General features: G+C 41.4%; 2 protein-coding genes and 1 long non-coding RNA gene across 17 annotated transcripts; 1 reads left to right on the forward strand and 2 right to left on the reverse strand.

Annotated features, from left to right (window-relative positions):
- The first annotated feature begins 77,397 nt into the window (after positions 1 to 77,397).
- On the forward strand, positions 77,398 to 400,716 carry RALGAPA2 (Ral GTPase activating protein catalytic subunit alpha 2). 14 transcript variants are annotated; one of them, XM_070588731.1, is made up of 42 exons: positions 88,569 to 88,818; positions 111,911 to 112,021; positions 116,805 to 117,082; positions 117,961 to 118,013; positions 137,961 to 138,018; positions 147,281 to 147,324; positions 148,932 to 149,109; positions 149,907 to 150,022; positions 153,165 to 153,303; positions 155,218 to 155,417; positions 162,566 to 162,793; positions 174,569 to 174,736; positions 175,832 to 175,969; positions 179,063 to 179,211; positions 182,647 to 182,758; positions 189,456 to 189,693; positions 192,779 to 192,943; positions 196,422 to 196,562; positions 203,140 to 203,274; positions 204,780 to 204,877; positions 209,634 to 209,724; positions 211,431 to 211,607; positions 223,044 to 223,237; positions 224,292 to 224,390; positions 224,623 to 224,778; positions 254,926 to 255,054; positions 260,157 to 260,285; positions 261,141 to 261,199; positions 267,113 to 267,221; positions 272,631 to 272,741; positions 274,097 to 274,165; positions 274,446 to 274,583; positions 277,768 to 277,951; positions 283,485 to 284,256; positions 285,093 to 285,164; positions 289,551 to 289,674; positions 290,923 to 291,078; positions 296,773 to 296,931; positions 318,840 to 318,967; positions 377,474 to 377,595; positions 394,180 to 394,219; positions 397,296 to 400,716. In XM_070588731.1, exons 3-41 carry the CDS (start codon positions 116,968 to 116,970, stop codon positions 394,182 to 394,184), a joined length of 5,658 nt encoding a protein of 1,885 aa, XP_070444832.1. In that variant the 5' UTR covers positions 88,569 to 88,818; positions 111,911 to 112,021; positions 116,805 to 116,967; the 3' UTR covers positions 394,185 to 394,219; positions 397,296 to 400,716. The 14 variants fall into 14 exon arrangements, with proteins under 14 accessions (XP_070444835.1, XP_070444830.1, XP_070444829.1 ...); XM_070588729.1 differs by lacking the exon at positions 116,805 to 117,082 and having other exon boundaries at positions 88,261 to 88,818; XM_070588735.1 differs by lacking the exons at positions 116,805 to 117,082; positions 394,180 to 394,219 and adding an exon at positions 126,455 to 126,507 and having other exon boundaries at positions 88,539 to 88,818.
- LOC139078126 (uncharacterized) lies at positions 335,805 to 342,797 on the reverse strand. 2 transcript variants are annotated; one of them, XR_011530919.1, is made up of 6 exons: positions 342,344 to 342,638; positions 341,903 to 341,984; positions 340,849 to 341,691; positions 338,110 to 338,386; positions 337,324 to 337,615; positions 335,805 to 336,860 (listed from the first exon to the last, which is right to left on the reverse strand). It is a non-coding gene; the product is annotated as an uncharacterized lncRNA (long non-coding RNA). The 2 variants fall into 2 exon arrangements; XR_011530920.1 differs by lacking the exon at positions 338,110 to 338,386 and having other exon boundaries at positions 335,806 to 336,860; positions 342,595 to 342,797.
- A 16,103-nt stretch (positions 400,717 to 416,819) lies between the features above and the next one.
- Positions 416,820 to 419,705, reverse strand: INSM1 (INSM transcriptional repressor 1). The gene has a single exon (XM_070588747.1). It carries the CDS (start codon positions 419,522 to 419,524, stop codon positions 417,962 to 417,964), a length of 1,563 nt encoding a protein of 520 aa, XP_070444848.1. The 5' UTR covers positions 419,525 to 419,705; the 3' UTR covers positions 416,820 to 417,961.
- Between the last annotated feature and the right edge of the window lie 2,983 nt (positions 419,706 to 422,688).

The following is a 422,688-nucleotide window of genomic DNA, read 5'->3' on the forward strand; positions in this document are numbered from 1 at the left end:
GGACTTGGAAAGTTTATACATCTGAAACCCTTAAGATGTCCCATCTTTTTCCCACTGAGCATGGGATGGCTACCTTTCAAGTAGTGCCTGTGAGGTCATCTGACACTTCCCTCCCCCAGGTCCAGGCCTCAGAAAACACATCCCCTCACTTCCTGGAGACACAAAGCACAGAGACACAGTCTCTTATGCAAAATCCTTGGGGCCAAATGTGCTTCAGAATTTGAATAGTTCAAACATTGGAAGAGTAAAACCCTACGTATACCATATATGACACATCACTCCTGGCAGAGTCTGGGACCAAATTCCCCAATGAAACAGTTTAAAATGCCTGAATCTTCTTGTTGAACATGAGTTTGTCCCAACCCTACAAAAGCTTTTGGTTCTCAGAACATTTTGGATTTCAAATTGCAGGTAAGAGGTTACGGAGTTATTCGACATCCTGCTACCCGAGCAAATCCTGTCACCTCAAGGCCCTCCGCGTGCCCCTCCTCTTTTGTGACCCTTCTCTGACTTCCAAAGGACTAATAGAACTCATAGTCTATAACATAAAATACAACACTTGATACCACTCTAGTTTAAATTGTTCTCTAATTGTTTTCCATGCATCAATCCTAACTTCCATTTCAATTGTAAAAATCCTTGAAGGCAGAAATCATGTATTATGCAGCATGCTGCATTTGGCAGGACTCTCTTGGTGGCAGGAAAAGTTAATTCATATTTGACTTTTAAAAAGTGAATTTTTGCTCTCATAACTGAAAATTTCAGGAATAGTCTCTGATTCAGGTCCAGCTGGATCCAGGGGCTCCTTCCGTCCATCAGGCTTCTATCTTATTGTTCTCTCTGTGTTTCTGGGTGCTGCTCCTTCTTAGTTGGTGTCATTCTTGACCAGGCTTTCTCTATCTGGTAGACCCTAGAGGCTCAAGGTTTACAACAGCTAGCTGAGCAATCCTCAGGGAGAGACAGCTTCTCTGTCCCGATATTTTCTCAAAAACTCCCACTGGTCACTCCTATTAGCCAGCTTGGTCCTGAACCAATTTCCATAGCTAAGGGCAGTGGTGTTCTCCTTGACTAACCTTGGGCACCTATTTCCCCATGGAACAAGTGCTTTCAGATGGTGTTGGTGGAATGCAAAATCGTACAGCCCCTAGAGAATGCAATTGCCCTTTGACTCAGAAATCCCACCTCTTGAAACTTGTCCCACCAATGCAGTGGCAAGCAAATGTAACACGTGTGTGTGAGGCTTTCATTGCAGAGCTATTCACAATAGCAAAAGATCGGAAATAATCAAATAACTAACAAGAGACTGATTTAATAAACTAAGGCAGATCCATACAATGGAGCTGCCACAAGGAGTGAAGAATATTGTGATGGTTGATTTTATGTGTCAAGTTGATTGGGTCACAGGGTGCCCAGATATTTGGTTAAACATTTTTCTGGGTGTGTACATGAGGGTGTTTCTGGATGAGATTAACATCTAAATTGATAGAGGGAATGAAGCAGAGTGCCCTCCCCAATGTGGGTGGGCCACATCCAATCAGTTGAAGGCCTGAATAGAATAAAAAGGCTGACTCTCCCCTAAGTAAGAAAGGATCCCTCCTGCCTGATGGTCTTTGAGCTGGGGTATTAGTTTTTTCCTGCCTTCAGACTGGGATGTTTGACATTGGGACAGTGCGAGTAAATATTGGGCTTTGTGGTTGCTGAGCCTCTGAATATTGGTCACACGGATACCCATCAATAGTGCTTCTTGAATAAATAAATGTTTCATCCAATTAACCTACATACGGAGGTTGATACTGCTGAGGTTATTTATAAATAAATGGTATAAATCCATACGGCAGATCGAAATAACTGCTGCTTACAAGCAGGAGAGGGGGCAAGCTGAGCAAAACAGTGCTGCTCAGCCTTGTGCGATGGTGGAAATCTGAAGGGCAGAAACAGGCGCAGGTCCAGGAACATTCAGTCAGGGTTGGAGAAAGAATCTCAGGATCTGGAGCAGGGACTGGTCACAACCCACTCTTCACTTTCAGAGCGGAGCAAGCTCAGAAGCCACGTGATGCAAGCTTTGACACAATATTTTTTGAGGAATTGGACCATTTTAAACTCTTCCTACTGTTAAGCCAGTTTGCATCTAACTGCTTAAATTCCTCTGTGGCCCTTGAAATCATGAGGCTGCAAGGGATTACTCTAATGTTCTGGAGTAATCCATCATTCCACGTAACAAAACATTTCACGATAAGTCACTGGAAATATCTGTTGCTTCATTAAGAGCAGCTCTCCACTGGTGCGTGCACAGACGAAGGAGGGGTAGCTTATGATGGGCATCCCATCCCGCAGATCCTCGTCAGTCACAGGTGCAGACAACGCCCTGACCGGCACCCCAGAGCCCTTAAATGCAAGAATCCAGCCCCCTTGACCCCTCAAAAGTGGCTTTCGATGATTATGCCCCAAGAGAAAACAGATCGGACTTGCTTCTGGTACTGTTTGAGTCCACTTGTATTCTGCGATTAGCCACCAAGTCCCTGGACACTGCAAACATCACCTGCTTGTAGTGGACGGAAAACAGGTAAATGGGAACCGAGCAGACTAGACTAAACCCAGCCTCAGGGGCCAGCGATTCCCTTGCAGTGAAGCCTTGAGGGGGAAACCTCAGAGGCAAAGCCTTGATGAAGGAGGAAAGTGGCTGACATAGCACTCACCCGGAAAGTCCTCAGTCCCAGCAAAGGCTCCATTCTTTGTCCCATGGATGGGACAACCCTGAGGGATGTCCCCAGTGGGACTGTGCCTCAATTTCTCACAGTGGTAGCCCCTTCATTAACACACAGCATATTGACTGCCTCCCCTTCCTTCTCTCCCTTCCCCACTTCTCGAATTCCTGGGATGAGCTGCTCACACTCAAATGCTTTTCTTAGGATCTACTGCTCAGGAAACACAAATCAAGACAGTCCCAGGTCTGCCAACCCCTCTGAGGCCAGCAGCATGTGATAGGGGCTCCAGGCTCTCCTCCAGAGAGGCGAGCTACAAGTGGTGTTAGTGATGCAACAAGTGGACCCAGAACCGTAGAGACAGAAACAGCAAGGCCAGGAGTAACACGGGGGCTGAATTCTCTTGAGCCGATTGCAGACAGAGAGACTGGGATTCCACATGACTGCAGGTGTGTGAGCGAGCCAAGCAGAGATCATATCAGGCTGAGTTCTGCTGGCTCATATCAGCAGGACTGGAGACTCCTGAGAAATAATGAAGGGTGGTTGTACAGACCTGTAAGGTTTGGGGCCATTTGTTATGCAGAAATAGTAACCGCTACATGATGCTTGATTTTTTTATTGAGGTATAATTGACAAATAAAATGGTGTATATTTAAAGCATACAGTGTGACGACTTGATATACAAGGAAAAGATTGCTCTTAGGTGTTACCAAATAAGGAAGAAAATTGTGGAAGGAGAGCACCGTTGCCTCAAATGAGGTAGAGAGTGAGTGTTGGAGACCACAGTGACCCCCAATTTTTCACTAGAGGACTCCATACACTTCCTTCTGTTATAATGTGGCGTTGGAATGTACTGGAAGAGGCTCAAGTGCAGGACCTCCTCTGTCCTCACTCCAAATATTTGTTCTGGGGCCCTGGGCTGTTCAGATAATTAAGTCACCCACTTTCAGGCCGAGGATGAGAAAGTGTGGGTAGTGCGTGTGGTATTCAGGTAATGCTTGCCACTGCGCCACGTGGCATCTAAAGGCCCTGAAACCCTTGCGGTGGAATTCAAGGGGCTCCGTGTTTCCATCTCACCGTCATGAAAGAGCCGCAAAGGAAGCTCTGGCAAGAGAAGCAGCTCCTAGAACACCGGGGCCTCCAGGATGAAGCACGCCAGCCTAGTAGCACCATCTGCCCCCTCAGCTGTGACTTCTCCATTCTCGAAATGCCTCCTCAAGGCATAAAATGGGGGGAAATATTTGCAAAACATATATCTGAAGAGGATTTGTGTCTAGAATATAGAAACAGTTCTTGCAACTCACTATCAAGGCAAACAACTCAATTTTTTTTAAATGGGCAAAAGATTTCAACAGGTACTTCACCAAAGATTTAGAAGTGGCAAATATATGCGTGGGAAGATGTTCAACATCACCGGGCATTAGGGAAATGCAAATTGAAGTAGCACTGAGATACCACTACAAATCTGCCAAAATAGCTAAAATTAAAAGACTAACCACACCAAATGTTGGCAAGAATGTGAAGCAAGGGGAATTCTCCCTCTCCTGAGAGAGGCGGGAACAGAACAGCCACTGCAGAAAAGAGTTTGGCCATTTCTTACAAAGTTACAGACTTCCCGTATGATCTAGGTGTTCCCTTCCTAGAGAAAGAAAAGCGTGTATCCGTACAAAGACTTGAACACAAGTGTTCACAGCAACTTTATTTGAAAAAGCCGCAGACTGGATAAAACCCAGATGCTCACCCACAGGTGAATGGATGAACAAATCATAGTACATCCATACAATAAACACTACTCACCAATAACAAGGAACAAGGTATGGACCCACACAACAACAGGCCGAATCGTAACATCATTGTGGTGAGTGAAAGAAGGTACATTGTGTGTGCTGCGCACTCTGCTTCCATGTATGTAACACTCTAGGGGACGCAAAACTAGTGTAAAGTGATAGAAATCAGATCAGTGGTTACCTGGCGATGGGAGGGTTGGAGGAGGGAAAGATTATGAGGGCCTGAGGGAACTTTTGAGAATGACGTCTATGTTCATGATCATAATTGTGATGTTTCCATAGGTATATGCGTGTGTCAGAACTCATCACATTGTATATGTTAAAAAAACAAAAAACAAAAAAACTTCTCCTAAGGTGGGTAAAGGGATGCAGCACCTGGCACATTTGGTGCTCCTGTTCCAGAAAATTCTAGTCGTTACTCGGCATTCTCAGGTATTCCACCAGGCCTCTAAACTGTCTCTTGTAGACAAAAAGAAATGAAGCAAGTATGGCTTTTGGGTTGCTGGGGGCCTGGCAACTTTGGAGCCTACAGTCAACCTCTGTCCCCAGCAGATGAGGAAAATGAAAGGCTACGTGACTGGTCCAAACTCACTTATCAAATCACCACCAACCCAGTGACTTGTTCCCCTAGATCCCACCTGTGGACCTGTGCTTGGTTCGCTGGGTCACCGGGCTTCTCAAGCCCTTCAACAGCTGCCCATTGTTTTTCTGGCGTTGTGTTTTCCCTCTGCTTGCCGGGTTGAGACCATTTCCTCTGAAGTTCAGAGTTCTTAAGGATGCTCTTGGAAACCAGTCCCAGTTTTCAATGAAATGGTATTTCTCATTCCATTGTATCCCCAGATCACAGATAAACAGCTCTTTAGTCCTCCTGAGTCGCTTTGATCATTGGTCCCTTTATCCCAGATCTATACCCGGCTGGCCTCACCCCTCTGGAGCCCACAAGAGCCCAGATTCTATAAGGGTAATCTGTAGATCAGTCCAACACACATATGCTGAACTGGAGTCATAAATGCCTTCATTATCCCGGACCACCCAGCTAAGATTTTATCTTCAATATGAATGCCTGGCCCCACAATGACCCCGTTGTTCTGCACCTTTAGGCTGTGGCGAAGCCCCACCATAATCTCCCTGTTCATAAAGGACCCCCGGGCTCAGGTTATCCTTTCTACTATTGTGAGCACTTGCAAAATCCTTTGGGAAACCAGAGTAGTTTACAGCAGTGTCTTATGCCACTTGTCTCCCAAGCCCCTCCTGGTCATTCATGGGGGATTTCCAAACGGCCGGCACACCACACACAGAGTGGCCTCCAGGGCCAGCCCATGCCCACGTGCCAGGACTGGCGCGGGGGCTCACCCCGATGCTGTGGGAGGCCTCCCCATCTCCCCTTTCCCCCGGCCTCCCTCCCCGCTTCCTGCCTCTGCTATCTCTCTTGAAAGGAGTTTGTGCTCTGCACACATAACAGAAATACAGGAGGGCACAAGAAGGAAAAGCTGTTGGCCAAATGAAACTCATGCAGTATGGACCCTGCACCATCCTGCCTCTATATACCTGGAGGAAAACAAGAAGAGATGCCTGTCTGTGTAGACCAAAGCCCACCCTGGCTATTTATTCTTCCAATGAATAAACAGTGCTCTTTGCTGCTTCCAAACTGTCAGTGAAAATCCTCAGTTTTAGGAGCTAACAGAGAAGATATTTTGTAGAATTGTCCGCTGGCGCCTTGATTCTCAGCGTGGCCTGTGGACCAGCAGCACCGCCACCACCCAGCTTGCTGGAAATGCAGAATCTCAGATCCCCTCCCAGTTTTACTGAATCAGAATCCGTATTTTAACAAGATCCCCAGCTGATCAGAGCTGAGAAGATCTTCTCAAAAAATGACTGCTGAATATTCCAAAGAAAGTTCTTTGCCACCTTGATACAGACTGTCTTGAAACGGGGAGGGTCACTGTTTCCCAGGCCTTTTGGGCAGTTTCTAACCTTCCAGAATTCTCTAAAAGAGTCTATTCCCCAGTCACCCTGGTGAGAATTGTTCTGGAAGAAAGTGTACTGGAAGAAAGTGTTCTGGAAGAAAGCGTTTCTGAAAGAAAGGGAGGAAGACTTTTCCTCTACCTAATGTGGGTTCGTCTGGCCGGAGAACGAATTAAATTCACATGAGACAGAATAGCAAGAGAAAATTAAACAAAGCTTTATAACATGTATACATGGGAGAGGTCAGGCAAGCTGAGCAACTCGCCAAAATGGCCGAAACCACCGCTTAAATATCTAAAGACAAAGGAGGATGTTGGGGGTGGAGGGGGAGTCGATCATGAGAGATTACCACACAAGTACAGTAAACAAAATGCGGATTTAAGTCCTTGCCTTTGGCATTGATTAAGAGTTTCTAGAGAGAAGGTCATCTCCCCTTCCTGGTACAGAGAGGGAGATACCTTTACAGATGGAGAGTTCCTTTACAATGTAAATGTCTCTTACAAAGGGTAGGTAAATTCTACTTTTCAGTTGCTTTCCTGTCTGCAAAGTAACTAGCCTCAAATAATCATCATGCCAAAGAGACATATCTTGGGGTGGCCAATTCCAGTCCCCACAAAAGTAAAGAACGCAATCCAAGGTGGGACATAAACATGTGTTTGGGGTCGGGGCAGGGGGCATATGGGAAGCCACAGGTGACGTCAGCCCTGCACAACTTTGCTAAAAACCACTCGGGGTCAGCTGCTCATACAGCTCCTGGTGATGACAGCTATTTTTACCATTCTTAACAAACCTCAGCCACATGCCATGAAAACATTTCTATCTAAGATTTTTCCCTTTTGTAGAGGTATTATTTGTTCCGTCTCGTTTTAGACCAGTTTTTCCATAACACATATAGACATGTTCAGAAAAATAGAAGAGAAAGGTTTGATTCCCATGGCACCGTCTCTGCCGAGCTAAATCGCTCTCTAGGACAAGAAAAGTTAATGTCGCTACTCCGGGATTTTCTCAGCTGAGGGAGGTTTTGTCCCCAGGGGACATTTGGCAATGTGTGGGGACATGTTAGGTTATCACAGCTGGAGACAGGGAAGTGTGGCTGGCATCTAACGGGTAGAGGCCAGGGATGCTGCTAAACATCCTACAGCCCAGAACAACAACGGCCACATGACAAAGAAGCGTCTGGCTCCAGACGTCAGAGTGCTGTGGTCGAGATCCCTGCTCTAGACAACACCTGGTCTAGCCACATCCCGCGGCCGTCTTAATGTTTATTCTACGAGTGCCCTCAACCTGCCCTGCTCAAATACAGCCATCTCTCTCTTCTTCAGAGAGACAAAAGAGATTTCATAATAATCATAAATGATGCTTGTTAAATGCTTAATCTAGCCCAGGCATGGCTCTTGGTGCTTTCCATGTGCTTTCCAGCAACTCATTTAGCCTTTAAAACAAGCTTGAGGGCTGCTAGTATTATTATGTTATTATTATCATACCCTATTCAACAGATGAGGAGCTGACGCCCAGAGAGGACTACCTTGCCTGAGGTCTCCTAGCTAGTCAGGGATGGAAGCAGGATTTGCACACAAGAGGATTGTCTCCAGAATCCACCTGCTTAACTGCAACACGATGCTTGCCAAGGAACCGAAGGTGATGGAACAGCCACAGGCCGAGTTCAGGAGCCCCAGTGCTGTGGACGAGCCCCCTTCTCAGGAGAACATGGTCCTTTACACACACTGCCTCACCCCAGGGGCCAGGCTGATCATAGGATGTGGGAGGAAAGGAGCCAGTGGGCACTATGGGAAACTCTGAGGTGAGGAAGTTTCGGTGTCTCTGCACAGAGGTGTGCCGGTTCCCTGAAGCTGCTTCTGCAGTAGCGGCGCACGTTTGGTGAGAATGACAGTCGGGGCCCCATGGTTTGTAATTGCTGATGGACAAGATAGAGAAATATCCTATCAGTTAGTTGTGGCAGTGCCCACTATTCGGCCTGAGGAGCTCCATTCTTTCTAGGAGAAAAGCTCATTTGCACTTGAGGAAAGGTTCAAGAAAAACAAAGGTTTTATTTTGGAGTAGTGATTTACAAAAATCCCGGCCCCATTGAGTGCTTTACCTGCCACATGGCTAAATGGGCCCTTCCTGACGGGCCCACTTGGACCCACATCCTCTCCCCACCGACACTGCCACCAGGACGGTGCCGGGTGCTGTACAGAAGACAATCAAAAACAGTGTATAGTAAGTACAGCCATCCACCAGCTTTGATGGAGGAAAACCGAAATTCAAATATTTAAGTGATTTAACACAATTATTTTGTTGGCATGGGCAGAATTTTTCAGATGAGGCATTCCTGAAAAGAATGTAAACCAGTACCAATGATAATATCAACCAGGCGTGGACCAATTTCTGCATGCCAGGCACTATCCTCACCGTTTTATACACACATCTCATCTAACTTCACAAGAACCTCCTCACTTTATGGATGAAGAAAATAAGGTTCAGAAAGGCAAAGTAACTTGCCCGAAGTCACACAGCCATCCAGTGGCAGAGCCAGAACTCCAGCCCCGATCCTAATCACCAGGCTTTCCTGTGGCCTCACTCAGTCAACTAAGCTGTCGTTAAGATGCCTCACCCATAGGTACCCATGATGCACTGCATCCAAGTTGTAGCTTCATTCTTCTCAAGGTCTCCCAGAGTTGTTCAGCAGCATCTCCACATTACTTTATCACAAGTTCTGGCCTGTGGAGAATGAAGTCACCTTCCCAAGAAGGTAGGTCCTGCTTCCCCTCCAGCTCCTCCTGGGGAACAGCTGGTGACTAAAGTGACCCAAGAGTCAGCCAGTGTGTTGGGTACACCACTGGAGTCAGTGCTCTCAGGGGACAAGGAATACTTTTGTTTCCTGGGAAAAAAGTGACAGCACAGACAAGACTGCCTTGCCTTCAGGCAAAAGGAGTTTAAAACAAGAGTACCAAGAAGAAACCTAGAGAGGAAAGGAAAGACGGCACCGTCGCTATTTTGCCATTTCTTTCTTGGGTGCTTCACCTCTCTCTTAGTCCGTTTGGGCACCTATAACAAAATACTGTCGACTGGGTGTCTAACAAACAACAGAAATTTATTTCTTACAGCTCTGGAGGCCGGAAGTCTGAGGTCAGAGAGCCGGCACAGCCAGGTAAGGGCTGTCTTCGTGTCGCAGGCTTCTTGTTGTGTCCTCACATGGTGGAACAGACGAGGGGGCTCTGTGGAGTCTCTTATAAGGCACTAATTCCACCCTGAGCGCTCTGCCTTCATGATCTAATCACTGCCCAAAGGCCCAGACTCCTAACTGAGAGTAGGTTTCAGCATATGAACTGGGCGGACGGGGGACACAGTCAGACCACAGCAACCTCTGTGTCATGTCAGTGGCTCTCAACCAGGAGATTGATAAGGATTTTTAGGCTGGTTAATTTTAAAACGGTTTATGATGAGTATTTTTAGGCTGGTTAATTTTAAAACTACAGATGAGAAGCAGGCTCCGAGGAGTGGAATTTGCTTGCCCCTTTGTTGGGAAACATTTACATTTCTAAGGGAAACCTCTCTCTGTAAAGATGCCTCCCTCTCTGTGCCAGGAAGAAGGGGGATGGCCTTATCTCTAGAAACTCTTAATCAATGCCAGAGGCAAGGACTTAAGTTGTTTACTGTCTGGCAACCTCATGTAACTGACCCCCCTCCCCCAATCCTCCTTTGTCTTTAGCTGAGGATAATATTCAAGTGGTGACTTCTGCCATTTACTCAATCCGGTTTGATTCTTATCTAAAAGTTGTGGGACCACCAAATGGCTGGACCCTACTAAATGGCTGGACCCTACCAAATGGCTGGACCCTATGGGCACTGATACCGTTTTAACTTTTTTACATATTCTTTCTTTTGTCTTTTAAAGAGATAACTCACATACCTATGCCTTAAATTTAGCCTTACTCTCCACCCAACTTTGCAGCAGAAGCAGCAGCAGCAACATGCCGGCAGCAGCTCTGCCTCCCCGTGGGTCCCGTCCCTATGACAGCGGCAGCAGCAGCAGCAGCAGCTCCCCATGCCAGCAGCATCTCTGACTGCTCGTGGGTCCTGTCCCCATGCAGCAGAAGCTCTGACTGCCCGTGGATCCTGTCCCCATGCTATTCTATTCTCTAAATAAAAGAGCACTACTGCCAGATCTTAAGAGTCTAAGAAATCTTTCTTTCGACTCCTCGGCTCACCGACCCTGCATCAAGATGACTTACCAACTAGGGAATAACTTATTAAGGGCTATTTGGCAAAGTCAGAGAACATTGGTCACTACTGGGGGTTGAGGGGTGGGGCTACTGGCATCTAGCCAGTAGAGGCCAGAGATGCTGCTAAACATCCTACAGCACACAGGACAGCCCCACTACTGTCCAAAATGTCGATCGTGCTGAGGTTGAGGAACCCTGCTCTGTGTAACAAATGTAGGACTTCACAGCACAGGCCACGCCAAGGTGTTTGGACCCAGACTGCAATCTATCATCAGCTTTGAAGAAAGAACTCTTCACTTTTATCTGGCCCCAAATTTATCTGTCAACAAATGAACAAGGATTCAGAAATGCACAGACCCTCTTTGTTCCTGACCTCTGAACCTGGACATAAAAGAAGAGCGATTCCCAATCCAAGACTGACATGCTCACGGCCCTGACGCGCCTTGATGATTATCCATGAGGCCATGACTCATTTACTCTTCTTCTTTATAGAACAGGGGATCAAAGGAAAAAGTTAGCCTGGCAAACTGTGGGGAAAAAGGGAAATGGGAAGATTCCAGAAAGATTTTTCAGGGGAAACATCACTCTGAGGTAGCTAACTTAAATTGTACAATTTTTAAAAAGTAAAATAAAGCAAACACCTAATGAACAACGAAAGTCACAGGTGTTGTCTTCGCAACCTGGAACTTTACAAGCTGCCTTTCAGCGTTGGGAAAGAGCGCCACCGTGCCAGCCCAACCAGGAGCTCCAGAGCAAGGACTGGCCCTTAGAGGAGCCCCACTCTGGAAGGAAGGGCCCGCCCCGTACCCGCACCTTGCTCAGTCTTTGGCCAGGGGCCCCAGAAAAGCTGTCATCAGCCAACCACACCCCCGGGCAGCACTTATTTTCCTAAAGGAGGGGCCGAGTTTTGTCTCAGGCTGGATCCCCAGAAGCAGACGCCTCGGTATAGTAAGTACAGGGGTTTGTGCGGCAAGAGTTGATGAGGAAGTGCTCCCAGGAAGAACCTGGGGGTGGGACAGTGGGGAGAGAGGTAGGCTAAGCTGGGGGAGATCACAGGCAGAATCCCACCGAGGGCCACTTTGGCTCAGCCCTGGGGAAGGGCGCACTTGGAGGTGACCAATCAGGGCTGCGGGCTCCAGTCAATGCCCCTGCACCACCTGCCCCCACTCAGCAAGTCACAGGTCCTGGCTGCCCCTGAAGGGCAGTAAATTCCCAGGCACTTCTCTCCTCTGTGCTACAAAGAGAGTTCCAATCCTTTAGGGGCAGCCTGGACGAAGGGATTCAGGGGCTGGCTAATGGCAATGAAAACACCTCAGGAGGGTTTCCTGAAACGCAAAGGGCCCCAGGGCCCCTGGGTGGAGCTCTGCCAGCACCCAAGTTTATAAGTGATTGAGGCAGAGAAGGAAAATTGAAAATAGAACCAAAAAAAGTTTGTAAATCTGTCCATGTAAAAGTCAACTCTGACGTTCTTTTCCTTAAAAAACCATTTCAGGGTGTGGATAGTGGTGGGAGAAACAGGAAGAGGTTGGTCAAAGAGTATAAACTTTCAGCTGTAAGATGAATAAGTCTGAAGATCTAACGTAAAGTGTGGTGACTATAGTTGATATCACTATGTTAAATATTGGAAATTTCCTAAGAGAGTAGAACTTAAGTGTTCTAACCAAAAAGAAAAAAAAGATAAAGATAAATCTGTGAGGTGATGGATATGTTCATTAACTAAATGGTGGGAATCTTTTCACAATGTATATGTGTATCAAACCACCATGATATACACTTTAAATTTCTTACAATTTTATTTGTCAGTTACAGCCCAATAAAGCTGAAAAAAAAAAAAATCAGGGAACTATTATGAGTCGTGGAACTTGGGAAGCACCTCATCTTGCTTCCCCTTCTCCAGAGCTGGCCTGTCCGTCACGCCACGAGGCTTCCAGCAGCTCTGCCTGAGCAGTTGGAGGCGCCGGGCGGACACAGTGACTGGGTCAGACTCCTTAGCAGAGTAACATCCATGGAGAGCCGTTCAAAGGAGGTGGGAAGCCATTTGCTTTACAGAACAGGTTAAATGTATTTCCTGGAGGCACAGTAAGGAACTTTGCCTCAGTAATGCCTCCAGATCAAGAAAAACAAAGTCCGTTGAGGACTTCAACATGCACTGAAGGATTTGGTTAAGGCAAATCAGAACTTAATCTCAAAATGCTTTATCCCAAAGTCATATTGCAGCAGCTTACTTACAGACTTATTTTTCTTCCTCTCAGTATTTTTTCTTTGGGTCTCCAGAGAGAAGTTTCCAGGAAGAACTCTTATTTCTCAGGTTCTTGTAGGGGTGGGAAGTGGGTCAAAGATGTCTCCTCACCACAACTTGAAGCTCAGATTCGGATTTCCTGCCGTTGATTTGATCACTGGCAAAAGTGGAACCAGATAACTGACCCAAGTACCGCCTTCCTCGAAATCCAAGGTAGCCATCCGAACGTTTTATGTTACTTTAGCCAGAAATTGTCAGACCTGCACAGAGTTCTATGTAAGAACACATGGTGTAACTCCATTTGCTTATTATTGTATTTACTTATTTGTTTTTTGATTGTTCAGAACAGTTTTAGATCTACAGAAAAATTCAGAAGATAGTACAGAGACTACCCATATAGTCCCCTGCCCACAGATTCTGATTATTGACATCTTACACTAGTATTGTACATTAACTGCAATTAATGAACCAATATTGACACCTTATTTTTTTTTTTTGAGGAAGATTAGCCCCGAGCTAATATCTGCTACCAATCCTCCTCTTTTTTGCTGAGGAAGCCTCGCCTTGAGCTAACATCCGTGCCCATCTTCCTCTACTTTATATGTGGGATGCCTACCACAGCATGGTGTGCCAAGCGATGCCATGTCCACACCAGGGATCCGAACCGGTGAACTCCAGGCCACTGAGAAGCGGAACGTGCGAACTTAACCGCTGCACCACTGGGCCGGCACCATGACACCTTATTATTAAACACAGTTCAGGTTTATTCACACTTCCTTAGTTTTTAGCCTAACATTCCTTTCGGTCCCAGGATCCCATCCAGGACACCACATTACATTTGATTATCATGTCTCCTTAGGCTCCTCTTGATTGTGACAGCTTTTCAGACTCTTTTTGTTTTTGATGAATTTGACAGTCTTGAAAGTGATGTGGATTAAGGCTGCCCCATGTAGAGAAGCCCAAGGCGACCTGGCCTACATGCCAAACTATATGACCCAGTGGATTTTTATGGTATGAATTAGGGCTGCCCCAGGGAGAGAAGCCCAGGGCATCCTCACCTACATGCCGATCTATATGGCCAGATTCGTATCTAAAATTATATGACGGCACAATAACCAGACCCCATCTGCACTGAAATCATTTAATGACTTTTTACATCATCTTTTCTTTTTCCAGTAAAAATAAGTCATGTACCCATGCCTTATAAAATTAGCCCTAACCCTCAACTCAGAGCAGCAGCAGGAGCTCTGACTGCCCATGGGTCCTGTCCCCATGCAGCAGCAGCAACAGCTCTTCACTGCCCATGGGTCCTGTCCCCATGCTGTTCTGTACTATTCTCTAAATAAAAGAGACCACTGCCAGACCTTGAGAGTCCAAGAAATCTTTCTTTCGACTCCTCGGCTCACCGACCCCGCATCAAAAGTACTGGCCAGGTATATTACAGAATGTTCCTCCATTGAGATTTGTCTGGTGTTTTTCTCGTGATTAGATTGAGATTATGGGTTTTTAGGAAGAAGATCACAGAGATAAAGTGCCATTTTCATCTCTTCATATCATGAGTACACACTGTCAACGTGATTACAGCTGTTGATGCTGCCTTTGATCACCTGGCTGAGGGAGTATTTGCCAGTTTCCTCCACTGTAAAGGTCCTTTTACTTCCCTTTTCCATCCTGTGCTTATGGAAGGAAGACACTATGTACAGCCTGCCCTTGCGGAGTGGGGCATTATGCTCCACCACCTTGAGGCTGGACTATCTACATAATTTTCTTGGAATTCTGCCTGGCAGATGTGTCTGTTCTCCTCCACTTATTAATTTATTCATCTTTTACTTATGTCAGTATGGGCTCATAGATATTTATTTTCGAGCTTACTATTACTTTATTTAATACTATCTTTATTTCTTTTCTTGCTCACATTGCTCTAGCTTTGGCCATTGGGAGCACATTCAGTTGGCTCCCGTGGTCCTTTGACGAGCCGCTGTCAATGTGTGTGCTATGTATTTTAGTGCTTCCTGATTTTATAGCACTACAAAACGCCCCAGGCTCAGCTTGTATATTTCCTGACCCAGCTGGGAAATGAGCTATTTCTCCAAAGAGCCCTGGTCTTTTTTATTGACAAATGGTGTTAGAATCCAAGATCTGCACACTAGGTATGCTTGTTGCTCCTGGGGTGTCATTGCTTCCAGGCCATCTCAGCTGACAAAGCAAAGAAATACATGTGTATATACACACATATCTTAAATATTTCTCTATGTAACTATCTGTATTTACATTGAGTTAAATATGAGTTCTCATTGATATCTCCAACTCTAATCCATTACCACATGCACCATTCTAGCCGCCTCCGCTTACTTACACGTAAATTCCCACCATCACCATCCATTAGCTTAATTGTTCAGTTCCATATACATGTATGGCAGTATCAGATTTGTTAACCCATAACCCTATGTGAAGCAAGTTTATCAACTAGAGGATAGTGGTTACGTGCAGTTCCTTTTGCCTTTAGATTTACAGACTTCACTCATTCTCAAGTTACTTAGATCAATACCTTGTCCCCCACTCCCTTCAGTGAAGTTATTTCACAGATTTGCAATACAGTTGGAGTCTCTTGTCATAGTCTGCATTTTCTTCCCTGGGATTCTGCTTAATTTGCTTCAGATTTATAAAGTAATTTTTGTCTCTCCCTTAGATTGTATCAAATAGAAAACTTGAGTAGCAAAATCATTTTTATTAGTAATGCAGATACATTAAAAAAAGTTCTGCCTGGCAGATGTGTCTGTTCTCCTCCACTTATTAATTTATTCATCTTTTACTTATGTCAGTATGGGCTCATAGATATTTATTTTCGAGCTTACTATTACTTTATTTAATACTATCTTTATTTCTTTTCTTGCTCACATTGCTCTAGCTTTGGCCATTGGGAGCACATTCAGTTGGCTCCCGTGAGTGTCTGAAGTTACCAAGCCAGGTTCCAAGAAGAATAGTGAATTGTTTAATTCCTACATGTCTCAATTTCCCTTCTGTATCACAGGATACCAATAGTGGTTCCTACCTCCCAGGGTTTAGTATATCAACATCTTCAGAACAGATCATAACATATAAAAAATGCTTCACAAATGACCCTGATATTATTACCACCAACAAGTTTTCAGTGGAAGAGCACGGTGGCATGATTAACATCTTAAAAGATCATTCTGGAAGCTGAGGCAGGAAATCTAGTAAGAGGCTATTGTAGAAGTCTGAATGAGGGATGGGGCAGCATGGGGGCAGGCAAGGAGAGAGGGAGAAGCTGATGGATATGATGGGATATGAGAGGTAAAGAGAAGAGTCAAGGATAACACCTAGTTTTTGTTTTTAACAACCAGTTGTCAGGATAGTAGTGCCGTTTACTGGGGAGAGAAGACTGGGAGCTTTGGTTTGAGTAATCATGAAAGCAGAGCCTGCAACAAGGACTTTGGTATCTGAAGTTTATTTGGGAGGTGATCCCAGGAAGCTGGAGTGAAGGATGGTGAGCTGAAAGGAGAAAAGCCAATAAAGGATGTGTCATTGGGTTGGTCACTACTATGGGCCACTGGGCTCAGTCCCACTTGGGACGCTCTGTGTAGAACACGCCTCAGAGTTGTTCCTCTGAAGGACAAGAGGTTGGGATGTTTACCCACCAGCCCCTACTCCCTTTGGTGGAGGGGTGCCCCTGGAGGAATGAGCTTCCGCATACTCCCTGCCCTTCCAGCACTTGTTGTAGGCTATGGGGGCTTCTCTGGCTTTGGAGAAAGCCCTGGGGAAGAAAAGTAAAGAGATGTGTGGTGGCAGAGGAAGGATGCTTTCAGTGTGCACTGCAGCTATAAGAACATCAGAGGTGGGTGGAGGCACCCCAAAAAGTCAGCTCTATGGAGAAAGAGCAGGTTTTCCAAAGATGAGAGGGAGTATGAATGAAAGTCTTTTCATTTTCAATTCAGTAATTATTTATTGAGTGTGTATAATACGTTAGGGTATTCTGCCTAGATGCATGGGAGATGGACATGAAATAGACACCAAAGAGAGTAAAGACATGGTCCCTTCTCTCAGGAAATTACATCTAGTAATATAATATAACATGATATAATATAATATAAAATAATATAATATTATTATAATATAATATAAACATAAAGAGCGCTGGATTTGGAGCACTGGCTTTGGCGTCACACACGTAAGGTTTAAGTCTGCCATTTTCTACCTAAGCAAACTTAGGACATGGTGCTTAACCTTTCTGAGATGATGTAGTCTATTTCCCCATTTGTAAAATGGGGAAACATCTGCTCCCTCAGAAGTCTGTGTTGAGTGTTGCACGAAGCAATGCGCTTGAGGTGCCAAGCGCAGAGCCTGCTGTAAGGACTCAGTGACTACTAGCTACTATTGTGGTGGTTGTTGCTGTTGTTAAAAAGAGAGAGAAGACATTTGCTGCAATCATTATAGGGCAAAAAGATTTTCATAAGAAGGCAAAAATTTTGTCTTTCACTCCTCTCCTAGTACTTCTAGTTACTTCTAGAATTTTGGGGAAGACAAACTAAAGTAGGTCCAATACATCATTATCTCATAAATTCTTTATGGCCAAAGAATGAATAGTCACCCAAAAGGAATCGTTTAGGAATATTTCACACACATTCAGTCCTATCCCTTTCCAACTTCAGAATTTAGTCATGGTAACTTTAGAGTCTCCCATTTGTATCAAGAAGTGGCACATAGGACAATTTTTTTCACAGGAGCTGTAACCCATACTACCATTATTTAATTGCCCTGATGTCCTCATAGCTTATCTCTGTCATTTTTAGTTCTTCCTCCATAGATTGAAGTCAGTGACTCTCAATTTGGAGAACGTACGTCTCTGTGTATCTATGTTTGTGTGTATGTTTAAATGAATGTGTTTAAGTGTGTGTATGTATGAGAGAGACAACAGGGGGGAGAGATAGAAAGAGGGGAGCTGTGTCAGTTGTCTACTACTGTGACAATGCTGCATAACAAACTATCACAAAACTTAGTGCCTGAAAGCAAGAAGCTCTTATTTAGCTCACAGGTCTGTGGGTCAGTGATTCGGGCTGGCTAGGATGGGCAGTGCTGATTTAGTGGGACCCGCTCACATGTCTGGGGGACAGTTGGCATTGGCTGATCAGAATGGACATGGACTTGGCTGGAATAACTGGGGCAGCTAGACTCGGCTGCACACTCCTCATCCTCCAGCAGGCTAGCCCCGGCGTCTTTTCATGGTGAAGACAGAGGAGCAGGACAGGAAGAGCAAATGGGAAAGTGCTAGCTCACACCTCTGTGTGCATCATATCTGCTGATGTCCCCTGGCCAAAGCCAAATCAAAGCATGGGAACACAGACTCGCCTCTTTAGTGAAAGAGCTAAAAAGTCACATGGCAGAGGGCTTGGGCTCAGAGAGACGTGGAGAACTGAGGCTGTTCATGCAATCTGTCGAAGAGTCGGCTTCAGAGCTACCTTGGGAATGTTCTCGAATTCCCCATGCATCCTCCTCCTGCCACAGGGACTCTGGTTCCCCCTCACCCCATCCTGCTGGGTGAGAATCACTTTCTCACATGCCCTTCGCAAACTCGGCTTCCACGTGGGTCATGGACTTCCATTAACATGAGAATGTTTGACTATATTTAATAAGGAAAACACATATTGGACAATGCGTTAGTTCTGGGGATCCAGAAATAGGTCAGGGCGCCTGACTGGTGGGAGGAATAGTGTGACAAATGATTCCAATGCAACAAAGCAGGGGACACAACAGAGGAAAAAGCAAAGCACCACAGTGGCTGGGGGACTTGGAGGTGAGGCTCATCCATTCGTCTATGTGTTCTGCTTGTACTTCAAAATGCAATTAAAAAAATAAATTCTGGTTTCTTCAACAGATATAGTGAAGGAAAAAAAAAAAAAGAGAGAGGGAGGGAAAACCTGTAGATTAAAATAGCCATAGATTTAAGAGACACAGACTAGCAACCTAACCATAGTGTGAATCTTTTTTGGATCTTGATTCAAACAAACTGAAAAAATTGTGTTGTTTATGAGATAATTGAAAATTTAAATGCTGACATTAAAAAATTACTCTTAATTTTTTCAGTCTGAAAATGGTATTATTGTGGTTATGTTAAAAAAAAAAGTGCTTATTTTTAGAGCCACATAGCTGTTTATGAACAAAATCATATAATGTTTAAAATTTGCAACAAAATAATATGGGAGGGGACGTGAATGGGGCGGAACTGACCATAGGGTTGGGAGTTGGGCCTGGTGATCAGCATATGTGTCCTTTATATGGTTCTGTTGACTTTGTGTATGTTTCAAATTCTCCACAAAAGAAAGTTAAGTAGAGGAGAGAGCCAAGATGGCGCCGTGAGTAGTCCTCTTTGTCTCTCGCCCTTCGAGTCTACAATTATTTGGACACTTATCGCTTGACAAAGGATATCCAGACAGCATCTCAGGACGTCTGAGACACCCACGCGACTATACATCGGAAGGCGGACGGACTTTCCTCCGGGAGGATGTGGAAATAGGTGAAAACTCTCCGACCCCGACGGGCAGCCTAGTACCCGCAAGCGGCTTTCTTCCAACGGGCGACCCCAGAGGATCCACGCACATCTAGGGCAGGAGCGAGAACACAACAGAGGAGCAACGGTGGAAACAGGTGACCAGAACCCTACCTAAACCCCCCGCAATTACTCCTAAACGCAGAGGGAAACTTTGGAGTTGCACATCTGAGCCCGCGGGGAGAGTCTCTCCCCGCCATTGGCGGGGAGACCCAGCCTGGTGCTCGGGGCGCACGGAGGGTCCCAGAGAGAAACACGGAGGGCACGGAGGTCTCCCAGCTGCCGTTGCCCGCCCCGTGGGACTAGGGATTGCCGGAGATCTCGGAGAGGACCGGGGCGGGGGAACTTTCAAAGGCCGGTTCGGCGACCCGGAGGGGAAGCGCCGGAGCTCCGCCAGGCAGCAGACAAAACTCTGTCTGCCATTAGCAGAGGGGCCACGCCCAGCATTCAGGGCTCCCGGCAGAGGCCCGGACAGAAGCCCAGAGGGCGGGGCGACCCCCAGCTGCCGTTGCCCGCCCCGTGGGACTAGGGATTGCCGGAGATCTCAGAGAGGACCGGGGCTGGGGGAACTTTCAAAGGCCGGTTCGGCGACCCGGAGGGGAAGCGCCGGAGCTCCGCCCGGGCAGCAGACAAAACTCTCTGTGTGCCGTTAGCAGAGGGGCCACGCTGAGCAGTCACGGCTCCGGGAGAGGCCTGGAGAGAATCCCAGAGGGCGGGGCGACCCCCAGCTGCCGTTGCCCGCCCCGTGGGGCTAGGGATTGCCGGAGATCTCGGAGAGGACCGGGGTGGGGGAGCTTTCAAAGACCGGTTCGGTGACCCGGAGGGGAAGCGCCGGAGCTCCACCAGGCAGCAGACAAAACTCTCTGTCTGCCATTAGCAGAGGGGCCACGCCCAGCATTCAGGGCTCCTGGCAGAGGCCCGGACAGAAGCCCAGAGGGCGGGGCGACCCCCAGCTGCCGTTGCCCGCCCTGTGGGACTAGGGATTGCCGGAGATCTCGGAGAGGACCGGGGCTGGGGGAACTTTCAAAGGCCGGTTCGGCGACCCGGAGGGGAAGCGCTGGAGCTCCGCCTGGGCAGCAGACAAAACTCTCTGTGTGCTGTTAGCAGAGGGGCCACGCTGAGCAGTCACGGCTCCGGGAGAGGCCCGGAGAGAATCCCAGAGGGCGGGGCGACCCCCAGCTGCCATTGCCCACCCCGTGAGGCTAGGGATTGCCAGAGATCTCGGAGAGGGCTGGGGCTGGAGAGAGTTCCAGAGACCCAGCTTAGTAGCCTAGGGGGAAACCCTACAGGCTCACAGCAGCCTTAGAGAAAGCCTCTGCACAGCACCAGTAGAAGGCACCCAGCCGCCAGCCACAAGGCTGGAAGACCCCAGGGCAAAAGCAGCATAGCTAGGTGTACTAACCACAGACTGTAGAAGATGCCAATAGCTCTCCTGCGACCCATAGAGGACAAGTGAGATTTGGTGGGTGCCGACAGCAACGGAGCGACAAATATAAGTGATCCCACCCCTGGCCGCTGGAAAAGCCCATAACACCGTTGCAGACCCCAAGGAGAGAGCGCATCTAGGTGGGCAACAACAGTAGGCACCTGCAGCCTGAAGCCCCCCTGTGACGGCCCCCACGGCAGAGGAGGGAATCCAAAGGGCCACTGTGGCTACGAAGAGGGGCCCAGGCCCAGTTAGCAACTACGGACAGGGTTCCTGGTTGGTGAAGTATAAACAGCTGCTCCCCCCACCGCAGCAGCTGAAACAAGTGAAAGGAGCAACTAAACTCTATCTCCATGCGGAGGCACAAATCAACATCATCAAGCAATATGAAAAAATACATTAAATCTCCAGAACAGAAAGAAAGTAACAAATACACAGAAAACAATCCCAAAGAAAATGAGATATATAACCTAAATGATGATGACTTCAAAACAGCCATCATTAGGATTCTCAATGAGTTAAGAGAGAATTCTGACCGACAACTCAACGAGTTCAGGAGCTATGTCACAAAAGAGTTTGATACGATAAAGAAGAACCAAACAGAAATATTGGAAATGAAGAACACAATAGAGGAGATTAAGAAAAATCTAGATGCTCTGAACAGTAGGGCCGATAATATGGAGGAAAGAATTAGCAATTTGGAAGATGGCAATATAGAATTGTTGCAGGCAGAGGAGGAGAGAGAAGCAAGACTTAAAAGAAATGAAGAAACTCTCCGAGAATTATCAGACACAATTAGGAGATGCAACGTAAGGATTATAGGTATACCAGAGGGAGAAGAGAAGGAGAAAGGGGCAGAAAACCTATTCAAAGAAATAATGGCTGAGAACTTCCCAAATCTGGTGAGGGAGCTGGATCTTCAGGTGACAGAAGCCAATAGATCTCCAAACTTTATCAATGCAAGAAGACCAACTCCACGGCATATAGTAGTGAAGCTAGCAAAAGTCAACGACAAGGAGAAAATATTAAGGACAGCCAGGCTAAAGAAACTAACCTACAAAGGAACCCCCATCAGGCTATCAGCAGATTTCTCAGCAGAAACTTTACAGGCTAGAAGAGAGTGGAATGATATATTCAAAAATCTGAAGGACAAAAATCTACAGCCGAGAATTCTCTACCCAGCGAAAATATCCTTCAAATACGATGGAGAAATAAAAACTTTCCCAGATAAACAAAAATTAAGGGAGTTCATTGCCACAAAACCTCCTCTTCAGGAAATCCTCAGGAAAACCCTCATTCCTGAAAAATCCAAAAAAGGAAAGGGGCTACAAAACCAAGAGCAGAGGAGATAAGTAGAAGGACAACAACAGAGAGTAGCAGCTCTACATCAGAACAGATTAAACCATGGGACGAGAAACAAAGGAAACTGAAGAAAACCGGAAAACAAGACACAAAATGGTAGTGGTAGGCCCCCACGTCTCAATAATCACTCTAAATGTAAATGGATTGAACTCCCCAATCAAAAGACACAGAGTGGCAGGATGGATCAAAGAACAAGATCCAACAATATGCTGCCTCCAGGAAACACACCTCAGCCCCAAAGACAAACACAGACTCAGAGTGAAGGGATGGAGAACAATACTCCAAGCTAATAATGAACAAAAGAAAGCAGGTGTCGCTATACTAATATCAGACAAGGTAGATTTCAAAGCAAAACAGATAAAGAAAGATAAAGAGGGACAGTATATAATGATAAAAGGGACTCTCCACCAAGAAGACATAACACTTATAAATATATACGCACCCAACACAGGAGCACCAAAATTTGTAAAGCAACTCTTAATAGAACTAAAAGAAGACATCAACAACAATACAATAATAGTAGGGGACCTCAACACACCATTAACACCAATGGACAGAACATCCAGACAGAAAATCAACAAGGAAATAATAGAATTAAATGAAAAATTAGACCAGATGGACTTAATAGATATATATAGAACACTTCATCCAAAAACAGCAGGTTACACATTCTTCTCAAGTGCACATGGAACATTCTCAAGGATTGACCATATTTTGGGAACCAAAGCAAACATCAATAAATACAAGAGAGTTGAAATAATATCAAGCATCTTTTCTGATCATAACGCTATTAAACTAGAAATCAACTACAAGAAAAAAGCAGAGAAAGGTGCAAAAATGTGGAGACTAAACAACACGCTTCTCAACAAACAATGGATCATTGAGGAAATTAAAGAAGAAATCAAATATTATCTGGAGACAAATGAAAATGAGAACACGACATACCAAATCATTTGGGATGCAGCAAAAGCAGTCTTAAGAGGGAAATTCATCGCAATACAGGCTCACCTCACTAAACAAGAAAAAGCTCACGTAAGCAACCTCAAACGACACCTAACAGAACTAGAAAAAGAAGAACAAACAAAGCACAGAGTCAGTAGAAGGAGGGAAATAATAAAAATAAGAGCAGAAATAAACGATATTGAAACAAAAAAGACAATAGAAAGGATCAATGAAACAAAGAGTTGGTTCTTCGAAAGAATTAACAAAATTGACAAACCCCTAGCCAGACTCACCAAGAAAAGAAGAGAGAAATCGCAAATTAATAAAATCAGGAATGACAGAGGAGAAATCACAACAGATACCAATGAAATACAAGAGATCATAAGAGAATACTATGAAAAACTATATGCCAACAAATTGAACAACCTGGAAGAAATGGACAAATTCCTAGACTCCTACAATCTCCCCAAACTGAATCAGGAAGAAATGGAGAATCTGAATAGACCAATCACAAGTAAGGAAATAGAAACGGTAATCAAAAACCTCCCCAAAAACAAGAGTCCAGGACCAGACGGCTTCTCTGGAGAATTCTACCAAACATTCAAAGAAGACTTAATACCTATTCTCCTCAAACTGTTCCAGAAAATTGAGAAAGATGGAGAACTCCCTAACACATTCTATGAAGCCAACATCACTCTGATCCCCAAACCTGACAAGGACAACACAAAGAAGGAGAACTACAGGCCGATATCACTGATGAACATAGATGCAAAAATCCTCAACAAAATTCTGGCAAACTGATTACAGCAATACATCAAAAAGATTATACACCATGATCAAGTGGGATTTATACCAGGGACACAGGGATGGTTCAACATCCGCAAGTCAATCAACGTGATACACTACATCAACAAAATGAAAAACAAAAACCACATGATCATCTCAATAGATGCAGAGAAAGCATTCGACAAGATCCAACACCCATTTATGATAAAAACCCTCAGTAAAATGGGCATAGAAGGAAAGTACCTCAACATAATAAAGGCCATATATGATAGACCCACAGCCAACATCATACTCAATGGACAAAAGCTGAAAGCCATCCCTCTGAGGACAGGAACAAGACAAGGGTGCCCACTTTCACCACTCCTATTCAACATAGTACTGGAGGTGCTGGCCAGAGCAATTCGGCAGGAAAAAGAAATAAAAGGAATCCAAATAGGTAACGAAGAAGTAAAACTCTCGTTGTTTGCAGACGACATGATCTTATACATAGAAAACCCCAAAGAATCCACAGAAAAACTATTAGAAATAATCAACAACTACAGCAAAGTAGCAGGGTATAAAATTAACGTGCATAAATCAGTAGCATTTCTATACACTAACAATAAACTAACAGAAAAAGAACTCAAGAACTCTATCCCATTCACAATCGCAACGAAAAGAATAAAATACCTTGGGATAAACTTAACCAAGGAAGTGAAGGATCTATACAATGAAAACTACAAGACTTTCTTGAAAGAAATAGGCGATGACATAAAGAGATGGAAAAACATTCCTTGTACATGGATTGGAAGAATAAACATAGTTAAAATGTCCATACTACCTAAAGCAATATACAGATTCAATGCTATCCCAATCAGAATCCCAAGAACATTCTTCACAGAAATTGAACAAACAATCCTAAAATTCATATGGGGGAACAAAAGACCGCGAATTGCTAAAGCAATCCTGAGCAAGAAAAACAAAGCCGGCGGAATCACAATCCCCGATTTCAAAACATACTACAAAGCTACAGTGATCAAAACAGCATGGTACTGGTACAAAAACAGGTCCACAGATCAATGGAACAGAATTGAAAGCCCAGAGATAAAACCACACATCTATGGACAGCTAATCTTCGACAAAGGAGCAGAGGGCCTATAATGGAGAAAAGAAAGTTTCTTCAACAAATGGTGCTGGGAAAACTGGACAGCCACATGCAAAAGACTGAAAATTGACCATTCTTTTTCACCACACACCAAAATAAACTCAAAATGGATCAAAGACCTAAAGATTAGGCCTGAGACAATAAGTCTTTTGGAAGAGAATATAGGCAGTACACTCTTTGACATCAGTTTCAAAAGAATCTTTTCGGACACTGTAACTCCTCAGTTGAGGGAAACAATAGAAAGAATAAACAAATGGGACTTCATCAGACTAAAGAGCTTCTTCAAGGCAAGGGAAAACAGAATTGAAACAAAAAAACAGCTCACTAATTGGGAAAAAATATTTACAAGCCACATATCCGACAAAGGGTTAATCTCCATAATATACAAAGAACTCACACTGCTTAACAACAAAAAAACAAACAACCCGATCAAAAAATGGGCAGAGGACATGAACAGACATTTCTCAAAAGAAGATATGAATATGGCCAATAGACACATGAAAAGATGTTCATCATCGCTAATCATCAGGGAAATGCAAATCAAAACTACACTAAGATATCACCTTACCCCCGTTAGATTGGCAAAAACATCCAAAACCAAGAACGACAAATGTTGGAGAGGTTGTGGAGAAAGAGGAACCCTCATACACTGTTGGTGGGAATGCAAACTGGTACAGCCACTATGGAAAACAGTATGGAGATTTCTCAAAAAGTTAAAAATAGAAATACCCTATGACCCAGCCATCCCATTACTGGGTATCTATCCTAAGAACCTGATAACAGATATCTCAAGAGTCCGTTGCACCCCTATGTTCATCGCAGCATTATTTACAATAGCCAAGACGTGGAACCAGCCTACATGCCCAGAAACTGATGACTGGATAAAGAAGATGTGGTATATATACACAATGGAATACTACTCAGCCATAAAAAAAGACGAAATTGGCCCATTCACAACAACGTGGATGGACCTCGAGGGCATTATGTTAAGCGAAATAAGTCAGTCAGAGAAAGACGATCTCTATATGACTCCACTCATAGGTGGAAATTAGTATATTGAGAAGGAGATCTGATCGGTGGTTACCAGGGAAAAGGGGGGGTGGGGGGAGGGTACGAAGGGGGAAGTGGTGTACCCACAACATGACTAACAAAAATGTACAACTGAAGTCTCACAAGCTTGTAATCTATCATAACATTAATAAAAAAAAAAAGAAAAAAAAAAAAAAGAAAGTTAAGTAAATAAACTCATCTTCCCTAGGAAGATTGACGGGATGAACCCACTTGATTCTGATGGTTTCCAGGACCCCCCACATTCACAGTTCAGTCCACACACAACCACTGCTGAGCAATGACTTAGTGTTTGTCATTAACGTGTTTCTCTCTCATCGGTCTGGTACCCAGTGATTCCATCTGTACAAAAGCAGTATGTGCCTGCGGTCCCTTCCGGGCCCTAGAGGAACTATGAACCTGGTTCATATCCTTCCTTTCTGGGGTCCCCTTGGGTGGTCCCTACCCTTACCAACTCCTGCCAATCAAGATCTTGTCAAGAATCCTGACCAGGGGCTGGCCCAGTGGTGTAGTGGTTAAGTTCGCATACTCCACTTCTGTGGCCCTGGATTCACAGGTTCGGATCCCGGGTGTAGACTTACCACCGCTCCTCAAGCCACGCTGCAGTGGCATCCCACATAAAGCAGAGGAGGACTGGCACAAATGTTAGCTCAGCGACAATCTTCCTCGAGCAAAAGGAGGAAGATTGGCAACAGATGTTAGCTCAGGGCCACTCTTCCTCACAAAAAACAAACAAACAGAACGAATCCTTATGACTGTGCTATGTTCTCTCTTCATGGTGGAGGGCCACAGGCTCTTGGACACATTCATGCAAACATGAAAAAACATAACCAAAAAATCAGCCCACCTGATAACTCCCCAAACAGCTTCCTGGGATAAAAAGCATTCCTTTGCAAATTATTATCTTAAGATTAAATGCCTGGACCATTTCACGTTCAAAAAATGCTAACAGTTTTCTGTCTTTTATCAAGAAAGTCTTGGACAATACAACCAAATCCTTTTAGCCCCTCAGGTGGTCATCAGGTTCTTAGCCTGAAACAATAAATATTAGTTGGAATTAAAGTTTTAATAAGAATAAGCAGGCAATTGCAGCACAGCTCCAGGATGCATGAAGCCAGAAGCTGGTGCCTCCTTGTAACTAACGTTGACACTTTTAATGCTCCGTTCCTTTCAGTGTCTTTGATATGTTGTCCCAGACCATCGGTCCTGAATAAACTGCCAACTCCATGGATGCAGCAACGCAGGGAACAATGAACCATCCTTTCCTGCAAGACGATCCCCTTACCCACTATTAGTTTCCTCTACGATGCTTCTTCCTGACAAACACGTGAGTTCAGCTTTTGCTGCTGAAAAATCAGAGGCAGAAAGCTGAGGATGGCTTCATGTGGAATCCAATCTAGTAGCAAGGATCATCTCAAGAGAAGGCTGACAGGTATGGGGAGGTACCATAGTACCTTGTAAACCTATAATCTCATTACTATTATCCAAATGGCTTAGCTATGTAGGCCTTCAACAATGGCTTGACATGGTTAGTATAGTACCTGGATGTAAGATTCTGGGGTGCAAACACAGGCATCTTCAGGAAACAGGCAGGTAATGTCTAGGAGTAAAGTGGCCAGAGCAACACATTTCATATTAAGTGGGCACGGCCTTTGCTTTTAAAAGAATCACGCATTCCCTCATTTTTCTTGAAATACATGGCTTTCTGTATCTATCATTTTCCTTCTTTAGGGCATAAAAATTATTTTATTTCCGTCTTCCCTGTAAGCGAAATAACAGAGCAAGTATGTTGATAACTGACAATTTATTTTCTGCGTAGACCCAGGGAAGGGGGTGGGGACTGGGGTAAACAGGGGACAGTGTATTGCACCTTGTAAATGATCAACAAAGCTGAACATTGGTTAAAGTGGTAAGGATGGATTTTAATCAGTAATAACTATTGCAATTGGGAAAAGAGTCCAGGGAAAGAATTCAACTTTGACTTGTACAGAGACAACTAGGAGTTTTAAAGGGAGAATGAGGGGATATGGAGGGGGGCGAGTGGGGTCTCAATAGAGTCAGGGAAGTGAAAAATTACAAAAGCAGGAAGAGGAGTGTTGGTCCATGTGAAACCCATCTGAGTTTGCTAACTGGTGCTTAGACGTGAGGCTCCTGCCCTCCCATAGAGGCTGGGAGACAGGGGCCCTATCCTTAGGTGTTGGCTGGAACAAATAGGACATTTTCTGTTAGCTTCAAGCTTCCTCAGGAAGGCACTTTAAGGGGGATCTAGGATTGTCCTAGAGATGTGGACTTGAGCTATTAGAAACTGTTAGAATTTGTTCAAGTCTTTATAGGCCAAGCTGAGGCCTAGTTGAGAAGTGGGTTCAGAGGAGCCTGGCTAAACCGTGGTCAAGGAGAGAGTCTCTGTCAGTCTCAAAGCTGTGTCCACTGCTCAGCTCAAACAGGTCATTAACGTCTGGGACTGAACATTGCCAAGTCTTCCAGCTGCTGAAGGAAAGCCAGAAATGCAGACATTTGCACAAAATCTCCCAATTTGTACAATTTGGTAACTTATTCCAATATATGTATTTTTAACATAGTTCAGGACAAGCTAACAAAAGCTGCCCCTGGGTGAACTCTGGCCCTCAGACCACCAGTTTGCTGCCTCTGCGTAAACTAATGGGGAAAAAATTAACCCTTGACCTTCATTCTTTTCTCATAAAAATGTCACTCTTTGGCAATACCACTTTCCCAAATCTTTATTTTGTGTTCTGTTTGATTTACGAGGCATAAATAAAAATGTTTCCTGACACGTGGACTCTTGCCTCCCAGGCAAGACAGATAGGAGCACTTTGCTATTTCAGTGCTGAATTCTATGGTTTATGAATCCTTTTCCTTTAAGAACTTTCCTTTATCTCATTCCTTTGGGCAACAGGCTACTTTGCTGAGAAAGCTTGGCAAAAGATTATGTTTAGAAAAGTGTGGAGCCAAGCAGGTTCCTCCATGAGCTGTCCTGAAACCTGTGACCCCGCCGGCCTGGCGCGGAAGCCTGCGTCCTGCCGTTTCCGTCTGCCCTCCGGAGCCTTTCATTATATGTATGGTTGGGCACTTCTCATTTGTATGCCCGAGAGAGGTTTATGAGCACAGATTTAAAAGGGTGTAATAAACGCTTTTGGAATCATTGAAATTGCCTGATTTTATTGTTACCTTGCATGCCAGAACACTAAACAGAAAGGTTTCCATGAGTAGTAGAAGGAAGAGTTCAGCTCCTTCTCTCCTCCCCCATCTAGGCCAGAAGCTCATTTCTTAGCCCTTCTCCCTGCAGCCACCTATTTGGAAGCAGACATCACATGCTATCGTTCAAAGTGCTTCAAACTTTTAGCTCTGAGGAAAAGCTACTGGGTTGCTTTATCCTCGAATAATGGGGTTTACTCTGAGGAGAGATGAGAGACAAGGGCAGCAGGAATCTCTCAGGAACCCACAGACACTTGTGCGGAGTGAGGTCTCACAGGGCCTGAGATTCAGGATTCATGTCTACAACCAAGAGGGGCTCCTGATCTCAGGAGCTCAGCTCCATCAATGAGCCAATGACCCTCAGCCCATAGGAAGAGTTCACCCATCTCTTGCCTTGATGGGGTGTTATGGACTGAATTGTGTCCTCCCTAAAATTCATATGGTGAAGTCCTAATGCCTGGTACCTCAGAATGGGACCCTCTTTGGATGTAGGGCTTTTAAAAAGGTGATTTAGTTAGAATGAGGTCATTAGGAGGGGCCCTAGTCCAATGTGACCGTGTCCTTATTAGAAGAGGAGATTAAGACACAGACACACACACACACACAGAGAAGATCATGTGAAGACACAGGGAGAGGAAGGCCATCTGTAAGCAAAGGAGAGAGGCCTCAGAAGAAACCAACCCTGCTGACACCTTGATCTTGGACTTCCAGCCTCCAGAACCGTGGGGAAATACGTCTCTGTTGTTCAAGCGGCAAGTCTGTGGTACTCTGTTATGGCAGCCCTAGCAGACTCATGGATGGGGCTCAGCTGCTTTTGCTCCTGCTGCTGCTGCTGCCACCACCCACCATTTTATCCCCTGAATATCTCCAGGCCATGGCTTGTGCTGACCCAAAACTTCTGCTTAAGTAGAGTTGCTGTGTCTTCATGGCTCGTCCTGTTGGGCAGAGCACTCAAACCGACTCCCTCTTCAGGCTGCTGGGTCAGGTTTCCTGCTCTCTCCAACTCTGTCACCAGGAGGTCACACAACATGCCCTGAAGCTGCCTAAGGCTGTTCGCCTTGGCGTGAGGCTGTAGGAAGAGACCCCCCCCCCCCTTAGAAAGGAGTGTGTGTGTGCATGCATGTGTATGTGTGTGTGTGAAATGCTTAGATTTAACCCACTTCCACACTCATTTATTCAAAAGCCAGTTTACTCTAGAAAATGAAAATTAGTCTACAGTGACAATGAGGTGGGGGTGGACGGAGGAGTGGACTGCAATGGGATTTGAGAAAACCTGTGGATAAAGAAAATGGTTTGTGTTTTGATTATGGCCTTAATATCATGGACATATTTATCTTTCAAAAACTCATGAAATCCTATCCTTTACAACATGGATGCTGCTTATTGTATTAAATTAAACCTAAAAAAACCTTCAGAACAAAGTTTGCTTTCTAAGAGGTTAGTTTCCGGATATTTGGCACCTTGGGGTATGACGAAGGAGCCTGAAGGCGTAGGCTGTGCCTTAGAGACAGCTCAGAAACTCCGACGTGAAAGTGTGATTTCTTCACCTTCCTTGTCGTGGCAAACAAAGAAGTCAGTAGGCAAGGGCTGGCTGTGCTGGGAAATGAATGAATGGGCAAGGTTGGATGGAGGCCCTGGGTGACCGTGAATGAAGAAGGCTCAGCTGATTACAGTGATTATTGTTTTCATAATGTTCTGGAACCCTCTGATTCAGGGAGCATAAGACAATACCCTCTGGTCTGAGTCCTACTTTTGTTCATCCCCACTTTGCTCTAGAACTAAGTTTTCTCAGAATTCTAATGCAAACACAGCCCAGTTTCTGCTTTAGAGTGCAGGCTTTGATACTCCCCATCAGCACAAGTATTTAAGGATGCAACGATTGCAACATACCCTGGAGTCAATCCTGCTGGCATCGAGAAAAGACCTGCAGAGAGCACACCCAAGGCTTTGCTTCGCTCTTGTTGGTTTTAGCATATGCTGACGTGGGCAAGGGTAGATGGAGCCATTATTATTGCTGCTAATTCAAAAACAAGGGCTCAAATATACAGCCCAATTTTTTTTTTTTTTAGGATTTTATTTTTCCTTTTTCTGCCCAAAGCCCCCTGGTACATAGTTGTATATTTTTAGTTGTGGGTGCTTCCAGCATGGCCTGACAAGTGGTGCCATGTCCGCGCCCAGGATCTGAACCGGTGAAACCCCGGGCCACCGAAGCAGAGCGCGCAAACCCAACCACTCAGCCACGGGGCCGGCCCCATGCCGAATTCTTTTTAAGTGCTTTAAAGACAGAAAGAGATTTCACCAGATACCCCTTTTTAGCAAATCTTGTGTTGAAATTTAGCATACATAGAGAAAAATGCATCTATTATATGGAAACAGCTTGATGAATCATCACAAATGGCATAGCTTTGGTGGGTATCCAGATCAAGAAAGGGAAGATTACTGGCATCCCAGAGGCCTCTTCATGCCACCTGCCAGCCACCACCTCCCCCACCCAAAGATAACCACTATCCAGACCCATAACAGCATTATATAATTCTACCTCTTCTTGACTTTCACTTAAATAGATTCATACAAGATGAATTCCTTTGTGTCTGGCTTATTTTGTTCAAAATTATGTTTCTAAGATTTATCTGTATTTTTACTTCTAGTTGTAGGTGTTTACTCCTGTTGCTGTGTAATACTCTATGACTATAACACCATTTATTTATCCATCTACCCTTGCTGGGCATTTGAATTGTTCCAGGTTTGGGGCTAATAATAATAGTACTGCTATGAATATTTTAGTACTTTTCTTTAGATGAATATTATGTCCAGAATTCTCCCAGAGTATGCATCTGGAAGCTGAAATGTTGGCTCAGATGTTTAGCTTTAGAACACTCTCCCAAATAATTTTCTAAAATGGCTGTAGCAGCATTCACTTCTACCATTTGTGTATGAGAGTTCCTGTTGCTCCTCGTCCTTGCCAGCATTGGATTTTTTTCATCTTTTTCATTATTCCCATTCCAGTGGGTCAGAAATTCTTTTGAGGAAAAAAAATGATAGTCCAGGAAGGAATCATCACTATAAATATTTTCTCAACATTGGGCAAATTTTGTTTCTTCCAAATTAAGAATTAACTATGTAGTAAAGTTTTCTGGCCTCAGACAATCAATTGTACACTTAATATTAGAAGACCTCCAAATGTAACCACGCTTCAGGCTCAAGTGTGCTCTGTGAACGATATTGTGATGTGGTGGTGCGGCCACGTGGAGGGTGATTTGGAAGCATCTCCCAAAGTTTTAAACATGCATTGACGTAACAACATCGCCCCGGGAAGGATAATTCAGAAACACGTAAGTATACTAACATTTTTATGCAGATATGCGTTGGACCATTGTTTGTGTTAGTAAAAACTGGAAACCACCTAAATGTTTGATTTTAAGTGGTCTAATCTGAATACGTTCGTACTGTGGAATACTGTGCAGCCATTAAAAAAAAATGACATTTGTACTTCCATGGAAAAAATGTCCATGATGTATTGTTAAGCGAAAAAAGGCAATTTAAGAACAATATGTGTGGTATGAACTCATGTTTGTTTGGAAACAACACACATTGAAAATAGTCTGGAAGAAGACACTAAAAACTGTTAACAAGAATTTACTTCTTGGGCCGGCCCCATGGCCAAGTGGTTAGGCACTCTGCCGCAGCAGCCCAGGGTTTCGCCAGTTCAGATCCTGGGTGCGGACATGGCACGGCTCGTCAGGCCACGTTGAGGCAGCTCCCACTTGCCCCAACTAGAAGGACCTGCAACTAGGATATACAACTATGTCCGGGGGGGATTGGGGGAGATAAAGCAGAAAAAAAAAGAAAAAAGAAGATTGGCAACAGTTATTAGCTCAGGTGCCAATCTTTAAAAAAAAAAGAATTTACTTCTTGGAAGTTGGATTAAAAAATTGGAATAAAGAGAGATGCACAATTTTAATCTTTTGTATTTTTGCTCTTTTTGAAGTTTTTGCTATGAGCAAATATTACTTCACGATTTTTAAAAAGTGTGGCCTTTCCAGTATAAGGCAACAACACTAATGAGGGTGTGGTCTCGACAGGCATTCCTCACTACGGAGGCAGCTTAGATTATTGCTCAGCAAATAACCGCTCCTCTACCTCCAACCTCCGCGAGAGGAGCATGCTTCCCCACCCACTGATGTGGTCGTGGCCACAGAACTTGCTTGGGCCAATGGAAAGCGGGCAGAAATGACAGTGTGCCAGTTCCAGGGGCTAGGCCTTAAAAGACACCATGTGTTTTCACACATCCCTCTGGGAACTTCCAATTTTGCCATGAGAAAAATGTCCCCCAGGTGGACCTGCCTCTCTAGCCTGGGAGACTCACAGTGAGAAATGTGGAGTGGGACTGCCCCAGCTGACCAGGGAGAGCGTGGGAAGGCTTGCCTATTGTTGTATGCCACCGAATTGGTTTTGTTTTGCAGTATTGATGTGTGGAAAGCCTACTGAGACATTCACTAACAACTCTCTTGGTTTTTGCCCCATTGACATTGTTGATTTTTCTTTTCTTTTTCTTTTTCTTTCTTTTCTTTTCTTTTTTTTTTTTTTTTGAGGAAGATTAGCCCTGAGCTAACATCTGCCGCCAGTCCTCCTCTTTTTGCTGAGAAAGACTGGTCTTGAGCTAACATCTGTGCCCATCTTCCTCTACTTTATATGTGGGACACTCACCACAGCATGGCTTGATGAGAGCTGCGTATGTCTGCACCCAGGATCTGAACCATCAAACCCTGGGCCGCCAAAGTGGAGTGTGTGAACTTTGCTACGCCACCGGGCTGGCCCTGACATTATTTGTTTTTAAATGGGCTTACTTTTAAAAACTTAATTTCCTATTTAGCTCTACCATAAGCTATAATGATCATGTAGTCATAGGGTTTACGTGGTAGTTATATATTAAATACACATTAGCATAAATATATAACTATTAAAAATTTTAAAGTTGATCTTAGATTTATCTGACCCACCATCAGTAGTATAAATACCACTTTTAGAAATACTAATGTAGTCTACAGATATATTCACTCTCTTCTCTTATTTAGTAGTCCTAGGCATTTGTGCCGTGCCAGGCAGCGTCTATGGCTCTAGAACTAAGCACATCTGAGTGTCGGATGTGGGGCTAAACCACTGTCCTTGGTGTTTTTAACACTGTGCAGTCAGTTACTGGGTTTACCAGCTCAAGCTATGGGCAGAGCAATATGCTGTAATGGGAGCCATTAGTTAATTGTCAGTACGCGGTATTTGCTCCCCGCTTCTTTACACAATTAAGTTAGTCCCATAGATTGTATTAAGCTCAAGGTTTTGTTATGCTCCTGGAAGCAGTATGGAGACCCCCTGAAGAGAAATGAAACAACAACAAAAGCTCAGCCAATTCAAAAGCAAAACTATCTGACACCTACCAATGGCAGGTGTCACTTTGTGGTAAATGATAACTGGGAAACCATCCACCATCCCAAAGAAATTTCTGACTAATTGCTCAGCTGAGCAAGTCAGCATTGACCTTCTGGTTTTGGTCAGTTTTACTCTTGCAGTTTGACATCTAGAATTATCTTACCCACCAACAGTAGTATGAATACAACACTCACAAATACTGTCCATAAATAATGTCTTCTTGATATCGTCAATTCTTTTATATCGTTACTCAAGGATGACCTGTTACAGCTGGCATTCTCTGTGATGGCAGAACGAATGAACTGAAACTCTCAACGCATGCTTGCTCTTAGCTGGGACTTCCTGAAGTCTAAGACCTGGATAGCATGCTTTTCATTTAATTCTAAAGTCTTATGTGAATGCATCCAAATAGTAGGCAAAATTTGTATTCATTTTGGCTCCTAAAAAATATTATTCAATACGTAGAACATAGGCTGCCACAATAAACTCATAAATGAAGCCCATTCATAACCGGGTTCCGCCAGGAAAAAACCACCACTGACGCTCTTCAGAGCTTACTATTGGAACATGGGCTTGTCTACTGAATTTTAAAGCTGGAGGAACCCTCGGTAGGTCACAGCCTCCAATCTCCTTTCCTCAAGATCCACCAGGTAACCTTGGAGAACACAACACCTCGTCCAGTTGGTGGTGTTGACCATAGGCTCATTGTAATCCTGGAATTCCCAAAAGGATTCAAGAACAGCAGATTACAGTGCGTGGGCTCCTCAGTGCATGTCTGGTTTCCATATAGAGGAAGCTTCTAGATGTCAAATATGTGAATCGCCTATAAAGTATATTTTGCAAACAAATTAAAAATACATCTTGGGACCTTCCTCAACTTGATAAAGGGCGTTTACGAAAAATCAACAGCTAACATCATACTTAATGGTGAAAGACTGAAAGCTGTTCCCAGAAAAAGACAAGGATCTCTGCTCTTGCCACTTCTATTCAACATTGTACTGAAAATTCTAACCAGAGCAATTAGGCAAGAAAAAGGGAGTAAATTATGTTTCACTTTGGGAAGGAAGAAGTAAAATTCTCTCTCTGCATAGGTGACGTGATTTTGCGTATAGAAAATCCTAAGGAGTACACACACATGCACACACACACGCACACACATCTACTAGAGCTAATAGATAAGTTCATTGTATACCAAAAACTATAAAACATTGTTGAAGGAAATTAAAGAAGACCTAAGTAAATGGAAAGAAATTCCATGTTTGTGAGTTGAAAGGGTTAATACTGTTAAGATGGCAGTAGTTTTCAAACTGATTTACAGATTCAATGCTTTTCCTATCAAAATCCCAGTTGGCTTTTTTGCAGCAACGGACAAGCTGATCTTAAACTTCCTATGGAAATGCAAGAGATCCAGAATGGCTAAAACAATCTTGAAAAAGAAGAATAAAGTTAGAGGACACACTTCCTAATTTCAAAACTACAGTAATCAAGACTGTGTGCTGTGGGCATAAGAGCACACATATAATCTATGTAGTAGAATTGAGAGTCTAGAAACAAACTCATACACTATAGCCAGCTGATTTTTTTTTTGACAAAGGTGCCAGGATAATAGTCTTTTTAACAAATAGTGCTGGGACAACTGGATATCCACATGCAAAAGAATGAAGTTGGATCCTTACTCTACACCATATATATAAATTAACCAAAATGGATTAAAGATCTAAATATAAGAGATGAACTGTAAGAATCTTAGAAGAAAGCATAGATTTAAATCTTCATAACCCTGGATTGGACAACAATTTCTTAGATCTGACACCAAAAGCACAACAAAAGAAAAAATAGATATATTGGACTTCATCAAAAGAAAACGGTTTTGTATTTCAAAGGAACTCCCAAGAAAGTGAAAACACATCCCACAGAATGGGAGAAAATATTTGTAAGTCCTATATTCGATAAGGGACTTGCATTCAGAATATTTAAAGAGCTACTGCAACTTAGTAAAAAACAAATAACCCAATTTATAAAAATAAGCAAAGAATTTGAATCGCTATTTCTCCAAAGAAAACATACAAATGGCCAACAAACACATGAAAAGACACTCTACATCTTTAGTTATAAAGAAATACAAATCAAAAGCACAAAGAGATACCATTTCACAACCACTAGGATAGCTATATTAAAAGACCTACAACAACAAGGATTGATGAGGATTTGAAGAAACTGGAACCCTCGTACATTGCTGATGGGAAAGTAAAATGGTGCAGCCACTCTGGAAAGCAGTTTGCCAGTTCCTTAGAAAGTTAAATATAGAGTTATCATAAGATTCAGCAATTCTACTCCTGGGTATATCCCCAAGATAACTGAAAACATATGACCACACAAAAACTTGTACATGAATGTTCAAAGAAGCATTATTTATAACAGCCAAAAAAAGTAAACAATCCAAATGTCCAGCTACTGATGAATGGATAAGCAAAATGTAGTATATCCATACAGTGGAATATTGTTCAGCCAAGTACTGATGTGTGCCACAACTTGGATGAGCCTTCAAAACATTATGCTAAGTAAAAGAAGCCAGACATCAAAGGTCACATATGGTATGATTCCATTTATATGAAATGACCGACTAGGCAAATTCGTTGGGAAAAAAGTAGATTAGTATTTTCCAGGGTTTGGGGGTAGGAGTGCAGTGGAGGAGTGACTGCTAGGATATAGGGTTTCTTTACAGGGTGATGGAAATGTTCTGGAATTAGATAGTGATGATAGTTGCACAACATTGTGAATATGCTAAAAAACATTAAATTGTATTCTTTTAAAAAGTGAAGTTTGTGGTATTTGAATTATATCAACTTTTAAAAATCCACCTCTTCTTTACATTGTGTTTTGTACGTATGCATTGTGTTTATTGACCATTTCAGTGACAGACTCTTTTCCATTCTTTACATAAATTCTAGAAACTTCACATTCTTTCACCCTCCAGCTCTATTTAATCACAGTGCTTTAACTTTGGCACAAAGATATTATTCTGTTAAAAGTTCTTTTGTAGTTTAAAAACTAAATAAACTACAGTCATTGTGACTCAATTTGAATTCATGTAAACGGAATTTTTTTTTTTTCTGTTAAGTAAAATCACGCGAGATGTTGCTCTTCATCTGTTACTAATCAAACTTCTTAGCTATCAAAAGTACAATCTTGGCCAGTTGTTCATGTCAACCCTCACTTCAGAAAATACAAATTTACACATTTATTCAGTGTCGTTTCTGTTATCCTCTATCATGCCACACTTACATACTCTCAACTAACTAAACACACCTTCCGTTAACAGACAGGATCCTTTTAATAAATCATATATCTCATGCATGATAAACATTTTTTTTGAGGAAGATTAGCCCTGAGCTAACATCCACCACCAATCCTCCTCTTTTTGCTGAGGAAGATTGGCCCTGAGCTAACATCTTTGCCCATCTTCCTCTATTTTATCTGCGGGACGCCTGCCACAGCATGGCTTGAAAAGCAGTGCATAAGTCCATGCCTGGGGTCCAAACCAGCAAACCCCAGGTCACCAAAGCGGAGTGCAAACTTAACTGCTATGCCACCAGGCCAGCCCTGAAAAACATTTTTAGATTAAATTGAAATCTGTTGAAAGATAATGCAATTGTGTTTTATAGCTTAATTGGAAATTTTTGAAAAAGGAAATTAAAGGGAAGCCTGGCCCTGGCACACCTTGATTTTGGACTTCCAGCCTCCAGAATTGTACACAACAAATTGCTATTGTTCTAGCCACCCAGTTTGTGGTCCTTTGTTAGGGTAGCCCTAGGAGACTAATACAAACTAATTTCTTTAAGGATATTAAGTGTGTGTGTGTGTGTGTTTAAACAAATCTGGACTATTTCACACTCAAATTCCCCTCTGCTGTTTTCAGTCCTATTACAAATACAAAGAACAACATGGCTAAGTTTGTTTGTCTCATGAGCAGAGTCAACAGCATCCTGTAGTAATGTAAATGATAAGAGACTACGTCTATCCATTAGTGTCACTAGAATTTTACACCATGGTTAAAATGACTCTTTGGGGGTAATGGCACTGTCTTTGTTTGAAATTGCCTCTGTACAAGGCATAAGGACCCTGGAGGGTGCCACATAATTCTTGTATCCTGAGAAAAAGACAGCAGGACGTCCTAACCTGGGCTCTCTAGGAAGCTGAACCGAGGCAAAACTTGCTGTGCCAAGGCTTTATTGGGAGGTGCAATCACAGGGCAGCAAGAACAAGGGGAACAAGAGGTGCAAGGCAGGGAGGGTGCCGCGCATCACTGAGCTGGCCACAGCTTCATGAGGAAACACAGCTGATGGCTCACATTGCCGGTGATCTCCCAGAGAGGCCAGTGAAGTACACTGAACCTTGGTACAGGCTGTCAAGGGAAGGAAAGCAGGAGCTTTCACTGCGAACCCTTTCCATTTCTTGTTTCTCACTAATCTGTTTCCCTCACAAGATTTTAATTTCCCTGCTCTTTTGGGTGGTATTACCTTGACCCTTTAGGTAGCCATTGAGAAATAAAAATTCCATGTCCAGTGGTATTTGAATCATCTATTGCTTCATAACAAACTACTCCAAAACTTGTACCTTAAAACAGCAGCAACTTGACATTTTTTACAGTTATAGGCTGATGAGCAGTCCTTCCGCCTGGCCTCACCTGGGCTTACTCATGCGGCCGCATTCAGCCAGCAGGTTGGTGGGGCAGGGCTCAGCTGGGACAGCTGGTTTGACTAGGGTTCCCTCAATGGTGTCTTTTTTCCCAAGCTTCTTCCCAGCCGGGTGGTCTCGGGGTGGAGGTCCAAGAGGGTGAGAACAGAAGCAGGCAAGGCTCTTGAGACTTGGGTTGGGAACTTGCACACATGGCTTCTGCCACATTCTGCAGTCAAAGCAAGCCACAAGCCAGACTCAGAATCAAGGAGAGGGGAAATAGACCCTAGGTCTTGATAGATAAATAGATAGATATTTAACCTACTATATATGGTGTATACTTCTACGGAGTCCAGTAGTGGCGGGAGGAGCCAGGTCAGACTGGCCCTGGGTGCCAGCGCTGCTGTGGCTCCCGTCCTGGTGGGTGCACTGCAGCTCTGATGAAGACTGTCTCACCAGGGGGCACTGACAACCTGTAGGGAAACCAGGGAATGGCTGCTGTGGCCGAACCGCCCACGTCTCAAGGGTGGCAGGAGGGGATGAGTCTCTGAGAGATTCACACATTATATCCTGTCCACAGGATTCACAGATAAAGGATGGTAAATGTTGATCGAGTCAGAGGGAGTGTTGAGAAGACCCAGAGTATGATCTAAGCACTAGAGAGAGGAGCCCAGGAAGGGAGGACAGCACCTGGAAGGGGGCTCAGGACAACCTGAGTGTTGCCAAATAGCAAGATGAGAACACTGGCTGCCTGGCATGCGAAAAGGAGGGCATGGACACCTGTAAAACAAATTTTTCCCCCTTCCTTGCATTTTTACCTGCTGCTGTCTCTGAACAGAACATATCTGAGCTCAGACCAAAGCACCAACTAGAGCATTCTGCAATTCATTCCACCAATAGCCTTTTAGTTCTTAGCATAATTTCAGTGTTAAACACACTTTTGGGTTTTGTGTCAGCCATAGCCTCAGTTCTCCAAGAAGAAACTCTAAGACAAGAATGAGGGTGGAAGTGTTTATTTTTGAGGTGACTTTAGGAAACCCTGGTGGGGGGAGAGGAAGAGAGACAAGGAGCAGGAGAGAACAAGGGAAAAGGAGAGAAGGAAAGAAGGAGATTGAAAGCAATAAGCAAACACGTTTTACATGAAAGTGTACCTTGGCACCAGTAGCTTGGCACATGCAGATGCCCTTTTGAAATAGGTATTGTCTCAGTCTGGAGTCCCTCAGAAGGTGAACCTAGGATAAGCATTAGAGTGAAAAGAGCTTCTGTGAGAAGTGAAGGTAAGGGAGCAGACAATAATGCAGAACACGAGGGCTGCCAATCACAGCTGTGTTCTCAAGCCAGCTCCCCCAGTGGGCAGCTAGAGCTTAGCCCTAGTATGGAAGACCCACCTCCAAGTTATCCCACCCAAGGTGAAGGAGTTGGCCTACTTATATGCTAACTTAGAGTGATCGTTGTTTGAAAGCTGCTCCTGAGGGTCTTAATTCCTCAGTACTTCTGGCCTGTTGCAAGGAAGTGCTCAGTGGAAATGCAGTGAGTGCCAACTGGAATGAGGTCATTGGGCATGAAGTAGGGAGGCAAAGAGAATGGCGGGCAGGGCAGGCAGTGTAGGCCACAGGTATCTGCCCAGATTTTTTTCAACCTTCCGCTCTTATAAACTCCTATTATTGGCATTTCAAGGGAAAAAGATATCTCCACCTGACTTGAATTTGATTCCAGCACTTTGTTATAACGTCCCAGACAAAGGCGACCTTGTGAATCCTCCGGGAGAGCAGAGCTGGGGCGAACACCTCTGGGGACACAGCCATGGAGTTGCCTCCTAACTACTGGTAAATTGGCTTCAGTTTCAATTCTCCTAAAGAAAAGAAAAGCAGCGCCATGTGTTTCATATAAATGCCTTGCAGAAAAAATTCTCATTGCTTGAGATGACTCATGGCAGGCAGATACAGTTGTCCTAAGCAAAAAAGAGCAGAGAACGGGAGTTTTAAAAAATTCAATTTGTTATAGAATAGGTTGTGGCTTATTGTGGTTGTGTTTCGGGTCATAGCCAATGGAGTTCTAGTACTGCAATAATCAGAGAATCTCGTGTGGTAGCCTCACTTAAAAGGTGTGAAATCCAACGGCGTGGATTTCGAAGGCAAGTTTAACGTGTCTCTAAGTAACGTATGATCCAATGGCAGTCTCGAAATGATGACTAAATCACTGTTTAAAACACTCATTCATTTAAAAAATACTTGTTGAGGGCTGGCCCCGTGGCCGAGGGGTTAAGTTCGCGCGCTCCGCTGCAGGCGGCCCAGTGTTTCATTGGTTCGAATCCTGGGCGTGGACATGGCACTGCTCATCAAACCACGCTGAGGCAGCGTCCCACATACCACAACTAGAAGAACCCACAACGAAGAATATACAACTATGTACCGGGGGATTTGGGGAGAAAAAGGAGAAAATAAAATCTTTAAAAAAAAAATACTTGTTGAGACTCTTGTAATAGCTGGGCTCTGTTCTCGATGCTGGGAGAACAGCAGTGAGCCACACCTACAAAGCCCCCATCCTGTGAAGCTTGTTGTCTAGGTGTGCAAAACAGACGAAAAATAAATAAGCAAAATACAGAGGACGTGAGATGGTGATAAGTGCAACGGAAAAGGACAAGGCAAGTCAAAGAGCGAGATGGAGTAAGGGTGGGAGCTGCAACTTTAAATAGAGTAGACAGCAGGTAACCCTTGAGCTGAGTCCAGGAGGAGGGGAGAAGGGAGAAAAGACAGGAATAACTTCATCTCCATCCTTGGTGTGAATAACTGAGTGTGCGCATTTTAGGGGTAGTAGTAATGGAAGGAACTTCTGGCAGCTGGTCAGGGGAGCAATTTGGAAAGAGTCAGGGGCTCCTCCACACCCCAAACACTCCCTTGTATTTGGTGATTCTGGTTCACATATAGGGCCAAAGAGCCTGAGACATTAACTGTAAAATGCAGGCTGAAACTAATTTAAAAATGAGCCAAAGACCTTAACAGACACCTCACCAAAGAAGATACACAGATGGCAAATAAGCATACGAAATGATGCTCCACATTGAAACAACAATGAAATACCACTACACACCTTTTGGAATGGCAAAATCCAGAATACTGACAACAACAAAAGCTGGCAAGGACGTGGAGCAACAGGAACTCTCATTCATTGCTGGTGGGAATGCGAAATGGTGCAGCCACTTTGGAAGACAGTTTGGGGGTTTCTTACAAAACTGAAATACTCTCACCATATGATCCAGCAATCATGCTCCTTGATATTTACCCAAAAGAACTGAAAATTCACATCTACACAAAAACTTGCACACAGATGTTTACAGAGGTTTTATTCATAGTTGCTAAAACTCAGAAGTATCCGAGATGTCCTTCAAGTAGGTGAATGGATAAACAAATGGTAGTACATCTAAATAACGGAATATTATTTAGTACTAAAACGAAATGAGCTATCAAGCCATGAAAAGATATAGAGGAAGCTTAAATGCATATTACTAGGTGAAAGAAGCCAAACTGAAATGGCTAGATATGGCGTGATTGTAACAATATGACAACCTGGAAAAAGCAAAATTATGGAGGCAGCAAAAAGATCAGTGATTGCCAGGGGTTAGGGGGAGGAAGGGCTGAATAGGCAGAGCACAGAGGATTCTTCGGGCAGTGAAACTACTCTGTATGATACTATAGGGCGGATACACATCATTATACATTTGTCCAAACCCATAGAAGGTACACCGCCAAGAGTGAACCCTGATGTGAACTGTAGCCTCTGGGTGATGATGTGTCAGTGCAGGTTCATCGATTGTTAGAAATGCACCGCTCCACTGGGGAATGTTGATAATGGGGGAGGCTGTGCACGTGTGGGGATATATGGGAAATCCCTGTACCTTCTGCTCAATTTTGGTGTGAACTTAAAACTTTTCTAAAAAATTAATTCTGTAAAATAAATAAAGAAATAAAAGTAGGCTGACTTGCATATAAAACGTTCTCATTAATTAGCATGAAGGGAGAAATTGGCATTTGATGCGCTGCTCCGGGCTGGGCTCTCACTGGTTGTTTCATTGTCACCAAAGCCCTTCAGGGGTGGGATATAATGCTTCCGGATCCTCTGTGATTTATTTTCCACCTGCCCCAACCAGCGCTCACCAGCCCTCAGGGGAGGGGTAAATCCAGCTGGTTCCAGTGAGAATTTTTCTTTGGACTTCATTTCCATAAGCTTGGCTGCTTCTGGCTGGCTGTAGTCAAGTTCTCTGGCGGAGACAGAAAAAGATGCCCTGAATGAAGCACCTGTGCAACAAATTCTGGTAATTCACTTGATGGAGTTTTACACAGCCATTTAGAATAACGGCTATGATGACTGTGCAGCAATATAAGAAATGCTTTGGGGAAAAATCAAACAAAATACAAAATTGAATACATGCCACAATCACCAATATATGTTTTAAGAAAATAGACAAGAAAAAAAGTAACAGGGAAAGCATGAGAGGCTGAAAGTGTTAGGGATCATTTTACAAAAATGTGATAGAGCTATTATCACTACGATTATACTTTTTTTCTAAATTGTTTTGAACTCCCAGCTGCGTGATTTCTTCTTTGCTACCAAAGAAAGACCGGTTTCTGAGAACTGACAGCTTTGGAGAGTTTGAATGTCAAACTCTGGACGGCTGAGTGGGTCCACTCCCTCCTCTCCTGTGACTGGAAGCTGAGACTCAAGTCTTGTTTCAAAAGCTCCTGTGTCCCACGTGGGAGGCCAACATTTGAGTCAGCCTATTCCTTTCAAGGTTCCTGGGAACAATATAACAATTTCCCGGCAGTAATCACTAGTGGTCAGCAAATGAAACTGACAAAGATACCTAATATTGTCTTTCCTCCTTCCTTCCTTCTCTTCAGAAAGTTAGTCAAACAGGAATTTCATCAAGGAAAGGTCATCTTTCTTGCCATGTGATTTTAATACCCTTCTAACAACCTCAGAACTTCTCTGCAAAGTTAGAAAATGAACAATTCCTGCTAACAAATGTCAAGGGAGGGAATTAAAGTTTTGAGTTTTAGCTAGAAAGGACGGTAACAAATATGATTTGTAAAGAAGTCTGAGATGAAATTCAGAATAAAAGGTTTAAGATACTTAAGTCCACACGTTTATGCCTATGCAAAGGATGCCATTTACTTTCAAATAATTCAACGTATATTTTTTGGTGAAGCAATTTATATAATGACCCAGGATCTTACTTTTCCCTTCTAGAAGAAATTTAAAAACTTGCTGTCCAAAAAGGCTGCTAGCAGATAATACGAGAGTTGTTGAGTATTCATACTACCAAAGGATTTTTGATATACTAAACAAGTTGTCACAGTGTCCCAAATGCATTTAAAGAACGATTGGATTTGTGAAATCTTTATTTTCTAGATAAACATCTAGTAAGACGCTCCCATATAATGATTATGGGTTTTTATAGCTATTTCTCTTTCCTCCCTCTCTCCCTTCTATCCTCTCTCCCTTTCTGCCTGACTAAAAATTAAAATAATCGTTAGTCACGTGTTCGTATTACTATATTTCTTATAACACTTAAATTATCGAGAGTATTTGACAAGCCAGCTTTTTTCTTAATTTTTGGTAGGTAAAAATGCAATTAGTTACCCTCTCCGATCTATTTCCTCTTGTCCTCCTCTCCTGCTCTGTTTTTCATACTTTTCTTTGTCCTCTTGCAACAGGAATGTGGGAAAGCTACACCAAGATCTGGGGGGAAATCTAATGAGGCTCCATCACTAATTAATGTTCTAATTAAAGTGGTTGTTGGAAGTGTTCTCCTAATGAACTGTTGTATCCCAGTTCCGTGGGTGTGACTTCACTCTTTGATGTAGCCATTGTGTGGCTCTGCTTCCATCCTTACAAAAAGTAGCCCCCAATGTAGGTTGGCATATGAGTGCGGTTGCAGTAGTCTTCTGGCCTTCCTACAGAAGCTGCGTGCTGTCGTTCCTGCTCTGTTCTGAGCCAGGTTGGCTTGTCCTTTCTTTCTTCCTTCTCTGGTTCTGAGATTGGACATGGCTGGCATGTAGATGACTGTGATTTGGATGAAACATTTCTAAGAGTTGTCTTTGATGTCTCCGTGGCTACCCCTGTGCCCCGGCACTTAACCACTGCACTGTCGTAACCTCAGTCTGACCGCCCACCCTTCATCTGAGCCCAGCACAACCTCTCCCAGACTTCCTCCTGTCCAAATGATGACCCAGCTCTGTGGCAGAAATATTCTAGATATTTAAACCAAAAACTCAACACTTCTTCAAAAAATATATGCATAGGCTCACATCTTCATCAATTTGTGTATAATAAACACAGCAGAAATTCTACAAGCACATCCAATGTGTGAATGATTCCATTTATTCTGGCAGTGGACATCCAGAATTTTTAAACAGTGCAAACATTTTGTAACTAGATCGGTTCTCATTAAAGTACTGGTTCCAGGATAGCCATTTACTGGGAACAACACTTACTGTAAGGTTTGAAATATCCAGATGTTTGTGAGAAAAACAATTTGATGCCTCTGTTTTTGAGTAATTTACCAGTGTAGAGAAGGAAAACGTCTTCCTAGACTATCTTAGGGTCCCTTGCTGTGTCTGAAAATTAACCTGACAAAGACAGATTAACAAGAGAAAAGCATACAAATATAAGTTTTGCATGACACAAGAACCTTCCTAAGGAAACGAAGACCCGAAGAAATAGTCAGACCTGTGTACTTTCATGCTGCATTTGGTGAAGCATGGACAGTCGTGGAGGAATGTGACAGGTCAAGGAATGGGAGGGAAGGGTAGTAAACTGGGCAGACTCAGCAAGGCCTGTTTGTCCAGATTTTTCTCGGGTCCCTTTTTCCTCAGAGATAAGGACGCTCCTTTCCGCCTGGTGTGGGAGGGCTCCTCTCAAGACTGTTTGATGGCCTGTTTCAGGGGCGAAGGGTGGGGAGAAGGTCAGAGTGACTTTCCTGCTTCTGTTGTTTTCTCAATCTCTTTCAGCTTAAAATATTCAAGATGCCAAGGTGCCATATATTGAGGTATCACGACCTGAACCAATCACCAGTCAGAACTAATGTCTTAGTTTCAGGTGTCTGCTGGAGTTTAGATTTGAAAGGGAAGAGAAAATTTTATTGAAGTATAAAAAACAAGTAACATCAAGAGTATACAGTTTGCTGAATTTCTCAAGCTGAACATACTCTTGTAACCAGTGCCCAGACCAAGAATTAGAACACTCCCTGTTCCCAAAAGCCCCTCAAGCTGCCTCTCAGACACCACCCTTCAGCAAGGGTAACTGTATCTTGATTTCTAAGAGCACAGATTAATTTTTCTATTTTTGTACTTTTTGAGTATGGTTTCTTTCACTCAACATCATCTTTGTGATATTCACCTGGTTGCACGTATTTGTAGATAATTCATTTTTACTGCTGTAGATATTTGCATTTCCATAATGTGAACAGACCACAATTTATTATTCTATTGCTGGGAATTTGGTTGTTTTGCTTTGGCTGTGACAAATAGTTCTGCTGTGAATGAACATTTTGGCATATGTCTTTTGGTGTACATATGTGCTCATTTCTAATGAGGATACCTAGAGTGTGGTTGCTGGGTTATAGGAAATGTATATGTTCAGCTTTATTCGATATTGTCAAACCATTTTCTAAAGGGGGTTGTGTCAATTTACACTCCCACCAGCAGTGTGTGAAGAGTTCCAATTGTTCCACCTCTTCGCCAATACTTGGCATAATCTATGTTTTTAATTTTAGCCATTCTGATAGTAGCTGTAATTTGTATTTCCTTAATGACTAATTAAATTGTGTATATCTCATATGCTCATTGACCATTTGGATATACCCGGGGAGACAGATTTTTAAAATTTTCAAGGAGTATTTACTTGTGTGATGTAAAATGATGTAGAAGAAACATTTTCCATTAAAAAATAAAAATACAAAACTAACCTTATCCTCACTTTTGATCCAGGTGTACAAACACAAGTGTGCATCAGTTTCCTGGTGAAAAACAATCTCACTTGGATGGATTGATGAAGGAACTTCTACAGCAGTGCAGGCAGAATTAACAGGGGACCAGGAAGCACCCAGGGCCAACAGCAATGGGGACCCAGTATCACCCTAGACCTGAGGAGGCAAAGAGAAGGAGCAGGGTGCCAGGAGCCCGGTGAGAAGGTTTCCAGGGAGGAGGACCTCCTGGCAGAAGCTGTAGTTGTGGAGGAATACAGCTACTGCCAGAAAACATAGTCCAGAGCAGAGAGAAGATGGGGAAGAGAGACCTCAACTGCTCTCATCCCCTGCCCTCCACTCTCCTGCTGGTGCCTGCCATTGGCCAAATCCAACCAGAGCCCAGAGAGCAAGGGGATCCCAATGAGGCAACCCAGGGCACAGAGCAGGAGAGCAAGGAGAGTGGAATGGACCTGCAGGGGATAGAGGTGGGACAAACAGATTAATCAGCAAGTTCAGGTACCGCAGTGTGGCACAAAGAACACGGTACCAGCAGCCCTGGGCTCTGTCACTCACTAGCTCTGTGTCTTTGAGAAGAGAAATAACCATTCTGAACCTCACTGTGCTCATCTGTAAAGGGGAGTTTTGCCCAAATGGTCTGTAAGTTTCCTTTCAGTCTCAGAATTGTTTTTTTTCGAAAATTGTTGAGTTATTTATTGAGTCGCTCATGCCGTTTTCATCACGATGGTCTATCCAGGTCCCCATAGGTCCCCAACCACTTCCTATTGTGCTGTACAGCCCCCATAGGCATTTGGGTTTGCAGACAATGGCCTTAAGTTTTCTGGGTAGAATAAGATCTCAATTAAAAACCTCTCCTGAGTAAACCTTATATTGCCACCTGTAAATATTTTCCTCCTTCATTAAAGAAGTGCCCCAATGCGGCTACTCTGGATTTCAGAAGCCCCATCTTTTTCCAGCAGATAGCAGTCTAGATGCAGGGCAGGCCCATTGGGGAAGATTGATGTGGCATAAAGCATGGGGTGGCTCTGAAGTCACCAAGGACACGATAAGGCAGAGGTCCAGCTCTACATGCTCAACAAATATGAAGGAAGGAGGAGCAGAAGTACGAAAAACACCACTGCAAAATGTAACAAGAGCTATTAAAACCTCAAACATGCACACCCTACGACCCAGCAATTGCACTTCTAGATCTCTCCCATAAAGAAACCCTCATGTCTGTAAGTATGTTTTGCTTAAGCTAATTTGAATTAGGGTTCTACCTTCTTACCTACTCATTACTTCCCTGCTTATTACCTATTCAGTGTGATCCAGGTGGATTAGCTGATTAGTGATTTATTTTGGTGTTATATTCAAGTGACAGGCTTGATTTCTGCAGCCTATTGGAGTGTTTTTATTAAGAGTCATGCCATCCAAAGAAATTCAATGGCAGGAAGTGTGGACTAATAGATAGAAGGCTGAAGGGAAACCCAGAGGGCCAACTGTACCAGCCAATTCCTCTACAGACTGATGACTGACCTTGGGTAGCCTTGCTCACTGCTCTGCTTTCTCCTATCTGTGCATGCAGCTCTTCACCCCAGACCTTGAGGTCACTTTCATCTGTAAAGACCCTCATGAGGACCTGAGTCTTTCTCTGCTTCACAAGAGATGAATACTTTGCAATCATCTAAAGTGGGTGCCTTATCCTTTTATCAACTGCATTGGAGTTGTTGGTGTAAGAGAAACAGATGTTCAGACATCAGCTCTTAGAAACTGTTTGTTAAATGAGGCTGAAGTTAAATTGGCATTTGTAGCCTCAGGCAAGTCAATGAATTTATGCGACGAAAATTTTACTTAGCCAAGCAGCTTTTCATCTGTCTTCTAGTTTGGAAGTGAAAATGCAATCTGATTTAATAATGGATGAATAGGGAACACTACTTGAAATTATAAGTAGAGTTATTCGAAATTATTATGGTATTGTAAAACATGTTTCCTTTGACAACTTGAGATGGTGGGATTTTTAGAGGAAGTCAATCAAGGCATGGAATTTCAGTTTAGTTTCAACTCTCCAATTTTATTTAACACAAAAGATGAGCCTTAATTATAAAAGTTTTTTGAATTCTTTAACAGGAAATTACATAGTTAAAGCAGTGAGAAACACAACAACGTGGATGGATTTCACTGACGTGATTTTGGGCATAATCACACACACAAGGCTATACGTTATAGGATTCCATGGGTATGAAGTCCAGTAACAGACAACACTCACGCACGCTGATAGGAGTCAGAATAGTGGCTACTTCTCGGGGTTAGAGGAGAGGACATGAGAGAGTCTTCTGGGTGCTAGATATATTCTATATTTTGGTGGTTTCATGTGAGTAGACATATGTAAAAATATATCAAGCTGTATACTTGCTATTTTTGCCCTTTGCTGTATATGTTGTAACTAAAAAATAAAGTAAAAAAAATTTTGAGCAATTGAGCAAAAAACCACCTGGCACACAGTGGTAGTTTAAAACTACTATTTCACAAATAATCCAGCTATAATCCGGAATTATTCTGTCGTATTTTAAGGGATTATAAAAACAGCGTCATAGTGAAAAATACTTCAGCCCTTTCGGAGAACCGCAGTCAAACGTTCACTCGTAAGGAGGGATCCTGCGTTCACAATATGCCTTAACGTAGATGATTGATTGGCTACAAATTTGAGCTTTATTAAGCCCAGGCGACCTTATTTGACAATCTTGTTTGTCATTTCTAACATCAACAAGAATTCTTACCTTTGTAGTTACTTTTAAAATCTCCCTGGAATAACAGGGAGGAATAGTTGGATGTGTTAGTGTAAATAATTCAACTTCTCTTTTTGTCAGTATGTTTTTACGTAATTGACCAATCAGGTAATTGTTAAGTCCCCGAGATTAGAACGGATGTATCACGCCTAAAGATAGGACACAAAACAGGGCCATTCTCCTCAACATAATACCTTTTTCTCACAGTTCAAGGATTAAAACAGAGCTAGTTAATTGGGTTATTAATCACTGTTACAAACTAGCTTTCTGAAGAATAAATTTTTGATAATTCATGGGCAGTTCTTATCCCCTATTCTCCAACCCTGGCCCTAAAAATAAGGCAACAGTGATGTCAAAGCACAGAAATGACTGACCCAGTAAGTGGCCCCTGGTTCTAGGTCTTTATGGAACCAGGTATCTACCCTAGGGCTTTGGACATAGGGATTCAGCAATGGGTGGCAGAGTTCCACCATGGATCTCCTCAAGTTCTTTTCCTCTGTTGTACATGCCTTTTTTCAAGAGGGTGTCTGTGGCTTCTAGCAGATTCTCAAATGGATTCATACTCAGAATTTGGTTAAAAATCTCTGCAATAGAATGTCCCAGTTTGGCTCACACAGGATACAACCTTTGGTCCCTACCCTTGTCTAGCCTCTTGCTATGCCAGCCTCAAGACACAAGGTGAAGGATGCTGTTGTTCACGTTGCTACAAGTCATCACAAGCAGCTTAGGGACTGGAAAGGAGATGCAAATCAAGGCTATTGGAATAGTTCTGAAATATATATACCATGCAGTCATGTTTTCCAAGTTATTCTCAACTTAACTGTTGAAATTATGGCAGAATTCACAGCAACAGCAAAGAGAGAGTCCTAGGATCAAATCAAAGACAGTTAGTAATTGTAAGAGGCAATATAGGTGGCTTGGACCAGTACAGTAGAAGTAAGATGTGAAAAGTAGTCAGATCCCGGATGTCAGGTCCTGGCTTTGAAGGTAAAGCCAAGTTTATTAATGAATTGGTGGAGAGTGTGACAGAAGGGAAGTCAAAGATGGGGTTTGAGCATTATCAACTGGCAAGATAGAGTTGCCATCAACTGTGTGGGAAAAGCTGTGGGTGGAGCTCACTTGGGTGGGAAGATCTGGAGTTCTGTTTTTGACGTGCTAAGTTTGAGATGTCTATTAGACATTCAAGAACAGACATTGAGTAGGCAGTTCATGGGAGAGGTCTGGATATGTAAATTTGTATCATTAGAATCTAGGTGATGTGTAAAGCTATGAGACTCTTTGAGATCACCAAGAAAGAGAAGCAAACAAAAGAGAGAAGTCCAAGGACAGAGCTCCGGGGACTCCAAGTTTTAGGAGTGGAGAAGATGAAGAGGAATTGGTGAAGCAGGGTGAGAAGGAGTTGTCACCAAGACAGAAGAAATGCCCAGGAGAATGTAGTACCCTAAAAGCCAGGTGTGGTGGATTATATTTTCTAAAGATGGCCTCAGCACTGTCTCCCTTACAATGTCGTGTTAGTACTGCTCCATTGAGAGATGGGGTCTTTGACTACAGCAAAAGTGAAACTGTATGATTTCCAAGGTTGGATGGCAAAAGGCAAGGTGGTACAGCTTTTGTCTGGCTCCTTCTCTCTTGGGACACATACCTTACAAGGCCTGAGAATGTAAGAAATCTGGGTACTCTGATGCTAATGCTGCCATGCTGGGGAGACAACAGACAGACAGAGACAGAGACAGAGACAGAGAGAGATGTCCAAGGTGCTCAAGTGTTCCAGCCCCCAGGTGTTTGAGTCTTCCCAGCCCAAGCACCAGGCATGTGAGTGAAGGCACCTCAGACGATTCCAGCCGCTGGCCCTCGAGCCTCCCTAGCTGACACAGAGTCAAGTAGAAATGAGTCGTCCCCACCAAGCCCAGGCCAGTTTGCAGATTCTTGAACAAAGTAAATGCATTTATTGTCTTAAGTTGTTAAGTTTTGAGGTAATTTGTTATGCTGTCCTAGTAACGGAACACCAAGTGAAGACAGACTTTCTAAGAAAAGCAAGATCTCACTTACGTCAAAGGCTGCTGTAGATAGAACAAGACGATGATTGAGAACTGACTGCTGGATTAATAATGTAAAAGGCACTGGAAACACTGAAAAGTGGTGAAGGAAGAGCTAAAATGGAGAGGGTTTAAGAAAGAATGGAATTGAATTGTAAACAGCCAATAATGACAACGCTTTGAAGGAGTTTTGCTAAAAAGTAGATTTGAGAAGTGGGGCAATAGTGAGACAGGAAAGTGGGGTCAGGAGAGAGGCTTTGGTTGATATGGGCGACGTAATAGCATGTGTGTCAATGGGAGCGATCCAGTGAAGAGGGGGAGATGGATGATGAAAAGAGAAAGGGAGAATTGTTGGAGCCACTTTCATGAGAGATAAGAGGGTCTGGGGTCTATGACTCTGTGACATAGGTGGAGGGAGTGGCTTTAGTGGAACATGGACAGTTTATTCATAGTTACAGAAGGGAAGGCAGAGTCTGCGGGCACAGATGCAGGTAAGTGTGTAAACGCAGTGGTGGGAAGATGAATAAGTTCTCGTCTGCTTGCTTCCATTTTCTTAGTGGGAGAGTAAATGGGCTGGGGCAATATGTGGCTTACCAAGTAGCATTAGGGGCCCACTTGAGGTTCCTAACCATGAATTTAAAGGGAGACCAGTTGGTGTGGTTATGCTGTTGTCCAGCCACATTCAGTGGCCTGGGTACAAGCACAAATTAGGTGGGGCATTGTGCTTAACCAGGGTTATGGTGTTGCCAAGAGAAAATGAATAAGAGAGGGGGGCAAGGGAGCTGAGGGTCTATGCAAGGGAGTGATCATACAGACTGACTGTGGAATTTAAGCTGGGCTAAGAGGAAAGGAAAGATGTGTGGGGTTGAGGGACAGGAAAGAAGCAGTGGGATCTATGGGATTGTAGGTCCCACTAGAGTTTAAGAATTGCTTGAGCTCATACACTTTAATTATCCCCATTCCAAGGATGAGAAAATTCCACTTAGATAAGTTAAAGTACCTTGTAAATAAAGAAGTCAGGGAGTGGCAAAGCAGGAATTCAAACCTAGGGGGTCCAGCTCCTGTAATAGCAAGAACACCTGCTTTCACAACACCGTGTCTGCTCAGAAGGAACGGAGAGTAAAAAGGGCAATCAGTGTTGATTGTCACCAAGTGCTCCAAACACCAGATCTGGAGAAATCTCAAGGGGGATTCCTTCATGTCCTGAAGGCTTGGTTTTAAGTTCTGAGTGAAATTATGTGCCTTTTGAAAGAGTTGTGGTTATTTTTCTTGGAAACCTGTTTTTAAGTGAGATCTCTTTAGAACAGGGATGCAGCAAGAGTTGTCATACTGGCGCAGAAACTAAAACCGGTAGTTTCAGTCCACCTTGTGTGACTGGTGCCTGTATCCTTCCCCACTGAGGTATTTCCTGCATGCCATGGACGATTTCATCAAAGGAAGCCTGTACTGGAATTACATCATGAACCCGATTGTTCAAAGTCTCTATTACAGCCAATTAATTATAATGAGAACCAGGGGGCTCTCCAGCTTGGCCCTGCTGAGAAGCTTTGGCTGATGGCATCACACCACAGTTATGAGAGGATGTTTGTAAGAGGAAGTTTTGTAAGAGGAATTGACAAGCCTCTCCTGTGTATTCTGCCCTCAATTGTATTTGCAATATCATTTCCTACTGTTGATTGTCCTGTAATTCTGGTTGTGCAGCAACTCTGACATTGGTAATGTGTTTATTTCCAGAGGAGGTGGTTTGGGTGGGGACGAAGGGAACGGCTAAGAGGTTGTTCCTTATGTGTTTGAAAAGGGCAGGTTAGCCTGAGAGTAATTAGCTTCTCTTTCTTTTTGCTGCAGAGAGAGAGAGAAAATGGACAAATTCTATAATTTAGGAGATGAGCATATTAAAATGATTTGAAGAAAATTAGGTCATTCAAAGCCAAAATAAGGTTGTAAGGAAGGAAGAATTTTCTCTATCTATTGCTCAGATCATATTTCTCCCACGTCACCCAACCATTCCACCCCTACCCCCACCCACACTGGGACTATTGGGACCTCCCATGACTGTATAGATTCTGACCCAAGGTATAGGAGAAAGAAATTAAGTTTTAATCTCAGAAAGACCTGAGTTTTTGTCTGAGTTCCATCTCCTAATGAGTAGCATTGAGCCAGATAAGGCTCTGGGAGCCTCAGTTTAGTCCTCCATAAAATGGGGATGATAATGCCTACCTCACAGTGTGGTTTCTGAAGCTTAAATGACAAAGTGTGAAGAGCATCTGGCTGCTCACAATTGACACATTCTGTCTCTCTCAGCCTGTCCTTTGACTCTTCCCACCATCTTATCCTTATCTTTATACATAGTGCTTGGAATGTCTCCTACCTTCCAGCTAATTTGATGTGCCCTCCCTCCCTTCCTTTCATCTGTTCATCCTCCCTTCTTCCCTTCCTTCCTGCTTTCGTTCCTTTAGGTCCCCATATTCCAGTTCTCCAATAAAGCCTTTCCAACTATTCAGAAGACATAGTTTACATATCAAGTTCCCCTTGAAATCATACATAAGTTTCCATCACTCACACACTATACGCTTACCATGATATCAATCACATAGGTATTTATTCATCCAGTCCTCTGATTTGCATGCTGGTTCAACGTTTCCCTTCTTGTTTATGCCTCTCCATGCTGGTATCATACCTGAAATCTTATATTTTTACAGTGTTTCATACTTTGTGTTCCACGTGTTTTATCATATATTATCTCAGTTGAGCTTTACAACATCCTGTGAGTTAAGCAGCACAGACACTATCATCATTTTCTATTTTATAAATGTGAAAACAGACTCAGCAGAGTGGCTCACCTACCCACCCAAGATTGCAACACTGGTTTCGGGAAGCCTATTGTAGGCTATCTTGACCCAAAGCCTGCTTGTGATCTTCAGGAGCCACTTCCTACCTTGTCCAATCTCTCTTATGCTGTGTGTGCCCCTATTTGCATCAGTGGAACTCTCTGGTTGCAGAACCCCAGGAATGTGGGTCTCCATGTACTCCAGTCACTTTTTCCAGGTTACTCTAGGGCCTGTTTGAGGTGCCCTCAAAATCACATGAATCCCCATTTTCTTTAATCTGAGATCTCCTTAAGTGCTGAGGAACCATAGATATTGGTTTTGATTTTCCAATAGTTTAAGGCCATCAGGAGCAATACCTTAAATCTTATGCTGAAGAGAGAAGATCTCAAGCAAAGCATTAGGTTTTGGCTCAAAGAGTTGGCGAGTATTTGAGCTAGTTCTTTGCTCAAACAGGTTCAGACATCCCTAATTATAATTCATAAGTTCAAAAGCATGCTGATTCCTATTGTAGCAGAACCTGCTTATCCCTTATCTCATAAATAGTTGCAGGATGTTTAGATTAAGTTGATCATTGCTCTTTAAGTCTCAATCCTTATCCTGCCCAATCACCACATCACATCTCCGTGAACCAAAAAGTTCTTACACTTCCATATTGGCAATATAATAACCTTCTAGTGATATTTTGATTCCAGAAAAGGCTGTGTCCCTGGGGATTTAAATGGCCTCAGACAAATCTGTTTAATCTTGATGACCTCATTTGTGTTGCACATGGCCCTATTTCAAATTTGAAACCCACCGTGAGTCACATGAACAAAAGAATACAATGCTGAAAACTACATTCAACCTTTGAAGCTCTTATTAATAAGTATGTTGGCATTATTAATAAGTGAAGATTCCTTTCTGTTTTTATTCTTTTTTTTGAGGAAGACTAGCCCTGAGCTAACATCTGCCAATCTTCCTCTTTTTTCTGAGGAAGACTGGCCCTGAGCTAACATCCATGCCCATCTTCCTCTGCTTTCTATGTGGGACGCCTACCACAGCATGGCTTTTGCCAAGCGGTGCCACGTCCGCACCCAGGATCCCAACCGGCGAACCCTGGGCTGCCGAAGCGGAACGTGTGCACTTAACCGCTGCACCACCGGGCTGGCCCCTCAAGATTCCTTTCTGAACTAGGATTTGACTCATATGTCACTGGCCATTAAACATTTTCATTCCTGTGAACCTCTGAATAAAAATTATCTTGTTTTCTTTCAAATTTATCTTGACAAATTTTTAATATTTCGAGTATGTATTTGTGGTTTTGTGTTTTATCTTCCAAGGAAGCTTTAAATGGCTAACCTATTAAACATAAGGCTGAATTAAGGTGGATGTTGTTTCTTGGTCACTTGAGCTGGATTTAAAAGACAATCCCAGGGGCTGGCCCAGTGGCACAGGGGTTAAGTTCGCACCTTTCGCTTCGGCAGCCCAGGGTTCACTGGTTCGGATCCTGGGTGCGGACATGGCACCACTTGGCAAGCCATGCTGTGGTAGGTGTCTCAAATATAAAGTGGAGGAAGATGGGCACAGATGTTAGCTCATGTCCAGTTTTCCTCCGCAAGAAGGGGAGGATTGGCAGCAGATGTTAGCTCAGGGCTAATCTTCCTCAGGAAAAAAAAAAAAGGACAATCCCACATGCATGAAGAAACATTTGGAAATGAACTTTCAATTCAGCAATATGTGTTGCATATTTGCTTTGCAATAAGCAATGGAAGAGAAAAATATGTGTATAAATATGGGCTTGTTTTTGGTATACATGAGATTTGTTGATAAAAATAATTAAAGAAATATTAAATATAATTCAAAATAAAATGCTAAATGGAATATTACCAACTTGTAGAAAAGATCATCTGTGTTACATCTAAAAGAAAAGAGAACTATCAATATGAACCCAAGTCGTTGAGGAATTGGTGCCCTACAAGGGCATGCCAGGCACATTGCCTTCGGGATTCTCAGCATATTAGGTGTCATGAAAGATGGCTAAGGAAAATTCTCATTAGAAGCCAAGAAATTTATTGAGTCTGTCTTAGCTATAGATTGTAGGAAAACCACTCCAAAACTTAGTTCTTTAGAAACAACAATCATCTTATTATCTTTCCACTTCTATGGATTGACTTGGTTCAGCTGGGGGTTCTTCTGCTCCATGTGATGTAAGCTGGAACTCTAGTCAACTATGTGGAAGCTTGACTGAACTGAATGTTCACAATGGAGAATTCATATGGTTGGTGTTTGATGCTGGCTGTTGGCTGGGAGCTAAGCTGGGCCATAGACTTCTCGGTTCTCTTCCATGTGGCTTGGGCTTCTCACAGCATGGTCACTGTATTCCAAGAATAAGGAAGTGGAAGCTGCCAGGCTTCTTAAGGCTCACGCTCAGAAGTCCCAGAATATCACTTTCCATCATATTGACCAAAGCAGTGTTGACCAAAGCAATCACAAGGCCAGGCCAGATGCAAGAGGTGGAAAAATAAAAGCCACCTTCCAATGGCAGAGTGGCATGTGCGTAAAGGTGAGGGAAGAATTTATGGTGGCCATCATTGGAGACTATCTACCACAGAGCTTAAGCAAATGCACACGACTTGCATGGCTAATGCAAGGCCTTTCTGTTGGTCAGCCTACCAGAGCCATTGCTACCAGTTCTGCTAGAGTCTTCTGTCTTCATCTTCTTCCTACCTGTTTTTCCCTTGTGGGAAATGAGCCTATGACTTCTGAATACATTCCAAACTCAGGATGCCTGCATCTTTCTGGAGATTGAAAGTCTTCTGTCGGGCTTGCTTCCCAGACTTGACTCTATGTCTTCTATCCCCGCCCCACAGAACCATCCTTAGTGTAATGCATCCTCTCAGGCCTATGTTTAGAGCCCTGATGCCCAGTTGCCTCTGTAGGCTTCAGACTCTTAGTCTCAGCTTGCCTGTGTAGAATCTGATCTCTTGCTCCCAATACTAGTCCTAACATTGATAGAGCATGGGATGGGAGTAGATGGATAGCCATGAAAGATCCCATAGATCTTAACAAGTTAAACAGGTTTTGATTGAACAGAAGGTGAAGAGTCTGAGCAGAAATGTATGATTAGAACTAAGCTTATAGAACAAAGAGGGTGGAGGAAACTTGTTTTGGAAGAGAAAAAAGGTGGGGGTGGGTGGAAAAATTAGTGTATAGGGCCAGGTGATGACAGTCAGGAAAGGAAGTTTAGATTTGATGTGATAAGAAGTAGTAAGCCACTGTGCATTCTTAAGGTGTGGCCTGTTGAAAAGATGTTTAAGCAAGATTACTGAAGTGGTGGAATATAGGGTAGAGTAGAGAAACTGAAATCAAGGAGGCCAGTGGTTGCTGCGTTCATGAATGATGAGTGCTAGGATTAAGGGGGCTGCAATGGAAATGATGAAAAAAGGATGAATACGAGATAATTCAAAGGAAAAAAACCTATAAGGCAGTGACTTCTTGGATATGGGAAATTAAACTAAAGAAGACCAAGAAGTAAATTAATGAGATGGACAGTGGGAGGCTGCTGTGGGCTCTGGGGAGGTGCTGGGGAAGAGTTGGAATGATTGACAGCAGGATGCAGAAAGCAACGAACAGATCAAGACCACAGTGAAGGAAAGGTCAGTTAAACAGTAATGACTTCCTCATCAAGGGTAGCGGATGCTGAAATGAAGAAGGGATGACTCAGAGGAAATTTCAATGTAGGAAGAAATGGTCTTTAACGAAAGTTTCAATCGAGAAGAAAAGTAGAAAGGGTGAAGTAGAAGTGACTCATCTGCATTTTGAAAATTTGGAGCCATTGACAGAGAGGGGGACATGGTGAAGGAAGGTTGGCTTGGGAAGGAAGCCGAATACAATGCAGACTGAGTGTAAGGAAACACTTGACACTCTGGTAGGAATGTCTAAAAGGGCAAAGAGGTAGGGTGAGAAGTTAGGTAAGGCAACCTTAAAGAGTAACTTGTTCAGAGTTGAAATCCTGTGCCAGTGCAGATGTGGTACCCGCCTGTATTCCTGGACCACCTTGGGTTTGCTCTTCACCATCACAACTCGAGGGTAAAACAGCAGGGTAAGCAGGCAGAAGGTACAGGGATGGTGCAAGAAGCCCCAAGATTTCAGCTCTTACCCTTAGTCTTCTGAGTTCTCCAATGAGTTCCTTTATTGCACACCTGACCTCCATCATCCAGCATGAACTGTTCTGGTCACTAGGACTGAGGGAACAGAAAGAAGTGTTCAAAGACATAAGAAAAAAAAAAGAGCCAAAGAAGCCATGGAAAGAACCCGCAAGCAGGAGATTGGGGAAGCAGGTATGCTTACATCTACGGATCCCTTGTTGTGTGCTGGGTTCTGTGCTAATAGCCTTGTATGCATATTCCACGTCATCTTCACAATTAACTTTATGAATTATTAACATGTCCATAACTCTGAAGCATGTTCTACACTGCTTCTCAGTATTCCCGGGGAAAGGAGAGATGTTAAGCTCCATTTGGCCACAGTGACAAATTGCTTGATAAATGCAAGCTTTAATGACTTCTCCTTTCCCTGTTTACTTCCTCACTCCCTACCACTGTTTCCCAGTGTCACCTCCTAAATGAACTACTTGCACACACATACTCGTGTCAGGGTCTCAGCTGAGTCACCATGGTTAGCAGGGCTCTGAGGTGCAGCTTTCCCGGGCCCCTCAGGGGCCCTATGCATTGAGAGCTCTGAGTTAAGAACTACCTGGGGGCAGTAATGCCTTGGCAGAGGCCAGGGTGCATGCTCAGGCAGCAGGCTGCTGGAGGACTTGGAGTGCTTTGAGGGTCTGCCATCAGCGGGGAGCTAAGGCTGTGCTGACCAGCCAGAGGAAGATGGCGGACGTTCCCTGTGGGCATGAGACAGACCCTGAGTCCCCCCGCCACAGAGTGCCATCCCAAAGACCAGCAAGGTATTCAAGAACCAGGGGTGCCAAAGGCCATCACCCCAGGAAGGAGCCAGAGGATACCATCCCTAAGGACCCGAAATCTTCTTCCCAAACATCCAAAAAGCCATCTTACAAAGGATTCTGAGAAAGAAGCAGGAGAGAGCAATCTGAAAGACTGAGCATCACTTCATAAGACAGTGAAATGATCAGATTGGCAGAATTAAAAGTTAATTGTTTTCTCTTGCTCCTGGGTGCTCAGGATCAAAGTCAGACAATAAGATGAGCCTTCTTTTCTGGGCACTGCTGAGCTGTGTTGTGAATTAAAATGTGCGATTCCAGTGGAGCAGCCCGTGGGGCTGAGCTGCAGTTGTCCACACTGGGAGCCAGTTCCTTTAGGAATCAAGTATCTTAGAGAATTATCATACGCTGCACAGCATGGCTGATGGGGAGAGACAGCAAACGCTTCACAATATCTTCCGAACATGCTTGGATTTGAACTGGTCTCTTTTCAGTCCTAGCACACTTTCAGGAATGCTCTTTGTTTGTTCTAAAGTACCTCTCCACCCATGAATTCTGGCCCTCTAGGAACAGGATGTCACACAATTAGGCCAAGTTTTCCACGGGCCTCTCCTTCCATGAGGGTATCAATGTTCAGAAAGCCACTTGTTGCCGCTCTGTTTTGTATGCCCTTGGAGTGGCTCTTTCTGCAGCCTGCTAAGACAGGAGCTGGCCTCACTCAGTTCCGTGGGACCTGTGCCAGCCCAGGTCTATGGGGGCCACTGGCTTCCCTGCAAGGCTGGCACACAATTGCTGTTGAGAAACTGCCCATGAGGGGAAAGGCAGCATTTAAACCTTAAAACTCGAGCTTCACATGGCAACACAGATATGATTATTTTGGGAGTTGGGAGATGCACTGTACAGAGAAAATAGGAGGCTGCTCTAAGGAATTTACACGGCACTTTGTCTTGGCAAGAGTTTAATTATTCATTCCCAGCCAGCCAGATCACAAATACTCAGCTGACAAAGCTTCAGCCCTTCTCTGCGACCATTAGAGGAAGCAGTTTGAACCCTCTCGCTTGAGTAAACACACAGTGAGTACTGGTTCCTATGTCCTGAACAATATCTGAGGACAGGGCTCCAGGCCATTTCCTTTACTGGCAGAATAGTGACTTTTCACAAGGATAAACTCAAAATGTAAGGGTCAGAGGCCCGTCTGCGGCTAACGATGGGGAGGGAAGGCACGTAACCATAGCAGCAACATGAACACCACTAATCGTAGGGATTATGCATTGAGCCCCTTCTCATGCCCGGCAGTGTTAGGCATCCTCGCTGCACCCAGAGCAGCCCCTATTATCACTGTCCCCATGTTATATTTGAGGGAACTTAGGCAAAGAGAAGGAATTTGCCTCAAATTCTGATCCTACAATTGCTGAGTGACTAAACCAAGAAGCCAAAATTACAATCCCGGTCTACTCACCATCTTCATTCTCTCTCTTGTCGTTCTGTCTCTCTGGAACTATGTTCAAAACCTTTGGTTTTACAAATCAAAAGTTGAGATATGTTGTTGACAATTTTTTCCCCAAAGGTCTAAAATCAAGTCACTTCATTCATGACTTTAATAAAATAAAAGAATATTCCAAAATTCTGTAACGTCTCCGAAAACTGGGTGTTTGTTATCTGCCATGGGTTTGTTTTCCACCTTGTCACAAGGTAAGTAGAGTAGGCGGGTTGAAATTTTTCACCTTTATTTAAATGATTTTTTCAGCGCCTTTGTGCACAGCCTCACTTTCCCCTCACGTTGGCAAACAAGCACGGTGACCTTTGTTTGAAGTTACGGACATGCTGAATCTTCCTTTGCAGAACTTCTCCTCTTACCTCTTGACACTGACTCTTGCTCCAGTTTCAGAAATGCGACGGAAGAACAAGGACAAGGCAGAAAAGAGAGCTGCCACCATCTCTCTTCCTCCCAACTAAATAAAGCATGTCTTCAGAGGCGTTTCACTGAGTGCATTTTCCTCCCTCCACATCCCAGACAAGGTTAATGAATGCCAAACTGTCTGCATCCATATAGCATTTTTAAATTCGTGAATTCAAATTGTACTTCAGACTCCACAGTGGTACATGTGGTTTGGTTTCAGTCATACCAACTTTATCTTACATGTCAATCATCCTACAAATGTATGCATATTCCATACCAATTCCAAGGATTGAAAACAAGAGGCAGCAAGGTGACTGAATGTGACCTTGTTTTCTGTAGCCCACTATTCATTAAAGTATGCCATAGGATGGTCACTTTACATTTCTTATTTCTATGTGCCCACTGTCACCAAGCCACAGGACCCCCTCTCAAAACTGGTTCTGGGAGACTAGGTTGATCCAGTAAGGTGTTACTAAAGCGTTTGTGTATTTTAGGGAACAGAAGCCACCACCTGATGGGTTTCTGCTGGAATTTCCTCTGCTCCACAGTAACAATACATACAAAATGACTCTCAAATGTTTGTTAAGAGGTGAATTTTTTAATCATCTCAGTTGGGCTTTTCTTCATAAATCAGGTTATATAATAGCACCATTGAGCCTCCCTAATCCGTGTCAATCTGTATTTGTGCTAATTGCTTTCGACCGAGTGCCTGGAGTACCAGGATAGAATTCCCTCCAGTGTCAACTTTACCCTGCAGTGCTTGGTTTTCTAGTTCTTATGTTTTGCCCCCATTTATATCAGGATGCTCCAGACGTCACCCTCCCTTGCTCCCTTCAAAAGGAACTCTGCATTTGTCACCAGCCAGTGCGGCTTCCAAGGGTAATGTGAAAAGCTACGATACAGCACCACGACTAACGTTTCTGAAGTGCTTCTGACATCCTGGGTAGCAGGCCAAGTGCTTTGGGGGGATATTCATTTGTTCCTCCCAGCAGCTCTGTGTGTCCGGCAAGTACCAGGTGGCATTCAAAAAGTTGAACAGAAGGCAGTTCAGTCAAGGGATATTTACAGAGGTACGGGCAGGGCTAGGGAACCAACAGGAGATGGTGAGGCACCCACGAAACAGCAATAATGGAAAGCCTTTAGCACCCAAGGCTTGAAGGATCAAGGGAGGAAATAGTCTGGTGAGAGCTGGAGTCGCAGAAGGGGGGCCATTTGCCAAGAACGCGGCCACATGCACAGCCTGGGCCTGAAGGGAGTGTGGGTGGATGTGATGCAGGCTCACAGAGCCAAGGAGTCGAAAGAAAGATTCCTTGCACTCTCAAGTTCTGGCAGTAGTGCCCTTTTATTCAGAGAATAGCATGGAGTAGCATGGGGACAGGACTCATAGGCAGCTCTTCACTGCCCATGGATCCTGTCCCCATGTTGCAGCTCCTTACTGCCCATGGGTCCTATCCCCATGCTACTCCTTGCTATTCTCTGAATAAAAGAGCACTACTGCCAGACCTTTTCTTTGGACTCCTCTGCTCACCGAGCCCACATGGGGGGTGGGGAGAAGGGAGGGGAGGTGGGAGAAAGGCATAAATGAAACCAGCAAAGAATCAGCCATTGATGATTAAGTAGCTGGGAACTGAAGGTTTTTTCCTTTTCGTAATTACTGGTTATAGCTTTTAGCTGTTTAATCCACCCATTGTTAACTGTGCTGCTTAGGCAATATGCTATCTGACTCCCACTAGGTTCCCATAGATAACATCTCCCTGGAGCCTGGGTCACCAGGGTAATGGATGTTTGAGCTGTTTTTCAGGAATTAGAACCCCTTTGGCCACCCCAGGCTGGTTGAGACCACCAACTCATCAATGGGACCCACGCAGATATCCCATAGATGACCTTTTGACGTCAAGAGGCTAGAAACTCTCCCCTCAGATCACGCTAACGCCACCATTTTTTGAACATGCGTCCTATGAAGATCCATGAAGTCTAACCATGCTTGCATGGATCATCAATTACCTCACCTCTCCTCACCTCCAATCACCTCTCTCTACATTTCAAACCATCTTGCCCCCATCCCATAAATATCCCTGAGTCTCTATTTCCAGGAAATCAGATTTGAGGCTCACGCTCTTGCTTCCTCACATGGCTGCCTTGTGATTAAACTCTTTCTCTGCTGCAATCTTGTCGTCTGGGTGTTTGGCTTTCTGGGAGACAGGCAAAAACGAACCTGGCGCAGTAACGTAAATATCCCTGACCCTTCTCTCCTGCCACCTTCTAATCTCCTACAAGTGGCTCCCATTGGTCACACCCAACTGGCAGGCCAGGCTCCTGGGGGATACTGCCTGGAGAGGCCAGCCTCCTGGGCACAGAGCAGGGCAGAGAAGGGTGGAGAGTGGATTGAGGGGAGGCAAATGGAGAAAAGCCAGCATAACATAGTTATTAATGAATTCCAGTTAATAAATGTAGAAGGGGGGCTGGCCCTGTGGCCAAGTGGTTAAGTTCACATGCTTCACTTCAGTGGCATGGGGTTCTGCCAGTTCAGATCCTGGGCTGGATCTAGCACCGCTCATCAAGCCATGTTGAGGTGATGTCCCACATAGAAGAACTAGAAGGACATACAACCAGAATATACAATTATGTACTGGAGGGCTTTGGGGAGAAGAAGAGGAAAAAAAAAAGATTGGCAACAGATGTTAGCTTAGGACCAATCTTTAAAAAATAAATAAATAAATGCAGAAGGAATGGTGGAATTAGAAAAATCGCTATTTGGCAAACATCACAGCAATAATTACTCCAGATAAGAAACATCAAGGAAAAAAAATTGGCGACTAAAGTATGACAAATTATTTATATAGTCTCAAAGTATCTTCCCACAAGATAATCATTAATTCCAAAAGACAAAGGTAATAACTTTACACTGCAGAAACCCCGCAGACACCACCTTAATGAAATGATCAAAGCCGCCATCACCATAATGAGATATATTGGCATCTTGTACTTTCTGATAAGATGCCCTGAGAAGGGCACATTATTTCTGTATATTCTTGCAAAAAGTGTGTGACCTGAATTTAATCATTCAGAAATATTAGACAATCCCAGATTGATGGACAGTCTCCAAGATAACTGCCTAGAACTCCTTAGAAGTGTCAAAGTCATGAAAGGTAAAGACTGGAATCTGCCCCAGATTGGAGGACACTAAGAAGACAGGGCAACTTGATGTGATGGGGAGTCTCTGATTGCGTCTTAGACCAGAAGAAAAGGATGTTAGCGGGACAACTGGCAAAATTTGAATAGGTTTATAGATTAGTTAACAGTATTGTATCAATGTTAATTTTCTGGTTTTAATAATTGAACCATGGTTATGTGAGATATTGATATTAGAGGAAGCTGAGTGAAAGGTATAGGAGAAATTCCAGTACTTACTGATTTTGTAACTTTTTGGTGATTATTTGAAAATGAAAAGTTAAGAAATTATTAACTAAAAAATTAACTATTCTACTAAATACTGTTTCCCTCTACATTTAAAACATGATAAGACTTAAAAAGTGGATTTACATACCTTAAAAACACTTCCACTGCATTTATTATGCATTTCTTTTTGTCCATTCTGTACGTGATTGGTCTCTGCATTCCAATCTGCTATATGGAGGCAGATTTCCAGACTACTCATATGATAATGTCTTGAAGACTCTTCCTCTCTGCTTCTCTATCCCCTTCAGAGATATGGCCTGCATTACTTTTTCCTTTCCATATCTCTCCCAACCTTCCCAACAAAATAGATGGATGGGTGAGTAGACGGATGGATGGATAAAGCCAAAGAACCATACTCAGCTGGCCCTCAGGGGCTGAGCTGAGGCCCAGACAGGGGAAACTAGGACAGGGGAAAGAAGCTGTTTGAGAGGAAGTCTCCAGAAGTCAAAGAGGAAGGCTGACAAGGATTCATCGCCATTTGGAAGCAAAGCAGGGCGATCTCAAGGAGTTCAGAATACACGATGTAGCTCTTGAGGGAAAAAACTAGAGGGATGGAGCCCACTGGAAGCGCTGTGAGGAGGCTGAGGTGTGGCCTGATGTAGCAGAGGCTGCATGTCTCCTCCAGGTGACCAGCAGACAGTTCCACCCAGAGCTTCCTGCATCTTTGTGCCCCAGGGCCTTTTCAGGCCAGCAGGGGGATTAGCCAGCACAGGGCAGTTTGCAAGTGCCAGGGAGTTGGAGTTAATGCCCAAGGCACACACTTTATCCATTGACAAATGGGAATTGGTGGACAAATAGCTCAGCTTCCCTGCCCTTCAGCAGGACAACAGCGAGTTGTGTTTCATGCTACCTCAGGAGGCTCCAGTGGGATGGAGCTCCTGTTGCCCACACTGACAACCTGCTCAGTGACACACCTTATATCGGGCGTCCTACCTTCCTTGATTACTTTCCCGTTTCGTGACTGAGCTTCCAGGAATCACCTTCCAAATCAACTGCTTGCATCCAAATCCTTGTCTCAGAGTCTGCCTTTAAAGAGAACCCCAGCTAAAGACACTGGGAAAAGGGGATTCTCTACCAACGCACGTAAACCGATGCCTTAGGTTCTCTCTGTCTCTGATGGAAAGGGCCACTTCTAATTCCTTCAAAGACCTTTGGGGATGGCCTGTGGCCCTTGATCTTGCTTACCTCCCCAACACTCTAAATCTGAGAAACAGGAGTTTGGATTCTCCCTATGATTCTGGTCCTGCCTAGCTAAGCTGTCACAGGTATACACAGCTCAGATGCTAAATAGGTACTCAGGTCATAAAACCCAGTTGAGGGAGACCTAAAGAGCCAGCCAGGAGAGCTTTCATCATGGTGAATTCTTTAACTTCCCAAAACAAAGAGTGAACCCAGGACCCCGAGCATTAGCAGACCAGCCTAAACTGCAGGGGCAGTTAACAACATGGAGGAGACTCCAACTGCCCTGTTGGAAGTTAGGCACGACACCTCCTGTCAGCAGCGATTAATACAAACCTTACTGTCCACTTAATTTCTCTATTAAGTTGTTGGAAATGTTTTGTTTTCTTTATGGACCTGTATAGGCTTGAAAAGGAAAACATTTTAACAAAGAAGTTGAATGATCCAGGTAGAAAGTTGCCAAGCTTTACTCTTATAATTATTTTGTTTCTTTAAGAGAATGCCATTCAAGTTCTCACCTGTTTTACTTTAAATGATTTTTTTTCTGTCAAAAGTAATACATGCTCATGTAATGAATCTGAAAAGGCACAGCTTTAAAAATAAAAATCTTTGTCTGCATAAAATCCAGGTTAACATTTTGCTGTCTTGTGTTTCCTTTTTTTAATGCATTATGCAGAATTGTAGATGCATGTGTGCATTTACATAGAGTTATAAAATCTGTGAAATCTCCAGCCCTGGTAGTCTAGTGGTTAAGATTTGGTGCTTTCACTGTGGCGGCCAGTTTGTCTCCCGGTCAGGGAACCACGTCACCCATCTGTCAGATGTCATACTGTGGCGGCTGCGTGTTGCTATGATGCTGAAAGCTATACCAACAGTATTTCAAATACCAGCAGGCTCACCCTGGGGGGACAGGTTTCAGCGGAGCTTCCAGACTAAGACAAACTAGGAAGAAGGACCTGGCCACCCACTTCTGAAAAAATTGGCCATGAAAACCCTAAGAATAGCAGCAGAGCATTGTCTGCTGTAGCACTGGAAAGTGAGAGGATGGTGCAAAAAGGTCAGGCAGGGCTCTGCTCTGCTATATGCAGGGTCCCTAGGAGTCAGAATCCACTCCACAGCACTAACAAAAATAAAATCTGTATCATACAATTTCCTATTTTTCTATTTTTATCTAGCATTACAATATTACCATTTTATCTTGTTATAATACATTTGTAAATTAATTTTAGTGGTTGCATACATGATATTCCACTGAATCATACACTATAATCTCTTTATTTTCCCATTGCACTTTTAAGTAAACTATAATTTTGGGGTTTTTTAAACAGTGCTGTAATACCTGTACATAAATGGTGCTGTGATGGGTATCCAGGTACATATTTCGATTTTCCTGTTATTTCCTTAGGTTGGTTCCTATATGGGGAATTACAGGCCCAAAGAGTACAGACTTATTTAAGGCCAAATTTCTCATTAGAAAGGCCATCCCAATTTATACTCAGACCAGTGGTGTATCAGTATATTCATTTCACTGTTCATTCCAAAACCACTTTGCCAACTTGATAGGAGAACAATGGCATCCCAATTTTGTTTAATTTGCATTTCTTTTCTTGGTAGTGAGGTTGATCTTTTCTACACTGAACTTTTTGTTTATGTCCTTTGCCCATTTTTCTACCGGAATTTTAGTGATTTTCTTATAAAGTTTACACACGACAGAAAAAGAGGGATTTGGTCAATCACACCTATTGCAAATATTTTTCTAGTTTGTCATGAGACTTTAAACTTACTGTGTTTAAAATAAAATTTCCCACATGTATTTCTAGTTTTGAAAAATGATTTCAATTTTTACGTTTAATTCCTTGCCATCTCCAGAACTTATTTTGAGACAATGGTCTACTATTATTTTATAAGCAAATTATTTTAAGTTTAGCTACCATTTAGTTAAGTATTTTAGGTGAAGAGCACTAGAACTTTTCTTTTTCATACTTGTAGCTAAAGTTGTACCTTGTCCAAAACTGAAAAAGAGAGAATCTGCAAATGCTCTTTGCTTCCTTGAAACTGTTGATTCAGATTTCAGAAAATGAAAGACCAAAAAGTGTTTCAGAAGGCCTAAATGTTTCTAAAAAAAACTATCACGGGAGAGTGGAGAGTCTTGTTCACCTCTTGGGGTGAGTAGAGACAACCCATGCTTTCACCTGGGGATTTTCTGTGAGTGCTTGAAAACTCGCAGGCCGGCATTCAGATGCCGCTTCCTCAGCATCCTTCCACAGGGCCTCGCTCAGTTATGTTTCTACTGGGTCTTAGGGACTGGAGGAAGCCCTTTTATTCAGGCAATTGTCTAATACAGAAGTGTTTTCGCTTCCTGGAATGAAGTGATGATATATTTATGTGAAAGAGGAAGCATCAGGAACAATGATCTAATGTTTGTTACCCATCTCTAGCAGGTTTTAGATGTTTCAGCAAGAAAATAAAATTGAAAACATTCCTCACACAAAAAATTCCCCAGCCCACCGAACTGGAGTGAGTTAGCTGATGTCAGTACACTTATTTTCTTGGTAGGCGGTAGAGTGAGTGGTGGCGTTTAAGAAGTTCATGAGGAGCCAGACTTCCATCTGTCATTTTGTTCTAATTCTGTAGTGGCCTCTGTGGGGTTTTTTGCTTCCTTCCACAGTCATTCACTGGACTTTGCATGACTGCCTCCAATCTTCTTTTGGGGAGCTCTCGTCCCTCATCCTCTTGCGTGAGGTTTGGTTTTCCTCCACCCACCAGCCACAGTGATTGGGGGTACCCAATCGGGTTCAGTCCAAGGCTTTTGCTTGAGCCCCGGCTCTGCTGTGGCCATTCTGCTACAGGAAGGGCCTGCAAATGAGCCAGCAGAGAGAGAAAACAGAACGGAGCTGAAAGCCAGGGAGGCCTGGTCATCTGTTAACCTCGAACTCTGAAGCCAAGGCCATGCCTGGACTTCTCCGTTGCATGAAATAATAAAGTCCCTTCTCTTCCTTCCACCAGCTTGAGCTGGGCTTCTTCAGAGCTCCACCAGAAAAAGTCTTATTGATGCCCTTACGCTGTTTTACCCCAAACACACTCTGCTGTTTTAATTCCTCCTTGTGATTAAAGACATGGCTTTGTCTGATTGTTTCACCTGGGGATTGTAGAGCATGGGCTTTTTAAAATAACTTTTTTCACTTACAACAAGATAGACAGTTCTTCAATATTCAGTTCGACGATTTTTGACAAAAGTATGGGCCTGTGGAACAATACCCAAAACCAGATGTAGAATTTTTCCGTCTCACGTGGAGAGCTCTCTCATTATCTTTCTAACCAGCCTCCATGCCCTATATGAAGAACTGTGTTCTGATTTCTATGACTAGAGATTAGCTTTGCCTGTTCTAAAACTTTTTATAAATGGAATCATACAATATGTGCTCTTTTGTGCCTGGCTTCTTTCACTCAGCATAATGTTTTTGAGATTCACCCACGTCACTGCGTGAATAGCGATCCTTTCCTCTTTATTTCTGAGTAGTGTTCTGTGGGGTTGATGGACAGTTTGTCCATCCTTTTTCCTGTTGGACATTTGCGTTATTTCGGAGATGAGATATTTTTTCATATTCATGTCGCACAAAATTCTGGAGCCCAGTGTGACCCCCATAATGTCACAGACAAGAAAACTCACATTCCAAGATCTCTTTTTTCAAATAGATGGTCATCAGAGAGGGTGGACCCAATAAATATATCACAAGGGAGCATGAACAAACTGTAGAGACGACAGCCTTCTCTGTCTGGAATGGGCAGATGGAGTTTATTAACTCCACACACATCCATTAAATGCCTATTGTGCGCCAAGCAATCTTCACAGTAGTAAATAAAATGAAACCCTGGCCACAGCGGAGCTCACATTACAGAGGGGCTTTCGTTAGAGAGGATTGTCCACACATACTTAAACAAGATCATTTCAGATTGTGAAAAGTGCCCCAAGGAAAATAAAGCCAGCTGATATAGAGGGCATGCTCCTTAGTCTGGGGGAGCTGGAAAGGCCCCCAGAGGTAGTGATGTTGGAGTGGAGGTGGGATGACCAGGTGTCAGCCATGTGCAGAGCTGGGATGGGTTTCCAGTCAAGGTGACAGCAAGTGTAAAACCATGAGGTGGGAACATTCAAGGGGAAGAAAGTCAGAGTGGACTGAATGGGACAGATGAGAGGAGATTGTAGGAAAAGAGGTCTGAGAGGTTAGGGCACACCAGAGGCACAGGACTTTCAAGCCATAGTATGGTGTTTACTGCTTAGAAGTTCCTCCCGAGTAGAAGGAAGACGTCTCTGGATACGCAGTCCATCTGGTGGGCCTCTCCTCATTTTGAATGAACAGGAGATACTGGCAGTGCCTCGTCTGAATGCCCACACAGCACTCTCCAGAGCTGGCTCAGCTTTCTCTCTGGATCTGATCTGTTTATTCTGGTGACCTCAGGATGAGGACTTCAGGGAAACTGCTCTTTACCTGCACTCAGGAGTCAGACTTGGGAAAATTTATGCAGCCTCACTTCTGTGCCCGTCAGCATTTGCCACCTAAATCTTGGGTCCTATGTGCCTCACCCAGGCCAATTTCCTATTTGTTGCCCCATATCACCCTTGGCCATGTTAAGAGAGCTGGTTATTTTCCTAGAGAAAAAGTATCATTTGGACTTAAGTTCTTAAACATCTTATTTATAGTGTTCACTCCAGTGGCCCCTCACTTAACTTTTTTTGTCTTTATGCTCTAAAGCAGAAGAAAAGTCTGAATCACTTCTAACTCCACGCCACCCAAGAACAGCTGATAATTTTGTCTTTTTTCTTTTCTGGAATCATAAAGACATATTTTACTTCCTTCTTCTAACTTTTGATCTTTAAAGACTTTGTATATGTAAAATCCGTGCTCTATAATATTTGCATTTGAAACTGCTAGCTAGTATTTCAGAGGTGGCCTGGTAATTGGGAGAAATGCTATTCTTATACGAATTACCAACAATCTAAAGAAACACCTTGAATAAGGACTTAAGACTTACGGGTTTTTTCCTAGAAAAGTAGTAATTAACATCTTGGGCTTTGAAAGATGACCTGAGTTAAAACCTTGGCTCCACCATTCAATGGCTGTGTGACCATTTGCAAGTTGCCTAGCCCTTGTGAGCCTCAGTATGGCTGCAGAATCAAGAACATGAAGCGAGGAGCGAGGCTGCCTGAGTTCAAATCCCAGCTCTAGCATATACTAGCTGTGCAACTTTAGGTGTTTCTTAACCTCTCTGTACTTCAGCCCCCTCTTCTGGAGGGATAATAGCAATCTCTACCTCATAAAGATATTGTGTGGATTAAATGAGATAATGTAAAAAAAAAGCCTCATACATATTATGTGCTTTATGAATTTTAGCTTTTATATTTAAAGTATTATGTCTATTGAGTAGTTAAGATTAACTACTGATGGCTTGATTATCTGCTACCACAGAAGTGCTTTGAGGTCTAATTAATATTTTAAAACACTTTGAGATCTTTAAACTAAAGGGAACCCTCAAAGGGAGAATGATTTCCTTATTCAGGGTATCACCTCTAAATGGCAGAGCCTTGCTCCCTTGGTTAGGTAACCAGTGCCCGCAAACAGCTGAGTCATTGGCCCGGTTCCGCCTGATGGAAACTCACATGGCCATTTTGCTCACTTTCTATTTTTGAAATATACCTTCATGGCGGGAATTTTTGGTGAGGAAGTGAAGGAAAACTGGGCTATCAATTCAGAAATCTCGTGTGCCATCACATCAATTTGGTGAAAATAATTTTTTGCTCAGAGTTAACTGATTGGAAGTGGGACAGGAATAATAGCCATTCCATCTAATTTCTAGCAAGAATAAAGAGGTGAAAAGGAATGAAATAAGCCAAATAAACCTATTATTTTAATCAGGTAAGACGGAGCAAGCCAAATCCTGAGTCACTTTCCTGGCCAACTATTTTTATTGACTTGAAATAACAAAGGATGCAAGCCTGAAATGACCCAGATCACTTTTCTTACAGAGCTACTTGTTTTCTGTGCCCAATGGATAAAGCAGATCCTGGAATTCCCCGAGAGGTGAGGACTGTTTACACAAGTCAATATTCTGAAAATAGATTCTTTTTAAAATTGGAGGAAAAAGAAAAAACTTAAAGTCAGAGAAAAGCTTTCCGTTAGTCACAGATTAAATAATTCCTATTTTCTATTGACAGTTTTGCTAACTTTCCACAGAACCGATTCTATATTTCTTTAGTATATGCTTCTTGGAGTCATCAGTAATTACAGTGTGCTTGAGAGAAACTTTTAAAAAGTAAAGGCAACAAAGTAAAGTCAGAAAAGGGTTGTATCTGGGCCAGTTCAAAGCCAGAGCAGATTTATGTAGAGTCAGGCACCGCGTAACGACATTTCAGTCAACAATGGACTGCATACATGACGGTGGACCCATAATGTTAGTACCATACAGCCCAGGTGTGTAGTAGGTTATACTATCTAGGTTTGTGTAAGTACACTCTATGATATTTGCACACTGACGAAATCGCCTAACAATGCATTTCTCAGAACATATTTCCATTGTTAAGCGGTGCATGACTGTATTTTAAAATTATGAACAATGTATTTCAGACATACAAAGAAGTCCAGAAATGAGGTCAACACTCATTGGATGATTACACTCCTTCCAAGTACCCCACTATCACTATGCCCACCACCAGAGGTAATCTCTGTTGTGGATTTGGTGTTTTCCACCCAGCAAGCCCACTCCCACATAAATACCCTAGCAACCCCGTGCGCATGTATGCACGCACACATGCAGATGTACACATGCACTGGGGACAGGCACAGACAGGATTGATCGTCACAGCATGGGCTGCAATCATAAAACGTTAGGACAGTCTGAATATCCACCTACAGGAGAATGAATCAATAAATTTTGCCATATTCACACACGTGGACTACTTTGAAGCAATTAAAATGAGTGCATATATCAATATTGAAAAAAAATCTCAGACACGTAATATTGAGTAAGAAAAGCAAGTTGCAGGAGGAGCCATGGAGAATGATGTCATCTTTTGTATACAGCGTTATGAGGTTTCAAGGAGTTAGGTAGTAAAGACTGGAGACTGTCTTTCCCCAAATTTCCAGTTTGTCTTCCTCTGACCCCCTGGCTAAGGCCCAGACTGATAGGTCACATAGATGGCTGAGTCATCCTTTCCTCTATCTGTCTGTCTGTCTGTCACCCACTTAGAAGCCCTGGGATTTGTCTTGCTTGAATCTCGTCAACTCGATTCACTTTCATTTAGCTTATCATATCAGTTCCTACTTGGCTGAATTCATCATTGACAAAGAAAAATTGAAAATCCTAGGTATTATTCTAGCAACCTCAGCTTACTATTTTGATTGTCTTCTCTTGTGAGACTGAATGCTCTCTTGGGTTGAAACACAGATTTGAGAACAAGCAGTTGATTTGGAAGGGGATCCCAGGAAACATTCGCAGGGGAGTGGGGAAGTGAGACAGGGCAGGTGAGGTGGCCCATGTGGGTTCATTATCAAGCGGGCAACCCCTGCAAGACTGTAGAGAACATATTCCTCAGAGTTATTGCAACCCAAAGGTGGAGGAGCTGGGATCTTTATCCATCAGCTTCCTGTGCATCATTGGTTGAGGACTGCTTTTGAGAGCATTAACTCTGGCATATGCAGATTGCCCTATGCATGGACCCAGTATGCTTCCACAGTGAGAAAAAACTTATTGTGCGGTCTACCAGAGCCAGTAAAATACAAGTAACTGTTTCCTAGGATTTCACTTTCCAAAGCAAGAAATATACAAACCATATAAATATTGTATTGAATGCCACGCTTTTTATTGGAAAAATTCCTTTGTGTCAGGACACTGAACATACTTCCAGGGGTCAGAGCTTCTAGAAGATGGGGGCTCTATCTTTAGGGACTCATCTAATGTAGTGTTCTGTGGCTAAAGAAATGTCACCTGGTGAGGGGTGCTGCTTTTCTAGAGTGCCTTACAAGGTCTGAATTTGTTGGTAGGGTCGCCATGAATTTGGTGTCTGGAGTTTGGTTATGCAGGTCCAGAAACTCAGTGTTATAATGTCTGCTTGTGTCTTTCAAGCTGTGGGTAACTAGCCCATGCCAAACAACCCAATTCATAAAGACTTTGTAAACTCAGGCGAAGTCAGAGCAATGGGCACTCGCGGTTCTTGAATGCTACTTCCCACTCTGCAGCAGTTTTCCCCTCTCAGTAACCATTAGCGTTATGGCTGATAGGTGCACTGTTTCTCTCCCTTCAAAGTCCTGGATAAATATTGGCAATGTCTTACTATTTAATTTGCCTTTCAATCAATCATCCAGGTCACCTTTATTTTGTAATAGGAAAAGTGTAATATAATTGTCTGTTGTATCATTCTCATTTCAGCAATTCCTTCCTAAGCACATACCTGGGTCTCTTAACAGGGACTTAGAAAACCCACTAGTATCACAATTAACGCATTTATTCCCCATCTCTCAGGACAGCCACATTCCTCAGACTCCAAAGTCCAGTGGTCTATATGTGACTTCAAAAAGGCAGGGGATACTGAAGGGTGGTCACAAAAGGATAGGCGTGTGAATGACCAGGCAGAAATATGAGTTCCTTTAATGTGGATAATGGACTGAGGACCATGCAAAGCAGCAGGTACTTCTTGTTGAAGGTGCAAGTTTCCTTTGCTTCAAGTCCCCAGGGGCTAATAACGCTACCTAATCAGACAGAAGATCCTGATAGATCCTTCAAAAATCTCCTTTTGTCCATTTTCAAGGTTGATTTTTACAAAATAACTTCTGTGGTAGATTGATTAATGGTCACAATTCTTAACCCCTCTCTATGTCCATTCCCTTTGCCTTCCTCTTCTGACTCCCAGCTGAGCCACATGAGTTACTTTGGCCAGTAGAATAATAGCAAATCTGTCACAATTAGATGCTTAAAACTGCTTGTGCACTTGGACTTGCTCACTCCTGCCCTTTGTCATTCTCAGGAGAACGACATGCTCAGACTAGTCCACTGGGCCAAGGAGGAAGATGAGAAAAATCTGGACCAAAGCCAAGTTACCCCCAGTCACCCCAGCCAAGACCACCCTAGACCAACCAATAGCTAGTGAACACCTAGACATGGAAGTGATCTCAGCCGAGATCAGCCAAGCCCAACCCAGATCGGACGAACCCCATAGACACAGGAACTGAAAAAATGTTTATTGGTGTATGCCACTGAAGTTTTGTGGTTGGTTGCTATGCAGCATTTTAGTGGCATAGATATTTGATACACCTTCTTCCCAACTCTTCTGGAGACTCCATCTATGTTCCTGCCTGCTTACCAGCTGCAAGTAACTAGTTACAAGCCAAGTACATTTTCAAGTGCTTCCTATAATACTGGATGAATCAAAGTCAATTTCTCAAGTCAATTTCTCTTGACCTGCCTGTTTCTGGCTTGCCTGGTGCTTTTCCTATGAATATTCTGTTAATTACTCTATAAATACCTCCAATGTACTCTACAAAGACAAGCTTTGGATTTTCTTTCTTTGCTGCCCCACCCAAACTCTTGGAGCTTCTTCTATTTGCATCTACCTCTGGAAGATTGTTTTCCCTCCCTTCTTGTCACTTACATTCCTACTCTTAGGTGGGAAAAGCAACCCCTGTCAGGCTGGTCACCTTCTGCGAACAAAAATCTCTTTATCTTGTAGATACCTTGTCTGAGGTCATAGGGATAAACCAAGGAGAGAGTCACAGGCTCAAAGAATTTTAGAATCACAAGATGTTAGAAATAAGCCATTGGACACAGTGTCTGGCTTTGTCTAGCTGAGGAGATGAGTCTTCGAGATTTGTTAGTTTCAGATCCTGGGGACCACAAGCAGATACCCTCTCTGTTTCAGCTGCTTATTGCTATGTAACAAACTATCTCTAAATGTAGTGGCTGACTACGGCATTTTATTCATTTGTTCACAATCCTGCAGTTTGGGTAAGGCTTAGCTGGAACAGTTTGGCTCTACATGGCTGACATGTTTGACTGGGGCTGGAGGATGCACTTGCAAGATGGCCTCACTCCTGTGGCTGGCAAGTTGGTGTGGGCTGTCATCATGAAGCTCGGCTTAGGCTGTTAGCCAGGGGCCTCAGTTCCTTTCTGCATGGCCTCTCCACATGGCTAGATTAGACTTCTCATGGGGTGGCAGTCTCTGGATAGTCAAACTTCCTACTACCAGAGTGCAAACATGAAAGCTGCCAGCCCTTTCTAAAGCTTAGGATTGGAACTGGCACCCTGTCACTTCCTCCATGTTCTATTTGTTAAAGGAGGGCACAGAATCAGTCCAGATTCAAGGGGAAAGGAAAATTACAGGGGTATGAATACTAGGATGCATGGCTCATTGAGAGCTACCATTATAAAAGATTAGCCCACTGTCCTTCCAGTTTTTACTGAAAATTGAGCTTCCACTGACATTTCTTGCCAGCAAATATGTGGTTAGATGAACGCTGTCCAGGAGTCAGGAGACCTGAGTTTCTCACCTAGCTTGGCTATTAATTAGCTTTAGAGACTTGGAGAAGTCACCTAACTCTGCAAGTTTCCTTGTCTGGATGAATTTTAAAGCAGCCTCTGGCTCTAATGCTGAATCCTAGGTCTTTGCAGGTTTCGTAGGTTTTCAGTTCCAAGATGAGACTTTTTATTCTCCTTCAAGAGCCTTTCCTACTCTCGCTGAACTGGTCTATCTTGATCTCCAGTTACCAGGAGACTAACCAAATCATTTATTTACTTTCTATGCTCTGTTTTTCTAAGTCCTTTCGATTTGTCATTTTGACCTGCTTCTTGTGAGCTGAACGACCTTGAGCCAGCCATACAACTTCTCTGAATATAGATGAAATGGCGATAAGAACCCTAATTCATGGGCTGTTATGAGGATTAAATGGGAGAAAGTGCATGAAACTGCTTTGCAAAATGGCATTCTGATATGATGGTATTTTCCGGCCACCTTAATGACTCTGGAAGCATCGTGTGGGGGTCAGGTAAGTGTTTCCATCCCCAGTTCGGCTAACAAGCAATTACTAACCAACTTTGGTTCTTATTTTTCCTCTTTATAAAGAAAGAATACATCCGTCAGTCAGTCACATTTTACTCTCAAAACTTTCTATGATTCTAGGATTTTCTTGGTAATAATTCTTGATGTTTATGTAAAATTATTCAACCTAGATTTACAGAAGGCAATATCACAACCAAGGCTGGGACGGAGTGAGGCTGAATTATACAAAAGCAAAACAAATGAGGGGCTTTCATTAATACTTTCTGGAAGTTAAAAATAAAAACAACTTCATATTTATTTTGCAAACTGTCATCTTCGGATAGTTTGGATAGTGAGCTCCTTGGGAACAAGGATTTTGTCTTTTTATCTTTTATTGAGTGACTAGAATAAGTGCCTGGCCCAAAGAAACTCAATAAGTGCTTGTTGAATGAATGAATGAATGAATGAGAAAAAGCTAGAATTGTGAAGAGGCTCCAGAAAAGATTATTATTTTGAATTTTAAAGTGACAGTGAAAAATGTCAATTAGAGTCTTCTGATAGATTATTCAAGCCAAACTTTTTAGTCTCTGAAGCATTACTTTGTTGTTTTTATGACTGTTATAGCTTAAATTATTATTTGATTTATTATAATCTGATTTATATTAATCTGAATTATTACTTTACCTTTTGAAAGTACTCATAAACTATTCATGGGTTTGGTCTTACAGCAACCAAAGGAAGTAAAATATGCCTTGGAACAAACTGCTGAGTCACACATTTAGGTCCAAGAGCCCTTGCCCAGCATTCTTAATCCAGTATCACTTAAAGTCCAGAAAGAAGCAGATATTTTACCTGGCATGATGGGGGCATCAGTGAAAATACCCTTCCTTGCCAAGGAGTGCACATAACAAAAATGGGGAACAAGGGATTCTGGGACATTGCTTCCCCCTATTCTGATGGTGTCCAGTGTGGACTATGTAAAATCATGGGAAACCACAGCTGTGTAAGCCCTTCTTTTCAACACATTTAGAAATTAAGTGTGCGCACAAATGGACAATCAGCAAACAGGAATTGCCTTGTTTGTATTTTGTGGGGGTAGAGGAGAAGAGAAAAACAAAAGATATTTATTGGACATTTTTGTACCAGGCATTGTCCTCAATTCTTTTTATGATCATTTACTTCTTAGAATAAAAAGCTCAGTGCAATTTTATCTTCATTTTACAGATAAGGAAAACTGAGGGTTGGAGAATTAAGTCACCCATTTAAGATCACACAGCTGGTAAGGGGGAAAGACCCGGCATCACAGCCTTAGCCTTTGCTTTTGCCGTCTTCGCATCCTGCCTTCCACAGATTCAACAGAAGTGCACTGTTCTCTTCCCACTTTGGCATCATCACCTTTTACTATCATTTGGCCCTGCTGTTTTTACAAAGCTACGCAAACATATACACATTTCTGCAACCCCTACACTATGCTGAATATAACCACAAGCACAAACCTAGGTAGCAACCACACAAAACCAAATTGTTTCTGGAGGTCTTCACACAGCCCATTGCATCTTACCTCCTTGCCTTGCCTGGGGTGTGTTTAGCTCCTTTCCCCAGTTCAGGTGCCATCTCCTCCTGGAAATCTTCTCTGAGCCCTCCCCTCATCCCTACTGCCCAGTGCCTCCTGGTATTTCCTATAAAGCCTCACTTGTATCACCATTGTTAATTACTATTGTCTAGGTACTTGTCTGTCTCCTCCATCAGACTACGACTTCTCTGGGGGTTGAGGTTGTATCCTCATTATACCTGTCACTTCATTGCTGTGCATAAAACTACAGAGTAGGTACTCAGTTAGTCTACTGACTGGATCAAAAAGATTACTAAGAAGGACAATAAAACGTGATAAATATTAGAGTGGCTCACAGAGGGGTGCTTCAATTCAGAAAGAAGAAAAAAATAACATAAGAGAAGGAAAATATAAAGGGAGGTACTTAGCAATGTTCTCTGTGGCATGTGAATTCTTCAATTTTGGTTAGATGAAAATTTGATTCAATTCTTTGCAATTATTCACTATGATGATTTTAATAATTGCATAATTCACATATACCCTATGTCTAAGTGAAATCATGGGTTTCCCCATTAAAATTTGGGGAAAAACCTATCAAATGTAGCTCTTCCTTAAAGATTTACTGAAAGCAGTAAACTGTCTTTCAGTCATCTTACTTAAGTACAAGATCTTAATTATAAATCAGACCTATAGGTGGATACTTTCCACATTCCAGGGCACATATTAATTTATGTGAATTGTAAATAGTGATGATTCCGTTCTCTTTATTGCTCTGTGGAAGATGTATTTATTTGTCCTTGTTGTTGTTTTATCTATTTGGCATCCAACATCCCTTCCTCCAGCAAAGTACTCCATTGTTTTTGGGGGAGATGTCCTATCTTACGTAGTCTTGGTGAGAGGTAGTGCCCACCTCCTACTTACCAAGAGGGTTAGCACCTCAGATTTTCTGACCCGGGGAAGCCAGGGGGGTGGACACATGAACTGGGCATCCGACTAAGACTTAGCCAATTGAATATTCTTGAGGCTTTGAACTTGAAGATGTGAGGGATGGTGGGAGGTCATTCATTGTTATGGAAGCCATAGTGTGCTGACCCATGTGCTCTGCTCTATGACCTGTCCAGGCCTCCGAGAGGTGCCTCAGTGTCTAATTTTCTAGTATTTTCCAATCCTGGTACTCCAACCTCCCATTGATTTTGTAAGCCTGACAGTCTTTGAATGGATCCTTTTTCACTTAAATAGATAGCCAATTCCTGTTGCTTGCAACTTAGATCCTGTCTGAAATACCAGGTAGAAATAATATCAATTTAAGACATACATTTATATGTGGATTAGTAAAGAATTTGTATTCTTGTATTGTGTTTCCCAAGAATTGCTATGCTCCCGAAGAATTATTATTACTATTTTTTTGAGGAAGATTAGCCCTGAGCTAACTACTGCCAATCCTCCTCTTTTTGCTGAGGAAGACTGGCCCTGAGCTAACATCCGTGCCCATCTTCCTCTGCTTTATATGTGGGATGCCTACCACAGCATGGGCTTTTGCCAAGCAGTGCCATGTCCGCACGCGGATCTGAACCGGTGAACCCCAGGCCACTGAGAAGCAGAACATGCGAACATAACCGCTGCCCCACCGGGCTGGCCCCCCCAAAGAATTATTGTGAGATTCATTTTTCTAGACAATTACAGGAATTTATTAGTAAAACAAACTATGTGATGATTTTCTCCATTTTGAATGAATAGTTTTGTTGACATTCTACAATCTGCATTCCTTTTTAGAAAATCTAGCACTCAGTTCTAAATTAGGAAGTAAATCTGACCTAATATTAAACCTAATGGTAGCACTTTGAGTATTGGTGGCAAATGTGAGATAACAAACAAATTTTCCCAGGCTCCTCACCTTATGTAACTTCATCTATCTTGCCTTTGTGCATTATCTTCTATTAAAGTTTTATTTACTATTTAGGTAGTTTCCATTATTCCTCATTTTTCCAACATTATCATTCAAAGGTATGTTTTTTCACTCATAAAAGTTCTTATGGTACTTATGGGCTTACATTTTTCTAATGTTGATGTGTATCCATGATTCAATACTGAAATGTTACTACTGTTTTGATGATTAAAAAATGAAAATATACCCAAAGCAGATGACATGGTGGTTGAAATGCACAGCTGCAAAAACATCTGCTTGAATAAATTTAGAAAAATGATTAGGTTTCTTTCCCTTACGGCATTGCTTTGTCACCAGGCATTCATCAGACATATCAAAATGGCCAGTATATTTTCAAAAACTTTTTCAAGTCTGTCCTGAAGTAAAATTCTCATATAAAATGATTTATAGTCAAGTTTAATATTAAGTATTAAATCTCCTTGCTTGACAGATAGTTGGAAAGAAAAGAAACTAATGGTTTCCTACTAGAGAAGAAACTAATAGGAAATATTTTTGGAGGACAAAAATATATATTGTCAGTGTTTACAGTAATATATCATCTGGAAAACAGAGACATTGGTCTCCTGTTTCTTAAGCATTGAGGTCGGTGTTTCATTCCTATGAAGGGGCATCATTCCTTCTTTCCTGGAGTCCTAGGTAGGTGTAGATTCTCAGGGACACAACAGGCTTCTTGAATGGATGTTAGGTGGACATTGCAGGGTGAAAGCTGATACATGAAAAACACTTGACTTTATTAGATTGTAGCTTTTTTTTTTTAGAAAATAAGAATGCAAAGGGTCCTGTGATCAATAAAAACAGACTCTGTGTCACAAGGGTCCACCAGGGGTTTGCTCTTTGTGGCAAAAGCATCCAGATGATGACCCAAGTATGCTGACATTCTAAAAGATCTTACTCCTGAGGACAGTCACAATAAGCTTTTCTGATAGGAAAATATGTACCTAAGTTGAATTTTTCCATATACTAAAATTGACATAATATGCACGACAATTAGGATTAATGTACAGGCACAAGATATTTTAGCCAATTTGAAAAAAACAAATTCTTCCAAACTGAAAAACTCTGATGAGTGAAAAATTGGGAAATAAAATATATCAGCATTTAGGTTATCTGGAAACTACAGAACCGGCAGGTCTAAGCATCTAGAACGATTCCAACTATGAAAGTTAAAAAGGCAAACAAATTGTCTCTGATAGCAATGATTGAACTTCTGGGTAAGAAGTCGTAGAAGTTATATGGGACAGCCCTATCAGGCATTTCTGCTTTGTTTGTAGGGGCAACACCAATTTAGGAGGAAAGGAAGGGCCCAGAGTTGGGGGGGATAAAGTATGGTTCCATAAACAATGAATAATCTATTTAAGAAGATGGGGAAGCCTGAGGTATATTTTAGAAAGATTTCTGAGAAAACAAGCGTAGAATTTTAAAATTTGGGTGCATAATACATTACTTAAAGCAAAATCATTATACTGAACAACATTCCCTAATTATGCTGAGATGTTAATGAAAGAATGAGTTCATTCATTCAACAAATATTGATTGAATGCTGACCCTGGCCCTGTCCTGGGCACAAGCGTGGCAACGATGAATTGTAGAATTGCTTGATAAATACTTAACATCAATGATGACGGGAGTTGCAGTTTTCACATAAACCCATCAATGACCGATTTTCACTACAACAGAAAAGAGTGGGAAAGTACAAAACTATGGTCATCACAATTTAGCTACAGGAGTTGTTCAATAAATATTTGCTTGAATTTATGTAAATAGTATACAAAAACAAAAAATCTAAAATTCTGCTCCAGACAACATCTGGAATTGATGAGTGTTCCTGTTTATTCTTTGGTCCTTCTTGGTCTCTAATCTCACCTTCCTTACTTTTTCCTGGTCTCTTGGTGACTGTCTTCCTGAATAACCAAATCCCATTTGGTGTCATCAGGAAAACATGATGCTCTTCTGGCAAGTGATGAAGGGAGGGAATTATAAAGCCCTAAAGCCTTGCGCTCTTCCCTAGGTAGGATCTTGAAACACACCCAGTTCAGAGTGGGTTCCCCATTTGCTCCTGAGGAAGGGTCTGAGCCACCTGAGGGCTCTTAAATTCTTTTTTCTTTTTTAAGTCTTCCCCAAATCATCAAAGGTGCAAGAAAGGTTTTCTACTTGAAATACTCATCTGGTACGTCGAAAAAAATTTCTTTTGTACATCATATGGATACCTGAATTTTGATTTATTCATAGTGTTATAATCAATAACAGTCACTATTCTTTTTGATGAGCGCATTATCCTATATTTAGCCATAAGGAACCCCTTCCAGCTGGCGTCTGTGTTTTAGAGACTTTCCCGTTGATCTTATATTCACTCTCTATTTTCCCTGCTCCAGACCTGGAACCAGCCATTTCTTGAAAGAACTCTAATTACTTTGGGGTGGGGAATGATATTTGGAAACGAAGATATGGGTGCTGGGTGTGCTCATTGCCACTGGGTGCCATTTCTTCTGGGCCTTTTCAGAGATTAGAAGAACTAGAAAAAACAGCAGATTTTTTTTTAATAGATAGATAAATTGATTCTAAAATTTATATGGAACTGTAAAGGATCTAAATTGGCAAAGTAAGCTTAAACAAGGAGATATATACTACCTGAAATCAAGACTTACAATAAAGCTTCAGTAGTTAAGACAGAGGGCTAATGATTTATGGTTAAACAACCAGATTAATGGAAGAGAACAGGGAGTCCAGAAATAGAGATACACTTGTATGTTTGATTGATAATTGACAAAGGTACCAAGTTAATTCCATGGGGAAAAGGAAAGTCTTTTTATAAATATTGCTGGAACAACTAAATATCTCTACTGAAAAAAAATGAACCTTGACCCATGCATGTATTTTTAAATCAAGAGTTCAAATTGATATTTCCAGGTAAAATTTAATATTACAGAATTTTTATTTAATTTCTTTGATTTTGATATTTGTGTGTCTCCTTTCTCTTACATTGAAAATCTTAATTCCTAACAACAGTTAATATTTCTTTTCAGATCTTTTTGCCCTTAGAATATACCCATCTTCATTAAAGAAGATGTGGTAAATATATACAATGGAATACTACTTAGCCATAAAAAAGACAAAATTGTGCCATTTATGACAACATGGATTGACCTTGAGGGTACTATGCTAAGCAAAATAAGCCAGACAGAGAAAGAGAAATACCATATGATTTCATTCATATGTGGAAAATAAACAAACAAATGTGTGGATAAGGAGAATAGATTAGTGGTTACCAGAGTGGAAGCGGGTGGGGGAAGGGTGAAAGAGTTAAAGGGGCACATATATATGGTGATGGATAAAAACTAGACTATTGATGGTGAACAAGATGCAGTGGATACACAAACTGACATATAATAACATACACTTGAAATTTATACAATGTTATAAACCAATGTGACTTCAATAAAAAGAAAGAATATATCCCTCTACAGAGGTACAATCAGGATACTGTTTTCAAAAGTCACTTGAAATAATTATTTTCTCTGTTTAGTTATGTTACCAATTAGATATATGGTTGAGTTCATTTGTTTGTTCTGTTTATTTTCAATTTTTAGATTTGTTTCCTCTTTTTCTTTTAATTTTTGAATATGTAAAGCATTTAAATGATTCAAAAGTCAAAACTATATGAAATGATGTTGTTGGAGAGGACCTTGTGCCATCTCTTCTCCTTTCCGCCCTATCCTCCATTCCACTGAGGTAGGCATTAATGTTAGTTTTTGATTTATCCTTCCACTGCTTCTTTTTGAAAAAATAAGCAAATAAAGACGTATTTTATGTTCTGTCCATTGCTTTTATACTTAACAATGTATCTGGGAGATTAGGTCAAATGAGGACATAGGTAATTTTCTCATTCTTTCTTATGGTTGCGTAGTACTGCATAGCACTACATTATGTGGACGCACTGGATTCAAGCAGCCACTTTTACATGTGTACACATGCACTAGATCCAATCAGATCCTGTTAGACAGTCACACTGAGTTCTCGCCAGTATCTGCTGGTATTCATTTTCCAGGGCGGCTTCAACCAATTACCACATATTATGTTGCTTAAAACAAGAGAAATTTGCTCACGGTTCTGGAGTTCAGAAGTCTGAAATCAAAGTTTTGGCAGGGCTGGGCTCCCTCTGGAAGAGCCCCAGGGAGAATCTGTCCTTGCTTCTTCCAGCTTCTGGTGGCTGCAAGCGTCACTCGGCTTGTGGCTACACGAGTTCCACCTGCGCCTCCATTTTCACATGGCCTTCTTCTCTAATTATGTGTCTTCTCCTCTTCTATCCTCTAGAAGGACACTCCTTAGGGCCCACCCAGATAATCCGGGGTGATCTTACCTTGAAATCCTTAACTTCATCACACCTGCAAAGACCCCTTTTCTAAAAAAAGTCACAATCACATGTCCCAGGGATTAGGACATGGACACATCTGTTCAGCTCACTCCACTGGCTGTTATAAACAATGCTGGAAGGAGTAAACTTCCACGTGTGGGTTCGTATTTGTGGAGGTATATCTTCAGAGTAGATTCTGAGAAGTAGGATTTCTGTGTCAAAGGGCAAATAATATGTAATTTGGCCAAATTCCACTCCATAGGGGTTGTACTATTTTACATTCCTATCAGCTATGTTTTTCTATAGTTTTGCTACCAGCATGTTGTTAAATCTTGTTTTTGTTTTTGTTTTTTTTTTTTTGCTAATTCAAATGGTGTTTCAGGGTAGTTTTAATTTGCATTGCAAGTTTTTGACTCTTGACTTCATTATCTTGATTTATTAATGAAAGTGACATTATTTGATAGCACTTTTATCTGCAAAATTCTTGGCACTCTGAACCTCTAGGGATAAAAAATTAATTACAAAGCAGGTGAATGTCTTTAAGGAGCTCGCAGTCCAGTAGGAAAGATTTTGGAGAGCAACAGAAAATGAGAAGTACTCTTATCCCACATTTATATACATGTGGGTGAAAAAGCATCAAAATAAGAATTTATGTTCCTTGCCTTTTTTAGAGAAGGCATTTTCATCAGTAAGTAAAGTCTAGATATGATGGATGAGATGAACCTATATGCACAAATGCCTGTTTCTGGTACTATCAAGTTCTGATAGTGTCATGTGTTCACTGTACACTGTCGTTTACCTCTTCACTTACAGTCATGCATCGCTTAATCACAGGGACACGTTCTGAGAAATGTGTCCTTAGGCAATTTCGTTGTTGGGCAAACATAACAGAGTGTACTTACACAAATCCAGATGGTGTAGTCTACTATGCACCTAGGCTCTACGGTACTAATCTTATGGGACCACTATTATCTGCACAGTTCATCTTTGACCAAAACATTGTTATGGGGTGTGTGACTGTATCTAGTTGCTCTGGCCGTCAACTAGATTGGAAGCTTTGGAGGTCAGGAGGCTGCATTTTATACATCTTTTTATCCCCAAGGTTTAGACTCATGCCTTGCACACAGTAGGTGCTTAATAAATGACTTTGATGACAGGTTGCTTTGATAGAAAAATTGAATTCCCTAAGACAAGTGCATCCTATTTTTTTCAATCAAGGTAATGAAAGGTATCTTCTTCTAAAGGAATGGGGCAGTGAATATTATGACTTACTAAGTGTAATCAGTATAGGCTAAGTTGCTGTAACAAGGACACCCAAAATGCCTTGACTTAAGAGATAAGGTTATTTCTCTCTTCTAACAGTTTTGGAGGGTTTGTGGTCCTGATTGGGATGTCATCTAGGAACCTAGGCTGGTATGGCAGTTCTGCCTTTATCCTGAGGGTAGGGCTTCCATCTCAGGGTCTGAGATTCATCCGTGTTATTGGGTTTACTAGGAGTCCATTCTTTTTTATTGCTGAGTAATATTTCTTTGTATGAATATATCCGGGTTCTATCAAAGCTATTTTGACAATACTAAAAATAGAGAGAGGCTCCAACAACTAGGGGATATACATACACATATTTTTTAAGATTTTATTTTTCCTTTTTCTCCCAAAGCCCCCTGGTACATAGTTGTGTACTTTTAGTCGTGGATCCTTCTAGTTGTGGCATGTGGGATGCGGCCTCAACGTAGCTTGAGGAGCAGTGCCATGTCGGCACCCAGGATTCCAACTGGCGAAACCCTGGGCCTGCGAAGCAGAGCACGGGACCTTAACCACTCGGCCACAGGGCCAACCCCTAGGAGATAGTTTTTGCATGCTTGGATAAATACATAGGACTGTTTCAGTTTTTTATTCCATTTTATTTAACAAATTTTTATTGAGTGCGTCTAGAGGCCAAATAGTGTGCTCAGTGACGAGGATACAAAGCTGTCTAAATGCCCAGCTGCACCGCCCGCCATAGTTCAGCTGAATGAGATAAGATCCAATTGCGTAGTCCCAATTTGATGGAAAGCACATGACTTTAAAGATCCAGCTTAAGTACTTGCTAAAATGTTGTCAAAATTTGGAGCATGAAAGGATCCAGATGCCAGTAAATAACTCTCCAGATCTCTTGTAAGAAATCTCAAGATCATCTTCCATCTCAAAGTCTTGCCCCGGGTTACAGGGGCCTGGCCTTAAAAAGCATACCGGCCTGAGAGTCAGGTCCCTCAGGTTCTATTTCTGGTTCTGCTACTATATCTTGCACAACAGAACATGCACTTCCTACAAAGCAAGACGCAAGATCCTGAGGAGCCCTCCAGTGAGGGACTCCGTGAGGTTGGGTCCCAGGAACCAAGGGTACTGGCTGGACTCCTCACCTAGGCATGCCCTGCTGCTAAAGCTATTCATTTTAGCGTGAAATTGGAGCTCCGATTGTGGTATGGTCAAAGGCATTCCCACTCGCTCCCTGGCTTCCTAGTGTGAAAGAAGCCAAAACTTAAAGCGGCTTGCATTTGAAAAGCCTTGAAACTTTTTTTACTGAGATGTTCCTGTGGTTCACGTTGCACTAGAGGGAACTGGGGTGGGCGCACAGATCCGAGAATGAAGGTACGGGAGCCCCGGGCCTCCGGGGTACGGGGTGGGCGACGGTACCCAGCTGCTTAGGACCCTGGGAAGGGGGTCGCAGCGGCTCGCCTCCTCGAGAACTACATTTCCCAGCAGCACTTGCGGCCTACGGTGGGGTGGGGACAGGGGAAATACTCAGAGCCGGCCCACTGACTCCCGTCGTACGGAAGTCACGCCAGCCTAATTGGAGGGCCCTGTCGCGATGCATCCCGGGACAGGTAGTACAGCGAGCACAGCGTGCTGCAAGCTTCTTTGTGATTCGCGGCGCCGGCTCGGCGCTCCCGGCCCGCCCCCATGAGGCGGGTCTGGACCGCGCGCGCGTGCGCTGCATTCTAGGGGCTAGCCGGCGCCTCCCGCAGGGCGGGGCGGTCGGTTCCGCGTCGACACCGCCTTCCTGCCCCGCCCCTCGCCGTGCCCGGCCCGCCCCTCCTTCCTGGAGCCACAGCTGAGGCGGCGGCAGCGGCGGCCCAGCGGGGGGGCGGCGAGTGGCCCGCGCGACACGCGCCGGCCCCGACTCTATGTGGTGACTCGCGCGGCGCAGGCGTCTCCTGCCCCGCCGGCGGGGCCCGGGATTCCCGCGGCGGGATGTTCTCCCGAAGGAGCCACGGGGATGTGAAGAAGTCCACCCAGAAGGTGCTAGACCCCAAGAAGGACGTGCTGACCCGCCTGAAGCACCTGCGGGCGCTGCTGGGTGAGGCGCGCACAGGGGCGCGGGCGCCGGGGACACCTGCACGGGCGCGGGCCGGGTGAGGGGTCGGGGCCGGGATCCCGAGGGAGTGAGTGGGGCCCTCAGACCCTCTTCTCCAGGTCCGGGCATTGTTCCCGGGAAAGCGGGCACTGCTCTGTCGTTCTCGAGTGTAAACTTAGCCAGATTCTCACCGGGTGACCGCGAGGCCGGACACAGCCGTGACTCTCCCTTCCCCAGCAAATACTGGACCCCAAGTGGTCCTCTCGCACACACACTGAACTGTCTTCTCCCCTCCCATTTTTTAGTTTTAATTTTTGAGTCCGAGACCCTAAGTAGACTGAGACCCGAAGTGGTCCTAGCATAGAATTAATTGAACTGTCATCTCTTTCGCGCCCTACCCCCCTTTTAAATTTTATTTTTACTTTTGAGTCTGAGTCCCCAAATAGCCTGAGACTCCACGTGGTCCTAGGATAAATTTAATTTAACTGTCATCCCTCTTCCCATGCCCCTCTTTTAAATTTTATTTTTGTTTTGGGTCTGGCTGCTTCACTTTCTTTGTGTCCTTGGTGTCAAGGGGGCTCCTGGTGTCTCTTGGAGGGAGGAGTGACTTTCTTGGGTTCAAGGAGGCTGCTTCTCCTTTATTGCCAGGATGACCGTGATGATTATATACCTTCTTCCGTTTTTATGAGACTGCTGGGTGGAGGTTCTGCAGAGTCCAGGTGGGCCTGCAGTTGACCTGAGATGAAGCTCAGCCCTGTGGGTGTGAAGTGTCCACAAGGCTTCCTGTCACCTGCTGTGTGTGATCTGTAGCTAGTTTGCTAAGCTATGTTTTGTTTTCTATTTTCTTACCTCTTTGGTCTTAACTTTTGTTTAGGATGAAAACACCTTTGCTGTCTATAGACAGACTTGTCTTTGTGTATTTGGGCACTGAGAAAAGGACACCTTAGGTTTCTTTTAGATGTCTTTTTTATTCTTAAGATGAGCAGCATCACCTAGTTTAGGGCATAGAGTCTTAATATGTCTGTCATTTGAGGAAATACGGCATAAAAGAATTCATTATCTTTGTGAGAGTTTTAAATAAAGATCTTATTCATGAGATTAAAAGTTGCAAATTATTTCTATTTATATGCTATGACGCACCTTTAAGGAAAAAAACCCCACATACCTGGTTTTGCAAAGTGAAGTTATACCCAGTCTTGGATTTCTTGAAATTACACTGTTTTGTTCGGTTGGAATGAAATGTAAATTAGTTACTGTTAGAGGGATTAGTTCTCGAGACCCTTGAAAGTGAAATGTGGTGTTCTTGGTAAACTGAACTTTCTACTTCCTGTAGTAAAATACCATGTACACACAGGTTGCATTGTGCAGAGTCCTAGTAGTGACTGATTAACACCTACTGCAGGGACATTTTTGATAAAGGAGAGTTGAGCAGTATTTTAAACCATTTGATACGTTGGGACTTTTTCTGAGGTGGAGAACTTGAACTTCTGTCCAAGTCTACAGGATTAAGTTGGCCTCATTTTATAAAGGCAGCCTCAATTAAACCTAGATCGGTTTGGTTTCTTAGAGACACAGAGTACATTGTTACCATTCTGAGAAAGTAGTTAGTTTTCAAGGCTGTGTAATTTGGTTTCACTTTAAGGTATGTGTCTTATTTTGAGGAACTTTCTTTTATCATTTCATTGAGCTCATGATGACCTCAGTTTTGTAACATGGAAAAGTTCCGTGATATTTCCTTAGGTCTGTGTTGTTTTTTATTGATGTGTGCGTTTGTGGAATGGCCCAGTTTACTTTATTACTGTAATCTTTATCTGTAAGGACTAGATTTTTGGACATTTGTCTGAGGAGTTCTAGTCATAATGTTTAATGTAAACTTCTGCTTACAACTGTGGTTTAAAGACTTTAAAGGAAAATAGTACATCAATGCACTAGTGCCTACCACATTGCATACCTTGTTTGCTACTTTAAGAAAAGTCTACTTAGAACAAAAGGCCTCTTGATGTGAAAAATAGGAATTAGTCAAAATCAAGAAAACTATTTGAAGGAAATGAATAGAAATTATTATTGTATTTTTACTTGTATATTTATATAATACTCTTGCTTTCCACATCTTTTATCTTCAGGTGATAATAAATGTTATTTTTTATGTACAAAGATGATGCTGCCGTCCTGGATTTGCAGCCCGCAGCTGTGTGGCTTTGGGCTAGTTACTTAGCCTGTCTTTGAACTTCAGCTTTTTTGCTCTGTGAAATGGGTATGGTAATGTCTGCCTTGTAAAGGTTGTTGTGAGTAGGATGTATAAACTACTTCAGCTTGGAGTAGGCATTGAACAGTTTCCTCTCCTGTTGTTACTTGTCTCCCATCTTTAATGAGATAGAATAAGCATTTTGACAGGTAGTCCCCCCCTTTCTTATTTTGATAATTGTTGTGTGTTTGTTCTCTTTTCATAAAAATTAGTCCGTATTTAAGACAGTTGGCTGAGAAACACAATTAGCTGTGAAGAGTAGAATATTTCTTATTATCATGGTAGTGACTCCAATTAGAACTTGCTTAGCTACTTTGACTTGGCTATATATTTTAGATTGGCCTGATAGTATTAACTTTATTTTACAGAGGGGGAAATTGAGGCACAGACAGGCCTTACAAGGGACCAAGCCATGTACTAAATGGTTTATATGTATTATGTTAATTAGAGGAAGAACAGAGAGCTGTTCATTCCCTTGACTTGCACTTCTTCCTCCACTGTAGAAATCATCATTGGGAAAGTAAATGAGTAAACAAAAAACATCCTGCATATTGCTCCAGCAAAGAGTCCATGTCTTATTAAAAGTTGAGTGCCTACTATGTGTCCCCAAATAGGGTATGGAAATGACATTGGTATAGCAGGAAGAACAGGTATAAAATAGTAGTAAATGTAAAGTGTGTTATGTAATTAGATAGTGGCTCGTATGGTAGACTCCATTATAGGATTTCAAGAGGCAAGAAAGATCATTAAGAATGGCACAAAGCTAGGGGCATGTTGAAGGAGGTTTTCCTCATGCTGGGCCCTGAAGAATGGTTAGACTAGCTCTGTCCAAAAGAAGTATAACGTGAGCCACCATTATACACCACAAGCCTGCCTCTTCTTTGTGTCCAGTGGGGGTCTGGTGAGGGTAACATTGGGCACTGAGGGTAGGGTGCTCGAACCCTGGCCCTGAGGGCGTCCACAGTGTCAGATAAGTGACTAGAGTACTGTGTACGCCAGCAGTAGGGGCAGGACAGTGAGTCAGACTGGTGGGTATTAGCGGAGGAAAGGGGTGGTGGCCTGACTGGCTGAAGCTGAGGAAGGTTGGGGCTAGATTCAAGGGCCTTGTTTGCCTTAGTTAGAAGCTCAGATCTTATTCTGCAGGTGAGAGGGCCAGTTTGGAGAAATCTTAGCAGGTCGAGTGATAGGATCTGAGACCTGCCTCTCTACCAGCAGGGGGGAAACCTGGATTGGGGTTGATGGGAGGGGTGGTGCTGAAGACAGGAAGACTGCTGAGAAGATTGGCAATGATGAAACAGACAAATGACAAGGACCTGAAATAAGACGCTCCATGACTGGAGAAGGGGTGGGATTATAAAGGACCAGTGCAGCAGGAACTAGTGATTCTCTACATGAAGTCCTGAAAGCGACGTTTGCAGAAGCTAGGCGAGGAGGGATTAATGTGAAGGAGAAGAGGTTTGGGGTCAGAGGCCACAGTCAAGTCAACTCAAGTGACACCAGAGTTTGGACCAAATATTTGGAACCAGAGAGGAGAGAACAGTCTCTCACAAATGTCCTATATACTGATAAAGCAAAATAGACCATTTTGGTATGTTTCCATTTTGTGCCTCTGATGCTTTAAGTAGGGACAAGTTCACTCACAGTTTTAAATGTTGCCTTTTATTATTAGCATTTCCCCATATTTTGTTTCTCTCATTTTTATTAACCGCAAACGTTTGTTGAGACTATGTACCATAATTGAGCTTACCGTTTCTTAGATAAATTGTTTCCTTCCTTTCTTTCTCTTTTTCTCTTTTTTTCTGATATAAATAATACTGCTGTAAACATCTTTTTCTTTTTTTCTATGAAGCACTTTCTTCTATAATTTGCATTATTTCCTTATAATAGATTCCACTGAAGTTGAATTGCTGGGTTTGAGCAAGTTTATGACTTGATTCACAGTGCTTTCCTGAGTGTTGCTCCCATTGGCCCTGGAAGCAGCAAGGGTTGAGACTACCATCTCCACTGTAGTCTGACTAGCAATAAACACGTTGTTATAATTTGATAATTGGTGGTTAGGTATTTGGGAGAATGGGAGTGTCGTGGATAGAGCTAGAAGAGTTGGGAGGAGATGCTGGCTAATGACAGGGGCAGATGAGTTTGAGAAAAAGGTAAGATCCAAATGGAAATGTCTAGGAGGTTGTTGGACATGGGGTCTGGAGCTTAATGAGAGGGTAGAAAGCTATGATATGGTTGTTTATTATCCTCATGATCTCATTTGAATCTTCTTGCAACGTATGATTCAGGAGATGTCCCTGCACCCAGCCTACAGAGGAGGAAACTGAGGCTCAGTGAGGTGAGCTGCTTGTCTGCCAGCTCCCAGCTGATAAATGGCAGAGCTGGGATTCATGTGACTACAAAGCCCATGTTGTGCTTCTGCTAGTTATCTGACTCAAAGCATATTTACACACCAGAAAAACATATTTACCCACCAGAATGAATGTTACCATATAAACAGAAGCTCAGCAGCTTTTGCGTGTCTCTCAAAAATATTGCTTTGAGTGTTGCTGCTCTCTTCCTGGTCTGTTTTACCATATTCTTTTAGGGAGACTTGAGGTTCTATTTGATTTGAACGTGGCAGAAGCTCCTTCTGTGTATTCATGTTCATTGGCCTCTCAGTGCCCTTGGCAGGCCTAGCAGGTGGTAAAATATTTGCATGGCCATTGGTGCCACATGGACATTCTACAACTGGAACAAAGCTGGGAGGTGTAATTTCATGCTCTTCAGATGGTCTTGGTATGGTCTTTCTCAGTTGTTTGAAGCAAAGTAATTTTGTCGTATGCTTGTTCCCTTTGCTAATTTTTAATCAATTACTGACATTTTATGTCTGTAACCTCTGGAATATAAAATGAACTTTGGACACACATGTGTAGCACAAATACCTGCTTCCTGGGCTTGAGATTGTCTAGACTTCTGACGTGAGAAAGGTGAACCTGGGATAAAAGTCTCGTTGAGCTCAGATGTTTTGTTTGAGATTACTGACAAGGGCTGGCTTCTACCTTTTATCCTGGGAAGAGGGAGAATTGGTACGTGCAGAAGATTTTGATGTAAACTTCTGTAATTTTTATTTTGTTTTGTAAGTGCTTTATTTGCAGATGGGCGTAAATACTTTTACTAGCTGTGTAGAGTACTGATCTTTGGTCTTCAAACGAGTACCATGGATAAAACTGTAGAGAATTGTTTATTTTTTAAAAAAAGTTGACTTTCAACATAGCAAATTGATTCAATTTAAATTTTAAATTATTTTTAAAAGAAGGGATATAAGTTACTGTACTGTAAAATTAAAAATAGTTAATATATAAATGTGGTAAACAACTATCTTGTCTTTGGATTTTAAAAAAAATTTAGCTTCACAAACATTTTTTCGTGTGTGTGTGTTTGCTCAGTAGGGCTGTGTCTTCGGAGATTAATGAGAAACAACCTCAGGAGTTATAGTTTGGTAGGAGAGACAGACACATAAACAACTACATTTGCCATAAGGCTCTAGGTTCCTTGGTGGAGTGGGATGAAATTGTAGAGGTGGCTACAAGGTGCAGAGGAGGCACAGCAGAAAGGCCTCTTGGAGTGGTCCCTCCTGAAGGCGGTTGGGTCTGAGGTGGGTTTGGAATAATGAATACGGGAGTTTCCCAGGTGGACAAGTTGAGGATGAGGGGACTACAGAAAGAGGAGCTTGTGCAAAGGTAATGGTGTGGCCATCATGGAGTTAAGTGTACGGTGACTTTTATCCTGTGGTGTAGGTAGATGCAGGAAACCCGGGCAAGAGTTCTAAGCAGAGGAGGAGCCAAATTCACTTTCTTCCTTTGGTGAATGGTCCGGGAGTCCCAGTCTCCCTGAGATTTGAAACATGGATGCTGGGAGAGTGAGAGCTCCCCTTCTTTCGGATTGCAGACCATGAGGATGTAGCCTGGACTGCCAGTGTTTGTCTTTCCTCTCGTGTGGAGAGCACCTGCCTCAAATTGAGTTCACACTCAGAGGGAAGCAGAGCAGAAAGATGGAGAGTGAGAATAGCCCAGTGGAGGAATTCAGCCATGTCTATTCCATCTTCACCTTGAGCTTCTCAGTTGCAGGAGGAAATAAGACCCTGTTTTTGCTATAGCTAGCTTGAGTTGTATTTCCGAGTCTTGCAATGGAAAGAGTGCAGATTAATATACCAGAAAGAGAAGGGGAAATTCCAGATCAAGGCTGGATGAGTGTGTGCATGTATTTGTGTGTGTGTGTATAAATATGATTTTTATATTTTTTAAGACCTAGGTGAATTTCAGTTTATATTTAGGAGAAGGAACTAATAAAAGAGTGAAATTGAAGAAACGGTAGAGAGAAAGGGGATATAAATGGAGAAAGGTGTTGTCTGCAGTGGGATCAAGAGTGTCGGGCAGGAGATCAGGCTTGACAATAGGGACGCGTTTTCCTCTAAAGCCAATTGGAGGAAGCAGGAATGGGGATGCTGGATGACTGGGATGTTTAGGGAGCTCACACGATGGCTTCTGTTTTTTTATATGTGAGAAGAGGCCAAGTCAACTGCTGAGCCAGTTTTCATGCTGGTGTGGTGATCAGGAACTGAGTATGTCTTGCTCCTCTTCTGTGTCAAGTGTCCCTTTAAAATAAAGGAAATGTAATCTGTGAGACTTTGTTGTTGTTCTTTTGGGGAGTGATCTCATAAATGCATTTAACTTACATATTAAAAGCTTGGCTGGAAGGGGGACGTATATATATATAATCAGGACATTTTAAGTAGTGCAGATGTTGCCTGCCCTTCTGCTTAGTGACCACGCTCCTCATAATGGCGTGAGGTGCGACAAGGGTGCTGTGTCCTCAGTGGTCTTCTTTTCTTTGTGCCTCTCATTGTGGTAGCATCTTCCCTGCTGGGCGTGACTCTAGTGTTTAAGAGTGATTTTGACTTTCTCCATTTTGCCTTTAATGTGCCTTAACCCACATGAGATGTAGCTCTCTTGTATTGTTATCTCATATTCATGTAGCACGTTACACTTTGCAAAATGTTTTCTCATGTATCTTTTGACCAAATTGCTGCTTTAAGCAATCAGTTCATAAGGGATCTACCGTCTAGATTCTTAGTAGAGCTTTGTTACTGCATGAGTTCTGTATCCTCAATTCAGGATTTTAGCTTTGAGTTTTAGAGAGGAGATGTCTCATAACTCTTTTTATGTCTCTTGTGTTGTTTTAGAAACTGAAACCACATCTGGAAGATATTGAATACTATTTTCAAAGTAGTTGTAATCTTTAAAAGTGAATATGTACTTTCATTTTGCTATTACAATTGTGGTTTAGTTAAAAAATATCCCTTTTGAAAAAGATAAGGATCCCACTGATATTGTCTTGTGTTTGATTTTAAGTGACGGCACATATTTGTTGAACCTTGAACCTCAGCCATGCTTTCAAGGACACATAAAGTACGAGCGACATCGCTTGTGCCCAACTGTGGGAGCCATGAGAATGCGCCACTTAGATCTCCCACTTCAGGGAGCATGATTGACTGAAGGCTCCGACTGCTGCCCTCTGAATTTACCACCAGTGCCAAAGCCTAGTTTCTCTTGGGCTATTCCCCGCCAGTTACTGAGCCAACAGGAGTATTAATGTGGCCCATTCTTTTGAGACCCAGATGCCTCTGAAGGGTGTCTTTGGCTTGAGGACTCCCTATTGGCCTGGCCAGCACCTTCTCAGAACTGAGTTGAAGTCTGAGACTCTTCCTTGCCAGCCCTCGTTCCTTTCTTTTCTCCTTCGCAGGGTCAGACCTGTATTGTGGTCTGAAGCCACTCCCTGCCTGCTCAGCTGTTTCCCCTTTATCCTTCACAAGTAGTATCCCCAAGAAATCTCTTGCATGTCTAATCGTGACTGGGCATCTACTTCTCAGAGAACCCGCTAATACATCATCTCTTTTCCTAGAAGGTGTTGCCCATCCTGCCATCTAAAATTCTTCCAGGAGACAGCATAAGCATGTTACATCTTCCATATAAGCTTTCTTCATCCCTCTGCCCTGAAGTGATCTTTCCTCAGAATTCCTACAGCATCTGTACCTCTCATTTGTCTTTTAAAGCCTTTGGCTTTGTCTTCTACTTACTTATGTTCCCTGATTTCCCCACTAGATGATAAGTACATTGAGAACGTGAATAGCTTCTTGTTCATCTTGATTCCTCTTAGTAACAGACTTCCTCATTTGTAATAATAATAATAATAATTAGCATTTAATCATCATTTTCCGTGTGCCAAGCACTGCCAGAGATACTTCTATGTGTATTAACTCATTTAATCCTCTCAAGTGAGTTAGGTAATCTCATTATCCCCATTTTATAGATGAGACACGGAGAGGTTAAGAACCTTGTCCAAGGTTACACAGCTAGGAAGTGGCAGAGTTGGGATTTGGACGTAGGCAGCTGGGTCCAGAGTCCTGTTATTCATTTAAAAGTTACTTTTTCTCCAGTACCAATCATGTGTTGGGCATTGTGCACAGCATTGGGATGCCAGAGCTTGTAGTCTAAGTCTGGAATAAATAACTCTTTAAAAGCCCCCAAAATGTGATTTCCAAATAGATGGAGCTAAGTCTGTGGGGGAGGGGCAGCCACCTGTGTGGATGTTTTGAAAAATTCCTGAAAGCCTTCCTGCCACAGAGATTGTTTTCACCAGCCGGAAGCTCCTATCATTAAAGTAGCGATTCAAGAACATGATTTAAGGTCTCCTGAAAGATCCCTCTAACCTTCTCCCTTGTCTCCGTGCACTCATCATCAGACCCACCCCTTGGATCCCAAGGGGAGTAACTGTAAGAAAGGACTGTTTCTGTGGACAAAAGGGAGAAGAGATTGGAAAACCTTGACTGGGATATGGGAAGAAGGGGCAGCAGGGCTGGAGGGCTGTTGCTGAGGACAGGCTTGGTGAGGCTTGGGCAAGTGCCCCAGATATTCTTTCATGGTGCTGACCTCTTGGAGTGGAAGTAAAATATCACCTAATCTTCCTTTGTGTGTGTGTGTATCATATTGCAGGTATTTATTTTTGAGAGAATGGAACCATTCTTCTCTTCCTGCTCCTAAAATAGATACATACACAAACAGACACCTCACTTTTTTTTTTTTTGAGGAAGATTAGCCCTGAGATAACTACTGCTAATCCTCCTGTTTTTGCTGAGGAAGACTGGCCCTGAACTAACATCCATGCCCATCTTCCTCTACTTTATACTTGGGACGCCTGCCACAGCATAGCTTTTGCCAAGTGGTGCATTCTCCACACCTGGGATCCGAACTGGTGAACCCTGGGCCACCAAGAAGTGGAACGTGCAAACTTAACTGCTGCACCACTGGGCCGGTCCCAGACACATCACTTTTAACTCAAGTAAAAAGTAAATAATGAACTGGAAAAATATTTGAAACTTACAGGAGAGGAAATAGTTATAGCTTCAATATATAAAGAGCTCCTAAATATTAACAAAAAATTATGATAAATGTTTAAAATATATGTATACATGTCACAAATGAAGAAATACCAAGACCCAGTGTTTTAAATGTCACTCCTCACTAATCTAAGATATATAAATTTACAGATTAAAATGTGTTTACCTATTATGTTAACAAAGTTGCTGTGTTTTTCTGATGACAATATACTGTGTTAGCTCTGTAACACACCTTTGATAGGACTATAATTTGGCATGATCTTCCTGGAAACTAATTTGTTAATATGTATCAATGGTCTTAAAAATGTACATATCATTTGACCCAATTTGCTCTTCTAGGAAATTATGATAGATATACTGAAAGACTGTTATATTAAGAAGTACATTGCAGCATTGTTTGTATGTTAAAAGTCTTTTTTATTGAAATGAAATTCATAAAATTAACCATTTTAAAGTGATCAATTCAGTGGCATTTAGTACATTCACAATGTTTTGCAACCACCATCTCTATGTAGTTCCCAAACTGAAATTTTCGTCACCCCAAAAGAAAACTCTGTAACCATTAAGCAGTCACTCCTTATTCCCTCCTTTGTCCAGGCCCTGGCAACCTTTGTGTGTGTGTGTGTGTGTGTGTGTGTGTGTGTGTGTGTGTGTGTGTGTGTGTGTGTGTTTTAACCGGCCTGGGCCTTCTTTTTGTTTCTCTTAATTCTTCTGTTCCACCAGAATCAGAATGGTACCTGTTGAGTGTATTGGTATTTGTAAGGACTGTTAGTTGCAAGTGGTAGAAACCCTGCTCAAATTAACTTAAGCAAAAGGGGGAATTTAATGACATATGCAACTAGCCTAAAGGAACGTGGCTTTAGGTATGGCTATCAACAAGGATGTAAGTGGTATCTCCCACTCTCACGTCCACTCACCCACTCTCATGTCCACTCACCCACTCTCACATCTACTCTCTTTTTCCATCTCCTCCCTTGGTGGAAAATACACCTCTCCACTCTTGTTCTGTGTTTGTTTGTTTGTTTTCTGTGCCTCTGCTTCATTCTCAGGCTGACTTAGCCAGGTGCAGGAGAGATGGTCCTGGCCATGACAGCTAGTGACCCTTGAGAAGAGTGAGGCCTCTCTCCTAGGGCTTACACCAGTACCTGAGAACCACTCTGATTGGCCTTACTGGGGTCATGTCACCTTTCCTGTGCGGATCACTGGGTAAGGGAGATGGGGACTCTGATTGGCTAGCCTGGATTACTTGCCCTGTTCCTATGAACTGAATCTCATTCTGGCTCATGTATGTCTGAGCACGTACTTCTAGAAAGGCATTCTGGCTCATTCCCACACAAAATGACACTGCTTATATCTCTGTCCGTGGCCGTATATACCACAAAGTGAAGTTGACTAACTTTTGTGTTAATAATCCTAGATCATTGAGAAAACCTTAAGTGACATTCATTAAGTTCTATTTAAGACTGCAGAGTTACATTTGAGGATTTATCTAATTTGAGGGAAGTTAGGGTTACTCTTTTAAGATATGGACTGGCCACTCTTTGAGTCTGCCTGGATTAGACTATCCTTATTGTTTTTAAGCCATTCTATAAATAGTTATCGAGTGCCTGCTGTGTGCCAAATGAAGCCCCAGCTTCCATTCTTTTGGGGGTAGATGGACAATAAACAAAAGACAAGCAAATGTATAATACCATTTAAGATAATATTATAGGAAGATGAAGCTTGATTGTGTGTGCTGGTCTAGAGAGCAGGGTCAGGGAAGGCCTCTCTGAAGAGGGTTTATAGCCAAGTCTTGGGTTAAGTGGGGAGCAGCTTTGTGATTATTTTTGGGAAGAGTGTTCCAAGCAAAGGGAACAGTAAGTGCAAAGGCTCTGAGTCATAAATAGGCTTGGGAATCTCGTAGAAGTCAATAGAGTTGGAGGAGAGAGGGAGCGGAGAAAGGACGGGGTGGGAGAGGGGAGGTAAGGGTTAGACCAGGTGGGGCTTACAGGTCTTGGTGAGGACTTGGGTTTTTTCTCTAAGGTAAGATGGGGAGCCCAGGGGGGCTAAGAGCAGGGGAGTGACCCGAGTTGACCTTTAGGTTTAAAGGAATCACTATGATTTCTGCACGGAGAATAGACTTGCTTGGTTAGGCTACCAGAGTCTGGTTTTCGGACTGCAAGCTTTCTTTGTAAAGAAAGCTTCCTTTGGCTTACGTTTTAAAAGGTCAGATCCTTTGCACAAAGACTGAACAGTGGCTTGAGACGGAAGAGAGAAGAGGGAAGAGAAAGAAGTGCTGGAGAAGAGGAGTGAGTGGCTATGGAAGCCATGGCAGGCACAGGTTTTGAGGAAGACAGGGGACATACATGGCCTGTGTCTTTCCTTACAGCAGCAGCAAGTAGTGATGAGAAGACAGGCTAGGAACACTGTGGGCAATGGGACAGGAAAGCTGGAGTGCAGTGGGCCATGTAATGGGGCCCACACAGCGGCCCCAGCATGTAACAGTGTGGAGATGGGCTTGCTGTGGTTCTCTGAATTCTAGTAAGATGCAAACTGCAGACATATTAGAAAGTGCTCCTGATGATGACAAAAAAATGGAGATCTGCTAGTGGCTGAAAAAGAATGAGCACAGAAAAATGTTGATGGGTCAGTACAGTATTAATTTATCAATATAAATGATTTCAAAAGGCAGCAAACGCTGCAGATTGGCTCCATTTCATGTACCCAGCTAAATTACATCCCCGTTTGTGCTTTATATTGTGTTTCTTAGTGGAAAGGCCCTAATCTTTGGCTCAGTGTTAATGGAAAAGATGTGATTTTTATGAACCAGTGTTGCTCACTGAGCATGCACTGAAGGGAATTCTGTTGTGGCAGCTTAAACCTGTCGTGTTTGAGCAGAATGAGGAACGGCTGACTTATGTGGGCTAAGGCTATCAGGTCATATGAATGAATCCTAACATGATTGGAAATTTCATCACCTTTTTGCATTCAAAGGTATCACACGTTTGTTCGTTCTCATTCAGTACAAGCTACTGAATGACTGGACAGAGACAATTTCTTCTTGCCCAGTTCTATTATTTTTCTATATTTTTCAGTAAACAACAACTAGAGAAACATAGCTTTCCCTAAAGACAGCAAAACTCCTTTATAACTAGATCATTACAAGGCATTCTGTACATTTATGTGTTATTACAGAAGTTTAATTACAGTGTTGGACAGAGGAAATTTAAATTACTTTCTGTTTTTAGGGCATTTTAGTCTTGGTAAAGATGCTATTTTATATTGTTTTGGTCTTGAGTGTTCTTCAAAGTTGAAAAGTAAGACAAGTTTGGAGAAAATTATGGCCTAGTGTCATGTCTGATGAGTTGTTCTTTTCTTTTTTATGGTAAGTATTCAGGCTTTGGAAAAAAATCTCTTTCTAAAATGCCCTGGCAGCTTTTTTTTCCAAAATGAAGAATAGCTTTATATTTTTTTCTGGTTATAAAATTTTACGTACTTGTTATAAATATTTGAATAATATGAATAAGCGAAAAATAATTTAAATATGAAAAAGCTCTTTAAATTCTACAATCCCCTGATAGCCATTGTTCAAAGTTTGGTAGACGTGCTTTCTATGCTTGTTCTTGCTTGTGTGTGTTCTCTCCCTCTCTCTATCTTGTGTGTGCACACATACAAACGCAGTTTACATGAGTAGTCATTATACATGGTCTAACACTGTGTTTTTGACTTAACATGTCTTGGACATTTTTCCACATCAGTAAGTGAAGACTTACATAATACTTAAATGGCTGTATCCTGTTCCATTAGACTCATGTAACAAATTATCCACCACCCAGTCTTCAGGTTGTAAATTTCAGGCCTTCCCCTGCTGTCAGCAGATTGTGGCCTGGGAGTGAGAGGAGTGGCTGCCCAGCAACCAGAAGGGCCTTTGGTTTCTTATGTAAGGGATAAAGCAGCCGTGACAGTGTTTGTGGCAGCCGACAGGACAGGGAACAGTGTGGTGATTTTCTGGAGATAAAGACAGCCCGTTGGGGTAGGCCATTTAGTCTGTGCTGAGTTAATATCACAGAAAAGCCTTGCTTTTAACCTGTCCAAGGGGAAGATCATTCTGCTTGCAGGCTGACTCTAGTGTCCTGAGTAAACCAACTTCCAGGTCCTCTTTTGGATTTAATAACTATTTAGTTCTGTGACTTCTACCAGATCTCTATTATGTACTTAAAAAAAAATTATTTTCAAAGTATGCTTTCCTGCACCTCCTCCATCACTTTCTGTTAATGTTAGGCTTAATTAGGTGAGCACTGTGGGAGCCTAACTGCCTGGGTTCCAGTCCTGGCAGTGACTTAACTTCTCTGACTTGCCACTGGTGATAAGGACGGTACCTGCTTCCTAGGGCTGTTGGAGTTTTAACTGAGTTAATATATGCACAGCTCTTTTGTAGGCCATTATTAGAATTATTAATAATTATTTGACATAAGGAAGACAGCTCTCTCTGCCCTCATCACCACTTTTCTGCTTCCTTCGTTGTTGGAAATGGAGGGGTGGAGGTTACCATTTAGCTCCTGCTTCATTCATTTTATTTCTGTCTCTGACTCTTTCCCTAGTGAGTGGTTTTGACTGTGATGTAGGCTAGCCCCAATTCAGATCAAGAAAAGTAGAAGCAATTGTGCATTGACTCAAAAAGTCTGATGAAATGTGATTCCTATAAAAGGAATAAATATATTAAAATGTATATAAAACATATTTGATTTGAATATTATATTTCATTGGTATATATATTGTGTTTTATAATATTGATACTTAATATCTGTTAACAATAAAGTTTTGGAATCCTGCGTTTAAGAAATGTGTATCAAAAATGTTTAAAATAAAAATAGCTCTACTTTTTAAAAGTTTCGCACTAGATATCTGGAGTATATCTTCATACAGAATTACTTTATACATGGACTATCAGTCCTGGATAACAAAGTTTTACCTTTCTGACTTCTAAGAATTTTACTTTCTACGTCTAGTTTCCATTGTAGGTATAAATAAATGAAAATAATACATCTTAGGAAATGAAATGGAGGAATATAACTTTTTTGACCTTTTCAATTATACTAGTATTTGTTTCCTGTTCTGCTGTCAGATTTTATTTTAGTATCTACAGGATGTTTTTGGTTGCAAGTAACAGAAAACCCAAATATAAATGTGAATAATAAGGACTGTCTTTTTCTTCTATGAAAAGCAGTCTCAAGGCTGGGCAGCCCCAGAGTTGGCTAATTCAGCAGTTCAGTGACATCAACAGTCCGGACTCTCTGCCTCCCTGCTCTGCTGTCCTTAGTGTCCTCAGTGTGCCAGGTTTGTCCTCAGGGTGGCAAAATGCCTGCAGACATTGCAAGCATTGTGCCCAGGTAGAGCAATGTCCAGAGACAGGAAAAAAGAAGACGTTTTTTCTTTGTGTGTCTTTAAGAACAATGAATCTTTTCCAGACATCTCCATCAGACTTCCTCCCATTTCATATTGAGCAACGTTGGGTCACAGGCTTGAGCCTAAACAAATCATTGGTAAGTGGCATGTTGCCACCATAGTTGGCTTGACAGCACCAGGTCCCACCCTCTGGGGCTAGGGACAAGCCAGCCTCTCTGAAGGGCACAGCTTGTGGAGGAGGATGATCCCTGAACAAATGGAGGCTCTGTTTGGGAGAGGAAGGGTCAGTTTGTGGGAGTGAGTGGGGTGAAGGGGCCAGAGGGAAAGCAACAGTGTCTGCTCCAGGCTACTCTCACTTTTTAGTTTAAATGCTATGAAGAACACCTATGGAAATAAATAGTCAACTATGATGAAGTTTGAATATATGTATATTTTTAGGGAAAAATTAAAAAAAACTTTAGAACAGTATAACTGGTAGGTACAACAAAGCTATAATGTATGTAAGAAAGAAAACTATCAGTGAAGCTAAAAGATGAGTTCATTTCATTTCCTGCAAATAGGAGTATGTAGTTTAGGCCCAACATGCTTCCAAAGTACTATCTGAGGGTTCTAGTCTCCTTTTCCTTCTATTGGGCCAGGTTAGTGGTCTTGGGCACCAAGTACAGGTGTATCATCAGCTTTTGGCCCTGGAGAGGGCTGAAAATTGGATTCACAGTGTGGAACTTCTTAGAGTGATGGGGCAAAAGCCTGATTGTATTAGATGCTTAGTTAGGTGGGTGGGTCTAAAGTGTTTATTATTATGCATCATAAATTACATGCATGCAAGGCCTGAGGAGACATCCCTGTTGTGTGCCTAGGGAGTGGCCTATGATCACTTCTAATTATAGTCTCCTTATTGAGTCTGGTTGCTTAGGCAGCTTGTGGTGGGGAGGTAAGGAGGAAAGGCTGGGTGTCTTGTAAGGAGCAAGGGGAGGACCTCCCATCAGTCTGATGGGGTGGGGTAGTATAAGGGTTATCTTCAGTACATTATTCTTTAACTTCTGGATGACTCCAGGAGTAATTCCATGTCAAATATGTTCAATGATGTTTATACCTAAAAGTGGATATAGATTGAAAACATGGCATTTGAGAGAGGTTTTCTGAAATATGAAATCTCCATGGCATTAGAAAAAGTGTACTTGTAGAATGGACTTTGATCTTTTAGTTCTTAAAGCTTTGCAGAAATTCTAGAAATAACTTTGCCTGTTGTGGTGGGGGGTTGTTGTGTTAGGCAAGGTGTCCTTACTTGTGAGCTGACTTTAGTGGGTGAGTAGGCCCACCTCCCAATTCATCCTCTACTCCCAGACTTCTCATACCACGTCTTCAACCAGACCTCATGTTTCAGAGCCCTGATGCACTGGGGTTGGAGCCTTTCGTTTGCTGTGTAAGTTAGTATTTCCATCCACACAAAGATTTTATATTTGCATGTAATCGTTACAGGGGGCATTTTTAGGTCTGTATTTGATGCATTTTTCAGATGTGAATTTCTCTTTAACAATAATGATAAAAGTATTGATTACCGTGGAAGCACAGTGAACATACCTGTTGTGTTATCACCTGATTACCAGCTGAGTCTTGAAAGGGCTTCATTGTGTAGATTTTACCTCCTCACCAGGAAGGCTCCAGGGTTTTTACCTTCCCTTGGCACAGTACTGCACACACAGGAGGTTCTAAACCTACTGCCTGCTGTCAGGAAAAGGAGTCCCTGCCTGCACTCTTGTTAGCATGTGTCACTGTTGACAGAAAGTTTCTATCAACAGGCAGCCTCTGTTATTTGGATCCATTTTTTCTGCTTTTCCTTCTTTAGTGGAGGCGATGATGTGTTATACTTGCGGGCACCTCTTCATGGGCTTGTCGGCCATCATGGCCCGTGAAGCTGCTTGGTGATGAGTTTCTTCTTTTTCTCCACCAACGTTTCTGTAATAGTGTTGCCTAACAGCCCATCCCAAACCTCATGGCAACAAGCATCTATTTTTTTCCCTCACCAGTCTGCATTGGTTGGGGTGGTTCTACCTCTGGCTGCAGGTTGCCTGGGTTTGACTCCACTGTGGGCTGAGTCCAGCTCTGCTCCATGAGTTCCCTCATATCCCGTGCACGAGAGACTACCAGAGGCTCTCCAGCTGCTGCTGGGTCATATTTCTGATGACTGACCAAAGCAAGTCAGGAGATCAGCCCCAAATCACTGTGGGTGGGTGTTATCCAAAGGTGTGGATGGAGGGAAGGAATAATTTGTGGCGTTTTTACAAACTGTCACAAGAGGGAAAGAGGGCAGGGATATAGGCAGTTGTTAAAAGTGAAATCACCAGACTCATATTAGCCTTTAAGTAATGGTACATTACTAGTGACCTTCGTCCTTGTCAGCATTTTCTGTCTTCTGTCTAAATAGTTTATTTTCCTTCTTCTCATTCTTTCTAAACTATGTTTTATTAAGTTGTTATGGTCACCTTGAATTCTTCACCTACCCCTTTTCCCTATCACCAGGCTGTGATCTTGAGCATCATGCCTCAGTGCCATTCTCTAGGGAATATGAGTAAAAGAGTAAATGACACGGTCTTCATCTGTACAGATGTGTAGGCAGGCAGGATGGCCCCTGGCTCTGGCCTGGGGCTGGGGCTGGGGGATGGAGGGACAGGGAGGGTTGGGGGTTCAGTCCCCACTAGGGAGGAGCTGAACTGAGCTCCTTCTTCCTCTTGACAGTTTCTGCTCGGGCTCCCGAGTGGGAGAAAGCCTTTTTCTCTTCCTTTGGTTCTTTCCGGGGGTCTGCGGAAGCAGGTTTTTGTGGGATTCTGTTCTGATCCTTCCAAGTAAAAAGGAATAGAATTGTTATTGAAAAGGATTATATGTGGAAGGAAATGGAGGGATCATCTCTCTGGTTTTGTGGGTAGTCCTTACTGCTGTATTGGGATTGAGTGCCATTTAATAAGGGACGGTCTCATTCAGTGTAAGCGTTTCATGAGCCAGAGTTTTATGGCTTCACAGGTAGATGTTCACAGGTAGGTGGGTTAATCCCACCTAGTGAGAGGGCCTTTGCCAGGAGCTAAATAGTTGTAAAACAACCAACATTTATATAATCCTGGCTGACAGTCTTATAAGCACCTTGCGTATGCTCATTTCTTTGTCATAGCAGTCCTGTGATGAAAGAACCATTGTCAGCCCCATTTCTCAGATGAGGAAATTGAGGCACAGGGTGTTCAAATAACTTGTCCAAGGTCCTGTAGTTTCTGAACTTGAACCCAGGCAGTCGGCTCTGAAGGTTTTGCCCTCAGCCTTTGCTGTTGCCTTTCAGCTGGATGTGGAGAAATAGTCGTCAACAAAAGGTTCAGCTGGACAAAGGGCCGGGAGAGAGTAGGTTTTAGTGTGGAATCTAAAAGATTATTTTTGAAATGTAATGGGAAAATAATAGAAACAGTTTATTGGGTTTTGGTTGATGGTGAAGGAGAATGAGAAATTAAAGGAGATTTCTTTGAAAATTCAGGAATGTCCCCTAGCTCTGCTAAGCTGTCTGCTGCTTGCTTCCCTGTGGTTAACTTGAACTCACTTCCTTGAGTTTTGTGATTATAGTGAGGCGGTGGGCCCGTGATGTGCCACCCACACTGAAGACCATCACCTCAAAGGCGGCTCACCATCTGGGCTCTGGAGTTCAGGGCTTTCCCTTCTCCTCTCTTCCTTACTGGCTCCACGAGGCTGTGGGGAGGTCACTGTGAGCTCCTTCTTGGGAACTCAGCAGTTCCCATCTTCAGTGCCGCTCACTCCCCTCGTTTCTTACGTGTCTTCTTTTCCTCCTGCTCTTTTTCATCTGGCTTTCCTGCACATCCCCAAGGTGATGACTTATTTTTTTATATTCCTGACCTGATTTCTTGTTTTCATTTATTCCCACTTGTCTCTGAGGCCTTTGTATAGCTTAGGTTTGAGTCAGAAGACCCAGACAGTTCTGCCCACATTCCTGGCTGGCTGTGTTGCCTCAGCTTCTGAACCTCAGGTTTCTTTATCTTGATCACAACTGCCCCATCTACGTCACGGGGCTGTGGTGAAGGTCAAATAAAATAAGTTCATGAAAGTGCTTTTAAAACATAAATGTATAGCATTATTAATATTCCCAACCTCCCCATGTGGCCTTGTCCACTTCCTGCTTTGATGCCTCAGCTTCAGTCATGGTGCCTTTCCTGTTACTTATTTGTTTACCTGTGTATTCTTGAGGGCCCTGTGTTTTAATCTCTTTGAATTTCCTTGCACTCTGCACAGGGCTAGTTGGCATGGGGAGGGCCTCAGAAATATTTGAATGAATAGGTGAAGAATGTCTAAAGGAAGTTTGTGGTCATAGTCTTCTTTTTTTTTCGTGAACAAAGCATTCCTACTATATCCCTGAACAAAGTGAAGTTAACCTTGTTAAAAAGCAGCCCTTTGATGCTTTCTTGTGTTCCCTTTTCCAGGATGCTAAATTCCGGTGCCTATGGTTGCCTTCCCCAGGATCTATGCTTACTTTATAAATAATCATCTGATGAGACTTGTGCTTCAAAAGTAAGACAAATCAAGGAATCATTCTAGATTTTGAATTAGAGAAGTAAAATATTTGATATTTACTTTTTGTTTATTCATTAAACAAATATGTGTTAAGTACCAAGCTCTGTTCCTGGGGCTGAGACTACAGCAGTGAACAAAACAGATGAGATTCCTGCCCTTATGCAGCTTCCATTCTAGTAGAGTGCCAGTCAATGAAGAAATAAATGAATAAATAAGATAATTTCAATTGATCTTAAGTGCTGTAGGGGAGAATCATGTGAAGAGGACTCCCAGACCAATGAGAAGTTCTCATACTTGTAAATAAACTGAGTACATTACAGATGTTGTGCTCTTAGTTTCACTGTATATTGGCTTACCTTGAAGGTGTCTAATTGTCTTGTTAGTATTTTAAGCTCAGCACCATCCATGCCTCATCCACAAGAAAGATAGTGAATAGCTGAGGAAGAAGGCGGCTGTTACCTGGACTTTTGGCTTCATGAGAGCATCTCAGTCTATAGGAGGGCTGCTCAACCTTGACAGGGACCTTCTTTGTTCAGGTTGCTGATATTTAAGTGTCTCTGAGGGACCAAGGGAGGCGTGGGGAAGATGGGGGAGTTGTTGATTGCCCAGTGACCTTTCTGTACCATCTTGCTCCATCAGTGCACCCACATCCTTGATGCCAGGGAAATTCTGTGTCTGAGGCCCACTTACTGGTGAGCAGTTGGGTGTCTATCTGTCGCAGAGTCTATAAAGGAAGAAGGCAGGGTGATATGATGAAATGTGAAGAAGGACATAAGGGACATCTTTAGATTTCTGTGAGGAGGTGATGTGTGATCCCAGTTCTGAAGGATGAGAAGGAATGAATTGTATGAAGATCTAGGGGTGGCAGCAGCATACTGGAGGTGCCCCAAGTTGGGAACACATTTGGGAAGTTTGGGGAATGGAAAGACGCTGCAGTGGTTGGAGTACAGGGCGTAAAGGAGACAGTAGTGTGAAATGAAGCTGGCATTGAATGGAGGGAATCATGCAGAGCCTTGCAGGCCTTGGTGAAGAGTTTGCATCTTATTTTAAGTACTCTGGGAGGCTGTTGGGAGGTTTTGAGTAAAGGAATGATCTGATTTGATTGATACTATTAAATTTTCGTTTGACTGCAGTGTAGAGAATGGACTGCAGAGGGGAGGAGTGGAAGCAGGGAGCCCAGGCAGTGGGTGTGGTTGCAGCCTGGGTGAGAATTCATGGCTACGTTTGCCAGGCAGGGCTTTGGAGGGTGAGAAGCGGCCCAAGACTGGAACCTGCTGGAGCTGACACACTGCAGATGGGTTGTGAAGGAGCAAGAAGAACCCGAGATGATGTCTAGGTTTTGGCTTGAGCAGCTGGATGGATGGTGGTTCCTGAGGGAAGAACTGAATTTGAGGGGGAGAACAATGTTTCCCTTTAGACATGTTTAATTTGAGAAGCCTTTGGACCCTTACGTGGAGAGATCCAGCTGGTAGCAGGCTGTGAGAGTAGAGATCGCCAGGGGCGAGGGGAGTGTCAGGGCAACAGATAGAAATCGGGAGTCTGGGGCAGAGGTATGAAATTTCTCTCTTGATAGCCTCAAGGATTTGAAGGAGGATTAGGCCGTTTCTTTCCTGTAGGCATATGATCTAATGGTTTACAAGTTATGGTTATTATCCTCTCATTGTATGTTATAGGCTGTTTCTTTTATTCAATTCATTCAAGAAAATATTGAACTAAATACTGTACTACATGTAGGGGACATAATTATGCATGAGATAGACTGGGAATTCTGTGAGGGTAGGGAGTATCTTTGGCAGAGAAGACAGATCATTCCAGTAGGAGTAAGTCGGAATTCCATCAGGAGTTAAGTAAATATAACACCTTCTATGACAGGGCAGAACAGTGGGGTGGGGCACATAGCAGAGGCAACTCACCTAGTCTTGGGGTAGGCTGGGATGTTTGAGCTGACCAGCAAGTGGTGAGTAGAGGCCAGCTGGGTGAAGCGTGCTTCAGAGGGAACAGTTAGTGGTGGATGGGCTAGCAGTGTGTATCGGAGCGAAAATGAACAAAACCCTTTCTTGGAACCGGCACATTCTGCGGAAGGCACTCAAGGATTGCTTGGCAAGATTGTGTGGCTCCTTAGAATGGTAATATTCATGTGGGTTAATGATACTAGTTTCATTGTTACTTGCTTTCACACAGATCAGTTTGTTAGTTACTAGGAACTTCCACTGCTCTGTGCTCGGTTCTGTTTTAGGGCAGGAAATCGAATGTTAAATTGGCAGCTCATATGACTTTATAAAACACCTTGTGTGCATTATTTCAAAGAACGAGGGCAGATTTTTGCATGAAAGACCCCATCTGCATATCTAGAGGCCTTTACTTCTCTAAAGGCCCTATCTAGCTAGTTGTTTTCAAAAACGACTTTTTAGATTCACCAGCATGAGTGTTAACTTTATAGAATTTAAAAAATAGTAATGGGTGTGTTCACATATATTCACAGTATTAGACCCCAAAAGCAACTGATACCGTTCTGTTACAGATTGAATAGCAACACATTTTTTCCTTGAGTAATCCATGTAGAATTTTAAGGGAAGCTGTTTTTAATTTTCCTACGGTTACTAGTGTATTCTTCCAAAGAGCCGACACCTTGGTCAGGACCCCATTGTAAATGGCACGAACAACTTGTTTGCTAAGGAAAATGTACAAAGGTGCGTTGACAGTGGATAACTGCTCTGACCCGAGTTGCGAGGAATGATTGGGGCCCCAGGAAGAAGTGGCTGTATTGCTGCCTGGCCCCAGCAGGAGTTGTCATTGGGCTAAGTTCCCTGCACAGCCTATCTACCCGAAGAACCTGGTTTAGCAAATCTGGTGCAAGAAGGAGAAACACTGCTCAAGGCGACTCTAGGAACATGTGCTGGGCCCTGCGTGTCCAAACAGAGCAGAACAGGTCACCTAGAAGCTGGAGGGAAGGTGGTGACCAGTGGCCCAGATGAAAGTGGGTGGGTATGGTGGGGAGTACCTGCTGGTTCTCTTCAGCTGGTTTTATGTCAGCAGGGAGAGAGAAGAGACTGGGCCATGTGGAACTCCACCCGCAAAGTTGTTTTTCAGACAAACAAACCCATACCCCTTGTTGGCCTACGTCAGAAGCCGCGTCCTCCATGAACTTCTACTTTCCCGTTCCCTAACAGGAAGTCATCTTGTCCCTCCCCAGACCCTCACTTGCTGCTGCCCCTCTAGCTGGTCTGTCAGTGCTATGCCCCTGTGGCTCTGATCTTGAGTCAGTCTCCTGCAGGGGTCTGCACATGGAGGAACGGCGCCTGGCCAATTCAGAGCTCCCTTAAATGAATGGAAATACTGTTTTCTTGTTTTGTTTTGTCTCATAAGAGAATAAAGCTAGTTTTTATTTTCCTTAATTTCTGAAAAGGTTGTTTGTGAATTCTGATAATTGTATAAGGTTGTTGTCATAAATGAAAACTTTTTCTTTTCAGATAATGTGGATACAAGTGATCTTAAGCAGTTTTTTGAGACCAACTATTCTCAGATATATTTCATCTTCTATGAAAATTTTATAACACTGGAAAATAGTTTGAAATTAAAAGGTAAGCATTTCTACAAGGTTTTATATATACAAGGTTTTTTTTATATACAAGGTTTTTTTAAAAAAATATTCAGGACGTTTTTGGAGGTTGTATGTGTCCAGAGCCACAAGTGATATGCTTTGAGCCCTCTTTCTTGCCAAGCCCTTAGCAGAGCTGCGAGATCACAGTGGCTGGCATCTGTTTCCCTTGAGCTTTCTCTTCTACAGGTGTTAATTGCACGGCAAATGGCTAAAGGGAAAACAGAAAAAGAAGAAACCTACAGAAGGCATGAATTCCAAAGGAATAATTTACTCAAAAAGAAAGAAAGAAAATTAATATATGCACACTATATAAAGAACTCAGACTCTATTAAAGGATTTGAAATGAAAACTGACGTGTCTGTTTTGCCCAGACCTCCAGTCCTACTCTTCAGAAGCAACCACTATTAAGTTTCTGTATTTCTTTCTATATATGTTATTAATGTATTATGTTTATATATGTTTATGGTTATGCCCATGTATACTTACATAAAATATTCTTAGAAAATCAAGCCAATAAGGTCACACTGTGCTTTCTGCTTTGTATTTAGGTGGCAGGATAGTGTAGCCTGGGGAGCCAGACTGGGTTTGATCCTGGCCCTACCCTTCCAGCTGTTTTTCCCTGGGCAAGTTACTTAACGTCTTTCTGAAGCTCCCTCCTGTCTGCATTAAACGGGTCCTGGGGTTTTAGGACAGAGTATGGCACATCATATGTGCTCAGTAAGTGTTAGCTGCTGTGATCATCATCTTTCGTTTTCATGTAGTCTGTTTTGGAAATTCTTACATGTTAGCACATTTATTTCTACCTCAGTTTTAAATAGTTACATAGTACTGCATTGAATAGAAATGCCATAATTCTGGATAAGTGACTTCTGAGTGACTGGGTCAGAATCAGAGTTTTAAGGTTGGAAGGGGCTCAAGAGATTGGGTTGTCCACACTCCTCATTTTAGATTTGAGAGAACCATGTCCAGACAGGTTATATTACTGGCCTAAGGCCACACAGATTATTTAATTGCATAGCCAGAAATGCAGCCAGCTTTCTTGATGCTAAGTTCAGAGCTCCTTCTGTACCAGTGGTTCTCAAAGCCTGGTTGTTGCACTAGCAGCATGGGTATCACCTGGGTACTTGTTAATAAGCCTACTGAATCAGGAACTCTGCGGATGCAACTCAGCACTTTGTGTTAACAAGCTCTCCAGATGATACTGATGTGCTCTCAAGTTTGAACACCACTGTTCTGTTTTGTGTTTCTCCTATTAAAAAAAAAACACTGATGCTAGGTCAACCAGACACATGCTGAAATGTCATCTTTGTTGTCAGTAGTCTGTGTTGCTCACCTACAGATAAGAGTGTCTTATACCTGTGGCATAGACCATACGTGCTTTAGCATCTCAAAGCATGCCTCTGCTGCTGGTGCCTCTCAGGGCTCAGCCTTTGGACCCTGCCTCTGGCAGCTCTGTGTCTCTCTTCTGTTTAATCCTTCGTTTATTCACCCATCCCAGTATTGAATGCTGACAATGTTCAATGCACTATGTTAAAGTCCTTGAGGAATCCAGAGATGTATCAGATGCTGAACATGTTTCATGGGGGAGTGGTGGTGGTAGTGATTGTGGACTGGTCTCAGAATAAGCCATATGCGTAGTTAACTATGAAACAAGTTAGAAAGTGAGATGTTCTATAAGAGAGATATACACAAAGTGCTATGGTTGTTGGGGAGAGGGAGAGATGACTTCTTGTTGAGCATATGAGTGAGGCTTTGGGGACAAGGTGACCTTGGAGATGGACCTTGAAGGCGATGTAGGATTTCAAGTGGAGGAGAAGGGCACTGCAGATGGAGGGTAGAAAATGAGCGAGAGCCAGGAGGCTGTGTTTAGGGCATGTGGGGAGATAGCATTTTTTTTTTCTTGCAATGTAAGATGTGTGAAAGAGACTTGCAGGAAATCAGATTATGCTAGACTTGCAAGGAGCTTTGAACTCCAGGCTAAGAAGTTTGGACTTTGTTCTTTAGGTAGTTAGAGCTTTTGAAAATGTTTGCTACTAAGACAGTGTCTTATAATGTGGTAAGTGGACCAGAGGCAGGAAGACCAATTAGGAGGCTGATGCTGTCATCCCTGTGAGAGCTGGTGATGCCTAATCCAGGGAGGTGGCAGTTAAGAGCAGAGAAAGTGTTGTGTCTCAATGGGTTCACCATTCATGAGACTTGAATATAAGGAGAAGGAATACAGGAGGGAGAAGTCAAAGATGCTTCAGGATGTTGAGTCTGGTTCATAAGCTGCCATTACAACAGTGGGAACCCTGGCGGGGAGCTAGGTTTGGGAGATAAGAGGATGAGTGCAGCTTTGAGCAATCTGAGTTTGAGGTGCTCTGAGTTTGAGGTGCCTGTGGGACACCCAGGTGTTGGTTGTGGCTGGGCAGTAAAAATATAGGCTCTGAAGTTTGGGAGAAGAGAGATGCAGTCATGCTATTGCCAAGGGAGAAAGGATATGTAGAGAAAGAGAGTGATAGTCAGGGATTTGGGGTAACTCCTTCTTTTACTGGGTAGATTAAGGAGAGATAAAGGAGTTGTGGGTGTGGTTGTGGGTGTGGGCGTGGGCATGCGTGTGCCCCAGGAAAGTGTTTTGTCGCAGAAGCCCAGAGAAGAATTTCAGTGAATGAAAGATCAGCAATGCTTGATGATGCAAAAAGTTGAGGGGCAGTGGGACTAGGAAATGATAGTGCGTTGAGGAGGTTGCCACTGACTACTGAAAGAAAAATTCTAGGGGAGTAGTAGGATCAGAAGCCAGACAGAGAGAGATGGAGTAACTGGATGGTGAGACAGTGAAGGCTATAGGTGGGAATACCCTCCCAGAAGTTTGGTAATGGAGACAAAGGATTGTATCTCAACGAGTAGCTTGATCATGGGAAGATTTTAAAGGATGTGTTTGCCTGTTTGCGGGCTGAGGAAAGGGAGATAACTGATGGTGCAATGGGTTGGCAGAAGTGGGTTGAGACAGGATCAAGTGTAAAGAAGAGAACATGGAGAGGAGTGTGTAGATGCTCTGATTGCTTCTGTAGAACCTGAGGCGAATGGCAAGCTGGAGGGGAAGGAATTTGGGGTGAGGCACTGTGGTGGTCTCTGACGTATAGCAGGTGGCTCAGAGTCTTACAGAATGCACCAGGCTCTAGTAGGTCATCAAGTCATATATGGGTGTGTGTCCAGGATGCCAAATGTTTTTTTAATGAGTTCTTTAGCTTTTTCTCCTGTGATTTATAAATTTAAATTTTTTCCCCCAAATTTGCAGATATTTCATGTATGAAATGATCTGGTTTTTATTTTGCTTCCTAATTTTGCTCCACTTCACTTTTGTTTGAAAGTGTGTGGAGTAAGAAAGTGTGATATTATGTGTAGTCAAAATAGCAAAGAAAAAAGTTTAAACCCCATATCTGAAAAAAAAACCCAAACCTCTACAGCCTAAAAACCTTGTTTTTAAAGAGTCCTCCCTCCCTCTTCCCCTTTTTGTTCCCTCTATCCTTTTCAAAAGTGTAGCTGTTCAAGACTGTATCGGTTAGTTTGTGATGCATAACAAATTACATAACAAACCATTCTAAAACTGGGTGCCTTAAAACAACCACCAGTCATTTAGCATATGATTTTCTGGGTCTATTGGGCAGTTCTTCTGGTTTAGGCTGGTTCATGCCTTTGATGGCAGTTGGTGGCAGATGGTCTTGTTTACGTGTCTTGTGGTTGGCAAGCTATTGACTAGGGCACCTTGGTTCTCCAGGTGACCCCTTTTCTCCAGCAGGCAGGCTATCTTGGGATCCTTCACATGGTGGCCTTAGGGCTCCAAGCTCAGTAAATGCATAAGGCTTTTAAAGCTTGTGCTTGTCTCACATTTGTTAATGTCACTTTGGCCAGAACAAGTCACATGGCATGTCAGATTTAAGGCATGAAGAAATTGACATCTCTTGATGGGAGGGGAAAAACTCTGCACTTTTGCAGTCTACCGCAAAGAATCATAATGAAGAACCAATAAAAACAGAGTGAGATTTTGAAGTTTCTTGCTTTTAATAAAATCTGTGTTTTGATTAGAGTGTATGGCAGAAAGTGTACTAAAACAAAAGAATAAAGGAAAATGTTTACTAGGAATAGTGAAATAATCATGTGATAACTTCAGCCTTCCAGTTATTCAGGCCAAAACCTGAGTTACTGTCTCTCCCTTCATAATACATCAATCATCACTGGCCTCTTCTCATTGCCTATACTGGAAATGCTGAAGTTCTCATTATCCTCCTCTGGATTACTGCAGTAGCCTCAGAAATAGTCTTCCCTCCTCCGCATTGCACCCCCCTACCCAAAATCTCTTTAAAAGAGCAGCAAGAGTGATGCTTTTAAAATGTGAGTCAAATCACAACTCTCAGTGCTCCACACCCTTAAATGGCTTCTCATTCTTGAAGTCGTTACAGTGATTTCAGACCTTACCTACCTGCCTTCCTTTACCTCACCCATTCTCTAATCTCACCTGCCACAACTCTCCCCCTTTGTTCCAGACACAAGGGCCTTCTCGCTGTTTCCTGACTGTGCCAAACCTGCTCAGCTGTAGGGAATTTGCACTGTCCAGTCCCTCTGCCTGGGGCACATTTCCTCTAAATTTCCATATGGCTTCTTTCCTTACGTCTTTTAGATCTTTGCTCAAATGTCATCTTTTTTTTTTAAGATTTTATTTTTTTCCTTTTTCTCCCCAAAGTCCCAGTACATAGTTGTATATTGTTCGTTGTGGGTCCTTCTAGTTGTAGGCTTGTGGGACCCTGCCTCAGCGTGTTTTGATGAGCAGTGCCATGTCCGCGCCTAGGATTTGAACCAACGAAACACTGGGCCACCTGCAGCGGAGCACGCGAACTTAACCACTCGGCCACGGGGCCAGCCCCGCTCAGATGTCATCTTATCAGCAAGATGTTCCTGGACTTCCCTAGTCAAAACTGCAAACTACCCTTTTTGGCATTCCCCATCTGCCTTCCTTCGTGGTTTTCTCACTTACTCATTGTTGACTGCCTCCTCCTGCCAGAATGTAAGCTCCCTTGGTGTAGGGGTTGTTCTGTTTTGTTCTCTCTTGTATCCTCAGGTTCTGGAATAATTCCTGACATAGAGACATTCTTTAGTACTTGTTCAGTGAATGAATGACATCCACTTTATAGAGCTGTGGGGATTCAGTTAGATTAGGGGTCCACAGGTTATAGGTCGCTGCCTGTTTTTATAAATAAAGGTTGGACACAGTCAGCCCCATTCATTTGTGTATTATCTATGGCTGCTTTTGTACTATAACAGCAGAATTGAGTGGTTGCAAGAGAGGCCTGCAAAGCCTAAAATATTTACTATCTGGCACTTTACAGAAAACGTTTACTGATTCCTAAGTTAGGTGATATGTGCCAGGCACTTAGCACAGTGCTTGGTACATAGAGACTGGACAGTAAGTCATAACTGCTGCTATCAGTGTTGTAGTTTTATTATTGTTATTATCAAAAGGACAGTGTGCAATTGCCTGAAGAGGTATATGACTTTTTATAGTTATTACTGGTCTATGCCTCTTTGTGTCACAAAGCTAGAACTTTTTATTTTTGTTGGGTGTTCTATCATAATTTGAGCTCATAAGTAACTAATTGAGAAATGAATAAATTACCTGCCACAGGTTGTTAACAACTTGGGAAACATGGAATCTGTGTTAAAACACTTAGCAAGGAGCAGTTCTGCTGGATTCTGGACCCAGACAGTCTGGCTCAGTTGTCCATCTGCATTCCTAACACGGGCTCCACATTACCTCCTAGTATTTTTTGAATAAATGAATGTATGTTGAGGCTTAAATGTTTTAAGATACCTTTTAACATAATTTTTAATATCCTAAAATTTACACATTGTCATAATAACTAATTTTTTTTTCCTGTATTCCAGGGAATAATAAGTCACAAAGGGAGGAGCTGGACTCCATCCTCTTTCTTTTTGAAGTAAGTTTTTGTTAATTCATTTAGCTTTTAAGATTCTTGTCAAAAATATGGTATTTTAAATCTTTAACTTGCAGACAAAACAAAAATGATGGACGTGTGTTTCCTTCCTCCTTCCTTCCTTTTGCTTTTACAAGCAATGCTGCAAAGAAGGTTCTTGTGATTTTTTTTTTTCTGCAAATGTGGGAGAATTTTTCCTGTAAGGATACCTAGACTTGAAATTATTAGATGGAAACGTATGCACATTTTAAATAACTGATATTGACAAATTGCTCTTCAAAAAGGTCATATAAGCTTACATGTAAACTATATGTAAGTCTTATATCAGTTTCTGTAACCAACAGTGGAGATGATTTGTGTTTGTAATATATGCAAACTGACATATAAAAACTTACTGTTTTTAATAAATGTTTTTCTGACTACTAGTGAGGTTGCAATCTTTTTATGTGTTTATGTGTCCTTGTGTGTAGATCGTATGTTCTCTTCAATTTGGAATAGTGTTTGGGTGTGGTTTTTGATCTATTAAGCTTAAAGTCTCTCTTGTCCAAATGTATTAGATCAGTGGCCGGAATACCCATACCTTGAAAACTACACTAGAAGCAAATTATAGGTTCTGAAAGTTAATTGTTGGTTATCTAGAAATTATTCATTGTTTGAAGAGACATGTACTTAGGTTGATGCGGGATCAACTTTATGGCTGTGAAGGAAAAGCCTAATATGTATTTGCTGCAGAGCTGGCTGGAGAGGGAGGCCATGGCTCTCCATGGGCTTTCTGGGTTTGTGGTATAAAACACATATGGAAACCTCCAGCCCAGGGCTCGGCTCATAGCTGGCGCTTGATAACTATGGTTCCCTTTTCTCTCCTTTGAGGACTGTCCTCCTTCACCAGAATAACAGACATTGATTCACTGCGTATTTTGCGGTGGTTGTTGTGTTTCCTGTGGTAACCCTCCTGTGAATGAAACCTGTGCAGAGGAGTTGTTTTTAACAGAAGCTTTAAGTCTATCACTTAAATGTGTATCTACTGACCACCATTTGTTTCGACTATTCTATTAATTTACTTTATTTGTGTAATAGTTGATGCGTTTACTAAAGGATCTATAACACATGCAAGTTTTGAAGCATGATGATAAAGCCCATACTCTTTTTTTTTAAGATTGGCATCTGAGCTAACATCTCTTGCCACTCTTTGTTTTGTTTTGTTTTTCCTCCTTCTTCTCCCCAAAGCCCCCCAGGACATAGTTGTATAATCTAGTTGCAGGTCCTTCTAGTTGTGGCATGTGGGACGCCGCCTCAGCATGGCCTGATGAGCGGTGCCATGTCCACCCCCAGGATCTGAACCGGCGAAACCCTGGGCCGCCGCAGCAGAGCACATGAACTTAACTGCTTGGCCACGGGGCCGGCCCCTCTTCTTTTTCTGTTGTATAAAATAGTTTGTATGAGATTGGAATGTTCTGTGCCTAGAATGTTTTTCAGTCATTGCTGTAAAAACCATCTGAGACTGGTGCTTTTTTGTTTTTGTTTTTTTAATGGGAGGATTTTAACCACTCATTCAATTTCTTCAATAGTTTTAGAATTATTTTAGGATTATTTGAGTTTTCCATTTTTTCTTGATTTAGGCTTGGTAAATTATATGTTTTTCTAAGAATTTGAAGAATTCTAAGAATTTATACTTATCACCAAAGTTTTAAAACTTATTGTGACTCTTCATAAATCTCTTCAGTTTTATCTGCTCTGTATTAATTTTTGCTGTCTTCAAACAATTATTTGTATTAGACACATTATGAGTAGTAATAGTAATAGTAGTGATAGTATTTGTGTCACACTTTGCAGGTATTATTTTACTATCTTCCAGTTGCCATTGCAACAGTTTTAAACCCTGTTCTCAGTCTAATTGTTGTCCCTTTAAATGCCCTTTCTCTCTGGCTTCTCTTAAAATCTTTGTCTTAGTCTTTGGTATTCTGCAGTTTCACCACAAAATGTCTAGTTGAAGATTTCTTATCGTGCTTGGTGTGTATGTGCTTCCTGTTTTCTGGATTCAAATCTTTTATCATTTCTATGAAATTCTCAGCTGCTGTCTTCTCAAATGCTGACTCATTTCTATTCTTTCTGGCCATACTTTCTAGGATTCCTACTTAAGTTTCTTGATCTATCCTCGTGTCCCTTAAGCTTGCTTTTATACTCTCTTCCCCTGTCTCCTTGTGTTACATTCTGGGACATTTCTTCAGTTCCTTCTTCCAGTGCACTCACTTTCTTCATTTGGGTCTAATCTGCTTCTTAACTATTCTATTGAGTGTTAAATTTCAATTACTTTTTTTTTTCATGTTTTAACTTCTTTTGGTTTGGTAGTCACGTGTGGCTGGTTGCTTGTGATAGTCCCTGATCCTTGTTCATTTTTAGACATCTTTTATTTTCTTAAACATTTAACATAATATTTCATATTCTGTGTCTGATTATTCTAATATCTGAAGTGTTTTGTGGTCTAAATCTGTTGGTTATTTCTGCTGTCTCTCACAATGGCTTCTTCTCTTGCATGTTATGTGATAGGATTTTGAGATCAAATTTAATTGAACAGAGATTCAATCTCTTTAATCTTGGAAGGCTTGTCTTTGCTTTTGGTGGGAGTCTGAGAGTGCTCTTGATTGGGATCACTTTGGCTCCATTTGAGGGTCCTGGTTTATCAATGGAATCTCAGGTTCAGTTCCTCAAACATATGATGTGGTAGGGAGTGGGGTCTGGAGGGCACAGACATTTATAGATCCTAATGTGGAATGGGCAGTAGCTCTCTGGCACCCTGCGTTGATTTTCTTGAGCTTTTTGCTTACAGATAGGATTTTGGGTTACTTCTCCCACCTTCCTCCTTCCCTCCTACTTTCTCTCCAACTGATTTTTAAATCTCTTGTTAGTTTCCCTCTGTCCTCCCAAGCCCAGAAATGTTTTGAGAATTACATTTGCTGTCACTGATCTCAGGTCTAGTTGTCCTGCAATAGGAAAGTCCGTCAGAGGCCGTGGTCCTCTACCTCCCACAGAGGAAGTTTCAATACCTTCTCCTCGTGTCCGGAAATTCTAGATTAGGGAGGATGCTGTTACTGATACATTACTAACTACAGAGGATTAGTTGCCTATATAATAGAACAAATATATATTATTCAAAGCTTCGTAAAACTTTCATTTTGCATAGTAAATATGAATGAGTAATGAACTTACATTACTTTTATTTATGCTTATGTTCTCTCTCTGTCTCTAGCTTTAGAAGGTAGGTTGTAATTTCTATGGTTCATTCTGAGAATTCAGTAACTTCATTACTACTTTCTGCAACTTAGTGCCATATAAAGAGATGGTTTATGAGGATTTGAAGGTAAATACTTATCAAGGTGTAAATAATTGGGAGAGGTTTCCTTTAGAAGAGGTAGAATTATTAAGACATGCTAAATCACAGAAGGGATACTGTGTGAAGATAGTCTGTAAGTACGAAATGGCTTGGAAGAAAGCATAGAGGTGAGAGAGTTCAGAAGGCGTGAAAGAAGAGTATGTGAGGAGACCTGCTGCCCGCCTTTGTAAGTCAGGGGCAGTCTAGAAGGGAACCTTTTAAAAGGCAACAGTAGTTTTCAGATGTAGTGAGCTACTGGAGACATGACAGTGCTCTGATAAAGTGAGTGATGTGCACTCGAGGCTGCACGCCTGGTCCGAGTCGCGGTTTCAGGCAGGGAACAGACCTTTCTGTCTGCCTTTTTATCTCCAGTGGGAGCACCTGTACCCCTTGGAGGTTGACCTCCAGCCTCCTTTGCCTATAGCTTCAAATCTGTGTACCACTTAGAGTTTCTGTTGTTGCTGGTTCATGGAGATGTTTATCACGATTTTTATTGAGGTTATCACTCTTTAATTTTACTCTTCTTTTAAAAACATGTTTCCTCTATCATTGCTATGTGTTTCAAATGGGAGTGTGGGGATGATGGTGTGGGACCCTGTAAAATGAGTTTACATTGCCGTCTTGACCAGAATGTAAATGTTTTACGTGGCCATCCTGTTTACTCCTTTCCTTCTGAGGTAGATTCTGTCTTCCCAGTTTTTATTGATGAAGGAATGGGGCCTTTGTGATGTTAGGTGATTTATCCAAGACAGCACATCATCAAATGATAGAGATTTAACCTCTGGTTTCACTCTAGAACCCATTTCCTTAACTTGATGCCATGCTGCTTACCACTTAGGAGTCCTGATATTCTCCTGCTTCTCAAGCTATAATCCACAGGCCATCTATACCAATGTGTACCTATTCTTGTACAATTTATTCATTTATTAGACACATTTATTGAGTACCTAGTATATGTCAGGCACACTTTTAGGTGCTAGAGATATGGCAGTGGGTAAGATAGGCAGAGCTCTCTGCCCTCATGGAGCATATGTTACATTTCATGGTAAACTGAAGAGTCCACTGGTAAGAATGGACTATGTCAGAGCTCTAGTAATGACCTTTGGAGTCACAGAAAATTCTGCATAGCCCTTTTCAGAAGTGACACTTTGGTAGTGGCCCTTGAGGTGGCTACCTGCATAGGGGAAAAAGAGGGTTGATGTAGAAATGTAAGGCACCTCGTGAGTGGGCTTCAAGGTCAAATAATTCACTTGACTTTGAGAACCTTCTGGATTCAGCAGTTGAGGAATTAATTGTTTTAATGGTCCATGGGATTTGTTTTAATCAGGTATGGTAAGACACACAGACATGAAAATGATTAGCATGAAGGAAGAAGTTTTTATTGTACTCACGGTGCCAGATAAACAGGGGGTGTGGCATGCCACGCAGGGCTGTTCAGAGAAGCACAAAGGTAAAATGAGCAGGCAGAGAGATTGAGGGTGGGAAGCTTTATCGTGATTTTTACACACATGGGCAATAATGTGGGAAGTAATGGGCAAGGCAGGGTAAGCAATCTAAACAGGGTTAGGATTGGATAGTTTGAGTAATATCAGTGGGCTCCAGGCTGTAGGGGTGGTCCCTAGTTCTTCTGTACCTGGTCCCCCTGTGATTCAGGCAGGGGGATAGTGTCCCAGAGTGTGAGAGTCCATAAAAGAAGGTGGTTGGGGGTATGGGTTTGGGCTGGGATTGGTTGGTTTGCATATCAAAGGCATGCTGGTAGGTACTATCTCTAGGAATTAGCTATTCCTGGGAGGGGGCACTCCCTCCCAGCTCAGCAAGGCCCCAGGTGTCAGAGCATCAAGAATACAGAAAATAAGAAAATATAGTTAATACAGAGGTATTGTTTCAAGCTGTCTGTCATGTTATACGTCATCCTTCTTTAGTAGAGAAATGGAATAGTTTGGAGTTATTTTATGGTTAAGAAAGCATCTAGATTTTGATAGCAAGGTATTTCGTTAGCCTCCCACACCCCAATTAAAATATACATGGACAAAAAAGGTTTAATTTCAAAACTTACACATGTTCTGGCCTTGGAATGCTACTCGTTCAGCTGTTTTTCAAATATCACAGAGTTAGAAATCACAGATACACAGGACATTTGATTTCTAGACTCCTTATTTTTAAATTTATCCAAATTGCTCCACCAGATTATATAAACTCTGTTTTTTTGTTTTTTCCTTCCTGGAATCTTGAACAGGTTCTTTGTGGCCTGCCAAGTGTGGCCCAAGCTGGTCTAAAACTCAGAACCATCCCAGGGTCCCTGTGTGCTTTCTTGCGCATTTGGTTGTTGATGTTGCTCTGTCACACGCATACTGCTTTGTTTGTTGCCTCTTTACCTCTTTTCGAATGGTTTCACTTCTGCCTCTTGGTTTATGCAATTCTCTTTTCAGGGTCTGCCCTTTGCTCTCCTCCTCATCTGCTCGTTCTTTCAGGCTCTGTTCACACTCACTGATTTCTTTTGGCAGCTCAGCTAGAGATGCCCATTCTTTTCTGTGAACTCATACAGTACAGCTCCCGCTTGTTACCATTTGGTTGTAGCTGAGTGTTCTTAGTTTTCCCTTAAGGTGGCTCTGTCTTAGCTGCCTAATGAGGCTATAAAGTTCCTGAGGCCAGCAACCGTTACTTATAATTCTTTGTGTCCCCCTCAGTCATTTGCACCTATTAATGTTTATTGTTGTTTTTAAAATTCTACGTGTAAGTGAAATCATGCAGTATTTTTCTTTCGTCTGACTTATTTCACTTAAGAATACCCTCTAGGCCCATCAGTGTTGTTGCAAATAGCAAGATTTCATTCTTTTTAATGGTTGAGTAGTATTCCATTATATATGTTGGATTAAACCCTCTTAAATTCTCAGCTTATCTCTCATGGGGTTGTTTGGTATTTTTATATTAAAACCATTTTCTTTTCTCACCTAGATAAAAGAGATGGGAAAAAGGTAGCAGAGGAACTGGCTAAGTTTAGATAGGGCTTTGACACTGACAGGCTGTGTGGTCTTAGGGTCTTAACCTTTCCTTACCTTGCCTTACATGACTATAAAGTGAGGTAATGGGACTGGATGAGTTCTGGGGTCTTTTCCAGCTCTACCAACCTAGGATACTACAAATATGGCTTTGTTTGAAGTCTCTGAACAAGAGTCTTCACAACAAGAAGTTCATGGAGAAGTCTTTTTTAGCATGAAATTTAATTTTATGCTTTCATTTAGTCTTAAATATTAAACTGATTTGACTCTGATTAGCTTTTGCATATCTAAACATCTCAGTTGCTTTTTGTCTCTAGAGTAGCTCTGTTCAATAGAACTTTCTGTGATGATGGGAATATTCTGTATCTGCTATCCAGTTAGGTAAGCACTAGCCATATGGGCTATTTAGTGCTTAAAATGTGAGTAGTGTGACTGAGTGACTTAAATTTTAATTTAAAGTAATTTTATTGGATTTAAATTTTAAATTTAAATAGCCATATGTGGCTGGTGGCTGCTGATTAGACAGGGAAGCTCTGTATTCTTCCAGCAGAGCCTTGTTACCTCATTTGAAAGACTTCTTCTTTGTCAACACTTGGTTAAATCCTCAGTATGTTGCATATCTGTTTCCTCATGGGGCAGGGGACTTAAGGTTTAGGGTTTTACTGAAATGGTTTCCCTAGGCTTCTCAGGCGTTGTTACCAAAGTGCCCTTGGCTGAGGGGAATGCGCATTTACCTCCATGGGTTAGGGAAGCATGGCTCCGAAGTGGCCTTCTGAAAATTGAAAATCCATACACAATTTCATTCTACTCTTCATGCTTGTCCTAAGATAGAAATAATATTTTAAATAATGGTCAGTCAAATTACATAGTACTCATCTCCCCACCACACCTTCCACCTTCCCTCCACCCCCCGCTCCCTCCAAGATAAAGAAAACACCTTCAGTGTCATTTCCGGAAAATGCATCTGTTTCTCCTTCACCCCTCCTTTGGTGGGGAGATGTGGGTTGGAGAAGCATGGACATAAGAGGCAAGCTGTAGCAGCTGAGCCACCCAGAGATGCAGATAATATGTGGGCTTCTTCAGAGGCAGACAGAGGAAGAGGAGTAATACTATGGCCAATAGTTTTTGTTTCTCTTTTACTGTTGAAGATGACAGTTTGGTTGTTTGAAATTTACTGTAGGCTCCTGCCTACTGTCTCCCTTCCCTCCCTGCAGTGTGGACGTAGTGCTGGATTGGGGGCAGAATTGTATGTGTGTGGAGTCTTGCTGGGTGTAGTTATGTTTGGGAGTCATAATTGATTGGCAGTGAATCCAGGGCTGTAGTGGAATCTCTGTCTTACTTTAATAGAATTCAACACTGGGTCTCTTGTTCTTCATTGTTCCAAGTGAGCTTATATAGATGGTGGATTTAGCCTCTAATTCTTTTTCTCAAAATAGAGGGAGAGGACTTTTAATAGTTTTCTTGATAATAATAACACAACTGGATCCAGTGCAGTGCCCGGAATTGTGGAAAAGAAGGTGAAACAAACGACTGGTTTTCACTCTCGTTACAACTACTTTGTATATGCCACCTGATAATTTGAGTATTGACTTTATTTCCCATACAAATGCATTTATTTATGACTTTTCACATTTAATAGTACCATTCTACTTCAGATATTAATAATGAAGAAGAATTGCCTGAAGAAAAACTAGAATTATGAATATAATAGGATTATAAACAGTTCTGAGATGTTTATTTGCGTTTTCCCCCACACCTCTTTTCCCCTCCGCCATCTTCCTCCTCCTTTTGTTGGGACTGTATATCTTTTATAAGATATACAGTGAATGAAACAAATTAGAAGTTCTGCAGAGGTTCAATGGAAATGCTTGCGCTGAATCATAGGTAAGTCAACACGTTCAGGGCAGGTGCTCTACAGGATTAAGTCACAAGCTTTTTTCTTTCTTCATACGATGACTAATGCCTTTTCTTATGAGCAAATAACACATGGCAAGACAGCAGAATTGTACTTTTACAGTTAACTAGTTTCCACAGCCCCTGCCTTCTTTTGCTTCATTTGTCATTATTTCTTCCAGATTATCCATTGTGCAGAAATACTTCCATGCTCCTCCCTCCTCCTCACACTGAGGTAAAGGACTTTATTCCATAAACCTCTCACGCTGTTATTGCTTTTTTATTTCTTGTACCCATAAGATATAACTTTACTGTTATTGAGTGGAGGAGGGACAAGAACAAATAAAATGAACAAGAAATACAGATTCTTTCTAAGTCTTTGGAATTTAAGTTCTTGTTCAGGGTTTCAAATATTTGGATGCTTCAGTGAATATTTTTCTTTTAAAATAAAGATTCCAATTTTGAATGCAGCTCCTGGGTCACTCACATAATTCTAAATGACTGATTGCAACTGAAAAAAAGCCTGAGTCAGTTCAAATTTCCTGGAGAACATTTTAAAAAGAACTGAGCTTACAGAGACACCCATCTCTCATCCCTAAACATGTCCTGAGTTCCACTTGGCAAGCAAAATCAGTGCCACTGGTTGTTATGACCAGCATATTGGGTCACCTTTATGACATCAGGAGTATATTTTAATGTGTTATATGTTTTTAAATGATGATAGAGATGTATAATTATCATGGCTTTCTTCATAATGTTAACCATACTTGTTTTTCTTAATGTTGAGCCCTTGGTTGGGAACAACTCCAGATGATAGCATTATTGTTATGGCTTAGTGGGATGATTTCTGATATTCCTTGAGACCCCCTCTGCAGGGATCACAGTAGAGGGCTGGGTAGCCAGTCCTACCCTTTCTCACTGGTCTCATGTGTTGCCTCTGATGGTGAATTAGCTCATTACCTGCGCCTTGGTGCCATGCCCTATACTGGATACCAGGGAAATGATTAAACACTGGGCCCAGGTCTTTTATTTCTATAGCATGAGGTTATTCTGGTATCTGCTTTTGGTCATGAAAAGTTTATAATTCTCTGCAAACAGGAAGATGGAAACAAAACATAACATCTAGTTCTTTCTGGAGATTCTTTGAATGCATTGTTTGTGGTTAAAATTTGATTATCTTATTATAGCATATTAATAATTTGAATTAGACTACAGGTGTCTGAGTTAAAAGGAGCCATTTTCAATGGGCATTTTAACTTATAAGTTTAATATTCAAGTCTACAGTTTTCCTTATTCCTTGAGACTTATAGGTGAGAAACTTGGGATTGACCCAACAGGGTGTACTGAATTACTCAGTTCACCTTGAGGGAGAGAAAACTGAAGACAAGATTTTTGTGAAAGTCTGAAATTACATTCTTGTGATTATCTCTGCAGCCCAGGTGCCCTGAGTTTCCTGGCATGCTGGCCCTTATCACGTAGTGTGCCACTCGACTTGTCGGTAACTGACACTCTTAGGAGCAGGTCTCTTGGAAGGCAGCACTAGCAAATGCCTCCAAGAACCCTTTAAAGGCAGATGTAGAAACCGCATTAGGGCTAAATATATGGAAAATTCACAGTAAGACTTGAGCATGTTGTATTTATTGTTAGAACAGCAGAAGATTTGTAAAGAGCTTTCTCTCTCCCTTTAAATTAAATGGAATTAATGGGTTAACACAGTTTAGATGAGTTTGTCTTTTTATAAATTTAGGAAAGAGTTGTACAAATATTTGCTGTGTTGTAAATTTTCTGTGGCTTGTTTTATTTGGATGTGTAGTGTGGCTGTTCCAGAGTGACACCTAGTGTTTGATGCGCTGTGACACTGGGCGGGTTGGAAGGGACAAGTCTGGCTTGAAGCCTGCAGTGCACCAGCTGCTCCTGCAGACCTTGGACACTTGCTGAGTGAACTTGGCGGATTGGCCAGTCCTGAGCCTGTTACAGGTCTGCGACACTAATTGTGCTGAGTCGAGCATTTCAATCCTCTAAGTTTCTGGGATGGTGGGAACAACCTGGTGGCATCTCACTGGGGCTTTGTTATTTCTCTACTCATCACTTACCTGGAAACTCTCTGGAAGTGAATTTTTGTTTTGTGGAAAATGGCACAGAAAAGACAGCCAACTGGTTGTGCTGGTACCAAAATTGAAGAGATATGAAAAAATGCCATTTTTAGCCAGAAAATAGAAGCTTCCATTAAATGAAGAAGAGCACGGCAGATTTGATTGTGACAGATCTCCCATGTAAGATGCTTGTGTGAAAAGAAGAAGACTGTTGAATCTGTTTCAGTGAGTGCTTTATTAGGGGCAAAACCATGTATTATGGTCAGGATTATATGCTACTAATTAGGGGATTTATGAAGGTTGCTGGATGTTCTCTCATTAAAAATGAAGAGTCTAGTGCAATTTGATTTTCTTTGAAAAGACATTAGACCTTTGCATGATCTTAAGTAAAGTGAAAAAATAAACTCTTAGAATCTGTCAACTGCCTATGCTTCCAAGTTTTTGAATATTGTATGTTTAGTACCTAATAAAAATGGTTTCCTATCTGTATCTGTCTGTTTATTTTGATCAATACTGATAGGGTTTCCACTCCGTGGTTCTGCCCATTGTGTGCTGCTGTTCTTTGATACCCTCTTCTGTGTACTACCTCAGCCTTCGTTCAGAGCCTCAGTTTCTCCTCTACTGGAGCATCTTGATAACTAGACTTTTGGTCTGTGATTCTGCCCCTGCTGTCTCCCTCACCCACCTGGAATGCTCTCTGTGTAATGTAATTCTGATTCCCATGGCCTTTAGGTCAAAGGTCGATCGAACTCCCCAGCAGGGCACTCAAGGCCCTTCCTTCTCTGACCTCTGCCTCCCTCTCCATCCCTTATCACTCGTCTTGCTTCTGTCCCCACTGGCAACCTTTTGAAGGTCCACAGACAGAGCAGGGCTTTTTTTTTTTTTTTTTGATGCTCCTGCTGCTTAAAATGCCCTTCTTCTGCCTAAAAGGCCCTTCTTTTCCTGGCTCGCTCAAGTGTGCCCTTCAGGATTCAGTTCAAGGATGGTCTCCCTTTGGAAGTGTGCCTTGTCTGTACTTCCTTCCTTCCTTTGCAGGTACTGACGTCCCTGATGGTCTTGCCTTTTTTCCCTTAGGGCTGTAGCTTTTAGAGCAGCAACAGTGTCCTTCTTTCTCTCTCTCTCTAATCCCTTGCATGGTATCTGGCACAAAAGGGGCCTTAGTAGGAATATTTATTAACCAATCAAATAAACGGTTGATTCAGGGGATATTTGTTTTAATTATCTACACTACTGCCAATTCAAATCCCTATCTATAGCTTAGCGATTTGCAGTACTTGAAGAGGATTTCATTATTATGAAAGTTGCTTTTCTTTTTATTGATTTCTTCCTTAAAACACCTTTCTCAACGTTTTGATTTTAAAACCTGCTTTTGTTTTTTGCCTCTTGTTTCAGCTTTGACTAATTTTTGTTATACAGCATTTACATTGTTGATGACTTTTAGTCTATAATTATAGTTGTGTATGTGTGTGTGTTTTTAACTTGAATGTTGCTCAGAAGAGTGTTTTACAATCTCCAAAGTAATTGAGAATTTTTTAGTTTAAGCTCTCAGTGGTGGACTTTCAGTGCATTGAGTTTACTTGTGGCCTGTGCAACTCCTACACTGAGGGTTTTAGTCACAAGGATTAGAAAAGGAAATTTTAGTAGATGTTTCATGAACGTTAGGATCTGTGAAGTGAAATTTTCTCTCTCTATATACGTATATCTATTAACTGGCCTTACTATATTCAGATCAGCTGTATTCTACTCTATTGCCTGTTTTATCTGTCAAAGATAGAGTACGTTAAAATCTCCCATTATAAATGTTTCCCCCCTCAGTTTCTGTATATGTTTCATTTTCATGTATTTTTGTATTTGTTTTATTTTTATGCTATGTTATTTCTTGCATAAAGGTTCATGAGTATTAAAGCTAAATTGTGAATTACATTTTCAATGTGTTTGAAATAGTTCCTTTTGTCCCACTTAGAGTCTTTTCACTTGATGTTGATCCTGCTTTGCTGTGTGTCTGTGCCAATGTGCACCTGATATGTCATTTTCTGTATTTTATTGTTAATCTTTCTGTTTGAAAGCTGATTCTGATTGACTTGGTCTGTGGTAGGGGAATTGAACCTATTTATATTTATTTTTTGTATGATAATCAACAATTTTTGTTTTTGTTCTACTTTTGTTTTTGGAGAGGTCACTGACTTTCACTTTATGGAATATGCTTTGTGATTTGGAAGATGTACTTCCTATTTTCTGTCATTCCAATAATTATCTCTAACTTAACAAAATACTGTTTGAACCTTTTCTTCTAATTATCCATTTCAAGAATAAAGCAGTATTTGATGCATTTACTTTAATCTCATATGTCTTCTGTACTTCTCACTTCTCAGCTACTTTAAGCATTTTAGATCCAGATTATTTTATTATAATAATTTTAGAATTTTAATCATTCTCTTATTTTAATCATTTTGACGACTTACTTGATGTTTTATAATCACACTAACTCCAATTATGTAAATATAGCTCACTGTCACAGTGTTTGTACCCGTGCACCCTTGTTTTTGCATTGTTTGTGTTACTCTCTGTATTTGCTGGAATATGAATCACTTAGTATGTTGAGGAAGTGAGGTATGTGGCTGTATACTTCCAACTCTAAAATATCTTTCTTTTGACTTCAGACATCCATAGCTGGCTATATAATTTTTGAATCATAATCTTTTAAACTCAAAACTCTGAGTTTTGTTTTTTTTTCCAAAATAGCTATAGTTTACTCTAGCAGTCTGTCATACATTGGACTCTTACATAGGCACCTTGTCTGCTTTGAGGCTTCTATTCTCCATGTGTGTATATGTTGTGGCCATTCTACTCACTTTGGCCTGCAGTGGGTAGTTGACTACATTATCTCCTGGAGCTTAATGTTGCCGAAGGAGAGTCTGAGGTCTCCTGATCTTTGTTCCTTTGTGGATAATCGACTTCTTCTGTTTAGATTTGTGTAGGATTTTTAGTTATATATTGAATTTACATCTTCAAATTTGCTATGTCTAAATATTTATCTCTCCAGCTTATTTAGTTCTAGGGAGGCCTTGTGATGTGCAGTGTCTCATTGCAGGGTTATGGTGGCGGACTCTGCAGCAGATTCACTAGATTCATGCTTTCCATCTTTTTCATCTCCATGTAATGTTTTCTGTTATCAGAATGTTACTCACTTGTGCATCTGCTTTCTTTGTTTTCCCAGATCTTAAAAAAGATTCACTGTCTTCTTGGATCTTTTAAGAATGTGAATAAAAAATACTAAAAAATTACCCTATTCTTTCAGCACATCTATTTCAGAAGGAAGAGTTTTCGTTTCTCTTTAGGATGGTCTCCTCCTTTGCTGCATATTCTAGATATGTTCTGCCTTCATGGGAAGGGGACCACCCCCACCTTCTCATGTCTTTGCAGTTGCGTCTGTGCTTTAAGGAGCCAGTCCTCTAAGTGTTTTGCTTGTACATGGGATCCTTTACCCTTTCCAAGTTTTCATTGCTTAATGAGGTTTTCCAACACTTAATATTGGTTGATTTCTGAAATACAGGAGGGAGAAATTAGATAGCCCTCCCTTTTCATTACATTCCATATTTCTTTTAGATGTCTTTGCCTTGTATTTTTTTTTAAAGGCTTATCTAGTCTTCAAAGGGATGCATTTTTTTTCTTTTAAGGTATGCTTTTTGGTGAGGAAGATTGGCCCTGAGCTAAAAGCTGTTGTCAATCTTCCTCTTTTTTTTTCTCCCCAAAGCCCCAGTACACAGTTGTATATCCTAGTTGTAGGTCATTCTAATTCTTCTACGTGGGATGCCACCACAGCATGGCTTGATGAGTAGTGTGTAGGTCTGCACCTAGGATCCGAACCTGCAAACCCTGGGCCGCCAAAGTGGAGCATACAAACTTAGCCCCTATGCTACTGGGTCAGCTCCCTGCCTTGTGTTTTAAAGTCTCTCTTTTGCAATATTTTTATTAATTTTTTTGTAAGAAGAAATGGTAAGCCATTTTTGTAAGCCAAGAAAAGTATTGCCTTTTGAGTGATCATCTAATCAAGAATGAAGATTAACAGTAATGTTTGGAAGCACAGTTCCATTCTCAGTTATCTTTATCAAGTGCCTACTTGCCAGGTTCTGTGTTTCTACTATGTTACGGTACAAGCACCTTCCTTAAACTTGGGCATTTCTGAGTGTCTGCTGTACATGTGAACTAAAATTAGAATTCCTTTGTCTTCCTTTTTTTCATTTTTCATTCATTCCTCTATCTGTGCATGCAGTGCTTGTTAGCAAATGTTATGTACCAGGCACTGTTCTTGGTGTTGGGGATACTAGATGGCTAATAGAGGGTCCCTTCTCAAGAAATCCAGTTATCTAGTGATGGAATGGGCCCTGTGGCCGTTTAGCTGAGAAGCATGCAGTGAAGGATGTGGTGAGAGGTGTGATCGTGGTGGGCTTTTCTCAAGAGGTGATGTTTGAGTTTGGTCTTAAAGACTGAAAGGGATATAAGAAGACAGAGCTGTGCTTCTCTTACTCAGGAACAACATGGCTAGTGATTAGATAGACAGTGTATTGTACTGGAAGAGATTGATGGTACAAGAAGAAAAGCATTACTTTTTTAGCTAAAAATGTAGTGATCTTATTTTTTAAGATTATGTAGTTCCTTATTTTTGCTCTCCTTCTCTTAAATTTTAAGGTTCCAAGCAAGCGTTGACACTCAGAGTTCAATGAAAACATTTTGTCCACGTCAGAAAGTCTAGTCATTTTTAAAGAGATGAATGGACAAGACAGTTGAATAACGAGTTGCCCTCTCCATGGGTCTCCCTGGAAGTGTCCATGCTCCTGGGCTTCTTCTCACATTGGTCCTTCTGAAACCAGTCTGTCCTTGTGGCACAGCCATTCACAGAACATTTCCTTTAAACCTAACTGCCCAGTTCTCATCATGAGTTTTTGAACATTTATTACTCAAGAGGTCAAGTAACTAAGACTTCTATTCTTTTAAACCAAACTTTGTATGTTCTTTGTGGTCAACGTTTTCTTTACCTAGTGCTCTTTGTCATGCAGCTAGTGTCAGGGAGAGTTGCTCCTCACGTTCTCTGTTTTGGATGTAACAGGTTTAGTTGGCCATTGTTTTAGTAGATTACATTACATGAGTTGGTATATATTTTTCTCATTCTTCACTGTACTACCTTTCTCAGTGGAATTGAAATCAGTTGTGAATCTACTGGGATATGTTGCAATCATCTGCTAATAATTTGAAAAGAAAATGTTTCCCATACAAATTAAACGAAGATCAGCAGTTTTAAAGTACAGTGTAGCATCTTGTATAAACTCCAGCTTACTTTTCACATTATTCCTGGTCATGTAGTCGGTTCTGAAGAAAAAAGAACTATGGATAATCAGTTACAAGAATGACAGATTCCCTGATGTGCTGATCAGTAGTAATACCTAATTTCGATTTCATGTGCTATAATGGATTACCATATAGATGCAGCCGAGTACTGAGCATTAAACAGAGCCATGTGTTTTTCAGAAAAGTAATATTTATTCACACTGTGTGGCTTTCCTGAAAAATTTTTTTGGTTTTACTCTCCAGTGAAACTACAAACAAGATGTCAATAGCTTATGTGGCATTCACAGTAGTGTAGCTTAGACTATTGGCTGTATTGTATTTGCCTCAGAAAAGATAGGCTTCATCTGGGACTTTCTGATGGACAGGCTTAGCATTTAGACACAGATGGTTGTGTGGGGCTTTATTTTTATTGACTACATAGACTTTAATGCATAAAAAATGGCCCTTGAAATATTTAGGTGTGAAAAGAAGCATCAATGTGGGTGATGTTTTAGTCTTTGAATTGTTGTGTAAGATTCTGTCTGTTTGGGAATAGTTTTAGTAGCTCAGACATTGGGCATGGCGTTTCATATCCAAACATTATTGAATTTTTCTTTTGAGTGTCTTTAAAGTCCATCCATTTTGTAAATCTGAAGACTTTTATCCAGAAGTGGTGATAATGATAGGCGTGCCCTCAGAACAAGGTGGAAACTACTTGTGGCCAACCAACAGTATCCAAGCATCTAGATACACACCATTGTGCTATATTCTTTATTTTTCATTATATTAAAAAGACATTTTTCTTTGTTGCCTACTAAGAAAAGAAACCTAAATCCGATAAGTAAACCTACTAAACCTAAGACTGATAAGTATTTTTGAAAGCTGAAAAGTGTGATTCAGTGTCAAATTGGTTTCCTGACTAAAGTAAAGATCTGAAGAACAGTGGGCATGCCAGGCATTCATCTAGTGCAAGATAAGATGTATCCTGATCTTTAGAGTAATTTTCTCAGCACCTTCTATATGACGTTTTAAAATTAAGTGGCAAGATGGGATCAGAATATGATCCTGGAACATACCTGGGTTGCCAAGTCCCCTTGGAGGAAAATGCATGAGAAAGTAGGATACCAAGTTACAGTTATTCACTCAGAAATAGTGAACTGCGTGGAAGGAGGCAGAAAACATATGGGAAGGACTCAGTGGGCCCAGGCTTCTATCATCGTGAGGCTGCAGCCAACTGATGAGAAACAATGCCAGCAGAGGCTATGTCCCTAAAGTAGGGTACACTTCCCCCAGTACATCAGCCTCTTAATATGATGAGAGTATTCTAATTAGTGATTGAAGATTATTGTGGGAGACATAGAGATGTACTGCTTACATCCTCTTTCAAGAAAGAATTTGCTGCCTAGTTGCAAGGAATGGGGTTAGCTGGCACCCTCCAGCTGTTAAGGCCTTCAGCTTTCTAGCCTTGGTCACGCTCTTCCATTGTATTCAGCCAATGCCTGAGCAAGGCACTAGTATGAGGGCCTGACCATCTTCAGCCTCTTGGGGCTCCTCTAATGGGCTGTGTTTACTCCAGAACTTCTGCTAGGCTGGCAGAGATTTGTCAGCTCTGTGTGATGGTCTGATTCTCCCTGCCCAGTCCTGCTTCCTCATTTCACTTTCACAGATGTTACTGTCCAGTAAAACATTGGCACTCCTAACTCCACCACAGTGTCTGTTTCCCAGAGAACTCACCCTTCAACTATCATTGTTCATTTGTTATCAAACATACTGAACTTGGAACTAAAGAATCGGAAAACTAGGTGCAAATGGAGGCTGTCTTTCTCTCTTTAGCTTGGAGACCTCCCAGCCCACCCCCTGACTATGCTTGTTCTGGGCTCTAGGGTTGCTTATTTGGCTTGGCAGCAGCCTGACTACTGAGACCCTCATCCTTATTATCAGTTCAGTCATTGGTTTTCTTGTGCTAATCTCCTGGCTTGTGATGTTTTCCCATAATCTCTGGACAGCTCTCTGGGATCTTACCCCTGTCTTTGTCATCTTCTACAGCTCATGGGGATGTTCAGGTTTACATTCTGTTGGTAGGACAGTGCTTGTGTGGGTTCTTATTAAAATATTCTATAAAGAACTTTCTTTTTAACTGCTGATTCCCTTTTAATGTACTGGAGCTTAAATATAACCCAGTTTTTACACTTAGTTCCTTTTGTGTGTTGTCCATCTAAACTTCATGTTAGTGTATATTGCAAGGTGAAGACCTGTTTTGATTTTTTCCCCGCAAAGAGCCACTTGCCTCTGCACAATTTATAGGTGAATCCATCCTGCCTGGCGTTTGGTGTCTGACTGACAAAGGTTGTGGGTTACATCCACAAATATCTGGGTAACTGAAGTCACTTTGTTACGTGGCATCAGTTTTCCCACATTTTCCACCATCTTTAACTTTTTGTAACTAGTTGTACATGTAAATAGTCGTAAGTATTTCTAATCTTTAAAAGAAATAAACATCTAAACAGCAAAAGTATTGCATCACAAGTTTCTCCTTTGACCTGTGCACGCTTTTCTCTGGCTTCTGCTCTACCTTCTTAGGGGAACCTCAGTGCACTGATATCTCTAGGGTTTCATCTCATTTTCTCATTTTAAGCTCTTCCCCAGAGGGATCTCATATACACACATCTTCAGCTGCTACCTGTATTCTGTTACCATCCAAATCCTGGTCCTGCACTCTACACCAATAAATCCACTTGCCTAGAAGAACATCTCTACTTAGTCCATTGACACCTCAAATTCCTGGATGTCCAGAACGAAACTTGATACGCTTCAATTCTGAGATTCTTTCTGGACTTCATGCCTTAGATAAAGGTATCACCATCTACTAAGCCATTGGGGAGTCATTCTTGAGTCATCCGTTTACCACAACTGCTCCACCCACCCATCTCGACAGTTTTACCTCCTGAATATCATTGTCATATGCTTTTCCTCTTTCCCTTGCTGATCTTGGTCCAGGCCATTTTATTCCTTATCTGGAGTACTATCATCGCCTCTTCTCGATAGCTCTGCCTCTCTTCTCAGCCATCTTACATTTACCTCCAGCTGGAACCTGTTCAGAGACTGCAACTGCTCCGTGAGAACATCAACCTGCGGCCTCCCCTGCCTCTCCAGTCCCATCTCCTCCCCTCCTCATCCACCTCCCAGCCAAGTGGACCCTCTTGATGCTGCTGTTCCTTTAAGGCACCAGGCTGTCTTTGCCTCTTGGCCTTCACACATGCTCTTCCTTCTGCTTCTGTTCTGTGCTAGGCTAATTTAATTAATCCTATAAGTCTCAGGTCAAGCTTCCTCTTTTTCAGGAAGCATTCCATGAAGACCCTACTGAGATAAGGTGCTTTCCCCCTCACCTCTGTAGCACCTCAGACAAACTTCTGTCAGGCTTTTTTTTTTCCTGGATGATATTTTCTTTTCTTTTTTGGAGGAAGATTAGCCCTGAGCTAACTGCTGCTAGGCCTCCTTTTTTTGCTGAGGAAGACTGGCCCTGAGCTAACATCCATGCCCATCTTCCTCTGCTTTATATGTGGGATGCCTACCACAGCATGGCATGCCAAGCGGTGCCATATACGCACCTGGGATCCGAACCGGCGAACCTCAGGCCGCCGCAGTGGAACGTGTGCACTTAACTGCTGCGCCACTGGGAGATAGTTCCTTTACCGTCTCTCTTGCCCATTAATCATTCAACCCTTGGAAGTAAGAACTAACTGTTTTATTCATATTTATTTTATTTCTACATTTCACATGCCAGGCTTGATATCTAGTATGTTTTCACTAAATGGGATTTGTCTCACCTGTGCACATTGTGTGTGTGTGTAAGTGTGTTTGGGAAGTAGGAATGGAAGTGGAAAGTGAAATGGGAAATGGAAAGTGAAAAAGAAGAAACCTGAGGAATCTGGCATTTGAGAAGTTATTCTTTTAATGTTTAAGTAATGGCTAGATTTAATTAAGATAAAATTATCATTGTAGTTTTTTTTTCTTGTTTTCTTTTATGATGAGTTAAACTTGGAACAGTAGTCTCTATAAAACATTCAGAGAAGGAAGCTTATCTGGGGCAAGTAAAAACTGTCCTATGGGGTACAGGATAAAGTACAGTATTTATATTATTACAAAGAGTTTTTCTTTTTACTTCTAAAATATGTATATAGCAAGTTGTATGGGGCTATCATGAAAATGTGTAATTTCATTTGTACTTTATGTTCTCTTTATGTATTATTGATTTTCTTTTGTTTTATAGAAGATACTGCAGTTTCTACCTGAACGAATTTTCTTTCGATGGCATTACCAGAGTATAGGTAAGAACAATTAAAAAAATTTTTAAGTAATATGGATTTCTTCCAGTTGAATCTTCAGTAATGTTTTATGTGATTAAACCCATGAAGATAGGTTATAGCAAGGGTATGCTAATTAAAACTGAGACAAGTCCAACCTGGACTGTGGAGGAAAAGATGGTGTCTCTCTCTCGCTCTGAAAGTGCTACTTAAGGTGTAGTTTATAGACCAGCAGCATCAGCCTCAGCTGAGAGCTTGTTGGAAAATGCAGAGTCTGAGGCCCCGGCCGGGCCTGCCACATCATGGTCTGCATTTTTAACATTTTCACAATAAGTTTGAGAAACATTGATGTAGGACCAATGCTTTAGAATGCGGCAGCAAAAGGAAACTTGAAATAAAGCAAGTTACCATGGCTGCCTTTTCTGTCTGCATTTTGACGTCGAATAGCATTTCATCTCAATTTAATATTCACAGCACAACTGGCATAATTTGTGGTGTTGATTATGTATTCTCTTGTCTGTTTGAAGAATGCTTGGCTTAATCTTTCTACCTTAGAAGACTCTGATATTTCCTACAATTTTTCTTTTTTACCAGTTTATCTTTTTTATGATCATATTTTCTTCCTTGCCGGATGGTCATATTTGAGGAGAGCATAACCTTATACTGGAATCTTAACTATTTGATCATTCATTCATTCAAATATTTATTGAGGGAGAGACATTCGTGTGCAAAGTTCTGGGGCAAAAGCAAAGAATCTCTCAGTAGCTTGTATTGTATACGTTGATTGCCTAGTGAGAGGTGAGAAAAAGTAATTACAGTATAATTGGCGCTGTGAAAGAAGTGTAATGGTTGCAAAGAAGAAAAGTTCAATAATTCTATTCAGAGGAATTGAGGAAGGGTTCAAGAGAGGTAATTTCGATCTGAACCTTGAAAGATAAGTATGGAAAGTGTGGAAAGTTCTTTCTAGGTGGGAGATCAATGTGTAAAAGACATGGAGGGGCCGGCCCCATGGCATAGCAGTTAAGTTCACCCATTCTGCTTTGGTGGCCCGGGGTTCGCCAGTTCGGATCCCGGGCGCAGACCTACGCACCGCTTGGCACGCCATGCTGTGGCAGGCATCCCACATATAAAGTAGGGAAAGATGGGCATGGATGTGTGCTCAGGGCTGGTCTTCCTCAGCAAAAAGAGGAGGATTGGCAGCAGATGTTACCTCAGGGCTAATCTTCCTCAAAAATAAATAAATAAATAAATAAATTAATTAATTAATTAAAAAAAAAAGACATGGAACCTGAAAGAACATGGCAGATTCAGTGGATATTCCAAAATTCAGAAACTTAAATTTAATTTAGGATTATTTATGTGGAGAATGTAACTGACACTTATATAAACTGAATTATTTTGTTATATGTTATAAATGTAAAGAAAATAAAGTATATATAGGAAATACATCTATTGAAATGAATGAATAAATCTTACTTTAAGATGGTGCCTTGGTCGTTAGATCTTTCAAACACATAAAGAAAATTTTCCTTTAAATTTTAGAGAGTTGTCAATAGCATTTCTGCTTAATTGATGCTTTGGCCTTGTGTATTTAAATTAAAGTAAAAACATAAGGAGCTTTTTACCCAGTTTAATAGTGTCTTCCTGAGCACAGTGACTCTTGGATTGGGATTACAGAGTGCTAGGTCTCCTGAGCCATCGTAAGAGCTGGTGTTGTTTATCTGTGCGTAGAATAAACTGGCTTTAAGCATGGTCGGAATGAGTCATATTTCATAATGCTGAAGTATGGCGTTTGCTATAAAATCATCCTTATTATTGATGCTTATATACTTAATGCTTGAATCAAATAAGCAAGTAAAGCTGTTTTAGGATAAGCGTATTTTTGCATGATTTGTCAAACTGGATAGAAGTTGGTGTTTGTACAGATCCACATCTCTTTTATGGTCATCTTCAGGCTTGATGTGCTTTCGAATCAGAATTTCTCATATTTTAGAAAGGCAGTGTGGTGTGTTGATATACAACGACCATTAGCGTGATGATATCACGTCCGTAGGTAACAGCCTAGGGGTCTGGGCGGTACCCTGTAACCCAGAGAGTTCTTATTTCTGTAGCCTAAGATGTGAGTATTCATCATCAGTGTGATAACTAAACCCCAAATAGCCTCAGTCAGGTTAGTCAGGTGTTGCTGCCACGTGAGTTCAGATCAGGTGAGGTCCTGTCCACTAAGGAATTACACAAAAGAAGCTTCAGTTTTCATGGGTTTTTGGGTTTTGAAATTGCTGATAAGGGATTATGGATTTGTAATTCTACACATTTTTTTTACGTGCTTCACTGCATGTATTCTTGCATTCTTCCCAGTTTATTTGGATTTGTGAAAACTGTTACCGTTTGTCACTCAAGGTCTTGTCCAAGTTAGTTGTAGAAGCTAAGAAACTATAAGGAAACACTAGATTTCAAAGGAAAGGAATGTGCCTTAAATATCTCTCTAACATTGGCATCTTCTGAAAAGCCTCTGAGACTAAGGCAGGAAGCTTTTTACTAGTCAGTACCTGACATTCCAGGTATCTAATATTCCTCACTTTAGGCTTTTTACAGTCTAGACATCTAGTATTCCTTACCCAATAGGAACAACACTGCTGGATAAACTTAGTAATTGAATGTTATTGCAGCTGCTAGTGGCCAAGGTACTCTGAAATATCGGGTTAGAATCTTGAAGCTTGGTTTGCCGCCACTGATTCAGTGTGCTTCCTGTCCTGCACTACAGATGACAGTGTTAGTAGGCGTAGAAACCTAACATCAGAGCAACTCCTGTATTCTGCTAGTCTTAACAGCTCTCAGACCTACCTGATAGCCACGTTTATCCTGAGAAGGAAGAAAATAACTTGAAACAGCAACTGCCAGTGTTTGAAGTCTGTTTCTTATCATGTCAACTTGTTTTGTTTGTAGCAAAGAGAGATACTCTATTTCTCTTAAAACTGTTTTTAGAGGGAAAAAAATAGTCTGTACGTTTCTCTTTGTTTAAGGTTTTTAATCCTGGCTCCTTGATACAAATCATTGAATGAGGAAGCGTATTTGAACTCTAAGTTTTGCCATGTGAAGTGAATACTGGTTCATTATTCCAAGCATCTAGAGATACTGCTTCAAGTGATGTTTGGAGAGTAAGAAGATCAGGGAAGTGGCTGACACAACACTCATGACTCTGTAATGTATACTAACCAGCTACTCAACTATTTGTAAATTTCCATTGTTGATTAAAATGGAAAAAATTGGTTTGTCAAACTATTCTTAAAGTGATTTTTAGGCCAGTCAGTCATGGTGGATGAAGGTGGCCGCTTGAAGTCTTATCTCTTTGCGATAATGAGAACTGACAGGGAGTGAGGAGATGACGAATGGCACATGAGCAAACCGGGAAATTTGGTGCAAGGGCAGTCAGTGGCACCCTTTCTTGTGCCCATGTGTTATCAGTACAGGACTCAAGTTACATGTGTGTTTGCTTTAAGAAGGTTTCCTGCTCACAAGCCTCTAGAAAGCAGATTTCCTGTCCCATTCAGTGTACAGTGCTGAATACAGAATACAGTATTGTTCATATGTGTTTTTATATATGTCATTATTAAATCTAGTTTGCTCAACTAGCTTTTTCTTATACATAGTATAAAAACTAAGTGCATAACTACACTGTAGATTTGTTTATGACTTTTTAAGAGTGTCCCTGGCTTTATGCCTTCGGCTCTTCAGTGGCCTCACATTGCCTGGGATGTAATGCATCCTCTGAGCAAACTCGGAGCAGCCTCGTTTCTCATTATACTGCTCCCTGGGCTCTAAGCTTTCCTCAGGAGCTTGTCTGACAGCCCTCCCTGGGGCCCTCACAGTCAGGCCGCCCCACAGTCCACTCTTCCTGAGGAAGCAGGTCTCCCCATCCACTTCACACTAAGACCCCTTCAGAGGGACATCACAGCCAGGCTGAGCTAAATCCAGTGACCCTGCATGTGTCTGTGTCCACCAGGGGTGGCTTGGCCTAGTGCCCCTTCAGCTCACTTGGTGTCTTCCCAGAGTCCTCTCTGGGGTGCTTTCACCATCATTGCTCTGTGTTTTTTCCCCTCCTTCCTCCTTCTTTGTGCTCTGCCCTCTGAAAGACCTCTTCTTGAGTTAAGCAACAGCCCTACAATTTCTGCCTCTTGCCTTCGTCTCCTTGGCTACTAAAACCTGGGTTTTCTTTGAGGCTCCTCTTCTCTCTCAGGGGTATGGGGATAAGATCGTCGTCCTTTTTTTTTCCTCCAAGGTCAATTCTAGACATCATTGACCACCCCCTCAGTGGAAATCTCTCTTCCTAGACTATGCCACCTTATCCCTCCTTGTTGCTGCCGTGTCTCTGATCTCCTGCTTACTTGCTTTTTTTCTTTTTTTTTAAATGGCTGAACCCTCTCCCAGTCCTTTTCTTTCATACCAAGTTACCCATCAGCCCCTTGACCCCCTCACCCTCTGTGATTTCCTGACTTCTCTTCTGGATCCTCATCATCATGCAGACCTCAGACCATAACCTCCATCCCTCTGATGTTGAACTCAGTCACTGCCAGGCCACCTGCTCTATTATTCTTTTGTTAAAAAAACAATTTTTTTAGAGTATAATTGACATACAATAAACTGTACATGTTTAAAATGTACATTTTGCTAAATTTCAACATAGGTATACACCTGTACAATCAAGATAATGAACATAGCCGTCACTCCCACAAGTTTTCTCTTGTTCCTTTCCCACTCTTCCCCAACTCACCCCCCAGTCCCCAGGCAACCACTGATCTGCTTTTTGTCACTATAGATTTGTTTGATTTTCTAGAGTTTTACAGAAATAGAATCGTGCAGTGTATACTCTTTTTTGTTTGTTTTTTTCACTCAATATAATTAGTTTGAGATTCATCTGTATTGGTGGATATGTTAATAGTTCATTCTTTTTTATTTCTGAGTTGTACAGTATTCTATTGTATGGATATACCATAGTTTATCTCTTCACTTGATAGGCATTTGAGTGGTTTCTAGTATTTCGCTACATATAAAGCTACTGTAAACATTTGTGTACAAGTCTGTATGAACATGCACTTTCGTATCTCTTGAGAATGGAGTGGCTGAATCATACACAGGCATATGTTTAAATGCCAGACTCTTTTCCAAAGTGGTTGCACCATTTTACATTCCTACCAGCAGTGTGAAGGTTCCAGGTACTCCACATTCTTGTCAATGGTTAGTATGATCAGCCCTTTTATTTTAGTGGTAGTGGTATCTCATTGTGGTTTTAATTTGCATTTCTCTAATGACTAATGATCTTGAGCATCTTTTCATGTGCTATTTGCCATCTGTATATCTTTGGTGAAGTGTATGTGATAATCTATTGCCTGTTTTTTTAAATTGAGTTGTTTTCTAAATATTGAATTTTGAGAGTTCTTTTCATGTTCCAGATATAAGTGCTTTATGAGATATATGAATTGGAAATATTTTCTTCCCATCTCTGGCTTGTCTTTTCATTTCCTTAATAGTGTTCTTCAGAGAGTCAAAATTTTTAATTTTAATAAAGCCCAATTTAACAGTTTTTCGTTTATGGATTATGCATTTGGTGTCCTGTCTAAGGAAATTTTGCCACTCAGGATCACAGTGATCTTCACCTGTCTTTTTTTCTAGAAGTTCTGTTTAGGTGCTTGATCCATTTTGAGAAATTTTTTGTTTATTTCACATGCTTAGTGTAGATGTGGCAGTGCGGAAAGTTCTGTGCTCCTGTTCCCCGGCAGCTTTGAGCAGACCTTGCACCCCACCAGCCCAGAGGGTCTCTGTGTTCCTGCCCCTTCCCTGGTGGTGTTCTGCCATTGCTTGTTAATTGATTCGAGGCATGATACACAAAGGGAGCTTTCAAAGAATTAAATACAGTTTTATAATGTGAAAGTTAGATTTGAAATATCTTTGTGAACTTATGGCCTTCAAAATATCTTTAAAAGATTGCTACTTCATCAGGAGAAATTGTCAAGCATGGCACTTCTCACAATTGAAAAAGGAGATAAACAAAGAAGTAGATTTTTAAAATATTGATGAATTTGCTTCCATTAAATCCAGGAAAATAAAATTATAATATACTCTGTGTTACAAATAAAATGTTTAGACTAATGTGAGTTTTAATACCTTTTGACTTTTCAGTATTGAGCCTTTAAATTTTTTAATATTTTTTCAACTACTTTAATGTTCTGGAAAGATAAAAAGACATGAAACCATATAGATAGGGATACACATTTTTCCTTTTACCTCAGGCTCCAGTGTGGCTCAGCTCAACACTGGTACTTACTTAAAATTTTAATATTGTTCATCATGGGTTTTTTGCACTGATTTTTTTTTGTTTGTTTTTTAAAAGCTATTGCGTTAAAATATTATTTGATTACTGAGTTTTTTGGTGCCCTCTTAAATTTTGTGCAGAGCCCTCCCTCTTCTCATCCTAGTTCCTGTCCTGGTAGTCTTACTGCCGCCTCAAAAGTAGTAAGATTTATGGGGCTGGCCCCGTGGCCGAGTGGTTAAGTTCTCGCGCTCCGCTGCAGGTGGCCCAGTGTTTCGTTGGTTTGAATCCTGGGCGCGGACATGGCACTGCTCATCAAACCACGCTGAGGCAGCGTCCCACATGCTACAAGTAGAAGGACCCACAACGAAGAATATACAACTACGTACCGGGGGGCTTTGGGGAGAAAAAGGAAAAAATAAAATCTTTAAAAAAAAAACAAAGTAGTAAGATTTATGTTCAAAGGATATTTATTGTTAAAATACAATAAAAGTTAGCCAATAGAAGTTAGAGGTTCATAGAATCAGTCCAACGAATTAGATTTTATTTACTAGTTTATTTATTTTTTTCACTTGAGTAAATGTAATGACAACCAGTAGGGTTGAAGAGGCACATAAAAGAGATGGGGTGGGTATGATCATAGTTTGGATGAAGAGTTTAAAAATCCAAACAGGAATGATATATATAGAGAAATTTCTGAGATTAAAATGAAAAGGATTTCATAATGGTAAAGTTAGAGTAGAAATATCTTTGTGAACTTAAGGTCTTAGGGAATACCCGAAGTGGCCAGGCAAGGCTCTCAGGTACTTATCACCAGTTCTCATGTTGAAACCCTCTGCTATGTACCCCCACTGCACAAATTTTTCTTTCCAGTATTGTTCTTGTTTAAAAAGAGTTCCTTAGAGAATAGTTGATGTCCTATCTTCTGAGGAAAATGTGCTTTCCATGTACCAGACACTGTTCTAAGCATTTATATATATTAACTCATTTAAACCTCATTACAATTCTCTATGGTAGACACTGGTATTATCCCATTTTACAGAGGAGAAAACTCGGATGTGGTGAAATTAAGTAACTGACCCAGATTACTCAGTAAACACAGAACCTAGATTTGAACCCTAGCAGTCTGCCTCCCAAATCTGGCTTATAACTGCTAAACTGTACTGCTTCACATGTACAAGAGTTTCTGAGTACAAGAGAATGGAATAGATCAAATATATATGTATTAGTTTTCTATTGCTGCTGTAGCAAATTACCAGATTAATTTCAAAAAGTTGGGGATTCTTGACAGATACGGGACATAGGTTCTGTATGTCTTTTTCTAAAGTCTATTCTTTTTCTGTGTATTTTTCTCCTCCCTGTGTAGGGAAGAGTTGGTATAGACAACTATGGGTAGGTTAAAAGTTAAAAATGTTGGACCCATTCCAAGAAGGGGAAAGACTGACAAGCCTCAGCAGTCGCACCCAGTGATCAGGAGAAAGTGTTCCCCAGAATATGTTGCAAGATGATGGATTTGCCAGATGTTTGGGAGGAGAACTGTCTGTGTAGACTTTATCCCGAGTCTCCTGGGAGGTGAAGTGTCTGTTGGCCCTGCCAAGCGTCATGAGGTCCACATAGGCCTAAGGAAGCAAATACTGAGCTGAGGCAGAATGGACTTTTTCCAAGAATGGATGAATGTGGAGACAAGGGGCAAGACCCTAAGTTGAAGAAAGGTGTGGGATAAAACAGTCCTTGAGCACAGGCACTTGAACCTTAGCTATGAGAGAGCCCAGCCTGCTAAATACTGACTCTAGACCAAAAAATACTGGGCGTGGTTTGGTGACTGGAGAAGAAGAGGGAAGAGGGCACTTTAACTTCCTTACTCAGCAAACCAGTAATGTGTTAATGCTGTAACCTAGTCATGACAATGGTGAATTTCCACTGAGCCCCCGTGTTAGGTATTATAAACAGTACAGCAGTTAGAAAAGGTTCCTTCAGGTAACCAGTGATTTTGTTCTGGCTAATGAATTCCTAAAATGTATGCATTTAACTGACATGCATGTATCTGTCGACATAGATGTGACCTGTAGCAATCGTTGAGACACTGCCTCTATTTCTTGGTGCAACATGTCTTTGAAATAGGTTGGTGGAGTAAATGTGATGTGATATTCAGTTTTTAAAAATTGCACAAACCTTTGCATCAGGAGATCTAATAACTTTTTTCCTCAAAATTTGATTGGGAGAAAAGATTTTCTTGCTTAAGACTTTCAATATATTTTTATTTCAAAGATTACTTCCCTTTCTTGAAGTTAAGATCCCGTTTAGAGTCTGCATATGATATTTAGGTGGGGTTGCCAAGCCATCTCCATATTAAGGGCATGAACACACTTATAGAGTAATAGGTACTATGTTTCCATCCTCAGAAGAGAGACTTTCCTCAGTGCAGTGGGACACACCACCAGTTTTTGCAGTTGGCTGGTGTAGTTTTGAGTAAACCTCGATTCCCTCTCCTTGACAAGTGACCAGAGTGCTCTGCTAGGTGATTTATTGATGGACCGAACCCATAAATGTGGTCGTCATTGCAAGGAGAGAAACGTGATGTCCGGAATATTTGTAAAATGTTCTTGTAAAAGTGTTTTATGAGTGGTGGTTTTATATTATTTTTACTTTTAGAGATTTTAAAAATCATTCATTTTATGCTTGACAAGAGATATGTGCACATAATCCACTGTGGGCATTTGGCTTACCTTAATATCAATCATTTTGACTCTTTTAAAAGAATTTTGAAGAGGTTCATACTTAAAGTACTTTTATCTTAAATATGTCTCTCCCTCTATGACATTGCTTTGCTTCTGAAGGTCAGCTTTCTTCCTTTTATTTTTTAAAAATTATATGTTTTTTCACAAGTACACTTTTTCTTTGTAAAACTGATCTTTTAAAAATAGATCTTAAATATGCTTTCATATACTCCATTTCTAATTCATTGTTTTAAATTTTCAGGCTCAACTTTAAAGAAGCTTCTACACACTGGAAATTCTATTAAGGTATTTATTTTAAAAGAAAATGTAATGGCATTTTTTCATTACCCTTTAATTTATTAATGCCATAAAGTGACAAAATTAGACCATTTTGGAAAAAAACTGTAAAAATCACTTAGTTTTTTATTTTTAATAGAGATATTGTATGACAAATATTGTTAGAGTTTTTATTCTTGTATTGTAACTTATTGTGATAGACATTTTAAATATTGTTAGGAGAAAGCGGCTTGGGTTTAGAGTTTGGAGTTTGGAGTTCTGAGTTGTCATTTTGATTCTGCTGTGTACAGCTCAGGAACCACGGGCAAGGTGCTAACTGCTCCTGTTCCATTATCGGAAAAGGGAAGAGGTTGAACCGGTTCCTCTCTCAGCTTGAAAGCTAACGTGCCTAATTCTGTCCACCCCAGTAGTTATTTTCCCTGCTTGGGGAGAGGAGGACAGTGTCAGTGGGTGTGGAGGTTTATGCAGAGCAATGGTGAGTCCACAGCATGTCTGAAAGTGCACTGTATAATCCACATGAGGAAGCACTGTCACCAGACAGGGTGTCTATCTTGGTGTAATTGACTTCTGTGGGGAGTCAGCCAAACTTTTTTTTCTTTTCTTTCTTTCTTTTTTTTTTTTGCCTCTCTTGGCTTTCCTGCAGAGCCTTGCAGAGCCTTTCCTTGCAGAGTGTTTGGCTTGAACACTTGCTCTGGAGGAATCCGCACCACCTGGGTGTAATTGAAAAGCTATCAGGCAGTCCGTCAATTGCCTACATTTGGAGCTTTCTACATCTTTCAGCCGCATCTGACGGTTTTTCATCTCTTTTGCTTATTTAACTTCCTTTATTGACATTATCTTTTCAGCCATTTAGGAATATAGAAATGGAAGTACCTGTGTTTATGAATTCTAGGAATGGGATGAAGTTGAAAGTAAATGTAGAAGAGGAAAAATAACACATCTGCCTATCGGAATGTTTTCTACCAGGGGATGCCGACCATTCGGAGCACAGTGACGATGTTGGAGAGAGTAGAGACATAAGGCAGGGAAGCTGAGAGCTGCCCTATCCCAGTGAGCCAGGTCTTCATGGTCTTATTTAGCTCCAGGTGTTCTGATTTTCAAGAACGTGATACAAAGCATAGTGTAAATTCGGAGGCGGATTATCCTTGCATTGTTTTCATGGATAATTGAGCATTGATGATATGGGCACTGTTGCCCGATGGAATAAAATACTATTAATAGGAAATATGTAGCGCTTAGCATGAGTCAGGCACTGTTTTAACTCACTTAATCCTACACCAGAACTTTGTCGTAAATTCTGTTATTATCCCTATTTTACAGATAGGGAGACTAAGGCACAGAGAAGTTAAGTGGTTCTCCATGGGTCACAGCTAAGCTAGAAAGTGGCAGAACCTGCATTTGAACCCAGGCTCTCTGGCTCCAGAACCCAAGCTCTTAACTCTTGTGCTGCATTGCAGCATCCTTGCTTACTTGTCACTAAGTGAAAAACTTGGTGCGATACTTTAACAATGCCTTTAACTTCTAGTTTTTCTTTCTCAGAACTGATGCTAAGTTGCAATGCATTTCTACAAATACACGTAAGTATTTAATTTCATTACCTTTAATTTTATTTTTAGATAAGATGTGAAGGAATCAGACTGTTTCTTTTGTGGCTTCAAGCACTTCAGACAAACTGTGCCGAAGAGCAGGTGCTGATTTTTGCTTGCCTCGTGCCTGGTTTCCCAGCGATCATGTCATCTAGAGGGCCCTGCACGCTGGAGACACTCATCAATCCTAGCCCTAGTGCGGCTGATGGTGAGTAATGTTAACCATCTTACAGGCTGAAATAACTCTTCGAGTTACATTGAAGAATTCCTTGGTTTGTCATTTTCCTGAATAGAATTCTTGATTTCATAGATAGGTTCTGAAGAGGAATTATTCCCTATTTCTATTCACAGTAGATTCTTAGAAACATTAGAATTGAAAAGACTTGGAGCCTATTTTATATGAAATGATGACAGGAGAAATTTACTGAAGTGATAGGAACAGGAATGGAAAGGAGGAGATAAATGTTGGCAATAGCAGAAAGTAGAAACACATGGTATGTCTGGAATGCTTTTGTGGTGATTTAAATTTGCTATCCAAAACTTCTGTCTGTTGTCCTCATCACTGTTGTTTCATAAGTGGATGTAAGTGTTCTCACAGGCTCTTTGTTGCCAGCTGTGTATTTTCATGCAGCATTCATGGAAGGACAGTAGTGGCCTCATGGGACTATTAATGGCAGCCATTTGTGTCCTGTGAGTTTTCAAGGAACTTGCCTGTTAGGGCCATTGATTGATTGCTGCTCATCACTTTATTGCCCACTGACAGATATTTGATCTTAGGCTGACTGAGGTGGAATTTGAAAGCAGTGAAAATGGTCCAGTGGGAGAGGTGGCTTTGTGGGCATCTGTACCATTTTTCCAAGCCCTTCGTGTACACTGGCTTGGAGTTCATTCTGAGGAGTTCCAATGGATGGGTAGATGCATTTTAATAGAGGCCTCTTTTTTTTTTAAAACCCCATTTAAAATTTAACTTTGCCGAGAGAGCTCTCATTGTTTTCCACTCTGCAGCAAAGATATATCCAGAAGAAATTACTCCACTCCTGCCAGCCGTATCAGGGGAAAAGATTGCTGAGGACCAAACGTGCTTTTTTCTTCAAATACTGTTGAAATATATGGTTATTCAGGTAAGAGCAAAATTGTAGATAATTCAATGATAGTCTTATTCTCGGTAGGAAAAAGAAAACCTGCCTCTTTTCTTCCCATTTGTTCATATTTTGTTTTTTTGCTTTTTTTTGAGGTTGTTTTGTGTGATGTTTCACTAATCATAGAGTATGTGCCAGGTCACTTCAGCAAAGGCCGGGCATACATACTGTTTTGTGTGAGTGTGTATATAAAGGAAAAAATTCAGTTCTCCATCTGGGTGTATCCTTTACTTTCATATTATTACCACATTCACAAGAACACTTCACTTCTGACGCTTCTAGTCAGGAAATGCATGGGTTTTTTTTCCCAACACCAAGCAAATCTCTGTGATACCAGCTGGGTGTTATACCGTTTAACTCAATTCTGACACTGTCTATCTGGAGATAGCATCAGATCCCACAAGTTAAGGGCTCAGTCCCATAAGACTGTTCCCACCCCATTCAGATGCCAATTGCAAGTAGCAGGTCCTAGGTTACTCACAACTTCTGTTATTAGACTTGGTTACAAATCAGAGTTTCCCATGACTCCCTCCTCAGATTGGATTAATTTGCTAGAGCAGCTCACAGAACTCAGGGAAACATTACATTTACCAGTTTATTAGAGGATATGATAGTATATGATAAAGGATACTAATGAGCAGCCAGATGAAGAGATACATAGGGCGAGGTCTGGGAGGGTCCCGAGTGCAGGAGCTTCTGTCCTCATGGAATTGGGGTGCATCACCCACCTGAGAGCTCCCTGAAACCTCTGCTATTGAGATTTGATGGAGGCTTCCTCACGTAGGCATTACCAATTAACTCCATTTCCAGCCCCTCACCCCTATCTGGAGAAACTGGAGGGGTGCTGAAAATTCCAACTTCTTATCATGGCTTGGTCTTTCTGGTGACCAGCCCCATCCAGGAACCCATTCAGAGTCACCTCATTAGAACAAAAGATGCTCCTAATGCTCTTGTCACTTAGGGATTTACAAGGGTTTTAGGGCTCTATGCCAGGAACCGGGGGGAGAGACCAATATGTATATTTTCTATTATCTCATAGTGTATGAAACTATTTTTGCCTCCTTATTGCTTCCCTAACCCTGATCTCTATGCCTGCGAGACAGGACGGAGAAGGAGGCAGGCCCAGAGGTTGAAAGGGTGGCTCAGGAATAGGCAGGGCAGGCAGGGAGGTTTGAACAAAAGTATGTGTAATTATTTCATCGTGCCATCAGCAGAGGCCTGCTTTGTGTTACGTATTCCTTTCTATTGTATTTACCAACTGGAATAATACAATCTCTGAACTTATTTTAGAATGAAAGCTCCTGTTTCCACCCCCAGCCCTGGCCCACTTCAATTCAGAAGTCTGCAGGGGGATGCAGAAGAGGGGCGCACGGGAATACAGAACTAAAATCATTGGTTTATGATTTCCTTAGGTGATTTATGTCTCTTGGTCTATATTTCTGAGCATAATATGGTTCAAAAAAATGCTACTGAATTCATCTCTCTTAGCAAACACTTCTCTCATCCCTTAGTTCCTCCTGGGAAGAGTCCAGTCTCTGTCCTCCCCTTCACAGCCAAGTTTGTTGACATAATAATCTCTGCCAAGTGCACTTCCTCACCTGGTGTTCCTTTGACACTCACTGTTACCTGCCTGTCACTGCTAAGAAGGAGGCCCAAGACCGTGAAGGGGATCTGGTGGTCACGTCCAGGGGAAGGACATGCTTCACTTTCTGCTGTATTGAATCTGTCAGCTGGTTTGACAGTGACTGCCCCTCCTTCATGAGATTCTCTCCTCCCGTGATATTTTTTTCTGGCTTTTCTCCTCCCTTTCTTTTATTCTTTTCAGTTTTCTTTAGGGGACAGTGTTTCTCTCTGCTGTCCCTTAGGATTCAGTCCTTGGCTTCCCTTTTTCACTGCTCTGTCCGGGTGATCTCTTCTGCTCTTCTCTCCCCTGGTTCCGTTAGCCAGCACCAGAAACACAAGGACTCTAAAATCCTGAGAGCTGACTGGGGTATTCTGTTGTCTTCTGGAAGCCCCCATTTTAGCTCTATCGGCCCGTTCTATGTGCATCTCAAATTTTATTTGTCCAGAAGTGGTAGAGCATTCCATCTGTCCCAGGAGATCAGCATAGAGTATCTAGAACTTGGATGTGTTGGGGGACTTGGGTGTTTATTCTAGATGTGTCACTAATAAGCTGTGTGACCTTGGATAAGACACGTAATCTCCAGGATTCCAGTAGAAGAAGGATGCCATTGATAGAGGGTAGAGGTTTTAATGCAGACTGTGAATCACCTAAATTGTGTACAGAATTGTACGTGCGTGTCCATCCTTCTGTCCTTCCCTCACCTGTCTGCTGAGGTGAGTCCTCAGAGCAGAGTTTCTCTCTTGGCTCACCCTGGAGAACTTCTGACAGGTTGCAGACACTGAGCCCCTCTGCCGCAGGGGCGGCCAAAGCCCCTCGTCCCTTTACCTCAGGTGCTGCACAAATGTCATCATTTTCTAAGTGGGCTGTATCATGAAGGAATTGGGAAGTTTGCTTTAGAGTGCTCTGGGGTCTAGCAAGTATTAAGAACCACTAACAGGTGTAGCTGGACTGGCAGGCTTGGTTTATCTTAGCCTGTGGATTGCTTTTAATGAGGAAAATGCGCTTTACAAGGTTCCATAGCTTTGCCTTTTGATATTGATTTTGCATGTAGGTAACATTGGATGAAATCCTTGCTAGGGGTTGTTTCCGTAATTCCTGTTTGTTATAAATGGCCTTTTTTGAGTTTAAAAAAATAAAAGCATCTGATTACATCTAACTAAACATTTTAAGGCACAAGGAATGTGACATCATTACACAGAACGTGTGGGAAGAAATGTGGGCGTGATGCAGTAGAGCAAGTTCAAAAGATATGCCGTCACTGGGTCATTTTTTTTTAATACTCAGTAAAAATGCTGTTTTTAACATAGTTACCATTTTGTTTTAAAGTATTCATTCTCATCATCTTTTGAGTTTTAAGCTATGATTTCGTTACATGATTGTCAATGTTATAAAGTTTTTTATTTAGGATAGGAATTTTAATAGTATAAGAGCATTTCAGTTTAGTATACATTAATTTGAAATGTAAATATACATGTGTTCTTCTCCACTTATTATCCAAAGGCTGCAAGCTTGGAGTGGAAGAATAAGGAGAATCAAGATACTGGTTTTAAATTTCTTTTTACATTGTTTCGAAAGTATTATCTTCCTCATTTATTTCCATCATTTACTAAGTTAACAAACATCTACAAACCTGTGCTTGGTAAGTACTGATTGAGCCATGTATAAAGGATGTCCATAGGGAGGCTGTACAGTCTCTTTCAGAGAGACCTTTGTATTCTGAAAGTAAAATAGTCATTTTATTCCTATATTTAAAGATAACTTTATTGTAAGAGGTTTAAGGTTTTCTAATAAATGATTTTAACTATTTGTACAAACTAAGATGTACCTCAGCTCACAGCAATAAGGAGAAACTGTGGCTCCTATACTTAGAAATAATTTGAAATGTATTATGATTCTTTGGTGTAATTATATTTAAAATCGTTTTTTTTTTAAAGATTTTATTTTTCCTTTTTTCTCCCAAAGTCCCCCGGTACATAGTTGTGTATTATTTTAGTTGTGGGTCCTTCTAGTTGTGGCATGTGGGATGCCGCCTCAGCATGGCTTGATTAGCGGTGCCATGTCCGAGCCCAGGATTCGAACTGGTGAAACCCTGGGCCGCCGAAGCAGAGCACGTGAACTTAACCACTCGGCCATGGGGCCGGCCCCTAAAATCTTTTAATGTCAAAAATAAGCTTGCATTTCCTTAAGTCCTCTCTTAGAGTGGTGGGATATGGTGACCCCAGACCTTGCTCATTGGCCAGGCAGGCCAGCCCAGGCCGCATAGCTGCACACAGTAAGCCCTTACTTTTATATTGGATCTTTTATCCAGCAGGTTCTACTTACAGCTGCTTATGAAAGGACAGATGTTTGGGCAATTGGGTAACCCAGGGACAGTAAGCCCCAGAGGGGAAAGAAACATCAGAGAATTTCCAATTTAGCTCCTAAAGTTTTCCTTCTATAAGCAATGAAGACTCATAAGACAGAAGCATTCCTTAGATTTGTGGAGGTGGGGGGGCAAATCTTCCTGTCCTTGTTATTTTGAAGCAGGTTAAATTAGTTAAAATGAATAATCAAGAACTATTTTGGAGGGGAAAAGGTCACAACAGATGTTAATCCATCTGGGGAATGTAGACAACTAATTCAGTCGTCTCTGGGTGTGTGTTTGTACCCACACGCTTGGGCAAGGGGAAAACCATGGAAGCCCAGTGCACTCTGAAAGATGTGGAAGTGCTGACTTGTGGGGGTACTGGATATGTATTTTGTTAGCTATATCTCTGTGGGTATTTTTTTAAAAAATTCTGATTGCATAAGTAGTCTATATTCATTGTAGGAAACATAGTATATTGTTAATATTCTGAAATTAAAAGTTATTTGCTGAGAATTTTTCTGCAGGTACATGCAGCTACCTACAGGTGTAGAAAAATTAGTAAGAGAGTTGGACTTACAGCAAGTAGTATCTCAAATCCAATGCCATAGAATTGTCATATTGATTATGGAATTTAAAGAATGAGAAATGGACCTCCTATTAATTCTTTGAAAATTGTGGTGTCCGACACCTCAAAGATGAAATATGACTTTCTGAATTCTTTCAGACATGAAGTAGATTATACTGATTCTGTTTCTTTGGATTCATTTAAAGGGAAAAGGATTTGATTAGTGTAGTGTTGGATGTTAAAATGCCTAAAATGATGAAAATGTCTATGCATGCTTTTACATTTGTTCCAGTCATAAAGTAAGATTAAATTAGTTTTAACATGTAAAAAGATTTTCACTATTACAGTCACATGTAATTTCTCAAATTTGTTAAAAAGATCAGCTTAGTTTTTCCACAGCTATATATCATAGTTGTAAGTGAACAGTCACTATTACCACTACCTCGTCTTGGTCAGATCGCAAGGTGGAACCAGAAATGAGTCGACCACAAGATGCCACTTTTAATCCTTTCTGGTTCTTTAATCTTAGTTGCTATTTAAACAACCAAATATATGTCTATTTAATTGGAAACTGAAACATTTATAGGGGCTATATAATGTTAAGATCCACTAACCTAATCATGTGTTCTTTTTTCTTCCAGACATCCCCCATTTGAGACCAAAGCCAGTGTACGTTACTACAACTCGAGACAATGAAAACATTTACAGTACAAAAATTCCATACATGGCAGCTCGGGTTGTTTTTATTAAGTGGATTGTAACTTTCTTTTTGGAAAAAAAGTATCTAACTACAACACAAAACACTAAAAATGGAGTTGATGTGTTGCCTAAAATCATACAGGTATGTCACTCATCATCTTTTTATCTCCTAATACTTTTGTAATAACACACTAACACATACCAGAGAAATTGATTATTAGGGTTATTGGGTTTTTACAGGTTGTTGGTTATAGGGACTTGATTTTATTGGTGTGCTGTGTAATGCTGAGGTTTCAGAGGAAGCTGTGAGTTACAGGCACTTGCTGTGCTCTCTTGGCATTGCCACGATGAGGCAATCTTGTGGCGAGGGAGGCGTTCTGAGAAGATGGCTGTTGTGTGCACACTCCTGGCCTCCTCTCATTTTCTCTCCTTCACTCAAGTACCAGTCACTTTTGAGCATAAGACCAGGGACCTATTTTACCTTCGCCAGTTCCCAGCACCTGGAATGCCCTCAGGAATCATGCAAGTGGGCCATAGAGAGCACCTGTGAGACTGTCAGGTGCCCTCTGGATCTCAAGGGAAGGAGTGGATTAGCAGCTCAGGGTTTCAGGGTGGTTGTTGAGCCATGATGGGGGTCCCTGGAAGAGAAGGCTGCCTCTCCTCAAGGCCTTTGGTGAAGACCTCTTCTTTATGGGGCCTGTGGTGCCTTCTCTCTATGGCTGGCCTTGGTTAGACACAAATTGGGCTTTCCCAGCAGGCTGAGTTGCTGCGGGACTTTGCGCTGGGTAGAGCGGGACCACTTGTGGAAGCCAGAGAGCAGACACTGCACAGAGGGGTTGTGGTTTTGTGTGCTTTTTATGTTGTTCCCAAGAGCAGGCATAGGAAGTATGGGCCACTTAGTGCAGGTTTGCTGATTCCTGGAGTTTCCAGAAGTGTGACCTTGGCCCTAGCTGAGAGTACACACACCTGAGGGGTAGTTAGTACCTTGAAGGAGGAGCACGTGGCTCCATTGACAAGAATTGACTGAAGAACCGGAGGAACTTATTTTCAAAGAAGTCTGAGGGAGATAGAATTGCAGTAAGAACAAAACACTTGCTGAAAGAAAGTTTAAAATTTAAAACCTTAAGTGTCTTAATTTAAAAATTTAGTAGGTGACCTGGAAAAGGTAATGATCACTGCTGAGAACAAAATTGGTTTTCTGAAGAAATATCCCACAACACTGAGCAAAAATTCAAAGAGGTGGAAATCAGGAATTAATAAATAAGACTGGAGGATAGGTCCAGACTTACAAATATTGTGAGGGCAGAAGAAGAAAAGAATGAGAAGTAGTAATTGAACTAATAAAAAGAATAGTTAACCTGAGCTGAAAAAAGGTGATGCCTTAGACTGAAGAGGTTTTTGAGTCCCAGGAAGAATTAGCTAAACAGACACAAACTTAAACAGACATTTGACTTTCAGGGATTAAGGAAAAATTATACAGACTTCCAGACAGAAACCAGAGGTTCCTTCAAGGGAGTGAGACTGAGATTAGCATTGAATATCTAATCTAATTTATAGCCCTGAAAGCTGAAAGAACCTGTCTGTCTGTCTCTCTCTTTCTCAGAACCTTGCTTCATTTTACATACATAAACCAATGCCAGATAGATTTAAGGTCTAAATTTATTTAATGTCTAAATATAAAAACAAAAATATGAAGAACTTAGGAGAAAATCTAGGGGAATGTATAAATTTGGGAAGTGGGAGACCAACTTAGGTAGAGATAAGACCCAGAAGCCATAGAAGAAATGAGATTCAGCTTTATTTAAAAAAATAGAAGAATACTTACGTGTCAAAAAGATAGCATAAAGCCACACCCACGCAATAGACTGCGAAAAGCATTTGTAACATCATGGCTGTTAAAAGAGTTCATATTCGTGCTGTAAAGAGTGCCTAAAAATTGATAAGAAGACAACCCAGTTGAAAAATGGACAAAGGAGATGAAAGGGAAGTTCACAGAAGAGGAAATAAAAATGCCCCCGATTTCACCAGCAGTCAGGGAAACACAGTTCTGAAGCATGATGAGAGACCTTTATTCATGCACCAGGTAGACAAAAACTAAAAATCATCACGCAAACACTTGCATGAAATTATATATAAGACATTCAGTCACACTCTTTGATAAACTTTACATTACATTTCGTGTGATTGTTCAGTCAATTCAAAACAGTCTATTTAAAGGATGTAACTTTTTCCTACCTGGTTTCAAAATTTCAGAAAACCGTCACCTGGATTTATTGAAAATAAGTTGCTCATTCTTGAAAAATATGTTTAGATGATGATAAGTAGCAAGAATAGCAAATTAACCACTGCTTTAAGGTTCTAATTTTTTCCTGTAGTTGACTCTTCACACTTGTGAGTCATCTACTTTCATTATCTAGCTTTTTCAGTGTCATAAGGGCCTGACCTCCTGAATCAATTAGGATGGTTCTATTATCTTAACAGAAAAAAAAGATCCCAGAACTCCAGCTTTCTTAAATATAAAAGAAATATTTTAATCTCATGAAAGAAGCTCATGATGAGGGTGGCTGAGAATATGGTTCACTCATGCTCTATGATTCTTCGCAATCTTCTCTTCTCTGCCCTTTTCCCTCTGGCTGGTTTATCTTCGATTCCCCCATGATTACAAGATGGCTGCCAGCAGCTGGGGCACTGTTATTTTTGTTCAATTACAGAGACAATCTGAAATATGAAGGCCTTCCCTTTTGTCTGAGTGGAAGAATTTAGGTTACTTGGCCTCTCCTAGAACAGTAACAAGGCACTGATTGGCTTACAGCTGGCTATTTGAATGGCAGAGGAGGGCTGTGATTGGCTTCCATGAAACAGAATGCTCCCCTGGTACTTGGATGGCGTCAGCTTCCTGTGAGTCAGGTACGAGGAGCACTGACGTTTTGTTAGGGAGGGGGCATGGATGCTAGGCAGACAACCATCTGTGCCCACTGCTACCATGCCCTGCAGGTGGCTGCACCTAGAAATGGCCACTGCCATTGTAGAGACTGTTGTTGTATTAGTTCCCTATTGCCACTGTAGCAAGTTGTCACAAACTTAGTGGCTTGAAACAACACAAATTTATTATCTTGCAGTTCTGGAACTCAGAAGTCCAAAATCAGTCTCAGTTGGATAAAATCAAAGTGTGGGCAGGTTTGTGTTCCTTCTGGAGGCTCTAGAGGAGAATTTGTTTTCTTGCCTTGTCCAGCTTCTAGAGGCTGCATTCCTTTGTTCATGGCCCATCATCATATCACCTTTTTTCCCTGTTGCCATCTTCACATCACCTTCTCTGGGTCTGATCCTCCTGCCTCCTTACAGATCCTTGTGATTACACGGGGGCCACCCAGATAAACCAGGATAATTTTCCCATCTCAACACCTTTAACTTAACCACACCTCCTAAGATCCTTTTGCCAGGTAAGGTAACATAGTCAAAGGTTCTGGGACTGGGGCAGGGACATCTTTGGGGGCAGTCATTATTCAGTGAACCAGTTGTTTCCTGTATTCCTTTCTCTGCCTTGCTGCTGTGTTTCCCACCTCATCTCATGTCTCTCCTATGTTCTACTCTTCATTTACATTGTATGTGAGAAAAAGCAGCAATTTAAACAATTGAATATTAAATTTTGGAAATGGAGTTACAGGAATAAAAAGCACATATAATTGCATTTGTCTTCTGAAAGTTTTTGTTTGAAGTTTCAAATTTAGTGTAATTTTACTCATGTAAAGTGAATATTACTGTCCAAGTCAGGCAATCTAAAATCTCTTTTCAAAGAATATGCTGCTCTTATAAAAGCCCTTTAAAACAGTCTTTTAAGTACTGCTTCCAAATAGAGTTCACACGTTTGCCACTATTACTACATTAAATGTCATGTATGAGGTATTTTTTCCAAAGTGAATTTACTTCTTTTTGATCTAGAACTAATAACTTTGACAATGTTTTTCACCAGGGAGAAAAGGAATTAGTGCATCTTCTAGACTTAGCTTACTTACCACTTGGACAATCTGGTTTAACAGATTTTCTTGTTCAGTGGTGTCATTCATGAGAGAATGAAAATACAGCTGCTCATACATCCCATACTGTGTTGGCAACAACAGTCCTCCTCTTAAATCTGCACTGATGCAGAAATTCTTCGTGCCTCAGATGAAAATGTTTTCAGTGAAGTATTATTCCTTAGTAATTCATTTTGTATGAGATAGTACATTAGAGAAAGCAGAGTGGTGATTTAAAAATTTTAGCAGTAACTGTTTTTACCAGTTCTGTATGCACATGAATTAAACATTAAAACTCAAGTCCGTTAGGGAATGGAAAAGAAAGTTTGAGATGCTAAGACAGTTGATCACATTTACCTGCATAATAACTCTTTAGTTATATTATTAAAGTACCACTTTTACTAATTCTGAACCAGCCCTTCAGTGATTCATGGGCTGTGGGTTTCCTGAAATTGTATTTTGTGGGATGAACAGTTAGAAAAAGGGAATCACACAAATTGACAACCCTACAGGAGTTTGTATATTGTACAAACTCATTTGTTTGTTGATTACCACTGTAGTGCTCTCTGTGTTCTTAAGCTCTACCAAGGCAAATGTGTGCTGCCCCCAACAATGTAGGTGAGTCACCACTGGGGGATTGAGTGACATTAGGCATCACCAACAGAGTTACAGTTACATCCTCTTGTTTCACACCTGCTTTGTGGATCTCCTCATTTAACCTGACCCTGAGGGTGAACAAGTCTCAGTGTGAGCTGTGGGTTGAGAAGAAACCAGGGTGGTAGGGAGGGTAGAGGGGAAGGATTAAGTGACAGTTTGTATCATGCAATTTCCTGAGCCACGGCAGCGCAGGCCTGGTCCAAGCAGATATGTCTGTTTCACTGACTAAGGTTGCTTCATACACCAAAGAAGTGAAAGTCATCTTTGCGTTTACCACTGAAATCAACTAATACTAATAGTCATTGAGAATTCCAGCTTGAATGTAGTGGGCGCAAAATGGACCTCTTTCTGTGGTTAATTCTTATTCATGCTCGTACTATAAATCTTCGTAAAAGAGACAAGAAATGAGTAGACTTGGATTATCAGTTTGTTTTTACTCTTATTACTTGCTATAATTATCAGTATCTGTCAAAACATATAGATGTTTTTGGAAGGCAGCCTTTTGTAGATGAGTGGACTAGGAGAGGCTAAGAAAAGCATCCTTTTATCAAGAGAAGTAGTTTTCAATTTATGGCATGATGAGAAATCCATCTATGCTACTGCTATGTTCTGTTTGGATAACAGCTCATTGTTTGAATGACTTGGTGCCTTTAAACTTCATTCTTTATGTACATTATTTTAGTTTTATCTAATTGTTATGTTATCTAAGTAGTTATCTAATGACCTCAAAACTCAGTAGCTTAAAACAACAATCCTTTCTTGCCTCTTGTGGCACTAACTGAAGTCAATGGATGGTAGTCTTCAGCTGGCAACTGGTTGGTCTGGAGGGTCCAAGATGACTTCATTCATATGCCTTTTACTTTGGTGGGTGCAGTTGGAAGGCTGGGCTCAACTGTGCCTCCCTTTCCATGTCGTCTCTCTAGCAGGCTAGGTAGACTTCTTTCCTGGCTGCTCAGGGCTCCAAGAGCAAATCTTCCAAGAGATAGGAAGTGGTAACTGTCTACCTCTTGGTCCTGGGCCTGAAACTGATACAGGTCTCTTCCATTCTATTCTACTGGTTAACACAGTTGCACAGTACATGTGGGTCAAAGGGAGGGGATGTAGATTTTGGTTCTCTAGGGAAGGAGTGTCAAAGAATTTGTGGCCATTTTTAATTTGCTACATATGTGTGTATGTACATGAGTTTTTTTTTTCTTTTCTGACCTGTGGGGAAAATGGATAGGACTTATTGATCAAAAAGTCACAGGTTATTGAGCTGCAAAAGATGTTAGGCTTAATCCAACCTCCATGCTTTACAGATGAAAAAAACATGTATCAGTAAAAATGAGTAAAATTTTATTTTTCTATGGAAGATAGTTGATCCATCAAAAAGATGAACTAATTTTAGGGGCTGGCCCCGTGGCCGAGTGGTTAAGTTCGCGCGCTCCGCTGCAGGCGGCCCAGTGTTTCGTTAGTTTGAATCCTGGGCGCGGACATGGCACTGCTCATCAGACCACGCTGAGGCAGCGTCCCACATGCCACAACTAGAAGAACCCACAATGAAGAATACACAACTATGTACCGGGGGGCTTTGGGGAGAAAAAGGAAAAAATAAAGTCTTTAAAAAAAAAAAAGATGAACTAATTATTATAGGATAGCTCATCTCACAGTGTGACATGATAAGCCACACAGGCTTAATAGATAAGGCAGAAAGAGAAAAATTACTATAAATTTAATCTTCCATTAATTTTCCCAGAGATTACTATTTGGATATCTACTTTGCTTTCAAACGGTCTTTGGTAGTCACTGAAATTACTATTTTATATTACTCATATCTTATCACTTCTTGTACAAAATATTCACCGTGGGTAGAGTTTTAGTGGTATTTGGAGTATATATTTTTGACACTTAAAAGAATAATAGTAGAATTTACAAAGATGAAGCATAATTATACATGTATTATGTTTGGTGGAAACCTTTAATTCTATGGAGGAATGAGAGCAGAACAGTGTTAAACTTTGTGAGTCATTGCATGAATTATTTTATTTCTTTGTGTTGTTAAACTCTTCTAAATATTTAAGGTTTTATAAATATATTAAGTTTGATCTGAGATTATGAATATAAAACTCAGATCAAGGTTCTTCTCATAAAATACCCTTTAAAGATATTGGCATTCCTCCATCAAGGTGTCACTTTGTCTTAAGAATCAAATGATGCTTCCCACATTGTGGCTGCAAAAAATCCACCAAGTTTTCAAATCTTTGTGACCATAGAGTAAGTGCTGAAGTGTAGAGACCAAAGGTGATGATAATATAAATTCATTTACACATTAATCTATTCTGTGATTCTACAAATGTAAATTAAACTTTCCAGGTTGATAAATCTTCACAGCCTTCCTCCCTGCAATAATTTAGTAGTTTTCCTGTTAAAACAACTGAGTCAGGGAGGGGTTAGTTGGTGAACTGTAAAATTGGTAAATATAGATCCTGGAGCCCCTTGTGCTTTGAGTAGCGCTGGTTTCCAGCTTGTTGTCAAGTTGATGGAAACAAGAGTTCTTTAAAATAAAGCAAGTCTTCAGTTTTGGTAGGTGTTCTTGAGTGTCAAAGAGGGTTACTCAGAAGTGGTAATGACTTTCTTCCAGACTGTTAGTGGTGGTGCGGGGCAAGAGAAGGCGCCGGAGATGGATGGTGGCGGGCCCACAGAGCAGGACAAAAGCCATTCTAACAGCAGCACCTTGTCTGACCGAAGACTCAGCAACTCTAGCCTTTGTAGCATTGAGGAAGAGCACCGAACCGTGTATGAAATGGTGCAGCGGATTCTCTTGTCAACACGAGGTTATGTCAATTTTGTCAATGAAGTATTTCGCCAGGTTAGTGTGTGTATGTGTGTGTTATAAATTCATGAAATTGAAGAGATATTTGCTCTTGTTCTTTTAATCATAATACTCCAAGAAATACCATTGATGAATTGGGCTAAATTACAGGACAGAATAATGATCCCTCTAATCCTGCTTTTAATTTGTCATGTAGAGTGTTGTGGTTTTCATTCTTTTGTGATTTTTTAAATTATGTTTTTGGGATAAAAAACCAAGACTGGTATATATGCTGAAAAAAAGAGACACACTTCAGAACTCAGGACACTTATAAACTCAAAGTGAAAGGATGGAAATAGATACTCCATGCAAATGGCAAAGAAATGAAAGCAGGGCAAGCAATACTTATATCAGACAAAATAGTCTTTAAAACAAAAACTGTAACAAGAGACAAAGAAGGGCACTACATAATGATAAAGGAAACAATCCAACAAGAAGATATAATGCTTGTAAATATCTATGCACCCAACATAGGAACACCTAAATATATAAAGCAACTATTAACAGACTTAAAAGGAGAAATAGACAGTAACATAATAACAGTAGGAGACTTTAACACTCCACTTTACATCAATGGATAGATCATCCAAACAGAAGATTCATGAGGAAACACTGGCTTTAAATGACACTTTAGACCAGATGGACTTAGTAGATATATACAGAACATTCCATCTAAAAACTGCAGAATACACATTCTTTTCAAATGCACATGGAACATTCTCCAAGATTGATCACATATTAGGCCACAAAAAAGTCTCAATAAATTTAAGAAGATCGAAATAATACCAAGCATCTTTTCTGACCATCAAGGTACGAAACTAGAAATCAACTACAGGAAGAAAATCAGAAAAGCTGCAAAAATGTGGAGATGGAAAAAAAATGCTACTGAACAATGATTGGGTCAATGAAGAAATCAAAGGAGAAACCAAAAAAAGACCTAGGGAGAAATGAAAATGAAAATACAACATGCCAAAATTTATGGGATACAGCAAAAGCGATTCTGAGAGGAAAGTTTATAGCAATTCAGGCCTATCTCAACAAAGAAGAAAAATCCCAAATAAACAGTCTAACAGTGCACCTAAAGGAACTGGAAAAAGAAGAACAAAGAGAGCCCAAAATCAGCAGAAAGAAAGGAATAAAAAAATCAGAGCAGAAATAAATGAAATAGAGACTAAAAAAACAACAGAAAAAATTAATTAAAAAACTAACCAAAAGATTAACAAAATTGACAAACTTTTAGCTAGACTCACCAAGAAAAAAAGAGAAAAGTCTCAAATAAAATCAGAAGTGACAGAAGAGAAATTACAATAGACACCTCAGAAATACAAAAGATTCTAAGAGAATACTATGACAAGCTGTATGCCAACAAATTAGATAATCTAGAAGAAATGGATAAATTCTTAGAGTCATACAACCTTCCAAAACTGGATCAAGAAGAAGTAGAGAATTTGAATAGACCCATCAGCAGGAAGGAGATTGAAACAGTAATCAAAAACCTCCCCCAAAATAAAAGTCCAGGACCAGATGACTTCCCTGGTAAATTCTACCAAACATTCAAAGAAGACTTAATACTTATCCTTCTCAAACTGTTCCAAAAAATTGAAAAGGAGGGAGACTTCCTAAGTCATTCTATGAAGCCAACGTTATCCTGATACCAAAACCAAAGAAGGGCAACACAAAAAAGAAAATTACAGGCCAATATCACCATGAACATCAATGCAAAAATCCTCAACAAAATACTAGCAAATTGAATACAACAATACATTAAAAAGATAATATATCATGATCAAGTGGGTTTTATTCCAGGAATGCACAGATGGTTCAACATCTGCAGATCAATCAGTGTGATACACTACATTAACAAAATGAGAAATAAAAATCACGTGATCATCTCAGTAGATGCAGAGAAAGCATTTGACAAGACACAGCATCCATTTATGATAAAAACTCTAAATAAAGTGGGTATAGAAGGAAAATACCTCAACATAATAAAGGCCATATATGACAAATGCAGAGCAAATATCATTCTCAATGGAGAAAAACTGAAAGCTGTCCCTCTAAGAACAGGAACCAGACAAGGATGCCCACTGTCACCACTCTTATTTAATAACATAGTGTTGGAAGTCCTAGCCAGAGTAATCAGGAAAGAAAAATAAATAGAAGGGATCCAAATTGGAAAATAAGAAGTGAAACGGCCATATTTGCAGGCAACATGATTTTATACATAGAAAACCCTAAAGAATCCACTAAAAACTTTCAGAAATAATAAATGAATACAGTCAAGTCGCAGGGTAAAAAATCAACGTAAGAAAAATCGGTTGGGTTTCTATACACTAACCACGAAGTAGCAAAAAGAGAAATTAAGAATACAATCCCATTTACAATTGCAACAAAAGGAATAAAATACCTAGGAGTAAACTTAACCAAAGAAGTGAAAGATCTGTACACGGAAAACTCTAAAACTTTGTTGAAAGAAAATGAAGAAACAAAGAAATGGAAAGATTCCGTGTGCCGTTGGATTGGATGAATTAACATAGTTAAAATGTCCATACTTCCTAAAGCAATCTATAGATTCAATGCCATCCCTATCAAAGTTCCAAAAACATTTTTGACAGAAATACAACAAAGGATCCTAAAATTTATGTGGAACAACAAAAGACCCCGAATACCCAAAGGAATCCTGAGGAAAAAGAACAAAGCTGGAGGTATCACACCCCCTGATTTCAAAATATACTACAAAGCTAGAGTAACCTAAACAGCATAGCACTGGCACAAAAACAGACACACAGATCAAGGGAACAGAATCAAGAGCCCAGAAATAAACCCACACATTTATGGACAGCTAATATTCGACAAGGGAGCCAAGAACATACGATGGAGAAAGGAGAGTCTCTTCAATAAATGGTGTTGGAAAAACTGGACAGCCACATGCAAAAGAATGAAAGTAGATCATCATCTTACACTGTGCACAAACATCAGTCAACTCAAAATGGATTAAAGACTTGAATGTAAGACCTGAAACCATGAAATTTCTAGAAGAAAACATAGGCAGCATGCTCTTTGACATTGGTCTTAGCATATTTTCATGTATCATGTCTGACTGAGCAAGGGAAACAAAAGATAAAGTAAACAAATGGGACCACATCAAATTAAAAAGCTTCTGCACAGCAAAGGAAACCATCAATGAAAGGAAAGGACAACCTAACAATTGGGAGAAGATATTTGCAAACTGTATGTCAGATAAAGGATTAATATCCAAAATATACAAAGAACTCATACATCTCAGCAAGAAAAAACCCAACAAGCCAATTAAAAAATGAGTAAAAGATCTGAATAGAGATTTCTCCAAAGAAGATATACGGATGGCTAACAGGCACATGAAAAGATGTTCAACATATTAATTATCAGGGAAATGCAAATCAAAACTGCAATGATATATCACCTCACTCTGGTCAGAATGGCTATAATTAACAAGACAGGAAACAACACGTGTTGGAGAGGATGTGGGGGCAAGGGAATCCTCGCACACTGCTGGTGGGAGTGCCAACTGGTGCAGCCACTATGGAAAGCAGAATGGAGTTTCCTTAGAAAATTAAGAAGAGATCTGCCATATGATCCAGCTATTCCACTGCTGGGTGTTTATCCAAAGAACTTGAAAACATAAATGCATAAAGATACATACACCCCTATGTTTATTGCAGCATTATTCACAGTAGCCAAGACATGGAACAACCTAGGTGCCCATCAGGGGACGGATGGATAAAGAAGATGTGGTATAGATACACAATGGAATACTACTCAGCCATAAGAAAGGATGAAATCCAGCCATTTGTGACAACATGGATGGACCTTGAGGGTATTATGCTAAGTGAAATAAGTCAGAGGGAGAAAGTCAAATACTGTATGATCTCACTCATAAGTAGAAGATAAAAACAACGACAAACACACACATAGCAACAGAGATTGGATTGATGGTTACCAGAGGGGAAGGAGAGAGGGAGGAGGAGGAAAGGGGTGTTTAGGCACATGTGTGTGGTGATGGATTATAATTAGTCTTTGATTGGTAAACATGATATAATCTACAGAGAATTCGAAAGGTATTATGATGTACATCTGAAAGAAGTTATATAAGTTATAATCCAATGTTACTGCTATAAAAACAAAATTAAAAAAATAAAGTTTTTCTAAAATTCCTACATATGGAGGGAAAATTCCATAGTTGAGCAAAATCATCCCACAAATACCCTCATGTTTCCATAATAAACTTTCAACTGAGAGTTACATGGGAAGAAAGCCATTCTTGAATGCTCATCAATAAATGAACGTAGCAAAGACGAGCCTGAGGCTGCAGTGTTTCCCGGGCCTTGGGGAGCTCTCTAATGAGCTGCAAGTTTCTGCAAACAGTTCTACTTTCGCTGCAAAGGAATATGGCAACACACATGATAGAAGTATTTATGTCTTAAGAGGAAAAAGGTGAGTGAGAAAAGGAATAAAAGGGAAGAAAGGATTTGAGGCCGAGACATTGAAATAACAGACCTATAGTGGAAACTGGTGGGTAAAAAGGTGTTGGGAAGAACAAGTGCAAACAGCAAAACGGTTCAAGCAAGGGAAGAACACAGAAGAGATCAGAGGCTGGGGCAATGATTAGCAGCCATGGGTGACAGCTCGGCCTGATCTTTCCCCCGAGGGGACATTGGGCAACGTCTGGAGACATTGTGGTTATCACAGTGTCGGGGTGGGCAGTGCTACTGGCATCTGTGGATAGCAGCCCAGTATGTTGTTAAATATCCAGAAGCACAGTACAGCTTCCCCCCAACCCATGACAAAGAACAATCTGGCCCAAACTGTCAGTAGTGGCTGCTGTGGAGAAACTCTGAGCTATAGCCATCTGACAGCAGAAGCAGAACCCTTGATGTAGTTGAGAAGACAGTAGCTCTGTAGCCTGGGCTGGAGCCACTAACCACCTGCATCGTGGTACTGGTGTCCCGGAAAACAGAGAACATGGCTCTTTTGGTGGGGGCTTGTGTATGATAGGGGAATGGTTGTTTAGTCTATGCGCTAGAACAGAAGGTGACACCCTCAAATGGCAGAGACGTGTTATTGGTGAGAGCAGGAAGACTGCTGCACACATACGAGCGGTGCACCTGCACCATGAAGACCTTTTTACAGAGAGGCAAGATTTCCAAATAGTGAGTAATGAACCCTTTGCTTCTGAGACTTTCATTAAAAAGAAGTCAACCAGGAATGAAACTCCCAGTAGAATCCACAGCAATCTAGAGGTTTTACCATATTTTGTATTTTAATGAACACGAAAGTTTCACTTGAGAAAATGTGTTGAATCTGCAATTAAAATTCCCCTTATGTAATGTTTCCCTGATGTTTGTGGCACAGCACTGCTTTGGTTCTTCTCATTCCCTGACAGTGTCTTCTTCTGTTTCATTTTTTGGTCCTTTTTGTTCACTCCAAATTACCAGAGTTAGCCAAGATTCTGGCCTTGAACCTCTGCTTCTGTAACTCCATACTTGCCTCCTTGGGGCCTTCAACTGCTTGCCCGGTGCCATCAACCACTGTGGCATATGATTCCCAATCAAGCCTTTTGTCCAGATCTCACTTCTTAATTTCACACTTGCCCTTTAAAATGCCCACTTGCAGTCTCATCTGTCATTGTTGTGGTATCTTAATGATAACAAGGCCAAACCTTATCTTGTTTCCTTCCCTAACATCAGCATCTCCTCTTGATTTGACTGCTTCTTTAAAGGGACCTGTGTTCTTACGTACATATTTATTTTCACCCTTCTGAGCTCCTTGTCAGCTTCTCTGTGAGCCGTCACTGGGCAAGTCATGCAGGGGGCTCTCTCACTCACTTTCTCTCCTTTTCCTTTGACCATGGTTAGCAGCACACTCCTTGGAGCCGCACAGCTTCTGTGTCATCCCTTTTAAATCTATACTGTACACACTGTGCTGCCAAAATATTCTTTTGTTATAATAGTCCATGATTTAAAAATCTATCCTATTCCCTCCATTAATGTTGCTATAATCGTGTTCCTGTTGTACACATGGAAGGTAAAGATTTAATTTGAATTGAAATAGTCGAGATCCTAGAGGACATATGATAGAGATCACAGGTCAGTACACTTTATTACAGTAAAGGGCCAAATAGTAAATATTTTAGGCTTTCTTGATCATATGGACTCTGGGTTGCTCTCTGAGTTGCAACTACTCAACTATGCCTTTGTAGTGAGAAAGCAGCCGTAGATAGTATGTAACAAATAAGCATGGCTGTTTCATATAAAACTTTATTTACAAAAATCAAGTGGCAGGCTGGATTTGGATTTTAGATCATAGTTTGCTGACTCTGTTCTATAGTAATGTTTTAAATTCTTGGATGAAAATGCTTAAAATATAAGACTAGATATCTTTGACAAAGCTTTTCAGTTTTTTGCAGTGTGCTAAGTTGATATGGTTTACCTTTATTGTATAATTGTCAACTTATCATACACATAGTTCTATCTGCATCCATTATTGACATTCTACTCATGACATTAGTGTGCTCTAAATTCCAAATTCAGTCTAAACCCTAAATCCAATCTAAATTTAATTTGGAAGTAGCTGAGTCATTGAGGTGACTGCAGACTACTTATGACTGAAGTTATGAGACATCTATGTGCCATGAAGCTCAAAAACATTTTATTTACATTTTATATTTATTCTTAATCAAATCTAGTTTGAAAGTGTATATTTGAACTTTAAAATATGAGTATTATACATTGTTAAAATACCGAAATAGAGACATTTAGGAAAGGGGGCATGGGTTTTAACATTGCATTCTATTGCCCTCCCTTGATCAATGAAGAATTTTTCTTTTATGGAGCACGAAATGTGACTTCTTTTCTAATAGTCTTTTTCAATTTTAAGTTAAAGTATTCAGAGACTATTTAAGCCTCAAGGCTATTAAAGTTTAAAATGCATATTCAAGAAGTGCATGTTCTCAGTGGGGATGTAAGTGTGTTCTCACACTAGAGAACCGTGTGAGACAGCAGAAGATCAGATGTCCACGTGTGTGACATGGGAATAAATGCAGATGAGTGGCCCCTGGAAGCAGGGAGGCTCACAGCAGGGACAATGGTGCAAGTCATCTTGGACTGGATGGTTCAGTGAGATGAAGGTGGTGGAAATAGTAACTGAGGGGAGATGAGGTTCTGCAAGGTTCAGGGCAGCCTCAGTTTCCTGCCACCCCCAGCAGGAGGCCAGCAGTGGTGGAGTGCTTCAGGTAGGGCAGTTCTAGTCTCTGGGTTGCTCCATTGGAAATTTGTCTTCTATCTGGTGTTTTTCAGACTGCCTGTTGTGACCATTTGTAGGTCATAAAATCTACTTAGTGGGTCAAAAACTAGTATTTTAAAAAAAATAATGGAATAGAATAAAATAGACCAAAACATTTCATAGTGCAGTGCATATTGTAAGGATTAGAATTTCTTCGTGAAACTTCTGATTTATTTATGTATATACTGTATATACAAAGGCAGCTATCCTTCTGTAAAATATCTTAGTTTATGGTCTGAAAAGTTCAAGGCAGTGCTCTAAAGGATCTTTATTCATTAGGTTGTTTTGTTTTAAAGAACAACTTTATTTTTGTTAAAGAAAGATGAATGTTCATTAGATAAACAATCTCTCTCTATATGTAATTGTAGAGGAGAAGAAAGCAAAAGCAAATCACTCAAAACACTACCATTTAAGTAATTTAAGTAACCACTATTAATGTTAGAAGAGCTCATTCTAGGTATTTCTATGTGTATATATGGCTGCTGGCCTGGCTAGATAGATAGGCAAGAAACGGGCAAAGGGGAAAGGGTAAGACAGGATGTAAACAGAAGGCAGCCTGACAGACAGACAGGAAGGGCTTACAGATGAGCTGATAGATATAAACTGGCAGGCAGGCGTAGAAGAACAGACAGATCGGTAGAGAAAGGCCAGCTGGCAGAGGTGGAAATAAACAGGGAGGTGAAGATGTACAGGTGGGTGGGTGCAGGCAGACAGGCAGACAGAGAATTTGGCAGGCAGATCTAGATGGACAGGCAGGCAGGCAGCCATGGACAGAGACAGGTAAAAGTGAAACCAGACTAAGCAGATTTGAATAGGAAAAAATAGAACTTCTAGAAGTGAAAAAAATGTAATAATTGAAATAGTAAAGGAAAACTTCAAAGGATAAGTTTAATAGCAGATTAGATGCAGCTCAAGAGAGAATAAAGTGGATGATAGATCTGAAGAAATTATCCTGAATGCACCTCAGAGAGACAAAGAGATGAAAAATCTGAGAGGTTGAGTCATGGAGGATAGATGGGAAGGTATGAAGTATGGGTTCAGCTCTCTGCTCTTCATATTTTTTGACTGCTGTTCTACCAGTTACTGAGATTATTCTACTATGGCTGTAGATTTATCCACATTTTTCTTCAAAGTCTATCAGTATTTCCTATATATATATTTGAGGCAAAATTATTAGTTGCAGTACAGATTTAAAATTACTATATGTTCCTTTGAAAAGTTTTCTCTCTTTATCTCTAGTAATGCCTTTTTGCCTCAAAGTCGATCTTACCTGATCTTAATTTAGCTCCACCAATTTTCTTTTGATTTGTGTTTGCATCATGTATCTTTTTCTGACTTTTTACTTTCAACCTCTCCATATTCTTATGTTTTGGATGTCCTCTTATAAATGGCGTATAGTTTTTAAAATTGAATTGTTTTAAAAATTTATTTAAACCATATAATTTCTGTCTGTTGATTGGAGCATTATTCTATTTACATTTAACATGACAACTGCTGTAATTGTATTTAAGTTTACTATCTTACTTTCTACTTTCTAGTTGTCTTGAATTCTTTCAGACTGATGGTTTTTAGCATCCCATTTTTCTCTTCTAGATTAATATTTTTATACTCATTTGTAATACTTTAATGCCTAACAACGCACATCTCTAACTTGAAATCTTGCGTCAATTTCAAGTTTTACCCTCTTAATATGCACTTTAGCTCCATTTGCGCCTTGTCAGTTTATATGCCATTATTATGTATTTGAAATCCATATTATGAAAATATAATATATATGTATAATCTATTTCAGAACTATATTTTACTCAGGTTTTTTCTTTTTATTCATATATATTTTATTCATTTAGATTTATTCAAATAATTACCCTTTTTTGTTGCATTTTTTCCCTTCCCAAATCTCTGACCTGGCATTATTTTCCTTCTGCCTAAAGAATAACTTTTAGTATTTCTCTTAGATCAAGTCCCTTGGTAACAGATTTTCTTATTTCCTTATCTGAAAATGTCTATATTTTGCTTTCGTTTTTGAAGTATATTCTGTGTGGTGCTAAATTCTGCATAGGTACCTGTGTTCTTTCTTTACATTGACTATTTCATTCTTTTGTTTCTGGCTTCCATTGTTTCTTTGAGAAGTTATGCTAAGTTACATGATTGCTCCTTTGGAGGAAATGTGTCTGTTTTCCTCTGGCTGCTTTTAAGATTTTCTGATTGTCTTTGGTTTTCAGCAGTTTTCCCATAATATACTTTGTGTTTATCTTGCTTGTATTTCTTTGTGATTGTTGAATCTGTGGATTGATATCTTTTATCAATTTTGGCAAGATTCTCAGCCATTCTTTCTTCAAATATTGTTTCTGCCCCTTCTTACTAATCTTCTTTCCTTCTGCATCTCCAACCATAGGATAACCTTTTCATTGTATTCTCTCTCTTACCTTAGCTTTTGATTTAGCCATCCTTTTGTCTCTCTGTGCTTCCTTCTGGATATTTTCTTCTGTTTTCTCTTCAGCTATGTCCATTCTGTTGTCAACTCATATATGCTGTTTTTAGTTTTGTTTATTTCATGTTTCAATTTCATTTATATCTTTTTCTGGTTCTTTATCTAGATTTCATATATGTTTAAACTATTGTCTAATTTTTATTGTGATTGTGTTAATATTGACTTCTTTTCTCATATTTCTGATTTTTTAAGATGCTGTATATCATACTAGCCAGACTGTGCAAGTAATTTTGGTTTTACTGTGATTTTATTTTCCTCCAGAGATGATTTATATTTGCTTTCTGGGAGGAGTATAACATGATATACCTTGATACTGGATTTGGGTTACATAGTTGTCTACATTTGTCAAAGCTCATCATCCATTTAAGATTTGTACATTTCATTGTTTATAAATTTTACCTAAAGTACAATAAATAAATTTTGAACTCTAGTCAGTGATATGCATGCTGAAATGTTTAGGAGTGAAATGTACTGATATCTGCAGCTTTCTTTGACATGCATCAAAAATAAAATGGATTGAAAGAAGGTTAGAGAGGGGTAGGATTGACAGATAGCTATGTGGTAAAGCAGATATACAAATGCTAATGGTAGAATCTAGAGGGTGGGTATATGGATGTTAACTGTAAAAGATTTTCAACTTTTTATATATGTGAAAATATTTGTAATAAAATTTTGGAACAAAACTAAAATGAGCACCATTGTACTTTGTCATATTCTTGTCTTTATTGATCTTTATTAAGATGTGAGTCCAAATATTTGATATATGGATACATTGCAGCCTTGTTATAACACAAACTCCTCTATTCTGAAGTTTGATGTGACATGACCACTATCTATGGAAAATGTGTATATTGCACAAAGCCTTGTTACAGTGAAATCTGCCTGTAACTGGATCCTGTAGCGTGAACCTTGAGGATGATATTAAAGCAAATCTCTGAACCTTGAGATCAAGACTTGGATTCATCACTAACTAAGTTTGTAAGCTTGGGAAATATCTCAGGTATTCTGAGCCTGAACTTAATTCTTCATCTATGGAATTAAAGCAATTATAGGAGTGTTGAGTACCTCTCCTTTGTGTTCACCCCTCGTATAGAAATATTCCTTAAAGCTGGCACTCAAAAAGCAAATGCATTTCCCCTTTACATTTTTGTTTACATTTTTGGAATCTTATCACATTAAATCAAAATTCTTATTCTATACATTAATTCAGATGTGTAAGGGGATTCTTGAATGATAAAAAGTTTGCATAAGTATGCACAGTGCTACAGCTGGCCAGTGGCTTTCATTACATCGGTATCTGTCCTCATTGGTGTGCTGGTAAATGTTGAACAACTGGATCTCAAAAAAGGATGGAAAGGTTGGAAAGAAGAAGGAGAGAAAGAAAGAAAGAAGGAAGGGAAAGGAAGAAAGAGAAAGATAAGGAAAGGAAAAAGGCAAAAAAAGACAAGAAAAGAAGAGCCCTGATTGGTAGCACTTGCCTACTTCTATGGTATAAATACTCCTGCCGTGGCGAATTCAGGCTACCAACGTCAAGTCACTGAACCTGGAGTTGGGAAGAGATGTGGCAATTGGCTGCAACTGGCTGTACTAGTGTGTCTGTTTTCTTATAATCTATTTCTGATTCATTGGGAAAAGTTCCCAGTTGTACAATTATTATTCTTTAGCCAATTAAAATATCTGCATAGGTGTGCATTTTGATTATTCTTGTGGAAAAATTATTCAGAAGATGGAAGTTATTTTTAAATTGCATTATGTTTTCTGGCCCAATTATGAAAATACCTTTTTTTGTCAGATAAGTTTGGTGTGCACAACAATATGTGGCTCTGTGTAGTATATTCACAAGCCTTATGTTTCAAAGGAAAGTCTGAAATTGGTGATGGCCAATGGAAATGTCTATTTTGTGGCTCTTTATTGATCTGAGCTTGTGTGGAGTTAAAGGAAATTTTCTCTTTTCATTTTAGGCGTTTTTATTGCCTTCCTGTGACATAGCTGTAACAAGAAAAGTAGTTCAAGTGTACAGAAAGTGGATCCTCCAGGACAAACCTGTGTTCATGGAGGAACCAGATAAAAAAGAAGTTGCCCAAGAAGATTCTGAAAAATTAGAATTTTCAGAGACTGACAACAAGGAGGTAATATTTTATCACTTATTGTTTCAGTTGGGAGTCTATATTTTTAAGCAAAGCATACCTGCTCAGTCAAGGGTCCCAGTCGGTGGGACATAGGCAGTTGGATCTTTTTTTTTGTTGTGTCTAATGTTCTCTAGTTGCTGAGTTCCGTGAGGACCTGCCTCAGTGAGGCTGCTTCTGTGCTCTATTCAGGATTGTCTGTCATCTCCTAACCTGCAGGCTAGGCTCACATGTGCACTGAAGCTTTGTTATTCACCATCATGTGAGAGTTGTTTAATAAACCATCATATTTTACATGTTTCTATATGAGACTAAAAATGTCACTGCCTTATCGTTGACATGTTAATTAGCATTTGAGAAACTAAATTTAGAATGTTTGGGCAGCCTTTTCTTGTGCAGTGGCCTGTACCAGAAACAGTCATTATGATACCCACTTGAAAGGACTAACCCAGTGACGAGTGTTACCTTCCCCATTGGTAAGCCTCGCTGTGTGGCTGGGTGCTCCTCAGAGAACCAGTGCTGCTGGAATGGGCCTTTCGGTTCATGTTGGATAAGTCTAGAGGCTGGGTAAATCTAAAACAACAGAGTGGGACCTGTTCCTGAAACACAAAAGAAGCTTAAGTCATATTTATATATGTATATTTACACATTCTGTTTTGGAATCTAGTCTGAGAAATTATTTCTAAAAGTCAGGGTTTGTCACAGCAATTAACAACAAACATTTAAACATATTTGTAACCAAAGACATATCACTTTTAAATATCTGTATTAATTCCATAATTTTGATTTTTTAATATTGGTGAAGTCATTCTAATAACTAGTCATGAAGTTAAAATGTAAAATAAGCAAATGGAATTTATCATACATATTAAAGGTCAGTACTACATGCTCATTCAGTCATTGGACGTTTGTTTATTTCTTCAGCACATACTGAATGCTAGGAACTATTTTAGGTGCTAAAGGTAGAGTAGTGAACACAATGGAAAAAGACTTGTCCTCCTAGAACCCATATTCTCATAAATTCTGGTGAGTGTGAGGAATTAAATATGCGAATGTGTGCTTCTTCCCCCTCTGTTAACTGGTTGTTATTTTCTAAAGACCTCGTCTGAAAGTTCCGGTCATAAGCGATCTTCCAGTTGGGGACGAACCTACTCCTTCACAAATGCGGTGAACAGAGGGTGTGTGGCAGAGGAGGAAAATAAGAATGTGAGAGCCGGGGCCCAGGCCATGCTGCAGGTACGTGTGCAGCCAGAGACGACATGCCCCCAGTTGGAGTTGGTTTGAACATTTTGTTTATTAGGGTAACATTGTATAATGTATGGTGGTATTTTTAACCATCTGTCAGTAAATAGCTCTTAAATTCTCGTTCTGAGTTTTCTTCCTGATTTCTCACTTTCAATTTGAAAAAATTTTTTTTCTAGTCAAAGGAGACGTAAGAACTGGTTGCAGTTTTTTAAAGAGGAATTATTATATAGTGAATGTAAAAGGACTAAGATTTAAATCTTAAATGTATCTTCTGAACACATATGGGTAGTTAGTTACCCAGACTCTAATTTGCAAGACCAGCATGGTGATTATTTAATCTTACAAGTAATAGTCCTCTTAAAAATTACCTGTGTTTATGAAGAATGATGATTAATCCATTAATTTTTAGATATTTATCTGAATGAATATATGAAATAGAACCGATACCATTTAAGGACATTGGAAATAATAACTTTGGCTCATCACTTAGTCTCCCTCGACTTCAGGATTTTATTTCAAAGATGGAGATTGGGAGATTACTTCTTGGGTCCCATTCAGCTTGAAGGTTGTTAAGAACATAAGTGAAAACACAGGCTGCCTCTCTTTCCCCTGCTGCCAGGCATGCCCTCCATCCCGTAAACATGTTTGTAGCAATGTCCAGTTAGGCCTCCCACACAGAGGCCAGGCATGGAGTCTTGGGATGGCCTGGGCATGGCATGCATGGTACCCAGTTTTAAATGACACTATATTTCTAAAATCTGTCTCTTGATAGGATTCCTTATCATGGTATCCTTTTTAAGTTACTTAGCAGTGTAATACGCTAACTAATGAATTTTCTCATTTTTCAAAAATCAAATCAGCAAATAATTTTAAATTAACTTAAAAAAATCAAGATGATTTTACTTAAGTAGCTTCAAAGAACTTCGGTGCAGCTCATAATTATAACCTGTGTCCTCACCAGAGAAATACTTGCAGGGTTCCCTGCCCTGTGTCCCTCAGTAGCCCCCTTCCTCCAAGTTGATTGCCAGATTGCCACCCTCAGCCATCCCACTGTCAGCCAGTGGGATTGTGGATGCCAGTTATCTCCCTGGGTTCAGAAGAATGTTATTTGTTTTCTGAAAGGATAAGTTACATCTGCTTGGATGAACCAAGAAAAAAATTTTCTACTTGCTTATAGCTCTAGTTTTAAAAAATATTTAGTTTGGATTTAAATAGCTGTTTTTGTTCTCATTGTATCCAGTACCTTGGTCCTTTATGTGGTTCATTAGGAGAAAGTGGCCAAATGGAGCTTTGATAAGATAGTACTCTTCTGTAGTTGCTTTTGACAAGTCTAATTTGGACATATTAATTTTATTTATTTTTACCTTAACTGATACTAATGTGGTAATAAGAAATTACGGAATTACCATGTTGATGTTTTTAACAAAGCAAAGTGAACGAAGTGTGATATATGGAGACTCTTCACTTTTACTTGGGAATATGCAGTAATTTCAAATTCAAATCAAGAAGCTAAAGACGTTGAATTAAACTGATCTGCATGGCAATATGTCATCTATGGCATACATCTTTAAAAAATAAAGTCAGTAAAACTGCTGTAGTTTGTTAGTCAAAAAATTCTTTTTCTTGCTTGAAGGCTAGTAAGTTCTTCATGATTGCTGTTATCTATTATCCACTATTATAGCACTTATTTAGTAATTCTTCCTAGAAAATTGAGACATGATACTTTTTTAAGGTAATCTTAGAGGCTGTCAACATTTTAGTTCACCCACTTGACTTTTAAGCGTGTTCATTTTTTTTTTAAAGATTTTATTTTTCATTTTTCTCCCCAAAGCCGCCCGGGACATAGTTGTATATTTTTTTAGTTGTGGCTCCTTCTAGTTGTGGCATATGGGATGCCGCCTCAGCATGGCCTGATGAGCGGTGCCATGTCCGCACCCAGGATCCAAACCGGCGAAACCCTGGGCTGCCGAAGCGGAGCGCATGAACTTAACCACTTGGCCCCGGGGCTGGCCTCAAGTGTGTTCATTTTAATTTCTCTGGTCAGTTTGTGCATCTATTTTGAGATGTTGTGTTAATGGATTTCCATCCACAGGTGAGCCAAAGAGGCTCTGTTTGTTCCCAGATTTTTGAGTTTGGACTGTTGAACACAAAGGAGACCTAAGAGAGAATATAGCTGTAGATAGATGGAGCAGATTTACCCTCATCTAGGTTGGCAACTCAAAATCTCCTAAATTGAGGGGTCACTAGTGTCATCTGTGTAAATGGTAAAATATTGTTATTTTACATGCCCCTAAACAGTAACTTACTATATCATAACCTGAATCAGCGCTTCTCACAATCTTCTACAAAAATACCCCTGATGGTAGAGAACAGTGAACTTTATCCTAAAGGTCTGAGGCACAACGTAGAGCAGTTGGTTGTTACCTAAGATTTTTTGAAATGTTTTTATATTAAGAATTCACTTATATTTTATATTCTACTGCATAATATAGTTCTCATATTAAAAATACATGTTCCTGGAAGATGCGCAGTGTTGATCATGTGGCTTTGGCTGTTTCCTGGCGCGCCAGTGCTCCTAGAGGCCCACACCCTTGTTGGGTGGTGCTGGCCTGGCTGTGCTTCCTGTCAGCAAGTTGTTTATGTGCTGGGAGATTCAACAGTAATCAGATAGTTCTTTCTAGCCACTGTCTGACCACAACTCCTCTTCCTCTCCCCTTCTCCCACCCCAAAATTTCTCACCCAGAAGTGGTGATCTTATCTTACCTTTTTTCTCTCTCCCTCCACCCCTTTTTTTTAAGCAATGTCAAAAAGAAGTCCCCAAAAGCTTTTTTGATTCATGGAATTTCTGAAGTTGCAATATAAATAAGTAATAGTAATTTTTTTCTAGGAAAGGTCTTTCAGGTGTCTCAGTATTTTAAGAGGTGAACTAAAAAAAATCTTAAGTATATGTTGGTACCACTTGCCTTAATTGAAATAATGCAAAGGTGACATTGGTAGAGTGAAATTAATATTATCTTTAAGCAAAATTTGTTCAGATTTATATGTTTAATTATGTTTTCTAATGTAAAATTTGTTGATTTTAAGGTGTTTTTGACAAATGCTGCAAATGTTTTTTTGTTGGAACCATGTGCTGAAGTTCCCATGCTCTTGAAAGAACAAGTTGATGCTTGTAAAGCTGTTTTGATTATTTTTAGGCGCATGATAATGGAGCTTACAATGAATAAAAAGACATGGTAAGTTTATTCCAAATTAATTAATATTGTAAAACGGACGTTTCTGTTTTTCAACATAATAATTAAAATGTTAAAGCTTCCATTTATTAAGTGGCTTTATGAAGTTAACAATAAAGTGATGATTAGTCTTTTGTAACAGTTTCTGTGAATTATGAAGAAGGTAAGTGTCCAGTACTTTGATAGTTCATTTATTTTCATTATTGGTTTCAAAACTATTCTTGAATTAAGAGTAAGTAGTCATATTACATAATAGTAGATTTTTCCATTTTAACTATCATCAAACAGTTTTGTGAAAAAGTATAACTGGTGTTTTACAGTATCATTCTTCTGAAGCCCAGGAGAGTTTGTTAATTGCTCCAAAATGCTGTTAACTGATTTTTGTTGCTTCAAAACTTGAAGTTTTAAATTCATTTTGGAAAAATAATTACTTTAAATGATAAATTGTCAAAAGTGGCTAAATAAATAGTGCAGTCAAAAATATAGTGGTGTTAGGGCTGGCCCTGTGGCCAAGTGGTTAAGTTCGCGCGCTCCGCTGCAGGCGGCCCAGTGTTTTGTTGGTTCGAATCCTGGGCCACGGACATGGCACTGCTCATCAAACCACGCTGAGGCAGCGTCCCACATGCCACAACTAGAAGGACCCACAACGAAGAATATACAACTGTGTACTGGGGGGCTTTGGGAGAAAAAGGAAAAAAATAAAATCTTTAAAAAAAATATATAGTAGTGTCATTAAAATATACTTACACAAAGTGTTTTCATTTTCATCCTTCATTTTTGTTTGGTGTTTTTGTGTTTATTATATCCCTAAAGGTAAACAATGCATTAAGTTTTTTCCATGCCCTTCTCCCATAATGAATGTCTTCATATCACTCTGGTTTTGAGGTGTTTTCAGAGGTTCTCGGCAACAGACCAGAGTTCCTCATAGCCACTTTCAAATCCTCTCTTCCTTCATGCATTGGAAAGGCAGCCTCTCTGTTCTGCCTCTAAAATGCCTCTCAAGTCCATCCTTTGCATGCTCCCCCACCCAACCACTCAAGCAGACAAGACGCCCTCACTGCTTGCCCGGCTGTGGTCAACACTCCTCCCAGTGATCTTTGGGCTCGGCTCTCAGTCTGCTGAGGCCACTGCAGACCTGCGCTGGTGGCACACTTCTCTCCTGGAAGTCTTCTGGTCCCCATTACCCAGCTGTGTTCTGGATGCCCTTTCTGGACGTCTCTGCGTCAGCAGTAAAGGTGCTCTGGAAGGATCTCTCTGCAGTTGGTGGTAACCACAGAAATGAGGCAGGACTGAGCTGGCAGGACCTCCGGGGCCATCGAGTGGTTTTCTTTCTCAGTTGAGGGAGGGGAGAGCCTAGAGAATCCTGTCATGCAGAAAGTTCACTAATACGGAAACTACAGTATCAAAATGATTATTTTAAGATGTAAATTTCAATGTCATTCTTTCCCAGATTTTTAAACTTAGCACCATTTGCCAAGAAGCAGTTGTTAAAGCTGGAAATATTACTGTGATGAACAATATGATTTAAGTCAAGTTAAATGTTGCATCAGTAATAGTGAAAGTAATGAAAACTGCTAGTATACTTTCAACTGAAATATGTGCTCCTCAATACCACAGTTATATCAATAGTGTTTTTGATGGCTTTTTTTTTTCTTTGGAACTCTATGAATTCAGCATGCCATTGTATCAGCACTGTTTTGATATTTTTGATAATCTTTTTTTGGGTGAAAATTCTAGGAAATAAAATTAAGCAATTCTTCTCTGTTCTTTAATCAGAAATTTTCAGATAAAAGTATAAAAAAACAAATTATAGAAATAGATGAAAATACTCACCAAAAAATAGTCAGTAGAGCATAGAAAGGGATGTGATCTGTTTCCGTAGCAGATTTTCTTATGTATTTTAGTACCAGACAATCCCTCTATGCCCTCCTCTCTGTCCCTCCCTTCTTCCCTCTAGTAAATAACTACTTAACTTCTGTGAAGATATAGGGTGAACTAGATAGACAAGGTTCCTGCCCTCATGAGATTTCCATCCTCACAGACTGAGAAGTGTAATGAACACAGAAGCAATTTTAGTAGGATTAAGTGCTAAGAACAACGAAGCTGGGGAAGGGGACAGTGTGGAGGGTGGGGGAGTTTTTTTCATCAGGTGTCAGGAAAGGCCTTTCTGAGCAGAGGTCCGAGGGAAGAGGAGGGGAGCCATGGGAGATCTGTGGGAAGAGCATCTTGATAGAAGGAGCAGCAAGTAACCAGCATGGTGTGTTCCAGGCAGGACAAGATGACAGCCCATGTGGCAGAGCAGAAAGAGGGAGGGGGAGAGTGGGAGGGGATGACACGGGGGCAAGCCAGAGCCAGGTTTCTCGGGGCCTTTCAGGTCTCAGGAAGCACACTACTACCTCTCTGTGTGTGCGCCAGAGTGACGCAATCTAATTTATGTTTCCAAAAGACCCCTCTGACTGCCATGTGGATAAGAGACAGTGGGGAAGAGCACGAAGTCTGTGGCCATTGATGATGGTGGCTTTGACCAGGGCTTGTAGCCAGAGAGGTACTGAGAAGTGGTCCTGAAATAGTGATAACTGGTGTGTGAGTGAGTAACAACACCATCTGTGTGAGAAGATGAGGACAAAGTAAAGAATGAAGAGTGCAGGAAAGTCCTGTGCCTCTGCCAACACCAGAACAGCACGTGCGCATCGTTTCATGTGCTCTGATAGGAGTTGTTACACTCTTCGGGCAGTTCTCCTTTGAGGAGGAGTCACAAAAGTCAGCGTTTCACAAAATAGGAAGGAACAAGTTAGAGTCAAAATTGTTAGGAAAGATTTTTCCAAACTAGAGATAATTTTTTACCTTCATTTTCTTCCAGAAGACTCTGGGAATTTCATGACTTTCCAAGCTTCCATAGGTTCAGAAATTAAATTAACCCTGTGTCTTTGTCAGTTATTGCTTTGATCAGGTTTGCATTTTTTGATAGTCAACTTTATTTTCTATCACAAAGATAGATAGGGAGACCTTACAGGTTAATAAAATAATGGATGTGAAAATTAAAGGTTGCTGCGTAAGTTCAAACAGGCACAGCTACTCACTAAGTGTCTTTACGGGACTGGCACCGTTGGAGAAACAATCTTGCCTCCCTTTGTGCAAGGGGAGAAAATCAGGCCAGGATGATACCTGTTTTATCCTGCCTATTGATATGGGCATCAATAGTTGACATATTTTTAGAACTGTTGTAACATAAGGTAGCTTAGAACTGTTGTAACATAAGGTAGCTTGTTTTGATAAATTATAGTATTCATTATGTAATTGGCGTTTGGATTTTTAATACTTTTGAGTAATACACGATTATCAATGTTACTGAATTCTTAAGAGAATTTCTTGTACACATAAATTAAGGTGCTTTGGAGATGTGATTAATAATATGAGCTTTTATTTTGTGTGACCCAGGGAACAGATGTTGCAAATACTACTCAGGATAACAGAAGCTGTCATGCAGAAGCCAAAGGATAAACAAATAAAGGACTTGTTTGCCCAGAGCTTGGCAGGGATACTGTTTAGGGTAAGTCTTTTTTATTAAAACACTGCAAATGCAAGAAATGAATTAGATTTCACAGCAAATTAGTTTGAATCATTGAGAATTTTGAGTAAAATTTAACTAACTTTAAATTTCTAGAAATTTTTCTTCTTTGCTTTGTCCTGAAGGTTCTAATCTATTCCTTACTATTAGCACTGGGCTTCTTTTAGGCTTTCTCACCTCTCTGCCATCTACTTCCTCTTTTGATGTGCTTGAGGTTGGTAGAAATTTGGAAGATGAGAACAGCTGATGGCCTTAGTGGAGGACCAGGTAGATTTGAAGAGGTAAAGGATGAATGGAAGCCTGGGAATGGGAATAAGGTCAGGGAGTGGTTCAGGCTAGAAATAAAAATGCAAGAGCCATTGCTGTGTTGGTCAATTGTGTTTAAAGACTAGGTGCGATCACCTAGGGAAAGAATAGTGCCATAGAGACAAGAAGACCATCTCTATAATTGGTAGAGGAGAGGAGGCAGCCAGAGATGCTGAGAAAGAGTGGCCAGGGAGCTAGGAGGGAAACTACAGGGGCATGTGTCCTGGATGTCTGGAGAAGAGTGTTGGGTAAGAGGAGAACTGCCAGTTGACCATTGGCTTTGACTAGATGTAGATAGTTAATGTTCTAGGGGAATGAGGCTGACTTGGAGTGGATGGAGGAGAAAATGAGAGCTGGGCAGTGGAGGTAGCAAGTATACTCAAGGCTTTGCAAGGGTATTGATGTAGAAGGGAAAAGGGAGCTACCTGGAGTCAGCAGTATGCATGGAGGGCAGAGTTTAAGGTGGGTGGTATTATAGTATGTTTGCTTGCCAGTGGAGATGGTCCAGTGTGAGAGAGAATAGGATAGTGTAGGGGAGAGATAGGAGAACTGCAGAAGTGAAGTCCTGGGTGAGGTGGGGACTGGGCTGGCCTTAGGTAGGAGCAGAGAGCCAAGGAGATGGCTGTGTTTCTTGCATCTCACATGATGAGAAAGGTCAAGAACACAAGTAGTCTGACATTGCCCTAAGGGAGAGAGAAGAGAAGGCAGATGATGAACTAACTGCCTGGGAAGTAAAAGTTTTAAAGGGTCTTGAGGGCAGTAGCCTATTGCAACATTATTCTAGAAAGCACTAATACTTATGGGATGTGTAGAATTTATAAAGCATTTCTGAAAAACAACAGTGTGAAGGGCTCTGGAAAAATGTGACATCCTCACAAACAAAGGCATCAATACCATGGATAGACCTGATTTTGAATAATTTGATTAGGAGAAAGCGTGGTAGATCCTGAGCTGGAAGTGATGCTTGCAGGGAGAAGAAGTTAACTTCCTTCCTCGGTTGACTCAAAGGTGGTTTTGGAGGATATATATTAACAGCATATCTAGAATACAGGTAGGATGTGTAGGTGAAGATGACAAAAAAGGAAATTAGTTCTTTAAAGCTAAATATGCCCATTGTAATATAAGAGAACCCGATTCATATCAATTTTTAATAATTTAATATGATTGAATGATCTTGACTTGATGAAAAATGTATGAGAGGCTGAAGAAATAATTGGCATGCACTCACTTACCTCCTAAATGATATAATCACTTTTACTTTGATTGCCTTGCCTAGTTATTGGGTACATGAAGTGGTCCACCACATCCTTTCATGTTGGTCCAACTTTGCTGTGCTCTTGCCTCGAGGATGGTACTGACCACTTGCTTTGCTCCTCATGTGGACACACAGACACTCTCCTCACTTTGCTCTGACTCTCATGGAGCATCTCACTTTTGGCACCTTCCTGATCTCCCAGTTCTGATGGGACTGGGACTGCCAAGTGACATGGACTGAAGCCAGGCTCAGGATCATTCCTGGGCCTCATTCCGCACCAGTTGCCTGGCCCTGCATCTGTTGTGTGTGTGGGAATTAGAGCGAGAATTTGTTACTGAATTAAGCAAGAATCTATTGTGGAGTTGTGTTTTTTGTTTGTTCGTTTGGTTTTGGGTTTTGGGGGGGACATCCCCCTCATTAATGGAGAAATTTTGTCAGATCTCCCTTGAAGATCAGTTTTGAATCCATGATCAGTGATTTTGATGTCATTGTTATTATTATTATTTTGGCAGTAGTTAGATGGAGCAAGAAGAATGCTTACATTAAGAACTAACCACAAAATAGTGGAGAAAGAATGATCTTTTTTTGGAGGTAGGCAGTTTCTTGGTTCTGATCCCAGATCTGACATTTCCTGACTGTGTGGCCTTGAGCAAATCATGTCACTTTTCTGAGTCTCTGCTCTAATCTGTCACAATCAGGAAAGGGTTCCTTCCTACCTTGCAGGGTTGCCGTAAGAATCAGAGAGGAGTCTTTTGGGATTTATGATCATCTGTTGACCTTCCCAGTCCTTTTGTGAGATCCGAGGAGGGAGAAAAATATGAAAAGTCTAGACAGATCTGCCAGACAATCAAGTGGGCATCATCCTAGTCCTATACTAAAATTAAAATGCGCCGTCTCATCGTTATTCATCTGGTCATGTGGACCATCTACAATTGCCTCTTGATACTTGATTTTTAAAAATTTGAATAAGGAGACTATTAAAGGGGACAGGAAATTTTAAGTTGCCATTAGCCTTTTATTTTTTTCTAATTTTTCCTTTAGTGTTTAGTTTTTTCTCTGTCAGTAGATAACTTGGTTTGGCAAATTTTCTCCAAATGACAGTTGAGTTTTAATTAGTTTTAAGTATTACCAAATAATGATGATTGCCTTAAATGATGTGTTAATCTGTTGTCAGTGCTAAATATGACCTTGTGCTTGAAGCTCTGAAGGTACATCAGAAAACTTGGACTATGGTCCTTCTATTTACAGTCTGAGCCGTTACTTTGAAGTTGTGTAGTCCCCTAACATGTCGAGTAGAGAAAGGCAGAAGGTGGCTGGTTAGGAAAGGTATATAAGAAAAGGAGCAATTTACAAGTGAAGCTGTTCTTTTAATACAGCTTGTGTGCCAAGATGTATTTGATAAAACAGGAATTTCAGTGCTGAAGGAACCTTGGGGATACTTTTGCTCAGCTTTTTATTTTTAACGAGAAATATGACTCCAGAAAAGTCAAGTAAATTGCCAAGGTCACAAACCAAGTTAGTGACAGAACCGAGTCTTGGTGCTCTCTCTTTCCCTGTTCCTCTTAGAAAAGGGTAACTTATTAAAGGGATGTCCAAAGGTGCTGCCCGTCACCCGCTGACTGTATTTCATGGTTTTGCTCTGTATGGAAGTATTGTTAGTTGTGAATAATGATGATCATTCCACAGGTCAGTGTACATGTTTTTAAGGTTAGCTAAGATGAATTTTATAAGCTGAAGGAAGTCATCGTTCTGTCCTTGTTTTATGATTAGTCAATAAAGTGAAGCCAATGCAAGATTCCCAATACAGGTATCTTCCCCCACCAAAGCATGTGCCTTTAAACCTGTAGCCAGTTCTATAACCAGATGTGAGGCTGAGTCCCGGTAACGTTGCCAGTCTCTACTTTCTCCTCTTACTCTGCTAAGATAATATTTTTATCTACTATTTATTAATTTTATTGTATGTATGTACTTTATGGTAATGGCCTCAAACTCATTTTGAAAATAGGAGTGTAAAAAGGAATACACAGAAGCTGGCATTTTAGTCATAATAAAAGTATATAGTAAAATATTAATAAATGATAAAATTATTTTAATGTTTTATTTTGTATTGTCTTTAATTTTTTAAAAAATTCATTCACCTTAGAATCAGATTTTAAGTCTGAGTGTTTAAAACCTTGTTTTCAATGTACTCAAGTATTTTAGCTCAACTTTAACATTTTTATCCCTTTAAAAAGTGTAGTAAACATGATTTTGAAGAATCTTTTCGGACACTATAACTCCTCAGCTGAGGGAAACAACAGAAAGAATAAACAAATGGGACTTTATCAGAATAAAGAGCTTCTTCAAGGCAAGGGAAAACAGGATTGAAACAAAAAAACAGCCCACTAATTGGGAAAAAATATTTACAAGCTACTTATCCGACAAAGGGTTAATCTCCATAATATACAAAGAACTCACACAGCTTAACAACAAAAAAACAAACAACCCGATCAAAAAATGGGCAGAGGACATAAACAGACATTTCTCCAAAGAATATATAAGTATGGCCAATAGACACATGAAAAGATGCTCATCATCACTAATCATCAAAATGCAAATCAAAACTACACTAAGATATCACCTTTACAATGACAATAATAACTGAAACAAGTAGTAACAAATGTTGGAGAGGTTGTGGAGAAAAAGGAACCCTCATACACTGTTGGTGGGAATGCAAACTAGTGCAGCCACTATGGAAAACAGTATGGAGATTTCTCAAAAAGTTAAAAATAGAAATACCCTATGACCCAGCCATCCCACTACTGGGTATCTATCCTAAGAACCTGAAATCAGCAATCCCAAGAGTCCCATGCACCCCTCTGTTCATTGCAGCATTATTTACAATAGCCAAGACATGGAACCAACCTAAATGCCCAGAAACTGATGATTGGATAAAGAAGATATGGTATATGTACACAATGGAATACTACTCAGCCATAAAAAGGACCAAATTGTTCCATTCGCATCCACATAGATGGACCTTGAGGGTATTATGTTAAGCGAAATAAGCCAGACAGAGAAAGACGAACTCTATATGACTCCACCTATAGGTGGAAGTTAACATATAGACAAGGAGAACTGATTGGTGGTTACCAGGGAAAAGGGGGGTTGGGGGGAGGGCACAAAGGGTGAAGTGGTGTACCCACAACATGACTAACAAAAATGTACAACTGAAATCTCACAAGGTTGTAATCTATCATAACCTTAATAAAAAAAAAAAGTGTAGTAAACATGATTTTGAAACATAGAGGACAGGTACATTACAAAAGGGTCACTTTAAATATGATTTTTCAAGTGGTTAGAACAGGCCTGCCTAATTATAGACTGCTTTCTGTTTCTCATAGTTTTCCTGTGTCTATGTTAAAGAACAATTTCTCTCTTAATTAAAAAGCAAATTCATCCGTAACCCGTGCACAGTACAACCCCCGAAGACAGTGGGACCCAGTTTGCATCTGGGTTGACCAGAAATATTTGCAAGTTGGCACTTTAAGAAGTACATTTAGCTCTGACAACAGATCAGAAAAGTTACACAGACTTTGGATATAAAGATTCCCTCTACTGAGATTGGGAAGGGATCTGAGGCTCATCTGAGATGGACTTGGCATTTCTTTCAAGGGAGACACATTTTGATTTGAATTTTGAAGTATTTGGAATATTTTGGGAGAGGTAAGGAACTGGGCAATTTCAAGGTAAGGAAATATCTGGAATATATGCGTAATGGACCACACATGTGACCAGTTGTAGTGCTGTGGACCATAAGGCTAGAGGAGGGACACAGAGAAGTGAACAGACTCCTAAGGAAAGGAGTGATAAGTGCTCTGAGGGGAACATGCAGAGAGCTGTGGGAACTGAAGGCTACTTACTGGAGGCTGGGATTGAGGTGGCAGTCAGGGACACCTTGGAGGAAGTAATGTCCAAGTTATGACCTGAAGAATGAGTGGGAATTAAAGAGGCAAAAAGGAGGGAAGAGAGGGAAGGAAGAGTATTTGCAAAAACCAGGAGCAAGACACCAGGTCGAGGAATTGGATGCATCTCAATGGAAGAAATCAGATTCTTTTTACTATTATGCTGTATTACAGCTGCTTGCAGAACATCCAAGTAGAGCTATTGAGTAAGCAGATAGGTAGGTCAGGAAACCAGCAAAGAGGCGTGGGCTGAACATGGAGATTCAGAAGTCAGCGCTATACAGATGGTAACTGGAGTCATTAGAATGGAGACCAAAATTCAGGCAGAAGGTGGGGTGGGTAGGAAGGGAGAAAGCCAGAGCAGTCAGTTGACTGGGAGGTGAGGAAGTGCAGATGGAGGGAGTGCAGAAAAGTCTTTCAAGAAATTTGGCTTTGAAATGCGAAGCAGAAGGACTCTGCTAGAGGGGGGAATCTGGGTTCAAGGGAACCTTTTTTTTTAAGATGAGGAAGAACTGGAGCATGTTTAAATGCGGATGGCGAGGAACTGGGCGAGTAGGATAGATTGGAGATAAAGGAGAAGTGTGGTTAATAGAAACACAGAGACTGTGAAGGAGAGGGCCAAAGCAGAGGTGGGGACAAGGATAGAAGAGCAGGAGACTGTCTTTGCTTACACCCTCCACATGGAGAAGAAGCTGGGCGAAAAAATGAGTCTTGTGGGCAGAGGTTCAGGACATTCTTGTTTAATGGGTTCTATTTTCTCTGAAGTCTGCAGCGACTTCATCTGCTAAATGTCAGAGAGGAGTTGGTGGGGTTGGAGGTTTACATGTAGGAGAGAAGGTTTGAAGTAGCCAATGTGGAGAGTGAGGGAAAGAGCTGTCTCAGGAGACAATAGTTGTACAGAGAGCATCATCTTCTCCCCACTTATGGCCAGGACCAGCCATAGACACTAGAATAATTTTGAATCGGTAGCTTGTTCATAAAGATAACTAATTTCACAGTAGCTCAAATCCTGATTACAGTTGATCAAATGAATTTTGAGAAATTAAAAAAAAATCCAAAAGCACTTTTTGTTTTAAAATTCATTTTATTATTAGTAATTTAAAGTATCTTGTTGAAGATTATACTTCTTCCAATTGAAGATGATTGAATTCTCTTCTTGGTTGGTTGGTTTTAGACGCTCCTTGTGGCTTGGATCCGGGCAAACCTCTGTGTGTACATTTCTCGAGAGCTCTGGGATGACTTTCTTGGTGTGCTGTCCTCCCTCACGGAATGGGAGGAACTCATAAACGAGTGGGCCAACATCATGGACTCCTTGACAGCAGTGCTTGCGAGAACCGTTTATGGAGTTGAGATGACAAACCTACCTCTGGACAAATTAAGTGAACAAAAGGAAAAGAAGCAACGAGGCAAAGGTATTTCCATTCTTACAGGGAAACACTAGATGTCTGAGACTGTGGAGGAGTGTGTATTTACACGTCAGCAATTATTACATGAATTTTCACAATAAACTGAACTAGCCATAGACAGTGTCTTTTTAATGGTGGCATTAGATTGTGTCTCATAGCACTCTGTCCCCTTAATGAGGATGATGAATTTATAGAGAGGCTGTGGAAGGAGGAGGAGGATGAAGGGGAGCAGTAGCAGTGGTAGTAGTAGTAGTAATAACAGTAATAATAGTGGCTACTGCCGTGTATATGTTGTCACTCTTCACCCTCCTGGTAACCTCTGAAGTAGACACTACTATTCCCACATCACAGACAAAGAAACTGAAGTACAGAGAGTCCACAGTGATTGACTCATTCAAGGTCACATAACGAAGAAGTGGTGAAGCCAGAAGGGCAAGTCCAACTCAAGACGCCACACCATTAAAGATGTATTCTCTGCTTCCCTAGGAAAGGTGGAAAAATTCTGAATGCTTCAGATGGAAGTTGTTTTAGTTTTGTTGTGTTTCTGGGTAAAAGTTGTTTTGAGACCTGGAGTCAGATCAAGGTGAGGAACATCAGTGGTGTCTGTTGGGGATGACAGTTTGGCAGCCTCTGTCTTCATTACTGTTTTTAAGGCTATGACGCAGTTCTTGGATTAATTCCGTTGTACTCAAACTTACTGTGTAAAGGTTTTGAGACAACTCATAGAAAAACATATAATACAGTAGATGAAATACATAAGGACATTGGGGCAAAATGAAAGGGGCTGGAACAACAGGCATGATTAAAATGCCAAAATGCGTGCCGAAGAGCCTCATGTGGTTGCTGGAGAGGTGGGAAGAGGACAGCCTTGGATTTGACTCTGATCTTCACAGGATTACTTCAGAGAATCATCGAGTACAAAAGGTAAAACCAATCCACTTGCTTAGGTGATACATAGCTTTTCCTGGTCCTAAGACGTAGGGGGAATCTCCTCCAAAGACTCAAAAAGAGTACATTGCTTGCTAGGGCAGACTACAGCCTCAATAATAGCCTTATTATAGATTGTCAGTTAGCTGTTACCATGTGACAGATTACTTCAAAACATAATGGCTTAAAATAACCCTGTATGTAGGTCATGATTTTTTGAGTTGACAGTTTGGGTTGGGCTTAGTTGGGCAGTTCTTCTGCTGGATTCACTCCTGTTTTTGCAGTCAACGAGGCTGTGAGATAGTCAGCTAGGCAGCTCTCCTTCTAGGGGTTGGCTAGCTGTCAGCTGGGACAGTGGGGGTGACTGGGCCTTATATCTTTCATCACCCAGCAGGCTAGCTCAGACTGTTCACATGATGGTTTAGGGTTCCAGGAGCAGCAAGAGGGCAAGCCCAAATTTTCAAGTGCATTTCAAAACTCTACTTGCTCAGTTTTGCTTCCAAAGTAAGTCATGCTCTGAAGCCCAGATTCAGTGTGGGAGAGGACAACAGAGGATGTTGATATGGGGAGGTGTGAACCAATTACAGTGATTAATTAACCATAGAGAAATGTAATTAACATGACTGATTCTTAAAATACCCTCATTGCAGTCTGTGAGTGCCTTGCCAAAGAACCAGTTGATAAAAACAAGTTAGGAAGAAGCTAAAACAAAGTAGTTTAAGTCCATGGCATTCCAGTGGAACATTTTAATCCCAGTTTAGATTTAGACTGTTTAATGCAGTGACTTTCTAACATATTTTAGCAGCAGATCCTTTTTTCTCCCCAGTTGAAGCTGTACAGAGCCCCTTCCTAAAAAAATATATTAGTCTGGAGATTTGGGATTGAAGTAGGGACAGGGAGCCAAGAACCTGGGCCCTTGGCCTCTCTGTTGTGTCCTCTACAGCAGCTCTGAGGGCCTCTGTGTAAACCCAGAGCCTAAGAGAATCAAGATGGTTCCAGCCAGGAACTTGGCTCTAAGACTGTGGTTCTCAGCCCGAAGGAGAGTCTACCTGACTAGGGGCACCCTTCAGGATGGAGGGTAGTTGCTAAGACAACCATCCCCAGAGTTAAGGACCTTCTCAAATTAAATGCATATCTTGCCTCCTGAAATTCTTGTAATCTACCCTGCCCCTCAGCCCCCGCAATGTTCTCTTCCCTCTCACTGTGTGAACACAGATTCATGGGAAGAGATAGGCTCGTCTTAGGAGGTAAACAACTTTAAAAACACTATTTTCAGAATGATACAGGACAAATTTAATTATTTAATTAATGGCTATGGTAAATATTTTTGATTGATTTATTATATTGCTGTATTATAAAAATGGATTTAAATAGCCATTGTAGAAATACTTGCCTTCTAAGCACTGGACACGTGGAAACAAAATATACTCTTGAGGAGCCTGGGTGTAAAAACAAGCCACAGGTGGCAGCCACCAGCCGCATCACACCTGTGCAGAGGTCTCTACATGACTCATTCTCTTTTCTCCTATATTTCTTTTGGATCCTTGACCACTCATTTGAACTAAGTGACCAGAGCAATATGACAGGAAAGAGGAGAATTTGAATTGCAGAGCTGCAATATTTTATTGTTTTGGAGCTTCACTAAAATAAAATTTTTTATTGTTTGAAGATTTTCATTGTCCTTGCTCAATCGACTGACTCTAGTTAGAGTTTATAAGCATAAACTCCTTTTGGGGATTTATGAAAAGGTTGACGTCTACAGGATGGAACACTATTCAAAATCAGGCTCTCTAATTTTCTGGTCTATAAAAGTAGTTTTTGGAGTGTCCTGGGAGCAGTGGTGTGACTTCATTTGACATTGTTTTTCTGTTGAGAAAGGTTTATTAATATGTTTTTTTTTGTATATTGGAGTACTATGAAGAGATGATAATTTTCATGAGACTATTGAAGATGCTTGAAAAATACTTTGGCAACAGGAATTTTTAGATTAGCAATATATGAATAACTTCCTAAATTGCAGTATAAGGAAGCGGTACCTAATTTGCAACAAGAGAACCTGCTGGTTATATATAATTGTATGTGTGAAATTTGCTGAGCAACATAGGCTATGAAATGAATAATAATTCAGCCTTTAGATTATTTTTCTTGCCTTATTTTTTATCAGGCTGTGTTCTGGATTCTCAGAAAGGAACCACTGTGGGGAGATCCTTTTCTCTCAGCTGGCGGAGCCACCCAGATGTGACGGAGCCAATGCGGTTTAGGAGTGCCACCACATCAGGGGCGCCAGGAGTCGAGAAAGCAAGAAATATTGTTCGCCAAAAAGCAACTGGTAAACATTTATTTAAATATTTCTCAAAGGTCTAGTTGCTATCTAAATGGATTTGTAGGAATAAAATATTTTAAAAGTTTTAAAATTCCACTCAGAACTTAAATACTAGACTTTTTATTAAATGAGATATCTTTATATCTTTTTAACTTTCTATCCTGGTTACTTTTCAAATTGTTTTTTTGATGCTTATTTCTAAATTCTTCATTGTGAAAAAGAACTTGAGATGTTAATATTGAGTGAAATATTTGTGCAAAAGAGACAAAATAGATTTTTTGCTTGAACCTTGAAGAAAATAGATTCATAGTAATCACACAAGTAGTTGTGTTATTATTGTTGTTAAACAATATTAATCTTAAGAGAGAGAAGCAACTTGTTCCAGCAAAGAAAAGGAGAATAATGTACTTAGTTTTCAGGACTGGACAGAGACATTTAACTTTTTTGCTTCTTTGGAAAATTGAGCTTTACATGCCTGTAGATGACGTTACAGTCTGTTAGAATTAACAGGGACTCGACCAAGAACCCCCAGTTAATCAAACTGCTTTGCTGTACTTTACCCTTAAGACAAAAAGAAATCTGTCAAAAGTAGGCCTATATCCAATATTTAATAAGAACAAATAAAGGCCCTTCCCCACCCCCGCACCGTGACTTTGAGGCTGTAACTCAAGTTTAAAACAAATGTGTCTCAGTTTCCTGTCGTTATTCACATCAGTAGTACCATGCAATTGTCATTGATACTCAGCTTGTTGACTGCAGAGAGTCACCATATCCTCTGGTCCTAAATCAAAGAGTTATTTATACTCAACATATTCTACAGTGCTTAGTAAAGGCTTAATACAGATGTCTTAGAATCTTCTTGGAGTTTTTATGAAAGTGTATTGTACCGTAGTCCAAACTGTCTCAGGCTTTTTTGCCTGTAGCTGTAGCTTTTATTGGTAATTATCACCTTATTTACACACGCCTCCTATTCTACTTCTGCTTTCCTTTGTCCTCTCCCTTGAGGAGAGATCCAATTCCCAATAACAGACAGTTTTAGGGGAGGCTTATTCACTGATTTCCTTTCTCATCCCAACTCCTAAGAACTCCTTTTTTCCATCACTGGATACTTGAAAGGGATCAGAACAGAAGTTTGTGACAAAGATGGCATCATGCCTGAGCTGCCCAGACTTCTCCTGCCCCTCATAACCCTTGAATTACAATGATAATAAAAGTGATGGTTCAAAACACTCCTTAAAACTTTATTCTCACATTTTAATGAGCAGCAAATTATTGTATATTGCATGTTCCATACGCCACTACTTGGCCAAAACACAGCCATAGAAGAGACCACATCTTAGTTTTTCAACAAGTATTTTAGACCAATGGTATGGTAGAGGCACTGATATGTTTTAGAAAATCCTCAAGACATTTGTGTCAGTGAGGTTCTGTTTATCAGTGTTCTAAGTTGTCTGAAAAGCTATGGTATTGCAAAAATAAGAACTTTTATAAAATCATGTAAAGGCATTTGTAGGGTATGTCACTTAAAAACCATAAACCTAGCCTTTGTAGGATTAATTAAAATAAAAACACTTGGAACCAAAGCCTTTAAAAGATAATGAAGATGAGAACTGTTGAGTTGGACAGATGTATTACCTTCATGGATTTTACACATACATCTATATGGTTACGTATGTATGTATTTTTTATTTTATTTTAGATTCTTTAAAATTATAAAATATTATGAATCTTTGTTGCCTGTGAAAACAGTAGTCTTTGAAGATTTTATTATATCATGCTGTTTTATAAATTAATCTATATAGACTAAATATTGGTGATTTTACTCAGTTCTGTTATTTTTACGTTGTATAATAATTCACCTTTTCATCTTTTAAAAAGGCCCAGAACATTTTCATGGTAGATTTTGATTTGTGTAGAGGCCACCTTTTAATGAGAGAAGAGCAGCTCATGAAGAAGTTAGTTTTTGCTACTTTTAACATTAAAATATTTATGACGGAAGACCCATTTGAAAGTGACTTTTTTTTCCTAACCCAGGAAGAGAATAATTTAAGATTATTATACTATGATATGCCCCACGGTCTACGTTTAAGTTGAGAAAATGTCAGTGATGGTGGCAAGAGGGAAATGTAAACTAAGGAATTGCAGAGTCGGGAAATGACTGTTCATTTAACAGAGGATGCAGTAGTTTGCAATTTAAACGGACTGGCAAGGAGAGTCTTACAGAATTATAAAGTAAAAGTTTGTTCCTGAATGTGAATGATGCTCCAATTTTAGATGTCTAAAATGAGTGGTTAAAGCAAATCAATTTCCACACAAAATAATTATATTTTATTATTCCTAAAATACCCAGTGATCAATTTTGGAAAAATGCACAGTTGTTTGATTTGTAAGAAGAAAATTTTTTAAAACAACACTCAAGTGAAATATCTCTGACATTGAGAGATGAACAAATCTTCTAGGAAGTTTGAAATAAGTCATTTTGACATTTACAGGGAAGTTGTTTTCACTTAAATATTATTAGATCTGTGAATTATATTGTAACACCTTGCAGATAGTCCTTTAGAGCTGGAAATTCTGATAGCTAAAGTTTGGGGGAAAAGACAGGAAAGTAAAAACTTTATTTCACTTTTTATAAATGTGTCACTACCATTTGTAGTTCTATTTCATTAATGTTCAATAAAACCAGGTAAAAATAATAAAACAGCAGGTAATAATAAAACAGTATATTTTTGTTTTAAAGACAAAACTGATTTTACTGATGGTGGTTTCATATATATGAGGCATATTCTCTTCCTGTGTCCCTCCGTTTTCCCAAATGATCATTTGACTAATGATATATAATAAACTTAAGAACATCATAAAGTTCATGCTAAGAAATTATGGATTTATTAAGCATGAAATGTAATATAGAAGGATGGATTTCATGAAGATTTTTACTTTTTTTCTAGATACAAAATCATTTAATGTTCAACTTGACTTTTATGTGTTCTCGAGCTTTTAGGATATTTAGTTTACTAAATGATTTGCTTTTGAATACAGTCAGCTCTCAGCAAACCAATTTTTGAATCATTTATGATTTATAGAACAATTTTAATCTTAGGCTAGATTTCCCTCTCTCACTGTGGTCATTTTGTTTGTGTCCTTTAGGAAGAGAGAACTAATTATAAGTTCTGTCCAAACAAACTAGCAACTCAAATGTGAATCTGATACACAGTAGAAAAAAAAGAAAAGACTAAACCAATAAAGCATTCTAAAATAAGATTATCAGTGAATTATCCGTTCTCCCATGTCATCAGAATGACTGAAAGTTGGCTGTATTTAGAGACAATGATTAAATACAGTGCTCTGTACTGACGGCCCTTAAAGTTTAAAGTGACCTTCTTTAAATATGTAAGGAGAACCCAGAAAAATAATTATAATAAAACAAGAAGTGAAAGATCCTGATGTTCTTCTGACGTAATTATTACTTTATCTTTCCTGGAAGCTAAGCGAAGCCAGTCTATCAGCAACTGTGTTCACCTTTCTGAGGCTTTGCCTGCCACTAAAAGCGTCCCGCTCCTCCTTCACACCGTGAGCGCTCTCTTCCCTGGTCTCTCTTACTCCTCTTGTTCTCACAGGCTGTCAGGTACTGTAATGCTGTCTCATTTGTCCCTCAATGTCCCTGGGCTTCTCATGCTTGCCTCTGGGCCTTGCTTCCTTTGTTAATGTGCCCACATCACGCATGCGTGCCTGGCCATTGCACTTTGCATTTATTTTCAGTGAATATTAATAATTGTTTTTTATGTAGTTAGATGTTTAACAGCAATTGAAGTGTCAAGAAAAATTTCTGTAACACGGCTGGTCTTTGCGTTCCCAGTTAAGAGAGCTAGAGGAGTTTTTGGCCCTTCGTTTATTTATTTATTTATTTATTTATTTATTTATTTTATTAAGATTATGATAGATTACAACCTTGTGAGCTTTCAGTTGTACATTATTGTTAGTAATGTTGTGGGTACACCACTTCACCCTTTGTGCCCTCCCCCCAACCCCCCTTTTCCCTGGTAACCACCGATCGGTTCTCCATGTCTATATGTTAACTTCCACCTATAAGTGGGGTCATATAGAGTTCGTCTTTCTCTGTCTGTCTTATTTCGCTTAACATAATACCCTCAAGGTCCATCCATGTTGATGCGAATGGAACAATTTGGTCCTTTTTTATGGCTGAGTAGTATTCCATTGTGTATATATACCATATCTTCTTTATCCAGTCGTCATGGCCCTTCATTTTTAATAGGGGAAAACAGTGATGCCTGCCTCAGTGTGCCTTCTATGCAGTGTCTAGAATGGAAGGGAATTTTCATGAAGTTTTACACAAGTTTTGAGCATGTCAATGTTAGAATGCTTGCTGTGCCCCTCAAATGAATAAACTGGAAAAATTATGCAGGCAAGGCTGCCTTGGAGTTAATAAATCATAATGGTGTAAAAGTAATGATCAGTTTATGTAGATTCATACTGATTATTGAGATTTGAGTTAAAAATGCAAAAAAGTGCTAATTTTCAACACAAAGAAACATTGTTTCTGGGCTTCAGCCACTTAAAATTGAGTTTAGCTACATGTGGTTTACACAGTACATTTCCTGGTTTATTAAGATATGATAGCACCAAAAGTGATTTTTGGCATAGAGACCTCAATAAAAGAATTTATTTTGCTCTACAGTGAATAATTAGGTCTATGTCTACTTATTTTTCAGTGATTCCAAGATGAGCTGAATCTTCTTACTAAAGAGGGAAATATTTTCATGTCTTTTTTATTTTCAGAAAGATGACATTATAGATTAGTATTTGTTTATTGTGGCTTTCTGTAGCACCATCATCATATTGTGGTTTAGCAAAGCCAAATTAAAGCTTAATTTTCCAGATAAGTATGTAAAATATCATATTATTGAACTTACAGAATATGGGGGAAGAAGTTAGTTTTATTGAGACTGAGGACTGTGTTTCTTAGAAAATTCATTTTCTCTACTCACTACCAAAGGTGGAAAATAATAGGAATGGTACATGGGAAGATGATCACCAGTCGGTTAAATTACTGGTGACCCTCAACTACTTGATAATTTGGTTTGCAAAAAAAAAAAAAAAAACTACTGTCTAGAGATGATTAATAAATTATTTAAAATAGTTTTACTTTCTATTTGGCTGATATATACCCAAAAGGAATTTTTTTTTCATGGTGAAAAGTTTTCTTTTTTCACAATCCATTTTTTTCCCCATATTGTTTCATTTAAGTGTTTTACTAGTTTATCCAGAATGTGTTCTCACAAGAAATCTCCTCCTGTTAGTAATCTCATTTTGGAAACTTTTTTCTCATTCAATATTGTATTTTAGTTTACTCAGAGTCTTGATTCCCATATATATGTACACAGTTCCAAAGAAGTTGAATATGATTTAAAGCAGTGGTTCTCAACTGGGAATGAGTTTGCCCCCAAAGGAACATTTGGCAATGTCTAGAGACATTTTTGCTTTTCACAACTGGAGCAGGGCCACTGACACCAGTGGCTGGAAGCCAGGGATGCTGCTAAATATCCTACAATGCACAGGACAGCCCCCACCACAAAGAATTGTCTAACCCAACATATCAATAGTGCTGAGGTTGAGAGACCCTGATTTAGAGTGAAATGTAGCAGGCCATGCTGGGTCTGTGTTTTCCTGTCTTTGCCATCCCTATTCCTGGTTTTATAGTGCAAAGGATAAAGGGACTTGGTGGTATATGACTTTGAGAACAATCTGCTGTTCTATCTGTTTCCTCTGACAGCTACAGTAGCGAGCTCCTCCTTAGTCTGATGCCATTTGTTCTTTACTATTAAAAGGATGCCATTGTCATTTGTGCCTGTCCTATCAAGAGATTTGGCCAAGAGCAAAGCATATCAGTCCTCAGTTTTAGATGATAAATTCTTCACTGGTTGAGGCACTAGAGTATTAAATTTGTGCTCCAATTTAAATCCTAGAGTGTTGGCATACCTGGCTAACCTGTTGCTAAGTATGGGTATAGATGGGTGTACATCCACCTGTACGTAATAAGCAGACACTTTTAATGTTGACTTTCTGGTTACAAGTTCTTTACTATAAAGATGATTGTAATTTTCTTTTCATTTGTTAACATTTCTTGTTTTTGTTTGTAATCTATATGACTAATCAACCAACCAAAATTGTTTTAATAATGTAAACAATAGAGAATTACTTACCTTCACCTGCTATCGTATGTTGTTCTGATCCCTTTGGGACTCTTCATTTGGTGGCAGCAGAATTTTGGGAAAGTCACACCACCTGTATTCCATTAATGGGAAGAGCTACATAAACATGCACATGGGAGGCAGAACTGGCACTTTCAGTGATTTCTCTTTTTCTCCTTTGTGAGAACAGTTCTTTACAGCTGTTTTGCAGTTTTAACTGCTTTTACCTTGGGACATTTATCAGTCTGTAGTGTTTACAGGCTATGCAGATGGTAGATTTTATTTTTCTTTTAGGAATATTGTAAAAGTAGTAATTAGAGGACCAGTGATCTTCTCTCTTCCTGCAAGAGACTTAATGGGACCTAACGGAAAGCCTCACTTAGCTTTCTCTGCCTCTCATTCTCCACCTTCCAGGCAGTTGCTGATTGTCAGGACCTGGCTGTTGTCAGGGTCTGGGCTGATTCACCTTTGGACCTGTGGGAAACCTTAAGATGTTGAGTTGATTTTCATCTCTGGCACTTTGTATAGGGTCAAGTTGGTGCCATGCACAATGCTTTAAAAGTTAGGAAATTATACTATTAACTTCGCTTGTGCAACCTTGTGTGAGGCGTAAATGAACCCAGAACTTTGGTAATTGAAGAGTGAGTCTCCCTCCATTTAGATTAAGGAAACCTTAGATTAAAGAGTGAAATTGCTTTGAAAAATAGTGAGACATATGGAATAAACAGAATTTTCTGAAGAGTTTACACACTTAATTTAATTTAATCATATGGATTCTTCTCTCAGTGGGGAAAAAATGAAATTGAGTAATCCTTATTTGATCATTTTTCTGGGGTTTTGAATGGAGCTTTAGAAAGCAATGATTTAGTAATGGTGTTGTGTAATTTATACTATCAAGAAGCTAGAAAGGTAGTGCTTTTAAAATTTGAATTATTGGGTTTGCTATGCTTGAGAGAAAGTGAATGATTTGATGAATCTGAGATAGAATTTAGCCCTCTGAAGTGATTCAAACAGAAATTGTATGATATTCAAAACAGAGAGTGCCTTAGACCTTCCAGAATTTATAATGTAATTTTTATATAACTTAGATTGTTGTTTTTCTGTTTTGAATATCAGATAATCCTGTATCTTAATATTTGCATAATATTGTTAAAATGGTTTTAATTTGTTATGAAAGAGTAATGGCTACAGCTGACACTGTAGGCTGGGAGCAGCTTTAACATTAATTGCTTTCTTAAGAAATAAAAAGCCAGCAGAGGGAGCTCAAGAACTGTTTAAAAAATAGGGAGACCGAAAAGAAAATGTTTTTGGTATTTGTTCATTTACACAAATCATATATTGAGTATATACTTAGTACAAAGTGTGAGAGAAGGCCAAGAAATGTACACTTACCAATCAGGAAATTGTGTTTAAATTGTGGGGTAAGGAGAATTTAAAATTCTTTTTTCACACTGTGTCACATAACAGTCAACTGCAGAAGAGGCTCAGGGCATTGGTAGCACAACAGCCCTAGCAGCACACTTGACACACTGACTCTCCCCTTCCTTTCTCCCTCTCATCATGGATCCTCCCGCTCTCACCACTTCCAGTGAGTTCTACAAGCTTGGACTTTCTCCATGTAAGTCCCTACCAACAGTTTTACAAAAACAAAGGCTTAGAGCTACGTCAGGCCAGCCTGTTGGGAAGGCAGACCAGCTGGTGGTGGCAGGCTCTTCGTCCGTCTGTTGTGTTGAGGGCCAGTGGGGACACTCGAATTTAGAAGCCATGATGCTGTGGCTGTATTGCATCCCGCCAGATGGCAATGTTCTTTATCTTTAAAAAGATGCTGCCAGTGTTGGCTCAGCTCTTATTTGTTTCTGCTCATAGCCCAGAAACCAATATCTAACGGTTTTTGGCATGAAGTTGAAGTGAATAAAGCCCACTCTTCCCACTGTCCATAAAAACTGACACTTGCCAATTATTTTCAGGGAATTAGGAAGCTCTTGGGCTCCCTCTACTGATCTTGGGTTAACAAGTAGGTTCATTAACAAATATAAAGTCTTCCCGGAAGGTTTCAGTGTTTTGCATAATTAGAATAACCAATGAAAGAAGACAGCCAAATGGGGCTGGCCCCATGATATTATCTGGCTTTTGTTGCCTCATGCTGAAGAGCCTAGAAGCAGACCTGTGAAAAGGGCCTAGTCTAAGCTCTGGAATGAGTGGATAGATCACAAATATGTACGTATGTCTTGTATTTCTCTGTGAGGAAATGAATGGTTCTTGGCTATTCATGAGACGAGAAGAACAAAGACTACCTGGGAAGGAGGGAGCTTTAGTGGCTCTGTCTGCTTTTGCTACCTGGGCCTGCCTTTGCTTTTATCCTAAGTTCAGCTTCCCGTCAGTATCTAAATTTAGATTATGGCCCCGTATTCTGAATTATAAGGGAAGGAACACACAGATTTCATAGTTCTGAGGTCTTGTAACTTGTATCAGTGTACTTGAAAATGGGGTTTTAATTTGGATGGTAAAAATAAAGCAGCAACCCTTTGTTGAAATCCTGTGTATTATACTTAGAATCTTCCTACGTACAACTTCTTGGTTAGGGTGAGCTAGCACTTTCACATGTAGCTTGGATTAAAGGGTTATACAGAGTGTGGCACATTGACAGCGAGTCTCATTGCAGGAATTGGGTGACACTGCGAGGTAAGATAATATAGGCTGAATTTTGATCACTCTCTTCTTAGAAGGAGTGAAACTTTAGCTAATTAAAATTTTTGGAAAATATGATGTTATAGTTATATGGATGTAAAGTTTCATGACTACATGAGTGAGTGTGGAGTCTGGTGAGGGATGCGGTGGTGGGGTTCACACATGGCAAGTCCTGTAGGAGGGGTGCCCAGGCAGCATGGGAGAGAGGGGAGAGGGAACAGATCTGAGGTTGGGATAGAGGAGTGAGCAGCAGGAGGGAGAGAGCAGCAGATGCCAAGTAGGCTAGGATTGCTGGAGACTGACGTGAGTGAGAGCTCCTTGTTGGGGGTCAGATCTGTGGGGTGAGGTCAAGGAGAGCGCTGCGTGCACTGTGAGGAGCACAGGCGACTGTACAGTGAAGGAGAGCCCCAGCAGGAGAGCAATGGCACAATAAGATCTTTATTTTAGAAGGACCTCTCTGGGACCACAGAGCATAGGGGGTGGCAAGAAAAGGGGGACAGTGACCAGTTAGGAGGCTATTATAATGACCTAGGCAAAAGACGATGCAACCCCAAAGCTGTGATTCTAGAGAGAGAGGGTGGGGTGATTCTTCCAGTGCCTTGGGTTGTCTTTGGAGATTAAAATGAACCGGGAAGTTTAGAAATGAGCTAGAAGGGGACTCATTCTCTAGGAGAATATGGTTGGTAATAATGCTGGCTGAGATTATCCAGTGGTCAGTACTCAGCTATGGTTTTCTATTTTATGACACATATGTATTGATTCTCTAAAAATACCAGTGAATCATTTTTGTACTTTAGTGACTAATTCAACATTGCATTTGGTGATATAAACCATTAAATAATTATAATATTGTATTTTGGACAGCTGTGTGTTTATCTGTTAAAAGGGATAATAGAGTTGAAATTCCCACTTCTTTTTCCTTAAGCATGTGTGTGCTACTTTTTCTCTCCTCAAATGTCAATTGCCTATTCATGTATCTCCTGATCTCTCTTTCCTTGGCCTGCCTGTCCTCAAAATTCCAAATGACTTGTACAGTTCTCGGGGCTTTTCTCTTCTTTTTTTCTTCACTTTGATTGAAAAATAAATGCTTTCTAGAACTTAAAAGGAAAATGTATTCTTGGAGTGGAATATTACTGTTAAAAAGTGTGGAAAACTTTATGATGTAAATGCAGAATATCTACCTGCATAATTTTTGTGGAAAAAAGTATCTAAAACTACATTTTTAGAATCAGTGGTTTTAAGTGGTGAAATTATTTTTAAAAATCTTGAGATTCATCCATGCTTGTTTTGTGTCCATACCCACAGAAGTGGAAGAGTGTCAGCAGTTGGAAAACGCACCCGCAGTTGAGTCTGGCCGCCTGGCGGCTGAGCAGCAGCAGCTTTTCCGGAGCAGCAGCTCGCCTGATGTCGCTGAGCCCCTTTGCTCAGACTCTTCTCAGGGTACGGAGGGGCTCCAGTCACCAACACAGTACTGTAGATTCTGACTGGGAAGAAGCTGCGTGCCATATTGCTTTCTACATTTCTTCCAACTCTATTTCAAGAAAATTTATTTTAGAAGTTGATTGCAAGCATAGATTTCTGACAATGAGATATTTTTACTATTTTACTATAACTATCTAAATTAGCTATACACATGTGCACGTTTTTCAAATGTGGCATGTTTGAGGACTAGAAAGAAGTTCACAGTGGCTAGAGTAGGTGGGAGGCAGAGAATGTTACACCACAAGGTCAGGGAGAGCAGCAAGTTAGCCAGAAGGCAGGGCGGCGGGATAAGGAGGATGTGGAGAAGGGTTGTGAGTAGGCATAAAAGTTATCAGTGAGAACAGAAAGCTGACCAGACTGAAAAAATTTATTCGCGGCTTGTAGACTCTGCTGAGGTTGAAAATTCCAAGTTGTAACAGCATTAATCTGCGTGGTTTCTCCAACAACTTTCAGCAACAACCGGGCATGGAAATCAAAGAGGCAGATGGTGAGACTTGTAAACAGTGAATAATGTATTTTACGATGAAAGCACATGTTTAAACTGTGTCTGGTGTCAATGAAGTTACTTAGTTTTAGTTTCATGAGTTAAGTAAGAAATAAACCAACCTTGTTTATCAACAGGTTATCTCATAGTTTTTAATGTCGAGATCATGCTACCTCATCAAATGAAAAGGGAAGGAGTCCCTCTTAGAAATCCTCTTGAAAGAAGAAAACACAGTAAAAAATAGTTTGAGAAATGTATTATCTGAAATATTTTCTCTTCCACAAAGCGTTTTGTAAGGTTGTTGTGATTTTTCCCCCCTGAAATCTTTGATAGAATCCACCAGTTACCTGGAGTTTTCTTGTAGGACGATTTTAAAATATCATTCAAATTTAAAAATCATTTTAAGACTATTCAGATTTTCCTTTTCTTATTTTGATTTGGATAAGTTGTATTTTTCTAGGAATTTGTTCAGTTCATATATTTTTAAAAAATTTGTTGGCCCCAGATTATTCACAAAATCGTCTTACGATCTTTTTATGTTTGCAGGCTTTGTAGTAATAACTCCCTTTTTTATGACTGATGTTGGTTCCCTGTGCTCCCTCTCATCAGTCTTTATTCTCAGGCAATACTGAGCTGCCTTCCTGCTCTCTTCCTGTCAGCTCCCCTGGCAAAATCAGGCAGCTGTTCTCTGAGATCCCTTCCCCACAGCCCCCAGGACAGGTCTTGTTGCCCTCGCCTGTGCTGAGTGGACCCATTGGCTACAGTGAGTGGCATTCAGTCTGCCCTCTGAGGAGTTCTTTGAGGGTCAGAGGCTGGGGCTATAAAGTAGACTTAACCCACAGGCTACCAGTTTGTCGATCCCTGATTCCTGTGTTTACATGTCTTAGGATAGCTAAATTTAATAATTACCTATCTATAAAAACCTGTTTCCAATTTTGCCATCTGAAATATTCATTCTCTTGATTTTTTTTCCCCAAAGCTCTAGGTCAAAAAGTAGAAGATGCAGAGAATTTGAGTTCTTCAGAGCCTAAGCCTGTTCAAGAGGATAAAGGACATGTGAAGAAAGAACATGAAGGGGTAACAGTAAAATGTTTTCAAACTGCATCAGTTTGTCATTAAACATATAAATTAGTGGCACAATAAATAAATTCATTAGTGGCATTGATGCATTCTTTAAAAAACTTTTTCCGTTTAGGTGGGTTATAAGCCTAAATGGCCTTGAGATCTTTTAAAGTCATGCTTGCTTTCTGTGTAAACTTACAGTCCCATTGCAAAAATAGAAAAAATTAGCATGAAAATGGAATTTACCACCTGGTCTGTATATGACACCCTGTTTTTAAACAGGTATCCTTGCCTGTCAAGTGTATGTTCAGATTCCCTGTTCTCGACGTCGCTTTGGGTGGTAGCTACTGCCTCACAAGAGTTGCTAGATAAGTGAGTTTTTGCAAAGATCTGTCATGGGGTTCTTTTTTAAAAAAGTGTAAAATAGCATTTTTTGTTTTTTTAAAAAACAAATGTAAAGTATTAAGAAAATAATTTAAAAGTAGCTCATAACTCATTCATGCAGATAACTCCTATTTATTCAATTTTTAAAAGTGTAGTGTAAATAGAAAACTCAAGCATCACAGAAAGGTACAAAATAAACAGAGAAAGCCTCTCCCTATTCCTCCCTACCTGGAAGATAACCAGTGTTAAGTTTCTTCTGTCTTTATTTTTTAAAAGGACATTTACTAGCTTACATGTATGTATATTCTGTATGTATGTGTTTATTATTTGTATTTTTTTAGCAATCAAATAAACTCCCACAAACCCATCACCCAGCTTAAGAACTAGAATGTTTCCAGTGTTGTTGCTTTGGCCTGTAAGTGCCTTCCTTGTCCCCTCCGAGATCTGCATTATGTTGGCTTTGAGTTTCTCATATCCTTGCTTTGCTCTAGAGTTTTGTTCTATATGTGTATATTGCCTAACAATATATCCTTTTGTTTTCCTTATTTTTAAACTTTATAAAAGTGGTATTATTGCTTTGTTCATTCAGTTATGTGTTTCTAAGATTCATCCATGTTATGGCTTGTAGCCGTAGTTCATTAAGTTTTCTCTGCTGTATGATATTCCACTGTGAATATTCCACAATTTATTTTTCCATTCTCTTGTTGAGGGACATTTAGATTGTTTCAGGTTTTCTTTTTTTAATGGAAAATGCAGCTTCTATGTACATTCTTGTATATGTTTTGTTTTAGGTTTTCTCTATGGTGGCTGTCTAAGAGTGGAATTAATGAGTCATAGAGTAGAAGATTGTTCTTCTTTACAGGACAATGTGTGTTTTCCAAGGTGGTTGCACCACTTGTATTTCTGCTAGCAGCGTACAAAGAGTTCCCATTCATCCACGTTCTTGCCAACACTTTCTATTGTCAGATTTAAAAATTCTTATGAGTCAAGTGGATGAAAATGGGATTCCATTTTATTTTGCATTTCTCAGGTCTCTAGTATAGTTTAAAATCTTTCCATGCTGATTGACCATGTGTGTTTCATGTGTGTCTGATGTCTTTGCAATTTTCCTATTGATTTGTTTGTCTTTTCTCTTTTGTTTGTGTCAATTCTTTATATAGTCTGAATACAGACCTATTTTGGTTATGTTTCTGGCAATTATTTTCTTCTAAGGTGTGCCTTATATTTTCACTTTCTCTGCGGTGTCTTTTGATGACAGAGGTTCTTAATTTTGATATTCTTGATTATCAGTCATTTTTTATGGTTAGGTTTTATGAAAATTTTAAAATGCCAATTCTACAGGGATAAAAATATTACCTTATAAGTGTTTCAGTTTTGTTCTGCACATTTAAGTCTTTCATCTGTCTGGAATTGATTCTTACTTACAGAGTGAGTTAGGGATCCAGTTTTATTTTTTTCCCCACGTGGATAACCACTTGTCCTAGGTCACATTGTATCTATTTTTCCTTCATTGATCTGAAATGCTACCTTTCTGTCATATATACTGTTTTGCCAATGCGTAAGGCTTTATTTTGTGCTTCTTATCTTGATTCATTGGTTACTTTGTCTCTCTGGACAGTATACCATCTTAATTACAGTAGTTTCCCCGCTTCTTTCCCCCTTAACTTCTCCCTTCTAAGGGAAGCTATTTTTCTGCTATCTTTTGTCTTTCATGGTTGCTATTGAGAAATGGTTTTTCCATCCTATTTGTTGTTCCTTGCTGTTGTCTTTGTCTTTCAGTTTCACTACAGTATATTTAGGTGCATTTTCCTTTGGTTTATACGTTTGTCCTTTTTTGTATATGCTGTGTGACATGTATTTGTGAATGCTTGTTCTTCTCTTGTTTCTGGAAAATTTTTTGTAATAATTTCTTAAAATATTTCCTCTTTTTTGTTCTCTCTGCTCTTTCCTTCTGTGATTCTGGTTAGAAATATATTTAGACTTTCTCATTCTGTCTTCCATGTCTCTTAAGCCCTCTTTCATATTTCCCATTCTCCTTGTCCCTCTGGGTACATAGATAATTCGTCAGATGGGTCTTTCATTCAGTTCAATATTTTTCTCTTTAGTCATAGATGATCTACTGTTTAATACTTCTACTGAGTTTTTTAGTTCAACAATTAAACGTTTTGCTTCTGAAAGTTCAGGTTAATTCTCTTCAAGTATATCTTGTAATTTCTAATAATCTCTTGTTGCTTGCCCATTTTTGTAATTCCTTTCTTTTATTCTTTTAAAATAGTCACAATTTGCAATTCTCAAATCTTTATCTGATTATCTGAAATTCTTGGGGGGGGGGTGGTTCTAAATGTGGTATTTGTTGTTTCTGCAACTCTTATGTATGCTGATTTATTTCCTTTGGTGTTTGGTGATCTTTGATTGTGAGTTCCTAGCTGGCTGATCTCAATCTACAGTACCCTGGATATCTGAAGTGATGGAGTTTCACCAGGACAGGATTTGCATTTGTTTCTTCTGGGAACCGTGGAGTGCTACTTTAATCCTGGGGTCCTTTTGCCTCTGGCAGTGATAATATTAGATTTACCCTTACAATAGCCCTGGTTTCTGTTCACTTTTGGGGACAGAGGAGAGTGTGGATCACTTGGAGGTTTATTTTACTTCCTGTGAGCCTCAAATTTTTGTGTAAGATCTAATTGTATAGCTGGAGGATATTTTGTCTCTCATATAGTCAGAAGCAGAACCCTGCTTTTCTATTAAGGAAATATCCTGGGTATATTAGCATTATCATGTTAGATATATCATCCTTCTTTAAGGCTGAGTAATATTTTTTCATATACTGTTAGTCTTCTAAATATTTTATTCATCACCTACTTCTGTGTTTTAGCTTAATAATTATTCTATCTTTTATTATACAGTTTGGTCCCCCCTGTTCATTTGCTTGTTTAATGTTCATCCCTTTAGTTGGTTCATTGAATCCCAGGGTTTTTATGCACTCTGCACTGGAGGACCTTAAATTTACACCTTCATTCCTGCCTTTATCCTGTTGTCGCCAGTTCTGGATTTTTGTCCTCCGCTTATAGGACATTCTCTTTGGATATTCAGCCCAAAGACGAAAAGTAAAATTTCAGAAACTTTCTTAAGTTCCTTTGTCCGTTGACCTTCCTTCCATCCTTCCTTCCTTCATCACCCTCATTCTCATGGTCCCCTAGATTCATATCATTTTGTGATTTAATTTTCTTCCACTCTCATTTACAGCTCTTATATAAGCTCTCATATAAGCTCTTGTCTGTCCTTCTGCAGCATTTTCTTATCTCTTATTCTCCTTTTCCACCATCAAAAGCGTTGTCCACTCATCCCTGAATCACCATGACAGTTCCATAGCAATTTTCTTCTTAACTCTAATCTGTCCCACAGATAACTGACTAGACTTATCTTTCTAGTTATATTTTTTAATCACAGTAAGCTATTATCTGGAACATACGGTTGCTCATTTTGTCAATATTGGGTGGAAATTCCTAAGCCTGATGCTGAAGGCCCACTGGCAGCTGCCTCTTTTGGAAGGTGGTTGACATTTTCTTCTTATCATTTTCCCTCTTTACCTGACTATCCTGCATGGCCTGCTATAATCAGCTTCTTTTCCTGCACATAGAACTTGCTGATTACCACTCAGTGCTTCCTGCCTTGAATCCCTCCTGCCTTCTCTCTACCACTTCATGTCTTGCCTTCTTGAACAGCTCTCCTGTAACTGTGAGCCAATTAAGGTAACGCTTTATTCTGCATACCTATAGAGAGAGTTTACGTGCATATTTTGCTTATGTACGTTGTAATCATTTTGTGTAATTTGTGTATGTTTTGTCTCTCCAAGCAAGTTATACATTGTAGAGGATGCAGATTGCCTCCAAGTTTTTCATTCACTGTGTTTAACACAAGGTCCAGTGTTGAGCACTGTTCAGGAAAGTCTGTTGCACATTTAACAAGGAAGGCCCTGAGTGACCTTTAGAAGTCTAGGTGGAGTTTATACCTTCCCTGCCAGCACACTCACCATTTATGAGTAATTTAGGCCTTCTCGAGACCTGTATTCACTATATACCTGTGCTTAAGCAGAATAAGGAATAGAACTTTAAAATAAAGTATTTCCGTATAATTTGGCATCCTTTCTCAGTAGACCAATTCAATTGGATGTCATTTAAGAATGCAGAAGCCATAAATTTCAGATCTTGAGTAATTTATGATTCAATTATAGTAATTTGTGAACACGTATCCTTCAAATGGAAAACATCATTCGATTTTTTGTTACTGTTTTTCTATTTATTTAGAAATGTGAACTAGAAACTGAACAATATTTTAAAAATTAAAACTTTCCTGTAGCAAATGCAATATTTGTTTTTGTCTGAAGATCTTAGTTCGAAGAAGCAGCAGCCCTGCTGAATTGGATTTAAAAGATGATTTGCAACAGACGCAAGGAAAATGTAGAGAAAGACAGAAGAGTAAGTTCCAGGAAATGTGGTCTGTGTTCATCCAGCTTCAGAGCTCCTGTATTTTGTTTTCTTTTTACTTTCTAACTTGAATGATATCTTAGTATCTGAAGAGACATGGTTGTGAAATGCGACATTTTTATTCCTGAAATCCCAGGATTGATGGACGGTTAGCCTACACATAGAATAGAACAGTTCCAGTCACTCACCTGTACATTAAAGGCCTGTCTTTCCACCCCTGGGCCTTTCTCTAGGTGAGAGGCACAACCAAAGTTGATGGCTGGGTGAGGAGACCGACCCAGAAGGAAAATGATCTTCCCTAGAAAGTTCCCATAGACTAGCAGCAAAAAGCCTCAGAAGTACGTTGAAGTCAGTAGTATAAGTATTTAAAAAATAAAATTTGATTGGAATCCTGTGACGTGTTATCATATATACTGTAAAATGTAGCCCTAATACTCTACTTCCCTGAAGTAGGTGCCCGGCCACCTCCTTCTCGGAGTAGCATAGTAAACACCCCTGCAGATCTAGGATGGTTCTGCATGGAGTGCAGAGGAGCTCCTCTTAGGCTCCACCTTCAGCCCCTGTTGGCTTAGAGTTCTGTGCCAGATGAAGTTAGAGACCTTACAGGTTGGTTACTAGAACAACTTTCAGTTTATCTGCTAACTGGGACAACTTTTAGTCCTTTGCAAGGGAAGAGAGGACAGGAGACTAGAAGCAGCAAGGCTGGCGACTGTCACCAGCAGATAGAAAGAGCAGCTGGGGGGCTAGCCCCATGGCCAAGTGGTTAACTTCGTACTCTTCACTTCGGTGGCTCAGGGTTTGACCAGTTCAAATCCTGGGTGTGGACATGGCACCACTCATCAGGCCATGCTGAGGTGGCGTCCCACATGCCACAACTGGAAGAACCCACAACTAAAATTTGCAACTATGTACTGGGAATTTGGGGAGAAGAAGCAGAAAAAAAAAAAAGAAGAAGATTGGCAACAGTTGTTAGCTCAGGTGACAATCTTAAAAAAAAAAAAAAAGCAGCTGGAACAGTGAGCACACAGAAAGGGGAGACACGTGGAATTGTTATGAAGTAGATAGAAGACTTTGAGGAGTAGACTGGCTCGGTCTGTTTTGTTGTCAGACTAAATAGCCCTAAAAGACTGAATCGTCTTTGAAAGCATCATTGTATTATGACAAATTAGAACTTTTTAGTGTTTAAAGGGGAGAATTTCTGTTGGAGAAAATCTTCTGCGTGGGCCACTTCATCTGCCAGTGATCCTGAATGATTGACCCTGGGTTTAGGTCTAGACATTGAGGTCAAGGAATAAAACATCTTGAGGCTCTTCTGGCCAGCAGAATAAACTTGCATTTGTGGTGGAATAAATTCCCACCCTCTTCCTTCACCCATCCTCATTTTGTGGTTGAATAAGTGGCAGGAGAAAACTTAACGACTTGATGTGATCTTTTGGGTACATGGGATAACTGAGCTGAAGACCCCTTGAAAAGAATGCCTCCTGAGTGATATGTAGTGGAGCTCATGACTACTATTAATGCCCTGCACTTGAAAGCTTTGTTTCATTGACCAGGAACCCCAGACAGGCACCTTTTGAGCCCCTATTCCTGAATGACTCCTGCTGTGTCAGCTGTTTGGTTACTGTGTATTGGTAATTGTGAACATTCTGATTCCCAGCTATTAGTTATCTCAGACTTTGGTTCTTCCATTGTGCCAGGTGAAAGTGTCAGCAGTGACACAGCTCTGGGCTATAACGGTGAGGCCGAGCTGTCCATGAGCCCATGGCAGACCTATGAGGAAGACCCAGAACTGAACACTCCTACAGATGTTGTGGCAGACTCCGATGCCCGCCATTGGTTACAACTGAGTCCCACCGATGTTTCAAACTTAACAGGTAACTGTGTCTTTGAAAAGTAGGCACCAGTATTAACCACTAGGAGATCCCAGAGTTTCCTAGTTGCAAGAACTTCAGGGTTCCTTTAGCACAATGGTGATGGAGGTGCCGCCTCCAACCAAACTGGCATGGCAGCCCCAGCCACTTGTTCATAATTAGTTCTTAATTCCCAGAGTCCTTTTTGGAAAGGGTTCTAAAACAGTGGCTGGATGTGGGCAGAAGTGTGCCATGCCGACAACCACTGTCCATCATGGGAGGAAGTGCTGATATTCGCGCCAAGCTTTTGCTGTCCCTGACCAAATTTGCTTTACTCTGGAAACACAGAAGAGTGGTTTATCCAACCTACGTGTGCCATAAATCCAGGATAAGTTAAAGAGTTTGAATAGCTTATTGATTAATATTTTCTTTAATTTTTACTGTAAAATATTTGATACATACAAGATAAGTTGCGACATATACATAAGTTATGGGCCATTATAATAAAATGAGCATCAGTGAGCCTACTACCCACCTTAAGAAATAAAACACCTCCCAAACCAGTAAGGTTCTTGAAAGCCCCTTCTCAAGTTCCTTTCCTTTTCCTATCATTCTGTGACCTTATGCCCAATTTTTTAATATAATAATTCTCTTGATTTCTCTATAGTTTTACCATATATATCTGATCCTCAATAATATATCTTTTAATTTTGGTCTTAAACTTTTGAAAAATGGTGTCATATTTTGTAATTTTTGCAACTTTCCCCCCCTGAGTATTGTATTTCTGAGATGCATGAATGGACTACAGAACCAAAGTTTCTGGGTCTCTATCTGGGCTCTGCCAAGGAATTGCTGGGTGACCTTGAGCAAGTTAATCTCTCTCTCTTTCTATTTCTTTTTTGGAAAATGGGAATACTAATAGTCTCTGTTATAGGGTTGCTGGGGGAATAATGAGTGAACACATGAGTCAAGTGCACTGAACAGTGTGTGTGTAGGAAGTGCTCTGCAGTTTTAGCTGTTCACATGCGCACACATGCACGTGCACATTGACTGTGGGTAAGTGAACCTCTCAAAGCTCAGCTCCTTCACCTGTATGACAGGGCTGATGAGAAGGGCGACACCAAAGACAGGTGGTTTTTTATTTTGATAGTTGTCGAGAGAGACTAGTGTTCTGAAGAACTCAGTGTGGGAAATGCTGACCATAGCCAAGTCCTTCCTGGTCCACCATATCCATGCTTACATACAATATCTTTTATGAAAACAACAAATTAGCCCATGTTGAGTAAAAAGTGTTATTAAAATGCTAAAAGTTAAAATTATAAATAAAGGCTAAAAATTTTACCTTAGTTCATTGTAACTAAGCAAACTTTGGTTTCTATTAATTATGATATAAAATTTAACCAGTCTTTGATGTTTTTGGAAATCCCTGATGGAGTAACATTAAAACTTCATAAAATTTACATAGAAAAATGGTATTAGATAAAATCTTTTATGTATGAGATAGTTAAGACCAAGAAGCATGATCTTAATGTGTGTTTAATGTGTGCATTTTAATTAATTAAGAGTAGAATAATAAACAAAGAAAAACAAACCAGTCAGCTGTATGTGAGTAATGTATTATTGCCTTTGTAGTGCTGTCTTTAAAAGACAATGGACATTTTTTGGTCTATGTATTCAAATCTGCCCATGGTAGAAACCTTGCAAAGTCAATGAGGAAATGATTAACAAAATCGTGTGCTTAGTTTGATAAATTATTGGGTAGCAATTTATGCTTCTCAAATTTTTGGTTCTTTTAAAAATGATTTAAAATTCTTTATATATATAATGATGTGTAGATACATATAATGATTTTGAATAATAATACTATAATTTATAAGAGATTTAATAGTTTACAAAGAACTCTAAGGCATCCTCTTTGATTCTGTATGGTAAACAGGCCAAGTCTTACAAATTCTGTTTTAAAGATAGAGAAACTAAGACCCAGAGAAATCATATGGTCTAACTAGAAAGTAAGTGCCAGAGTTGGAACTGGCTTCCACAGTGTGTTGACTCCAATTTCAGTGTTATGTCTACTCCTTTCTACTACGTTGCTGTTAAAATTACAACTGCAGACCCCTTTAAACTATTTGAGAATCATTAATACATTTATGGAATTAACGGCTTCTTTGGGTCCAATATACAGATTATCCAAGGGGAATCCTCATCATGGTACTATCAAAGGCAATACTGAATTTTTAGTAAGCTGAATTTACTTAAACAAGAACTAGTTTTAATTATTTTTATTGAAAAGAAAAAAAAATTGGGTGATTACTTCTTTTGTCTGTCCTTTGGGAAGATTAGTTTTGATCCCATTTCAGAGTATGCATGGGACAGCTCAATTTAATAAACTTGTGTGAGGTAATTTTATATGATGCACTCTATAGTGTGATTAATTCCTCCAAATACTTAGTTCTTCTTTGAAATACTAGTATAGAGAATCAGTACGCTCAGTTCAATAGTTCATCTTGTCATCTGTGAAAAGGACAAACCGTAATATGATAAGGTTTAAGGATTATCACAGTTCTGAATTTAACTTTCTGTTCTTAAGAGAACAATTTCTTCGTAAACGTACAAAATAAAACTTGTGTGAGCCTAATCTTTAGGACATGCAAAGAGACTGATCAAACAATTTGAGTGTATCTCTTGTTTCTCATTGAATAATCCTGCCAGTTATCAAATGCTTAGAATAATAAACTGCTTGTAAAATCTTAAATTCCTTCATCACTAGCAAACTAACAGTTTAGTTTTATATTTGCTTTCTCATTTAAATCACTTCACATTTGCTGAAAATAGCAGCTAAATTTATTGCACATTATTTCAAAATGTACCTGGGATTTGTCTTAATCAGGTATGGCAAGACATGCAGACATGAAAATGATTGTCATGAAGGAAGAAGTTTATACTCACAGGTCCCTAGAAACAGAGGCATAGCATGCCGTGCAGGGAGACCACATGGGGAAACACCAAGGCTGGTCAGGAGGCAGAAGGAGAGAGGGGAAAACATGGGGAACAACGTTTATTGTCATTTCCCTGGGAAAGACAAGGCAGAGCAGGCTAAGCAGATTTAGGATTGGCTAGTTTGAATAATTTCAGCAGACTCTGGAGCCTATATAGATGCTATCCCTGGTTGCCTGGTACCAGACCCTGGGGTTATTAGGGCTGGGGGGTTGGGGAGGATGTTGGTTTGCTGAGTAGGCACTAGATAAAGGAGGTAGTTGGGAGGTAAGATTGTGGATTGCTGGGTTTACATATGAAAGGCACACTTCCCGGTGAGTTGTTTGCTATCTTTAGAAATTAGCTAACCCTGGGAAGGGCAGTCCTTTTATTGTCAAGGAGGCCCCAGATGCAAGAGCATCAATATAGAAAATAAGAAAATATAGTTAATACATACATAAATTTTGTTCTGTTGAGGTAATGATTTTGGAGAAGGGAATATTTATGACTCTATACCTAAGAATCAGGATTGCTGTTGACCTTATCTCTTATTTAGCAAATAAGCTTACAATCTAGAATACTGATTTTGTTGCTGTAAGAAATAAAAAGATGAATAAACCATAGCCACGATTGACTTAAGAGCTTAGTAAGAGGGCAGAAGATAAGACATTTATGCTGATAGCCACAAATAATGTGATAAATGCTATGTGGTTTATTTAAAGAAAGTTTTAACCACAGGGACAGACAAATAGACTAAAGGAACGGAGTAGAAAATAGATACTGAATCCACACAGGCTTGGAGTTGTGATAGATGAAAGGTGGCACTCCAGATCTGACAAGGAGAGAAAGTGCTGTTCAACAGATGCCAATGGGACAAGTATTTAGCCATATGGAAAAAAATGAAATAGAATCCCTACCTCACTCCATGCCCACAGTCAATTCCAGATGGATAAAATCCTTCAATAAGAAAAGGAAAATTTAAAAACTTTTGGAAGAAAATATCTTCTAAAAATATGTTTAAGACCTTGGATTAGTGAAAGTTTTCTTAAATGAGACTCACACACACACAAAGCTACCCATAAGAAAGGTATCAATCATTAATTCAACTTCAGTATAATTAAAGCTTTCTTTTCATTATCAAAGAAATCTTTAATAATTCCATGGGTTAAGGGCCAGCCCGGTGGCATAGTGGTTGGGTTCGCGTGCTCTGCTTCGGCGGCCCGGGGTTCACAGGTTTGGATCCCGGGCATGGACCTGGCATTGCTTGTCAAGCCATGCTGTGGGAGCATCCCCCATAAAATAGAGGAAGATTGGCTCAGATATTAGCTCAGTGACAATCCTCCTCAAACAAAAAGAGGAAGATTGGCAACAGATGTTAGCTCAGGGCCAAACTTCCTCAGGAAAAAAAAAAAAGAATTCCACGGGTTAGCAGAACCCTGAAGGGTAAAAGCCAGTTTTGGTGTTCTTTCCTTTCCAGATTCCTTTCAGATCAGTGATACATTTTAAGATAAGATTCAGTAAGAAATAGTATCCACCATTTTGGTTTAGTTAGGAGAGGGTCAGTGGTTTCCCACCACTGGAATATAAGCTTGTGGGGTGGGAGGTTGTCGTCAGTCGTGTTCCTAGCTGATTCTTGGCTCCTAGAATGGTGTGTGCATGGCCAGAGAAGAACATTCAGTAAATACCCAAAGCAATGAATGAGTAAGCTTTAAGCTGTAGGCTATTGCTTTATTTAGCTAAAAACAGCAATTAAATTTTAACCTTTTTTTAGTAAAAAATACATAAGATTCAGTTTTAAAATCTCTTTAGTATGTTTGTCACAGCCCTGCCTCCAAAGATTGTTACAGAAATCCTTTTACCACTTCTGCTTTTAATTGTAGCTGTGCGCATGAGTTGCATTCACTGTTACCTGCCACCAAAATGGTTTTTGCAGGAGTGGTTTGTCAGTGTTCTCTGCCACTGTACACATTTTTGGCGTTTTCACCAGGCTTTGAAGGCTTTTGTCTGCTTTGAAGACATGAATATTATAAAGAAAAATAACAGTAATAACTACCATGGGATTGGTTGCTCACCTTTAGAATCTTTGAAATGAACCACGTATGTCCCTGGAAAGCAGATGAGGAAAGAGAGGAGAGTCAGGCCATAGTGGTGGTCAACAGAACACCAGCCTGGTGCTTCTCTACTTTCACCATCAAAGTGTGTGCTTGATTTTTCTGGTCCCGCAATTAAGGTGTTTCAACTGAGCCTTTGGGTTTGTGCCTTTTGTTTAGTTTTCAAATCAAAAGAGAAATTCATTTCCAAAGTGCCGGCTATGTTTCTTCAACATTCTACCAAACCTACATAAAATTGCAGTCATGTGAAATCATGATTTGGTCACAAGTGCCTGTTTTACCACTTACCAAGACTTATTTCATGGCTAAAATCCTTTGCATATTTGCAATGTTCTAAACTTTAGATTGCTCTGTTAAAATCATGTATGTGATTTGAGAAAGATGATATAGTTGTATTTGTTTGCAAGACTTTCCACTTTAATAAAAATTTTTATATGCCCCTGTAGCATTTAGTAATAATGAAATGAAAAGATACTAGGCTAGCATACTAGCCTGCTCATGAAAAAGAAAATAAACTAAATATTTGGCATTTTTAGGGTGAACATGAAATTTTCTGGAATCTCTCAAATCCCCATTTTTAATTAAGTGCTGCTTCACTGAGGAGTCATCTACATGTAAAATGTCAGCATCTGTTCTGTTACTTATGCCATCAGTGGAATAATTTTGGACAAAAATATTCAACTCAAAAATTTTTTTTCACAGTAATATTGAGTGTGCAGTCATTTCAAATACTTCTAAAGACTCAACATGTTTTGATAATGTGATGAAGGATGTTACCTAGGATTTTATCATTGATGTATAAATTTTCCTGAGAACAAAGTAGTATTGAAATAGATTTTCTACATGGGATCTTTGCATAACTGAGAATGTATTAGTTGGCAGGCAACAAGGAGGTGCAGGTGATGAGATACCTAGCCGATGTTTACTTGGAGTTGCTACTCAAGCAAGTTCCAGCATGATTGGAACATTGGGGGCTAGTCTCTGTTTTGGATGGCTGCATTTGGGGGATGGGGGTAGGGGATGAAACAAAGCTGTAAATCATCTAATCCTCTTACATTTTTTTACCCCTCAGGGGATTAAAGACATCATGGCATTCTTTATGAGAAGACTAAATGCCATATTATATTTGAGGGCTTATGTTGATTTATAAGCATTATTTAAAGCTTCAGCATACCCTCTCAGACTGACAGATGCTTGATACTGCACTTATTTTACAGATCAAACATTAGGAGGACAAGTCACTCTTCTGAGGCTTGATAAAACTCAGAGAACCCAGAAGGCTCATAATTAAGCTTTTGTTCTCTATACCTCTTGTCTTTCAGGCACAGTGTGTAGGAATTCCAGCTCAGATTATAGCTGCACATTTTAATTTGTCTTCCCAATTCATTATATGATACTTATGTGTGAAATACAGATAGGCTTTCCTCTAAGAAGGAACATGCTCCTGTGTTTGGGAAGGCCTTTCCGTGACACTGTGTGCCATCCTTACTGAATCCTTTGTTTCAGGGTCTTAGGATCTTTCTATAACTAATATAGTAAGCTGTTAGCATCTGTTGTAGGTGCAGTGTTGGAAGGATACAGAACCATTCTTGGATCTGCCTTGGCTGCTTGTCACATTCACTCCTTCTTGCTCCTTGTTGGCTCTTGTCATTCCTCTTCTTGAGTTCCTCACTTCCATAGATTGTACTTCAGTTTCTTTGATTGGCCTTAAAAACACCAACAACATATATACTCAAAATGACACTCAGTGAAGGTTGGTAGTTGCCTAGAAATCAGTCTCTCTTTATTTGTGTGGGGTGAGGAATAGAACTTTGAGAAAGATTACATTAATAACAAAGGGTATAAGGTAAAGGAGATTAGTGGTGGAGGTGGAATACAACCCTTTAAACTCCCTCCAAAGATTCAAAAGAGAAGCAAAGCAAAGGTGACTTAAACAGAAAGCCTAAAGTAAGGTGTTGGAAATGAAATCAAGTAAATCAGCAACTACAATAAATATAAACAATTTAAACTTGCAGTTAGATTGAAGAAATAAAATCCAGCCATATGATGTTTATAAGAGGTACCACTAATACATAATGTATAGGGAGATCCTAAGTGAGTAAATAAGAACATTGATAGATATGAAGAAAGGAAGATAGATCACTGGTCTACCTATATGTATGTCAGTCACATAAACTTTAAAGCAAAATCACTTATTAGTGAAGCAGTAATTCTGAATTTATAATGAACTTCAAAGCCTCCAGATATATAAAGTGAAATTTAGCAGAATTACAAGGAACTACTGGTAAAACAATAATCATAGTAGGACATTTTAATATTAACTCTCATTAATTGATGAGTTAAGCAGAAAAAAATGTTAGAATAGGGAAGACTTACACAATACAATTAATCTTGATTGAATAGAGATATGAGAGAGTATATATATAAAACTTTGAACTTAATTTAAAAATATGTGTGATTTTTAAATGCAATGGAACACTTATAGAAACTGACCAATTAGATTGTTAAGCAAGTCTCAACAAATGTCCATGATTTGAAACTATACCACATTCTGTGAATGTGATGAAATAAATTAAGAAGATAAGAAAAATACATTAAGAAACTAAAAACCACTTCAAATAAGGTTCAAAAAGAAATCAAATTGTGAATTAAAAAGTATTTCAACCTGAACTGTAGTGAAAACTACATAGCAAAAGCTCTAGAATGTAGCTGAACTTTATGTGAAGAAAAATATATGGCTTTGGGTGTTTATATTAGAAGAGAAAAATATTAATCTGTGTGTCCTAGTCAAAAAATTAGGAAAAATGGCAGAATAATATATAAAAGTTAATAAAAAAGGACTTATAAAGCTAAAAGCATATATCTATAGAGTAGGTTACTTCAATAGATTTATAAAATAAAGTACAATTCTTAGTTTTACTGAAGCTTCAAATAAAAGAGAAACTATCTTTTCCAACCTATTCCAGGCACTAGAAAGAAGGAAAGCTCCCTAACTTCTGTTATTTACCTTGTGATATCTTGATAATAAAACCAGACAAGGTGAGTATTAAAAAAGGAAAATTAGGGTCCAGTCCAGTGGCACAGCGGTTAAGGTCAAATGTTCCGCTTCAGCAGCCAAGGGTTTTGTGGGTTTGGATGCTGGGTACAGACCTATGCACTGCTTATCAAGCCATGCTATGGTAGGCGTCCCACATATAAAGTAGAGGAAGATGGGCATGGATGTTAGCTCAGGGCCAATCTTCCTCAGCAAAAAGAGGAGGATTGGCAGCTGATGTTAGCTCAGGGAGAATCTTCCTCAAAAAAAACAACAACAAAAAAGGAAAATTAGAATCCATCTCACTTAAAAGCATATAATAGTAAAAATCCTAAATAAAGCGTTAGCAAACAAAATCCAAGAATACTGGAAGAAGTTCATACATTAGAGGTAAGAAAAGTTCGTTTCAGAAATGCAAAAGCAAAAAAATATATATAATAATCCATCATGAGAAAAACATCAGACAAATGCAATTGAAGAACATTCTACAAAATATACAATCAGTACTCCTCAAAATTGTCAGGGTCATCTAAAACAAGGAAAGTCTGAGAAACTGTCACAGCCAAGAGGAGGCTAAGAAAACATTACACTGAAATGTAATGTGATATCTTGGATGGAATCTTGGAACAGAAAAAAGTCATTAGGTTAAAAGCTCAAGAGATCCAAATAAAGTATAGACTTTACAATAATGTTTCAATATTGGTTCATTAATTGTAACAAGTGTACCATACTTATGTAAGATATTAGTAATGGGGAAACTGGATGTGGAGTATATGGGAACTCTCTGTACTATCTTTGCAATTTTTTATAAATCCAAAACTGTTCTAAAAAATAAAGTTTTATTTTTAAAAACGTAATTCAGGAAAAAGTTGTCAAATTTAAAATAAATGCCTTAAAACTAAAAATGATCAAATAAGAAAATGAAATAATTGACTTTTAAAAATAAGCTAAAGAAATGACTGACAGAGGCGTTTAAAAAATCCAGTCAAAGATAGTAGAATGGACAAACACAGATAGCCCCACTTGTTCCCCAAACCTCACCAACACCACATTAATGGCCTTATGTTAAATTAGACATAATCTACAAGGACAAAGATGGCAGGAAAAACGATAGTAGCAACCAACTGTTAAAAGTTCCAAACAGATGACGTGGTAAAGGAATCAGCAGACCCAAGAACACTGAATCCTATGTCAGTCGTGGGAAAGCTAAGAAGCAACCTGACTACAGTTATTGTAGGTTTCCTAAAAGGGTTAGAAAATTGCCCATATGAGATGGTAGAAGGTAATGGGCTAAAAACAGGAAGACTGTTTGTTAAGTCTATTTAAGTAATTAAAACTTTACCCTAGAAGATGGAGAGAGTAAATTAGGAGGTTTCTAGCCTCCAGTCACCAATGCACAGCCCAGTCTAGAGGTGTAGTCTTGAAAACAAAGGGACTAAATTAGAGTTTGCATACTCTGAGCAGGATCAAGTCTTTTTCCTGGAATTTGAGTTCTAGGAAAAAACCCTAAAGATACATATGTCTGAGATTCTCCAAGAATATGGTGAAACTCACCAAAGACCATGCTTGTGGACTAAGCTTCCATTCATCTCTTTTGTGGACTGTTCTTAAATATGAGCAGATAGCCAAAGATCCCCAGCCATTTGAAGAAGACACCTAATATGAAAATATGAGACAAATATGAGAATATAGGGGTGAGGTAGGGTGGACAACATCTTAAGAGACTGCAGGAAGAAATAAAATTTTAAAAGCTGTTAATATCTTTAGAGAGAGAAGATTAATTGCATCCATAAAATGAGGACCAAGAGTATCAAAATGGACTGAGAACAAGAAAGAGATTTGGGGTATTAAAATATGATGGCAGAAATAAAATCAAGTTAATGGATGGATTGGAAGACAAAGTTGGAGACATCCACTTTGCATTTACAGAGTAGAACAAAGACCAAAAACATGAGAAATAAGAGTGAAAAGATCAGAAAATAAGGACCTGTGTGAGACATTGAACCTCAAATAGAAGGTCAAGAAAGAGAAAAAATAGAACTAAAGAACATGAAATCCTCATGTAGTTGACAAGACCTAATGAGTGCCAAACACAGTGGTGGAAAATGGATAATACCCAGGCCCATCATGAGGTTTCAGAATACTAGGTGTAAAAAGAGGATACAAAAATTTTCCAGAGTTAATAACTTTTTATTAAAATATTTCAAGTGTCAGAATGCTGCTGACTTTAAAATTACGAGGGAAACTATAGGAAAGTGGAGCAAAGCATTTCCTACACAGAATTCTATACCCAACCAGACTAGGAATCACAAGTCAGGGAACAAACGTTTTCAGATACGTAAGGACATGCCTGTCTCTCAGGCAGCCACTAATTGGATGTGGTCCGAGAAAAAGGAAAGAATAAGCAAAGAAATGATGTATGCCATTTTGTGATTCTAGTCTTAAAAAAGAGAAATGTAAACATATCACATAAAAACCTGCAAATGAATGTTTATGGTAGCTTTATTTATAATCACCCAAAGCGGGAAGCTATCCAAAGGTCCTTCAGTGGGTGAATAGATAAACTATGATACATCTGCAAAACGGAATATTGATCTGCAGTGAGAAGGAACAGACTGATACGTCTAACCACATGGATGAATCTCAAATGCATTATGCTAAGTGAAAGAAACCAGACAGAGAGGCTACATACTGTAGGATTTCATTTATATGACATTCTGGAGAAGGCAAAACTTATAGGCACAGAAAACAGCAGTGGTTGCCAGGAGCAGAGAGTAGGGGTAGGGGACTCACTATAAAGGGGCACAATTGTAGTGATGAGACTGTTCCATGTCTCAATTATGGTGGCAGTTTATAGTGACAGTTACATGATTGTATACACTTCTTAAAACTCCTTGAATCTAAAAAGGATAAAATATATTGTAAACAAATTATACCCAAATAAACCTGAGTTAACAATAACAACCACCACAAATGTCCCTTTGGCAATGAGACTTTCCCTGGTTGCCTGTTTTTCACGGCCTGGCTCCCTACCCATGCTGCTCACCGTTCTCCTCCTTCCCCACCCCTGTTCTGTAAAACCCTTCACAGGGTCTCCAGAAACTGTTTTTGTCATCTCTAGGTGGTTGCCCTTTTTGTTTGAAGAGTCAAAATCATTTGACCTTTCTTCATTGATCCTGCTTTTCTGTCCTTTCAAATTATCAGCCATTTCACACTTTTCATCTTAATTGGTTTACTCTGAATACTTAAATTTTCAAACATAGGTAATTTGCATTAAAGAAGACAGGTTGTGATGATGGAATCAAGGTTGTGTTTATGGGGTTGACACGTTTCCCTCCGCAGATAGCAGCGAATGCCTTGCAGATGACTGTAGCATCGTCGCTGGAGGGACCCTCGCTGGTTGGCATCCAGACTCGGCTGCTGTGTTGTGGAGAAGAGTCCTGGGAATTCTTGGAGATGTGAATAATATCCAGTCACCTAAGATTCATGCCAAGGTTTTTGGCTATCTCTATGAACTCTGGTACAAACTAGCAAAGGTACGTCCTGCTGCCACGTCACCTTCTATTCTAATAGGGAAAATTAATTTATCATTTCACATAAAATCCATGTTGCAGTTAGCTGCTGAACATATCCTGGAACAAAAATTAGGTGACTAGACAAAGTACATTTCATTATCAAAGAATAAATGATAGTACTACAGTTTAGTCGTTTTATAAATGCAGAAGTTATTTCATTTAATGCATATGTAGAATATTACTACAGGATATTAAAGAATAAGGTGTTAAGTAGTTTTAGTTACTCTCTTTATAAAAATGATACTGGTTTTATTATACAAAATATGAAAAATGTAGAAAAATAGAAGAGAATTAACATCACCATCCCATGGGGATAACCAATATTAATATATAGTCTTATTTCTGTGGATAAATACATTTTACAAAAGTATATACAATTTTCGTTCTGGTTTTTGTTTTTGTTTATAACAAAAACGTTATTACAGGAGCTGGCCCGGTGATATAGTGGCTAACTTCGTGTGCTCTGCTTCAGCAGCCTGGGGTTCGCGGGTTCAGATCCCAGGCATAGACCTACACACTGCTCATCAAGCCAAGTTGTGGCAGTGTCCCACATACAAAATAGAGGAGGATTGGCACAGATGTTAGCTCAGCAACAGTATTCCTCAAGCAAAAAGGAAGATTGGCAACAGATGTTAGCTCAGGGCCACTCTCTTCCTTGCCAAAAAAAAAAAAAATTTACATTTTTCTTCAAAAACATGATTCATGTTTATACAGTATAACTTGTTAAACCATTCCTTATCATTTTGAGTTCAGGACCTCTCCAGGCATTAACATTCAAGAAAAACAATACTCTAGTTTTGTGTTAAATCTAATATCAGGTACAGTAAGTCAGGCACACAATTCAAAGGAACAGGAAATCTCATGATAAAAGAAAAACTTGTAAATATTATAGGTTCTCACTCAACTTATAAAAATTTAATTGGAGGCAGCTCTTTGCCCATGGGACACAATATTGAAGTATCATTGGGATAAACTGTATAATTCCTTCCCTAAAATTCTCCTCTCTGTGAATTAGATACGGGATAATCTAGCAATAAGCCTGGATAACCAGTCTTCTCCATCTCCCCCGGTCTTGATCCCACCGCTCAGAATGTTTGCATCATGGCTTTTTAAGGCAAGTGAATATGTGTTTATTCCTTTATTGTAATTTCCTCTTCCTTTCTGAGATTGAGTTTAAAATATGCAATTGCCCAAGACTGCATCTTTCAAAGACAGGCTGTCTAACTAAAGCCAAGGTATCCCACAGCTCCATAAACAACTCTTATGGAATACTGAGAAGTAAATGAAATGCTGAAATGCCCTGCACCTGGAGTTGGTTAACTCTTTAAACATCATCTCCTTGGCAGGCGACAACATTGCCAAATGAATATAAGGAAGGCAAACTACAAGCCTACAAACTGATCTGTGCCATGATGACCCGACGCCAGGACGTGCTGCCAAACTCGGACTTCCTGGTGCATTTTTACCTTGTGATGCACCTTGGATTAACCAGTGAGGATCAGGTATTCTGTGACTCCTTTATCATGGTGGTCCCTTATTTGGAAAGTGCATTTCACACTTTATAGGTTAAATTGAGGTTTATGAAAATATATTAGAAAGGTTGAAATTCTCAGTAGTTTCAACTCTTGCACACAGCAACAACAGTGGTCTTTCAAAAATGTAAATCAGATTTTATCACATCCCTGCTTCTTCTCCCCACTGACTTTGCATTGCACCAACCAGATTTGAATTTTATTCCATGGCCTATACAATTCTATATGATCTAACCTCTGCCTGTGTTGTCAGCCTCAAAAATGCTATTTCAACCACTTTTTCTTGGGATTCTACACTAGTTAATATTTGAAGAAAATTATTCTGGTCATTTAATAATGTTTGAAAACTATTTTTTTAGGAGGTAAGATGTTTTTGTGAATGACCTCACCCATGAATCAGGGGTCCCGACATTACTTGATGAGGACCTATTTTAATTTATCCGCCAAAAATATGATTTGTGGTTAAGCTGAAGCAGAAAGGCCAAAGGAGCCACTAATGACAGCCCCTCATTGTAGCCCCTGGGTGGGATATGGCCAGCCCCTGGGCTCCTCCCTTGAGAAGACGCCAGCCAGTGAGCAGAGGGTGGGAAAGTGGGACAGGGACACTCTGACTCTTGACTTGCTGTCTGAATATCAAGCAGGCAAATGATGTGATTAGTTTATACTTCACAGGGATTATTCTGGACACTGTCTGGAGGATGGATTTGAAAATCTGACAGTGGTAGGATAGAGTAGGAGGGGGTGGGCCTGGAGACAGATTAGTTAGGAAGTGATTAAATGAATATGGATTTAAAAAATGATGAGAAGTAAGATGGTAGCATTGGAGATGGGAAGAGGAAGGAATAGGAAAAATTCAAGAAATTTTAAGGCATTTACTTTTATCACGAGGTCTTCTTTAGAAATTAGAGATATAGAGAATGTTTTACAATTTACCCTTTAACTTGTAGATACTTAACAGTGAACTTGAATCATTCATGAACTACCAAGTAGCCATCCTTTCTGTGTTTCTCTTATCCTTTGTATGATGCAGACGCACAGACCTTTTGATACCCCTGGGGTACATGTAGGAAGTCATTCTCCTGATTGGCCAGCTTTCCTTGGCTGCTTCAGAATACACTTGAACCTTGCCAACCTTTGGGCCCTATTTAAAACTCTTGCGATATGTTCCCTGATAAACACTTTGAGCTTTCATCATTGAGCTTTTATCTGAAGTAATAACCATACTGTCCTACTGAGTTGACATTGTTAGATTTTGCTCCAATTTCAGCAGTGTGTAGAGGACATCTATACAGCAGGCTGGACTTACACCCATAGTCTCATTTATTTCCTAAATAAATGTAGAAATAGAGATGTGAGAATAGAACTGTTTGTACTTCGTGCTCAGATGGAGCCATCTTCATACAGCCATCATTGATGGTGGAAGCATCTTTAACAGAATGTTACAACTCAGGGCGTGTGGAAGATTAAGGGGTATAAAAAGGGAAGAGAATTAACTCTGACAGATAATAATGAAATCCCTCAATGAGAGAACCAGAGGAAGAATGGTTAGTTAACACCGTTGTACTTTAAAGCAATATTTTGCTAAGGTTTTGCAGGAAAAAAATTTACTTGGAAATAGTAATCAACTGTAGAATCTTCTGATTTAATGAAAACAAGTTTGAAGTCAGCAGTAAACCCTTAGTATTCCTAGAATGAATTTTCTAGAAAGTCACATAAATAGGTGTGAGTTTAGACTCATCTTTCTGTTTTAAAGTGTGTTGGAATGAAAATGAAACAATAATATGGGATGAAATGAGTATATTATAACCTTTGAGAACCCAAAAAATTATTTCAAAAAATAGGATTTTACGGTGTAAAATAAGGAGTTTTCAAATTTTATGCTTAAAATCATTTTCACATTTTAGTGTATGCCATGTTTTTGCTTAAGTTTGATCTTTTGTTGTTCACTGTAAATTACATAAATCTTAAATGATGGCCCATTGCTAGTAGTAATCCCAATGTACAGACTTCTAAGACAAAATGAGGATATCATAAATCTCTACTTTATAGTCAGCCTATTGTTTCAGCTATTAGAAGCTTGAATTTTTGTGTGTTTAATAGAGTTGACTGTTTTGCTTTAACCTTAACAATTATTGGTGTATGTCTTAGAAGCCCTGACCATTTGCCAAACAGAATTACTCTAAATAAAATTTATTCCTTTGACAGAAGAAAATTACGCAGAAGACCTTCTAAGGAAGAAAACTTTTCTCGTTTAAGTAAGAAAAGTCTCTGATAGTTAGTTTAACTTTTGGTGAACATGGCTAAATAGATTCGTGGTGGTTGTTGCAGAACTTATATGTAAACACGTTATATTAATTATAAAAAGAAAACATCTACCGTAGAGAATACAGTTAAATTTGATTTTTTAATTGGTGAACTAGTACCGTCTCAGGGCTTGTTTCCATCTTGTGGGAGTTCTCAGAGAGCCACACTTTTATGTAGCCTGGCACTAAAAGTCTTCGTTCCTGCAGGGAGAACCCTAAAAAGAATTTCCTGTGTTTTTTAAATAAGTAATAACAAATAATTTAAAAATTTTTGACATTTATTAGTTTTGTCTTACAAATAGAATCCAAGGTGAATTTCCTCCTTTTGCCTCTGGGTGGCAAACTTGTCTGCACAACTCTGCCTTGTGTGGCTCATGGGCCACCAGAGCTTTAAAACTGTGGCAAGACCCAGGGCCCCGTGAGCATTATGCTGTGGCCTGGTCACTTTACGGATGCTTTCTGAAATCTGACCGTATCAAAATTATGTCAGTAATGACTAATAAAGTGTGGAATTTGAAGTAAGCAATCGCTTCTCGGTCTTTTGGCTAAGATCAAGTGAAATAAGCTCCGAGATGTTCCAGACAGAAGAGTGTTTATAGTAATTGAAGACTTTTTTTAATCAAAAAAAAGAAACTATTTGTAAACTAGATGTCTCACAGATTATCCTTGGTTCTGTTCATGTTCTTACAATCACATAAAATCATGGTTTCATCTAATAGGATAGCAAATTCATCATGTAAACAAATATAATCATTTCTATACTTAAAAAATAGTAATTATAATACATATACCAAGTAGCCAGAATTTAAAATGTGGTACCTTCCTAACCAACTGTTTTTAATATTGTTTGGACCAGTTTTAGCTATCCTAATAACTTAAAAAAATTTTTTTTAATTATTTTATTGAGGTCATGTTGGCTTATAACACTGTGTAAATTTCAGGTATACGTTATTGTATATCAGTTTCTGTGTATAGACTGCTTCGTGCTCACCACCAATAGTCTAGTTTTTATCTGTCACTGTATATATGTGCCCCTTTAACCCTTTCACCATCCCCCCACCCCCTCCTCCTCTGGTAACCACTGATCTCTTCTCCTTATCTATGTGTTTATCTTCCACATATGTGGAATTTTTCTTCTGTTATGGCTGAGTAGTAGTCTTAATAATTTAATAGCTAAAATAATGACCATATCAAGTAGTATTTCCCACGGTACATGTACAGTGTGAGTTTATGGTTTATTAGGATGATTGCAAAAATGCTTTGAAATAGTTTATTTTTCCTCAACAGTGAATTTTTAAAAATTGATCCTGTTACTGGCTTAGAAAATAATTAGGATCATAAAGACCTTCAAAATAACTGTAAATTATGTGGAAAATTTGAGGTGATTCATAGGACTGCCCAGCCTGCTTGTGAAGGGGTCTTCCTGCGCTTCCCTCTGCCCACCTGCTTTGTGTCTGTTGGGGATAGAAGATCCTCGTTTCCTTAGCACCCGCAGTGCCACTCTGTGTCGAGAACTGCAGTATGCTGTCCCATGGATTCTTCTTCGCAGTTCAGTTAGATAAATAACATGACCCATTGTATAAATATCTAAGGTTCAAAAAGTATTGGGAACACTGGCCTAATGCCACATGTTGAAAAATGCTGTTAGAGTTCACAGATAGGCTTGGCTTATTCTACAGGCAATGTCTTTCCCATTGATTCACCGCTAACACATGGGTCAAACAGTCTTTGGTCATACTCCTCCCTTTTGTCTTATTTCACCTGGGCTCTTGCCTTGGTCCTGCTCTGCTTCAGAATACTCCTTATCTGAGTACCCTCCCATCCCCAACCTGCAGACACTTTTCCGTGATTGCCTTCCCATTTCACCATCTTTCAACCGCTCTTCTAAAGCTGTTCCTGGTTGTTCTTAGTTTTTCCTAATGCTTAAGCAGCTTTTTCACCTTCAGTCTTCCGCAAAATATTTGGACATGAAAGGAGCTATGATTTGGATTTCTTAAAAACAGTTCCTGTTAATTTCATCATTAGTTAAAACATGGAAAGATCAATATGTGTGAAATGGAAAAGGACAGTTGAGGAAAGGAATTTTATTTTCATGTCTCTAAGAACATATATCAAAAACTGGAAAGTTTTCTTTACTTCAAATAAGTAAACTGTTTTTAACAATGACTTACAGATTTAAGGTCTTGATACAATTTGTCTGTTATACATCAAAGTTAAATTCTCTTTAAATGCAAAGCTTACATTAATGCAAAATTATTGTTGCAAATTTGCATATAGAAATTTTGGTAACTATGTCTTTGTCATTGTCATCTATAACGCGGTAGTATCATTTGTAATGCACCAAAAAAGCATGGGGCTCCCAGGTGGAGAAATGTGTATTCTTCTGCCCTGAGGCAACCATCCAGCTACAAATTTGAATCATAACAGTATAAAGTTATGATTTAGTGTGATATAGTGTGATATAGTGTAGCAGTTCAGAGCATGAGCTTCCAGACAGCCTGGCTGAGCTCCAAACTTGGCTATACCTCTTATTAGCCAGGTCGTTTGACCTCACCGTGCCTTGGTTCCCTTATCTGTAAGATGCAGATAATTACACTGCCTACCTCAGAGGGTTCTTTGAAGACTTGGAGGAGGTAAAACATGTAATGCAGTCAGTTCAGAGCTGGGGCACGACAGTCCCCAGTGAGCATGAGCCCCTGTAATGATGCTGAAGAGGATGAGGAGGACAAAACCAGCTCCTTGAGTAACTGAGTGTATTTTATTGTTCTCATATCCTAAAATGTTGGTTTTTTTCTGTTCCCCTACATTTTCTTACTTTTGAAGTAACGATTTGACTGAAAAATATAACTAGCCATTGTGGAATTTCAGAGCATGTAGAGAAATAGCCACTCCCATGCTGTGGGTCAGACATAAGTAGTAAATCTTTATTTAGCCCTTTTGTAATTCAAAAATGTTTCTTCTGTGTCCCTGGCTGTTGGCTCACTTTCTACCTGCTCCTCACCCCACCCAGTGTGCCTTCTGTATGTGAAAGCTAGAAAACTAAACTCTGTGTGTCCCCAACTCCTTGCAGCTTGGTGGACCTTGCCTAGGTCCCGTCCAGCAGAAGCATCTACGTGGCACTAGAAGGCAGACGTAGGGAGCAGTGGGCAGCAGCTGTCAGGGGGGTTCTGCTCAGGCACCTGCTACGCAGGCGACAGGAGCAGGCAAGGGAGCCTTCACAGGAACTGCTCTGTGGCGTGGCTGGGCGTTTCTGCTGCTGCCTTGTTCCTGGCTGCGGAGGGTTCATGCTTGGTTCCCTGGCACTTCTAGAAATTTTATAAGCCATCTAATGCCCTGATATAAATCCCTTTCCTCTTAATCTCAGCGGACTGGATTCTCTTGTCTGCGCAGAAGAAACTGGCTTCGACAGTGACTACACTGCAAAGTGCTGTGCTGGGCACTAGAGGTGCGGGATCAACATTGGTTCATGTTTCAGCTGCTGAATGCACTTGTAGCATTTCTTTTTTTCCCCTTAATTTTAGCCACTTGTTTTGTAGCGAAGAATATTTACTTTTTTAGGAACATTTTTGCTTCCATTTAACTTTATATTTTAATTAAGCTTTTGCCACACCAGTGTTAAAGAAAACATAATTTTAAACATATGTAGAGTAATATTCTATCATAGAAGTCAAAATAGTTCATGATTTTCTTAACGGATGTTACAACCTCCTCCCATGAGATATATGATGGAATAATATAATAATAAACAGTCATTTGTAAAAAGATCCCAGGGGGCCTCTCAGTGAGCATAAAACTCAGCAGTGAGCTGTGAAAGCAAGCTGCAGGGGTGATGCTTGTAAATTGGTCATACCTGACTCTTTTAATAACCCCAGACAGCCTGTATCATGCAGTGATATGTAATAATTGCATCACCTTTTCTCAGACAAAGAATTTCTCTTTGCTGAAAATTTACGCTTATAACTAGAACCATATTTTTTAGATACACATAAGTTTATAAATATATTTAAGACTAAGCATAAGTGAGTATTCAGTTTCAGAAAAAGTGAAGAATTAAGATGGCAATTTAGGGACCTTGTTTATCTCATATCCAAGGAAATAATTCCAGTGCATCGCTAAAGTGCTTATTCTGTACAGCAAGTGATTTTTACCAAGGTTTGAAGTCATGGGATTTTAACTAAATGCTCCCAGGATAAAGAGCATTTTTATAAATTTAAAGGTCCAACTGATGTTTAAAGAATTAAATAATAACCTTGATGTGTATCAGTGGAGTCACTTTAGAAGGCCAACTTAAAAGCTTCATTTAAAAACAATTTTAAAAAACTATAGAGTTGTACAGTGAGTAAAAATAGGACTAATTCCAGGGCTTATTCTTAAGGTTTTTAAGAATAGGGAAATGTGTCTTTCAAGGCTTCAGGATATAACCAGCTTCAGGATATAGTCAACATTCGACGTGTATGGACGACAAGCCTCATATTGGGAGGTGAAAGACCTTGGAGCTGGATTCAGCTTTGTCTCCCACGGGCTCTGGGGCCCTTGCCTGACTGCAGGTGGTCAAGTACATGAGTTGGACTGGAGGTCTCTAAGGCCCCCTCCTACTGAGCATTCTTGGATCTTCTGATTTATTTTCAGGCATTTTATTATTGGAGTCACATCATTCTTTTCTAAGACAGCCAAAGGTTCAATAAGTTTTTCAAGTTGAATATTTTTCCTCAACATAGTAAAGACGTGGTCAGGTTCTGAGAGTATGTACAGTAGCATGATGCACATAAATGAGTATCTGTAATTTCCATCAGCTTGGCAAAGGGCCAGATGAGTGATATACACATTATAGGAATTGAACTTGGTTGAATACCCTGCTGGCTGAGTTGGTTTGAAAGTAGCTCACAGAGGTGCAATTTGAGCAGAACTTTCAGAGACGGATAGGATTTAGATAGCTGGACAAGAAGCAGGATGAAATTTCACATGTCAAATATACAGACCTTCTCAGGCTATGTTCAAGGAACAGAGTGGTTTTGATTTAGTGCCAGATAGAGGCATGGAAATAATGTGTGGATAGGAATCCAGGCAGCACTATAGAGAGCCTTGATTCAGAGCCTTTTTCATCTCTTGGGTAATGGGGAGCCGTTGAATGTTTTAGAACACAACACTCAAAATTACCAAAAAGCATTTTAAGAAGCATAAACCACAGTGGTTATGTGGGATAAATTATAGTCAGGAGAGAATGATGACAACAAGCACAGAAAGGGAATCGTAGTATAGCCCAGGGGCAAGGTAATGAGGGCCTAACAAGAACTGAGACACAGATGGGGTTTGGGCGTGTAAATTTATCTATTTATATGTGTGTATATATGCACATGTGTATATTTATGTCCATGTGCACATGTATGTTTTGTATATATATATTTGTGTGTGTGTATGAAGTATTTTGAACAGGTGGGATATAGTGCTGAGTGATAAGTGCCCTGAGAAGGCAGAACCTCCTGGCACAATTCCCATTATCTCTCAGAGCAAAAGTCGATTTAGAAAGCAAAAAGATGAATTGAGAAAAGGCAGGGCGTAAGGTAGGATGGGACCCCTCTCTTCACTGTGGACATTGTAACACAGTGGCAGGCTAATCAAGTGTATGGAAGGTGTCCTCAAAGAATCCTTGCCTGTGAGGAAGTAGAAACGTGTGGGAAAGATTTCCAGGCACATTGTCTCTCCACTTAAGAGAATGTATTTTCTAACCCTGTTGGAATTCAAACAGGGCGCAAACCGTAAATTTATTTACACTTATTAAGCTAGAACTTCCAAAGTTCTCTGTTATTTTATGGTTTTGTTAGCCAATGTTGTTACTATTTTTTTGAAAGTAATTTGACAAAATAATTCTTTTATTTTCCTAGAAATATAATTTTTATTAGCTTGAATTTACTTCATTCAAATTATTGGGATTTTACTGAATATAAAGATTTACTACAGCAATAAACAAAACTTTCAAGTTTGACTTAGGTTTGATGGAGGAATAATATTTGCAAGGTTAGGTGGTGTATGTCGCCTCTCCTGACTTGTATTGTTAAGTTAATGGTAGTTCTTAGTTTGTGCTTATTTTGCAAATTCAGAGTAATAACATGTAGAATCTATCATATAGTGTTATACCATCAAGTAACATTGGTTTCTGAATGTTTCCCCTAAGGTTTCATGAGAATGTACAAGCCGTAGATTACTCATTTTATCGAAGAAAATTTTATTATATTTTTGTTCAGCCATGGACTCTTAAGATAGATGATTGCACCAAAATAATAAACAGGAGTGTTTTTTCTTTTCTTTTATAGCTGTAAAACCAATAATTATTTTCCATTAAGCTATAGACTGAACCCACTTACACCTAAATAAGAAAAGTAGAAATATATAGAAGGTAACAGATGGTGGAGGTTCCAGTTATGAGGTTTTACACGTGCAGTGAACTCGCTTCACAGCTTTAACAAGTGTAAGTGATCGCATGGGAGGCTGATCTGAGAGGAAAAAGTTTACCTGGGAGCCCAGAAACTAGAGTTTTGTTTGATGTCCATTTTTGAAATTAAAGTATAAAGACTTTCTTTCAAGTAAATGCTATCAGTGAAGAATATGAATTATATGTATTTTGCCGTAAGTGTTTAATAATCACCTGCTTTATGAAATAAATTAAAGCATAAAAAATGCAATATAATAGCAACTCAATATTTATGGAAAATTGAAAGATTTTGTTCTCAGTAAACTGTTACCATATGATACAATGTATAAGCTGGCCTACATTTTTCAGTAGAGAAAATATTCTTTTGCCCCTCAGGTCTCTCTGAAAGGAGACTCTATTGTGGCTTCTCACAAGCTCCAAGTTATCAACATCTTCCTCAGTAGACTCTCTGGAGTACATCTTGTCTTTTCCAAGACAGTAGGGAGTCAGTAAATGTGTTGATTGATAGAAAATCGAAGACAAAAAGAAAGACCTCCTTAAATCCATGGGGAAGAATGGGTGACCAAAGTAGCTGAGCTGAACTCTTCTGGTTGAGACTTTGGTTCCAATTGTCAATTTCAAAGCAGGCATTAACTTTCTATAGTGATGAGCTAGCCAGTGTTCATTACCCTAGAGCAGTGATTCCTGGGATGCAGGGGGATTTTGACACACATCCTCCACCCCTCTGGGGACCTTGGAAATGTCTGGAGACATTTTGGTTGTCACAAGTGGGGAGGGGAGTGCACTGGCAGCTAGTGGGTAGAGGTCATGGATGTCATTAAACATCCTACAACCACGACAAAGAATTTACGATCCAAAGTGTCAATAGTGCTGAGATTGAGAGACCCTGTCCTAGAAGAGAACCTGTGTAGACGACACTAGACTAGGAGAAGAGCCAGGCAATATAAATTAAATGACAAAACTCAGTAATCAAAAAAAGTGTGAAAGACTAGCTCTCTCAACTTAACAAAGGAAATTAAACCATGCAAAAATGTAACCAGGGACATTTAAAGAATTGCAAATGTTTTACATTGAACTATATGAAAATTGCCAATATTGGACTATTTTTCAAAAAGGGGGGTGTGATTTCATATGATTCAAGGTATTTTTAAAAATCAATTTAAGAAGTAAAACATTGTGTGATCTGATTAATTCAGAGTTAACATGAAAAATATCTGAGTTGTATTTTGTCCAAAAGCCCAATCTGAATGACTGGTGTGGTCTGCAGTCACAAAGCCCAAGGCACTACAAGCATGAATGGAGGCCAGGAGGAAGCTCAGGGTAGCTCTGCTACCTTCACCCCACTGCCCAAGTAGCTAAGAGGAAGAAGGATGGTGAGAGAACAGCTCGCCTGGTAAAGAGTTGGCACATGGGTACCAATCATTGCTGTCTTCAAATGTCTAGAGCCATGCTTGTGGGGAGAGAGAGATCGGGCTGTCTTACCTCCAGAGTGGGGAACTGATGGTAGACACCAGCTCACCACCAGAGACACTTTCTAACCCGATCCTATCGAGGCATAGCAGATGATTGATTAGGGGTTTGTAAGCCTCTCAAGCTCTGAAGTATCCATCCAGGCTATCTGGCCTGGCCCCCTCACTGGCAGCCTGGGGAAAAAGGATGTCCACTTTAGAGCTTGAGCCCTGGCCTTGCAGTTAAGTCTCTGCATCCTTGCATCAGTGACCACATAGCTTTCTCTGGCTTGAGCTTCTTGTTCTGTGAAGCGGGGTCCTAATGGCTCTCTTTGGGGCCTTGGAAAGGCGAGGACAGTTGGGTCTTTAGTAGGCACTGGTGCTGCCACTACAGTAGGGATTCCCTGTTGTCTGGAATATCTCTTGTTGACCTACAAGATCGTCTTTCTCCATTTAGAATTCCATGAAGATTTAAGGAACATTCACTTTTTTCTTTAGGCAGAGAAGAACTGAGAGACAGAGCGATGGCTTCTAGAGGCATGTAAAGTACTAAATTGTACTAGGGACAGGGGGATGCTGCTAAGTCCCGTTGAAAAGGAGTGATTTTTGAATAGAAGAGATTTTAAATCATGACTGTGGTTTATAATCCATAAAGGATAGGTTTAGATACAAGGAAATAACATCAAGAAGAGCACTTTAAATTGCAAGTCTTGTTTCTGTGAGAAAGTACTCTCCTTGTGGGGAATAATCTCTTTTTGTCTGTTGATTTCTTTTTAGCACATAACAGTAAGTGGTAGTTGGTAATGCAGCTTGTTAAGCTATTAATGCTATTTAGTGGAACACACTTTGGAGAGAACATTGTTTTCTAAAGAAACAATAAACAACAGTTTTTCTTTTGTTCTTCCATGGAAAAATATTCTTTGATAGGTATTTGTGGGCTGGAGAAAATCTTAGAAAAAAGAGAACCTTTCAGTAATAAGACATTAACATAAAATACCTACCATTTTTTTCTGTACGGGAGTCTTGCATTGAATGTGTGCAGCATGGTCCTTTTGTCAAGACCCATTGCCCTGTGTCACCTGTTTGCTTCTCACCCTTGAGTCCCCATGAGTACTTGCTGCCCCCTGCAAAAACCTTATGCTGTTGGCCTGGCTTCACCCTCAGCTATGCATAGCTGTCTCCTTACCCCTCAGAGGTCATTGCTGGAAGGCAGGAGCTGTGCTTTATTCTGCCTCAGTCCCCTTACAGTGCTTGACGTGGTACCTTCAACCCAGGTAGCACCTGAGAAATTTGTCAACTTATCGTTAAATGTTTGTGTATTAAATTAGTGGAAGGACTTGATTTTCATTTCACACGCTTTTTTAATTAGTAGATTTTTAATCAAATCTGTTTCATCTTATTTTTTAATCGATGCTAGAAAAAACTTATTTTAATAAGATCGTAATTAATAATACTGCTATAATTTAATGAAAGCTCTGATGAATGAGGCTTTAGAACTTGCAAAATGCTCTCAGATCAGTCTCCTTTGCCCCTTGTAAGAGCACTGTGGGATAGCTTTCTTGTATTTTCACTCCCATTTTACACATCATGAAATTGCTGCTCAGGAGACAAAAGTATCTGCCCAAGATCAGAGAACAAATTAATGGTATCTTTTAGGAGTCTTATCTCCACATCCCTCCTCTTCCTGCTTCATCATTCTCCCCAATATCTGCCTGAAAGCAACTCTGTTTAAAGAAAAAAAGAAGGTACTTTTTAAGCCCCCAAAATGAATTTCACTATGTGTAAATTAAAAATGAAAATGTTAAAGAGGTATTCCTAGAATTTGAAGCAGTGAGCCATTTGTCGACTCTAGAGGTCGATTAGTTCTTCTAGACGTCTGATTCCTTACCTTTGCCTCTTTCCTTCCTGCTATGGTGGGCTTCGAGTGTAATGGGCTCTCCATCATAGGATTAGCAGGCCAGGTGATGGCTCAGGTTTGTCAAAACTGCTGCTTTGTTAGTGGTTCTGGCCTGAGGTTTCACTGGAAGTAGGCTGACAGAGCTGGTTCCCTTTGGGATTTTTCTCTTAAATTTCAGCCATTCTTGGGAGCTCTTTGTCCAAACACAAATTAAATTACAAAAAAGAAGAAGTTGTAATTCTGTTGCCCAAACAGAGACTAAAAACATTATCTGTCGGGACTCCTCTGTGTATCTTATCCAGACCTCCATTCCACATTGGTGGGATGGTCTCTAGACTCCTAGAATTAGATGACCACTGGATTGCCCTCCTTTTTTTAATTTTTTTACAGAACACAAAAATGTTGGAAGCTTCAGTTTTGCTTGTACGTGCTGAGAGAATAATTTTACATATAAGGAAACAAACTAGGGAGCATGCATTTTGTGTTATCCTAGAATGAAAAGAATGAGTATAATCATATTCCAAAATTCCTTTCTTTTCTGGTGTGAGAATGCACCAGAAGACATGGGAAGCTCCAACAGAAGTAGTTTTTCCTCTTTAACCTGCCCCTGGTCATAGGCTAGGAAACAGCCCAGCAGAACTCAGAGCCACCAAGTGAGAAGGAAACAGTTTTGGTTTTTTATTTTTTTTTTTTAACTTTCAGGTGTACATCGTAATATATTTCGAATTCTGTGTAGATTACATCATGTTCACCACCCAAAAATTAATTATAATCCATCACCACACATGTGAGCCTAATCACCCCTTTACCCTCCCCCATCCACCCTTCCCCTATGGTAACCACCAATCCAATCTCTGTTGCTATGTGTTTGTTTGTTTTTGTTTTTATCTTCTACTTATGAGTGAGATCGTATGGTATTTGACTCTCTCCCTCTGACTTATTTCACTTAGCATATACCCTCAAGGTCCATCCATGTTGTCACAAATTTCTGGATTTCATCATTTCTTATGGCTGAGTGGTATTCCATTGTGTATATATACCACATCTTCTTTATCCATCCCTCCCTTGATGGGCACCTAGGTTGCTTCCAGTTCTCGGCTATTGTGAATAATGCTGCAATGAACATAGGGGTGTATGTATCTTTATGCATTTATGTTTTCAAGTTCTTTGGATAAATACCCAGCAGTGGAATAACTGTATCATATAGTAGATCTATTTTTAATTTTCTGAGGATACTGCTTTCCGTATTGGCTGCACCAGTTTGCACTCCCACCAGCAATGTACGAGGGTTCCCTTCTCTCCACATCCTCTCCAACACTTGTTGTTTCCTGTCTTGTTAATTATAGCCATTCTGACTGGCGTGAGGTGATATCTCATTGTAATTTTGATTTGCATTTCCCTGATACCTAATGATGTTGAACATCTTTTCATGTGCCTGTTGGCCGTCGATCTATCTTCTTTGGAGAAATGTCTGTTCAAATCTTTTACCCATTTTTTAATTGGGTAGTTGGGTTTTTTGTTGTTGAGATGTATAAGTTATTTGTATATTTTGGATATTAAGACCTTGTCTGATATATGGTTTGCAAATGTCTGCTCCCAATTGTTAGGTTGTCTTTTTGTTTTGTTGATGGTTTCCTTTGCTGTGCAGAAGCTTTTTAGTTTGATGTAGTCCCATTTGTTCATTTTTTCTTTTGTTTCCCTTGCCCGGTCAGACATAGTACTTGAAAATATGCTGCTAAGACCAATGTCAAAGAGTACACTGCCTATGTTTTTTTCTATAAGTTTCATGGTTTTGGGTCTTACATTCAAGTCTTTAATCCATTTTGAGTTGATTTTTTTGCATGGTGTAAGGGAATTATCTACTTTCATTCTTTTGCATCTGGCTGTCCAGTTTTCCCAACACCATTTATTGAAGAGACTCTCCTTTCTCCATTGTATGCTCTTGGCTCCCTTATCGAATATTAGCTGTCCATAAATGTGTGGGTTTATTTCTGGGCTCTCGATTCTGTTCCCTTGATCTGTGTGTCTGTTTTTGTGCCAGTACCGTGCTGTTTTGGTTACTCTAGCTTTGTAGTATATTTTGAAATCAGGGAGTGTGATACCTCCAGCTTTGTTCTTTTTCCTCAGGAATCCTTTGGCTATTCCGGGTCTTTTGTTGTTCCATATAAATTTTAGGATTCCTTGTTCTATTTCTGTGAAAAATGTTTTTGGAACTTTGATAGGGATGGCATTGAATCTATAGATTGCTTTAGGAAGTATGAACATTTTAGCGATGTTAATTCTTCCAATCCAAGAGCATGGGATATCTTTCTATTTCTTTGTGTCTTCTTTACTCTCTTTCAACAATGTTTTATAGTTTTCAGTGTACAGATCTTTCACTTCTTTGGTTAAGTTTATTCCTATGTATTTTATTCCTTTTGTTGCAATTGTAAATGGGATTGTATTCTTAATTTCTCTTTCTGCTACTTCATGGTTAGTGTATAGAAACACAACCGATTTTTTCTATGTTGATTTTGTATCCTGCAGCTTGCCTGTATTCATTTATTATTTCTAAAAGATTTTTACTGGATTCTTTAGGGTTTTCTATATATAAAATCATGTTGCCTGCCAATAGTGACAGTTTCACTTCTTCTTTTCCAATGTGGATCCCTTTTACTTCTTTGTCTTGCCTGATTGCTCTGGCTAGGACTTCCAATACTCTGTTAAATAAGAGTGGTGACAGAGGGCATCCTTGTCTGGTTCCTGTTCTTACAGGAATAGCTTTCAGCTTTTCTCCATTGAGAATGATATTTGCTGTGGGTTTGTCATATATGGTCGTTATTATGTTGAGGTATTTTCCTTCTATACCCATTTTATTTAGAGTTTTTATCATAAATAGATGCTATATCTTGTCAAATGCTTTCTCTGCATCTATTGAGATGATCATGTGATTTTTATTCTTCATTTTGTTAGTGTGGTGTATCACGTTGATAGATTTTTCGATGTTGAGCCATCTGTGCATTCCTGGAATAAAACCCACTTGATCATGATGTATGATCTTTTTAATGTATTCTTGTATTTGATTTGCTAGTATTTTGTTGAGGATTTTTGTATCAATGTTCATGCTGATATTGGCCTGTACTTTTCTTTTTTTGTGTTGTCCTTGTCTGGTTTTGGTATCAGGATAATGTTGGCTTCGTAGAATGTGTTAGGAAGCCTCCCCTCCTCTTCGATTTTTTGGAAGAGTTTGAGAAGTATAGGTATTACATCTTCTTTGAATGTTTTGTAGAATTCACCAAGGAAGTCATCTGGTCCTGGACTTTTATTTTTGGGGAGATTTTTGACTGCTGTTTTGATCTCCTTACTGTTATTAGTCTATTGAAATTTTCTGTTTCTTCTTGGTCCAGTTTTGGAAGGTTGTGTGATTCTAAGAATTCATCCATTTGGTTGGTGTACAGCTTTTCATAGTATTCTCTTATAATCTTTTGTACTTCTAAAGTGTCTGTTGTAATTTCTCCTCTTTCATTTCTGGCTATTTATTTGAGGCTTTTCTCTTTTTTTCTTGGTGAGTCTAGCTAAGGGTTTGTCAATTTTGTTTATCTTTTCAAAGGATCAGCTCTTGGTTTCATTAATTGTTTCTATTGTATTTTTAGTCTCTATTTCATTTATTTCTGCTGATTTTTATTATTTCCTTCCCTCTGCTGATTTTGGGCTTCGTTTGTTCTTCTTTTTCCAGTTACTTTAGATACACTGTTAGATTATTTATTTGGGATTTTTCTTCTTTGTTGAGGTAGGCCTGAATTACTATCAACTTCCCTCTTAGAACCACCTTTGCTGTATCCCATAGATTTTGGCATGTCACATTTTCATTTTCATTTGTCTCCAAGTCTTCTTTGGTTTCTCCTTTGATTTCTTCATTGACCCAATCATTGTTCAGTAGCATTTTGTTTAATCTTCACATTTTTGTGGCTTTTCTGATTTTCTTCCTGTAGTTGATTTCTAGTTTCATACTTTTGTGGTTGGAAAACATGCATGGTATTATTTCGATCTTCTTAAATTTATTGAGACTTGTTTTGTGGCCTAATATGTGATCACTCCTGGAGACTGTTCCATGTGCATTTGAAAAGAAGGTGTATTCTGCAGTTTTTGGATGGAATGTTCCATATATATCTACTAAGTCCATCTGGTCTAAGGTGTCATTTAAACCCAGTGTTTCCTTATTGACCTTCTGTTTGGATGATCTATCCATTGGTGTAAGTGGTGTGTTAAAGTTTCCTATTATTATTGTGTTACTGTCTATTTCTCATTTTATGTCTGTTAATAATTGCTTCATATATTTATATGCTTCTATGTTGGGTGCATAGATATTTACAAGTGTTATATTTTCTTGTTGCATTGTTCCCTTTATAATTATGTAGTCCCTGTCTTTGTCTCTTGTTGCAGTTTTTGTTTTAAAGTCTATTTTGTCTGATATAAGTATTGCTATCCCTGCTTTCTTTTCTTTGCCATTTGCATGGAGTATCTTTTTCCATCCTTTCACTTTCGGTTTGTGAATGTCTTTAGGTGTGAATTGTGTCTCTTATATGCAGCATATACGTGGGTCTTGTTTTTTTTATCCAACTGGCCACTCTGTGCCTTTTGAATGGAGCATTTAGTCCATTGACGTTTAAAGTAGCTATTGATAAATATGTGTTTATTGCTATTCTGTTACTTTTTTTTCTAGGTGTTTTAGTAGTTCTTCTCTGTTCCTTTCTTTTTGTCTTCCTCTCTTCCCTTGTGATTTGATGGCTTTCTTTAATAATATGTTTAATTTCTTTCCTCTTACTTATTTGTTTATTTATTATAGATTTCTGGTTTGTGATTACCATGAGGTTCCTCTATAATATTCTACGTATATAGCAACCTATATTGAGTTCATAGTCTCTCTAGCTTGACCTCTTTCTAAAATCTTTACTTTTTCACTCCCCTCCTCCCACATTTTATGTTTTTGAAATCATATCTAATCTCTTGTTTTGTGTGTCTATCTATTACCCTCTTATCATTGAAATAGGTAATTTTAGTACTTTTGTGTTTTAACCTTCATATTATCTTCATAGGTGGGTGATCTGCTACCTTCACTATATTTCTACCTTTGCCAGTGATTTTATTGCCTGTTGTGTTTTTTTTTTTTTTGATAATTTACTTATCCCTATTTGTGGTCATCTCTTTCCCACTTAAAGAAGTCCCTTCAGCATTTCTTGTAGAACTGATTTCTTGGTGATAAGCTCCTTTAATTTTTGCTTGTCTGGGAAGCTCTTTGTCTCTGCTTCCATTCTGAATGATAACCTTGCTGGATAGAGTATTCTTGGCTGTAGGTTTTTTCCTTTAAGCACTTTAAATATGTCATGCCATTCTCGTCTAGCCTGTTGGGTTTCAGCTGAGAAGCCTGCTGATAGCCTTATGGGCTTTCCTTTGTGTCACTTATTGCCTTTCTCTTGCCAGTTTTAGGATTCTCTCTTTATCTTTAATTTTGGACATTTTAATTATAATGTGTCTTGGTGTTGGCCTATTTGGGCTTATCTTGTTTGGAGCTCTCTGTGCTTCCTGTACTTGGATGTCTGTTTCCTTCCTTATGTTAGGAAAGTTTTAAGATATTATTTCTTCACATAGGTTTTCTGCCCCTTTGTCTCTCTCTTCTCTTTCTTGGACACCTATAAAATGAATGTTAGTGTGCTTGATATTGTCCCAGAGTTCCCTTAGACTGTTCTCATTCTTTTTTCTTTTTTCTGTTCAGCTTGAGTGATTTCCTCTAGCTCGCTGATCTGTTCTTCTGTATCATCTACTCTGCTATTGGGTCCCTCTAGTGAATTTTTCCTTTCAAGTATTGTATTCTTCATTTCTGATTGGTTCTTTTTTATATTTTCCAATTCTTTGTTGACATTCTCACTGTGTTCATCCAGTCTTCTCCCAATATCAGTGAGCATCCTTGTGAGTTTTTGTTTGAACTCTTTGTCATGTAGATTTCTTATTTCTGTTTCATTTAGTTCTTTTTCTGGGGTTTTGTCCTGTTCCCTTGCTTGAATGTATTCCTCTGTCTCCTCATTATGCCTCTTTCTCTGTGCTTATATCTATGTATTAGGTGGGTTAGCTATGTCTCCTGATCTTGGACAAGTGGCCTTATGTAAGAGATGCCTTTTGAGGCCCAGCAGTGTGCTTCCGTCTTATCATCAGTCCAGATGATCCAGAAGTGACCCCTGTTTGGGCTACTTGTGTCCTTCTACTGTGGCAGGGTTGCTCTTACTACAGGTACCCAGGGAGTCTAGTCTTTCCCTCCCTGGCCAGCTATTTGTAAATGTGATTTGGGGAGCCTCAGCACCATTGGCTGCAAGGTCTAGTCTCACACTCCTGTTGCAATTTTCCTGTTAATTGGGTAGGTATCCAATGTAGCTGGTTGCTATGCTCAGGGGCTTATATTTTCTGTAGGCCTCAGGCCTGCAAGGCTGTTGTCAGTTCTCTTAGGAGCACAGCTAAGTGGGGCTGGCCCTAGGCATGGGAACACCCAATTGTTTCAGGCTTTGGAAGGTGGGTCTGATCCTTTTTATGGCTATTTTTGAAGCACAGGTCTTCTGCCCCACCCCCCACAGGGCCACACACAACATTAATGCAGTCCTGGTCTGTGCACACTTCCCAACCTCCTGGAGTGTACCCCATTGCAGGGACCCCCACCTCTCCACCAATGCCCCCCACAGTTCACCTGGTCCTCACACAGGCCATGCCCCTCAGAGGTAGACACATTTGCCTGCCTGTAGAAGATCAGGGCACCCAGTGCATGCAGGACGACAAGTAGCCTGAGTGCTTGCTGTTGGGTGGGGCCAGTCCCTAGGGTGGGCTGCCTGTTCTGGCTGAACTGGATTAAATCTGGACTCTAGTGGGAGTGGCAGACCCCTGGGCTAACAGGCCAGGGGAACAACTTCAATGCCGTCTGCCAGGGTTTATGGCAGCATGGCTGTATTAGGTGACAACAATGGCCACCACCAATGTCTCAGTCTCCAGAGAGGTCTCACTGCTCACTGATATGCACCCAGAGCCTACCAGGTGAGTCTCTTTACCAAAGGACTGTCAGCTTTCTGTCTGATGATTTTAGGTTGCTCTCTGAGACAGGTGAGTTTGTCCATGGGCCCTTTAAGACCCAGGTTTTTTTGGCTTTTGTCTGATAGCTTTTCTAGGGGTGTCCCCGCTGCAGTTAATAGCTGGCAAAGCCGGGTAGTAGGAGCCTCGTCTCAGTTGTGCTGACTCTGAAGGATGCTTATAGCGGTAACGGGACCCCAGCTCAGAACCTCACTCCTCTAGGGAGGGCTGTGTACCTTAGGGTGGCTCCCACTTGGCTGGCTGTGAAGCTTCACAGCTGGAGAAGGTGGCTTTTTTTCTCTCCAGAAGGAATTTTTGCCTCTTCTGCCTCAGTCAGGACCGTCCCTTGTTGTGGGGGTTCTTTTTATCCAGTTTTCAGTTTTCTTTCCAGGGTAATTTTTCCAAAAATAGTTGTAACCTGTTTGTGTTTGTGGGAGGAGGTGAGTTCAGAGTCTGCTTATGCTGCAATCTTGATGAGATCTCCCAGGAAACGGTTTTAATTGCATCGGATGCTAGTCTTTAACAGCGTCAGAAGCCCTCAGTCTTAGCAGAGCTGAGGCTACCAGTAAGGGACCATAGAAGCCACAAATGGTATGTGTTCTCTGGTGTTCATTTTGAGGGAAAAATAAAAGTCCTGATTTCTTGTTGGAATCCTGGGAAATGTCTTGGCGTTTTCCCATAGAAGCCTTCAAACTACCACCCTCCCACAGCTGTGCCTGCACAAACACACAGACACAGACACAAACACAGACGTTCTGTGCAGCAGTTTCCTAAGAAGAATACTTTGGTGGGAGGCTCAGGGATTTTTTTGAAGATAGCATTTATGACCTAGTTCCTGCATGTAATAATATTTCTGTGAGAGTAAGAGTTATATGTTATTTTGGAAGCTCGTTCTTAAGCCATGGCAGTCATTTATTGACTTCACTTGAAAGTGTAGCTTTAAAAAGTATTATTTGCATTTTTAAGTGAACATTAGGCAAAGTGAATGAGATGAAAGAGTAATTTACACTTCAGAGATAAGTAACATCCTCAGGATGGTGCTTTGCTCTATATATGAGGCCGTTATTCACAAATGTCAAATGGTGCTCCATTGACCCTGAGTTAACGTTTCTCTTTCTATAAGAAGAGGAGCACATCTGGGTTTCTGTCCAAACCTTATGGCAATTTCTGGCCTTGATTAATCTCCTACTTTGTGTCTATAAAATGAAAATATTGAATGATGATCTCTTAGATCTTCTCTAAGTTTTCATAGTTCCAAAGAACCAAATTAAATACCCTCGTTACCCACATTCATTAGAGGTGTGTTTTTCCTTCTAAGTTTCTATACTTCATTCTAAGGTAACACAAGTGTGCAGTCGGATCCTGATCTGAGTTCCAGCACGAGTGAGAGTGAGATGATTATTCTGTTTTGCATCACTGATGTTGATTAAACATTCACTGCGCCTTGCAGCCACTGTGTTGGGCAGCACCTGAGTATGTTAAACCTATGGTTTTATCCAAGAATTTCTTTTCAATATTCTAAGAAGAATGTATTTCTAACTGATGCATTCCTGAGACAGGACGAACAATAATCCTGGGGACGGTATGGCTGCCTGTCTCTTTAGTACCTATGTTAATTATATGTGTGCATATTTTACTCATTGCAGTAATTCCTATCTTAGTGATATTGCTTGCATGATTGATTATGCACTGTAAGCGCATTTATAACCATTCTGTTATCTGTGATGGCAGTGACTTTCTGCTTTTGCTTCTGCTCCAGAACAGTGTAAAAGCAGTAGAGGGGTCGGGTGGAGGAGAGAGTGGAAAGACTTGATTCAGTTTAGCTCTTCTGAAACCGGCAGCTGGTTGCCTCAGGAAAAACAGATTTTAGTATCCTCCTATCCTACCCTATCTACCCCGCGCCCCAGCCCCTTGTAAATTCTTAGGATGTACAAATGCCTTTCTGTGTAGTCTTGTGTCTCTCAGCTTTGGCCATCAGGTTTGGTCCTCTTTCAGAGTGCTCTGCAAGCACTTTACACACCCCTGAGTCTGATGCAGCCTCAACACTCCCACTGTCATCACTTACCAGTAGTAACTAGTTGAAGCCCTCATTTGCCAGATCTCATTGCGAGTGGTTAATAACTGCTCTAGAGCATCTGCATCAACCTCATTAAGCCAGCCTGCTGTACAAACTGTAATGTTGTGGATTTGAGGCTTATCAGGGTCACGACTAAGACAGTCCTTATATAGGCTGTGGTGTCTTCACTGATTGGTGCAGCTGGTTAAGTCACTTCTCTCTAGGACCCTCCAACAGTTTCCCTTGTCTTATGAAATCATAAATGTGGCAGAACTTCCTGATAGCTTTGCCATCTCCCTGTCAGTCTCCCAAGTGAGCTGTGAAATACGTATTATAGGAAGCATACATGAAAGCAGCCCCTTGTGATCTGTGGGCTGCAAGCAGCGTGTTGTATTGGTCTGAGTAAAGGGACTTTATGTTTTGTTTACATTGCTGTGGACTTCGGGCTGAGGGGATGAGCCAGTTCATGTGATGGAGGGTAAGTTCTTTCTCATAGTACCCTGAGCATCCTCAATAGAAAGCACTAATTCGCTGATCTCCAAAAATATTTTGAGAAAATGTTGCTCTGGGTTTGGATGCCACATCATAGGCTCTGGCTTTCTTACCACCAAAGAAACAACAGGCATTTCCATTTTAAACTTCCACATTCTCCTGAAGATCAGGAACAAGATGTGGATGTCCGTTCTCACTGCTTCTAATCAGTGGTGTACTGGAGATTCTAGCCAGGGCAGTTAGGTAAGAAAATGACAGAAAATGCATCCAGACTGGAATGAAAAAAGGAAAGCTATCTATATTCACAGATGACATAGTATTGTATAGAGAAAACCCTAAGGAACACACACCACACACAAAAAACCCTATTAGAACAAATAAATGAATTCAGCAAAGTTGCAGGATACAAGGTCTATATACAAAAATCAACTGCATTTTCATATGCCACAATGTACAATTTGAAAATGAAATTAGGAAAACAGTTCCATTTACAGTAGCATCAGAAAGAGCAAAATATTTAGGAATAAATATAACCAAGGAAGTATAAGATGTGTACACTGAAAACCACAAAACATTTCTATAAAAAATTAAAGAAGACTTAAATAAGAAAATATCCCATATTCCATCGATTGGAATACTTAGTACTGTTAAGATGGCAATACTCCCCAAGCTGATCCACAAATTCAACACAATCCCTATGAAAATTCCAGTTGTCTTTTTCACAGAAATGGAAAAGCTGATCCTAAAGTTCACATGCCAATTGCAAGGGACCTCAAGTAGCCAAAACAATCTTGAAAAAGAAGAGCAAAGTCAGAGGACTTCCAGTTTCCTATTTCAAAACTTACTACAAAGGTACAGTAATCAAAACAGCATGGTACTGGTAAAAGACTTGACATAGAGATTAATGGGATAGAATTGGGAGTCCAGAAATAAACCCATACGTCTGTGGTTAACTGATTTTCAACAAGGGTGCTGGGATAATTCAGTGGGGAAGAAGTAGTCTCTGCAACAAGTGGTGCTGGGACAACTGGATATCCACATGCAAAAGGATGAAGTTGGATTCCTACCTCACACTGTATACAAGAATTGAGTCAAAATGGATCATAGACCTAAATGTCCGAGCTAAAATAATAAAACTTATAGGAGTAAATTGTTGTGACCTTGGATTTTGCAGTGGATTCTTAAAAATGACACCAAAGCACAAGCAACAAAATAAAAAAATGGACAAATTTTACTTAATTAAAATTAAAATCTTTTATGCATCAAAGGACACTATCAAGTGTATGAAAAGACAACCCACAAGATAGTAGAAAATATTTGCAAATCATATATCTGATAAAGTCCGTGCCCAGAATATATAGAGAAGTTTCACAACTTAACAACAAAAAGACAAACAGCCCAATTTAAAAATGGGTGAAGGACTTAGACATTTCTCCAAATAAGATATAATAATGGCCAATAAACACATGAAAAGATGCTCAGCGTCCTTAGTCACCAGGGAACTACAAATCAAAGCCACAGTGAAATACCACTTCATACTCAGTAGGATGACTATAATAATACTTTTAAAAAAACAGAAAACGTTGAAGAAGAAAGAGACATTGGAACCTTCGTATGTTACTGGTGAGAATCTAAAATGGTAAGGCCACTCTGGAAAGCAGTTTTGCCCTTCCTCAAAAGTTAAACATAGAATTACCTTATGAACCAGCAATTCCACTCCTAGGTATATACCCAAAAGAATTGTCAACAGGTATTCAAATGAAAACTTGTACACAGATTTCCGTAGTGATAGCATTTACAGTTGCCAAAAGGTAGAAACAACCTAAATGTCCATCAAATGATGAAAGGATAAATAAAAATGTGGTATATCAATACAAAGGAATATTATTTGGTCATAAAAAGGAATAACGTATTGCTACATGCTGCATTGCTACATGCTGCAACAGGGGTGAACCTTGAAAACATGCTAAGTGAAAGAAGCCAGATTAAAAAAACTCCACATATTGTATGACTCCATATTCTGAAATGCCCAATATATGTATATTCATAGAGACAGAAAGTAGATTAGTGGTTGCCTGGGGAAGGGGAATGGAGAATGACTGCTAACTGGCAGAGAATTCCATTGAGGGGTAATGAAAATGTTCTCAGATTATGGTGCTAGTGCACAATTCTGTGAATATACTAAAAGCTACTGAGTTGTACACTTTAAAGGGTGAATTTTATTATGTGTAAATTATATCTCAGTAAAACTGTTACAAACAACAAAAAGAAAAAGAAACAGTTAAGACAACCTGGTGACATATCAACTCTAGCACAAAGTAAAATTCATTTAGTGTTTCTTAAAATCAATCAATCCATCTCTACTTTTCCTGAAGCAGTCAGACAGTCTTCATCAGTTTAAAGGCCAGCAGAGTTTTTCCTCACAGATGAGGGATTAATTGTAAAGCAATCGTAAGAAATATTCATCACTCTTCTTTAGGGCTTGAAGATTGGAGCGACTTTGCTGCCATCTGCCCCCTTGTTCTGTCACTCTTGAATCCTGATCCTGCGGATAGTCGAAGCAGCTCCTGTGACCATTAGAAGTTTGTTTTACGTTTCTCACTCCCTTTCTCCTTTGCACACTGCTGTCAAGGAAACTCAGTGTCTTCTCGATGGCATTTTTTGCAGTGAGAAGTACTAGGTGGTTTTATTTTTCAAGCCACAGAACCCAGTTACTCTGTCTTGTCATATTTCTCCTGGTCTTGGTAACATAGTTACAGCCACAGAAGTCACATTTGTCCAGCACTTAGAAAAATCTCACCTTTTTCTCCAAACAGATTATACCATACTTGGCCATTTTAACAGACAGTGTATAGCAAATACCACATATTCCTTGGCTCAGATCTTGACAGTAATTTTTAGCTTTGTCCTGCAGTGTTTTTATTTCCAGTGACTTTCTGGAAGTGCAATGCTGGTGACATGATCTGCTGTGCTTTCTCTTAAAGGCCATAATCATAAAGCCTTTATTTTTATCAACAAACATCCTACCTGAACCAATGTAGAGCATGAAGAGGCCAGGTAGCAGCTTGTGGTATGTAAAGGATGTCTTTGTGCACCGGGATAAAGGAGCAAAGACCCACTAGCGGAAACGAGAGGACCAGGCCTTGGGACTTTGAGGGCTCTTCAGATCTGTTCTTCTGGTAACTGAAACTTTTTTGTCACTCAGCATTTCTGCACTTTGTCAATAAGGTGATAATTGATACAAATCTGCCCTCAATCAAGGTAGTACAGGATTGTGGCTGTCTTTTTAATTGTTAAAGAAAGCTTAAATTATATCCCGTTTTGGTGTTAAAGGTGTCCCGTTGCATTCAAGTTTTTTGATAATCAGTAATTCCACTTGAGTGTGGAATGAGTTGTACCTTTTTATTAACTAGCTTAATGGGACAGCCAGATCTGAATGCTCCCCATTTTACCAAATAAAAGAGTATCTTACAGGATTTTCTGATAAAAGACAGGTATCTTCTTTGAAAAATAGTGATGGAGTCATTAATGGTGTAGTGTTTTAGTTTTCTTAAAGTAAAAAGAGGAGTTCAATGATTTTGCATAGACAGGTTTTGTTTCTTAACAATTCTATTTGGCCTCCTGGAAGGTCTGAATGACTTTAGGTGGAATAACCGGATCTGTTTGCTCCTGAGGAGCAGGCGTGAGTCCGCTAAGGAAAGGCAGGAGACAGATGGCCGGCTATTGTGTTACAACCATCATCTGCTGGGCCGTGAGCAAATATTAAGTGAATAATATATACGTAATTGGTGTGAAAGTACAGTTGCAACATTTCTAATTCCGTTTGGAGGATGGCTACTTCTTGAACATTTGTATTTCAAAGAATAGTATATTAAAATGTTTTTGTTTACAGGGTTAATCCATTTTAAACAGCTTTAGAGTGAGCATTTTCCCCCATTTTTGACACCACTGTGCAATATTTTGAATTGAAATGGCCTGTAATGGCCCTTTTTTTATTTTCCATAACAACACGAGCTCTAAATTATAGCTGTGCAATTATGTAAACAATGGAAATGCTTCCAGAATGAATCCTTCCTTTTAAATTTTCATTTTGTGTAATTGTTGGAAGGTTTGGAGCCATAATAAACAAAATTATTTTACACATTTATCGTTCTAAAGGTCAATTATAAGAGAACTAAAGAAACAACACTATGCAAAATGAATAAACCAATTTCTATTGCCATCACCATATGTTTTTCTTATCACTTATGGTTTTTCCAGTTGCTGTGTACATAGCATTCAATTAAAGCGATTCATTTACCAGCCTGAATGCGGTTCATGTTTATAGAACTATGCTTTGGAGGAGAGGAGACAACACGCCTCTGTTTGAATTACCTGATTTTTGTAAGATCAGTGAGAAGAGACAGATGTTCCCACTAGTTACTTTCTCATAAACCTGAATCTTCTGATAAGCTGCAAATTTGCAATTATCATCTCACAATCTAGTTTTCACACTCAATGTGTAGCATGTGTGTGGACTTTTAACCGAAATAAAGAGGAAAAATACTAGTTTGGTGGTCTGTTCACTATATTACAACATTTTGCAGAATGAATTTTATTTCCTTTGAACAAAAGCCTGTGAAAGAGTTTTGTCTGTGCTTCATGCTGGTCAGTTTTCAAGAATAAACTTAATTATTATTTTAGAGCCCGTTTTTCGTTGAGCTTATTGTTTAGCTTATTGTTTTTAGACTGTTTAGAGTGTGGAAAAGAAAGTAATTTTTGCTACCACACTCACTTATTTGGGGTAAATTCTAGAACTCTTTAGAGGAATGAGACCTAGAAAATGCAAAAAGATCATTTTCCTGTTTTTATTTCATTATTTACCTTATAAATTATACGCACTTTGACTAATCTCTGTAATTCTTTGCTAAGGATGTTATTTGAGAGCATTAATTTCTAGAGTTTTTTAACTTCTAGGGTAATGTAATATGAGAGGCTTATTGTGCCACCTTTGAAATGTCTTAAAATGCTGTTTCTGTAGAGCAGCAAAATAATAGTTCACTGAATTCTAAGTATACCTACAAAATAAATTCTAGAAAGTAAAATTCTTCAGAATCTTCCCTTTTTTGAAAAAAATTTTTTTACTTGTCACTCTGATTATTTCCGTATGGCTCTTTTAAGTTTACTAAGGCAAGTGTTCACATCTACTATCCGCTAGATACAACTTTGTAAGAGGGAATTACCCCAGTTTATGGAGGAGGAATGTGGAGCTCTAGGCATGACATGTTCTGCCGCAATCACACACTCTAGGCCTTGGAACCAGGCCTTGTGGTCCCAGTTTTAGAGTTCTATTCACCACACCAGTGTTTGAGTATAGGGATGTTTCCTGGTGGTCACAATGGAGGCAGCACTGAATGGCATCTAATCACACGGTGGGAACGATGACCCTTTCTCATCTCTGCCAGTCCTCGTGACCCTCAGCAGGTGGGCTGGAGCAGGTATAGAACTTCTGTCACACCATCCTGTGGATGCAAACTGCCGTTTTTTACAAGGAGAGCCTCCATCAGACAGTGATATTTAGCAAAAATTCAGTAGGCTTGGTTTACCATTATTGTATTGATTTAAGGGTTTTCTATTTATGACACAGGTTACGTGTTTTCCAGAATAATCTTATTTAAGTTCAAAAAAGTGAGTTGCTTCGAAGACCAAATAATGTTCACTTTGGATGTGGATATGACAAAAAGTATGAGAGTTGTACATGAATAATTGATGTTTTAGAAGCACCATCTTGGCCTGTCTATATAGAAAATCCTGGGACTGTGAAGAAAATTTCAGAGTCTCAAGATTTTTATTTTTCCAGAGATTCCAGTTATAGCTGTGATCTTAATGTATCGAGGAGAAAGTGGAAGAAGGATTCTACTAGAAAAGCGTGGAGGACTTTGTAGATGTCCTTCTATTGGGAATATGCAACTGCTCTCTTTGGAGCACCATGCAGTTATTCCTAATTTTAAAATGTTATCAGAAAGATATAATCTTTGGGTTGTTCCTTTTCAGTGTGGATGAGCAAAATAAGCAGGCATATGGCCATAATTTGGCTGACTGGGCATATATTTCCCTCTTTAACCCCCACATTAACCCTACCCCAGTGCTGTCTTTAACTGGCGACAACGGAACAGGCCCCGTTATCCTCGGGGCTCTGTCTTACGTGGGTGGCAGGGTAGGGTAGGCTAGCCATCTGTTATTTTGCCCTCTCTTTCCAATCTTCTTACCCATAGAAACAGGTTCCGTTGAAGTGACTGGCTGAGATCCAGGGGGTGGGGAGCTGTGTGACTTTATCTCGGCTACAACTACACGCATTTCTGCTATCTTTAGCATCAGTGGCAACTTAGTAATTTTTTGTGAATGCTCCATTTACAGATCGTTGCCTTTACACACATATGAATCTTAGGAAGCAAAATGAATTTTGTTTACAAATTCCAGCTTTAGCTTCTTAAAGTATTTAGTGTATAATTCTATAAACTTATCACAGGAAAACATTTTTAAATTAAAACTCTAAATTCCAGTGGTGAAAATGGCTTATTTGATTTACGTATGTGCTAAAGATTTTAAAAATCTACAGAGTTCAAGGCTTAGTTCCTCATCTCAACAGATGGAATTAACACAAACATAACCAAGTTAACATCATGGTTGTTTGTGTTATTAATCTTCAAATGCATGGCATTCTGCTACCTTGCTAGCCAGGTTTGCCCAAATCCTTTCATTGCAGCATATGTCAACAGAAATGCACTTCCATCTGCTGCCGGATAGCTTGGTGCCTGATATTCCGAGACAAGGCCCAGCACAATGCGTACCTCTGTGAGTAATTACAGGTGTGTGGTGAGGAGCCCAGGGCATTAATCAGAGGCTTAATTATGAAAAAGGTGGATCTTTTGTTCCACTCTTGGAGCATGAGTTTACCACACACTTTCTAAACTGCAGCATCCATCTGCTCACCCCCTCAGAGTGTTTGCCTTGGCTGATATGGACCCTAAAGTGTATCAAAGGATGTCATTAAAGCAGGTTTAAACATTAACTTGGAAGAAGCATGGTTAGGGTTTTCTTTACTTTTTTCCTTCCTTCCTTTTATCTGTCTGTCTATTTATGTGTCATTTATTTTTGCTATAGGAAAAAATCTGCTGAAATTCTAACTTCAAATTAGTACTTGCTAAACTATTTACCATGTATGAGCTCTAGCAGAGTAAGCATTGTACAGTCATTTTAAGGTTATAAACAATACGACTTGTGGAAACTAAATGAGGAAAAAAATAAGTCTTTACTTAGAAAAAAATGTTTTGTGAACACACAAAATTTTTCTTTTAGGATTAAAAGTTGTTAAGTGAGGTTACTTTTATTATGATCTTAACACGTTAGAATTCAGCGTGTTGCTACTACTTTGCTCTAATTTAATGAAATTAAATTGGGATTATTTTAAAGGATTTTCCAAATAGCCACACTGAAATCTGAGAAAAGAAACCAGATTTCTTTTTGCATTTTGCTTCTTCCTCATATTTTGAGACTAACTATATGTTGTGTAACCACAAGTCACATACTAACGTACCTCAGTATGTTTGATTAATGTGCGTGGCCTAGAACTGCATAAAAGAAATTTGTGGTTTTCTTAATAATCCCCCTTGCACACACACTAACACAGATGGCTTCAGAGATGTGGCCTGGCCATGAACACTGTCCAGTAGTGGAGCTCTGGTCTGCCACAAGCTGGAATGAGTTTACTGCCTCAGAACAAAGCCGGTGGGCAGGGGCCAGCCAGCCACTCACCAGTAAGAAGCCATTACAGACACAGGAACACCAGGTGTCTGAGCAGTTGATGATCTTCATGCTGTACCTTGTGCAAACGGTGACGGCTACACTTTATACTTGCACCTCATGATCACACTCAGAGCCACACCAACTGCCTGACCTTAGAGTATGAGCAGTCACCTTACCGTGGCACTCCATACATTCCTGTTGTTTAATACAGGGAATCACCCAAAAAGTGAAAGTCCTCATCTGTTTGTCTACTTTAAGTTTTTTTAATGTAACGGTATGCTTTAACTTTTGAAAATTGAAAGTTATAGATGTTTAGAGGTTTTATTTATATATCTACCTCAATTCTTGTAGCTTGTCCAAGAGGCTCACCTTTAGGTGGAAGATGGAAGAAGTGTCTAGTCCCAGTGCCATGATTTGGATTTTGGACAAGTTGTCTTATAGTTTAGTGTCGCCGTTATCTACCCTGTAAAATGGGTACATTAGTACCCCTTTCACTGAAAACTTTCTGTCCTCTGTGTTCTCTTAGACTATCGTACAGTAGTCATATGTATAGGCAAACTGACTACTTTGGAATTTTGGTCCTGAAAATTACACTTGTGTTTTCTTATCTTCCCTTTTAGGATATCTTAAATACCATTGTAAGGCACTGTCCACCCCGCTTTTTCTCCCTGGGTTTGCCTGGCTTCTCAATGCTGGTGGGGGACTTCATCACGGCCGCTGCCAGGGTCCTCAGTACAGACATGCTGGCGGTGAGTATGACAATGCTCAACATCCAAACTCCCAGGAGGCTTCACAGGCACTAACAAGGTTCAGATTTCTCCACTCTTAACAGGTGTTGACTCATTAGTGCAATGTGAAACTGGGCTCTCGGGTAGATGCCCTGGCAGCTGATGTGTGAAATTGTAGGATAAGATGACACACTCGTATTGGAAAGGCGTTTCATCAAAAGGCCAGAGTGTGAGAAATCATATCCTCACTAATATTTCAGCACATTTACACAGTCAGAAGCAGGACTTGTCTCTTAGAATCTTATTAGCATTTTCCAGTAAATGGTGGCATAGATGCCTGTAGTAAAGAGAGAATTTTAAGTGTACATTATCAATGAGGTTTTCTTTTTATTATTAAGTCTTGGTTATTGTAAGTCTAATGGAAAATACTTCTTAAAATGTTAGAACACTAAAATTTTAACAAGAAAATGAAAATATATTTTCTTAATAATGTGCAATAAAACTGGCAGAATTCTTATTCTAAAAATTAGAAGCAAATAGAGTGTTAGGGCTACAAAAAACATTTATTTGTAATCTCTGCATTTACCTCCACTATTAGGGCAATGTCCTAATGCCTTCTGAGAATACTCTTATACTTTTAAATTTAAAGGGCCTTTCCTGTTTGTGTTCTGTACAGCCATTATTTGCTCAGGCTCATCTTTTTCCTCTTCAAATGGTATAAATAAAATTAGCTTTACCATTTGCCAGGGCCTTGTATTGAAATCAATATGAGTATCTAGCTACCTAAATTTTGTTTGACACATTGTTACGTTTTAGTTCTGCTTATTTCTTTGGTGCCGGGTATATTCAAACTCTAACCCTGAATTTTAAATTAAATTGTTTTTTAATATTTTGTATAGCTGGTATTTCATGCTGGTATTTTCAAGCACTCATTTTTCCTTGTAAGGATAAATTAAAAAACAAAGGGAAAGGAAAAGAGGAGCAAAAGGGAAGCATGAGAGAAGAAAAGGAAAGTAGAAGAAATATGTTGAATTTGTTCAGCTGTTTTTTTGGTAGAGGATATGACAACTTTCATATTTCATTATTTCTGAAAAATATTTTAGGATAATCATTACCAACGAACTTTCAAATTTATTTTTAACCATTCAAAACAACATTGAGAAAACTTACAGGATGCAGGAAGGAAAGTCATACTTCTTTACTGAAATTTTCTTTACTCGCTATGAGAGTTTCCTGTGAAAATGTTGGCACCTTTTCTAGAGATAATATCATGTGTGGTGGTCATCCTCTATGAAAATTTATCTTTTGGCTAGATGAGCTATTAAAGGAGCCTTCCGAAACATTTTTTAAAAAGGGAGAGAAAAAATATTAAAATGTGAATGTCAGAGTTACAGAAGGGAACAGTGACTCTTTGAATTACTTTGAGTTACTCTTTTACTGTAAACTTGAGGTTTAAAATTATAGGAGAACTGGTGAGAGGTGTTTCGGTAGGGCATATCTGCTCAGTCAAAATTTTTGGTTAATGCAAGTTAATCACAAGTTTGGAGTGCCCCTTCTATATAGATCTGCCCTGCTGAGGCAACGAGGGAAAGAGAAATGCAGGCACAAGTAACCAAAAGATGGGTAGGAGCTTGTGCTCAGGAGACATTGTAGTAGCCAAAAACTGGAACCACTCCAAATGTCCGTCAATAATAGAACAGGTAAATTGTGGTGTTCACATAAGATAGAGTATTACAGATAATTCCCTTCCTGTTCCTGACCCTGTAGCTCCATAGAGTCAGACCTGGGTTGAATCCCATCATTGCTTTGTACTATCCTTGGACGATTATATATCCTTGGGCAATATACTTAAGCATGCAGGCCTCATTTTCCTGTCTGTTAATTGGGGCTCACAATAGGCTCAGTGCTTAGGCAAAAATATTATCTAGATTTACTCCATTCTTTGAATAAAGCTGTGTAACAACTCTTTATTTTATTTAAGAGCTAATGTTTGCATCCAGTTATTATATAGTCTCACATTCAATCTAAAAGTCCACAGTGCAAGCCAAGTCACAGGCTACATCGTAGTTCAAGTCCACTCAGGGAGACGAACCCCAGCGAAGTCTAAACCAAGACTGTCTAGTGGGTGAAGGACAGCAGTTAGTGAGGACTGACAAAGCAAGGTGTGTTGTAGAAACATTTACCATGGACCTACTATGTGCCGGATCCGTGCCCTCAAGGAATCAGACATGTAAACTAGTGTTACTGTTTGCACATAAGTTTCTAGCGGCCACAATAGAATCACATCCAGAACCCAGAGGAGCACCAAAATAGGAGTAGTTAATTCTGCTTGGTGAGAGGTGGAAGGGAAGACACACGTTAGAAAAGTCTTCCTGGAGGAAGTGATGTTGAAGCAGAGAAAGGTGATCAGGATTCACTCAGTAAATAAGGACAGCAGCAGCCACCCCTTATCTCAGGGCAGTGTTTATTGAGCATCCAATGGGGTAGAGAAGTGATAAAGACTGTCTAACCCCTTCGCCTCACAGGGGACACAAACATTAAATGAATATTTAATGTATCAGGAAGTGACAAATGCAAAGAAAAAACCCAAAGCAGGGATGCTGAGAACACGAGGTGGAATGACACAGTGCCTTGAATTTGCTTTAAAATATTGAAAGTGGAAACTTTTAAGTGAATATTTAATGTTGGAATGAAAAAGTGAAAAGGAGATAGATGAGGCAAGAGTGGTAAAATCGTGAATCTAGGTGTTGCATACTGTATATGGATATAACCTTCTTTCTACTTTTATGTTTAAAGTTTTTCTTAAAAATAAAAGTAAAGGCAGCAGATGAGAGGACAGAATGATGGAGGTGAAGTAGTGTTACACAGAATTACAGAGCTCCGTGGTAAGGTGGAGCTGTCAGTATGAGATGCCTACTTGACCCCGTAGTGGAGACGTCAAACAAGCAGCTGGATCTACAAATACGGACTTCAGGAAGGAAGTCTGGGCTAGAGAGAGATGCCGGCGAGTCTGCAGCCTGTAGGAGGCTTTTAAATCCATGGATCTGGATATCCCTTGGGAGTGAGTATAGATTTAAGAGAGAAGAGGGCAAAGAACTATGCCCAGCATCCCAGAGTTTAGATCCTGAGGGAAATGAGAAGTTCCAGCACAGAGACCATCAGATCTCCTTGAGAACCAAGAAAGGTGTCCCAGATGCCAAAAGATTAACGTGTTCCCAGGTACAAGAGAGCCATCAGCTGCATCCAGTGCCACCAAGGGGTCAAGTGAGATAAGGCCTGGATGGTGACCACTGGGTTTTGCATTGTGGAAGTCATGTAACAAGAAATTCTTTACTCACTAACTGACTTTGGCAAATCCTAACATTTTGCTGTAGTAGTTTCAAATCTTTATATTTAAAAAACTAAGTAAAGCATTAAAAATATAGTGACTTCATCCCTGATGCCATTGCCCCATTTGGAGCTGTCATCACTCTTGCCTAGACTATACATCAGTGACTGCCTGATACTCTTCTCTCCCTGAGAGCATCCATTTGCACCACACCGCTGCTGGGGTTAGGAGTCTGACAGCATCACTCCTCAGGCAGAATGAGATGAGGACTGTGCCATGTGGCCTGTGGGTCTTTCCAAGGTGGCCCCTTTCTCAGACTCCTCCTACTACAGCTTTCCCAGTTCCTGTATGCACACTCACATGTTCTCTGGGCTCTGTGTACGTGGTACCTTTTACAGCTCCACAGGTGCCCTGGGTGCCTTTGTCTTTTCTATTCCCACTGTCTTCATCATGCCTCTTGCCTCCTCAACTTACTCCCTAGCTCTCCACCTGCCTAGCTGACTCCTACTCTGCCAGATGACTCTTCATAATAGTCTGTTTTAGTGTTTACAAACCATCTGAACACAACAAATCATTGCCTCGCTTGGGTTCCCATAGAATATCTCTCTCTGTGTTTTATATTGCCTTTTATTTATGTGGTTCTGGTGAGACTAAGCGAGGTAAAAAATGAATCTACTGGGATCTCGTCATATCATCAGTATGTGGCTCTCATAGCACATGTTCCATTTAATTGTACATAACTATTTGCCTCTTCTCCCCAACCCCACACACCAGCTGTCATCTCTCTGAGGGAGGGAAGCTCTCTGTCATTTCATACCCCAAGTGCTTAACAGTACAGGCCCAGTGTGGACTCTGGAGTTAGATGGCCTCAGTTCAAATCAGGGTCTGTCACTTGAAAAGCTACTTAATTTCTCTGAGCCTTAGTTTTCTTACCTGTAAAATGGAAATAATAATAGTATCCACTTCATTGGCTTGTTGAGGGCATTCTGTGAGAAAATGCTTGTATAGCACTTGGAACAATGCCTAGCACAGAGTGAGAAGTCCTTAAGTGTTAGCTGCCATTGTTGTAATTATTAGGTACAGTAGATAGAGGGATGGATGGACAGGCGAGTGGGTGGATACACATACCTTTGTAGTCCTGGTGCCCGCCCCCATTCTTGGGTAATCATAGCTGCTAGTAAGTGGTGGCTGAATTGAAATCTAGTGAAGTGCCTCCTTTAATATATACCTAATTCCAGCAATGGACAAACAAGTGATTTTGTATCTCAGTAGATGTCAAATGCTATGTTATTTTGCAAAGTAGTTCTTGGTGAAACAGAACATATGGTAGCTGGTGTTTTCTCTTCTTCTCTACTTTCTGATAGTTAGCCCCAACCCCTCTTCCTTATAAATTTTCATTAACTCTCTTCACAGTAAAAACAATATTAAGTTGATATCACTTACCCTGTTTTGTCAAGAAGATTGACTAAAAAAAAAAGGTAAAACACTCATGACTGAATTATTTGCTTTTCTGACTCTAAATGAATCTGCAGACCAGTTTTCACAATGCTTGTTTATATCCAAGTATAGTGATCTTTTCCATTCCTTGGAAATTTGCTTTTTTCGTTTAGGAAAACCTCTCGCTTAAATATTCACCTAGTGGAAAATAACCAGGCATAGTCTGATATTTCTTAGCTAGGATAAGATAGTTATAAAGATTCTCTCTCAAAATCGTGAAAAAGTAAAACATGTTGTCACTTATCTAAAGTTTCTAACTTTCAAAAAGAAAAATGTGTTTTACTTTTTTTGTGTGCAGGCGCCTCGTTCAGAAGCTCTCACCATTCTTGGTTCTCTTGTCTGCTTTCCAAATGCCTACCGGGAGATCCCTCTACTGCAGTCAGTGCCAGAGGTTAATGAAGTCATTACAGGAGCCAAAGATGTCAAGGTACATGATGTTTTGACTGAATCTCAAGCTTAGCGTTTTATACCTCTAGCTATGTGGTTCTCTCTTCCATTATTATACATTGATCTACTAATCCCTGAAAGTTTTGCTATATCATTTAATGTTTCAATGGTTGTTTTTTCAGAAGGCTGTTTTAGGGGGATTAAATATATTAGACTCAGAGCATATTGCCATTATAACTGATAGGTTCCTTGAGTGTTTTTTATTAGATCTGTTTGTCATGCTTACAGATCATAATTATGTAATGAATCCTTCTTTGTAATAATTTTATTAATTATGCTGCATTAGTGCATTAGTTGAATTTATGAGAAATAATTGAAATAAGCTAACTATTCAAGCCCATTGTTGGCCTGATTAAATACTACTAATAATTTGAAATTCCACATTATTCCTTGGAGAATAAAAGTAAGCATTTCTTCTCTTCTCAACTGACTTTGGGGCAAACAAAAATGTTTTTCAAATCCTGGAATCAATCAGCCTACCTGTAGTAGGTGGTTACATTATGTGATTCAGGGTACAATAGATAGTCCAATTGAAGTAAAAGGAAACTGAGATTTTCCTATCTGGAAGCCTCACTTGCTTTGCTAGGTTTTTCTTGTATCCAAGAAGCTCTCTTTTCTAGGCCGGCTTCATTGCCCAGGGCGGCCCGCCTGAGACCACCTTCGTCATGCTGTTCCTCCGAGCCTTCTGTTTCCTTCCCCCCAGGTTCTCCCCGAGGGAGCCTCTCAGAGCTCCTTGGTCCTTCACTAGCTCCTGACTGCCTGGAACACGGTCAGAAACATGTGGGAAATCAACTGTGAAACAAAGTTTTTATTTTACTTAATTTTGTGTTTTTAGCATTACCTCATAAATATTTTACTGAAGAATGCCACAGAGGAACCAAATGAATGTGCAAGGTAAATGTTGAATAAAAGGTAAACTGTTTTAGAATTTTAAGACACACATTTATGTGTAAACAGTCAATGTTAAAAAACACTTATTCTTCCACATTACTCTTAGACATACTAAAAAGTATACTAAGAATTATGTCAGGAAGATGTTGTACTTTATTTTTTAAAAAGGTGTCGTTATTAAGTAAATATAGTAAGATGCAGAAGATTATACGTAGTATGCTACCTTTAATGTAAGAAAAAGCAAGATTAAGAATGTATTCACGGATATTTTTAATAAGTAATAAAATGGAAGGATAAACCACAAACTTACAAAAATGATATACATATAGGGTAGCGATTCTCAACCAGAGGTGATTTTTGTACCCTAGGAGACATTTGGCAATGTTTGGAAACATTTTGGTTGTTTCTGCCAGGCATCTGAGGTTGCTAGCAGTCTGTGACCAAGGTGTGAGGCTTTCTTGGCCACCTTTTGTGGTTAGTGCCATTAAGTAAATTCCAACTCCTGGCGACGCTGTATACAGCAGAGCGGAACCCTGCGTAGTCTTTTTGCGCCATCCTCTCACCTTCTGGCACTGTATCAGACAATGCTCCACTGCTGTTCACAGGGTTTCCATGGCCAATTCTTTTCAGAAGTGGATTGTCAGGTCTTTCTTCTGGACTCCTTTCAGCAGAGTCTAGAAGCTTTGCTAAACCTATCCACCATGGGTGGCCTTGCTGGTATTTGAAATACCGGTGGCCTAGCTTTTAGCATCACAGCAACATGCAGCCGCCACAGTAAGATAACAACAGATGGGTGGTGTGGTTGCCTGACCGGGAGGCAAACCTGGGCTGTGGAGGTGAGAGCACCGAATCTTTTTTTTTTTTTTAAAGATTTTTTTTTTTTTTTTCCTTTTTCTCCCTAAAGCCCCCCGGTACATTGTTGTGTATTCTTCGTTGTGGGTCCTTCTAGTTGTAGCATATGGGACGCCGCCTCAGCGTGGCTTGATGAGCAGTGCCATGTTCATGCCCAGGATTCGAACCAACGAAACACTGGGCTGCCTGCAGCGGAGGGCACGAACTTAACCACTCAGCCACGGGGCCAGCCCCGAGAGCACCGAATCTTAACCACTAGATTTCCCCAGGTCACCTACATGATGAAAAATTTCTACTTCTTCTCCCAAGGTAAAGCCCAAAGCAGGGAGCACTGGTGAAAGGGAATTATCCTTTCTGATCGTTAACCTCCAACCCCATGAGGTCCGCAGAAGCCCACCTCAGCCTCCTGCTGCCTCCTAGGTATTGGCTCGTGCCCTGCTCCCTGGTCTAGGCTCATTCCAGTTTAGCAGCCTATCACCCGTCACTGTCTTGTTAGCTCTTTGATGATTTTAACGGATTCCTTCTTTTTGTATTTTATCTAACTTCTTCAGTTGTCTTCAGTGGATGGTTTAGTCTAAATTTTCTAGTCTGCCATTACTAGAAGCTATAAATTCATTATCAGTTTGCTAATATTAAAGTAACTTTGCGTTTTGGGATAAACCCAGCTTCATTTATACAGTGCTGGATCTGGTTTGACTAGTGTTTTGTTCCGGGAAGTTGCATGTACATGCGTGTTCGTGGCCCGTAGTTCTCTTTTACCATCCTGTCCTCATCAGGCTTAATTGCGAGGTTATATAGTCTCACAAAATAAGTGAAGTATTGTTTCATTCTCTTTAGTCAGCAAGCGTTTTTGTAAAATTAGAGTTCTTGTGTATTTAGTAGACCTTAATGGTAAAACTGTCTAGGTCTGGTATTTTCTTTATGAGAAGGTTAACCACTGACTATTTTCCTCATTGATTTTAGGAATATTGAGGTTTTCTTCTCTTTTTTTTGAACAGTTTACATAAACTAAAATTTTCTAGAAGTTTGTCCGTTCCAAGTTTTGAAATATACTGGCATACAGGATGTGTCCATTGTCTTCTTACAGTCCTTTATCTCTTTCACTTTGTAACTATATGCATTTTTTAATCTCTAACACTTTTTATGTGTTCCCTGATTTTCCCCACTAGACTTGCCACAGATTTGTCAACTTTATTCATCTTTTTAAAGAATAGACTTTTGTCTTTGTTCAGCCTCTCTGTTCTATATTTGTTTTTATTTCCTACTTTCTGCTCTTTTTTATGTTCTTTCTCCTACTTTGTTTATACTCCATTATTCCTTTTCTTACTTTTTAAGTTGCACATTTAGTATATTCTCAGCCTTTCTTCTTTACAAATACAAACATTTAAGTCTACATGTTTATTTCGAGGTACAACTTTATCTGAGTTCTGTAAGTTTTGGTGCGTAATATTTTCCATTACAAATTTTCTCCATCTTCCATTATGATTCCTTCATTGAGTCATGGTTTATTTAGAAATATATTTCTTAATTTCCAAACAGCCAGTCATTTCTGTTTATCGTTTTGCTACTGATATGTTAGTTAATTGCATTGTGGATCCAAAATGTTGTCTGACTGATAACAGTCTGAAATTGTTGAGATTTGCCTTATGACCCAATATGTAGACAGTTTTTGCAAATATATCATATATGCTTGAAAAGAATGTGTACACTGTTCTCCATTTGTTGAGTGCAGTGCTCCAGATGTGTCCATTAATTTTTTTAACCATATGCTTCAAATATTTCATATCCTTTCTAATTTTTTTTCATCATCTTAATAATTTACTGAGAGAGAGATGTTAAAATCTCCTACTATTATGGTGCATTTATCTATTTCTCCTTGTATATCTGCCTATTTTTGTTTTATATATTTTGAAGCTATGTTATTAGCTGCATAGAAGTTTATAATTATCATCTCTATAGTGGATCAAATCTTTTATATTTATATAGTGACACTCTTTATCTTTAAGAATGATTTTTTTATGTTAAAGGCCACTTGTCTGATATTGATTCAGCTATTTTTTAATAATATTTTCTATGTTTTAAAATTTAACCTTTTTATATTGTTCTTTTTAAATCTCTTTGCAAAAACTGTACATACTTGATTTTATGCATTTACCCTATTTGATCTTTATCTTTTAACTGAAGCTTTAGTTCATTTACATTTATTACAATTACTGAGATATTTGGATGTATTTCTTACATCTTATTTTATACTTTGTTCTTATTCCTTCTTAATATTTCTTTCATTTTCTCCTTTTTATTTCGTTTGGTTTTTTATCTTCTTTTCTTTCTCTCGTTCTTTCTTTTTTCCTTCCTTCCTTCTTTCTTTTCTTTCAGATTGATTATATTTTCTACATTCCATTTATTACCTCTATTTTTGGAATTTTCAGACTCTCAGTTCTTTTAGAGGTTACCTTAGAAATTTTAATATGCGTACTTCTATTTCCTAATTCTGAAGTTAGTCTGTCTTTACCCTCTTCCTGAATAATGCCAATTCCTTAGAACATCATCTGATGTTGCTCCTACAGCTCTACAGCTGCTCCTTCCTGGTATCCCTCCTCTACTTAACCCCTGAATGTTAGAGTGACTCAGGGTTCAGGGCTGGTCTGCTTCTCTCTCCATCACTTTCTTAGGTGCTCTTATTTATTCTAACCAGACTTTAAATACCACCTACTTACTGATGATACTGAATTTATTTACCTAGACCCTTCTGTGAACCCCCTAGATATTCAGGCTTATATATTAAACTGCCTACTTGACATCTCAACTTGGATGTCTTAGCACATCCAAACTTAACACAACCATAACTGAACCTTGAGTCTGCTGTCTGACCCCAAACCCTTACTTTCCAGTAAATGGCACCATTATCTACCCAGATTTTCAATCCAGAAACTTGAGGAAAATCCTTGTTTTTCCCATACCCACCACATTCAGAACTTCAATAAATATTGACAATACTTTTCCCCCCCTTTTTCTTTGGCGTAGAAAGCCAAATTTCTCGAGGAGTTAAAAATGGAATAGAAATGTGTGATATTGTCAGTCTTCCTTAGCTGTGTATAAAAGGAGTTAGACAATGAAATTAAGTCCATGTAAGTGTATGTAAGCAAGCAGACTGAAATATGATCAATGTTGCAAATAAATGGAGGATAATTAACTTAGAATATAGTTATAACTATGTGATAATTTAGAAAAATTAAGGAAAAATAATACATTTTTGTTATATAAATTGGAGTGATATGAGGTAACAACAAATAGTATCAAAAGAGTGTGTTAGAATACAGAATGAGAGTGAAGATAGTATTGCCATTAGCTAAAAAAAGAGTCTTGGTAGATAAAACTCATTTGGGATCACAAAGGACGTATTTGGAATATGGAGAACCTTAATTGACAGGAATTCCTAGACATGAGGAGTAACAAAGTATTAGAACGGGAAGATACTAAGTAGAGTGTTAAATGATAAATTTCAAAGAGATAAAATTGTATGAAAGAGCCGTTTATAAGCTAGCGTGGTTTAAAACTCAAGGCAAATAAGGGTCGTTTAGATTGTAAAATCATTTTATGGGTCACAAACATTCTCCATAGTGCCAGGCTAAATGGTTACAGAGTAATGCAGGTGTTCGTAGACATGAGAGAGGTTTGTTCTTAACAAATTATATTTAACAAATAGGTTACTGGGTTGTAAAAAATAAATGTGTAGTCTTAAAATGGTGAAAATATGATTTTGGATATAATTCCAAGTTGTATAGATTTTAGTGGGTTGAACAATCAGTTTGAGTTAAGCTGAGGGGGGAATAAAGAGGCTTTTGGAAAGAATATAGAATACATGGGAATTACTGCAAAGATAAGAATGCAAAGTGCAGTTTCTTGACTGAGAATAAGGGTAGGAGTTAGGCAAGAGAGATAAATTTAGACAGTTCTACACAGTGAGGAAGTCGAGGATTAGGGTTGTGTGGAACTCCGTGCTGCTGTTAGAAAAACAAAAGGGCCTGGCACACCTTGCACACTGCATTGCCCTGCTTTTACTGAGTAAATTTTGGTGGATGGTGACATGGTCTCCAAAGGGTTTTTAATTCATTTAAATAAACTAGTTATGAAGCACTTTGTCTATCTTAATTTAAACAGATGAGAATCCAGTGGAATATGGTGGTTTTAAAACCTCAAAGTATATTGATTTTAATTGCTGAATTATATCGAATACAAAGGAACTTTCAGTATGGAGAACTGGACAGTATTTCTGGTTTGATTGGCACTGGATGTATCCTCTTCTTACAAAGAACAACATGTACATATTACAGCTAATGTCTGCTTCCAGGTTGTAGTTTGAATCCTGCAAGTGAGCACATTTGGGAGCAAGTATTTTAATTTTATATATGGGCATTCAGAAAAAATTAACAGGAATATGAGTTTTTGATCATTGCAAAAGATAGTGGAGTATATCAATTTCAAAGAATTTTACCATTTAAAATTGATAATTAAGATAATTTTTAAAGAACTGTGCAACTTAAAGAATATTTTTTCTTAACACATTGTTTAAAAGAAATAGCAGTGAAATTTATTTTTATTTTAAAACTTGTATTCAGATATTCTTTACAATAAAATACAGGATTTGTCTTCTGTTTGTGGTAGGTGTTGTGTATTTTATTGTAAGGAAAACCATTACAAACTCAGCTTCTAACAATTTCCTAAGATTCATCCTCAAAAATATCTTGAAGAAATAAAATATAATAAAAATTAGTTTCAGCAAAAATAAGTGATATATGGGCTGTGACAACAGAAAATATACCATTTATTTCATTAAGTCTTTATGTGCTAACTATTACCAGTATTTCTGTTTGTCCTGAAAATACTATTTGAAAGCCTATTGAGAGTATCTCATCTTCTCTCTCAAGAAGACATTCTGTTAATGTATCTATAATTTTTGCTACTTTATATAAAAAGATTTAAAATATTTTGTCATTTGAAAAAAACCAAGAAAATACATTAAATTTCATGAGCGTTTTCCTCCTTTTCCTTCTCTTTCAAAAGATGCATTGCCATTTGCTCCCTTGGGGTCTGGATTTGTGAAGAACTTGCGCAGTGTACAAGCCATCCTCAGCTGAAAGCAGCCATCAATGTGATAGGTGTCACTTTGAAGGTATTACCAGTTTGTGATGTGTACTTGACATTAAGCTAGATCCCATTTTTAGTTTGAATTAGCCCCATCTTTATTTTCCCCTACCTTACAGAGAGGTTGGGATTCAAAAGTTCTTTTTATGAGAGCCATGTTGAATGTGTTGTGAGGTTCCCAGGAGAGCCCACCAACGGCTGCTTCCCCTCTGGCAGCCACAACCCGGCTGTCCATAGCATGAGCACTCATGGCTTTAGCCTGAGCCCAAGCCTGGTGGCCAGATGGGGTTCCTCTGGTGACTGGGCAGCTCCTGTGGCAAGCAAGATAGCTGTCACCTTCTGGTGGGAGTGACAAGAAAGTGGAATTTCATGCTCTGGTGTCTTCAGCAGGACTTGGAGAGACCTGACAGTCCCAGTTAGCGGCCCTGAGTGCTCGCCGTCCAGCTGGGCCGTGGGCACTTTTAGGACATCTTTTTCCCTTTCTTTATTAATGAGAAGAAGGGCTACCATTTACTGGGCACTCCCGCTGGGCCAGATTCATGGCAAAGTTTCTAAATACTTTTGTTAATCTTCACAACAGCTCTGCAGAGTAGATGTTATAATCCCTTTGACACGCCAGAGGAAAGCAAAGCCCAGAGTAATCAGGTTGTGAGCCCATAGCCATGTAGGTATAACGATGGAACCAGCACTGAGAGCAGAGCTGTGTGACAGTAAAGACACACCTGAACTTCTATATGCGCTGTTAGGCCACTTCCTACAACAGAGCTCAAATCCTGCTGTGTCCTTTCTGGCTCCTGCTTAGAAATGGTGGTAATAATTAGCGTTGCTGTTGTTACACCTTCAGAACCAGGGAGTGCCCAGTCCCTGCGAGGCACTGTGCTGACAGTTTGTGCAAGTTCTCAGTTGCAAAGTAAGTGCCCCATTTTACAGTGGAGGAACTCAGGTGCAGGAGAGTTAAGGACCTTGTTCCAGGTTCTTGCTTGCCCTTCTCTGCTGCCTGCCACGTGCTGCTATAATAGTAACAGCCATTGCAGCTACCCTTGGGATAGTTATCCCCAAGCCAGCAACAGTCCCTATGTCACCCTTTGTGCATTATCTGCTTCAGCCCACAGGATAACCAGCCAGGGGCGTCCCCTACCCATGCCTTGGCTTCCAGCCCCTGCCTGCCTTTGCAGCCTGATTTCCTGGCAGCCCTCCTCACCCACCCCTCCCCCTGGCCAAAATTGGTGCCTCCAGTTCCCTAAGTGTGCCCTCTGACCACTCTACTTGTCACCTCATCCTCCACAACACCTGGGGATGCTCGTTATATCATGAGAGCTGGAAAAACTCTTGCTGCTGATCCCTGTGGTCAGGAATGGAAAATTGCTCAAACCAAGGTATCACTTAGGGGTGCTCCCTCTGGCCTGAGCATGGTGCCAACCCCTGACCTTTGTTATGTGTTTAATCCTTGGAATCATCCAATGAGATGAAGGGTTACTAGTACCTCCACTTCACAGATGAGGAAAATGAGCTGAGTGGGAACTAAGGAGCTTCCCAGGGTTAACCCAGGATGCTCTGGCCCCACGTTTGGGCTTTTGCACAACTGTGGTGTTCAAGACACTCCCCCTGACTCCCAAAGACCTGGAGAAATATTCACATATAATTATTAAAGTGAAAAAGGTTGGATATCAATTGTATATCTATAGCTTCCAATTCACTTTTTTAATCCCCATTTTTCTCAATTCTAAGATCTATTTCTCAAATTTTAATCTTTCTTAAATCTAGAAATGTATATTTAATGTGATATGGTTCCTCCACCTCTACACCTTTCCTGGAAAAGGTGTTAATAATTTAATGGTATCTTAGAATGAAGATACTTCTACATATATGGTTTTATATAGTATAGAAGAGAGAGAGGGACTTTGAAACAAGAGTAGAAGGATATAAGATGGCTTACATTTTTTCTTTATATTTCCACAAATTTTCAGGAGTTTTTGTAGTTTTTCTATAATCATGAGGAAAAATATAATGGCACCAGAAAAATGTGACTGCCATGTATTGAGCCCTTGCTCTGTCAGGGGTGTGCCAGCACAGTGCATGGACTGTCCATAGAATCCTGCCGCTCCTGGGCCGGTGCTGCTGCTCTCCCTATTTAAGAGATAAAGGAGAAAGTGACTGACTGAGGGAGGCCAAGGAACTTGCTCCAGCTTGAACTGCTGACAAATCAGAGGGCCAAGATGAGCCAAATCAGTCTCCCTTTAACCATTATTAAGAACAGAGGAAGACTCGTGACTTAAGTCCTGGTCTCTGGGACAGCACCCGCCCCCCCTCCCTCTGATACCTCTGTTGCTGTGCCAGTTGGGTTTTTACCGAAGGACTTAGTGCATAAATCTAAGAGAACCAAGGACAAGAAGGGAAACGGTCGCCACAGGAGCAAGGGGACAGCAGCCACTCTGAGAAAAGGGGCCTAAGGGAGGCTTGGGGCTCTGCCAGGAGGGAGAGAGGTGGAGGGAGAGGAGGAGGTGGCAGAGCAGGCAGTTGGGGGCACGAGCCCTGGAAGGGTTCCTGCCTTACGGGCTTCACACAGCTCCAGGCACTGCTCTGCTGTAACTGTGTCCCTCAGAAACAATGGGTGCGGTCAACCCAGGTGTTCCCTCAGTTGTGGGAAGAGCATGGTCAGCATGGGCTAGGGAAGTGTTCCCCAAGGGGTGTAGATGAGAACCAGCCTGCCCCTACAACAGTGAATGGGAACAGTCTAGCTGCGCAGCCGCCTGGAGAATTCCGCTGGGCTAGTTGTTTGCTTCTGGTGGGGTAGCCTGTCAGCAGTGGAGGTGGGGAGTTGATCTAAGCTGAAGCCAGACTTATACACTTAGCATCCCATTGAGGAAGAGGACGTGGGCTGAGGGCACTAGAGTGGCAGCATGGGCTCAAGCTCAGGTGAGTTGCCTCCCAGGCACCTGAGTGAGAGGAGGCCTGACCTGAGCCCCCGCCCTCAGTTCCACCTGCTTCTCCTTTCTCTTACCCCATCTTATGAGACATCATTGACCTTCTCTCCTCCTTACCCCACCACCCTCTCCAGTCACAGTCTTGCTGCCCCAGGGCCATCTTTTACCTGGGCTAGCTCCCTGTACCGGAAACTGAGCTTCCTAACACCTCGCCACGCCATGGCCCTGGTTTAGCCCCCAACAGATCTGCCCGCCATACTGCCACCGGAGGGATCTGTCCTTCAGAGTAAGGACTGTATCTGCCTGGTACATCGTGTGCCCTGTGCTTTTAATTCAGTGCTGGCACATTGTCAGTACTCCATGAATATGTGCCCAATGAGTGCGTGAGTGAATGAATGATTTATTTCATCCTGCCATTCCCCACAGCACTCATCTGTCAGTAATACTATCCCACTTCTGACCCTCCGCACTCACCTTTCTTGCCTAAGTGCCTTGCCCGGCTGCCCACTGCCTGAAAGGAAAGACTCTGGCTCTGCATTCCTCCAGTCTTAGCCCAGCTCTTCCCTCCCTCTTTGATGCTTTCTCTCTGCTATCTGCCCCTCTCTCTCTCACATCACCCCTTTCTGTCCATAGCCTTTTTGTCTTGTCTGCCATAGCTTTCATTTCATCATTTTCCTCGTCTGTTTCTAGCCTGATGTTTCTATGACTTGGCCATGACTTGATTGCTCTGATGCAACAGAAACACACCCAGCGCCCACTCGTCTTCTTCCATTCCCTCCATGTTCTATCCTCACCTCAAACACACCATGCATTTTCCCTCAGGGGGCTGTGCTGGACATTAGGAATACAGTGGTGAGTAAGATGCAGGAAAATAAACACACAAAAGAGCAAGCAGACAAACACAAAAGATCAGGTCTGATAGCTTTTGATACCATAAAAAATCTATTACAGGGGAACTGGATGGAGCTGCAGACCTGGAGGGGGTAGACTGCTACTCCTTTGGATGGGCATGGTGGCCCTGTGAAAGAGATAACATTTAATGCCATGATTTAAAAGATATGGCAGTGCTGGCCAAATGCAGACCTGGGGAACAAGTCCCAGGCAAAGCAGGGAGCAGTTGCAAAGGTCCTGGGACAGAAACAAGCTAGAACATTTGAGAGATGGGAAGAGACCCATGAGGATCAGGTCGTCTGGAACTTCGATGGCCAGAGGAGGCTGTGAAGAGCCCCTTGAGTGCAGATGCTCTTGCCCTAGGTTCACCTTGTGCCTGTCAGGGAGGGGCAGTCAGTAACTGTTTATTCTGTAGAATTAAAAAATTGATCATCTTTCCCTTACCTTCTTCCTTATCCTGTGCATTTGTCAGTGAGATGCTAAATGTTGTCTTTTCCTTGGTGTTTATGTGTTGCTCATGTCAGCTGGTGTCTGCTTCATGTGACTTGGAGTTCTTGGTGTAGAAGTACCTAAGCTACATATCCAGAAGTTTCCCTAGAGAAAGATGCAGAATCAGTGACAAACCTCTCTTCTCTAGATAACGAGATATGGATAGCAGGGTAGCCCAGGTTCTGACCAAGGAGAGAAACACAGGATGCCCTCATCCCTCTTGTGCATCCCCAGCCAATGGTCCTTACAGGTACTGCCCCTTAGACATACCATCTCACAAGAAATAGAAGCAGCCAGAGGATCTTGGACACAAGCCAGACTCAGAAAACATGCTCAAAGTAATTGAATACGGTGTTGTGTTGCTTAACGACAGGAAGACATTCTGAGAGAGGCGTTGTTAGGCGATTTTGTCATTGTGAGAACATCACGGAGTATACTTACACAAACCTAGATGGTATAGCCTACTACATATGTAGGCTACGTGGTACTAATCTTATGGGACCACTGTTGTATATGCAGTCTGTCGTTGACTAAAACGTCATTGTGTGATGCATGACTGTGTACCATAATTTATGAATTATGTTCTCATAGTCCCAAATTTTTCACATTTCTTAGTATCTTATGCATGCAGATTAAGTTTAACTTCATAGGATAGAAAGTCATTTGATTGATCCCTGTTTCTCCATGTGTAAAATGAAGATACCATCTCCCGTGCAGAGCTGTTAATGAAGAGTTATCAATGTGAGAATGAGTAAAATCCTTGTAAAAGGTTCAGCACACAGGGGATAGTCAATAATTTGCTAAGTTTTAATTTCCTCTAATTGTCAAAACTATGATTTATATGATCTGAAGGCTTTTGAAATTATTGTTTTAATTTCCAAGTGATTAAATGACAGCTGCCTGTTTCTGTATGTTATGTAAACTAGTACAGCTAGTCTAGACAAGAGGCAGTCAAGAGTAGGGGCTGTGTATAAACTATCTGGTAATAGGATACATGTTTCATAAATTTCATGCAAAACAAGGAAGTGTATCCCTATATGGAGCTGGAAAGAAAGAACTGTTTTCTTCTTCCTTAGAAATAATGTACATGTTAAATTGGGTCATTTACTTTGGGGTTTTGTTTCTTTCTATAGTTTCCTAACAAAATCGTGGCTCAGGTAGCCTGTGATGTTCTTCAGTTGCTGGTTTCCTACTGGGAAAAGCTTCAGATGTTTGAAACCTCTTTGCCTCGGAAAATTGCAGAAGTAAGTCTTTTTCTTGTAATGCTAAAATGTAAGCATTTCCTTTAATATATTTGATATTTAATTAATTATAGATACTCAGATAATTGTTAGAGAACTGAGTATTAAATTGCCATATGAGTCATTCATTTTAAGATTAAAGTGCACTGGATCTTCTCAGCTGTGATTTCAAGCACTACATAAAGAAGCCACCAGTGTTTCAGGGCAGAGCCTTACACTTGGGGAGTTTGAAAGGCAGACACGATCACAACAAAGAGACCTTTTGTAGATTGGGCTTCATTCATCAAGAGTAATTTGGATGGTGCCAACAAGAAGTAGGCAGCTGGTTATGATGCCCTCCATGTGGGGGCGGGGCTGGGGGCATGGTTGTGTAAAACAGGAGTCTCTCCCAGACTGAAGCCCCTACCATGCGCTCTGCCGTTGCATGATTACTCAGCTCTAATGAGATTACTACTATAATACCCTCTGTGGGGTAATTGGTGGAGTAGAAGGACAGAAGGACCAGGAAGAATCATCTCAAGGATAATGTCCTGGAGGTCAGCGACATTTCAGGGTGCTCTGTGTGTACAGGAGCAGGGACCATCATCCTGTGGGTGCCTAGTGGTGAGGCACAGCCGTTCCTGCCTCTTGGTATAGCTGCACTTTTTAAAACATGCTCTGTTCTTTACACATCCAATGGTACCTCTTCAAGGAAATTTGATTTTCCTCCATGTGGTGTTATAGGGAGAAAGAAGAGAGATTGATTTATTTTCTCTCAGCCCTAGACAGATTTCACCAGTGAGACCACTTTGGTCTCTCAAAGATACATCAGAAATCGTAAGTGATTTTCGACCTTATGAGACCTAGAGTGAAATAGAACTTTGGACATAGCAATATAAGATTCTGCAAAATGTAAAGTTGCGTTTTAGGGCAACCATATAATTTATCTTCCAAACAGCAATACCTTTGAGAATGAAAGGGATGCTGTGACACAAGGATGGCAGGTAGAGAACTGGGGTATTTATAAGATAATTAAATGGGAGCATTTTCATAATTATTTTTGAAAATACTTTTTGCTTTCATTGTGAAAGGTGTGGAGGCCAATGATGGAAATTGTCTGACTGCAGAAATATTCCTTTCTCTGGGGCCCCCAGTTTGACCATCAGTAAAGTCGAGTAGAAACCAGGCAAGGCCCCATTGCCTTCCCCGATTTTCGAGATCATGCATATCTCCAAACTGGCTCTTTGCTTTTTGTCACCTTCCTCTAGGGAATTGACACCAAGCTGGATTTAGTTGCAAAGCTGTCTTGGGACTCCTATCATATGGCTTCTAAAAGTATTACTATGGTCTGTTTGATTGGGGATTTGTCTTTTATGCAGATCCTTGTGGCCACAATTGCTTTTCTTTTACCAAGTGCGGAGTACTCCTCAGTGGAAACAGATAAGAAGGTAGGTGGCATATTAACTAAGTTTTCGCTAGAGTTTGTTTTTAAATATGTAAGACAGAATGATGAATGATGTTACGTGTAGCGATATCCTTTATAATATTTTTCTGCATTGGCTCTAACAGTCTCTCCTATGCAAACTTTGTTCATGCATTCATTCCTTTTGCATTTGTGTGTCCATTGAATAATTACTTTTGTGCAGCGACAGTTCTGTTGTTTGTTATTACATGTAGTGAAGTTTAAGAGACTGCAGTATATGGTACTGGGCCTGTTTCCTCTTCCAGTTTATTGTGTCCTTACTGCTCTGCCTCTTGGACTGGTGCATGGCGTTGCCGGTGAACACCCTTCTCCACCCAGTGTCCACAGCGGCCCTGGAGGAGCAACACTCAGCCAGAGCCCCTTTGCTGGATTATATCTACAGGGTGAGTTTCCAGCTGGGCCTCAAAGGTGTGGATTATGGAATTAAGCATTGGAGAATTACCAAAATACATTTTATGCATTTACTTCTTTATCTATGTCCTTTTGAAAAGGATTTATGAGGCTTAAACATTTTAAAAGAAATGAATAACTTAAGGAGTGAAAACAGAACAGATATAATTGTAAAGAACTGGTTAACAAATGCAAGGTGCATGCATTTTTACATGACTGTCATCTTTAAACAACTGCAGTTTGATCAGAATCCCCCAATTTTCATGTAACGTGGTCTTTTTAAAGACCGTGATCATTTAAAAAAGAACTGTTTATATTGTAGGAATATCCAGAGCCTTAGTTTGACAAAATCTGTTAATCAAAGAAAGAAAAAAGTATTAATGGTTCCAGTAATCTCTTTGCTTTAAAAGACCTTAAGAAATAAATTAAGAAAATATATCACATGAAAGTAATTAGCCTCATTTTTTATAGTACTTAAAATATTTGAATTTCAAACCCTACTGATGACCAGGTGTGGTATTTTGCTCTGGACCCTTTATTCTACCCTTCCCTATCAGCCTTACAGGCAGTCCCTCCTGTGAAAGCCCAATTTAGTCATTATTTGTCTGTTTATCTCTCTATCTATTTAGCATTTGTGTGTTCATTGAATAATTGCTGTTGCCTAGGAACAATTCTGTTGTTTATGTTTTTAGTAATAAACTTTTAATAATAGTAAAAAAAAAAAGATTCCAAGTCATTAACTAATTATTTTGTTGCTTTATTTTAAAATATATTAAATTAAACAAAACACCACTTAACCATGGTTAAAATTCTACTAAAAAGTATTGTGTATTTTTAAATGGTTTCTTCAGTGGTCAAAGATTTTAATAACTATATTAGGATTAATTAGATACTTGTGGCATACTTTTGGCTTATAAACCTGTATAAGGTTTGGCTTAACCAACTAAAGTAGCCACAATCATTTAAATTCATCTTTTTTCTAATTTATTTCTTAAAAGATTTCTCTTAAAATTGCTTTACCAATATAAAAGTCACCTCATAGTTAACATGATTCATAAATTTATTGAATAACTCTTTATTGCATTTTTAAAGGAAACTTTTTATTGAAATATAATATGCATCCAGAAAACCACTTCAATCATAAGTGAAAGCTTGATGAATTTTTGCCAAGTGAGCACACCTATAAGACCAGATCCCAGCTCTGGGAACAGAACATTCCTAGCATCCCTGAAGCCTCCACTGTGTCTCCTCCTAGTCACTACCCCCATAAACATACCCAGGGTAACCCCTATCCTGTCTGACAGTATAGATTTGTTTTGCCTATTTTTTAATTTTGTATGGATAGAATTATACAGTGTGTGCTTTTGTGTCTGACGTCTTTCACTCAACATTATTTTTGAGGGATTCACTCATACTGTTATGAATAGTCGTAGATTTTTCACTGTCATTGCTATTTAGTATTACACAGTGAGAATAAACTATGATTTATTTATACTACTGTTGATGGACATTGGGTAGTTTAGAGTTTGGGACCATAAAATAATTCTGTGAACATTCCATTCTAGTATGTCTTTTGGTACACAGATGTATGCATTTCTGTTGGGTGTATACCTAGGAGAGGTGTTGCTAGAATACATGTGTTCTACTTTAGTAATGAACACTAAATAATTTTCTGGTGTGGTTGTGCTAATTAACACTGTCACCAACAGTGTCTGAGAATTGCAGTTGCTTTACATTCTTGCTGACACTTTGCTATCTGATAGGTATGCCATGGCATTGTGGTTTTAATTTGCATTTATTATATTTATTGCATTTGACTAATAGAAATTAATGCTCTCAATGACAGAAGCTCAATTTTTATGTTAATAAGAAAGCTACCATAAGGATTTTCCTATACTGCCTTTTTGCTTGGAAGAAGATGTATACAGTTGTCCCCTGCTGACTATAATTCTTGGTCCTTTTTAGCCATGTGCAAAGGTTGCACACACCTAAATCCTCCAGTCCCCAAGAGGCACCACAAGTAGAAGGAACTAAATCGGAAGATGTCCAACCTGATCACAAGGCCTCCTGCCACGTGGGCAAATCAAAGCCAGTCGTCTATATGTGAATTTACTTTGTATAAATATATTTAACCCAAAGATATGTCCTTAGTTTCTAAAATATTACCTTGATTTTCATAAAAATCAGGTTTTTTGAATTTATGATCAAAAAGTAAAATTTAGTGCAGTTATTAGTTCCTTTATACATTTTGGCATACTCAAGATGAATTGTGTGTACATGGCTTGTACGTGCACAAAAGCACAAACAAGAGTAGTTAGAGCTTTAAGTCAACTGCAATTCATAAATAACCAGTGAGTTTTGGGGAAATTAATCTTTTAAAAATAAGAAAACTTTAAAAATTTGTATTAAATTACTTTCATTAATTGTACTTTTAAAAATTAAATTTGCGGGGCTGGCCCCGTGGCCGAGTGGTTAAGTTCGCGCGCTCCGCTGCAGGCGGCCCAGTGTTTCGTCAGTTCGAATCCTGGGCGCGGACATGGCACTGCTCGTCAGACCACGCTGAGGCAGCGTCCCACATGCCACAACTAGAGGAACCCACAACGAAGAATACACAACTATGTACCGGGGGGCTTTGGGGAGAAAAAGGAAAAAATAAAATCTTAAAAAAAAAAAAAAAAAAAAAAAAAATTAAATTTGCCCTTCCAAGTCATGGGGTCACAAGTTACATTAATTCAAATTCATGAATGGTTATAAAGTATACTAATGGTCTCTACTTATTGGTTTCATTCTGCCTTCCACCATGGGTGGTGGTTGTGTATTCTGGAGCTCACCCCACAGCTACTCTTCATCTCCTGATTTAGTTTCTTCCACTTGTGTTGCCTCTGGTGGAGTGAAGCAGGATTTAGGTATGTGCAACCACATAGAATGGCTCAAGAAGTGCTTTTTCACTTTTGCCTTCCTTTTTCCTTGAGAATATATTTATTGGCATTGATGTGAAAGGAGCAAAATTAACTTGCTAATAGCACAAAGATACTTTGGAAATGGAAAGAATTCTCTGTTTTCAAGTATTACCAAGGAGATGTCCTGCCTTCTGAGTGCTGTTGTAGTTTTGACAGATTGTCAGGGGACGGGAGGTTAGTGTCATCCATGGCACACATTCCCTTCTGTTTTTCACAGGTTCTGCACTGCTGTGTTTGTGGCTCAAGCACATACACCCAACAAAGTCACTACACGTTGACCCTGGCCGACCTGTCATCCACAGATTACGACCCCTTCCTGCCGCTGGCAAATGTGAGGAATTCTGAGCCAGTCCAATATCATTCATCAGCAGAACTGGGAAACCTGCTTACTGTTGAAGAGGGTGAGATTCTTCAGAATATTAATTCTTATGGGCAGGAAAAGGAAGGATTGTAGGCTTTTGTCCATGATTGCTTTTATTTTTTTGAAATCTAGTTGTTGAAATCCTGCTAGAAAAAGTCCTCTGTGATATCAAATTCTGCCTTCCTTGTTTCTTCCTTTTTTCTCTGTTTCTTCTCCTCTCTCTTTTCCCATCTTAGGTGGATTTTGTATTATTGAGGACCTGTATGTTTCAGACCCATTGGACCCACAATAAAGGCTCATTTTCTGTCCTCAAGGAATTTTACATGTAATAGGAGAGACAGGATTAATGCAGAAAGATGAATTTGTGGACTGGTGGCACCATGGGGGCCTCCCATGGTGAAGGACTTAAGCCAGACTTAGAAGGATGGGCAGACTTTGAAAGAAGCTGATAGAGTATTCCCGACCAGCAAAACATCATGCTGAGAGAGATGGGAATTTACATGCCACAGTTTGAGGATTGCTCTACTCATAGCAGAGGTCCATTTTAGACTGTGTGGGTATTGTCAGGACTTAGGGACTGTTGTATGTCCTCCTCAACCACTCTTCTCCCCAAAATGACAAGAGCTCATCTCTGGGCCTTGGAATGTGAGTGAAAATGTGGGTCTGTCATCCATACATGTGAAATAATTGCATAGAACCAAATGCACACACACACAAATGAGTGCATGTAAAACTAGTGAACTCTGAATATTGATGAGTTGTGTCAGTGTCAATTTCCTGATTGTGATAGTGTACTGCAGCTTTGCAAGATGTTACCATTGGGATGAAGGATATTTGGGATCTCTCTATTATTTCTTACAAGTACATGTGAATCTTCAACTGTCTCAAAATTAAAAGTTAAAAAAAAATGTGGGTGTGGAGTGTTAGATCATCCATGAAAATTTTATAAACTTTACAAGTTAAACACCTGGGCCCAAGAATGGAAACTTGTGGGTAAAAACGTCCTTAAAGAAAAAGGCATGAGGGAATGTCACCAGGAAAGCAGTGTCAAAGAAATAGAAAAAGAACCAAGAAAGAGTCATTTTTAGAAAGTCAAGGGAAGAAAGTGAATAAACAGCCAGAAAGGTCACCACTGCCAGGTGCTTCAGAAAGCTCAGGGAGGGTGAGAACAAACAGGAACCGTTTTATCTCCCAACTAAGCATTTGGTGGTGGGGTTTGCCAAGTACTTTGGGTAGAGCAGTTGCTCTGTAGCCACATAGCATAAGCAGGTGACCTGGGGGATGACCACTCAGAACCCTGAGACAGACCTTCTTGTGGGGCCTTTGGTAGAGAGAGGAAGCACACAGCAGGCAGAAGCTGAGTGAGGGGACGAGGTCCAGGGCTTTGCTTGCATGATTGCAGAGTCTGGAGTGTGGTTCAGGCTAAGGGGAAGGGGATGGGTGAGGTGAGGATGAAGAGGACAGGAGGCGGGGTACCAGTTGGGAGCAAGGGCTGTGGAATCGGCCAGTCCTGATTTTAGCTCCGTCTTATAGACGAGCAAACAAAAGTGAAGGGATTTTCCCAAGGATGTATAAGTCAGAAGTAATGGAGGTGGAATTTGAATTTAAGATTTAATGACCAAGTTCCTGAAATATCCTTATTATTTACTCTGAGATTTTGCCACAGAGTGGACCAAGGACTCATTTTGGTTGTGTTGCTAGTGGATGCTACATGGCATATTTTCACATTGCCCCCTTGGTTGACCTGCATTTAGTTGTCTTTTCCTAGAGTTCCACTGTACTTTTACTTCAATATTTTTTTGCCCTTTTTTCCCCAGAGTTGTAAATTCAAACCCTATGTTTTTTTAACTGAAGGCGTAATAGTTGACAACATTGTGAAATTTCACTTGTACATTATTATTTGTCCATCACTATATAAGTGCTCCCCTTCACCCTCTGTGCCCACCCCTCCCAGCCCGCTTCCCCCCTGGCAACCACTGTTCTCTTTGTCCGTGTGTTTATCTTTCATGTATGAGTGAAATCGTATGGTATTTGTCTTTCTCTGTCTAAATTCAAACCATATTTTAAAAAAATAATCGAAATGACCCTTCATCTATTTCTTTTCTTGTTTCCTACCTTGCAGTTCCTGTCTTAGAAGAAAATTAACTTACTTTTTCCTAAAGTCATTAATTTACACTCATCCCACATGGCTATCCCTAAAATAGGTTCACCACTTATTATGACTTGTCACTTGAAAATAATGGGAGATTAATAAGTTAGTGGAAAAGAATAAACCTAAAAATGCACATTTAAATTTTGGCAGTGCTTTTCTTTTGATGTATAACACTCTTTGACTTGAATATTCCTTCTCCAAAAAACCTCAGGACCTTGTGCAAAATTGTCCTAATGTAGTTCTATAAAATAATTGTTTAAACTTCTATGGCAAAGGAGTTTTAAAATTTACTAGCATTTTAACTAAATAAAAAAGCAAAGAAGCTTAAAACGTTGGCATGCACTCTCTTGCTGAGTGGTTACAACCTGTTAAGAGTGAAGGGGAAAAATAAAGATGATAGCTTACGTGTTTTAGGTTAAACAAATATGCTCATATTTGAGGGGTTTTTTTCCATTTAATGTCATAATTCATCATTCACAACCAGACTATTCCTCTCAGATAATGTTTCTGATAAGCAATGGTATATTTTTATCTATTATTCTTCATAGGCCAATGCTGACTATTTGATGTAGTTAGTGCTTTCAAATAGAGTTACAGGGGCTGGCCCCTTGGCCGAGTGGTTAAGTTGACACGCTCCGCTGCAGGCGGCCCAGTGTTTCGTTGGTTCGAATCCTGGGCGCGGACATGGCACTGCTCATCAGACCACGCTGAGGCAGCATCCCACATGCCACAACTGGAAGGACCCACAACAAAGAATATACAACTATGTACCGGGGGGCTTTGGGGAGAAAAAGGGAAAAAATAAAATCTTTAAAAAAAAAAAAAAAGTAGAGTTACAAACAAGAGACACCTACAGCTGAGGTGGCTGCTGGCCCAGCTCAAGGAAACGCTGTTCAAGGCACACACAGGTGCTCAAATTCCTCATCATTAATACCTAAGTGAAGGGGAGGGAAGAGCCTTAAAACATGAAAGTTAAAGGACAACCTAAAATTACTGCTTTTATATTTCCTCTCTAAATTTGGGAAAATAAATATTTGAAATATATTTCTTCATAGTTTGTTCAAGTCATGAGCTTGTTTTTTCAATACTGGAGTCTAGATTTTCTCTTTATTTTTGAGGGAACTCACAGGCCTTTGATTCAGCTGAAGTCTTCCAGTGAAGAACAATTCTCATTTCATAAATAGTCCCTTTCCTTATGTGGGGGATCAGAATTGGCTACCCCAAAATGTGTCTCTTTGATATTTTTAAGAACAAAAGACTTCGAAAAAAAAAACTTTGACTTTCCCCCACTTGCCTAAAAGAGTTTAAAATAGAAGGGCCTATTCCAGAAAGAAGCTAATACCCATAAGATAACTGTAATGTAACGTAAAATGTGTCTCTTAGGTCACATTGTCTATAGTTGGCCCAGTTTCATTTCCATTTCCGTCTCTAAATTGCCTTCCTCCTCCTTGAAGTCCCAAACCAGTACCCCGACACCCTCCTTTGTCTTCAGCTAAAAATGGTATTTAGCGTGGCAGCTTCAGCCATTTCTGGCGAGTTGCTCAGTTTTCCTGGGTTTCTCCCATGTATACATGTTACAAAGTTTTGTTTGGTTTTCTCCTGTTATTCTGTCTCATGTCGATTTAATTCATAGCCCAGCCAGAAAGACCTAGAGGGCAGAGGAATCGTCTTCCTTCCCTACAGTTACTTTTCAGTACCAAAGATACTTCGGGTTTTTACTGGATGTGTCTTGGTTTGTGACTTGATTAGTGGACTCCCAGTTAATTTCCCATGGTAGAATTCAAACATAATCATTAAAATATAATGCATCTCAAATTGAAAGCACAACCTGCGTAAGTAAAAGTAGAAGAAAGTTGCTTTTCCAGTTGTTATTTTCTGCCTTGGGCTTTATCAAATTGGACCTTTATCCTTAGTTTCCTAGCCTGCTATACCATGTCATCACCATGCAGTGTCTTACATTGTGGACTCCTGAGCTCCCAGCTGGCTGCACCTTTGTCGTTGGGGACATTAACATTTCTGATGGAGCATATATTCATATGGAATGATAAGCATGAATAAAAAGCATCTGTAACTTTTGAAAAAGTTAATATGGACACAAAAGCAAAGGCATTCATAACTGTGATTTCAAGGGAATTAGTTGAGGTATTTTAAATTTCTCAGCTGTATGGAAATCATACACACTTCAATGCGGGCCGGGAAGAAGAGTTTAATTTCAGAGACAGATGTAGATGACCTCCTTTGCTTATAAAAAATGAATTTTTTTAATATAAAGTTTTATTTTACATTATTGAATGCAGGTGATTTCTTGTTCATTGAAAAGAAAAAATTAGAAGAAAAGTCAGGAAAATCTTGTTCCCCTCAGTCATCACACAGAATTTCTTAGATTCCAGGGTTGTTTCTTTCTGGGAATTAGACATCATACAATTGATGCTGTATAAGTCAGTCAATTGGATTTATAATGCCTGAGAGGGAGGGTGTTTAGCTTGAAAAAGCATACTTACAGTTATTTATGTTTTAATCAATATTTGATTTTTCATGTTATAAATTTAAAAACCAGGTATTTCCTAAATCTTTAAGTCCAAATTATAAATCTTAGTTTATTTAAATATCTAGTGATTTTTGTTGTTGAAATCAAGAGGTTTAATTTTCACTTGTTCTTAGATTAACACACTATTCTTTATGAATTTGGCAAATTAAAATTTCCCTAACTACTCTCAAGCTTAAGTAGTCATTTCAACTCATACTTAGGGATTTGGTTTATCTGCTTTGCCCTTACGCCTCAAACATTTTACAAGGCCTGCTTTTACATGCTATAGTCAAAGTCTTTCTAGATTTTTGAAGTCTTAAAAATTTTGTAAATCAGTTGCTCTTGGGCATTTTATCAACTACAGATTTCATTAAAGCCTTCTAAGTATTGCCATGAATTACAAATATATCAGATTCTGTTAAATATTTCAAATGCCCTGACAACAACGTAAATTGTCACAATGCTTTGGATTGCTTCAATATGTTGAAGCAGTCACAGGCTTTGTTCACTTCCTTTTCAATGTCTACCTTTACCTCACTGAGGGGAGTGAGGTCGCCTCTCTGGCCCAGGCCCCCAGCCCCCTCTCCATCCTCTCCAGCTTCGGATTTTGACCTCCCAGAGCTCCCAGAACCATCAACTCTAAGAACAGGGACCTTTCTCTTTTGTTTATTACTGTGTCTACAGATATTTAAATTTACTTTTCAGAATGAAATCTTCAGGTAAATTGGTTCTTTTATCATTCTCTTTAAATTATGCTTTTAAATTCAAATAGAATTAGTGTCAAAAAAGAAAATAGGTGAAAAAAATTCCCAGATTGAAAAAATCAAACATTCTGAGTACAGATTTTAATCTTTGTTCTCCATGGTCTGTGTATTTCTTTCCTGCTGTTCACAGAGAGGAGGAGGAGAAGTTTGGAGCTGATCCCTCTGACTGCCAGAGTGGTGATGGCCCACCTGGTGAACCACCTGGGGCACTTCCCCCTCCGTGGGGGCCCTGCTGTGCTACACAGCCTGGTCAGCGAGAACCATGACAATGTGCATGCGGAAGCCTCTGAGCTCTCCTCCGAAGTGTTCAGGAGCCCAAACCTGCAGCTGTTTGTATTTAACGACAGCACCCTCATCTCCTACCTTCAAACGCCCTCAGAAGGACCGGCAGGCGGATCACCAGTGGGCGCCCTCTCGGATGTGAGAGTTATTGTGAGGGATATCTCAGGGAAGTACTCTTGGGATGGGAAGGTTTTATATGGACCTTCGGAAGGCTGCTTAGCACCAAAAGGCAGAAGTCCTGCATTTCTGATTTCAGGCTGGCATCATCAAGCAGTTGGACCTCAGAAAGATTGTTCTCAAACTGAGGAGGGAGATGATGTCCTCGACAAATTACTTGAAAACATTGGCCACACAAGTCCTGAGTGCCTTTTACCATCGCAGCTAAATCTAAATGAGCCTTCCCCACCCCCACGTGGAATGAACCGTGACCAAGAGAAGGAAATCATCAAGGTCATTTTGCACCAGAATGCACAAGAAGACGAGTATGTTCAGAGGTGTAACTCTGATTTGGCCATGAAAGTCACCAGCCAGGAGCAGCCCTCACCAGTGGAGCCCCGAGGACCCTTTTATTTCTGCAGGCTGTTGCTTGATGACTTGGGAATGAATTCTTGGGACAAAAGGTAACAATCCCCTCTAGACTTTCAATTATTTTATTGTTATTTTTGTGTGATCGTTCTTTTTATCAATTTGGGGTTTGGGAAGCAAAGAATAGAAATGGAGATTTTTCTCTATTTTAGCATTTACAGCTTATTTTCTGCTGTTAAATTAAAGCTAGGAATGAAACTAACTATGCTCTACTGATGTGCAGATTGAATTCCAAACATCTCTTGAATATTTTGAAGGGTATCAAACATTTTCTGTGTGTGTATATGTGTTAATTACTGCTCTGCCCATTATTGCTTCTGCCTTCAAGAAAGATGTGAATGGACTATGAAGATAAATAAGCCACAGTCTCACCTTAGCTCTGGTGAGGGAGGTAGATTTAATACAACTCTCATGAAAAGTAACATGACACAGGAGCTCAAGGGAAACAGTTAATCCAATAGGAAGTGCTGGACAGTGGAGAGGACTCTGTGGAAGGGGCTGGGTTTGGCTGGACTCTCATAGTGGAGTGGAGGTTTTAAGGACAGAGGTGGGGAAAAGAGATTCACAGCAGAGCTGATAGTGAAAACAGAAACATAGGCACACGCTCACAAGTCACACACTCATTGACCGCAGAGCCATCCAGCGTCACTGGATAGTAATAGGATGCAGTGGGATTTTGATGCCTTTGAATGTATGTCTTAAAGAGAATGGAGTTTATTCTGTAGGCTTCAATCACAAATCTTTTGTGAATGAGGCAGGTTATGTGTTGGTAGATGGATGGACGGAGAGTAGATAGGTTTGTTAATTGATTGGAAAGGGCAAAATTGGTCTGTGATTACACAACTTTTCTTACATCTTTTTTTCTTTATAGGAAGAATTTTCATCTGTTGAAGAAAAATTCAAAATTATTGAGAGAGCTAAAAAATCTGGACTCCCGTCAGTGGTATGTGAAAGTATATCAAAGCACTTTATACTTGTTTATCTTTAGGGGGTGTTTGGATGACAGATATAGATGGAGAAATGAATACACCTACAGAGACATCCAAGGGTAGTTTTGTAAGCTGGAATCCGGTGACATTTGCATGTGCCATACCTTTGGTATTTTTACCCTTGAGGGATAAACTTACATGTTTGCTACACTAAGTCGTCATTGCTCCCACCTAATCTGTGCCTTTGATTGAGGACTTTTCCACATGGCAGAGTGGGCGTTCATTCTCATTGAATCTCTGCAGCCACCTCTTTTTCCAGGGAGGAACACAGGCTTTCCTAACTCAAACAGCCTGCCTGTGCTCACACATACCATGTTGTTTGAAGCAAATGAGTCTGACTTCATAACCTGTGCTGTACGCTGATGCACTGGCATTCTGTGGTCTCTGCTCTGCGGTGTTGACAAAATTAAAACCAGTGTGCGATAACTAGTAACTCCCTGGTAGTAAGCCTCACTCTCCAAAGCAGGCCAAATCTCAGATCTGCCCTCTTTCCCTACAATCTTAGAAGCAATTCATAAGATGAGCTCACAACCAGTTTTTGATTTGGGGAAATGTGTGCTTCCAAAAACATCTCAGTCAAGAGTTAAGTATAGTACTTGGTACATAACAGGTGCTTGAAAGTCTTGAATAAACTGCTTCTTTAATCTTTAGTTTTTAACAAGCTCATTTAAAAAATTTTTTAAATTTCTCATTAGAGAGGAGAAACCTGAAGCCATCATTCCTCGCATTGCCCTTCATCACAGTCAGTTTCCCCATTGTTGTTGTGCTTCTTTTTCTCTAGAGCAATAGAGACCGAATTCTCTGTGGAAATTCTGGGAGGGATTTCTTCTGAAGGACTTAGGGATTCACTTTTCTCTCTCTTGTCCTCCAGTGTTAAGCAAGCAGTCACTTGGGCTCCAGACTCAGCTTTTCGAGCGTATGCTAAATTATTCTGTGCTTCGTAGTCTTAAGTGAATATATTGGTGTCTTGTAATTGTGGCCAATTTGTTGAGTGTTAATGCACTTTAGTTGCATGAGGTACAATTGAATTAGCTCCCTGGGGTGCTGTTGCAGTAAAATATGGCTTCGGAGAGCTGAGTGGCAGATCCTCTGCCCCTTGATTAACCTTTGCTTGAAACCCCAACGCCTGGATTTAGTGTCTTCTTGACATCTAAAAAGGTATCAACTTATTTTATTGCAAAAGGTGTTTTCCAGGTTCTTTTTGAAAAACTAGAAATAAGTTGGGGACTCTACCTATGAAAAATCTACACTGTCCCGTGTATTGGTCAGTTAGCAGGTAATAACATATCTTGTCCCTCAACTTTCAATTAGTATGTTTCTATTTATTTCTGATATCAATTAACCTCCGTGCTGTCGAGGCATAGTTCCTGCTTAGCATGTTCTTAGGAAAAGTAGAGACTATCTTGCAACTATTATCTATATACTTTGAAGTTAGCAGAGATGTAAATAGTATTATGAATGTACATACAGACTACAGTGGTCTCCCCTTTTAAATATTAATGCCTCTTGTCACCACATGGTAAGGTGAAAGTTAAAATCATGTTTTTTCTTTGTTTGGCTTTTTAATGGGACATCACGAGGAAACTGAACTATTCTGGTCTATTCCTTATAAGAGAGAAAAATGCATTCTAATGAGGGAGAGGAAATTGTTGATTTTATGTGTGTGTGTTCCTGAATTACCTGCTCCTTCATGCGTTGGTCCTGTAGCTTATGGTTATGAAGCGCTGTTGGTGATGCTAATTATCATTTCAAAAGCCTGGCTCTAATAAGGCCAGACCCAGCATCTGCATCCTAGCAGGCTCTCTGTGGTGCTAACATTTTGGAGGATGTGAAATTTGATGAATGTGTACAGCTAAAGGTCACCTTTCCTCACACCTACACCCGTTAGGCGGTCGTTGGGCTTGGCTCTGTTTTGCTCCACCTTGAGTTAATGAGGACCAAGGACCTCTGAGCAGCTACAGTGTAAAAAGCGGGGACTAGAAGGAGAATAAACAAACATTTCAGATAAAACTAAGATTGTTTTTATATATGTAAAGTGTATAGAATAGAGAAAAATTAAATGCCGAGGACTTTTAAATATATAGAAAGAGCTACAGAAAGAAATCGAGTAACTATACTTTTTTCTCCTTTTGTTGAGACTTAGGTTATGGCCTCATAGGTTATGGCCTCTGTTACCATCCAAGCCCCTAAATTATTATAGCTCTAGAATAAGCTAGTCAGAGTCTAGACTGCTGGTGTGTCCTGCCTGTGTCTCAGGGAGTAAATGGTGTTGCCATTTCGGGACTCTCTACTGCATGAGGACGAGCTTTCTGACAGTCTGAGAGCACAAGGTCTCTACCAGAGCATTGGCCCCCTAGGATCCATAACCAAGAAACTCCCCTCTCCTCACAATAGCTGTTCCTGTTAAGAGAGGCACCCCCAGCAGTGTGCTTATGCCACACCAGTCAGGGCATCCAGGATGTCTACCTTCTCCAGGGGCAGCGAGACAGTGTGCATCAGAAGCCTTAAAGATGGGCAGGGACCAAGATTCCATTTTTATGAATTTATTTTAACGACATATCAAAGATAGTGTGAAAATGTCTTTAAAAATGGAAGCAACCTAAATGTCTAATAACAAGGATTTGGGATATGGTATATTAAAATAATGGAAGGTTACACAACCATTAGTAGCTTTGTTATACAAACACGTTATAAAAGTGTTCATGCTCAAAAATGGTTTAAATAGTGACTTTTGTATTATGTATATTTCACACAATAAAAAAGTGTTCACAAATATTTTAAGTGAAAAAAATCAGTTGCAAAGCAGGATATAGTAGCCTCTCTTTTTTAATGCAAAAATGCATCCTAAAATGGTAGCAGTTGTGATTGCAACCTATGAGCAAAGAACATAGTGATGTTTTTATTCTTCTCTTCACTTCCTGTATTTTCTAATTTTTCTTCTAAGTATGTTTATTACATGTAAACTATGGGGGAAATGAATAAGCTATCTAGTAGAATAGAAGGAGAGTACTTTCCTCCTTGATTTATTTTTATGATTTTTGAGTTGTGTTCCAATTCGTTCTGCTTAATAAGTAGAAAAATAACTCCTGCAGAAGGACACATTTGAGAAAATGTTAAAGTATGGAACCCAAATTCCACCAATATAGATGTCTAATCAGATTCTAATGTTGAGATATTGAACAATTGGACAGTAGAAACATTTCCATATTGTTTAGGCACTTGATAGTTTTTCTTATGAGATTTTGAAGAATGTAGTGCAAAAATAAGAAGAGTGGAACTTCTCTGTAAGTGGTAATCCGAAATTTTAGAAAATTGAAATGAGAGTAAAAAACTCTTGGTTGATGGGGCTGTGGAATGAGCAGTTCTTGATTAAAGCCCTGTTTGAATGAAAACAATGTCTTCATCTCTAAACTATAACCAGATTGCTTGGTGTAGGTCTAGTTATTTTGACACTTTAATCCAGGGTATAATTTGTAGAAGTTGGTTATTAACATATTCAAATATGTCATCATACCTCTGGTCAATGCAGGAGAGATTTAACTGAGCACCTACTATGTACCAAGGACTATGCCAGATGTGCAGAAGGTGAGAAGGCAGGGCTCTTTTCCTCAAAGTGCACATCACATGTGCTTGAATTAACAGCAAACTGCCCAAAACCCATTGTGGAGGAAGTGAATGAGGTTTGATACGGCCAAAGAGATTTCCCTGGACAGCTGTCCACCCTCCCAGGCACCTTCAGATTAGTTAGAGCACATGGTGGGTATACCCCTCACAAAGAAAGTACCTAAGTATGTTCTGCTTAGAAGAAGTTTCTCTTTCTCATAAAGTCTCAGCATATTTTATAGTTCCAGTCAGGGAGCTCCCCAATATCCTTATCTCAGAATGTGGAAAGTGAAATACGGGTGGTCACATAGATCTATTCACAATTGATATCTATTTGAAATGCTTTCAAAGATATTTTTCACCAAAGATGGAGAGAATTTGTCAAATGGTGTGCTCCGACATGCTGTTAGGTATATCATATGTCTGAGAGAGTGATCTCAAGAGCCAGACTGCCCTGCTTTAGTCCCCACCGTCCTGCTGGCTGTGTGTGCTTTTGGTTTACCTTTCTGTGCCTTCTTTCAGCCACCTCTGCAAGGTGGGTGATGATCATGCTTGTCTCATTAGGGTGATTGTGAAGAGTAAATGAGATCATGCGTCGAAACAACTTAGAACAGTGACTGACCTCTAGCAAGTTCTCAGTAAATGTAATCTCTATAGTAGGAGTCATGCTGGTGGTAGTACTAAAATAAAATTTTACATGTAAGAATTCTAACTCCTTTAAATTTAAAAATTTATAGCCGTGAAACACACAAAATTGCAGTATTTTACATTGCTGAAGGTCAAGAAGACAAGTGTTCAATCCTTTCCAATGAAAGAGGAAGCCAAGCATATGAAGACTTTGTTGCTGGACTTGGATGGGAGGTAATTCATTTCATCCAGGAGGTGTTTTATTGACCAGCACTATTTAAGGATGTATATAAACTAGACATTGATTGTGTAAGTTTTTACATATGTTTTTACATTCAGTAGCGTGGGTAGAGTTCTGGAGTTGAAGAATATATTGAATTTGACATCTTCTATTAGTTGCCTTCCAGTACTTTATACGTGAACTTTTGTTTCCTGTTAACTTTCCTCTTACTATAATTTCATTTGCTTTTTCTAAGAACTGAGTAGTCAGATTAGCTCACCCAGCCATAGACAGTTTATAGTCAAAGAAGTCACCTATGGGCAGAGAAGCAATGGCTTTGGCCACAATATGGAAATTGTAGAAGAAATCAATGACTTGATGGGTGAAAAAATGGAGAAAGAGTTGGATGAAGTCAAAAGTTGAAACGAAAATAGAATATAGTAGCCATGATGGTTTAGCTATCAACCTATTTCCATAAGGTAGATCCCAGGATGATTGATATTGAAAACATTTGTTTTTTCTTTACTAAATGGTACTCAGACAGACATATATACCTTTATACACATGTACACACACACACACATATATCTGTCTCCAGGAACATAAATGTAAAGGAAAGTATATTCCCAGAATCTGAAAGAATTGAGAGTAGCTCAAATGGAAATCAGCACAGCTGAATAATGTTCTTACTTTTTCTTACTTTTGGTTTCTTGGTTATCTGTGCTGTGGGAAACTCTGGGTGTATAAGTAAGACTTGTCTCTGAGAGTTGAATGTTAGCAAGGGGACTGACGTGGAGATAGGGACAGGGTAAGGGTACGTTAAGGTCAAGAACATATACTTTCTAAAATATCATGTAGGGTTTAGTCTAAAAGATTTATTGCACTTCCAATAAATCATTTTATATATATATATGTGTACACAACATACCATACATGTTATATGTACATGTATGGTGTACATATAACACCATACATGTACATATATGTGTGTATAAATATACACACACACATAGACGTACACGTCTAGAGAAACATGCACCAAACTTTTGATAGTGGTTTTCTTAAGTGGGTAGAATTTTGGAGCACTTTCATTATTTATGTTTCTTTAATATTTTATTTTGTCTAGCTTTGTATTACAGTTGTTTGTAATCAGCTATAAAAAGGAAAATAATTAGATCATTTGGAAAAATCTACATTCCTGCTTAGTGAATAAGCACAGCTCGTGTCTGACCCTCACTCTTCCTCTCTATGACCTGCATCAGGTGGATCTCTCAACCCACTGTGGGTTCATGGGTGGACTTCAGCGCAACGGCAGCACAGGGCAGACCGCCCCTTATTATGCTACCTCAACCGTGGAAGTGATTTTCCACGTTTCAACTCGGATGCCGTCAGACTCAGATGATTCACTCACCAAAAAGGTAAGGGGCCTCCTGGGAACCATTCTTAGCTGCCCTGGTTTGTAGGCGAGGCGAGGCTCTCCTAGAGCAGAATGAAGGTCACGGATAGCATGCAATAGCATGCACGGAGACCGGTTTCCTCTGGAGGCGGCCTCAGGGTCGCTCTTCTTAAGGTACAGTTGTAGTTAATCTGAAATATCCAGCTTGGAACAAACTAGATAAAGAAATATGTGAAAAGCAATCAATCGTTTGAGTCTTAAATCCTGAGATTAAGATTTATGGAAAAGAAGGGTCTTAAATGTTGTTAATTATGGATCTATCCTCACACGACTACTAACTAACAGAAAGTAATGGTGTTGCCCTCTCAGGTTGGCGAAAGTCGTAAGATGTAGTGACCTTGTGCTGATGGGGATCTGAGAATGCAGGCACCTCTCAGGTTTCCCGTGGGGCGATTTGGCAGTGTCTGTCAAAATGCCAAGTGCAGGTGTGCTGCTGCCCAGTGGGCCTGTCTTTGGCACTTACCTTGTGTTCTCCTTCAACTTGGGCCCTGTGGGCAGTTTTTTCTAGAATTCAGAGGAAACCTCCTGTATCTCTGAGGAGAAACCCCCTAGGGGAACACAGCCCTGTACTTTCCAACGTGCAGGATGTTCACCTCAAGTGATCCTCCGTTAGAGGTGAGGAGCGCCTCAATAGAAGAGGAATTTTATTCTGGGACAGAAGCCTAGAAATCGGAACCACTTCTGTGAGTTCACACAAGAAGTACAACTGCAACTTAGCCTGCTAGTGGGTGGCAGAGCCTGGAATCATTACTTCACACCTACTTTCTCCCTGCAAGGATGCAAGGAACTGAGGACAGTACCTGGGTGGTTGGAGAACAGGTCATTCAGACGGCGACTGAGGCTAGCTGATAGGGGATCTAGTCTGGTGGTTATAGCCAAGGTCTGGAAACAGGCAGACCTGGGCTCCAGTGTGTATCCAGTTACTTCACCAGCCTGTGCCTCAGTTTCCCCATCTATTAAAGGAGATTAAAAACACGGCCTATGTCACAAGGTTGTTGTGAAGTAAATGGATACTGCCTGTAAAATTGTTTAGCATGGTGCCTGATAGGATCTCTAACCATCGGCCTTCATCATTGCCCATTGGTCTATTTGATTCTTTTTTTCCCCTGCCCCAATAGGCAGATAGTATTGGCTGATGGGCCTCACTGTACCTGCCTCTTTTCTCTTCTTTGCGGTTTTGCTTTTTCATTACTACAGCCACTGACGTCTGGGCCATGTACATTGTGGGCAGCAGTGTTCATGACACCTCAGAACTCAAGTTACAGCACAATCACAGACAACTCTTACAGGGACCAAGTGTCTCAGATATGCAAAGCACTATTGTCTGTCACTCCCTAGCTTGCATGCTAGCATGGCCTCCTGCTAGCCATGTGCTAGCTCCTACGGGCATGGAGGAGCTGACTCTACATCTTAAGTACTAATACTGTAGTGTTCTTAGTGAAGGGGACCCTGCTCTCAGAGAAGCTATTTCAGATTACCAAGACCCTAGATAAGGCTTACACATCCTTTTTATTTGTAGTACCTTGTAAATTGCTGCTACTTTGCAAATGTGTCACTATATTCCATGATTTTCTTTTTTTTTTTTAATTTTACTTTTTTCCTTTTTCTCCCAGAGCCCCCTGGTACATAGTTGTATATTTTTTAGTTGTGGGTCCTTCTAGTTGTGGCATGTGGGATGCTGCCCCAGCATGGCTTGACGAGTGATGCTGTGTCGGCACCCAGGATATGAACTGGTGAAGCCCCGGGCCACCAAAACAGAGCACGCAAACTCAACCACTCAGCCACGGGGCTGGCCCCTCCATGATTTTCTTTTTTTCTTTTTTTTATTGTAAAGATTGGTACCTGAGCTAACAACTGTTGCCAATCTTCCTTTTTTTTTTTTCTTTTCTAACTCCCCAGATTCCCCCAGTACGCAGTTTTGTATATCCTAGTTGTGGGTCCTTCTGGTTGTGGCATGTGGGATGCCACCTCATCATGGCCTAGCGAGCCGTGCCATGTCCGCGCCTGGGATCTGAACCCTGGGCCACTCAGCCATGGGGCCGGCCCCTCCATGATTTTCTTATGACTGAGCACTATTTTGTTAAAAGATAGATTTATATTTAAAATATTTTTAAAAATTATTTCCTAAGTAAAGTAGGATTGTCTTTTTTTTAGATAAGATATAGTGTTTTCTTCATAAAATGCCATACTATAAGTAATGTTCCAAGGCTTGGCCTGGTTGGAAGATTCCCTACTGTAATAATCAAAATTCAGCTGATACCTTTTGCAGCTCCAAGATTTAACATCATTAATGACAAGTTCTCTTTATCAGGATGTCTCACAGCTAGACGAAAAATCAGTCACAGTAACAGCACCCCACAGTTCCTTGTCTTATTCTCACTAAATTGTCCCTAACAGCTTAAAAATGCGCTGCAAAATTCTAAAGTGATTCATGTTTTCTTCTGCCCCTGTCATGGGGCCACTTTTTCAATTCTGCAATCCGGTTGCAACCCCATACTGAACTCTTGATCCTTCACTGCAGAAATTTGTTAGCTCTAGCTAGATTAGATTTTTCACAGCTAATCTAACTGCTGTAGGGGTTTGCAGAGTGGGGACAGAGCTGTGCTATTGGATTTGTCCAATTCATTTGACTCCAGGACTATAATTGCACTTATGTCTTACAAGGCTTTTATAGCCTCAGGCTGGCCAGCCGCATAAAAAACAAATTGGCAGTGATACAGTATGAGTGAAAAGGGATGAAAGGCCCACATTATCAGTCTCCAGGCAGCACTGTTCTGGCAGGAAGTTTCTTGGTTAATTTGCAAATAAAACTTAGATTTTAGGATGGGCACACTGTCAGCTGAACAATGGGGATGTCAGGCCTGACTGTTACTTAGTAAAAGTAGCAGCCGGGCCCACTGAGGAGCAGGAATTCTTCAATCAAACAGACGACTCCTTCTGGAGCCAGCTGGCGATGTAATGCAATTAGTCGGGAAAGGAGGTCAGCCTATTAGGTGTGTACCATGACCAGTGTCACCAGTGCGTGCCGCCTGGCAGCAGCATGCAAAAGGACCCAGGCAAAGGGACTTTAAAACTCTGTCAGGACAAGAAGTGTCAGGACATGGGGTTGATTTCTTAAGACTTAAGAACAGAGCATTTGTTTTGAGCCTGTTAAGCATCCTCGAATTCTGGAGCCTGTTGTGAGGTTGAAGCAATAGTTGGCGTGAATGACAGCTCCATTCCAGGATGTGGCTTGTCAGTCTCCTGCCAGATTATGCATGAGTCAGATCAACTTGACTTGTGTGCATGGAACTAACTCACTGGTAGATTTCTAATTTGAGGACCTCTAATCAAAATTCTCCAAAACTCACAAAATGCCATCTCTGTAGTTTCCAGAGTATTCCCTTATGTTCTGACATGGTCAACAATTTGACCAGGTTAATTTTATTTGTTTTACCTAGTTGTGTTCTTGTCATAGGCAGAAGAGGGTGTATTTTTGCTCTTTACTCTGGATTTATCAGCCAAGTGGTCCTGGGGCCTTAGCTCTTAGTTTTGTGAGTTAGCTAATTAAATTGTGGTGTGTCCAGAGGTCTGAGGCACATGACATTGAAAGCAGCTTTGAGATGATGAATGTTGTATTATTTTCACACAAAAATAGCTCTTCCTTAATTACAGAAGTGTCACACTGGGAGGATGGCTGTATTAGTGTGATACTATTCTCGCTTGCTCTAGTTCTGAGAATACAGTTGCAAACAGAATTAGGAGAGACTTACTTGGGTTATATAATTGAGTAAGCTAATTTAGAAAAGGGAGAGTAACTGCAAAATTTCAGTAATTACGGTATTACTTCAGAGTTAATGCCTTGTGACTGAAACTTCTGGATGATGGATTTCAGAATGCTCATGTTAGGTGGTTTGGATCCTGGGCACGGATGTACTGGGTAATTTTACATTTAGAAAGTGATAAACACCATTAAGTTGTTCTGGATCACCATGACTTGTGCTTGACACCCGTGGCTGCATTGTCCCAGAGCCTGTACTGAGGCACAGTGGAATCGTGTGCCCCTCACTATAGGGGCTACTGTACTTGCACCTGTACCTCACTATAGGTTCAAAGGTACAGGTGCAAGTCTCTTTTTTAAAATTTGACTTGTACAGGTATTCCCAGAAGTATAAGAGAGTGAAGAATAAGAAGACATTGCAGTAAACCAACTTCCTTTGTATCCTTGTAAATGCAAAGGAGACCATGTTGGGGTCACCTCAGGTTTTCCATTTGTGGTCAAATAATCTATAAAGAAAATTGTATTTCTACTAACCTGTTTTAAATACAGAGTGTTCCAGAGCATCCTTTTTTATATTTTAACATAAAACTAAAGCATTAGCTTTGACAGAACCTCTGTATTTCATTAAAGTGCCTCTAAATTTAATCATTTTTCAGGTTCATCTATTAAATAAGCTAGGAAGCAAGAAATACTTTCTCATGGTGCATAGTGTCTTCTGCAGCAGGGGAGAGGACCAAAATCTCAAATTCTTGACAGGCGTCAAAGGACGTTCCTAGTCAACCTTTATTGTTTTAGCACTTCAATTTTGGCCAACATTTTTTAATTTTTATAAGCCAGTTTCTTTTAGTCACACTTTCAGTCTTACTCAGATGATTTCATATGCAGCCCAGGCTATGTAGTCATTATGCAGGGGCTTTATTAAACAAGGGTTTTCTTGCGTCTGACAGAGCTTGGCCCTAGAAGCACTGTCAAGGGGTCCCTTCCTGGGAGACATGCTAAGCCCTCCTCAGAAAGCCCAGGAGTCTCTGACTTGTTTTTGGACTCCAGGGCCTCTTTGTGATAGTACAATTAGCTCTTGGCGCAGGCTTAGATGGCCATGAACAGTGGAAACAGCACTGGAGTAGAACCCCAGCCCAGCGTTGCAGGCCCATTCTGCCACATACTGTTCATACGCCCTGGGTAGGTGGGACCTTTGCCTTCCTGAGCCCCCTTCCTCCTCGTTAGATAACATAAAGATGATGTTGTGACCTCAGAGAGTTAGTGGAAAAATTAAACAAAACAGTATGTGTGAACATACTTTCTATGGCATTCTTTAAATGTTGGGTACTAGTGTTCTTACTAAGTTTAAGCAATATTTATTAGTTTCTTAAACAAAGGTAATTTTATGCATACTTTTTCTTAAAGGTTTGTGACAGTCTGGTTTTTATACATTCGGTAACAGTTGGTTTTAATGACTTATGTTCTCCTATATTCGTATTCTTTTTATCTTTAATAGCCATTGAATTAAGAGTTTTATGAAGCTTTACTGTAATATGGAATAAAAGACTCATATTGTTAATTGTTTAAAACATGCTCAGCAATATAAAGCATCAGGCTTTGATGCAGGAGTAAAATTCAATTTTAAGAAATCCTTGAAAAGATCTTGTTCCCATCCAGCCGTAATGTACCTGTGATGCATACGTGCATCATCTTAGTACCAATGCGTTTCATAGAAGGCAAGCTGTGTTTTCAGGCACATGTGCTTTTTAAAATCCTCATAGAAGACACTGGTGTTGTAGCCTTTTTGGGGAATGAAATATTTTTGCCTCTGAGTATTATAATTCAATTTGTAAGCCATGACCCCTCATAAACTGCTGTTATCACTCTGATTAATAAAGAGTCAATTTGCTGTTGCAGCTCCGTCACTTGGGGAATGATGAGGTCCACATCGTCTGGTCTGAACACTCCAGGGACTACCGCAGGGGCATTATCCCAACTGCCTTTGGAGATGTTTCAATCATTATTTACCCAATGAAGAATCACATGTTCTTTATCGCTATCACGAAGAAACCCGAGGTACGTTTTCACCACATTATTGCTCTGACTCATACAACATTTGCCATATGATTCACCATTATTGACAACAATGATAGTAATATGCTAAAAGAGAATTTTTTCTAACTGATGAATGTCTGACGTGTATATGAATCACATATGCTATATAGAATTAAATATGAGTTGGGATTTTCAAAGAATCTTTCATCATGAGTACAGAAATCTGTATTTTATTACTTAGGCTCTTTGAAAGTTATAATGTAAAGACATTTAGGATTTTTTTAATGTTTTAAATTTTTAAAAATTTGTAATTTAAGATAAAGTTATAATTTTAAATTTGAGGCGCATTGATTAATAACAGTAAGAGTTGAACGAAGCCCATATTACATCTAGCATTTTGTGCATGGCTGTGAGTATATGATCCAACATTGCCTGACAGATGGGCGCTGCTCACCAAGCCTCTGCCTGTGCTGATCGGGGTCAGTCCTGAAGAACTGTGGCATGTCCATGAAGAGGCCGGACCTCTGTAGCACAGCCCGTGTGGTGATTTTCAACAATTGAAGTACCTTGACACAGAATCAGTCCGGCTGTGTCAATTGCTATTGATCATGGGAACGGCTAGAACAATCCAATGGTTGTGTGCCGTGTGCTAAATTGGCTGCAGTTTCCATCCTTACCATGCCTTTACTGGTATTTTAGGGGTGCTTTATATAGTGACTTGTTTTCATTTCGGAATTATTAATATAAGGGCTTTTTATTTTAAGTTTTTTAATTAAACATTTAGCTTATTAAGTCACTCCTCTTCAAGAAGATGACTTTGCATCTTTCAGCTTGATATTAAATATAATTTCATTTTCATGTCAAATTGTTCTCCTGAAGAAAGTAAAAGTTACCATTCTAAATACGCTCTCTTTTTAATCTTTAAAATAACAAGTAACTGAGATTTTGATATTTATAACCTAATCTAAAGTGTTAAAGTTGTAAGGATTAAATGAGTGGAGAATTGAAAGGTGCTCGAACAGTGCCTGGCCCAGAGCAAAAGCTACTTAAGCGTTAGTTGTTGCTGTTGTTACCTTTTTTTTTGTTATAGTTACTACATTGAAAATAGATTAAATAATGAGACCCAGGTTTAGCATGCTTATTATTTCTCAGCCTAGATTCAGTGTGGTTCAACTCCTGAATTCACAGAAGTGAACCACTCTGGCTGGTGAGGAGCCTGACATAAAGGAACTCTCTTTTCTGTTCCGGGAGCAAAGATGCCAAAAGTTCTTCATTTTAAATATATATCTTATCGCTCATTCAGGTTTCTGTGTATGTTAAGTTTTCACTTTTGTATAAGAAAATGTCTCTTCTGCTAATAATATTTGTGTTTGACCATGAAGAACACTGCTTTAATTTTAAGAATTAAACTGAAAATTTTAATATTAGACAACGAGTAAATTTACTATCCTCTAGCTTTCAAAACTGAAAAATGTGTTTCTTTAATATTTAGTATGGATTAACTGGCTTTATTAGTTCATTTTCAGCATGGCCCTCTAAAATGCCATTTAGTGTCCTAAAAATGTTGCTTATTTTTAATAGTAAATAAAGAACATAAAAAAGATATTTCAATTCACTTTCTGGTGTCTAAAGTGATTTTTAAAAAGGTATTATTACACTTATAATGCATGAAAACAAGTATTAATATACCTTTTCAAATTTCTTTAAAAAATGTGTGTCTTATAAATTTGGTCATAAATTCTGACAAGATGAATTGAGCAAATCACTTTCTTAATATTTCAATTCAAAAAGCCTAAAGGGAAGAAGAGAATAATGGCCAACTGGAAATTTAGTGTTATCCTCACGTTTAAAGTACAAACCATTACAATGTAATAAAATTAATCCCGACATTTCCAGGGCAAGTGTGGCTGACCTTTTGTTCACCAACCACTGACCCCAGGGTGAATGCAAGAGGCTTGTGGAGGGAAAGTCTGTTTGTTTGGCTTCAGTCCCTGGTATTTAAATTGCATTCCCTAATCAAATGAAAAGGCTGTCCTCTCTATCAGGTTACAGAATCCATGGCAACATTTGGCCTTTTATATCCATAATGTTAGCCTTTTTGTTTGCATCTAAGTAGAGACACCTGGAGCAATGTTAACATTAACCGATTTAGCATTAATAGCTTCATTATATAAGAATTTCTGATCAGATAGCTGTTACTTTTGTTATATTGCTTCAGCTTGTATTGTTGTCATTTTTTATCTCCCTGCTTGGCAACCAGGCAATGATTTGCAAATTTTTTTTGTCTTGATTAATTAAGCAATATAATTATCAGTAACCGTGATGCAGTCTTTGCTCAACAAAGCTTCTGAGAGAAAACAATGGTAAGTCTGTTAGTATGAATGCATTCCACGCGTCCCAGATGCATGAGGATATTATGGACAATGAGGGGAAAGGCCGCCTGTGAGCGAGGACAAAGGGTGCCACGCAGACTCGACACACTGCACATACCGCCAGGGACATGCTGCGGGCTCCCTGGGACACAGACGCCTCGTTAGATTACAGCTAGTCAGCAGAGATTAATTCTCAGCCATTTGGTGCCATAATTTACCCATTCCCCAGTCTTTTAACTAGTGCTCCTTACTATGGAAGTGAAGGCTTTGTACTCAAAAGGTTTATTTAACCTTGTCTACTTTTAGGGATCTCCACCAAAATCACTATTTTTGCTTAGAAATTGTAATGACACAGCTGCTTAAAGTTGAGGAATATTCCTTTTGGGAGGACGGGATATGCACAAGCTTCAGAAATTGTAGGTAAACTCAAAGGCATTCTTTTAGCACCTGTATGTTTCATCTGAATATAGTGTGACTCTGTGGTCTAAGTACATTTATTTTACTGGTCTCTGAGCAGCCATACTTCTGTAAGAATAATTTTAATCCTTTTTTAGGAGGAAAAAAACCTCATCAGTACACAAAAGTCCTGCTCATTGGATAGAGTCATGCATATTCAAATTGTACTTTCATTCACTCAGCCTCATTAATAGCGTATGTAATAATGTAGGGCCATTTGTAATACAAGCTCACAGGCAGCATTGCTTCCAAGTCCTTTGAAATTTAACATATTTCGCTTTTTCATTCCATACACCTCCCTTAAATATACAAATTATGTGCCTGGCAGAATCCGCCTCCTCTTAATAATACACAGCATTTGTGAAATGGTATGTTGGAGAAGTGTGGGTGTGCTTGCGTGAGCTCATAAAACCCTCACATCTCAGAAGCCCTGCTCACTTTTCTAGCTTTTTATTGAACTTTTTTTTAAATAAATAAATAAAAATCAGTGGACTTAGCAACATGATTGTTACTTTTAAAATAAGTCAATCTCCATAAATATTGACACACTGGTCTTTGGTCACGGAAAAGAAATGTGCTATCGTCAGACTTCTATTTTTTCCTACTTTTCTCACTAAGTCAGTGGTCAGGGAAGACTTACATTTAGAGCAGAATATGAGTGATTTAAAGGTTTGTTAAAATGCCTAGTTTGTTCTGCAGAACATCGTTGGTAAAGCCTCCATGTTGCAGTGAGTACCCAGGTTTCTTTCCTTCTTTCAGTAACTGAAAATAATGTTGGTGTTCAGAACATTTGCTTTTATGAATTTGTGAAGGTAAGTTTTAGTGTTTTTGCCATGTTTCTCTCCAGGCACATTAGTTGCTGGCTGGTGACTGTCTGACCAAAGGGTAGACTTGCTGAAGCAACCTTGACCGGGAGCAGTTAAGACAGGAGGAAGCTTTGATGAAGTGTCTTCCTTGTCACCTCAACCAGAGTGTCCATTTCATAAATGAAAAACATGTTTATGTCCTCCAAACTCTACTTACTTGGCCCTGGTAGATATGGACATGGAAGAAAAATGGATAACGATGCAATCGTTTCTGAGAAGCCTAGCTGGAAAGAGTAATAGGATAGAAGATAGGACCCCAGGGTTCCAGTTCCTGTGCTGCTACAAGTGGGTGGGTGTCTTGGGCAAGTCTCTCTATTTCTTTGGACCTTAGCTTCCTCAGCTGTAACATTCAGGTTGGGACCAAGGTATCTATGCAGTCATTTCAGGGATTCTAAGTGCCCCTTTAAGTCAATGGGCCCTCGCTGGATCCTCTTGTTCCTAGATGGCGCATCCTTTCCCTAAGTTGTCCCTACTCACCAGGCTGCTGTTGAGGTGGTGTCTGGTTCCCTTACAGACTCAGCAGCCATTGTGAGTGTGTGTGTGTGTGTGTGTGTGACCCTCTTCAGGATGATGGCTAGCCCAAAACTTCCACCTGAAGCAGATGCCCAGAAATGCTGGTTAAGGCTGATGCACCAGAAGTCACAAGAGCATTTGCACATGTGAGGTCGAGAGGAGCCAGTATTGGCACCTGTGTTTGAAAGGAAATCGTTTAATAGTGTTATAGTATTATGTAGGGAGTGTGTTTGACTGCAACATGGCTATGTACATTTCTTTATTTTTATTTCAAATGTGCAATTTTCTTAAATATTTATCTCAGCCCCAACCAAATAACCTTTTATAAGATTAAGTCATACACTTTAAAATACTCTGGGAAATTCTCAGGGAAAGGTAAGTTGTTAACTTTTGAATACGTAAAGAATCGTTTATTTTGAAAAGGTAATTGAAAATACTGAATAATCAGAATTTACTAAAATACATTATTAAATGCATTACTGCAATATGTTGTTTTGATAACTTATTATTATTACTGATTTTTTTAGTAAAGGAGTGACACTGAGAACTTTATGAAAAGGCAGCTGTCATTTGCAGATTTTATAGCAAAATCAAATTTCTTCTCTAATTCATTGTCATTCCTAATTAGAGGAATTCCCTGGATACAAGGGATGTATATTGTTCCTTTTGTCCAGTTTTTGAAAGACTATCTGAGTCACCCACAAGCAGTTGCCAAAGAATAATAAAGAACATTTATTTTTAAGATAAGCCTCAATACAGATGGAAAAAAATCTATGACCTATTATTAACTTCTAGCTCCTGATTTATCGTTCATGACAATTTGGCTATTGAAAGTTCTTTCTCAATTGATTTTTCTCAAAAGTTGACATTGTTTCCCCCTTTTTTTTAGTTGGTCTTTGATATAAACATCTTCCACTTCTTTGCCTTAGCCTCCCTACTTTTGCCAGCTAGAGCCAGACTGTGTAAATGTACACTGAGTGGCAAATAGTAGAGCCTGCTTTGTGTCAGAAAGCAAGACATTTCCCGTCCTCTACCTCTGAGCTGCCTCAGCAGGAAGAGCCTTCTGGCCTAAGGACAAGCACGTTCTCCTGACCCTTCGGCACATGCTTCCTAAGTTCCTGCACACAGTTGCTCACGCCATTGGCAAAGCTGGGTGGGGCGGGTGGCCAGGGTGTCAGGAGCACAGAACCCCTCTGTGAGAAGGAAACAAGGCGCCTGGCCCAGGAATTAGAGAATTTATCCTTAGAGATGTATTTTCTGTGCTATACTTGAAATTCATTATTTGTTGTTGTTGGGGTTTTTGTTGTTTTGTTTTCTTCATGCATACTTTCATCATAACTCCATCTCACCGATTGCTGGACTGCTTTTAGTGTGCCATAGGAGGAAGTGCACTTATTTTTTTAAGGAATGTATTTTAAGTAAACTTTTTAAGTGTGGTATTGCTAAAATAGAAGGAAAGAGTTATTCTTTCTTATTTCCTTATTTGTTTGTTTGTTATCACTTTTGCCTGTTCTAAGCAACACTGAATGATTTTAGACTATGAATCGCTCCTTGATTTTCCCCTTTGGAATTATGATGCCCACTCTCCACCCCCCCACGCGCCCCAGTATTATCATAAGGGGGAAGCACTCATTATTTGTCATCACTAGTAGAACTAACAGTCCCATCCTTCTTTGCTCCCATTTGAGTTTCCTGAGGTCTGAATGCTTCCTCTGTGCTATAGGTGCTGATCTCAAAATAGGTTTATCCAACTTTGCAGTTTTACATCTCTTGTTTTAACTCTGGAGCCCTTTCCTCAAACTCACCAAATGGAAGAAGAGGTGTGGCAGCAGAAGCCTGCTCTGGACCCCAGGACCTCCCCTGTCACCCCTTCACCCTGGTCTTTCAGGCATCTCCATGAAGCAAGAGACAGATGGTCACAACAGATCTTGTTCTCGAAATGTGAAGAGGGACAACAGACTTAGTTAATGTCCGGCAGTCAGAGCCTCTGGAGACAGAGGCCTTCACCCAGTCATTCAAGCAACATTTATCTGTTGAGGCTGCTTCATGCCAGACACTATGTCAAGGGGATCTTTACTCCTGGCATCTAAATTTTAGTGAGGGAGACAGCCAACAAATAAGTAAGTAAATGGTTGAACTGCAGACTTTCAGACAGTAGAAGGTGTTGGAAAGAAAATAAGACAGAATGATAGGATGGCAGGAAGGAAGCTGCTTTAATCCAGTTAGGGGATCTGGTTTCCAGTTCAGCCTTTAGGGATTTTGGAAGTCATCACTCCCACCCTCACAACAAGAAAAAAGCTGAACAAACTGAAAATCAGCATCGTCTTTGATCTATCAGAGAATTGAAGTCACAGGGCAAACCACTGCCTCAGGAGTTGGAGGGTCAGACAGGCAGGTACAGAGAATCACCACTTGCCAAGCAGAAGCCCAGGAGCAGAAACCTCTGGGGAAACCAACACCAGGGTAGGAAAATGTCAGCTGTAATTGACTGATTGCTAGAGGCTCAGTATACAAAAATTTGAGAGTTAAAGAGTCAAGAGGGGACTCGTCTTAGGGAGACTCCCACACTTTTGTGAGTTTTCCCTCTAGGAGCCCTACCGCGTTCTCACAGTGAAGACTGGAGGAAAAACCCTCAAGCTTCAACAGAGGGAGGGGAAAGTAGCCATTTCAAAATGCACCCAGAGCATTCCGCTTCTTAACAAGGTCTGCCCTCAAGAGAAAGTGTTTTACCAGAGCCTTACCTGCTGGGGTTTTACCAGCACCTAGTCAATCTAGGGGAAGGGAAGTACCCAACTCAAGTGCCCTCTAGCCTTGCTGTCTCACCTAGGGAGGGGACCAGAAAACAAAACTGAGAAGACCTGTGAAGGTCACAGCCCAGGGACACAGGCTCACTAAAGGACTGGGATCTAGTCATAGGTCTTTAGAACACTTCTCCTCCCTATTAAGCTGCTACATTAATAGAGCTTTGGTAGTAACAGGATACAACTGAAAGAACTGCACATCCAAGATCTTATTTGAGAAGTCTCTAGGGAAACCCAAAGATGACAGAGGAGACAAAAACAAGGGCATCCAAGGAAATTTTAGCCTCTGGCGCCTTCATCTACAGCTTCAGAAAACAATAAACACAGCCTAACTCCTAGCCAGACGAACACAAAGCCTCACACAAAAGGCCTATTTACTTTGGTTCCTTGTGCCTGGTTATCATGTCCAGCTTTCAACAAAAACTTACAAGGCATACTAAAAGGCAAAAACCACAGTTTGTAGAGACAGAGCAAGTATCAGAAGCAGACTCAGATTTGGCAGAGGTTTTGGAATTATCAGACCAGGAACTTAAAATAACTATGATTAGTACACTAACGGCTCTAATAAAAAAAGTGGACGACATGCAAGAAGAGACAACGAATGTAAGCAGAGAGATGCAGGCTCCAAGGAAGAATTAAAAGGAAATGCTAGATATCAAAAATACTGTAACAGAAATGAAGAATGCCTTTAATGGGCTCATCAGTAAACTGGACAGCCAAGGAAAGGGACTGTGAGCTTGAAGATATGTTAATAGAGACCTTGGAACTGAACTGCAAAGGGAAAAAAGGATGAAAAAACCTAAACAGAACATTTAAGACCTGTGTGACAATTACAAAAGGTGTAATATACACCTAATGGAAATACCAGAAGGAAAAGAAAGAGAAAAGAACAGAAGAAATATTTGAGATCATCATTTAAGTATTTTTTGTATAATATATATTTTAATATATGAAAATTTTCCAAATTAATGACAGATGCCAAACCACAGATCCAGGAAGCAGAGAGAATACCAAATAAGATAAATGCCAAAATATCTATATCTAGACATACCATATTCAAATTGCATGTTATGACCTGAATGTGTATGTCCCTCCAGGATTCATATTTTGAAACCTAACCCCCAATGTGGTGATATTTGGAGGTAGGACCTTTGGGAGGTGGTTAGGTCATGAGGGTGGAGACCTTAGGGATGGGATTTGTGCTCTTATAAAAGAGGCATCAGAGAGCTCCCTTACCCTTTCTGCCACGCGAGGACACGGAGCAGAGACAGCCATGTAGGAAGGAGGCTCTCCCCAGTTACTGAACTCTGACATCTTGATCTTGGACTTCCCACCTCCGGAACCTGGAGAAGTAAACTTCTTTTAAACCACCCAGTCTATGGTACTTTGTTATAGCAGCCCAGACAGACTAAGACACTACAAAAAATCAAAACAATCTTGAAAGAAGCCAGAAAAAATAACAACTGTGGAGGAGCAAGGATAAGTTTTATGTTGAACTGCTCTTCAGAAATCATGCAGATAGGAAGCACGTGGAGTAAAATATTTAAAGTGGTGAAAGAAAAAAAAAAACCAACCTAGAATTGTGTATCCTTCAAAAGTGAAAGAAGAAATACTTTCTCAGACAAAAATTAGGAAATTTGTGGCCAGTAGACCTGCCTTGCAAGATAGGTTAAAATAAATTTATCAAAAAGAAGGAAAATGAGATGAATCAGAAGCACAGATCTACTTAAAAAAGAAAGAGCTTTAGAGAAGGAATAAATGAAGGTAAAATGAAATCTTTCATTTTTCTTATTCTTAATTGATTTAACAGATAACAATTTGTTCCAAATAATAATAGAAAAAATGTATTCAATGATTATAGCTCAAGGATAAATAATGAATGGCAGCAGTGTTAAAAGGAAGAATTGGAATGCTGTACTCTAAGGCATTTGCACTACCTGTGAAGCAGTATAGTGTTATTTAAAGGAGGATTTGGATTAAGTATAAATGTATGTGTTAAACTTAAGGGCAACCACTGAAAGTAAAAAAAATTATAATTGATATGCTAAGAGCAGAGAAAAAAATTGAACCATATAAAATACTCAGTTAAAATCAGAGAAGGCAGAAAAAGAGTAGGAGACAAAGAGGAACAAGAGCATCAAATGAAAGACAGTAACAAATATGGTAGATACTAATCTCACTATATCAATAATCACTTTACATGTCAGTGGTCTAAATACGCCAATTAAAATACAGAGACTGTCAGAGCAGATAGAAAAACAAGACCCCATCTATATGCTGCCTACAAGAAACCCATTTTTTTTTTTTTTAATTTTATTTTTTCCTTTTTCTCCCCAAAGCCCCCCGGTACATAGTTGTGTATTCTTCGTTGTGGGTTCCTCTAGTTGTGGCATGTGGGACGCTGCCTCAGCGTGGTCTGACGAGCAGTGCCATGTTCGCGCCCAGGATTCGAACCGACGAAACACTGGGCCGCTTGCAGCGGAGCACGCGAACTTAACCACTCGGCCACGGGGTCAGCCCCAAGAAACCCATTTTAAATATAAATACACATTAAAAGGGATAGAGAAAGATATACCATGCTAACACTAATCAATAGAAAGCTGGAGTAACTGTATTAATACCAGACAAAGCCAACTTCAGAGCAAGGAAAATTGTCAGGGATAAAGAGGGTCATTACGGATGGGCACAGAAAGCTCCCCAAGGAGGTGACATTTCAGCTGATCCCGAATGGAGCAGGAGAGCCAGCCCTCAGCAAGCTTCAAGCAGAAAGGACAGTGAGGGCAAAGTCCTTGCAGAGGGCTTGAGCTTTAAAGTCTGAAGAAAGGAAGACACCTGCTGTGGCCAGAGTTTCAGGAGCAAGGAGGAGGGCTGGAGGAGCTGAGGGAGGCAGAACAGGTCATGCAGAGCTCTGAGTTGGTGGGGAGGAGTCTGGGCCTGAGTCCTGACCTGGAAGAGCTTAGACAGGCAGTAAGCCAGTCTAACCTTCATCTTTTTCCCTATAAAGTAGGGATGAAGTGTCGGCTTCATGGGATTGCTGTAAGAATTACAGATTGTACACTGAGCGCTGAGCTCAGAACCTGGCCGAGCATCGGGAGCTTAGTAACAGTTGTAACAGCAGCCACAGCCATTGGGCTCATCATCAAAATCGGATACTTCTGGGTTTTTTAACCCCTTGTTCTAAGATTCTTTTGTTATTATGTCTTAATATAACCTCTTAATTAGTCCAAAAATAGATCAATTATGTATATTACTTTCATCTCCAATTACTAAGAATCATAGACTTCAAAGGCATCAAAGGAGAATGACTTATAAGCCCAATTAAGTGATCAGCCACTTTTAAAAGCACTCATAGAGATGCCATAATTGTTCCCTAAGGGGACTTTCTCACTATTTGGAAATTCTTTTTCTGTGTCTATCCCAGGTTCTGCAAAATAGAGTTTAAATCTGTTTTCTCTCATCTTTCAAGAAAGTTACCCAAATCTAATGAGCCATTTCCCGGCTGCCCCTCCTCAGAGAGGGCCGCCCTGCCGATGCCCTTGTGGAGTTGTGCATTCCTGGTGGACAGTGCCACGCCCTCCCCTGTCCACATCCCACTCTGAACTGCAGAGCGCATAAGTGCTTAGAATTTAACACATTTTACTTTTTATAAAATTTTCAGTCCACAGACTCCTCAGTCTTTCTGGCAAATACTGGTGTTATTTTCCAGTAGGAAAGTTGTTGTACTTCAGTGCAGTTTTTTAACCAATTTGTCTGTCACTGACTTTGACACCTCGGGCATAAATCCATAGGTCCAAACACACCCTTGCACTCCATAAGTTCATACTGTGGGATTGTGAATGTCCCAGGAGGGGAAACCGTAGCAGGTCCTGGAATCGTAGATTGCAGAGGTGAAGGGCCCTTAAAGGTCGTCTGTTCTGACCTTACTTGTGCACAGATGCCTCAGGAGGGCCCTGTGTCTGTACACCCGGCACCCCTGGAGCGTGAAGTCCTGTGAATAACCACTCCCAGAAATGACTTCTTTCCTTTTGGGCCGCTCATTTTGACCCTTCGTTACCTGGCGCTTGGTTCTCTCATTGTTCTTTTTGACTTTTTGATTATTTTAGATTTACTTAGGGGATCTGCTCAGAAATGTGAGAAACTCTGTTGTTTGTGGATTTAATGAAATGCCCCCCAAGAAGTTCTTTTCCCCTGACTTTGTAGGCAGGATTCAGGGTGATCACTGCGTATGGTCTCTCCGATTGTGAGGCTGCTCTCTCCCTTGTGCCTCAGTGCTTTTTTGTTGGCAGATATGAAGACCTGCCCCTCAATGTGAGGTTCAATGGGTCTTGTATGGATTGAGTCTTGATGGATGGTCCTGATCCCTTATTGACGAGGTAGTTCAGGCTTTGGAGAAACTGGAGCCGAGCTTCTCTGGAGGAATGTCCTTAGCCAGGCTGTTAATGGAAAGCCAGCTCTGGCCTGCTCAACCCACTGGCAACTCCCCACATGCCTGTTTTCCCATCTGTGTAGAAGCTCTTCTCTTCAGTTTCTTTCTTTATTGATCTCTTAATCTAAAATTATTTTCTAACTCAGAATTGCACTCTTCTTTATCATTGACATTGATCCTTTTATAGAGATTGTGATCATTATTGCGATTATTATTAACCTCACAGGACCTTTTTCTTTTCTTTTCGTTTCTTTTCGTTTTTTTGGTGAGGAAGATTGGCCCTGAGCTAATATCTGTTGCTAATCTTCCTTTTTTTTTTTTTCCTCCCCAAAGCCCCAGTACATAGTTGTAAGTCCTTCTAGTTCTTCTATGTGGGATGCCCCCACACCATGGCTTGATGATCGGTGTGTAGGCCTGCGCCCAGGATCCAAACTGGCAAACCCCAGGCCACCAAAGCAGAGCGCATGAACTTAACCATTCCGCCATGGGGCTGGCCCTGACAGGACCTTTCTTTACTCTCATGATTTTATATTATGATATTTCCCTCCGGGTATAAAAACATGCACTCTTCCCTGCCTTACTTTAGCATTTTGATTATGTATTTGCAAAGACAATCCCAAAGTTAGGTCTACAACCTCCACACTTCTCACCACCCACCAGGTCTTACCTCCTAGTGACATACACAGACTTAATGAGTGTGCTTTCGTCTTGGCCTCTGTGTTTAGTGAGGAAAGGGAAAAAGTTTACCTGGTGTTCTGTGTTGCTTTCATTTGGATTACCAGGTCGTGAGCGGGTGATAGGCTGGGAGTCAGCAAATAGAGCAGGGCGGAGTCGGGGAAAAAGAGCGGATTATTTCCGCTGGGCGTTCGTGGAGTCCAGCATCGTCAGCTGAGTTCCCATGGTTGTTCTTTAGTCTTTTCATTTATCTCTCAGTGATATTGACGCTCCGTGCATTTCCCAAGATACCTATTCTGGAGCTTTCCATTCCTCTCAAGTCCACAGTCTAGGCCTCCCCTCCTGCCTTACTTCCTCCAGCGGCCCTGCCTCTGACTTCCCCACTTTGCTACAGGAGGTCTCTCAGCAGCTGTGTACAGCCCTTTGTCTTGTTCTAGCCAGTCTTTCTCTTTATTTATCTGTAATGCTTTAATCATTAACTCTAGGCAGGTGTTTTCATATGACACTAACTAATGCTCAGCAAAATTAGCCCCTCCTAGAATACATTGTGGGGCACTGCCTTAGCACAGAAAGCCAGGGATGCCTCATCCTTTCGTTCCTGTTCTGCACCATTCGCCTGGAGTGCTCCTCCCCTTCCACCACGACTCTCTGCCAACATCCATGGTCATGACCACCTGCAAAATCAAGCCACAGCTCAACTATAAGAGGACTCTTGCTTCAGAACTTTCTATCTGTACCCACCCTAAAGCTATTTTTTCCTTTTCGTTTTTTGCCTTCTTGAATACATATTTTTATCTCCCCTGCAAACTGCTATGGGTAAGAGCCCTGACTTATTTGTCTCTGTATTTCTCTGCAGCTCTTATTAGGGCTTTGACCAAAGCATGCAAATGCGTAACTATTAAACAGATGAAATCTGAAATCCCAGCCCCTTTTGACCTAGAAAGAGTCTATGCAATCTTCAGAGTTTTCAGGCAAAATTTTAGAGTCCTCTGATTATCCCTTTTTCCCCAAAATTATTTTGATAATTCAAGAACCTACTTCTGCAATATAGAGATAAAAATATGTAGAAATAAACATTTTCTTTCTCACAAACATACATTTCTCTTAAAAGTTTTCACCTTTATGTCAAAAATAGATGACTTTTCTACCTTGCCTCTTATACTACAGTACTACTTGCAACACACTTTAGGGGCTAATACAGCACTTCAACATTTCAGCCAGTCTGAGGGCAGTAGGGCAGCACGCTGCTCCTGGGTTCCAAATACGTCCATAGTTGGTGCATGTGTAGTAGTTTATCCAAGGGGACGTGGTTTCTGGGCAGCCAAATCAGGTCCAGAATTCCAATTCCAGTGTTCTCAATCTCTTTAATAGTAGAAAGGTGTTAATTTTCACACCTGTATGCAGATGCTTATTAATGGAGGGCTGTTTATACTTGTGTGGTTCTGTGTACACATCTTCTGTACACTTTACAGGCATATGTGTGGAGTTCAACAGAAACTCAAATCCTAGACCTTTGCATTAAGTCACCTACCTCTTGCAGAATAAAGGCAGTGCCAAAAAGCTGGGCACAAAAATCATGGCCATCTCTTTGTTACGAACGCATGACTAGTTTTTAAAAAGGGATGCATAACTGACCAAACTGGGTAAGTCGGCCACCCATACTCTGCATTTATGGTTTTCAGCATGGCCTGGATCTCAGTAGGCCCATTCATGGCAATATTCCTATTCCAGAAACGGGAGGTTCTCTGTGAAGAACTTGAACAGAGCTCAATTGTTCATTACCATGCTTTGGAACATCAAGATGTCTCGACTGAGTCCTTGAAAGATTAATTCCCACAATCAAATAGAGATTTCAGATCATTTTCGTGTCCCAAGGATTCTCCTTTGTCCTTCCTTTGTCCTTGTGCTGGCATGCTGAGCCATTATTGCAGCGTGAACTTCAGTGTCATCACTTCTCTGCAAAAACAAAACAAAAGTAAAGAAAAAAACCTTTCTCTGCTTTCACGGTATCTGGCCAAGAGAACCTGAGTGTGACAGTGTCTTTTCCTGGACCCAGGCCTGACAAGGAGAAAATTGTTTGGGCTACACTTTCTAGGTTTGTGCTTCCTCTCACAGTTGTACTTCCTTTAGTCTAGGAGTACATGATAAGGGCTCCACATGTATCTCCCAACTTGCAGCTAGTGAGGAAATCTAGGTTGTCAGCAGTCTTGGAAAATCTTAATAATCTCCAGACTTTGGTCGTCATGTGTCATGGAGGGCAGTTACAAATCATTCAGAGTCTTTAGTTGGTTGTGAATATACATGCTCAATAGGGGTGAAATGCTGAGTTAAGGTTCTGATTAGGACTAATGGTTGATGTAGTCTTCATTAAATTTACCATTGAGCCTGGGAGTGGGATGGGGTGGCCCAGGAGAATCTCTTTTCCCCGTCCCCATTGTGTAGCAGCAGCACTATTCCCCTGGGCAGGGCCACTCACCAGTCCACCCTGGAGCCTCTTTTGCTGCCTTGGTGTCCAGTGGTCTGGGGAGCCCGATAGCCAGTGGCAGTTTCCACTTCCAGTTGAAGGGAACCATTGTGTCTTATGATAGGAGTGCTGCTCCCTTAAGTACTGAAAACTAATCTCAAAGACTAGCACCGTAGGAACAGAAGAAAAAACTGCACATGGGTCAGGAGAAGTAAAGTGAGAGGCACTACCTTTCCCCCTATACCTAGACTTGAGTATTCTGGTTATAGAAGAAATGCCACCATATAGTGATCCTGGTTCCAAGGATATACCATATCTTTTAGGTCAATATCCCCACTTCACAAGGTAGTATATCCCAGTTAGCACCAGAAATGAGTTTTCAACAGTCGTCATACATGCTGAAGGCTGTGCCTATGCTCCTCCATTCAGCTCCACTGGTCCAGTGTGCCTCTGTCACACTGTCTTACTACAGCTCACCATATATCTTGCTATAAGGTAGGGCAAGTCCCTACTCTGTTCTTCCTCAAGAAGGTCTTAGCTTTTCTTGACCTCTTTGATTTCCATGTACATTTTAGAATCAGCTCATCAAGATACATATATACATTGCATTGAATCCATAGATCAATCTGGGAAGGGAAGTCACAAAAGTGTTGTCTTCTAGTCCATGAATAGATACATCGTTCCAGTTATTTAGACTGCTTTACTTTTTAGACTACTTTAATGTTGCTCAGTAAAATTTTAAAACTTTCTGTATACCTTCCTTGTTAAATCTGTTCCTATGGACTTCATGTTTTTCTGCTGTTGTAAATAGTATCTCTTCATGTCATTTTCTAACCATTTTTTGCTGATGGATAGAAATGCAGTAGGATTTTTGTTAGTTTATTCTGTATCCAATGACCTTGATAAACCCTCTTATTAATTCTGACCTTTTTCTGTAGATTCTTTTGGAGATTCTGTGAATATAATCATGTCATCCAAAATAATGACAGTTTTGCTTCTTCCTTTCTACTTCATAATCCTCTCTTTCTATTTCTTGCATTACTGTATTGGCAAGGATCTCCAGTGCAAAAGTTGATAGATGTGATCTAAGGGACATTCTTCTCTCCATTACAGTCTCACACGGAAAGCTTTCAACATATTACCCTTGGGTTTAGTGGTTACTGTAGGATTTGGTAGATATTCTTTAACAGATTAGGGAAATTCCCTTCAATTCCAAGATTGCTAAGAATTTTTTTCTCATAAATAGATTCTGAATTTTATGAAACAATTTTTTAAGCATCTGTTGAGGTGATCATCTGACTTTTCTCATGTAATCTACTAATGTGGTTTAGTGTACAGATTGATTTTTAATGAAAACCCACATATATATTCCTGGAACATACCTAACTTGGTCAGGATGTTTCATTATTTTTGCACATTATTGAATTAGTTTGCTAATGTTTTGCTGGGATTTTTGCATGTATGTTCATGAGTGAGATTGGCCCCTGATTTTGTTAAGACTACACTAGCCTAATAAAATGAGTGGATTTGTTTTCTCTTTTCCTAGACTGGAAGTTTCTCTAAAATAATAATTATTTGTTCTTTGAAGGTTTTGTAGAATTTGCCAATAAAGCTATGTGTGATGGCTTTTCCTCGTCAAAATAGCTTTTCTCACTGTGATTCCATTACTTTAAAGCTTATAGAATTCTAGTTTTTATATGTCATCTTGTATCTGTATTTGCTAAGTTGTGTTTTACTGGGAATTTGACCATTTCATCTACATTTTCAAATGTGTAGGCGTAAAGCTGTACATATTTTCTAAGCGTCTGTTGTTGTGTCCCTCTTTTATTCCTGATGTTATTTATTTGTGCTTTCTTCTTTTCTTGATTCATCTTGCCAAAGATCTATCAGTTAATTGTATTGGACTTTTTTCAAAGAACCAACTTTGATCTTGGTTACTACCTCTATTGTGGTTTGTTTTTATCCAAAAATGCCTACTTTTGTCTTTATTTCTTCCCTTGTACTTTCCTTGAGTTTATTTTATTCTTTTGGTTTTTCAGTACTACTTGAGATGGATGCCTATCTCCTTAAGTTGCAGCCTTTATTCTTTTCTAAGCATTCAATCCCACACGTTCCCTCTAAGTATTGCTTCAACATATAAGTTATAGTATCTACTATTTTCATTATTATTAGCTCAACATATTTTAAAATTTCCATTCAATATTTTTGTTGACCCTTGAGTTATTTAGAAGTATGTTTCTTAATTTCTAAACATAGAGATTTGTGCTAGTTATCCTTTTGTTGTGGATTTTTAACTTAATAGCTCTTTGGGCACAGAATATGGATTGTATGATTTCCATCCCTTGAAAATTGTGGAGACTTGCTTTATGACCTAGAACAGGGCTCAGCAAACTTTTTCTGTGAAGAAATATTTTCGGCTTTGTGGCCCACACAGTGTCTGTCACAACTACTCAGCTCTGCCATTGCTGTGCGAAAACAGGCACAGGCAATACACAAGTGAAGGAGTGTGGTTGTGTTCCAGTAAAAGTTATTTTTGGACTGATTTTGAGCTTTATATAATTATCATATGTCACAAAACAAATTATTTTCAATTGTTTAAAAACATAAAAACCATTCTTGGCTTCCAGGCCATACACAAAAAGGCACCAGGCTAGAATTAGGCCCTGCAGGCCATGTTTGTGAACCCTTGGCTGAGAATATGGTCAATTTTTTAAAAATATTCTATGCGTGCTTGAAAAGAATGTGTCTTTTGCAGTTCTTGGATGAAGTATTTTATATGTATCCATTAAAATGAGTTTGTTGTGTTGTTCAAATCTTCTATAGTCTTGCTTGTTTTTTTAAAAATACTTTCTTTGAAACATAGCAGTAATAAAGGCACAAATTTTAAGTGTACAGTGTGATGAAATGTTTTCAAAGCAAACAATTTAATACTACTCATATCTAAACATAGGATGTTACTAGTCCCAGAAATCTCCGTTATGCCCCCTCCCAAGCACTAATTCCCCCCAAACAGGGCCACTATTCAACTTCTGTCAGCACTGATTACTTTTACCTGTTTTTCAACTTTCTATGAATGGAATTATATAATATGAACTTCTATGTGTCTATTTCTTTCACTCAGCATTATATTTGGGTCATTTCCGTGACGTTACATGTAGTTGTGGTTTGTTCATTTCGTTACTATGGAAGATTCTATTGGGTGAATAGACCACAAATTTTTTATTCATTCTCCTGTTGATGGACATTTAGGGTATATCCAGTTTGGTAAATATGTGTGACTTGCAATTTCACTTTCAGGATGAATAGAATTTTTAAAATTTTTATTAAGTTCAATTTATTTATTTTTTATTTTATGGTTGGTGCCTTTTGTACCTAAGAAATCTTTGCCTAACCCAAGGTTGTGAAGATTTTCTCACATGTTTCCTTGTAGAATCTTTGTGATTTTAGCTTTAATATTTCAATCTATAATCCATCTCAGTTTTTGTGTGTGATATGAGGTAGAGGTCAAGGTTCCCTTTTCAATATGGCTATCCAGTTGTTTCAGTGTCTTTATTGAAACAGACTTTTCTTTTCCCGTAAAATTGATGTGCTGCCTTTGTTGCAAATCAGTTACCATATATACGTGGCTCTATTCTTGGACTCCATATTCTATTCTCTTGATATATTTGTCTATCCTGGTGCTAATATTATGATATATTAATTATTATAGTCTTATAGTATGCCTTGAAATCAGGTAATCTAAACCTTCTTATTATTGCATTGGCTAATTTATGTCATTTAATTTCCATATAAATTTAGAATCAGCTTGTCCATATCTATAAAAACAGCTTGCTAGAATTTTGATTTGGTTTGTGCTAAATCTATAGCTCAATATCAGAAGACTTGACATCTTAACAATGTGGAAACTTCCAATCCATGAACATTGTACATATTTCCATTTATTTAGATTGTCTCTAATTTATCTCAGCAATGTTTAGCAGTTTTAAGTACAATGTCTTGCATGTCTTTTGTCAGATTTATTTATACGTATTTGATGTTTTGATGCAGTATTTTTAAATGTCATTTTTCAGTTGTTGGTTGCTAATATTCAGAAATCCAATTGATTTGGAGGGTATATTGTATCTTTTGACCTTTCAAAATTCATTTACTAGTTCTAGTTAAATTCCTTTGGATTTTTCATGTACATAATCATGTTATCCGTGAATAAAAATAACTACTGCTTTTTAATCTTTATGCTCCTTTCCTTTTACTTCCTTTCTTTCTCTTATTTTTCTTTATTGTAATGACTAAAACCTTCAAAAATATTGAATAGAAGAGGTGAGCATAGACATTCTTGCCTTTTTAGAGCTTAGAAAACGTTTAATATTTCACCATTAATTATGTTGCCATAATTTTTTTCCTCTAAGATTTCGTCAAGTTGAGGAAGTTCCCTTCTATTCCCAGTTTGCTAGGATTTTTTTTTTTTTGTCATGAATGAGAGTTGAATTTTATCTGCACTTGTTATGTATTTATTAAGAAGATCATATGATTTTTCTTCTTTATTCTGTTAATGTCATAAATTGCCTTGATGGGTTTACGAATGTTAAACCAACTTTGTTTTTTTATGGGAAATACCACTTGGTCAAGATACAGTGTCTTTTTTAAATGTTGCTGGATTTAATTTGCTAAAACTTTGTAAAGGATTTTTGCATCTTTTCTGAGGGATGTTAGTCTGTAGTTTTCCTGTGTCAGCTCCTATGGGCAAAGATAGTCTTTCATTTACCGTTGTATCCCAAGCCCCTCCCCCACTGCCAACCACAGAAAAGATGTTCTCCAAATAAATAGTCTTTGACACAAGTCAGAAGACTTAGGTTGGAGACCCACATTCATTAATTTATTTAAATTATTTAAAATATTAATTAATTTCACTCATTTGACAGGTGTTTGCATTCCAACTGTGTGCCAGTTATGGTGCTTCTCATTGGAAATTTGTCTCCTCCATCTCCAGTCACTCCTTCTCAGTCTTCTTTACTAATTCTTTCTCATGTTTCCAACCTCTAAACATTGGAGGGCCACAGGATGTAGTCCTTGAACCTCTTTTCGTGCTTGTTCAATCATCCAACCTCAGGGCTGTAAACATCATCTATAAATGATTAACTCTTAAATCTCTAACCTGAACCTCTCCCTTGACTGCCAGCCTGTCATATCCACTGCTGCCTCCATGCATCTCCACTGGATATCTAACAGGCATCTCAAACTTAGCATGGCTAAAATTGAGCTAATGACCCTCTCTCTCAGTCGTCTCCATTTCAGGAAAAGGTGGCTCCAACCTTCCAATTGCCAACAAACCGTGGCATCATCTTGACACCTCTCTTTTCCTCCTACTACATTAATAATCCTTGGCAAATCCTGTCAGCTCTTCCTTCAGAGTATATCCAGAAACCAACCTCTCCCCATTTCTCCTGCTTCCATTCTGATCCAAGCCACCATCATCCCTCCCCTGGATTATTCAGTAGTTCCCTAAGTGGTCTCTATAATGCTTACCCTTTGAAGTTTTCCCAACACAGCAGCCAGAATAATACTTATTTTTAAATGTAGTTTACATCCTATTCCCTTCTTCCCTAAACCCTCCAGAAGGCTTTCATCTTACTCTGAGCAGAAATCCAGAATCCTTAAAACTTCCTGCAAGGCCCCTCTTATTACCAGTCCAACTTTATTTCCTTCTATTCTTTCTCTTGCTCGCTCAGCTCCAGCCACTGTGGCTTCCTTACTGTTGCTTAAACATAGTAATTCCACTTCCACCACAGGGTCATTGTATTTGCTGTTCCTCTGCCTGGAATGCTCTTCCATCAGATGGCCTCATAGCTTGAGGTTCATTCCTTCACTTTTGTCAAATCTTTACTGAAATGTCATCGTCTCCTTGAAGCCCTCTCTGGTCATGTGATCTAAAATTAGAGAACTTTGCCCCTCAAAAAGAGTCCTATTGCTCTTCCCCGCTTTATTTTTCACCTTAGCAGTTTTACTACCTTTGTTGTCATTAGCGCTGTTGAGTCGATTCCAACTCCCAGTGACCCTGTGGACAGCAGAGCAGAACCCTGCCCCGTCTTTTTGCACCATCCTCTCACCTTCTGGCACTATATCAGACAATGCTGCACTGCTTTTCATAGGGGTTTCGTGGCCAATTTTTTCAGAAGTGGGTGGGCAGGTCCTTCTTCTTAGTCATAGTCTGGAAGCTCCACTGAAACCTGTCCACCATGGGTGACCCTGCTGGTATTTGAAATACCAGTGGCATAGCTTTCAACATCACAGGAACATCACAGGTAGCTTTCAGCCACCACAATATGACAACCGACAGATGGGTAATGTGGCTCCCTGACCAAGAAACAAATCTGGGCCAGGACAGTGAGTCTTAACCACTAGACCACCAGGGCTGGCTTTTACTACCTAACATATCATATATTTTATGTATTTAAACTGTTTATTCTCTGGAACCTCTAATAAATTCTAAGCTCAATGAAATCAAGAATTTTTTCTATTATTTACTGCTGTATCCCCAGTGAATAGAATAGTATCTGTTACCTAATAAACATTCCTTTTTGAATAAATGAATAAGCAAGTGAGAGAGTGAATAAAATATAAGTTACAAGGCAGACCCAGTCTTTGACCTCATGGAGTTGACAATCTCCATATTAGTGAATGGAGTCAACGAGATTCTAATTGGAAAAAAACGTGAGCGAGAGAAAGAAATCCAAAAAAGACAGGCACAAAACCTTGTGGGTTGCCCACATGGTAGAAGTGGGTCCACTGAAGGAAACTCAGGTCTCTATTAAAGAAGTAGAAGGAAATGAGGATAATGCAATATCTTAGAAGCAGAGAGAAAGAAGGTTAAGAATGAGCACTGTAAGTAAGACCTTATAGTTGTTAACTGGAATAGTCATCATCTCCTTTGAGAGTTAATATGCATCAGGATCCATGCAGAAGTATTACCAATTCCAAAACTGGTTCCAAAAGGATGAAAGGTTAGAGGTGTGCAGTGAGGCACAGCTGTGTTTTGTGCCTAATCCATGCAATGTAGGCCCTTAGAAGAATAATACCATTTCTGTAAATGGCAACACAAGAAAAGAAAACAGTAACCTAGTGATAATTTGTTGTTAGATGTTTTGCTGGAGAATTTGTAGTAGAGGAGCATTGTGGAACAATCCTGTTTTGCTTGTTTGGAAAGCCCTCGACCTGTATCCCATTAAGTTCAGCATTTATTATGTGAGTGACAGCCTTTGTGGTCGTTGCAGGTCTGAGTCATCAATCAGCTGTTCTCATGCCTTTGGTTTGACTTTTACTGGTTTTTGAAGATTGTGTTTTTCTGTTTTGAATCAACAGGTTCCATTTTTTGGGCCTCTGTTTGATGGAGCCATAGTGAGTGGGAAGCTACTGCCAAGCCTTATATGTGCCACGTGCATCAATGCCAGCAGGGCTGTGAAGTGCCTCATCCCACTCTACCAGAGCTTGTATCTTTTTGCTTTAAATGTGTAACTTATTAACCATCCCAGAATCCAGATTCCTGGCGGTTTTTCATGAGAGGTAAGTGTTCACCACTGGGTTGAAAAAGAAAGAGAATTTTCTTCAATCTGTATTGAAAATAACAGTGTGATTTTCATACTGTTTTCTGATTTATATTAATAATTTTGTGCTGCATCAAACTTAGAGTTTATTTTCATAATCTAGTCACGTAAGTTTGTGCTGAGAAGCTGTGACTATCAAAAGATGCTCATATCTACTTGGGTATTTTTCCCCAAGTTCAGTCTCTTCCTTCATCCATCCCTGTTAGTCACAGTCTGTTGTGGGTATAAGGTGGGATGCTGAGGAAAATGTGACAGGGTCACTCAGACTGCCTACCAGAAACCGACAGCAAGTGAAATGACTCTCGTAAGTCAAAGAACGTGGCAGGTGCCACCAGAGAAATACAAACAGTGTTCTCGGAGGTGAGGGGAGGGAGAAATTGCATGTGGTGGGGAGGACAGGGAAAGTTGCATTTGAACTCGTAAGAGTGGCTAGAAATTCTTTTGTAATTTTCCCAAATCATTAATATCTCCTTCTCTAATACCTGATGTTATCTCTAAAAACAGAAGACATTTCACTCTGTTTAACTTTTTCCCAAACATTAGCTGGCATGCTGTAATCTTTAAATCCAGGCATGATTTCTGATTATAAGAAAAGAAGTTAAGGTGACTTCATAAAATTTCTGCAAAAGACATCTGACTACCTAATAAAACTTTAGAATCTCTTTGTTTCTAATTGGTATTGCTAATGATTATAAACATACTGTGCTTGACCTCTCTATACTTCTCCCAACCTAACCATAGTGATGTGTTACTGGGGGGTGGAGGTAATGAGTGGGTGAGAAATATCGTGTGTGGATAGATACAGTTCATGAAAAATACCTTTCATTAAAATCCTGGTCACTTCATTGAGTGATATTCTGTCTTTAGATTGAAAAAAAAATACATATGCCATGTGGCAACTTGGAATTATCATAGAAATTAGTAGTAGAAAAGAGCTATTAGGTCCCATCTGGTCCCTCCCCGGGGGCCAGGCAGCATTATTCCCTTCAGCGTGCTCCCTCGTGCTTTGTCCAAGCTTGTGGTGCGTGTTTTGGAGATGGCATTCTTTGCAGTGATTTCCACAGTACTCTAGACTTAATCTCAGGGCTGGTGTCGATTCAGCCTTCAGCATGGAGTTTTTATTTCACATGCTGTTAAAAAGAGGTTCTTGGCAGAAATGAGAAAGAACTAGTTAGCGATTGACTTGTCAGTTTGCATGTCAACTAGGATGAGCTGGACACTCATCAGTCAAGTATGTTGGACCAAGGCAAGAAAAATCATTTGCAAACAAGAAAATTCCATTTTATATAAGTCCATTGTGATTTTTGTCACGTCACCTTCTCCACTTATCGAACTTCTCATTACGAAACACATGCTTTGTTATTTTGTTGAACACTGCTTTCTCAAATAAGAATTAATATGGCATCAGAATAATCAGGTTTAGGAAAAACAGTGGTTTTAAAAGTTCAGAGGATTGGATTCAGTATCACTTTAAAAACTTTTTAAGCAATCATATTGGACTAATGTGGATGCCAGCTAGAGCTACTGATGCTAAGCGGTTAGTAAATGCTGTATTCTAAAATAATTCATAAAATAGCCAGGTTGACATCTTGGAAGATAACTTAGCATAGAAATTAGGAAAGAAAAAATAACAAAACCTATTATGTTCATCATTATAAAAACTTAAAATATTCTTCTTTTGTCTTATACCTTGAGAAGATTTAATTGATACTATTCAAATAAATTAAAACAAAAAACAAAGGTCCAGCCCCTTGGCCACGTGGTTAAGTTCGCACACTCTGCTGCAGTGGCCCAGGGTTTCGCTGGTTCAGATCCCCGGCGCAGACATGGCACCGCTCATCAAGCCATGCTGAGGCGGCGTCCCACATGCCACAACTAGAAGGACCCATATCTAAAAAAATATACAACTATGTACCAGGGGGCTTTGGGGAGAAAAAGGTAACACAAAATCTTTAAAAAAAGAAATACTAAATTTTTTATACAAATGTAATCAATGGGGAAAACTTTGCAAGCATTAACTACTCTATTCTTTAATTTCTGCCTGCAAAAGGGCTAATAGATCAGAAACCAAAGGTATAATAAGATGAAAAGTGGAAAAACTAAGAAAAAAGAGAGTTTTAATAATTACTAATTTAGGGGCTGGCTGTGTGGCCGAGTGGTTAAGTTCGTGCGCTCCGCTGCGGCGGCCCAGGGTTCGGATCCTGGGTACGGACATGGCACTGCTCGTCAGGCCACGTTGAGGCGGCATCCCACATCCCGCAACTAGAAGGACCTGCAACTAAGATATACAACTATGTACGAGGGGGTTGGGAAGATAAAGCAAAAAAGAAAAAAAAAGAGAAGATTGGCGGCAGTTGTTAGCTGAGGTGCCAATCTTTAAAAGAAAGAAAAACTGATAAAAAAAATACTAATTTAAAAAATTTTTAAATACATATGTATTTAACCATGAATTGCTCCCTTAACATTTCTTAAAACATCCTGGTCCTCACATACTTTGGCAAAAGTCTAAACTAGTTTGTGTCAGAGCTGATATCTGGAACTCGCTGCTTCATTGAGATAAGTCTTAGATTTGAACTTTGAAAAACACTGAATAATCTAACATCCTGATCATGAGCGTCTCCTTCCATTTATTCATTTACCAAACCAACAGTCAGTGTGGACGTACAATCTGCCAAGCCCAGTGCTAGGGGTTTGAGATACACAGGGAACAAGGCAGACAAGGTTCTTGCCCCATGCTTCATAGAGAAGACAAACAACTAGATAGAGGGGGGTCACACCGCGTCAGGAAAGACCTCTGTGCAGAGAGAGCTTGTAGGCTGAGATTGGAGGAATGAGAGAGAAGCCATGCCCAGGGAGCAGAGGCAGCATGCCAGGCAGAGAACACAATAGCAAGTACAAGGACTCAGAGTGTTTTCAAGTGTTGAACTTGGGTTTTTAAGGATTTTATGCATTGTCAAGTTCATCAGAGTGCCTGTGACAGACACAAGTGCGAGCTTCCAGCAGAGATGGTTTGCTGGGTGATACCCGAGGAAGCCTGGCTTCCCTAATCCTTTCACCTCATGGTCCACCTTGAGAGTTCTGGTACAGCATCAAGGCTGCCTGTTGCCAGGACAACAGGTGGGAAGGGAGTCTGGGGACCACCACCCCAAGCCCTTTGCAAGCCCCTGCAAGGGCTGGAAAGATCAGTAATACTTTGGATACACCTGAAACCAGGGCCTACTGTATAACCTGTGGGTCCCAGTGTGAAATGGAAATGTGGAGACCCTTGTTCAAAAAGCAGGAAAAAGTGCCTCCAAAGATGCTAAAATATAAAGCTTTTTCCATTCTTCTGCGGTTTTTCTCTTGACTTGTCATGGTGTTTTTTATTTGATATTTAATGTCATTTTAAGTAAGGAAATATTAAAAATTAAACTTAGTAGTATTAATTTTATCATTCTTCTTTATGTTGTGCAATGCCAGTTTAACATGCAAATATAAAAGCATTTAACTCATATGTGGAATCAGCAAAGTTACACAGTTCATAGTCATAACTCATATGTGGATATATTTTGTTCTTAACAGAACAGTGGAAACACCGAACAAAACTAACTTACCTATTTTTATTTTACTCTTCACATATTGTACCAACATTCTACCTTCAGTTTACTGATGTAGGTAAGGAAGGACTGACAAGAAAGGGAACCGTGGGTCACCTGTTTTTTCCTTCCCTTCTATATCATCCTTTTCAGAGTAAGTTGTTGGCTAATACAGGGAAGTAACACAACTAGGGATATATAGGATTCCTTGGTTATTCATATTTCCTAGGACACCATTGATTTCCTTCTGCCTTAAAGAAAGTTCTGGTTCAGAAGGAGTGTGATAGTTAACATCCCGCTTACTCAATCATACAGGTAACACACTTCTCGTGTGTTCTCTGAGTCTCTCTGAACTCCCAGGCATTGTGGGTCCACTGGTATTCCATGCTTGTGGGACATTGCTAAGACTGTGTGTGAATGGGTCAGATGGCAAGGAGCCAGGAGACCACATATTGTATGTATCTCCTCTGCCCATGTGCATGCTCCATTGTCTCACCAGACTTCAAGTGCAAAACACAAGATCAAAGATAAATTATTAAGAATTTCAAGACGGCAGCAGCAGAGCATTAAAGCAAGCAGGCCCCGTTGTAATCACAGGGCCCTGTGTAACTGCTCAGTTCACACACCCGTGAAGTTCTACCTGAAACTCATCCCGAAACCCCCCAGTATGAATTGGGGAACTCTGTTCTTGGGTATTTAGTAGATTTGATTCCCTTCCTAAAGCCGTACAGTGTATCCCTTGGCAAAACTTTATTGGCTTATGAACCAAGACCCTTTAAGAAATGAAGCAGCTTGCGTGCATGGCCCTAGACGACACAGTTCATTTAAGAGACCAAAAATCTGAGAAAGAATTACCATTACCTGTTTCCCTGAGATATTAGGTATAGCAGTGGGTGCTGACAAAGAAAGGGAAATTTCTTTATCAACACAGACCATTTTATAAGGGCAATCCTATATTCCCATTTTATTTCTAATATTTAGATTACAATTGTTAAGTAAAACATTCCCAAACTGTTCATTTCACCCAAATGTCACTCCCTTTCTAGATATCAGAATGACTATTCTATGAACCAAGGAACATATTGTTTAGTTCAGACCTTCTAGAAATCCTTTAGAGAGGGAGCACTTGCTTTTCTGTATTGACCATAAATAGCCAAACATTGAACCTGATGACAGAGGAAAGAGCCAGTGGAATTGCTTTGCAGTACTTATTCTCCCATCCCCTCCCCAGCTAATGATTGATGCTTCACTTCCTTAAAATAGTGTCACCTGGGATTCAGTTTTATATATTTAACTAAATGTAGAAATGGGGGCAGTTCCATATCAAGTTTGTTCAGTAATATTCAAGAAATGCAACATTTCTTATTAGGTTGAGGACTAGGGGCATTGTTGGAATGAATTTGCGTTTTTAGGATCTTTTTGAACAGCTTAGAATCAATATCAAAGGATTTCTTTTTTGGGGTACCCTTGGCTAAATGATCAAGCAGTTGGAACTGAGAGGTGAAGGAACATGGCAGACTGAAAATACCGTTGTCTTCCATGATCAAAAAAAAGGGAGCACAGTAGGAATGTGCTTGGAAAGCACCCTCAGTAGCATTTCAGCTTAGCCCCTTTATTCCTCCTGGGTTTTCTGGGAACTTCCTCAGCAGGCTAAATCGAATCTGTCAAGTGGAGCCTTCGTCCTGTGGCCATGCTCTTCTGAGTGATGAGGGCCCACTCACCTGCCATCTGCTTTCTCTGTCCCTCGTGGGCAATAGAAGGGCCTTCCTGTGCCTAGAGTGTTGTAAATGAGAAGCTTGCCACATGTTATGTTTATAGTTCCCAAGCCAACTGAAGATTCCAAAATCAAACCCTGGTCAGCTGATACAAGTTTCCAAAACCATTTCAGCTAGGGCTTTCATTCTCCTCCTCAGATAACTTGTTTTTAGGGAAAAAACTGCCACACAATATGCAGTGTGCCCATTAGAAGGAGTTCACCCCAAATCAAACAGATGGTAGCTTTTTAAAATAAACGTCCACTTCAATAGAACAGTAGTCTCAGTGGCATTTGCCATCTCTCCTCTCTGGAACTATCAGCATTTAATGGACAGAACTGGGCTGTCTAAGAGAAGGTAATTTTGCACCTCATTCTTTCACTAGTGAAATTTAGTTTCATTTTCAATTAGCAGATGTATTTGATAATACTGGAGCTTCTCTCTTAGACTCATGACTTCTTAATATCATTGCTAAGTTTTCCTCAATTTACACAGTTTTGAAAATGACCTCTCTCTCTAAAGCTGTAACAATCCTGTTTCTTTCCTCTCTAGTGTGATCTTTGGTTCTTTTTCTTGGGAAGAACTTTAATTTCCTCCGTTTGTCTCCATACACTTAAAGTGTATGAAAAGTAGTCAGATGGTACCATGTGGTTTATTTTGCCATGTAGAACTAGTTATGCATCTGTCAACATTTGCAGTCCCTGCCATGTGCCAGGCACTGTCCTAGCCATTAGGAATAGAAATATGAATAAGATATTCTAGTGAGGGGACAATATTTGCTCATTGACTGAGCTCTGACAGAGCACATCACATTGAGAACCACAGATGCTTCCATATGGCAGAGTATGAGAGACAACACACACATAGCCAGGGTGAATGGAGGTGATGAAGGCATTTAAGGGGCACCAGAGGGAGTTCTGAGAGATAGTGAGGGCCAGACCTAAGGCAGTGGCAGCGGGATGGACTGGATACCTACGTAAAGTGGGTAGACTAATTCAATGTGGGACCTGCAAGATTTGCTGGGGTGCGAAGAGTGATGAGAAGATCAAGGGCAGAACTCTCTGGAGCATCGCATTTGAAGAGTAGGTTTGGGAAGAGGAGGTAGAGATAGAGAGGCAGAGGAAAGGAGAGAATAGTTTCACAGAAAAGTGAGAAGGAGAGAAAAGAAGGGTTACCGTCAGCAGAGTGGTCAAGCAAGACACATCCTCCTGGTGGGGGGGTCTCAGTCACGGCTGATTCTAGCAGTCTCAGTCTTCACCTGGAGAATCAGGTGTATGAGGACCTAGAACTGAAGTACTTCAAGGAAAGAGGCAAAAACATATCAGATAACAGCAGCTCCGAAAAGAAGTAAAACACTCCGGGGTGGGAGCCTGAGTGCCTGAGAATGGAAAATGCACAGGAGAGGGCTGGATTTAGGAGCAGCAGCCAGAATGGAGTCATACTCCACATGGGAGGGCATGCACAGTGCTTTCTAATCCACATTTGTAAACAAGCCCAAAGGAAAAATATAGTTATAATAGGAATTTACACTGCTCAGTATTAGCTTCAAGGTACATTCTACTAAAGGCAACAAGCATGCGATAAATTCTTGGCTGGCAAACAATCTCATCTCTCAAAAGACAGAGGAAGCAAACGAGGGGAACTATGGTTTTGGATCCATTCCTTAGCAATTTTAAAAGATTAGATTTGTGACTTTGTTGCAGAAAGTAATGAGTTTGTACTAGAGTTTGTATAAGAATGGGAGAAGATGCAAGTAGACCTGTACCCTGACACTTGGGAAACATTTCGAAAAGTAGAGTTCAGAGAAAGAAATGGCATATCCCCATGGGTGCATTGAGGCTGTAAAAGGGAATAAGAAATGAGAGATTTTTTATTATAAAATTAAAACTATTTGTCTGAGAAAGAAAAAGGGGAGGCATGGAAGCCAGTGTAGGTGTAGAGTGTGGACTCTGATAAGTTCATATTTAAAATACATGCATCAAGGGCTGGCCAGATGGCTTATGGGTTAAATTTGTGTGCTCCACTTCGGCAGCTTGGGGTTCGCGGGTTCAGCTCCTGGGCATGGACCTACACACTGCTTACCAAGCCATGCTGAGGCAGCATCCCACATACAAAAAAAGTAGAGGCAGTTTGGCACAGATGTTAGCTCAGGGTCAATCTTCCTCACCAATAAAAAACATAATAAAATAAAATAAGTGCATCAAGATTAAAAGAGGAACTCCACCCCGTGCTGGTAGAAGGTCGTCACTGTTAACCCACATCCCAGTTGCCCTCCCTCTTCTTCGTATGGGAGGGGACAGAAAAGTGTCTTAGAGGATGAATTAAAACTCAGATCACTGCGAACACTATAAGAAAAAGAAGAATTGGCCCTTGAAGGTAAGGTCTAGCCTTCAAGGCCACATGTGTCAAGTTGTAGAACAAACTTACAACAGTGGTCTCAGAACCACAAGAACTGTATCTTTAGAAATCATGTATAATAAAAGATGCACCCAGAGCTGAAGACAAGAAAATATTTTCCTCATTTTCAAATATGATTAAGGATGAATTTTGGAATGTCGTGTGCAACCCTTGTAAAATTGTTAGGCTAGGTTATTAAATAGCTTGTGAGCCGTCAGAAAAGAATGAGCTCACAAAGAATAAAATACCGCAAACACACTCATTGTCTTTTTTAGATAAAATTACTATTTTCAGAGATTAGAGAAAGCTTATAAATGTACATTCTAATTCCAGTAAAACACAAGATAAAGTATGATAATCATCTGGCAGATAGGAGAGAGAAATATGGGCCCATGGGAGCTGGGTGACTTCACTGTGGCCAGACCGAAAATGCACTGATTCATAGACCACCAGTCAACTGGGCCTCTCTGTCTCTAGCGCAGTGTGTGTACCACGGCTTGGGTCAACCCCTCTTCCATTCACGATCTTTTTTATAAGCAACTTTCACAAAGGTCTAGAACACATGTTTATCAAAACACCATTAAAAGAAAGCTAAGAGGGTTAACTAATTTGATATAAAGCAAAATCAGAAGTTAGGATTCTCTTAACAGATGAGACTTCGAGGCCCAAACCAACAAGATGAGCTTTAGGAGGTAGACTGTAATGCCAGGCGCTTGGGTTAGATGCTCAGCTATGTAAGTACAAGGTGAGGGTGCTATGGCATGACAGCAGTCACTGAAAAACGTTGCTTGAGCACAGATTTGAGATGAGAGATGAGGGTGATGCAGCAGCCAACTGCACTGGTGTCCCTGGACCACAGCACGAGGACCGTGAGGTCTGGGTCACAGGAACAAGGCGTCATCTCCATGCTCCTACCGCCTCAGGTTGCACTAGAAGTGTTGTGTGCTGCTCTGGGAGCTACACTATAAGAACGACCTCGGCCAACCTGGAGTAAGTCCAGAGAAATCGTGACCCTTGCTCCTTAGGTGTCAGGGAGCCGTTAAAACCGAGAAGTTGTTGTTTCAGGAGCCCAGGGGTTTTAAAGAGGAGATGGGCGACAGAACTGGCACCAGTGAACAGAGGCAACCAGGAAGCAGCTTTTAGCTCAATGTCAAAGCAAACATTCACACTCCAGAGCCGACACACCCGCTGCCTGCAGGCCAAGTCCAGCCCCCAGACGGGCTTTGTTTGAACTGCAGCTGGCCTCCACCATTACTCATAAAAGTTCAGTTTGTCAGCCACTTTGAAAAATTGGGAGAGTTTGCGTTTTAAGAAATCTAGATTTCTAGGTCCAGCCCCATGGCCAAATGGTTAAAGCTCTGCATGCTCCAGTTCTGCAGGTCGGGATCCTGGGTGCGGACGTACTCCACTCATCAGCCATGCTGTGGAGGCATCCCACATACAAAAAACAGAGGAAGACTGGCACAAATGTTGGCTCAGGGCTCATCTTCCTCAAGCAAAGGGAAAGAAAAAGAGGAAGATTGGCAGTGGATGTTAGCTCAGGGCAAATCTTCCTCATCCAAAAAAATAAAAAATCTAGATTTCTGACTTCTCTTGAAGAATCAGAACCTCTGACCCCGCTGAGCCTCCTTCCCTGCTGGCAGCAGCCAGCCTCCTTACAGGCCTTGTGCTCTCCTGTTCACCACAGCCCACCTCATCCACGTGTCTCCCCAGCACTGAGACTTAACGCCAGGCACTACCATCAGTGAGGCACCCCTGGGTGATCTCCCTCTGAGGATTGGTGAGTGAGTTAGTAGGTCAAGCAGGTCAAACAGTGCCTGGCCCTGGTGAGAACCCAGTAAGTGTTCCCGAGTTTATCCTTATCACATTACCAGCCCGCCCCGGTAAGCGTCAGAGTTTTAAACCTCAGTTATAAAAACTGGAACCACCCAACTGGAGTCAGGTCTTGGGAAGTATTTACTTTTTACCATCACAGATGTTAAGATAAAGGCTGGAGACTACTCTTCCCTCAGTGACTTGTAGAAAGTTCTCCTGACTGTGGTTGGCTCCCTAAGGCCAGAGCTGCCCTCTACCCTGGGTGCATGGAAATGAGGCCTGTGAGAAGCACACAGTGGTGCAGGGAAAATCTTCGAAGAGGGAGAAGAGGAAATCATTTTGCAATTTTGCTGTGATGTGACATATAACTGTTAGACAAAAGACCATGCCTTCAGGAAAAGTTATTGTAAGTCTAACAGTCTGTGCAGAAGCTAGGCCTACGCTGTGCTTAGGGAAATTCAGTATCAGCCCCAGCTTTCCTCTCTTCCCACTCTTACATCCGTGGTTGTGGGGTCGTCCCTCTCATGGCTAGTCCTTCACAGGGGGTGTGCTCCTTCCCATGGGGTCCTTTGGTATGATGACCGCCGCCTCAGGGATTCCCCCCTTGGCTACTCTGCTGCCCCCCCTCCAAGCCCTCTCCTTGGGTCTCTCCTGTGACAGATCCCTCAGCCTTCTGCAGCCATCTTGCCCTCTGAGACGCTCCTTGCCAGACTGGGCCTGCCTCTATCCTCCTCTGTCTCCTAATTAGACTACGAGTTGCCCAAGGGGGACCTTGTTTCCATTCTGTTGATATCCCTCCCACATATACTTCCTAGAACATTATGAATATTGTGTGCGTGCGTATACAGGGAGAAAGGAAGGGAGGGAGAAAGTAATTTGGTAAAAAACGTTTTGGAAAACAGAATTAGAAGACAAAAGCAAATCATATTTGATGAAACTGCATTTTTAAAAAGTTGAAAACCTTAATTGTCCAAGAAATACACGAATACACTCTACAAATAGAATATGTACCAATATATGTATATATAGCTACATTTTTAACTTCTTTTTATTCCATTTTTGAAAGTTTAGTTTATAGCTGGATCCCCATCACTTAGAACAGCACCTGGCACATAGCAGGTACTTAATAAATAGTTCTTAGTGAGCTGTATTGGCAAAAATACATAGTAGTATTCAAGGGAAAAATGTTAGAATTTTTACTGAAAAATTGTATTTTGTATTTTTCTTTGTATTAAACAATATAGTGTTTTGTGCATATTACTTTTCTAGCACATTCTAAATAATAATCCTTCCATCACCACCCGAAAAAGTTCTCAAAGGACATTTATGTGGAAATTCTGACAATGAGAATGGTGGCTTTATATTTGATTTTGAAATTAATGGACTCTTATTGAGAGCCTTGAAACGTAAATGAAGGCTATTCAGTAATCCCATTTTCTTAAAGTGATACATTTATTTAGTTAGTTTTTGAGAGAGATATGGAATTAAACAGTGTTAAAATCAGAAAGCTTACAGACTAGAAAGAAGTGAGAAGGAAAGATAATGTTGCCTTAAAGCCATGGTCCCCCTGGAGGGGGCTGACCCTCCGGTCCGGGATAAGAAAGAAGTGTCTGGAAAGGCCTTAAATAATGTTAGTGTCAGAGTCTATTTCTAAATCCTAGGGACGTAGAAGTAGGGTGTTTTTTTAAATTCTTAATTGTATGTAAATTTTATACACGTAAATAAAACGCCTGCAATGCCTAAGGGAAGCTCTCCGCATGTCTGAGACCTGGAGCAGGCTGGGCCTGGGCTGCGCATGCAAATACTGACAGCTGAAGTCACTTGTTGGAAAGTCTGCAAACTCTGGTTACAGCTGCATTTGTCAGTAGCTTTAAGGGAAGTGTAATCAGCCAGAGAGATTAATTTGCATCTCAATTAGAAAAGAGTCCGGAGGAAGCACTAGGGTCTGGTGCGGGAAGGTTGTGGAAGAAATCTCACCAAGCACAAAAGCCTTCGTTGCTCCGTCCTCCAGCTGAGTGGAGGACAATGTCTGAGGTTTCGTTTCCATAGGGACCAGAAGCCTGCTGGGCACCAGAAGAATCTTGGGTTTGCACCGTAATCATTTGGTCATGATGACACACATTCCACTCTTGTTCCCAAATACATTTTGCTATTAAAAAGCTGTTAGAAAAGTGGAAGTGGTCATCATGTCAAAAGCATGCAAGACGGTATTTGCTGACCCTCCTTACCTTTTTTCATAGTGCTGCTAGGATTTCCAGGCATTTTAACATTTATTAATGTCTGAATATTCAAAGAGCAAAAGGTCATTCCATAAATGACAATATTTCTTTAGCATTCAGTTGGTTACTTTGGGAATGACGCAGCTTCAAAGGGAGCCATTATTCCTGATTCTCCCACACTCTTCAGCAGTAGGCAAACAAGATTAAGAATTAAAAACACAGGCGAGGAAGAAACATAGAATCCTCTGACTGTGGAGCGTGGAAAAAATTCTGGCCATTACAGGCCTTTTTATAATCCTAACAAAACTTAAAGAGGTGTCCCGAACCTTAACTTTAAAAAGCACAAAGTAGTATTAATTTTACGTTTTTCCTTCACATATTATCTTGTGGTCATTTTCACACACTTTTATATTTATACCAGACAAACCCTTTGTTTTTAGAAAAGGTCTTAATATTCTCAATGTTCTGCACATGAGCCTACTGAAAGCTGAAACTGTCTGAACCGTTGACCCACGCCAAATTACTGTGTTAGAACCACGAGGGCTCAGTGTTGGCATTTTTGGAGGAAGACTTTTATTTCTAGTTTATTTAGTTCTCTCTCAAATAGTTAATTCATTGGCTCCAGCTTCAAAGTAAGAAAACAAACAAGAGTGAGAAAAAACGGATCCTTCATTGCAAACTGTTGAACACAAACAGCATTCTCTTTTTAAAAAATCAGGGTTTTAAATTCATCTTCCCATTCTGAAAAGGGGAAGGAACAAGTTTCCTAAGGACAGTCTCTTCCAGTGCCCACAGACTGAAATGACACATTGCAGCGAGACATCAGAACCTCTTAATCCAACATTAATCAAATTTCAGTTTACTAATTATCGCTCCCATTTCGAAAGGAACATAATGCCATAAACAGCATCCGCTGAATGTTTAGTAGACTCTGGGATTATAAGCAATATATTTGAAAGTGAGACTTTCTGTTATTCAAATCTCCGAAAAGGATAATACATGCCTTATTATAATAAGAGATTGTGCAAAGCCAAAGAAGGACAAAGCAGGCAAGTCCAAATGGTGATCCCTTCTGTGCCCGTCTGCCTTAGTGTACGCAGCGAGCTCCCAGCAGGTTTCAGCGCTAGAGTAATTTGCAACACGCTCAAGTAGATTTTTTAATCAAAGCAGAATACTTTTTTGGTAATCTGTGGGTGAGTACAACCCAAATGCCATCATGTTAGCCTTGAAAGGGTGTTCTTTATAGTTTACTACTGTGGAATTTTACCAAACTCTGAAATGAGTACTTTGATGTTGTGCTTCAGATGTATTGCTGGGGTTCTGTGCCTTGAAAGCATTTGACTTTATGCCCTGGTACTTGATGGAGACCATGGGGCCCGGGTCGGGGGAAGATGGACGCTCTGAGGATCAGTTCTAATGCCTACCCCGCCTCTCCCCTCCCAACCCCCCACAATCAGGTGTCCAGGGTGCAAGCGACTAGGGAGTCACTTGAATGTTTATATTGTATTTTGCACATGCCTTTAACATAGCCAACGTGAGAATAGGCAGCTGCTTTAGTTTCCAATAGGAGTGGCGTGTTTCCAAAATCCCATAATATTTTAAACAGATACCTCCCTGGATATTGCTCATTATTAATTACAGACCCACATCTAGAATTATATATGTCCAAATGCTCTTCTTGTCACTTTCATTAGAATCACAAAAGTGAAACAATACAATACTTAGTAGCTTATGATATTTATCTTTCTTCAGCTTATTTCTTCTAATGCTTCATTTCAGTCTTCAATCTTCTTAATTTGGTCCTAGGATGTAAAAGGTACAGAATATGTGTCCCTCTGCCGTGTCCACTCATTTAAACTCTGCAGCACAAAGTTTTGGTTCTTAATCCATCAATGATCAATGAAGGGGCTGCCTCCTAGAAACTTGGGGTCTGCTCCTCATGGAACAAACCAGCCCTTAAGATGCCAAGTCCCTTTGGTTCTCTCTTCATTTGCCTATGAAGTGGGATGTAAGTATACCAGCGCATCCCGGCTTTGAGGCAGATGTGTGCCTGGAAGAGCAGGCTCATACCTCCACAAAGGGTACACAGGCTCGCTAGCTGATGGGATTCTGAATTTATAAGCAGAGTTCCAGAATTCCCTCAGGGCCTACTTTTCAAAGGCAAATTAGTATGTTTGCAACTTGATCCCTGGGCAACTTTTGACAGTTGTTCTAAGAATAATAAAACAGATGGACAGAATAGATTTTGGGGTATCCATCCAAACTGCCATCCTTAGTGGAATTTAAAGAAGGCGTAGAGTTGAGGGAAAGAACTGCTGCTACTTACCATTGTGTTCTCTGCCTTTACCATCCGAGAACCATAACTTTGTCCCAGGAGATGAAAATTGTCATCACTTTATATTCTCCTGATGAGAGTTCAGTGTGGCTGGGAGAAAATAAGTAGGATGTGTGTTTTCTTCACATATTTAAAATTAAATGAATTCAACTTAGTTAAATTTACACACCCAAGAAACCAATTTTAATATGAATATGAGGAAGAAATGTAAATTAGTTTTAAGTTTAAGGAGTATTTTCATAGGATTTTAACCCCTTTAAATAAAGGAGAGCCTCTTTAGAAGGTCAGAAATACTGTCTACTCATTAATTTGGGAAAACAGAATTTATTCCTTTCTGACAGGATAAACATTCTCTGCATATAACAACATATATGCACATCAGAAGTCTACGTCAGAAAACAGCATTTAAATTATCTGAATGAAGACAATAGATTACTTCTGTATTTATGAGCTATAATTTCCTCAAACAAGTGCCGGTATATTTGTGCACTAAACACTTCACGTACACTACTCCCTGTTTTGTAGAATTTCCGACTTCTCTCAGTATTGGTTTTAGCTCAGATCCGATCAGGATGGGTTGTGCTTTCCTTTTAGTTTACTGTCTCCATCTGAGATAGATTTCCACCCTCTTTAATCATTCCCTTCCTCTGGATTCATTTGCCCACTTATCACCTTTAGACCATAAAGATTAAGTAAGGTAGCAGATCAGCTGTGCTTCTGGAGCTGCAGAGCTGCTCGAGTGGCTGCTGAAAGACAGGTACTGGGGCCCCCAGTTGTGCTAGGTTTGTTGTGTAGACCAGTGGTTAAGTTCCACTGGTGATAACTCAGTAGGGTAGGAAACTTTTTTTTCTGAGAAGACGTATGAAAGCAATTGAAACCTTTTTCTAGATCTCGCATTGGGCGGTATCATTGATACCCTGACAGGGGACCCTCCTGGTCCAGTCTCGATTCTCACTGAAAGGCGCTCAGAGACATCCTCTTCCCTCCTAAGCAGCAGTTTTCCTACAAGTGTCAGGTCAATTGTAAGGTGGATCTTTTTGTTGTAGTGCTAAAATTAGCAAGCAACGTGTGATAGCTGGCCTCAGAGAGACCCTGGGTTTCAATTTACCTTTAAATAATAACTAGCTCTTTGGCTTTTAACAAGTGTCTTTACCTCTATCAGTTTCCTTATCAGTAAAATGAGGAAAATAATCCCTCACAGATTATTGTAAGGATTTATGGAATGAATATGTATAAACTTAATTACTCCATGAAACCTAACCCAAATCCAGCTGCTTCTTACTGCCCCATTTCCCCACCCTGGTCTGGGCGCCCTCCTTGCTCCCTGGGCTAGAGTGGCAGCCTCTCCCTAGTCTCTTCTCTCCCTAGAAAACTCTTGGCAGCCAATCCTTCTAAAATGGAAATCAGCATGTCGTAGCTCAAAACCCTCCCATTACTTCCCATTCTCACCCACCGAAAAGTCCAGAATCTGGACCAGCCCAGTGGTGTAGTGGTTAAGTTCGCACACTCTGCTTCAGCGACCTGGGGTTCATGGGTTTGTATCCCAGGTGTGGACCCAGCACCACTTATCAAGCCATACTGTGGCAGCGTCCCACATACAAAATAGAGGAAGATTGGCACAGATGTTAGCTCAGCGACAATCTTCCTCAAGCAAAAAGAGGAAGATTGGCAACAGATGTTAGCTTAGGACCACTCTTCTTCACCGAAAGAAAGAAAGAAAGAAAGAAAGAAAGAAAGAAAGAAAGAAAAATCCATAATCCTTATAAGGACTCACAAATGTATTCCAGCCTCAGGAACTGCACATTGTGCTAGGAATCCCCTCCTCCCCCTTGCCTCCTCCACCCCGTGCCAATATCTAGATAGCTTACCCCTTCCCTTCCCTTTGGTCTCTGCTCAGAAGTCACTCATCAGAAAGCTTTCTAAAATAGCAAGCACTCTGGGCAGTCTCACCCGTGTTCTCCTTAGCACTTATCATTTATTTAATGTCTCTTTCTCCCTCTAGTATGTAGACTGCATGAGAGTAGGAATTTGTTTAGTTTACTGCTGTATCTCTAACACCTAGAGCCCAGGGCAAGACCTCATAGGAGCATGCTCTCCCTAAGAATAGATTGAGAATGGTGCATGAACAAACTGATGGATGCTCATAAAGTGTAGAGGAGGGCCTGGCACCCTGCATGTTCTCTATAACCTGAAGCAGCTGCACCACACCCCCAGCACAGGAGAATGAGTCAGGTCCCAGACTCTGCCACACACACCATGGTAACTCAGGGCAGTTGGACTTCCATGTTCCTCCTTCAGCCAACATCGGGGGTGGGAGGGAGGCCCTGGCAAGCACTGGAGGATGCAAAGTAAAGTGGCCTTGCTCTCAAGAGGCTTGAGGCTTCCTACCCTATAGGGGGATTGTAACTGTGACATAAAGGAGAATGTGACCCGGGCTTGAGGAGACATGTGCAGTTAGTGCCGATGGGCATCTGTTGAGTCGTTGAAACACAAGATCCAAAAAAGAGAATCAGAAGGTCATGGAAACTCTAGGGAAAAGAGTATTTCTAGTTGCATCATTAAATCATTCACGTATTTTTGTGTGTCTCTGATCACGTGTAGTGTATGTTATCTACAACTCAATAGGCTAGAAATTTCACAACGATTTTATTTGTTTTACCAAAGGGTAGCCATAATCTAATTACAGTTGATGACACAAATGCCCGCAGCCTATTGCCAGATGCTGAGGCGTTTTTTTCAGTGAGTGAAGTTCCTGAGCAGTGTTGTCGGTGCGCAGAGCTGCTCCTCCTTCCATCGCAGAGGAGAGGTCTGCCGTTACCTCCTCACTTCGGGGGGTAGGGACTCCCGCCTTGAACACGCTTCCCACCTCCATTGTCTGGTCTTTTTCTTATTACATACCCCATCAAAGGCCAAAAAAACAACTTTTAAGCATGCCGTTCAAACATATATATTGATTTATGTAAAGTATATACAGGTTCTACTATACTAATATATTAGGAAATTATAAAGTGTACTCAGTAATGAGAATTTGAAAGAATGTGATAAAGGTGAAATAAACAATAATTTGAAGTATTTTATATTTAATAGTATAAAACTGTTTTGCTTTTACTATGGTCTTAATGGTATTTTAGTGACTACACTGGGATTAAATGTGCTACATCATTTTTATAAACTTGATTTAATATTCTGTGATTCAGTGATTCTAAGGAGTCTAAACCCAGTTTGTTGTGATACTTGGTTTCCTAGCTGAAAACAAAAGCTTGCAGAGATGCATAGAGCCGCAGGAGCAAGGGGTCACCGTCTTGGCCTGCTCAGTCACAGCGCTCATGCTCAGGTTTCATTCCCAGCCACCAGTTCTAGGAAGGCTCTCACTGACGTTTGGCTGGAAATGTCCCGTCTTCCCTGATGTCGTACCGGTTATTGCACTGTTATATTTTTTAAGAAACACATTGAAAACAGATAGTAAAGTCTCCAATTGGAAGGTTAGAAACAGCTTATAGAATTCTGTTTGTGAGTTTTTTTGTGGTACAGATCTGTGAGCTTTCTGAAAACATGCACCATCTTCCACAATAAATTACCATGCTGAAGCAGGCATTTCCTAACATTTCTATTCAAGGTGTTCTCTCCATGGCACGTTTCTTTCAAGTAGCAGTTATTCTCTCATTCAATGTCAAAACGTCACTTCTACCTCGAGAGAATAGAAGGTATCATTTTCCTAAGAAAACAGCTAAGGATGTACTGCTGACCATAGTCTCCTGACTTTATCTCCTGCTTCCACCCCACCTCTACCTCCAGTCTGTACTCAGCCCTGTAGCCAGAACCAGCCCACTGAAACATGAGTCGGACCACATCTCTGCCCTGCTTGCAGTCTCCAGGCCCTCCCCGCCCCCTCCCACACCGCCCCCCCCCCCCCAGCCAACTCAGAGCCAAGGCCAGAGTGCCCTCTGCCTAAAATGCTATCCCCCAGCTGTCCACCTGGCTCATTCTCTCACCTCCTCCCAGGCTCTCCCCAACCTCCCTGGGGAATAGCTCACCCACCTGCACACACATGGACACACACACCTCCCACTACCTCCTGTGGCACACCTGCACTCTTTGTTTCTCCACAGCCCTTGTCACCCTCTAATTTACTATATAATTCACTTACTTTATTCATGCTGTGCCCCCTTCATGAGTGCAGAGATTTTTCTCTGTTTTGTTTACTGATGCCTCCAAGGGTAATAGTTGAAATATTTAACATCAGGTACCACAGGGGCACCAGTTGGACGCTGGCCAGGATGCTGCCCGTGCTGTATTTTCCAGGTGGATACAACCCTGGGTGCAGCCCTGGCACCTGCCGCAGAGCAAACATTGGTTCCATAACTGCTTACTGAATGAATGAATAAATTCAGCCCCTTGTCATCACAGAAGAGGTCACCAAATTTAGAACATTTGGTCTCCTGTAAAAAAGAAAGAGGAGTAATTCATCTTTATGTTCAAGAGCTTTTACGAACTTTCCTATGAGATAAAGAACAAACCTTTATGTGCTATGAAAGATTTTATAGTCATGACCTGCCTCAATACAACATATTGGAAAGATGATACTATTATAGTAAAATTCAAAACTTCAATATGGAGGGTCATGAAAACCATGATACATCACAATGTGGTGAATGAGGGAGCTGCCGTCAGCACATGCATGCGCATGTGCGCGCATGTACACACACACACACACACACACACACACACACACACACACACACACACACACACACACACACACACACACGGTCTCACCCTCAAGACTGAGCCCAACCCAGGACAGTCTGATAAATGACCGAGCAAGGAGGGTGTCAGTGTCAGGCCATGTTGTAAATCTCAGTAAAGTTTAATTTCCTTCTTAAATTTGGATTAAAAAATAAATATTAATGGCAGTCCTAGCATTTCCTCTCACCTTGGAGACCTGCAGGATAAAGTCTAAAGACTTTTGCAGAGGTTCTGAAGGAGAGCTGCTAGAGGGAGGATCTGGAACAATTGGGGATATCTCTCACTCTCCGGCTCCCTCTCCACTTGGTGAGCTTGGGTCTTCTCACAGCAAAGTAAATATAGCAGTTGGACTTCTTACTTGGCTGCTCAGGGCTCCAAGGGACCCAAGTGGAAGGCACGAGGTTTTTCACAGTCTAACCTTGGAAGTCCCAGAACTCTTGGCCAAGGCAGGTCCCAAGGCCAGCCTAGATTCAAGGGAGGAGAATCAACCTGTAGAGGGGAGCAGCAGCCTGCCTGTGCAGGGAGGGGAGGCGCCCAGGGACATCTCTGCCTTCTTCCACAGACAGTGTGGTGCAACCACACTGGGTCAGGGCTCATTCTGATGTGCCTCCCTCTCCCCTGAATAGCAAGCTCTGTGAAGGCAAAGACCATGCCTTAATCATCTTTCAGTCTCCCACATCCCATGTAATAAGAACTCAGTAGGTGTTAGTTGCATTAAAGTCTGAGATGCAAACATTTTAAGGAATTTTTAATTAGGAGAAAGTAGACTCTAGTACCATGTATTTAATGGTACTTAAAAGACACTGCTAGATGTCTTTATGCATGCATAGGAGGAAATGACTTATAAGGGATACCATAAAGAGATAACTGATTTTAAATAATGACTTCTTAATCCAGAGAAGTTAATCATAAAAGCAAAAAAGTTGAGCTAACACTGCTTCCATGTCCACAGAAACACACATTCAAAGGGTGCATTTGGTTCTTAGCTTGATTTCCTTGGTTTTCACTTTAGTCTGCTCTCCTTAATCCTTTTTTTAGTTTTATACTGCCTTCGAGAATCACAAATTGTGATGTACCTCATAATTGTATTTGACTTTTCAGATGAGTTTATGTTTTTGTGCCTGTGGAAGTTTGTCTCCATGAAAATCTTTTGAAAGCTGTGTAGATCATATCATTGAGATTTCCTTGAGAATGTCCATTTGGGCCAATTTTTAAAATGTTCATCTTTAAGTGAGGGAGGGGTCAACTTTTAGTAGGGGAAAAGGTTTTTGTCTTTTATAAAAGAGCTGACTTTGGGCTTTAAGGAGCCTCTCAGACAGTAGAGGGAGTTCTTAAAGATGCATGCACATTACTTTGACAGTTTTTTGACATGGCCTCTGGCATTTCTCTGTGGCAGTGGGCAGGCTGCCTTGCAGGAATGCATGAATGCTCATCCCAGGCTTCTGTTGCAATGTTTTTTGGGGGTTTTTTTTGTTTGTTTCTTTTGAAAAGTCCAAGATTTCGCATGCATCCTTGGCTTCTGCTAGAGATAGTGCAACCAGCTAATGTGACAAGAGGTGGCCTCAAGACTCCCACGTTTGGCCCCGCTCCCCCTTCCGTCTGTGCCTGGATGCACATCACAGTAACTCTCCTAGGGGTTGTGAAGGAGTGCTGACCCTCATTTGGAAGCGCAGCCCCCCGCCGGAGCAAATCAATACTTGAGCTGTCTGTCTCCACTGCTTACCTTCCTTTCGCACAGCGAGACCCTTCTGTAGGGAGCGATCGATAGCTCTAATCTGCAGCAGCCTGCAGCAAGTCATGCGAGGCGGAGCGCTTAGGTGACATTACACGGGACCGCGGAGGCAGCAGCTTTTGTGGTTCAGATTCATAGCAACCTTCCTAGGGGCACATTCCATTTGGACTATGTGCTTTTTATACCCTCTTCCATGGATCACCATTCCTCTGAAACTTGATTCAGGGAAATGGACTGCGGGGGAGGGGGTGGGGGGTGAATTTCAGACACATATTTTGCTCCCTTCCCAGATTCAACCACCTCTCCCTATTTTGTGCTGCTCCTGATCATAACTGCATCCTGGCAGTTTTGTCTAGACTTGAGCCTTGTGCTATAATTATTTCTATTCTGGGTATTTTTCAAACATAAACAAGTTTTTCTTTTTTCATCTTGGAAATCTCAGTGTCTGAAGAGCATTTTTATTCTAGCAACTACTTTCCCACAAAAGATCATTAGAAGATCATGAACATTATATGTCACTCCCGTCTTTGAATGGCTGTGACCAAGTGAGAGACTCAGGGATGAAGACCTGGCTCTTCCAGGACCACCCTTGTCTCAGGAGCCGCTGCCTCGGGATCAGCTCTTGAACTGCCCCTATGCATCCTCTGTAAGCAGGGTGGGAGTCAGGAAAAGCCCCCTCCAGTTCTCTACCTGGCCTTCCAATCTTCGTTTCCATACCTAGTTATCCTGATTTTGTCTGTGGAATTCTGAATAGAACAGGAAATTAAGGGCTGGATATAAAAAAGCAAATACATGGGAGACACATTTAAACAAGGGTCAGAACTGACCGCTGTGTAAGCCTCCCCTCTGAGGAGCAGACAGCCAGTGGCAATAGAACTGAGTGCAGCGCCCGCCGCCCCGAGAGCACCAGCAGCTGCTGCGTGGAGAGAGCTAAGGCTTCCTCTGTGAACGCAGTTTTCTGAATTAAAACATGCTTAAATTCATCAATGATTTCCATGCTGTGTTTTACGGGAAGTTCCTTAGGATGTTTATCATTGCACTTCTTTAAATTTAACTCTCCTGGTATCTAATCTTTATAGCCTGTTACACTGTGGCAGATCGTCTCTCTGATCTCCGTTCCACAGGCAACTGCATGCTTTCTGTTTTTCGGAAAGTACAGATGTCACCTTTGGAGACTCTCCGAGTTGAGCTTACCTTGCAGGAAAACTTGGAGGAGAGAAGATTTCCTCTCAAGTACCACTTCTCTCGTTGTGTTTACACACACCCAACCCGAGGAGATAGAGGTGGAAAGTGCATTTGCTGCTGGAGATGATCTTTCAATAAAGTGTCTTTTACTTAGAGCTATAAAAGAATCTTGGCAAAGAAGTGATCAACATTCCGATAATCCCATTCACACTCCCAGACACCAGTTCTGAAAATGACATGTCCAAAAGCAATGTTTCCGTTAGTTTGCTCTTTCAACAAAATATCCATTGGCTCTTTCTTGTCTGCCAGGAACTGTGCTGTTGCTGAGGGTGCCCAATGGAAGGCACGGCATCGTTCCTCAAGAGGCTCCTTGCTGAGTATGGAAAACATTAAGGAAGAGATAGGGGGCTGCCCAGTGGCATAGTGGTTAAGTTCACACGCTCCGCTTTGGCGGCCCAGGATTTGCTGGTTCGGATCGCAGGTGCAGACCTATACACCGCTTGTCAGGCCATACTGCAGCAGCGTCCCACATACAAAATAGAGGAAGATTGCCACAGATGTTAGCTCAGCAACAATCTTCCTCAAGCAAAAAAAGGAGGATTGGCAACAGATGTTGACTCAGGGCCACTCTTCCTCACCAAAAAAAAAGAAAGAAAGAAAGGAAAGAGGGGTCCACACAGTTTCATAATGACTATGATGAAGAGTTCAGCCCAGAGCATCAAGGAAAGCATCCCAGGGAGGGACCTTTGACTTGGCATTTAGAGGATTTCTAGGAGTCACGGGGACTTGATCAAAGGAAGGAGCATTCAGAGAAAGCAAACGCCTTTCAGCAGAGCAGAGCCTTCAGTAAACCTAGAACCATGAAGGAACTTAATGTTCTGGGGACTCCAGATGCCACTGACAGCCCAAACCCACCTATCACAGGTAGTCGGTCCCAGGGTCCACAGGGCCCCCATCCCCACTTCCCTCTTCACCACCATCTGCTCATTGTGTCTGCTAGTCACCTTCTCCCAGCCCCAAGTAGTAGACCCCTGACTCATAAGGAGATGTGTTCCTGCCTTACCTGGGGAGAAGAACTGGGAGGCTGAGCACCTTGCCGTCGCTGTGGTTCCAGGACGAGTAATGGAGCTCTACTCTCTGGTCACCTGGAGAGACAGCAGTTTGTTAGCTTCACCACCACTTGCTGTGTCCAAGACACTATGAGCTTCACGTGTGTATTCAATACTTTGATCTTTACAGCAATGCTGTGAGGAATGTACAGTTACTATCCTATTTTAGTATATTATGCAAACACAGTACAATGTCTTATATAGTACAATCTGTTATGTATTTTATTATACCTGAAAAATATAGTTGAGGGTGCAGAGGTCCAAAGAGGTTAAATAACTTGGCTGGGGTCACACAGTTATGTTAGTGGTGAGCCAGGACCTGGAGCCAGCAGCACCTGCTCCCCACTGCCCCCCACTCCCCGCAGTACTAAGATGCCTGTGGAAATTGTACATACGTTCAATGCAACTTTTTAAAGCAGATTAGATCTGTTCGGTGGATTTATAAGTTGTGACTTACAAACAATTTTGATAAGCCACAAATACCAGTGTTGTGTTTTAATGAGACTGAAGGCATGAAGGAGCAGGCTCTAATCTTGAGGCTGTTGTGGGGACGCGTGGACGTTGCAGTTGCCCCTCTGAAGGCCGGCATTGTCGCCAGGCTCATTAGCATCCGCGCTCCTCACTCGGCCTCTGCTCGCTAGCTTACCAGCTGTTCCTGCTGCTCCTTACAATGTCGGATGTGTTCAGCTCACTGGGTTCCTGTCCCCACCGCCGGGAGGAGACAGCCCTTCCGCTGGGGATACCCACGTGGCTGCCTGTCAGCGGTGGCACCGAATAAAGTAATAGGCCTTCGCATGGCATATGGTGTCTGGATTCGTACAAGATGCAAAACTCTTCTGCTGCTAATGCATGATGACTCATAGCATTGCTAATTTTTCAAACAAAAGCTGACTTCCACACCCACACTTTTAACCCCTCGGGCTAAAAAGTCTAGTTGCAAGGCTCCAGAAAGGTGGCTTCTGGATGACTATATAAAATGTGTTACACTTTTGGACAGCATATGAGATATCTTGCTTTGCTTTGGGGTGAGGTTATTTTACATTTCTGGGCCTTTTTTTCCCCTCCAGAGATGTGGAATTTTTAAGCTTTAACTCTATTTCTTTCTCACAATGGAATTGTCCAACACTTGGGTAGACTGATTTTTTTTTAAGCTATTATTAAAAAAACAGCCACAAGGCATATAACTGTTGTAAATTAGAACTGTTGTAAAGTAGAACACTAGAAACTGTTTACAAGTCAGCTTTTTCTTTTAAAAGTTCCATACAGAGTACTGCCTGATACTGTGTCAACTCAAGTGTGGAGCATTTCAAGCTCTTCGCATTAGAATATTTTAATGTTATAAGAGAATGCTGATTCTTCTCTGGAATATGATATTGCACCGTCTCTCCTAGTGTACTAAATACATAGGATCAGTTGTGCTAATAGATGTCTAAATTTAATCTGTATTTATGTACTAAAATACAACTGTTATTTGCATTTATGCAATCAGGTCTCCCGTTGAATTAGTGATCAAAATATTGCTTCTTTTATAAATAATCCTTTATTGAACATTTTATTTAAACATTTTAGAGTCAAGAATTGCCAACATAAAATGATTAGACAGTTTTTAATTATGGACCTAATCACTAAGTGTTTTAGTCAGTCTGGCACATGAGAGCTTTTGCAATCAGACTTTGGCAAATGCATGAATTTTTAAAGGAACTTCACCCTAGGAGGATGATGCGGGTTTTCTAATAGGTTAGTCTGTGCCGCCACTGAAGGTTTCTTTGGAAGAGGGAACTGGAGACTCATATTCTCAATATTGATAGTTCATTTTGGTTCCATTTTCAAATCCAAAGTTTTTATTTATCTACAGATAGGAATTCAGATGTGAACCTACCTTCTTATAAAGGGCATTCTGTTTTCAGAAAATGAAACAAAATATATAAAATTCCTAAATGTGCCTCACTTTCTAGATCCTAGTGTTTGATGCTATTTTTCTAGCATGTTCTCTAATGTTCTTGCCCTTTGCCATTGGAAATAAGCTGGTATGTATTCAGTGAGCCTAAAAATTCATTAGACACTTAAAATTCACCGTGACAGTTAAATTGAAATTAAATAGATACTGAAGTTTTAAAAACATTTTACTTGAGGTTACCAAGTAACGAATTTCCAGTTTCTGCCATTCCCTTGAGTTTGAGAGCTATGTTTGTTGTTACTAATGTCAGTGCTTTCTTTTTGTCCTATTTCCACTCATTTTTATGAAATGTGAGTGGAATGCAGTGGAATCTCCAAATAATTGCATAAGGATAGAGGTGGGGACACTACTGAGACTGAATTCTTGGTCAGTAGTTAGTGTCTGCATGTGACCCGTAAAATGCTCTCTCATCATGGACCAGCAACCAAACTCAGCATCCAAAGGGCAGTTTGGGACAGAGGTGGATAACGTGCAGAAGCACAGGCTGATCAAAAGCACCCAGAAGATGAGGACCATTTGTCCATCACTCCCACTCTTGGCGACAGCCCTGCAGAATAGGGCTGTGTCAATCCAGCTCCCCATATGGAGAGAGTGAAGCTCAAGGAAGCAGGGGTCTTGACCAAGACCCCACAGCCATGGCAGGGCTAGGATGGGAGCCCAGGCCAGCGTGACTCTGAGGCCCCCCTCCTGTTTCTCACTGGTTCAGCACTTTTCACCTGAGAACAGGAAACCATCAAAATTATATAGCTTTGAGAAACTGCAGCAGTTAATTTTAGTCTGTTCTATCATTATTGTTACCAAGAGGATTTTAGTCTTTAAGCCTTGATTTTATGGAATAAAGATGAAAACATAACTGTTGTAAATTAGAATGGAAAGTTTTCCCATTTTGATACCATATGTACATCCCTTATGCCTAAATAGATGTAGCTTCCAAATTAAAAAGCAATGAAAACATTAAGCTTAAATATTCTCAATGACATATCTCACAACAGAGTCTAGCTCAAAATAAGGACCAGATTGGTGCTTTTGCCTTGATAAATAGTTGAGAACATGGTTCCATCATGGTGATATTTCTGGTCTTGCAATCAAGGCATTTATTCATATATGTTGAAGCTATTTTATTCTACCTCTTTCAAAAATAGACTTGAAGGAACTTACAGTAAGGGCCATGTGTACTGAGAAAGAGAAAAATTGAAGCCAAGGAAGTAAGGATCAGGCATCATGACATGTGGCTTCCTATTGGGGACCTCAGTGACATAAGCAAGGGGTCCCTGTTAACTACTGCTGACCTCTACAGCTTCACTATAATGTATAGCTAGCCTGTGTCCTCTGTGTATCCTTGTGCCGAAGTTTTCAATTACTGTTAAAGAGAGTATATTATATCTAAACTGGAAAACGTAATATATCATTCCAAAGAAATATATTCCTAATTTCAAAATTTTATGTTCCAGGCAACAAATATTTACAGCAAATTTTTAATATCAGAGTAAGTTTCTGTTCTCTATTTTTTGTTCCAAAAAATATCTTTTGAGTTGATACACAATTCCACGTGCCGCAAAGGCTAATTAGGATGAAAAAAGAAATTTAAGGGTTTGACATAGGTGAAAAAGTAAAGAATTAATTAGTGATATGGGGAAAAATATCATTAAAAAGTAGTCTTAATGTGCACATTTTCTAGATGCTGCTTAAGCCTTTTAGTGTAAAAAGCCCAAGTGCCTGGCATTTTACATCTGTGTTTCTATAAAGATAAAAGGAAACTTGAGTGTCTCATTCTCCATAATGCGTTTAATATGTGACAAAAGGTTTCTGTTCCATTGATTTCCATGGCCAGGCAGTTTCACAGTATTGCTCCACTAACTGTCTTTTTGTGCTTAACTCTTTGTAGACACGTACCACTTTCCTCAGCCCCTGGGATGGTCTAGGATTGAATGACCTCAAAGGCGTTTTGTGTATTAGATACTTCCACTCACGTTAGTCTTCTTGTTACCATGTTGCAGGACTTGTTGCCCTGATAATCTAGCTCTTCTGGCAGGCTTGTTTACTTGTGATCACTATGTAATCATTCATTTTATGGAGCCTCATTAAGGACTGCAAACCTCTGTCCCAATTTAGCGTCATTCGAGCGTAGGTAGCATCCATCTGCTCCACCCGCACTGTTTAATTAATGAACTTCATAATGTGTTCTTTGCCTGTGAAAAGCTCTCCGTCTTCTCAGGTTGTTGAATGGGACTTGCATTCCAGGTTTTCCATGTTGAGATTCTAGAAAGCCCGCCATGGTAGGTGCTAATTATGGACGACCCAAACTTCTGTTAAGTCTTACTTTGAAAGCAAATTTACTTTTTCTTTCATTATATATTCATAAACCCAAAGTGAGATTACTTTTTAAGTAAGTAAATTGTTATAATTTCTTTCTCTTCTCTTAGGTGAGAGTAGACTATGTTTCACATAAAAAGGCTGTCTTTCCTTTCAATAAAGTAAAAATATGCCTGTTATTTTGAGATTTTTCCCTTCTGAAATTAAAGTTATAGATGAAAGTCAAAATGTTATTTCTGTTTTCCAGTATCTCTGTTTTATGGAATTGTCTAAGAAACTTGGTAGCATAGATTTTGTTAAAAGTAATAGAATAGTGACTGAGTTTCTGTTTCTTCTGGGAAAATAGTTAAGACTCAAGTAAAATATTTTTAACACTTCAGTATCTTTTATTTTTAGTGTGTTGTAAAGTTCCATCTGGATTTAGAGGTGTTTTGTTAGCATCTATTCAAAAACCTGATAAATTTGATATTATATGACAAATGGTGTAAAACTAGGCATACTCATTTATTTAAAACATCTATTACAAACTAAGACCAGGGGTTTAATACCGATTTTTAAAATCATACCTATGGTTCATGTGCCTTTTCTTAAAGACTATTTAGTATTGAGATTAAACTCCACTCAACCCTGTCAAGTGCTCTCAAGTCAGAGAATTTCTTTCTATCCTGGAACGTGACAGCATCCCACATTCATATTATATTCAGTTTTCTTCATCACAGTATTAACTCATTTCTATAATGGTGAGGAAAAAATACGGCTGAATATTCATTGCTTCAAAAAACATTTTTACCTACACGCATCAAAATTGGAAGGGTAACTATATCTGTGTTCCCGTTTAATCATTCTAAAGTTAATAAATTTTGAAAATCAGTGTTAAAGTTCTTACAAACGAAATACCTCATGTACAGTGAGTGTAAAAGCGAAAGGGATTAAGAGTTAGAAGAATAACCGGAGCGGAGGGCAGCTGGAATGATGCTACGGGACAGTCACATGTGGGTAAGTGGGGGTAGCACTTTTAGAAGATACCACCTCTTGCTCTCCCTTCTCTAACATTTGTGGAGGAGAACGTAGTTGGGGATGTGGTACCCTCCTTGGAGACATCATTGATAAGGGGCAATGATCCTGAGACTCTTTTGATGTGGCCCGATCTGGAACTGTCGCACTCCATCACCCTTAAAGGTGCTCAGAAAAATAGCATCATGATCACAAAAAATTAGGTAACAGGATGAGTTCCACCTTGCTTTAAATTGGGTGGAAGTACATGAAATTGCTCATATTTGACTATTTTTGACCTAGTAAAAAGGCATTTTCAGATACTTCGGCCTAATTTTTTGCATTATAAAAATGTATGTTGTGTATGAACATCAACTCCCTTAGCTGTGCAGAGAAATCCGTGTGCATGGGGTGCTCTGCAGAGGCTTTCACTGCCTAACAGAGCGAGGGCTGCGTCTGCAAGGCTGCTGCTTCCAGGGAACCCCTGGCTCTTGAGGTGGCTACATCTTGAATTGTTTTCTTCTCTTTGGGGCCATCCTTTTCCTTTAGCCTTTGTGTTTGTGTAGCTGGTTTCCCTGGGCATTGTGCCCAGTCAGTGTTATTTTATTATTGTTATTATGTGCTGTGTCTCCAATCCTGTTTAGTAATAAGGATTTTAAAAATCAATTAACAAATGAAATACATCTGTACCTGGGAAACTTTTGAATTGACTGCCAGCTTAGCAAATTCTCAAGACTGCCACAGACCCCAACTGTTAACCACCTTCTAGTGTGGGGCAGTGAATAGTCCTCTTTCATTTACCAGCCAAGGGAGTCGAACTACCTTTATATTAATGCAATAAAAATTGTAAATCGAAAAGAAGTATCTTTGCCTCATATGCAATTTTTATTAAAAGTATGAAAATTTACAAGCAGATGATTAAAATGCTATCCCTGCCAGTCATCTGGGAGACCAGTTTAAGTGGGTTTTGAATCATGACAAATAGGCCATGAAACTAAAACTTAGCAGAACCATGGCAGCCAGAGAGTTCCAGAGCAAGATTTGGCCTTTGAGGGCTTCCTGAGTGTGAACTGAGGCACAGCCAGCCAAAGCAGATCAGTGACTCGTCGATGCAGAGAAGTTGTCAATGTCCCCACCCCATCGTGGCCCCAGACACATCTTGATGCTGCAGGACCTAGTCCAATCCAGTAAGTCACTTTAGCATTTGTGGAAAACCATTGGCCCCAATGGAATGTTTGGCCCCTGCACCATACCTGTGGCTGCCCAGGTCAGCTTTGTTCTGTGTCACCCAGGGGCAGTGCTGGCCAACACAATTTCTTTCTTTACTGTATTAATTCGTTTAGTCCCGGCAGCAGTCCTGTGAAGTCAGGGTGCTGTAATGTGTTTCCGCTGGCTGCTGCTTCTCTCTCTCTCCCTCCTCCTCCTCCTCCTCCTTCACATCAGTTTCAAAACCCGGTTTGAAAATTTACATCTCTCACAGTAAGAAGATGTGGTGCTTTCCCAAAAAAGCTTATAACCTGCACTGTATGTGTTTAATTTATAATTAGTTTAGTATATTTCTTCATTTCTCTAAATGGTTTTCACTTGGGAAGTAAAACCCTCAAGATGTAGAAATTGAGAGGGAAAAAACCTCAAATTTTTCTGTTTTTTAACTATACACACCTATTAACTGGAAACATATATTCCAAGGAGGTCACAGTTTTGATTTCTGTAAAGAACATATAGTTAAGTAAGAAGGTGAAATTTTACTGACCACAACTCCTGTTAAAGGTGGGGAAAGGCCCCGCACAGGAGAAATGATACTTTGGCTCTAAGAAGAAAATGGACTATGTTTGTAAATTCAGTCATTTAAAAACTTTTTTTTTCAAAACAGATGTGCCTTGTTCAGGGCTAATAGAATGCATTAATTTTGGCTATGTCATGATTTCAGCTTTTCAGAAAGTGCTTACAAATTCAGATCTTCTTATCATGTCTTTTATAGCAGTTGTTAGATTTTGCCAGTTTTTCTTTCTGAGTATCCTTCTTTTAAGGCTAGTTCTAAGAATGGCAAAGGCATTAAACAAACTGATTAAATCTATTTGTGATTAAAATCGTGCTGACCTGAGAATCTTAAAGGCGGTTTGACCGTCAGGTCATGGAGGCGTCTGGCGCTGTGAGGGGCGGCACTTTGGAGAGGCTCCTCTTTCTCGGCCCTGCCGGTGGCCATGGGGAAGATAGCCTTGTCGGGCTGGGAGGAGTTCGTCATTTTTGCTCTTGGTTTGTTTTTAAAACAAGATCTTGCAGGAGCAGCCTTTTCCAGGTGCTGTGGACTAGTCAAGGCCATGAGCTGAGCCAAAGCCAGGATTAGGTTAAAGGCTTTCCTGAGCTTCCGACTCTAGCAGCAAAGAGAATGTCACTCAGTGGCCCTCATACTCAGAGCCAACCTCTCACCAGTATGTTTGTCCTGTCATCTGCCCTTCCGCCATCCTGACTTCAGCCCTTTGGGTAATAGGCTTCTCTGTCTTTATGAATCTCCTTTCAAAACTCAGACACTCCTGAGATAGCCAAACATTAAATTAGAGCTTCTTAAATCGGGAGCCAGGCAGTGAGCCAGGTTATAGGCAGGTCCCATGAGAAGCATAACGTATCTTTGCAGATCATCAGCAGTGCTTGGTGGTTAATCATTTGCAACATTTTTTAGTAAACATGAGCCATGAATTTGCATTATTTTTAAGATAAGAAATCTCACACATTTGTTGCTTGCAAGTCTGTTAGACCCAGCTTCCAGGGCTCTGGAGGTCCTGCCCTCCCATTCTCTGCCCCTCTGCAGAGTGGGAGGACTCTAGGGGAAATATTTGTGTCTCAGGGCTTTCAGCCATAGTTCTCAACTCTAGAATCACATAGAGAATTGCAATATAGACTGATGCCCAGGACCCACTCCACAGCTTCTGGTTAACTTGGTTTGGAGTGGGGATTAATCAATGCTGATTAATCACCAGATGGTTCTAATGTGCAGCCGGGAATGAGAGCTGCTGCCATAAGGTATTAAGCAGTCCCCTTAGTAGGGATTCATGAAGCCCCAAGGAATAGGATGAAAAGATTGCTAGTGCTTTGTGGGAGATGGAATTAAGAACCTCCGTGGTTTCTTCCAGAGCTGAGAATGGTAGCTAACAACCATCTAGTGCTGAGCTTGTGCTGGGCACTATACTAAGCACTTTATGTGGGACCACTGTTTTCCCCATTACCCAGGAGGAAACTGAGGCCCAGAGAGGCCCTGACTCTCTCAAGAGTACACAGCCAGATGAGGGGTGATGGTAGGCTTGGAGCATGGGCAGTCTAACTGCAGAGCCTGGGCTCCGTCTCAGAAGAATGTCACGTGGTAAGACTTGGACTAAGCATCCTGGCAGGCAGGAGGAAGTTGGGGATGGTGGAATGTTGAGGTGGCTGGAAACTGAATGACAAACAGCTCTAGCCTCACACTTAGGGCACCTGCTATGGGACACCTAAAGCTTGAGAGGGACCCAAAAATACAAGGAGAGAAAGGTGGCAATCAGGAGGCATCTGAGGCACCATTTCATGGTATCCCCCAAATAATGCAGTGTCAGAAGAGTCACTGCCTGGATATCTCAGGCCCAAGGCATCTGTTCGTTGGAGAACCATCTCCCCCATCTCTACCCAAAAAGGTGCTTATTCTGCATCCTTCATCCAAGAAATGAATATGATCCCCTTCAAATCACATCCCTGTGCCACTGTAATCGTATAAACCCTTGTGATATTACCATCTTACCTTTTTAGACTTTTGTTAATTGATCAAAGGGTTAAAAGTATAAAAACTGTACAGCTTTAAGGAAAATGTAGATATTAATATCTTTCTTTAATCTGTAATAATGGCTGGTTTTAGTCAGAATGCTTTAAATGCAGCTATTGTCAGATCTATGCCCTGTATCAGTGGTTAAGTATCCCGGCCCATTGGTATAGCTTTAAAAAGTTCAAAGGCTATGCTAGCATGTCTTTGTCTCCTTGTCTTTTAACTGTAGAGAAAAAAACGTCCTTGTAGCAAGCCTTAGCATTTATGTGAAAAATGAAATTGGGTTCAGTTTGTGCATAGATTTTCAGAGAGATTAAAGTGGGCATCACACAATTTTTCTCGATAAAAGGCCGCCTTTGATGTGCTTTCTGTCTATTCATACAGAAGTGTCAGCCATTGTTTCTGAGCCACAGAAGAGCATCCGCTTGTCATTGGCATATTCTAATACTTTTGTGTTGGAGCCTTGTTCAAGGTGGATCTTACAATTCAGAGATAATGTTACTAGAACCGTACATTGTGACCAGACACCAGTCTGCCTCGGAAAGATAAATGCCAAGGCGAAGCCAAAGCATTTATGGAAAATGATCAGGAAGCAAAACTAAAACATTTGTTTCTGAATGTCCGATTGTAATCTGCTCTTGATATTTCATCAGCCCTATAACAGAGAGTTATTCTTTGGTGCTTGCTTTGTTCTGGCACTGGGTTCTAATTTGCTTTTGCTTTTGAGTTTTTACTGCAAAGGAAATCAATGAAGTGGTTACATTCTAGGGCCGAGCGTGCCTGAGTGTGTGCTCCCAACTTGAATCAGGCAAAGATGATGGAGGCTAGAGTGGAGATGCCTTAGCGAACTGAAAGTTGAGAACATTCTCACAAAATGTCTGCTGGCTAGTCATCCTTATGTGAGCTCCTGGAATGTGTACAACGTGCTGTTTTGTGTGCATTTAATCCTAACTGGGAAGTGAGGTCCTTGCCCTGTTCTACAAAAGAGGCAGCTAAGGCACAAAGAGAAGTTGAGTGACTTGCCCAACTCTCTGTCAGTAAGTGGAAAGGAATTCACACCCTTAGCCACTGTGCTCATGTCTTCCAGCTTCCCGACTGCAGTGTCACTAATTGCTAAAAATATTCTCACATAGTACTTTGAATTTGCATATCAACTAAAATTTTCACCTTTCTCCCTACATTTATTCAGACGGTCTTCTTCATCTCTGAAAAAAAAGCAGGGCTTTTTTCCTTAAATGAAAGTGAAGTCCAGTAGAAATTTTTTCTTTGCTTGGCTTATGTCCTTTTGACAATATGTGTTTCAGGATAATCTAACTCTTTGTTGATATTTTTGTTAATGCTACCTCTGAATTTAAAAAAGAAATTCTCTTTTAAAATTATGTCCCAAACAGCGAAGGCTAAATCCCTATGCCAACATTATTTAAATGGCTATCTGATCTCTCTGTACCTTTGTTTTCCTTACATTTCTTCCACTTCAAGCTTTCCCAGCACATTCAAACTGTGCAGCCATGTGTCTGAGGCTGCTGGCCTGGCTGTCTAACCATAGGAAGCCTAAAGCCTCTGCTGGGAGGAGAAATGGAGGCTCCTGCGGTGACCCCCTCTCAGTACTTGGGGGAGAAAAGCAAAGGAGGAGGAGGGAAGGGAGGCTCCTTTCTGCTGCTGTCCTGCCGTGACCTTCCTTTGCCCCATTGAGGCCTGCAGAGAGCAACTCTCTGGTGGGGTGGGGGGACACGTCTCAGCTGTCCATCTAATTCCACTACTGTGTGTCCACAGGTCCACCCAAACTCACCTCCTCAGGACCACCTTCCCCCTAAGCAACAGTTCCCTGACTTAGAGATTAGCAGCCATTCACACTTCCTACTCTTGTTTCCTCCTCTGTCATTTCCCATTATGAAAATAGTGATCATATGAAAGACCCAAAAAAAAAATCTTATGTAAACTCATGCCAACATATTTGAAAGTCCTCCTGCAAAAAGAAAATTGGAACATGAATTCTGAGTTAAAATGAGACATTGTTTTCTGGCTGCTCAGTTAAATTCTGCTTTTGTTTGTTTTTTATTTGCAAGTTAACCCATGTTAAAATGAAGTCAAAGCTACGCTATGCCATTCCGAAGAAGCATTTGGCCACTAAATGAGAAAAGAGCCAGGATCTATGTATAAATTATTCAGAAATTTAGTAAATAAATGTGCAAACTTCTAGCTGAGGCTATCGCTATTGCATTATTCAGTCCAATAAAGAGAATTTAATTTAATGGATTTTCAGCAACATCATTCAGTGATCAACAAAAGGCATACTGTCCTTTATGAATAACTGATTTTCCCAGGGCATTCTGAAGAAAGTGGGTCCTCGTTAACCCTAGAATGGCTAGCTAATGTAATTGAAGCGCAACCACCTGGCAGTGAGGTTGCCCGTCAGCTGCCAAGGAAGGCCCGGGCCGGGAGGACCAGGTGCTCTGCTCGGGCTGTCTGATTGTTACAGTGGAATAAACAGCGTGATTGCACAGTATGGCCGGGGGCGAGGATCCAAGACTGCTGCCAACCGGAGAGCCTGCTTTCTTCCCTGGTCTTTGACAAGGGGGCTGAAAGTGCTTCTATTCAGAGCAGGTAATGCTGACAAAGCTCTGATGCTGTCTGCTGCAATTAGGACAAAAAAAAAATCAGGCTGGCCTGAGAATGAAGCAGCAGTGAGCCTCAAGTACCTATTTCCGCATCATAGGAAGCCTCGGCCCTTTTAGTACAGGCTGTGAAGTTTAAGCATAAAAACGTAAAAGAAATTTAAGAAAACGTAAATACTGAGTGACCACTGTTTCTTAGAGCACGTGGGCTTAATGTGCTGCCTGCTTGGAAACATAACGCCGAGTCGTCACCAAACGATAAACTTTATTTGGGCCTGAATTCCATGGCAACCCAAATTCTCTGGCTCTTTGATTATACTTAATAAAATCCTGGGCCAGGTCATTCCTCTTTATCTTCCTTTGTAAAGCCCTACAAGCATCTATGTTAACTAACTGAAATAGTCCTCACTCTATGCTGTTGTTCATTCTCGGTAATTTTTTTTAAAGCACTGATTCTTGTGGAGATATAAAAGAAAATCAACATTATTTAACTTTTAAAAAATTTAATTAAGAAATAGGCATTATGACCTTTCTAAGGGGTTTTGAGTGTGAAATGGTTCATTAAGTTCATGTTAATAGAAAAGTAAAGAGCACTGCCCCCAAACAGCAAGGAAAAAATCACTCTCTCTTAACACATTGATTTATTTCCTTTGCTAAGCACAGGAACCATGAAATGTTTCGTCCCCAGCAGCACATTAAATATGTGCAGAAGTAAAATTACAGCTGAACAGTACCTTGTACTTTGTACTTGTGGTGTGTACATTTCAATAGGCTGGGATGGAAAAAACAAACTGTAGAAAGATCCTTTTATGAAATTAAATTACCTGTTTTTTGTATTGCTCTGAAGCTGTGCATGTGGCTTTTGATTCAGAGGGAGCTTAACTGTTGCCTGTAGCTTTTCTGTTGGTTAATCCCATCCTCCCCGCCACCCCCCCCCCCCCCAGTCAGTATCTATCATTAGAAAATAGAAATGAGAAAAATGTTTCCACTTGGGTATTTAGTCTGTCCAGTGGTACCTAACTGTGAATAGAGTTACCAGGATTGCTTAGAAGGACAAGTGTTAGGTCGGCAGTGTTTCTCAGTATATTATCAAATAGCAGTTGGGCCACTTAGTTATAAATTGGGAGACTGACTTGAGCCAAGCTGGGTCATGTCTCTTAGCCTCAGTTTCCACATCTGTGAAAAGGAATGGTAAACACAATGGTACGTGAAAAGCTGTTACTGCAGCAAGGTCTGCCACAGACAGGGGCTTCATAAATGGAGTTTCCTTCCTCTTTCTCACACAGTGGGTTTTTTCCCGTGGAGAATGACTCCATGTCATGCCTTTTTTTCCTAAAGGATTTATTTTTCAGACTCCATTTTGCATAAGTACTCTGCAAGGACAAAGTAAATATATATAAATTTAGTTGTTGGAAAAAAGAAATATATATAAAAGTACATATATTATATATTTATATTAAATTATGTATATAATTTATATATATATTTAATTTATATTTATATATATAATTTATAGAAATTATAAATTATATATTTATATATATATTTTTAACCTTTAGTCTTCTAGCTTGGAATTCTATTTTGGTTTGCTCAAACTGGAGAGTCTTATTGGCATCCCCTCCTTGATGCTGTCTTGGCATTTGAGCTAGAAACCTAGATTTGAATCCTGCTCCTAGTTGGGCATCAGCATTGCCCACCACTCCGTGGCTGTTTCCCATCTATAAGATGGGCTGAAGGCAGTGCCAGTGATAGAGAGGTTGGATGGATTCAATGGTTAGCGTGTGTGCAGCACAAACCACACTGTTAGTGGTCCCTGGAGGCTGTCACCCTTATCACTGCCTCTGAGGCTTGACCTTGAGCTTACGCTAGAACTCGACAGGACCATTAAAGGCGGTCCCACTGCCGGGGTCTCTGAACCGTCTTTGTGCTGTGGACCTCCTGCCCTTCTCAGTATGTTTATAAATGAGAAAATAAAACACATAGGATTACAAAGTAAATCATTTACGGTAAAATACTTTTTAAATCAAGCACAGATGTAGTAATATATGAATATCTTTATTCATACGTTAAATACTAAGCTGTAGTGGTGGGTGTTACAACTTCTGTAATTTTGAAGCAGTGATGAGCAAAACTGATATTTTGAGACATCAGCAACAACATAATGTGATGTGAAAATATCTGTGATTTCTGCTGGCGATACAGCCACAGGGATTGCCACTATGGTTCATTGTTCATATTCATAATGGAAAGAAAGGCTTAATTTCAGTTAGAAGATAGTGAAAAAAGATGTAGTTTGTGTCATCCAAGTTCACGGACCCCTTGAATTCTGATCATCACCCAAAAGAGACCTCTGGGGTCCGTAGACCCGGATTAAGAACCACTCTTTGGAGAATTCACAAGAACCACAGTCAGGATTCCCCTCACTCTGGCCTCAATTGGATGCTCTTAACTGGGATAAAAAGCCAGTCACTCACTGAAGCATTCCTCCAGCCAGCCAGCCATGCAAGGAATTATACTGATGCCTGTAGGTAAGGAGGCCCATTGTTACGGGTTCTAGGGCAGAGTCTGACCGAGACAGACCACAGTGTCTGCCTCACAGAGCTTCCATTCTAGTCAGGGAGACAGACAGCAGACAAGGTGAATCATTAAGATGCAGTGCATGTTAGAGTACGGTGAGTATAGAGAAGAGCAAAGGGACTGGTTGCCTCCCAAGAAGGCATCATCTGAGCAAAGAGCTGAAGGAGGTGAGGGAGGGATCTTGGGAGAACATTCCAGGCAGAGGACACAAAGAGGGCTCCAGAGTGTACCTGGAATGCCAGAGGGGGACTGAGGTCAGTCTGAGATGATTATGGTGGGGGCATGGTTGGGAAGGGCCTCGCTGGCTGCTCTAAGGACTTTGCTTTTACTGTGAGATGGAGGCCATTAGAGGGACACCATACCATGAAGACTCTGCTTGGTACATAGAGGCTGGCAGACCAGGTAAGGGGCTGTAGCCATAATCCAGGGAAGAGATCATGATGGCTTGGCCCAGGGGTGGTGTGCAGTGGTGACATGTGGTTGGGTTCTGGATAGATTTGGATTTTCTACCAAGTGGGATATGGCATGTGAGAGGAAGTGGAGGCACGAGTGTCCTAAGTCACCCAGGTTTTCAGGACATTCAGGGTAGTTTGTGGTCACACGTCTGACTTAATTTCCCCATTTACAAAAGGTAAACATTTATTTAAATTAATAGTAATAACCAACATTTATTTAGCTAACATTACATTATCCATATTGTATACTACGCATATATTAACAGATGCATTCTGTAATATGCCTATTTTATAGAGGAGGCCATGGGTCTCAGGAAGGGTGGGGAACTTGCCAAGGTTCTGCAGGTAGCACTCAGAACTCTGAGCATCCCCTCAGTTATCCTGGAGCTTGGTCTCTCTGACATGCGGCAGGGCCCTGCCAAGCTCCTCGCTCAGACTGAGAGGCCACAGGATTGTGACAGGGACTAGGTTCCGGCATGGCTATCAAGACAATAACTCTGCTCTTTCCCTCACAGGAGCCTCAGGCTCAGCAGGGCGCATCTGCTTCCCTAGAACTCGACACCCTGGCAAGGCCAGGTCTTTAGTCCTTCTATTTAAATGACCCTCCTGCCTCTAGTTTTATGGCAGCAGAGTCAACGGTGTCCACCCATTGTAACCTTTGAGAGCCATCCCACTGTTTGCCTCCCTGGGGGAAGTAGGCAGCTGCTCTCAGCTACCATACCTCTGTTTCTAGACCTCTGTGCACTGGCCTGGGCCAGGTGCTGGCTGCCTGGTGGGGACACTCTGCCTTGTTACTCATTTATTGCCACAGCACTTAAGTACACCTTCTCTCTCAGCCATCACTTCATTCTTCCTTCCTGTTAGGAACTGCATTGGAAGGAGGAATAGATAAATAACACCTTTGAGCAAAGAAAGATCTATCTTATTAAATTGTTTGGCTTAGTAGGGATGGTATTGACAAATAGACTGAGATCTGTTGAGAAAACTCATGCAAACTCATCTGTAGAGGTCTTGAATTGATTTGGTGGGACCTGGAGGCACTAAGGATTTCAGGAGCTCCATGGTTCCTTTGTGGGGTTTGTTTGAAGGGTTCTGAGAGCACTGCACACTGGAGGCCACCTACTTCCCTGATGAGCACGTGACCTGTGGCCTGAGAGAGAAGGAGAAGTATCCACAAGTAGGGTTGTGGCCCAGGCCAGCTCAGGGGAAATGTCTGGGCCTCAGGGGCCTTCCAGACTGATCAGTGACTCTCTGAATTAGGTACCCACATGAAATTGTGATTCTTTTAGTGTAAAAATCTGTAGTTTTGTATGATTCAACTGAATACATAATTCACCCCATTTTCAGACTTCAGCAGCTGTAGTATTTCTGGGATTATTCATTTCAACAGAATTTGGAGCAAGAAATCTCCAAACACTTTTACTAATTCTGCCCACAGACTTAATCTTGATTCTTGTCCATGTGAGTTCAATCCAGAGCAGCCCCTGGAGAGGGGCTGCAATGCCACTCCTGCCTGTGGGGAGGTCTGGAGACCTGTCGCCGCATCGAGTCCCCTCATTCCTTCCCACATGAAGAGAAAAAGCCCCGCATTTCACCACACTGGGACTCCAGGGCAGCCTGTCAACAATTCTGCCATCAGCCCTTCTCTTTGCTAAAAGTGGTGTCATGCCACGTCTCTTTTCTCCTGTCCCAGAAGAGACACTGCTCTGCCCTCCTCTTGCCTCAGCGGGAGCTGAGAGAGTTCTCAGCTTCTTGTACCACAGCCTTTACAGTAAGGAGGTGACCCCTATTTCCTAGTCTTGTCCCTCAGATATAATTTAGTGAGCTTGCATTTGATTAAAAAGTTAAAAAACAAAAAACCCAGAGAGAAGGCTATTTGGAGAGAGATCAGAATTTGTTCTTTCAAAATAAATCGTTCTAAGTAAGTAAATAATTCTTTGCTTTCTCGTGTACATGTAAAGTGGTGGAATCTATTTTCCCAATGTTGAATTAGTCTGCTATTTAGTGTCCTTTAGCCAGCCTGGTGGTCTAGTCGTTAAGATTTGGCGCTCTCACCACCGTGGCCCGGGTTCATATCCTGGTCAGGGAACTACACCACTTGTCTGTCGCTTGTCTTACTGTGGTGGCTGCATGCAGCTGTGATGCTGAAAGGTATGTAAATGGGATTTCAAATACCAGCACGGTCACCCATGGTGGACAGGTTTCAGTGGAGTTTCCAGCCTAACACAGACTGGGAAGAAGGACCTGGTCACCCACTTCTGAAAAAATTGACCGTGAAAACCCTGTGAATGGCAGCAGAGCGTTGTCTGATATAGCACCAGAAGGTGAGAGGATGGCACAAAAAGACAGGGGAGGGTTCCACCCTGCTGTACGCAGGGTCCTAGGAGTTGGAATCAATTCAACAGCACTAACAACAACAAAAACTTGGTGTCCCTTAAATCATTAACTTTACATAACAGTTTTCTAAGGAAATGCTGTGGCCTTTATTTTAAATTCTTTCTTAATCAAGGGAATTGGATGGCATTACTAAGTGATAAAGAGTCAAGGTAGGTACCTTTAATTTTGTCCTCCAAAAAGCTCAAAAATAAAAGCTCATTAGGTGACATTGCTCACTTTTAATAAGATTAGTATTGTCACAAAGCTCAGGGGAACCACAGATTGGTAACTTTTCACCTTTCCCCCACTTTTTGTCCCATGATGATCACCTGGCTTGTGACACCACACAGCTAATTATAATCACCAAAAGAGCCCTGGTAGTCGCTCATGGACAGAGTCAACAAGACAATCACATTCTCGGACCATCTCTGTAGAAAATGACCCAGGTATTTTATTCTATAATGGTAGGATCATCAAGGGGAAAAAAAGGCTTGCTCTCATGCTGAATTCTGACAGTGACATGCTACAAGATCCAATAGCCACTGCCCCAGCCACGAACAGGCACTCTGCTGGCCCCGTGCTCAGCACACATATGGCATCATCCCTCCTCACTGCACCGCGGTCCCTCAGATGAGCTCTGAATCCGCTTCCCAGATGAGCAGCCAGGGTTCTGCTAGGCAAGCTAGTTGCCTACGGCCACGTGGACCAGACCCAGAGGAGCCTGCATCTGAACTCAGGCTTGACTTAGACCGTGCCATCCACAACGACATGTGGAATGTGAGGCCTGTGTTTCTAGTCCCTCTTTTGCTCAGTCATTGCACAGATGATTTTACCCTCTTTGGTGTTTTTTAATGACAGTAAGTGGCCCATAATTAAAAATAGGGATTTGCCAGATGCTTTATTACCCTTGAAGATAGCAGTTGGAGATTAACAATCTATTCTTATTGCCTCTCTGTTTTGATGGTGGAACAAAAGCCAAATGGATCTTACATTGCGAAGCTCTGTTGTTCTCCAGTGCTGAAGCATGTTATAACTTCAAAATCCATATCTGATGATGCTAAATCAATCTCTCATCAAAAATGTCCATTCTCAATAGTTAATTAGTAAAACTTTAGAATTCTATACTGGTTATCTTCAAAAGTGACCAGAAATAAGCACAGTAAGATCAATTTTGCTTAAATGGGCTCATTTAGATTTCCCAATCTCTGTTGCATAAATGAAAGCATTGAGTTAATATAGTTTATTACTCTAAATTCTGGCTTCTTATGTCAATCATACATATAATAATTCAGCTAGGAAGTCACCATTTATGCCATATTAACTATAAAAATTGCCAATTTATTTTACACTCCTCTTGGTTCTGGAGCGAGAGAAAAGGATCTAATTTGTCTATTCTCATCCTTCCTCTCAGCACCAAACAACAGGATTTATGAATTAACTTAGCATGAACATTACAAACTCCTAAATAAAATAATATTCAAATTAAACTGAGACAGTATAAGAGAGTAGAAGGGGCCAGCATTTGGAACAAATTGGCATGGGCTTGAGTTCACGCCCTGCTCATTACTAGCTGGGTGCTCTCAGAAGGATCATTTCTGCTCCCTGTTCTGCTTTATCATCTGTGGTTTGAGGTTTGCAGGAGGATCCAATGGGTTCATGGCTATGAAAGGGCAGAGCATTATGCGAACACTGGGTAGGTTGTTCTTACTTATTTCATAAAGGTTGTCTTTTATTCTAAGTGAGATATTGCCCTAATAGAACTCAGGCTAATTATACTGTCACCTCACCATGATGTGTTTTAGAATCCCGCCAAAACACTGTAACACTCAGCGTGATGGTTAAGAATTGTAGAAACCAAGACTTAGAACAGAGTTAAGAAGAAGGAAGTACTTTTCTTATATCTGAAGGAAGAATAATGGATACATAGGAGGCACTCAGGAGATATCAGTTGGATGGAAGGAAGGAAGGTTGGATGGATGGAGGAAGGAAGGATCAATAGGTGGATGGGTGGATGGAAGGAAGGATGGATGGATGAGTGGATGAAAGGAAGGAAGGATGAATGGATGGATAGATGGTTGGATGGATGGATGGATGGATGGATGGATGGAGGAGGACACAAAGGAAGGGTGTGTTGATGAATAGATAAATGGATGGATGGATGATTGGAAGGGTGGATGGATGGATGGATGGATGGATGGGTGAGTAGCAGGCACAATAATAGGAGGAAATAATGAATTGAAGGAAGAACCTAGGGTCTCTGGTGTGGATGGGCTACCTCTTGGGGATCAAATCTAGCCTTCTGGGCTGGAGACCTGTGATACAATTCTGCTTCATATTTGATTTGTGAGAAACATCTCCAACTGCCTTTAAATAAAATACAAAATGGCTTCCAAGGTCATTTTCCTCATCTGGGCCATGTCTCATGTCATTAATATAAAACTGCTGATTTAATGGAGCTGCTTTTGATCTGTCAAGAAAAGACACACCTAATTCAATTTGGCTATTTTTCCAAGAGTAAGTGTCTTAATTTGCAAGAGAATGATTTGATTATAATTTTAAGTAATACCGCAGTTATATTTTTAGTCATGAAGATGATATTGAGTGACTCTATGAGGCTCAAATGTGGAAAGTCCCAGAGAATTGTGTGATTTGGGAATTTTATCTTTAACAGCATTCAGGGTTGTGTCTGTTTGTAATGTGACAAATATATTTTAGTCAGAATGAATGGGATCTCTGACATGGAATTTTGCATATAAAATATAAAAGCAGGTAGTTTTCATTTAAAATGTAAAGTAGAATAATCCCAGAATATAAAGACATATAAAATCGCAATGTAAACACTCATCACTTTTTTATCTGTACATTGTCACTGTGAAGTGTGTGGTATCTTGAGAGAATTTCTAATTCTGGTCTGTGTTCCCACCGGATCAGCCTTGTTTCTTGATTTCCTTCTGCATTACTCTTAATTTTTAAAATGGAAAATTTCTAGAGGGCTGGGCCGGTGGCGCAGCAGTTAAGTTTGCACGTTCCGCTTTGGCAGCCTGGGGTTTGATGGTTTGGATCCCAGGTGTGGACCTACGTACCGCTTGTCGAGCCATGCTGTGGTAGGTGTCCCATATATAATGTAGAGGAAGATGGGCACAGATGTTAGTTCAGGGCCAGTCTTCCTCAGCAAAAACAGGAGGATTGGCAGCAGATGTTAGCTCAGGGCTAGTCTTCCTCAAAAGAAAAAATATATATATATATATATTTCTAGATACCTAAAGGTACCTACTGAAATGTAGTATAGATGCTAAATCTGTTGTACAAATATCAGACTCAAATGGGACTGAATATCCACCCTGCACCTGATGACGTGTGTTCTCCAAGCACTAAAGAAGACAAAACAAATCTTCTTCCTCCCACAATTCACCCTGAGCCAGCTGTAGCCATAGCTCGTGGTGAAAATTGGTTTCCTGTAAATGACGCCTGTGGGGTCATTGGCATGACACTGTCCAGTATCAGGTTGAAAGCCGTGGAGGATACTGCAGCAGGTAAATGGTAACAACACCAAAAGCAAGAGGACACAAAGGATGCACATGGCTACCCCATGCTGTTCACCATCAAATACCAGGTGCCAGGCCGTGGGGGGATGGGGACAGCATGTGGGTGAGCCTGGAGGGGGGCATTTTACTTAAGGAACAGTGACAGAGGGAAAGAGATGTCTGCATTGATAAGTGCAAGGATGGAAGGACGTGGTGTGCCCATGCTGCAGAAGGCCCACCCTGCGAACGCCAGTGGGATTGAGTGAGTCACCTCATCCCTGCTCTAACCTTCAGGAATTTCTCTCACAGACACGTGATGGCCAGAAGTGCTTACCTGAGATCCAAGCATTGAGACTGACTTAATTGGCAGGAGGAGAAGTCTTTTTTTTTTTAAAGGTTTTATTTTTCCTTTTTCTCCCCAAAGCCCCCCAGTACATTGTTGTGTATTTTTAATTGAGTCCTGGTTGTGGCATGTGGGACGCCACCTCGGCATGGCCTGATGAGCAGTGCCATGTCTGTACCCAGGATTCGAACTGGTGAAACCCTGGGCCACCGAAGCGGAGCCCGCGAACTTAACCACTTGGCCACGGGACAGCCCCAAGAAGTCTATTTGAAACACAGTAAGTTTTCTTTCTCCTGAAGTTGTTAGGTAATACAGTCTGACTTGGAGGGAGTGGGAGAAGAACTTCCATTTCTTCCTTCAGGTTTCCATAAAAACACCAGTGAGTGGATGGAGCTGGGTTTTCTGTTAGTTGTGGCTCCCCCGGTCTTTCCTCTTCAGGGGAGAATTCCGATGTCAAGGGGCAGGGCTGGGCTGAGAGCAGGGCTCTAAAGTCAGACTGCTGGGCTTTGAGTCCAGGCCCTGGCATTGACCATCCTAGAGGCCTGGAGCAAAACACCTCTGCTCTCTGCTCTTCAGTTTCCTCCTCTAATGAAAAGGTGATAATAATACAAACCATACAGTGTGGTTGTGAGGATTAAATGACATACAGCCTATAAAACACCTAGCACAGTGCTTGGGCCCCGGAAAGCACTCGATCATTTTAGTTGGTATCACTATGTAAATATAACCTGTGATTGACGCCTCATCAGCGGAGGTGCCTCTTGCCTGGGGCAAGCTTGCACTCGTGATGCAGTTTGATTCATATGCCACAAAGAGACACCTCACCCGAAAGGCTGCCAGGACAACTTTTCCCTTTGGAGCACATTCATAAAAGGGCGTGCTGTACCGCGCATGTTGCCCATTGTCTCTGAGAATATGCAGTGGCTGTGCCTGAACCTCACCCTAGACTGTTCCCTAAGGCCTCCTCTGGTTTCATTGCAGGGAGTTTCCCTTCCTCCCTAGGAAGCAGGAGTGGCACAGGAACGCCTGATCCCCTTGCGTGGTCCTTGGCTCAGTGCACTTCAGCTGGCACTTCATTAGGAAACAGGTTGTCTCTCTACTCCTTTCATTGGAAGGCACTGCAAGAACATCTCCTAGTCCACTCAAGCAGCTAATCCTTCATCCAGACACAGAACTATATGTGTGTGTATTTGTCTTTGCACAGCCTAGAACTAAGATTAGCAGAGGTTGTAGGACCACACAGTGAAGTCTCCTATGAAATCAAAGTCATTCCAGCAGCCCCTGGGACTTTTTGTGAAATTGAAAGCAAAACATAAAAATGTTCCACTACATTGTTTAAATAACTTTTATATACTTCCTAATCATTATTTTTTTTTTTACCTAACACTCAAATGCTAAAACAAGTGTAGAAGGAGTAAAAGAGGTGCTTTTTGCCCTCCAGCTACCTAAAACCACTTTCATAGTCACAACTTTAATGAAACCAGTGTTCTCCATGGTCATCTGACCATCTGGGGTTTGCACAGGGCCCGTACCTGTTGACAGGCCTGGCCATGCCTACAGAGGAACAGCTCTTCAGAGTGTTGATCTGTGCTCGTCCCCACCTTGGGCCGCTCAGCATGACATCTCAACCCGTGTGTCCACTTAGTGTGGCTTCCGCCCCAGTGAGCCGTTTGCATCACACACTGTTTTTAATCACCAGAAATCAGTGCTTTAATATTAAGTGGCAAACATAGTCTTGCTACTTCTGAGCATGGAGGAGCTTTGTATTATTAGAATTCCCCCAAATTTCCAGTTAGGTTTCTATAACTGTGGCCATATTTTTTTGCTCTGAGAAGTCTGTGGGGGTATTGAGTTTCAAGTGTGGGTCAGCAGTGGCAGTTGTCACCCCAGGTGTGCTCTGATGCCCTATTTCACCCACTAGACCAGAGTCTGAATAGGCCACTTCGACCCCTTCACACAAGCTGCTTTCCTCGGTTTCTAGGTCACTTGCATTTGGTAAACCCCTAACTTTTCTCGGAGTTTCTTCTTGTCATCTGATAATTTGGTGTAAATACAAGTATCTTCCTGGAAAACTCAGACACCATTAAGCCATTATTATTTTATAGAAATATTATTTTGTTTTTAAATAAATTGATGTTTGTTGTTTTTAAATGTGCAGAAGAAAAATATAGCTTAAACTTATAAACATCATAAGGAATATTTCCCCAGAATTGTTTTCAGAAGCGAAAAATAAAGAAAATCTATACAGAGCTTGATGCAAATACCCTGGACCACAAAAACTTAATTCTGCCATCTCTGAGCCCAGTCCGTCTTTGTCTGGGTCCAGTGGGTTGTTGATGGGCAACAGTTGAGAATATTTCAAGAGTGTGATAACCAGAAGATCTGCCACAGAAGATGTTTTTGTCCTTGTCAATTTTGTTCTGTTGTTATCTATCATAATCATCATGAATCTATTTTATTTTTAGAATCAACCTGGATATAAACTGACCCGTAGGTCAATGGAATGGGCTTTCACCTCCAAAATGAGAGTGGCTGAAGAGGAAATATTGGATGGTTCGGTTCAAATCACATTGCTCTAAACAATATCTGTAATGTGTGTAGTAATATCTTTTCTCTTACAGTCAGTGATGATAAAGTTAGAGTTTAAAATCCATGTGTACTGCTGTTTAATTGTCTACCCTTTTTATACCTTGCCACAAAGAGGATTCAAGACCTTTAGAGCCAGTTCTGTATTTCTTATTATTCTACAGTTAGTTGTAACTTCATGGATATTAAATGACAATGAAATGTCAGCAATATCCATTCCTATAGCTAAGGTTGAGAGCACATTTTTTAGCTCTTTTAACCTACCGTATCTTTAGGATGAATGAAAATCTGTGAGAGAAACAGTTCGAGTGACAGTGACTCCCTTCCCCCAGAAATCACGTTATGGGCATAAGCAGGGCAGAGCTGTCGGGCTTTCCATTGTTTGTATTGATTTGTCCTCTCTTGGTTCATTTTCATCAGCGAAGCAGCCTTGGAATCTTTGCTCACTCATTTGACAGTGCATCCTCTGGATGTGAAATAGGCCAAATGGCTGATTTTCTTGTCACTTATGTTTTTGCTGATGTGAGACTTGGAGTGGCAGTGGAGCCCTTTCTCACTTGCTGATTTATAGAAGGTGAGGTGCACTAGGAGAAGACGGGAATGGACAATGCTGTAATCATGGGTGTACTCCTTCACAAATCAGTCCCCCTAGGAGGAGCTGATTTGAACGTTTCTAATAAAAATAGAGATCAAATCCATTGCACCCTTGGAGCATCTCCGATTCTGAGAGGGAGACCTTCTGTTCTTTATACCGGAAGGACGTGGGAATATGAGAGCAGACCTTCTCCAAAAGTCTGTAATTTAATAGCTTGAAGAAAATCTGTTTTTTCCCATTTCCATTTGCTCTTATCATTTCCTCAGAATTCCTCTTAAACTTGGTTATATGGTATTTTCTTCTTTCTTAGCAGTAGTGGACTGTTTTCCTCTCTAGGAGTGTATCATTAGGGTTTGGAACCTAATCTAATATCTCATACCTCCATGTGTTTAATTTCCTTTTCCAAAACATCCATTTTATTTGGTTACATTGTTCAGTAAAGTCACCCTCTTTATCCATTACCAGGTTGTGACATTTACTTTGAATGATTCATTTATCTGGGGTCTTAAACAGTCCTAGAATTTAAATTTGCAGTATACCGAAAGACAAACAAAATCTTTGTAAAAATCATGTGTGGCTTCAGGCTGTAACTGGCATCTCTTCCTGTCTTGATTATTATGGAATTCCGTCCACTTATGTAGGATTGTTAAATGCCAACCCAGCCCACCTATGGCGTATCCCTCCGGTTGGCAGGTACCAGGAAAGATGTTAAGGAAATGGAAGGGCATCTGGCAGAGTCTCCTCCTTCCAGAAACCCTTCTCCCAGGGTTCTGTGATGGCTCTCCCCGGATGCCGCCTCCATGTCCCTGTCCTGTGCGTTTACTTCTGTGCCCCTGTGAAGTGGGCAGGAAGGAGTTCCCAGTGTTGCATTCTCCCTGTTTTTCCTCCAAGATCATCTCCAAACCCATGACTCACAGCTCTTGATCTCCAGCCCAGGCCTCTGCTGAGACACAGTCATCACCTCCCAAAATTTCTTCCTGGATACCCCTTTAGGTCCTCCAGACTCAACTCAGCCCTGCCTTCCCTCCTCAAGTCCCTCTACATCAGCATCTGCACCGTTTGCCTAGTCACCTAAGCCCTGGTCCCCACAGTTTTGTCCTGACTTCTCCCTCTCTCTCACCAAGAGTGAGCACCCCCATGCCCAGCTGGGTCTGCCTGCAGAGCAACCCTACAATCAGACGCTTCCCCTTCCTTCCCTCCATCACTGCTGTCTTGAGGCCCATGTCACCTCACTCTCTCTCTGACTAGTTTCTCTTCCTCCACTGTCTCTCATTTCTAGGCTCTCCTACACAGGCCCTCCCCCACCATTATCTCTCAAGTACAGGTCAGATCTTACTGTTCATCTGTTTAAAAACCTTCAGTGATTCCCAGGGACTCTTGTTGCTTCTCCTGTGTGATAGGCCCTTAGCACCCTGACCTAGACCACTCCCCACCCACAGGGAAACATGCCACCCTCTGGGTCCATTTGGTTCATAGGGTACTTACCAGTTTGCATGTGATAGCTTTGTGTCTGTCTTTCCATGTAAGTTGTGAAAGCTGCGAGGGACAACACTATCTCTTTTTCATCTTGCTCCCTTCAGCTCCTAGCATAGTCCCTGGCACATGGTATGCTCCTCTTCAGCTGTCTTCTATGAATAAATGATCCAGCAATAGTGCTCAGAGGGCTTTATCCTCTGCCAGACCGCCTTTCCATCTGTTCCAGAGTGTGGTCAGTGAGGACCTTTTTATGAGAAGACCATCCCCACAATACGTCGTGTGTACTGCATACCAATAGGCATTTGAGGGGACAGTTTTTCATTGAGATATAATTCACATACCATAAAATTCAACCTTTTAAATTGTCTAATGTAATGGTTTTTAATATATTTACCAGGTTATGCAACCATTGCCAACATCCAATTCCAGAACATTTTCATCACCCAGAAGAGAAACCCCATACCATTAGTAGTCAGTCCTCATTCCCCATCTTCCTCCAGCCCCTGATAATCACTAATTTCTTTCCTGTCTCCATGAATTTTATTATTCTGGACATTTATATTAATGGAATCACAATACGTGGTCTTTTGTATCTGACTTCTTTCATTTAGCATAGTGTTTTCAAGGTTCATCCATGTTGTAACATGTTCAGTATCTCATTCCTTTTTAAGGCTGAATAATATTCCATTGTATGCCTATGCCACATTTTGTTTATCCAGCAGTTTATGGACATTTGGGTTGTTTTCACTTTTTGCCTATTATGAATAATGCTGCTATAAACTTTTGTGTACAAGTTTTTGTGTGAACATACATTTTCAGTTCTCTTTGGTGTATACCTAGGAATAGATTCTCTGGATCATATGTTTAACTTTTTAAGGAACTGTCAAACTATTTTCCGTAGTGGCTGCACCATTTTACATTCCCACCGGCAGAGTATGACAATTCCAATTTCTCCACATTCTCACCAATACTTGTTCATCCTTGTCCTTTTGATTATAACCATCCTAGTAGGTCTGAAGTAGTATCTCATTGTGGTTTTGATTTCATTTCCCTAATCACTAATGATATTGAGCATCTTTTCATGTGCTTGTTGGTCATGTATATATCTTGTTTGGAGAAATGTCTATTCAGATCATTTGCTCATTTTTCAATTGGGTTGTCTTTTTATTATTGAGTTATGAGAGTTCTTTATATATTCTGGATATGAGACTCTTATCAGATAAATGATTTTCAAATATTTTCCCTCATTCTATGGGTTATCTCTTCACTTTCTTGATAGAGTCTTTTGAAATGCAAAAAATTTTTATTTTGATGAAGTCTCATTTTCCTATGTTTTCTTTGGTTACTTGTGCTCTTGGTGTCATATCTAAGACCAGTAAGCATTTTAAAGCTTTATCCTTTGATCGCTGTTCAAAACATTGCCCAAGAAGTGAAAATGTATTATTATCATCCTCTGCATCCTGTATTCCAAAAACTACTGGTAGTGGGACTAACAGAAGAAATCAGCTCATTAATTTCCTATTTTTGCAAAATGGTCTTAGCCCTTCCTTCTCTGAGCTCAGATTCTCTGCCACTGTTGACTCATCTTTTTACTGGGTTTAAAATATATCTGTGGATGTACTTCAAGCATGTGATTCAGGGAGCATTCCTCAGTCCATGGCTGTCTTATGTATTCTCATTTTCACCAGATTTCCGTGAGCCCAGTGTGTGTCCTTGTGTGAGGAATGCACCCAGCCTCTCATCTGTAATGCTTTGTTCTCTGCCTCACCTAGAGGGGGCTGCTTCCACCCCGGCATCTGCTCCATTTCCTCTTCCCTCCAAGTCAGGTGTGTCACTCAGCCAGCCTCTCTCTCTGTTGACCACTCTCAGAGGTTCTGGTCATTTGACATCTGCAGGTAGCCTTCTTACCTTTTCCACTTGCCCAAAATATATGTGTCGTTTGCTTCTGAAAATAGGTAAGAATAAGTAGAAAATATTGAGATGTTTGGACAAGTCCATTTATTGAACATAGAGATGCAAGTCAGCACTGACGTCTTCAAAGCTCGAGGGCACTCTGGACTCTGCTTAGTGGTGGCAGACCTTCTAAGGGCAATCTGCAAACCTAAGTGAGATCCTATTGCTCCCTTGCCTCAGACCCCCAGGCCTCCCATGAACCAGCACTAGCTCCTGCACCTCCTGCCCTCTCTTGCCACCCTGTCTTCTTTCACCTCCTGAAACAGCCCAAGTTCCTTCCAGCTTAGATGTCTCTGTGCCTGAAATGCTCTTACCACTCCCTATCCTCACCCTCTCTTGATTAGCCCCTTCCCTGCCACCCCTTCAGAGACTTCCCTGCTCTTCTTGTCCCCTCTTTCCTACCTGACACTAAGGTAAGGACAGTTCGCTTTATTCTTTGGACTTGTCCCTCCTAGAATGCAGGCTTGACGAGGGTGGGGCAGCATCTGTCTTGTTTCCCAGGTGCATGCCCATCACCAAGCACAGATAGGCACTCAGCAATGGTCCTGAATGGATGAACACTTGAGTGAAGCTGCACTTGCTTTTGGAAAATGGCAGAGTCACTTAAGATCAAGTTTTCTGAGCAGAGTAGGATAGTGTATAGAAATCATACACATAGGCCCATGTATATATGTAGCATTTTGACCATTCTCTAGTTCAGTCCATTTTGTCATTCTTAGTGCATGGTAATTCTAGCAAAAGTATTCTTGTAGAAAACCTATTTTTTTCTGGAGCAGTACCCCCCATGAATGGCATTTGTGTCCATGTTTGACTTAAAATCCCCATCTGTCAAAGTGCTCCATGACTTTCTGAAAATTTTGAGCTCTAATATTTTGGTGTATTTCTGGAACTAAGGCCCTAAAAATAGCACAGCCCCTTTTCTGCTTTCTCTGTGGCTGAATCAAATGGACATTTCTGTCATCATTCTCTCTAACAACCAAACTTATACCTTTTATATCCACCTTTGGCTTGAAGAAGCTCCTTCTGTTCTTCCAAAGGGTGAGAAAAGATCCATTTGATTAGTGCTATATTCCATTCTCACCAGATTGCTTACTTTTAAAGATGTATGAAATATTTTATACAAACTAGAAAACATACAATATGAACATAAATTCTAAAGAATAATAAAAGGTGTTCCTGTACTGCTCCTCCGTATGTCACAAAAAATGTATTTGAGACCCTCCCATGTGCCACCTCCTCCCTCACCCCGGAGATAATGCTGATTATAGTTTCACTGCATATGTGTGTATCCCTAAGCAATGTGTTTTCACTTTGCCTGTTTTTAAAATTTATGTAAATAGAGTTTCAGTGTACATGTTCTTCAGTGACTTGTTTTTTTTCATTGAACATTGTTTTAAGTTTCATCCATACTATACACATACCGGTAGTTTATTTTCACTGCTGTGTAGTATTCCACTGTGTAACTATATTTGTCAGTAGACGTTAAAAATGACTTCTCTCTCTTTTTTTTCTTTTTGCTGTTGTCTATAGAATATTATAAACATTCTTACGTGTGGAATTGCTGGCCCACGGAGTATGCACATCTGCCCTTTCCTGGATAATATCAAATTGCCTTCCCAAGAGGTTGGGGCAGTTACCTCCCGCTAGCAGGCTCGGAGAGTTGCTGGGCCCCAGTCTTCTCTGATGTTTGACATTATTAGATTTTTTTGTTTTGCAAATCTGATGTATATAAAATGGTATCTCATTGTGGCTCTAATAATCCCTGATTATTAATGATGTTGAGCATCTTAATGTCCATTCATAGTTTATGTTCTGGAAATGCTTATGTCTTTTGCCCGTTTTTCTAGTGGATTGTTTGGGGTTTTTTCAATTGATTTTTAGGGGTTCTTTATATATTCTAGACACCAACCCTTTGTCAGTTATGTGTTGTTGATGCCTTCTCCCACTTTGTGCCTTGCAGCTTCACCATCTTTAAGGTATTATGGTGAACCATCGTTCTTAATTTTAATGTGCCCAGATGTACCAGTTTTCTTTATGGTTCATGTTTTTTGTTTCCTATTTAATAAATCATTCTACATCCCAGAATAGTAAAGAATCTGCCACACACTTTCCTCTAGAAGTTTTGTATCACTTAGTTTTTTATCTATGCAGAATTTTACTTCAATTTGAAAACTCTCTAACCTCGCCTTATGACCTGCCTTTGCCTAGAATATGTCTAGTTGTGTCTTAGCCCAGAGCAATGGGCACAAATCCTAGGCAATCATTTATCCATTCAATAAATATTGTGTAAAGCACATAGAAGCTGGATGGTGTGAGTGATGTGAGGATGACCCTGACTCATACAGTGTCCTTAAGGAGTGTAGTGGGCTAAATGGTGGCCCCCAAAAATACGTATCCACATCCTAGTCCCAGAACCTGAGCCTGTTAACTTATTTGAATAAGAGTCTCTGTAAATGTAAAGTTAAGGATCTTGAGATGAGGAGTCATCCTGGATCATTCAGGTGGGCCCTAAATCCAATGGAAGTGTCCTAATAAGAGACACACAGAGAAGAGGAAGAGGCAGTGTAACCAAGGAGACAGGGGTAGGAGTGATGCAGCCACAAGCTCAGAATGCAAACAGCCAAATGGAACTGGAAGAAGCAAGAAGCGATTCTTCCCTAGAGCCTCTGGAAGGAGCAAGGCCCTGCTGACACTTTGACCTTGAAGTTATTGGCCTCTCAGAACTGTGAGAGGATAAGTTTCTGTCGTTTTAAGCCACCCAGTTTGTGGTCATTTACAGCAGCCACGGGAAGCTGATAGAAGGATGTTTAAGATGAGATGGTCGTACATGGTAACTATAGCCAGAGGTTCTCTCTTCTCCACCCTGATATACTCAAGGGATAGAACAACCAATGTCAGCAAAACTTGGGAGCGCTGCAGCTTACGAGAGGGGCATGGGTTGGCCGAAGTTCCCCTAGTAGTGCTGAAGCATAGCTTCCCTCCTTTGCAGGTCACTGCTGTCGGAAGTAGTCTGTGGAGTCACGAGAATGGCTAGCTCTGGGCTGGCTTGTGTCGGCAATAAGGGGTGTGTAAACTGCTACAGGACACACACGTGCTCACATCAGGGGGCAGCCTCCTCTAAGGCTGCTTTGTTGGTTTGAGTATGGTGTCCACTCTTGGCAAATTTAGAGAAGGTCCAGGCAAGAAGCGTCTCAAGGGTTGAAAAAAATACAATCTGCCAATGTAGACTTTCAAACAGATCCCTTTTTTCTTTGATTAAAAAAAAAAATGGAGTTATTCCAAGATAGAAGTTACTGCAAGATAGAAGGTTGACAGTACTAAATGACAGTCAAAAAACATATAACCTGAATAAGTAAAAAGAAATTAAAATGAAGTCATTGGTATTTTTATGAATTTATGAAGTCAGCATGGTCTGTGGGTATAGATGCAGCTAAAACCTATGTACTCAAGTTTAAATTGCAGGTTGATTTTTCTACCCACACATATTTAAGTCAGTTGCTTTATTCTCATTTGGAGTTTAGCTCCCAACCTTGCACAAGATCTTGAACTTAATCTCATGTATTCTAGAATTCAAGATATTAGCTGAAAGCAGTAAAGGTTAGAAGACCTGGATGCTAGTCCCAATTTCACCACTGAGTAACTGTGACTCCAGAAAATCACTGGAGCTCTGAGCTTCCGTTTCCTGATCAGTAACGTGGAGACCATGGGACTTCCCCCAGCTCCTGAGGGTCTAGTATAAAGGAGGCTTGCTTGTCGTAAAGCCCAGGATTCCCCTGAGCTTATCCACTATGTTCTTTCTGGAAGAGGAACCCATAAGCCCACGTTAAGGGAGTAGGGGGAGCAGGCAAACCACTTTTATCGTGCTTCTCTTGTGTCCTGGAACCTGGGTCGATGCTTCATCACATGATTCCATTTAATCCTCCCAGCAGCCATGAAAGCAGATGTGAGTGGCCCAGTTCACACATAGGACACCCAAGGCTGAGGGGTTGGGATAGCTTGCCCCAAGTCCCCCAGCTGGTGGGGGAGAGAGCTGGACTTCAAACCTAGGCCGTCTTCCTTCAAAAAGCAAGCTCCTTCCTGACTGTCATGCTGCTGCTACCATTTCTGAAAATTAAGACAAATAATAATCAGAATAAAGCTGCGGGGTCGGGTTTGGATTCTCAGGCTCTTGCAGCACAGCAGAGTGTGTGTTGATGGTCTTGGAAAGTTCTCTCGGAGGTTTCTGATAAAATGTAACCAACGAAGACATAGGGCCTCTTTATTCCAGTAGAGCCATGTTGATAATTGATAAATCCTTGTGTGAAAATGTAGACAGAGTGGGTCACTAAAGAAACTCAGAAATATCCAGAAACTAAGATGGGTTTCTAGTTAATAGTGTGAATGTTCTCTGAGTTGAACAATCAAGGGGAAAATTGCTCTTTAAAAAAGTACTTTACTGTGTGTGGGTTTTAATGAGAGAGTAATTCAGAAAAGAACTAGGGTTCACATTTGTTAGTGGACTTTCTGAGAGAACAAAAAGGCAATGGCTAGTATTGAAATGAGTATTGGACTTGTGACCAGGTGCCTCTTTAGCTACCTGTGTTCAGTCAAAGGCCACTGACCATCCACTGCCTGGCATCATTCCAGCATTCAGTTCATATCTTAACGTGTCTCATGTGTGAGGAAAAGAACCTTCTAAGTGTTTTGATGTCGAAATTATAAATGCCTTTTTTATAGAAGGCAACCAGCATTGATGCCCTGAGGATGTTAGGTAAGAAAATGTCAGATGAGACTGCTTGGAATTGCCCTTGCCAGTAGTTCTACTAATAAATTCAGTTAAGATCCCAGAGCTACGTTTTTTAAAGCTACTAAAGGAAATGGTTTTTGGCACCCATGAGCTCCTTGGCTGTTTCTAAACACTGCCAGAATTGGGGAGATGTTTGTTTTCTCTTTGTCCTGGCGTTTATACGCCCTGGCTTGGGCCACGAGTGATAATGCATTTGATGATCTCCTGGCCTCTCCCCAGTCCCTAATGGATGTTTGTCTGAATGACAACACCCAGTTTAGTGCCACAGCTTAGGGCCAGCCTGAGCGTGGGGCAGTGTGTGCTTCGTGTGACAGTTGGGGGCTTGAATGGTGAGATCAGGAGCCTTCTATAAAGTAAACACTTCCTCCCCTAATACTCAGTTCTGGAAGCACCTTTTTTTTTTTTTTTTTTTAAAGATTTTATTTTTGCTTTTTCTCCCCAAAGCCCCTCAGTACATAGTTGTATATTCTTTGTTGTGGGTCCTTCTAGTTGTGGCATGTGGGATGCTGCCTCAGCATGGTTTGATGAGCAGTGCCATGTCCACGACCAGGATTCGAACCAACGAAACACTGGGCCGCCTGCAGCGGAGTGCACGAACTTAACCACTCGGCCACGAGGCCAGCCCCTGGAAGCACCTTTTTACATTGTCTCCCATAGTGCCTTAATTTAGAGTCAGATCATAAATATTCATTGAATCAGAGAATCTCAAAACTTAATGTTACCCCCTATAACTCTAGTGCTGAACTTGGTCTTAGGAGCCCACATCTCTCAGCCTTGACAAGGACAAGCTTATGACAACCAGATAGTGTCATCCACGATGAGGATGACAGACTGCTGTCAGGGGTCAGTTTGCATGGTATTATACACGCATCCCTGTGTGGGTTTGATGGTGATGTGATTAACATAGCAGCCACTCTTCCAGATACACGGCTTCCATGGCATATTTAGCAAAATGCATTCGCATTTCTGTTTTGTTCACCATTGTCCCGAGCACTGTTTGTGGATGTGTTAGACGCAGTGGGGCCTTTCAGGAAACAGCAGGACGATTCTAGGCAGAGCATGACAGGTCTTTAGAGGGACGCGCCTGCTCTCACCCAGGCCCACAAGCAGACTGTGGCCTGAAAGGGGGAGCCATGACTTGAGCGTTGACAGCGGGCCACGGCTGTCCAAAGGCTCAGGTGGTTGTCAGCCATAAGTTTAGCTCAGCTCTTTGAGTAATTTGTCACGCCTCGCTCGGCCCCTGCTGGGCCAGCACGTGCCAGCTTAGTGTCAGAGTGCCTGTTCGCCAGACGGCCACTCAGGCCTAACGTCCTGCTGTTCCCCGGACCAGCGGCTTGCTGGGGCCATGCACGGAGGGCTGAGCTGTGGCGACAGCCAAGTGCTGTGCAGAATAAGCGTGTTCATAATGAGACGTGAATGGCATTAGTGGGTCCCTCTAGAATTGGGCCTGAGCGGATGCCTCTCGCTGAGGAAGTTTGGCAGTCTGTTCGTTAAGGCGAGTCACCAGGAGTTCAGCCTGCAGTTGAGAAGCCAGCTCAGGCTCACGCTGTCCAGGCCTTAGGCTGTTGTGACCATCTCTATAAAAGATTATAAATCATCAGAGGGGCCACTTTTGATATCTTCCAACTCATTTTCCTTTTTTAAAGTTCCACAGAGCAAGCCTAAAGAGAAATTCTGAAATAGTGCTGTCCAATAGCTCTTTCCACACGATGGGCATGTTCTGTATCTGTGTAGTCCAGGACGGTAACCCCTAGCCACATGTGGCTGTTGGGTGCTTGAAATATAGCTAGTGGGACAGAAGAACTGAATTTCTATTTTTTAATTTTAATTAATTTAAATTTAGATAGCCACATGTGTCCCATGGCTGCTGAATTAGACAGACAGCCCTAGAACGCCCCTGGTCTCCTCCTGGCAGAATGCCTCTCTCTGAATGTAGTTAAAGGAGGAAGAAGAGCCTGCCTGGAGAAATCCATGTGCGTACGTTGGCAAAAGAAGAGAGCAAAACATTTTCCTGTTTTAAAACACATGCTTATTGAAAGCTAATTGGAAGGACATAATTTTCACCAACTTAAATTTTTAAGTAGGCCATTTTGAAAAGATAGTTTTAAAATACAGTGAGAAATGCTAGAATTACTTTTACTCTTCTGGAGCTGCAAAGAATAAAGCGATGGTGATCCACATTCCCTATATTCCTGGGGGAATTAGCATGATTTTTAACTTTTGCGTTGATAATGAGGAAGGGGAAAATGAGATGGAGTGCCGACTTCCCCAAGTGTTAATTCATGAAGTTGTAAGTGCGGTGCTTCCATCCGCTGTTGAATTGTTCTGACGTTATCCTGTTATTGGAAGTGCATGATTCACCTTCTGAGGAAACAGAAGCCACACACAAAAGGGGAAGATTTGCTTTCTGCCATATGAAAGGCTGCCACACGCAGGGGTCCTATTAAGACAGCTGGAAAGTTGCTTCAGTGTGTTACGCTTGTAAGTTTTATTGGTGACTGGTTTTTGATTACACATTTGAATGCGTGTGTTCCAGACTGCAGTTTTAATTAAAAGGCAATAGTCTTTTTTTATTGCATTGTACACTCTCTGCTAGATTCTCCCACATATTGGTTCTTATTTTCTAACGCTCATAGCCTATCTTGTCTTGAGGCTCTGGTCCCCCTTCAGAGCATACCTTCCTGGCCTTCCCTCTTCCCAGGGATGTGCTTTGTCTTATTTTTTTTAAAGTATGTGCACCATCCTATCACCAATTCTTGCTTGAAGTTATCAATTCATTTTATCAGGAGACTGAGAAGAACATTTATCCTCTGAACTAGGAAGGGAAGATCCAAAGTCGTCCCACAGTTGTCACTGAAAAGAAATGTCACAATCAGCATCTCTGTTCTGTGTGTTGGATCAACCTTAATGATCTGGATGCACTTCTGTGACTATTGGCGTAGATATTTCTTAGTGATACTAGTGTTGGATGCAGTTAAAGTCTAAGAGAAGTTTAAGTCTCAAAATCAGAATTGTGTCATTAATTATTGACTAATATTTCATTCTTTGGCAGGATGTTAACAGACTTGCAAGGTACTTTTTTCCCCACACAAATGTAAAAGTTGCCTAACTATTTAAACAAAGTGAACTATGTCATTGTTATGGGTGTCATTCTGCACATGCCCGTCTTTCCTTAACTGATCACTGCAGCTATGAAGAGCGAGCTCTGTATCTTGAAGCAGTAATTCAGAACCACCGTGAAGTAATGACATTTGAGGATTTCGCAGCCCAAGTCTTTTCTCCCTCTCCCAGCTCCTCCCTCGGTGGAACGGGTGAGTGTCTATATTATTCTTCCCTCACGCGCCTAAGACGCACTCGAGCAGCAGATGCACACCTGTTTTTCACAGATAAATGCTTGCAAATTTAAGAAGAGCATTCTCCCTCTGAATCAGCTAATGAATATCAAAAGGAATGATGACATTCATTTTAATTTGTTTTGTATCTGAGCTGTTCACTCAGTTCTTTTCTTCGGCTATCCTGTTAACCTCCAAATCTAGCAAGGTTAATGAACTTTTTCTCAGTAATGTGCTCCGGTTCATTCAGAAGTGTGGGTTTCTTGCTGAGCTGGGAATATGTTGTTTAAAAGCGATGCCCGAATCAGTGCTTACTTATCAAAAAAGAGTTCCTCACAGTCGAAGCCGTTGCTACTAATGCTAAATGGGGATTATGCTGCCGAGATGCGCGGGTCAGGGATTAATGCAGGAGAAATGGAAGGACAGTGTTCCCTGGGCCATCATTACAGCAGTGCAGCGTGCACGTTCTCTCTCTGGAGTGGTCGCTGTCACATGGACAAGCCGCTGACCAGAGCAGCACCTGGTGTGGAACCTGTTTAGAAACTAGCTTACAATCATTTTCATTTATTATGCCAATGGAAATTTCAAAAATTTCCGTGAATGTCCTTGTTTTTAGTTTTTACTCTTTTTATATTTCCAGTTTGAAAAAAAAAATTTGTACTGCCACTTAAACTGATTATATGATGGCTGTGGGGTTTTTTCAAAGTATAGAATTGCTTGTAAATTTCTGCATGTAATTAGAGATTAATTGCCTTTCAGAGAGTAAATGGGATATTTAGTCAATGCATGTTGAAATTCTCAATGAGGGGCTTCCTTCTTCCACCAGTGTAGACACAACTGCTAGAGAGCTTAATAGATTTCTAACCTGTGTCAATTGTCTCTAAACACCGCCTTACTTCTCCTATTCTGACTTGTTAACAAATATCTTACACACAAAGTGAAAAAAAAATTAAATTCAGTGAAATAAATCACTTACAAATAAAATCAGCCATGCATCATTGTTTAACATCGCTGGCTTCCGTCGGTGCCTCTCGGAGCTTTGTTGGGAGATAAGAGGGAGAGGCTTGCACTTGCACAGGGAGCCAGGAGCAGCAGGCAGAAGGCCTGGGAGATAAGCAAGCTGGCCGAGGTGGAGCTGCATGATTTACATAATCACGCCGCTGCTTCCTGGTGAGGCGTCAAGAAACACAGGGATGGCCTCTATTGATCTTTGTTGAACTGGAATACTAAACAACATGAGAAAAGCTTATAACTTAAAGCTTTGATTAATGTTTCTTACATTAAAAAAGTAGAACAGCTGTGAATTGAATTCTTTTATACACTCTGCCAACATTCTATCTAAAATGAAAAAAAAAAATCAGTTTCAAGGGAAATGAAGATTTCATACCCAGTCTGGCTAGAGGTTTAAATTGTTTCTAATTTTTAGGTGAAAGAACATGAAGGATCTGTAGCAAAGCTAATTTTTTAAAGATCTCATTCAGCTTTTTCCCATAGTCATGAGATATTGGAACTTAATTTTTCAGTGCAGTGTTTTGTGTTTTGTAAACTCTTGATAAAGCTTTTTGTTTCTTAAAATTAAAAGAAATGAAATAGTAACTAACTATTTACATTCCTTAACTCAAGTGTTACATCCTTAAGGTTCATGGTTAAGATGTTATTGAAAGAAATATTGATAAACTTTATTTTCTACATGTATTTTAGCCTCTGTATAAATTAACTTGATCTTTTCCAAAAGTTCATAACTATTTAAACCAATTTAAATGAGTCAGTGTGTAGGTAACATCTTAAGTGAGACTCCAAGAAGCGATTGGATTTTTTAAGCCCTGCTCTTTGGAGAAGATTGCTGACAGGCTTCTTCAAGAACATCGCATTTGCCAAACTCACTTAGCAGATAAAGGTTCTGACAGCTCGAAGAATGGGCATTGGAGCCTGTGCGAAAGGAACGTGTAACCAAAGATCGGGTAGCAAGACAAATGCTGGTCCTTCTTCTTTTCAAATTGTTAACATCAGTTTTACATTTCATAATGTTCAGGGTTTAGGGTATTTGGTGTTGAGTGATAAAATTTGTTATATGCATATGACATCAATCCATGACTGTAATTTTAACTCTGGGCATAATGTTCTCTTTTAAGGCTTTGTGTATCCGCCCACAACAATGAATAGGAAGAAACTAGAAATGAGCTTGATTTGAACTGAAATTTGGGGGCAGTGCAATGAGGATGGAGCATTTTTGTACCATATACAGGCACGTTTTCAGAACCACATCCTCTTCTCATTTATGAACCAATTTTGCTTTTGAGGAATCCCTGTGCCTGTCTGTTACCACTTTAACAGATGAAAACATTTTTCATTTATTCACGGTGTTTTTTATTTTTTTGGGACAAGTACAGTCAAACCCAGATGAGCCAGTCAGCTTAAACTAAGAAATTGAAGTGAAGTCTCCTCTTCCAAGCAGCAAGCCAACTGGAAAAATTGACCCTGAGCGGCTTAAGCTCCCACAGTGCACTTAGGACCCAATCAGACCCTCTCGGCCAGCAGTGTCATCAAAGCAGGGCCTTGGGCTCCTGCTCACATGCATATGCACAATCGGAGGAATTAGGGGCTCCCAGGTTTTCTTTGTATCCTTGCAACAAGGGGCTTTGTTGTTAATGCAAAGGGAGAATAACCTGAACACTGTATTCATTCCACACTCTGTGTAACAGCGCGCCGCCCTCCTTTCTAGAGGGAAGGCCTCTCATATCAGCCTTTAAGTCCTGGATATAAGTAAGAGATGTGCTAAGTGGGAGTGGCCTGTGCCCAAAGATGCCCTCTCCTCAGACTCTCCCTGCCCCTGCACTGTTGCTTGTCACCCAAGGCAGCCACAGAGGGGCACACTGGCCAAGTGAGCGGGCTTCTATTCATGATGCACTGTCACCCCCAAATGAGGAGGTACGGTCTTTTGTGTTAGGCTAATAATGAGTGCTCAGCTTTTTTAAAAGAGGTTCAAAAAACTTTTTTTTTTCCAATCAGAAAATGTTATTTTAAAACACCACCTGCCTCATATCTATTCTGCCCATTACTTGTATTGATGATGCCCCATGTGTAATAGGTATTTGAGCTGCTTTTTTACCTAGCCTTATAGTTTGCGTTCCTTTTAATTCTTTCCTTATTTACCAGCAATAAGTAACCAGTGTGAAAATATTGGCTGCAATTAACACACACACATTGGGATGAGGGACTAGGTTAGGGGGGCTGGCAGAGAGGCCTTTCAAGGGTTAACTGGAATGGGCACCCTCCACTGCTGGGAGGGACTGATGTAATCACTGCAGCTCACAGCCAAGTGCATCTGTTCACCATGAGGTCATTCTTCTGCATGCTAATGATCTGGAAAATCAAGTCTAATGTTTGACATTATCGGAAAGGATATAAATAGTATAAATCTTTACTTTTGGAAGCTACTCTTAGAAAACAAAAGAAAAAAAAGAAACTTTATCTTGGACTTCAGGTTTTTTCCCAGAACTGCTTTAAAGATTGTATCTGGACCTTAAAATCTTGGCGGAATCCACTGGTGTCTGTTGATAAATGAATCCCCAAATCACTATTACAATCACAGCTAGCAATTTGGTAGTTGAGGACTATAGGTATGTATAATTTGATGTTGCCTTTTAAGAATTTCCAAGTACCTTCGTCAGAAGTTGATAAAGATGGATTTTTCTGAAAGAATGTCTGAAACCAAGTTACGTGAGTGGTTCTTCTTGAATTGACTGCGTTTGCTGAAGATGCCAACACTGTTTATGTTTCCCTTCTACTTTAATACTGCTGAAGGGAGCCAGCAGAGGGAGCACAGATCTTTGTTTATTTCTAAGCCCTACATAAACACAGCATTTGATTTCTCCAAGATATGGTCAGAAACACTTTCTCCTTCATGATAGGCTAGATTGTAAAGGCTCTAGGATTTAGAACAAGTGGGAGAAAATTCCTCACTAGGCTCCATGAGATTCTGCCACTTGTAATGTAGGTCATATTTGGAGCTTAAACCAGATTAGTCTCAGTCAGTCTCAGGATGCTGCTACCACTGCTGCTATTGTACAAAACTGCACACTTTCGTCTTTCACACTCAGGAATTGCACAGGTGCCCTCTTGCTCACCTACCTGATAAAAAAGACTTTTATAATTTTTTTCTACAAAACATCATTATATTAACTTCACAAAAACTATCAGAAGACTCTGCCTGATGTCACTGGGTCATTCTGGTGGCCAATAAAATCTCTTCATAAGACTGTAGACGTGTTACACATTGGTCATAAAGTGAATCTGGCATGTCGATGCTATACAAACTACTTTTATACCTCACCAACCTTTGCCTGGAGGAGTAAAGCTACACCCAGCATTCGCTTGCTAAGACCTTCGAACCAACCACAGTGGTTACATGTGCCAGGATATTGCAGGCTGGTCATCCTGCATACAGATCCTGATACGCCATTTCACTGGGCAGTTAGCAATCAAGTTGATCCCCAGAAACAGCACAAGGTAGACCCTAACTCTAACCCCAAAAAGAAGACAGATTGTCCACATTCATTGAGAGTGGTCATGTCACAGAGTCATTCAGTGTTTCCTTTCTCTCTCTGTCTCTTCCTCGCTCCTCTCCCTTCCTTCCTCCCTCCTTGTTAAAGTGGTCTTAATAAGGTTTTGATTGGTATCACTCCTTATGTATTTACCTTCCTCATAAATTTGCCAAAACCGGCAAAGAACATCATAGAATGTAGAGCTGGAAGGGGCTTCGAGAGATATTAAGTATGACCTCTTCACATCAATTTTGAAGCACAGGAAGACCAAGCCATGAAAGGACAACAAAGGCCGTGGGCAAATGGCAGCAGGGCCAACTCAGCCCTCACCCCTCATTCCACACTCTCTTTTCTTCCACAAGGCAGAGTCAATGCAGGTATTAGTGACGTCATCAAAGGCTCAGCTGGTTACCAACTCCCCTACTTGGTGAACTGTCACCAAACATTGGTTGTCATTTACGTTGGTCACAGAGTTCCTAACCAGCCAATTATAAGAGAATTTTTAAATGCACACAAACCATGTAGTGTCTCTCATACAGCCTGCTCAAGAAAGCTGTACCTTCCTCGTTTTTCTCGTGAGCCAAGCGTGCTCATGAGACTTCAGAAAGTCTTCATGAGATAAGAATGAAGTTTGGGAAAGACATTAACATGACCAGAAACATAGCAGAAACTCAGATTACAGAACTTCATATATGATGTTGTGGTTATGGTTATTCCTATCAAGGTGACAATTTATAAATTCTTTAGCCAGTACACTCATGTGATTGTGATAGTGTGTGGGGTTACCTAGTAGTTGTGGCTGCAAAATCTTTTAAGGAGTCCTCTCATTCCCTCTTCTAACCAACTACATTGAACAGATGAGGGAATTGAAGCCCAGAATATACAGTGATTCATTTAGTCAACAGACGTGCATCACAGGCTTCCACGTGCCCCTGGTAGGTCAGGCTTCAGGGGTTCAGGCAGATCATCCCAAGGCCTAGAGGGCTTCTAAGGTTCTGAGAGGCTAGAAACACAGCCCAGAGCCTGTGCAGCCACACACCACAGCTGAACCCTGGAGTAAAGACCAGTAGCAGTGCCCATCAGCAGACCTTTGACTCTTCACTTCCCATTGCCAGGGCTGGCACACTTTCCTCCGTTGGTACTTAATACAGCCCAGACTTGCCTTCCCTTGCTTTTCCTCCTCACACACGGCCACTCCAGTCTCTCAAATTCCTCTGTTTTCCTGTCCTCCCTTGCTCAACAAGGGAACAAGAACCTTCCACCTGGAGCCAGCCTCCCCAGCTGCCTTAGAGGCTCCTCATGGGGAGAATGTATTCTCAGGAGAGGCCTGGGTTCTGCAGATAGCCAGTGTCTTCCATGCTTCGGCATGTGGCCTCAGCCAAGTTACCTGTCACTCTGTGGCTCAGAGTCTGATTCTGTAAAACGTTCCTGACAATAGTACTTCCTTAAAGTGCATTCATAAGGATTCAGTAAGCGAGTATGTGTGAGAGATGAGAACAGTGCCTGGCACACAGGGCGCCTTCAGCAGATGTTCATTCTGCTATCATCCTCGCCTCCCACCAGCATGTCCAGGTTTCTCCTCACTCTGTCCTGTGCAGCCCTCTGCCTCTTCCTGCGCATCTTCCTTCTGTCTTCCACGGTGAACATGTTCCTCCCATTTCTTCTCTCTCATCCTGGAATCACTGCTGCCTGCCCGTCACCCTGTCTCCTAGAAGGAGAAGTGCAAGCTGGGGACCTTGACACGTAGAACTGCTAGCCCAGGGCCCACCCTTAGCTGACAGTCCCATAAATCAGAGCCACGGCTGCTGGCCTTTTATTAATACTAGTTAAAGACCAGGATCGAAGCTCAGAACTCCATTCAGATCATCTAGAAGTTTCCCTTAAATACAAGCTCTCTTATGTCACTGTCTGTTCAAGAACTCAGGATCACCCCACTCTGCATCCTCAGCACGCTTGGCTGTTACCACGCACCCTGCAAACAACTGCCCGCCCCACACAGACACTTCTTCCCCTCAGTAATCCCTCCCAGACCCCGCCCAAATCTTCCTCCCACATAACCCACTTAATTCTGACCCCCGTGCATATGACACTTTTTTTTGAAACCTAAAATGTATTCTTCCTGAAAAGATGATGAAGCATCCATAGGAATTTTTTTAACTACCCGTGCTCCCATCACCTGAACCCAGTGGTGCTGGCTCCAGCTGCACACTGGATCACTTGTGGAGGCATAGGGATCCTGATGTTGTGTCCCTCCACCAGAGATTTGGGTTTATTGGTCTGGGGTGTGACCTGGGCATGGGGACTTTCTTTTGAAAACTCCTGAGGGCATTTTAATATGCAAGCATGACTGAGAACCACTGTCCTAAATCAAGGCATCTCTCTAATGTTTAGGTCCTCGTTTTAGTGCCATCTAACCTGTCGTTACTTATATCTTGATTTTTCTTAGCATATGTCTTTGTCCTCTGTGTGTGTGTTTCTTCTATCTATAATAGGCTGTAAATTCTTTAGGGAACGATGCATATAATTTCTTTCTTATAACATGAACAACAGTAAGAGAAATGCAGACAGAAAAGACTCAGGCGATTGCTTTAAGAGGTACAGGTGTGTCTCCAGACCACAGATGTGTGCTGCGCCTGATGCAAGATGCAGAGCAAACACCTGTAATTGTTTCATCTGTCTCCCTCCCTTCCCGGTCTCATAGTGTAAGGCCAGTGATGAGCAATATGGCCAAAACTGGGTGTGGAGAAAGGTGGGGGAAGCCAGAAGCCTGGTTATCCACAGACTGGATAATGCAGTTTGAATAACTGAAACTTGATTTGAGATGCTTTTGTAAATGCTGTCGGGGGTATTAAAGAGAATTCTCAGTTGTCCTGGTTAGCACCACATTTTGCCTCATGCTTGTTCATCCCTTTTTCCTCTTAACACTCTTTTACTCTCCTCCATGTAAGCTCTGGAAGGGGGAAGAAAGAGATGAAACAAACATTTGTTCCATTTGATCCTCTAGAAAATGATGGTGCTACTTGTCAAATGTTGCCGTCTCTGAATTGGCCCTCCCCTCTCCTCCCCTAGGCCGCTGCCACCAAGCAGGACTGTGCTGGGCATTTTAAGGGCACAGAGGCTCTGGACACCTTGTGCTCTGTCTCTCCTCTTCGGAGCTTTCAGTCTCGTCAGGCAGAAGCAGATACTCGTGAACCACCAAAAATGGCTAATTGTTAATAATCCCAGATTAGTTAGCTCCAAACTATAATTCCATGTCAAAAAGATAACAGTGCAAAAACAAAAAAAAGATACAAACAGCCAATGGTTTGGGTCAGTTGGGTTGAGATTTCCCTGAGATGGGCCATGCCATCTGCCTGTGAGCCTGGGAGAGAATGAAAACTTGCTGAATATGTATTAGATATACTCAGCATCCTTCCAGTTGCTTTTGAACTTTCCCACATTGGCTAAGAGTTGGGACATCTGAGAGCTGGGAGGCCTGTGGACAAGAAGAGGAAGACGAAGGATAGTAAATGTGGGAAGAGTGGAGAGGAGGAGGTGACTCCTTTCAGAGCTGACATGGGGACCCTCCTGCCCGTGGGACTTGTGCAGAGATCGGGGGTGTTCACAGGTTCCCAGAAAAATAAGGGACCTGAGATTATTCATTCTAAAGTATTGACATTACATTTAATTTGTTCCTTTGGAAGAACTTGAAGATACTGCTTTTTCTATGAAATGCTGCATTGGGTTAGTTTTGGTCTCTCAGTCTTTGCTGGGTTTTAAGCGCAAGTGGCATCTTCCTCCCTGCCTAACTGTTGATTACAGCTCCGGGGACACGAGCAGTTGCCAAGAGATGGCCAGCAGGTACCAAGAATTTTTCTCAGAGACAGTTTTTGGAAGTGACTCTTAATTAAAGCTTATTTGGAATAACTTTCAGAATTTGTTTCAGAAGAACCTGGAGCTTCTGACACCCAGGTTCACATTCCTTGTAAACCGTGACTGTGACCTTCATGGTCTTCTGGATGTCCCAGGTAGAAGTTGTACAACCTCAGCCATTAGGGTGGTTTCCTGGAAGACTCAGTGGTTTTGCTTGAATTTCTATTTAGCAACAACCAAACCAAAGCAGAGGCCAAAAGGAACCTCTCTTACTAGCGTTTAAGTCTGCTGATGAAAAAAAGAAAGAATATTTTATACTCTCCTTTTCCAGAAGGATATATGATGATAACCAGGAAATAAACCTCTAAATAGCATAATGAAGAGAAAAGCTGATTCTTCTTTTCCCGTTATCTTTTCAAGTCCCTCAGAGGGCTGAAAAGAAAACCCTTAAAAATGGGGAACATGCCAGTCAACTGTATAAAAAAAAAATACATAAAGTATTTACAGCATTGACATGGCTATGTCATTTCTCAACAAATAAGAAGGCTAGTGGCATCATGGTGAAAAGTGCTGAGAAAGAATAAGCAAAAGGCTATTTTTCGACCACTTCAAGACTATGAGACACTAAGATGCCAGATGCACAGAGAACACATCCACCTACCTGTGCCCCCACACCAGGTCCCTCTTCCCGCCCCACAGTGCTCAGCATTACCTGTGGTGGGAACCTTGGCCCACACCATCCCCCAGCATCTCTCTTCTCATGTGAGATGGCCTGAGGGTGAGGAAGCCACTGGGGTCTTCCAGGACTCACTGGTAAAGTCTCGTCCTCCAGCCCTAATCGCAGACAGAGCTGAGAAGCGCATACTGCCCTTCCGTTGCTGCTGAAGGATGTTAGTGCAGACTCTGCGGCAGGCAGTCCCAGGGCCGTTCATGGTAGTTAGGGAAACCCTGCTCCCTGGCTACGTCCCGAGGGCTCCAAGGAGTAGCTAGAGAAACCGCCCCACTCCAGTTAGCACCAGAGCCCTCCATAACACCTGGGCCTGCGGCTCTCCAAGGCCAGGCACTCCTGACCTGGGGGGTGGGCGCAGGGGTGGTTAGCCGACCCAAGAGCTTCTGGGGTGAGTCCCAGAGGAAGGGGTCACCACAGAGAAGAAAGGAAGAAGCCGGAAATGGGGCTCCACTAGGCCAGCTCTGCTCTATCGCAGTTACCCAAAGCTGGCAACTTGCTAGAGGCCATATTGAGATATTAATACTAGTCCTGGGAGCACACACGCACCTTTGGTACAGCTTAGGTAGATGAGAACGCAGCTTTACCCTGGACATCACATCAACCCTGCGAGGGCCAAACCTTCAGCATGCATTCCATAAACATTTACTAAATACTTCATATGGAAGACACACAGATGAGCAAAACCACAGCAGCTCCACCCTCCCTGAGGCTTCTCCTCTAGATAGGCAAGAAGGACGCTCGTCTCCTGGCAGGCGCTGAGGAGAGCTAAGAAGAAAAAGACAGCAGGACGGAGGACCAGGGGTGCTGCTGAGAAATGTACACTGGATGAGGTGCACTTTAAAACGGAGTCAGGGAGGGCCTCACTGAGAAGGTGACATTTGAGGAAAGACTTGAAGGAGGCGAGGGAGCAAGTCACTTAGCATTTGGTGGGGAAGCGTTCCAAGGAGAGGAACAGGAAGCACAAAGGCCCTGAGGCAAGAGCTTCCCTGGCCTGTCAAGGAACAGTGAGGAATCTGCGTTGGTAGGGCAGAGCAGCAAGATGGGGAGGAGGAGGCAGGTCAGAGCGACCTTGCAACCATGCAGGCAGAGGGAGAGGCCTTGGTTCTTACTCTAGTAAGATGGGCAGCTACTGGAGGGGCATAGGCAGTGCGGTGACATGATGTGAATTTTGTTGTAACGGGTCACTGTGCTTCTGTGGGTGGGATATACCGTGGGAGGGCAGGAGGAGGACCAGTTAGACAATACTTCGTCGCCACGTATTCCCATCCCCTGGCGCACAGCAGCCATGTAATGCATGTTTGACTAGTGAATGAATGTTGTGGCGATTCAAGAGATGTTCTCCCCAAACATTCCCAATGGGGGCCCACTAGAGGGGGTCCCCTCACACCAGTGCCGCAGAACGCAGCCCCTAACCTGGACTGCACAGGTGAAGGGAGCATGGTGCCACCCGCCTCTTTATAGGGGAAGGTTTGCGTGGTGGGAGGAAGGTGAAAAGGAGATGGACAGAACTCCGACCTGCAGGCACATCTCCCCACCTCGTTAAGACCGCCAGACTCACACCAGAATTCAGTGGCCTTGAACCCGTGCGCTGGCACGCAGAACCATGGCGGATAACTATCCCTGGTGCACAGAACACTGCAGAGAGGAAAATGGCCCCCAGTATCCGAAGAGCTCGCGTGTGAGGCTGAGCTCCCTTCGCATTGTTTCACTTTTGTAAAAATGATCTCTAGGACAACCTATGAACAGTAGTAGCTCTTTACATATGTGTGGAGATTTGCAGCTTACTGCACACTCTCCTCACAGTCTGCTTTCTGTAGGGCACGATTTTTCTCTTTGGCAGTATTGGAACTGAGAGCAGCTGGTTTTTTTCATGGTCAAGTGGCCAAGACTAGGGCTCAGGCCCTTAGGTCTTTCTGTTCCCAGGCAGGACTCACTGCCCCTACCTGAGAGGCCCTGCCTTTCGGTGCCTGCTCGTGGGGTGGAGGGGAGGAACCCTTCTTTTGTGGCAAAGGCAAAATGTGACTTCCCAAAGGCAGAAAGGTCTGTTTTATAGATGGCCTGTACAATTTTTACAGTGGCAAACGCACACCCACTGTGACACAGGTAACCGAGAAATTTAACTGAAAGTTAACCAAAGTGTTTCTACTTCAGGATGCAAACTGAGTACCGTAGAAAGAATTCACATATAGAAAATATCTTAATTATGGACTAGAATGTCTTCCTTAATGTCTGAAGACAACAGGACAGCTTGTATCAGTGAAACTACCAGATGGTTCCACTGCTTCTTTAATGTCTGAAGACAACTCAGACAAATACCTAGAACTCACTGTCCTCCCACAGGTCACCACAGACCTCGCTGCGGCTGCTAACATCTGCTACGTTTCCTTAGCTGTTGATTGTTAGGGAGTTTAAAAAGTAGTCCTGAACTACACACAAAATCCCAGTGTGTCCCAGGGAGTCACACTGTAATCCCACCTTATACTCTTGAGGTTTTTTATGACAGATGAATTCAAGTTGCAATAAACCCAAGAGACAACGCTGAAGAGAAGAGAAGAGGGTTGCCTGAGGGGTAGCCCCATTTTCTTTGCTTTGAGGATAGTTAAAGTCTGTAGCGTGAAACAGAGGGAGAGTTGCTGGTGGCATCTGCTAACCTTCACAGCCAGCCCTGTGCCCCTGCCTCCCAAGGTGCCCACAGGGGATTTTGTTTTCCTGGAGCTCGGAGGCCCTTCTGTTGTGTCACCTTCGGAAAAGTAGTGGCAGTAGTGCGCCCAGACCACCTTCTAGTCGATTTTGCCATTTTTACAAACAGTGTTATCGAGATTAATTCACATACCATACAGTTCACCCATTTGAAGTAAAGAATTCAGTGTTTGTAGTCTATTCACAAGGTAGGGCACCCATCACCACAATCTAATTTTAGAACATTTCTTTTCTCCCCAAAGGCCCAGTACATAGTTGTATATCCTCGTTGTAGGTCATTCTAGTTCTTCTATGTGGGACACCGCCTCATGATGGCTTGATGAGCAGTGTGTAGGTTAGTGCCCAGGATCCAAACTGGCAAACCCCAGGCTGCTAAAGTGGAGCTTGTGGACTTAATCACTTGGCCGTGGGGCCAGCCCCTAATTTTAGAGCATTTTTATCCCTCCTAAAAAATAAAAAAATAATAGAGCCCTGATGGCCTAGTGGGTCAAGTATGGTGCTCACCGCTTCGGTAGCCTGGTTTCGTTTCTGGGTCACAGAACCACACCACCCACCCATCTGTCAGTTGCCATGACGTGGTGGTGGCTCACATAGAAGAACTAGAACAACTTACACCTAGGATATCCAGCCATGTACTGGGGCTTTGGGAGGGGGAGAAAAAAGAGGAAGATTGGCAACAGGTGTTAGGGCAAATCTTTCCCTGCAATAATAATAATAATAATAATAAACCCACTAGTAGTTGATCCCCATGCCCCCTACTCCACCCCCAGCCCTAAGCAGCCACTAGTCTACTTTCTGTCTCTACGGAGACATTCTATTCTGAACATTTCATTTAAGTGAAATCCTACAATATGTGGTCTTTGGTGACTAACTTCTATCACTTAGGATGTTCTCAGTGTTTGTCCATCTTGTAGCCTGTATCATTATTTTACTTCTTTTTCTTGCCAAATAGTATTCCATTATAAGGGTAGGCCACATTTTGGTTGTCCATTCATGAGTTGAAGGACATGTGAGCTATTTCTACTTTTTGGCTTTTATGAATATTGCTGCTACAAGCATTTGTGTGCTATTTTCCCATTTTGAGATGTGGATTCAGTCTGGTAAAATGAACAGCCTACCATGGCTAAGTTGTAACTGAGATCTTGATATTCGTGTTCTCTGAGACAGTGAGAGGGTCTGGAAACCTCCTTCTCCATGAGGGCCTTAAAAGAAAGTTGACACCAAGATATTAATTTTTAATTTATAATTTAGTTAAATTTAGTCATAGATCAATAAGAGTACATTATAGTTGTGGAAGGGAAGAGAAAAATACCAGAAAAGTTTTTTCATGAATGTTCCACCCGCTCGCTTAGCCCCTCACACAGGTCCATATGCACATGCAGGCACACAATACATGCACTCTCTCTCTGCCTGCCTAAGAGAGAGTGGTCCAGCTGTCCTAGCTTTCTGCTTCGGAACCAAAGTTGATGAGCAAGACCAACAACCAAAAAGAGTAAGCTGAGCCCAGAGCCAGGGCTGGGGCCAGGACACAGCCACTGCTGCTGGGTTGGAAATACTGGAAGCCATCCTTGGGCCATTTGGAAATGTTAATTAGGCTGGCTAATTCCCACTGGTCTTGGGTTGCCAGTGTTGAGTTGAGTGTGTAGGCTTACCCCATCCACTGCTGCACCTGTTCCCTTCCTCAGAGCCATTCCAAGAGGTCTGAATAGCCCAGACAGCTCTCTGATCTCCCGCTCTGTCCGCCTTCCTGCTGGGAGGATATTTAGCACTTGCCTAAAGCTGGAACCCTAGTCCACTATTTCTCTCCCTCATCCATGCCAGCTCTCAAAATCATTCCCTTCCCTAATTATCTTGAACCAGTTAATCATTTTCCACACTGACTGTTCAGTAACAAGGACCCAGGGAGACGCAGCCACTTTTCTTGTCTGACCCTGCCCAGCATTATCCCAGGTGGCAGTTCTGGATGTCAGCCTTTCCTCCGAGAGAAGCAGCTCGGTTCAAATCCTTGCTCTTTTGCTCCCCTAGTGAGTACAGCCAGAGAAAACATGCCATAAAAAGACCCACCAGTTCTTGAAAAACCTCCACTAGGCCGAGCTGTGCAGAACACAGCAAATCCCCAACCGAGACTATTGTTTCCTGTGTTTTCTTAAATCCTTGCTGATATCCAGAGCATCAGAGGAGTCACAGGAGACCAAAGATGTAAGGCATCTTTCTCCAAAAGCGACTTCCGGATTCTTGGGGCTCCCACTCTGCATCTGAGCTGCTAAGTGGCCGCAGTGTGGCCCATCAGTATCTTGAGTTACACTTCAAGGGCTCTCCCCAGAGGTGTCTCACTCAGCTGCTCTTGGATGCAAGCTGGGCTGACTCCTGATCCCCAGCACCACTAATGTATAAGAAACATCTTGAATTAAAGACACCTATTAACCCTACCATTTAATGTTCCTCAACCTTTTTCTCATTATTGCCTCACTGTGGAGCCTTCTAAGACATGTTTGTTCCCTTTATCCCCTCCCCTGAAACACCACAGAAATACTGTGTGTCTGTTTATTCACCATACTTCTATCTGAGCTTTATAGATATAAAGAGTAAGATATTGTTCCCCCCCAGGGGTGATATCATCCTGTTAGAAGGCATGCCGTAACTCCTCCACGAAAGGCCGTCAAAGGCAGGAGCCTCTCTGCTGTGTTCACTGCCGTAACCCAGAGCCTAGAACAGCACCGGGCACAGATCAGGGGCCCAGCAATGAAAGGATGACATAGTTATGCTTTGTGTCTCTCCCCCACACCTGCAGGCATCACATGCCTCCTATTCTCTTTCCATCCCTCCTCTCCAAGCACAGTGGTCTCTTCTGGTGCCTTCCAACACTGCCCAGTTGGTTGGAACCTCATGCTTGCCCCCAGGGATGTATCAGGAAGCTGACAGCCCACTCCTCTGTTCCAAGAATGGGGCCCCCACCCCTTGGTAGCATTGCCTGTGTGTCAAGGGCAAGTGACATTCGAGCCCCATGGAATAATTAAGGCAGCCCCCAACTGTCTGTCTTTGTATCTCCTTAACTCAACCATGGATTGGCAGTTATCGAGACATTCTGTTTGGTCCAGCACACCACACCAGGCTGCATCTGGGGACGCACTGGGGAGAGGAGCAAACCAGTCCTCATCAGCAATTACAAACAAGCCCTCCATTGTTAGCTGTACCATCTGTTTTCTTGGTTTCTACCAATCCAGTGCCTGTACGCCCAGTATAACCAGGGCTGAGGGGGCAGCCGGGGAGGGAGACCAAGGAGCCCCTTCATGAAGAGACCCTTTGCTCCCACTGGAGAGGGTCAGTAGCATGGTGCCCTGAAAAACTGAACTTCCTCAACTCCAGGAAGACCCACGCAGGCTTCCTGTATGTTTGCATCTTCCATAAGAGGAAACAGCCCCACAGCACAGTGCATTGGGGGAAAACAGGAAATCTCGATAATCACATTATCTAGAGGATCCACGGAAAACATTCTAGTCTGTTACCAACAATCACCACCAGCCCAAGAACTTCTTGTGCCCCTAGAGCACAATCAACATGTAGACAAGGAGCAGTTAACAGAGGTTGGAAATCAAGTAAAACAGGATGCTACAGGATCATCTGTGATCGCTTATTTATCCTGAAATTCTTACCCCAAATAATTTTTTTTTGGAGGGAGAGGGAATGAGTTTTCCTCAGCAGATTGGAAACTATGGCTTCATAGACGTCCACATTTCTTTCAGAGAGCCCCACCTAAGAGTATGGCAGTGGTCCTTCCTCTGATGGCATTCTGAACCACCATCTTAGAAACTGGCCCTGGCCACTGTGCCAGCCTTGGCAGGTGGGGTCAGCAGACAGTCCAAGTTTACACCTGTGGCCATGCACACAACAGTCTGTGTCACTGATAAGTGTCCTTTGTCCCAATTTGATGGTGGTCCAGTGACGCTGAATTCAGGAGTGTTGTGGCGTTTGGGGTGAGGAGCTATTGCCTGATGCCGACAGAGGCTGCGTTTGCTAAGGCAAACCCACATAGGAAATAGGATGGCTGTGGGAGGGCTGGGGGAGTGGGAAAACTTGTCACAAGGTTGAAAAGCTCAGATCCTCTCTCGGGTTTGGGGTAACTGCTAAGATCCACTGCTCTGTGAGGGTGACCTTGTGTCCCATTTCACCACCGAGGGTCCCCTTCCCAAGCCACCCTCTGCACAGCACACTGTATGCTTCCTCCCAGTCTGTCACATTGAAGGTGACACTAGTACTGAATTAACACACTATGTACCACTCAGAAACCTGAAAATGAAACTTGACAGACATGTAACATGGCACACTTAAAGGGTATCAATTATTTTTTCAGGTCATCCTTTGAATTCTAAATGCTTGTCTTGAAAACTCTTATCTTTGACCATGTTTTAGACCCAATCAGTCAGGAAATATTGGGCAGCAAGGAGAGGATACAGTGGTCCATGCTGCCCAGTGCCTGTAGGGCTCCCAGCAGCATCTGCGTCATACATCCTAGGAACGCTAATGTCTGTTCATGTCACATTTATCAATGTGACCGCAGCTAGAATTCTGTCCTGCCAAGTCGAATTTTAGGTGAATTTTCAGTTTGTAATGATCTCCAGCGCTGCGGCAGCACTCAGGCAGCCCAGCAGTAATGGATGCTTAGCACTATGTTCATTGTCACGTTGGGCTGTGGGTGCTGGGCTTGTATTCATTTGGTATTATGTTCTTTTCCTTCAGATTAAAATACATAAAGGTCTCATTGCAATATTTGAGCAAGGTAAGACTGACATGCAGCAGATTTCCCCAGGCAGCCTGCTCTGAGGGAGGGTGTGTGAATTCACTAACAGCCTCCCTCCACGGCTAACACCGCGCTGAAATGCCCCTCGGGTTCCTTGCCTCCACCTCCCTCCCCCGGGGCCCTGCCTGCACTCCTGCCCCTGCATGTCTGCGCTGCCCGGGGAAACCCAGCCTCGCCTTTCTTCTGCCCCGTGCTGTCTGGGCGGAATCTGACACCAACACCTGCCATCCCGGAAAATGTCTTTGTCGCCCGCCCTTTTGTGTGTGAGGCTGCGGGGAGCCAGTGGACCCGGGCCGCCTCCTTTTTTGTTGCCCAAGCCGGAGGAGCAGGATCTTGAGATGGGCTGATAAGACGAGGCACGTGCTGGGCTGGCCTCTGACCGCTCGCCTTAATGGAGGCCTCTGAGAGGGGAGGGCAGGTTGTCCAAGGGGCTGCTGAATGGAACAGCTGGGGGAGGAAGAGCAGACAAAAGCTAGGGGAGTTCAGAGGGTGGAGAACCGGGGGATCGGCTGCGGTTTAGGACCCAGAGGGCAGGCCAGCCGTGGCAGGTGTGACCCCCGTGGGCCTCTCCTTCTGCCCAGGTTGGGGTTTAGGTCCTTCCCCCCGTGGCATTGCTGGCTGGAAACCCTCTAGGGTGGCCCAACTGTACCCACTCATGGGCTCACAGGTGGAAGGGAGATCAGATGATGATGATGATAAAAATAATAATAATGGAGAATACCAGTGAGTGAGCTGTCATTTCTTACACTATCGCCCACAGTCTGCGTGGCACAGAGGGCAGTCACTGTCTCAGTAAATATGGAAGTGGGATGTGAGGGTCCAGATTTTTTGGTTTATCCAAAACAGCGCCCCCCTCCACCAGGCATGGGCTTTACACCTACAGGCCAGACGAGCAGCCACTACCCTCTGGCCCGCTGCCCTTTCTTTTCCCCTCAGCCTCAGCTTTGGCCCAGTCCCTGAATTGTTCCAAACTGGGTTCACTGACGTCAGCCCCCAGAAGCGACGTGACCCACAAAGCCTAGGTGCTCTCTTTGGGTGGGACGGAGCAGGGCTTTTCAGTCCCCACCAGCAGCGGGAATTCATGCAAAGGTCTTTATTTTCTGGGCCCCCCAATCCATTCATGTCCCCCTGCTCCCGCCCCAGAAGCAGTGAATTGGGACTCAAGCGTCCTTTGAACAGACCCCCAGCTTCCAGCACAAGGAAAGGCCAAGTGAGTGGAGTGGCTGCCAGCAGCTTGCGAGTGGAATGCCCTCCTTTGTGCTTATTCCACATCTGCTGCCTCCCATCAGTCACCAGGTGCAGCAGGCAGGCAGGAGCCATCCCCAGCTGGGGATGTGCCAGCAGGAAGCTGGGGACTGGAGAAATGCAGGAGGCACCGTAGTGCAGGCTCCTGCTCAGGTGTGACCTTCCCTTTGCCCCACTGGTTGAGGACACTGCTGTCAGATGCGCAAAGGCGGCTTTGCTGCAGAGCTTCATGCAGCTTGTCAAAGCTGGCGGCACCCTGTCCACCTGCCGTCCTGCGGAGCTGTGAAGTGCTCCCCTCTGTGCCCTCCCTGGGTGGGGGCGGAGGGGTTAAATGTTTCCCCTTCTGATCCAGAATTACTCTTTCACTTAACATCAGATCTTTGAACATCACTTTGTCTCTTTCATTTACTTGCTTTTTCTTGGCTTCCTTCTCCCAATTGATCTGATTACAATAGTGAATGGGGTGGTTCCTACTTAATAATGTGAAATCTTATACAATTTGAAGTGAAGTTATTTCAAAATGGAATATTATCTGAAATTAAATCAGGGTCATTCCCCAATGTTGCTCCCACTCCCACCTCCAGCTACCCGGGGATGGAGAGATGCCTGTTACCAGTGCCGTTTCTGCTATGGGTGATGGTATAGCTGTGCTGCCTTTGTCAAAAGCAGCCTGTTTTCAAAGGCAAAAATAGCAGGAGAGAAGCCGCGGCATTTCCTCTCCCTGCCTGACCTTCCTGGGACAGAAGGAGGAGACAGCAGAGCCCCAGCTGTGGGAGTCTTAATGCTGGATTTTGGAACACACTGGGGAAGGTTGGCCTCCTCGGGTCCAAGCATGTCTGCAAGTATAGATTTCAGAGACTCTTCCTAGAAACAATAAGGGAAGGTCAGAAAATGAAAAAGGAGGCTGTCTGTGAATAAGATAACTTACGTAAATTAATTTCAAATGCCATTAATAATAAAAATTGCAAAGGCCAAACTCCTGGAAGTGAAGCATGTTGGGAGGAAGATAGAAGCCTGCTTTTGAGGTTCATTCCAAGCCTGGAAGCTTGGGGTGTAATACAGCACGGTTTAAAAATAGATTACGAGGGGAAGGGTGATGAAATGATCGTCTCCCTCGCAGAGCGGCCCCCGGGAGAGCAGACTCCACCGGCAACAGCGGCTGGGTGTTGCAGCAGGCGTTCCTGGATCCCTAGGAGCCCGGGCAGCCTGGGGAAGGGGAGAGCTGCAGCCACGCGCACTTCGTTTTACTCTTTTCTCCCTCCAGTGCTAAATAGCGGTGTGCTCATCTGGACTCATTCAGACGGGCAACCTAGTCCTGACCTCTTGTCTCAGATCCTTTGGGGAGTAATCAAGTTGTAACTCACTCTGTAAAGTATCAATATGTAAATACGTCTAAATAATAACCCCCACAGAAATCCACAAAGCTGCCTGTGAGGCTTTACTTGCTTTTTCGTTGACTCTGGACAGTGTGCTTCATTGGCTCCTCCTCCCTTCAATCAGATGCCTTTTCTCTTCATTCTTTACTTGTGGATTGGACAGTAAGGCCGAGTTAATTTCAGAAAGATTCATAGTTTCTTTATGCTTCAGGAAAGTCCAGAGCAAAGACTGGGAAGAAGGACGTTCATTTGTTAATTCTCTCAACAAACATCCTTGCATGTGCCGCACAGGGAAGTTGTCAAACCCTCTTCTTGGGGACATGGTTCCATTTCTTGTGAATGCCACACCCCCCCCCCCACGCACCCCCGTGAATCTGTACCCAGAAGGGCCTCGCCTGGCGCCCTGACATGATCTTTCTCTGCTTTCTCTGCAGGGCCCTAGCCGCCAGCCCACCACATGGCGCCTCTTGGTGAGGAGACTGCCCTACCGCCCCACCTCAAACCCCCAAACCCAGAGACTCCAGGACACGTTGCTTTGCTAGCACCCTCAGCAAGTGTGCTTGTTAATGGCCTTCTGAAGTTAGACGTGAACCCACCGAATTGTTGTGGATTGAACCTTCAAATGAGGCGGTGTCATCTTGCCTGAAACCTCATGAACCTTGGGCTTTGAAGGAAGAAAAGAAAAAGTCACCAACAGAGAGTCTGCCCCGCTCTCCCGTGGGCGTTGGTGTGGCTGGCCCGGGCAGAGCCAGCAGGAGAAGATTCTGGGCTTTCAGGGAGGGCAGAGGGCAGCTGGTTTCTGTACCCGAAGTTACCTCCTCTCATTTATAAACTCAAGTGAGATTAACAGAGGGACCAGCCAAACAACTGTCACATTGTTTGAGGAATGTTCTCTGCATTGATTTTGCTAGTTCTTCCTATGTTAGGATTTGTGATTTACTCAAAAATTTCATCATGGAAATTGGCTCTCCCTGGGGTCTTGAGCCCATGAGAAGTTTTACCTCAGTTGCTGAGTGTTTTTCCACCTGGTGCCTGAGACCCACTAACTGGGGAGAGGTTTTCCTGACCATCCTGGAGGCCCTCCAGGTTGTGACAGTGATGCTCCTGTCACAGAACACTCAGATGGTTCTAGAAGTGCAGGGTCCTGTCCCTGCGAAGTTCCCGTAGGTCAGGAAACCTTCCAAGGCTCCACTCAACACAGGGCCGCGTCAGCACAAGGTGCCCCCAGCTCGGGCAGTGGACTGAGACGGGCACCCCAGGAATGTCTGTCTGCCTCCGAGAGCTTCCCCTACCCGCTGCCGAGAGGGTGCCACGGCAGGGGCCCTAGAAACCCTTCCTGTCACGTGGAGTCTTAGGGTAACAGATTCCAAGCAAGAGACAGGATCCAAGAAAGGCATGTTGAGCCTGTTTGGAAAAAAATGAAAAGCTCCCCTTCCATCTGTGCTTGCCCAGCACCCTTGCTGGGGTCTGTGGGTGTCAGCAACAGAGAAGTCAGACAACAGAGAAGTCCTGTTTGGTGCAGGCCCTTGGCCTGTCTCCATAGCAAGCCCTCGGCCCACGACGGAGAGCAGCACGAAGAACACTGCCACTAACCAAGGGCCCAAGAAAGGCTGGCCATGAGGATATTCTCCTGCCTCTCCCTGCCCTCTGCCTCTCTACTCTTGTGCCCACTGTCATTACCCCCAGCCTGCTCTGCTCACCTTTCTGGTGAGCCCACTGAGCCTAATCACCCTGTCACAGCCGCCATTTTCACTGACCTGTCAGTTCTTTCCATCAGCCATGGAGTTGGTTTGGCTGGTACCTGACCTTTGCAGGAGAGACGGGCAGACCCAGGAGCCAGACTTGCCTTGGGGACAAGTGAGAAAGGATTGAGACAGTCATTTCTATTAGAAGGATGGACCTTCTAGTTCTGGAGAGAATTTGTTTTTCTCCTTTATAGAGGGTTGCAAGCAGGGCTGGAGGCCCAGGCCCAGAGACAGAGCAGCCTGAGCACACTCCGAACATCAGAGATCGAGGGGCAGTCCAAACAGAAGACGCGAGCCGTGGGTTGTTCTGTAAATGGCCTGATCTGTTCACTTATTGAGGGGCTCAATGGCAGTATGGAGGGTGACTGATAGTCACAGCATTTTCCGCTCTGTCAGCAAGTGTCATGATTCTTACCTTCCCACCCTCCCCCATTTTCTGATGACTTGAGCTTTCTGGTCAGCATGGTTTGGCCCATATTGCTCAGACTCGAGACTCTGGTCAAGCTGCTTTGTGTGACATTTACAAAGGACCCCGACCTCGTTCCTGCAGAGAAGGGCATCACATGTTCCTGGCTCCAGAGTCCCATGTAGTCTCTGACGCAAGTAGCTTCTGGGAGAGCACTTCACCTTCAGGCTCTAGAAACCCCCGTTGCAGAATTCTTGGATTTAGTCCAAGTGTCAGAAGTTGGAAGTCACATTGGACTCTTGCTCCATGGTTCCCTTTTCTCTGTGGGAGCCAGTCTTCCTGACCCTGGAGTGGGAGACTCGGTTGTAGGCAGCAAATATCCAGACCTTCCTGTGATCCCTAATGATTTTAACAACTCATGACCCCAGGTTACTGTCAACAGTTTTGTGACTGGAGCTTTCTCTAAGCCGACTCTTCTCAGTAACGACTCTGGTTGGGAGATTTGGGATGGGGGAACAGGGAATCTGGCGACAAGATTGCTCATAATCACGTAGACTTGAATCATTTTGTTATTTGGGGTGGAAAATTGAAATGATCAAGGTTTTTTTTTTTTCACCTAGAAAAGCAAACATTGTGCTTTTGTAATAAATGCCTTTCAGCAGAATTGCAGAGGGTCACTCACCCGGTGGGGACCCGCCTGAGTCACAGTGCTGACTCATCATTAGTAGGGCAGCCATCTGTAAACAAGAGTGGCCCTAATTGGCTCAAAATGGTAAGACCCGTTGGCTTCCAGGCTGGGCCAGGCCAGCCCCCTCACTTGTCTACACGCTGATGTCCATCTAAAGCAAAGCTGATATTCTGTAGTCTCAGTGAGTAGGTTCTTGTACTTAAAAGAGCATAGTAATTCTACAAACTGACTCTTTTTTAAATAGTAAAACCTTAAGTAAACAGAAGTGAGGAAATTTAGCTTGGATAAGTGACTGTCCCAGTATCTTCATCCAGTTAAGGCTGCAGCTCCTCAGAGCCGCTGAGAGGATGGGGTGGTTTAAGCCTTGACTTGGTGACAGGGGCTGACCGATGGGACCCTTAGCCTTACAAGCAAGAGATCGCGCAGATCCGTAGACAATGCAAATCACATCCTCCTGACCTTCCTCAGGCGTGACCACCTGTGCTTCCTTTATTGTTATATTTGTATCATCTGAAGGGTTGAGGGGTCCTTTAAAACTTACTGTGATGTCTTATATGTAACTGTGTTACGTTAATACCTAGTAAAGGGGAATGTCCGCACTGAAGGGAAATTCAACATGAGACAACCATCGTTTTAGTTGCACTCAATATCTATGTATGACATACACATTAAGTGAATGTTTTCAGGTCTACAATATTTAGTACATGTAAATAAGGAAAAAATTTGATAAAAATGGTAAATTAAGTTATAGTGTGTCACTTGATTTTTATTTTGCTATCTCTTGTTATTTAATTTTCCTAATGCTCCACATCTAGGTTTATGTCTAGGTGAGATAGGCCTTTACGTATAACCCACTTTTGCAGGCGGGTGTGTGCGCCACGACACACTGCAGCAGAGCGTGCCACGCCCGGAAAAGCACACAGCTCCCCCGATGACCGCCACTTGCCTCCAGTTTACCCTCTTTTTCTCTTTAATTCTGATTTACTGTGATGATTTAATAAAGTAGAAACACAGCACTTGAGTGCCATATGTTTCATTTGTTTTCATTATAGTTTGCAGGAAAATAAAGTTTATCCTGGCATCTAACACAGATGGTTTGCGTTATTATCAGATGAAGCTGTTCAAAAGCATTCAAAGCCTAAGTACGTGTCCAAAATGGTAGCCAGTACCAATTGGGAAGTTTACAAATGTGTTCATGTAGAGTCGGCCTCTCAGTTCCTAACATAGAATACTAAGATCCACTCATAAGAACATTTGAGTCCAAGCTCCATCCATCTCATATTGAAGTCCATCCTGTCTTCATGATTACAAATAGCTGGGTCCGAATCTCCTGCGATTTGTATCCAGGTGCACAGTGGGCCCTGGCCCTGACTCTCATCTCTCCAGGGCAGCTCTCTGCACTAGCCACCCTCCCAGAGGTGTGGAGTCCCTGGCCCTGAGGAGCAAGAGGCCAACTTTGAGGGTTTGTCTTTGTGAGTAAGTGATAGACAAGATGTTACAACAACCTCGTGTTGGTGTGGCTGAAGAAGTGTTGATGGCCCTGCCTCAGGACTCCAACCATCACATTCTGACAACCTAGCCAGGTGGCCTCTACCAGTGTCCTGGGCTACTCCTATGCTCTGGGCAGCAGGGAACTTCCAGGACATTAGGCAATCGACCTTTCTAAAATCATCCATTTGTCTGTTTAGCAAATATTTGTTGAGTACTTATCACTTACAAGACATTTCAGTGACCTCAAAAAGGGTCCAGATGCTTTCTTGGTAACCAAGTAGAGCCTGAATCAATTTGGCGCTTTTTTAGCTTTTGACTGGTAGCAAGAACTTGCTTGAAGGTATGTGGTGCTTTTAATACTTGGTTGCTCATAGAATGAAGCTTCACACAGAGTTTTAGAGCTTCCTTGCCTAGAAGCAGTGGTTCCCAGCCTTGTGCATCAGAATTGTTCAGGAAGCTCCACAAGATGCAGAGTGCCACCCAATCCCCACCTAGATTCTGACCCACCAGGCCTGCGTAGGGCCCCAGCATGTCTATTTTTCTAAGCTCCCCTGTACCCTGAGGACTCTGACCTGCAGGTAGACTTGGGTTGAGGCACTTGGAGCAGCCCCATTGTGATGCTTTGGGCAGCCCTGACCTCCCGTCCCGCCTGCGTGTCTACCCTGGAGTGGAGAGAACATGAGCGAGGACTCCCTGAGGAGCAGCTGGGTCCTCTGCAACCGCTCAGTGTAGTGTCCCCGCCTCATGATTCCACTTTAGAGATGCCCGTATAACCTCCAGGATCAATTATGGATTCTTTTCGGTTCTAGAAACAATCATTTGAATTTCACAGGATATTATTATGAAAAATCTCATAGAGCAGTTTGTCTTATTTATAACAAAAAGTTGGAGGGGGGAGGGGGCGGTATTCCAGTCACTTACACTTCCTGTGAAGGATCCTGGTCATCTTCAAAAAATACTCACCAAATTTTAGGCCATACCATCCAAGACCTTCAGCAGAATTCCAAAAAGATTTCAACTCCCAGTGGTTCCAAAAGGACCATCGCTACAAACAGTGCTCTCCTTGGCCTTTCTTGGCTTTTGCTAGGTGCCATAATTTAAAGAAGGAATACCCTTAAGGTACACCCTGGCCATAGTATAATTCTCTAAGTATTCCAGGAAAAGTGCCGGCGTGTGCTATGTTTGCTGCAGTGGAGAATCTCTCTTGGCGATAAGGCTCAGACATTTGTATATTTTCACTTCTGTGCACATTTGAGCTAGTGCATGGTCCTGTGTATGAGTATAAACTAAACTGAGGCCCCTTTTATTTATTAATAGTTTTGTGTCAAGGGGAACTATTCTCATTTGCTCATCCTTCTGTAAGTGAAAGTGGTTTTAATTACGTTTCATTTTTCAAGTCAAAAAGTGAAGGTCATGGAAATGGAACACACAGTAAACTTCATCCCTGTGTATCTGGTTTACCCAAGGCACAGACTTCTAGTCAGAAAGGTCGTCCCCCCACTTCCAACCACCTTTTTCTATGGATATAGAAGATGCTTCAAGACACTGGCTCACTGGGCTTCCCAGAGGTAGAAAGTGGAGCTCCAGGCAGGAGCTGAGTTTCCTGGGCCCCATTTCTTGATGACACCCCCATTTCACAGCAGTCTCTGTTCTTAACCAGAGCACAGACTGTTTGCTGATAATGTAGTTTCCGTGGTTTTTTGGCTACTGTGAAGATTTCCCTAAGGTCAAGTCTGAAGCCACCCTGACCCTCCTCTCACGGACCGGGCACAACACAGGCCAGGATCTGCCAGCACTGGGGAACGTGTTTTGACTGGAGACGCCCACCTACTTTCCCTACGGGCACAGAAGAGGACACTGGAAGTGACTTTTCTCTATGACTCTGGAAACCACTGGATAATACATCTCTGAAAAGACAAATTGCTCATGTCCTCAGATGTGAAAAATAGACTTTGACGCAAAGAAACAGGAGCAGGCGCAGCTGCACGTGGTGCTGGTGGTAAGCATGGGCAGGCCTGCCACGCTCCAGGAGGTCCCCCTCTGCTCTCTGCACACACACATCCACAGAGTGACTTAGCACTTGCTACAGTTTGGCCAAAATTTTCTATTCATTGTCTCCTGAAAAAAGTTTTATGTTTCAGGAGTTTAAGAGAAAGAAGGTGAAGACACATCAATGTCCTTACAGACCCCAAGGACCACTCTTGAGTGAAGTGGAAAGAGATTTGCTCCCAAAACCGAGGCCAGAGGGTCCTAGGGTGTCGCCCCCTGCATCTCCAACCACATCTTTGCCCTCAGATAACATAACAAGACCAGATGACAACCCAGGGAGTCAGGAGCATTTTAAATAACAGTAATAGTCTCTCTGCCCCAACTATCCTCTCAAATGTGCCTCCTAAACAATCAAACAGCAGCAACAAAACCTGCAGGAACCCTGAGGTGATATTCTTTCTGAGTAATATAAAAGAATTTGCTGGAATTGGAGATTGCTTCTTTTTTGTTGTTAAAATTTTAATTAAAAATACATTTAATACCTAAATTTCCACTGTCTTAAGTTAAATTGGATAAGATGAAAGGCGTGAGAATTTATAACAAGCTGTCATGTTAAGAAATACTAGTCTGGAAGATTCTGCCTCTTACAGAACAAAAGAGAAATTCGGAAGGCCCAGTTAGCCTCTTCCCTTCTGTGCCATGTCAGACATGAAAGACACTGACTAGATTTTTTTTTTTTTTTTGACATTCACACCAAGATATTCCTGCCTCAGATATCAGCGGACATTGTATTTGTGATCAAAAATTCTATTTAAAACATTATTATAGGAAATAAAGGATAAATGAATAGATTCTCTCTGGGACAAGAGTACGCTTCCCTATGTGTCCAGGTGTAATTTTTAATCTTCCACTTATAGGCCCCACCTCCCACCTCTCCCTCTAGCAAAGTGCTTGTTGAGTTTGACAGAGAAGATTTAATACAAAGAGGTCACACTTGTCAGCTTCCCCCTTGACACGAGGTCCTGGGGGTCTGAAAATTGGAGTGCGCCTCTCACCTAGGGTGTGAAGTGGGAAGGGGCTTGCTATTATAGCTCCTGAAAGGATCTTTTTGACTTCGGAAAATAGCCTGGCAAAGAAAAGCTTTTTTCTAAGAATACTGAGGGACTGCATTATGCTCCTCAGATGGTGGAGGTGAGTACTTCTGATCAATATTCCCTGAGAAATGGCCGCTGGGCTAAGTGCAAGCAGAGGGCCTCAGGAACAGGCCTCCCCCAGACCTGCAGAGCACTTGCAGCAAATCTCTCCTGAACAGGCAGACCCAGGGAGGACTGCACATTAACGGCATCATCTTCTCCTCCCTTTAAAAAAGCGTCACCTCATTTTGTCTTCCGTGTTGATAGCTGATTATGGGACCAGTAGAAACAATTGTTTCTGTAGCCTTCCTTCAGGGAAATCTTGGCATCTTCACTTTAGGCACCAGGAAAAGTGAACTCCTGGAACCCTTTCAACCTGAAGAAGAGAGCACAATGCTGCGAGGGAAACTCAAAACAGTAGCTTCTCTTAGTCAAAGAGGATTGAGTTACTAATCGCCATTGAGATGTTAATGAAGCAGCCAAAGTATGGATGTGTTCTTTACACCAGGTACTCTATACTTTTCTTTCTTCTAGAACTAATGATCTGCCCCCATTCCACACCCCCTCACCAGATTGACAAGAGATTATTCGAAAGAATATTTTTCTACCCTTCTCTCCAAATTAATGCAAACACACACAAAGATACAGCGTTTTCTGTTTTACAGAAATAGCATCATACAATACACATTGTTCTATAACTTCATTTTTGAACTTAAAATCTGTCATGGGCATCCCCCTCTGATTTGTCCTTTTTAATAGTTGCGTGTTATTCCTTAATATAGATGTACCTTTCTTTACTCAACCCATCTGTGGACATTCTGATGGTTTCCAAGGTTTGTTATAACAAATGCCCCCGCAGCGAGCACCATCACACCTATAGCCTGACGTCACACTGCTTTTATTTATGTGAGATAAATTCCTAAAATGAAATTACTGAGGCAGAGAGTTTATGTAATTTTAGCCCTAATAGACTATTTGATCTCTTCAGAATTCAACAAAGTCAGCTTTTGAGGTCTATAAAAAAAGTAAAGTTGGGATCCATGTTTTCCCATGTTTCTTCAGAGGAACTCACTAAATTACCCATCAGCTTAAGAAACGAAATGTTTTTAAAGGAGAGCCCTGGGTAAAAGGCAAGATTTCAGACTGGGTAAAGGGGGCGTTCATAGGCTGAAGAAAGGCCGCCATCCAGCTGGCCCATGGCACACAATTCTTTTCATGATAGCATTCAGAAGAATTTCCTGGTTTTGAAGAAATTTCTGAACATACTAACATAACTGCATCAAAATAAACCATAAGTCCACCTTTTCCTGTAGATGGAGAAGAACATGGCGTTGGGAATCAGATAGCACTGGCTTCAAATTCTGGCTGCACGCTGCCCTTGTGGCCTTTGAGCCCTTGAGTCCCAACCATTCTGTGTCCTCTCCTGTGAGTTAGGGGAACAGCACTGACTGCAGGGGCCACCTCAGAGAGGGTCCCAGCCATCCTCACCTCCTGGTATTCACACCCACACATGGCCCCTCCCCCTGTAATTCAGAAATGACCTGCAGGACCAAGAAAACACAGCAAAAGGGATGGTGTGTGTCTTCCAAGATCATGTCATAAAGGTCTTGCAGATTGTGCCTTGGCCTCTTGGATCACTTGGTCTGGAGAAAGTCAGGCACCATGCGGTCAGGACACTCAAGCAGTGCTGTGGAGACCAACAGCCCTGGGAGGGAACCATCCTGGAAGTGAATCCTCCAGCCCCACTCAAGCCTTCCCTTGACTGCAGCCCCAGGGCACATTTAAGTGGAACTTCATGAGGGACACCAAGCCAGAACCACCCTGCCAGGCTGCTTCTGAATTCCTGACCCACAAAACAATGATACAATAAATGATTATTGTTATCTAAGCCACTAAGTTTTGGGATGACTTGTTACACAGTCATAGTAACTGGGACGTTGACCTAACGGGTGTTTTGAAGATGAGATGAAGACAATGTGCAGACGGCACTTACATGCAGCAGTTCATTATAATAGCACTGTAAATGGCACGATGGGTAAAACGATTATAAACCCTATTTCTCTGGACCCTGACCACATCACTGCGTAGAGAGTGCTGTGCCAGGGAGCCAGAGACCTGGGCTCTGACTTCTCTGTGTCTCAGATGAAGAGCCTTGTAATGGAGGGCAAGGCATTCAACAGTCAGACATGTTCTTCACATCCAGATTAGTGAATTAGAATACTTTCCATGCAGGGTTGATATGAAGACCAAATAGAAAAGTTCACATTGAAGCATTGTGAAAACTAGGCAACACTCTAAAAACATAAGGTATATTCCACTTATCTATTGCTACATAACACATCACCCCAAAACTTAGTGACTTAAAACAACAATCGTTTTCATACTGTCTCTCACGGTTCTGGGGGTGCCAGGGCCCAGCTGGGTTGTTGTCCCTGGGCTCTCTCATGCAGGTGTTCTGAGATGGTGGAAGGGGCTGGTGTCACCTCGGGGGCTCACCTGCCCCCTCATATGTCTGGGATTGATTCTGGCTGTTGACTGAGATCTTGTCTCGAGCTGTCAGCAGAACACCTGCATGTGGCCTCTGTGTGTAGCCTGGGCTTCCCCACAGCGTGGAGTCTGAGACCACCAGGAGAGCCCCAGGCAGAAGCCACAGAGCCTTTTCTAACCTAGTCTCAGAAATCACACAGTGTCACCTCCTCTGCATTTTTCAAGGAACACTCTCAAGGGTCCACTCAGTTTCAAGGGGGGGACACAGACGCCACCTCTCAATGGAAGGCATGTCAAAGAGTTTGCAGGAATGTTTTTGCGGGTTTTTTTTAAGATTTTATTTTTCCTTTTTCTCCCCAAAGCCCCCTGGTACATCATTGTATATTTTCAGTTGTGGGTCCTTCTAGTTGTGGCATGTGGGATGCCGCCTCAACATGGCCTGATGAGTGGTGCCATGTCTGCTCCTGGGATCCGAACCTGCGAAACCCTGTGCCACTGAAGCTGAGCACATGAACTTAACCACTCGGCCACGGGGCGGCCCCTGCAGAAATGTTTTAAGACCTGCCCCAGGCGCCATTAACATTATGTAAAATTTCGAATCAGTATTCTCTCACATCTTGTAGATGGAAGTGATGGGCATCAAAGAACTCAAAAGAACAACGAGTGAGTTCTCACGAGCACTGGACCTGAATAACTCAATCTCAACAACAGGCCAGGTCAGTACTTAGTTGCAGACGGCCAAAAGCACTTTAGCTGGCTGAAGTTGATAAATCATCTATTAGAAGTTCTTGGCTACCTCACAGGCTGCCCAGGAGGGCCAGGCAATCAGGCTTTGGGGCTAAAAGAGCCAGGAACAGCACCTCAATCGCCCTGCCAGACAAGTCCAACTGCAGCCCCCATCAAGGCACTGGGCCTTCACCATGGCCCCCTCTGAGGGACCAATCCCTCTCCACTCCCCTTACCAGTGCTGACCACACCTGGCACCACCTCCTCTGCTCTCTCCTCTGGATTCGTGTTTCGTGGGTGCCTCTGATTAGAGGTTGGGTGCCTCAAATCCAAGTTGTGAGGGCGACCAGACTGTAGGACACTGATCCTTTTCCATTTCCTCACAGCAGAGCCTAGCTGCAAGGGAAGCTGAAAAGCAAGTTTCTGGATTCTGCCTTGGGAAGGCAGGACTCCTCCGATGGGAAATTACCAGAGCATAGGAAAGGTGTTCAAAAGGTGTGGGGTAAGCAGAAAGCATTATAAATGTGTGCCACAAGTAGGTACTACTCCCTCCTCATTTTATCATTGAGGAAACAGAGGCAAAGAGAGGTTACGTAATTCACCCAAGGCCACACAGCTCTTAAGTGGTGGAGACAAGATGATGAAAGCAGTCACATGTGCTCCACACCTCTGGCACCTAACAGCCACAGTATGCTGGGGAAGAGACAGGGTCCCTCTGAGCTCATGACATCCACCCTAGAGGGAAGATAAAGGGAGTGACCTGCCAGCATTATCAGAATCCACTACTTGGAAGCCACAACACTGGCACTCTCTTTGAGGGATAAAACTAAATTTTTTATTGAAACGTTTTCTTAAAAGTGACTCGACTGTAAGTCTCAGATTTGGGGTTTGGGATTGGCCCATCTTCCTCAACATTGGCGTCCCTTTGCCTGCCCTTGTTTGAGACCAAGCAGGGAGTGCTTAATGACCTGTGCTCGGGGATTTTTTTCCTTGTTGTACTCTTGCCGGTTGCCATGGTTCTGGGATGGCCTGTTAACTGGCTTGCAGGTGTAGAATAGTAAGTGATTTCCACAACCAAGTGCTTTTAGAACCGAAGTGGAAGGTAGAGAACTGACGGAAGGCGGCACGGGCACACTAGCTCGAAGAGATGTCTTCACTGCAGTACCACCTGAAACGCCATCATTTACGATGAATTCGTAGGGGTCTCCCTTTTACAGTTTGCATCTGCAGCATGTTCACACAAAGCAAAGGTGCTTCAGAATCTACGAGCTTCCTACTGCAAACGTGCCAGTGCAAGAGCCTTAGTTACAATCGCGGCCTGCTGAATTAACCTGTTTCTCATGAGTACTGGTTATTTGTGTTTGCAGGTTGGGTTGTGTAGAAATAAGAAGTTTCTCGTATGTATAAGATAGGAGATAACTTGAAATGATGCTATACTTGACTCTCTCTCACCCAGGTGGAATTTTCAGGCTATCGTTCTGGAGTCAAATTGCTGAAACACAAATCAGGGGTTTCCATGATTTGGGGTTAGAACTGTATATTTCCTTATACTGTCACATCATGCTCCCTGCTTTGGTAGCCCCTTGTCAACAAGATGGAATCAAGACTCTTGTATTTCACTATCCATTTGAGTTCTCCTGCACTGGCACATTCATCCCTTTAAGGGTTTCTCTCTATGAGCCACTTTCCTTCTTGCTCTCAACTAAATTTCTCCACTTACTGGTCATGTCACCTCTTAGGGCCTTTCATTTCCCCATCTGTTAAATGGGGGTGACCACTACAACCTCGATGAATTTCAGCTGTTAGTACTTTTACAACTCCATCATTAGTTGGGGTTAGTGGTTGCTGGGTAAGACTGTAAGACATAAACTCTTCCCGGGCCAAACTTACTGTCGGTGGCAACACCTGGGAGCACTCTACATATGACCAAGATCTCAAACCCTCCACCAGAGCACATTAAACATCACAGTGCACACAGATCCCGTGGGGATCTTGTCAGAATGCAGATTCTGATAGGTCTGGAATGGCGCCTGCAATTCTGATCTCTAACCAGCTCCCAGGAGATGCTGATGCTACAAGTTCATGGTCCATAGTTTGAGTACCAAGGCTCTAAAAGTTACACGCTGGGAAAGTACAACACGTTCTCCATTGTTGTTGCCATAACTGGGTCAGAAACCTGCCTTAGAAAAGTTTCAAGTAGAGCTTGGGAACTTCTAACCAGAGCTGACTTCTCACAGTTGGATATTGATCTAAATGTCCCAAATGCTCAAATATTTGCACAATTAAAGGAGGTCAGCAGTGGTCAGAAAAGTGCTTGTTACTTTTGAAGTACTATTATTTTTAAACTGATCAATGCTGAATTAAAGTTATCTTCTGTCTTTAACTCAATTTTTAAGCTAATGGTTACGAAAAATCCTTAAAATGTTCGGTTGAACCATACAAAATTGTTGATATTAAACTTTTTATTTTTACCTATAAAAATGGTAATTTCTTACAAGTCAACCTGAGCTGCCATTTCACTCGATGAATTCAGCCATTATTGCAATGAGGAAACACCCTTCACACCAGAAGACAATGTTCCTCTTCCAATTAGATTTCTGCAAGGTTAGAAATTGTATGTATCGCCTATGAGCCGCGATAATCGACAAGACAAACATGAGCAGTTTCAATAAAACCATCTTGGAGGCAGCTTCCTACTCAGTAAACTTTCCAATTTAAACAATCAAGATTTTAAAAGTGGTACCTGAGGTGGTGACACTTGTTAAAATAGTGGTACTCAATTTTGCGATTTTTGAGAACATATACGCTGAGTTGTTGAGTTTGTGGCACTCAACACACAGCTGAACAAAGTACAAGTTCCCGTCTAATCAAGGGCAGGATTAGAAAACATTACTGCGTGACTTCATTACTGCCCAGGGGTGGGCAAACTTTCTCTATAAAGAGCCGTACAGTAAATACTTTACATTCTGTGGGCCATGCAGTCTCTATCTCAATGGCTAAACTCTGCCATTGCAGGATGGAAGCGGCCACAGGGAGTAAGTGAGTGGGCGTGGCTGTGTTACAGTAAAACTTTACTTACAAAGATAGGCTCACGCCTGGTTTTGGCCAGCGGGCCTTAGTTTGCAGACCCCTGGTTTAGCCTTTTCTGTTAAAATGATAGAGATGGTGAAATACTACAATGGTGGCAATAATTCTAGAAACTCAGTATAACCTTGGAAGTTGTAAGATCACTGTTGCTACAACAAACAGATCAAAGTAGTTATAATATGTGTCTAATTTTTTTTTAGTTCTCTTTAGTATGAATTATGAAATTTTAAAAATACAAAAGGGAAAAATCATGATTTTCTCTGTGGTTAACAGAGCAAAAAGTTTTCTGATACAAATCTGAAATCTTAATCATGTAAATGTTTCACTAAAACGATTTAAAACTATAATTGGTGTTTGGTGATTTATCAAGATATTCATGTGAAGACGCCCAGAAGATATCAAGGATAATAATACTGTTCAGAAGAAGCAATAAAGGTCTTCTGTGAAAGAGATGCCTGAAAAAAGAGTGTGTCCCTTTGTGGTGTAAATATTTGATGAGATCTGACATGATTCTGTCCCGATTTGGACACCCAGAGACTGCGATTTGGTTCATCCCCTTCTGTCCCTGACAGTTCTCAGTTTGATCATTTTCATGTACACTATTCCTATCAGCTTCTCCCCTGATAATAACCTTTTTGTGACTCTGTTCTAGAATGGTAAAGGCTGATTTTACATAATACGGTAGCATAGACAGCAATCGAAAAGAACTGCAATCAGTTGGCGTTACAAGATTTTACATGGCAATACTGTACACGTATTCCAGCCTAAGTTCTCCATCCTTTTCTGTTCTTTGTGCTCAGAGGAAATTTTAGCCTAATTTTTTTCCTCCTGTAGAAAGAGCCTTCTCTGAAACCCTTCCATGCACTAACACCTCCTCTGCTTTCTATCAGATTCGACAGACAATAGCCTCTTGGCTCACTCTGTTCATCCTGTCACCATCAGGTGTGACTGTCATCTGGCCGTGGCATTTGAAAAGGGGCATTGCGTCAGGGCTCTGTTCCTGAACAACAGAGATGAAGCAGATGTTTCATTCAAATAAAAGGGCCTTCTTTGATGAGTGAAAGAGGAGAATAATGCATTCAGGGTGAAGTTTCCGCCATCATTATTTCCTCCACACCATGCCTAGTCTACTGCTTCAAACCAAGTAGAAGGAGCAGTGGACACCTGGGTTCTGACGAGGGGAAGGCAGTCCTGGTAAACTATGAATGCAAACTGTGTGGCCAAGCTTCCTATAGATGTTGGTGACACTGCACAGCATGAACATGACATGCTTGAAACACTGGCTGTCAATAATCATGCCTTTGAATGTGCTCTGACTGGCAGTAAACATTCTTTAGGTTTCATTTGAGTGTGGCAAATGTTCTAAGCATGGTTTGTCCCAGTAGCACAGGCTTACATGATGAGCTAAAGAAAAAACATAAGTATGGATGCTTTTGTGGAAATACCACCAGGAAGACCACACAGTATAGAAATCTTCAAACAAGACAAACATGGACATGTTTACCCCACAACCCATCTGCTCACCATATATACTGCCAGAGGAAGCATGCATGTCCCGAACATTCCACTTTCCAGATGCAACAGAATCAGCCCACAATAAAAGTATGTGGTAGACAACTGATGAGAGTTGGGGCTTAAGAGATGAAGGGGTGTGTGTTTGGATTAGTGAAAATATGTTAACTGACTTCAAATCATATGCTCAAATTTGTTCTATGATTCTAAGAAGCACAGGCATTAATGGTGATTAAAAAAAATCGTTATGGACGGTAAATTTGTAAGCCAAGTTGTTTCTCTCACCCGGCCATAAGAAGTCAATTCCCTTCCCTACAAAGGTCCATCACAGGTTCCTTGCTGGTGACACCTCTCATTGAGCTCTGTTGCTTTCGAGACCCAATCTGGCCTATAGTAATTTCCCCCTGCAGCTCCTCATCAGAAATGTCCAAAGAAACAGGATTCATTTGTCTTCAGAAAATCCTCTTGGTTGGGAAATCGCCTTGATGACACTAAAATCTGTAGCTGGTTGTTTGCACAAGACAATGAGATGTTGATGAATCAGTTGAAAATTATTTATGTTTCCCAAGCAGTCTCAGAGGAGGCAGTTCCCTAGTTCTCCCGATGAAAACAAGATTTCCTTATTCATGGAAATCCTTGGGCAGGTAGGTGACGTCTTCTCTCGCCCCTTCTTCCTATAGACTCAGTGTACCTGGCTTCACTTGGGAGCCTTGGCCAACCGAGGTGCTGGGGGATGGCAGGAGGCCCCAGGAGTAGAGCAGGCCTACAGAGGATGGTCTTCCCTCTCTGGGTGCGTAGGAATAGTTTTTTCTCCAAGGGCCACTTGGTGGGAACAACCTTGTGGGCCCCGTGACTAGGTCTCATTTCTGAACTTTTCTCTGTGTTGCTCATGTACCTGTTAAAGACGGTTGCCACTTACAGCCCAGGAGTAACACGTATTCCAGACTTTCTCTGTGAGTATGGGTCACTTAATACTGCAGGTTGGTGATAAAGAAACAATGTTTCTTCAATATATAAGATGAGCTGTAACTTAAAGATGCACTTTATTGCTCTCTCAGCCAGTGGAATTTTCAAGCTATTACTTTCAGGTTATATTGCCAAAACATTAATCAGATGTTTCCCTAATTTAGGATTCGAATCCTAAATGTCTTTAGACCACCATATTGTGCTCAGTGCTTTGGCACTACCTTGGCAATCAAACAGAATCAAGATCCTTGCAGATTGCTCTTCAGAGGGTTCTCTCACACAGGTGTGTTTCCCCGCCTTGTGGGTCTCTCTCTACAATTCAGTTTCCTCCTTTATTTTCTCTAAATCCCACAGCTTGTACCTTTAATTAGCAAACATTACAGGTTTCTCCAGACTTGCCACCAAGAGACTCCAACTTAACCTGGCCCTGTAACAAGCTAACTAGTGACACATACACTATATGGATATATGACATGTGTCTGACTCCACACACTAGGGCCTATTGGCCAGAACATTTCTCTACAAGGCCAAAATGTTCCTTCTGCAAAAACATAGCAAGTTTTTCTCAAAGCCTGCCTGCCACAGGCCAGTGGATTTATAACTAATCTAAAATGCCGTAGACCACCCCCACCCAGAAAGAGGTTTTCTCCTGCTTGTATGAAGAACTCCACTCCCTTTGGGGTCCTTACTGCCTTTCATCTCAGTCGGAAATCCTCCTGAACGTCTCACTGTGTCTCACAGAACCCCATATTCTCTGGTTTGCAGACGAGGAGACAGAGGCCTGTAGGAAGCTGAGGGGCTTGGCCGAGCCTGTTACTAGACCCTTTGCAAGCCATTTGGTGGGTGAAGAATTCCTATGCTGTTACCTTTTCACTAGGATTGCTAAGCGGTCCTTCTGCTTTGTTTTGTTTGAAGGCTTTGTGGATGGCTGTGGGATTAGGTCCAAGGGGATGGAGGGGTAGCTGGTGGGAGGAGGCCGCTGCTCCGGGAAGTCTGCAGTGGAGCAAATGGAGGCAAACGAGAACCGGGGCATCCCATCCTCCTCAGCACTATCTGGGCGCAGACACGCCGGGCCACATCCCCCGGTGACCAGCGTTGCCAGGCCCAACCTTCTGCACCCTGGCCTCTGCGGGGCACCTCATCATACCCATACGTGCCTTTGCGCAGCCAGAGTCCAGCCAGCCTCCAGGCTTCTGCTGTGCTCTGCGGGGTCATCATGGCCTGCTGTCGAGCCTCCGGCCTTGCTGACTGTGCTCATAGGTGACCTTGGAGCGGCTGCCTCCAGCCTGAACCCAGCCACGGCCGGTCCGGGGTCATGTGGAGGCGGAGCACGCGGCGGCCGGGACTCCGCAGAGGCACGTGCGCCTCTGCAGCGCTGGCCTCAGAGTAGCTGACCCAGCTTAATCCGTTTCACTACGACGTTCCCGCTCTGAGGGCTGTAAGAGCCCGGTCTTCTCCGGGTCCCCAGGGAAACGCGCCTCCAGAGGACATTATCAGCTCTGAAGGAAGGGCTACCCCGGCGTGTCTGGCAGCTGTTTCGGCCGCGGGCTCCCTTCGGAACCAGAGTGCTGAGCAGCCTTTGGCTTTCATTACACCACATTTGTGTGGAAGTAGAGAAGTGTGGAGACCGCTGGCAAAAATTAAATCCTTTCCTTTATTTGTTCCCTCTTTTAGCTCCGCCCTCCTTGATCTTGTTAGTTTCCTGACCCCTCACCCCTCCTACCACGAGTCGCTCCCCGCGGGGAGGCTGGGAGTCTGGGCCGGTGTCCGCTGATGGTCCCAAGCCTGGAGCGACCTCGGACGCCCGGGATGTCCTCGGCATCCTTTGCATGTTTATAAAGAAGTGAATCCGTTTCCACTTGGTATCCTATAATAGGAGCCCTTCTGAACTTATTATCCAGGGAAGGTTAACAAAAAAAGAAAAAAGAAAAGAGAAAGAAAGAATCTGCATTGCCTCCTGTGCAATGTCCTAACTCATAGGGCACGACTTTGAAATAAATTGATCAAATTTTTCTATTTTTTCTACACTGTTTAGTTAACTTCAATATACTCCATTTACTATACAATTTCACTTACTACTTCACATAAATGAAATGTTGGTTTCTATTTTAGAAAAGATATATTTGGTCAATCGAAATAAATTTCCACAGGGGACATACGAGCACATTTGCAAACAACCAAATTTTATTCACCCTCGTGAAGGTGGATCTCAGCATTTATGTTTTATGACTATGGAGAGAAAAGCAAAGCCAAACAGCTAACAAGGTACAATGTCTGCAGACAGGCCTCGACTCGTTGTGTGTGGCCAACCATCAGGTTTTTAGGGAAACTTTACCTGGGCACAGCGCATACACTGGCTTCAGGATGAGGGATCCATTAATGTGTGGTGTGACTCAGAGAGAACATTTTAAAAACACTCATATTGTTGTTGCTCAGAGGGAGCAGCCATTAGCCCACACATTTGAGTTTTTCCTTGTTTGATTCAAAGTTTTCAGGACGTTATGGACGCTGCTTTGTCCCTGTGCTTTCACGTTGTGCTGGCACTGAACTTTCGTCTTCCTCTATTTCCCAAACTGGTAAATGTGTGGTCATTGGCGATAAAAGGCGACACGCAATTTGTCCCAGAGGCAACTTACCTGTAGTGGCTTCTCCTTCTTTATTACTGAGTCTGTTTCAAGACCCTCACAGAGGGAGAAATATGTGTTCCTGACAGCTGAGCCTTTTACCCTCTCCCACAGGAAGCTTAGCTTCCAAATCTGAAAATGATCTCTTTCGTCAATTTTTCCTTGCAAGTTTCTGGTGGACTGCCCCTCCCACCCTCATTCCAGCCATTGCCTTTCCAGACGCAGCCCCTTACTGCGCAGATTCCAACATCTCTTTGCTGGGCAAAAATTAGAAATATAGTGGGCTTCAGGAAAAAAGTAGCAAAAACAGATCAAAAAAGGAAGGGAATGTGCAATTATGGTGTTTAACACAGCTCCATAATCAACTGTTTCAAAGACGGAGGAAAAGGATTCAAAATACTAACTGGTGAGCATCAGAATTGTTCTTCTAAGAGCTGAGTGACACATAACGGAAAACATTGTAATTACCTGTTGTTACATTTAATACCCCAAACAGATGGTGTTCCATTTCTTCCCCCAAAATGGATTGCTCACCTGACTGGAAAATCATTTCTGAGACCCTACCCCAAAGCCAGTTGCTTAATTTCAGTTGCATCCAAGTGTGAATTGGTTTGCTTCCCTTACTTTGGAAGTCTGACCATAAAATCATTTCTTTCCTCCAGTTGATACTTAAGGATCAAAAACTACCTGCTTAATTTACTTCCGGAATTACTGTTACAGAGCCCCAGATCATCAGGGAACGAAGTCGCCGCTAAATTAAAGCAGTGTCCCCACATCTTGGTTGAAAGGATGGATTCTTGTGGAGACTTCTCTAGATTTCTCCGAGAAACATCAGCACAGCTTTCTTTCTAACCCCACCTTCCGGTACATTCCTGAGGACCTTGAACAGGCCTTCAGCTCCAGGCAGCATTTTGAGGCTACACCCTCGAACCGTCAGAAGTGCAGAACCTAGCAGTGCGGGCTGAGCTCTAAAAACACACGGTCTAGTGATGGTGGCCGGGTTTTTTCCTTAGTAAAAAAATAAAGGGACATTTGAGAAATCATGGGAAGCTCTATTTTAAATTCTTGCTGAAACCACGTGATGCAGAAATAAATCCACCTTACTTTGACTTTGAAAATATTTTATTTGAATAGTAAATAGTTATACAGTTGAAACAGTTCTATTGAAGCTTTCTATAAATAGCTAACAATTAAGAAAATAATGTATGTAGAAAAGAGATTGCATTTAAAAGTAAGAGCTGTCAGTTGTACAGGGCCTCAGGGCCCTCCAAGCAGAATAAAATGGTAGGTTGTCTGTAATTCGCTCAGATAGGTATAAAAGTTAAAACTTTTAGCAGATCCCTTTAGAAAAAGGCTCTCTTCTAAAATGCACAGTGAAATGTCAAGAGTGGCAGGGGAAAAAAGCTCACCAAAAAAAAAAAAAGATCTGCAATCAAATAATATCATAATCTTCATAATTAATATAAATAAATAAAGAATAAATAACAATTACTCATAAATCAACATATACATTTAGAAGGAACTCATATAGCCCTACCTCAACAAAGATGATCAAACCAAAAAGGCTTACATGAAATATTGAGGCAGTTTCTACAGCATCTTCTGAAAATCCCTCCCCCCCCCCCAGAAAAACAATCCCAAACAGACAACAGTTCAAGGCATTTGTGGCTATGCTAAAGAAAACTCTTTTTTAAGCAATTTGATTTGTTCACATACAAAAAGGTAAAGCCAGACTCCAGCAGTTCACAAGCCATAATAAAGCTAATCGTGTGGGAAGTTCAATTTACAGCCTGTGAAATATAAAGGCATTTCTTCCTCAAGATTCACCCAAAACAACCCGTACGCTACAGACACAGAGAGCAGAGATTGGTAGGCGAGAGCAAACCGCGCTTCTAGACCATGAACACAGCGAATACTAGCAAGAAAAACAGCTCTCCTCGCCAAGGGGAGGCTTCCAACCACGAGACAAACGCGTACAGCTCTTCTCCCTTGTACAGAAAGAGATTGGCTCCTGTTGCGCCAAGAGGGGAAGGGGACGTAACGCAAATGGCGGGGTGGGGGGGTGGGTGTCCAAAAGGAGTCACAACGAGAGGATCGGGGTTACCGTCACGCCACACCGAGAGAAGCGGAGACAACACTTTCACCGGGGGTGGGCGCCCCCGGCGCGGACGCGGGTTCGGGGCGCGCTCTTTTCGTGGGTCTCCAAGCGAAGGCACAGTTCGGGGGACCGGGGTGGAGGGCGCGCTCTAGCAGGCCGGACGCACGGGCACCTGCAGGAGGATCACCTGTCTGTTCTCGGACGGGTGGCACTTGTTGATGTGCCGCGTGAGGCCAGGCGAGCTGTAGAAGGTGGCCGGGCAGTACTTGCAGGGGAACACCTGGGCGGCGTGCAGCAGGCGCAGGTGGCGCTCCTGGGCGCCCTTGCTGGGGAAGGTCTCCCCGCACACTGGGCACAGGTGGCATTCGGCGGACGCACTCAGGCCCAGCACGCCGGCAGCCTCGCCGTCGCCGGCCGCCTCCTGGGGCGCCTTCTCGTCGGGCCCGGGGTACAAGGCCAGTAGGTCCTCGGCCGGAGACGCAGGCGGCGCGCCCTTGGCCTGCAGCGCCTGGTGGTGCGCCAGCAGGTGCTTGCGCAGATAGGCCTGGCGGCGGAACTTCTTGGCGCAGTGGTGGCACTCGTAGAGCCCGTCCTCAGAGCCCGACTCGGACACGCCGCCGGGGCTCGGCGTGTCGCGGTCGCTGCCGCCGCCTGTCGCCTCCCGCGCCTCAGCCCTGGCAGCGGTTTCGGGCTCCGACGCGCGGGTGGCGGCGGGCGCAGGCCGCGGTTTGTGCCAGCGGCGGTGCGAGGCCAGGTTGGCCGGGCAGCTGAAGACCTTGGCGCACTCGGGGCAGCGGTACTCCACGCGCACGATGCGCGAGCACTTGTGCTGCGCTAGCGCGAACGGGTCGGCGTACTCCTCCTTGCAGAGCTGGCAGATGAACTCGCCCAACGGCCGCGCCGCGCCCCCCGCACGGCCCCGCGGAGCCTCCACCGGGCCCTCCTTGATCTTGAGCCCCAGCACAGGCGACGTGGTCACCTCGTCTTCGAAGTGCAGCTTGCGGATGGCTTTGGGCTTCTTGGCGCTCGGGGCCTTGGCTACCTTGGCGGGCGGCTCGGCAGCAGCAGCGGCGGCGGGGGGCGCGGGCCGCTTGCCCGGGGGCCGCAGGGCAGCGGCCGGAGGCAGCGGGGGGCCCGGCCCTGGGCCGCGGGCTGCCTCGGCGCCCGCTGAGAACGCCGTGCCCATCTTGAGCTCGGCGGGCGCGAAGAGCAGTGGGTCGCCGCCGCAGGTGCCGCTGCCGCTGCCGCCCGCGCCGCTGGCACCGCCACCGGCGCCGCCACCTCCGAGCAGAGCGGCGGGCGTGGGGAAGGACTCTGCCGAGACCGGCGAGCCGAGGTTGAAGCTGCGCTCGAAGTACTTGTGCTTCTCGTGCTCGCGACTCACGGGCCGCGTGGGGCTGTAGAGCGGGGCGGGGTGCGCAGCCTCGGGGTTGCCGAAGTGCGCGGCCCGCGGGCCCGGCGGGGGTGGCGGCGGGCCCGGCGCGCAGGCCAGCGCGGCTGCGAGCGCCGCATGGGCACGCTCGGTGGGCGGCGGCGGTGGCGGTGGCGGCGGCAGCGGTCCGGGCCCGGGGCTCGGCGCCGGGGGCGAGGCGCGGGCGCCCCCGCAGCCCGGCGAGAGCAGTAGCGCGCGGTCGCCGTCCTCGCCGCTGCGGACCCGGTAGGACACGGGCGTGGACTTCTTGCTGCGCTTCACCAGGAAGCCGCGGGGCATGTTGGCGCGGAGCGAGGGCAAGGCACTGGCTCGGTCCCACCTCCGCGCTCGGCCCCGGCGGCCCTCAGTGCCCCCGGCCCATGGCCCGTGAGCAGCGACTGCGGAACTCGCGTGGCGGCGGCTCAGCCGGCCCCTGCGCCCTGCTCGCGCGTCCCTGTCCCCGGGCGCAGGAGCCGCTCCCTTTTAACAGGGGGAGGGGGCCATTGTTCTCGCCTCCCGCTTCCCCCAGAGCCAATCAGCGCGCCCGCAGGTCCTCCGCCTAGTAGGGTGGGAGGGCGGCGGGGCGGCAAAAAGGGGGCCGGGACTCGGGGGTCGCCCGGTAGGTGCGGCAGATGTACCTGAGGGCGCGGGGCCCCCGCGCGCGCCCCTCCGCCGCCCCGCCCGGCGCCACCGCCCCGCCCGGCCCAGGCACACGCCCGGCCCCGCCTCCCTTCACGGTCTGCTGCTCCTCTATGGGGAAGCGCACGTGCCTGGGCTTTGTGTCTCTCCTCCGGGGGGCGCGGAGCAGCCAAATGGGCCCGTCCATCAGCACGACAATGCACACCCCCCCTCCCGCGCGGGGATTACCCGCGGGTCGAGAGCAAAATAGCAACAAAGGAGAAGAATGGCCCCAAAATGTCAGGAGGGTTCGAGCCGCGAGCCGGAGCGGAGGGGGAAGTTGTGCGCGCTGCTTGGGCAGGGGCGGCGGTGGGCAGCAGCAAGAGAGGGGGAGATCTGAGTGCGGCCGCTGGGGCGGGAGAGGCGCAGGAACTCCTCGCGGTATTTGGGAAATAATTAAGACTCGAAAATAGCTGCAAAGTCTGGGCGGGCAAGAGCCCCCGCCCGTGCCTGGGATGAGTGGGCCGCGGGACCCAGGATCCAAGCGAAGATGAGACCCTGGAGTTCAAGTTTGGTAGAGGATCGGCTCTGGCCGTCTAACTGCTGCCGAGGGCGATGTTTGTCCGCAGCCTTGGCGTGTCCGCGGGCCTCGGGACGGTTTCTCTGGAGTTTGAGAAACAGTTGGCCCCGCACTTCTTCAATCGCCAGCAGATGCGGCGCTGGAGGCGGGAGGGGGCATGCTGGGCTGGGTTCCAAAAGGAACTTGAATTTCTGAACATTTTTTTTTTAATTTCCCCGTGGCTCAGGGATTGGCATCTTTGGAAGGGCCTGGTCCAGGCGGCTCGGAGCCTCCGCATCGCCCAGCGCTGGGTTGATTCAGATGGAGTTGGCCAAAGCACGAAACGCGCGCGGCCAAAGCCCGTGCGCCCCAGTGAAGTTGGTTTCCGCTCTCCCTGCTCGGCCTCATGCATTTTCATTCCGAGCGGGCATTTTGTCTGCTGGTTGACATCAGATGCTAAATCAAGGGCTCCAATCAAGGCGCTGCGAATAAAGGGGCCGCCTGTCTGGGCGCGGGGCCCCCCGGAGCCGTGCCCCCTTCACCTTTGTGAAGGAAATTAACCTCCCGCTATTGAGCGCCGGTCGCGGCCAATCTGGACGCAAAAGAGACGCGTGCTGCCGGCCGGGGCGGGGGGGTGGGGGGGGCAATCTGTCCTCGGAGGCAGGCTGTGGCCTCGGAAAGGACAAGCTGCCTCCTCCGTGCCACCAGGAAAAGACAACAGCGAAGATCCACTCTCCACCTCCCACCGCAACCCCTCACCCCCGCCCCATTTGGACCCAGACCCGGCCGTTTGCTTCCATCCGCTTCCCAGCCTGGCCCCAAGGAAACACAAAAGGCAGCATCTTTGGGGGGTGAGAGCAGACCCCAAGACTGTGTCGTGGCCCTGATGGCCTATCACTGGGGAGCAAATAGCAAAGCCTCAAAAAATGTGATATGTTGTGAGGAAAATGTCCCTTTATTGAAGAAGAAGGAAACGGACATTTTTCTGCAAAGCTCTGTGCACCCAAATAGATTTTGCTGAGTTTTGCTTAAGCTCAATTCCACTGAAAGTATTAAACTGTTTTGGATTTTCCCTCTGAAAATACCCTGGCGTGGAAATTAAACATTTAAAAAATGCAGACCATATGAGTAATAAGTTGTAATGGGGACGGTTATCAGGATTAGTTAACCAAGGGGTTAATCAAGTTGGTCAATCAAGGGGGAAAATATTGGTGATTTTATGTTTATGATATTTTCTTAACTCAGACTGAAAAGAGAAGAATACATAGAATGAAATGTAGTTTGAAAGCTTTCTGCCTCTTTTTGAAAATGCTAACTGGGAGGAATGCTAGTCCTGAGAAAAGTTAGAAATCCTAAAATTAGTTTATCTAGAATTTATGGATACGTTTCAATCTAAAAGTAACTGTTATTTCCTTGCTCCTCTGAGCGCTGATTAATACTGCTGATGAAATTAGAAGTGGAAATGGGATTCCGAGACAGCTTCGGCCAATTTTATTTTCTAATCACGAATTCCATCTGGATTGTGGAATAATGGGGCGGGGGCTCGGCCCGCCATCCCCAACTGACTGCCGAGTATTTGGTCCTGCCTGTGTAACACTCTTTTCATTCAACAGATAACAGGGAGAGGTAGTCACCTTGTAAATCCTTTAAAAATAACAACACCCATAATTGTAAAGAGGGGTGTTGGGGGGGAGGGGAGGGCAAAAAACAAAACCCCTCCTTGAAAGCAGCGAATTCAAACAGGGCTCTGAATTAAGCCAAGAGAATCTATTGAACACTATTGAGATACTGATTTTCAATGGATCCGTTTCTTTTTCTTTGTGGTTTCTAGTCTTGCCAGCGAAAATGAAATCTGCTTTCAGACCGGTATGGTCAAAATAAATGGAAACTTGAAAGCTACAAGTATTAGAAACTAATTTCATAACCTAGGGCTGGGGAAGAATTGGGCTGCGCACGCACGCACACACCAGCAACCTCCCAGTAAGGGCACCCTTGCACCCGGTCGTGGGTTTCCGTCGTCTTCTGCGTGGTTTTATTTTTCAGAATCTCCGCGCCCGCGGGGATGGGGGGATCGAGTCGAGATATTTGTCTTCCTCCGGGAGGAGCAAAGCGCCACCACGCCGCGCCCCGGCGGCGGGCCTCTGAGCATTGCGATTCGGAGCAGGGGCGGCGTGGAGTTGGGCTGGGCGAAAGCCGAGCGCCGATCTGCCTCCCTCCAGGGGAGCTTCACCGGAGTCAGCTCGCAGAGGGCTCCAAGGCTGGGCCCCGAAGTGTCCTTCCCAGCCCC

This window comes from Equus przewalskii, chromosome 21 (assembly GCF_037783145.1).
Source record: "Equus przewalskii isolate Varuska chromosome 21, EquPr2, whole genome shotgun sequence".
Lineage (NCBI taxonomy): Eukaryota > Metazoa > Chordata > Mammalia > Perissodactyla > Equidae > Equus > Equus przewalskii.

Bases quoted from the DNA above. Each gene is read 5' to 3' on its own strand.
- RALGAPA2 (XM_070588728.1), top strand. From the start codon at position 88,713: ATGTTCTCCCGAAGGAGCCACGGGGATGTGAAGAAGTCCACCCAGAAG. The intron at 118,014-137,960 runs GTAAGTTTTTGT...TTTGTTTTATAG, and splicing joins CCATCCTCTTTCTTTTTGAA to AAGATACTGCAGTTTCTACC. The intron at 196,563-203,139 runs GTACTGTAATGC...CCATACCCACAG, and splicing joins TTGTTCTCACAGGCTGTCAG to AAGTGGAAGAGTGTCAGCAG.
- INSM1 (XM_070588747.1), bottom strand. From the start codon at position 419,524: ATGCCCCGCGGCTTCCTGGTGAAGCGCAGCAAGAAGTCCACGCCCGTG.